Here is a 576,716-nt window from a genome sequence, read left to right on the forward strand (position 1 = left end):
CACGGGGTAGTGCTTGGAGTACACCAGGGAAATTTGGTGTGCGGTAAGCCTCGCACGGGGAAGTGCTTGGCAGTACACCAGGGAAATTTGGTGTGCGGTAATCCTTGCACGGGGTAGTGCTTGGAGTACACCAGGGAAATTTGGTGTGCGGTAATCCTTGCACGGGGTAGTGCTTGGAGTACACCAGGGAAATTTGGTGTGCGGTAAGCCTTGCACGGGGTAGTGCTTGGCAGTACACCAGGGAAATTTGGTGTGCGGTAATCCTTGCACGGGGTAGTGCTTGGAGTACACCAGGGAAATTTGGTGTGCGGTAATCCTTGCACGGGGTAGTGCTTGGAGTACACCAGGGAAATTTGGTGTGCGGTAATCCTTGCACGGGGTAGTGCTTGGAGTACACCAGGGAAATTTGGTGTGCGGTAAGCCTTGCACGGGGTAGTGCTTGGCAGTACACCAGGGAAATTTGGTGTGCGGTAATCCTTGCACGGGGTAGTGCTTGGAGTACACCAGGGAAATTTGGTGTGCGGTAAGCCTTGCACGGGGTAGTGCTTGGCAGTACACCAGGGAAATTTGGTGTGCGGTAATCCTTGCACGGGGTAGTGCTTGGAGTACACCAGGGAAATTTGGTGTGCGGTAATCCTTGCACGGGGTAGTGCTTGGAGTACACCAGGGAATTTTGGTGTGCGGTAAGCCTTGCACGGGGTAGTGCTTGGCAGTACACCAGGGAAATTTGGTGTGCGGTAATCCTTGCACGGGGTAGTGCTTGGAGTACACCAGGGAAATTTGGTGTGCGGTAATCCTTGCACGGGGTAGTGCTCGGAGTACACCAGGGAAATTTGGTGTGCGGTAAGCCTTGCACGGGGTAGTGCTCGGAGTACACCAGGGAAATTTGGTGTGCGGTAATCCTTGCACGGGGTAGTGCTTGGCAGTACACCAGGGAATCTGGTAAACTCATAGGTGTGCGGTAGCCCTTGCACGGGGAAGTGCTTGGCAGTACACCCCCATTTTCCAGGATAGGAAAAATGGGAAATATGAGTTCCAGGGGACAGGGAGATATCCCTGGGGGAGTGCCTCCCGACTGTCCTTTAGGAAGGATGTTGAGAAATTGGAAGAATAACCCCAAAACTAAGGAAAAAGATAGGAAGAAAATGGTTAAATATTGTGTATCAGTCTGGACGAAAGAACCAATTAAAGGAGCTGCAGTATTTTGGCCAAAATACGGGTCTGACAAAGATTGGGTATGTCAGGCCTTAAATTTTTATGTTAATAACAAATTTCCATTTTCGGAAGAAGAATCGGAGTATGCAGCTTGTTGGATACAAGGAATAAATTTGGTTTTGAGCAAAATCAGAATAAAGAGGGAAAGAAAAAGGAAGAGACAAGTGATAAATGGGACCTTCTGGATAACTTACCTCCTCCTTATAACCCCCAAGTTGCTGCAGCAGCAGCGGCTGCTGTAGCAGTTTCTCCGAAAGAAGAGACAGGAACTATAGATAACATTAGCTCTGGGAACAGGAGGTACCCCAAACTGGTAAAAGAATTAGAACAAGGTAGAAGAGGTACTGAGAATTTTGCCTTCCCTGATACTAACAGCACTAACACTATCTGTGTATCCTCTTAAGTGAACTTCCCCCCCTCCTTACCAGCAGAGAGGTTAGGAGTTTCCTAGGGCCTAACTTATACTCTTGGGGAGGGGGAATTATGTATATAAATATGTTGTTTACAGGGAAAGAAATGGGAATGATCAGGAGGAGAGCTGCAATACAAAAATGGGAAAGAACTCATCCTCCAGGACCAGGGGTAATACCGGCAGGGCAGAAATAACCACTTGCCGATCCTGGCTGGAAGAATAATAGTGTGCAACACAGAAATCATATGAGAGACTTGGGGTCAGAATGAGAAAGTACTTGGGGATGAATCCTGAGGACCTGGTATCCCAAGGGCTCTTGAAAGTTCATTTTGTGATTGAAGCCTGGCAAGATGCACAGAAAATGCTCCAGAAGGTGGGGGGGATGTAGTGAACAGTCACTGGGGGCCCTCCTGTGGGAGGCCCTGAACGTGTGTGTCAAGAGGGGAGATGAGAAGGAAAAGCAGAGAGTGAAACTAATGGTATTGACAGTGTAGCAGGTAGTGAGGCAGAGGGTTGGAGAAAGAGGAAGAAAATCTTCAGGGGGAGTCAGGGCCAGGATGGAAAAGAGGGGAAGAGAGATGAAGGAATGGCAGGCAAGGAAAGCTACCCGTGTTGCGGCCTGAATCTTAGCAGAGACAGGCTTTGATGGGATGTTTTAAGTGTGGGCAGGCTGGCCACTTCAGGTAGGAATATCCGGAGTGGAAGAAGGAGGAGAGAAGGAAAATGGGATGAGGGAGAAAGGTATGGAATTAAGTTGGCTAATGACTGAGACTTTGGAGAAAGTACAGGCTGGAGAAAGATAGGAAGAAGTGTTAAAAAGGGTTATTGAAGGTGTTAAAGGTGGGGTATGTAATGTTTGACAGAGCTGTTTTTTTGAATGAGTTGGGAAAGTTGAATGAGCAGGGAAAGAGGATGTAGGCATTATCTAAGTAACAGTCTAGAAGTTTTGGTATATTTGCTGTGGTGTTTGGTCAGGTTCCCAAGTATCGAGAAGGGGGGGGGCAGGGGGGGGCAGCCTGCTCCACCAGGGGCCTCTCCACAGGCCGCAGGGGGCTTCGGCTCCGGCGCCTGGAGCGCCTCCACCCCCTCCGTCTGTGCTGACTTTGGTGTCTGCGGGGAGGTTTCTCACTCCTCGCTCTCCCAGCTGCTGTTGAGCAGCAGGTTTTTGTTTGTTTGTATGTTTGTTTTCGTGGATGTGCTCTCACAGAGGCACGGACTGTGTTGCTCATGGCTTGGCTCTGGGCAGCGGTGGGCCCCTCTGGGGCCGGATGAAATTGTCCCTTATCTGCTACGGGGTGGTTTCTGGATTCTCCTCGTGGGGGCTGCCACTGCAGCCCCCTCCCGAACCTTGCCATCAAACACAATACACAGGGGCAGCTAGGTCATTACCGGCCTGTAAAGTATCAGGGATTAAATTAACTAATGAAACCCTAACAAGTGATGGGGGTAGAAGGGGCTGGGGTAACAGTGCCACCTTTGGGGGGTACCAAGCTGAGACTAGGGGATAAAATGATCTCTGGGCAATTATTGTATGTACCCAAGGCAGGGACTAACTTGTTGGGAAGGGATTTGATGATGAAATTGGGCATTCAAATAGTAAATTGTTAGACTGGAATAACAGTGGTATTAATGGAGTGCTCTCAGGCCCTGAGAGCAAAGATATATTCACCTCTGACTGGAAAGACTCTGAAGTGGGGGCGGAAGCAACAATACATATGGACAGTTTTACCTCAGGGGTTTACAGGGCCTCTGATTAATTTGGGCAAAGTTCTAGAACAGATTTTGGAGCAATTCCAACCTCCCAAGGAGGAATTTCTGTTACAAAATGTGTATGATCGTTTATTGTCAGGACAGGAGAAAACAGTTGTGAAGGAAGCTACTAACAAGCTATTCAACTTTCTGGGAAAGCAGGGCTTGGGAGTATTGAAAAATAAATTACAATACGTAGAAAGAGAAGTCAGGTATTTAAGGCATCTAATGTCTGAGGGAAAACTGAGAATAAATCCAGAGAGGATTCAGGGAATTGTTGAAAACTAAGAAAGAACTAAAAAGTTTTTAAGAGAGATTTCTGTAAGGAATCAGGAGCCACGAAGCCTGAGGGAAAATGGATACTCCCTGATGGGAGAGAAATGCTGAATAAAGCACCAATGAGGCAAATATGATGTTTTACATCAAGAGAGTCATTGGGAGATGCAAGCAATGTGTGATGTTGTGCTAAGAAAGTATGTCTGTGTAGGAATATACACTTTAGTGAAGCAAATATGCAGAGGATGTACCATATGTCAAAAAGCAAATAAAAAGGTCATTTGTAACTAACCTAGAGGGGGACGGGAGCCAGGGATTCGACCTTTACAAAGTATACAGGTAGACTTTACTGAGTTACGTAAAGGAGGGAGATTTAAGTACTTGTTTGTCCTAATTGGCCACGTGACTGGATGGGTGTAAGCTTTCCCCTCTTATCTGCCACTGCAAACACGGTGGCTAAGGTATCACCGGAGCAAATAGTCCCTAGATATGGGATAGCTGAAAACATTGATTCAGATCAAGGAAATAATTTCACTTCACAAGTACTGCAAGGGTTAATGCAGGCCTTAGAGATTGAGTGGGCTTTTCACACCCCCTGGCACCCCTCCTCTTCTGGGAAGGCAAAGCGAATGAACCAGACATTAAAGAAGCAATTAACTAAATTAGTGTTAAAAACCCAACTTCCTTGGGTAAAATGTTTACTTTTAGCACTCCTCCAGGTTCAAACAGCACCAAGAAACAATATAGGAATTTCACCGTATGAGATGCTGTTCGGATTACCCTGTCTGGGCAGAAGGGATGAGATACCACAATTCGAAACAAGAGAGTTTTCTTAAGAACTGTGTTCTGGGGTTGTCCTCTTCTTTGTCATTTCTCAGGACCCGTGGGAAATTGGGTCCTGATTCAGACCTGGAAAGGATCAACTCCGGCCCGAATGGGAAGGACACTTCCAAGTACTACTAACCACTGAAACAGCCATAGGAACTGCGGAAAAAGGTTGGACTCACTATACTCGAGTGAAGGCATCCGTCGACCCTAGTACCTGGGAAGCTGTTCCTACAGAAGACTTGTTGGAAGCTGAAATCGAAGAGAAAAATCTCATAGTGGACTCTGAGCGGGATAAGAGCTTGCGATTGTAAACTAACCTTTTATTTTCACAGGTAACTAATGAGTGTGACTTGTGATTGAGAGAAAGGACTGGCCTATAGTGAATTGAAGTGTTCCCAAGGGGGGTTTGTTATGGTAGTAGTGTATATCTTATTCTTTGTATTGATAATTATTTGGAAACCTAAGGTTTAAAAATAATGACAGGGAAAAATCAATTATTAATTTTGTTTTTAGTGATTATAGGCCTCAGAGAAAGCCTTGGTCAATTGGCAACTTGGAAAAGGCATGACCAGATAATAGTAAGATGGGATACCCCATAAAAATATGGGTGAATGTGACAGAGGGTTATGTACCACAATCTGTCATGTTTGATGTTTGTGAGGTGTTAGCTTGTGGAGATTTAAATGCCCAATGACAACTGAGCAGAGACAACAAATAACTGGGAGAGGCCCAACAGCCAGATTGAGAATAGCTGTATGGAAACAATCCTCTATTGCCATCAGAGAAAGGGAGAAACTCAAGGAGAAAACAGGAGAGAAAACAGGAGGCCCTCTTTGAAATGCGGCAGTTCAAACATTTGAGATTGAAACAGGGTATGGGGTTGTGAATGCCTGGATAGAATGGGTCAAATATACTGTCCAGAGTCTCAACCATAGCAATTGCTATGCTTGTGCCTCGGGATGACCGATTGCCCAGATAGTGCCCTGCCCATTGGGGTGGACCAAGGATTCCCAGGGGATGCGATGTATGATTGCATTGTACCAAGAAAAGACTGCCTGGGGAAATGAGGCCTGTAAGTCTCTCTCTTTGCTATTCCCTTCCTTGCATGATAGCAGTATCAGGGCTCCCCCTGTATTCTCCACAGCTATAGGTAACCATACAGCTTGCCTCTCACGGCAGGGTGTGAGTGCTACCTGGCATCTGGGAGAATTTGCCTTGTGCACGAGGACCTTGAATGCTACCGAGGACTTGATGGGAAACTATTCAAGATTTGAGATCCCCAGGGCAGATCTCTGGTGGTACTGTGGAGGGAAGATCTTACGGTCCACCCTACCATCTAATTGGGGAGGCACTTGTGCACTTGTTCAATTAGCTATACCCTTCACCCTGGCATTTGAAAGAGAAACATCACAAATACCCAGAAGAAGTAAAAGAAGCTTAGGAGTATCATTTGATGATAGAGCATACGTAGATTCTATTGGGGTGCCTAGAGGAGTTCCCGATGAACAGGAAGCCAGGAATCAAATTGCTGCAGGGTTTGAGTCACTGTTCTGGTGGGTAACAATCAATAAGAATGTGGATTGGATTACTTATATTTACTATAATCAGCAGAGATTCATAAATTATACAAGGGATGCGATACGAGGAATCGCTGAACAACTAGATGCCACCAGCAAAATGGCTTGGGAAAACAGAATAACATTAGATATGATTCTTGCGGAGAGAGGTGGTGTGTGCATGATGCTGGGCAACCGTTGTTGTACTTTTATCCCTAACAATACTGCCCCGGATGGCACAGTAACTAGAGCATTGCAAGGGCTTACCACCCTTGCCAATGAATTGGCAGAAAACTCAGGAGCAGACACTTCCATCACAGGATGGTTGGAATCTTGGTTTGGTAAATGGAAAGGGATGGTAGTGTCCATATTTACATCCTTGATTGTAGTAGCAGGAGTTTTGACAGCCATTGGTTGTCGCATTATCCCCTGTGTAAGGGGACTTGTCCAGCGGTTAATTGAAACTGCACTTTTGAAACAAATGACCATGGATCCACCACCCTACTCAGATAAGATGATGATATTAGAGGAAATGGAAAGCAAAGAAAGTAAAGAAGAGGAAGACATCTACCAGATTACATCTTAGAGAAAAATTTTGCAAAAATCAACAAATTATAAAAAGAAAAAAGGGGGGAATTGTGGGAATAGAAATGTTGTTTTTGCAGTGTTACATTGTATAGAAGGAAGGAATGTGGTATTGAGATATGCTTACAGTGATAAGAAAGCTCAGCAGGTGTCCTCCTAAAATGCAGACAACCAGACTCCTTAGAGCAATCAGGTGAAAATCACTATGTTAAGTCAAGCCAGATAAGGGGAGAAAACATTACCATCTCAAAAACAGGCCGGCAACTGAAGGCCAGGCATTGTCTGTGAAGCATCAGATAGATTGTGAACCTGGATTACCCACTCCAGTGGGGAAGCAGGGGAGGGTCCTGTCATCAAAAAGTATATAAACTGTGTTTTTGGAACTAGTAGGGGCGCTCTCCTGCTTGTGGGGCGCCCGCCATTGCAATCGCGAATAAATTACTACTTCACTGAGATCCTCGCCTGAGCCTAAGTTATTGGCTACGGAGCGTTTCTCACAGAACAATAAAAGAAAACAACTGTTAGTAGAAAAAAGAATCAGGGAGGACAGTACTGAAAAATGATTAATAAGCACAACTTTTGGTAAACTAAAAGAAAAAACATGGCTGCTGGAACTTGGGGGAAAAGGACAGAATTAGAGGACAATGCCTAGGCAACTGTACTGCCTGCTAGCAGATCAGCCAAGTAATATCTCACCACTGCAAAAGGCAGGAGTTCTTGACTCATGTCAATTTCAGGAATAAGCAAAAACAATTAAATCTGTACTTCGAAGACAAAAAATACAGTTTAGCTCACTGCCTTTGAAGCCTTCAGGCTCCATACTTCTGGACTCTCATTCCAAGTAACTCCATATCTATCTTCACTAAAACTTTTGTTTTTTAATTATGAAAACTGTAATAGTCAACAAAAGCAAACTAGCCAGATATTCATTGCAACAGCAAATCATATAATGATGCTGAAGACTGAGGATGTAGCTAACTTCAACACTTCCAAAAGCAAATAGTCCCAGCTCCTCGTTTCTACTCCTGCAAGTCTTTGCTGAATTGATACAACTCCCTGACCTAGCAGAAACATTTTACTCTTCTTGGCTGTGCAGCAAAGTAAGCTGAGTTGGTTCAGCAAGGGGTCTGACAGCACAATGCTAGAGAAGAGGAAGGATGCATGCTTGGAAGTTGTGGTGGGTGCAGGTGGAACATTCTTTAGTCAGGGACATGATGTTGTTAGATGATCTGTTGTGATAATGGAATACTTCATCCTTTGAGATCTACGAGAAAATGACAAAATTGCATCATTTCCTTGCTCTACAGAGAACAGTCACAGTAAGTAGGAGACATGATTAAATGAGGAGAGGAAAGAACATTGATAATATTACCGAGAGATCTGTTTGGCTATCATGTACTTTCAATAATTCATGAACAAGTTAAAATAAGTATTTTAGAAAGGCTATAATCAGCCAACTATTCAGTGGCAAGTCACTGCAATCCCTGCAATCACACCGAAGTAGCTTTCATTTATGAGCAGATGATACGTAATGAACTAACACTTCAAGTTTAAGTTACATTATCAATGTTTTGACATTTCAATAAAATTGGAACCTGGTTTTCAGTGCTTTCCTGCACTCCATCTCATGGGGAGAAATGTAGTGAGTTTTTTTGTTGACATTCTTTTTTTTTTTTTTTTAACAATAACATCACTGTAGTTATATCTGCATTGCAACTGACCCAAAGAACCCATTTTTAAAATCACTTTCAAACCTTTTTTATGCATGGATCTTCTTTAGGATACTTGTTCTAAAGTGACTGAAATTGTATTTAATATAGCTCTACTTACAATTTCTTATCTTCTGGAATATGAAAGTAGTTACGTTGTAAAAACACTAACTTGCTAACTTCCCACAAAAGACCACGATCCAGTACTGCTGGAAAAGCTAGAAGGGTAGAAGACAAAACAAAAAGCTCCCTATTCCTCAGGGCCACAAAAGAGAGCAAACTTACAGACCCTCCACTATTACTCTATGTGTTTACAAACTACTGTACACTTCACTAAGGGCACCAAAGGAAAGAAGCACAGGAAGTCTAAGAACAAGTCTGCAAGTTACTTCATTCCCTTAAAGGATAAAGAAAGCCAACCAGAACTCAGGGTCCTGTCATGAGACATCAGTACCAGAAGAATACCAAGATCAGCTGGCAATGAAACATGGTACATTTAATGGCTCTGGATTTTTCTTGTAGGTTGGCAGACCAAAAATCAAATCACTAAGATTTTCTTCAATATTGCTTCCTGGAGAAGCCCTAAGGCACAAAACCAAAGTTCCCTAGTAGTAGAGCACAAATGTTGCTTCCATTTTTACTTTTTGAGCTATAGTTTTGATGAAATACTGTTGTTACTCGTTGTTTCTTGCTAATCCTAAATTTAAGTCATTTCTCCTTCTGCTACAGCTGATGCCTTCACTATTACTCTACGACTTCCCCCCTCCACTGTAATAGTCAGTGATAATTATGAGTGTGTATAGCTTATTATTCAGACAATAAACTAAGCAAAAGAGTTTGGAAAGCGGCAATGTTTGTTGTATTTGCACGACTAAAAGAAAATGAACCCTTGTATAGGCTTTTTTTTTTTAATGGGCCTATAAAATCAACACAATACTGAGTCCTTTACAGAGTTAGTTCACTTTCTGACATTCTCCATCAGACCTGAAGTGCTGTATTACTCCCAGAACCACCCTCCCGTATCTCACAAGGAGATGAGTAAAGTTACTGTTTTTGTGAGTAAGCACATAGCTAAAGCCAAGAAACAATTTAAGTAATTGCTCATCTCTACAACATGTTCATAACACATCTGAAGTTCATAACACAGCTGAAGCACACACTGCACCTCTGAAAACGGAGGATGGGCAGAATCAACTGCCAATGCCAGACTAAAGATAACGCTACTGTTAAGACCTACACAATAGCTACTGAGCTAGAAAGCAAACTCAAGTCTAGAAGTGATATTCTGAAGCACCAGTACTTGCAATATCAGAAAGAGTACCAATTAATGAAAACAATGTAATCCACACCTGCATGTAAAACAAGGGCTTAAGAACATGTATTAGCAACCACATGCCCCACTTCAGTCTCCTAAACAGAGGATTCGCAAGGTAGAGTTTGCATATCCAGCAAAAGACTAGGGTCATGGTTGACGCCTGTTATTGCTTTATCTTCATTTTAATGCAGCCTAGTTAATAGGACAGTTTATGTAATGCATCACTGGGACAGAAAAAGCTGTTCCGGGAATGGAAATGTTTGTTGCATTGTGTAAATTAGAAGTAATAGAAGAGACACATTGAACACATTCAACCAAAGAAGCATCTTGTTAAGCATTTAACATAAAATCAGGTATACTTCCTCTGGAAAGTAGATACACTGTAAATGCAAGGAAGGAAACTAGATTTAACATCAAGGCTCTCTCCCCTAATAAAATGAAGAAGTGAATACAATAAGCCTTTTGCAAGAGAATAGCAAAAGCCGAAGTCTTTCTTGTGGCAAAATCATATGTTACTAAAAGAATAGAACAGACTATAGAAGTGAATCATTGCAAAAAGAGCTCTGTATAGCTGTTAACTGTTGAATAAACTATGTCTCAAGATGTAGAATTACACCAAATTATTGCATGCTGTGCTAATAAAAGAGTTAACATGTTAGCATCTACTATACAGTTTCAGCTGAAATCTCCAAAGATATTAAGAAACTGGTTTCACACACCAGGTAAGCTGTCCTAAAACATAGTACTTAACATCTTTGATCTGAGGACTTGGACTACAGAAATATTACCACCTTTTGATCAACAAACATCTACTGTTGTATTCCTCCACCTACTACAACAACATACAGAGTAACGCATATTGCCATAAGAATCATCTCATTTTAACGGAACTGTAAACTTAGAAAGGGGGGCCGTTATTTTAAAAGTATAATATTTGAGAAAATAATCAAGTAGTATTTATTTTTTCTTATTTTATTATGCAACTAATTATTGGAGAGTTGAAAAAATGTTAAAGCAGTTCACACCCAGAGGTGTACAGACTCCCCTCTGCCAACCCAACCTAATCCTTTGAAAGGATAAAGGAAATAGAAACCAGTGATTTTCCTTGAGCCTACCATATTCCAGCCAATAAAACAGCCATTGAGATGCAGCAGAGGCTGGTTACTCCCTGTAGGCCAGGGTGCCAAGCACGGAGCTCAGGCAGCAGGACAAGGGCCTTGCCAGCCGAGGGCCTTGCCACCCAAGCAAGGGAGCAGGGCAGGCCACAGCCATGTTGGGCCAAGAGCCCAGATGCTTGAGCAAAGCCCCAGTAACAACACAGGCCAAGCCAAAAAGTCAGTCCACACATCAGGACCAGCCCTGGTGATGACAGCCAGGTTCAGACCCAGCTCCGTGGCAGCCAGATCTACAGAGACAGGCCCAGAGCAGGGCATCAGCCTGCAAGCCAGGGGCCACCTCAGTGAGGCCCACAGCCAGGCCAAGCTGCAGCTGCTGCTACCCTCAAGGCCACAGCCCCCTAAAGTAGCAGCAGAGCAGAGGCTGAAAGGCTGAGCTTAAATAGGGCCCCAGGTATGACTGGAGGCCCCAGGTGAAGCTGGTCAGGGCAGTTAAGACCTACTAGTGCCCTGGCAGCAACAATCAAAGCAGTAATTCTAAGACCTGCACTATCCTCTTTGCTGGTTTACTTGTTTCTCTTTAAAGACTGCCTGACTACTAAAATAAGGCAAAGACAGGAATTTCATTTTGTCTTTGATATTGCAGCTATGGCGTGTCAGCTTGTTCTGACTCATCTGCATTGAAGTTTGTCCTGGATACTGTTTTCTTGCTCCATTTTGCTCTTTATTTGCCTATAATTCACTCACATCCATCAAAATCTTAAACTTTTCTAATCTTCCACTTTCAGTTTCCTCTACATGTATACATTTTTTTCATCGCTGTTGTTGCCTACAGCTACAGTCAACCACTTTCTGCCCTAAATGTTGCATGCATGATCTGTCTTTCTCTTCTCACCTCATCTTCTCTAATCATATATCTACTGAAGAGGAATATGTATTTCTTAATGCACAGGTGAAATAGACTTCTTAAAAACAGCATTTTTTCCAGGGACACTCTTAATAATGCCCCTAAAAGCAACCTGCACCACTGATTCTTAGTTCTGAATACCAATTCAGATGCTAACTCATGTAGTAGGTGGATTTTTTTCACACTATTTAAAATAACCAATTGTTAACACAAGTTAGTTTCTCCCACTTCCAAGTCTGAGATACATTACACTATATTTCAAGAAATTAAAGACATTGCTAAACAGTAACTCAGTGGATTCACATTTTACCTTTTCCCAAACTTACTGTTCAAGCAGTTTTCAAAGCCCTAATGCTATTTCAGTCTATATAATTCAACAGACATAATTTGGCAACTGTCTCATATAATAATATCTTAATTTGAACAGGTTGAAATGAATACCTGAGGCAGACTCCAGAGCTTTCCTAAGAACAGCAAATGTTTTCCAACGATTGTGAATCTTCTTTATAAGTATGAACAATATGCATACAAGCCCTTGCATTTTCTTTCACTTCTAAGTGATCAAATTCTAATTACTGAATGCAGAAAGTACTAACATTGAATTGAATGGTACTGTGCAGTGGTAATTTGCCTCAGGCAACCAAAAAGTATCTCCTTCCTGGGCCACAGAATCTGCTTGGGGATTAGAAGTCAAGACTTCTGTATTCCCTGACTGCTGCTCAGCCCATTAGCCAGTGCGCTTCCATGTCTTTATTTGGATAACTTATGGAAAAAGAACATACAGTGTAGCATAAAACTCAAAAGCATAAAGTGGCCTCAACTCAAAACAGGGGCTTAAAAGATAAAGACACATATGATCCTACCCACACATCCATCTTCCTGATTGTTCCATGGTATTTCTCAAGAAAGCTTTACGCTGTACACTGATTGTTCTTGCTTTTTTTACCCATAATATATTTTATGCATGCTTTTATGACCATGCGACTGGAGACTCCGAGTCCCTTATAGGAAGGATTACAGCAGAGCTCCTTTGACTTTTGCAGCCAAAGGAGGGCATACACAAAAACACTCTGATCCCCAAGTTCCCTGCATGAGCAGGCCTGTCAGGCCAGGCCAATTCAAGGACATGTTTTTCACAAAGCTTGACTGATATTTTTCTTTTGATTTTTTGATGTAGGTGTTGGTGGGAGATGAGAATTTTCATCAAACAGTCAAGGTGCTTTCTCAGGCTTTAAAAAAGAGGCATAAGCCCTCTACCAAAGTTTCAAGTGGAGTATGACCAGAGCTACATTTTGATAATGAATTTAGACAAAACTCTCCCACACTTCTTTTCTTTATGGCATTAAAACTTTTGAAGATAAAGCTTGAAAAAGAAAAAGCAGTTAAAATACTTGCACTGTTTAGCACCCTTAGAAGGGACTGAGAAATATCTATAAATCAAAAAGCAACCAAGATCATCATTCCACTGTGCAAAATAATATGCAAATCTCCATGAGACTTGGGGTTTGTGCCCATGATGTCTTCCCTATTTTTCTGGAGCCCGAAAGCCTCTTCCAGCTGCAACAGTACAATAGTACCCTTACTAACATTTACCTTAAGACAGCTTTCACATGCACACACAACTTTATTTACATTGTACTACACAAATTTTCTACTTGATACTGACTCTTCAGTCTTTGATTAGCTATTATGTTAATATACTAATGGTTTTCTCAAATAATTTTGTTCTGTAGAGTATATTTGTTATGAATTGTCATGTCAATCCTTGGATGTATTTTCATCTGGATATATCTCTAGCACACCTAAGTAATAGGTGAATTTGATACAGAATCCTCAAACCATTACAAGCTCTTCTCATACTAAAACTTATATCTCATTTTTAGTTTTTCATTAAAATTTTCACTTGATCAGCCACCAGAAATATATATTTTTTTCTGTCTCAAGAGAAGGTATATATTTTAAACTAAATTAAACTGAAATGAAGCTGAGCTTATTCCACAAGAAGTCTTCCAAGTATCACATACTTCAACTGCAAGACTCTCAACTGTTCATTGGGTTTTTGCAACCAGTATATCACATTTGTAACACTGGCTAAGACTGCCCAGATCTATCTGAAAACTACCTCGTTCTTTGTCTATGCTGACTGATAACTTTTTTTTCTTTTTTTTTGGCAACAGCCCATTTCCACATTTCTTTTACAAGTCTTTTTTTCTTCTATAAAAAGTAAGACACATTATCAGTTTCACAGTTTTAAGTGACATCTCTGTCATACTGCAGTATTTCACTACGCTCAGTAACTAAGAATATAAATTCTGATAACTGAACAGTACTTCCTACAATTTCCTACCAAAGTTCTTGATATAAAGAGTGGGGATAGCTATACATCTCACTGTAAAATGTAGCTAGGCAGAGTAGTTTTAAGTTAAAACACAATTTTTTAGTCTAGTCCTAATGAAGATTGAAGATTTTTAAAAATACTTCCCTTAAATGCAAAATCATCCGTTGTTTATATGAAAGAAAAAAAAAGTCTGTTTTATGAAATTATGTAAATTTACATAACTTGTCATATTTTATAACACTATATTAATCACAGGGAGAAAAAACAATCACTTAAAGGACTTGGTTCACTACTGAATGCTGCATCCAAAGTCTGTTTCCTGCTTCCTTACTTAACATATTCCCAGAAGTTTTAAACTTACAGTCTACACTGTGAAAACTTTTCCTGCCTCCTTACTTAATGTATTCCCAGAAGTTTTATACTTACAATCTATACTGTGAAAACTTTCTAGTTATTACAAGCAGGAACGTGAAGAGGACACAACTGTTACTAAACATAGCATATTCTATAAGATAGGCTTTCACTTTGCTAATGAAGCCTATATAAAGCAAGACAGATGACTGGCATCTCTGTACCCTGCAGTTTCTGGGATGAATGTCTAGTCAAGAAGAAAGCATGCTGAATCCAAGACATGAACAGTGGCACACCAATATACGACAGCCAGGCAGAAATCTTCTGGACCTATTTGAGTTCACAGTATAAAGTGCCAAGTTAACTGTTCTAGAATCACACACATCAACTTTTCTCCATCATGCAAGGCCCAGTCTTCAGATGGCAGAAATGTATTAACTACTAAATGTATTAACTACTAAATTGCATAAGTTAACAGCAAGTAAGGCAAACAGAAAAAAGTAGGGGCCTAAATCGCATGTATCCTTCAAAGGCCTGATTGGGAGAGCAGGAGAGAACTACTCATACTCCCTCCCTCCCTCCCTCCCTCCCTCCTTCCTTCCTTCCTTCCCTCCTTCCTTCCCTCCTTCCTTCCCTCCTTCCTCCCTCCCTCCCTCTCTCCCTCCCTTCCTCCCTCCCTTCCTTCTCTCCTTCCTTTCTTCCTCCCTCCCTCCCTTCTCTCCTTCCTTTCTTCCTCCCTCCCTTCCTTCCTCCCTCCCTCCCTTCCAGCAGCAGCAAGCTATTAGATCAGCTTAGCCATTCATGCATTTCCAAACAGCTGTAATAATGTAAGTCAGCATTACCACAGCCCACATTATCGGTCTGTCCATCACCTGGGTGCTGGCACTATACTCACCCAACAAAACAGACTTGGAAAAAAAGCATAATCCACATCCTGTTAGTCAGCTCCCTGAACTAGCTCTACACAGATTACACATGTGCCCTGTAAAGAGAATATGAGACTGCGTCATATGGAGGGAAGGGGAAAGGTGAGACTGCAGCAGTGCTGACTTAAGTTAGCTTAAGCTGTTGTGTAACGACATGTATAGCTACTTATTTAGTAGCTTAAAGTGATTAGAAAATAAAGACTTAAATGAGTCAGATTCCGTCAGACTACGCATACACAAAAATTGCACAGACGATCTCAATACGCACTTATGCTCAGGCTTGATGTTTAATGTTACCTAACTTACAGTATTAAGGACAAGCCGTGTTGTGCTTTCTAGATGATAACAAGTCTTTCATTCAGACCTTTATTTTAAAGAAAAATGTGTCATTCACTTCTATTTCCCTAGCCAAAAGCCCCAAGTTTTAAATGGTTTTTAGATATTATTAATAAAGGAAGCAAGTTAACTACTGAAAGATGTGATAACCCAGAGGAAATGGCTACAGCAATAAATCAAAGATATGAAAACTTGCAAAAATGTTGAGAGGGTCAGGAGAGGAAGTTCTTCAGCCTCAAGTACATAGATCCATGTTATGTTTCCCCAAGGAAGGCAGCCATAAACACCCAAGACAGAAAGAGACCATAAGACTCAAACTGTCATGGTCACCATGCAAAAGGCTTAGCCAAAGCGACTTGCAGACTTGCTAGGACCTCAGAAACAAGTGTGTCCTCCCCAGTCTGCCAACATCCTCATTGACAGACATGTTTAAGCAAGAGTCTGGGCAGCTGGTTTTGAAGAGTAGTGTCAAGCCCTCTCCTTTACAGAATTGCCACATCCCAATGGTTATTTCTCACAGTTACTGCACAAATATAGCATCTAACTGGAGGTGGCCAAAAACCACCAAACTCCACAATTTAAAATATTTTTACTAATTATCCACTGATACAGATGAAAAAGTTACAGTTCTTTTGAAATGTATGCAGTTGAATAGCATATGTCATTATCACAGCCTACTTTTATTTGCAAAATGAAGGCAAACAGACCCTCATTTCCTTCTATCACAACAGTAACTGATGTTGGAGAAGACAAAACAAATGAACAAAACATATATAGAAAAGCTTGGAAGATGGCCCCTAGAAGAATGACAAACCTCTAGAGACAAGTATACCTCGGAGCATGCCAATACCCACTACCGGTGTAACATCCTGGAACAGGACTGGAAGTGATATTGAAGGTGATGACATTATGGAAAGCAATCCATAAACAAAAAAAAAATACAGTTAAGCATCATTAATCCTACCCAACACAATTTCAAGGGAAGTTACTTAATATGTCCACTAATTTTCCGAAGCAGTAAGTTTTGCAAAGTTTTGAAATAAACATCTGTAGCCTACACATTTATGTACGACATCTAATGACTAAAGATAATAACAATAATTGCTTTTTAATCTGGATAATAAATGTTTAATTAGTTGTCTCTTAGATCTATTATTACTATTCCAGGTCTGTATTAAGTATTTAGACAAAAAGTTAGAGTTGGTAGATAACAAAAACTGTTAAATTATTTATCATACTGCCACCACCTTTTGACTTATTTCCCTTTCATGTCTCTTCTCCCAGCTTACTATGACAATCACTGCATGGTAAAAACTAACAGCACTTATTCTAAGTGAGATGCTTGATGGGCAAAAGTGTCATGCAAAGATCTGTACTGGGCTTCTGTACAAACCAAGTTCTACTTACCTACTTAACATTCATTTAAAGTTTACTTTCTTTCTCCCTCCTCCACTCCCCAAGAGGTAAGGAGGAAAAATCAAATGCATTGTCTTATCAAACATTCACACTACACTAAAGTGGACTTCTGCAGTTAGTGCAATTTGTTACAGTTAAGGGGAACAACTGGATGTTTTCTTTTTACTAACACTTCAAATGCCACCTAGTTTTAACAGATTATTCCCAAATAAATCATCATATATTTCTCTTATATCTGCCAGCTTTTTATCTATAAAATAGATTTTTGCAGATGGGGTAGACTCACAACTATTAGAGTCATATTTAAGCATCCTCTTTTGCTCTGTCATCTGGATTCTGGCAGCCATAGAGATTCCTCCTGCACACACTACATAGTTAAAGCACTAACAAATACGAGCTGTCAGTGGATGTGCTCAGTCTGATTTGCGTCTCACTGGCACTTCTGCAGCTCATACGGCTGGTAACTCTCCAAATCTGTCTGATCGCCCTTTCTACTATTATACCAAAGTCTCCAGTTTATGACAGTTAAAAACAGAAGCACGTTATACCCTCTCTTAGAGCTGTGGAGCTGGGGAAACAACAGTTCTCAGATTTTCTGCATGAAGGGCTTTATCTTTATCCTGGTTGCCTATTGACCTGTGCTGTAGGGAAACAAGTCTTTCCCTAGCTCCTAGGAATATTTTACTCAGCTCTGTGGGTTTTTTTTTTTTTTTTTTTTTTTTTTTAATCTTTTGGATTTGGATTTTGGAGCAACAAATTTCAGAATAATGCATCTCTGAGAACCTCTTAATAATAATTCTGAAAAAAAATCTCATAAGATATAAGGCTATTTCATATACCCTTTTGAGTGTATTTTTTATACAAAAGCTACAGAAAATTATAATTTCTATACAAACGACTCCATTATCATTTTATCCCTTTCCTCCCACACAAGAAAATACCTCAGTACTTTCAAGTTCAGCACCAGAATTGAGAAAAGTAAGATGTAAAGGTTCATCTGAGCAATTCTATTTCATTCAGGATGCCGAATGCTGTCTTCAGTCCTAAGACAGAGTACTTATTAGTACCTTCAATCTTTGGGCAATTCTGTTAGCTCATTCTTGACTGTTAAGATCATCTTCTGCCTAAAAATTGTTTCAGAACAACTGATGCCTATATGAGAGATTAAATTTAGTTTACTTGCTGCAGGGTGGCATTTCTTTTGAGCTGGCTTTCAGTACATTAAGAGGAAAACTCCATTTACTCCCTGCTCCTGGCCTTTGAAGAAAGATCTTGTATCCAGCCTATGCAGCAATTGCACCACCTGATGGAGTTAGGAGTGGAATCCCAATTATCCTGCAGCATTTTTCTCAACAGCACATCAGAATTTATCTTAAATTATTATATATTAGCCTGACTAATCATGGCTTCAGAAAATTTGTGTGCTGAACCCAATTTAAGAATAGAAATGCATGTAGAGAATAGCATGTAGTGAATTTTGCTTATATTTCTGATGTTCTGCCTGTCATTACAGCTGGTAATCAATTGACATGAATTTGAAGCACAGCACATGTTCTGTCACATGAAAAGGTACAGGATGGAAGCTCTGTATTAAGGCATGCATCATACAATACAATACGATACAATATCATAATATTATGACCTGAACGTAAAAAGCAGAAGTCAGGAACACATATTCTATATTCTGGACTACGAATATAAGATTAATGTGTTTTAAAGGCAATTTGCCCATCTTTCTCTAAGACCTAAAATCCCTCTTACAAGATGAGAGTCTTGTATAACCATAAACCCAAAAGTTAGTTCTGAAAAATGAAATCAAATGTGATTCACAAACAACTGGCAATGAACTGAATATTTTTCCTAAATGTCACTGCCCTGTTTTAGTTTCATATAATTCTGCAGAGCTATTTATAGAAATCTACAGCATCTCAGATTCAGTGTTTCTGAAAACTAACAGTTTGAATTGACTCATATAACATCCAACTAGATTACTTTTGTTAACCACAGTTCATATCATGCCAGTACTCCTCTGAAGACATTAAGCAAAGATATTTTAGTTTATTGCCAGACAAGGAAGTGTAACAGGAATCATTTCTGTTTTTCTTATGAGTAATACTGACCCTGGGAAGGAACAGAAGATACATTCAGAAAACTATTTTTATACACAGTCTTTAAACCACTATCTCTCTTGACTGTGATCAGTTTTCAAAACAACACGTGTCTTCAGGACTTCCCAGGCTTCTTGTCTTCAAGGAACACTTCCTGTCCAGCCTCTAAAAGTAGCTGTTGAGTATATCCATAATTACCACCACAAACATCTGAATTTTTTGCCTTCCAAACAGTTAGCCTAAATCTGAATATAAATACCACAACACAGCACCACTCCACATCTCCAGGCAGTATTCATCTGTTCTTTCTTTCTGCAAACCATGCCTGCTTCTGCTATCAAAAGCAGAGAATGAAAAGCCATGTGAGCAATTGAAGCCACAGTGGAGAATCACTCTTAGCTAGATCTCTTCAAAAATTTTAACATATTGAACCACTATGGACCCAAGCATATCAGACATACCTTGCTTATCTATTTCCATAGTAAATTAAGTAAAATTAAATGAGGTCCTCAGACTGTCACTTTGTCACAAATTAAGCACAAAATCAACTATGAAAAGTCACCAGTATTGCAAACAGCATCCTGCACTAGAAGTGACATATGAAAATCTGAAAGTGAGGAGGAGGGAGGAGAAAAATTCCCATTTTCTGACACAAGAACCTAATTAAAAATCATAGAATCATAGAATATCCAGAGTTGGAAGGGACCATAAGGATCATCGAGTCCAACTCCTGGCACCACACAGGTCTACCCCAAAATTCAGACCATGTGACTAAGTGCACAGTCCAAACACTTCTTAAACTCCGACAGGCTTGGTGCCGTGACTACTTCCCTGGGGAGCCTGTTCCAGTGCGCGACCACCCTCTTGGTGAAGAACCTCTTCCTGATGTCCAGCCTGAGCCTCCCCTGCCGCAGCTTGACACCATTCCCTCAGGTCCTATCACTGGTCACTAAAGAGAATAGATTGGCATCTGCCCCTCCATTCCCCCTCGTTAGGAAGCTGCAGGCCGTGATGAGGTCTCCCCTTAGCCTCCGCTTTTCCAGGCTGAACAAGCCAAGTGACCTCAGCTGCTCCTCATATGTCTTCCCCTCTAGGCCCTTCACCCCCTTTGTAGCCCTTCTCAGGACACTCTCCAACAGTTTTACATCCTTTTTGTACTGTGGTGCCCAGAACTGCACACAGTACTCGAGGTGAGGCTGCACCGGTGCAGAGCAGAGTGGGACAATCACTTCCCTCGACCGGCTAGCAATGCTGTGCTTGATGCACCCCAGGGTACGGTTGGCCCTCCTGGCTGCCTCCTGCCTGGCTGACACTAACACAGTCAGCATTATTCACCATGATAGGACATCCAAATTTTCAAGATCTAATCAAAAGAACATTAATTTGCCTCAGCAACTTCAGTTACTTTGCCCAAGTGCTTTGGGAGCCTTCTGTAAGTTGCTGTTACCAGCAGCCATTTCAGAGCTTCCTTCTGTCACCCTGCCCAGACCTGCCTGCTCGGCAGGCAGCCTGCAAGTGCCTTTGTGGATGAAAAGTAATCGAATACGACCTTGACTACTACTTCATACTTTTAATACAGATTTGGAAAAAGTTAAGAACTATCTAGGACTATTCTCGTAAAATTATTTTTCTTTGCTTCAGGGTTTTCTTCAGCAAAGGTGAATTCTAATAGCATTCAGATACCACATTCAATTCTATTTAAAATGTTCTTTCCATCAAATTCATGTACCAAGAATTGACCTTGTTATTGTTTCTCTTTTTCCCTACACAGTGGGACAGACCATTATAAATGTGACACAAGTCTGGTATGAACTGCAGGCATTGGGGCCTCTGAGGATCAGTTTAATGTCATAAAAATGACATTCAGGCCCTGGGTTTGAAACCTGGTCAGAGCTGAACCTCCCACTACAAAATGGGTAAACATTTGGGGATTTTGTCCCTGAGGCTGGAGCAAGCAGTTACACTGACTCATTAGCTAATAACCTAAGTTTATGTTTTTAATTATATTTGAAGTTCTTCCCTGTATCATTCTTCTTAACATTTTGTGACTGGCTGAACTGAATGGAAGCTGGCAAACATCTGTTTTTTTACCAATGCAAATTCAAAACTCTCTGGCACTTTTTAAATATCTTGTCATCTCCAAAATGTTTGGGCAGAAATAAAAAGATTAAATGAAATTTAAAAATCCAAAAATCCACTACTATTAAAAAAAAATAAAAATAGAATACAATGGAAATTGGCTAATGGGGATCAAAAAACACATATAATAGGGAAGGATGCAGAAAACCATGTGTTACTAGTAAATATATTTCTCAATAAAAAAAACTCCAAAACCAGGTTCAGCATGTTTAAGGATTCTTAATTTTTACGTAAGAGGGAGGGAAAGCCAACAAGTCATTCTAAGCCTGTCAAATGTCACCTCTTCCATCTCTTCTCCAGAAGATGGAGCATCATGCTAAAATATTACAAACCAGGACACTGTAATTGAGCTTCACAACATTACCCTGTGGATCTTGGCTTGTTTCACTTCTGCCAAAGTGAACGTGTCCTAAGCAGCAAGCACAATGCTTGAAGGTGCTGGGAGGAAAGGAGAAGAGTGCAGTGCTCAAGCTGGTCCGAGCCCGCTGTCACACCTTGTCCTTCCAGCAGCTCCTGGAGCTGTACAGTGGGCGCTGAGTGCTGGGCCAGGCTCCTTTCTTCTCTGATTCCTCCTACAGCTGCCCCAGCACATGCGTCTTAGATGCAGGGTTATGTTCACTCTAGAGAGTAATGAAACATTTCCAGAAAGAGCTCTGACTACTCCTATCCACACTCCAGAGGCTCTATGGGCAGATTCAGACCCTAATGGGCTCATCAGGCTTTAAAAATAACTTGAAGCAGAGCTTCTGGTTTCCTTTCCTTTGAAAATAATCTAATTTATGCATGCAAAAACTGCATTAAGAGATGAACCAACAGGACCTATATAGAAGTAATCAGGGGACTCCCTTCAAAACTGCTCTACTCTTCTGAACTTCATTGCTAATGCAGAGAGAAGCCAAAGTCTAAAGTGAGGGTGTAGATGGGTATACTGAGGAGACACAAATGCTTTTACCTCCCTCCAGAGAACAGAGCAGAGGAAATGACTGCATAACAGAATAAGGTGAGGAGCCCACTCAACTGCTGCTAACATATCTTTATAAATCATTTTATTCTTTACAATATTTAAAACAAGTACTTAAATGATGTATTCAGTGTAATACAGTGATTACAAAAGTTTATCAGGCATGGGGTACAACACAAACACAATCCAGTTTGAGGTTGCTAGTTTATAAGGCTGTATACTTAAAAAGAAACAAGTTGTGAAAGCAGCAAGTTGAATATTCTTCCCTGTTCTTTTTAAATTTGTAAATAAAAACAGCAAGTAAAAGGGTATTATAGTTCTGTCCAGGAGGGAAAACAAACAAACAAACAAACAAAACAACAACAACAACAACAAAAACATATACTATGCATTGCAAAACAAATTTTTGCAAGACAAACTTTATTTTGCAGGGTTAGTAATAGTACTGAGAACTGGCAGGTGCTCAAAGCACAGCCTGTTTCTTGGAGACTGATTCCCTAGTCAGTCTGTCATATATCAGACTTGAACAGGTCCAGATACAGGCTCTTCTGCTTAACAAGCAGTTATTCTTCTCGTAATAAATCCTTTCTAAAGACATTTTCTTCTTAAGAAAGAAGAGTTAAAACACCTCTATTTGGTCTATTCCAATGTTCATTCCCTATTTGCTAAAAAAACAGCCTCTCTGCTTCTGTTCTCATGTTTAATTGGTCTAAGTTTCACTGATTTTTGGAACCAGGATAGTCAGCACGAACAACTAGAACAAGCTTAGGTTCAAAATATAAATTTCAGTGTGCTTTGTCCTTGTCAATGTGTACTGCTAAACATTATCATGATTAAACAGATAAAAAGATTAACTATCATTTACAGTTAAAAATGCTGTTCTTCTAGATATTTTCTGATATCATGTGGGCCTCTTGTCTGTAAGCAGGAGTTTAGAAAGGTTAGTGCTTGTGCTCTGGGCATATTTTTGGTTCCTCACACACGGTTATGTGTGTGGGACATCCTCTGAAGACTGCACAAAATCTGGGCAGAATCTTTTCTCATTAGAACATTAAAAGATTAAAACCAAGAGTCCCCTTTCTAATATAGATTTTGAATATAGTCAACATCCCTGTTCATTATGAAGATCCAGACTGCACAGGGAGGACCATCTGAAAAATTGCCATAGGGATGACAAATACACTCAAAATGTTCTTGTTTCCAGATCAATTATTGGGCTAACACATAATGCCTTACAAGCTTTAATGCATTGCTACAACTTTAATAAAATATGTCAGTGTTCACTGTTTGAGATATACTCTGTTAAGCAAGTAACAAATCTACTAAAACTAGGCCTCTCGGAAGCCTAAGTGTTTTCTTCCTGCAATATCAAATCATAGAATCATCATTAAGGTTGGAAAAGACCTCCAAGATCACCTGGTCCAATACTTCAATATTAGCAATAAATCATAAAATGTTCACTGGGTTTAACAGAGCAATGAAACTCCTGTAATAAATACTAGATATCCTTTAATAATTTAAAGATATTGGAAAGGATTTCTAAAGACATGGAAAGACTAGCTAATAGCCACCATAGTTCCCGAACTTATTAAATTAAATACCACCTATATTGCAGTGAGCAGTGATACAGCAACATTTAATCAGCATTTAACATATTGATAATGTTAAAATCTAACTTTAAGACTGGAAAAGCTAAAAAGCCTGTTATTTTAAAAAGTGGAAGAATATGATAAGATAGTCTAGATAGTTTTGAAACAGAAGAGACTGATCACTTTTGGAAAAGAGAGCCCAAAGGAAAGGCTGAAGAAAAAGTCCTTGGTCAATAACAAATATTTGTTGTCCTTGACACAGGAAAACTGTTCTACAATTGACCTTCATTGTTATACGAAAAACAAACAGATGGTATACGGTATGGAAGAAAACTAATAGAGAGGGGAGACCCCTACTTCAGTAGTTCTTCAAAGCCAGCATATAGATCATTAATCAAACTTCTTTCAGTCACTACATTTTATCTTTAAAAAGAAAAAAAAAAAGAGAAAATAAATAAAACTCTGAGTTCTAGATTCCTTTCACAGCTAATCTTTCTATCCTACATCAGGTCTCTGATTTTTCCTGTGTTCCAAATGGGAAAAGCCTTAGGCTGTACCCTGAGGAACACCTCAACCACATGCTGGCACTGCTGCTGAAAGAAACAGCTCTGTCCACCCTGCCATCCCTGGAAGCAGCAAACACCATCAATACCAGGAGGAAACAAATGGGTTCATATTTGCAAATATTGATAAAGTGGCATTGAGTTTTAAAAATTAAGGTTTTACAAAAAATAAAAGTTTTTTCTTTTAATGTTTTAACAATATTTGATAGTATTTTCTGTTTCTTGAATGTGCATCTGCTTCATGTAAGATAGCAGTAAATTACGGAGATGAGCTGTCTTACCTTCGAATTACACACAGAGGGATTTTCCATGCCTGGAACCAGCTTAGGACAGCTGGAGCTTTGCCTCTGCTATGCATTTTCTCTTGAGAGAGGTACCCTCTGAGGTCTGAGGTAAGGAACCCCCAGGCCCCTTACTGCAAAGCTGGTTTCTAAGCAGTTTTTATTTCGCTCCCAAGGCAGGGCTTTACACCTGCCTTTGTCATACTTCATCAGGTTCCTGTCAGTCCACTTCTCCAACCTGGCAAGCTCCCTCTGAATAGCATCCCTATTCACCACTGAATTCCCTTGTGCCCACAGGGAAGTCAGACTAGTTGAGGGAACTGAGGAGTGTGCCTCTTTCTTCCTGTCTCTGCCAGAACCCTAAATCTGCCAGATTCCATCGATCTCTCTTCATCACCTACAGCTCCTCTTCCTGCAGTTTGCTCTGCTCCTATTACCACAAACAAACTGAATTTTATCACATAAAGCATGGTGACTATGGTGAGAAGCCTTGAAGCAGCCTTCTGATAATGAACCATGGAGGAGACCTTCGTGACTCATTTGATATGAGAGTGAGGGCAGAAGACAAGCTGCTGCCAAGGGAATCAGCATGCCAAGCTAGCCCCTCAGCTACATGGCTGGGCTGGCACAGGGTATGATAGGAATGTAAGCATAAAAAGCGTATGTGAATAGAATACCCTAATCAGTCTGTTCAGAGAGGAGGTTTGCTCAAAACCTGGTAAAGCTAAGAGGAAACTAACAATGATGAAGTTTGCCTAAGACATCCATCAGCTGCATCTAACAGTAACCCAGGGATTACCAAGAGGTTTTTTAAGTCAGCTTAAAAACAAGTGTGAAAGAAGCACGAATACTTGTGATTGCAAGCTCTTGTGGTGAGAGGAATGTAACAGAGAAGCCACCAAATCAGGTTTGGCACTGCCATGAGTCACCCTGCTGGGATCACAACCCCTGCCTAGGCCCACACAGCATCCTCCCTGTGGTAACATCCCTCAGTAAGTTTGCAGACGACACCAAGTTGGGAGGTAGTGTCGATCTGCCTGAGGGTATGGTGGCCCTTCAGAGGGATCTGGATAGGCTGGACTGCTGGGCTGAGGCAAATGTGATGAGGTTCAACAAGGCCAAGTGCCAGGTCCTGCACTTTGGCCACAATAACCCCATGCAGCACTACAGGCTTGGGGCAGAGTGGCTAGAAGACTGTTAAGAGGAAAGGGACCTGGGAGAGTTGATCAACGCTCGGCTGAACATGAGCCAGCAGTGTGCTCATATGGCCAAGAAGGCCAACAGCATCCTGGCCTGTAGTAGAAATACTAGAGCCACCGGGAGCAGGGAGGTGATCATCCCCCTGTACTCAGCTCTGGTGAGGCCGCACCTCAAGTACTGCATTCAGTTTTGGGCCCCTCACTACAAGAAGGACATCAAGGCCCTGAAGCGTGTCCAGAGAAGGGCAACAAAACTGGTGAGGGGTCTGGAGCACAAATAGAGGAGCAGCTGAGGGAGCTGGCGTTGTTTAGTCTGGAGAAGAGGAGGCTCAGGGGAGACCTCATTGTGCTCTACAACTTCCTGAAGGGAGGTTGTGATGAGGAGGGGGTCCGCTTCTTCTCTCAGATAACTAATGAAAGGACTAAAGGAAATGGCCACAAGTTGCGCCTGGGAAGATTTAGATTAGATATCAGGAAAAACTTTTTCTCTCCAAGAGTGGTCAGGCACTGGAACGGCCTGCCCAGGGAGGTGGTGGAGTCACCATTGCTTGTGGTGTTCAAGAAGCACCTAGACATGGTGCTACGAGATATGATTTAGTAGCTTAGTGGGTAGTACTGGTGATAGGAAGACAGTTGGACTAGATGATCTTGTAGGCCCCTTCCAACCTTGTGTTTCTATGATTCTGTGGTTCTCCCTGGGCACAACAGCAGCTTCAGCAGCGGGGACCCACAGCTCCAGTGTGTGCACGTGAGCTCCTGGAGTGCCTCCTCACTACCCAGTCGTTCAGCAAAATGCAGAGAGCATCATGAGCAGATGTAGAAGCAGAACTCCTCCACACCTCCATGGGCAGGCGCATAAAGAGGGGACACCACACCCCCAGGAGATGGGGCTATGACCAGGGGTGTACGTGCAGCAATGTGGGGCAGAGGGTGAGATGTTGGAACGGTTTGGGTCTAGTTGCAAAATGGTGTTAAGGAATTGGTGTTTATCAACATGTTGGAAGTGCATAATATTTACGTTTATGTGCTGAATGGCAGATAGTGATCTTGCACATACAGCTCATTGGTTGCTGGCTCATAATTTAATAAATCACTTCAGCCCCAACTTAATTTGAACCAGACGAGTTGAGCAGTTTTGCCTTGAGACAAGAACTCTTTGAAGCACTGCATGGACTCTGTTAATCATGGCTGCTACGTGTCCACAGGCAGCATGTGCTGATGTAAAAATAATTGTTTAGAGGGCATTTTCTTTCACTTATGCATATTAGAAAACATAAATTAAAATATTAAGTGTGGTAATGCCTTTTCACTAGAGAGGATTCCTGTTCACAGAGTGAGATCATATCATTTAAATTTTGGTTTAAATGTACAGTTTCATTCAAATGTAGGGAACTTGAAATGTTCTGAACCAACTCTGGCCACAAAAGTTTTACTTTTGAATGAAAGCATGATTTGTAATGAGGTATCTATGCTTCATTTGAAAAAGAAGATTAATTTCTAAGTCTTGGAAGCCATCCCATCTTCTTACGACTTTGGACTCCTCCTCACAGTGATAAACATATGAAATACTACTTGAAATCCCAACCTTGAAAGCAAATGCTGCTGACGCTTATAGAATAGCAGATAAATCAAAACTAACACAAAATGACTGAATATCAAGGGCAAGGCTGAAGCAATGAGAAGATAAGGCAGCCTTAACTTTTCAGGTAAGTGAAGGAAGGCAGTGTCTTGAGAAGGAGACATCTGCCTACAGTCCGCCGCGAGCTGCAGGGACATACATCAGACCCGTGTTTGTTATTTATAATAACAACAAATAAGCAATAAATGTTATTTTAGAAAGAAAACAGAGAAAGCATAGGGAAAAAAAAAAAAAAGTATTCTGCCCAGAGGGGACAGAGAACAGGAGCCGGTGGTCTTGGCTTCGCCCCCAGAAACGTTTCATCACTTCAGCCGGCCGGCTGTCGGTCACCGCCTCGGAGGCGTCATTGTCATGGTTCTGCCCGGCAGCACGGAACGTCTGTGGCCGCACAAAGCTCAACGGGCTCCGCCAACCGCTCGCCACGCGTGGAGAAACGAATGGAGCCGGCGCATCGGCGGGGCGCCGGCAGCGACCAGGGCCCGCAGCCCCAGCCCCGGGGCCAGCCTTGGCCCGCCTGCTCGGCTCCGGCTGAGGGCCGGGGCTCTGCGGACAGCGGCGGGCTGAGGCTCGGGCTGAGAGGAGCGGCGGCGAGAGCTGCGCAGGACCCGCGAGGTGGGCGCTGGACCCGGAGCCGCGCCCCAGGCCCCGCCGTTCCCCTCGTCCCGCGCCCCCAAGGGCGCTGAGGGGACCGGCTCGGTACCGCCCCGCTTCTCCCGCCGGGGAGCCGGCGTGCCGGCACGGCTGTGGTTACTTCTTCGCTACTTCGTTCACCCGGGCAGTAGCATAAGGCCCGGGGTTCCCTTGCCCCATCCCCCTCAGAAGGCTCCGGGCTGGGCCTGGAAACCTCTCGAAGTTCCCAGTTGTGTGGGGAGCGGTGGGGACCCGTTGCGGTCCGGCAGGGCCATGGCACGGGATCGGACTGCTGCTTGACGCAGCTCCGGTGAACACCAGAAAGTTTTCTTATAACTGGGTTGTACCAAACTCCCCGGGTGGATGCGGTCACCTGTGTCCCTGACTGCTGGAGAACTACTGAAATGCTGATAGCAGGGCGAGGAAAAAGTTATCAAGGAAAAGAGTGTGCAATCTGCTTATTTGTTCTTTTCTTTGTCAGAAGCTCCTGGTCCTTTTTCTTGTTCGGGCTTACAAGTAGAGACTCTCTTCAGTCTCTAAGGGACAAGAGAACTTTCTCCCTGCAAACTGCCTAGAACAACTGACAATTTAAAAATTAAATATTACTGTAAAAGACAATTATACAAGTCTAACTGCTAGAGGTGGAAGAGGTGAGATCTTCTTGGTCTTTTTGGAGTGAGGAAGATTGAAGCAGTTGCAAACCAGCCGATGCCCTGGAGAATGAAGCTTTTCTTAACCTTCTTAATCATTACCAAAGTATAGGTGGTTAATTAAAGTACGTCTTCAGTTTGAAAGATATTTGTTGTATATAGTCCTAATTATCTTGTTTTGAATGTGTTTGATTAATAGCACTCTTCATCTTAATATTCTATTTAGAAAAAACAACTTCAAGTTTTTCACCCTTAGTATTGTAATGGTAGTTTAGTTACATTTCTAAATGGTCAGATATTCAGATATTTTGGAGGCCAGTGTTTTTACTAGCCTATTCATTTTCAGCTAGCTTATTGGCTTTTACGTTGTTTGGGGTAGGGAGTTAGTCTTCCAGCCCTGCCTGTTACTTCAGTAACTGCCTCTACTGCTATTGCTGTTGCTTGAGTGGTGATCAGTGGAGTAAAACAGAAATGCCCCATTCTCTGGATGTGCTTCTGCTTGGGTATGGTGCAAAACACCTGTTGTATGGTCATAAAATGCTTGTTAAATTTACATAGAGCATGGCCAAGTAACAAGGCAGGAATAGTTCTTTTGGCAAGGTAAGTAGAATCTTTAAGTTTCAGGTTCAAGATTCTTCCTTGACTACAAAGTATTACCTCATTGAAATCCTTAAATATTAATTTCCTATTTTTCATTTGAATGTGGCTTAGAGAAAGAAGGGTAGGAAGAGAGTTCATTTGCTGATGATAAGATGACGGTTTTGACATGCCTCAGAAGCTGGCTTCTCAGGTGATAAGCCTTAAGGGATCCCTGTTCCCAGGAGAAGGCTTTCCATGATATGTCAAAGAGCTCTTAGTAAAGGAGAGCTGAGAGGCACTAGCCTAAAATAAGGTAGGAATAGCCTTCAGGCATATCTTGCAGTTTCAGCAAAAGAAAAACATTACTTTCTTTCATTTGCTTGTCTCATGAAGGTAGAAAGGGTGCTGTTGTCACTGGGAAAAAAAAAAAGGAAAAAAAAAAGGAGGGGTAAAATAGATCTCAATAAGTATCTCTGTAAAGTTTAGTAGTGAAAAAGTTAATAGTAGCAAACTAATCTTGTTTTTGTCATTGTCATCATCATCTTCTGCTACCACCACCACCTCCTCCTCCTTCCCTCCACGCTTTTGCCTGAGTTCCTGGTTTCTGTGCCTTTTTGCACAAAATACTGTGTCCCAGTTCTAGTTCAAACTACTGCAGCATGTTTAAGGGGGCACATCAGGTGATTTGAATGATACTGTTCCTCCCTGAGTTGTAATTCTTTATGTTGTACTGTAGAAGGAGGTTTGAAAGGTTGATGTAGGTGATGTAGGTTTCTCTTTTTTTTTTTTCCTCCTCAGCGAACATTCAGAGGAAGAGGGTAAGCTCCGTAAGCAAGGAAAATACCCTCTGTAAATACATGAAAACTTCTAGTGAAATCACACAAAAAATTGTTTGTACAGTGTCAAAAAAAGAAGAAAAACTTTTGGAAAAGGTAATTTGCAGTGCTTTGAATGTTTGAAGTGTTGTTTTGTGTGTGTTTTAAAACAGATTCGTTAATGTTTATAACAAGGTGTATTTGTGGGGAGGGCTAATGACTTCAGGGGAGGACTAATGAGTTGGTGACTGTCTTTCTAGGGAGAATCACATGGGTGTTTGAAGGGGGGATTATTTTGAATGGATTATCTGTTTATCTGAAATTTAAAATATTTTTGATTGCCATATAAGGAAAAACTTCGCATAAAATATTAAAGAATTGGATGCACTCATATAAGTAACATTTTCTTTGTGAGTGGATCTTGGTATAACTTCTTGAAAGTGTGTCAAACGGTAGGTTTGCTCCTGCATTTGGTAATTTGCTTTGGACAAACCAGACTTATGTTCTTTCCAGAATATAGAAGTAGGAATAATTACTCAAAGTAATAACAATTTCCTTCTCCATTTGCAGAGAATATCTGAAAATTCTCCTTTAGCTCCATTACTGCTGCCTTGCCCTGGTCCAACATAAAAAGGAGATTTTTGTTGGGAGGAAAATGTGCTCGAGACTGGGTAGAAAGGGGGGAGGGAAATACTGAAGGGCTGTGGAAACAGGTTAAGTGGTGTTTGGTGCTGGTAGGAAGGGATGAGGAACCAGAACTGGGTGAAAAATTAAAAAAAAAAAAATAAAAATCAGGTGATCAGTAGGATCTGAAAGAAGTAGTTGTGTTTATACAAAAAAAAAAAAAAAAGACAGGGAGAGCATGGAGTTGTGGAGGTGCTGCTGAATTCATCAGTTAGATGTCAGGAATCCTTGGGAGATGGGGAATTTAAGGGATACCAGCTTAGTCCTTCATTTGACAGCAATTTCTGCTAGTACAAAGCTTTCTCCTCTCTGCATTGGAACTGGAGAGGAAAGACTGACAGATTCTGAAGGAGGGGATAGAGGGCAACTTTCTAAATTTTAAAATTAACACTGTGTATATATATATATATATATATATATACACACACACATTTCAATGTTGATGAATTTTTAGATTTGATTTTTTTTATTTTTATTATAGATCAGACTTATAATTTATGAACGGATGGATATTTTAAATAATGACTTCTTTAATCAAAAACTAGAAAGTTTAAATAGAAGACTTTTACAAGTGCAGTGCAAAAAAAACCATGGAGAAATAGCTATGACGTTCCTAGTAAGTTTCTTTGGATAACTGTGTGAATGTTTTGCTTGTATCGCATATGATTGTTATGTTACCTTAGAGAAAGAAGACTAAATGTATGCAATCTTTTCATCTTGTGTGACATAAAGATAAGTTAATAATAGCTTTATTCTCAGCCTTTGTTCATTGCAATTGTTTCACCATCTACTTGTCTTATGATAATAATATATAACTTTCCTTATTTCAGGTGAACATTTGAAGTAATACTGTGTTTCTTTTATGTTGCAGAGGAAACTATCAAAACTTGAGAGACGTATTAATGCTGTGATAGTATTTCAGGAGGAAGTGTTGTCAAACATAGCTGTTCAGCAGGTATGTTGCAGATGCATATGCTAGTATAGGCATTAATGCCTAGTTGTAAACTACTAGATAAGTGTGGATGTTTACAGTGACACCTACGTTGCTGTCACTTGCATTAAGAACAGAAAAATCTGTTCAGAGTTGTTAGGTTGATCTTTTGAGGATTTGTTTATTTTCAGTTGATTATTGTATATTTCTTTTCAGTCATCACGATTAAACAAACTCAGAACAGCATAGATGCTGCATGTGTTGACAGCTTTTGCTTTGATGCTGTTTTGTTGGAGAGTCATTGGAATTTTTTCTGCTAAAGGGTCAGACTTCTTTTTTACAAAGCTAAAGCTACGTACAGCGTACTTACCCCTTTGCATTACCTTTGATCAGCCACTTAGCTATAATCTACCAGTTGCATAGGTGCCAGGAACTGCAAGTCAAAAACTAATTTCTTAGGCATTTATCAAATTGAAAATATGATAAATGGAAGTGTTAGCAACATAGCTGTTAATACATGTGTACATTTCATGGGAGGTATTGATACATTAGTACTAAAAGAAGCTTACAAAACATTTTTTTGTGGGAATATTTGAGTATTATGAAGAACAGAAATTTCTCGTGATTAGGTTGATCATATTTTATTGTGTTTTTATGGGAGAATGTGTTCTGTGAACTGTCAACATCCTCTTCCATGCTGACTGTATGTTTCACGACAAATCTCACTTTTACAGGAATATGCTTGTTTAAAAGAAGCCTTTGGAGTCTAAGTCTTTTGGTCTTTCACATCTAAAATTGTAACAAGGGTTGCATGTGACAAACATAGGCTCGTCGTTTTGTTAAAGGCTTTCACGTATTTTACAAAATTTGCTTTACATCTTCTTGGTTTCTGCCCAAAATCTTTAAACAGAAAGCATAAAATAGGATGAGGTATACTAAGATGCTTATTTTAAAAATTTTAAATAAATTAGGTTGTCTGGGTTTATTTATTTATTTATTTAACTAAATTAAGCTTCAGGTTATTTTTTAACTTACTTTGGCATCACTGTGTACTTTGGGTAATTTTTGTCTTGTTGTTGTGTTTAAATACATCTTGATTACTTTTGCACTACAAATATGACCAGGTTTATACCGTAGGTTTTATGACAATGCAGTATTGTTTTCTCCTCCATCAGATAACGCTTCCAAGTGCAGACTATCAAAATGGGATACTAAACCATCTTGGACACTCTGCTTTCTTTCCTAATATCATAAATACACAAGGAAGTCCCTCAAATACATTTTTGCTGTTGTCTCATACTGATTTCACTTCAGCAAGTGTTTCAGAATATACAAGGTACATATTTAGATTTGAATAGTGAAATGTAGTTAATATCCGTACATTGCTTCAAACTATTTATGATGACATTTATTTTATTTAAAAAAATAAATTACTCTTTTTCCTTTATTTTTTTTAATTGACAGTTAAATTCTTTTTAATAATCGAATTTAAACTTGATTGCCATTGGGTGTCCAGTGCTGTTCCTGGTATCTCCAATTTATCCATTGCAGCTGATGCTAGATCATCAATTCTTAAAGTGTTTCAAGAAAAACATCACAGAATCACAGAATGGTTGAGGTTGGAAGGGACCTCTGGAGATCATCTAATACACCCCCCCCCCCCTCAAGCAGGGTCACCCTGAGCATGTTGCACAGGATCGCATCCAGGCGGGTTTTGATTATCTCCGGAGGAGACCACAGCATCTCTGGGCAACCTGTTAAGTCTGTTAGGGCAGTGATTTCTTACTGAATGTCAGGAAAAAAAGTCTTTGTAAAGGTATTTTAGTATTCATAGAAGGAAAATTTTCCAGGTAACTTCTTAATAGAAAATGTTTTTTTTTTTTTTAAAATCGCAAACTTACTTCATTTTATAGCACACTTACAGAATGAGAGAAATCCAAAATTCAATAAATACTTCTATTTATTATGAAACTTTAGGTTAGAATATATTAAATCATTGATCTCAAACTTAAATTGATCAAAGAATGCACAACATTCCTTACTTTGTTCTGAAAGGTAGTAATCACTTTTATTTTTCAATATGTTCACTTCAAGTTTTATTTTACAGAAAAATGTTTTGTTTTGTTTTTTTACCTTCTAAATAACCAAATTAATCTTTGCTCATGGCTAAAATAAAATCAGAAGGGGAATTTGATAGTTCATAATCAAAGATGAGTAAGATCCAACCAGTAATTTGACACAGCTTGACCAGTATGGTTGTCATTTCCTTGATCATAACTAGAAATCAACAACAAAGTATCTAGAGGAAAGAGCTGATATTTAACTGAGCTGATACGGTTTAATTGTCACAAAATCTGGCTAGGGTTCTTTTGGGAAATCTTCTGAGTCTGCAGTGTTAAATTGCTGTTCTTTTGATCAAAACAGATGCAATAAAACTGGTGCATCCCGGATACTTAAAATTTCCTTGACTTATATAATATCTGCATGTGCAGAACCTGTTTATAAAGTAGCTCTGCCCTGCTGATTTGATGTCTGTTCTTCCTGATGCATGGCATCAGGAAGTCCTAGATAAAATGCACCTCAAAATGGGCAGCACAAATGTAGAACGGATGCCCGCTTAGGTATCTTTTTCTCTCAGTAAAATTACACATAATATGTTTCCTGTCCATCTTAGACAGATGTTTTACACCTCAGATCAACTGGACTAGCTTAGCCATTAATAATAAAAGTAAATAATATATATTGTATATATTACATATATTCATATATCATATATATATATTGTAATCATATAAATTCTGCAGGAATTTGCTTTGCTATCCGCACTATAAAATTGACCTATTAGCAGGTATGCATTTTGGTTTGCATAAGGGCATCTATTTTTGATATTTCTGAGTATTAAATGACCTTGGATCTGAGATAACAAAATATACCGTCATAGATCCCCGCGTACCTGCAATTTGATACACAGACTAAGGTCATGAAGTTGTTGGGTTTTGTGCAATGTGGGAAATTAATGGTTACAGTTTGGAGAGCACAAAATGTAGTACTAGTGGACAGACTTTCAATTAATGCATACCCCTATTTTTAAGAAACAACTGAATAACTTGTTATTTTACTAAGATGGAAGTAAGTAGAATTTATGTCTATAAAAGATGTCTAGAATATGAATGCTCCTGAATTGCATATTTCACTGTTAAATAATAAAATGTAGGAATTCACAAGTTAGTCAGTAGAATGGATTCAAAACTTTTTCTCGGTGCCATAAGTTATATGGTTTATTAATGGTTGATTTACTGAGCCATTACTTTGTTATTTTAGTTATGTTTTAATCAACAAGTTCAACTTTTCATTGTTGATGTACTTGTGTCGCCATATTTAATGCCTGTTTGGAAATGAATTGATTCTTATACATCTCCAAGTTTTATATTTTTTGTTTTATTAGTTCTGATGAAGTCAGAGTGATCTCTGTGGAAAGACAAAACTCAGCAACTACAAATAATTCAGGTATTGAAATTTAATGTGGAATTCATGAATGCTAATTCCTATACTGCAGAATATACAAAATACATCTAGCATATTGTCAACAACTTTTTTTCTTTTAAAATATCATTAAAATACTGTTGTGATTCCAAAATATTTATAGGCGTGGCAGTTGTTTGTTTCTTTGTTTTTAAATTATATAAGCATGTCTTCACTGTATGACGATGTCCATCAGCAGATTTGCATTATTTTAAAAATCTGGAAATTAAAACATTTGAAAGTCTTGTATGATGGGACACAACTGGAAACTTTATATATTCAACACACTATTTTACTATTACATTACTTTCAGGGAATAAGAAATTAATTTAATTGCCTTTGTAATAAATTGGTATAACAATAGATGTTTCAGAGCACTACAAACTCTAGGTTGTTTGTTTGTTTGTTTGTTTTTGCTTGTTTTTAATAAGCTCAACTGTCATATAAACAATGTAAGTGACAAAGTGAGAGTTCTGAGCAGCCCTTCCCTCATTCTGAGAGAGACTGCTGCTTAAAGGGACTAAATATCACCCTTTAATCAAGAATAATGCACAGTAAGCATTCATTACAAGTGGACAAATTTACTGAGGGGAAAAAATGTCTAGAAAAATGTTATTCCAAAAATCTTGACAAGCATGCTCAGAATGCAAATTTTCTCATGCTGCTTCCCTACAGAGATGTATTTGATTTTTAGAACCCCTCTGAGATGGTTCTGGGCGGGTTGGGTTGACTTGCTAGATAGTTGCTGCTCAGAGGCAGCACTGAGTGTTCCTGGCAAGTCTATCATTTCCATAAAACTGCTGTCCCATGTGCTTTGGAAGTGTGGACAGGTAATATTCTGCTGCTCTGACAAGCTCTAAAAAGGATTCTTGTCACAGTGTATATTAAGACTTATAGATCAAACGTGTTTGCATGTTTTAAACTTCTTTGGAAAATTGTATTACAGTGATTCTACATTACCAAATACCCACACAAGAAGAAATGACAGGAAAAGTTCAGGTAAAAACAATAAACTCAGATTTTTTTTTTCTTCAAATAAAACCTATTTTAGTTGATGGTGCATAGACTGCTTCAGTATCCTGGCTTTTGAGTTAGTTTTATAGGTGCTTAGATTTGAGGCAAACATATGAACACCAGTATGGGAATGGCAGTATGGGGACTGCCATTACCTTTTGCTTGTATTATTCTATCACCTTCTTAAAGGTGAACTTACAAGGAAAAGAATGATGTGAAAAGTGATGAAGAAATACCATGCTGCTTTCTCCTTTGGAAATTGAAACCTTGTCTCCTGGATGATTGTAGTGAATGAAAAACTGCAGAAACAGTTAGGTTGTGGGCACAGGAAGCTGAGCAAATGAGAGATGGAGATGTTGGTCAGTCTTGAACTACGTTAGTTTTGTATGTACTTATTCAGTTTCATTTATTCTTCGTTTTTGGATAGAACGTGAATAGTTCAAGGAAAAAAAAAACTGGCTCTCTGCATAGACAGCTTAGTCTGACTTGTTTTTCAGTCCCTTAAACCTAAGCTGATGCTTTCCCATCTGAAAAGCCACTTTTTAGTCTGTGTTCAGAATGCTTTTTCAGTAATGTTGAATCTGAGTCTGTAGTCCATCTTGGCTGATTTTTTTTGATTGCTCTGAGCAAATAATCAAAAACAATTGCAAAAATTCAAGTCCTGAGGAACATGGCTCTTACCCTGGTAATCTCTATGTTCTTAGAGAAATCCAGAGACCACAATGGGACTGAAGTTTGATTAGTAACCTCTTTCTTACCAGTAAGTTAAGTCAGTGAAATTATATTGGTGACAGCAGCTTGGTCAACGGGAACAAGTTAGCAGTGTTTTTTCTTCCTCTGGGAAGTGGGAGTAGGCAAAACTTTATTGGTCTAAATTTGTACATACTGGAATAAAAACACACGGTGTTTAATGGTTAAGTTGATTGGTTGAGTAACTATTTTCCATGAGAATATCAAAGAACATAAAAAGGTACAATTTAGCTCTTAAACTGTTAGGTCCTATATAGTTTTTGTTTGTGTATCTAGTACTGGGTCCTGTTGTTCTTGAAAGTGTCCTCAAACAATTAGATGACTTTCTAAATAGTTTGTTGTTAACCATAAAGTATTACTTTTACTTGTTTGAATTTCTGGGTATGTACTATGCCTGGCTCTACAACTTCACATTTTTACAAGAATTTTCTTGTTTTGTTATAAGAAATCTAAGCTAATATATAGAATTCTGTTCTGCAAACTGTTAAGTAATCTTCTTAATACTCGATATTTAAACCGAAAGAGAAGCTTTATCATGAAATTCTATATTGCTTTATCAGAGTGAAGTGAAGGGAGGAAAACTCGAAGTGATGGGTATAATTCAAGAAGAAAGCCACAACTGTAGCAAAGGTAAAAGAAAAATATTTTCATTTACTCTTCAATATTCTCATTTTACTTTTCAAAAATATTTTCATTTACTTTTTACTTTTCTCCCTAAACTTAATATCTGAAGTATAGCTATGAGTTATTTAGTTTATTTAACTTCAAGGAGAAGATAATCCTGTAGAATCATAAAACCGTTTGCATTTCTCAAAAGAAAAGTACACATGCAATAGCAGCTGCTTTTGCATATCTCCATAATGGTTTTTGGAGATCAAAAGCAGTATTTATAAGGGATGTCTGTTTACTGGCTACAAATCCTGTCTATTGCTCTCGCAAGCCCTACTCCTACCAGGAAAGTTATCATATTTATACTTTGTCGCTGTTACGCTGAACAGTCTTGTTAATTGCTTGCTAATAAAGTTAGTCACACTGTGTCATTGGAAAGGATAGTGTTGAGTATAAACAAAAGTGACTCTTGTTCTTCATCCAGCTAAGTGTAGGCTTGTTCTGGGCATAATAGGAACTGATTCTCATTCTTGCTATGAACATGTATCAGATAAGTACTTCTGGTGAAGCTAGGCCTAATTTTTGGTGGTTTTGTTTTGTGCTAATTTTAAATCGAGTCCTGATTCTTTGCAATCACTACTGAGCACATTCCATATTAGAATAATTTTTAAATCCAGTGATGTGAAAAATCTAAACAAATGTTATTGAATCCACTTGAGAACTGCTATATTACTTGAAAAAATATCATTTCTATAAACTGACACATCTGTATTGTGTCTTTTAGTTGGTTTCACAGCTTTGATAACAGGTATATATATATCTTTGAGAACATTTTGAAAGCTGTTTTGCTGGTGGAAGAAATTTGTAGTTAATTCTGTATGGGATGAAGTAGTATCCATCTAGTATCTATAAGACTGGAAGATGAAAATCAGTGGTTACATGGATTCAGGATGACTCATTCTGTTTCACTTACAGTTTAGTCCAGCTAGATTATTGTTCTCTAAGATTAAGCAGTCTTCCAGTTTGAAGAAATTTTTGCTTGGTGGATTGATTTGTAAAGATAGGAATCTTAGCCTGAAATTGACACTTCTCACAACAGGGAAAAAGTCACAACCTGTGAAGAAAAATCATTGTTAAAATCCTTACTTTGTATATTAAAGCTGTCTTATGATAGTTTATTGGGTTAGAAAAATACTATTTAAAGCTTGCTTCTTGTTTGCAGGGCAAAGAGAAAAAGATCAGAAATTTTTATCAAAGTAATGGAATTCAAAGCCAGTGTGCCTAAGTTAAGGGTTCCTAAAGCTGAGAGAACAAGTATCAGATGAGTTACTCTCAAACTCAAATGAGTTTACTCAAATTTAGTATGGTATTAATTGTGTATTTGCGTACTGCAGTATGCTTTAGAACTGGATGGCATATTAAAAGACATTTTCACAAATGGGAAAGGAATGGTGTTTAAACAGTTGGGCTTTGAAAGAGTGGGCTGTTCTTTCACCACGAGGAGGCTCTATTGTAACGCTAAAAGAATAGTAAAAACTTTGACAGAAGCGGGCAAGTAAGTAATGCTAGGAGGTACTATGGCTAGAAATAAACCCACAAAAAAAATCCTAACCCCAAAACTTGTCCCACTTATCTTTCTCATTTCCTCTTCCCCCCTCTGCTTCTCCCTCCTTTGAATTTGTCATGACTAAAAATGTGTTAAAACATTAGTTGCTAACAGGATTTAAATTTTTACTCTATGAGCAAAACAGTTTAAATTCTTCAACACAGATATTTAATCATGGATAAGACTTTTTCTGCTGAAAATATTTTACTAAAAAGTAAATGAAACTATGTAAAGTAACACATTAAAAAAAAGAGAGAATATAGTACCTTTTTTATTTTACCTCTTGCCTATAATATGTTAAAAACGTTGAATCTGTGAAGCAGCGAACACAGGCATTATATTCCTACTTTGTCCTTTGTATTAATGTGTGCATATTTGGTTTGAATGAAGTTTTCTGAACCTTAGCATTTATGACAGTAACACAGCTGCTTTTCCTTTTTTTTTTCCTTTTTTTTCCTTTTTTTTCCTTTTTTTTTCCTTTTTTTTCTTTTTTTTTTTTTTCTCGGGTATTTGGTTTTGATTCAAATTTACTGACTTGAATCTTAAAAATACAGTTTCACTTTTTTGGTAGTGGTGGTTTTTGTTGTTGTTTTTTTGTTTGTTTGCTTTGGAAGAGAAATAGAACACAAGCTTTCTTCTCCAAGCAACAGCAGTAAAATAAAACAACATCTGCACTGCATGATACAGTCCAGACATCATCAGGATTGTTTCATATGTGTTGAAAATGATAATAATAGTTTAATTTTGTTACAGCACCTGCTGGTTTACTCAGCCATGCAAGGTACACCTGTTTTAAAACTAAGTGACTATGTACATGCACAGGTTTGTGGTTTTTTGGCTGAATTTATTAAGGGGGGAAAGGTCCAGAAATTCAGTTAGTTAGTAATGATCCAAGGTAAACAAATATCCCTCTAGATGTAAGGCACTCCCTTCAATAGCACACAAGTTGTTGTGTTTTTTTTTTCCTAAGTTGTTATTACGAGCATGCAAGGAGTATTTTCTACTTCAAGTAAAGACCTACTGGGCAGATAGCATGTTGCTGACATTTGGTTTCTGAATGTTAATACACAAACATGAGGTAATCTCTAACACTTGTTAGCTTGGAAACTATAGACAGTAATAATTCAGAAGTTTATATATTTACGTGAAGGCAAGCTTGTGTGAATAAAAATCAGCGCATTTGGCTTCTTATTGTTGTTTAAATAACAACTGCTTTTGTTTTGGTGCCTAGACTTTCAAGCAATTTCCACATCTACCTCCACTGCCAAGGATCCCTCCTTCTCCAGAGCTTGCTGAAAACCCGCAAAACTGCTCCTCCTCAGAATCCTGAAACTAGAAGAGGCCTATGTGCAACTGCTGTCATGGACACTTACGGAAATTGATCCAAAGTGTGCTCCCCTACCCAGTTACAATTTGTGTCTTCTCCATGAAAACCTCAATAGTAGTTCTGCATCACGTTGGAAGAAAACAGGCAAAACAAGGGCTTTGCCACTTCCAGTGGCTTGCTCACAGGTTATCACCCAAAGAAGTACTAATTTGTCATTCGATTAAAAAAAAATACGTGGAGATTACAAATCATTCTGTGGTAATCTATAACTCCTCTCTATTAGTCCTGGACTACCTTATGAACTGGTCTTCTATTGTTCCAGTATTAAATACTATATTCTTACTTGCAGTGAGTTTTGAGTCTTGTGAGGCCAAAAATGTCAAGGTGGATTCGCAACTGCTAGGTAATAATCTAATAGTTTGGACTTCTCCCTTTTGTTCACTATGATTAGAATGCTGAAAGTTTTATGAGGTTTGGGAAATTGTTTCTGTGGCGTTGCGGGGAGGGAAGCAGGGTTTGCTTGAGAACAATCTATAGAAACCCATCTCTACTTCTGTCACTTCAGTGCAAACCCGAAGCTTGGACTGCAGCAGATACAGAAGCACTGGCTTGTTTCTAACATCTCTCACATAGTCAAGGCACTCAAAATAAGCTTAAATGCACAGCTGTTTCTGCAAATGAGGAAAAGAGAGTTTACAAGTAATCTCCCTATCACAGCATGTGTGGATGTTGCATTATTCAATAGCTATTCTTGTGGGACCATGCATTTACATGGTTCAATACACTAATGTTTTCTCTGCTTACCCTGAAAGGCCTTCAACAAAGGACAAAAATAACCAGCTTGTGGTTCTAGTACAGGCAGGAAGAATTTAATTTTACCTGTTCACACAAATACTTAACTATTTCTCATCCAGCACTGTGTAAATATATCCCAAGCTTAAAAACAACGTCAAACTGCTAAACGTATCTAGCTTGCTATTACAGTACAATAATTTGTTTTAACTTTATTTTCATGTACAGCTTCAGAATATATAGAGCATAGAAAACTGTATATTTTAAAGGCATGTCAGGTAGAAAGAATATCCTGAAGTATATTTATCCTATTAAGACTCTAGTCTGAGGTTTTTGGCGTTTTCTTGGTACTCAGAACATTCACATCTGTTCTATGTGGAATCACGTATATGCTGCTGTTCGTATGCTACAGTGAGCGCGGTTTTCATTTCTAACTAAAGGGACTGCACTTTTACAGTTGAAGCTGAGTTCAGGTATATATACATCTTTATTTTAAATATTCACTCTATAAATGACCTAAGCATTATCAAGGCAAGAAACTGAAGACGCATCTCTTCAAGTCAATGTCATATTAGCTTAACTTATAGTTTTATAGAACTATATTCTAGATACAAAAGTTTTAATCCCTATTTGCTTTAGAATTTTTGCATACTATTTCATGTTTGAATAAGACTAGCAAAATGTCTAGCTTATACTCTATCTACTCTTAGCCTTAAACCTACATCTGTTTATTTAAAACAAATTCTGCTTGCTAGCAAAATTCAGGCTTTGAATCTGAAATGTATTCAGCAAACTGTAGAAACACTTTTTAAAAAAGTAGGGTAGTAATGCTTGAAATTCAGAGTGTTCACACTAAGAGGGAAAGAAAAACTGACAAAATACTAGTGTCATGCTAGACTGGTGAGAATGCATTTTGCTCAGACTGATTTATTGCATTTTTTTTTAAACTACTATTACTTTTACTTGCTCTTCTACTTACTGGTCTAATTTCTTACCAGTCTTGTTGGGCTTTCTTTGCTCCCTAAGATAAGTATTACATGTCAAAGCATTTTAGGATGTTCAAGGAATTGAGATGGAACGATATGACCTATTAGTCGTGTTGGAGACCATTCCTATACTGGTTCAGTTTTGTACCTGAACTTTTACTCCGTGAGAAATCAAGGATGAATTATCTGCAGGAATGGGTAGACCATCAGCTGATGTATAACAGGGTAAGTTATCAACTTTAAGAGAGCTACGCTATTTTGTAATAGCAACTTTATTCTGTATTAAGTGTAAAACCTCATTCAAAACCTATTTATTTTGTATTGCCTGTGTACTGGGCCAGCTGTAGAGAACATACTGAAGTAAATACATGGTTAGTGCTTTTACAAAGTCAAATCTGTATTTAAACATCAAAGCTGTGACTAACCAGAAAAAGCCACTTCATTCATTCTCCACCTTGGTCTCCAAACTCTGAAATCACCATCAGCCAAAGCTAGTATTATACTGCTGAACAGTTAAGCCTGCTATTACAGTAGAGATTTCTCTCACAAAGTTATTGAGAAGTAAAAATTGCCAAGTCGTTTTATTTTGAAAAACTATCCTGGAACTCATAAACAAAACTATTACACTGATTTCTTTCCTTTTCGAGTAAAATCCACAAAAGAATTTAGAATTAAATTTGTAAAGGCCAATTTCTTAGGGGGCAGACTCAGGGAAGGCTTTTGTAAATGATATACTAGCCAGGAAATTACTATCTAACCAAAGCCCAGTGGTAATAAACATGTTGAGTTTGGCTGTTTTTTCTTTTTTTTTTTTTTCCTCCCAGAAAGACTGTACAATGCAAAAATAGAGGGATATAGAACTTGAGTGGCGTATCTCTTACTGCTCAGACTACTCCAGTCCCAAGTTGTACACTGCATTTGTTGGTAACTTCTGCCAAAGGCTCCGTATGCTTAAATTAAATGTGAAGGAGAATCAAGAGAATGATTTGCTGGAGTACAAAAAAGAGTTGTTTACTTTTGCAAAGCAACTGGTTTTAATAAAAGCTCAATGACATTTACTGCACATTATAAATAGCAGAACACTAGTCCTCTGCTAGAACAGGTATGCTGATTGCAGTTTTGGGCTTTTAAAATTGTTTGCTTTTGCACTGTGATCTTGGCCTAATTTTTGACTCCCCTATATTTTTCCCATCCCAAAGGGCTAGATCTGGGCCAGGAATAGGGTTAGCATATTGCTTACAAATTAATTTGCAGAGGTTTTATTTGTAATCTGGCAGAGGCCAAGAACAAACTGTTAATGCCTAGTAAATGGAAAGCCATTGATGATGATGACATATGTTTAAAAAAAAATCAGAAAAAAAAACACCTTGGCTCTGTCTTGCTCAGCCCCGACCTGTTGGTGCCAGGCATTCCATTAAACCTGCCATTTTTTTGTATTCTGTTTCATATCAAGAACACAGTACATTTTTAGAGAAACAATACCTTTACTACAAAACCATGTAAATGATTATATACAAAATGGTTATTGGAATTTGGTTTTGCACTGTAGTGACAGAAATAACTAGCTGCTGACATTTATTTACGCTTCCTTAATATTAGGTACATAATGCCGCTGATCAGAGTAAAGGCAAATGCAATCCAGGCTAAGACGAAGGAATAGCCATATTGGCCTTCAGAAACTTCAGGGATATATTCATTGCTCTTGTGCAGTTCTTCATGCCTATCTGTATAAATGGAAGCTGCAATCATAACACACAGACCTAGAGGAGAAATAAAACAGCAAAATTTAGTAACCTTGGATACTGTCAATATGCATAATAACTATTCACTGACTTCCACCAGTGTCCTTTTCTGCAAACACTTATTTTCCATTCTCAAACTAAAGTGGGAGCATTTCAGGACACATTTTCAGTTTCTTTGGCAGGGACTAAATGTGAAGTGCTGTTGTGTATTCATGTCATTTGCAAAGAACACAAAATGATTCTAAACATCTAGATAGTTTTAAGGACTAACAAAAATGAAGGAAGAACCTGTCTATAACAATTGCAGAGTTATTCAATTTTACCAAGATGTTCAGAATCTTAGATATTTTCCCTTCAAAATTTAAATGACTTCTGAGCTGTGATATTATCCTTGTTTTAACTGACTAAATAGTACAGAATGGAGCAGTTCCATTTTTAACAAATATGCAGGACAATATATGACCTCCAGAGCCCTACAGATTTCTCATGCAGCTCATTCTTTTCGAAACCTTTTTCCCTTTCCCTTTCCTACTTTCATGTAATCGTTAAATTCACAAGTGTTGCAAAATCACTCACATGACAGGAGCTGGATAATAGAGGTTAACACAAATCTTTCTCCTTGCTTTAGACGGAAGAGTTGAAGAATGAAAACCAGAAATGCCACGCAACAGAAAATAGTAGACAGGATCATGGAGGCCTGAACAGCCTGAATTGATTGATACTCTGAAAAACAAAAGCAGTCTTGGTTAAAAACACAGTCTCTCTCTTTGCCTACAACTGCGATGAGCAGAGGGGCAGAGCTATGTTCTCTAAACAGGAGTTCAGCACATATAGCAAATCAGGTGGGCATGTGTTGCCTAGGAGGGCCCTTCTCTGCTTTCTTGGTATTAATACAGCCAGTGGATTAAAGACTTAAAAGCTTTTTATAATTCTGAATAAAACACCAGAGAGACTAATTCTCACATACCGCATCCTTCGCTACCCTCTATATACTAAAAACACAGTGGAAGTGCCAGGTGTCCAAGATGACTTACAGCTACAGAACCAGGCCTCTCACCAGAGCTGGAGACAGCTCTATTCCATAAGAAGTATCCAGACGTGAGAGCCACTCTCAGCACAAAAGATTCCTCACAGGTTTTTCCTCCTGCCAATCATCCTTTATAACTAGGAGCTAAAGTGACCAATAAAATTTTAACTACATGCAGTTAGTTTGTGTAACTTGGCTGCAATGATATGGACAAGCCAAACTGCAGAGATAAGCTGCTTGTAGCACCTCCGCTTTAGCATAGCTATGCTGCAGTCAGCATGTCTGTGAACAGCAGACATACCTGAGCTACATTTAATCTACCTAGTTCTGGTACCTAATTTCAATGAATGCATAGTAATACAGACATCAAACCTACCCCAAGCATGGGGTAATTCACGTTACTTTAGATAGGCCTGTGCATAGCAGGATTGTCTCACTGCAGTATGGATATACCCTAAGCCAATTTGACATTTAGGCAGCCAAGTTACTTTAAGGTTACATGGCTCTTCATCTACTTCATTAATATACACAAAGACTGAAAGTGTGGGAATGCAGCAAATGTAGCACTTGAGAATAAAAAAATATTTATTTTGGTGAAGCAGGGTAAGTTAGGCTGTGCTATGTGTTAATTTATCTTTGTTAAAATTTCAGATTATGGTCTTAGTTTCCTCCCATCCCTGTAAAGCAGACAGTACTCTTTTATGTTCTTCTTTCAAAGCTAGAGGCTGAGAGGCAAATTCTATCACTGCAGAGCCACTTTCAGATGACTTCACTGTTTTTACCTGATCTAGTATTTTAAGAGTACTTTGGCACTCATTCACAATTGTTTGTGTTTACTCTCTTGTACTGGGCTACAGTTTCTTCTGTTTTCCTCTTACAGAAACTGTTGCAATAGTTGGCTTTTCCAAAAAGCCGCTACTAAAGATTTTAGAAAACAGGAGCAGTTAGCATATGCAATTTTTTGAACAAATGTATTACTTTGCAGTGATTTTACCAATCTTCCATTAATGGAACTGAGACATACACATGGAGAAATACTCACCTCTGAACTGATCAGTTATAGCTCTGCAGGTGCTAGTGTTTGTGGTACACATTCTCCAGACATCTGTAGAAAAATTATCTCCTACCCACCAGGCCTGCAAAATAAAAGCAAAGGGCTCTTACACAAAAATAAATACATAAATAAAAATTAGGGGTGGTGGGGGGGAAATGTTACAAAACAAAAAACCCTCCCTCCTTAGTTATCCTAGTGGCTCCTGATCAGATGCATCAACTGGAACAATGTTCATTTTGCTACTTAACCATTAAACTAAATTTCAATTCTAAAGTGCTTAAAAGCATTCATACAGGCTAGGTCTCAAGAAAGTGAGGGCAAGAAAGGTGTTACTCTTCTGTATCTTTAGATGGGAGGGGAAGCCAACAACTTCAGGAGTTAGAAAATAAGTTTGTGTTCCCAGTAAAGAACTGAAAGCTTCAGTGCCCCTGTTTGAGACCTGGATTTGGGGAGTAACAAGCAGAGAAAAGGTATCAGAGGTCTTTCTACATGTTTCCTGATAAATTTGATGCTGAGTCATCTACTGACCAAGAAACTAAAGGCTGCATCAGTTGCTATCTGTTTGAACATGAGGAATTTAAAGCCAGACAATTCAGACAACTTTGAGCTTTCCATATTTATTTATTAGGTATTTTGGAATAAAGAGTATTTCCTTATTTATGTATCATTTTCATTTTAGAGCTGTGTAAGGTAAAAAAAAAAAAAAAGAAAAAGATGGCAATCCTGAAGCACAAGGGATTTTCTATGTTTAGACAGAAATCTTGGATGTTTGGTGACTGCTCGCTCCTTAAGATATCTAGACAAGGATGCTTTGTTCATCCGTAATACCCTGTTTGGGATGCACAGCTCTTTAAAGGGTTGGGAAATAGCAGGGTAATACACAGGTGAAACAGAAGCCCTGTTTATAAATTTTCTGGTTCCTGGCACTGACATGAGCTAATCTCAACTTAATGTAGCTGTGCTGGCAATGTGCAAATGCAGTCCATAGACTATGGCATCTGACTGGCAGTGACAAATTAAGATCTCCCTGTGGTATTTCTGGTTTGGTGTTTAAACATTTAATGCAAAATAGAACTACGGTGACTGAACAGATTTTTACGGTAGCCTGGGAAATGCTGCAAGCACTCCACACAAGTGGCATTTCCTCAGGAAATCCATTCCAGTTCCAATAGCTACCCAGGCCTTTGTTTTGACTAGATTTGGAAAAATATGACTTTTAAATATGACTCCTGGTAGCATCTGCTGCTTATGCAGACATTCCAGAAACCTCACAGAATACCATGCAGCTTAGCAAACAATACACTAATAAAGACACTAGCGTATTATGACAGCAGCCACATGTGTCATAGTAACACTGGATTACTGGCTTTAGGAAAAAGCATTACTTCCTCTAGATGTACTAAGCCATTTTTATTTTTTTTCAGTCCAAGTGATTGATCTTAGTCCAATATATTCATATATGATTTTTTCCGCTTTGAATGCTTTTTAATCCTTTCAAAATGATTTTCATGACAAAACCTGTGAAGGTGATATAATGTAATAGGAGGTAGTTACACAGTTTAAGTTTGCAGTTGTTTAAAAGTAGTTAATGACACAAAGCAGAGTGCATGGGTTTGTATTTCTGTAACAACTTTTTGTTGTTGTTATTGTTGTTTTGTTTTTTTAATGTAGCAGACCTGAACTAAGAATAATTCACTTGTCCACTGTCCTAGCTTTTTAAATATTCAAAGGAGCAGGTTAAGATGACCTGGTTTTAGTGCTCAGTTAATGACCTACTTCAGTGTACCCAATCAACCATCTGACTGAAATATAACATCTCAGTCTGTACAATTTTGCAATACAAAGTTGTGGCTAATACATCATTTTACTTAGAGCACAGTGTCTGTAAAGACTGGGATTCAAACCAGCTTCAGTGAGTAAGGTAAAGTATTTCAAGCAGACAATTTTTTTGTCAAGCATTCACTGAATCTCTTAAAGAAAGAAAGACTCCAGTGCACCGTTAAGAGGACCAATCATTGTGCTTTAGAAAGAGGCCATTCAGATTGAGAGCTAGATATAAATATTGGAAGATAAATTCTTTCTGGTCACAAAAATAAAAAGGAAATTTGAAAAGAAAGCTGCATGATTCAAAAACTTTGTGCTGAAATTGCTTCAAGTGGATAGAGACAGTTAAATTCATGTCTGAAATTATCCTCATCTGAGGCTGGTTTGAAGAAAAGCAGCCACCTCTTTAGTTAGTTGCATGATTTTAAGTGTTACACAAGAACAAACCTCGGGAATAGATGTTTTTTTTCTTATATATGGTTTTGTTCTTCTACCAGGTTGGTGGAAGACTTATAAGATTCAAAACATACCTAGAAAATAACCTGAAATTCTGTAAGTAAGAGTACATGGTATAAAGCAAAGAAAAACCTGGGTGTCTGAAGGACAAAGAGAATAAATGACACGTACATTGTCAATAGTTGAGATGAACAGCAGTGCTGCTGAGGTTATGTGAAACACAATAATGAAAGCCAGAAGAATCAGCATCCTTGAGCTGAGGAGACTTCAGTCCAAGATAAATCTGTTTAAAAAAAAAAAAAAAAGAGCATAGATGATCATTCTTTAAAAGCTGTTAACTGCTCAACCTGTCATTACACTATTTCGCAGTGACTATGAGTGGGCAAGGTCATCACGAGTGCGTTTGATGCTGTTAAAGAGTTCAGAACATCGTAGGCATTTCATCTCCAGAGGCACAAGATTTCACTTAATCAGTCTTTACATCAGCGTTACAGCTTTCGGTTTGTTACCTGTGATAAGTAGCCAGCACCAGTGGTGTTAAGACGAAGCGCAACTTGAAGTGAAGCCAAGAGGTGCATTTTGTAACATGCCAGTGAGATGGCTGCAGTGAGTAAACAGAGAACTTTCTGCAAGCTTCTCCAGCAAGGGTATAAAACACTCCTTCATGTTGACTTTTAGAGAAGTACTTTTCAAACTATCGCCTCATTTTCATTTGATGCCAGAATTTCACTGGCTTTAGTAAGGTCCTGTTTCGACCATGCTTTCAAAGTAGGAAGAACTGCAGATTTCAATAGGATGCTGGTAGAACAAAATTAAGTGTGTCAAGAACTACCTCCTACGCGTAGGAACAGCTGTGTTGTACCTTAGGCTTCACACAGGTTGTCCTTTGTTCATACAGTCACAAGTTTTACCCACTGGTGAATGACTTAGGGCTACCATTTTCTCCAATAAATTGCTCGGACAGATATAGCGGAATAAATCAGTTAGCAGCATAACAATCCAGGTAGTTATTTCATGTTCAGTAACTTAATACTCTCTCTAGTGCCCCTATTATCTTCTTACCTTATATAGCCCATTTCACATCTCAAATGAAAAAAAAATAAATAAATCTTAGGCACAAGGGAACTTTTTTTGACATGGAATCCCCAGGAAATCTATGGACAGACAGCAAATAGTTATGGCAAACTAGTTATCGACAGATAAGAATATGCAACTGCTCGGCATATCCGTTATCTTTTTCTTATTGTATACAAATTCTTAACAATTATCATATGCAATATTCTACAAAGAATCCCCAGTCTTGCAGATATTTTCTTTGTATTTAATGTGTACCACCTGTGGCACTATCTGCATGTTATCACTCATCAATACATTAATGTATGTTTCTCCACTTCCTCAGCTTTTGAAATTTTCTTGTATGTCAAATGATCGTATCCATGCAACACACTAAATACGCGTAAGAAAAGGCAGTTATTTTAGGACTTACTTTCTTTTCATGTCTAACCCTCTCTCCCCTACTGCCGTGTGCTACACTCACGAACTACACGTACTGCAAGTAATGCAGATGGAGAATTTAACCAAATAAAAGGACTACTTTGACAGCATTTTTGAAGAGAATAGCAGCTCCACAGGCACTCTCATCAGTCCAAAATACAACTACTCTGCAAAACTTTAACAAAAAGATAACAGCATATAAACACGCTAAATACAGACTAGAAGTTCCAGACTAATCCTTCACCCTCTGCACTGCAGGATAGCGCTTCACTGCAGCACCGTGTTTTAACGAGCAAAAAGCCAAACAACGTTAAAGAGCTTTTGAGAAAATGATCCAAGAAGTTTACTTCTATATCTAATTTGAATGACTGCATTGGAAAGCCATGTCAAATCCTAAAACAAGGGAAGCAGCTAGTCAAATCCTTCCAACTCCTTCCAACTTTCTCCCTGTTAAACTTGCCTTTTCAGCCACAACAAGAACCAGAAGTGGTAACTTCCTCCAAAGAGCCGATTCCACCATGTGACTCAAGATCTTCTGAATCTACCAGCCGCATTCTGCTTCTAGAAATGTCATTCATGGCTCTCTACCGAGCCTTTCTTGAATGAAAGGAAGGAAGAAGGAAAGGAAGATATTTTGTGGTTTTGTATAATGCCACATCAAAATATTTTCATCGTAAAATGTACTAGTCTTCACACAGCACTCTCTTGTCTTGTGGTTAGTTTTTTTCCAGAGTTTCATTTGTTGCACAGATGGTATCTAAGCAGACAATAATGCAACAGTCATCTGCCCTATAAGGAGAGAGAATCAAATTGCACTCTATTATTTTAAGGCTAACAATATATCTTATTACATGATGTGTCATGAATTAAGAGAGGCAGAGAAAATGTAACCTAATTAAAACCAATCTTCCAAAATCAAGACTTGCCAGCCCAGAAAAAAAATCCACTTAATTTCAATCAACTGAATGTTTTTGTTTTACTGCTTTCAGCCATAAACAGAAGTGTTTCAAACAGGATGGATAAACTTGTATGTGCGATGAGAAGACAGTGTATGTTTCTCCCAAATAAAGACAAGATTAAATGAAAGAGCATTTAGTTTTGTTTTCACAAAATAAAACCACAAAGGCCAGTAAGAGTAGTTTCATGCTTCTCTTCTGAATAACCTTCCTAACAGCCATTTTTAGACACTTCCTCCTGGCTTGCTGGACAGGCTCCTTTCATGAGCTGCTACAACTACCCAGCACACAGCGCGACAGCAACCGCACGCAGGTATTGTGTGCGTAAATGCCCCGGGGGAAAGAAAGCAGACAGACCAACTCCAGGTCGTTCATACCAAGGCAAGACAACCACTGCTTGCTCCCAGGAGAGCAGAGGAAGACCTGCAGATTTCAGTCTCTCCTTTTCTCCTATGATGCAGCTGGTGCTGATGCAGGAGCTCCTACAGTATCCACATCCCGAGGACGAAAAGACTGCTCTCGAGGCAGAAAAGACTTCACCTCTCAGCCCATTAGCAACCAGTCCTACTTCAACCCAGACAAAGCTGGGATTTAAAAGTTTATTTTGGATATTCAAGATTCTTCTACTTTCTAAGTAAGAAGCTCTTCCTCGCCTGGTACTCTGAGAGCAGCCTGCCTGGGTATCTCTCCTAGAAGCAGGCAGCTCCTTTCCTCTCTTGTGAGCTGGCAAACAATGTCTTTAGGTTTTTGCATGGAGAATTTTGGAGAACACTGTTTGCATTTGCATTCAGAATTCTTAGTGTTTTAATTATTCATTGCTATCAAAATGCTTTGGTAGCATCCCAGTCTGCATGCTAGCTGTAGTCCTCTCCGCTTCTTATTCACTGCTAACTGTTCCTCAAGGGTTCTCTTCAGGCTCACAATTGTTTCCAGCTTTTAGCAGCAGCCTGAGTGCCTGCCGAAGCCAAGCCAGCAGCGTGCCACCTGGCAGCGAAATCAACATCTGCTTTTTGCCTCCCTCTCTCAAAATGGAGGGTACCTGCAGGAACAGATCAGCTTGCTCTGCTGTTTAACTTGGCTCAGTTCTGCTCAGCAGAACCACCAGCAGTTCAGGTTAGATTAAAACCCTACCTTTTACATTTAATATATGCAGTCAGGAAAAGTGGTTACTAATGAGAACAGAAAACACATTTTTTAAATCCCAGTGCTCTAGCACCTCATAGTATTACATATAAACAAGAATCTACCGGCAATTATATTGAGAAGATGCATATAAACGATCAGACTTTTCAAACAAAATTTTGGTATCGATGTGTGATGTGATAGAGGATTCTGGAGTATTTTTTCATTTCCTTTTTTTGCAGACGTGGAAGCACTGCCCTACCTACCAGTGCTAGTGCATGCTGCTATGAAAAGGCTTCTTGCTCTGCCAGGGTTCTTACTCTTAAGTTGCTCATCTTTCCTGTTTCAGTTGCTTGATTATAGGTAAGAGCATTTGTGTTGATCAAAAGCTTTCTGGGTAGAATCACCCGTACTTTCTATCATTTGAAGTGATATGCATGATGCTCTCTAGTCAAGGTATTTCTAATTTTTAAGTACAATGCCTTGAGGCATGGACAGAGACTGGGATGATGCAAAAGATATTATTCATATTTCCCCAAACTGGTTTCAATTATTTTAATAGTTTCTACACAAACACAAAAAAGCTTTTTGGACTCACTACAGATGTCTTTTAATAGAGGTGATGGAGCCACTCTTCACAGACATGCACGACAAAAGGACTTAAGGCACCAGTCACAAGTTACAACAAGGAATAATCCAACCGTGAAAAATGCTTTAACATATTCAATAAGCACGATCAAGTACTGGAACTGAGCCCAAGAGTCTGGGGGTTCTCCATTCTTGGACATCTTTGTAAGTTGACTGAAGCAAGGCCCAGAGCATCCTGAGCCAACCCCATGCTTGGAGCAGGGCTCCGGACTGGAGACCTCCAGAGGCGCCTCCAGCTCTGCTCTCCTGCCACTCTGCAGCTATTTCAGGACACCCTGTACTGCATCACTGGAGGAAAGTCCAGCAAAGCTGTGAGAACAGAGAGCTTAAAATATGACTTACTTCATCGCAGTTGACATTAAAAAGAGATGCTGGGATTGTGCTAAGAGTTACGTTGGATGACAATATGAATTCTTCAGTTGCAAGACTCAGTATTTAATACCACTTCACAAAGTATGTGGTAGCACCAAATGTACAGGTCCAGCTGAGTTAAAAGTGCATCCTACCACTGAATCCAGGAAGAGTAAGTTAGGAGAATCCTACTGAACACATCCAGATTTGCTGTGGCAATGAGGTTTCCCACAAATGCTGTTATGTTGCGGGACACTTGCATAAAACACACTGAAAACAGAAGGCCAGTTATATTAACAAACATTTTTTTCAATTAGTACAAAAGAACTGTTCCTGGGTAATACTCTAGTGCTGCCTGCTTTTGCGCAGAGAGGATAAATGCAGCAGTTGGAGTTATCTTTAATTTTTTCAGTAATACAGTAGTATTGGAAGCAGTAATTTCCACTTTCAGTATTAGAGCATGATGTATTTTACAAGAGGTGGCTAAGCGCCTTCAAGACATGCAGAGGCAAGTTCATTTTTACAAGATAAAACAATACAACACTCACAGAACTACATGGCATTAAAAAAAAAAGGCATCAAGTCCACGCTTCCCAACGTTTCTGTGCAGTAAGCAAACACGTTACAAAACTGGCTTGCCTCTCTATGTCAAGCTCCACCCCTACATCTCCAAAAAAAGCTTCATTTTATCTCTAAGATAAACTTTATCTTTAATGTCCAGCAGTACAAAGAGGCATGCCTATTTGAATTTCTTCTGCTGTTTAGTACAGCAAGCAAGCAAAAAGGAAAGCTCTGCCATGGCCAGCTCAGCAGAAGGCTAATCGCTACTTTCCAGTTCAGATGTGATCTCCACAAGCCATGCTTTCATTTCATCCCATGCGGTTCCATTTTGCTGCCAGGCTATTTCTCATGTTTGTGCATCCTTAGCTTTTGCAACCAGAGAAGCATGTACATCATACAGTCTGTTTATCCCATGCTCATGTGCATTGAGAAGACCAGAGCTTCTCCCACCACACCGTCTCCTGCTCCCACTTCCTAAGATGACTTCTCTGTCTCATCTTCACCTGAGCCCCCACATGGAGAAAATCTGGAAGCAGCCAGGCCCTGCACGTAGCAGGGCGAGCACCCACAGCACAGCTCCTGCTCAGCGCAGACGGCCGCTGGGCGCGCAGACTGCCAGTCGCCCACGGCAGGCGTGCTGAACAGACACACCCCAGCGAGGGGGCTGGGGATCCTGCTGAACAGGTCAGCGTACTGCAGCCTTCTGAGCCGAGATTCCTCCTCGTAACCAGCACAGCAGGTCTTTGGGCTGTCAGTAAGGATTCGATTCGGCTGAACTTTCTCGAGGTCACCACTGTAAAACCGAATCAAAGCGAGCCTCCTTAATTAGCAATTCTTCTGCCCCTCGGTGCTATAATTAAGACTGTATTTGTGAAGCTAGAAGAAAAAGGTTGTATCCTGGTCGCATGAGAAGCTTGTCATCTTGTGATGCATCATAAGACGTTTGGATTTACATGATAAGCATTTCATTCTGCTCCGAGTTCTTGCCACATCCCATGGCGTCTCATGACACAGACACAACTCAGGAGTCAGCGCATGTTGTGCCTGTACCGTTGCCTCTAAACATCCATAATATTCCCTGGTTTACAAGGAATGGAGGGACACAGTAAACTTTTTCACTTTTTTTTTCTTTTACCAAATACAAAGGGTTCTGTTTTTCTTGTGTGGTTCTCCAAACTGGAACCAAAAGTGAAGTAACTTCAGAGAGCAAACCTATCAAAAGCTTTGAGGGTTTCAACAGTTCTCTAATGCCTAAATATCAAACAACATAAAAGACAAGAAATTCAGGAAATTTAACACCAAGAGGACAATTATACCAGTTGAAACAACTCACCCCAATTTCATTACTTCTGCCCAAGTTAATTTAACAAATGGGAACACCAACATTACAAGCTACAATTTACTGAGTGTCATTCCTTAAAACAAGGCAAATAATCCTCAAACTCATACTTCCCGTCTACACTTTGTCCTTTCAATATTCTCCAAGCCAATCAATACATAAGACTGGGTACAACAGCGTGGTTTTAACGCTTGATTCTCTGCTAACGAGCTTTTTTTCCAGTTAATTTCTTTGTTATGCAGGAGGTGCCACCAGCCTCCTGCAGCCACCTTTCCTTGCCACCACTATGCAGTTACCTACTGGTAAACCACTTATATAAACTCCAGTCACACCTACTGCTTGCTCTTGCCAGCTGCTTTTTCATTCAAGTGATACTGGATTAAAACCTCCTTGAGATGCCTAGAATATTATTTCCTTAATTCTTCTAATACCAGTTACACCTCTATTTTCAACCTTTAGTGGCGTATGAAATATTGGTGGCCCATGACTGTATCACTCTGGCCGTATTCACTGTCTGTGGTAGTATCCATACATTAATTCATCATTTGAGTAATTCTCATCGGATCATTTGTCTAACACAAAACTAACACTGCACGTAGATTTACTGCATGTAAAGACTCTGCTGCTGGTAACCTCTGAAAAACATGTTGATAGCTCTCTGGTGCATGAAGTGAGCTGCTACTGTTAGAGCGCACAGATGTACAACCTGCAAAGAAAAATTTTTCTCATTTGTTAAAGTCTTATTTGTAAGTGTAATTCAGCAGCTAAAAATACAGGTTTACCAGCAGTCTCTCCATTTGTGCTCATATTCTGTTCTCAGGGAATTGAAGATATTGTAGAACTAGGCAGATGCAAACTTTTAAAATCTAAAAAGATGCAGAATGCTTATTTTTATATTAATCCCCTTAGGTCCATGCACTGAAGATTTGTATGTAATTTGTAACTTGTATGTATGCTCTCAGATACCTCAGAACTCTGGCTCTGTAGATAGTGTCCCATACAGTTAGGACAGGAAAGCGTAATTTTTCCAGTAGTAGGTAGTAGAATGGGTTACTTGACTTAAAGGACCCTTACACATCCAGCTACTTTTCAAAGTCCTTCATCACAAAGCAAGGAAGCCAGAAGGAAATGAAACAATGTTCCCTATATACAATCACTGCCGTTATGTTAAAAAAAAAAAAAAAAAAAAAAGAAAAGAAATCAATACCACAAAAGTTGAATTCACAACATTTTTTAGGGTTTGTTCTCTTTGGACTACAATATTGGTCTGTTTGATTCAATGGCCAATATGGCAAATGGAAAACAGGATATTCTCCAGATCTATATTTTTGGTGCTCTTGCAGTGGGCTATCTTAAAACCCATCAATCTCAGCAGCTAAGAGAGTCAGCTTGTTGGATTTTACAGTGAAGTACAGGGGCTTGGAGACAAACTGGCACGATACGGTGTGACCTGGTTTTTATCCAACTTCTTTCAGGAAGTCTTGCCTTGAAACCAACGCCCTGAGGCCTGCTGTTTGCGTGCACCAAGGTGAATGTAAATGTGCACCTACAGCTTAATAAAACCTTTTGTTATGGCAGTTGGATGTTTGTCCATTGTATGGGACTGCCTGAAGAACAGTAAACTTACAGTGAATAACCTCATATTCTTGGCCTACTGATGACCTACACGTGAGGGGATCCTGAAGCACCATTTCAGCTCTATATGAAACTATTTCATGCTAAATCTTAGCTCCTCCTCAGAAACCCCACTACCAAAGGCAGGACAGACCGTGCTTACCAGTCTGCCAGTGAGGCCTGGCAGGTCCCTGGACTTCCTCCACTCTCAACACATCCTCCTCATCAGATCTGTGCTATTAAACCAGAACTCTGAGGTCTGGGAAATTATAACCCTACTATCCCATACCTTTCCAATCAAAAACAAGAAAAAAACTGCAGCAAAACTGGCTATCTACTGGCTATCTGCTGGCTACTGAGAACCAAAGAAACTGATGTTTCTAATTCCTTAGGAATGCTTTTAATAAAGCTTTGACCTAGGGATGCCAGTGCTGCTGCCACTTCTGTAACTCTGACGGTCATTTATTTGCAAACAAGTTCAGACCGGGTTTAGACTTGCCCTACCACTCCTTTCACTGTGGCCTTGCTGCATGCACTACAAAGTCGCTCTGCCATGGAGCCTTTGTGGGAAGACCAAAAGAAAACAGGCAGGGCCTATGGGAAAACACTAGCACAATGCCCTGCCACGGTGCTGGGAAGTGGCACCCACAGGGAGAAGGAGCCTTTCGACATCTTAACCTGAAAAAGTCTCGAGCTTAAAAAACTCAAGATAGATGTATTCAAATGCTCCAGCAAGAGCTGGAAGAGAAGTGTCCCAGCCACCATGTGCTGAGAAGACAACTTAGCGGGTAAAAAACTGCAATTATAGAAGCCAGCTATCTATACCAGGTGGACAGATCCACAAACCAGCACCTTCCTCACAAGTCAATCAAAAAATTGATTGAAAAGAATACGTTCTTCTTTTTCCCTAAAATCCTAATCTCAGACTTAACCTGTCCAACACAAAGCACACTAGTGTAGGGTATGTGGCTGTAACACCTGGAAGTGTTACACTTCCCCTCTCATTCCCATTGTGTGGCTGTTGCTTGTGCCCTCCACCATCTGCTCATCCACCTTCAGTTTAAATAATCACATGCCTTTAGAAAAATGCTAACCTTTTTAATGAAAGATGCCCCATGGCAGCATTCTGTTCAAGAGATCCATTCTCAAGAGGCAAAAATTGAGAAAATCCAGCAGTAATTTCAAAGAAGGAACTGCCAGTATACTATACGTTTGGGTCTCTTGCAACATATGCATGTTTTCTCTTTCACAGAGCCATCAAAAAAACACTACTAAATACCTTTAAGTGTGCATGTGTAGAGCTTAATTGTATACTTACAAATTTGGAAAACACACACACACACACACACCCCATTTCAGGCATTAAATACAGCCTTTCTGTTCAGCCAGTTTGCTCAAAGTTGTGCACCAGATATCACTTCAGTATAAACAAAATTGTGTCATACATTATAAACCTCTTAACAATGAAGCTGGTCTCAAAGTACTACAGGCTAGTTCTCCTAAGCCAAACAAGACAAGAACTTCTCGTTCTGGCTTGTTCATCTCCAAAGACAAAGACAGCCTGGCGATGCACTTGCTTGCAGGTCAAGGCATACACACAGAAGGAAAAGGAACCATGTAACCTAAAGATGAGACTAAATGGCTATAAATCAGGTGTGAGCACATTCAGGATGGAAATTATAACTCTCAGAGCTCTCAGGTTCTTGGAACAACATTATAATTACCACAGCAATAAAAAAATAAATAAATAGAAGAGCTGCCTTCGCAAACAGGGATTATGTGATGGAGTGGGAATTAGCTGGGGAGTAAGGCTGCTGACCCAAGAGGTCCCTCCAGTTGGGTACACCTGTGAAGGTTGTCCCAACAGCCTGGTTTGGGTCTCCATATTTTCTGCAACATGCTTTAGCAGGATACACATGGCCTTGGCACTGCTGGATTCCCTCCTTTCCTTCAAAGACTTCAGGTGCTGCTGGGAGCAAAGCCAAGCATATATCTGTTCGGTGGAGTAACACAGGATGCGACCGTGGGACCGACAACATGCAAGCGGCTTTAAGGCAGGATTCATTTCTCGGGTGGGTGGTAAAGCTGCAAAGAGCAAGGCCTGTACCTCTTCCTGAAGGTGCTCCACTGGCCCCTGCTGCCTCCCAGCACTGGCAGCTCTGGCGCGGGGCCGCAGAGCTCACTGCAGGCTGCTGGCACCGTCCTGCCACAGACCCAGAGGCTGAGCACACAGCCACCTGCAGCTGGGACATGGACATGGACCAGGTGCTCCAGTGAACTACTGAGCTGTGGGAAGCTGCCTGGGAACCTGTTCCTGCAGCAAGTAACTGAACTGAGGTGTGGCCGGGCCTCACCCCTGCTCGAGACACCGTGTGGCCACGTTTCAGTGCTGAGGCTGTCCCCACTCACTGCCTCATCGGGGCAGGGAGGGACAGACCACATGTAACACCAGACCTTTTTTCATCAGGTTGACAGCTTAAATGTGTCATCTGTCTGATCTAATTAAAAAAAAAAAATTAAAGAAAAAAGAAAGGAGAAGAACAGGAGAACAGGAGAACAGGAGAAAAGAGAAGAAAAAAGAAAGAAAAAAAGAGAAAAGAAAAACGAGAAAAGAAAAACGAGAAAAGAAAAACGAGAAAAGAAAAACGAGAAAAGAAAAAAAGAGAAAAGAAAAAAAGAGAAAAGAAAAAAAGAGAAAAGAAAAAAAGAGAAAAGAAAAAAAGAGAAAAGAAAAAGAGAAAAGAAAAAAAGAGAAAAGAAAAAAAGAGAAAAGAAAAAAAGAGAAAAGAAAAAAAGAGAAAAGAAAAAAAGAGAAAAGAAAAAAAGAAAGGCAAACAAACAAAACCCTCACCTGCAGCGTTAATTCCAGAATTAACAAAGTTATGTGATCAGATCTCAGAACCTGGGCTCTACTGACTATAGACTTCTGCTTATCCAAAGATTAATCCAGATACAACAGAACAGCTCAAGTGATTTATGTTGTTCCACCTAATTAACCAACAAACAAAGGCAGAAAAGGTCTGTTTTTCCAGATTGAAAGCAATGTGTTTAATTCAGTAGAAATGAAAGCTGATATTGTTTTAACTTTGGCAGATGCTCTATGGAAATTGCTAGCAATTAAATGTGTTACATTCACTGTTGTAAAATTTTCAAACTGCTTGTTTGGATTTGGCTCTGACTAGCACCGTATTGGGAAATTTGGGTTTTCGTTATTTCAGAGTTTACACATCATCTATCAGGAGTGTGAAGATAACATCTCTATTGACTGTAGAACAGTTGGGTATAAAATGGAAAGCAAACTCTTCCCCCACTACTACTATTTTGTCTCACAGCAACACCGTGGCATAGGACTGGATTTAATACTCAACCCAGCAATCGACTTCTGAACACCATTTTTAGGTGCTAGTTTGTAACTGTTGCAATGGAAAGGGAAGCTTCAAGATCACCACCTGAACATCAGCAGGACTCCTAACACCATTTTCACTGCAGAGCTGCACCCGGCAGGTGCACGGCTCTGTGGCAGCAGAGCCCAGCCACCTCCTGCCCCAACAGCGATCCACCCCACGGCCCCCTGCGCCGGGCGGGCTGCCCTTACTTGCCTGGCTTGGTTCTGTGTTTGAGTTACGCTGCTGCCGGTTTATAGCTTCCACAGACTGAGGGCTGCCAGCCTTAGAGCCCAGGTGAGCCCGAAAACTGCAGAGCTCAGCAGCAGCACCAGGGAATTCTGCCTGGAAGAAGGGCATGCGTCCCCTTCTGTGCCTGCACTGGGCGCCCAAGGGAGTGCTCAGACTGCACACCTCTGCTGTCTGCACCCTGTGCAGTTCCAGACAAGGTGTAGCGTTTAAGAACCAGAGAAGTAAACCACAAATATATATCCTATAGCCATCTCCAAAGGGTGCTTGAGTCAGTCCACTTTCTGCTCTACCTACAGACTCCTGTGAATGTCTCTATACAGCCAGAGGGTTGTATTTTAAAGTCACGCCCAAATTATGAGGCTTCATCTGGCATGCACATACCATCATTAAACCTGCCCATGAAACTTCACAGGCAAAATAAAAAGGTGTAATTACATTTTCCCTGTTTGGTGAAGAAATAACAATTCCTTTGATGGATGAATTCAGGCCATCAGGCTTTCTCTTGAATCCCACCCAGCAAGATCTATTTTCTAAAAACTGAGATGCTTATCTTCCTGATGAAGTCATGAGCATCACCTGATATAGTGAGATATATGCTACAAAATTATCTCCTCTCTAAAATAGTAAAGCTTTCAACAAAGACAGTAAATACCAAGACCACACCACAAAGATCACTGGTTTGCTTTGAGCATCCAAAAAAACAAACAAAACCTAACAAACGTTGAACAGCTCCAACAGCTCCATGAATGGAATTCCTTAGCACCGTGGCTTATGTTTCCCCTGCTTTCCCTCTGAGACCAATGTGATTTCAATAAAAGATGTGCATTCCTTTCTACTTTCTAATTTGGCTTTGTTGAAATATCGCATGAATTTTATATATAAAAGTATTTGGTACACTTCAGAATAAATCTCTTTCTTATTAGTTCCTGTATAAAACAGTGCCTTTTCCTGCTGGGTCTTCTTCCAACAGGAATGTGGCAGTAGGACCTGGAAAGAACATCATCTGCTGGCTAGCAATATAAAAACCTTGTCCCCAGAGACCTACTTATCTCTAATTAAAAGCATTCTTGTAGTGATTTATGTGGTGGTGTCATGTCTTACATGACGTTCAAGACACAAATAGAACACAAAGTCTCAGTGCAAAACCAGAATAAGCACAAACCAGAGAAGTGAAAAAGAGTCTCCTTGTGCTGCCATACCTCTCATTTTTAAATGGACAGGGAAACAACATTATGAAAGGAGACGGACTACAACTAATATATTTAGCAATCACAGAGGAAGGTCTTGCTCCTCTAAATACCAATATGGGACTCATTAGTACAACATTCTTCTAATCATTGTAGGAACTTCAAACCCAAGATGGTTAACAACCTTGAGACAAACAACACCACAAAATAAAAGGCATGAAAATGGAAACGACAGAAAGATACAAAACAACTGGGAAGCAAGAAATACTAATAAATCAAGGGACGATCAACCATTAACCAGCAGTGGGTATAAGATTAAGCTGATTTCTTTTAAGCAGTGTTGGCCAGAAACAGTAACTATGGCATCTGAGAATTGCAACAGCTCGTCTGAGAACATGAAGGCCGAGAGCAGCCGTCAGTCTTGACCTGCTCTGTCTGTTGAACAACTTCCATTATTAGCAAGGCTTTAAATCTGTGTAAGCAAATAGCATACACTGTTTTTCCTCACTGGCAGATCCACAACATAACCAACACTGTTTGGGTGTTTATGACAGAATTCCTTCCAGAGACCACAAATAAAGCATACACCACCAGTAGTGTCTTGTCTACTAGCATTGTGTTGTTTTTATTTGAAATTATATCAAGAGACTGTTTTCTTTCCTGAAGGAGTATGCTAACAAGAAACCAATCATCTTGTAAGAGATTTCATGGTATTAATGCATTTCACTCCTTTCACACTTAATGTTGACGGCTAACCAGTTAGCAGAATAATTCCTGGTTTCCTCAAAATCAGCCTGGCCTGGCTGGGTATGCAGCTTACTTGATAAAACCAACATCAGCCATACAGCTGACGTGACAAAACCTGTACGCATCTTTATTCAGCACGGAGGAGGAACCTTCCTCCAGGTATCCATTCTCCAGCTTGATTTTACAAGTTCACAATGGGATGCAGAAGGCGCCTCAGGTTTCTCCCTGCGCTGAACCACTTGTGTGGGTTACTGCCTGCCCACCTCTGCAGCCACCTGCCATCCGTCCCGGCAGCCCTTTTCCTGAACTGCCCAACACTGCCTGGGCAGCAAAGCTTCCAAGATTCAAGTCAAAGAGCAGGTCCAGATGGAAGTGTCATTACAGGGTATTTTTCATTTGACAGCAAAAATATCTGCTCAGGCAGGCAAGAAGGCTTACTTTACATAGCTAACATACCAGCACTGGATGTAAGGAGTCTGAAAGTAAGGGAAGAGAAAGTGCTGCTTTTTCTTTCTTGATGGAGACTGGCCAACCCTAGTTGTTTATTTCTTAAACTCCTAAAGAACTCTAAGAAAATGTGATTTTACACATCAAAATGTGCAGATTACAGCTATCCCGTGGGTTTCTCCACACACCTCAATGAAGTCAGATACTTCTACGATGCTCAACTGCAGTAATTACTCATCATTTCCAAAGTATTCTCAGGTGCTGGGAAAAGCAAAGCAAAGCAAAACAAAACACACACCACCTCCCTGCACCATGTGAACAAAGCATTTGTGCCAAGAATTTAATGGAGAGGCCGAGCGGCAGGTTTCTCGGTGGCAGCAGGCTCTGATCAAGCTCCGGGGAAGTCAAGGAAAGGCAAGCTGTGCAGTAGTCATCCCAGAGATGTCCAAACAAGGAGCTGGCCTCTCAGACTGAATACCCAGCGCCGCGAGCAGCCCGCACTGCTGAAGCTGAACGGCCCCTCTGGTACCTGGCACGTTAACGTCCCAGGTGTCAGCCGGGCATCACAGCTGCAGAAAGCACCAACGGGACAAGCAGAATGGCTTTTTGGACCTGTAGCTCGACTCAAGTGGAAAAACGCCTAGTGCTGGCAAAAATGCCATAAACCGAAATCTGCACTGAATTATATATAAATGTGTTCTCCTTCCACTAGAGGGGGTGAGCTGCCAAAAACAATCAAATCTTATCGTAGTGCACGCAAACTCCACTCAAATCCCATCAACAACGACGAAAAAAAAAAAAAGAGAGCTGAGGAGAGAGACGGCGAACTTCGGGAGGCCCGGCCCGGCCCGGCCCGGCCCGGCCCCACATAGCCCCACGGGGGGCGGCCGGGGCGAGCTCCGTGGCCGGGACGGAGGGCGGCAGCATAGTAAACAACCCCCCCGATGATATTTTTGTATTTTTTGTCGCGGTTTCTTCCTCCCCCCGGTTGCAAAGCGTCTCCCCACTTCCCTCACACACCACCCCGTCCCGTCCCGTCCCGTCCCGCCCCAGTGCCGGGCCCCAGCCCCTGTCACCCCCCGCCCGGCCCGGCCCTACTCACTGCCGGGGGCCGGCGGCGGCTCTCCGCCCGGGTGCAACCGTCTGGCGGCGGCGGCGGCTGCTCCCGCCCTCTCTCCTGCAGAATGATGTCAGATGCGGGATGGGTGTGGAAAGAAAATAATTTTCAAAAGTGCCCCTCGGCCGCCTGCGAAGGCAGAGGTGTCTCCGTGCGTGTGTGTGTGTGCGCCCCGGGAGGGAGGGACGGGGCGAGCACGGGAGAAACTTTTCCCCGCCCGTTTCCACTCCGCCGCCCCCTGCGGCCGAGGCAGTGCCGTGAGTGCGGGGCTCCGCCGCCCCCGCTCGGCAGAAGGGGAAGGGGTGCCTGGGGGAGGCTGTGGCAGCCCGCCGAGGGCGGGCAGGGAGCGGGATGCACGCCCGTCGAGGCGGGGCGGGCCGCCCGGGAAAGCCGCGCTCTACCCGCCGCCCGTCACTGAGGGACGGCGCAGTGCCTGCCAGGCTCCGCGAGGAGCGCCTTCAATGGTAGCAGCGAGGATGGACGGCTCGGGGGGCGCCCACTGGGGCTTGTGTGCGGGGAAGGGAGTCCCCCGGGGGGACATGGCGGGGCGGCCGGGAGGCGCCATTTCGCGTCGGCGGCCCGCCGCGGTAACGCGCCTCCTCAGCGCCGCCGCCCCGCTGAGGCGCCGGGGGCCGGCGGTCCTGCGGCCGGCGGCTGTTTGTCAGGAGGCCTCCCTTTCCTCCTCCCTGCCGGGCTCGGTGCGAAAAGCCCCGGGACCGGGGGAGCCGGCAGGCTGAGCCGCTGAGGGAGTGGCCCCAGGCCGACCGGAGCGAGAGTCATGTTAAGGCAAAGCCTGCTTCACGGAGAGCGTATCTCCGCTGAAGCTGAGAGGACAGAAGTCATCTTTTTCGTTGGAGAGAAAAAAAATTGACTGAAGAGCTGAGGCTGTGTTCAGAAAGCCGGCTCCGGGCACCTCGGGTGAGCCCCGGTGGTAACCACGCACACCTGACGAGCTCTCCTGAGGAGATTTGCTTCATGCCTTCACCACTAACGGGAGTCAGTAATGACCCGTGTCCATTTACAGCTTAGTTTTCACAAAATACACGACAAAATAACGACTGTTGCCAGCCGGGCAATGCTACTCACAAACAGAAGACTAATTCAACTTCTGGTTGCCTTGCAGATTTCGGTGTTGGTACAGCCACTTTGCTTGCTCAGAGGGCTAAAAGGTCTCATCTGCTGTTCAAAGTAAGTTCTTATCACTGCTTAAAGTTGTCTCCTCAAGTCTTTACACAAACAGTAGCTATACTGTTGAGCAAAACACTCTGTTATTTACTACTCAAAAACTAGTAGCATGACCTGAATTACTTCATTGCATCTTCACCCTCTGAAGTGCAGTGCTTGGGGCTACAAGCAGCTGTGGGGAATCTCTTGCCTTGCTAAAAAGCAAAGTTACAGTCTAAAGGTGAAAGAGTCCCATCATATGTACGTGCACCACCATGCCAACCTCTAGGAGCAATTCAACTGGAGATGACGACATTGTGACAGAAATCCGTCCTGCTGTGTCAGTCACTCAGTTTGCAGTTAGTTTTAACTCTGTAACAACTTCCAAACTTCAAAAGCAAACAAAAAAAAAGTTATGCTCGTAAATCAGTTTAGAACCACACACAGGAATATCCAGTGCCATAAACAGTACAAACTGCACAACTGTAGATTTCTATAGGGTCATATATCCCAAGTTTCTGTGTAGGAGGGACTGACAAAGTCCTCTAGTGGCTGCTACCGTTGGCCATTCAATATTTTCTGGTAATTGATGTGTAGTTAGACAGGAATAGGAATACAAAGTGGCTCTAAGAGGAGATGCTTGTAGATTTGAAGGAGCAGAAGAAGGAAGCTTAGGAGCATCAGTAGAAGAGGGGTCCCTGCTTGTCGATCCCCGGGGATTTCAGGAAAGAAAGCGGTACCTTGTGCTGAGCCATCCGCTAGGAGCATGGGCAGCCTGACCTCCACCAGGATGAAGCATTAGAGCTGCAGTTATTTAAAACATTCCCTTCGTACACAGACAAGTGTGCCAGTGGAATTGTGCTATTAAACAGAACACTTGGTTTTTAAACAAAAGATGTTGTTGCTTACAACTTAAGTGACTAGAAAGAGGAAAATTGACTGTTCTACTTCATCATGTACTGCATTAAAGGCATTGCTTGCTAGAAAGTGTATAATATTGCCCCTATAAGAAAACACAGTAACATTTAGTGGTAAAAATAGTCCCCATCTTTCTTCTTCATTAATTTCTCTTGCCTGTGTTTTTAATTGTTGTATAGTTGTCATCCATATTTCATTCTTAGCTAGAAGCTAAGAATAAATATTCTTAAAGCAATATCAACACACTGCCAGATGACTTCAGGCTTTAACTGTAAACAAATTATCCAGGTTTTACTTTTCATACTTATGCTGGACGGATGTTCTTCGAGTGATCTTTTTTAATGCATTGCTAAGTGTCTCAAAAGTGCTGTTGACCTCTTTCCTGGCTCCTCTTTAACCCATTTGCATGAAGGACAACACTGTGAAGGAAAAGGTGGTATATCCAAGTACCTCCCTTGGCAAGATTATGTGGAAAGATAAGCTTTTGAAAGCAAAGTTACTGACAATAGAATTCTTAGTGAGCAAACACAAGACAACCGTTCCGTGTCAGTTCTTCCTGCTTGTCCTGTCATATCTTAGACTGCATCTTTACAACCAGGTGGAATTTGTAAATGAGCAGATGTATCTCTCCCACTACCAGCTGTTGGACTCTGAATGAGCAGTGGGCACAATTTACCCATAATTTGAGATAAGCCTTTTTTCCAGTAGATATCATTCACTTTTATAATCAAGGGACTTTTGGAACAGGGTCTCAAAAGTGCAGGCTGTGTAGCCATCATGACCAAGAGAGTATTATAGAAATTCAGGCCAAAATGTTGGTCTTACTGACATATTTGTATGTACAAGATGTTGAAATTTTGATGTGAAAAAGCTTGCAGATGATTTGCAGATATGTCAAATAGGACCATGATATCAGTGTTGCTCTGATTAATTTAGAACTAAATAGAGTAATAGTAATTTCTTTTTTGCGTTTAGCAATTATGTAGCTACAGTTTTTAAACCTTCATTCACAAACATGTAGAAATAGGAAATAACAGTAAAGTTCCACAATGAGATATAGTTAAACAGAGAATCGGTGTTCTAACAGAAGTATTGATAAGAACAATCTCTCTGGCTTTACTGTTTATTTTAGAACATACGTTATATCAGAGTTCTCAAAAGTTGGTGTTTACTGAGAAATTTCAGTAGGGTTTCATAGAATCGTAGAATCACAGAATATCCCGAGTTGGAAGGGACCCACAAGGGCCATCGAGTCCAACTTCTGGGTCCCCAAAGGACCACCCAAACATCAGACCATGTGCAGTGTCCAAATGTTATTTGGCCTCTGTCAGGCTCAGTGCCATGACCACATCTCTGGGGAGCCTGTTCCAGTGCCTGACCACCCTCTCGGTGAAGAACCTTTTCCTGATAATGAGCCCGAACCACTCTTGTCACCTTCAAGCTGTTTCCTTGGGTTTGATCCTTACTATTTCTTTGGACAAGCCAAAAATATGTGAGCTGTGCTGCCTTTTTTCTTTTAATTATTTATTAAATAAATTTTTCTTAATCTGCTAGGAAGAGTGGTATGGACGTCTGTATTCTGTGAGCAACCAACTGAAAGTTGGATCCTTGCTCTTTCTCACTGCCACTGAACAGGGCAGGACATTTGCAAGCTGAAAGATCCAAAACTATACTCTTATGACAAAAGATAGGACTACTTGCAGACAAAGCTGATCTCAATGTAGGGTTGTGAAGAAGGCGATCAGAAGCCTTAATTTAGCACTCAGATATGACGCTGAAGACTCTTACTTTCCATAATGCTTTTCAGACATAACGTATCATTAGTGAAATAAATGGGACTAGACGATAAAATCTCTCGGCTTTTCCATTGTAATGAAATACTAATGTTATTTTGATTTTAAAAAATAGCTTGGCTTTCTCATCAGTTTGTGGAAAAGTTTCTTAAAAATTTAAGGACAGTGGGAAGGGAATACATTTTTCATGATGTGTATTAACAGCATTGTGTATAATTTTCTTTTTCACACATTATTTGTTTTTGCTGTGTTTACACCTACAGAAGTATAGAAAAGTCTAAGTTGGAATAGACCTCAGGATATCACCTGGTCCAAACTTGTATTGAAAGCAGGGCCTTAGATTAGGTTATCTAAGAGGCTGTCTGAGTAAGTCTTGAATATTACTGGTAAGGTAGATTCCAGCACTTCTTTGGGCAACCTCACAGTGAAGATTTTTTTCTTATATCCAGGCAATTTTCTGTGGAGCATCTTGTACCTGTTGCTTCTTGTCCTGCCACTGTGTGTCCTTGTGAATGGAGTACCTCCACCTCCTCTATAGCTATCTTTTAGGTATTGGAATACCATGAGACCACCCCTGAGGCTTTTCTTTCCTAGGCGAAACAAACCCAATTCTTTCAAGATTTCTTTATATGTCAAGTTCTTCAACTCTCTGATCTTCTTAATGTCCCTCTTCTTGGCCCTCTATAATTTTTCAGTGTTTCACTTGAACTGGGAGGACCAAAATTGGATCCAGTATTCCCTGGGTGGGCTAAAAGGTGCCAAATCCAGTGGAATAACCACATCCTTTAATCTGCTGGCAGCTCTTGATAACATGACCCAGCAGGTGACAAACCTTTGTTGCGAGAACACGCTGCTGTCTCATGTTTAGCTTGCCCATCACAGCCCCCAGGGCCTTTTCTGCAAAGCTGCTCCCTGGGCAGCTGGTGCCCAGCCTAAATTGTTTCTTGTCATCCCTCAGTCCACATTGCAGGACTTTGCACTCGTTGAGCTTTGTTGAATTTTATGCAGTTCCTGTCTGTCCCTTTTTGCGATCTGTCAAGGTTCTTCTGATTAGCAGCCCTGTCACCTTGCTTATCAACTGCATCTCTCAAGTTGGTATAGTCTGTGAACTTGTTGAGTGTGACCTCAGTGCTAGCAGCCAGGTCACTAATAAAGACATTAAACAGTAGTGGTCTTGGTATTGTCCCCCGAAGGATTCTGCGGGTCACCAGCTGGACATTGCAACACCGGTCACAAATCTTTGAGCCAGCCAATTTTCCAACCACTTCATTGTCCAGTTCTCCAGTCTGCGTATCACCAATGTAGTGATAATATCATTAACCATTTGGGCAAGGCATTAGAGGGCTTTGATGATGAAGGGGTCTTTCTCTTCCTGTAGTTGTTTCCATCAGTTCTGGTTAGTTTTACTCTACCTTACACTTACTGCATCTTTTGTGTTTGAATATAGGATTGCTGCCATTCTAGACTTGGTGGCTCATGTGTACCCATAAACAGTAGCACATGGGTTGGTATAAGGGGTTTATATAAGGAGCTTGTGTAAGATGACCCAAAAACTTATTCTCTTTTCAGGTTGAGTTGAAATTACAAACTTTTTAGTACAACACTTCTACTTTAGCATCTGAATTAGAAGAAAGTCTGAATATAATGGCCTTATTTAGCAAGTTTAGACCTGTTTTTTAAGCACCAGCAGATGGATGGTTCATATATTCCTCAAGGTATTAGTTGAAATGAAGTCCAGTAAGATCTCTTATCTATTCTTCTGTAATGTCAAAAATTGGATCTGATTGAGATACCGGATCTCTACCTTTGCATTTCTTTTCTGGTGATTGTTGTATATAAATGAGTGAGAAAATAACCTTTCCATAGCAATTTTTCCTTTTTTTTTTTTTTTTGGTGACAGTTATCTAGGATGTAGACTGTAGGTTGCAAGTTTCCTCTTAGTTTCTGTCTCCCAGCAGGGTGGATGCTGAATTACCCCACAGTCATTGATTCCTATGGCTGAGAAAAAAAAGAAAAAAAAAGAGAGAGAATGACTGTATTCCTGTTTGAGCTGTGTTTTTTCTGTATTAGTTTTTCATTTGAAGAGGTAGTAATTGCCAAATGCTTAGGGAGGTGTAGAATGAACTTCAAAGCATTCTTAAAAGAACACTGATAGAAGAAACCTCGTGCACTTCAGGTACAGTAGCATGGGGAAAACTAGTACAGAGCTTTAGGTTTTTGAAAGGTCAGCTTACACATGAAGTGCACAAAACAGCCATTTGTAATACTTTGTCTGGTGCTTTCTGTGAACAGTAAATGTTGCCTGCACTTTGTGGTGCTGTCATTCACAGAGCTTCCTATGCTGCACCTTTAGTCTTTCCATTGTTGGTCACTTTTTCTTAACGTAAGTTCTGACAAACAGCTTTGCAGAAATACGAAGGTGAAACCTATGTTTTGTTTATTTAGAGTTAAAAATTCATACAGGACGTTCTGTAAAATAGGGCCTGGATAGTTCAAAGGTAATATGAAACACAACTGTAAATGCTCAGCGTTGGAAGGTTTGGTAATCTGGAGCTGAGATGCCTAAACTGCTTTCTTTGGAAGCATCCATGCCTTATTATGCAACACACAAAGTGTTAGGGATAGAATTAATCTACTTATAAAACATATGTTTTTTGGAGAAAAATCACGATCTGCTAATGCTCAAAATCCAGATGAATATGATTTCTTCCTCCTGCGGACTTTAGGAAATATGCTGGAGAATGATTCCACCATTGGACAGCTCTGTGATGGGAGGAAGGGACAAAGCAATGAGAGAATTAAAAAAGTAAAATAGGCTTCTTCTCTCTCATGGTTCTTTAAAAGGCCATACAAAGGGAGCTGCCAGACATAGAACATCAGCTCACTGACTTCATTAGCTACCTTACAAACCACTGAGGCACACCAAGGTTCTCACAGCTTTGCCCTCACCACTTCTTCCCACCTGCCAGTGTCAGAGGGCTCTTTGCTTTCATCCTGGAGAGCCGTGGTATACCTGTAGAAAGTGTTTCATACCTTTACAAACTCTAGTGTGCCCTTGGTAAACAACCTTACTCACATACCCTTTCCCACTCCAGCCTTGGAAGCACTCTCTCTCCCCCCCAGAGGAACATAATGAGGTTAAGTAAGAGCTGTAGCTTCCCAACAATCCTTGACTGCTTGAGAACTGAAGTCCTTGATTAGGCTTGCTGAGCCTAGAACAGGGCAGTTGGAAGAAGTTCTGAGAAACTTATGAAATCCTGAGAACTCTGAAGATACTTTCTTTTTCTTACTCCCCACCTCCATCTCAATGAGTACACTTCCCCAGCTGCCCCTTATTCTGCTGTCACCTGCTGAACCAAATGATGTGTGAGTCCCTCCCTCCCCAAAAATACACCTGAAAATGAAAGCCTTTAGGTAGCTGCAGTAAGGTTTTGCTGAAACAAGTGAAAGACTTGGGTGTAAATAGCACAGAATGTCAGGGAGCTCTGTTCCATGATTTATGCAGTAGACATATATAGGATATATTATTTCCAATTTTCCTTTTCTTTCCCATGCTGATATGCAGGACCTATGGAGATGGTTTAATTGAAAAGGAAGAGCTCGCCCTTCCTTTTCTTCCCCACTCTTGCATGTTCTCTTGAAAAATGCTCTTTTTGTATTAAAGTTGTAGGAAACCAATAAAAATTCTTTAAGGAAACCAATAAAAAATTCTGACAAAAACTAGCCAAAGCAAACTGTGTTGCTGCCCCTGGAAAAGTTATTACTGGATCTGACAAAGCTATTTGCCAGTGCGGTGATTTCATTATGAGAACTTTTTAAAAGCAGTATTTCAGAAAATGGTTATGGATGACGGTGGCAAAAGCATTCAGTCCAGGGGTGGTGAAATCAGGAGGATATTTTGCTTCTGTTGGCTAGTGGCTCTCTCTAGCCCATATGCAGAGATTTTCTATTTAGTCAAAAGTTGTGCAGACTATAGTAAATAAAAAAATGAGCTCAGTAATTGGATCTAGCTGTTAAAATCTGTAACCTTAGGTTTTGACAGCTTAGCTTTATTTGGAAAAGGAAAGGAAAGAAATTGGCAAGGACTAAAGGCAAGCCACAACAAAAAATAAATTGTGGAGCCTCTGAAGTACAGTACAGTATGTCAAGGACTTCATACATTACAAATAAACTTGTATGTTTCTTTCCATCCTGCCAAAACAATCACAATAGCAACCCAACCCTCTAAACCTATCAGCTTTACTAATCAAACACAGAAGAAAAAGACTTCTAAGCAGTCACTGTGCTAGAGATATGAAGATAGTAGTCTAGATCTTAATGTTAAAAAAGAGGACTTGTTATTAAAAATAAGGACTTGGCCACAGAAAACGTGCCATTGCTTGAAATCTGCTGAAGTGTGTGGTTAAAATGGCAAGACTAGGATATGATAGGGCAAACAAAGTCCAAAACAAGGTCAAAGTGCCCTCCAATACAGAAATGATTTTGAAAAGTAGCCACTTGTACTACTTAGATAAAGAATATATTTTGTCAGTTTGGTTACTGACCTTGTCACCCAAAAAGCAGAAATCTTGAACCGCTCACAAGTCATTAAGAACAAGTTAGAAAACTTGCCTGCCTGTGCCTCAAGATAATTGCTCATTTTCAGCATATTTCAAATAACATCAGATGTTTAGAATGTAAGAAATGAATAAATGACATTTTTCATTTCATCTGTAAAGTGAAAGAAGCTACTTAGGATTCCTATTTCCTATTAATGTCCAAGCACACAAAGAGACTTACCCATTCACAGCAAAAGGTGAATGACAACCAGCTCGACCAGTGAGGACCCTGTCCTGCTGTGTGACTCTGTTCTGTACAACACACTTGTAAATACCCAGAACTAGACTCTAACCCATCTATAAGATGTTCTGCTGCGGGGCCCATGCAGCAACTGACAGCATTCCTGCAGCTTTCCCACTTCAACGGCAAGCCTCCGTGCAGACACACTTCTCTGCATATAAATTTGTGCACACATACACATGTACACTTCCAAATATGTACAGATAAAAATTCCAGTCCATGAACTGGGTCATCTGAAAAGAGTTTTTGGATTAACATATTGTCTGAGGGCTAGCACACACTACAAAAGCTCTTACTCTGTATGCCATTTGGAAATACATTATCTTTGTTTACGATTATAGTATGTCTCCATGCATGCAAAGTGTTAGCTCCTTCTAAGGCTGTCTGTTAGAAGATCAGAACATTGCTCCTACTGAAGCCTTATGTAAGTTTAAGTATCTAATGATCACTTTGCTAAATCTCACAAGAAGAGCATTACAGAAAAGGGAGAAAACTCAGCCTCTAGAGATTTTAACACACACCGAAGTCAGTGCGATATGCATTTGGATATGGATGTGCTCCGTGTGAGCATTTTGGTGCTGCGTGAAACGACAGTGAACTAGATTCTGACCTCAGATATGCATTTCTAAATCTCATTGACTTAACTGGATGTTGCCACAGACAGGATTTGGACCTGTGTACTTTTAAAAACTTCTTACAGAGTGGAATTTGTTTCATAGTGGTTGCAAGAATTAACGCTAAACGGGCATAACCTGAGCCCAACCATTACTAAGAACTATAGTTTTTATTGAGTTACAGACTATTCTAATAACAAACATAAATTAAAGGTATTAACAAGTCTTGCAAATTTTACATTTTAACTTCCACTATGTAAACAGTGCAGAAGGGTATCGGGAGACAGCCATGTGTTGTAATTCTTGCAACATCATTAGGAGTCTCAAGGCACTTAGCATTTTCTCAAAGACAGTCATAGGAATATTGGGTATGAGGGTAAAGGGCTTTATTCATATTCAAAAAAAAAGAAGAAAATATAATCTAAAAGAAGCCCAACATTCTTTTGTGAAACCTATCATTTTTTAAGCCAATCACAAAATGTACTTGTGTTTGAATGTAGGTACGTGGCAATACTAAAATGCTATCATACAGGTCTTCACACAAAAATAAATAAATAAATAAATAATCCCCAAAGCAAGTGAAGCTGTATTATAATAGCTGGGACCTATATATACACTAATTTTAAGTAAACTTTGGGAAGTAAGTAAATGCCATAGTGTTGCAGCAAACTGTAAAGATCACTTTGACAGAAAGGGTACGGACAAGTTTAAACAAAGACTATTAATGAGTGGAAAAACTTTGAAGCTGAGAAGGAAAATACTAACAAGAGAGGTCTGTCGGCACCGTGCTTTCAGCCCTGGGTGTGTGTGGCCCTCCTCCCTTTTCCCTCTGACCTGCTGCCTGTTTCCACAGGAAACAAACACATGTAAGTCAGAGGAAATCGAAGTGTGCTCTGCCAGGCGGGCCATTTGTCCAGGACTGACGTCTGCCCGTCAGAATAGGTGCTGAATAAGTTGGGCAATTCGAACAGCATCCCTGGGAGCAAACTGCGCAGTGTTGGGGTTTAGATCAAGGACAGGATTTGTGGAAGGTAGGAGCAGCACTGTAAATTTTAAGTAAAAGCCATTAAAAAATGTATTTTTATTTTTTAAGAGGTAGTGTCATTAGGATGATCGAGAAGTGAGATAAGGCAAAGTACAGGATTTTTGCAAATAAGTTTTCGGTAGGTGGACGGGCATCAGGGGGGTACCTGCAAAAGAAGGGGAGAGCAACAGCTCAGGGCATAATCTGGTGGGTTTAGCAGAAACAGCAATTTTTGAGTGAGATCAATCTGCATGGCTTGTACAGTAGCTGTGTTCAGGACCTGGCTCTTCAACCTGATCTGCAAATACTTGTGTTGAGAAAGAGGGAGATGTATTTGCCCAAAAAAGAGGAGAGCAAATTTAGCTAAGCTGAATTTCCCCACTGATGGGAGGTGAAGTCTTCAGTGGAAACAAGTGCTCTTCTGGGAAAGGGTTTCTTTCTCCCACCCTCCTTTCCCCCACCCCGTTCCAGGACTTGAACACTTGTAACTGTTTCCTTGCCAGGCAAATGTCATCCACCACACACTTGGATCCACTTTGTTGCTTCTTGCATTTATACTGCGATCAGTCTAGACTTGTCTCATATTGCTTTGCATTCCTGGCAATTTTAAGGAAACATATCTCTTGCTGGCAGCACGCGGGCTGCTCAGATTGAATGAGATGCGACCGGAGTGCCCAGGCTGGCCTGCTTTCAGAAAACCACAACAGCCTCATTGCTCTTCCTTTTAAGAATCCCATCTAAACTGTGTTGCTTTCTTTTGTCTGCGGTTAAAATGTCACGTAGGATGCTATTTATAGTCCTATCTGTGGAAAACTATATTCTCATATAACAACTAGCCTTGTAGTTCTTCCTCTTTCATTTACTGAGCGAATATATATCTCAATTTTGTTCCTGTGCAAAGCCATTTTACAGGTGTGTCTTCACAAAAATTTAACAGCAAATATAATCCAAAATATTTCAGAAGGAAAGGAATAACATGAGTTCACATTTCCATACAAGTTGTGTAACTCACTCGATGTGCTTAGCCCATGGAGGAACCAAATGGGCCAAGGTCTTCTCTTGAGATCATCTTGTCCTGAAGGTTAAAAGTTTGGTAGAAGGGCACTCACAGTAATGAATGAAAGTTTCAAAATCTGATCATTTATTTATTTATTTATTTGAGAGTGGGCAGGTAACCAAAACCCTCTCCTGGGGAGCTCGTTGAACAGTGCAGAAGGTTTTGGGGATTGCTTCTTTTCTTTTTGAGGTAAATTATTCTGTTGGCTAGAATACAAGCTCAAGACTGCAGAGACTTCACTAGATTTACTCTTCTTATAATGCTAGGTTGGCCACATCACTTCTTACCTATGAAACGGACTTTATACTTACCTGCCATCCAGGCTTATTATGAAGCTTAATCAGCCTGTCAAAGATGAATTCTATGAACCTTTCAAGATGGTGGTTATGATTGTTTCCATTGAACTGATACGGTTCTTACTGATGCACTTTTGCTTTGTCTTTCATGATGATCTGAGGCTTACTTGTATCTAAAGAATGATAGAGACAGAAAAATGTTGCTTGAAAGACTGAGATAAGACTGTCTAGCTCAGTATTTAAATCCTCCAGGGGTGGAAATCCCACCACTTCTCTCTTGGCCTGTCTCAGTGTTGTACTGCCCTCCTGGTAAAGAAGCATTTCCTAATGTTCAGGCTGAACCCTCAGAGCTGCGATGCGTGATCATTGCCCTTGCTATACTGTTTAACAGCATGTAGGAGAGTTTGGCTCCAATGTCTTTATAAATCCCTTTCAAATAGTTGTAGGCAGTTATTAGAATTCCTGTTAGCCTCCTTTTCACGAAACTAAACAAATTCTCTCTTTGTAGGACGTGTGTGAAATTTCCTGCACGATGCAGTGTGAAACAAGCAGAGAGAGAATAAGCAGGGGAGCCAGATGAGAGCATGGTGCCACAGCAGCTGTGTATGGTGAGTAGCACTGAAGTATCTGCAGGGTTGAGGTGCACGACCCTTTGCTATGCTCAGTTCACCAGAGGGTATCTGGTAGTGAGACTGACAAGGAATTTCTTAGCAATGGCATTTTTTTTAGGATCTAAGGACACATTTATGTCATCAGTTCCCTATTTGATCAGGTTTTAGATGCAGATAAGTGAATCATTATAGGTATCAGGAAGTTGAAATTTCTAAAAATGACAGCTGTTCATAGAATGTCAATGGTATGTGCCTAACCATTTTCTGCTGTCTCTACTTGAATGTGTTCACATGTGCCTAGGTTACTCTAGGAATTAAGATCTGTGAGGCTGCAGGACCCATGTTCTGGAAACATCCATACAAAGAGAATTAAATTTAATATTAAATCAGTCAGGACATATGTTAGTTTATATTTTTGTATGACCTACAATGTGTCTTAGGGATGAAGAAACTATGGCACTTGATCGCACAACAGCAACAACATTATCTTGCTCCCAGTTATGTATAAATTCGTCATTTAAAGCTCTGTGTTTCTTTATTTAAGTAATAATATGCACTTGAAAATTGTTCCCTGTGGCACAGCGCTATATGTTATCATGAAAGGACTAGAAGAATGTTACACATGACCTGTTTGGCCCACTCTTTTTTAGTCGAATCTGTCACTGTATCAGGGTGAAAGAATATTTCCATTTTAGTAAAGTTTACAGGTTTTGATTGCATTTATTTTGTTCATATACAAGCATGGTTGGCAAAACATATAATTCACTAAATCAAAGTATCTACCCTAAGAGGATTTTGAGAGTAGAGCCAGATGATTTGTTTCAACAGCACAAAGCTAAGGGGATGTTGGGACATAAGAATGTAGGTGTAGGTGATATTGTATATTGGAATTAACCTAATGTTAAGGAATATATAAATAAAGTAGAAAAAAATTGTTTTAAGGTTACATCCTCTACTTATAGTCTGAGCATTCTTTCAAGGAAAGGGTAAGAGATCAGTAATGCTCACGTGCGTAGCTGTATGGAAGGTAACAGTGATGCTTTGTAGTTTTCTATAAGCAACTGAATGGGGACATGCTAAGATAGACAGTCACTATAGATGCAGTACATTATCTCCAACAGTGCTTGATAACTTTATCTATAAAGCTACTTCTCCTTTTCCTCTGTGATTTCATATTCGTAGCTTATGAAGTAAAGGAGGTTATTTCAGCTAGTAGCAGTATGTGCTTTCATACAATGGGTAAAATATATGCAAAACAATGTAGGTTTCTCACTTTTTGCATTCAAGACTGTGGAAAGCTGATAAACATGGAAGTCACAACAAAATTTATGTGTGTTTTTTGGCAAATGTAGTTGTGTGCATAATAAATTGATGCCCTAATCATTTTTCAGATTTTTAAGCCATTTAAGTGCAATGGCTTAAGTGGAGCTCGTAAGTATCTGCTGGTTTTGTTGAAAAACGTGGAAAAATCTTTTCCTCTGTTCTGTAATAAACTTACATTAACCAAGAGTATAGTCCTAAATATCATTCAGTAATTTTGCTTCCTGTAGCCCAATCATTTTTGACTGCTAATTATACATGTGCCATTTTGTTTAAAGAGCAAACAGTACAGCAGTCTGCAATCTGTTTAGTTTAAATTCACAGGAAGGGTCTTAAAATTCTTCAGGGTCTGTCATATTCAACCTTTGGTTACTAACAGTAGTCCCTCTTTGAAAAGATTTACTGCTTAGCAAACATTTCAGTTTATTAATGATTTATGAAGTCACAGAATGCACAAGATTTCTAGCCACTTGTAGTGGGAATTGTAAGAATTGGACTTTTAGTTCAGTATGAAAGTAAGAATGCCTTTTGTAAAGAAACATGTACAAATCTATGTTAAATAAGTTTTACTTGCAGTGCATTTCTATGGTAACCTTTGTCCGATGACATATCTGTTCCAGAATCTCTTGAATTATTTAGCTGGTACATCTACTATACTCATAGATTTTCCTCCCCTCTTCCTATCACATTCTTTCTTTGTCCAATGTGATGGTTTGCAAAGAACTGTGAACTCATCAATGATATATCACACTCATAAACATACACATATAAACAGTACATATACGCATATACAATATGTATACACTGAAGATATAGAAAATATAGTCTATAGTCTATAGTCAATGTAGATGTACACTGTATGTTGTATACTACCAGTCTTCCATAATTCAATCAACAAAAATTGCTCAGAGAAACAAAATCCCAGGGGCATCATGTCATATTTCATGCAGGAAGGTTACAAGGAAAGAAATGCACCAAGATCAAATCACAGAGCAGAATTTCTCCCTAGATAGCAAGGCTGTGTAATGCCTGGTCTGCTCTTGCATCTGCCAGCTGCAGTCAGACAGACTGCACTGCTGAGCAGAAGTTGGAAGAGATTAGACAATACAGGGAATAAATAATAAAGTGGAGCATGAAATAGTTTTGTTTGTTTGTTTTTCCAGTAATTTCCACTTATTGCCCTTGTAGTGGAGAAGTGAACATAAAGAATGTTTGAAACATCTCATGTTATCTTTCTCCTTTGTTCAATTCAAGGAGGTAATGCTGGTCTGCACACAGAGAGTGAAAGGAAGAGTGCTGCTAGAAAACCAGACTGGGTTGGCACTCAATCTGGTCATTAACAGTGCAATAAATACCCAAATTTAAAAAATGTAAATATCATAGGGTAAAATGCCTGATTTTAGCAACACTATTAACATACAGTCAGTTATATTACAGTTACTATTACCATTCATTTAACTTCCAAAGTTTTTCCCATTCCAAAGACAAAGTGGTTATATCATTTTAAAAGCTCTGCCTATTTTGTAATATTTATTTTAGAACTATTCAAACTCACATATGCTGCTTAACCACAAAATGCACTGTAAGAGCATATTATTACAATAAATCTTAGAGAGATGATCAAGTAATATTTTAACTAATACATAGGGAGCAGAAAAACTAGCAGGTAGCATGCAAGAGCACTGCTGTAATCTATCTCTAGTTTCTCTGGACCTGCAAATCTTTGTGAACAAAGAAATAGAAAATAGGAATTGCATCCTGACCATTCTGTGTGTCACCCTGAAGGCTTCGATTTTACAAGCAAAACAGATGCAGTCACAGTTTCTGAACAGAACTTCTGAAGCCTTTTCATTCACAGTACGCTCCTGTGTTTTAGGAGAAGTCAGTCAGAGCGAGTCCATCCGCCTCAGATGTTGTGGGAGGCAAATATCTGAAGGAAATATCGATTTTAAAGAAAGATTCAGATTACAGGCACAGCTAGCAATTACTTTTCTCTTGCTTTAGCTGTTTCTATCAGCTTTACTTTCAAAATTCCAGAATGGGTGGTTTTCTCAAGTTTGTTTCACTCCCTCCAAACCTGGGGAATGGAAATGTCATTAAATATGAAAAGACTTTTCTTTTACATTGTTTACCAAACAGGAGCTTCACTGAGAATTAGATGAAAAAAATATTATGCACTTCTCAGGAGTCTCCTATAGAAAACTTTGGCATAGTTGTAGTATTGTGAATTGTGGAGCTGACGTCTGACTTGTCTCCCATTTTTTTGCCAAAATTTCTGATCCACTTAAGACATCTTGGGAATAGTTTTTTTAATTATAAGCATTTACATAGGTAGTGTTATAAATGCTTTATGCACATGAAAATGCTCTTACATTCTGACAGTCATGCAAGAAATACTCCTAAACACACTGTACACAGGGTACTAGACTTATATGCACCATTGATCATTCTCTTCAAAAGGTAGGGCAGTATGTCCTCTTTCATACACGCAAAACTCCACCTTGTAATCCACCCACTTCTAGAAGCACATCAAGCATGAACAGTATGAGCCCAGAGGGTCCATGTAAGAGAAAGTTGTTCCTTAAACACTGAAACGCATTTTAACTTTTAGCACAGAATCTCTGTTAAATCCACGGTAGCTATAATTGTGTTCTGTGTATACAGTTGGGAAGCTTTAATTTTCTAGTCTTAATCATGATTTTAAAGGCTGCATTGTGTTTATGCTTTGACATTTTAGAATATTAAAGTTTTACAAATGTGTAAATGGAGTTTTCTATCTGATTGTTTCTGCTTAATAACTTTTATCAAACAAGATGAATTTAGCAGGTCCGTCCTGCAGTATCTGCTTGCTCCTAGGGTACTAGTCTCTCAGCTGAAGCAGAATGAGTAAGTGATTTGTTTTACAGTGGATCAGAGGGGCTGGGAATTTGAATCTATTTCGACTTGCCTGCTTTAGTTCTTAGGACTCACACTACATACTACATACACGTCAGTTAGTGTCTTTGTTTCTTATTTTATCTATCCTTTATAATCCTCTTCGTAGTAAATGGAGAAGAAAGAGAAGAAACAGATGTTGGTTTCTCAATTACTTAGGTCATTCACCAGGTATTTTGTGTCTCATGCCTACTAAGAACAGAGCAGACTATAATCATCTGCCTACATAGGAATGTTTGAATTAAGAATCAGAAAATTAATATGACTTCTTTAAACTAACCAGCAAATTGGAAGGATATAATAATTCCTGGGTTACACAGAAGGCTGCACGCAGTCTAACACCACACACCTACCATTCCTAAACTGTTGCTATCCTAAAATGAGAGATTGAATTTGTTAGGAAAAGCAATTTGTGCAATAGATAAATCACTCCAGAGTCAAATCTTACAAAGCAGAATCATTGATTCTGATCTAACATTATTATGATCAATGACTCATTTCTCTTCTGGGTTTAAAAAGACAATCCCACAATAGCATTGGTCATTCTGCATCAGTGGTAGGCAGGGCTAGTTCTTCACTGTGGCATCTGTTTCATACGTCTCTTCCTAGCAGCTCTCATCACATTAGAGAAGATTTGCACAGGTGAGATGTAAAACTCTCGCTGAGCTTTGTCAGTTGTACCAAGCTCCCAAGCTCTTGCAATTGTCAGCTTGAGGGGTTTCCTTCAGAGGCTGGGCAAAAAAATAGAGTAAGCAGAACAACATTTTCCCTTGACCTTTCATGGTTTTTGTGAGCTTTGCTCACAAAATGTTGTTATGACTGGAGGTAGGGTGGGAGAGTTGCTTTCTATGGCAATAAATCTGTTATGAAAACAAATCTCTCAGTGCTTCCATGTATGGAATAAGGTTAACATATGTGCTCCAGTGTATCTCTGTCTCTCTGTTCTGTTGTGCTTAATACAAAACTGAGGTGACATTTTCTGCTCCTGTGGTTCTTTACTTTTTTACTTATTTGTGCGTCTCCTTCTGGCCCTTTGTTCCGTGACATTTTTAGCTATCAGCCTCACTGGCCTTTTTCTCTGTCTTGTGTGCTGAGATGATAGTTGCTACTTTATTTTCCTACTTGTGAATGAACTTTTTTTCCATAGACTCAACTGAAACAAAAGATGCTGATTAAGATGTAATCTTCATCTTTTTATTGCTTGAGTAGTTATTCCCTACTCTGCACTGGGTCATCCTTTGATTCTTGATTTTCTATCACCTGTACACCACCTCCATGTTAATAGCAGGTCCTTGCATTTTCTTCAAAGATTATTTTCTGCTATTTCCTCATGCCTTCTCTGTCTAGTTTATAAGCTTACTCTTCGGTAGTCTTGAGGTCTAAAACTGTGGCTGAATGTAACCTGAAATTCACACATTTGCCAGTCTCCTATGGCTGCTCAGGAGTATCTTAATATAAATTTCCCTTTAGGAATTTTAATTTAATCTTATCATCAAGGTCTGGATAAGTCAGCTTTTATCACCCCCTTGGAAAAGGGGAAGTGTTTTTCAAGTCACCTTTGGGGAAAAGGCTGGAAGTGTTAAAAGGCTACAGTTACAAAGATTAGTACTGGGGTTAAATACAGCCCTTTGTCCATCTAGAGTACTAGCTAGCTATGGTGGTTTTTTTTTTATATGTTAGTTTTATTGGGTTGGTACAATATCTATCTTCCTGATTCTTTTTTTCCTCACTAAATAATGTTTACAAGTGATTCTGAGAGAAAAGTAGGAATTTCTAGATGTTTTATCAGTGGTGCCTGAAAAAAGGTACATCTTTTGTAAGCTAGTAACTTGTATTACTGTCTGGACTAGGTGAATGAGGGTACAGAGAAGGGTAATCCTGCTACCATATGGCATGGGCCATTCAATTTAGCTCTGGACCTGGGATATTGAGTTCTTGTTGGTTGAAATCTAAACAGGTGCAGCTCCTATGCTATTAGGGGGTGCCCCAGCTGACTAGTATAAATCTATCAGGGCACACTTAAATTTGTTATAGGGTGTATGGGGGAGCATCTTAAAGTATCTGGCTTGAGCTGGCCAGAGGAATGCTGCTGTGGTAGGTAAATGCCTTTTTTGTTTTGTTAGTCTCATACAGGGAGTGCTTAAAAGGTAGGCACATGATGGTAATGTTCTATTAGAATTGAAGCTTAAGCAAAGACTGTTTGCTTGTAGATTCAGAAACAAAAGCTTTCATTTCCTCTGATCAGGGAAAAAAATCTCTGGGATACTTCCTAAGCACGTAATGAAAGAGCCATGCACAGAAATTGTCTGTGCTATCTGTGAAGCCAGTCCTCTTCTGTGATAACATAGCCACTTGTTGCGCTGATGTTTTACTTAACAAATAATTGACCTAAATCAAGTCAGAAGTTTGCTATTATCTCTCAATATTGGTGATGCAGTACAATATGAAAACACAGGGGTTCTGAAAGTTGCTTTGCTGCCAACGCCTTCTTGAAAGAACCAACTTTATAGCATAATTAAGGTATTTAAAATTATGATCTGCTTCTTTTTTCTAGAACAGTTACAGGCATGCATAAACTTACATCTACACAAGAATAGGAGGGTGGAGAAAGCTATACCTTGGACAAATGCATGTCAAATGCTATTAGTTTCTGAAGAGCTCTGTTGGGTGGCTTGAGGCAGTAGAGAACAGTGTCTAAACACGTCCAAAGTCAAACAGGCATTGAGAACTGCCAGGTATTTAGGAGATGGTGACAAGTAATGCCCCAGAAATATTGTACTTGGGGAAATTCTCCCTAATGGAGGAAAATGGAAAAGTTGCAGTTCATCTGTAACTTTGGTAACATAGTGGTCCCTGAAATCCTGCCTTCTCCAGGCCTGGGTTGTTGTTTGATCCTTTCCCTGGAGGGAAGGGAGGGAATATTCCTTGGCGCCTTACGCTTCTATTTAGTTGAAAGGTAGAAGCTTTTTCTATATTTTCTCAGTCATTCTGTTTTTTTATTGTTGTTTTTCCACCTCACAAACAGGGCAAGTTAGCCTGTGTCACTGCTCTCTTACAACCTTGCAGGACTGCTGTAGTTGCATTAAAGCCTTGCAGAAGGTGCTGGAAGGTAAAGGTCTTGTCCTTATAGGCCTCTAGTGTATGTGGAAGCCGTTGTAGTTTGCAGATCAAAACAGAATTTAGGTGTTGTGAAAATAAGGACTTAACAATGCTTTGTAGGTGCAAATGGTTGTGGGTTTGGTGGGATGTAGTAACGTTCTATCATTAGCATTTAAATTGCTCAAGCAGTTCAAAAGCCATATGGGATTTCTAAATCGTTCCTGAAAGAGTATGTGAAGTCTGCTGTATTGAGTCACTTATCCACTGTGTTCTCATCTGAGTTTCCCCATTACTCTCATCCGTTGATGTTATTTGTCTTAGGATACTTCATCCAGTTCAGGATGTCATTGCAGAAGTCCCTGGGGAGCTCTTTACCATGTCTTCAGAAAATGTTGCATTGGTTCTCAGCATGCAGGCTTTTTACTCTAGGTGCATTTCTCTGTTCTGTTCTAACAAGCTTTGTCTTCTTCAAACACAGTATGAATCGAATGGAGACTGGATTTTTGTGTCAATCCTCCCAGTGGACCCCAGATCACAGTGGTTTATAGCAGTTCTTGGGCACATGTACCTAATGTTGCAGTACTTGTTCAGCCTGAGAGGCTGATGTCACAGAGAGGTACCTCCAGTTACCTCGAAAAGGTATCTGTTCCTCTCCCTCTTTACCCACGTCCTGTTTCATTAGATGCGTGACTTTCTTCTAACCAAGCTCTGTTGGTGCGGTTTAGTAGGAAGCTAATGCTGCCCTTTCAGTAAAGAAGCTCTGATTTTTACTTTTTTTAAATCTACTTAGAATACCAGCTACATTTAATCCTGTCTTTACTTTAAACATGTTTGACTCAACCCAGTAAGAACAGCTTTCTATTTAAGCACCAGAAGGACACAAATTTGAAAGATTCTAGAGCTGTTTCTTCTTCACATATTCTCTTTACATATGTGATCTAGCTATCTTTTAAAATAGTCTGTTTCCCATATGTGAGAAGAGCAGAACTTTAGTCAATGTATTAGGAAGACTATACTGAAGTCCAAAAAGATCTGGAGTCTTTGGGAGCTTTGAGCCTTTTATGTTATTGAAGTCTGAGAGAACCATATCAAGCACTTTATTCTCCTTTCATTGTGAGCCTATTTCATAGTCTCGTAAATTAAAACTGAGAAAATGTTCCTGTATCCTTGCTCTTCCTGTGTTAACTACATATAACCTGCTGCCAACATTGTGAATTCTTTTCTCAATTTATCTATATGTTTCCAGCAACATGTTTCCATCCTCACTTAATTGCAAGAATACATACTTGGTTTGTCTTGCGCTTAACCTATAAAACTTGTCTAACTTCCCCTCCTCCCAGGTTTGCATGGTTAGCTGCTGACTTCTTGTCCCAGGAGTTACAGCCCAGGAGTGAAGCACTTATCATGTTTGCTGAAACTCAGCTCAGATGAAACCCCTTAAACTGGCTCAGTGGACAACTCAAGCACCTCCCTGCCTTGCTGCAGAACCAGGCACTGAGCTGGCCCTGGCAGCAGCCTCAGAATAAACAAGGGGTGAAAAGGGACCTGGGACACTGAGGTAGGAATGAAAGAACAGTAGATAGTGAGTCCATGGAGGTACAAAACAGTACTCGTTTTCTCCAGTGAGGCTTTACTGTAAACATGGTGCTTCTACTTGCTAGGACTGCTATCAGCACTTTAAAAACCAGCTTCTTCTTTGGAGTAAGATGCGCTTACTGCCTGCTTCAGGCTCTAACTTAATCAAAACATGCATAGCAAGAGCGCTGCCTCTTTTTTTTTTTTTTTTTTGCAAACCATAAGGTACTCTACAGTGTCAGTATAAGTTCTTCAGCCCCGGACCATGCTGCTTTATGTTAGCAATGTGTATTTGCAAACTATTACACCTGAGCACAATGACCCCAGTCACCCCAATTAGACAAAATTACAATACATACAAGTATTAATAAATAAGAGTCCATATATGAGTGAGGGCTGTTGTGAAGTTCTGAGTCCATGTTTGTGTGCATTTTAAATGCCCTCAAATGCTCATCACATTCTGTACAAGATGATTCACTTTTTTCCAACCACTTCAATATTGTACATATGGAATCTGTTGTATATTGTCAGCCAGTACTGTACAGTGTTTCATCCACTTGTATATATAAGCCATGACGAGTCTTTCAGCCATTGCTGTAATGTCCTTACTTCTGCAGTGTTCTCAGGAGACTGAAAGCAAAGCTGTAGGACTTTGGTATTTTATCTTGTAATCCTAATAAATGATCTGATTTATATATTAAACCGTATTGCAGTAGGTGCAGCAAAAACAGATTATTATCTAATGCTGTATTAACTTTGACAATTTAACTTCAGAGTGCTCAGCTTGTGATCCTAAAATTCTCTTCATTTTTGAGATTTTTAGGTTTTGGAGTCTTTCGGACTTAGAAAGATGGTATTGGAGCTCTTTGTCCTCTGCAAGTTTTGACAGTCACACTTGTGGAAGATAAAAGCTTTTCCCTGTGATGCAAGGCCTTCTCATCTGCCTTAACCTTTCAGTGTTTGGCAAATGGGATTAAAGCTTTTACATGCATCAAAACAGAAGTTTTAAAGTAAGCAACTGTCAATAAACCTGTTGGCTGTTGTTTCAGAACTTTCACAACGGTTTATAGATTGCTATGGCTGATTGGCAGAGCTCTCTGAATTCTTCAGGAGGGTGGAATTGGAACCCAAACTAGTGGGTGTGTTCAGAAAGAAGGAGCGGGGGCCAGGAGATGTGCATCTTCTCATTTGTTCTGACATATATCCTGGAACTACAGCAAACTCTCACTTCTACTCAAACCTCTGGTTGTTACAGTGTTTGGACTCTTTTTATCTGTGCTATAACTGATAGGAACATCCACTTTCAGATTAAGTTTGTTTTTCTGTGTGACTAGCTGTTGCTATCAGCTTCCTTTGCCTTATATTTGGCACAAGTCAAGCGCTTAGAACTTCTTGTAGCTTTGTGCAAACAGGGAAATCACAAATACCTGCCATAAATCAAGGCATAGCATAGTGAAACAATTAATGGTGAATCACTTGTGTTGTGTAAACATAAGCTCCCAACGTGGGGACTGATTGAACTCATTGGAGAGCCATTCCCATCACCCTCCTCCTTCATGTGCACCTAAAACCAGCCTGACAGGTGAGAAACAGGCTTTCTGGTGGTGTTTTGTTTTTTTTTGCCTTCTTTGATAGTGCCTGCAGCTCTGCCAGGTGTAAGGTGTGGCTGCATGGGAGCTGAGCTGCCTTGTGCTGAAGTTGTTTATCTTTGCGGCGCTTACCAACTGGTAGTAGGCAACTCTGAGCTTAGGCACTGCTCAAAGACCTGTGGTCAAAGCAGCCCAGTTTGCCCTTGTATCAGTTAATGCTGAATAATTAAACCCATAATGGAGAAATAAAGACTTGTCCCTTTTGGAATATGCTTTTCTCCTAATGGCTAACTGTAAAGATAGTATTCTCCTTTAAAATCTGATGCAATAACACGCTCAACCCTTCCAAAAACAGCTGTTGCTTTGTGAACTTCTTCTATTCTCACTGTTTTCTATATATTCAGAGTAGCAGTGGTGATGTTTTGGTGTTTCCTTGTGCTTTGTTTGTTTGGGGGGTGGGGGGGACTATCACAGATATTCTGCCTCGAGGGCCTTATTTCAGAACTATGTCTGGTAGTACAGTCAGCTGAAAAGCTATTTCTCTATACTGAACGTGGAACTAAAATGCTGTAGTAGCTTTACTATTGAATGGGATATTTGCATGTGCCGGCAGATACTGGAATGCAAACTCCTATTTCATAAACAAATGCAGATTTGATATAAACAGGTTCCCAGTTCTAGAAAAGGTTTTGTTGTGCTAATGGCAGTGAGGACAGCAAACACTTTAATGTCTCTCTGTTGTAACTTCGTAACTTCTGGGTTGTTTGTGTCCTGTCTTCCCCCAGTCTCTTTTTTTTTGTGTGTTGTGGAAAGATAGGATTACATGAGCAAGTTTTCATTTAAGAAAAGCATTTCATCTGGCTTCTCAAGAATGTGAGGAAGCCATTCTTATGGGTTCATCCAGTAGGTAAAAATATAAATTCACTTATGAAAGTACTTCATATATGCAATACAGAAAACTGCAGGAGCCTGTTTCTTTGAAATCTTGAATGCAGTGTAGTGCCTTTAAGACCTTGAACTTGTGGTGGAATAGTAATATAGGCTCTTCTGGGGAATTTTGCTTTACCTATTTTTTTTTAACCTTTGCTTTTGCTAATGACTTTATCTAAAATGACTGCTTTACATAAAGTACAGGAGGGAAAATACTGAGTTGTGAAAATTCAAATCATTTTGTGAGAACAAACTGTTTACTTGACCTCTTTAATGAGAAAGATCTCATTCAACTGAGAAGAATCCTGCTGTTACATGTCCTGCTGTCCAGTGAATTTGGGTATCCTCAGGTCTCCTCCCATAGTTCTGTTGGCAGCCTTGCCTCCTGACTTGCAGTAAGTTTTTATTCTTTCCTACTGAAGTTGTTTCATTTCTTATCTGTTGAATATTCTTCAGGACAGAACTGAGACTGACTGTGTGCTGCTTAGGCAACTCCCCTGGTTCAAATTCCTGTGCTGCCATTCATAGCATGCGCCTGGTATTTGCCAAGTCGTTTGGTTGTTGAATAGAGACAGGCTGAGGACAGAGCTTTTGTTTGGAATTGTGCAGTCGAATTCACATTTTATCCTTACCTCTATGCATCCAGTCTCTGAGGCTGCTTAACATTCTAGGGTGGATCAGCATATACATGATTTTCTTCTCCAGTCCTTCATTTAAAAAAAACTTTGCAACATCTGTTTTATCTGCATAGAGAACAGGTTGGTATACAAATCACCTGGAGTTATGGAATAAAATATGTCATCAGAACTTAATTCTATACTTTTGTACTTCAGCAGAGGATCAGAGTGCTGAATATGCAAACTTCTTACAATGCTAGCTTTCAAGTTCATAAAGGTAATAGCTATTGCTGGTTTTCTTCTTAATTGAAGTCATGTGGTAGAATATGCTCAATAAGTTAGGTCTGCACGATGCTTTCTGCCTTCCAAGAAAGATGCAATCTGTTTTAATAGCTTTAAACTCTCTGTCAAGAGGACCTGCCAATGAGCTGTTTTATAGATTTCAACATTTCCATTTTGCAGTTTTCCATAAGATACTGATTTTTTTTTTCCTTTTCTTGGATACATACAAGTCACACACTTGAAATGAAACCAAAGTTAAAGGTCTATTAAAAGCTGAATTGAACTGGATTGTCTGCTTTCAGTTTGTTGCTTCCTTCTCTGATGATCAAACTTTAATCAAACTCTGTTTCAAGCTAACAACAGGCCTACAAATCAGTGTTTTGTGTAGTGGTCTGCTTACGCTCATTTGAGGAAGAGACAAGTGTACGTTCTGTCTCTTAGGGCTCTTCTTTACTTCAGTAAAGACAATTGGTTGCCAAAGTCTTAGTTCTTGTTCTACATCACTTTATTCAAAACTGGGAGAAAAAGAACACATTTTATGTAATGTTTCACTAAAATCCACAGATCAAGTGTTTTTTATCTAGGGAGAAGATGGCGAAGATATTAGTGTGAAGGAAAAACGTATCACATGTTGACACTGACACTTTGATTATACTTAAAGTTAACTAGAAGTTAAATACATTTAAGTTAATATATAAACCATATAAATATTATAAATCTATTGTATAAATATACTTATATGATGTAAGTTAAAGCACCCTATTTTATCATTAATATTAAAACTCTAAGTGGGTAGCAGGGTTGTTCTACTGCACTGTAAAATGTTTTTATTTAGAGAAGACTTGAGAGAAAATTCAAAGGAAATGTTTATATTTATCACAAATGAGTGAGAATCCCACAAAATATTACTCTTTTTCTAAGTCAGAAATTTTTTTTGTGGGGTTATTCATAACTAAATGTGCCTGTATTTTGAGATGCTCAGCAAGATACAAGCCTAACTTATCTATATGCACATAAACAGAATTAATCCCAACCATAGGGCGTTCCGTAGCTGTATGAGAGGATGCCAGACTTACTTATTCTTCTGTTTCAATGCTTTCTATGAAAATAGATTTAAAAATCCTGAAGCTTAGAATGAAATTTGAGTTTGGCCATAGCCAATTCCATATTCAGAAACTTCGTTCTTCAGGGTAAGCCCATATTTTTCTCCAAAAATTGGTGTGTTCCACCTACTGTACCTTAGGCTGAAATTGCTTTTCACTATTGAAGACTTACAAGACTTACTCTGGTGGAAAGTTATGACACAGCAATAATTTAAACAACCTGTAGTGTTAGGGCTTTTTGCTTGAAAAGATAGTCTCACCAGTTTCTGCTGTGATAATTTTAGTGTCACTCACTGCCTTCCTTTTTAGACGAGAAGAACTGGAAAAGATGAAATAATAAAGGTCAGTGTTCTGGGCCCATAAGTTACTCTGCTGGGCAGACAGCTGCAGGCAGTGCTGCCAGACTCTTCCCCGCCTTCTGATTTCCTAAGAACAAATGATGGTTGGAATTCCTGTTTCTATGCAAGTGCTATAAAGAAGAAAAGTGAAGGTTGAGTTTGTGCAGTTCAATGGGTGGCCATGTGGCCCACACCTGCTCATGAGACTGTAGTGCCAAGAAACATTCAGCTGATTCCAGTTACTGCTATCAAGGAATCAGAGTTAATAGACATGTGAAATTACAAACATCTAACCTTAAGCATCCCACTGTGTAATGCACAGGGCTCTGAATGAATATAAACAACACTCACATGCCTGCAGCTATCCATTTTGCTGGGTGTTTTGTCCTATTTATTGGTTACAGTTAAGTGGTAGCAATAGGCAAAAGACAGAAATGGGTAATAGTTGATTAGTTATAAACTGCAGAACACATAATGCAGTAATAACTTGTAAATAATGCTAGAAGATGACTTCTAACCTGTTATTTAGACTGTGACATCTAAAAGTGCCTTGTTTCATTGTCAGTCTCCTTAACCCAGACAGCTTCCAAAGTACTGTCAGCCTTCTGCCATCTGTAGTTTCTGGTAGTGTCCAGGCCTGTCAGGTCAAGCTTTCTTTCTTGCTGAAGCCAGTGACTGGCTCCCATGTGTGCTGTAAAGACAATTTTTGGTTGTGTGTGTGTATCAACTGAAGGACTGGCTTAAACAGCAGCTATGCAATTCCTGAAGGTGTTATTATCAAGACTCCTACTGGCTGGTTTGTTGGTAATAACTTCATGGCAGAAATTGTCTGTAATTACAGAAGAGGGAAGAGCTTCTTGCTGCTTGCCAAAGCTCCTTCAAAATGCTCCCGTCATAAACTTAATACAGATATTTGTTCTGAAACAAAGATTAATTTGAACCCCACGGTAAAGAAACTGAAGCCATGTGTAGCAGTGCCACCTAGTGTAGTCTGTCAATCCTTGGTTTTCAGGGTTAACAGATTTTACTCCTATTGTGTCTCGAGTCTATCTATAATGGTCCAGAAAACAAGCATCTGTATTGCAAAAAGGGTTTTAAAGGTGGTTCTCCTGAAATCCAGGCCAGAATATCTCCTTCATGAAACTATCTCTTAAATGTCTTCCTGCTTTGTTTCATTCTCTGCATAACCAATGACAAAATACTTTGAAGTAATCCATATGCAAGAGGCTATTTCCTTGTTGTCCAGTTTAGCTTTTAAAATGAAGCAGATAGGTAGGATGAAGCCATGGTCTGACACTAAATACCAGCTTGATTTTGCTGACATTTATTGAGGATCACTAATACTTTGTAAGATTACTTGTGGAATAAAGTACCTTACTTACTGTGGCCCAAGTTGGTAGAATTTTCATGCCACTCTACGTAAAACCCAGTTTGGGAAGTAGTGGAGTAGAAATAAGGATTAAATTGTAGGCTTCAAACAATAAATGGTTTGTCCTCTGAGAATTCTGAAAAGAAATGGGTTTAAACTTGCTGTGGTTCTTAGCAAATTGCTGTAATTTATAACTCTCAGCCTAACAGCTGTTCTTGCTGTTAAGCTTTGGCTCCTCAATGACTACAGATATCCTCCACAAGTCTGAACCTTGTTATGACAAATCAAGCCATTGAGTGGAGTTTTTATTTTCACTGCAATGCCTCTACCAATTAACTAATGAAATCTAGATGAGTTTATCTGGATCTTTGCCAGTTTTAAGGAAGCAGGTTTACTTCTCTTTACTTTTCTAACCTCGAGGAAGTGCATCACTGCAGCTGGACCTGCTGGGATTTGCTTGCTTTTTCTGGATTCCCAAAGGAAACACTCTCAGCCAAAGTTAGAAATTGCAGGAGGACAAAAGGTATGATTGCTGGACTGATGGACTGGCACAGGATTTGCATTGTTTGGCATTCTGACTTAGCTACTGAAACTTTTCCAGTGTAGAATTGCTTATCTAGTGCTGATTTGTTAGAGACAGGCACTTGTGAGGCCCACCCATGGACCATGGAAGGTCCTGTCTTGAGATCAGGTGTGCAGGTACACATTCTTTCCATCTACTGATCCCAGCCATGCATGGGGAGAGTTCTGCCAACAGGATATTTGAAGGAAAGATTGATAAGAAAGGCTATGAAGGTTATAGATCTACTGTTACCCCAAATCTCCTGAGTGAATAACTTACAAGATATTGATCCTCAGAATACTGGAATGTCCTGCAGGACAAACTGCTCAAAGATATCTCAAGATGCTATAGCCCTTGAGTTCTTCCTTTGAAGGCAAAATTGTGTACAACACGGCATTGGTTACAGCCTGCTTACTTCATCTTCACCATGCTTACATCAGGAATGGTGGCCCTGGCACTAGAGTAATAGTAATTAATTTCATCTTTTCCTCCAGAAAACTCAACCGTGGACCTGAAAATTTAGGCACCCACTAAATTGTAATTGCCTATAAAGCGTAAAGGCGCAAACCTTCAGTCTTGCATGTACCTCAGTATGATTTTTTTGACCTAATTTGGGGCTTTTTTCTGTACTACTTTCATTAGGAGGATCTTGCATGCAGAAGCTCCTGAGCTGCATCCCCCCAAAGGGGATTATTGTTTAAGTTATTATCAGTGGAGAGAATAATCAGCGTTTCTAATTGACGTCAGTATTTCAATCAACTTGCATCCTATAGAACGACTTCTTAAAACTAGTAGTTCCAGTTCAATCCAGCAATGTAGGCAGTTCTGGAAGCCTTGAAGTGGGAGAGCATCCAGGTAGCTTCAAGTTTGTGAGCCTAATCTATATTCTAAAAGTACATGACATACTAAGATATGGGGAAGGGAGACCTGTGCTGTTGGTAAATGTGAATGTATTTGTTCTCATTCTGTGATTGCGATCAGTAACCTAGTGGGAAGTGGTGGTTTATACAGAAAAGCAGGTGACCTAGTTCTTCCCATCCTTCTATTAGTATGCTTCTGTGATGTGAGTTTTATTACCAACTAATACGGAAATGTTTGAGGGGACTAATTTAAATGGTGGTGTTGCATCACGTTTTTTTCCTGAGTTATGCAATAAAATGTTTTGGAAGTACAGCAGAGGTGGAGATGCTAATGGCAATGTCTTCCCACCGCTGCTGTAGCCAACCTGGCTTGTTTTAGTAGCATAGTCTCAATTAGGTCCTTCTGCAGACCCCTTCAGGGCAGTCTTCTGCCACAGTCAGCAAAGCCAGTTGGCTTTGGAAGGCAATTGGGTTTCAAGCAATCTCATGGCTTTGCTTTTATTCCAAAGAGGCAACCACATCAAATAGTAAATGTATTCAGGTGGTTCTTCTAGACCTAGGGCTGACTTACAGATGCCAGACTGACATATGCAGTAAGCAGGAGTTGTGATTTGTCCCAAAGACAATCAAAATACACAGCAAGTGCTGCCTCCTAGAAGAGTCTGAAATTGTGACTGGCAGATATTCTATCTCACACTGGCCTTGCATTGCCAATGGCAGGACTCTAAGAGTTGTGAGGTGACGTTGTACAGAGGGCTAAGGTGGAGCATGGTGGTGTATAACTAGAATATTTTTATTTTGCAATAATAAAAGATTTTCCATGGAACCTACCAGGAATCTTACTCAAAGTTACCAACTTGCTAGGAATTTCTGAAAGCTAGAAAAACTTGCCTGCTCCCTTCCAGATGAGTGTTCTGCTCTGTCCATTTAAATCCTGCTGATGGTGTTCCCTCCTGTTCTGCTTTTCAAGTGAAAGCAAAATACCAATGTAATCTGCTCAGCAGTTGCTGAGCTTGATTATTTTTGAAGACTTTACAGGGAAAATTTAGATGTTGTATAGATGTGAAGGTGAAATGTGGCTGTGGTAGAGCTGAATCAGAGCAGAGCTCAATCTTTAAGGCAGTGACAGGCTTTAAACAGGGAACCTGTGTGGAGCTTTAACTCCTGCCACATGCAGCAAGAATAGCAGTGTTTCAAAACAGGCAGTCCTTTTCAAACTAACAGTTGCTTTCTGACTACAATTAAGGCAAAATTATGGGGAAAATGAATTGTCAATGCCTGCTTAACAGCTGTGCTTGAGTATTTCACAAGCAGATCAGAAGTCTGACTTGTAAGATATGTCCCCTCATGGTTCTCTGCATGAAGTTCAACACTTAGCAGTTAATTTCCAGGAAGCAGAATAAATGAATGATCTTTTGAGGCTACACTCACTTATTGATTTTTACAGGGGCTTCCCTGGAAGGAAATTGCTTCCCAGTCAAAACCAAATCAGCCACGTTGCCTTAAGGATGGTGTGAACTCTTCTGGATTTCAGTGATGATGGAGCAGGTGGTGATTAGTGGTGTTCAGTCAATGCCATATTTTATTGTATTACAGCATAAAATCTCAAAACATCTCTGGATTAATAAAAAGGAGAGAACATCCCATATACTTGATAAAGAAGTTAAGTTTTTGTACCAGATGAGGCTGGAAAATATCTGAAGCTGAAGATCACATTTTGCTTTCATGCTTATAAGCAAAACACAAGCAATTGGAAAACTAGACTACCGTATATAGCAAAAGACAAATATTGTCTGCCTGACTATTTGCAGCAGAAGTGGGCGTAAACAAAAGGAGACAGTGCCCATACCTAGAATGCATCTCTTTCCTGGCCAGCCTTTTTTTTTCCTCTGGCTGATGACTTGATAAGAAATGGTTATAAGATTTCAAGTTGACTTCATGGGTTGCAGCAGCTCCCTCTGTACTCAGCTGATCTATTGATCTATGACCTGAACGATCTGATTAAACTTTTCACAGTGAGCCTAGATATGGCAGTGATATTAGGACTGGACAGACTTATCTGAATATTGCCTTGGGCATCGATATTGTGTAGGCACAAAAATGAGAATTAGGTGAAGATGGATAAGTCCTCCCTCTGAGCAGGCATGACTTGCTTTCTATAATACCTGAGTCAGCTTTAAACCGCCTGACTTGGGTACAACTGTGCTTTGCTTTTATTTTACTTTCTGGCATTAGCATATCCTTAGTCACAGCATCTTGCTTTGAGATGCTACCATGCATTCCAATTGAGTATAATTTAACATTTAGATTTTTAGCTAAACTTAACATCCCCAGAGGCTTGAGTTTGAACACTTTTTAATTAAAGAATTATGATGGCAGGCAAACAGTATTTTTCCCAGGCTGTCTGCTGCTGATGCAAAGTGGCACACACTGCTTCTACTTAGCATAGGGTAATGCCCTACCAGAGGGGTTGCATGTTTCAGTGGCAGAGTCTGTATGGAGCTCCTTGATCGTTAGTCATCTGTGTAATGGGAACTATTTGAAGTCTTGGCTGCAAGTCTAAGGAACTACTAATTTAAAAAAAAAAAAAAACCCTCACACAAAAACTAGGATACAACACTAAGTTAAAGGACCAATCCCTATTCACATTAGGAGCTTAGGTGGCTGTATATAATGGTTGTGGCTATGATGGTGTTACCTTTATTGATGTAGTAGGCAGGGTGGAAGTATTTTTGACTCCTTTGTTGTGAATGGGTAACATATAACTGCATCTCCACTTTCGTTAGTCAAGCACAGCTGTGTTTATTCTGAGTACAGAAGTCAACACTTCAGACTCCTGGAAGACATTCAAGGCTTTGCATGCTGTACAAAAAGTGTTTCAAATGAAATCTGTTTATTAAAAACAGCCTATCCCAGTTCCCTCTACAGAAAGTCAACAGCTGAGAGTCATGAAAGCTAAGCAGATGATAGTATGGGGGGAAAGAGGGAGAATGGTGAATAACAAAAATGCATGTGCAGGGTCATCTCACATGATCTCACTGAGATCCTTCAGTGAATAAAACATTGGGTTCAATGTTGGAGCCTTACTCATTAAGAAATGTTAGGTGCTCAGTCTCTGTGAAGGTGTTAGCTTGCTTGCTGGAAGATGGGTACACGGAGCCCTGTCACTGCTCAGAAGAGAGAGGATGGGAGGTAACTCCCACTGTCTGTTCTAATATTTTAACCACAAGGACATCCCCTTGTCAGTAGAAATTCTACTGAAAAAAGTGCAGCTTTGTCAAAATGTGCACAAGATATAGAGCGAAAGGAGAAAAAAGTTAACAGAATGTACACAATCGTGAGCGTTGAGCTTGTTACATGTCTTGACAGTGCACTTAGGCTACAGAGGTGAGTAAAAGCAGTTGAGTCCAAGACCCATGGCCAGTCCCAAGTTGCAACAGTTCCATTTATACCTTCAGTCATTAGTTTGTTTGCCTCTCCTCTTATAAGAGAAACTTCCCATTGTCGTGGGAAGTTCATTTTAATTTTCATGAAAAAATAATAGGATTTGGACTCGTACCTTCTACCACCGTGCCAGAGAGCCTTGAATGTGATTTGGTTAGCATTTACAGGAAATGTGAGCGAGTGCAATGATGAAGTATGCATAAGCACTAATAATGAAGTCACATTTTCCTGTCTTTGCTTTATTACTATCTTAGATCATTAAAAACACTGGCATATTTGGGGGGATAAAAGTAGTAATATTTATGCATCTGTCAGAAGCCTACCTACAAGTGAAGTTATCCACATTTAAAAAAAAAAAAAAAGGCAAACTAACTTAGAAATATTATGAGACTTCCCTAGATCACAAATAGGACGTGTTTGGATTAATTTTCATTATCAACAATAAAGGTAACTAATCTAGTAGAGTGCTTTCCTGTGCTAGTGAATGCCTTCACTTCTCTACAAGTTATAGAAAAAGAAAAGTGACAGGAAGATCTCAATGTTAGATCTACAATAGACTAGAGCAGAGAATTAACTTAAGGAGTTTTTATCCTTTTGCTTTGCAATGCTTCTTGTGACTAGGTAAGTATGGCAATTTTCATAACTCTTCTGTTCTTCTCTTCTAAGCTTATTAGCTAGTGAAGTTCCTCTAATGGGTTCTCCTGAAACTCTACAGTTCTTTAAAATGTAAGCAGTTGACATCTTTTAAGACAACAGAATGCAAAAATAAAATATTTGTCATGCGTACTTAAGGAAGTAACTTTGAGGTTTTGAACTTGGATTTTTGTTTCTGCTTATTGTTGTAAATTGACCAGCCAGTGCACAGTTCCAGTTCATTATGCTGATGTATGGGATGTGTTGAGAAACTCTGGATATTGTTTTTGAAACTGGGGCCTAAGCACTTCCCAAATTTCATCATTGCTTCCCAGGAGAGAGCAGTGCAAAGAACTATACAGAAGATTACTGGTAGCCTTTTGTTCAACCTGAATGCATTCAGTCTCCAACAGCACTGATTCTGCCTTGATTTTAATGCATTAATGCATATTTCTATTGCTTTATGGCAGTGCCGTGACCTGTGCTGATCATTCTGAAAGCTCTGTCTAGGCCAATTAAAATCATTACTAGATTTTAGTAAGTTAATGTGAAACTAATGTTCAATGTTCAAATGTTCTAGGAGATGGAAGGAAATAGAAGATAAATTAGCTGCAACTAATCTCCGTTGCATGGCTGCCTTGAAAATCAAGTGAGATTTTTGAAAGAGGTGATGTAATTTGGAAGGTGGGAGGTCAGTGCTGGGAAGGGGAAGAGGTAGGGGTACTTATTTTTGCTTTACTTGTATCTTAAAAGAATTAAGCCCTTTGCTGATCAAAAGAAGCAGATGGCTGGTGTTAAGGTGTTTTGTTTTTTTCTTTGCAGTTCATTGTTAATCAGGACTATATTTGAAAAAAGCTTTGCATGTGTTGGGAAAGAAAATGTTGGCACTTCAGTACAACCATATATTTACAGTCTTGGTTCCTTTTGCATCTTTATAAACCTGCGTGATGGGGCTGAGCACTAAAGCCTCAAGATAAAAGGTTTCTTACATTCCACTTCTGTGTGGGTGTGGGGGGCCCTTGACTGCCAAGGAAAGCATCTAGGACTTAGCAATGGTGGTTAGCAGGGGATCACTGGTAGAACAGGGATGGTGCCAATTAGATTCATGCACTCAAGATTGTTTTGCAATCAAGTCACTGCCTGAGCCTTCTGACTTAGGCTGAGAGACTTGGGCTCGACTTTCTGAAAAAATCAGAAGCTGAGAATGTCCCTATTGACCTGCAAAGCCCCAGGAAGACTTTGCTTAAAGACACAAGCATTTGAAAATGTGCCAGCTAACGAAATGAAAGACCACCTGGAATGGAGACAGGGAGCCTACTGTTTGTGTGCTCCTATCCAGCAGTCTTGTTACCAGCTGCAGGAGGGTTTCTGACATGTCCTGCCTGCTTTACAGCATAATGAAAGAGGTTTTGCTTTTTAACAAATACCTCCTTTTTTATAATGCTTGTCCACCTCCAATTTTCTCTACATAAAGAAGATGGAAACTTCTTATGTTCCCCGGGGAAAGGTCACTAAGTGTGCACCAATTACTACAAAAGCATTTAAAAATTTGAACTTATATTTAAATTTCTTCTTTACATAAAACTATTTTCTTCAGTACAAAAAAAAGCTGTGATAGAACAAAGTTTAAAATAAATCCAGTTGCTCACAGTAATTACCCAGAATAGGTTATTGCCAGTACAAATGCAAAGTCTAGGATCTATGGAAACATCTTAACATGTTACTTCTGTCACCCAGAAAGACCATGTTCTTCTGCCTCTACTCCACTCCATGCTTTCTGCTATACAAAATGAATTTTAACTTTGACAAACTGCTTCCAGATTTCATTTTTGCTTTTAAATACTTAGTTCAATTAAAAATGCATTTTTAACACAGCACTTAAATTCAGCAGCTGAAGGGAATGGGTTCTACTTTCATTAATTTCATTAGCATCGTAGAGTTAATTTTCATTTTTGTATTTCTTTGCTTACCTTTCAGATTTTTTTACTTTAAGTAGAATTTTACTGTTTGATTAAATATACTACCTTGATTCCGTTAGTATACAGCAACTTCTTCCAGTTGGTGTATTCTTTAATGAGGTGTATTCTTTAATGAACTTGCTAAAGTGACAGTTTTAGTGCCTCTTTCAGATTCCTTTGACGCTGTCTCTATGTTGCTGCTGTTGAACAGGAAAAAAAAATCAGGCAGCGGTTTGGATACTGAGGTCTTCAGAGAATACCAAATGGAGGACGTACAGTAGTTGGCCTCTGCTACCAGTTCCTAGTTGGACAGCGGGAAAAAAAACTCCAAGAGCAAATGAAATGAGAACACAATAAAACCTTAAATCACTGTAGGCTCGGTACCTCAATGGACATCTGAACTGCAATTTTAAAAATGTAATGTTTTAAACAGAACTGTATCAATCACTGTCCCTTTGTGATGTGATTGCATTGTCAAAATAAATGAAATGTTTGTAACCTGCATGCTATAAAGGAAAATTCAACCAGTTGCCAGTGAAAACAAATTGCAGTGCAGTGAGATAGAATATACTCCCTCATACTCCCTCTCAAGATTAAGTAGTTGCTGTCAAAAACATCAGAACAGTGTGCATAGGCTCATTTAAGTCTCCAGGGCACAAGGGAAGATTAAGGGCCTATATTAAATGTAATAACTTTCATTGACTGAATAAGAAAGAATGCTCTTTTCTTTACCAGAGCTGTGACCCATCTTCTTCCATGGGCTCTTAGGCAACTTCCTCCATCAGTCCTGTTCCACCTCCACTGAGGAAATGATGCGTCTCATTACTGTCTCTTTTCTAGTACATGGCTGTAGCAAACAGTTCTCATATTACCACTAGCAGCTAGATCCCGTTTTCCCAATGCTGTTCTTAAAAGCTAGCCAGTTATGCGTCTGATGGTTTTGGACTATCAAAGGCAGAAGCTGCTGTGTACCAAAAAGAACCCAGTGAATTTCCTTGTATCTTTCTAACATTTTTTAAATGGCTATGAGATCAGCATGTTCAATTATTTCTTATTCTTCCTGCCTCTTTGCCAGGTTCATTCTGTATAAAACTACTGTATTGAGTCTGTTCATGCAGATACTTTACTAAGTGTATAGAAATATTGCAAAGATTTCTGGTTGATGTTCTCCTTTATTAGTGAACTAGTAAATAGCTTTAGATGTACTCTTCTCCTGAGTGATAGAACTACATACCAGAGATGTGTTCTCCTACCATCTTTGTTTCTATACAGAAAAAAAAGTTTGATTATTAAATAAAAATGCTACAAAACCTTTGTCAAATTTTGTTTTCCATGAACAGAGGCCTCCTCAAGGAATGTTTACCTTACTGCTGTCTTGGCCCCCTTGAACACAAATCCATACCAGGCCCAAGACACGAGTGATAACCTTCCACAGGATTAGTACAAGTGCCTAAATGCTCAGAGCTCCAGCAATGGCTGCACTCTGCGGGAACCAAGAAACTGCCGGGTGAAACCATGGCAGGGCTTAGATGGAAGGGAAGTGACTTTGTCAAGAACAGACTCAGCCTATGAATAAGGGAAAAGTAACTGGTTGTATAGGGCAACTGGTTGTATATATGGGCAACAAACAGGAGGAGCTGGAAGCCATCGTGCAGCGGGAAGGCTATGACTTGGTTGCCATCACGGAAACATGGTGGGACCACTCTCATGACTGGAGTGCTGCAATGTCTGGCTATAGGCTCTTCAGAAGGGACAGGCAGCACAGAAGGGGTGGTGGTGTGGCTCTCTATATTAGAGAGTGTTTAGATGTTGAGGAACTCGAGGCTGGGAATGATAAGGTTGAGTCCCTGTGGGTTAGGATCAGAGGGAAGGCCAGCAAGGCAAGCATTCTGGTGGGGGTCTGTTATAGACCGCCGAACCAGGATGAGGAGACTGATGAGGAGTTCTACAGGCAGCTGGCAGAAGCCGCGAAATCGTCAGCGCTTGTTCTCGTGGGGGACTTCAACTTCCCAGACATCCTGGAAGCACAACACAGCCCAGAGAAAGCAGTCTGGGAGGTTTCTGGAGAGCATGGAAGATAGCTTCCTGACGCAGCTGGTTAGAGAGCCTACCAGGAGAGGTGTCCCGCTAGACCTTCTGTTCACAAACAGTGACGGACTGGTGGGAGATGTGGTGGTCGAGAGCTGTCTTGGGCAGAGTGACCACGAAATGGTTCAGTTCTCTATTCTTGGCGAAGTCAGGAAGGGGACCAGTAAAACCGCTGTCTTAGACTTCTGGAGGGCTGACTTTGAGCTGTTCAGGACACTGGTTGGCAGAGTCCCTTGGGAGGAGGTTCTGAAGGGCAAAGGAGTCCAGGAAGGCTGGGCACTCCTCAAGAAGGAAATCTTAATGGCTCAGGAGCGGTCTGTCCCCACGTGCCCAAAGATGAGCCGACGCGGAACTAGACCGGCCTGGCTGAGCAGAGAGCTGGGGCTCGAGCTTAGGAGAAAAAGGAGGGTTTATAATCTTTGGAAAAGAGGGCGGGCTACTCAAGAGGACTTTAAGGATGTTGCGAGGCTGTGCAGGGACAAAATTAGAAAGGCCAAAGCTCATCTGGAGCTCAATCTGGCTACTGCCGTTAAAGATAACAAAAAATGTTTTTACAAATACATGAACGCAAAAAGGAGGACTAAGGAGAATCTCCATCCTTTACTGGTTGCGGGGGGAAACTTAGTTACAAAAGATGAGGAAAAGGCTGAGGTGCTCAATGCTTTCTTTGCCTCAGTCTTTAGCGGCAAGACCGGTTGTTCTCTGGATACCTGGTACCCTGAGCTGGTGGAAGGGGATGGGGAGCAGGATGTGGCCCTCGCTATCCATGAGGAAATGGTTGGCGACCTGCTACGACACTTGGATGTACGCAAGTCGATGGGGCCGGATGGGATCCACCCGAGGGTACTGAGAGAACTGGCGGAGGAGCTGGCCAAGCCGCTTTCCATCATTTATCGGCAGTCCTGGCTATCAGGGGAGGTTCCAGTCGACTGGCGGCTAGCAAACGTGACGCCCATCTACAAGAGGGGCCGGAGGGTAGACCCGGGGAACTATAGGCCTGTTAGTTTGACCTCAGTGCCAGGGAAGCTCATGGAGCAGATTATCTTGAGTGTCATCACGTGGCACTTGCAGGGCAACCAGGCGATCAGGCCCAGTCAGCATGGGTTTATGAAAGGCAGGTCTGCTTGACAAACCTGATCTCCTTCTATGACCAAGTGACGCGCTTGGTGGATGAGGGGAAGGCTGTGGATGTGATCTACCTTGACTTCAGTAAGGCTTTTGACACCGTTTCCTACAACATTTTCCTCAAGAAACTGGCTGCTCGTGGCTTGGACTGGCATACGCTTTGTTGGGTTAAAAACTGGCTGGATGGCCAGGCCCAAAGAGTTGTGGTGAATGGAGCCAAATCCAGTTGGAGGCTGGTTACTAGTGGCATCCCCCAGGGCTCAGTGCTGGGGCCGGTCCTCTTTAATATTTTTATCGATGACCTGGATGAGGGGATCGAGTGCACCCTCAGTAAGTTTGCAGATGACACCAAGTTAGGTGCGTGTGTCGATCTGCTCAAGGGAAGGAAGGCTCTGCAGGAGGATCTGGATAGGCTGGACCGATGGGCTGAGGTCAACTGCATGAAGTTCAACAAGGCCAAGTGCCGGGTCCTGCATCTGGGGCGTAACAACCCCAAGCAGCGCTACAGGCTGGGAGATGAGTGGCTGGAAAGCTGCCTGGCAGAGAAGGACCTGGGAGTATTGGTTGATAGGCAGCTGAACATGAGCCAGCAGTGTGCTCAGGTGGCCAAGAAGGCCAACAGCATCCTGGCTTGCATAAGAAGCAGTGTGGCCAGCAGGTCTAAGGAGGTGATTGTCCCCCTGTACTCGGCTCTGGTGAGGCCACACCTCAAGTGCTGTGTTCAGTTTTGGGCCCCTCGCTACAAGAAGGACATGGAGGTGCTCGAGCGAGTCCAGAGAAGGGCAACGAAGCTGGTGAGGGGTCTGGAGAACAAGTCTTACGAGGAGCGGCTGAGGGAGCTGGGGTTGTTTAGCCTCGAGAAGAGGAGGCTCAGGGGAGACCTCATCGCTCTCTATAGGTACCTTAAAGGAGGCTGTAGAGAGGTGGGGGTTGGTCTATTCTCCCACGTGCCTGGTGACAGGACGAGGGGGAATGGGCTAAAGTTGCGCCAGGGGAGGTTTAGGTTGGATGTTAGGAAGAACTTCTTTACTGAAAGGGTTGTTAGGCATTGGAGTGGGCTGCCTAGGGAGGTGGTTGAGTCACCATCCCTGGAGGTCTTTAAGAGACGTTTAGATGCAGCCCTTAGTGATATGGTTTAGTGTAGGACTTGTTAGTGTTAGGGCAGAGGTTGGACTAGATGATCTTGAAGGTCTCTTCCAACCTAGACGATTCTGTGATTGTGATAGCTTTCGATGACAAATCAAAATTTATTTCTAGTACTTCCAAATACAAGCTCTTTTGCAGGTGCTTAATAAACACAGCAAAACTGTTCCCAGCATCTAAGCTGATGGTGAGTCTGTTGGTGAATGGAACATAATGGCTTAACTCTTGTTCATTTAATACAGGGTGTAATGTGAAGAATATTTTTGTAAGGAATAATACACTGAAATATTGTGGCTGTGTATGTTGCTTTGTTTAATTCTATATGGCTTTATCTGCTTTAATTTGTTCCTGTTGTTCTTCACCTAGCTGCTATCTTTGTTCACTAAAACAGTCCCTTGTTATGCAAATAGGAGCAAGGGCTTGTAGCTGAATGGGGAAAAAAAAGATGGGTGTACAAAATATTCCCCAAAAGCCACAAATATTTAATGAAAGGAAGATGAGGCTCATCTAGAGTTGTTACATAACGAAACTATCACAGCATTAAAAATGCATAGCTGTATATGGTCTACAAAGGCAGCACCTGAAGTTTGTAGGGAGTTGTCTAATGGTCTGGAAGTGGATGTAGAGATGCGATGTGTGCATGAAGACAAATGGAATAAGGCAGGATGGCTGAAGTGATCTTTTGATTTGCTGTTAGTGGGATAGTTCTTTGACAAAGAAAATCATTCAATTGAACAGAGCACATCAATATATTGAAATCAGAGATGTGGGCGGAAGGTCACTCTCCAGATCATTTGGTCCAACCACTTCTGTGAAGCAGGGCTGTTGTTATCATTAGATCAGCTGTAGCTGTGTCTAGCAGAGTCCTGAAGGCCTGTGAAGATGGAGATAGTAGTTAGGTGTGATGCTAGGTTACTCCTCTGTGGGGAGAGGAGGAACAGTGTCCCTACTTGAGCAGGTGGAGGTCCCCTGGTCCAACCAGAGGTCCCTTCCAATCTCAGCCATTCTGGGGTTTTAGGATGAGGGAAAGGGGAACGCACCTTAATTGAAGGTTCCTTCCCGTAAATGCTGGGGAGTGAATGCAATTTTGCAACCAGGTCTATCATCTGTATGATTAGTATTGCACAGTGACCTCTCTGAAGATATAACAATTAAAATGTGTTATGGAGTAGGTATATGGTGTTGCTTAAGCAGTGTGACTTATAAGATGCTACATGAGCCTCGAAGAATTTTATCCCTCCTTAAGATTGTTTAAACTAAAAGAAAGTGAAGAGACTAACTGTAAAGCCAGAAAATCACCCCAGAAGCAAAGCTGGGAACACAACAGGGAAGAAATGGCATGAAGTGAAGAGAGTGGTAGTTTCAGGTCTGAGCAACTTCAGGGAACAACTCTAGTTCTATGATAATATGAGGTTATTTCTGAAAGTCAAAACTCAGGATTCTGTACAACTCTGTTAAATCTCCCCTATCTTCTCCTGAGATGTGACTCAGAAAAGTCTTCAGACAGCTGGGAGAACTGAGCATTTTCAAGTGTGTTCTGTCTTTGTTTTGCTTTTGATAACTTTTTTCCTACTTTGTAATCAAGAATGTAATATTCTGTTTTGCTAGACTTAACTTGTTTGCTTTTTTGAATGTCTAGCATTAATGATAGCCTCACACAACTGTGCCAAAAATAAACCATATTGTCTCTTTCCCAAAATAGCTGTATTTATTGTAGTGGAGCAGAGAACTTGAAACCCAGAAAAAGTTCAAGAAGCTAATTTGTGGATAGTTTCGCTCTAAGCTGCTGAGGTTGGTTTAACAGCTAATGTAACCATGTTTTGAACAGGAGAAAGGAATAGCACCTAGTAAATGTGTTCTCTGACAAGGACAAGGCAGAATACAATTCCTCTGACTGCCACTTCATGTATTTCATACAGTCCAATTTCTGCTATGTTCTGTAAACCCCAGGAGTGGTAAGGGAGGGGGAGAAAGGAAGTAGCTGTTTATTTTTGATTTCCAAAGATTTTTCCACTTTTCCACAGGTGGTGTGATACCTTTGATCTTCTGAAACATTGTAGGCAGATGAACTTCACCCATTTTAAACTTCATAAAGGAGAGTTGTCAGGAAAAGACTTCTTGGAAGGTCTGAAAGAGTAAGGTAATAGATGATCAAATCATTGAGTGAACTAGCACAGGAAATAATCTTGTTCTTCCATGAAAACTGTATGCACTTATGTACGAGTGTTTCTAACACCATATGGTATGTTTCCATGCAATGTCTATTGATGATACCTCAAGGCAATATTAAACTGGAGCACTCTGGTGAGTGGTAAAGAGGGAGGGTTGGGGAGGGTTGTTTGCATCTTCCCTTATGCATTCTTATTAAGCTTTTTTTGCTTGTCCTCTAATTTCAAGGCATGTCTAAGTGGATAAAATATGTTGTGGGGAGTAAGCAAACAACACACTGTTCATTGCCTGCAGTTGTGCATTTAATGGTGTTTTTCTTATCAGCCTAGGCACCCATTTTCATTTTTTTCCTCTCATTAGACTGAATGTATATTTTTCACAATTAAACATAGTCTGCAGGAATGCAAATCTGTATTTTGGGGCTGTGGGAGGGATATCTGGAACCTAGTGTTGGATATCTGGAACTTAGTGTTGTGGTTTATTTCTGAGACCCAACCCTTCCATAACCAGAGAAGATTGTGGAGAATGTATCCACAGTTATAGAAAACTATCTGGATAGGATTTTATATCTTTTCCTGCAAGCAAACCTGTTATTAAATGTGACAAGCTTCTCAGTCTACAAGAAAAGTCCACTACCTACAGGTTGAAACCCTCAAAATGGCAATGTGAAAAAAAAAACTTGGTAATTTTATTTTTTGTGCTGTATTTCTACGGCCATAGTTACAAGAGAGATTTCCCCTTTAGATGTCTGTGAATATCCCAGTTCAAGGCTTGTGTGAGTTTACCATTAATACCAGTTGTCACTGCAGTTGCTCTGCCAACAACACAACTACAGCAAGTAGCATTCAGGAGGATCCAAAGGGTGACGTTTGGATTGTAGAAGCATTAGATTATAGGATTTGTCAATAAAAGAAGTAGGTCTGTCATCATAGCCTGTCAGTACAGACTATGGGAGAAGCCTTATTTGTTTATCTAATGTATATGCATAGTTGTACCATTGGCAATGCTATCCAGAGGCTAAATTTGATTTGAGGCTCTTCCACTGGAAAAATAAAAGATCTAGGAGGCTGATTTGTTTGATACCATGCCTAAGTGATGTGCTGCTAGGATTTGCATGCAAGCATAGCGGTAATATGCTGATGGAGATTCCTTTGCCTGAAACCTTCTACTGGTATGTACTTACAGCCTCCTCATGTTTTTGGCACACCCTTAAAATTCCTGCGCACGTGTTACGTTCCTCATCTAACTGTTGCATATCAAGCAAGAGTCACCTTGCAAGTGGCTTTTCTTAAAGGGAATATGGATAACAGTGAGTTTACCTGCAATGGACTCCCAGGAAAAAAGTAAACTCAGGAAGGAGAAAACTGTCCCTAGAGGAAGAGTAACTTCTGATACGCTGAGATGTGTGAGGCTTGAGATGCAGAAGATACGAATAGACCCCAAACAGCGTGAGGGTATGAATTGGTGGTATGGTTGGTGTATAAGAACTGTTTTGTTAATACAACCTAGGGAGCATCTACAATAATGCTTTGTTGTACTGGATATCTCACTTTAGGGCTGTATGTAATAGCAAAGGAAATTCCACTTAAAATATATCTAGATCCAGTCTCGCTGCTGCCTCTCCAGGACGATGACACCTAGGGAGCATGTATATCCACTACCCCTTGGCACAGAGACAACACTCCCCTCCAGGAGAGGGGTTAGTGCTACAGGCAAATGCAGACTGTGCCCTGTTTAGCAACTGTCTAGCTTGACCTGGCTGCTGAGGCAGGAGCTCAGACCTGACAGATTTGTAACCAACCTCCCTACTGAAGCACAAACCTGTTATTAGGGAGCACTCTGGATCTTACCTGCAAGCATGACCTAGCAGCAGTCCTGTGGGCAGAGCTGGAGGGGAAGCAGAGGACATCAAATGCCCTGACCCTGTGGAAAGCTGCCAGGTTCTCACTGCTAACCCGTGAGTCACAGCTGGATATTGTCCTCAGGCTGGCGAGCAACCCCAAGTAGAGTATGAATTTAAGGGCAAGGACTGTTAATTCATTTTTCCTTTTTGTAATGCTCTGTGTGGTTGGGCTTTCCTTTTTTATACTTCCAGTTTTAATGATGTAAGTAAAATATTTCTTCTCTCTGCTTTCCATCTCATGAATTAAGCCCCACCTTTTTAATAAAATATATATCAAGTTTTCAATGAAGAAGACACCTTAATAACAGGTAACAGGAAGAACACTTTTTTCTCAAATAAATGAATATCCTTCTAGGAGCCTTTTCTCAGTGTAGAACAAGGTCCAAGGTAGTGGAAAGTATGAAAAGAAAACCACTTAAATTAACCCATTTAGTGCTTATTTCAGTGTATCTGTCTTTTAAAATTATATATATATATGTTAATAGGGATTAATGTTTGATAAAAAGCTAATAGTATACACAAGGTAACAGGCATAAACTTGAATCTAACCTCAAGATTCTAAGTGAGGGTCTGACTTATTTTTTTTTGGAACCTTAGCCATTAGTACCTGCAGCTTTGCAAGTTAATGTCAGTGGAGTCAGAAACAGCTCTGGACCCACAAAGGCAAAAAAAAAATAAATAAAAAATAAATTGGACAAAGTGAACCAGGAAAGGGGGAGAGAGGCTTCAGCTCTTTGAGCTGCATTAACTGCTGCAAGGTGCAAGTCTCCTTGATCTTTAATTACAATAATACAAGTAATAATTAGACTTAGATATGTAGCTTTTGTGAAGGAATGCAAACATAGAAAACCCAAGTAGAATGGATGTTTGGGCTTGTTTTGCTTCAGATGAATGCAGACAAAAATGAAAAAGTCTTAAAACACCAAAATCTGGTTTAATTTTTCCATTTACTTGGTCTAAAATGTATGTCAAATGTATATAGAAGCCAAATGGTCAGCATGCAATCTGATCGTGTCACTTCAGGACATTCAGTATCTCAGAACTGAGAAAGGAGAACTTAGCTCTCCTTTCTTGTTGTAAAAGTCTGGACATAATCGACCTGAATGCACCTGCTGCATTGTTAGTTAGCGTTATGGCTGCGCTTTTCACTAACTGAGTAGATTGTGTTTGTTCTCTAGTGTTCTCGCGGTAGCTGTGAAACAACATCAATTCTGAATTTTCTGGTACTTGACCAAAATACTGGCATCCAGTTTAAATTTCCGCCGAGCCTTAAGCACAGTCACCTCCCAACATTTTTTTAATGCAGTGGCATTCATTGTTTTGCATTAAATGGACCTTATGTTAAGCTCATGCTTATTCTTCTGTTCATGCCTCTCTGCATTAATTCCTAACAGTTTGGGAGTCAGTTTTCTGATGGGTTTTCTTGGCAGAGAGCTCTCTATCCCCAAACTCTGAAATGGAATAAGTGGCTGAAATAATAACTTGAAAATTCTCAATGAAGCACACATCATATGATGCTTCATGAGAGAAGTGGGATGCTGTAATACTTTTTTTTAAAAAGTATATAATAAAGAACAAGTGAGGACTGGCAGATGTAATAGTTCATTGTATGCTAGTTCAGTCTGAATCTTTTAAATGTTATTTTTATTCTACTGAAAGAGGATTTTTTTTTTAAATGTCTGGGGTTTGTTTCTTCTTGCCCAGCCAAAAGATGACAAGCAGCCCTTGGAATTTCTCTAATTTCTCACTAAAGTTCTGTCCAATTCACTTATCCTGGAAAAGGATCCAAATCTCCCTGTGTGAAAGTAATTTAGTAGCATAGGTTTTGTCCATTTCAAGTTAGGCTCTAATAATTGAATGCAAAGATAGGAAGGTAAAGCATATATCAAGTAGAAGGAAATCAAAAGAAGGAAAGCAATATAATATGGCAGAGAACCTACTGCACTCTTCTGCTTGTAAACCAGATCACTGGAGAGGCAGTGAGTCTTCTCCCTGGTGTGTGACAGTCAAGTAGAAACTCCTATGTAATAATAGTGTGTTAGAATGGTAACTCGCTCAGTCTCAAATATCTGCTGTCTCTAGGAGAAGAGTAGTCATCCATTCAGGAAAAGGAAATGTAATAGGGTTTGTGTTTAGCTGTTAGCACCAGGGTTATCCTCAAGGTCTGATAGCTCTCCAAAAGGAGTTCAGCAGAATGGTGAAAAAGGAATTGCAGCTGGAAAGTGTATGTGGCAAGACAGTGAGGGCTGCCAAGCACTACGCAATATCATTAGCACGGCAGCTTCCACAGATCTGCGCTGCATTCTCAAATAAGTCCTTCAAAACAAATTTTAGCCCTCATTATAAATCTGAAGTAGAAATGTGAACAAATGAAAGCTTCTCTTTTGCTTTCCAGCTGGAAGTATCATCCCAGAAACTTAGGGGCGCATGCTATCCAGAAGACTTTGTACTCTTTAGCAGCATGAAGCTCTTTCTTTTGATGAAGAATGCTGTGTGGGGTATGGTTGAGCTACATGAGATTTCAAGACGTGAAATCTTAAAGGCAGAAATGAAGGCCTTGAATATGCACTTTGATAGCATTAAAAGTGTGAAACCATTTGCGCATAATACTATTCTTCCCTCCTCCTTCTTTTCCCAGTTTTGAATTGCGAGACAGCCAAGAAAGCACTCCCAAGAGCTCTCCACAAAGTCTGAATCATTCACAAACCTGTTTTAACTTCTTTAACAGATTTAAAATAACTTCTGAGACTATGCATGTGCCAAAGAATACATTGCAGTTGTTCATGCAATGTGTTTTTAAAACAAAACAAAACAGGTTGATCTTTTTTTAAGTTTGCATGTACATCCTACGTATTTCAGGAAGAAAGATCAAGAAAGCAGTACCGTGGTGGTTTTATATGGGAAATGGCATTAGAATACTTGTATTTAGCTTCCTGCAGCGATAAATACTAAGAGAACTGTAAACAGAAAATGGGGAATTTATTATAGACAGGATACTAATTAGACACTTCATACTGGTTTAAGGTTAAGTTTTTACTGTGAGGGGAATTGGATTCCTTAAGGGATCAAAGGTCTGCTGAATGCTTGAATTCTAATAAACAGCTTCCACTTTAGAGTGATCGGCTACTTGAGAATTCATCTTTTCCTTGCAGAGAACCATCCAAAATGCTTTCCACTTAAACTCTGTTGTATAAATATTTGCATTTATTCAATGATGAATGTTCAATTTTACATAGAGCTGTTTTGATTAGTTAATGTAACCATGAAATTTACATAAATGTAGATGGAAGGCAGTGCAGCTCCTAATTTCCTTCTCACTGTCCTACATGCTTTTTAATTCTATGCGCCAGGGGAGAAATGTATACTTTGTATTGCCAGTTGAAGAGATTATGATTTGACTTCAAGTATGGAGGCAGGATTTATAGGCTGCCTGACTGCATTTAGTTTTGTTAACTAGCTGTGTGTGTAGAGTGCAATGTACTAGAAAAAAAGTTACTTAGGAAAAAAAAACGCAAAAACCTGCAATGAAAAGTGGTCATCTGAGAGAATGGAACTAGTTATATTCTGTTGGGGAAGAATTGTTTTTTGGGATTACGACTGCAATTGGGTTATAAAGGGTGGGAGGAACTGATGTTAACATTGTTACCCAAAGGAAATTATTCCTGTTGGATGTAATGACTGAAGCATTATTGAAAACTATGCCTATCTGGTTTTGCAGCTTGGAAGATATTTCAGAAGTCAGTTGAGCTAGGGACAATGGTCTGTGTTAGTAGCTAAGCCAGTGCCATAATGAGGTTGAATGTAAATGTTGAATTTCAGCAGCCAAAGTCTTTGGTCCATCTCTGAACTTGTGCCTCCTTCCAATTGATACCAACGGCGAAAAACTGCTTCAAGTATGTTATCTTTAAGACAAGAACTGTAACCTTCTGGGTCAACAGACTGATTAAACAGTAGTCTAATGGATGAAGGGTCCATTCCAAATGCTGCCATACCATAAAGAGTTTTTCAACTATATAAACTTCAGTTTTGACTCCACATAGGAAAAAGTGGGACACCAAGGATCTGGTTTAATGTCATGTGGGATGAATCCTGTCTGGGAGGACTGGCATGTATATGCATGTTACTCCCAACCTGCCAGTTTAATGTCTAGGTACAGTGTTTGTATATCTATTTAGTTTTAATAGCAAATACTTCTTGTGCCTATGAAGAGATCTCACACCTTTGATTTCCCTGCTGTAGTCTGCATGAAGATGGAGGTGTGAACTTGTTCATTTCCATGCCACTTCCTTGAAAGAGTGTGTGTGTGTGTGTGTGGACACATGCAGGCCTTGCTGTAGGGAAGAAGAGAAGCAGGTCAGACTCAGAAATTTGGCTTTTGTCTCTTCCCACCCACCCCAAAACAAAAAAAATCACAAGCAATTACATAGCTCCTATTAAACTTGCTTTTATTCCCAATAATTCTGACTAATTGTACATTGACTACTTTCTGTAAGTTGGTTTTCTTTAGGAGGACTATAGAATGATTTCATTTGGTCTTCATTCACTTTTAGTGGTGGTATTTCTTTAAGTTATCCGCATACCAGCTTTGTTCAGACAACAGTCATATTTAACAGTGAACATTCAACATGATTTAAGGGAGCTATAAAAACTCTTCCTCTGTATTTAGTACAAAGTCCTTCTATACATTTGAATGCAGCAGCATTTTAATGAGAACTGAAGTCCCCTATGTTATTTATAATGCCAAGAATGTGGGAACTGGGGAGTGCGACTCAAGGGAGAGCCCAGCAGCTGCATGCAGAACCAGTTTGGACCTAGTTCTGCTCCTTTTCTCTATAGTCAGCAGCAATCCAGTTACTTTGAGTATCTTAAAGGCTGGAAAATGTGGTGTAAAGGAAAGAATAAAGCAGTAAGATGAGGTTTAGGATATGGGCATAGTTGATCCAGCATAACCAAATAATGAGCAGTAGTCCCAGCTGGAGTCAGGTAGGTTCCTTGTGCTAGCATGTCTTTGTGCTGCCACTGGGAGGATAATGTTGAGACAGCATAGCTGGTGCTCTGTCCTGAAGGCTTTATTGACTTGGGTTTCATGCAGCTTTACCAGGAAAGTCCTTTTCTTTTTTTTTTTTTTTTTTTTTTTTAGGATCATGGTAGATGTTCTGCTGTACTCTTTTTTTTTTCGAAGTGGGAATAATATAAAGGAAACGTACAATGAATGAGTTCATGAAATACTAATGCTATCCACTCTTCTTAAGCTCATAAGGATAGATAAAAGGTTTTTCTAAGCTATCAATAGCTTTCTTTGTCAGACACTTTCCAGATGAGTACAGTGAGGTTGGAGAAAGGAGGACTTTTGGCTCGACGCAACCACTTTGATTCCTTTCATTTTTCTTTCAAAACAAGTTTTTGTGTTTTAAGGATGAGGAAGAAGAAAAAAAAAAAGAAACTTGGCAAGTAGAAGGCTTTTTTGGGGAAAGATTATTTTGAGTAATATTGTGTAGAAACATTGGGCATTTTTAGTTCTAGAGAGATGGAGAAAATTCCGTAAGGCTTTTCCAGATTCTTAGGATTTCATTTTTTAAATAAATGGCTGTTAGCTTTGCTAATGTTGAGGACTGTTCTGTATGTGAGAATTCTGAAAATAATAAAATTGGCATTTTAATTACTTGCATTGTTTTTCCCCTATGTCCAGTATGTAAGAGGCCACTTGTTTAGTGCACTCAGTGAAGCAAAAATGGAAACAAGCTTCTACTTTGTTTTCTGTTTACACCCTGACATTTCTAAACAAGAGAAGAATGCAGAACACTTGTGGAAGAGATGGCTTTCTCCTGGATTTGCCAGATGTAACAACTTGAGAAGTTTATTATGAATTTGATTGGTAATCATATGTTATATTAGAAATACTGAGAACAATTAGACATGCCCAGAGAGTCAGATATTGTACCTACTATAAATCCCAGACTCTCTTCCTGAAGAAAGAAATGACACACACATTTCAGTAGCATTTGGACCACTGATGAGCTATATCACATAAATCATAAAGATCAAAGGGTCCGATGAGCAGAGTAGCAACTAGGGAAGTGATTAACTTTTCTTGTCCTGTCATTCCTGACAGTGGAGCTGGCTTTAAAAAAGCTTGTTCTCTTATAAGCCTGTTCAGAGGTTATTCCCATTCAGCACTGTTCACAGACTTGGTGCCAAGGCCTTTAACAGTAGTAGAATAGGGCCTTCCCATACAAAAAAAAAAGTGCACCCACAGCTACGGCACTAAAGCCTGTTGCACCCAGAACCAATGCTCCCCAGTCAGAACGACAGACTTCTATAAGTAAGGGTTGGGTGGCTGATAACTACCATCAGGAAAAGCTGTTTGTGAGTGATTCTCACTGATCTGACAGTGTCATTTCGTTCTGCTTCTGCTCCCAAGGGAAGGATATCCATTTATTTTCTTTACAAAATGAACTTTGTACTATTAACTGACTACATTACCCAGTTTCTCATGTTCAACACACCTATGGGAGTGCTTTAAAATTAGCTATTAGCTGGAGCTGTGTACTTGACACAGTTTGCAGTATGATTGTTTTGCTGTGAGAAAGGCAGAAATCATTCAAATTCCCATTCCCCTTGAACACGCTTTCCACAAGTGTTTTAAAGCACAGATGAGGTTTTCTGTGGTGGCTTGGGGAAGAACTGTAAAACATCTCAGGACAATGAGTCCTGAGAGAAGACCATGATCTGCTGTTTGCTGGACAGAACCAAACAAGTGAGGAAACAGGGAGGACATAATAAAGCACATAAGGTTTTGCAGTGAATGCTTAGCATAACTGTATACCGCAGCCTGAACTGCAGGCCTGGAATATCTAATTGTCAGTGCATAAGACTGAAAAAACAGTATATTTACTCTGCAGCGAATGCTGTTCATTGCAATTCTTTCACTTCATTACTGAGATGAGCTGAAAAGCAAAGGTCACAATGTGCTTGAGCTGCCATTGGTGAATTTGTCAGGCAGGAAGGAAATGCCTTCTGCAAGAAGGAATTTGGATGGTGACTACTACATTCTCCGCTTTCCTCATGTATATGATAAAATTATGCTGATTTCTTTAACTCCCTCTCTGAACATCTTCCCCTGCCCCTCTTTTGCCAGTACGTGTTTTTCCCCCCGTTATTCTACAACTTGTCCCAAATTACTCTTCCTGAATGTTCTTTTCTCACCACTTGTCTTTCACAGTTAGCAGTGTACCAATTTTCTTCTCTCTTGAAAGCTTTCTCAATGCTTACTGTGCTCTGGGTGGCAGTCACTGCTTGTTTTGCCAGGGAGCAGCCAAGTCAGTCAGTGCATGGCTGTGAGTATTAGTGATGGAGAAAAAATGTGTTTTCCTTGGGTAGCGAAACGATTTGAGTCCTGACTCCAAATAGATTAGCCCCTGTTAAAAGAATAGTTCTCAGCCTTGGCACCTGAGACAAAATGAGCTTGCAGGGAGATGCTTGTCAAGAGCTGTGGATGGGGAATTAAGATTTTGAGTCTGCTTCAATGTCAGTAAGAAAATTGCAATTTTTAAAAGCAGCTACTGTCCACTGGAATGATAAAATGGTTGGAGAAGAGAAAAAAAAAATCCAACTTTATGTATGAACTCTACAGCAATTCTTCTCTAAGTCATAAAGGCATCTGCTGAGCCAAACAACATTACCTTGGATTATTTTTCCCTGTCAAGTTAATCTTCCTGGAAGAAAAGGTCAGGAATGCAATGATAAATGCATTTTAAATATCTATGGTCTGTAGCTTTGTCAGTACTGAATTCAGTACCAAATTGCAGGTATTTCATTTTTCCCCTTATTCCCAGGCTTCTCACAAAGCTGTTCCTATAATGATGGAAAGTCCAGTCCAGGTTGAGCACACAAAACTGGGCATCAATTTGCATTGCTAAGACATTGATCACTTTGAAGGCCGTGGGCTTCCTGGGACATCTCAGCTTCAGACACCAACATATAAACCACCAGCTTGTAGGGCTGCTGTAGTCACAACAGTACCGTCAGGTGACTGACTAGCATGACACTCTACTCATACTAGCAACAAAGATGAAATCTGGACAAAATATTTTTCAGCTATGTTTAATTGATTATCAGCCTTAATGTGTTGCAATTGTTTGTAATGTAATTGTTTCCCCAATAGGAAAATAGAATGTAGTATCTCTCATCTTCATCAGGAAGGGGTTTTATCAACAGTAACTAGCTTTCTTAATTTCTTTTCCTCTTTCTATCCTTCCTCAGTTGTTGCTTTGCTTGATTTCTTACTACCAGCTTTGAAAGACATTGTTTTATACAAGCACCTAGCGCTATAAACTGTATATTGGTAAGTGGTCTGTAATATCTCTTTCTCAGATAAAAGACAAAAGAAGAAAAATCATTCTAGAGCATGCGTTCAGGCACCTCAGCACTGAGTTGTGATTTGACCAGTTGATGCCTCTGTTGACTAATTGTTGCATTTCTCATTGAAATGGGGGAGAAGCCAGAGAGGTTCGTGCTCAGCAGCCCTGCAGAGGAAATGGTGGGAGCAGGAAAGTAGCAGAGATGATGGAGATTGCAGCCCCTTGTCACCTCCTTACCTAACAATTCTTGTGTTATTCGGTATTATCTTCAACAGAGTTAATTCCCCATGTGGTCCGGAGGTGCTGCTTTCCCATGTGGCATGAGGCTTGCCACCAGGCTCAGTGCCATGTGCCAGGGCACTTGGCAAGCTTATGACAGGTCTAAATACAAAGTGGTGGCCTCGAGTAGGTAAATGTCTGGCTGCATAAACTCCGTTGTAAATGTTCTCATACCGCAAATAGTTCTTCTGTTCTAGGAATATGAAAGATATATGGACTGTGTGCTGGAGCTACCTAGTAGTAATAAATCATAGTGCCTAAATGTTTATGTATAGAAACTGCGCAGCTCTCCAGTGCATAGCTGTTATTTAGCCGCCCCTGGGGAGAAGCAGGTTGTAGTTCTTCTGCATAAGTGCCTTCAGCTGGGATACAAAAAAAAAATGTATCATTTGGGGCTGTCAGCCTGGCAAGTCTGTCAGCTCTGCTGCACAAACTGCAGCTGAGGGAAAAACTGATGTTTTCCACCACCTCCTAAAGATTTGTTTAGTAGCAAAACCTCGTGCATCGCTTGCAGGTTAACAAACAAGCCAAACCCGCCCAACAGTCTCCCCGCAGCACTTAACATCTCTGCTAGGCCATATTATTCCTGAGCTTCTCCTTATATAGAGTTGTGACTTCAGTAAAATGGCATTGTTTGCTTAGGCACGTATTGTCTGTTCTGTGTTTGGGACACAGGAAACCTCAGCTATGCCAAAAATCTTCACCAAAGTATTCAGAATACATTTTTTAACAGGCATTCCTCCATCTAGCTGTAGACTCTCTCTACTCAGGCTAACAAACATGAGGACAAATACATGAGCTGGTATTCTGTTGGGCAAATCCATTCATGGTCAGTACAATGCATACAATGAATTAGTCACTAAATAACTGGTCCAGATGAACTCTTCCTCCAGTAGATTTAAGGAATAAGCACAGATTTGAAGTTCTGGAAGAGGGAGCATGCTTTGTGATACATGATACAGGATGTGCATTAGCAATTAGCCATTAAACTCACCTTGCTTTAAGCATGGACTGTGCACCAGTCCTAAGTGCTATGGTACCACTGAGCCCAGGGGCTTTGGTGGTACCTGCCATTTACAAGGTTCAGACGGAATCCAGATCATTTCTGGGACTTGCCTTCTTTGTAGGGGTATGTGTGTCTTTGCAGCCATCAAGGAGGCTGGGTGGTGCAGAGAGCATTTGTGGCACTGGCATCTAATGACTTTTCCCCTGAGTCTGCTAGATACATATTTTCCTGCATGAGATGGAGGCATGGTGGTGCCCTTCCTTCGGTGCCTCAGATGGCTGCAGGGAGGGGCCTGGCAAGGGCTGTGCTCTTTCCTTACATGAGAAGGGTGAAGTGAGGACACAGCCTGAGCAAGCAGAAAGGAGTGTCGGCGGGAACGGAAGAGCTCGAGCTGTAGCTCCCAGGGAGAGGGGACAGGCTGTGTGGACAGGGAGCAGCAGTGGTGCAGACTAGAGCTTGCCAGAGGCATGTTAGAACAAGCAGCTGCAATTTCAGCAGCCAGTTTAACCAAACTAAACTGAACCAGTAAGAGCACAAGCCCAGCTCTGCATGGTTGCATGCATAACTGAGTTTTCTTGGTGGCTCCTTGTTGTTGGGGCATGGCTCTGTAAAACTCCAGCAGGGGGGTGTGCATGGGGATCCTCATGCCCCCCAGACCCTGCAAAGAAAGCACGTATACTTCTCGTTCCTTCCTTTGAAGGGTAAGAGGTAGGATGTGCAGTATTCATTGCTAATTCCATTCTGGTTTGAAAATACATTCTCTGAGCAGCAGGTGTGTTTCAGGTACATCGTTAACGCTGACAATTAAGAGGTAAGCATTTACACCAGGTCTGTGCCATGGGTAGAACAACCACTGACGTGCCAAAACTGAAGCAGTTCTCAGGGTATCTGAAGTAGCTAGCCCGGATAGCTGGTTTCCTAATAAGCAAAGGTACTGGCGTGGTTCACTCCAGTGTGTACTCTTGCTACGAAAGGATGAAGAGAAGTTTCACGTTGAAGTCTGTGCAGATCTGGTGTGTTATGTAAAAGTTTGTGAGCCCATGTCTCCAGACCCCAGGAACAGCACTGTTCCTTCATGGAGCCATGGGCAGTAGTGAAGCAAAAATTGCTCTGCTCTTCTAGGTGAGGTTTTCCAGGTTTCTCCTCACCAGCCACTTCTCGCTCCTTTGAGTAATTCTGCAGCACGGGTGAGAGCAGGCTTTGGCATAGCTGGCTGTAAAAACTGTGTGGTAACAGATGGGTGAGTGTCAGCCACCGCAGGTCCCTGAAGTGCACCGAGCAGTGCTGTGTGATGCTAAACAGTAGTGCTGACAGGCTGCTGAAAACAGGGGACCCACAGTATTGCTTAGCTGTATGGATAGATTGCTTTTACAAGCAGCCAAAGGCACCACAAACCAAGATGCTGATATGATTTGTGCCTGTAAATGTTTTTAGCCAGCTAGACAACATCTCCTGTGATCTAGTAAAATGTTGTGTATCATAAAGGATGCCTGTGGGCAGTTGGCTTGGGATTCCACCTGCTGGATTTGGCCAAGCTGCTGTTGCTCCCCGTCCGTGGGCCAGTCCTGTGGGTGCTGCTTCTTGTCTGCCCTTCAGCCAGGACGTCTGGTGGAGCTCTGCAGCCAGCCCTTCCTGATCTCAGAGCGGTGGGACTGGGAACACCCCCTGGGGCCAATGGGGCAGCAGCAGTATTGCTAATGCCACTTATGGGTTAGGATCACTGAGATTTAGGGAATGCTGATGCTGCAGGAGAGTGGCCCAGAGGACAGAGGCCACAACAAAACATTGAACAATACTGCAACTAATGGAGATAATGCAAAAACCACGGCAGCATGGAGCTCAGTTTTGGCTGTAAAACACATACCGAAATTCTTGGTTAACATTTAATGAACTCATTGTATGGGCTGAAGTCACAGCAGCATCTGCAGCACGGGGGTACCACAAACCGCCTGGCCATGGGGCAGGATTAGGGCAACCGCGGAGCCCTTCCCAGAGGCACGGCGGTGCCGGTGTGTTTGGCTCCCTGTGCCTGCCTGAGTGCAGGCAAACGGACACTGCAGATACAAATGAAACTTCTGATCCCATTTTCATGTTTACCTTGCTTTCCTGTACGGTGTGTTTGTAAATGCTTGCTAGTTGAACGCAGCCTGTACTAGGCAGGAACATGAGGGGTCACGTACACATTCCTGGCATGGATTCAGGGCTGAGACAGTTATAGGTGGAGCTGGCTGAGATAGCTGCAAGTACGAGTTTCACAGACTTCTCTCAGAACATTGCCTGCAGGGCACAGATGCGATATGAAGGGATGAACACTCCTCTCTCTTGCGTGTTTGTAGTAACATGACTGTGTTTGTTTCTGAAGCCCAGTTTTTAAAATAATGTTGCCTCTTCCTCCCACAGCACCTTAACTTACAGCATGGAAGCTGAAGTGCCTCGGTGTGCAGCCCGAGCCCACCTGGATCAGGTGCCTTTGTGATGAATGCCTTTCCTTCTTGTGTACTAAGGCAAAGCACCAAACACAGATGCACAGGCTGCAAGCGGCATTTTGCAGGGCTCCTTGCAGGACGGCTGTGATCTCAGCCGTCGGCAGCATGCAGGGTGGCTCCTGTGACTATAACTTTGAAGCCCAGTGCATCAGCCCGTGCCACTCAGTGCCCCATGGTTTCACTGAAGCCCCCTACTCTTGCTGTGCCAGCTCTGCTTGGCTGTGAAATCAGCAACTGCAATGGGCTTGTAGGGGCTGGAGAGTAGGGACCTGCTGTCACTCAGTGCCCCAAAACTTTCCTGACCTCGCTTTGCTCCATGCCCTCTGACCTAGAGATTATTTTTACCACTGTCTTTTGTTTGCATAAAGCCTCGTTTTCTTGTGCTGAATTTTCTTGTGAATATTTCACAACACTAAGAAATTTCCCACCAGAAGACAACCTCTGCCTTGTTTATTTAGACATTTCCCTCCTTTTTTTTTCCACTTTAAAAATCCCATTCAATATTGTTGGCTTCAGTGACAGTAATATAACAGCAAATGCCTTAAATAATAATAATAATAATAATTTAGAAAACTGATAGGGACTCTTATTTGTATAGCGTAGACCAGCCTTATATAAAATACTCCAGGGTATTTTATATAAGCTTGAATTTCTTTGCATTGGCAACCAATAAAGGACTGCCTTGGTGTTTATAAATCATCAGAGAACATCCAAACAAAAGTTTAAACTACTGTGTTGTCCCCTCTACATATTTGTCTGATAGAGATACAGGAATGTTATCTGCGTTTTTGAAAATAAAAATCTAAGGGATCAAAGGACATCATAGGAAGAGTGGGTAAACATTCACGGATTTCAGTTGAAAAATAACAAGAGCTGTAAAGTCCAAATAGTTAGGAGGGTCTTTCCTTCATCTAATAACATTCAGACCAGTCTGACCTGTCTTATTCTCCTGACTAAGTTTTAATAGAAGGTTTGTTTTATAGCATGGTTTTCAGCAGGCCTGAGGCCAGAGAACAGATCTGAACTGGTAACGCACGTAATAAGAAGGCAGTGGTGGTTTTATGCCTTGAGGAAATACAGCAAGCATGTTCTTACATGCTGTGGGATCATAACGCACGGATACTGAAATTTCTACCATTCCTTAACACTTCAAAGCAATGTGCAGTAGAAGAAAGATCTGCTGTTTTGCGTTGTCTATAAATTTATTTTTTTTTGTTGTACGGTAAAGCATTTATCTATTTGTCCCTTGGTAATTTATCTTTCATTGTTGGAATTGGTTGTAACTTTACTGTAAGAATTGAGTCCCTTGGTTTAAAAAAGAAGTCTGTAATAATTTACTTCGGGTGTGTTTCCTTTTTGTAAGAAAGGATTTAAGGGGAAAAAATGCAGAAAGCTGAAAATTTAATGGTAGTTGGACTACTGCTTTGGCGTAGGGATCCAGAGTCATCTGCTTCTGCTTTTGTTTGTCACCGGTGTATCTGCTTTTAGTGTGCTGCAGCTCTCGTGTTCTGAGTAACCTCTTTTATACGAGGTGTTGACCTCTCACAATGATGAAGAAAATTAGTCCAAAACCACAGGGTATAGCAACAATTGTGTGCCATGGCTGCTTGTGGGTTAAAAAATCGATCACCTAGCAGAAAACTTTATCAGGATTGAAGGCGACAAATTTCAAATCTCATCCCTGCTGAGCACAGTTTAGATGTGTGCCCTTTCCCATTATTTCCAAAAGCTAAAAGGATTTGGGTCATATTAGAGAAATCTGTGATCATTATGCGTTCAATTCATGCCTGTTATTTCTAGGGGGAAAAATCCCAGAGAATCGTTTTTGGTCTGTAGACCTGTTGTGCCCACTATCCTACCCTGGGGCCCACAGTGTCTGTAGCCATTGATTTTCCTAGGGAACTTGCAGATTCTGACCACTTGTGAATGTGAAAATTATTATCGTGTGTTTTGATTAATGATAATAATGTTATCATCATCATCATTGGGCGCATGCAAAGTGTGAAGCACAGATCTGCTGGGGCTCCTATGTGTTACTCCTGTGTATTACTTAAGTGCTGGATCTGTCTCAAAGAAGGTACAGCACATATTCTGAAGAAGAACCTGGAAAATCATGTTGAAGAACGAGCTCCAGTTCTACCAATAAAAACTGATCTGACAAGGAGAGAGAGTAAAAGGGGAGGGTTCCCCAAGTTCTTATAACTTGATGACACCCACCTCCATTCTTGTGGGGAAAAGAAGAGACTTTATATCTAAGAAATAGACAGAAATTGTTTTGTTTTGTTAGCACTACCACCAGGAGTGAGTTAATTTTTCCTTATGTTTAATTTCAGAGGTTTAACGTGAGATATCCAGGTTGCGGATTGTTTTATTTCCATGTTTCAAGGAACAAAATTCTGAAGATCAGATTCTGAAAAGAAACAAAACAAATAGTTGGATGACAGCCCTGGACTTCAGGAGGACAGACTGTGACCTCTTCGGGAATCCAGCGGTGGTATGGCCATGAAGAGAAGGGGGATCATCGAGGTCTTACTGAGTTGTTTTTTTTTTCCCCAATCTTATCGATTCCTCTGAGTTCAAGAATTGTCCATTAAAATGTGCAGGAAATCAGGAAATAGATCAAAGGTTGCGGGAGGCCTGTACACATGAATAAAGAGTTGCTGACAAAACTCAGGCCAAAAAAAAAAAACCCACAACATATAAGAAGTGGAAATACTGTCAAGTCACACAGGATGAGTACAGAGTCAATGTCCAAGCATGCAGGGATGGTTAGGAAAACCCAAATCCACCTGCAGCTGAATCTTGCAAGGCACATGAAGAACTACAAGAAGGGAGCTACAAGTATATGAGCAACAAAAGGAAAACTAGAGAAGGCTTCCCACATTGTCCTCCCTAGTGAAACAAAAATACAGTTATATGTATATGTTTCCATAATGTTATGGAAAAATGCAATCGTACAACTGTATTACCAAACTGTAATTTGTATTTGAATGTAATTTCCAAAGTCAGCACTTGTCTCCATAGTTAATATTCCTTCTTTGTCTCCTGTTGTTCACACCTTAACATCCTGTGCTGAAAACGCATGCCAAATCTTACATGATGAGTAGTTCTACTGGAAAGACTTGTCATATGAGCACCGTCACGTATATTGACTAGGGACACCATCTGTAAGTTCTGAGGGGCAGGGAACACTAGCTACGCATGACACATTTTACTTCCTTGATGTGATTTCATAAAATAAGAGGAATAAACTACTGGTAGATCTGGGTAAAATGAGCTATCTTCGCTACAATCAGTAATTGTTTGTGCTGAAATGGGATTATCACTAGTGAAGATACTTAGATCCATTGTTCTCTTACTCTGGAGGTTGAGTCCCTAAACTTTTATGAGCTATAGTTTAGATAATGTTAGGAAATAGCTTGTCTGGAACTAAAATTATCTCATTGTTTGAAACAGGCAGGGACAGGTGTTGGTCTTTTCTGCATTGGTTTATTTGCTATAAAAACAGATCTTATCTTTCAAGTTTTATGGATCTGCTCATTAGATTTGTGGGTTTATACATGGAAATACAGTAGATCTGGCTTCTTGAGGTCTGTGGTTGCATGTGAGTACGTTAAGGATCCTGTTCATACGGAGAGAGATCTACAAAAAAAAAAAAAAAGACAAAAGGATGTTTATATTTATATATGTTTATATGTTTAAGAGATTAAGAGATTCTCAGGTTTATCTGGGTGAGTATCTTTATGCTTATTAGAAATGTGTTTCCTATGACGTATTCCCTTCATAGCTTGTGTTAACTGCATTCTGGATGCCTTGTGAATTCGTTTACACAGTAAATCAGTGGCAGAACAAGATGACAATCCAGGTTTTCTGCCTTATCCATCTACCCAGACTTCTAAGAAGCAAATACTGACTTATCTCTCCATCCTCTAAAATTTGGTAGCTGAGTTCCAGAGTTCCAGTCTTTTTGAATTATATAGCTTTATAGCCTAGACCTATGGAAGTTTCCCCCTTTTCTTAGATAGTCTAAAGGAAACTGTTTACTTTTACAAAGAGGCCATACATTATCAGCAAACTTAAATATGCTGCATGTATGGGTATCATTAATGAAAGATGTGAACATTTTCTTCACTAAGGTTTTTCCACTAGGTTGATATATAGTATACTAGGATATTATATAAATAATATGTAAATATATTAATATATATATATAATATGCTAGGTTAATAAATAATAATTTCAGGTAGTTAAGGAAGAAAATGATTGTCTATTCTGTTCTTATTTTTGCAGTACTCAGTTTATTCTTGTCGATGGTCGCTGAATCTCAGAACTACTGTTCTCATGCAGAACGTAGACCCATGGTTTTACTCAGTCACTCCTAGGAGGAGTTTGCACTGTTCAAACAAGTTCAGTGTTTGCACTGACTATAAAGTGAGCACTCCACCCAAAAGCAGAGCTGTGATCTTGGAGAGAACATGACCGAAGAAAGGCACAGGAAGGAGCTGGAATTTCTGATGTTCCGAGCCATGGCTCAACCCCAGCATCTCTGTCCCTAAGCCCCCAGATTTACAAATTCAGGGCTTTGATTCAGGCCCACTTGTCAGTCATGTTGCCTGCTTGCAGGAAAAGATTTTTTCTTTTTTCTTTTTCTGTCAAAAAGCGTTATAAGAATTCAACTCTCTTAAACTTCTGCTATATGCTTCTTAACTGGGTTCTTGGCATAAGGAGGGGAGAAACTATTTCTAGAATAGCTGTGTGAACTGGGAAAGCCTCCAACTTCTAGAAATGTATTTAAAGACTTGAGGTTGATCCAAATTTCCAAATAATTTTTACTCTTCTGCTTGGTCAGCTGTCAGTATTTGATAAATAGGGTGGGCCTATTGTCAATATTTAACAGCTCAACACAAATATTATTCTTCCTACATTGTAAGAATAATATAAGAAATGCAAATCAAACACCTACACTTCGGTGGTAACAGAAGAAAGTGATAAAACCTTCCTTGCTGCCTTACAAAGGCATACAGAGGGAGGAAAATGTTACCAGTGGTAACAGTCTTCCTGCTGAGAAACAAAACACAGCCAGATTCCTTGTTCCTCCTACCTAAAGGCTTGTCCCAAGGGGGGGTCTGCATTTGAAGTTTGTTGTTAAGCGTTTCCGAGTAAGAAACAGTAAGATATGACTTAATTCAAACCAGATTACCAGTGAAGTCTTCTGTAAGAGTCCCTCCTGCACACAGTGGCCACTTGGGCTGCTCTGCAGTCATGTATTGCAATATAACCACAAGTTGTGTATCTGGAAACTTCCCCCGTATTTGGGGGAATTCCTCTCAGGGAGTTGGAGACAGTGTGCACTATCCATAATCAAGTTACAGGAATTACCCTAATTTAGAAAATCAAGGTGCAGTGCAGTCAACGTGAGATGAGTTTAATGAGTACCAGAGTAGGCACAGATGTCACTTACCAAATGTGTATTCCAAAATGTTTTTCTGGGATTTTACATATGTACAAATATTTCACTGTGTAAATAGTTTGACACAATTAGCAGGAGATGCAACTTTTTCTTTTTTTTTTCTTTTTTTTTTTTTTTTTAAACTGAAGGAATGAAATTGATTGTGAAACAGCTCAGCCACAGCCACACTCAGTGAAAACTGAGGTTAACTTGCAAGGAAGTATCAGCACCACTGGGCTCAGTGATCCTCAGCAATGTTCCTTTTATTGGGAGCTGGATTAAGCCACCACCCACGCAAAACAAAAGGTAAGGAACACAGCCAGTTTGTTCAGGAGATGTTCAAATCTAGCATTGTTTCAGATTTGGCCTTGGTCCAGCGTAAAATGTGTTTTGTGTGTTCCTAGAGCTGTTCTGTAAAGGGGGACCTAAGGGAGCAGGAAACAGCTCAGTTACTACAATTGTGCTTTGCTGGTTATGCTGTACTACGTGGGTGTGAGTAAACCCAGTAGAGAAACACAAATAGCAGTAAAACATTTTTATTCCGTTTTGTCCAAAAGTCAGACTGCTTTAGCATGAGTTAAAACTAGTTCTTCCTCAAATCCGTTACAGCACTATCAGTGTTTCAGCCTTCACCTGGAAAAGTCTGATCTCAAAGCCCATTCTTCCAACTTCTTTCCACTACACTGAGTAGTGCTCTGTTGAGATCTAGGAAGCTGAGAGATCTTGACTTACAGACTGAAGGACAATTTCAGTGCAGTCATTGTAGGTACATCATATTCTGTATGCTGGTTCCATTCCCCCTTCTTTGTCTTAACTTTCTCACTGGTGATGATGGAGCAATGGTATTGTCATTGTTCATGAAGTCCTTTGAGATCTACTGCTGTATACTACACATTTCTATAAAGTTAAGACCTTTAGACATCTTTCATGAATAGTTCATGTAAATACACAATATTTTCCTTATGCTTAAAGGTATGAAAGATCAAATTAAAGAAAAAAAAAGTAGGGATGAAAAGATTCTCTCTCAGTGAATACACGCTACATGTGCACCTGAAGTTGTTGCACTGAAATTGTCCTTCAACTTCTACAAATCAAGCTTGTTTGACGTCCTCTAATTCTAAACAAACACAAAATTTATCACTGCTAGACAGGAGGAGAGTCGAAGGACAGGGTAAGCATTTAAACACAACTTTACCATACAAGGATTGAAACACAAACGGCACAATATGCCAGACAGTTAAATCCTGTATTGTACTTACTCCATTGAGAAGTACTACAGCATGTTTGTCTATTGCTTTCTCTACCTAGTAACTCACAAATGTCCTGTAATATTTGTATGGTTATTTTAGCATGCTCTGATTCTGTTAGAACAAGCCCACTAATTCTACACCATAGTGCAGCTTCAGCTGAGACTACACAGTTGTTCAAAGGAGAAAAGCACAGTATTGATTTGGGTTAGTTTATTTCTATTGGATTTTGTTATTTGGGAGAAAAAAAAAGTTATCTTCAGAAAATCTTTGCAACTTTTATATTGTGTGCGAAAGATATCAAAGTTTCCTGCTCAAGTGTAGCCAATGAGGCGTGGGGTACTGGGGAAGGTTTTGCGCATGTCCATACACTTCTTGTCAATGAAGAAGGAGTTTGCCTTCACAGAAATGTCATGTTCCAGCTTCGATTTGTTGGCGAGCAGCATCTGCAGAGTATCACGGGCTTCTTGCAGACGTTTCTTTAAGGTCTGTAAGGTGTCATCTATAGTGTAAACTTCAGTGACAAGCCTGAAAAAAAAGAAGGGGACAGGTTGCTCACATAACTTTAGCAGTCCCTCACCACGTTCCTTTTTTGACAGTGGACAGATTTTGAGGCAGAATTTGAACAGCCTTCTTGGACTGAATTAATACGAAACCTATTTGTCAAACTAGTTTGTATAGCACCTGTAAGTGTGATTTCTTGCCTGCATTGACCTGCAATAGCACATGAAGCCACTCTGCATTTTATCTGATACCTCCTCGCTTGCAGGCTACTTGTGTAGCCTCTCTAGGGCTAGCATGGCCAGGCTGAACGCTTAACGTATAGTTCTGAAGTATATGTTTGGGATGGATATTACTGGACTCTGTGTAGTTTGTGACAGCTCAAACCCGTGCAGCACGTGTGCTAAACGATCTAGATTTGGTGGAGGAGCATGTTAATAAGAACAAGAATTACTTATCAGAACAACCACTGAAAGCAGAGCTCTGAAATCAAGATTTTCTGTGAGCTGATATTAGCCACATTTCTTCCAGTGGCCTATCAACACAGATGTGGCAAAGCTTCTTGTGTAGTCACTGAGTTGATAAACTCTCTTTAATGCTGTCAACTTTGTTTATTATCTAATGTTCTATTAAATGAGCAAAGCACCACAGCCTATTAAAAAAAAAAAAAAAAAAGATTTTTCCAGAATCAGCTGTAACTTGTTTTGGGACAGTCCCAGTTGCTTTAGCACAGAACAGCACAGAAAAACTAGACTTTATTAATTTGTTTTCTGTCTAATCCCTTCACTACAAAGTTGGCAGCACACACAGAGAACAAGTGCCAACATCAGCACTTCCTTTTTAAAAAGCAGCAAACTCAGATAACATTTACATGTTACAAAGAAGTGGTTCATTTGATGTTTTCTTTCTCTATTGCAATTGAACTATTAGGCTGAATCGTTGTGCTTTAAACAAGAGAAATACACTTAAATTATTTAAAAGTAAAAAATAAAATCCTTAAAAAGTGAATTAGCAAAAGGTTTTGCTTTCTCAGATAGGAACTTCTCTAAGAAAAACTATTTTATTTGAGATGTGAGCTCAGCCAAAAACTGTGATAGAAAAAAAAGCGTCCATGTTTCAAATACTCTCTGTCAGAATTTCCATCACTAATTGCGGTTATGATGAACATAACATACAAAGATTTGGATCAACTAAAGCATCCAAAATAATTTGGCCTGTACTGGGGAGCTGTGGCATAACAAAATTCACATGTGTCGGAGGAAGGAGAATAGGATACACTAATTATCTGTCACTATAGCTATGTCTAGTAAACAGCATACTTGTATAAAAATTGTTGTTGAAATATTAGAAATCATATCAGGCTGTTGGCAAATTTGTGTGTACAATAAGCCTAAAATACCTCTGAATACCTGCACAACTGCTTCTGAAGTTTTTATGTAACCTGTAAGCTGGTTGGAGTTGGAATGATTCAGAACGCCTACATATATATTCAAGAATTTCACGTTTATGTCTTTTCACTCTAGTTTAAGAAAATATTCAAAGACATTCTGATTTACAGTAATTTCAGATGAGGCTTGTGAACTCTTTCAGACAGGACCCTTTGGAATGTCAACAGCATCACTGGCAATTGTGGGAAGAAGGAGGAATAATGTGACTTTGCTTCAGCACACTTTTGATCCCAGTTTGGACAAGTTTTGTATCTTGGATATGTGCAGTCCTGCTGAATAGATTGATATCAATCATAATGCTGCAGACATTTTCGTGGAAGAGATCGTCAGGGGGAAGTAGGGAGAGAACAAGACTCAGTGAGTAAAGACTGAAATTGTATTATTTAAGGCCATCTTGGTGGTGGTGGCGGTGTTTTTATTTTTTTTTTCTTGTTGTTAAATAAAATGCTGACACTAGTTTATTTCCATACCTAATTGATGGTGCAGCAGTAACTGAAGTTGTGACTGATCTGCTCCCAGAGTAAAGGTAAGTGCTGAATTTATGCTATAGTGCTTAGATCATAAGTTTGGTTTTTTTTCACAGCTGAATTCCTGCATCTAGAACAGGCGTGATTTGTGTGATATAAAAAGACATAAATAAAACTACCCAAACGGATATAAAAGACTTCATATCCAAAACAATGGTTTATGAGAATGGATTTGGAAAGCAGAGCATTAAGTTGAAGGAATCTAATATGTGGATACACCGAAGGAAATGTCAAGATCTGATTAAGGAGTTATGAAGCTGAAAAAAATAGATATTGCATTCTACAATTTATGGGCTAAGGAGATGGACGAAAAAGTGAAAAGATGCCAGTACAATAAACTATAATTCACTGTCATTTCCTTGTTTGAATAGAAGCTTTTTGAGCTGATAAAACATGTTTAGGAACAGTAATATAAATACTCAGTTTAAACGTTACGTACTTTATTAATCTTATTGTATGTGAACCTGTTGTATGCAGTAGGATTTCGGTAGAGACAAATGCCAAAAGGGATCAGCTTCCTACTTTCTGGAAAAATATGCAAAAATTCTCATACTGGACTGCAAAATTTACTCCATCTATGGGAGGAACCCTGCAGCAGTATTTCGTGAGAAAACCCCCACAGAATATTTTGAAGACAGTACTTTAAATAAGATGTACTTGATAGGGTTCTCTTGCACGCTAATGTGTTCCAAATGGATTGGGAGGGAGGGAGATAACCGGGATTAAATTTCAGAAGACCCTTCCTTCATTAGGGAAGGATGACCAGTGTCTTGGACACCTTCTTGTATATCCAGGAGGACACAATACACACTGTTCAATGGACTATAGCACAAGGATCACCAAGCTGATGCCAACATATGTTGGAAAGGCCCTACAGCTACATGACCAAAATGCATGCTAGATGAGCTAACATGTCCAGAGATGATACTGGAATCACCATATGCTTGGATAAAAGTACTGAAAATGAGTTCAGACAGTAAGGGTTGCTGCCTCATTCTTATTTGCAACTAACTTTTAAAGGAGCTTGACCATTAGATAACTTCTGTATCAAGACAGAATTTTGTCTGGGAAAACATGTTTCTAAAATAAGGTATTTCCTGAATTGAAATCTTGGTGTTTCATCCTGAATGGAATTAAAATCATTTAATAAATCCCACTCGGGCATGAGACCAAAACCCCAAACATATGAACCACCAACAAGCAAATGGACTCCAAAGTGTCCTCGGAAAGGGTCTCTGAAGGCACACGCACTTAACATTTGGCCCATTACTTCAATGTAGATACTTGGATTTTAGTTTGTTTTTGCAGAGTTTATATTGTCACATAATGAATACAATTCTAATCCTGTTGAATTAATTCATTGTTGTTAAATTTCTCTTTCTTGAGTAGCTGACTGAGGAAGGGATGGGGTGGTCTGGCCTCTACTTACTGGTACTGAGGTGCATCACGGCAGAGCTCTATATTGGGTCGTTTAGTTCTCGTCTCCAGGCGTGTCTGAGCCACTTTCAGAGGGTACTCCTTTGCCATTATGGATCTCTCCAATAGCATGATCATATCTTCTGTCTGGAAGATTTCTTGAAGTACCTGAACAAAGCAGAACATTTTTGTAAGCCTCATGTGCATATGAAACCATAACTCCCCCCTGCTTTAGACACTCCTATTGGACCTGCTTCGATTCTGGCATGTCACTTCCCTTTAATTTAGGGGAGGAGACTGCTGTAACCTCACAGTAATCAGGTGTATCTGTATAATTTGTTGGCTTTATCTTGCCATTTTTTACAAAGGCTATACAGCAATCACAGTTCTTAGAAGAGCCAGAGGCCATTAAATGCCATTAAAGCATGTAATGATGTTGTTCCTGGAAAGCTGGATAGCAATACTGGGTGATATTTCTGCTAAGAAATGCACCATTGTTTGATGTTATAACATTAAGGAATTTTAAGGCAAACTGGAATATAAATATATAACAAGTAGAAGAGAAGCACTGAATTCTTGCAAAGGGGAAATTTCAGCTTTTTTTTTTGTGTAAAGCCATTTTCATAGAGGCAATGTTTATAGCTCTAAAGAGGCTCATTTCCATTTTTACTTCATTATCTACTTTTTCTCCTAAATAAAATAACTGCTGCTTGATCAGGGACTGTTTTGCAGCGTTAAAATTTCAACAAACTGCCACTTTCATTCAAACCTTCATTCAATTCTTATTTCCTTTTGCCTCATAAAAATTCAAAAGCCATCAAATACGTGCTCTCTGAAATTGTTTCATATTCCAAGTATTTTGAGGACATTTGCTGCAAGAATATATAAGCACAAGTAATATTTTCATACTGAAACTTCTGAAAGTTTTGAAAATCCTCTGGGAGCTTTAAAGGGAAGAACAGCTTGCTTTAAAAGCTTATTTTCTCTAAATGGGGAAGGTATGGAGTGAAACATCATCAAAAAGAGGCCCACAGAATTAGAATAGCATAGTTTTAGTTGCAGAATATATTATCATATACTTTATATCATTCCTCAGGATACTGTAACTGCTCTTTCCATTCTTTTCCATACTGATGGAAACACAAACTGCAAGGGGAAAGCTTATCTCAGTCATAAAAGGAGAGAGAGGGATGAAAACATATTCAGGTAACATTCCCTAGCCAATTGATTATTACATTACTTAAATTTACCACAGTTAATTACAGCCAACATAGTGAACAAGTTCAAGCTTTTCCTGTAGACAGGTTAAAATGGAAGAGAACAAATTGAACTGATGTCATTTCTCATCCAGTCTACTAAAATCAATGCAACTTGAATTTCAACAACCACTAAAAATGGCATAATGCTATTTGAGTTATGCTGCTGTTTAGATCTTGCCTATGTGCTAAGTTGTACTGTGTTAGCTAATGAGGTATGTAGTTTAAAAACACAATTAGTTCTTGCTGCTGAAAGGTTAGTTATAGACAAAACCCAAAGGGCTAAGGATGCCAGGAGCCTGCACCCCAGTCCAAATCCTTAAGAGCTTGTTGGTGATGTGTAGTGGGGCAAGACAAGAGACCTGGCTAGCACTGTGCAAACCAGTTCACCCTTTCCAGTAACGCCACTTTCCAATGGACCCTGAAGCGGCAGTCTATGAACGTGCCTGCTGTGATTTAAAGCCAGGTGAGTGTCTCCTCACTATACTCCTGAGCCCTTTGGGTCTCATTTGGGTTCTCACAGAGCAGGCTTGAGAGCATCTTCACCTGAAAGAAGCCTTTACTGTGTACAGACTGCTGGGGAAAAGTCTGGTTTGTTATGAAAGGAACACAGGACAGAAGAAAGCAAAGTTCAGAGTAGTAAATCTCTCCCTATAGTTTCATTCTGCACCAGGTCTTTCTTAATTAATCACTGTAAGCAAGCTGTGTTTTACAGGGAATATTTATGCAGGTAGGCCAGTGTGCTTTGGTGGCTTTTTACAGGAACTACTTATGGTAAGAGTGCATTGTTAGATATGTTGTTTTCTAACTTTTTTACAGTTCTACCAGTTACATACACACATTTCTGTAGTTAAAAAAAAAAAAAAGTTAACAAAGTTAGGTGTTTTCATTATGCAGAAAGTCCACATCTTTCCCTGAAAACACAAAGGCTTTGGTCTTCTGCTGCTTAGAAGCAAAATTAGAGTAGCTTGTGCTGTTGCCAGAACTTCACTATTTAGCAATTTGCTAAGAGAATCCTCTGTTTGCTCATTTGTACATGATGAAGGTGAGATCTGGCCCCCAGGTAGGCTGCTGGCAGTTAAAGGGATGTTGGGGAGCTCTTACAAGCTTGTCAGTCCTAACCTTTGTTCACACCTTTCACCTTCGTTGCCAACCAAAACATCAACCTGTGGGGACGTACCAAGGCTGCGAGGAAAGAACAGGCAGTGTGTTTAGAGGTCACCCTCTGCTGAGCCAGGGCCCTCCTTTCCTGTGTTTATCTTACAGCTTCTCTCACTGCCGTGGAGTTTCCCATGCTACGCCTTGCTACGTGCAGGGGGCTGAGTCCACTGTGCTGGTCTTCTGGTACCTGCAGTGAGGGTATTGCCTCTCACAGTCATTCTGCTTACAATTTATAGTAAATATCCTCCAATTTACAGTAAATTGTAAGTAGATTTTCTTTTTAATAATAAAGTGTAAATCAAAGTAAAAGCAATGGAACAAAGTCACACACATCACCTCAGCCTGGTAAGAACAGGACAAAATTATGTTTCAATTTAAGAAAGGATTGGGTGAATATTTGTTTTCTACCTATAATGACAGAGAGAGGGGATTTGTGTTCTCAGTCCTGATTGTGAATATGACCTCTGTGGTTCACACTTTGTCGGTGGTAACATTTTCTCTCTTCGGCATCAGGTGGAAATCCACTTTTGTGGAGGAAATCTATCAGTGAAACAGAGCAATTTAAGCAACCTGGAGCACTTCATTAGAAATGAACTGTCTGTGAAAGCAGCTCCGGCAGACCAATGTAGCAGTTTAGAAATGTGCTCATGTTATAGTAAGCATGTAATGTAGTCACTGTGCTGCTACCTTGTCTCATGACAGCATGAATCAAAATGCCCTTTATTCAGGGAGTGGAGTTAAGTTACAAGCTAGTGTGCGGGTAATTAATGCCAACTGTTCTGAGCAAGTTAAACAAGTGTAAGGAGATTGAAAGAACATTTTCTGATATATTTTTTTTTCTGCCCTCTCTCTCATAAGTATCTTGTGTGTATTCTACACATGGAAGGAAAACAGGAAGCCCTCAGAGGGGACTCAGCGTGTGCTCAGAAACACTAACTGCAGCAAACTCTGGAAGCAGTATCCACATTTATATAGAAGACCAGGGAAGAAATTTAGTAGTCTTCTGTATTTCAGGTAACAGTGCCACAAATCGTTATTTGGGCTATAGCAAACAATGGCAAGTGTATTAATACATGGTAGTGCTTCTGTTACGGCTTGGTGTCCTTTACTCTTGCCTTCCGCATGTGTGAAAAGGTAAATTACATTAAGATGTAGAAGGAACAAGCTGATTCTAGTACACACCATACTGAGCAAATTGCCCATGTATAATCTATTCTCAGTCCCTTAGGAGTGCCATTTTCAAGTTCATCTAGCAGAGAGAACTTTACAAGAGAGGATTTCTGAAGCCACACTTCTCTTGAATCCTCTTCTCATGCGTTCATGTGGCCATAGTGAAAATACAACCACCAAACCACAAACCCATGTATTTTGATTTCAGTAGTAATGTTTCAAGTGTGTGAATATTGGTATTCATCAAACATGAGATTTGTTTCTGTCCCTTTACAGCACTTACTGTGCTGTGAGTTTGCATCTGTCTGGACCTCGTTGCCCGCTGCACATGTAGAAAACACCTGGGTGTTATCTTAGTTATAGAGAGGCAGGAGATTGTGTAGTCCTTTCTTTTTAGAATACTAACACATAAAACTGGCATAGGACAAGAGTCTTCTTGTATGCAGTCATTTTTAGTGACTCAAAGTATTTAAAGCTTACACAGCCTACAAATTCACACAATGTTTATGTTTGAAAAGGGCAAGCTCGTGAGTCTAAATAGAAAATATTTCTCTTTATTGAGAATCGGGTAGTTTATTAGTCGTGAAAAGAGAGCTTTAATCTAACAGTCACAGAGAACTCAGTTGTATATCCAACCCTTGTAACGCTGTGTCTGCATAACGCATAGTAACTACAGAGCACCCTCATGCCACAGGACTTCAGGACACTAGAGCACCTTGTGCTTATGATGGTGCCAGTGATCCACAAAAGCTTTATGCACAACCAAGGCAAATGATGAGTGCTACTGAGCAAATCCTAGTCATTTGCTTTAAAAAAAGAAAAAAAAAAAGAAAAAAAAAAGAAAAAAAAAAGAAAAAAAAAAAAGAAAAAAAAGTTTAAGCCTGCCTGTGAACTTAAAATTCAAATGTTAAACTATGCAGCCATCTTTAAATCCTGCCTGGCTGCCTATAAGTGGATGTGGTTTAGGTTCATTGTGTGTTCTCTTTTTTTTTTCCTTACTTTTTTTTAAATTTTTTTAAGTGCTGTCAGTTCAGACCTACAGACTAAAATGCCCTCAGGGGAACCACCTCCAACACATCACAGAAGCTTTGTACTAACAATTTTTGATTACTCATTCGGGCTACACATTGGATAAAATGATTTAGATAATCTACTCTACATAAACGGATTGGTGGGGAGGATCACCAGATAGCGTTGCACCAGCCTACGTCATTTCTGGATGACCTCCAAAGGCAAGAAGCAAAAACAACAAATGCTGAGCAGTGTGTTCCTCAGAGAGCATGGTGAGGGACTGGCTCAGGCAGCTGCCCATCTGGAAACCTTTCCTGCCAGGACATGAGGAGAGTTTTGTGCTGCAGCATTCTTGAGAGCTTTCAGAAAACTGCTCTCCTGCCACTCTCTCACTTCACCAAGGATGTGAATTTTCATAGGCTGAATACACAGAAAGACTGGGAGAAAGAAGCACTAAAGTCACACGTGTTTCATCATGTAATCAGGATAGTCATATGGACAACACAAGCATCTTTAAAATGCTGTGGTCTGACAGTTATCATTACTCTTTTTTGCTTCTGAAGCTTTGCTCAGTGTTTGGTAGCTGAATGCAAAAAGTAGCAGCCACATAATACGGTGGGAGGCAGGTGCCTCCTACTTTTGTAAATTCCTTTATATTTAATATTGTGTATCTCACTTTTTAAAACTTTTTTCATCCCCGTTTCCATATTTCAACCAATTGATTCTGTAAAAGTTTTAAGTTTATTGTAAGTTACCATACTTAAATAGTGTAAATGTGGCTGATTCATTTTAGAGCATATGACTACATTATTTTAGATTAAAACTATGATATCTTGCAATCTTCGGATTACAAGTGTAACCCAGATCTTAAATGTGAAATGAATTAGGACAATTTTTACTGTCATATGATAGCCAAATTCTTAATAGGCATTATCATGTTCTTTACTCTGGTGTTTAGGGTTTATTTCTTTTGAAGCTTAATTGCAGGTCATCATTTTATGATTTATAAAGTTTTGTTTGTTTGTTTGTTTTAATTCAGATGATGGTAAGAAATAGTCCAGGAATCATTTAACAAAAGAAGACAAACATTTAATAGTCACACTCCTCAACAGAATGTAACATCAGCAGGTAATGACTCAAATAGTTTAACTGTATTTTAGAAGAGTTAGAATCATTTTGAGCAGTGGTTTTGTGCATTTTTTGTGTATATTTGTATGGGATGTCTAAATGCCACAGTTAAGAGAAGCAGCTGACTAGTTTGGGCCCAAGGAAAAGATCTTCAAATCAATGCATTGTACAATTCACCAGGGACATCAAGAGTCTCCACTGGATTGGTCTGGGCTTGGGAATATTGCAAGTTTTTATCTATAAAGCTTCATAACAATGGAAATAGGGATGGCATAAATACAGTCAACAGATCTGAAAGCTAAAGCATACTTTAAATTCTATGTGTGCCAAAGGAAACATACAAAATCCCCAACATTTTCTTTATAACTGTCTTAAACGTAACATTTTCACAGAAGAGAGAGAGGAGGGAAAAAAAAGAAAAGAAACTATTAGAATGTAAATACTACTTACAGAACAAAGAAGTCATTAAATATACATCTGGATATTTAATCTGTGTCCTTACAATCAATTTCTGCATGGTTTACCCGTCTACCCCATACAGATTGAAAGAGAGGACCAGGGACTCTGAGCCTTTCATATGTTCACTGTAACAATTTCCAATCCTCTAAAAAGCCTCCTTCCACCAAATTCATATATGCATTTTTTTTACTTTTACCCTTGAAAATAATCCAATCAATTTCACACTTATATGAAGTTTCTATTTAACTTTTTCACTGTCCCTTTAAATGTACAAGATGTTTATTTTAAAACAGCTTTATTAAAATTAAAGGGGGAGAAAAGTATGGAATCATTTAACTTGGGCTGGATTTGCAAAAATATTTTCAAAATAACATAACTATACACAAGAAAATGCTTAACTATTTGTATACCTCATTGCTACATGCTTAACTATTGAAGGACAAAAATAAGCCTCAGAAGTTCTGTCATATTTTTCTACAATTTTACACTGTTTCATGCCTTCGGATGCTGCAGGACCAGCATTTTAGGCGTATCATAAAATACTCTATTATTAATGTGGTTTTGCTAAACCTGGTCAAAATAACAATTAAATCTGCAGTTTGAATCTTGTGCACACTGTTCTGTCTGAAGTTACTTCATCTGAGAGAAGGGTACACATCCCTTTAATAGAGAAAAGATGCCTCTACAAAGAGATGGTGCCACAGAGAGGAACTGCTATGGCTCATGCAGCTGCTGATTCTTGTTAGAAATGAGATTCTTTCTAGTCATTAATGAAACGTAAACCCCGTCACACTAAGCTACGTTGTCGATGTTTGTCTCATGACCCTTAAAGCCTGAAAATGCTTCTTTTCTAGACAAGCTACTACATACACCCATCTCTTGTTTTGGTACAAGACAGCCCTTTCTGAGAATAAGGAACAGTTTTATAAACATATATCAGCACTGCTGCCTTGAACTAAATCCTGTTTCCTCTGGAAGCCTATATGAATTGCCTGAGTGCAGATGGGCTGCAGGGGAGGGAGCAGTAGTAGTAACAACCACCTCTGTTTCTCATATTTAAATGTCACAGCAGAAAAAAATTTTCTTCTATATCAATGTCAGAAAAGGCTTGTTTTCATTCAATCCAGGCTGCCTTTACTTGGCAGCTGGAAGTGTGTCCCTTGGTGTGAGATTTTGCAAATAAAGGCACATGGATTCATGATAACCTGAATGCATCCTGATGAGCAATAGCTCTCACTTGATTATGCTTATTCTAGCCTACCCCATTTCATGTTCCCCTTAGGCTACTCCATGAAGTGGAGGATTGCTGCATGGCGCGCAGAGAAGCCAGGATTCTCCACTTGCCCAGAGTTAGTACTCTGGTCTAGTCTATGCAAGTCTTTATGATTTCGTGAGACAAAGCAACCATTTTAGGAGACAAAAATCTACTTTTGTTTTCAAGTTAGTGCCTTAGTTTTCACCTGTAACTTCTCTTGGTTTGTAGGTAACAGTCTAATGTGTATGTAGTCCCAGCTTAAATAATTATTTCCTCCTTCAAACAGGTTTTTCCAGGCAAGTTTGTGCTGCTTACACCAACCAGCACCCACCTTCCCAACCAATTCTGAGTCACTCTTTGTTAATCGTCCAACAGGTTCCAATATTAAACAATAAGATTAAGTGTATACCCAGCCACCAGAAACAGGCATAAGAAACTGTAAATGACTCAGGTTTTAAGACATAAAATGAGGAAGAGAAAAAAGTGGCAAACAAAAACTTGCATAAAATTTACGTGAGGATACATCAGGGTCTGAGATGAAGGCCTGCGTGGGGAGAGTGCCGTGGGGAAGGTGCTCCCTCTCCTATATGCATGCTCCTGCTCACAGCCCTGCCTCCCCTCTTCTTCATGCAGCTTGGGTGGGCACTGCCTGTCTGATTTCAGGAGTTCGTTATGGCCCTGTTCAGAGCAAGGCCTTTTCGACAGCCATAGGCAGGCTCCTCTTAGAATTTCACAGATGAGAAGTTTGAAAATTCTTTCAGAGGCTGGTAGGCAGTTCCTGGTTTTACTGCCACTGAGGTTTCCCTGGTTTTCATCCTGTGTTTTATGCTAGTTATAAACGCAAGTAGGTTTATGCTTTGAATTAGAAGTAAATGGTGTGAGTATAAAATGTATTCCGTATTTTTGTCTAGCCACCATATAAACATATTCAGTAGTTGCTAAGACAGGAAAGGTTGGTTGTTTTTTAATTTATAAATAAATTTAAATTTAATAAAAAATACTGTGTGAGGGATGGAAACTCTGTGAGGGTAAACTGCTTAAGAGATGGAGTAACTTACTAAAAAAGAATTCTGTAGTTTCTCCAGGTATAGAGTAAAATATATCAAACAAAAAGGCAAGAGTTAATTTCCACCATATATTGATGTAGTACACTGACTTTTCAAACCCTAGGGGTTAAAAAAAAAAAAAAGAGTGGGGGAAACTGTTTTTAAGAGCATACATTTCTCAGTGAACTGAATGGAAATACTCAGAATCATGGTTTCTCTTTTTTTTGGAGTAGGTGGTTTTTTTTTCATGGTTTTACTAAACATGTATCTGTTTTTCTAGAATGTTTCTGATCCCTGTGCTCCCGGGTAGAGGAACAGTAAACCTTGCAGGAAGGGTGGTGCTGGGCAGCTCTGCCTCTGAGCATACAAATGCTTCTGAGCAGAGTGCAGGTGTTCTGTCTTGCATGGTGCTAGCTGAGATAATCTGGTGTTTAGGCATGGTATAAATAGTGGGCTATGTAGATACGTCACTTGCTGTCTGGTCTGACTGATTCTCAGAGCTATTGCATGTAAACATCCTGTCCTATTGGGTATTTCCAGGAGAGTGAGGCCAAGGTAACTATTTATGTTAATATTAACTTTATGGAAAAGAGATGCAAACATATTAATGAGGGGCTGGCACCATGATTAAAGGTTTTCTTTCTTTCCCTAAAGATTTGTGTACATTTTACATCAGACGTAAAATATATTTACCATAATTTTTCTTGTCATAAATTGAATGTTTCTTGCAGTGAGGCATGAAGGCGCCATATCACTATCTCTTACACTGTATTCCGTAGGCTATATTTTCTATTCACCTAAAAATCAGGTTCTAGAAAAGCTCTGAGCCTGACCAGAGTTATACATTGTGATTAGACCCTTACAGAATACTTCCATCCCCAAACAACCACATCCACTGGGAGCCCAGTGACGATGAAACACAGCGGAGCCGTAACACCTTTCTTGGTTTGGGAGCTAACCCTCGCCAACGAGCCAGGCAGGGCTCCTCGTCTTCTGCCTCCAGCACCTCATATTTTTAGGGTTCTGCCATCCAGATTCTGGATGAACCTCACCTTGTTATGACCTCGATTAATCCCAGAATCGAGTAAGATGAATTAAATGACAGACTTGTGAAGCTGGGACTGAAATGGAAATAGGAAATATTCGATCTCAGGGCGAGAAGGAAGTTTTAGTTATCTAGCTGCCTGCACTGCCCGCAGGATGTTAGTCAGTCCTGCAGTAATTCCTCTTCATAAGCCTGTGCCTGTAGAAAGAGCAGAACTTTCAGGGAGAACAGTGATCCTGATTCCTGGTGCTAATGAAGCAACCTATCTGTGGTAAGTTGTTGCAGTGATGAATTCCTTTGCTCTGAAAAATAAGCGCTTATGTTTTCCATCTGGATTTGTCTGGCCACTGATTCTTTGTTTTTGTCTGCTCAAGCAAAGAGTCTTCTATTATAATTCTTTTGTCTTCTGTATATATATGTGTGGATTTAGCAAATTCTCTGCCCTACACAACAGTTATTTGGATAAGCTAAATAAAGTGGTGTCATCTAGTGCTACTAACGTCATCCTTTTCAGCCTGCTACGGAGAAAGTTGAGGAAGTTGAGGAACTTATTCAAGCAAAAGCCTGCTTTCCAATCCTTTAAGCGTTCTTGCAGTTGTGATGACTTCCAGGCTTTGGAGTTGCAGTAGGGAATGCTTTATACCACACCCTTGCTTCCATGTACTTAGCTTGATTGCCACTGTAAAGATGGCAAATTGTCTCAATCCTCTAGAAAAAAAAATAAACCAAAGTGGGGAGGGGATAATTCTGCATGGAAGCTGTACCGTGAACTAGACAGGGAAACTTATAAAGCAAGTTTTTAAGGACAGCATTTCCTTTCTGCATTCAGTAGATTAATGTTCAAAGCCATACAAAAGCACTTTAATCCCTTTTTACTGTTCCCCTATGCAAGTCTCTTCTGATAGACTTGGAGGCTGTCAGCCTCACCAGCCAGCCTCCCCCGAAGAAGCGGCAGGCAGGAAAAGCCAAATAGCAGGTGATGAAAATCCGAAGTGAAGAGAACTCAAACGGTTTCCTGAATACATCAATGGGGTAACAGTGAGAGCACACAGCAGCTGGACTGAGAATGTAGAAAGACAAGTAGGAATCACTGACAAACAATGCTTTTTGGAGACTTTCCTTATGCTGACTTGGAAACTTGATCTGAACTTGGAGCCTATTCAGTACTGACACTCAGACCAAACTCCAAGTAGAAAAAAGGGTAAAAACATAGCTGTTCTAACACAAGACATCTGTAAGTCACTAAACCATTCCTTTAGCTAAATGCAAATTAGTGTAGGTTTATAGTAAAAAATGTAGTGGAGCAGGTGATATGTACTATAAAATGGTAGCGCATGTATGTTTTCATCCTTGTGCATTGTCTGATGATGAGAAATTGAAAGCATTTGGTCTTGTTTGGACTGATTTAGATAAGAAAAAGAAGCAAAGGCTGTGTCATGCATTTGATTGTTGGAGTTTTTGCTCCATTGCTCTTTAAATAATTTTCTTAGGTTTGTTTATCAAATGCCTGCCAGGAAGAGTTCTTACGTGCATCCCTTGGCCTTAAGTGAATTGGGAATTGTATATAGTTAAGGCAAACTATATGAAGTCTTTCTCTGAAGAATGTGTTTTGTTCATGTGTTTCTAAATATGCCATGTGGATGCTCTGTAGTGGGAAACAAGGTTAAATGCTGTGACAGAAGCTCAATCAGTTGCAACAGGAATGTTTTTGGGATCTGCTATTTAATTGTGTGTCAGTAATTCAAGGTAAATGGTGCAGGAACATGGTAGAAACTGAGGTACAAATCCACCAGAAAGAAGTACTAGTAGCAGACAAAATACTTCTAAAAGCAGATGGACTGCTGTGTAGTCATTACTCAGACTTGCACAGTTTGTAACCTGAAATGGAGACATTATGTCATTGATGGAGAAGGTCCTGGCAAAACTCCTGGCATAATACTTGATAGAAGTAAAAACAACAGGATACCTTCATTGCATAGAGACTTTCTGTGTGTCTTTTGGTAAAAAGAACATACTTAGCTGGACATAAAGGTAGACAACATCCTACAATAAAACTAAACAGATGTAATAATAGACACTGTTTTTCTTTACATTTTGTTTTTTAATATAAATGTGGTATTTTTTTAGGAGGAGGAAGAAGAGCTGGAAAGAATGCTAGGGAGCATCCACACAGAGCCTTCAATAGCATAACTGTTACCAGCTACTTGTGAACTAGAATGTCTACCCAGCAATTCTTCTGGACAGCAGCTCTGTAAAGCAGCCCGGCAGGCAGCAGCATGCAGGAAAGAAGGTACACGATGCAACACGCGCAAATGTCCACTAAGGAGAAAATCCTAGCTCTGAAAAATAACAGGTATAGCAATCTCCATGTGATATTTCTTAGTTTGCCTGCATAAATTCAGAACTAAGTAAATCTTGTTCATTCCTGTATTTTTTTTCCAGTTTATTGTTTTCCAAGCAATAAATGAGTAGCACTCTGTTCACATAATCTTGTGTGTGATACAATACTGTTATCAAGCAAAGGAAAGAAAGGCAGGAAGAGAGAGGCTGTTTACCAGTTGAGAACAGCAATACAACAATGTTCTAATGGATTATTACAAAAGCAATATCCATGTTCCTTTTGGTAGTGCCTTTCCCTAAACAGGTTTGAAGCAATGGCGTTCTTGCAGAGAAAGTTAGGATCATGAAAGGGTGGCTGTAAGGACAGCCTACATGGTGAGCAGAGATCTCACTCTTCACTGATACACCTCTGTTCCATGTATCACTTGGTACTACTGTTTTTAATGCAATTTATCCATGACTAGACAATATATTGTTGTCTTGTGGTCCTACCCCTCTGACAGAAACAGTCATTCCCTCCTTCTGGCATATCCCTACAGCACAGAATATGTAGAGGATGTGAACTGTTTTCATGTAAATATTAAAGGATTCTGACAAAGGGAGTTGGGTACTAACTGTTCCTTGATGCTTTCCAACCCTGAAACGGAGGCTGGCCTTCTGTCTCTACAGGCATGACCCAGGCACGTATAACGTCACCCACTTTATTTTTGGACAAATATTATTTCTTGAGCTTAAGTCAAAGGCCAATTCTACTGGCAGTGGATGGAGATGCATATGTGCTTTTGCACATGTGAAGACTAACAGAGTTGTTTTTCTTCTCTGTGACGGCAAGATAGGTATATGAGTAGACATCATGCTGTGGCCAAGTGACATAAAACTCCCCTAATGTGGGAGATTTTATTTTTTTAACTAGCAGAAGAAAAATAAACAGGGGTTTTCCATATGGAATTTTATTTTTTAAAATAACTCAATGAAAGGGTGGAATTAGTTTGGCTGGTATTCACCTTTATATATCCCTGCAATATAAACAAAATATGAAAAAACTCAGGCTAGGAGAAACATTTTAGGTACATAAATGTACAACATTTTAAGTGCAAATGCTAACCACAGCATGCATCTCCACCACAGTATCAATCACAGACACTAATACAGTGTACGGATCCCAGGTTTTGTAAGTTTTTACAAAAAGTTTAGTTCCAAAGGATAACAAAATGTTTCCAGAGCCAGTAGATGAAATCTACAATGTAAGACAAAAACTATTCCACCTGGTCCTCTATGTTGTTAAAGAAAATGTAGTGGAACACAAGCTGAGGCATTGGGCATTTGGTTCATAATCTTAGCCAGATGATCTTTTATGTGCAAGTGACATAAACAGAAGAAAATGTGCTATTTCAATATCTGGTAATTTTTTGACCACATATTCACACTGTTTACTCTTTTATGTATTTTTTTTTTTATTCTTTCCATTCTGAGCGTACAGATTTTAGAAACAAATGGTTGCCTGAGGTTCCCTGTATAGCCTTTTTGTCTGGAAGAGATTTGGCTGTTTCACAAAGCAGAAAAACATTTTTTCATTCAGAAATGGGCTCCAGACCTCATTAAATATAAATCTTTTCCTGGTTCCAAGACAGCATACCTTTTCTATGCTCACTCTTCTCTAAATTCATGGAGGTAGTCTGCTTAGCTACGAGAAGAGTTTGGTAGAGGGAAGGAGGTCTCTAACAGCAGCATTCGTTGCTTGAAAAGTCAGTGCAAAAACAGCCTTTGAAAGAATGATTCATTTTCTAAATTCAAAAAAAATGAAATTGTGGCACCCATTGTCTGGTTGCTATTAGATGTGAAAGGAACAGGAACCGTAGTTTAGCTGCATTTGACTATTATCACATCCCAAAGGAAGAACAGAAGTGTGGTAGAGTTTAAAGGAAAGCCTCGGGTCCCAGCTGCACTGTTGGCTGTCTTATTAAAACACCCTAGCAGTACTTTTTTCTCTGAGTGTTACAAGTTTAAATGCAAGCCAGGAGAAAGAAGAAAAGGTAGTCTGCTATGCTTACCTATAGATGGCTGTGAAATGAGTACTCACTCCTTACTCACTTCTTCCCTAGTTTTATTTCTCTTTGCTCTTGTGCTTTTGAGGTATCATCATGAGCAAGAGAAATAGTAGGATTTCTATCATATAACCTCATCCACAGCTTAACCAGCAATACTTTTGCTCAATAAAGCCATGGCATTTTCCTTTTCATAGTTACTCCATGCTTTTGGTTTCTGCCATGTATAGACCTGTGGTTGCAATCAAAAATCAAAACTAGACACCTACGTTATAGTGTGGATACTGGTAGCCTAAGAAGGGCCCTTAGCCCTCTTCTGTTATCCAGAAGACCCGAGGATAAGTTTTACTCAGTTCCTCAGGAAGTGACAGCCTGTGGAAGCTGCATGGTGAATGAAAACAAAACCATTAACTTTCCTCCAAAATTGACAACACTGACCAGCCTGAATTATTACTCACTAGCTTGTGCAGTTTTCTTCCAGCATTTTGTTATTCTGATGTAACTACATTACTGTGGAGTTTTAAATGAAGATCTCTCTGCTACGTATGTGCTATCACCACACAACTCAGCAGTAAAAACAGCAGTTCATAGAGTGCAATTTTGTATGACGTGTTTTTTTATCTCTGTGTATGACACAAACTAAATTTTCTTTATACAAATGTGATTACTTCAGTTTCTCCAGTTTGTTTATTATTGCAATCTAATGGTATGGATAGCGTAGGGACACAAGTCAGTTTTTCTTCCCTTATGTACAAGTTGTCAGCAGTTAGGTTGTGTCAGCTGGACTTGGTGACCAAATCTTTGGTAGTAAGTTGATAACTCACAATGCACTTTGTGGTTCCATATGTACTCCCTGTGCTAGCTTGTGCTGTACTTTCTTTTATAAAAGGGACACTCAAAAGCATTAGAAAACACCAACGGAAAATGTGAAGCAAATGTTCATAGATTAAATCCATGAGAAACTTGGATGGCCAATTCAGGGATAAAGTGCTTCATTTATGTAAGATCCAAACCACACAAAAACTACATTCAGTATCTTTTACGCTTTATAAGCAGGAAAAAATAGAAGAAAACATTACTTTATGTGCTGTGACTTTATACATATTTAGCTAGTTGGTTTGCACTTTCCTAAGAGTCCCTAAAAATAAACTGAAAACATCTTAAACTACTTATGGCAAATAGAATGGCAGGAAAACTCTATTGTTTCCAAATGTGCATGGAAACAAACGAGTGAACATGAGTCTCCTCTGTAAGAGAAGGAGTCTTAATGGAAGAACTTAGTGAACCCTGAAGTCATATGAAAGTAACACAGTGAGTCTTGATAGCTCAACAAGATTTTATCTGTCAGTACAAAGGCAACACCTCTTGTTAACTTCAGACTATGTTTCAGAACTCAACTAATACGCTTCCAACATGTCACACTTTTCAGTGAAAATTGAATGAAAAGGTAATACAGGTAGGATTTAATACAGGTCTCCTTTTCCATTTCTGCTTTTTACCATGTGAAAACAAAGAAAAAATGTTTGAAAAGTTAACTGTCTGACCCACTCGAAATATGAGACTGTTTTCAACCACAACCAGGCAAAAATTCATGTTAAAGATGTGGAAGTGTATTTATTAAAAGGTGGAGAACAACTTGGAACTTAGGTTCAAAGTCAGACTAATGACATTTTGAAAATAAGTATTTTTAAATTCAGAACTTTTCCCTTGCTGCTGCAAAATGAAAGTGCAAAAACTTAATCTTTTTCCTCTAAAGGAGAGAAGTCGTGATGCTCTTTGTGGACCTTCTGATTTGTTTGCTTTCCAAAGTTATTTCACTGTTTAACACCCCTACCCCCCAAGTAGTTTGTGTACTTTTCTTTGATCAGGAAATCACCAGGGAATATCCTCAATAAATGAAAAATAGAAAAAAAAAATACCATCTAAGATATTTTTCCCCACTTTGGACATGTAAGTTGCAAATGAACATAATCACACTGACTCTCCATATAGGACAGACATTGTGTGGTTTCTTCTAAAACTTTGTCACCTTGTCAAGTCTGCTCATCTTTGAGTGAGCTCTTCTGCTGTGATTCAAATGCATTGTTTGCAGAAAGGTAATGCAGCCATGCCTTTTGGGGAGGTGCTTATTCAGGAAGAATGTAAATTCTAGAGAAGATTTCTGTGCCTTTCAGGTACAACTAAGATAATATACAGCTGCCAACCCTTAGCGAATCTTACCTTGGCCAGTTGTGCTTGGAGTTTGTTCTTTGCATCAGCTACTTCGGCAATGCGATTATTAAAGGCCAAGTTGGTGCTGACGAATTGATTCCACATCTCCTCAGATGTGCTCTCCAGTCCAACCTCTGTATCCTCACGGAGCTTGACAGAGTTGGCCCTTGCATGCTGAGAGCACCTGATATTGTCTTCACTGAATTTAGCCCATGTTACGGGAACTGAAACTCTAGTAAGGAAAATAAAAGTAAAAGCTTAGGTGAGCTATCTTCTATTAATTGGCAATTACACTGAGATTGTGTCCATCCACTGAATTGTACAAACTATGCAGTCACATACATCAGATGATTTTATGGGTTTCATATGCATTTTTTTCTTTCTTCTCTGTTTCACATGATTTCATATACAGCAAAGATTTGTTCACACTGAGATTTTGGAGGGCTGTTGCTTCTACAGAGTTCCTATGGCTTGCTTGAACATTGTAGAAGAAATAGTTGTTTTTTTTTTGTGTTTTTTTTTTTTTTGAGAATGAAAGTCTCTATTTTCTTAAAGTTGGATAATTAAATTACATTAATCCCCAACAAAATCTTCATTTTCCAGCCAATATTTGTATAGCTGCTAACTAAAGGTCTCACTGCCCCTGACATCAACTCCAAAGTAAGTTTATGTTTTGCTGTATATGTATTGTGATGCTTAAAAATTTTTTTTTCGGGATCAAGTATGAATGTCAGCAATGCAGCTTCTTCCAGCCTTTAACAGACTAGGTGGTTGTCTGAGTTCATACCTGCTATATGTCAAATGAAATTTGACTCATTTCTTTGTTTCAAATTTGAGAGTGCTTGTGGCTTTAATTGATTATTAGATTATTTAACGTGATCTCCTGCCAATTGCACACCATCATAATAGATTCAAATACTGTCTACTTTCATGAACCCAGAGCCTTTGTCCTGGGAAACTGAGTTGTGCGTCACCAACTACCAGATGACATGAGAACCCAGGGAAAATGAGCAAGAAATCACAGGAGAAGGAATGTTAGGCAACACTTCTGGTCTGCTGTCAGAGCAGCCCTGCCTCATGAGATACGTATGACCTACACAATAAAGCAAGTGGCTCAGGCCTCCTAGTAGCTTTCATCATCGGAATGAATGGTAGCAGGAAAACAGATAAGGCACTGACTGAGCTAGGATAGGAGAAAGGAAAAAGTAATTTTCTCCCAGCTCCATCACTCTCCATCTCTATCATCTGGAGTATTTTCATCCTCTTACTTTTCCATGTATTACAATGGACATTTCTGCTTTAACTTACAGGGCTATTATTGTTAAATTTTCAATATCTATGGGACATACAGAAATGGCATTGCTATGGAAAAGTCTGTGAGTAGATAGAGAAAAACTGAATGTAGAGTTCCGGCACTGAAAATACCACCCATGAATGTTCCCTCTGTAATATCCTGTAGCCGCACAAATTTTGGGATGCTTGGTTTCATGCCCAGCCTTCACAGATGACATTCAATATCATAATTGGTTGAACCTAAATCCCAGACTCAGATTTTTCCAACCTGGGAGTCTGTGGGACTCTGAACTTGCCACCTGAGCCCCCAGCTTGAAAAGTGGTGCAACATAAGCTACCCTCTTTGGAGTTAAATTCACCACCCCATTTAATGCATTGCTTAGCCTACTAGGTCACTCTGCCCTTCAACCAGAAATATTTAGCATGTTTTATGGAAAGATACATATGTTTTAGTTACCAAGCTGAAAGGCTGAGACAAACTTCTGCCTACTTTTAGACTTCCTTCTCCACACAAAACTTCCTTCTAAGAACTACGCCTGTGTGTTAAACTCTGCATAGATAAGTCACCATTTTTTGAGTCTCACAATTACTTTATTTAGATTTTAATTTAACACTGAGAATTAATATTAAAGGAGGCAAAAAAAAATGCCAGTGCTTGTTTTCTCAGAGGCCCTTTTTTCAGTTTTTCATAGGGCATTCCTCTCTCTCCAAACCGAGCACTGATCTTCCTAAATCATTTAAGAAATCCTTAGTGCTACACATTCATTTAGCAGTTGCCCTGAAAAGTTTCAGGCACCCAACGTGATTTCATAGTAGAATGCATAAATCAGTGTATTAAACCTGAGCTGACAGTGTTTACAACTACTTATCCAAACGATCTCAGTGTACTTTCTGCAGGGCATTTGTTTGTTCATTCATTCTTTCTTTTTTTTTTTTTTTTTCCTTCATCTTTTTGGTCTCATGGATTATACTCATTTTCTGATCAGAAAATTAAGTTTCCAAGAAGGTTTTCATCTTGACTGTTTGAAGTATTTAGTACTTAATCTGTTCTTTAATGTTGTTTTTCCAGACTAATTTATCTGGCTGGCTCTGGTGAATGATTCAGGCAGAAAACACCTGCTCTGCTCCTGAGTGCTGCAGGTATGTCTCAGTCTGCCAAATGACTTCAGTAAAATGTTAATGAAAAATGGCATTGCTTTGGATTATGGTTAGTTAGAAAGTAAAAGGATTGTTAAATTTATCCACATGAATCTGCTTTTTCACTAGAGTTGACAAGAATATTTTTATTCATTGCTAATCCTGAAAGTAGGTAGTGTTACTAGAGCCAGCAGAATGCTTGCCAAGTTTCTCTCAGATGTTCCCTTATTTTAGTAATGAATTAGGTGATCATTTAATGAAAAGTAGAATATAACTAAACAAATAATAAGGAATTTCCCTCCTCTGTCCAACAAAACAGAGTTGCCATCATTTGAGATTGTGGAGTACATTCACCATTCAGATACTGCTATGCTAAAGAGCAAGAAGGGAACTAGCAGGTCATCAGCACAAAAACACTGCCCTCTATTGCAAGTTGCTTTCCCTCTGCTATTGCTTCAGGATTGGATGCAGGTGTTGATAAGGCAACTACTGATAAAGGTTTAAAACAGTTTACAATTAGGAAATTTTAATTCAGTCAGTAATGCTAAACTATGCCAAATCTTTTCTGGTCATACTATTTAATACATATCTCTATATCTTGATGGCCTAATTTCCAAAAGAAAATAAATATCTATATAGTCCTTGGTGTACGCTTGCACACTGTTCACCCCGTTGCACTTAACTGCACACTTTAGCTGGATTTTGCTTTGATTTGCTGTGGTTTTGAAACCTGAAGGCCACAGATTATAAATCAATACCAAAGGGAGGTATCTGCATGAAACAGTTTGAAGGCTAGGAGTCAGCTGCAACACAGTTGTAAAGGATTGTCCTCTCTGAAACGTACAGCTCACTGCACATTGAACATCATAGGTGCTGCAGACTGCCAGGCCTCCGACCATGGCAGCTGTTAGAAAGCAGGGAATAACTGAGGGTGATGGAGGGTTTTGCACCAAGGAAAGACAGAGGCATACAGAGAGAGAAGCCACTTCTTTATCACTTTTCACATATAAGCAAGGACTTGTGCTGCAACCAGCCTCCGGCTTAGAGCAGGTCACATGGAAAGAGGAGGTGACAGTGACCACTCATACTCACGTCCCATCTACTTTCTCCACTCCATGGTAGAAGTTGATGCTGTCTGATGTGTTCCTCAGGTTAAAGCACTTCTCATCAATAAAATGGGCAGAGTTTTTGTCAGAAAGGTCCTGCTCCAGGGCATGCTGCGCATCTCTGTTGATACTGTGAAGGGAAAGTCTTGCCTTAATCTGAACTGCCTTTAATGCTTTTGTGCTAGGTAACTATTTGCCTTCATTAGCACCCTGCAATGCTGCATTTTATAGTTTGCTGGCATTTACAGTGGCATGAAAATGCTTTGCACTGTAATTTAGCTATAGGAAGCTGCTGTACCATTCATCCCTGCTCTCCTTTTAGCCTATTGTGAGTATTCCCCAAAGAATAGCATCTAACTCAGTGCATTGAATGATGTTTGTCATTTTGATGAGAGTTGACCACAGGGGTGAAAAACAACAGATAGCTGTTTTGTGGCATGAAGGAAAGCCTTGGAGCAAAAGCGAATAGGCATTCAGTAATAGCTTTCATGCTGGCAAAGCTGTGAGAAAGAAAAGAGCATACCAGAATTATAGTTTGCCATCTCTCTTGATTTGGGGGGAAAAATTCACTTAGCAGGAGAGAAATATGTTGCTCCATCACTGCTTTCTTACCCACAAGGAATTTTTGGAATAACTTAACCTCCTTGGCTCTTCCAAAAGCAGGGAAGGCCTGATGTGGCCTTTGGACTGTAATGGGAGTAATATGGATGAAGAAAATCAAAGTGCAGCATTCCAGTGCATCAGGAAGACTGCAAACGTGTTGACATTTTTTGCAAATATTGTTTTTTCCATTATGTACATGTAAATTGGCATTAGTACTAGTCTGCCTGACACGGTCACAAAATTGAATGAAAGGTAACCAGAAATGCTGTCCTAAAGAGCCAGAAAGAGTTCATGCCATCAGGTATGAACTTAGCCTTTATCAGATCATATGCCTCGTATGTCACAGTAGTGGGGTGAGCTGCAGGTATCACCTGACTCATGTGAGTTCTGAGTGCCATTAATAAGAGCAATAATTTATAAAGTCTGCTTAGGTCTTTATCTCTGGTAATGTAATAATCAAGGACTTCACAATGTTATGTTCATTGTGTGTGAGTACTTGACCTGTTTCTTTTGAGAATCATGTCATGTCATAGAAACATTACTTTGTAAATTTGCATCAGTTCAGTGTAGTTAACAGAACAGGCTATATTCAGAATAGTCTTAACTATTATTAACTATAAAATGCATATAAACATACATAAAATTAATTTAAGTCCAATCCGTAACTCAATTCGTACCTTATGAAGTGCATAGATTCCTGTTTCTTTTGTGAATAACAATTTTGCTTTCGAATTTAGTTTTGTAATTAAAAATAATAATAATTCCTTTATTCCCTTTGAACTTTGCTCCAGTGTGGCACACAGCAGCATTGGCATAACAGAGCTGTAATTCTGGTGTCCCCTATTTTAATTAAGTATTTCAGGTTTAACATGACTCTAAAAATTGAGTCACAGTTACCTTTGGAAACTCCAGTTGCAAATACATCTACCTCGTGCTGTTTGAAAGCATGCTGCCTCCTCAGTCTGTAGGATGGCAATATGGCATGGGAGTCCTGTTCTCATTTCTGTCCAGAACAGAACCCCAGGATGGCTTGTCTCATCACACAAATTGTCATTTCTTAGCCAGGTGGTTATATAAGATTGTTCTTTATCCCTATGAATGCAACTTTTTTTTTTTTTTTTTTTTAAGTCAGCCAGTTGGAAAACAGATGCCCACATCTTTGTAGTGGTCTAATATGAATGAGTCTGAAGAACTGCAAATAGGAAAAATCTTTGACAGAAGATGGTAAATTGTCTTGGTTCAGCTGGTGCTTTAAATGCTAGGTATTGCTGTTCTGCAGTTTAACATACTATTCTGTCCTTCGTAAGAATTAGAAGTAGAAGGCCAGGAGCATCTAACAAGCTAAGCCTCTGATTTTGGACTGGCTATTTATAGTCTTCATTAGATATCAGCTAACACTGAATTCAGCTTCCTATCTTTAAAACAGGAATTAAATGTAAAGTCTTACCCCAACTGACGATTGATTCTCTGGGCAAGTTTTGCCAATATTTCTTGACAATCCTTGAATACATCAGCTTCCTAGAGTGGAAAATATTCAGTTGTCAGTGTTTTCACCAAACTGTATTTGTTTTAGTGAATATACCCTTTTTATTCTACATTCTAGATGTTGCAACCATCTCATATATGTCAAAAGTAATATGGATAAAGAAAGAATGTGTTTTGGTCCCTCTCTTCCTCAGTGCTACAAAGCTGTATCTCTGGAGTTGTTTTTGTATGGCTTTTTATATTACATCAAACATGCCTGTAGATTTTAATGGATTGAGTCATTCTAATAAAGAGAAGGCCAAATTTCCTTGGCTTAGGTATAATGAAGATACTTGTATCATGAGCCTTAGTCCATTAAACTATTCTCTCTAATTACTGCTACATTGTTCTACAATACAAACATGTTGTTAATAGCAGAATAGGTCAAAAACATACCTGATTTCAGAAGTAGGCTGCCTGATATAAATACTATAAAATTCTTCACAACTATAAATATTAATCAAAGAAATTCAAAGCCAAGTTTCCACTCAGATTCAAATAAATAAATAAATAAATAAATACTCAAACAACTCACACTGGAAATTATGCGAACATGGTACTCATAGTCCCTTATGGTATTCCATCCTCTTTCCTTTTTAGAAACCCTCTTTTAGCCCAAGGTACTCTCTTACCTGAGTGCGTAAAATTATTCATATGAATACATTTTGAAACTGAATAAAGTGCTTTAAATTATTTGGAAGTCATTAAGACAGCCTGGATTTAAAAATATAAGTTCTGTCTCTGTACTTGTACTGTATATGAAGGAATGACAGCAACTTTAGAACTGGCTTTGATGTTATTACAAAATAGTCCTTTGTTGTCCTTTATTGTCACTATCTAGCTTGTTCCATAGTCAGAGCAGTGCTTGGGGAGATCAGACAAATAGTCTTTATTTTTTATTTTAAAATATATCTGTTTTCATTGAGTCATGTGAAAGGATAAGCTGTGTTTCATCCTGCCATGAACTTTCTTGCTGAATTAAATTCTGAAATAATCAAACCACTATGTGTTAGCTCCTTGGTTCTTCACTGGAAACTCCAAAACACCAAGTTGCAAACTGTAGGCTCTGAACAACCATTCCAGTTTTTGAAGTGGTCTGCACATCCTTTTGAAATCTTTTAATCCAGAAAAATGCTTAAAGAATGGTATTGTCCCATAAATTTCTTTTCTAATATTTCTGTTTTCATATACATCCAATATAATTTATTTCAAAGTTTTGCAAAATTTTATTAATTTTGTTATTATTATTATTTAAAAGATTTAGCAGTCACTACTATCCTCATGTTCTTTGTTCAGTAAGAGTATAGAAAAAGCAAGGCAGCAAACCAGCATTTTATACCCTAAGAACTTCTGAGATTTTACAGACCATGGCCTAGAAAACAATCCTGAGATTGTTTCTACATTGTTTTATAGCTTCAGAGAAGATAGAACCAGATGAGACCTCACATGGATGCCAAGCTATTCCTCTTGCTCTAGGGAGGGTGAACAGAACATTAACCATAGTTTAACCCAGTTTCTTCTCCTTTCCCCTCTCAGTCTTCCAAATCAACTAAAGAAAGAAAATATTTTAATTCTTTTGCCGATAAACATTTAGTTGGACTTTAGTTATTCCCTCAGTTATAAAAATAAACTAGAAAGTCTAGTCTTACCTTTATGAGGTTCTTTTCCACATCGTCATGAACCAAGTCTATGCCTTTCCGCTTCTCACGGTAGTACAAGCATTCCAGGGCAGTCTGCAAGCAAACCAAGGAACATTTGTAAGAGTCTCTGTACATTATAGAGAGTAAACACAAAACTGCAGGGGCCACTGAGCTGACACACAAAGTAATAACCAGCTATTGAGGCTAAAACAGAACAGGGAGGTAGCTTCACTGCACACAACTGATGAGTCTTGGTGGCTTGTTCTTCCTTACCTGTTAATACATATTTTAGGGACTGCCTTAGCTTCCATTTGATTAGCTGCACATTATTGTGCAGCAAGGCCTACATCTCAACTTGTCCCAGCTTTGGTTTAGAGCGTGAATTAAAACACCTGTGTTCTACACTTATTCATAGCAAAATCCTTTAACCTCACCTCCCCTAATCCTCCCTTACATAGTGATGAAGTTTAGAAGTTTCATAGCTACAGTCATGAGTCCAGTTAACCTGCCTGAGCAGGCTGAGTTTACTTGTAATGTCTCAGCCACTTGTTTAGAACCATAGCAGTAAATGAAACACCATCAGTTGGCACAAAGCCTTTCAATGGAAAATGTTCGCTGAATAGAAAGCCTCCTCAGACACATACAATGTCATTATTGAATACTGAATTTTGGTTATCTATGTGTACCTGTATAGAAACATTTCTGATAGAAACAGATTTCATCTACAAGATTGCAGATTTTGATAACTTTGACTCTAGTTTCTGCATGGAGTTTTTGCTAGCACCATTCATAGGCTCATACATCTCCGTGGCCTTCTCTGTTGCAGTTAATTTGCCATTAAGATTCTGGAGAACTTCAAGATATAACACAAATGACATGCAAGATATAACACAAATGACATGCCATCTTAAGAGAAAACATTACTTTCCCTAAGCGATCACAGAAAATTCAGAGCTAGAATACAATACCAGGACACTGCACCTCACAGGGCCATCTTCTGCTCTCCTGGAAGGTACTGAGCTGACCGGCTGGTGCCTGAGGGAGACTCAGCCTCCCAGAGCATCAAGCAGAGAGGAGGGAAAAGAGGACATACAAGTGTCTTGATAGGTTCCTTTGTTGACTAGTACATGTAAAAACCACGGTGGCCAGGTTTCTTCGTTACTGAGAATAATGTTTGACCAAGATCTGTCTTGATGACAACAGTGGAAAGTCCTAACAGTATTCAACAAAGAGAAAGCTATTTTCTTTACCCATTCCACAACACAGTCGTGAAGTAAGTAGCTGTGTCACACCTACCTTCAGAGGTCCTTGCATTTCATCTACAGCACATTCGAGACGTTTCTTTGCGGTTTCCAAGGCTTGGGTCTCTCTCAGCAGACACTCTAGCTCATAGACAAGCTCAGATCTCCAGAAATCAATGTTGGAGATCCTCTCTCCCAGGTTTCTTCTACTGTCTTCTTGCATCTCATAAGTCAATTGGTCCTTATCTTGCATCAGTCGCACTGAATCCGTGTTCAGCCTACCAGCCCAGTACCTGGAGGCTTCGGAGCCTTTTAATTGAACCATGTTTGCATGGTGCCAGTCACGAGTGCTGTAGCGGGAGTGCAGGGCAGACCGTAATGTGGGCAGAACGGTAGGTGGCCGCCCAGCAGGATTAAATGGCTCATCAGAGCTGGGAGGGATCGAAATCACTTTGTGAAGCAGACTGGGCCTCCAGGAGCTGAGGTGGCGGTAGCCCGGTAGGTAGTAGGACTGGTAGGTGTCCTTGGTGGTGCTGGTGGGGGCCGGGTCCGGGAACAGGCAGCTCTTCTTCATGCCGCAGTAGCTGGCTACCTGTGTGGTCCCCAGAAACTCCATCCTGCACGGGGCTCAGGCAGCCGCCCTCAGGCTGTCCCCAAATGGTGGGCTGCTTCTCAGGGCTGTCCCCAACTGGTGCTGTTCTCCGGGCCACCCGACGCCTTGTGACACAGCGGTGGTGTCACAGGGTTCCAAGGGCCTTCACACCTCCCGGTGTTCTCCTGCCATCCTGTAAGAATATTTGGCAAAGAGGGATTTGCTGAAGGCTCACTCCAGATAGGCCTCTGGGCTTGCCTTCACTGAGCTTGCCTCAGTGAAATGAAATTTCAGTTTTACTTCCTAGTGGTTCGCAGCTATCCGTCACTCATGGCAGCAGGGACAAGCCTGAACCAAAACACATTCTCTGGGTGTTGTCTCTCATGACTTTCTAGTGATGTCTGCAGATGGTTTGGTCCATCTGCAACCAAAAAGCACATATAAATATCTTGGGCTTTGCTCTTCCCTTCAACTGTGTTCATTTTCCGTAAGTACAAAAGCTGGAGAGCCCTTCCTCTTCTCATGATTTTTCTCAAATTATAAATGTTATGTAACTTGTCAGAGAAATTACTTTTCTAATTTTTCCTTTCAGGCTTCTGGTCAGTTTTGCAAAGAAATCCAGTGCTCTAAGACTGCATTATCACCCATCTTCTGTGCCAAGGATTTTGAACATAAATAATGATTTGCAGTTAGGCACTCTATTTCACTATCCTAAGAGTCCTTCAATCAGCACAGCTTTCTTCTAGGTCAAAGGCAAAACAGTTGCTGCCATTTCTCCTTCTCCAGATACATAACTATGAATCGGCTTGCTACATTTTTTTTTAGAATGTGGGAAAATAATATATATATGTATTTATATGTATTACATTGCAGTATATCTTGTCTCAGAAAGCTAGAACTGCATTACACCTTAGCTAAAAAACAGTAGAGGTAATTTCAAGTAAATGGTCACTATAAGTTAAATATATCTTCTCATGAAGTTTAGAATACATACAAATGTAAGTGCTAACTGTAGGGAGGTGAGATTCAGGCAGCAGAACCTCACAGCCTGGCTGGGCACTGCATCAGTGTGCCTCAACAGCAAAGGATTGATACACAAATGCTCACATGTAAAAAACTTTCCTCTTGCAATAATGGATGGAAATAATTCTCAGCAGCTGCCCAGGAGGGTGAAGTTAATCCTGAGCATGAGAGACTGCAAGAGCACTGGCAGAGTTCAGCACTGAGTTCAGCCTGACTCAAACTCTCTAAAGCCTAGCTGTTGCCCAGTGCAATTCCTTTTTCTGGGGAATGCTTTTTATAATCTTGAGAACAGGGAATGGTCTGTTGACCCCAAAAGAAAAAGACTTGAACATGTTCCTCATTTTAAAATGTGGAAAGTCCTGCTGACATCAGTAAATCTAATCCACATGTTTGAAAGGTAGCACAGACCTAAAGCACTCTGTTGAGCTGTGGTCTAAACCAAGCCAACTTTTTCAGAGGGAAGGCCAGTTTCTCCCAGTCCAGACATTTGAATTTGCTTAAACACTTGGATCCATTTCCTCGTTTTTGTCATTAGTTTCCCACAGAAGATAATTACAGAGCAGTAAATACAGAAGTTCTGCACATATCAAGTTATGATGAGCATTTACCTGAATAAGTATCCATGAAAGGGAAAATGTGTAACAGACTATTCAGTAATAACTGGAACCAGAGGCCAAACTTCACAAATACCTTAACTTAAACGTACTTTAAAACCTTTTTCATGGTTTATATTATCTGTAGGTGGACAGTTATTTAGAATGGTGTTTGGTTGTTGTTTATTTTTTCCCAGAATGTTCCTACCAAAAAATTTGCAGTTGTCGAAGTGAAGAGTGTTCATAAAGAGGTAACTTTGCAGTATTTTTCTCTCAAAAGGTCCAGTTTGCTGGTACCTTCCCAGCTATTACCAGATGCTTTTATCTATATACTATTTTTCTAAGGTGAGACCACCTTAAATGTTAACTATTGTATGTTAAAACAATCAAGTTTATTCAAATACTTGAGACTCCAGACTGTGTTCAGATCAGAAAAAGTCAATTTTTACAGGACCTTCAACCAAAACAATGGAAGGAGGCTTTGTGAGCAGAAAGTGTGTTGATTTACTCACAGTTCATGCAAAACCACTTCACAGACCTGCCTTTCCCTCAAGTTTGGGTTGCTATTAGTGGTGTTTAAACCGGAAATTGTCGGCTTCTTCACGGGAGCAAGCAACACTTTAAGGAAAGTAACCATACAATATAAGACTGTTTCAAGGCTTACATTTGTTATATGCATTTCCACGAGGAAAACTGAAAACTTCTTTAAAGGGCATGTACGTATTGACTTGTGGAAAACGGACTCCACAATCAATAAGATTGTAAAGTAGGTATGTTTATTCAGCGCTGGGCAGCACGGGGGGTAGTCCCACCAAAATCGTGCGCACCTGACGCGGCAACTTGCCATGGTTATCTGCAGCAAAGAGTTACATATGCATGAAGTTTCACAATACGCCTATATGTTAGTAATAGAAGATGAAATAATACAATATTGCTTAATGTGTTACATTTGCGATGTACTGTTCCGGGGCTGCGCTTGGAAGATAAAAAATATATGTGCAAGGATAGCATGGGAGAATGCACCGATTCATGATGAGGAGTAAGGAGGACTAAAAGAATGCTCAGTTTGCAAGACATCTAGATAACTGGGGCCTCTTGGACCCTGGGAACTGGATCAATCCAACCTTGCGGTTTGGACTGAGACCGAGGGCTCAGAGAGCATGCGTAAGAAGAAAAGGTTAAAAAGTTCAACTCTGATGAAGACATCTTACTTCATCCCGACGACCACCCGGACGACCACCAGAGAGTAATATGCAAGCGCAGAAGGACTGATAAGATAATTAGCATGCGAAGCGGGGCTAGGCAGAGCTAGGAAATTAATATGCATAGATGTGTTGTGAAACTTAATGCACATGTAATATTTTAGGAGATAAAAGAGAACTGAGTGAACAAATAGGACGAAGTTAGATTTGGGCAGGCATGCCCCTAACTTCCGGCGCCTAATAAAGCACCTTCATATAATCACTTTGTGGATTATGTATCTTCATAAACGCTAACATATACATATTCATAACCTGTCCCTGCTTCATATTAAAATTAGTTCCAAGGAGTCATTTCAATAAACTCCTCCCATCTGCATTTGCACAGTGTCTCCTGGTGGTGGTTGTCGGGGGTCATGGGGATGAAGGTTGATGACTCTTCCTCGTCACCGCTAGTTGACCTCTTGTCTTTGCACAGACTCAGTTGCTCCTTGGCTCTTGTCCACCCGCAGGACCAGTTTCTGCCAGTTTCTTAAGATAGGCTCACACTCTTATTAAGAGACTGACCTTCGTAAGGGGCCCAAGGCTTCTTGCTTTAGTTAATTTGCACAATGCACCATAGTTAGCAAAGACACTAAGTAGCATCCTAGTTTAATGCTGTCAGTGCTCTATCTCTACTTGATAAGATTCTCTTAACTCCCTCTCTCAGTATTGCTTGCATTTTTTCCAAGCAAATTGGTTGCACTATTTCAAGTCTTATTCAGAAGGTTTAACTTGTGCAAAACCACAAATTTTACTCATGTTACTACTTTCAGATGGCTGCTGCTGCATCTACAATGGCTGGGGCTCTGCACTGTTTTAGTTAAAATAGCATTGCAAGAACTGTGTACATAGGTAACGGAAAAAAAATGAAGAGAAGGTAAAAAGATTGTCAAAGAAACATTTTCCTTCTCGTGAGACTAAAAACGGTTCTGTTGTTTAATGTTCATCTCTATTTAGATCGCAAGCCCTTGGGGGCAGGAATTGTTTTTTGCTGAATGTGAAATTACCCTATTAGGGATTCTCTGCTGGTATCCGTAGGGGACTCAGCTTTACAGCTGCAGTTTCCACAACTTTTAGGCAGGTGAAGTGTTGGCTTACCGTGGGTTGACGAGCGGCACAAGGAATAGTCACCACTGCTTGAAGCCTGCACTCCAGCACTACAGTTTTGACCTGATGTGTGGCTGGACCATGCTGAGAAACACCTGGGGGAGGCAGACAGGGGCAGCTGTCATGATAAGGTGCTGGTAACAAGGCCCAGACTGCACCACAGACAGGTGCATGCTTCCTTGGTTTGGGGATTTAGTAACCTTTACTTACAAACACAGCGGTTATCTGACTGCTACAAGCTCATGGGCCAAAACGAGGTAGAAAAATCTTGCAAATGAGTGCGCCCATTAAATTAATGGGAATGAATTGTGTAACAGCAAGGAACGGAAATAAACATATTCAAAACTGGTACGAAACACGGCAGTGGCATTATTTTATTGAAGCGATAATCTCAGAGCTGTATAACCTGAGAGGAAAGCATGGCGCATTTATTGCCGCGTAACGCCCCCTCCCCGCTGCACGGTGTCGGTGGCAGCACCTCCCCCTTCGGAGCGCGGCTCCTCCGGGGCACGGCCGGCGCCAGGCGGGTGGCAGCGGGGCGCCGAGCTCCGTTTGGGGCCCTTTCGGGCGGCCAGCGCGGGCTCCAGCACGGACAGCAGCGCCCCTGTGCCGGGCCGCCCCTCAGGGGTTCGTCCCCTCAGCCCCGCACCTCCCCTGAGGGGCTCGGCTCCGCCCTCCCGCGCGTGCGCCCCGCTTCAGCACCGCCCCTGCGGCGCCCGGCGGATGTGACGCGCAGCGGGCGCCATGGCGGACGCGGCGGGCGGGCCGCAGCCGGAGGGTGAGGGACGCAGCGCGTGGTCCGGGGCTGTGACCGCCGCCGGTGCCCGCACCCCAGCTCTCCTTGTCCGTTGCAGACTGCCCGGGGACCGGCAGCGCCCAGGCGGGCCGGGCCGCCGCCTGCCAGGGATGCCCCAACCAGAAGCTGTGCGCTGCCGGCGCCACCGGCCCGGACCCGGGTGAGGGAGGCCCTGAGGGGGCGGGGGGGGGGGCGGGGGCGGGGCGGGGGCGGGGCTGGGGCTCACAGCGCGAAGGGCGGGGCTCACAGCGCGAAGGGCGGGGCTCACCGTGCGAAGGGCGGGGCTAGTAGTGGCTGACCGCGGCCGTGCCGCCCCGCAGCGGAGGCGGCGGCGCTGCGGGAGCGGCTGCGGTGCGTGAAGCACGTGGTGCTGGTGCTGTCCGGCAAGGGCGGCGTGGGCAAGAGCACCTTCAGCGCCATCCTGGCCCACGGGCTGGCGGCGGACGAGAGCAAGCAGGTGGGTGGCGCCGGGCGCCCCAGGGCCGAGTCCCGGGCTGCAGGAAGGGCTGTGGCTGCCCCTGCCGCTGCTCCCCGGGGCTTTGGCCGGGCCCGCCGCGCAGAGGTTTCCCCTCCCCGACCCGGCCCTCGAAAGCGGCCCCGTGCCAGCTTGTTCCCAGCGGGCTGCGGTGCTTTGTTTTCCAGGTTGCTCTGCTGGACATAGACATCTGTGGGCCGTCGATCCCGAAGATGATGGGTCTGGAAGGCGAGCAGGTATGTTTGTGTTGCTTCTGTAGGGAGAGCTCAAACGTCTGGTTGAAAAGCATTCCCATTTTCTCATCCGCGTTCCAGTTTTACATAGATTGAAGGCTTAATGTTTACTGGGAAACATGTGGCAGTGGGCAGGGAAATGAGATGAGTGAGTTTGGCATGATTTAGTTTGTGAAAGAGTTGTCTGCTTTTCAGTTCTGCAAACCATCTTTTGCTCCATATCTACCACATATCCATGAGCAGTTAACTTCAGTAATGTAGGCCTGATGCTCTTTACCAACCTGGAATATTTCATATAAATACATAAAATCACAGGGGAATTTTCTGCAGAAGAATTAAGCAGTTCACTTACTAATGGAGATCTGGCCTTTCTGCACTGTTTAATTCAATTGTTCCAAAGAAGTGGCATTGCTCCCATGGGCAGGATATCTGTTTATCCAGTTTTGACTTAGGTTCATCCTCTGTGTAACTTCTACATTTTTTTCTAACGTAGCTTTGTATGTATCACTTCAATTTTCAGGTTCATCAGAGTGGATCTGGATGGTCACCAGTGGTAAGTTGGTGCAGCTGTTTTAAAATGAGTTTGCCCTGTGGATTTGCACTGTGTTCTAAGGAGTGAAAGGATGGGGAGAAGCAGAGGATACTTATTCTATTAATTCTTTTCTTAATTACATACACAAATTCTAAAGAATCTGGCTATACGCTATATAGATCAGTGTTAAATTTCTTTTGTTAATCATAATAATACTGTATTTTTAAAATAGCTTTATTACTGTATTTCTGTTGCTTATTGGTTTTTCTGCTATGCTATTGGCAATAAATATTGGCTACTTGATATTTGTATTTGACTGTTATGCAGCTGTACAGTATGCTAACCTTTCAGCGATGGACAGAAAGTATTGTACACCCCCAAAAAAAATCATTGCTCTTCACAAAACGCAGGGAAAGTGCCAGGTGTGGTGGTTTGTTAGTTTCTAAAGACCACATTCAGTGTGTGTTCTGCTAAAAAGACAGCTTGATGCTGAGAGGGAGAGCTGCTTTTATCCTTACACTGCTCCCAGGGTTTCCATCAAACACTGTAAAACTTAGTAAAACTAGTTTTTTGTCAATCTATGAATGTAGTTGGTGAGAGTTGCAGAAAAACCCACGCAGTCTTTAAAGCTGTTTGTTAAAAGGGTAGAACAAGGTTCTCTGCCTTTGTTTTTTAATGTCTTTTTCCCCCCTCAAGCAGCTTTTTCTATAAGACTGTTTAGAGTTGGTTTCTCTGCTCTTTCTCTACTGTTCGGTATTCTCTACTAAGTTTCTCTTCTATTTTAGTATGTTGAAGAAAACTTAGGTGTCATGTCAGTGGGGTTCTTGCTCGGTAGTCCTGATGATGCTGTCATCTGGAGAGGACCAAAAAAAAATGGTACGTATAAAGCGTTTTCAGCAATAATCTATGTAGTTAAAAGACTGAATATCAGATGATGAACTTACTTGTCTAATAGCATAAATAGCATAATATAGCAGGGTACAACAAAAGAAAAAGCAGTAAATAATTCAGTTACACCAGTGGCTAATGTTGTTTCATGGTTTTGTAAATTGTAATACCTTCTAACTTCATCGAATGAATATGTTCAGCTTAAAAAAGTAGGTCATAAAAGGTCTGCGCTCATTATGAATCTGTAGTAACAGAGACAGATTTTAGTTTTGCAAAAGAAATTATTTTTATAAGTCCCACTTCTAGTTGCTTTTTCCTGTCAAGACAATGAATGATAGGAGCAGAATCTATCTAATTGTTGAAACAATTGTAAAATGATTGACAAGAAGGTAAAACCAAATGAAAACAAATGGAATGCTTTGCTGAAATTTACTCAAACCTCACTAATAATAAATGCTGTAATGGTCCACGATTCCTCAGCGTCAGATGCTTTAGTTGTGGTGTGATAAATTACAAAATACGTTGACTGAGAAGAATTATTTCAAAATTGGAAATGTATAGAAGTGTTTTTTTTGTGATGTTCACTACATACATAGAACTGCATCACTCTGAAGACAAATGTACAGCTCCAAGCATTTTATTTTCTTGTCATACGTGAAGGTAACTAAGTAACCTTTAACTAAGTAGATTAGTTTGAGTCAGTTTTTGCATGGGCGTATTTTTTTTAAGCTTTGGCAAAGTAAGCATTTCTGTACTTAAATCGGCTGTAGTCAGAAGAATCTGAATACGCAGAATCCAGCATTCGAAGTAGACTCTAAACCTTGAAATATACGAAGTTGGGTGTTTTTTTTTTTTTCTTCTTTTTCATTGCACATTCTAATCCTTTCTTTTAGGGTTGATCAAGCAATTTCTTCGCGATGTGGACTGGGGTGAAATTGACTACCTAATAATAGATACACCTCCAGGAACGTCAGACGAACACTTGTCTATTGTGCAGTATCTCGGTGCATCACATGTAGATGGCGCTGTTATAATCACTACCCCTCAGGTAACAGAACTTAAATTTCCATTGATTGAAACATCATGGCAGTCCCTTGATTTAGAATCTGTATTTAACTTCAGAGAAAGGATGGTACAAAATCTGAGGGAATTGATTGACCCTGTGCCTACAGGTGGCTGCTTTATGAGTTAGACGCCGTACTCCACTGAGGCATCCATCTGAATGAGCCACTAAACCACGTATCTGTTCACTGTCAAAAGCTGTTGTGATCTGAAGCGTGAAGTGAAATGCAGTATTTCACTTTCTTCTTCAAGATTAGAGTTGGCATAGCTGGGAATTTGTAATTTACTCACCAATAGCTTAATGTACAGAAGTCAGAATGTTCAGAAGTCAGTAAGAAGTTTAGTATTTAAGTGATAAGATGTGCACTGTCTGAGAGCACACGAAGTGCTGCCTCCAGACTGCACAGTACTAGGCCTTTGCATAAGTCAGAGGGAGTAGAGGAAAGTCACACAGACTTACAATCTCAAGGAAAACTTGATTTGCAAATGGAAAGTAGGCACATTTCTGTGATGCGTGTTCTTAGAAGAAAAATCTGACCATGGAGAGCTGAAACTTAAAAGATATCAAATTCAAACATAGGTTTTAATCCCTGGTTTGGAAAAGAAACAGGAGATAAAACTAGAAGAAAACACCAAGTATTTTCACAACACTTGAAAGAATATAAAATGTAAAGGAAATGGAATGCTGAGGACAATACCAGATAGGCGTTGAGGAAAGGAGAATGAAAAAAGGAGAGCTAATTGAGGTCAGGCATATATGCAAAAACTCTGAGGGGATGATAAGCTATTTAAAATGTGACTTGAAAAAAGTAAGTGTAAGCCTAGTGGTTCTTGTCTTTCTCTGCTGTTGACAATGCCAAGGATCTTTCTGTAAACTGAACATGTGAGAAAGTTCCATTTTAAAGAACTAGCAATTCAAGATGAACATGAGATAAAATATATGTATGGGTGAATCTACACTAGAGTAAAGTCAGCTTCCAAAATAAAACCACGTTCAGTAGGCTAGAACAGTTTTAGCCTGTTCTACTGTTATTCGGAGATTTTTTTTGCTGGACTACATAGTACAGGTTTATGTTCTTCAAAATATGAAGAGACAGTAATAACTGATTATAAACTTTAACATAGCTCTAAGGATTAACTTAGTAGCTTCAGCATCAAAATATTACAGTCAAAGTAGCAGTGTTTTCTAATATTTGTAGGAATTATCACTTCAGGATGTTCGGAAGGAGATCAACTTCTGTCATAAAGTGAAACTGCCAATCATAGGTGTTGTGGAAAATATGAGTGGCTTTATATGTCCAAAATGTAAGGTAAGGCTAGCTGTATCTTACAGCACTTCTTTATCTTGATGTTGTTTGCATATAAAACATTTCTCCAAAAATGCCGTGTTCTCTGAATTGCAGTATTTTAACTCATGCTTTCCTAGAATGAATCTCAGATCTTTCCCCCGACTACTGGAGGTGCAGAGAAAATGTGCCAGAACTTAAATGTTTCCCTCCTGGGTAAAGTGCCTCTAGATCCTCAAATAGGTAAAGTTACCATGTTGCACTACATTTAAAACAAGTTGTTCATCTTGTACTGAATTTATTACTGGAAAGCCTGACTTAGACACTGGTAAATTATAACATTAAACGTTTTGTCTCTTGGGTAAATAGCTGCTTTCAGATAGAATGGTTATTTGAATCAAAAATTACTGGAAGTGCGACACGGCATGGTGTAAAAAGAGAAAAGTGCTAGGATAATTTACTTAACCTGAAATTTCATCTTGATAAAGATTATATCATGTATCTTTTCAGCTGTATAATTGTATTCTAAGTACACTGTGTCTTTCTCTTCAGTGTAATTACGTGAAAGTGCAGAATTAATAAATTCGTAACTACTACCAAGAATAACATCTTGTAAATATTACGCACTAAAATTAGTGCTTTACCCACTGTTACTGGCATGACTCAGATTCTCTTGTGGATTGTGGGATGGCTTGGTTCTTTACTCACCACCTATTAGAAATTAACGCTTGATTTAATGGCATAAGGAACAGATCGGTACTTCCAAAATAACGACTGAAATTTTCTATTGATAGTGTTCCTTTGTAAAGCTAAGCCATTATATTACTGACACAATGACTTAGAAGGAATAGATCAAGTGGCTCATTGGAAGGGTATAACTTCTAGTGGGATGAAGTTTAAAATAAGACAAGTTCTTTTTTAATTTTTCTCTTGGTATGTTTTCATGTTTTTCCCTGTCCTTCAAGGAAAAAGTTGTGACAAAGGTCAGTCTTTCTTGTCTGAAGCACCTGAGTCTCCAGCTACATCATCTTACAGGAACATCATTCAGAGTAAGTCTGGAAATCTCTCTTCAAGTGAATCCTTTCCATTCTGAGCGTTTCCTTTGGCAATGCGTAAAAGTGCTAAACAAAATTATGTTATTCTGCCACATACAATTAAAACAAGCACGGTACATATGTATAGCAATTCTGAAAGTAACGTACACAAGTACAATGCTTATTTTTGTTCATCAGTTATAATAGGCTTATAAAGCAATAACTAAATTGTATTTAATAACCAGTTTAAATGTTTAGTGTAAGTCATTAATTTTCAGAAAAGGTGTATATGCTTGCTCTCAAGCAGTTCTTCAGCGGGCCTGTTGAGAGGAGCTTACTGAGTAAGATACAGCTGGCTAATTATTGCCTTCACTCTGATTGTAATTACACAAAAAAAAAACCCATACAAAAACTACCTTAAGAGCAGACGACATACAGTTTTTAAAATACCAACAGTTGGGAAAATTCCTAAGGCCCTTTAGTGCTGATTAAGGCCTAACCTGTGATATTTGTACTGAATGGAGACAGGCTGATCCCTGATATGCAACTGAGATGTTACTTATATTACTTTCTCCCTTGTCTCTCCAGGAATTCAGGAATACTGTGATCAACATACTCAAGAAGAAAAGATTATCTAATTATGAGTGAAGTAAAAATGTATTTCATGTGTAATTATAGAAAAGTAACTTATGCCTTGATTTAATAGAAGGAATGTATTCTTTTTGTATTTTGCAAATAAATTCTTATAATTAATGTCTTTGCCTTAGGTTTTTATTTCCATCATTTAAGATTCTGGAAGTTCACAGGCATCTCAAAGCTTGCTATAGTTTAAAAAAAACACAACTGTACATCTATGTTACAAAGGTGTAATCTGAATCCAGTGTCACCATACTAGTAACCTGAATATGAAGTTGACTTTTGAAAACATCTGTATGCAAGATTTTATTCACACAGTTGAACATAAAATACGTTTCACTGATGTAGGGATGTTGTATCTGAAGAATCTAATAAGCATGTGTAGTAGGCTTTGCCCTACCCTCTGCACTGGGATTAATTGTAACGCCCACTTTCTTACTGCAAAACATCCCATAAGTATCTTTTTCCTTTCCGTATAAAAGATCTGTATTTTGAGTAGAATTGTTGAAGTGATGTCTTTTTTTATTATTGGCATCAGTTTTAAAATAAAAACCTGCTAGAGTTTAGGCAGCTATGATTACAGTATAAATACAATATTTTATTACAGGTATTGAATAAAATAAATGTATTTTAATTACTTAACTGTGGCTGCTCCACACAAGTACACTGTGAACTTGCTGCAAGATTTTTTTCTTCTACTAGATCTTAAGCCTGAATACAAAAAAAAAATTAAATTTGGTTTCTTAAATAACCAAGTGGCCCTTTATGATTGTAATTCCTCTTTTTACTGCAGAATCAACTCTGAGAACAGAGTTATGAGAGTTATGAGAGTGTACAAGAGGAAAAGGTAATTTCGTTTTATTAACTGTAGTTTGAAAAACAAGTGATCGTTGTCTTTTGACTATATTCTAATTCTCAGTTAGGATAACCCAATAGTTTCAGGTTAGTTCACAGTTTTTTTCTCAAGGACATGTCTGCTCATAAAAGTTCTGTATAAACCACAAGCACTGTTCTCATGCCTGTGCAAACTGCCTTTTGGTGAAAGTCTTATTTTGAAATAAGTAGAGTCTTTAACAAAGGCTATAAACCTTTCTGTCTGAAGACACAAATGACAAAATCATTATTTCATGCAGGTATAATTCTAGAAGAGCTTCACTTCAGTAACTTAATATGAAAAACAGCTTTCATAAATCAGTATTTTTACCGGTTGTCTTTTTATTATTTCCTTAAATGACTATCTAGTGCCTGTCTTTCCATGTTCTTCAATGCAGTCGTCTGAAATTCTTGTCTGTCCTACAGAATGAACACAGGAAAGGCGGATGTCACCATAGCACAGTATGCAGGAATCATAAACAGGGAAAAGGCTGGTGGAAGCCTCAGGGTTTAAGACTGCTCTTCCATTTGTATGTATCCATATTGTAACACCTAGGCATTACAATACCTCAGAAGGCATCATACTGAAGGTTTAACTTAGAGGAAATTCTTCATGGGCCTTGCAAGCAGCTCAGTTGTGAAGCTTCAGCAAGGCTCCTGAATACAGAGCAGACTGCCATGGGGTACAGCCCCTCTGCGAGAGTGCACAAGAATTGCTTATTGGAGAATCAAGGTAGCCCTGTCAGAAGCTACACTAGGAACTAATACCAGGAAAAGCCAAAACCAACAGCGTGAGGCAGGTCGGCATTTGATACCTCATGGTTTATAGCTGATGGTCCAGCTTGGTACTTACTCTTGGGAACATCTGCTGTGACAAAAAACCTCGAAGTTATTCTGCTGATGCTTTTTTGTCCCCCTAATTTGCAGTGGATGTATCCATATAAATTAGCAGTTTGAAGGGAGATCCCAGCTATCACGAGAGCCTGTGGACAAACAAAAGATTGGCTGGGACAAATATACTGCCATATATGTAGACTATGCATAGAATATATATGCATGCACATATATGTATGTATACTCTATACATACAGGCTGTAAGAAAGGAATATCCCTTCAAATAATGAAAGACCTTAAAAGAGATCCAACCGTACTAAACACTGTAGTCCCTTTCTGCAAAATGTCTTTTTTATCAAAACTGTGCAGCTTTTTTTTTTTTCCTGGCTCAGGTCATTCTGCATTTTGAAAAACTTCATTACTTTCTGAAGAGCACCTATCCAAAAAAGCACCTATTTGACCAATTGCGTAATCATTTAATCTTTGAAACCTGATCGTATCTAAGAGCTTCACATCCAAACACACAGCAAGCCTGCAGACACATTTAGCTGCCAAATGCCTTACGACACACAAGTAAGATCCTATAACTTGCAGATTTACAAATAGCATCAATAGATGTGAATCAATATCCATCGTTAGCAGGCAGTGTAAATGAGTAGGTCCTTTCATGATGCTAGAGGCTTAGCAGCAGGCAAAATCCAATTAATTAACTGGTAAAATAATGTTTTTCTTAATTTCCTGGAAGCTGTCAAATTTTCATTTGGGTAACATGGTTTTACAAGCACCTGAACAACCTGCATCTTCTGTGCTAGCTCAGGTTCCTTCTCCAGCTAGCTCTTTGCTTAGCAAACAATCTGTTTTTCAAAACTAAAGGTGGAGCTGTGAAGGAAGACAGCTGGTTTAATTTTAACTATTGTTTGTATAGTTATGCCATTTGGGGCATTAGAAAGCAGTTAATGATTTGCAATAGATTCATACCCGTTATCTGAATTTCCTGTTTCATTTACTAACAAAATGTAATCTCGGCTATTATTTGTTCTGTAGCAGCAGGTATGCAAGACGCTTTATATCTTTTAAAAATTAATAATAAAATTGTACTTTGCACAGTTCAGAACTTGACGAAATGTATTCTATGGTGATTATGCAAGCACAATTGAAAAGTTTACAGAGGAAAACAAAGATTTCATAGACAAAGCATCAGCATAATGTAATATATGGGGTACAATTTCTATTTAGGAAAATGTAATGCTTTGCTTTTTGTAGAATAGATGACTTATAAATACAATAATTATAAACTATATATCTCAATTTATCAAGATTTTTAAGTGCTGTGATACTGGTTCTTTCAAAAGGGAATGATACCAGAAATCTAAAATCCTTACTTTTAAGAGCTTAAGAGACATTCAAGTCCCGAGGAGATGTGAAAACCTGAAAGCCAGCACTTTTGGTTCACTTTTTGTTCTCTCCTACTAGTCTCCTTTGACGGCAATAAAGAAGTTGGAGAAAAGTAAGATGCTACAGTTAAAAATGAGGCAGCAATTCTGTCAACTACCTAAGATGCTTTACTGGAGATAAATGAAGTAGTTGACAGCTGATAACCTAGTAAAAGTGAGGCTAAAAATGATCCATTCTGGAGTGCAGGGCTTGCCTGCAGAAAACTCTGACTCCTTGAAGCTGTTAGGGGGATTTCTGTAATGTTGGAGATTTTGGTACAGATTGTTGCAAAACTACAGATCTGGGTTTTCCCTCAATTAACATTACTTGTCAGCTGTAGCTCATTCAGTAATGCCAGACTTACCAGCCATTTCAGCTTCAGGGAGAACAAGGTGCTGAAGAAAAATACAATCCATATGACTGGACAGATAATGAGGCCAAGCCAAAAGATTCGAGCTTCAGCTTCAGTTGAGGCAGCTATTGTAGACACCTAGCAAGAAAATTACTGAAACTTTTAGTCACAAAGACAAAACCCATAATAAGTAACAAATCAGTGGAGGAGGAGGAATGGACAAATCTACTTGTTTACCCAAATTTCATTTATTACATGCATACAGACAGGGTGGTTTCAATAGGAAGAGAAGTCACTGATGCGAAATTTTCTGCCCGCTGTCCTACTGTACATGATAGTATTTTCTTTTCAAAATGCACTGTTTTCCTTTTCCTGTTCTCACTTAAATGAGATAATCCATTCCTTTTGTAAAAGGTAGTTGCCACTAATGCTACAGATTAATAATATTTTATAGTCAAAAGTTCTATATGCTAACCATTACTTTTAAACTTCAGAAAGACTAAGTTAAATTTGGTATTAGATTCAAACTTTACCAAGGGCTCAGAGAAGCGTGAAACAGAAGACAGTGTTACAAGCTGAACTTCAGTGTGAGTATTTTGCAGTCTGAGGAGTAGTTTTGTGACTTGTGCCATGATCACAAGTCAAAAGCATTGGGAAAAAAATCAGTGTAGTATCAGAAAAAAACTATAATATCTAATGTGGCAATGAGTATCTATACCAAGTGCTAACAAGCAAACTTTAAAGATCCGCACAGGATTGATCATTTGGTTCCAGTTCAGACAATTAAATTCTCATAAAAGTGTCCATTTCTACACATTTTATAAAAGCACACATAGCTTAATTTAAACCTGGTGTGATGCTTAGTTTTATGTTATGTAAACTAATAGTTCAGTCTTGCTTATGAAGTCCATTGATATTTGATAAATTAAGACATGTAGCTTCAAAATGCCTAACACTACTGTTGGGCACCACAGCAACTGCTGGCACCTCTCTGAAGGGGGCATCATTCAAGGTGCTCTATTTGCGTTCTTCAGGGAGAGCAAAAGCCTCAAGGCAGGCTGAAAAAAAAAATAAAAAAAGGTTGTGGATTTCTTCTAGTCAGTACAACTCAAAAGGATCACTGTTAGCTCCAAGCACTTAAGAGAAACTAAGCAAAGATTTGCTCAGAAGGTTTTGATCCTTCCTGGGAGAACAGAATTCAGAATCACACACCAAACATCAGGCCACTCAACCATCACCAGTGCTACCTTCTGAAATACGAGCTTCTCAGCAGGAAAGGAAAACTCCGTGGAGTTTGAAAACTGAAAAGACTCTTAGTTCAGTACCTAGAGTTCTCCCTCTGAAAATAAGATTCATCCGTCCATCCCATGTTAGACAGATGGTGGTATCCAGCAAACGTGGTTAAGCTACTCTGTTGCGCCAAAGAAAATCCTGGAAGATGCATTAATTAGCAAGTGTCTAATTTTTCAAAATACACTCTAAACCAGTGATGTTGGAGAGATCCAGAGAATAATGTTGGTCTGTGCCTTCACAGAATTACAGAAAAAGAAAGATGTTCTGAGTCAGTAAAAGAGCTTCATCACCTGTATCCAGAACTGACAAATTACCCAGTAGGGTATTAGCACGAACTAATGCAGGGGAATAAAAATCTCAGTGCACCTAAGAACTCCACACCTAAAAGAACTAATTAACTTGATGAGCAAGATTACAAAAGGCTGCAGCCCCCTAAAAAAGAAAAAAAAATAACTCTAGGTGGAACTTCTGTCCCAGTAGCAGTGCACCAGGAATTGGCTGCTTGTTATTGGTGACTTGGAATATTTCTAAGCAAATCCACTCCCTAGAGGAAGAGATTTCAAAAAGCTGCCAGAGGACTGGGAAGGGAGGTGGGGACTCTGGAAAGTAAGATGATTGTGTGTATTCCGGGACTTGTAAATGATAAAGCAGTTACGGACAAGCCATGACCAAAGTACAGGCCACTCTAATTACATGCTATACTATGATTTTCATGTTTATCAAACTATTTGCTACAAGTTTTGGAAGGCTTGAGCCCATACGAGTGAGTTGACTTTGTACTCTTAGGCTGGAATTAGCAAACTGCAATAAGCGAACTAGGGAACATGCTTACTCATTTTACGGTAATATTGCAGTCAGGAGGTCATCTCATGAACACCCTTGCTTTTAAGATCTAAGAAAGTTCTTGCTTACTGCCGCAGATCAACAAAACTAAGATACTCTAAAGGTCTTCTAGCTTCTCTGCTTTCCTGCAGACCTTCCTGTATTCCCAGTTTCACGTGGCTTACAGGCAGAAAGCTGGCATCACTTAGCTTCTTACTGGCGTGCAGCCATGCTGCCTGCTGGGCTGCGGCTGGGCTCCAGACCTGCACCTTCAGTGTTTTATGCTGGGCTCTGCACCTGGGGTGTGTGCACAGCTGGGTCTGTGAGAAAGGGATGTCCCAGTCAGCAGCACTTCAAGTGCTGTTCTACAAGCCTCTTGCCTCAATGGGATTTTGGACAATGTTAGGAAACCAACATGAAAACTGTTTAATCTTGACCTTGGAGGCACTGCCAAGTGCCACTTGGTAGTTGGGTTTTTGTTTGTCTTTTTTTGCTCAGGGTGTTGGGCAAGCACTAGCAGTGTTGGAATGCGTTGTGATACAGGTACTACAGCCCAGCATATTCCCTGAGCATGAATAAAACTTAAAAAAAAACTTTTAAAAACTGAATTTGAACTATTCAGCCTTGCTTTCAACCTAGCTCTTCCCTGAAGAGAATTCCCTTTTGTAATTAACTAAGGGAAGATGTGTTTATTACAAGGTGTTCTCACTTGAAATTAAAATAGAACTACCAGAAATGTCATATATAGAACCACGATATGAATATTTATTCTGCTGATGAGTATGATATGAGTTGCAAGACCTCTGCTGAGTATTTCCAGGAACTGACAACCTGGTGTGCTTGCAGCTGAATACTTGCTTTATCTTCTAAAGAAACTAGATATTGAGCATTTTTGTAACAGTTGCTTTTTTGTTCCTTTATTGGAATTAGTATGGGCTTTACAAGCTTTCATACGCACTCTTGTTTGTCCCGAACCTATTTTTGTTATCATTCTTACCCTTCTTGCTTCAAATACCCAGTGGCTTTTTCCGTCTTCATCAATCTGGTTCCACCAACGTAAACCAACCAGGAGTCTTCCTGTCACATTCTAGTGACACAGTTATTTGCATTAACCAGGTGCGCAATTTACTTGTCAGACAACATTTAAAATTAAGACAAATGTCTTTAAAAAAAAATAATTTTATCAAATAGTAAATTTAGTTCTAAAAGCTATGTCAACTTGTGCACAACAGTCACTAACGATGGATGAGTTAATAAAAATCAGAGGCCTGTTCTCCTCATGTGATAAGTAGCGCAGTAACATTGATTTAGGTAAGAAATTATACGACGTGCCCTTTCAAAGTCAGTATCTTGGAGAAGCCTCTGATAAATTCTTAGTAAGAGAGGAGAACACCAAACAAAACCATTTAGGGAAAATGAAAGATTAATTATAAGCAAGTTTGGAATCAAGCAAATTAAGACAATATTTTTGTGCCTGGATGAATACTATAATTTTTCAGGATGCCCGAGAAATAAGTGCTTCACTTCAGTGCAGAAGCATCATTCTGTTTTGAACCCCTGGGGATTCAAGGCTGGCCTGACCAAGCTGCCTGCCCATGGTGAGGGCACTGCTGCTTCAGCTGGGCTCCCGGCAGCGTCATGCAGCTCCTGCATGCTGGCAGCGAGGCACAGAATTGCAGCTTTGGGCACCCTTGGGCATCCATCACTGAAAGCTAGTTTTAATTTATTTTTTCTAAGAGGGAAAGTATACAGACAAATCTGCCTATGGCAAGGCAACTTGCTCACCATGTGTAACTTATATCAGTGACTAAAGATACGTAAAAGTCTTCAATAAAATGTGTCAGACATGTTTAATAGATCTACAGATCAGTGTTTTTGTCACTCTTCAGTACACATCTTCCTTATCATTTTCATTTAATGGCACATAATACTTTCAAAGGTAATTACTGTTCAGGGTCATCTTACCTTAACTGACCAGAAGTCAAAGGATAGAAGGAGGAGAATAGTGACAAAACAGGCAACAAAGCTGTTGCTGAACCAGTCACAGAACAAGTAGGTAATAATAGCACTCACTCGGAAAAACAGGTGGAAAAAGGTGGCCAGTGGGTGCCTGGAAAAACAACAGAGAGCACTTAGGAAGTTATGGGACAAGAAGGGAAGTTTTATACTTGCTAACAATGCAGTATAACACAGCTAGTTCTAGTCTGTAACGGTATCTCCATTTGTATCTGCTGTTATTTCATATGTTGATGTATTACCAAAGTGATAATTCTTCCAATAACTAATCTCCAATCAACAGCTAAAAGATGTGTTGTTCATGATAAAACTTCCTCCAAGATGGCACAAAATCTGCATTCTTTCATCCATTTCTTTGGTAGTGCATGAAGGAATCTAGTGGTTGCATTCACCACTGCACTCCGAACTCCGTATTTCATGAAATCAACCAGTGTAGAATTGAGACAGATCTCATGCCTTTCAGAAGTATTTTGAAAACAGGAATGGGAACTCTGAAGTTTAAAAAAAAATCAAAACAAAAGATATAGCATAAGACAAAATGAATCTTAGTATGCAGTGACTGAGAACGTGTCCTTTCACAGAGGAAGTACAATTAAGGAAGTTTATAGTTCTTTTGAATGAATGTCCATTAACTTTGTTAGATATTTGTGCTTTCCTTATCAAACAATTCTGTCTATTATGAAATAAAGGGAAACTTTGGAACAAGAACTATACAGAACTGAATTTTGGCCTGTACAGTAAGACACAGGTTTTGAGGAAAGCTGCAATAAATGCAGTAAATTGTAACATGCCAGGTACAAAAGCTTGTACTGTACAGTTGTTCCTGTAAATTAGTTTAAAATGACAATTAACCAGATTAATTAAATGGACATTCCATTTAAGTAACTTCTTCCTTTAAAACTGGAATTAATAAAATGTTTTCCAAATAACTTTTCCATCAGTGATGCCCCTCTACATCTTTAAACAATTAATAGTATGGCCCAAGCCACAATTAATTTTAACAATTCTATTTATTACATTAAAAATTAAATTAAATAAAAATTAAAAATGCTGCATATATACAATAATTATAATTCTTCATAAAATTGAAATATAATTACATTTAAATTAGAATTAATGTTTATATCTTTATTGGAATGTTATTCCTGTGTGCCTGTTCTAGAAATTAGCTAGCCTATAATGGAAACGTTGTGCTCGTAGTAGTAAACGTGCTTGCCTGGGCAAGCAAGAACGACACGCAGCTGAAGTTTACATTTACTCCTTCCCGATCATGCCCACACTAACCTCAAACTTTCCAAAAACTACTTCTGACTTAAAAACTAAACATGTGACATTTGAAGTGAAAGGAGCTTTATTTGACCCAAGCAGATGGGTGGGTGGGGGGAGCGGAGGGAGTCCTGTGAACTCTCAAACCCAGACACGACCTTGCTATCTCAAACAGGACACAAGAGTTGCATGAATGGTATGTTTTAGCAATAAAAGCTATTTGGAGAAGTCACAGTGCTTTATTTTGGAAGTCAGATGATGAGTTACTGTTGAATACTGATGAATTACAGAATGAATCTGTTCTGATGTCAGACTTTGAAGACTGTTTACTGAGAAAGTCTGTGAGCAAGAGGCCTGCAGTTATTACAACCCTAAATGCTTTACTGAGCCTGTAGAACATATCTCAACAGCCAAGGAACCAGTGCTGTGGACCTCAGGAACTCAGACAAATGCTTCAGTGCAGTTTCACTTCATGCAGGCTCTAGGCTGGTCCCACTGACTGACCCTGTGGCTGGTGTGCGCAAGATGCCCTGGAGTTGTATTTTCCAGTTTAGTCTCATTCGTTCATGTGCTCCAAGTCTGCACCACAACACAAATCAAAACACAAACCTGCATCTAAACCGTGGGCTGCCGCTAATGCACTGAAAACAAAGCAGTTCTGGCCATGTTAACTGTGGCTGGTTCATCAAGCAGGTGCCCTGCTGCGAAGTCCAACGCAGTGGAAGGGCTGAAAGGCTTCAGCAGACACTAGTAAAACTGAGTGATTGTACTGTGAAGCTGCACAGTTGGTTGTGTACCTCAGATGTCCAGTCTTAACAGCTCTTATTTTACTTTGTTTATGCATGCAAGAATATTAATGGTGTAATGGACCGCAGTGATCTGGGGTAAGGTAGAAGGAGGGAGTAATAGAAATTTCAGCTGATCATGTGCAGTAGTGATGTGTACGTGTGACATATATTGGTCTTAAACTAAAAAAGGATAGGTTTAGACTAGACATTAGGAGATTCTTCACTGTAAGGGCAGTGAGGCACTGGAACAGGTTGCCCAGGGAAGTTGTGGGTGCCCCATCCCTGAAGGTGTTCAAGGCCAGGCTGGATGGGGCCTTGGCCAACCTGATCTAGTGGGTAGCATCCCTGTCCATGGCAGGGGGTTTGAGTTAGGTGATCCGTAAGGTCCCTTCCAACCCGAGCCATTCTATGATATGCCTGTGGCACGCACCTGTCTTCTCAACAGCCTTTGGGGGGACATCCTTCTGTAGCTCCGTATGGGACAAAAGTGGGGTCCCCAGCTGCAGGCAGCTCACCCCGAGGGTGTTGGGTCTCTGTGGCTTTCCCAGGTAAGAGCTACACACATGTCATATTCCAGGCATCACCATCCCTTGGTGGGAAGAGCTGCTGCTTCCACCCAAAACAACCGCTCCCGCTCAGCGGGGCGCACAGCGCAGTCCCAGAGCTCACTGCCGGGGACGAGGGAGCCCTCCTGCCGCCCCGCAGCGCGGCGGCTGCCCGGCCCCGAGCAGAAGGCGGCTGCCATGGGCCGGGGCGGCCCCCTCAGGCCTCGGGCCTCCCCGCCCGGCGCTCGGGTGCTGCCTCACGCGCCCCCCCCCCCCCCCCCGCCCCGGGAAGGGGCCGCTCCGGTCCCCCGCCGTTACCTGATTTGGGCTTTCCGCAGCGCCAGCTCCTCCTCGCCGCCCAAGTCCAGCGACACGTCCTCGGTGTCGTCCCCCAGCGCCTGTGGCGGGGACCCCCACAGCGCGCCCGGCAGCGGCGAGGGGAGGCCGGGCCGCGCAGCCCCCGCCTGCTTCATCCTCCGGGCGGGGGGGTTCAAGGAAAAGGACCCGGCCGCGGCCTGTTCGGGGCCCAGGGGTTGGGCTGGAGCCGGGGGAACTGCCCGCAGCCCCGCACGGACACCCCTGGAGGGGCCCGGGGCTGCCGCCCCTTCCCCGGGCAGCGGCCTGGCCGCGCCGCCGGGGAGGTGGGCCTGGGAGATGAGGGTGCTGCGGGCACCGCCAGCGTAACGGGGGGGCTCGGCCTTTGGTAAAAGGTTAGGGAAGAACTGCGGGATGTGCTTTGAATTGCAGGTGGATGGCGCAGCGGTAAAGGACAAGTGGAAGGAGACAGCGATAGCGGCAGCGGGAAGCCTTCGGGAAGGTCGATGACTGGGGGAAGTAGCACGGTGAAGTGAGGCATCAAGGAAACAACTCGGGCAGGAAAGTGTGAAGTGAAGGATCAAGGAAGAGCTGATACATCAGTCATTTGTAGATCTCACTAGCGTTACGTAAGCCTGCAAATGACAGCGTAGTAGGCTTCTCTGAAATATCTAACCGAAACAGAGTGTATATTTTTAGTAAGTACAGAAGCTGCCAAAGTGAACATTTAAAAATATTAATTGCAAAGTAGTTCTGTGTAAGCACTATTATTAGAGCAAGACTATACCTAATGCATCAGAAAATCTGCCAGAGCTGTTTTCAGTAGGATTTGCAATTAACACAAATTATAGGGGGGAAAGGTGTATTTTATAAGCAATGGTGTTCATATGGTGGTAGCTATATTTTGACCTTGGTAGCCTTAAAACAACACTTTACAGTGTGTCAGTAAGTACACCAGACTCGTACTAAAAAACTTGGGCGGTCTGTAACTGGGTGGATAGCCTACAACATTAAAATATTTAGGTAGGTGTCCACTCCCAAAGAAGAGAGAGTTAATCTCTTTGAGATCTGTCATGAGATACAGTTATTAAATAATTCTGTACATACCTGAAGTTGACACATAGTTCACTTACTGTACCAACAGGCACTATGGTTTATGAGAATGTGGTTTTATGAGAATTAGCAGCAACTTAAACAGAGCCAGCTTCTAACTCAGAAGCAGCTCCGGAACTGCAGTTACAGGTATTCAGTATTTGCATTTCTAGTTCTATTCTATTCTAGCCAATTCAGTATTATAGCCAATACTAATTCAGTCCTAGCAGTATTCTCTGGAAAGCTCTGTTAAATTACATTCTGTGATTATTGAAGGTGTAGTATGGGTTATCATTTTCTTTTAAAGTAAATTAGCATCTAGAAAGAATCCTTGGTCAAATCAGTTCTTCAGGTTTAGAACTGGTCTGCAGAATACAGTTGTAAAGGAATTCATGTGGGAATTATTAGAAAAACATTGTTCATTAGAAGTTTTCTATGTTTTCTAGTATTTCACAGGAGAAACTATCCTATTCCCAACATTTTACAGTGATTTTTATTAAAATACAAATGATTCGAACTGTGGAAATATTAGTAATACAGTAAAGGTAACATAAATCCTCAAATACACACATTGAAGATTTGGTTACAGTAAATTAAGAATTGTGGTTTGGTTTTGAGGGGAGACAGGTTTTTATATGGGAAAACCTTGACCACTTTTGAAATATATTAAGAATTCACCTAATTGCTAAGATCTATAGCATAAAATATTTCAAAATTGTCAGTCGTTTCTGTGCACTTGCCTTTAATCTATGGACACTCGTCACCCCAGGACAAATAATTGCGTTCCTATTGTAGAGCATTATCAGTGCTATACAAGTGCTATGCATCTCTCTCACTGTTTCAACTCCTTTCACGTACAATAAATGGAACGTCTTCTAAGTGCTTTGTTGACTCAGTTAACTGAAGTCAGCTGATTTTCTCTTTCTCTTTGGAGTGTTTCCTGGAATCTACACTGGCATGGTTTCAGAGACTTGCCCTTTAAACTGTACCAAGGATATTTTGAATGTCTCAATCATAGTTGCTCTGGTTTAAGTATCTCAGTTACAGTTTTATATTCAAAGGAACAGAATACTTGGAAATATTGTTAATTCAATAATAACTTTTAGCTCGCTTGCATTAGATACACCTATGGGCTTTGATGGGGTCCAATAAAATGCTTAAATTTTAAGGAGAAATGGGCCAAATTACAGAAAATATTAAATAGATAAATTTCTAATAGTGTTGTCTTTTAACTAATTTGTAAAAGGCAATTTCCTGTTTTGGCCCCACATCAATTTCTGTGGAATTTTTTGGCTGTATGTACCTTAATTGTTCTAACTGGTAGTTCTGTATTAATAGAAGAGAAAACACAGCAGTTGCATGACAGATCAGAATAGTGTCTTTCAGTTGGGTGATACCTAGCAATGTACTCAGAGTAGAGATCAATTTCTGCCATCAGTACCTGATCAGTGAGAACTGGGTAACTGAAATACATGTCAAAGCAGAAAAGCAGAAGAGATTTAGGCTCTAAATATTAATGGATGTTAAAAAAAAAAAAATGTATCAGTGTATTGATCTTTAAGTCAATTATGACTAAAGAGATGAAAAATAATTTTTGAGTATCTCAAGGGGTATAGATACCCATATTGCACAGCTACTTGTTTTATTTCTTAAACGGGTAAGAGTGTCTATATTCCTTCCAGTGAGGGGAAAGAAAAAAAAATAAAATACGTTTTTATTAAATAGTTCAGTTTATTCTCTATATCACCATGTAGCTTTAGGCCTTACATAACTTAAGCCGTAGGAATCTCTGGTGCGGTTACCCGGGAGACAAAATGTTTTGCATTATTAACGAGTTTACTTCAGTATCTTTTCCTGGTTGGACTATGCTGTAGTCACATATAAAGAGCAAAAACAAAGGCATAACAAAGCAAAAACATGAGCTGTCTTCCAGGTCACAGTGCATTGCTCCCCAATGCTTGGGATGCAGACTTTTTAGCGTGCTTAGCTTTATACATCCCTTGATACACTCAAACCTTCAGACATTCTCAGCTGTAGTTCCTGCTCCTTGTTACTTCTGCAAATCATTTCATTTTTCAGTTTGGGAACTGCAGAAATAAGGAACTATCAAAAGTTTGATGTGACTTCACAGATCCATTGCAGTAAGCAGGGATTGGATTCATGTCCTAGAACTGCAGTCTTCTGATTTCACCAGAACCGATGCTTGAGTTCGATTGCCTCCTTCCCTATATAAACGTAGAAGGCCTGTACATACAGAAGCATCCAACACTTCTGCTGAGTTGAGCTAGTCCTCTGTAGGCTTGCTGAGTAAAAATAATCTAAACCTATTTAAAAAAAAAGTCCCTAAAGGTAATCAAAGAGTTGAGAAACTTAGTTCAACAGAAGGTTAGTAGAAAAAATGACTGAGTATTGCTGCTTTTGCTGCTTTCTCTGTAAAAGGTGAAATTACTTATAAAAGCTGTAAGGTACTTATTCATTAGCTCATTTTTTTTTTCTCCTTGCTGATAGCAATATCTGATAGTTCTGTTCAGATCCCCGAGGCCCATGTTGGACCTTGTTCTTCAACCACAGCTTTCAATGGCAAAGTCTACTTCATCTTTTGTTGTAGACACTGTGGTTAAGTGGTTTTTGCTATGTCTGCTTGCATTTGTTCTTATTTATTCTAAATTGGTATCTTTGACAGGAGGGTACAAGGGAATAAAGGCAATTTCAAAATTCTCAGGAAAAAGTAGAATACTTAGACAAAACACACACAAAAAAAAAAAGAAATAAAAAAGGGTTCCTAATCTGATGCAGTGAAAGGAAAACCTGTATTTACAATTCTTAATTCTTTTGACATGCAGATTTCTGTGAAGCAAACTGGTACCTACCTCTGTAGCATTTCTATTCAATAGCATATTTCCTTAATTTGTTAATACCTTTTTTTTTTCTGGTTCACCAAATAACCATCAGCTCCCTGAAATTCCTTATACTCAATCACAGAGAACTTGAAAAGATGTCTGAGGAATCCATACTGTTTCTATAGGCCTGAATCATATGAAGACGTATAGGTTCTCAGGATTGTTGCTTTTTTCAGGAATCTGGATCCGTAATATAAGCCTCAGAAACGTGAAGCATCTCGGAACAAGGTCCAGCACATTCACTTGCATGTTCTTTTTAAGATGCACCAGATGCCACTGTAGATAACTTGCCCTATACCCAGTACACAGCTCTGAACCTCTCCTGAGGGTCGGGGTCTAATTTCTTTTGGCAGAACCGAAAGCACAGTACATGTCTGTCTTTTAAGTGGCCTATGAGTCTCTTTTTCAATGGGATCTGTGCTTAGGAAGAGACCCCAGTTCCTTCTGCCACATGAAAGGTTCCAAACCTCAGCCTCCTGGCTTGGGAGAAGAGGAAGCTTAAGGCTGTTCTCATGAAAACTGTTCTGTGTGACTCTCAAGCTGGAGGCTGAAGCATCTGTCCCTCCTGTGGATGTGCTTGAATTCATGATAAAAAAAAGAAAAAAAAAAATCTGTAAATAAACACCAAATAAAGGTATTGAAATAAACCTTGGAAGAAGGGCAAGAACCCAAACCTGGTTGTTTCTCAGAATGCACTAACTGTCTGGTTTCATCCTTTGTACATGGTAAAACAGCTTTAACAGAAGGATTTGAAAGCTCCCTGTCCCTGCAGCTGAGCAGCCCTAAGATCCCATTACAGGGCTGCAGAAACATGGATCCCGAAGCTCCTTTAGAAGGCTGTGTGACCATGCCTACAATCATCACAATTGCTGGCTGCAGTTGCAAGAAAAACTGCACAGCTACTGAAATAAAAGTCATGGTAAAGGCAAGTTTGTGCAAGTGAATAAAGATAAAGCTACTGTGACTGATGCGTATTTTAGTATCTTTTGTGTCTAGCGTGTGCAGAAATGCTGAAGGGAAGCCCCTAAAATACATGATTTCTTCAACTGTCAGTGTAGTGTTTTTGCCCAGATTTCTCTTCTCCATCATTCTGAAACTTGACACAGAGCTGTGGTTTTGCACACGTCCTTTTCCTTGTTGGTTTCGGTTTGCATTTGTATTCGGTTTCCCATTCTTGCTCTATTTTATTTTAGTGTAAGGGGAATTACAATTTTTGTCACATGCTCCAGTGCTCCAGTGTACTGGACTAATTAGGTGAAGTCCAAGTGATGGATATACATTTCTTTTTACATATTTACATTTATACGGGATATACTTTTTTTTTTCCCTCTTTCATCAGTTTTTGTAATTGCTCTCAGCTATAGATAAATGACAGAGTTCTTTAACAAGATGAATGCTGTTGCGCCCTGTCTGTCTTAAAACTATGGGCAAGAGATCTGCGCATTTACATGACACTTGCAGACCTCTTGAAAGTCGAGAGAAGGAGTAAGACCTCCTTGCTGTCTCTCCCTCAGTCTGTAGGCCAGGGAGCAGCTGGATGATGCTGCAGGTCCTGGTGCTCACGGCGTGCTTGCAGAGCATGCAGCTGCAGCCAACTGCTAGTGAAAACCCTTCACACTCCATCCATGGCTTTCTGGTGAAATGTCTTTTCTTTAAGGTATTATCTTTTCCTGCGTGTGACAGGTGTTACCTTCTTTTCCTAAGACTAGCAGGGAAGGTACCTCTGCATATACAGTGATGGCTTCCCCACCCTGAGAAGTGTCACAATTTCTCCTTGCTAACTGTTGTGGCCATGCTGCTCCTATGGAAATTTTTGTTGGTAGTCTGCTGAAACTTCTTGCCTTCTCTCCACCTCTTCTCTCCCAGGTGAAAACAACATGTTTCAATGGGACTTGTGCAGTTAATTGTGATGAAACCCTCAGCATCTATGCTTCAGTGGAAAACAAGATAGTTCTGTAACATTTTCCAAAGAATAAGTACAAGTCATTTCAGGAATGTTTCCCACCATGTAACTGTTTCTGCAAGGCAAGTGTGGAAAGCTCTGCTGACCCTTCCTGAGCAGGCATATGTGGGCAGGATTAGTGGAAGAAATTCGTTCATTTCTGCTGTGTTTTTGCAAGAGGTGGGGTCATATAGCTAGGAACAGACATCAGGTAGCTTTTAAAACAAATGATATGTCACTGAAACAGACTATCAATATAAGAAAAACTATGCTCAGGTACACCACAAATTAAAGAGTAGCTGGACAGTTTTTCATAAACTAGACAGTCATGTAATGTAACTGCAATATTTTTTCATAAATTCAGAATATGACCTAAAATCTCCTTTGTATTTGTTTCCATAAACTAGTTCTGGTTCTTTCTCAACAAGTCTGTCTAAATGTCTCTGTTCTTTGCACTGTGAACAATTATGTATTGAAACCTAGAGGTCAGCTGCTTCTCAGTGTTACATGAAGATGGGAGGAAAACTGTTGCTTGAGAAAGCCTAGAATGATGCATTCCCTGGCACTGTATTCCCTTCCTGTACAACTTTATGGTGTTCTACAAGTGAGGGATCTAAGACTGATGACCCCATTAGGACAGTCCCACATTCAACTTTGCTGGTCCCTTGTCTAAGGACATGAAGAGGTCCATGAAAAATTATAGAGCCCCTCTGCTATCAGCTCTGGAGCTCCCCCCAGGTAGAACAGATCGTTTGGAACAGGAACAGAATCTGTTGAAATTTAGATCACAGAGGCCCAGCATGCTGGTGAAAATCGTGTTGTAGGATAACAGCATGCTTGTCAGTGAGCAGTGCTTGCTTTGAACACCAACAAATTTTTGTTAATTTAGTTTTCGGTTGTTGCAGTTCTGAGAAATTCCACACATTCTAGTGCCAGTGAAAGTAATGAATCACTGTGATTTTAGGTGAGGTAGAAAGCGGTGGAATTACTGATTTAGATGTCTGCCTCTCAATACAGAGAGGATGCAGGAAAAATGATACTTTGCTGCTGAAAACAGTTTAATGTCTTCATACATATCTGCGTAATTCTCCATGAAGAGAGCGTTGTGGTAGCAGTGTCCTCTTTGCACAAAAGATCTGGCCTGCACAGGCCAGGTTGGCAAATTTGTTGTTATTTATGCTGTGAAGCTAAAAATGTGAGGGCTATGAGTTTTTTAACTTTAATATTTTACAGGAAGCAGTGGAATTCCACTGAATGTTTATGGTAGACTGGCAGCGAAATTGGGTATCCCAGACTAGTTAAAAAACAAGGTCATTTCTTCAGGAATACCTTTCAAAGGTAAAGTCAATTAGGATGTTGTCAAGCAGTCATCTAACAGTTCTTTTGTTCAGCCTGCTTTGCTCCGTCAGTTTTCTGAGAATGGTTGTCAAGTTTGGGAGATTTTGAATGATCACAAATATTTGCAGTCCTAATCTTTTAGACTTGCTAGACTGGAAATTCCCTACCTTTTGAGTTTCTAACCTCAACTGAGACAAATATATTCTGGGGAAATAGCCAGTATGACCAGCAGTGTTGCAGTGTGTCACCTTGGGCTCTATGTATCTCACCTGCAGGCTTCCTACTGCAGTACTGAGGCTCTTCATATTGTTTGGGAAGCAATATGGTGGGTAATACTAGAGGCATCAGTGTGGAAGGTTGCTGAAGGACTTTTACAGAAAATTGCTTAGGAAATCCTGGTTATGTACACGTGACAAAAAAATAAAATAAAATTACATTGGTAACAGAAGTCTCCATTCTAATATTCACTCAAAGCAAGTTTCCATAGTCCAGCATTGTAAAATGCAACAAAGTTAGGGGGGATGCTGATATGTAGACATTCACTAAGGGCAGCATTCTCTAATGCTCATGGATGTTGCAGCAAAGACCCAATTGATTTCAGTGGATACTACGTTATGTGTTAACTTAATTCATTGAAAATACCTTTAATGTTGAGTGAGCTGTTGTTTCTGGTTTTCCAGTCAGCTAGTGTCACTGGCCATAAATTGGATTCAATACCACATTTTTTGGGGGAAACCCTTTTTTTCCAGGCTTATCATAGCACTAACATACTGTTGGTTGAACAATTTTTCATGGACTGAAAAGTCTGTTCATCAAATTTCTGTGCTTTCTGATTGTAATGATTCAAGCTGTGTAGTATATTGGCATCAGCATTTCATTTCTTTGCTTCACAGATGAATGTGTGTATTCAGGGTCACAGCTTCCCTTCTTGTTTTAAGAATTCTCTTTAACTGACACATGTATGTAGGTAAGTGATTCTGCATAGCAGCTGTATCGCTTTTTAAGGATCATTATGGTAGTCTTCTCTTGAAGTCAAAAGGAGAAGAAATCTAGTGTTCTGCCTTAGCTATAGAAGGTGCTAAATAGTGGCAACATAAGCAGTAAATAGCAAAAATGCACAGTCTGACTTAGTTCTCTTTTTCACACACATTGTTTGTGCTATGATACATTTTAAAGAGGAAAGTTACTTAAAAAGGAGAACTCGTGCTTTTGATTTCTCTGCATTGAGAGGAAGTATCACTTCTAAGTAAATATTAGTCTACAGCTAATTTTGAAATCCAAATAACCATAGTAAAATGTTGGCAATTAATTTCTCTGGTCTTCCCAGGGACAGTAATACAGCTGAAAGTGTACCAGTGTAGGCGAGGTTATGGCCTTCAGTACCTGGCATCTGGCTATATCACAAGCCTTAGTAGATTTTACCTGGTGTCAAGTTAGTAAGAGATTTTTTTTTATTTTATAAATGCAAAAACAAAAGCAGAAATAGAAATATTTTATCATATTTTTTTTCAAAATAGAAAAGTAGCAGTGCTAGAAGTCAAGTGAAGTTTTCAAGGCTTAATGTAACTGTAATCCCCTGCTGCTCATTTTGCTTACAGCTACAAGATAATCATTTTTTAAAGTCAAAGGCAGAGTTCTTCTAGTACTTGATACCTTTGCCTATAGCCCAGCAAAGCTGGGGACAGCTGTGTAAAAAATGCATCCCAACCAATGATCTTGGATATATTTTTGGAAAACTCGGGAATCCTGAAAACACATAGGAAGAGTAAAACACAGGGATCAATTGAGATCCTTATACACTCACACCTGTGTGAAGGCAATCCCACTTTGGATCTGTCTTAAATCTAAGTATAACAGAAAAAAAAATGTATTTGGGTTGAAAAGCCTATAATCTCCTCTTTGTGCAGGACATTCCCTGGGTACATTTGCAGGTGGAAACTGTTTAAGGCTTGAAACACAGAAAATCTACTTTCCTCATGCTTAAGTGGCAATCCTGATTAAGCATCACAAGATATTTCCTTGCTTTTCTACATCTGGAGGAAACTATCCCATGGATGCAAGTTCGTTGTTTGCCCACAAAATGAAATCTGCCATCCCCGTGTTACTGTATTTCTTCCCCTCTGACACCCCTCGTGCCAGTCAAACACACTTATGCCCTGGAGCATTGGGCAAGGCTTTCTGTACCTAGCTTTTACAAGAGTTAAGGTGCAGCAAGTCAAGGAGCTGCAGAGACTGGCAGAGGATTACAGTTTAAATTGACTTTCTTCTTTTAATAGACAGCTTCCCATGTTGCTTGGACTCTCTTCATTTTGCATCAAGAAGGAAACTTCTCAGTCAGGAGAACTGCTGACTAGAGGGGCCTAAAACATGACTAATGATGCTGAGAAAGGCTTCTGAAAACCTCTAAGGCCAACTAATGGAGATAATACTTTTTTTTTTCTTTTTAACCTATCATGCCCATTCAAGAGTACAGATCACAGGAGAAGCTGAGATTGAAACCATCTCTTCTCCCCAAACTGTGGTAAACTCATTCAGGTTTGCTCTAATAGCAAGCAGTTCCCAACTTTCTGCAAGGCAGGCAGGCTTCCAGCTGCCTTCCACATGTGCTCCACTCATGATAATGTACATGTGGAGGCATCTTATTCAGTACAGCTTTATGTTGATAAAAGTAAGGAAACAGTATTTTTCAGTACTGCTCCGAGCAGAGAGCTCCATCTTACTATTTATGCTTCAACAGAACTAATGTTCTCTCCTGTTTTGAATCAATGTAAGCAGCAACTTTAAAGGAAAATACATTTAAAAAACATTATTTGGCATGAGTAAAACATCAATATGCCTGAAAAAAATGAAATCGAAGGGATTTACTTTCCCCTAAGGAAAACAATTTGCTTTTCTCAGTTGCCATTTAAATAGTTACAGTAAAACTTGTTACCTACCTGCACTGCAAGTCAAAATTGTACTGCTAGATAATGAGGTTCCTTATTTTTCTTATGTTTTGCGTGTATTTCCTGATACTGAACATAAACATGAACATTTGGAAAGAACTTGACATTATTTTTTGTCTACAAAGATATTTTAGATCTTAACCAGAGTTTTCAGTTGTGTACTTCAAACTTTTATAAAGATTTAGCAAATTCCTCTCAGTGTGTTGTTTCTAACTAGGTAGAATTATTGCTCCACTTTGAAATGTGTCTGATGATGAAAAGTAATCATGGAAATATTCAAGGTAGTAAAACTGAGAAGCAAATAATGAGAAAAATAGTTAGATATTTCAATCTTAATCCCATACTCAGCCTATAGGCTTGTTTAGGCAGCCATGTAGCAGACTGGATGTTAAAGATCCATCCGTCCGTAAGCCCCCAAACAGCCCTAGAAATTTTGCCCCAGTATGTATTTTAAAGCTGTATATTCTGCTCCAACAGTCAGATATTTAAAAACAAAGTGTTTATTTTTTTTAAAAAAAAAATAAAAAGCTGTGGTGTAAACTGAAATGTCAGTAATGGGTAACTGTTTATTTACCCACTGCTGTCTTCTATCCTAAAACACCTCCCTAAACATAAACAGCTCCCAAAAATAAGATGCTGCAACATATCATATAGATCAGTAAGTAGAAAGTTTTGAGTAGAGATAAGGAAAACGAATCACCGTTAAGAAGCATTTATTATGGTGTTCTCTGCTGCATTAGGCAAAGTGTTGCCCGCAGGTGGAGGGAGGTGAGCCTTCCCCTCTGCTCAGCACTGGTGAGGCCACACCTGGTGTCCTGGGTCCTGTGCTGGGCCCCCTAGGATGAGACAGACCTGGACATACTGGACAGAGTCCAACATAAGGCCACAAAATTGATGGAGGGACCAGAGCATCTCTCCTGTGAGGAGAGGCTGTGTGAGCTGGGCCTGCTTAGCCTGGAGAAGAGGAGGCTCAGGGGGATCTCACCAATGCCTACAAACCCCTGAAGGCAGGGTGCACGGAGAATGGAGCCAGGCTCTGCTCAGTGGTGCCCAGGGCCAGGCCCAGAGGCAGTGGGCACAAACCGGAGCACAGGAGGCTCCCTCTGAGCACCAGGAGGCACTTCTGTGCTGTGCAGGTGCCGGAGCCCTGGCCCAGGTTGCCCACAGAGGCTGTGGAGTCTCCTCCTTGGAGATCTCCCAAAGCCACCTGGACATGGGCCTGGGCCCCCTGCTCGGGGTGGTCCTGCTGGGGCAGGGGGGAGCAGATGGGCCCTGAGGCTCCTTCCACTGTCAGCCATTTTGTGAATTTTAGAAGCATTCTAATTACACACTGCCTATTCTTGAAGAGCAAGAAATTACTCAAGAAGCTAGTATTAAAAAAGATTTCTTACTAGTTTTGAGCTGAGGTGAGGGGTCAGGTGGTAGCAGATTTGGAGTTACTTTTATGGAAGATTTGGTACTCTTTTGAACTGGGGACTTTAAAACTTCTCTTTAAGGAATTTAATTTAAAGTATCCACCCCTTGGAATACAAGTATGTTACCTTTGAATAAGAATATATGGAACTCATAACCAATTTTTCTAATTACTTTTTTCAATCTCGTAACTTCAGATGTGGCAGAAACCAGAGCCAGATTTGGAATCATTTTCTACCTCAGAGTTTTTACCCTGGTTCTAACTTGTTTGACTTTTGTGAAAGCAAGATTAATTCCCAACTGAATCTCTAATTCTGTGTTGAAGTCTCTGAGTTTTAAACTTATACCTCTTGCAGAGGATATGTTTTGTGCTGAAGCTTCTGGTACCGTTCTGATTTAGCAGTGGCCTAGCTGGGTCCACTAGTGCATCTACATTCCAGCTCTGCTGGGAGAAAAAGATACAGCTGTAGCAGTTGTTCTTTAATGGAACAAATGTTTTTTAGTTATTTTGTGAGATGATCATGTTGCTGATTTTGAAAAATCTTTTATGAATTGAATGCTTGGAAGAATTATGATGTTTTGTCATTTCATGAAGAAGCTATTTGTTCTTGGAAATGTTATTTAAAGGCTTAATGAAATGAGGAAACACCTCTGCTACTGCAAGCCAAAGTCTCTGAACTTTTTTTTTTTCACTTCATCTTTTTGATGCTGACTGAGTAGATTTATTTTTTTTTGTTACTTTTAATTGAAGCAATTCAGATTTTGCTCAGACCTCCTTCAAGCACCCACAGCTGCAGGTATGAATCTTTTTAAGGAGATCCTGCCCAGAATAAGGAAGATTCTTTCAGGTGCTACAGCTTCTGATGACCATGCATTGCTTAACCTTATGCTGAAAGAACATGTGATATCCAAGGAGTACCATCAGGCCTTGCTCCATGAAAAAGATAAAGAAGACCTTGCAAGGAAGATTTCTCTGACATTTGTGGAGAAATGGGACCTGTATTGGAATACTTTGATTCCCCACTCTTGTTTAAACTTCTGTGGCAGTAGACCTCAAAACATCACAGATAATGAGCCAACAGGAACCAAGCACATGTCTGGTAAGTCAGCTTCTTCTTTTTTGCATTGTTAAAGATTTACTTTTGTTAATTGCATATTGAGATTGCATTGTGACATAGTACAAAGTGCATCAGTGGAGAGCAGGTAAGGAAGAGAAAAGCAACAAATGTAATTCAACAGCAGCTAAAGCATATCCACCCATTCAGGGTAACACCCAGATATCCCTTTACAGTCAGGCCATAATGACTTATTCTTTGCCTTCTTTTGCAGAACACAAAATGCAAAATAGATTAAGGAGACTATGCTAAGATCAATTTTTCTCAACTGACATCCCAGCCACTGATAGTCTGAGCAGCATTTGTTAATGATGATCTGTTCATCCTGACGACTGATGTGGGGAAATCCCTTATATTTGTCAAGCATGTACTGGGGGGAATGCACTCTGTTGCAAGTTCCAGGTGTCTATAAGCACAAAAATTACAATCCCTATAACAGACTGCTGCAAACTTAAGGACAGGAAGTACTTAAAGACTTATGAATCTGGATTCAAGAAATCTGAGATTCTTAGTGGGCAGTAGGAGACATAGAAATGTGGAGACCTTATCATGTATGTAATTTACATACAACAAATTAATGTTGTATGTAGTGAAGAACAGGAGTAGTACTGGGACAATCCTAACATGGACCATTTTATGTGAAACAACAGAACCCCAGCTTAAATTATAGTATTCAGAATTACTTTTATGAAAGCAAGCAACTCAAAAAGGAGAATAAAAGAATGCTTAATAGAATACCCAGATAGTCCTGTAAAACTGATGGGAGGACCTTGGATGCTATTGTGGGTGCAAACTTTTTCTTCTCCTAAAATACAGCATTGGGCATTATTTCTCAGGGTATTGCTGAAAGTACAAGAAGTGCTAATGAAAAACTTAAGATAGTTCAGGAAAAATACTTAACCAGAAGACCTTAATGCTGTTATTACAGTCAAATTAATGCCAACAAGTTATATTTAAATGTAGAATATCGTAGCAAGTACCCTAGTGTCACTTAAGCTGGGGGTATATATAGTTTGTTTTCTGTTTTTAATTACATCTCTGATGTGTTCATAAAGATAGCCACTCCTTCTCATTTTTGTAATGGTAGCAACTAAAATCTCCATTCAAAGATCTTGATGCTGTTGTGCCTGGCTCTGTGCCTCTGTCACAAAGCTTGAATTTGAGATGCGACAGAGGGAAACCAGAGTGCATCAGAAGAAGCATTAGTCTTCCTCCATCACATGTTCGACCATTGTCACTGTTCTATAGATTTTGTAGTACAGAGATGAATTTAAAAGAAGTGGTTTCAAAGACAAATTTATCACAAAGAGGCTCAAACTGTATTAGCCTTCCCTTGAAGCAATTTTTTTTCTAACTTTCCTTTTCCAATTTGTTCACTTTCAGACACATGTTCAATGACGGTTTCACTGTGCAAAGACAGCTCGGGTCAGGAACAGACTGATACCAGCAGGTTTCTCACTGCTTAGTAGTTTTGCAGATGTTTCTCTTACCTGAAAAGGATGTTTAAAATTTCTGGGTGAGAAAGCCCCAGCTTTCCTTCTCTTGCAAAGTGCATCATTGACATCAGTTTTGCAGTGCTTTCAATACCTATTGATATATTCTGCTTGTTCCTTTTGCCATAGAGCAGCGTGTCTTTGTTTTGGATCAGCAAAAACTGAAGCACAGAAGGTGATGGTCATCTGAGGAGTTCAGCCAGTTAGTTCTTGGCTCTCATAGCCTCCTGTTTTCTAGTCTGCTTTACACTCTAAGACCGTCATTATAGATTAGTCCACTAGATGAACTAGTATTCTGATTTACTCCATCCATTGATTTCTGCTGTTTCTAATCAGCTGTAGTCATTGTGCAAAAAGTGGACAACCACTGTTTACTGTAGTTCATGTGAACTGGAGTCACAGTAAACAGCTGAACTCTTTTGTTCCCCAAACTGTCATCCTTGAAGTAAATCACTTACCTCATGGAATTACGGCCTCAGAAGCTGATAAAGAAATCTGGCTGCAAGGCTGGTAAAGGAGCTTATAACTTGTGGGGTTGTGCTGTGCATTAGAACAGAGTTAACAATTATCCTCTTAACTGTTGTAGGGGTTTTCCATGCAAAGATTGTATTATGATCAGCTGCTCCCAGGAAGGAAACATCATCTCTTGTGAGCATGAGAAGCTGGTGGAAGTGGAGCTCCTCTGCAAAGGGAAAAGGCTTAGGTCAGCAGCTGCTTTGTTGATAGGACATGCTGCCTTGTGCAGAAGCCAGTGTTAACAAGAAGCTGACCAAAATTTTACCTCACGAGTCTTGGAAGCCATTGACTTCATCAAATCCCACTTCCTTCCCTCTTCAAACTCTGGATCTTTGTTATAAGCTGTTGATGGTGGAATAGTACTAGAAGAAATACTTGCTCATTTGAGAATAAATTCATAATTATTTTCTAACTTGTGTAGGTCTATGCATAGTAAAAAAAAAAAGTAGAAAAATAGGAAAACAGGGTTGCAGAGACACACAGAAGCTGTTATAGGTATCGTGGTAGGAACACTCATTAGGTAAGTTGGCTTTCAAAAGGATCTGTGTCTTAAGCCAGATAGGCACTATAAAGGTGTGACTCAGTTTGAGATTCATTAAATGAATAAATACTGTCTACCACACAGCAAACTCTGAACAGCGTATGTAAGCCAGACAACCTTTACATTTCACAGAACATTGTACATGTCATTTTGGACCAATGGCAAAAGACACTTGGAGAAGAGAGCAAACCAGTGAATGTGTGAAAGGTACTTTCATTTTTGTATGAGCACATCAAGCTGCAAGGTAAGAGTGTTTGCATGCTGCTTGCTTTATTCTTACTGATGGACTGTTTAACAGCGTGACTTTAGGACAGGTTTGAACCAGAATAAAACTACAAAGAGCATTCTGGAGGGCACTGAAAATTGTTACTATTGACACCCATCCAATTTCCACCAGAATAAATCATTCTATTCCTACGGGGTGAGAAGCACAGGCTCTTCTTAGCTGTGGCAAGTGACAGGTTACCCACGCTTATTCTACAGGGGCTGCCAGAAGGGAGCTTCCTCTTGGTTTTCCTCTTTGGAATTCCCCTTAAGCCTCTAGCATTTCTGCTGTGACTGGCCTGGCTCATTTCCTCCTTTCTGCTGTTACTTTCTGTGAGCCCTAGGCAGTGACAGCAGCTCTCCTGCTTTTCTGGTGCTGAATCCTGAGTGAAGGAACAGGAACCGTCTGCTTTCCTAAGGTCAGTTTTTCCTCAATTCTTGAATGCTGTGCTTTTGTCATGGTAAATCCATCTTATATTGCCTGCTGTGAATATTGGTAACAGCGGTGTGTCAGTATCTGGTCCTGAAGTATTTGTGGGATGAAGTCTGAATTTGAGTGGGTGAAGTTTTGGAGACTTTTCAGCGATTTTGTTTTGTGTCCAGCCCTGTTAATTGCTTGAAAGCTTGTTATAGTTTCTTTCCGATTTTGAGAGGAATGCACTTGTTCTTTGTACAAATTTTGCTTGTATTGAAAGTGAAACCGTGGAGCATTAGAAAACACTGGCTTGTTTCCAGTCTTAGAGCTCTGTCTTGAAGAAAGTCTCCGAATGCAAAGGTAGTTGGTCTGACAAAAGAAGGCAAGGTGTCTGCTATACCACTTTATATCACCTCGCTGCTGAGATGGGCGAGATGAGCACAGCTGTGACACCAGAGGCAATACTGGCTTCAGAAGGCAGATTCTGCTCTCAAATATTTTCCCAGCTATGGCACCTGCAGGACAGCACATGATCAGTCTGCCTGCTTTCGGCTATCTTCCAGGCAGGACTTTTGTTTTTTGTCTGGTTGGATTTTGTTTTTAATTTGTGTTGGTCACCATACAGCAAAGTTCATTGAAAGGCAGAAAATCCTTCTACTTGATACTTACACTTTTTCTAACTTCTTTAAACTCACCTAAAGGAGACAAAGGGCAATAAGACAGGATATAGTGCTGCTTTTTTTCTGGCATCATCTCTGTTCTTTCATTTTAGACTATAAAGCCCACGGAAAGTTAATACTGCATGGGCCAGGTACATTCTGTAGGTAAAAGTAGTGTCTTTTATTAAATCATGTCATACAACAGGAAAAGATGAACAGGCTTTCAGACATATAAGCTTTTTCACCGATCTGAAACAGAAACCCAAACTCTCAAAGCTAAATATAGTTTGGGCACCATTATCCACAGTTTAAGAACCATCAGACCTTCTCTGAAAGAAAAAGCTGTTTGGTACCCACGGAGCAGAGGAATTGCTGGTGATGGACATGGGGAGAGGAGAGACAGTTATTGTAGCATGGAGGGGACTTGTGCTGCTGATGACCTGCCCATACCCCAGAGGGCATCACCCTGAAACACCACGTGGGGCAAAACTCAGGAAACATGACCCTGCCTTCTGGTTTGTGTTGTGGGTTATGGATCACACAGGCACAGTAACCTTCAAGGGATACAAAGAGAGCAGATCAAGAGAAAGTTGTTAAAAAAAAAAAAAGTCTTGAAAGTTGTGGCTGATGTTACTGAGCTTTTAGCTCTAAGTAACAGTGTTTCACTGAAATGCATAGTTAGATAGTTTGATAGAGCTTGTTTTTTTTTGTCAGCTTGCTTAACTCAGATTCATCCTAAGTGTAGCACATAATAACATTTTTAAAGTAATATTTGTGTGATTTTGTTTTAACCTCCTGTCTTTATGACAGTCCCACTCTCTTGTCTTTCTATAACCTAAGATTTGGAGTAGTAATGTTATGTCATCCTCCAGTTACGAAATGTGTGATTTACCTGGCACTGCTACTGTCCTGCTAGGAATTACCCTCAGCTTCCTGAACTGGTATGAAAATTAAATTGCAGGGGGGGTTTCCTCTGTTCCTGAAATTACTTTTTTTTTTATTATTATTATTTTTTTTTAATGTCTATACTCATGTGGGAAGAATGCTTTCTTACCTGTTAGTTCAGCTGTCAACAGAGTTAGGGAAAGGAACCCCCCTAACGATCTCTTCAGAAGCATCTGCCTCCTTTTTGGAGAAAACTTTACATTATTGTCTTTGTATAAACCTTCTCCTTTCTCTTAATTACCATTTGGTTTTAGTTAGTAGCAGAATTCATTACTTGGTGTCAAATAATTGGGGCCAAATGACAAATCACAACCATTCCCTTTATCTTTTGAAATCTAAAATGCCCCATCTAAATCTTAAGATTTGTCTGTGTTTAAGTGAACACCTACTGCTTCTTCAGCTGGATTCTTTGTCCTGGTGTGGTGATGCTCACTATTTCTTTTACTACTTTTCCAGCATTGTTAATTCTTATGGTTTTGCTTGTGCTCTGAAATAGCACTGAACAAAAACCTCCAAGAGTCTTGCAAATGAATCATATTGTTGTGCTGTATGAGTAGAATACAGCATTAACACAAATGCATCCTGTGTAGAAACCCTGCTGCAACAGTTATGTGCTGAATCATTGTAGAGGTAATGCAAAGGGAACACGAGTCTATTGCATATAGTGATGGAGCTGGAGTGTATAGACTGCTGTGGGAAGGAGGTTTTACTTCAATATTTAAAGACACAAAAAATAGTTTTAACAAGGGTCCACGCTACAAAGGATTGAACTTTCTGAAAGGCCTGGAAATACACTGGGAAGTGCATCCTGTCTAACTCCACCCAGCACTTCCACTTTGTGCACAGACGCTGACCACAAATGAGAACACTGGCATCCCAGGTGATGCGAGGCCTCTGTTGTTCCCCTGAGAGCTGGCTGAGAGCAGCAGTCACAGCTCTAACACAGGGAATGCGATGCTCAAACCTTAATTCACAGGGACAGTGATGACACTTCTTAGTCCTGTGATGTGAAAGTGTGCCATATGCCCCTTTTGGCAGCATTGCATGGCACCCCAAAGGGACTGTATTATGAGTAAGCTAAATTAGAATCGTGTAGGAAACAACCAAGAAAGTGTCCGAGTGATAGAGAACATATTCCCCTGTGGTCTCAGACAGTGGGCTGCTGGATTCAGTGGGTTGCAGTGAGAAAAAAGGAGAAGCCATGGGAAAGCAATTGCTGTTGTAAACATGCTTAGTAATGTCAGGTTTCATTTTCTGTGCTTCAGTTCCAACCCGCAGCCAAACACTCGCTGTCCCTGGGGCACAATCCTGTTTGCCTCTGTCTCTCTTGTTATGTAGAAATCTTTCCAAAATTCCCTTCTTTTTCCCTGCAGCCTTGGACAAAGTGCTATTAGTGGTCCCACCATCATTTTAACACAGCAGCACAGCTGCTGATAAGAATTTCTTGGTTCAGCTGAAGAAAGAAATTACAGCATCCAAAATCAAGTGTAGTCAATAGAAAGGCAGCTGCATGTACATTTGTGTCAAGCCCAATGCAATGAAGGAAAAAAACAAAAGAGGGTAAACTGAAGCAAAAAAGAGAAATATTTAAGTTTTTCATTTTTAAAAGAGTAGTAGTCTTCGTTCTTCCCTAGGTAGAAGGCTACATTTCTCTCACTCCTGTGCTGCTGGGTTATAGTACCTCTTAGTTTTTAATTTTCACCTCTCTAGCTGGTGGAAGTCTCTAGAATTCCTCTTGGCTGCTTCCTGACTCCTTGACCTCGTAATGCAAAACATTGTGCATTACTTATATATTTAACCACGTGGAAATGCCATTGAAAGAAAGCTTTAAAATAACAAAAGCTCTACGATTATGAGTTAAATAAAACTTTTCATTTCCATGAAGACTAAGAAGGCCTACTTAGTCTTTATCCATCGTACTTGCCCTTTTCTTCATCTGCTGTAATCAAGCACTTTACTAATTGCTGAACTTGGAAGGAGTAATGAATTTGTTTGTCTTGCATTCCCTTTACAGCTTCACAGGATCACAGAATGGTTAAGGTTGGAGAGGATCTCTGGAGGTCATCTGCTCCAACCCTGCTACTCCTGGAGCAGGTCACCCAGGACCATGAAACTTATGAGCTTCTGCTAATTAGTTCTCTGTCTCTAACCCCAAAATCATATTGAATCAGATGTAATGCTTCAACAGCGTTATTCACAGTGTGGAAACCTGGTATTCTGAAAGGCCTGACTGTGTTTAGGTTTTCTGTTAATTCAACACAGAACGTGGCAGTGTAAAATGCAGCAGCAAATTGAAAATTTGCCACATTCCTCGTTCTCACAAAGGTTTGTCAACTTCTGCTTTCCATTTATAGCAGGGCAGGCAATAACTTCAAAATTTTGTGATGTTGGTAACGAATATGAGGCCACACAACATGAAAAAGGAGAACTACCTGACTGTAGGTCACTCCTACATGTGGGGCCTCACTAAGTCCACTGCCTGTCCTAAGGTTTGGCTCTAGATTCTGGTGTCTTCCCTGGCAGGATGCAGAGCGGTCCATTTCAAAGCTCTACAAAGGGACAACCCCACATAGGGCTGTGGGAGGAATGAGGATTAGTTCATAACAAAGCAGATTGTGGCAGTGTCACTAGGTCTGCCTGCTTCCTTTTGTCAGAGTTGTATTTATTTTTGCTGTTGCAGGTAGACTTGATGGTCCAGCAGGTTGCTCCACATTTGCCACCTTAGCAAAGTAGATGTGTGCAACCAGGGACATCAATGGCATTCTGCTAAAGGCAGAATATTGGAGAACTGTATTATAAGTATCCTTCATTGCAAAACATGGTTCTTGATGCCAATCTGAAACTTCGCGTGGTTGCAGTTTGTGGCCATTTTAACAGAATACCGACTGGAAAATTTGCCCGTTGTCCGTTTCACGTTGGCATCTGGGTATTATGGTGGAGTTAATGACTGGGATCATCAGCCCAGGTAGCATTCATATCAAGGATCTGTAAACACTGAAAAGCCAATATTTGTTTTGGAAATAGTTTGATAAAGATGATGAATAACCAACATGTACAGTTATTACACTACTTACGGAATACCCAGGAGGAGTGTTTGAGTTTATTCTGGTGCCTCCTGCAGTAACTGGAAGTAATAGAAGAAAATGAAGTGGAGGAAGAGAGAAACTTTATCAAAAAATATAGCTGCAGCAACCTAAGCAGTTCTTAGCCCATATAAACACTGGTGGCTGCAGCAGGGAGCATGTTAGAGCAGTGAGAATTGTCTGGGTTCTGTATGGTACTCTGAAACGCTATAGCAATTCTTAGCTCATGAGTAAGTACTCACATGAGTTCTGGAGATGTATGTAGTATGAATAATTTTTTGTCTGGTCCCAACAGATATTGATGTTTGGAAAGAAAATGGATTTTAAAATAACTGTGATAAATTCCACAGTTGCAGTGAATGCCCTGTTACCAGAAATGAATTCTCAAGTTGACCATACACAATCAGCCATAAGGTCTGGGGAAGAATTCTATGAAGCAACTGTTCAATCTTTTACTGTTCTTAGCTGTGCTGAGGAGATGTCTCCTAGTGCTACCTGCAGGTCTCAGGAACTGGGATATAGCATCCCAGCCAGAAGCTGCTGACCCTAAGAAGAAATTGTCATACCAGTACAGAATGGGATTCTTTTTCCATCATCTTCACTGCAGTCTTCTCATTCCCCCAGTACCTGCTGAGTCTGTGCTTGCATCACTTATATACTAATGAACTTACAGAAGTCTTAACTTATTCCCAGGAGCTTTAGGCCCAGATGGTTAGACTGCAGTATCCCACTCCCCTGATTTGGGTAAAAAATGGAAAGGTCTTGTTGAAAGCTGCATCTGGATCTATAATTTTAAGTAATTCAGGGTTATAACTCAGCTCAAGGCTTTTTTAGCAGTACCAGTTCCACAGCATTAAGATTTTAATGCCTTGTGGTCAACAGAAAGCCGCAGCAGCAGACTTGTAATTCTGGTTGACAGAAGCGTTGACTTTCATCATAGCTAACTGTTTTGTGATTTGATTTCAGACAGCAAGAGACAAATCATGGATTCAGCATTGGTGTGTGAAAATGGCTATCTTGATTTGCTGCACAGTGACATCGATCCAGTGCATCTGTTTACTCTCTTAGACCCTAAGTCATCTGGAAATGAAGAGGGTGACTTGTTTGCAGGTTAGTAATACACTAAAAAGCCCTTGAATAGTTTAGCTGTCATGCTGTAAGTCACTGCCATCTCCTCTAGATTAAGTAGCCATCTAATGGCAGTTTATCGTGGTGGCTGGACTAAATTCAACAGACACTTAGTTTTACAATATGATAACTTTGTGACTATCTGTATATAAAATAGCAACTCCTTCCATAAATTACTATGTATTTAAAGCCAAGCACAAGGTGCTGCACCCCAGTTGGGGTGATTCCAACCATCAGTACAGACTGGGGGGATGAATGGATGGAGAGCCTCCCTGTGGAAAGGTACTTGGTGGATTGGTGGATTAAAAACTTCACGTGAACTAGCAATGTGCACTTGCAGCCCAGAAAGTCAATCGTATCCTGGGCTGCATCAAAAAAGTGTGGCCAGAAGGTTGAGGGAGGGGATTCTCCACCTTTGCTCCACCCTTGTGAGATCCCATGTGTCTGGATCTGGTGTCCCCAGCACAAGAAAGACACAGGACTGTTAGAGTGGGTCCAGAGGAGGGTGACAAAGATGATCTGAGGGCTGGAGCACCTCTCCTAAGAAGAGAGGCTGAAAGAGTTGGGGTTGTTTAGCCTAGAGAAGGCTCTGGGGAGACCTTATAGCAGCCTTCCAAAATATAAAGGGGGCCTACAAGAAAGATCGGTAGAGACTCTTTACTAGGGTGTGTAGTGATGCAACAAGGGGAAATAGTTTTAAACTAAAAGAGAGTAGATATAGATTAGATATAATAAAGAAATTCTTCACTATGAGGGTAGTGAGGCACTGGAACAGCTTGCCCGGAGAAGCTGTGGATGCCCCATCCCTGGCAGCGTTCAAGGCCAGGTTCGGTGGGACTTGGAGCAACCTGGTCAGGTGGGAGGTGTCCCTCAGATTCCAACTCAGATCCTAAGGCACCAACACAATAGATGTGCATTAGAAGATGCTGTTTTAGAGCTTTTCAGAGCACAGACCAATAATTTCTTTATTCTGTGATGGAGAAAGCAGAAAGACCAGGGTGGAAAGGTGGTAGTTCCTTACATAGAAGTTGCTGCAGCTAAGCAGGTTAGAAGGTTGGCCTCGGCTTTCAAATTCTGCTCCTGAGCTGGTGTGGACATTGTGGAATGTTCTGTTCTCCCTGAGTTTGTTGGCATAAAGGTATGAGAGCGTGTCTATGCTGCTGACTGTGTTGTGGAGCAATAGCTGAGCTTATTTGAAACAAATGAGCTGGATTATGGGTTGAGAGTGGCAATAAAAGAACACAAGTTAGTGTATACCAGATATGAAGTCCTATAGTTATGTGTCAGATAGGCATAAAAAGTTACCAAATTTGAGTGATATCATTTCACATCCTCGTTGCTTTCCTGAGTGACCAGTGTCAGCAGGTGCATGTGCAAATCAATGCAAAACTGAGCACCAGAATCCGGAATCATCTTTGTAATTAATTATTTTCCAGTTTGAGTTTTGCTCTCTCAACTTCTATTACTAACATCTGCAGGAGTTTTTCTGCACTGCCATGGCCTCACTTGCTCAGTGACTGAAAGTAGGTTGAAGTAGGGATAAAAGACTAACTCTTACTACACCAGAGATGTTTCATTGATTTGAATACTTCCGAGCCTTCCCATTGTCTGAGAAGACATGGATAAATTAAACAGTGTCAAGACATTGCCCAGGTTATGGGAAGTAGGACATCTCCATTGTTAAGGTGCTAATATAGTCCCTGACAGGTTTTTTGTCTTGGCCAACTGGCATTTTCCCAGGCAATTTCTAGCTGCAGAGCTGTGGCTAGCATGGACCCAGAAATACTCTGAAGAGGGAATTTGGATGGTATCACCACATACTGAAGAGCAAAGAGGTTTAATATTATGGATGAGTCCAGGCCATGTCTATAGGCCTTAGTGTCATGGAATGGGTTCTGAAACATTTTTATTTACTAGGAGAGGTGGATCCTCAGAGTTTAACAAAAGTGTTGATTTCTGGGTAACTAAGTTTACTGAGAGTTCAGTTCTGTTCTTAGGTAGCCAACATGCACCAAAAAGCCAAAGCGATATGCTGAAGCGCTAAATCTGCCTTTTCTGCATGTCCTGCTTTCTGTTATTTTTCTTTGGCTATGGTATTCATTGAACCCAATGCTAACTCCTTTCTCATTCTAGATTCTGAAATTGATGCCAGCAACTATGATCAGTTGAATAGTATGGATTTCCTGTGTACAGTGGAAAATGATGAAAATGGGGATGAATTATATCTCTCTTCCAATGCCAGAGAAGCTTATGCTAGAATAGGTATGAGAACTTTTTTTTTTAAGTGCTTGGTGTCAACATGGTCATTATTTTCTACTTACTTGATATATCTATTTCTTACAAATTTTATTTTTGCTCTAAAGTGATGACATATATTCAAGTGTCCTCATGCACGGTAAGTCTAACCGTGGTACCTAAACCTGTGAGTTGTGAGGAAACATGCACAACAGTTTGTGGTTGTCAGGGGAAAATCTCTCCTATTAATGGCTCCTTCTGCTTAACACTTCCTGTCTCCACTTCTTCTTTCTCATGTTCTTTGTTTCCTGAGCAACGATTTACAAGAAAAACTTAATTTAACTCTTTAATTTCACTTATACTGGAGAATTCTGTTAATGAAGTAAACCTACAATAGTTTTGCTGTGCAATTTACTGTGATGTTGCTGTGTTCCTTTTTTTCTTTTTTTTGGTAGCTGAATTAGCAGAATATGTGCTCAAAGATCAGCAGGAGAAGCAGGTGGAAGACACTTTTGGTAAGATTTATGTGAATAAGATGAATTTTCTCCATGACAGTGTTCTGGCTAACATCTTACATTGTTCCTCATCTCCACAATCAGAATACCAGTAGGGTTTCTGTCACCTGGTATCCTCTTTCACCTCCCTCCTTCTTCCACCTGGGAACTGTGTCCTGAAAAACTCCAAGGATTTTCTGTATTTTGAAGGGTTTTCTCAAAGAGAGCAGTTGTATCTCTGACCAAGTTGCAGGTCACCTCATCAAAGCAATAGTGTATCCACTGCTTGACTGCCTAGTGCTATATAAGCTCTCAAGCAGCATTGGACTTATTCTGAGCACTTGACACATATTGACATGTATTCATTAAGCCTGAGCCACCAAGAGAACTTATCATGCATACAAATGCAGTTCATGCACCCTTTTTTCTGTCCAGGATGCACAAAGTTGCCTGAGAAGGCATGTCAAATTTTACTTCTCTCCCTGATCAATGCAGTGATGGTATAATATACATGTAGTAAATGATTTCTTCATACCAGTGCTTAACCAGAGATAATCACTTGGCTTGTTGTACAAAACCATTGTTTTGGCTGTGGTGCAGCTGTTTGCTATTTTAGAGTGTATATATATTATTGTGTGGCTGCTGGGAAATCTGTAGATTGAGAAAGATTCACACAATATCTGCACATCCTCTTTTACACTTGGGGAAAGTAATTTGGAATAACTTACTAAAGGTAATACCATATGTAGGACAACTAATTCTGGCTACAAGAAACCTATGTGACTTAAATGCTTTTTACTGCTCCCTGGTGCATTTAGAATTTGGGGGGTTGGTTACACCGAATGGCAATATTCATATTTATCTTAGAGGAAATGAGACACAACACGAGTATGTCTTTGCCTGTAGAAGACTGGTATAGATAACTTCACAGTTCTTACAACACAAAATATATAAATGGTTCAGAACCTTTTACTCTACATCTAAAGGAACTAATCCTTTTCGTATACAAAATGAGCAAGTAACTTCAGTAATACTGAGATCGCACAAAAAATATATCTGTGAAACAGCTGTGATGTTTAATCCTTTGCTTGTCATTAGAGCATTGAGAAGTACTTGTGTATTAGTAGCCACTGAATTTGCCACAGTACATTAATGTCACACAGTGAGAGAGTCTTTGGCCAAAGTTCTGAGGGCTTTCCAAATTGTACAGATTTGGATACATTTTACTGCATGATTTTTGGTTTCCATCTTTTATTTGGAGCATGTTTCATTGTTGCTTTCTGGTGGTATCTTTCTCTTCCTTTCACCTCCTCCTGGAATATTTCTAGGAGAACAGAGGTTGACATTTGCAATATTTCATCTTTTTAGCAGGGAGCCTTATTTTGGATGAAATGACTGCTGAAAACACTGAGATATTTACTGATGTAAAGATGCAGAAATGTCACAAAAGAAGTAAGTAAAAAATGGTGAGAGCTTGAAAGTCTGTGGTGTTTGGATTCCGAATATGCATTAGGGTACTTTGGTTTTAAAAGCAGCCTCAGTATATTCCTCCTATAGTTCTTCGCTGATATAAGCAGATGTGCTTCCTCTGACTTTGTTTATCCTCTATGGGCTGGAAGTGAGATCTCCCCCCAGCACATTCTTCATAATTTGCAGAATTTGTTGTCCTCTAACATGACATTAAGTGTTATATTTCTTCCCCCCTTTTTTTGTCATCCATGTGACGATATTAATTTTGTTTTCAGTATATCTATAGCTTAGCAAGCATTAGTTGAACTATTCCCTTTTTAACAGCAAGAACTGCAAAAATGTTTGATTACTGGTAAAAAATAAAAATAAAAAAATCTGAAGCGCAATTCAAACTTCATTATTGTAGTAAAATAATATAAGACTATTCACATTCATGTTTAATACATTGGACTCATGCAGTTCTGAAATAGCTGAATTGAAACTGCTAGCATCTCCTTCTACTTTAAAAAGTTAAAATAAGTTTCCACAATGGACGCTTAAAAATGACAAACTGGATTCCATTTCTGTCACTTACTATCACGTTTTTTTCTTTCAGCATTTTTAGGCTCCGTAGAGAGTTGTGCTGATGTTTCAGAACCCAAATGCAAGAAAATTGGTAAGATATTGGCTGAATAGGAAAAGGTTATTGAACATACATTGTCTTTTGTTCCATAGTGCCTTCCTCTGTTAAATGTTGTAGCTCTATCTTCTAGAGAAAGTCTGTTCTCATAGATTTGATGATATAACACAGAGGTGCGTTTTCATGTTTCAGTGCTTCCAGTAGGGTAGAAATAACTGTAGAATCATATACTTCTTATTATACACCTCAGTCTAATTCATGAGGCAAGAAATCAATGATCTCTTATCAGTAGGTATTAAGATGTGCATTTTAGGACTGATTACAGTCCTGTGGCCTGGAGACAGAAGGATCCTTACGCCTCAAAAGCACAGATCTCTGTTGGGCAATAGGAAAATGATGTCCTTTGCATCAACAGAGACACAGCTGAACTCCTCTAAACTCATCTGAGGGCAGAAAGCAGACCAGTGGCAATCTTCATAACTTATGTACACTTTTTGTTTATGATGGGTTATGTGACAACAAAAGAGGATCAAAACCAGGAAATGCCAAACTATGGCTTAAGTGCGACACCTTCCAAACATCCAGTGAAACATCCTAGTAAAAATAACAGTGAAGAAACTGCTTCTTGGCCCAGTCCATATTCTACAGTCCTTTACACCAAAGTAAGAATTTGGAGAAAGGGAAATCTCTAGGTGTTGCCTGCTCTCAGACCATCCACAAGGCAGTAGCTGTCGCCAGCACACAGGCTGTAACTTGTTCCCCAGAGTAAATGAGTGTTCAAGTTCTTAACCAGCTGTAGGCTAAATGAGCGTCTCAGACACAGCTGACGCAGCAAAATACTCTTTCAAAAGATGTGAGATCAATTACCTCTGGATGAAGATATACCGTGCTTTGAAGTGCTATATACATCCTTCTATGCTAGTGTGTTTCCCAGGCTTCCTGAGAGGAGCTCTGACTGCACCAAACTCGGTGTCCTTGTATGTGTTGGGACACATAGCCAAAAGCACCTTTCCACCTAGAGAGCCATCAAGAGAGAGCTTGGATCCTGGTACTGCACCTCAGCACAACTGAGGCCTGCAATTTCTAAGTACTGGCTTAATCTGGACAAAAGTCACAGCCAGGGCACATACAGCCAGGGGACTGTGACCCAAACTGATTTTCCAGTGTTCATGTGGATTTCTGGCAAGAGATTGAGCAGAATCAGCTGGATGGATTTGGAAAGGTAAACAGACTTCCTCATGAACTGCTCCTTGCTGGTTTTAGTTTATTCAGATGCAGTTAAATTTCTAGGCAATTAGTAGGCATTAAAGGCAGATCATCACCTATCTGTTTAAATTCCTTTACAGATTTGGCACTTTTTAAAGCTTACGTTTATGCCATGCTAACAAAGAGAGTTTTGATAGGGAAATGGCACATCGATTCCTGATTAAAATAAATAAATAAAGAGAGCATAAAACACCTGATCAAAAGGGCTTGCATTCTAGTCTGTGGTGTACAGAGTTGTGGCAGAGCTAACGTACTTTGTAAAGCTTCACCTACCCTTTTTCAGAAAGTGCTGAGAATACTGTCACTCTCTTCACTTTAACTGACCCAATAAAGGTGCTGATGGAAAGAATAAATACAGATGACAGTGTAAGTACTGAAGACAAAAAAAAAAAGCTTATTGACAGAAATTTGAGCTACACAACAAAATCAGAATTAATCTTCCCTATTACAAAATGAGTGTCACTGTATGATCTTGCAAAGGCAAACAGATTCTCTCTTCAAAAAAGAATGTCTCTACAGTGAAGAGGATAATGTGGACTAAGGTTCAGTAATAAGCCCAAGATATTTCAAAGGAATTGAACAAAATTAAACTTCAGATTGGCCCAATCCTTTGTGGCTAGGTGGAGCTATAACAGTACTTGATCTTTTCTATCTTAGTAACGCAGTGGTTCTTGGATAGGAAGTTATGTGGGAATTTTATGTACTTATTTACACACAAACCAAAAAGCACCTTTAAAAGTTTGTTTATATATAGACCACAGTAAAAAATTAGAGATTTCTATAATAACACATCAGTTTCTGATAGACAATGTAAAAACATCCTGCCCAGACTACAGGTTTGTAGCTCTTGACAAACCATTAGACCACAAGAAGTGATTAAATATAGACTTGATTGTTGCTGCTAGACAGGCAGCAACACAACCAGCTCTGAGAATAAGGGTGTGGCAACACCAGGGAAACCAGCAGACCAGTTCAAAGCAAAGAAGTGTATCTCAATTGATATATAAGAAACTTTCACTAAGCAGATGAAATCAGGCACTACATGTAAGCCTCCCTTCCCATCTGACCTCTTCTTGAAAGACCTCTCCTTTGGCCCACTTAGCTGCTAGCCATAAAATAACTTTCTCCATTTGTTTTTGTCTCCTGTTTTCTTTTTTCCAAGTGGATGCCCCTGCAGTGTCTACAAGGAATGGCAGTTTCTTGGCTATGCCTCTCAGCAGCCATCCAGCTAGCTCCACCTCGCTAACTCACCAGCACATGTCCTTTTCTGTCCCCGCTATCAATGCACTGGGAAGAAGTTTTGTAATTCCTGGTATGTACAGGACAGCTATACCTGTGCACTCTTATACAGGGTGATTTTTTCTATCTTGTAAGTCCAGTTGTTGACCATGAACAATAGTGGGGAAAAAACAAATATGGCAGCCATTTCAATCTAGCACTTAAAACTGCTCCCACTAAGACAATGAAAATATTCAAGGGAAATTTGAAGTGCATTGCCATAATGAAATAGAATGAATCTTCCTTTTAATTGTTGAAATACTGTTTGATAAAAAAAAATAGAGAACAGTTATTTAATGTACACTAAATAATTATCTATTGGTCTTAAGAATATGAAATCACAAAATTTTCATGAATAAACGTGTTTAGTTTCAATTTCTTCCTCATTCAGGTGTTTGTAAAGGGCTGCTAGGTAATTATATTTGAAGTGATATATACTATTAGTGTATTTGCAGTAGTAGAGCAAAATCTAGTGTGGAATTTTGTTCACAAAAAGCAAGTACTAATCCAAGTGATTAGTGATAGTCACTTTATTTTAATCATGTTGTGTAGTAGAGGGTGTGCAGGGTACACTGGCAAGTGCTTATGACAAAGACTCACAGTCCAATAGCCTTTGCTGTTAAATCTGTGCTGGAAAGGAATCAAAAACAATTGCTCAAGTTGGAAGTCTTGGAGTATCTGAAGCTAGCTGAGGCAGCACAAAGTAGCATAAGAAATTGTGTAACACCCACAAAAACTCGGGGCTGTGGGTGATTGAGTTGCAAGCACTCCATCGTCAAAAAATTCCCTGGTGCAAGTTGAGAGGGAGAATGCTGCTTGTACATTTGTGTTGTACAATTCTGTGAGAAAGATAGTGCAAAGAATGGTAGAAATGAATTCAGGTATGTAGTGGATACGTACATTATCTACACTTCTTCTCTTCTGGAGGATCTGTGGTCCATACATTTACAGACTTTGCCCTGAGTACTGTGCCTTATATTAACAGACTTTGGTTTTCAACTGTCAAAACACAATGGTTACTAAAAGGTGGGTAATCCTTTATATTTCACATTCATCATCCTTTTAACAGTTTGTTTAATGGATTCTGTGGCCCTCAAGTGATTCTATGAACTCATAAACTCTTAGCTGGGAGTATTTGCCCTGAAGGTACAAGGAAAGATAAGTAGCTTTGAGAAAACCTTTTCTGTTTTTAGAAACTTTTGGAAACAAGGAGCCTTTAAAAACAGGAGAGTAATGATTCTGCTGTCAGTTTCAGGATCTTCAGCACCTTTGATTCCAGAGTGTCTACCCCTTGGCATGAAAGACAAACAAGAGAATATAGACTTTCCAGATCCTGCTCAGCAGAAAAACAATTTTTTAATTGGAAATGCCACATCAAGTATTATAGCATACCCAGGTAAGTACAATAATCTATTATCCACGTAAGTAGACAAAAAGTACTGGAACGTCACTGCTGCCAACAAGGTGCTAAGCTCCCTCATTTTGGTCACTGGTAGCTGTGATACACTCAAAACTATAATTCGTTTCTTGCTAGCACTGACTACCTCCACTGAAACAATGGTTTCCCCAAGTTTTCCAGTTAATGTATGTGGTAAGTGTGAAATTAATTTTTATATGTACAGTACTTTGGATTGGAAGAGGGAACACATTCCTTCTACTCAAAGCCAGTTCAAACCCTGCAGGCTTTACTCATGTTGACCTTATTCAGGAGAAGAAAAAATAGAGGCATTTCTTCCTTTGTATTCATCACTGACTGCTTAGTCTAGTAGGCAAAAAATGAGGCAGATAAGGGGTTGTAGAGCTACTGGGTCAGTTATATATTAGTAGCCAATTCAGTTTGCTACAAAGACCAGTCTTACCTGGTTAAAACTATTACAAAAGGCCAATGTGTGTGAGCACAATCAAAACTGGAAGTTGTGCTGGTACTCGTCCTGAGCATCTTAAATGCTCTGTGCTGGAAGCCAGACTGCAGTCAGCTCTTATAGAAGCCCCGAAACCAAACTGATGTGTTATTTGACTAAATGATGCAGACGCCTAATACAGAAAGGCTTATAAATAAATGCATATATATATATGTATATATATATATATCAGAGTCTTGGTCAGGCTGTAACAGCCCCACTTGTTGTAGCAGATTTTCCCTTGCACTTCCAACTCTCAGCCTTTAGACCTGGGAGTTTGATTTCAGTGGTTACTCAGTTTCTTACCTCTGTGTATCCTGGTGATTACAGCTACTTGCAGCTTAGTACAAGTGCTTCGTTGCCCTCTGGTGGCTAACACAGCCCATAAGAGCAAAATTTTAAAGTGGGGATTAATAGGCAAGTAACCCTAGATGTGGGGAAATACTTGTAAATGTCAGATGCTGCTTTGGGGAATAAACGATAATAGTAATTCCGTCTGATTTACAGCAGCACAACGTATGTGACTATGTCACAAACCTCAGAATTCCTAATGCAGGAAAAAAAAAAGCACATAAGATACCAAACCATTACTTTTTTTTTATGTCATTAACACCTGATTGGTTTGGCCAATGCTGCTTCCCATCTAAATGTCTCATTACAGCTTTTCTTGGTTTTCCATTCTGTTGTTTTTATTAAATGAAATAACTAGTAAAATCAAACACAGGCATATCCCCTCTTTATTTAATATCTTAAATGGATATTTCTTCTACCAGGAGAGAACTCTCTTATATCAAATGTATTCTTTTACTGGAAGGGACTTACTTATCAGAAGTCTGTGGGTGTTTCCTTGCCAGAAACTGCTCTGACCTCTAACCATTACCCCTGTTGCTGCTGTGCATAATAGGAATTAATTTCCAGATCTCCAAGAGATTAAGCTTTGTACTGTTTCTTGCCACATTCTACATCAAGATGAACCAATTATTATGATAATAAATACAGTTGTGCAAAGCTACGGAAATTAACCTCTTTTTTTTTTCACATCTCTCTTGAATGTGTTTACCACAAGACTATTGGTGAGTTTAGGTTTGTTAGTCTCTGTCCTGCTCCGTTAAAGCCTTTGCTACCAAATATTTTGTCAGAACTGACGCTTTGTCATTAACCATATGTTTGTAGAAAATACACTTTCTGATAAAATTTCCAGTTTTCTTTGTGTATGGCAGACACTGCTCATCTGATGAAGTGCAAAGGTCTGCAGTAGTTTGAAAACAGCCATAAAAAAAACAAAAAAGAAAATTGGACAGTGACAGTACTTTGTCAGGAAGAGTAATAGGTAAATTCTGTTACCAATAGTCAAGTTTTTACATGTCACTTATCTGTGACTTTCATAATACCTGCTCATGAGGTATAGAATAACAAAAGGAAGCTCTTACTTTTGATGACATAAAGAAGTCTTATGTGTGAATGTGAATTTATGCACAATGACATTTGAAGAGAACAGTGGATGTCAGCTTGTTATCATTTGTCTTCTGCTTCACACCATTGTGAAGGTGTCATCTTGTTTAGTGTCATACTGCCTGCAACAGTTCATGTCAGCTGAAATGTACACTTTGGAGCCTTTTTTACCTTTCCCATGTAAAAAAATAAACAGTCATCTCTCTCTGGATGGTACGTGGTTTATATTGTAATGAACTTGAAAATTTGGACTAGTCTTATTGTTACAACTAGTAAAACTGAACCAGTGACCATTTAGGTGTCTTTCTCAAGTGTATTGTTATGTTTCTCCAGGCTTAGAAATGTTCAAAGAAGTCCAAGTTCCTGTAATTCCTTCTGAAGAACCTTTCAAAAGACCAAGTGAGTTTAGATCCCTCGAACTTGAAACTTCCACATTTTTTGACAAATGTTGCTGTTTACTTGTCTACAGAAGAGAAACTTTTGTAGGAATTGTCATTCACAACAATTTGTGAAGGTGTTCCAAGTTGCTTAGCGCAGTTCCTGTTTTTAAGATCTTTGACTTGTACATCTTTAGACATCTAGCTGTACTTCCTACTTAGGAGGTTAATGTACTCAGCTGTTGCATAGATACCTCCAGAGTGATTCAGATCTTAGGTGTAAAGGTGTCTATGGTGCCTGCACTGCCAATTGAAGTACCTGGAGTTACATGGGATAAATCCAGACCTAAATGCTTGATGGGAGCTGATGTGTTTTGACCATATTACAATTATGTAATTACAACACTCTGAAACAATGTTGTAGTTTTTGGACTGGCTTCTTCAGTTTGCATGTTTGTGTTATTTCTCCAGGGTCAGTGGAAGTTTTCTGTACAGCGCTTAAGGATTACTTTGGAGACATATGCAAATCTGTGGCCATGGAGCGTGAAGTGACTCTTGATCACTTGTTTATTGATGGTACACTCGTGCAAAACCAAATTGAAACCAAGACTGGGAAGAACAGTGTAAAAGCAATGGAAAAGGAGCTGGTAACTTACAGTCTACAATGGAAGGAAAAGGCATCACTTGAAAGAAGCCAAATATTTCAAATCCCAGGAGGTAAAGATTTAGAGACTAAAGTGATTGTGGTGCTGGGAAAAGCAGGAATGGGCAAAAGCATTCTTGTACAGAAGATCTGCCAGGACTGGTCCAATGGAGAGTTTCCTCAGTTTGAATTTCTTTTTTGGTTTGACTGCAAACAAATAAGCTTGCCTGAGAAGTGTTACAGCTTGAAGGATCTGCTTCTTGATTTTTTTGTAAAACCTCAGGAGGGAAGCAAAGAGATCTTTGAGTACATATTGCAAAATCCTGCTAAAGTCCTTCTGGTTTTTGATGGTTTTGAAGGATTGCAAGACCATGAGAATTTTTCTCGTTGCTCAAACAGACAGCCTGGCAAAGACACGTACAGTATAAAGGAGCTGCTTTCAGGACTTATCCAAAAAAAGATACTCAATGGCTGTACTTTATTACTTACAGCAAGACCGAAAGACAAGGTGAACCAGTATGTGTCCAAAGTGGATAAGACTATTGAAATAGTAGGATTCTCTCCTCAGCAGAGAGAATTGTACATAACCAAATACTTTGAAGGATTACCCTACTGCGATAATGCACTGAAATTAATCAAAGAGAGTGAGTACCTGTTCAGTCATTGTTACAGCCCTGTTATGTGTAGATTTGTTTGTTTTCTCTGTGAGACAGTACTTGAAATGGGAGACAAAGGCCTTCCTTCAACTCTTACTACACTTTTCCTGAAATTTGTTCAGCAAAAGATAATACCTATGCAAACAGATGTTACAGCTGTGCAAAATCAAAAGAGCCTTGCTACACTAGCCCGTATAGCCTGGTATCTTGGAGAAAAGCACCGGAGTACCATGAAAAGTGATCTTCTTCCTTCTAAGGAAGTTAAAGAATTTGCTCTGAAATATGGATTTTTCCTGCCATTTGCATTCCCTGAACATTCAGATACTGAGGAGGAGGAATTTGGGACCACATTCTCCGATTTTGTCATTCAGAATTTCTTGGGTGCACTCCACCTTATATTAGCAGAAGATGTGAAGGATAAAAGTCTAACGAAGTATCTGTCTTTTCCATCCAAGAAGAAAAAGCCTTATAACTGGTTAGATTTACTGCCTCGATTTTTGGCTGGATTGTTGTTCCTCCAGGATGATGCCTACTTCTGCTCCCTTTCTAATAAGGAAATAAAACAATCAACCAAGAAGCAGAAAACGCTCCTGAAATGTATTAGAAGGTTGCAGATAAATGACTTCTGTCCAGAGAGGTTACTCGAGCTTTTACACTGCATATATGAAACACAATACAATTATCTTTTGCAGCATGTGACATTAAGGCTCAAGCCAGACCTGTCTTTTCAGGGCATTGTTATTACACCACCAGATGTTCATGTACTGTACTCTACTTTAAAAAGGTCAAGAAAAGAGTTTTCCTTGGATTTGCAAAACAGCAGCATTGACATGCAAGGGTTGAAAGACTTGGTTGGCCTGAAGAATGTGGCATCATTCAGGTTGGTCATTCTTTGTAGATAGAAGGGTCATTCATAGGGCTGCATGTAGATGACACTTCCCTGCAGCACTTCCCAACAACAGCAGTTTTATCTGTTGGTTTCGTGTTTTATCACTTCACAGGGCCTCCCTTGGTGATACAATCAGGCTATGGAAATACTTGGAACAGACAAAAGACTATGAACTGTTGAAACTGTCAACAGAAAAATTTGTTCTCGATCCCTTTAAGGCAAAGACAATGAAGGACGTCAGTGACCTTTCAGACCTCGTAGAAATGCAGGAGATGATCAATTGGTAGGCTCATTTATGATCATATTCCCTCTGAACTTATTTTTAATGCACTGTTTTGGTTGCTAAAATATTTCTCATGTTCTTGTTCTACTGTGACTTATTTAGCATGCAAGATGCCTCTGGTTGCAGCAGCTATGAAATTCCTGCCATAAAGAACCTGAGAAAAATAGAATTTGCGTAAGTGAAATGCTTCTCTGTTGATTGACATTTGATTACATTTAAGACTGAGTTATGGATATTGGCTACAGTGTGTAGTTAGTTTATGGTAAAGAATCAAGTAAAACCCACTTATTTAGATTTTGTTTGTCTCAACTAGATTTATTAATTTATGGGCAAAACTCAAAATATGCCATTTCTGGATCCTGGAGTGGTACAGATCAACATGGTTCTATCAGTTTTCTTTGATTTTACAGAAATTTACCTCTGTATTATCAGATGCAGATCTCATTCCAGTATGCAAAATTTCTTTATTGTGCTATACCTGTGAAATACTTTTTCCCCAGAAATGCTCAACTGTTCTATATCTGAGTCTTCTGGCATTAGTTTTCTGCCTATCAGAGCTTAGGCCATGAGAGGAAAAGGTCAGAGAACACCTTCCAAATAAAATCTTTAGCACCATTTTCCTGGAAGAAGGAAGACTGACTTCGAAACACTGGCTTGAAAAATGAGGTGTATTAACACCTACTTTTTTCACAAACTGTATGCAGCCCCAAATGTAGATCTTTCTACATTCTACTGCCTAAAAGTATCCTGCTGTAGAGTGTGGAGTAATTTGGGCAGAAATTGCACCAGAGCAATGGAAAACTCTCGCCAGGTCTTCATCTGTTTCTTGCTCTTTTCTTCTGACCTAGTCTAGAACTATAGTGCTTGGCCTCTCTTCTGATTTTATGCTTCTTTCTCTTCTCACTTTCTCTCCTACTTTTCTTTTAATTTATAATTTTGGTTAAAATTCCAGTCCTTTTAATTAGGCTGAACATGTTCTGACACCAAGGAAACTCCAAACGAGATTAGTATCTGAAGGACCAATATGATGAACAAATACTTGGAGCTGGAACACTGAAGTTCAGTTTATGCTTTGAGCTGCGGTAGAATGTTAAGATTAAGTTAGTCTGAATTACCAATAGTTTGAAAAAAAGTGAATATTTTTTCATCTCTGTTATCAAGATTATAATATTTAAAATGAAAGACCTGAAGAAAAAAAAAAAAGAACAGAAATATAGGAATCTAAAACAAATGAGAGGAGTCTTGCAGAACAGCAAGTGCATGTGCCACTTCTGTGCAGACCGCTTCTGTGCAAACAGCTCTGTTCTGTTTGACCTTAGCCTTGCTTGATCCTCATCTGGAGTCTTCAGAGCAGAAGTCCTCCCTGCAGACTGTAGGGAATGGATGCTTCTGAGGAGTGTCAACTAGCTTACATCTGAAGCTGTAGAGGACGGACTTTACAGATTTATACCCTTTGCTGTTTCTGAGCATGAAACAACTGCTGCACATCTATATATTTATTTTCTTCCAGTCTAGGTCCAGCATACGGCCTTCAGGGATTTCTAAAACTTGTGGAAATTCTGCCGTCATTTCCATCACTTCAGCATTTAGAGTGAGTAATGCTAAAGATTAACCTTGCTAATGCTGCTCCTCAGCAGCCTGTGATGGTGGGGGAGCTGATGTACCCAAGAAACACTGTATTTCCAACAGGTATATTTGTTTTGATGCACAAACTGAACAACAAAAACATTCAGTGAATATAACTGCAGAATATGAACTATGGCCCTTCAGCTCTGTTAAGATGCTCAATAGTGGTCCATCTGATAGCCCTTTGGTCACCTCCTTGTGTGTTACTCAGTGATTAATATCTTGTGAGAAAGGTTTCATGCAGTGCCCCACGGGGTGCCCATGGATTTCTGATTTATTCATACAAGTTCCATAATGGGCTCCAGCCTCAGACTCCATTGTAGTGAGGTCTCTGAGGGACTCACTCTCGTGTCTGCACCAGGAGAGAACAGGCTTCCTACTGAACCAGCAGCAGTGTTGCATTTTGGGGTTAGCTTCACTACGTGTGCCTGTGCTGTGCACCCTCTGGTGTCAATGGGCATCTTCAACTTCTGGTAGCACTTGTAAGAAACTGGGCTTTTGTGGATTTGTACCACGTAAAAGACATAAAGATAAAAAAAAAAAAAAAACAAACTAGTATTTAGTTTTATTCTTCACATGCATCTTCCTTTACCAGCAGCATCCTTAGAAATAATTTGTTAAGAATTCCAGTTACTATTTATTCTCTCGCATGGCAAACCATCTATTTCTGAATTTTAAGCTGCTTTACACTAGAAACAATTGTAGCAACAGTAGCCAGTACTTTGCCATCATACCTGAGGGAAGAGGGCATTTGGTCACAATGGATCCATCTATTGGCCATTTCTCTCTTGTATCTGGCCTTTTTATATTTTGGGAAAACAGTAGTGCTCTGAAATTGGAACAAGCCCAATGTATCCTAGTGTTGTCTGTCAGTTTGGAAGGGGATTCAGTATCTGAAATTGTGACTACCTAAAACTCTTTCCATCTGGATACCCGAATGAGGAAAAACTTAATTTCTAATGTTTCCTATCGGGAAAGTTGATGTTTAAGCAGGGATTTAGGGCATCTGCTGGATTTTGTCAGTTTCGTGTTTCTGTGTGCACAGGAAATCTCATTTCAGCATAGCTGGAACACAGCTATTTCATAACCACTTTAATAGTCTTCAGTGTATGGTGGAAGTGAGGCATTAAGTGCTACCATTTGCATATCAAAGGAAATGTATCAAGCCATTCAACTAGTGAAAAAAAACTTAGGCTATAAATTTGAGAAGCAGGAAGCTGCTTATTAGAGAAGCTGGAATTTGTGTGATGGTTCTTGCTGATTGAGGCCACTGCAGAGAAGGAGCTTCTCAAGGTATACAGAGTGGTCTCTGAGGTGAATAAACCATGAAAATTTAGATTAAAAGGGAAGCTAATTCTCTCTTTTTTGTCGCCACCCAGCCTTGATGCTCTGAGTGAAAATGGCATAGGAGATGAAGGAGCAAAGAGTCTATCTGAAGTCTTTCCAACACTGAGATCACTGGAAATATTGAAGTAAGTTTCAAGGTTAACAGTTCTGGAATTCTTTTAAAAGAAATAAATCAAACCAAGAGCCTAGGGGACTGTGTGTTAACAACTATGGGCATGACTAACCCATGGGCATGATGATATTTAATCTGTACATTCATTGGAGAAATAGCTTAATCCTATGACAATTCCTTATTTCCTTTCAAGGATAATAATTTGACTTTTTCCCTAAAACAGTGTGCGCACATTCCATTTAAAAAAGAAAAAAAAAAAAGAACAAGGTGTATATGATTTATTTAAACGTTTCAGACAGCTGCCTCAAAAGTTAAAGCAATGCAGGGAAGAACGATGAAGGCCAGACCAAGGCAGATATATCGATATATCCTTGGGGCAGCAAAAATCAAAGGGCAGGAGAAAACAAAAGGAAATGGAGTAATGTGGAAGTGGAGATTCTAGGGGAGCTCATCTTGCTGCTTCTGACTTTACTGAGGGAGTGGGAGAGGGACGAGTAGTCAACCCCAGTCAGAGCCTCTCACAGTCAAAACTCCCTCTACAGGAGCAGCAGTATCTGATTTTTTCAGTGGGAAAAGGTAGTTTGCTGTCATATGTTCCTAGCTTTCATTTTACTGCTCTAGAAACTATCCAGTTTTGTAGTCCTTTGAAGTCAGTAGATTTCTGAGTGTAAATATGTGCAGTGTCTCATTTAGCGCACACAACTAGATACTGGGGTCCATTTAAAGCAATGTTTTTCTGTGTCTTTGTTTTTCTTTCTTTTTTCCTGCTTTTCTTTTTGACTGAGAACTACCAGTTACTGCTCTCCATTTTTTGCAGAAATGTGCCAAATTTAACTAAGAAGATAATCTTTTTTGTAAGAAAAGACTCTTGAAACTGTGTTATCTTAAACCCTGAGGAAAGGTCTTGGGTTAATGGTAATTGTAGGCCTTATCGCACTGTATTGTAGCATCACCTTTGTTGTTCGGGACAACATCTAAAATCAATTTGCTCCATATATTAATCAATTAGAATAAATGTGCTCAGCTAACAAAGCCATCTCATTTACTGTAGTTTATCACAGAATAAGATAACAGATGTGGGTGCAGAGAAACTAGCTACAGCTCTTCCTTCCTTATCTTCATTAACAACACTAAGGTAAGTGGTTGTGTCCTGTTCAATTGTTTTACATAGCACACCTTACTGTCTCTGTCAGAAATCACTGAAAACAGAATCCATGTGCACACAACTTGCAATAGCCAAGTTTTGACTACAAAGCCTGTAGGGAGCAGATAAACATATGACCCAGTGTAGTCATACAGGAGCATATCTCAGGAATATAACAGTGAACATACTGATTTTTAAATCCATTCATAATACCTAGTGGTTAATAATGCCCTATACAAATTCACATGGAAGACCATGATCTATTGAAAGCTTATGCAGAGCTTGCTAAGCCAGCAATGAGGTAGCGCACACTTGCTGGTATGGGAAAAATGGCCCATTCCACTTCATTTATGTCTCTGGCATAGGCCTGAATGAAGTGTCTCAGGGGGAATACAAGAAACTGTGGTGTGCAGTTCTGGGATAATTTGCTCATACTGAAATCTTTTGAATGCAGTGCACCAAAGCTTTGAGCCTCATTTTCTTGCAGATTTCTAATTTGCTCTGAAGTAGTCAGGAATGTCGTTAGTATTCATCAGGAATCCTAGACCTATTTTTGCTGTAGCTGTGTAAGCTGAAAAAGGTATATGGCTATTTGCCTTGCTTGATATAAAAAACATGAAACTGTTTTAAAGATTAGCTGCAATTAGATAAGGAAAATTGGAAGTTAAGATGTACCAATGATATCCAGAATTTCTTGATCTAATATATAATCTGTTTACATTGTTCATTATTTGATTGTAACTATACTGGTTTTGTTGTCTGCAGCTTGTACAATAATAACATTTGTGATTTTGGAGCAGAAAATCTTGCAGTTGTTCTTCCTGCAATGGCATCTTTAAGAGTGCTAGAGTGAGTACGAAATCTTTTTAAATGGCTCAGGACAGCTTATTTGCTTGGATACTGAACATTCAGGTCTTCCATGCTGAGGGTAGAGGAGACAAAATTTGCGGGGAAAAAAAATCTGCGTGGTTATGTTGGGCTTTGAAGCTGACATTCGTTGAGACAGAAAAGTTGTGGAAAGATTGAGATGATCCCTGATCCGTATCTGCCTGAAAACCTAGACTGCAGTGGCAGAAAATTTTTGAGAAGGCTGATTTGCTTCTAGGAAATGCTGAAGGCTTGTCTTGTTGTTGCCTCTCCATATAGGACAGCTATGCATTTTTCCCAGTCTTGTGTGAAGGGAAAAGGCACTTATGTGGAGTCTAGATAGTCAGTGGTTGGAAGGGTTTAAGGAACAATTAACCGTAGATGCTTTGGAACCATTATAGGCCATGGCAAAGGAAATGACTTCATAGTTCTCTAGGTACTTGGTAACATAGCCAGCCACTGATGAAGGACACGTGTGCCAGGAGTCTGCAAATCTGCATACTTCCACCACTGTTGGGTGTAGCTGTGCCCCTCAGCTGGGTCTGGAACTCAAAGCTGGACATATTTCATTTCTTGCTCATTCTCTAGCCAATCTCATGGACAGGCACTCTGCCAGGAAGCCAGTTAGTGGCTGGGCTGTTGCTCATGTCACTTGGAGCCCCAAGGGCAGCAGCTCAAGCAGGCGGTTACTAACTGGTCAATGTTTTATTAAAATACCTGGAAGACGCAGAACAGGGGAAGAGTTTCATAGATGCAAAACTTGCTAACTGAAGAGGAACATCCATGTCCATCTTTAATGCCTACTGATGAGTATATATGACTTGTTGGCTCAGCGGGGGAAAGGGGGAACTTTAGCTCCATGACATCTGAGTGCTGTAGGACAAATCAATCTGGAGGTGAGAAAAAAAAATGGATAAGCAGTCACTGGATGGAGAGGAAAATTTGGTTTTAGTTGGGAGAATACAGTCATGGGGAGATGCAGAAAGACCTTAGGTACATGGAATAAGGAAACAGATGACCTAACTTAATGGAGTCCCAGTTTGACCTTTTGTGTTTTTTTATTTTTTATTTTTAAATCATGGATCTATTTTCTTTTTACTTTTTCTTTCCCCCCTATACACAGATAAGCCCCTATATTATTTTTGCTTTTGAATGAAATGCTTGCACTGGTATTTGATCTGATCTGAATTAACAAAGTTTTTTTTACCCCCCTCAGTGTTCAGTATAACAAAATAACTGGTGTTGGAGCCCAACAGCTGACTGACAGCCTACAAAAATGTCCCCATATAAAAAACTTGCTGTAAGTCTCTTTATACATATACATCTAGGATATATCAAATAGATCTGCAAATTGAATTAGAACTCATGCTAAAGCTGTCTTCTGTATTTGTCAGATTTATATGAGGCACAAAAAAGTAATAACCAAAATATGAAAGCAGTCACACAAATGTTAAAAATGTCATTTCTGGTTTCAGCAGTATTAATTTTCCATTGCCCCAGGCAAGCAAGCTTGTTCTGCTTTAAGCAGTTTCCACTGAGCCTTCCATCACTTGGCTTCCTCCCTCCAACTGTAATGATCTCTGTGCTGCAGGACTTGTATTTGAAGGATAAACAATGAACAGCCATCATTACAGGTTAAATAGACTGAAGCTGCCAGTACATATTGAGGGGAAGGGAGTTTGATAGGAAGCTAAAGAATAGTTAGGGAGACAGGACTGTAGTGTGTCCTGTAACCAGAGTCAGCTAGAGTATGGGGGAGTGGACTGCTTTCTTTTAAATGAAAATGAATTTTCCTTTGTTCCATAGCTTAAATACTTCTGTAGAATAGAATGATGTTCAAAATGGAAAGGCAACTTAAAAACAAAACAACAACAAAAAAAATCGCTGCCACCAAAAAACACAAAAAGACAAAAACAAAACCTCCCAAAAATGTGAAATAAATTACACGTCTTAAAACCTTTCCTTTCTGAACACGCCCTTACAGGATGTGGAATCCTACAATTCCCTATGGAGTTCTTGAACACCTTCAGCAGCTGGACTCGAGGATCAGCGTGTAGGTTCAGTTGTGTCCTGTAAAGGTAACATAAATTCTGGCTCCTTGAGATAACAAGATTTGTTTTTTGTGGCAGCTGTTGATTCTGACAGGTCTCACTGGCACCAGGCACAGGAACAGCATCAATGCATACATGGTTACATAAAGAGAGGCTGCCTGTGAGTGGCATAGATCAGTATTACAACAGATTCCCTTTCTGCCACTCACCTCGATCCCCCATTTCCCCAGCACTAGTGCTAGCAGACTGCAAGGGCTGAGTGGGCAAGAATGAATGAACCTTATCAAGGACTCCTGGTTCAGCCCAGTTCAGTGACTGGCAGCTGGCCTGCTAACCTGCTCTTTTCTGTTGGTCAAAACTAAATAACTGTTATTCTCTTGTTTTAATAGATGAGTTCTATACTCCTCAGAGATTGTTTTGTACTGATTTTTAGTCAGTCATTTCACTTTTCATGTGTTTAATCCTCCACACCTGTTTTGTCTCCCTATGAAGCCGTGCCTAGACTGTACCCAGAGCAAACCGTTGGTCCCTGCATTCCTTGTTATCAGTTCATTTTGTGCAGTCTGCCCACGGGCAGCCACTTTCACTTCATTGATTCCGCCTGCACAGTCTCAAGGATCCTTGAAATAGTTACATCTGTAGAGAACAGTTTGCTGATGGTCACCAGGATTTGACTGCCTTGACGCTGCTGGGCTGATGGAGCTGCAGAGGCAGTTAGGGGAAATTAAGTACAGGATTTTACGTGTAAATTAAGTACAGGATTTTGCCTCCCAGCTTTCTGCCATGTGCTTCCTCTTGTTCCTGAAAAAAAATTATTCAGGATACATCAGTGAAATGATCTATGTAAGGAGTAAGAAGGCAAGTCAGACACCAGAGGCCTTCTGGCTTTCTTTCAAATGGCCAAAAACAGATTGCAGAATGATTCCCAGGCTGCTTGAGCTATGGTTTTGAATGGTCCTGGTAAAGGCTGAAGTTGCCAATGGCTCCCGAAGCTATGCAGGGAGCCAAAGTTTTGCATGACTCTTGCTCTCAGTGCACTGATCACCATATGTAGGTTTAGCTGTTTTTGTAGCTCTGATCAGGCTACAGGTTTTGGAAGAGTTAGATACCATACCAGCATCACAGACCAGCTTTACATGGCAGCAGGAAAAAGCTGTAGTGATTCTTAATAGCTGACAGCACACTGAAGTACTAACTCTGTCATGTTGAATAATCATACCTACTTAGGAGAGAAGACATTAGGGTTAACAACAATGCTGGGAAGCCTCGTAAATGCAGTTTTCTCTAATCCTTCACACCTTCCTCTGCAACTATTCTCTCATATCTGCAATGCATTTCTGTGGCACAGGTTGCCACATTAGTGTAGTATCCGAGCATGTGAGGAAACCTTTGTCTTCATTAGCACTGAGGATTGGTAGCAGCAGGGAGTGTGGATCCTGTCTTCCAGCTGGAAACATCCAGCATCTACCAGCCACTGCCATGTTTTTTCAGGGCACATCATATACATGTGATTTTGGTGATTTTAATGGTGATTAAGCTGATGTGCCTACATCTGATATTCTGTTCTCATTGTTTCACAGGTAACAAAAAGAAGAAGGGAAGGTCTCCTCTGTGTTTTCCCATCTTCTTGCTGCTTTATGAATCAGGAATTAAATGCTGATTTTCATAATAGTGGCAAAATGAAAAGTGTCCCATTTAAGCTTCTGGGTGATGCTTGAAGTGAGTGAATGATGGAATTCAAGTTTTTAAAAGGTCATTTTATATGCTTTTTAAAAACTCGGTTGTGCTTCCATTGAAGTGTTGAACAGTTAAGTAACATCAAGTTTCACAGAAGAAAAGGACATCTGGATATTGCTCACCATTAAAGGTGAACAGGAGTCACCAGCTTATTGGTAGTATTAAATTCCATCATCGCTTCATTGAAGTGTACACTGCAAGCTGCTGTATGTGCAACATCTGAAGTAACAACAGATCAAATCTAATTGTTTCATGGTGTAATAACTGCATATTTCATAACTGCAATTAAGTTCTCTTTGATTTCAGGCTACCAAAGCTCAATGTTACAGTTTTCACCTGCAAATCTGGATTAAATTGAAGTATTAGGGTCTGAAGCATAAGTAAGAATGACCAGTCTGAAATTGTAATATTATCGTTGCAAATCTAGAAGTGGCTCATTTCTTGATGCTAATTGCGATGCAGTCTTAAGAAAGGTATTTTTAATCAAATAACTGCATTGTTACAGATTTCTTCAAAAAGATTAGGGAAAAAAAGAAGAGAAATGAATTAAAACTGGAAAAGTATCAGGGATTTTTTGATGATATAGCAGAAATCCAAATATATATAAATAGCTTCAGCTCTGCACAAAAATCCTCAGTTTTTTACTCTGTCACAAATGAGAACTTTAAAAACTTTTTTTAAATTTTAAGGAGTGTGTGAAAGAATTTCACTTAGTGTGAGCTATTAAGAGAAGAGATTCTATGTTGTATAGTATGTCAACTAAAGTATATATGCATGAAACTTTGAGGAACTGAAAACAAAAGTTGAACTTCTGAAACGAACTTTTCTCATTCATATACATCAACTGAGATTTAGTCTCTCACCTACAGGTGGCAAATAAATGTACATGCATCTATTTTATACTTGAAAGAGATATCACTACTTAGTGTTGTTTTTGTGGCCTGCTTTTACAGAGTTTGAAGAATTAGGCAATGATAGGAAGTAGCATATTTCAAAGTGCTAATGCATCCATTCTGCAGGCATCAGTGTTATGTGGACTGTACACCAGCCCTGCTGACTGCAATAGCAAAACAATTGGTTCCTCTTTTTTTTTTTTTTCCTTCCTTCTTTTCTTGTACTTCTGCTCTGTGAGCATGAAGAGAATTTATAATTGTGCAGAGGCACTTACCAGGACTTTCACTCTGGTTCCATGTCCAGATGCAATCTGGAGACAGGAAAACAGTTGGATGGTAAAAGCTAGAAGTATTCAATATGCTACAGATAAGGAAGGGAGGCTTCTGTACTTCATTTTGCTAGCTCACCGTTAGCTCAACAACATCCTTGAAGTTTCTTTTGCTAGGAAGCACTGACAATGCTGACCAAAGACCTTTGCAAATGAAAATCTCTCAACTCCAAATGCTATGATGTGGTTCAAAAACAATCCCCAATTTAAACAGTTCAAAACTACAAATGATTTCTGCCGATCTGAACAGCCAGGAACCAGACCTAGTACGTGGAAGCAATAGTACAAGACAGCAAGGTAAAAAACACTATGGAGAATGTGATTGTAACTAGGAAATGGCATTCTTCTTCACTACTTGCTTGGGTCTTCAAATTCTAGCCAGAGCTGTGGAAAAATCTCATTCATATTCCCCCTCTTTAAAGCTGCTTGAATGGGAAGTAGTTTGAACTAAATTCAGTGTGACACTCCCATCAGCCTATGACACTCCAGTCATGCAGAGCTATGGTGAGCCCTTGTCTCAGCTTCCTCTAGCTAAGCTTTGAATGACAAATGCACCTGTAGGGATATACTCTGCATCTAGGCTTCACTGTGACTGGATCTAAGAATACGCTAACATTACATAGGCAGCTGAATATTACAAGACTGTCTGGACTGCTAAAATGGTGTTGAGTATTCTGCTGTTCTCTTAGTGGGAGATGCGTGCTTATAGTGTACATATTGTAAATTCTGATGCAGTGTTTTGGTTGTTTTTATATGACTTTTAAAAAGTATTAATAAAAGTATTTCTTTTTACAGTAGCTTGCAGTAGTTATTGAAAATTATTTTGATTTTTCTCTCTGAAACACTGGGAAAACATTGCTGGCTTCTGAACATAGTAACACGTGAAGTGCTCCTGCGTTCTCTGTTAAAGGAAAGGAGTATGCAATGGAGTCAGCTTGGTCCTGCTGGCACTTACCAGTTCAGTGGTCTGAAATGGAGAAATAATGCTTTCCTAACAGGCAATGGGATCTTGCATCACCAGCTGGCAGGCTGTGCGTCCAAACTAGAAGATATAAAAATGCTGACTGAAGCTGCCTGCTAATAACAGCAAAAAAAGTTGTTTTCATTGTTTCAGGCTTTTGGCAGTTACAAGTTTTTAAATTAATCAAGGTTCAAAGTCTGGATGGATACTCTTGTGGCACAAAACTCATGGAAAATGCTTTTATCAATTGAGTGCCTTGTGTGTAGAAGACTGAATTCACTGGCTACCCTAAAAAAGCTACTCTGATCAAATCTGTGTTCTAAAACCTCCTTTTAGGATGAGAAGAATGCTTATCTTGTCTCTTTATGCCCATATTCTTTTTGTTATATGTGAAGCCTTACTAAAATATAAACCTTATGTTACGATGGTAGTCAGATCTACTTTCAGTCGAAGTACTTTCTCCCCATCGCTAAAATGTCTAAAGCTCAGCTGTTCTGAGAAATCAGAAGTCTTGATTTTTTGATTCAGAACCTCTGAAGTAACTTACCTGGTGGAATTTGTGTTCCTTAATCTGTGCATCATGTGGTGTAAACCCAGTGCAGGGAATGATTACTGAGCAGTAGATACCACAGTGAGCATAATGAAAAACTCAACCATGTTCTTGAGATGGCACACGTGTGATCTGAAATACTTGGTGTAAGATGTCTCTGAACAGTATAAAGTCCTAACTATATAGACGGCAGGCATGCTGCCTTCAGTAGCAAAATGCAGTATTCCTTGTGCTAGTACCACATGGGCACGTGTACACAAACTTTACAAGTCTTTAAACTTGGCTATTCTTTATATAGGTGCCCACATGGCAATTTAGATCCCTAAATGTGTTCTTACGTGTCAGAATATTGTGTCCTAAGTGACTTCACCCATGAATTACAAGCCAGGGAATGCCTAGAACAAAGCACTTGTTTGCTTTAGGCTCCCAAAGTGTTTCTAATAACCTATTTTGGAGAAAGCTATGTAATTTCATGGCAGTGCTTCACCTCTTGCAGGAGCAGCTGAAAATTGTGTTTGGGGGACTGTGCACGAATTTCTACTGCGCTAGGAGTTCAGAAATGCCATTCAAGCATTCATGATGTTCAAGCATCAAATGTTCTTCATACATCAGCTTGGCTTAGCAACTGCACTGTTATGAAAACCAGACTTCTAAAATATACCAGTAAGATAAAAACAGTACAATAGCTGCCCTCAATAACGTGTTTGTTGCTTGCTTGTTTGTTTGTTTGTTTTCCCCCAACACTGCACGGTTCCTGGTGTTTCATTTCAGGTCTGATTTTTCAAGTAATTTTTCATGTAGCCGGATTGCCTGTATGCTGGCCATCTCAGTAACACGGAACTACTTCCAAGCACCTGTACGAAAACTGCAATTTCCTGGAAAGCATATTTAAATTACTTTCCGTTCAAAGGGAAAAAGAACAACTCCAACAAATGACTGCTTTCTTTTTCATGGAAAAGGTCAGGCTTTATTGTATTGCTTTCACATCTGTACATAGGAACATGAGCTTAAACAATCTGCAAAGTATCTGGTTAGACAATCTGACATATAAAATTCAGTCTCTGATCTATTTCAAAGCTCATGATTAAAATAAAATATCTTGCTAGCACAGTTCTTGCCATAATACTACCCTGAACAGAACCTCCTTGAAGCACTCCTGGATATATTCCCCTGAGAGAGCACCGATATGGAACTACTGGCTGGTCTAGTTTTCAATGTGCGATTGCAAAACTTGCTTAAGCAGTATGTAGAGTGTGTCCATTTGGATGACACGGTATTTATTCAAAAGTTTATCAAATCTGAGTAACATCTTGATTTTCTGTTGTAAGAGAACATAGCTTATATTATTTGTTCACACAGTCCATCCCAGAATTTCCTATGGACGCCCAGTACTGTATGTGAATCACTGCAGGTAGTGCACACTCATGACGCAATGACCATGGGGAAAAAGTCACGGCTGACAAGGTCTGATAACAACTCTTCTTGTTGTCCCCTTGTCCTTCTTTTCATCCTACATTTCAGAGTATAGTTTCTTTCCATAACTTGATCCATTAACCTGGTCATAATCCATTTCAGGTGTTTAATGAATCTGTTTAAAAAAGAACACATAACAAATACAGAGTAACCCTCTAGACCTGAACTGAACAGAAAAGTCACTGTGTATGTTAGATACAGCACCGTGCTGTTTGTTTCTTTAAAAAATAATAATAATAAAAAAAATCCAAATCTTTCATGACCATGGATAATAATTCTTTGAGAAGTAAGGGCCTGACTAACATTTCAGTGAAATCAGTGTAACAGTTCCTGTTAAAGAGCACATCAGTCCTTAGCGTAATTTTAATGGAGGTGTGAAGCTATTGGTGTGAGGGGTATGAGAACAAGCAGTCAACCACAGTCCATCAGGTCAATTAGTAAGGGCTGCTCCTAGGAGAGCAACCAGCCTTGACATGCAAGGGGTAGACTATTTTATGCTAGGTTTGATATCACTTTACATATCTCTTACTAAAAACTGATTTTTGAATTGGCTATATCTTCTTAATGATGCTGTTCCTTAGATGGTATAATTGTTTTAATCACGTGCTGCTTACATTTGACGCAGCCTCTGATTTTGGTCGCTTTCTCTTTTTCTTTCTCTAGCGTCACTTTGTTCAAAGCGTTTTGGATCCACCAGTAAGTAATTTATAGAGTTAAGTAACATGTTGGGGTAACTTCTTGGACTAACTGACAAGAAAAATTGCTACTGTTTTGCTTTATCGCAGTGGACCTGATTTACCTTGACTGGTTCAAAGTATCTGACAGGTATTAAGAGGTGATTTTTACTATCACCAGAACCTGAAAAAGCCTTCTTCAAGCCAAACCAGAGCTGTGGATGTGCTGGGCAGTGGTGACAGGACCCATTTGGTCCCGTGATCTTACAGGTGACTTTAACACAGAGCAGGATGGTGCAGCTCGGAGTGGGGATGGTTGTCTGGGGATGAGTCTTTGTTGAAGAAGAGTTTTGGAGGTACAGGAAACCGAGAGCAGGTCCCTGGCTGCCAGCAGTTCAGGAGATCTGTGCTCTGCAGAACAAGTCTCTGGAAGGACAGCTCTTCCCTCCTTACCCTATTATAGATCTTATAGGCCTCCTGCACAGCATGTAAAGGCAGGGGACCCTACACAGTAAAGATGCTTGTCTGGTTGTAAAGTGAGAGTTTGTGGTACAAAGCTGTAGCTGGGGATCTTAATGGGCCTTCTAACATCTGCTTTACATCACAGAGCAGACCATGATCTATTCACAGATCATGGAGCTCTCTGAATAGGCTCTCACTGGGCTGCAGGGCAAAACACAGCCTCTCTCCCGGTCACTTTCTGTGCTTGGCGTGGTGGCTCAGCAGATCATTTTGCCCTGCCAACCCAGTTCTCTGGCACACGGGTCCTGAGGCAGAAAGATTGTCATGAGTTCAGGTGCAGAAGACAAAGCAGACTCTGTGAGGAGTCTGAATGAAGAATGAAATGCAATTGTCACATGTTCTGGATGAGCATGGAGAGACTGAGGAACATGGTGCCATTAACAAATTAATTACAGAAAGCTGTAAAGCAAACAGGTTGACACAGTATTGGGAGAAAGGTTCTTTTATGGATTGAAAGCATATGAAACGATTGGAAGTAAAGAACAGAGCTTGATAGGAAAGAAGTCAGTAGCAGGGTATGCCAGAGAACAGTTTTTGTTCAACAACACCATTAGTGGGCCAGAGAAGACAATGAACAGAGAAACCTCCACAACTGCAGAAAATAAGCTCTTTCAGATATTCAGATGCTGATAGCAAAGAACCCCAGAAGGACCTCATGACATCGAGTGGACAAAAGGCTGCAGGTGACTTTACTTAACTGTAATATAATGCAATTACAGACAAATATTTTGCACCTGCCTACATGATGCAGAAGTTGGAGCTGGCAATTACAACTAATCATCACTACTGACAAGACCCTGAAGTCCCTATCTCAGCAGTGGCACCTAAAAAAGCCACTGCTAAAAAACTTTGGGCATCATCATGAAGGGTACTGAGAACAACACAACAAGAGCCATATAAAGCCCTTGTGTGCCTACATCAGGAGCACTATGTGCGCTTTTGGTCCCTGTGTTTCAAGAAGTTGAGCAAAGAAGGTAAACAGAAGAACATCTGAAAAGATTGAGGGAAGGGAGGGAGCAGCTCATCTCAGTCTTAAGAGGTAGAGAGAAGGAATTGGAAAACAGTTGCTAAAGGACTGGGCAGCAGTGTGCCCTCTAACATCCCTGTTTCTTCCAATGTGGAGTATGAAAAGTACAAAGGGAACAGGCTGCAGATTTTGGTCATATTTATGTGTGGTCTCAAATGGCATCTCCTGCTAGTGTCAGAGCCAGAACACGAGGCCGGGTGATTTTGGTCTGACTCATCACAGCATTTCCTATGTTCCTATTTGCCACCTAGTAGATACCAAGACAGGATCAAAAACCACTTCTGTGTCTATGAGGTCCTTTTATCAAATGTTTATCAGCTGCAGCACCCTGATAACAGTAATCATATATTCTCAATATCCTTATTTATTGTCCATATTTCTTAAACTAAGGGGAAACAGCTGTTCTAATGGGTTACTCACTTGAAGTTTATCTGATCACTTTCCAAACTGAACTAAAACCAGCAGGTAGTTCAGACATTGTTAGTGTTCTGCATTGTGGATCGAAACCTAGGCTGACTTAAAAATAGCACAGCAAAATGTATTGGGCTTCCAAAGCAAAGCATAAAGCTAACTGAAGTTTCAAATAATGCCGTAGGGCTGCTAGTCCCAGACAGTAATTTGTAGTGGCAGATATTAAATGGTGTGTGAATGATACGATTCAATTTTGCCTTTCTATTCATCCAATTAGAAGCCTGTCCTTCAAATTTCATGTGAACCTACTTCTTACCAGAAAATTTCCAAAATTTCCCCAAAAATGGAAAATGAAAAGGTTAGCAAATCTTTTTTTCAAATTTCAGATCCAACAGCTTAAAAACACTTGTAAGCATTTAATAATGCAGCTGTTAGAGCACAACTCCAGCATTAAAAGAAGAAACTCAGTCATGGTATTTTCGCCAATTCCATCTCTGAAGTTATTGTTCACCATTTGGGCTGGACCAAAGGAAACGCAGTGACTCTGTTCTGCATCCTGACATTGTCTGCCATCTATTTCCTGACTTTCCAAAAGAGCGTGTTTACGATACCACCGCCTATTCAGGCTATACTGCCTTAGCAAGCCTTGGCTCTTTTCTTCTGGCCCTTCAAAGAGCAGTCTTACTTCAAAGAGTAAATAGTCTTAGGTCACTTACTAGAGCTTTACACAGCAATAAATCGTTTGTGCATATGATTATTTTCCATTATATCTGTACTTTCCATATATGGGTCCCATTAGTCTCTGCCCGTTTTATCACAGTTGGATGGAGCGTACAACTCTCCCAGAAGAATGAGGTTCTCTGCCTGCTGAACAGAACATGAGCAACCACAACCCTCTTCTCCATGTGCTGTGCCAAAGGAGAAAAATGCTGTTTAGCAATAGGGAAGAGATACCCTTCCCAGGCTGTAGGGAAGTTCATCAGTGCCTTCCCCATAGCAGGTGACAAAACTGATGCTTCTCAATGCCCATCTCCAGCGCTAAGAGTGAATTGGTTGGTCCACAGCAAAAGAAGAGTCTGAGCAGTGGGACTTCTCCCAGCCACTGGTTGCAGCTGAATTGTTCCTCCCCATTTCCACTGGTCCCACTCCACTCAAAACCCTTCTACCAAGCCTCGAAAGGGCAGGTTCTTAATCCCCTAATATCCAGCAGATGGTGAAGTTTCTACTGATACTTCTGGGATTCTTGACAGAACGTTCACCTCTTACAACAAAGAACTCTTACAGAAGATCTACACACTACTCTACACAAAGAGAGTGTGGTTTGTAAATTAAATAACCAAATTTGTGCCAGATTTTCCTCAATAGTTTCATACACCCGAAGAAGATATTGATCTTCCTGCATTAAAGTCTCAGCTCTACAACTTTTCCAAAAGTTTTAAGTTTGATTCTGTGAAGAATTTCAATACAGTTGCTAGCTCTTCTTAATGACTGAAATCAGATCTCACACCAGGCTTGAAAACTAGACAGGACATACATAGAAATATTTTTGTGTCCTCAGAGAGTATCATTCAAAATCTTCAGATATTTTTTCCCAAGTTTGTGGCCAGACAAAACACTTGAGCTTGCATAACTGGAAAGAGGAAGACAATATGAAAGTTTCCCTGAAGAAATTGAAAGACTTAGCTATTTCTGTGCACTATCTAATTCTTTGGGACACTTGTACTCTGTATTAATTAGAATCATTATGAGGGAAGAAAGACAAAGAGTTGGAATGGCCAAGTATACATCCTAAACTTCTCTAAACAAATTATTCTTCTGTTTTAGGATTGCTAGTTGCCATCTGACTAATAGCATTTTGCTGGTTCTCTGGAGGAAACAAACACAAAGAACTATATTGAATTCATTTTTTAATTCCTTTGACAGCTTAAAACTAGTAACTGGATATTATCAGCTGCTATTAAAGCAAGCTGATTAAACTTCATTTTGTAGTGAAGAACTAAAGAAATGAGATTTTAAAAAATTCTTTAAAATCACCTGTGGCTGGGGGTTTTAACAAATTAAATACTCAGACCTTAAGTATTTCTATCTGAAGCTAAACGCCTCTTATTTTTCTGTGCCTTATTTTAATTCATGTTATTAACAGTAGCTGTTGGAAAACTTTACAAAAAAATCTGTCTGCTCTCTTGCATTATATAACTAAAGGCATTTGATAGAAAATCACTTAGGACTGTGCCTGGCTGTGGTTAACGAGGTTGAATGGCTAGTTCATTAGTTAACCATGATTTTGTCTTCCTTCCATCTAGGATGGAACTCCTGTTAAGAATAGCTGGAGTACAATAGACTTTACAACAGAGCTGCCAGGCAAGCTTGAGCATTCCACTTCTGTTAATTATAGTAATGCCTAAGAGTTTAAAACATACAGTTCTAAAAATTCCAGTTATTGCTCTTAAACCTGTCATTACTATAACTGATAACAAAATGGACAAATTGCGTGTATCATGAAGTCAATGAGTCACGTTTTTTTTTTTTTCCACAAGAAGATTTCTACAAATAAGGGAAGAACATACTGAAAAAGTAAACGGAAAAAGAAAATCCCTGCTCATTATTTTTACAATTCCAAATCAGGAGGTGGGTTCTAATGCATTTATGTGTGTCTTAGCACTGCCAGTGATAATGTTCTTCTGATCTGTTCCTTTATGTGGCATTCTGTTTTAGAAATGGAACAGAGGCACAAGTGTGTTAAGCTCACAGAAGCCACCAGTGGAGACCCAGGAAGGAGTCCAGCATGCTTCTTTACCTCTCTTCTGGGCCGTACTGCCTCTTACAGCTGCTGAGCCTTTGTTTCCAATTGGCACTATTTGATCAGCTAGTGAGTACAGCTATTTCTTTGACTGGTTCAGGATTTACATGCTGGCAAAGAGCAGAAGTGCTGAGTCACAAGCTTTTGAGTGCTGGATTCTGCTCACCAAAGGCATACATCATAATTCACCTTGATAAATCCAGTATTTCCTATTTGGTTTTCATTATTGATTATTCTTGCTCATTTTCTTTCTGATTAGAGTACTTTGTGATGAGTCACATCTGATTTTAAAACAGTACAAAGAGAACAGTCATACAACCTTATTCCAGGAGACTTCAAATATAATGAAGAATCTGGCACACTCAAGCTAAAACAGGAGATGACATGAGTAAGCTCAATTCTGCTGAGCTTACACAGATAGAATTCTCCATTTGAATAGGATAGGAAGCTTCTTCGAGCTGCTTAGTTGTCTATCTTCAACCTCTGCCACCAATTATGCTTAGAACGTGAACAGAATTTTGCTCCTTTTGGGTTTATTCTGCTGAGGTTTTCAATGCAAGAGAGCAGAGCTTTTCTGATCCACGTGCTCTTTTAAATCTAAATAAGCCTTTCCACACTGTGCAGAATTGCCTCTTGGGGTTTCCTCCCTTTGTCTCTCTGTTCGTGCACGCCACTCACCTCCTGGGTGGAAGGCAGCACTTTCTAAAAGCAAGGAGCACACTTGCAAGGTTTCAGCTAGGGCTAATCATAGCTTTTTAGTTGTTCTCGATAATCACTGGTGAGTCACATGAAGAACACTCCTCTTACACTTTATGCAATGAGTGATGCCTATATATTTTTCATCTCTGCTGATAAAACTGAGACCCACTCTTCCTGCAGTGTCTGATGAATCCTCAGCACTTCTGGGTTGAAGCAAACAGGGCAAGCCTCCCTAAGCCCATGGCTTAACATGGGGAACTGGTGGTGACAAATGCCGCAGAGCTGTGACAAACCCTGTAACCAGGATATTAACACAAATTCCTTTCCATGGTGATGTGCTGAGTCTTTGCCTTGTGGCTAAATAATTATGTAATTTGTGGCCTGGTTGCTGAATATATAATTAAATATATAAATAGATGAAGTGCAGCAATAGCATGTTTTTTGCTCTCTAATAATTGATCTAACTTAAAAGATTTGTGATTTGATTCTCAATGGAAACAACAATCTAACATGCCAACTTCCAAACCAAAGGTCAAGGCTGCAGTTAGTCCTTGTGCAGTGCTCCATCAGCTCAAGATGGGGCATGGGCTAAGGTTTACTTCTGAGCTCTGTGAAGACATTTGCATTTCCACATATGGAGGTGACATTGTTTTACAATGAGAATATCGAGTACTTTGCAGAGCTTCTTTCCTATTAATATGAAGGCAAATTTTAAGATGCCCGTATACATGCATTGAACAGAATTGTGCTCAGATCCTGTGCTCTACTGAACTATGTAGCAGGAAAAATTCACTGAGTAAGCTTTTATCTGTGTTGTTCCCTTAGGTCTTCCTGTAAACTGTATGCAGCTCATCATAACAAATCCTAGTCAGCATAAAAGTGATCCCTTAGTCCCTTACTAATTGTTAGTATTTTTAATTAATTTTTAATATTTTTAATTAGATTACGTTGGAGTTTTAAGATCTGGGGTTTGGGAAGACGTATTTTTGGGGAGCAAAGGGTAAGGACTTTTTGCACCAAAGATTTTGCTTAAATTTCCATTATTATGAATTTCTTTCCTGGAAGACAGGAGATACTGGTTTGAAGGATACTTAGGAAGACTTTTGATTTGCGTTGTCTGTGTTCTGAGCCTGTATGTTATATGCCCAACTGAAAAGGGAGAGGAGGAGACAGCCACAAGAAGTAGCCAACAGTGTTGTGCAGGGAGTTCAGTTCTGCTACAGATCTTCGGGGCTGCCAAAAATTATTCTAACCCAGTAGTCCGGGATGGACCACCAAATGTGCGTACATAGACTTTTATTTGTAAATTTGTATTTCTTCAGTAGCAGCACAGATCTGTTCCCCCCAAGCCACACACACACACACGTTTCTCATGCTCCCACTTGCCTTTGACCAAGCTTTGCTCAGCTGTGTTTGTGCAATCAATATTAATCCAACACCACCAATTTCCATTTTATATGTTCTAAACTATTGACCAAAAACTGCTACTGTTGCTTTATATGGAATCTTAACAGAAATATTTAGGAAGATAGTTTTAACCTGTGTGATGGACAGTATTACAGAAGTGGTTTTGTTTTGTTTTTAAATTGGAAGACTGATAAAAATAGCTTGATGTCAGATGGTATTTGTATATGTTCACCAAGGTTATGTCTGCAACCTTAGAACAGAATTTCCTATTTCCCTATTTTCAAACAGAAAGTTAAAGAGGTATCCTAAACCGATTTTCAAACTTACAGCCAATATTTTGCTAAGAAATTATACTGGCAGATTTGCTAACACATTTTTATTTAAACTGTGAATGTTTTCATTAACATACACTTGGCACAGAGTGTCCCAGCTGGAAATACTGGTTCTCTTCCCAACTGCATTTCAGTGGTTTAAAACGCCAAAATCCTTACAACGTTCCCAGGCTTCCAGCATCGCTCAGAAGTACAGAACAAATTGATCAAGCAAACCCTGGGGCTGCGATAAACGTAAGAACGGTCAGCTGGGTGGTTTCTTGTTATCTAAGTGCAGTTATTAAAGGGCGGCTATTTAAAATGTGTTTATGAGCAGTGTGCGACCTCCGCTGTATGGGTAAATACTGCCCCGCGTTATCACTTCCATTCGGCGCTGCTCTAAGACCCGATTAGCGAAGTTGTTGCCCGGCTGCAAACACCACACGGGCAGCAAGAGCCCCGGCGACGAGCAGCAGCCCCCGGGGACGAGCAGCCCCGGGCCCCCCCCGCTCCGCGCACCCGGCAGGGCGGCGGGGCTGTTCCCTGTGCCCGGCCCGGCCCCGGGAGCCCGGCTGCCGAGAGGAGCCGGCGGCAGTGACTTACTTGCCCTGCGAGCCCTCCGTTTGCTGCCGGCTCCCCGGCGGCGTCCCGAAGGGCAGAGGCCGCTCGGGTGGAGCGGGGGCATCCCGGGAAGCCCGCTCCGCAGCCGCCCCGGGGCGTCACTCCAGGTAGCCGTCAAAGACATCCAGCTCGCCGTCCGTCTCGTAGAGCACGGAGCCCGGCTCGGAGAGCACCCCCAGGTCCAGCAGAGCCTGGTCCACGTCCTCGGGCAGGAAGACGATGCCCACGTTGAGGACGATGTACTCCATCAGGAAGGCATAGTACAGGATCAGCACGTTGACGAAGAACAAGCCCACGTAGAACATATAGGGCAGCGCCAGCAGCGCATGGAAGGCCCAGGACTCCAGCGCATCCAGCCGTGCCGACACGGCGGCGGGCATGCAGCTGCGGGGGGCCGCGCTCCGCAGCCTCGCCGGGGGGGGCCGGGGGACGAAGGGGGCGAAACGCCGGGGCCGGAGCCCGGTGCGGACCCCGCAGAGAGGCCGAGTCCGGCGAACCCGGCTTGAGCGCGGTGCCGCAGCCCCGCCGCTGGCAGGAGGCGCTCCAGGGGCAGCCCCGGCCCCGCTGCCGCAGTCCCGCCGCCCGCCCGCCCTCCCGCTTGGCGGCACGGCTCGGCACGGCTCGGCACGGCTCGGCACGGCTCGGCACGGCTCGGCACGGCTCGGCACGGCGGGCGCGCTCCCGTGCGCGGGGCCGAGTCCCTGCCCGCCGACACGGCCCGGCCCCGGCGCTGCCGCTCCCGGGGGCCGAGGGGCGCCCTCGCCGCCCCCGTCCCTCAGCGGCGCGGAGCGAGGCGCTGCCGTTCGTCAGCAGGGCTCTGCCGGTATCAAAGTGCGATCAAAGACACCACTGCCAACTTTTATTAACTAGATTTATTTTTTTTTCAACTATTTAAGGAATTCAACTGGCGCGGATCTCCCCCAGTCAGCTGCCACTAACGCTCCCACTCCCCTTGTCCCGCTTGGAACCAGGCGGTGTGTAAGCCCAGGCGGGCGGTGCGGACCAAAAGCCCTCGGCGGAGGGCACGGCACTGCCGGCCCCTCCAGCCCCATCTCACTTCCCGTGCCACCCGGTGCCTGGGCAGGCTTTCCCCCGTCCCTCGCGGCCCGCCCGCCGTGAGGGAGCACCAGCGCCAAGCCCCTCTCGCGTAATGGCGAAGGGGCAGCCCTCGGCGCGCCGCGCTGCCTGCTGGGAGTTGAAGTCCCCGCTGCGCCGCCGGGCCCCGGGGGCGAGGCCTCGCTTCCCGGCGTGCCCCGGCCGCGCGTGCGCCCTGCCCGCCGTGCCGTGCGCCGGGGGCCCCGCGGCACCCGCCCCCCGTGCCCGCCGCGCCATGGAGCCCTAGGGGCCGCCGCCGCAGCCGCCATGTTCGGCCGCTCCCGCAGCTGGGTGGGCGGCGGGCACGGGAAGGCTGCCCGCAGCATCCACTCCTTGGACCACCTCAAGTGAGAGCGGGGGGCCGGGAGGGCCGGGGGTGCCCCCCAGTTGTGAGGGGCGGCGGGGCGGGAGGCGGCCGGTCTGCTTTCCTCAGGAGCCGGCAGCGGGCCTGTCCGTCTTCGCCCCCAGATCCCCTCAGGGCAGGCGCGGTACCGTGCTGGGAGGTCGGGATCGTGGCCGCGACGTGTGTGGCTTCGGTCCTGCTAACGCCACGGTCTCCTTCTGCGGAGTGACAGGAGCAATAAGCGAGAAATCTGTGGTGCTTCCTGAGACAGCCGTCGGCCTGCGGGGGGCCGGGGCCTGGCCTGGTGCTGTGGGGCTCGGGGAGCGAGCTGCTGGCAGCTGTGAAGCTGTTGGGCTGGGGCATGGTAACGCTGGTCTCTGGAGCCCGGTATCCTGGCGTTACTGCTGACTGCAGAACGGGTGGGAGAGCGTTTTCTGGCTCTGCCGCTGGAGGGGTGGAAGGGCGGCAAGGGATGAAGCAGTTTCCAAGTCACCGATCTGTTCTGAGGGGTCCGGTCCTGGGAGAATAATGAGGTCTGCTGTAACAGCTTCTCGTTCTACTGAGCGAGGGAAGATGAGCATTGAGAGGGGAAGCTTTTTCTAAATGAAATTGCAGCGAATGCAGAGCTCTTTGAGAAATGTGTAGCTGGTAGTTTTCGATGATTAGTCAGAGTGCAAGGCGATTTGAATGGGCTCTGACACTAAAGAGCAGGATACACTTACACAGGATTTGGATCTCACTATTACTTTATCAAGTTGACGTATGGATTCTGGTCCTTATCTATAAACTGGAGATTTGTGCAAAACCAGCAAGACTAAACTGCAGTGCAGGACTCTAGCAGAGACAGGGAAATGAAGTCCATAAATACAAGGCAGTGTAGCTGATGAGGCAGTAGCACCGCAGGAAGTAATGTTGAAGGCACGGTAGGTCATACGGAGAAGTCAGTGACTGGCATTGTGAGGAAAAGCCGTGCTCACACATAAACACAGGAGTGTTCTAATTAACGTACAAGGGGTGGTTACTCTGTACTATTCAGTGCTTGTGGAGTTCTAGTGTGATCTAGATCTAGTTTTGGTGTTATGCTTGCAGATAGAGCAAGGGTGCTGTTGCATGATGAAGTGGGAAGAAACTGAGTTTACATTTAGGAGGAGTTTAATGAGAGGGATATTAGTCTTTCAAGCAAGAAAAATGTGATCAAATGTTCTTTTGTAGCCACAGAGGGTAGGACAAGCAGTGTCCTGTTTGATTGGCAGCAAAGGAGAGTTAGGCTTGTAAATGTTGTGCTTGACTTCTTACCTGAGAGCTGAAGTATGTAGTTCTCTACTAAAATACTAGATTGGGGTGGGTTTATTGTGTATGGTTTCTTTAATTATGAGATCTGAAATAGTATGTAAAGGAGAGGGCAGCCAGTACCTTCGACCTGTTCAGACTGTGTACGTTACAAGTGTTAATTTAGTTAGTTTGTATGAATTTCAGCTTCTAGCCAAATGTCAACAGCAGAGGTAGCTGCCTAGTAGTAAGTGAAATCTGGGGCTTCTCGAAGGTAGCAGGCAGAGTACGTAAAACAACAGAGGAAAGAGAGCAAAGAACCTTCATGTCAGGGGCATGAAAGTCAGTCTTGATGAGATCACTTGCTCGTGAGCTCTCTTTTTAACTCTGTCAGAAACATGTTATTTGTGAGAGAGTTGAGTAGAACATACCGACCTTGCTATTAAAAATTAGCTTAGCCTATAGAAAGTGTATCATGCTAGGTTACAAGAGCGGAGTTAACCTGGGCTGTCCCTAGGGGAATACTTTCATCTTTAACATGCATAAATTTAGTTTAAATTGTAAAAAACAAACAAAAATAAAACATCTGTTTAGTACTACTGAGAGAATTACTGCTTTTTGTCAGCAAATGTTCAATCTGGAACTACCTTTTCTATCAGTTTTAATACAGTTTGAGACTTGCTTCTGCAATTCTGCTGGTCAGTTCAGTTTGCTGGTCTGCAGGCGTGCCACAGACCAGCTTGGCTAAAGGCAGATTGGGAAGCTGTTTGTGTGGGGGCTTTTGGTATGGCCTTCTTGTCTAGCAGAAATAGTTGCAGTATGATCCAGTTTTCTAATACCTTGCTGAACTGAGCCTAGAGAGGCTATGAAATGTTACTGTGCCCTGCCTGAGTGCTTCTGACTATTATTTTTCAGAGAACTTGCCACTTTTGTGCCGTTTGGGTAGTAATTGTGGGAATTGTGGTAATGTATAAGGAGGAAGTGTTAGTATTCTGGAAACAGCACCAGTGTTAGTGCCTGCTTGTGCAAACAGTCTAAAATGCTTACCTTGGTATGAGATTGCCTGAATCTACTTCTTAGGGGTGGCATCCAGCAGTTTAAAGTGAGCCCTCTTTTTCCCCTTTGTATAGCCCTTGTGTAGGTCAGGGCTCCTTACAGTAATCCCCAGCTGCTGCCTTTGATAGTCACTGTACTCCTCTTCTGCAGCTCCTTGCTTTCAGAGCTGTGACCTGCAGTTAAAATAACGAAGTCTTTCATACTCCTCAACTGAGGATAGTCTGATCTTGGTAGATGTGCAGTCAAACCTACTTGAGAAGCAACTGCCTCCTCTTTGCCCACCTGTCTACAGACGTTGACTTTATGTTGGAGTGGATGAAGAGGATCTATGCCATTTAGTCCGGTATTTAAGTAGTAATATCTTAAACTCAACCGTCTCTGAAGTGTTCAGCTGAACTTAGCCTGGGTTTTCCAGCTGGAGTGAAAGGCTCCAGGGTTTAGGCTTAGTATCTTTGTTTCTAGACACAACATCTTTTCCCATCTCTGAGTCTGTAAGAGGTATTCTACAGAGTCCTGTTGTTACCTTCCGGTGCATTTCTCCTTGTTGCTTCTGTGCTTGGTATTTTAATTGTATCCTGATTGCACACTATTTTTATTTATTTTTTTACGTGAGAGGTGTGTGCTAAACATTTCTCATGACTTGGTCACATGCAGTGTCTATAAACAGGTATGGCTTAAGACTTGTTTCACAGTTGATTCATTTCCTGAAGTCCATGCTCTGCATTGTTTCCTCTTTGAGAACAACAACTAATTACATAGTTAAAGGCAGCACGAAGAAGCAAATGCCTTATGGTTAAATCTGGGGTTTGTCCATTTGAGTGCTTGACTTCCTAAGCTCTTAGGTTTTAATGCATTTTTGTAAGCAGTAAACAGAAAAGTCATTAATACCACTTTGTGTACTCATGAACTGTTGTAGTATGTTGTAGCTTGAGCGTGTTTTCTTAACAGAAAAACATTCAGAATCTTGTCTGTCCTGTTAAACTGCTGGCAAAGTCCCTTACCCATGGCAGTGGTATCATGGTGCTCTGAAGCTTCCTGCATGTTATTTTATTAGAAATTATTTTTGGTTGAGCCCAAGGCCTTCAGATGTATAGCGTGACAGAGGTGATGATCTTCTCTTCTATGAGGGCCTAGCATTTTGGAGCACAAACAATTTATTTGAAATCAGTGTGTAAAGACAGACTTTATGAGAATATAAAAAATACCAAGTTTATGTGAGACTTTATATTCTCATGTTACAGTATGTTACGTGTCTTGTAAGAGGAACGAATTTATACTTTCTCATTCGTTTTCAAGTAAATGGATAAAAGACTAGCTTGAAAGTGAAGCATGTGTTTTCTTTATGTGTGTCAGCATGTTAGCAAATCAAGGGAATCTTCAGTGATATCAAGGAAATTGCCAGGAATACATTAAGCCCAAATTAACCAAATATTTCTTGCTTTTCAGAAGTGTCTGTGATGCTCTACATTTGGTAGACACCTGAGGTTAGGCCATGGCACACAAATCTTCCCATTTTTTAATTGTTCACAGTTCTGCTGTTGGAGTGATTCCCAAGTTTTCCAAGTTTCAGTAATGTAACTTATTAATGAGAAATATATAAAAAAAAATGCTCACATCTATGAATGTTTGACTTCAAATAAAGAGGCTAAAGCAGGTGTAGTGTCGTATTTGAAAACTACATTGTTTCAAGAACAATAATTTTTTTTATACAAATTGCTGTAGAATGAGCTGTCCTGATTTATTGGCTTCAGCCATCTGCTGTTCCCCTAACTGATGCATGCTCAGAGCAGCGACTTCATTTGTGCTCCGTGTTGTGGTTCCCTGTCCTGATGACAGGTACAGTGCAGTAATGGGGAGGGTTCGCAAGGCCTGACTACTGCGTGCTCTGCTGGAGAGCCTCGGCAATTCTCAAGGGTGGTCAGGCTTAGGCTGCCACCTTTGCTGCGGCCCAGCACACTGTCAGTCCCTGCAGAAGGAACCTGAAGCTGTGATCCTCAGATTAATTGTGGGGGATTTGCAGGGGCTGTTTGGGTTGCTGCTCAGTGGCTCATGCTGTGGTACAGCACGTGTTGTGGCTGTGGGAGAGCTGTGGATCAACATTTCCCTGAATGGTTTCAATGTGACCAGATTCAGTTCTGGATTTGCAAAGCAAGTATTGATTTGTGAGAGGAAAAGTAGCGTAAAGAGAATTTCTCTCTTTCCCCCTCCTGCCATATCTTCCTTTTCTCTTCCTCCTTCCTCCGCTGCCTGGCAGGGTAACCTTAATGCAGTGTAGGCTTTAGCACATCACTGACTGTGCAGGGAGGGAAGGGAGCATCAAGACTGCAGAAAGTGAACTGTCACGAGCTGTTTGTTCATCTCTTGGTGTCCTTGTATAGTACTCAACACGTTAACAGCCTTACTCGATCATTAGGTGGCAGCAAGATCAGCAAGCATTTTACCGTGAAAGCACAATAAACTTTTCTGCAATCGCTTCTGGTTCCTGCCTGGCTGGGAACAAGTCACGTGAAGCTCTGGCCAACGGAGCGGCAGCTCAGTCACTGGTTGAAGATTCCCCAGCACATGCAAATTTTAAGAAAACTGGAAATATGATCAAACTTTACTTTCTTGATTTTAAGCATGAAAGAGATTCTGGCACTGTTTACCATCTTGTTTTGTTTTCCTAAGCCTGATAAGTAGTTGGAACAGCCTGATAGTGCGTTCAGGTAAAATGCCTTTGCCTTGTACAGTTACTCAGATTGTTAGTGTAGATAAAACTGATGGGAAACATTGGTTTTAAACTGCAATTCCAAGTCTGGTTTTGACCTAGATTTCTGAAACGTAATGCAAACCAGATACTTAGAAATGTTGTTCTAGAAGTACACAGTGTTTCCCGGAACCATGCAGTAGCTGGGCAAAACCAGCATTTTTATCTTAGTAGCTGCTTGAGGTCTTTGGGTGTGTTGCTTAAAAATCGTCTTCTTGGGCTTCTAAATTAGTGCATCATACTAGGAAGATTCTTAAAACATCAACCTGAATCACTGAGCAGCCTTTGTAGAGTCCAAAACAGTAATGGTAGGCTGCCCCAGAGCCAGGATCTGCGGGTCGCTTTCCCAGAAATAGATCCTAGGAGTTCTGATAAAATCCAGTTTTCATGGGAAGGTTGAAAGTATAAAAAGCCTATCCTCCTTCCTGAACACTTGGGGTATATTTCCCAGATAATCCTGAATGCTCAGGTGTTTCTCCTGGATTTCAGTAGATGGCAGTATAGTAGTACATGATCTACACTTAGTAAGCTAAACTCTTGCAGTTATAAAATGACAGGAAATTTCTCTAATATAGTAGTTTACATTTTTAATATATGTAGTGTGTGTATATATATGTAATAATTTAGGTTTTTATTTCATTACTTTGCTAACTGTCTGCCTTTCTTCCATCCATCCTTTTTCTTTGTTATTATTTAAAAGCAAAAAACAGGGTGAGGAAAGGAGCAGTTCTTATGTTTTAATAAAATTCTCATCCCCTTCTTTAGGACAAAAGGAGGTAACCTTTAGTGTAACTTATTTTGAAGAAAGAAGAAAAATAGGAAAATATGCTTCCTTGACTAAGCAAAATTCTGAGGTGTAATACAAGGTTTACAAATTTTATGTAGCTTCCTGTCACCTGTTGTTCTGTGTACTTTTTTTAAACTTCACTAGAGAGCATTAAAGTCTTGCCCTGTAAGGTGGAATTTGCCACCTTTCCATTTAGTATTTCCATGCTTGAATGGTCAGAGTATTGATTAAACTTGGCCAAGATGAATGAATAGTGTTTGGCAGTCCTGATTATTGACCATCAAATTCCCTCCCAGGGGTCTGTAAGGTGTCACTGCAGACAACAGAAAGGCTATTTTCTTGTTAGATCTGCATGAGCCTCTTTTCAGAATTGCTTTTCCACATTGGCTACTGTATGCTTATGTGTTTTTTGTTTGTTTGTTTGTTTGTTTTTTCTTGCTCTTCACACCTTTAACTGTCAGGTAGTTCCTAAGAAATTCACTGTTACCATAAGAAGCACCATGGGACAGGTGTTTCCTGATGTTTCTTCCTGTGTTAACATATGCATAAGCATTTGTAACTCACTTGGCTAGTTTGGGGTTAATTGTGTTTGTCACATTCTATTTAAAATTTATTTTCACTCTGCATTGGCATTAAAAGGAAATTTTGGGATTTTAAAATTGTGTAATGATTAGAAATCATGTGTGTGTATGTGCATATCTACATTAAGTTATTGAGTAAAGAGAGCCATGGTATGGTGGACATGGAAGTGGCAGGGTAGCGTAATTAATTGTAATTTTTTCTGCTTTAGGTACATGTATCATGTTTTGACTAAAAATACAACAGTAACAGATCACAACCGCAACCTACTGGTAGAGACTATTCGTTCCATAACAGAGATCCTTATATGGGGAGATCAGAATGACAGCTCAGTATTCGAGTAAGTACTCCTCAGCAGCTTCACCTCTGGATCTGAAGAACAATGAGAGTTGCAGAGACCTGGTTTTAAACGGCTAACTCTTCTAAGACAGTTTTCTACTAACATTCATGAAATGCCAATGTCCTGTAGTGGAGAACTAAACAGGGTCATATTCTCGTCTTATGAAATAGAGAATTTACTTGTGTTAACGAAAGTGTTCCAATATCAGAGCTATTTTTATATACTGCATTTGCTTGATTCTCAAATCTTTTGACAAACACAAAAATCTAAACTATTTTAGAGCCACACTTACTTAGTACACCTGTTAATATCAAGTGACATTCCTTTGTTCATTCTAATTCATATGGCACTCTAAATGGATATCTCAATCTAGCTATGATACGTAGAATTTTTGTTTAGATATCATTTTAATCCTTGTAAAATAGAATGATAGAAAAATAACTTCAAAATGAATGTTCATAATTGCAAATCTGACACTATTAATGCTCATTGCTTGGCTGCTTGTTTCAAGACAGTCTTTTATGAAGGCAATTTGTGATTGAGATAAGGAAAGCTAAGGTGTTTGGTATGCTTACTTAGGGAGTGGTTAGTTTTACAAGATTTTAACGTGATTGGGTTATGATGTGAACTAAGAAAACTGTTCTGATTATTCATATCTATACTGAAACTTAATTACATTCCTCACTGCCTTCTCTCCTTGGGAGAATTTTAGGGGTGAGCAGTTTTTTCTATAGTTAATGCAAAAAACAACAACAACTAAAACATAGATTTGTACTTGTGATGTCCTGAAAGGAAAGAGTCCATACTTTTCTCTTTTAAATTGCATGCATTTCTAGTTTAAGAGTGCTTCAGGCGTTCATTTCTTTTTTAAACTGAACAATAAACCATGAAATGCCTGATTCTGGTTTGCTGCCTTCTCTTTTTGCTCCTTGTCTGATGCAAGTGAGTATTAAACAAAACATTCTCATTTAGAAAAACTCTCTCCTTCAAAACTGATAGCAAGGCAGGAAAGCTAAGATTTTGTGTTTTTGTTTTTGAAGTATATCCAACTTACATTTTGACATACTTTTACTGCATAGTTTGTGTGTAAGTGCCCTAGTTCTTAAGGTTTTTGATGATACCCATCTTACACAGAAGACTTTGCGCAGTAATTCTGCATAAATGTAAAACATGCTCTTTGTCCGATATGCCTAGAATCAACCCTGATCCTAGTAAAATCATGTTCTCGTTAAATACAACAAGTGACTTAATGACACCTCTTTACTTAATTTTAGCTTTTTCTTGGAGAAGAATATGTTTGTTTTCTTCTTGAACATCTTGCGTCAAAAGTCTGGCCGTTATGTGTGTGTACAGCTGCTGCAGACTCTGAACATCCTTTTTGAGAACATCAGTCATGAAACATCACTGTGTAAGGACGCATTTTAAAACTGTTTAGGATTAAGTGAGAAAAAATTGATTGAATTCACTTTAATGCAATTTAGTCCTAATGACCCCTCACAGAATAACCATCTCTATGTATTACTAATAGTCTTTTTAATTGAACACAAACTCAGATGTTGTAATTTGACTCTTAAGATGTATTTTTAGTGTAAGTTTTCAGTAGTGCAGCAGTACATGTTGGTTACTATTGAAAAAGTTTACGTATTTCAGGGGTTTTTCCATCAAATTAGTTGTGGTCTGAAGTTTGCCTTGCTGCTGCAGGTTATTTATGCAGCTTATGCTCTGTCTTCTAATGTGTACTGGAACTGTTCTGATATCATTGGGACTGGCATTCAGTTCAGAAATACAAAGAGGAAAAATAATTAATAATTGGTTAAAAGTACTCCATGACTATAAAGTAGAGAAAGCGGTGTGACAGCCTTTGCAAGGATGTGACTTCGGGAGGAAAAGAGAGAACTCTGTATGTATGCTACTGTTTATGTTGTTATAAGTGTTCTTTACTACTAAATTGAGAAAGTATATATCCCTTCTCAGTTGACTCAAGGTCTTGTGGAGCAAAGATATCTGTAGGGAACAGTAATTCGCTCATTACTGCATGCAGCCATCACTTGAATTATTTAGATAAAAATTGGTGTCTTGAAGCATCAATTAGTTTGTTCCCGGCTGGTACTTTAAATGCAGATAGTTAGCATAATGATTTTTTATTAATCTGTGTGATGTCTCTTGTTTTTCAGACTACTTGCTTTCTAATAACTATGTAAATTCTATTATTGTCCACAAATTTGACTTTTCTGATGAAGAGATCATGGCATATTACATATCGTTTTTGAAAACTCTTTCCCTGAAGCTCAACAACCATACTGTACATTTCTTTTACAATGAGGTAAGTGGGGGAAAAAAAGGAATTACAGTATAAGGATGAGAGGACTTTAATCAAAAGTTGGCAGCAATTTGGCACATATTCTGTTTAGTCTCTTGTCTGAGCATGACTTGTTTGTCCTGAGTTTATTTTTATAATGGTAGTGTCAATGATTGATAATTAAAGTGTGAGAATCTCTGTGGAAGCATAACAAAGAAGGTGGTTCATAAAATCTCAAAGTTAGCAGTATATTGGACTGCTTCAGCAGTTCTGAAGTCTGCTTCATTGAGAATTCAACTTGCTTATACCTTGTTTTCTGTGCTTTTATGAACAGGATCTTTTCTGTTGCATCACTCGTTTCTAAGAGGCTTAGCCGAACTCTGAGAAAGGCTGATTAATCAAAGGCCGAAGTGGAAATAGGCTTTTCCTCTATTCATGTCACTTTTTGCCAGAAGAGGGCAGTAACGCTCTGACTATGTGCAGAGTTAACATGGAAACCTCTTGATGCTTAAAGCAGTTCATTTTAATTCAGAGATACAAATACAACTGATTGTGCATTGTGAAATCATTTCAGTTTCTTAAGTAAAGATATTTGGTGAATACATAGAATTCTGTATGAATAATATTTTCTAACAAATATTCTGTACATGTTATGGTTAATTAATTCATAATGCTTTCTTTCCTCTCGTTGCAGCACACTAATGACTTCGCTTTGTACACAGAAGCTATTAAATTTTTTAACCACCCAGAAAGCATGGTCAGGATTGCTGTTAGGACTATAACTTTAAATGTCTACAAAGGTATGGTTTCTATATTAAGAAAAGGCATGTGTACAAAAAGCTTGTTTCATTTTAGCTTAAGTTCTTTAAGCATACGGGGGTTTTCTTTGTGTTATGAGATTGAAAACATTGCAGGTTGACATGCTTCAGGTACATAGTTTGTTTTTTATGAGGCAGAATCCTAAGCCTGCTGTGCGTACTTGTAAATAGTTCTATCTCCTCACAGATGAAACTGGTTTAAGAAACATAATGAAATAGTATCAAGCATGCACAAGAAACTTTAGCTTCCATTCCAACAGAGGTCAGAATAGGGCTGTATTTTAAAAAAAGGGGAGGGGGAAGTGCTTGAAGAATATCAAGTATTTTCTTATGAACTTGAGTTTTATAATATATGAAACAGTAACCTTACTGGTTACATCACTTCCTTCTACAGTTGAAATGCATTAGAATATGATTGTAAAATTCCTAGATGCTGCAGCCACTCTAGTATAAAGACAGACCTAGGCTATTTACAGAGGTTCCCGGTTAAGGCTGGGAGGCTGCAGTAGCAAATTACAGTATTGGACGATCCAGTAGGACATAAGGAAAAAAAATCATGGAGAGAATAGATAAGCATTACAACAGTTTTTTTGTGAGAAGTTGAGTAGTCTGTAATGTTTGAGATCTTCAAAACTCAGCAAGGACTTTTAGTTCCTGATTAAACTTTGAAGTTAGCCTTGCTTTGAGAATGGGTTTGGACTAGACAACTTCCAGAAGTCACTTCCCACTACATCTTTGTCTGGGTTCATAAATTCTGTAATGGGCTGAGAATACCACAGTGATTTCAGTGGGGAAAAATTGGTGTGTATTCATAATCTCTACTTCAGAAGTTAGTATGCAGTATGAAATATATTCAGTGTAGTATTTAATATCTTTTAATCCATATTTAATACAACTAAATTTTGAATATACACAACTCTCTATCAATAACAGTTTGCCAGGCTTCATCAAAAAGTCTAGGATCTTTTTTAAAGCCATGAACAGTTTATTTTGCTGATAACCTGGATAGCCTCCATAGTAGTTTGGTTCTTTGTAGTGTTGACCACTAGGGACAATTTTTCTTTTGTACATTGAGAAATGAGCACTTGGTACTTGTTTCCTGCTTAAACCAGCTGTAAACCCAAATGTGTGCTCACAGAGTGAAGTGCAGGCTTTGTTAACCTGTTTGTGCGTATTTCCATGACTAAATATTTTTATGGTAAAAATACACTTGTTTAGAATTCTGGTTGAATGTTGTAGTGATGTAAAAATTAAAGTTGAAAAACACAGCTCAGATGTTGAGGTTTCATAGTTCTCTGGCTATACATTTGCATATGTTCTGATCTAACACCTACCCTGTATCTCTTAGTTTAGATGCTTTGTGCTTTAGCTGTTTAAACCCTTCTGGAGGATGTCACTCTCCTAGTTCCTAATCCTGTTAACTGTTGTCTGTTTCTTTTGCCCTTCCTTCACTGATGATTCCTGTGTTCCTTAATGCAGTGTCATGTAAGTCTAACTAGCCTGACTTTCAGCATTACTGCTTTGTTTTTCTTTTTAGTTGTCTTTTTAATAAAGAATGTGCTAAAAAAAAAAAAAACACCTTTCTGAATTCTACTTGATTTGTTTATCTTCAGACATGTAAATATATCTTGATATGAGGCTCATTCAAGCCAATTAAGAATTGATTTGATGCTTTTGTAGATGTCCATTTCATGCATTAGATCATATCAGGTAATAACTCGTGTGAAAAACTGGCATGTAATCAAAATCCAGAAGATGCTTTCTGTTTCTTAAAAACAAAAAAAGAATGGAAACTGATTTTTCTCTTTTACAATTTCTCTTCAGTGGACAACCAACCTATGCTGCATTACATTAGAGATAAAACTGCTGTCCCTTATTTCTCCAACCTTGTCTGGTTTATTGGAAGCCATGTGATAGAACTGGATAACTGTGTGCAGACTGATGAAGAGTAAGCTTTTATAAATGTCGGGTATTGAATAAAAATGCTTTTCCCGGACATCGATGCTCTCCTTACTTTGTCTGTAGTAGTCCAGCAAAGTTAGTTTCTGAATGTGTTTCTTTGCAGACAATCCAAGCTTTTCATTCTCACAAAGTTATTTTAGTGATGCTCTGGATTAATATTGGTTAGTGCTGTGTGCCCTGTCTGTGCTAATATCTGTACAAGTAAAGTATTGTTTGGCAACGTGCTTTTTCTTCATTTTTATTTTAATTCTGCTAAATTTAGTAGATATTCAGAAGATACTAAAGGTACTTTGTGCTTCTTAATCTTATTAATTCCCCTTTTTATGTTTCTCTTCTGTGTACTATCCTAGCAGAACAGCTCTCTGTAAAGGTACTCTAGGGGAAGGAAGGATGAACTTTGTTTTATATGTGAACTGTCAGAACTGAAATTCCTTTGTAATTCACCACTATCAACTATGGAAGTACTTTCTTGCTTCAGATTGTCTGTGGTTTACTCCTTACCCACCTTATACAGGGCAGCTGTTTGATGCTTTCTTAAAATGAAAAGGCAGAAGTTAAATAAACAGATGTCATCTGGTTTTGGAAACAAATCTAAAAAAATTTTATAACTGGCTTCTGAAAAGACTCTGGCAGTGAAGAGGTAGTTTTGTAAAAGTACTGTTTCTGAGAACTTGGGGAGAAACTTTATATTTGCAGCCTAAAGCAAGTATGTGCCTGAATACTGTTTTGTAGCTGCACTAGTGGACTGTACTGACAACATCTGCTTTAGGTAGTTGATCTGTACAAGACAATTGGTGGAAGGGATGTACATGAATTCTTTCACAAAGTTTTTAAAATTTACTTGTCTGAGACTTTCTTTCTTCTCTGTTTTTCAGGCACAGAAATAGGGGCAAGTTGAGCGACCTGGTAGCAGAACATCTTGATCATTTGCATTACCTTAATGATATCCTTATAATTAATTGTGAATTTTTAAATGATGTGCTGACAGACCACCTACTTAATAGGCTCTTTCTACCCCTCTATGTGTATTCATTAGTAAATCAGGATAAGGTAAGTTAATACCTGCAAATACTTAAGTTGTAAAGGAATTATTTGCTTTCAATATGCATAGTGATTTGTTAAACAGGTGTATTCAGTAGTAGGTTCAATACTGTTGATGACTATGTTTGTATTTTGAAACAACTTAAATGAGGTGACTGTATGGGAAAGTTATAATTCAACTATTTTTGTACATCAGTATTTACTTGGTTTATTGAAATATCTGCTAAAAACATTTTTTATATAGATAACATTCCGTTGTTTCTAAGTAGCTAATTTTCAGAGCTTTCTTTAATGAATGTTATCAGAAAAAATCGTTGTGAAGGAATAATTGCATAAGGAAAACCAACATACTCCTTAGGTACTTGTCTGTTAAAATGTTACTAAAGTGACCATGAAAGGAAGCGATCAATAGCCATTTCTTAGGCGTGTAGAGTAAAATTCTTAATTGGAGAGTCTTCGTTTGAGATGATGTTCTTTAAAATTTACTTTTTGGTAAACAATGGTTAGAGAACATTTTGTGATAGAATGTAGAACGATACAATGTTACATGTTTTGCTTTAAATAAAACATTTACACTGATTAATGTTATTTGTAAATAAATCGTCATTTCTCATAACTTCTCTTCCTTAGGGTGGGGAGCGTCCAAAAATAAGTCTCCAGGTTTCTCTCTATCTTCTTTCTCAAGTACGTATTCAAATTATTTTGTCCTATTTCAGAATGTACTTTGCAGTACTGTTACAATTTGTAATAATCACTGTGTTTTGACTATTTTGGCAAAAATGTTAAAGAAAATTTGGCAAACATTGTCAAAGACTTGCCAGTTTTCATATTGTGAAAAAGAAGTTAATTGTTCCTTTTATAGACAGAGTAAGTAGCTTCTTCAATTAATACCATTCCTCTGAAGGATCCCATAGCACATGGCAGCTTTTGGAGCATTCATTGTAGTTTATGTACAACACCTGATAAAACAGTGCACAATAGAGCTAGGCAACATTCGAGGACAGAATTTGTAAAAATTAGAGGTGAAATTTAGCTAGATGCTGTATTGCACTTTGAATCTGCATAAATCTGTGAAATATACTAGGTTTGAACTTTCCCTCTTTGAAAAACAGATCTGTTTTATGCTTTGTGTTTTTCTTATGTTTTTTTCTTTTAAAAGTAAAAAAACTTGTCTTCACCCAAACTTTCTCACAACTTAAATTTCATCATGCTTATACCTTAAATCTATAGCTCTACAATAATTGGAATAATTATAAAAGTACCTGTTATTTCTCATTTTCACCTGTCTCATCTCCTTTTCTATCTGGAATGTATTTTTTTTTCCAAATTAAGAGTCATATAGTTGTGCATTTTTTGATTGTAGAGAATGTCAAATCTTGTCTTCCAATAGTCTTCTGCACGTTGCTGTGAGACTTAATTTTTTTAATTATGTTTTCTGAAGTTAGTTTTGATTTATATTTCATAAAATTTATACTTTTTTCTTTGAACTTTTGATTTTACATTGGTCATTTCATTGTAGTCTGGCCCATAATTTTATCTTTTTTTCTGGAAAAACATTATTTGTCAGGTAAATGTAACATAATGCTTAATTTGAACCTAAAAATTGCAGTGTTATGGGAGTTATTAACCACAGATAAAACATTGGGAGCAACAGCTTCTGGTAACTAAAGGGATCTACATCATAGTGTTGTATACTTCAAACTCTTTTAACCTCATTGATCTCAGGGAAAGTATTGACTAGGTATCACTTCAAGATTTACATCTATGTTATTTCATAAAGAAAAATGAACTTTTTTCCTAACCATAAAGAATTGGGAATGGATTTTTTGTGTCAGGATAGAATGGGATGTAGAAAATCAGGCTGCTTTTCTGTAACTGGCAGAAAGGCATCTCTTTCCCTCTTTGGCTTGGGAACTGGAAAAATATACACTGAGTATCTGAAAACCCATCTGACTATTTCTGTTACTCATACTAGACATATTTTTTTAGGGATTACTCATATATTACAGTCAAATACTTGAGAGTGTCATGCTAACAGATGAAAATCCTTTGCTATTTCAAGGTGAGCATGTAAGGTATTTATGCAAAAATATTCCTGTGTACAGTCAAGCTATGTTTACTGAATCAAAATAAGCTTGAGTTCAGGAAGTTGCAACACACTTCAAAAATAATTTGAAAAACCTCACAAAGTTCTACATAGGTCACTGCTGTATGCTGATCATCACCTAGCTTTTGAAGGTCTGGCATTGGTCTGTCTTTAATCAGAAAACCTGTAGAGACCATATTGAGCTGTGTGTTGTCAAAACAAGGCTTAGGTTTACTGATTTGGAAATTATTAGGGGATTTTTCAGTTAGAACCACTGTTTAGGTTCTCAGCTGTGATGTTCCTGTGAAGAGAATGGATGGAAGCTGATACAAGGTCATTGTGGCTGGACCTGAGCTGGCTCTGTCTGGAAGCCCATTGTATGCCTTAAGCCTAACCTTGTACACCTTGCCTCAAAACAGAGTGCTCAGTGTAAACAGAGAACTCTGGTGAGGCACCTTAATGCTTCTGGGTAGGTGCTTAGATGTTACAGGCAGTAGCCCTTATTCCTGTATTACATAGCTGCTTTGGAGCTAGAATGCAATCCATTGCGCGAAAATTCACGGGGCCAAAGCCCAACTAGAGTTGAAGCTGGCCATGTCTGTGGGAGATGACAAAAAAGGTTTTTTTAGATATGTGAATAGAAAAAGGAGAACCAAAGAAAACATAGGTCTGCTACTTGACGGGGAAGGTCTCCTCACAGAGGATGACATAGGCAAAGCAGAGACTTTTAATGCCTTCTTCACCTCTGTCTTCAACGCTGATGATGGGCTTCGGGACCCTGGGTGCCCTGAGCTGGAGGACCATGACAGTGGGAATGACAAACTCCCAATCGACCCTGAACGTGTGTGGTATTTGCTGCTCCACCTGGATCCATACAAGTCCATGGGTCCGGATGGGATCCATCCCAGGGTGCTTAAAGAGCTGGCTGATGTCATCGCGGGACCTCTCTCAATTATTTTTCAACGATCTTGGGAATCTGGAGAGGTCCCATTGGACTGGAAGCTGACAAATGTTGTGCCAATTTTCAAGAAGGGTAAGAAAGAAGACCCTAGCAATTACAGGCCTGTCAGTCTCACGTCAGTGCCTGGTAAAATTATGGAGAAGATGATCCTTGAGGTTATTGAAGCGCACCTGGGGGACAATGCAGTCATTGGTCCCAGCCAACATGGGTTCATGAGGTGTAGGTCCTGCCTAACAAATTTGATTTCCTTTTATGATAAGATCACCCATCTAGTTGACCAAGGGAAACCAGCTGATGTGATCTTTTTGGACTTCAGCAAGGCTTTTGACACGGTTTCCCATAGGATCCTACTGGACAAAATGTCCAACATACAACTTAACACAAACGTCATACGATGGGTGAGCAATTGGCTGACAGGCAGGGCTCAAAGGGTTGTGGTAAATGGGGCCACATCTGGCTGGCGGATGGTCACTAGTGGGGTCCCTCAAGGCTCCATTTTAGGGCCAGTCCTCTTCAATGTTTTTATAAATGACTTGGATGTAGGCCTAGAAGGTGTTTTGAGCAAATTTGCCGATGACACCAAACTTGGAGGAGTTGTGGACTCGGCTGAGGGTGGAAAGGCCTTGCAGAGAGATCTGAACAGATTGGAGAGCTGGGCGATCACCAACCACATGAAGTTTAACAAAAGCAAGTGCCGGGTCCTGCACCTGGGACGGGGCAACCCTGGCTATACGTACAGACTGGGCGATGAGACGCTGGGGAGCAGCCCCGCAGAGAGGGATCTGGGGGTTGTGGTTGACAGCAAGTTGAATATGAGCCAGCGGTGTGCCCTGGCAGCCAGGAGGGCCAGTCGTACCCTGGGATGCATGAAGCACGGCATTGCTAGTTGGTCGAGGGAGGTGATTGTCCCGCTCCACTCTGCACTGGTGCGGCCTCCCCTCAAGTACTGTGTGCAGTTCTGGGCACCACAGTACAAGAAGGACATTAAACTGTTGGAGAGTGTCCAGAGGAGGGCGACGAAGATGGTGAAGGGCCTAGAGGGGAAGACACATGAGGAGCGGCTGAGGTCACTGGGCCTGTTCAGCCTGGAGAAGAGGAGGCTGAGGGGGGACCTCATTGCAGTCTACCCCTTCCTCGCGAAGGGGAGTGAAGAGGCAGGTGACCTATTCACTCTAAACACCAGTGATAAGACCCGCGGGAATGGTGTTAAGCTGAGGCGGGGGAAGACATCAGGAAGAGGTTCTTCACGGAGAGGGTGGTCGCACACTGGAACAGGCTCCCCAGTGAGGTAGTCACTGCACCAAGCCTGTCTGAATTCAAGAAGAGATTGGACTGTGCACTTAGGCATATGGTATAAACTTTTGGGCAGACCTGTGCAGTGCCAGGAGTTGGACTTGATGATCCTTATGGGTCCCTTCCAACTCGGGATATTCTGTGATTCTGTGATTGTGACTTTATAGCTAGAAAAGCTGCTTCTGATCCAGTTTAGCCTACTGCATGATGAATTACTGTAAAATAATTATATGCACAACAGAGAACTGGAATACTGCTGGTTGTTGGCATGCAGAAAATTCAGTGGTCAGTACAATAATATTTTCCTAAAAACAATTTATATGGACTAGTTTTAATTTGCATTCATTTGGCTAGAATATCTCATGGCTTTCATCATAAAGCTGATGACAGAGAATTCCTGAATCTCAGAAGGAGAGAAGAGTATAAAAAATTTTTCAAAGTAGGTAGTTTTAAAATGTAGGGAAAGGACAAATACCTGTATAGAGGATTATGTCTGATTGTGTTTTGAAGCAAATTTCACGAACTGTCAGTATTTACATATACAGTAATATCAAGGTAACGTAAGATTCAACAAGGTCAAAAAATTACATTCAGTGACTGAAATTGTGAAACTGTATGCATCTTGTAATACATGTCTGATGTTTCTTTCTATCCTTGTCTTAATAGGTTTTTCTAATTATACATTATGCCCCTTTGGTGAATTCTTTGGCTGAGGTTATTCTTAATGGTGACCTGTCGGTGTTTTCTTCTAAAGTTGAGCAAGATATTCAGAAAAACACAGTAAGTGGCCAAATAATCTTTGAAATTTTTCCTTTTTTAGAGGCAGATACTTAATTTGAAACACAATCAAGTATCTGAAAACTGCTAAGTTAAGGTGATTGTGTTTAGGAAAGAAGAGCAACATTAGGAAACTTCAATTTTGTTGTTAAATATGACAGCAGAAAAGTGCTCTGTGTATCTTGCAGTATTACGTTCTTGCTTGCCAGTGTTTCCTTGTGTTTTTTGTACGTGTACATATGTATTGCAGGTAGGGGTACAAAAAGGTGTAGGACAGAAAAAAGAATACTTAGTTCTGCTGTGGTGGTCAGACACTGCAAAGTCTTCTAGCCCCTTTGATAGGACGCTTTTATAATCAAGTCCATGTTAAGTTTTGGTTATTGACTCTTTGCTGCCGAAATAAAGATCGGTCATCACAGGTTTCCTATAAAATTATTCCCTTACACAGTCTACAGTAGAAATGAGAGCCTTAAAAATATAACTGGCTTTATGGTTAATCCTTTGGATATAGAATGAAATAAATTTATCTGAATATTCCTAGTGTTCTAGTAATAAAACTGATGACCTGTGAAAGCCCATCAATGCAAATACGAGAACATAGACAAGCCACAAAAAGATGGAAATTGTATCACTCTGTCATTACCCTTTTTTCTGAGATTGTGTTTTTCTGAGATCGTTGTATATATGGTTTTTCTCTTTTGTTGTTGGCTTCAGACTGTGAAGTGCTTTCTTATTAATTTTAAACGCCTATTTGGGGACAGTAATAATAAGGGGGTATGACCTTACTTTGGTTAAGAGGCTTCTGACTGTAGCTTTGTCTAAAGGGTGAACTTGCCCCTAAGGTCTGACTGTTTGGTTAAGAGTTACTGACTTCATCTTTGATTTGTAACAAAGAGTAGATTGATTCTTGTAAACATCCTTTCCCATCAGCAGCTATAGCTCAGAGTTTCAAGGGGGACATATGCTAGAACTCGTACAAGTCAACTTTTTTCAATTTATTTCTATTCTGTGATGGAAGTTACATGTTTGCCATGCTTTTTGGAAGCTGATGTTTGCCAGTAGCTTTTGGCTTTTAGTGTTTATATAGTTGACATTTTATGTTTAGAATCTCATCTTTTTTTTTTAGGAGAAACTCTAAGGTGGAATGGTGGAGCTGACTGAGTATTTCAAGATAAAGGAGTCTCTTATTTGTGTTAGGAAATGTCTGACCTTCTGCTAGTTGCATGCTGAATGTTGTGTTACTTGTGCAAAAGCAGTTTTGTAACTAGGAAATTTGTGGTGAAAGGGTGGGGGAGCATATCTCAGCATAACAGGAGTGAGATTTTTTTTTCCTGTCACGGTTACTGTCCACAGTTGCAAAATACCTGTAGCATGTGTTTGTGTGCTTACACTAATGTGAGGAATATTAGAGGGCTCCTATAAATGTCTGCTCCTCTGCTCTCTTTTGTTTGTAATACTGTCTACGTTGCTGCTTCTTACTGGTCTTAAAGATGTGATCTCATGTTACGTACACTGGGGGTTCTGTCCTACCTGAACAGCTACTTTAAATGAGAGGGGTATTGGCTTTCTAGGATAAATCCTTAGCAAAACATGGATCTCTGTTACTAAGAGAGCAGAGTGGTGGGTATGGAAAAAACTTCCATGGGAGAAGCTTTATTTTTTTAGTAAATTCAGCCATGTCCTTCAATGAAACCTTGAAGGGCAAGCATGTATGATCAGCAAGTGTACTGCTGGAACCTGGTTATTTGCAGAAAGGACAGGGAATAATTTGGGGAAGAGCTCCATGCCCCGCTTCCATGGAGGGAGCTATCAAGTGAACTGCTGTCAGTTGATGAGTGTGAACAGCTACTGCTTGCACTATGTGGTAGTTTCTACTGATGTACATCTCAGTGTGCTGAGGCTAAAGTAAGCTGTAGCTACAGAGGCGTAGATAGCTGTAGGTAAAGATGAGACAGTTTCTCATTGGTCTGTGGTAGGACTTCTTAGAGCAGAAAGATGATTTTTGAGCAATGCTAGTCGTTTTAAGGACTATTTTTCGGACTATTATGTATGTCAGAATCATAGCAAAGTTGTTGCTGTGGTGCATTCTGCTGCAAAGAAAGGACAATTTCATTGAATAATAGGAGCTACTTAGGGAGCTGCTATAGGATTGCTTGTTCCGAGGTTAATAGAAAAAAGTGATGAACAACTTTTTCTTTTTTTTGTCTAAGAATAGATTTGTTTGTTCTTGCACCTAAATTTATCTCTGACTATTTCCTTTCTGTTATAATTTCCCATGGTAATCATTTTGATACTCTCCTAAACTGCTTGTTTTGGGGATAATTCTCGGTTATGGTGATTGCCAGTTACCCCTGAAGTGTACCTAACGCTTGTAACTCCAGTAGCAGAGATGTCTTGAAATATTTTAAGTTGAAGTGTAACTGTCAGTTTCTAATTAACGTACAGTTTCTAAAAGCAGAAGTAGGTAAGAATCTAATGTCTATATTCATCTTCCTAACAAGATGAGTTAAAAGTAGAATGAGGTGTAGAGAGTAGGGACTGAGATAACCAGAAGCTGGGTCACCTGCCCTCATAATAGGTGACTAAATAGGCAAAGAATACTTAGCCTAACAAAAGAAAAGTTGAGGAGTGTTGCAGTTGCTGTGCATAAATACAACATATACAGGGTTATTTAGGGCGAAGGAATGATGGTAGTACAGAAACAAATGTTACTCTTTACTGGAAGTTTTAGTGGAAGAAAAATCAGTGACAGATTCGACTGCTGATAGCTTATGCGTTGGCAATAACGTACCCGTGGAGATCTGCAGAACATCATATGGCATTAATGATTGCTCAAACTCCATTGAGCAGGTTCTCCAGTTCGAAACAGCAAATTAAGACGCACTTGTCTTTACATATTTTTCACTTTATTTCTGCTATTAGATGGTATCAGAAGTTTTTTTTTTTTTCCTCAAGATGTGCATTGAATATGTGTAGCCATCAGAATGGATTTAAACTTGTTAGCAGTTATCACACTCAGTTTTACCTTATTTCCTGTGAGATCTGTTTTCCTGCATAATTCGGATGTGGGCCACATCTACCTATTTCTTGTTTCTTGTTTAACCTACTTTCTCCTTCCCGTAAGAGGTTGTTACTGGTACTACCTTATTTTACCAACATAAATTGCACAAACCATAATTGAAAATATGTTGGAAAGACACTTTTAAAAGTATGAAATAACAATATCTTAAAATGTGTAATCAAACTATATACTGTATAAACTAATTTTAAATCTGAATTTTTAGATTATTTTAATATATCCTGTGCTGCTAAATATAGTATATATATTGACCTCTTCTCAGCATTCTTTCTGGCAGTGGACCAAACCATGGTTCAGTGCTTATCAGCATATCACTGTCAAATGGTCTCTTCTGTTATTTTGCTCATATGGCTAACAGAAGTATATTAGAAATACAAGGATGTTAAGTACCTGCACTCTTCATGAAGTAGTCACAGAATTCTAGGAAGCAATTGTTAGAAGTAAATGCAGGGAGGCAAAAATCTAAATGCTTCTTGCAGTCTGCATCCTACATATTTTTTTCCATAAAGAATAAGACTTAATGTGTTTTTCAATTTTCTTATGACTTTCCTGACCAGAAACCATCAATAAAAAGTAATGTGGTTGTAACCCCAATTGTTTAATAATTTTCTTATGTTGCAGTTCAATACAGTTAAAAATACATCGGAGAGGCTACAGGGAAAGATGTGTGGCAAATTTCACATTGTGGGTTGAGTAGTTTTTAGTATTGTGAAAGATTCTTCATACTGTGTGGCTTGTTTCAGAGTACAACTGAGTTCAGTATTTCTATAAAACCTCTTAAGTCGTGTTTCAGAGAAACACCTTGGCCTCTTGATTTGGAAGGCTTATTTCCTGATCTCCTAATCTTATTTTTTTGTTTTTTTTTTTTAACATATTCGTGTTCCTTATTAATTGAAGAGAGGGTTTTTTTCCAAACTTTTTCTGAGGTCTCTTTGATGCACTCATCTTCAGTGCCTGCTGCGCTCGATATATACAAGGCCAGGAACGGAACCCCAGTTTTGTATTTAGTCTTACTTCTTTCCTATTGCTTGCCCTTTTTGAAACCTTTAGCCGGTGTCATCTAATCATGAGTTAAGCCTCAAGATCTAAAAGGTAATGAAGTTTCTGTAACAGTTTTTTCAGTACAGACCTGTGCTGGCAGGAAGCCCCAGGAATATTTCACTTCTCAGTAGCAGATAAGTTTGGCTGGTTGATGTTTGTGTAGCTTTGGGCAAGAGGCAGCATGTACGCTGATGATCTAGCTGGCAGGCCAAACAAGTGTGAAGGGAGCTCAAAGCACTGCAGCTCAAAAACAACTTGCAAAAGGATAGGAAACCAACTTTTAGTCCTATTGATTGTCAGGAAAACATACTGATCAAGTACTTCTTGCTTTCTTGTCAGTGTATTTCATATTAATACATTGCTATTGATACACACTTGATTTTGATGCCTTTATCCTCTTTGTAAGTAGTGTTTTAATTTTGTATGCACTAACTGCCTCAACTGTTAAGCAAAGTTCAAAGAAGGAAAATACAGTTTCAAGAACCTTGCATTGAGAAAACGCATAATTCTGAATCTCCTTGTTTCAAAATGACACGCTTAATGACAAATTTTTAAGATATGTTACTTTGGAGATAAACTATACTAACTCATTAGTAAAAGTTGTCTGAGGTCTGCTTTCATGTATTTTGAAACTGATTTGAAATTTAAGTAATGTGCTGAATTACATTCTAAAGCCCCTGTTTTGTGTGAACTAAAGTTTCTTTATCAACCAGAATTAAAAATGTCTTGCTGTAGCTCAGTGTAAACCCTTAATATTTACAGACAAAGTCAAGTATCAGATGTTTCATAAAACCAACAGAAACGCTTGAGAGGTCTCTTGAAATTAACAAACAGAAGGGGAAGAAGAGGGTGCAGAAAAGACCCAACTATAAAAATGTTGGTGAAGAAGATGAAGAAGAGAGAGGATCTGAAGATACCCAGGATGACCTTGATAAAACTAAAGGTACAGAAGCAAGTTCAAAGGGCATCAGAACAAGCAGTGAAAATGAAGGTGAGTATACCAGCAAACAAAAATGATACTTGTATTTGGATATTACTATTTACTGTATGCACCTAATTTTGATCTGTTACATGGCTTGTTCTCCTGTTGCACTAGGTAAACGTGGGAATATTCTTTTTTTATTCTCTTTGGCTGCATTTTTTTTCTCACATTAAATCATTCTATCAGAACATATACTTCTAGTCTGATTGAAAAACATTAAAATGTCTTTGTATCTTCCTTCTGTCTTTGGCTCTTACCACAAATGCATGCACTTGGTGTTGTATGTGATCATGGAGCACTTTATAAGTAGATTTCACAACTTCGTAACTTTTCTGCAGTAAGGCAAATGGTGTAGGCACTTCACCTCTATAAGATGGTATTCTGTGCATGTTTCAGTGATAAAAGTTCAAGTATGCTAAAAGCAATAGTATATGTTAGAAGATATTTAATAGTTCAAAATTAAAAACATCCTTTACCTTAGATTTTTAATTGCCCATTTTCAGGATTTTTGATCTAACTCTAACCTTAAGAACTGGTTTTATAGGATGAGTGCCACATCATAACTGTTTATTTTAGCAGTTAGTAACTATTAGACAGATGTACATCAGAAAATAGTGTTTACTTTAGGTGTATATTGAGAGAACAGTGGCAGAATTGCATGCAAGGAGTAGAAAACAAGACCTTTTGTGCTTTGACAGCCCTCTGCAGACATGGTTGCGTTTTGTTGAGGTAAGCAGTCTCTCTGATAAGACTTTCCAGGATCCTCTTTTTTCCATAAATGATGTCAAATAATTGATGTTATGTTGTCCACCGTAATCTTAAGGAAGTATGATGTGATCTACTGTGTAAACCGGTGTGTTAACTAGTAATCTTTGTCCAAGTTCTTAAGCAAATGCTAGATTTGGTCCTGGTATTTCTACTTCAAACCAATTGGTCTGAATCACTTAGGACTAGGTATCTTGTTTGCTGTGATGTAGAAACCCATTTACACCCTCTCTGAAACTTAATTTCCCACTGCTAGCACTCGCCAGTGTTTTCACAAACTTTTTTTTTCCGAAAGATATTCTATGTGTTTCCTTCCTATGATTTAGAGGGGAAGGGGATTACTGTTATTTACTTACTGGACACATTTTTTATATTTTCTTTCATATGTATATGCGTAACTTTATAGTGTTAAATTTCTTGAAATATAAGAAAGCTTTTTTCTATTGGGAAGAAGATTTGCCTACATCTAGTTATTGATTAACCCTTCTGAGGTTGTGGTTATACATCTTATATAGTTGCATCAGTGACTTCACATGAGAAGTGGGAAATATGAAAGAGCTTGTAAAAAAAATGTTTGAAAATACTAATTTTTGTTTTTCAGAAATAGAGATGGTAATCATGGAGAGATGTAAACTGTCAGAATTGTCTATCTCTGCTGTGACAGAACAGAATACAACAGATGAAGAAAAGAGTGCAGCTGCCTCTGGGAGTGACATAACAAACTGGAACAGGTATAAAAACTGCTGCTTTTGCCTCCTAAAGCGTAGGTTTTGCTAAAATTAAAATGATATTAGTTTAACATCATAGGTCAATTTTTAGGTTAATTATTATCAGTTGTTGGTCTGACAAGTTACCTAGTATTTAAGTGTTTTAGTAATCTTGAACCTTGATATTTTGACCCTTTTTCTTCTTTCAACCTTGAGTCTGAACTCTTTTCGCTATGTTTAAAACACCCCATTTCAGGATGTCATGACAGTTGTAGGGGTTGTTTATTGCTTAGGAAGTGCTTTTAAGACTGCAGGCACTCTTGGTTGTTACTCAGAATGTTCATTTTCAACATGACTAATTATTTAGGTCGCTTTTGCTCAAATAGCTATATTCTCCTTTCATGAGATCTACAGTAGGACCATTGTATGGGAAAATTGTCTTAGATATGAATAGCAAAGTGAAACTTGGGCAGAGAAGAATAAAAACTTAGTGGCAATTGAGTGTATTATAGAGGATGCATGAAATCATGCCTCTCTTAGAGAGGGGTGAGGATTTTTGCTCAGGAGTTGGCTGGGCTGATAGGGCTTTAAACTAGAGTCGAAGGGGAAGGGGATAGAACCAGGCATGCCGGTGATGAGCTAAGAGATGGTGTGCTAGAATCAGAGGGACTGTGTCCTAGTGAGGCCCTTCGGTGCCCTTCGGCAACACAAGGTGCTGCGTGTAGGGAGGCGCATTTGAAGTGCTTCTACACAAACGCACGCAGTATGAGGAATAAAATGGATGAGCTGGAAGTCTTGGCCCAGTCCCACAGCTACGACATCATCGGCATAAGCGAAACCTGGTGGGATGAGTCCTGTGGCTGGTGTGTTGCAATAGATGGTGACAGGCAGGGTAGGCGAGGTGGCGGGGTGGCGATGTATGTGAAGAATGGGCTGGACTGTGTGGAACTTCAAGTCGGCGATGGCAAAGCTGAGAGCCTCTGGGTAAGGATTAAGGGACGAACAAATAAAGGGGATGTCGTTGTGGGAGTCTATTACAGACCAACTGGCCAGGACGACAACGCTGATGAATTATTCTTTGCAGAACTAAGAGATGCCTCGAGATCGACTCCCCTCGTCCTAATGGGGGATTTTAACTTGCCAGATGTCAACTGGGATCACCACACGGCTGACACGAGCAAGTCCAGGAGGTTCATAAAGCACCTCGATGATAACTTCTTGGTGCAGGTGCTAAGTGAGCCAACTAGGAAAGGCTCCCTCCTAGATCTGTTGCTGGAGAACAGAGAGGGTCTTGTGGGAGACGTGGCAATTGGCGGCCGTCTCGGTCATAGTGACCATGAAGTGGTTGAGTTTAGAATTTATGGTGACAGAAGGAAAACTGCCACCAAAACCTCAGCCCTGGATGTGGGGAAAGCAGACTTCAGGCTGCTCAGGGAATTAGTCAGCAAGGTCCCCTGGGAAACTGCTTTTGAAGGCATTGGTGTCCATCAGTGCTGGTCCATCTTTAAGCACTGCCTCCTAAAAGCTCAAGATCAGGCGATTCCAAAATATCGGAAGTCAGGCAAGCAGGGCAGAAGGCCGGCCTGGCTGACCAGGGATCTTCTACTGGAGCTAAGGCAAAAAAAGAAAGTGTATGGCTGCTGGAAGGAGGGTCAGGTGACGATGAAGGAATATAAGGATGCTGTTCATGTTTGTAGGGAGAAAATTCGTGTGGCCAAAGCCCAACTAGAGTTGAAGCTGGCCATGTCTGTGGGAGACGACAAAAAAGGTTTTTTTAGATATGTGAATAGAAAAAGGAGAACCAGAGAAAACGTAGGTCCGCTACTAGATGGGGAGGGTCTCCTTACAGAGGATGACATAGGCAAAGCAGAGACGTTTAATGCCTTCTTCACCTCTGTCTTCAACGCTGATGATGGGCTTCGGGACCCTGGGTGCCCTGAGCTGGAGGACCATGACAGTGGGAATGGCAAACTCCCAATCGACCCTGAACGTGTGTGGTATTTGCTGCTCCACCTGGATCCATACAAGTCCATGGGTCCGGATGGGATCCATCCCAGGGTGCTTAAAGAGCTGGCTGATGTCATCGCGGGACCTCTCTCAATTATTTTTCAACGATCTTGGGAATCTGGAGAGGTCCCATTGGACTGGAAGCTGACAAATGTGCCAATTTTCAAGAAGGGTAAGAAAGAAGACCCTAGCAATTACAGGCCTGTCAGTCTCACGTCAGTGCCTGGTAAAATTATGGAGAAGATGATCCTTGAGGTTATTGAAGCGCACCTGGGGGACAATGCAGTCATTGGTCCCAGCCAACATGGGTTCATGAGGTGTAGGTCCTGCCTAACAAATTTGATTTCCTTTTATGATAAGATCACCCATCTAGTTGACCAAGGGAAACCAGCTGATGTGATCTTTTTGGACTTCAGCAAGGCTTTTGACACGGTTTCCCATAGGATCCTACTGGACAAAATGTCCAACATACAACTTAACACAAACGTCATACGATGGGTGAGCAATTGGCTGACAGGCAGGGCTCAAAGGGTTGTGGTAAATGGGGCCACATCTGGCTGGCGGATGGTCACTAGTGGGGTCCCTCAAGGCTCCATTTTAGGGCCAGTCCTCTTCAATGTTTTTATAAATGACTTGGATGTAGGCCTAGAAGGTGTTTTGAGCAAATTTGCCGATGACACCAAACTTGGAGGAGTTGTGGACTCGGCTGAGGGTGGAAAGGCCTTGCAGAGAGATCTGGACAGATTGGAGAGCTGGGCGATCACCAACCACATGAAGTTTAATAAAAGCAAGTGCCGGGTCCTGCACCTGGGACGGGGCAACCCTGGCTATACGTACAGACTGGGCGATGAGACGCTGGGGAGCAGCCCCGCAGAGAGGGATCTGGGGGTTGTGGTTGACAGCAAGTTGAATATGAGCCAGCAGTGTGCCCTGGCAGCCAGGAGGGCCAGTCGTACCCTGGGATGCATGAAGCACGGCATTGCTAGTTGGTCGAGGGAGGTGATTGTCCCGCTCCACTCTGCACTGGTGCGGCCTCCCCTCAAGTACTGTGTGCAGTTCTGGGCACCACAGTACAAGAAGGACATTAAACTGTTGGAGAGTGTCCAGAGGAGGGCGACGAAGATGGTGAAGGGCCTAGAGGGGAAGACACATGAGGAGCGGCTGAGGTCACTGGGCCTGTTCAGCCTGGAGAAGAGGAGGCTGAGGGGGGACCTCATTGCAGTCTACCCCTTCCTCGCGAAGGGGAGTGAAGAGGCAGGTGACCTATTCACTCTAAACACCAGTGATAAGACCCGCGGGAATGGTGTTAAGCTGAGGCGGGGGAAGTTTAGGCTGGACATCAGGAGGAGGTTCTTCACGGAGAGGGTGGTCGCACACTGGAACAGGCTCCCCAGTGAGGTAGTCACTGCACCAAGCCTGTCTGAATTCAAGAAGAGATTGGACTGTGCACTTAGGCATATGGTATAAACTTTTGGGCAGACCTGTGCAGTGCCAGGAGTTGGACTTGATGATCCTTATGGGTCCCTTCCAACTCGGGATATTCTATGATTCTATAAATCCAGCTTCAGAAATGCGCAAACACATGGCTGTGATGTCATGAAAAGTGCAGAGGAACAGTGTGTTATTCTTGTGATAGCTTTGTTTTAGTAAACGAAAACACAAATGTGTTTGGAACTGAAGGGAAGTGCTAAATACATCATTACGTAAGCCACTCAGCTGAAGTCATAAAGTGTGTCCATGAAGGTAACATGAGTCTGAAATAGATATGGAAGTATGTTGTGTTGTCATCTTTGATAGCTCTTCTGACCTTTTGCTAACCAACATGATGGGCTTGTAGTGGCCGCTTCTTCTCTGCTGAGTCTAGAGATGGGGAAAATATATTTGTTTTATGGCTTTGAATGTTATTGTTGAGTTAGGTAGCATAAGGGTTTTATTCCTTTATTACTTTAATCAACAGGTGGGAATTCTGTTTTCAGTCTAAGTTCTAAACTTTATTCTTCTTCTGACTGTGAGGCTTTCGTCATTTTTTGTCCATCCTGGCCACTTACCCTGTGAAAGTACATCAAAGAATTTAATTTCTACTTGTGCTCTTTACTTGAGCTGGCTGGATGCAAGCCAGTTTAAGACAAGAAACCAAGTTGCCTTGCAGTTAAGGTTGGGTTAATACCAGCTGAATCTCGGCCACATTTGATCTACCCAAACATCTTCTGGATTAAATTGATTTTTCTTACCTGTTAAGGATACAGGTGAAGGATGAGTTCACCACTGTTTGTAGCTTCCTGAGTATGTGTCACAGATCACTCGTGCTTAAACCCAGGAAAACAAAACTCATCTGCAACCCAAAGCTTTCATTTTTCCATTCAAATGTTCTTTCCTTCTTCATTTTTTCTTTCCTATACCTTTTTGATTCTAAATTTTTTGACTGCTTTAGAATAACTTATCTTTCTCCAAACTGTTTGTGAAAACTGCTTTCTTGCTATAGTGGTGATAAAAACTTTTCAACTCTTGTTTAGTATATGGATTTTAAGTTAGTTATTTTTTATGCAACAGTGGTAGCTCCTTGAAGATAATTATGTGTATATACACTTAATCTGTACAATGCTTCTACATGCTTACATAAAAGTGCTACAAACAAACTCAGTAAATGTATGAACAAGTAGCTCTTGGGAAAATACTATGAAACAATTCCTGTTAAAACGTTTGAATTAATGTCAGAATGTAATACAAGACATGGCCCTGATCTGAGTACTCTTGAGCAGGTTAACTTTTGTTTTAATGCCTGAAAATGTGCATTGCTGTAGATTCTCTTTTCTGTTCTACATGTAGCTAATGATAGTTACTGATTTTTCTGTAAATGATTTTTCTTGACCACTTCAAAGTTTTTCCTTTCTGCAGGCCTTTTCTTGATATGGTCTATAATGCACTGGACTGTGCTGAAGACGATTACTATGCCCTGTTTGTGCTCTGTCTTCTGTATGCAATGTCACACAACAAAGGTAAGCAATGTTTCTTCTTCCAGAGAAAACTAAATGAGATGTGTGGTTTTAGACATGCACAATCTGCTTGTAGTTTGTTTATGCAAGTCTTAAACAGTGAGAAATTCTTTACATGATTTGTAAATCGGCGGAGGGACAAGTACGCTGTAAGTAAAAAACAGCTGCTAAGGATCTCCTTTTTAGGCAGGTGTTGGTAGAAAGCTATGTGAACATCAAATAACTCTTCTTCGTTGGTTTCTTGAAATTGGCATAGAATTATCATGTTTCACTATAGATCTTTTAAATTCAGATGAAGCTCGCTATGTTCAGTCTGAATATATGTTGGGTAGGATTCTTCCCCACTTTGCATGTAGTGTGATTGCTACATGTACTTCAAGTATAAAATGTTGTAAAACTTGTCCCCATGTGTAAATAGTAAGTATTTGTGTACTTTAAACATCTACATAAATGCACAAGGCCTGAGAATCAGATCTGACTGTGACAGTTGGCTGATGCCTGTTTCTATTCAGCTTTGACAGTCCTTCAGTAAGTCTTTTTATGCTGTCTAATTCCTCAACAACCTCTTCATCCAGTGTGCACAATGTCTTAACAAGACATAATTGATTGAAGGCTCAAGGAGATTTTACAAGTTGAGTTGTGTTATGGCATAGAACACTGGCATTCTGCAAATCTCCTATGGATTCTGGACTGTTGTAAAAACTAGCAAAACTGTGTTACAAGTGTAGTTCGTTATAATTCATATTGCTTAAGAATATGTAGCCTTTTCCAAGGGATGATTATGGCTAACTTTTTTTTTTTTGGAACCACTGTTCCAATAAATTGAGCAAAAGAACATCATGTTTGGTAGCAAGCTTAAAGGAAGGATTTTTTTTCTCATTTCAAGGCACCTCTCAAGGTCAACTACAGTGGAGATAAGGGTTGAGGAACGAGAACTCATGGTGTAAATAGCTAAGCTGAATCCTTCCTATTCTCCTTTCATTTTCTCTGGTAATGAAGGAATAACTCTCTGAAATTATTTGCAGTTCAGGGATAATTTCAGGGTTTTGACAGACTATTATGACAAAAGCTGGTAATGCAACTAATATCACCAAAGATAGCACAACAGTCTTGTCATGGTCTAGCCTACTGACTTGCACCTCTCTGATTCCCTGCCCATCAACAAACGAATCCTGCAACCAGTACACTTTCTTAGGAAAATGTTCTGCCCCTGAGGGACTTTTGGGTATCACTGTGCTAGAAAATCCCCGTTTCAAAGATGGATTCTCTTCTGTTGTGATTCTGTAGCTGAAACTGTGATTAGCCAAAATCAGTAGTTATAACTGTGCAGCTTCAGAGTGTCCCCAGAAGTCTTTGTGTCATAAGGGAGTAAGGCTGTATTCAAGGGTGATATTTCTTGAGAATTATTCTATTTCAGACTATAAAATAACAGATCCTTCAGGCCACTGTATTTGCTTTCAGCATAATTAAACTCAGTCTTCAAGATCCTGTTCCCAGGAAAAAAAAATCTATCCTCTCATCTCAAAGATTATTTGCTTACATCTATAGTGTTGCTGTAAACAGTGAGGAATGCAGCAAATGCTGCGTCTTGCTGCCTAGTTTCAGCAATCTCTTATGCTGTTTATTTTTCACTAAATTTCTAGGGTTACCAAGAGAAATACAACAGGCAGTGAAATACCTACCTTTTACAGGCTAAGAGTTTCCAGCCCTAAAACTGCAGATACCTCTTATATATTTAAGGGGTTAAAATCTACACTTCATTCTTTGGTGGTCACATCAACTGTCTCTAAGTGAAAAATTCCTTAGGCTGTACTCACTGGTTTTCCTTGTCAACAATTTACATTACTCTGTTGCTCTTTGGAAGTTATTTCCCCTTACCCCATCCTCGCCCTTAGATCTTAGGTGCTAGACAGATAATAACATCCAATTTTGGTCTTCTCTGTCTTCCGCTGACTGATTTCTCTTGTGCCATGTAATAGATACGAGGGCTACAGAATCAGTGTCTCTGCATCTTGAAGAGGAGGAGGTTTTATAAGTTGTTGATTTCTAGTGTTTGTTTGGTGCAAGAGCTCAATGTTGTTCTTGACAAGCTCAGGAACTTCTGCAGATCTAAACCAGAATTCTTAGATTTCTAAACCAGATTTAGTGTCAGTCTTGGAAGGTGCCTCCGGATTGAGGTACAGCAAATGTTTATATCTGAATTCAGCAGAACGCAAGAATCTGCCTGCCTGCAGTCTTTCCCAAGATATGGGCCAGGGATCATTTTCTTTATAAAGAGGCTTGAAGGTTTCTCTCCAAAAACGGAGTGACAGAGTTGTTTTCTCAGTTTCAGGAAATGATAAATCTCTAGGAGTCGCCTATCTAGGATCTGTCTAGATATTCACTGTCTGTCTGACAGACAGTAAATGCTCTAGTGAGCACTTGAATCAGCTCAAACAGTTGATGAACTAGAAAGTTGGGATGACTTCTGGTGATTGAACGTAACACAGGGTTGTCCTTTCTACACCAAAGGAAAGTGACTTGCAGATTTTCAGTATCCTGGCTGTTTCAGATATGTTTTTGATTCTCTTGTTGGTCACTTTGAACTTCACCACCATCATGTCCCGCCCACCCCCCATCCTTCTCATTCTGGCACTCTATGAAGACTATAAGAGGACATGTTTAAAAAAAAAAAAAAAAAGAGAAAAATCAGAATTGTCCTAGCTCAATGAAAACTCTGCTTTCAGGCCTTGCTTCTAAAGGAGCACCTTTCTCAGTCTCTGTCACTAAATGTAGAGACCCTTCTGTGGCTTTTGACTGGGGCGTTTCCATTTTGACACTGAATCTATGTTTTGGTCCATGTTCTTGAATGGGTTTAATGAATATGTGCGTGTTTCTCACCAGCAAGAAATACCCACATGAACAGGAAGAAAGAATCCCAAGAGGAATGCATATATAGCTAAATAGATTCTTTGGAAATTGCATCTGAGAGTTATTTTTATCCCAAATGGAGCCCTTCATGTATGTTGCTAGAGCATGTGCAGTATTTCAGGAATGCAGAATTCTGCATCCCTGGCAGGCAGACAACCAAATGAAAGATGCTGATAGAATACCAATTTTTTCACTGTGATTTCAGTTTGGCCGATTTGTTGAGTTGCTCAGTCCTGCTTCATTCTTGCATTGTGTCATCATAGTCTCCTTAATGTGTTTCTGCTGGGCAATGATGACATCCCTCTGTGAGAGCTTAGTTTGCTTATAGATAATCTGTAAGAAATGTTATTTAAAAGGACCTTTACTTTTCGGAAGGAAAACTGTAGTTCTTTAAGCTGTTAGATTTTTGTAAACACTAACATTCTGCTGATTGCCCTCATTCCTTAAATGCTTTCGCTTTCCCTCTCTTTCTTCAGTATCAGTGATAGAAGACCTAGTGTAAACTAAAAGTTCAGGGTTAGAAGAAACTATAAACCACAATAAAGTCATCTTCTGTTTTATAGGGATCTTTATTACCATTCCTTAAAACAAGAACAAGGAGTTCCTGAGCAATCCATGACTATCTTTTACTTTATGAGGTCTTATCAGTAACCAGTCTATTCTGAGAAATAACCTTGCTTGCTTTTTTTCTATTAAACGGGAATAGTTTGAGGAAGGATGAGTTTGGATGTCACTAACCATTTTGGGATTGGAGCGTCTTCACCCATTAGGCTTTTTCTAAGGCTCTTAGTTCAGTGGTCCACAAATGTGTTTAGTCTTTGTTCTTCCTTTTCCTTGTGATAACTAAGCAAGTTGGTTTTGAGTTTCTTTGTATCACTAATTACACTATTCCAAGAAAACTGTTGCAGTTTATTAAATACTTACCTTGAGGTATAGTCCTGTTTTCTAACTAACCTCCCTTGCCTACAAAAGGAATTGACCCAGTCAAGTTGGAGAGAATTCAACTTCCTGCACAACATGCTGAAGAGAGAAATTCGTATAATCATGTACTTGCAGAAGGGCTCATCAGGATAATGAATTATGCTGCACAACCAGGTATCACGTTTACAATATTTTTTTAACAAGCTGAAATGTTTGCAAACTTAAAAAATAAAATAAAATTAAAATAAAAAGCAGCTACTTAGCTGCCTGTGTATGAGGAGAAAATCTGTTTAACATGCTCTTTGTTGAACAATAAGTAAATAAGGGCTGTGAAAAACAAATACAACTTTTTCCTCAGTTGCTGAGCAACCTGAATAGTCGTTTTTATGCTCAGGACTTCACAAGGGTCTGCCTTAATTTTCCCACTTTCTGCTTTTTTTGAATAAACAAAACATTGAGCAAGGAATGGTGAGATGTCTAGTAACTGCAGCTTAATGTAGGATTTCATTCTGAAAACTTGATGTATGGCACCTTTGCTTGTAACAGTAGTTCCAGTGAAGGAGTAGTCTTCAAAAATATATTCAAGAAATAACTGATGTCCTTTGTTTATAGGTGTCATTTGTTTCTGGAGGTGTTAGCAAATTTTCCCATGCTCTTCTTTTAATCACAGATTGTATTTTCAGTTCTGAATTGTTTTGCAGAAAATGTTTTTTTTCCTTAACTTCAACTTCTTTGTAAAATGAGGGTAGAAGGCTCAGTGTCTTATTCCATAGAAACACAACTTTTGTTCAAGCCACAGCTCCTCTCCCCTGCACTTCCCCTGCTAAAACTTTAAATGAGTGGAACTGGTTTCCCCTGAAACTGACTCACGGTCAAGTTCCTGATTGTCTGCAGAATAAAATCTAATGCTTATTTGACTTGCAAGACTGATCTACAGAATATTAGCTATCTAGCAGATGTGCTAGATACAGATTAAATGGTGTATATACAAATAATTGCCCACCAAACTACTCTCTCACTTGGCAAGCTGGGGAGAAAAATATGGTCAAGGTAACGACAGTGAGATCACTCACTAATTACCATCATGGGGAAAACAGACATGGCTCGGGGAAGATTAATTTATTGCCAGTACATAACAGAGTAAGGCAGTAAGAACTAAAATTAAAAAAATAAAATGATACCACCTCCTCCCATTCCTTTCCAGGCTCCACTTCACTGCTGATTCTTCTGCCTCCTCCCCCATGAACAGCACAGAGGGGACTGGGAATGGGGCTTGTGATCAGTCCTTAACGCTCGGTCTCTGCTGCTCCTTCACCCTTACTCTTCCCCTGCTCTAGTGTGGGGTCCCTCCCATGGGATACCGTCCTTCCTGAACTGATTGTACACGGGCCCTTCTCAGGGGCTGCAGTTCTTCAGGAACTGCTCCAACATGGCTCAGTTGCGTGGGTTGTGCTGAAATCCTTTGGACTTAAGGAAAAGCTATACTTTACTAGAATGCTGTATACAAAACCTCATTTCGTCTCGTAACTTTATCCGTGCCAATCATCCATGATTCTTCCCTCATTTTAGTGTAATTCAATCTGTGCTTCCAGTTAATTAAGATGTTGGTTTCAGTGGCTTTTCTGATGATGTTCATCTTTATTGCCACCTTGTTGCATAGTTTTGTTTTAAAATTTCTTACTAATTACTCCTCCAGTTCTCTTTTTATAGCCATCTACATTGTATGTCAGCATCAGCACCCATTTTTCTCAGGCAGGGTGTGTATGACAGATGCTACTGTTTTGTATATTGAAATTCTCTTTTCATAGATGGAAAAATCCGTTTGGCAACTTTAGAACTTGGCTGTCTGTTGCTGAAGCAGCTTGTGTTTTCTAAAAATGGCAGCATCATAAAAGACGTTCACCTTGCATGCCTTGAGGTTAGTACTTTCCTTTCAGATACCACTTCCAGCATTACTTGTCTTTGAGTCTTGTATAGTTGCACAAATATTTCGTTTTTGATTGCAATAAGCATATGAAATTTTAACATATTCCTATTGGCGATTCTGTGCAGTGAAAGTAAAGAATCAATAGCCCCCTATTCAGTTCTCAGCTTTGCTGTTTCCTTGATAATTACTTCTACTTGAAAAGTTAATTTCATTTTTTCTGAAACTTGTATGTCAATGTCTCAGCAGTGTAAAGGGAATTACTTTTGAAACAAACAAGCTCAGCTAAGCTGTATTTTTGTAAGTGCAAGAACAGTGCTAGATCAAATTCTGGGCTGAAGGCTATGAAATGGGAATATTAATAGATAGTCTCTATACAAAGTTTTGGGTGCGTTTTCTTTAAATACGACTTTGAGTAAAGAGTATATTTACTCCCTGAAACACAGTTATTTTTTCTTTTCTAGGGTGCAAGGGAAGAAAGTGTTCATCTCCTTCGTCGTTTCTATAAGGTATATACATGAAGTGCTAATAAAATTTGTTACATGTGGAATTAAAAGAAATTCCGTAGCCCATTGTCAGTGCTCAAGGCAGCACTTTTTTAAGATGGGAACTACATGTTTATTGCAGGGAAGAAGGTGTTTGGAGGATTCCTCTCTTTCCTTGCCTTTCAATACCCCACTGATGTACTTCATAAAAAGGATGCGAGAAGTCCCGTAGAGTTTGCATTGGAGGTCAAATGAGTAGATGTGCTTTTTGTTGCAACTGCTATATAGCTCATGGAACAGAGCCACATTATTAGAAAGTTTCTGGAACTTTGTTATTGACGTTAATATGGAAGGTGGTTCTTTTTGGCATTACTTTTTGTTTGTCTTGTCTAAATGATGACATAAAACTTTACTTAATCTTTTTTTATTTGAGACCTCTGCAGCTTTTTGCTTTTTTTAATGTTGTAAACAATGAGAGAAATAAAATACTTAGCCCTAGACATGAACTTCTACATAAGGAGCAGTAAATCTGTAACAGGTTTCGAGTGTCTAAAATATCTTCCAATTTTTGTTAAGTTCTTGTGAAGAAGAAGGTGCAGGGTTATTTTTAACTTAGGAAAAAAAGGTAATTTGTGGTGGGTTGACCTTGGCCTGCTGCTGGACACCCACCCAGCTGCTCACGCACTGCCCCTCCTCAACATGGCAGGGAGATGAGAAGATGGCAAAACAGTCTTGTGGGTGGAAGTAAAGACAGGGAGGTTGTTTGCCAATTACTGTCATGGGCAAAACAGATTTGACTTGGGGAAAATTAATTAATTACTAATTAACAAAGATTTGGATAATGTGAAACAAAGACAAACTGAAACAACACCTTCCACCACATCTCCCTCTTTTCCCAAGCTTGACTTCACTTCTTCCTTCCCAGCTCTTCTACATCCCACCTTCTCTCCTGGGCAGGATTTTGCCCTGATCTGTTTTGTAGAGGCACCCCCAGTGTCACTGACTGGCTCCGCTGCCCCGTGTGGTGGGGCTGTCAGAGCTACATGGTGCTGGCTGTGTCCAGCACTGGACAGCCCCGGCCTCTCCTCACAGAGGCCACCCCTGCTGCCCACACCTTGCCACCTACAACCAATGCACACTTAAACAAAAGCAAACATGGCTACTTAACCGTATTCATGGATTCATGATATGTCCATGTTCCTTTTTTATTTTTATTTTTTATTGAAAGGGAGAAGAAATTTTTCTGGATATGTTTGAAGATGAATACCGGAGTATGACGGTAAGTGACACCCTTCTCAGCCCCCTGAAGTCTTCCAAACCAGTAACACAGGAGCAAGAGCAAGTACTCACTGAAAACTACTTGAATACACTGATATCCTTATATCTAGGAGTAGAATAGCAATTGTCTTTTCCTCTATGAGAAGTTGTCTTATACTTCCATAAATCATTTATGAAATTCCACAGCCCCTTAATTTATTTATTTCATAATTTCTGAAAGCCAGTATACAAAAACTACTTGATCCAGGGATTGAGACATTTAATTCATTTTTTTTCCAGTTATTAAAGTGATGAAAATCGTCCTATGTCTATTTGAAACCGTACAAGTTTTGAGTGGTGCTGCCTTACTTATTAGTGGAGAACTGGGGGCCTTTGTCCCGTCAAGGAGATGTACTGCCAGCACTACACAACAGCTTGTGGGGCACTGTCATGGAATTTTTTAACAGATTGCTAGCCTTAATCTCAGTTAATACTTAATCTATAAATGCTTTTTAAAAATAATTAACTGTTTAAATTGTTAGGTTAGTGTTTGGGTAAAAATCGAATTGTCAGGTGCAGGCATCCTTTTTTCTAGCTGTTGTGCAGGGGTTGCATTAGCATCTTTTCTTTTTTGAAAAAGAGCAATCTACAGTTTGCATATTGCAACAAATATTTTAATATGGGAAGCACCTTGCAGTATCTTTCAAACTCAAATAATAGAACTGTTTAATCAATATCTAATTCTTTAGTAGTTAAGTACTGATGTGCTTCTAGTGTGAAAACTGCCACCGCAATTTGCACTGTTTTCATGTCACAAGTTCAATATGCGTGTAGGTTTTCCTGTTGTATGTGTGTGTCTATTTCTGAGACTGCAGATTTTTTTTCATTTACTCTAAAAGATGGAGCTTCACCTTGGAAGTTTAACTCTGTTTGCCTTAAAGCGTATTTATTTGTCTAGCTAGCAAAGAATGTGCTGTGCTAATTTAAGCAATGATTTAACGCTGAAGTAGTCTTACTAGATGAGGTATGTAAATAACATGGTGCGGAGCTTCTATGAGGCAGAAGTGTATTTGGTCTATCTGAATGACAAAGAAGTGAAAAAACGTTGTTCCTTCAGTAACAACTGTAGATGACGGTTTACGAGAGCAAGTAAGCTGAACACGGTAGTCCTTTGTATTTTGGTTTTCAATGATTTTTTACCCACATTCTTCATCTTTATGAAGTAAAATGCTGTTTAAAACAATGTATGCAGTCATGAGAATGGCATTATAAATAGAAATTTCACTTTTGTGCTCTCATTTGTCATCTATTTAGATTTCTGTATTTTTCTACAAATTATTTTGTTAATCCAGCATTTTTGACACTGAAAATGATGGTTCTGAGATCAGAAGGATTGGCTAGAGACTATTTTTGAGCTTGTATTTTTTGCAGAGCAGCAGTTCAAGACTGCTGTAAAAATTCTGGATTTTATTTTAGTCTGCTTCTTTCATGGTATGTGACCATGGCAAAGTGAGCAGGAACGCTTCCAGTTACTGTTGGCTGTTTTAGAATGCCCACGTGACTGCACTTCTGCACAGAATATTTTACAAGCTATGGGAAGGGGTTTTATGTTTATTTTAGTCATTCCAGCTGATTTTCTGGCAAAAACCTTATGTCTCCTGTGTGTAATAGACCTTAGATGAAATTGTCCAAAACTACAGAAGGATAAGATGTTTCAAACATCATTTAATCAAGCAAATAAGCAACCATGTAAGGGAGAGACTGTTAGTGGCACGACGTAAGGAAATGCCTAGTCTGCAAGTTACTGCATCGTTAGAGACTAGAGATTTTTTTTTTTCTTTCTGGGGAGAAGAAGATACGAGAAACTTTTTTCTTGTGATTGAAGTAGTTATAAATTTGAGTCGCAGCTTCAGTCACAGAAATCAAACATGACAGACTTTGCTTTTTAGTACTCATGAAATGGCTTTTCTACTCTAATCTTTCAGGTTTTTTTTTGCTGTGGTTTTTCAATATGGAAATTTTAACAGTGTTAAGGAACAATGAGCAAATATAAAATAGAAATTGCATGTAAAGAGCTTAAAACAACATGGATGGTATCAAATTCTCAGAACTCTGACCCCTTCCTCTCAATGTATGCAGTCATGGGTAGTATTTAAAAGTAAAGATGCAAACTTTCATTGTTCTGTATAATAATCAATGTTAAAATATTTTTATAGATTAAACCCATGAATGTAGAGTACTTGATGATGGATGCCTCCATTTTGTTGCCTCCAACGGGGACACCACTGACTGGTATAGATTTTGTGAAAAGATTGCCTTGTGGAGATGTGGAAAGAACACGAAGAGTAAGTAAGGCTTTTTTTCTTTCATTAATGACAGTTTAATGCCAAAGGCTTTGAAGAATTCTACAAATACAAATGTTTTTCCTTGAAAGCTGCTTGGTTGGAAGCTTCATCCATAAAATCATAAAAGCTTAATGACAGATCCCTGTAGAACATATAATAATTACCTGTCCCAGTGGAGAAACCTGTTCTCTACTTTCTCGCTTCTAATTACCTCAATATGTTCTTGTGCTGTGATTTTCATTTTTTCAGTGAAGAAATGTACATAAAAGACTTTTGATGGCATGCTTTAATACATTATCCATTTTCTTTCATTATCTGGTATCTCAGTCTTTGATTGTATTCCTACAGTAAGAATCTCCACAGGAAGGTTGGTTTGCTTTGTATTGTTTGTGTTTCTTGACATAGCAAAACATAATTCTATTCAGGAGTGTTCATCTTCCAAAGCAATTCAGGATGGAGATTTTGAGTGAGATAGTAAAATCCTTTTTTGACTGACAATTTTTGGAGGTTGTACTGACATGAATAGCCACTTTGGTATCTACTTTCTTGGGATAATCAGTTCTTGACCTGTACAACTATTATTATCACAGGAACTTTTTGATAAAGTACAGTGAATTATCTTCAAAAGTATTGTTCTTAGAAAGCAAAAATGCTTCCTAGAATACTATCTCTGAAGCATTAAACAGAATGGTGTCTAGAAACACTTTCTGAAGGAAACTGCTCCGTATTTTTATGTATTAAGAAAGAAACGCTTCAATTACAGGAAATTCAGAAATAAATACAAATATCCCTATAATTTAGAGATAGAAATGTCTTTTTAATCAGCAGAAACGCCTAGAGTGTGCTGTCTTTTCTTGTCAGTACTCCTTCCTCTGATCACATTGCTCTAGAACTTTTAAAATTTCTTAGAATTCCTATGCCACAGTTTCTTCCTTCTGGCTAAGCTTTGCTCCTAGGCTGAATTGCAGTGACAATATTCTGAACTTCTGGAGCATCTTGTGACATTCCTGCTTATGCTTAAGCTGCTGGAAGTTTTGCTGGCAGTTTCAAATGGATAATGGCTTGATTCTGAGTGTCCTGTGGCATGATACTAAAAAAAAAAAAAAAAAAAAATTATAAAGCTTTATTTTGCTAGCAAGTGAAGAAATTTCGTTCTGTGATTGTATCACAAGCTCTTGGTTTAGAGATCAGATCTTTTTAAATTTTCACTTCTTTTACAATAGAAAATTCCTGTAAGTGACTTTTTCATTTTAACATTTTTAGGAGGAACTCTCAGAAATCAGATTTCTCTCAAGAATTGTCAAAATCCAACTAGCTAGCCCTTTAGATGTAAAACATGAAAATTACCAGAAATTCATGATCTGCTTTCTGAAATCAGTTACTGTTGCCTGATGAAGCATTCTTTCCAAAAACAGATACTCTTTTTGAATTGTTGATATTCCAGTTACTAATAATTGGCTGCATTTCTTGCTTCTGACTATAGTCCTGTAGATGGTACTGTCATCTAGACAGTCACCAGCCACCTAGACCAATGCAAGTGCATTTATATGCCTATTTGGGAAGTAATGAACAGTATGGGTCTTGAACTCTGCATCTTGGAGTACGTAGCAAGCAAATACTTTGAGAAAGGCTTTTAACAATAGCATCTGAGAATGCTGTTTCATGGGAATGTAATGAAATATTGGTAGGTCTGTCTGTGCATTGGTGCTTTTTTTGCATATGGTATGCATATTTAAATGAAGGAATCGACACAAAGTATACCTTATTACACGTAGTTCTTTAAAGTAGATAGCCTTTTATAGTTGTTTCTACTTGATCCAGAAAGCAGAAGTTGGTTGAAAAAAAGTTGTAGTCCATGGGACTGCTCTGCTGCTACATTGAGATCTAATAAAGTGTTACAGTAAGTCACTGATCTCCTGCTTTCTGGTTTATATTGATACTGTTAGCAAACTGAGGGCTATCAGTGTTGTGGGAGTCACAGTGTAGTTACCTTTTCATCTGACGTTCTTGAATTCTTGTTTTTTCTTGCAAGGGCTAATTTCCTGCTCTTGTATTCTGCAGTAAATATGTTTTGAGATGAGTGATAACAGGTTTACAGGGAATGCATGCAAGGAAAATTAACACTAGGGAGGAAAGAGGGTTGAGGGAAAGGAAGTGGAAGGCTGAGTGATGGTTTCCCTTTGAATTTAAAAAAAAAAAAAAAAAACAACTGTTGACTATGACTCTGGGGTTAACAAAAATGCAAGGATGGTGCAGTTTGGAATATAGAAGCTTTTGGTCTCAGTACCATGAATTAGTCTTGAAGCATCTGGTAGTAAAACTATTTTAAATTAATCCTATTTAATTTCAGTAAGTTCACGGTTTCCTTGAGTGCAATCTCCCAAAATGGGAGAGATTGTTTTCCATTACAAACTGTCCTCTGTTACAAACTGACTCTGCTCTTATTCATAAGGTAGTGTTGATTAATTTTGGTTTGATAGCCTTGACAGTCTTTGCCCCAAGTAATCACATTCCTGCATAGATTTCAACAGCACATCAAATTTGTCTGCTCTGGTGTGAAATCATGGAAGTCAGATATATGATTTCCCTCTCTTTGTCCCTGTTCTGCCAGAAGTTTCTGAAAGCACCAGTGTGAAGAATGGCCAAATGTATTTCTGGTTCACGAGACCAGTAGTTGTGTTGCATTTAAAAATACAGAGAGGTGAAGGGTTTTCCCTTAAAGCATTTTAGACTGTGCTTCCTAATGCTTCCTGCAAGCTGGGAGTTCCCAGGCATTGCAGCTGTTCGTGAATTCAGTGCTTTTACTGTAAGACAGCAGTCACTTTACACTATGCCACAGGTTTCCTATGTAGGAAGCTAATTTTTAAAAAATGAAAAAGGTGCCACCAAACCCCTGTAGTATTAAAAAGGGATTTTTCATTTGCTATACAGAAAATATAGTTCTTGTAGCAGAACAGGTTATAAATGGTGCCTTTCAGAATGTGGCTAATAAAGTGGTGATTGTTCTTTGCCACTTTATCTAATCTTTAAATACCTTATGTCATTAATTTCTGAATCAAAACAAGACTATCAATTTCACAGAGCAGCTGTTGAAAGCTCCTTAGATGCAGCTTTCAGTATGCTTTGCCCTGTTGTAGACCTTTTGGGAACATAAATGAAGGTCTCTGAGAATGTTCTCTTAGATGTGGTTAGTGTTGATGAACACAGAAAAATTAAAACTAGTGAATCCCCACTGTTTCCTCTCAAATTTGTAGACATAGTAATTCTTCTTACTAACTCTAGTTATTCTACTGTTTAAAATTCAAAATGTGAGAGTCTGTGAAGGTTGATTTAGTTGTCTGTAGAATACAGGTCATGTAAATAAAATCAGTCTCAAAATGCCAATTTAAAAAGACGATTTTTTTAGTATTCATTTAAATGTCTCTTGTAAGCATTTGCCTGTCGGTCACTGTGTGTATAAGTGTGCCAGTGGGATAAAAGCTCGGCTGCTTCTACTTCAGTGAAAATAAAGTGCTTCAACTTCTCTGTATCTTTAACAAACTTTTAAATTACGTTGTTTTCTTAATTTAAAAAGATATACTGCATGACAACAAATTTAAGGGTTGTAAAAGTGAGTGTTTTTGTAAGATTGTGCTAAAATATGTACTACTGAGTGCAGTAATGCTTTATTATTCTTTTTTAATTTCTCAAGGCAATTAGAGTTTTCTTTATGCTCCGTTCATTATCACTGCACTTGCGAGATGAGCCAGAAACTCAGTTACCACTGACAAGGGAGGAAGATCTGATAAAGACAGATGATGTTCTTGACCTGAGTAAGTTGTCCCCCAATTTCCCAAATATTCTATGGCATAGAAAAACTGCTGGCTTTTTTTTTTTTTTTTGCACTAAGTTAAAAACCATCAATCATTAATCTTGGTTATGTAATTGACTACGATGGATGATTGCATTATGTTTATCTTCTGCTGGTTTTGGAACACTTTTTGTAGTTTTATTTTTGCATTGTTTGTTTTGTTTTTAAAGAGACTGTTAATATTTAAACCCTGGGTTACTTATTATCACATAAGGGATTTGGAGTAAGTCATCTGACATCCTTGTGCAAATACTAGTTTTCTAAATGAACTAATACTACAAGGATTTTCTTCTGTTCTGCTTTCACCTATTTAAAATGCACAGATGTTCTTAAACCATGCATGAACTTCAAAAGACTGCAAGTAATTACTTCCAGCAGCTACACTGAGTTGTTTACTGACATGGTTTTTGTTTTCCCCCTGGAGTTCTTTTTATTTACAACTGTTGTGACACTTAAATAGCCGTATGGAAACTTTCACTCCCATAGTTCCATTCCACACTGAGCTATTCCCCAGGGGAATCACTCTGCAATGCCAAGAATGACCTTGGGATGTTAAGTAATACTTACTATGAAGTAAAGGCAAAATACCTTCTTCTGCAGTATCGTGGGAAACTACTGTGTTCTCCACAATGAAGGAAAAAAAAGTTGGAAGGAATAGAATCATGAAGTATACTGTGTGTCTGCAAATTTAAGATACCTGTGTTCACTTAATGTCAAAACAGGCATCTCTAGATGACCTTAAGTGTTACTGAATGGTGCTGTACTAGAATAACTTTGGCGTGAATCCTAAAGCTGTAGTCTTACTGTCTCCAGCACTGGCATTGTTTGAGAAACAGAAACTTGTCCTGTTCTATGGTAATCCTACGATGGTGCAAGATGTTTGCTTTTGTTCAAAGGCTTAGAATATGTAGGAAAATGTGTTTTAGGCTGGAATTTGCTGGGGGGGAAGTAGTGCTTAATATAAACATTATTAATCCTATTTTATGTAATTAGGATTTAAGAGTTTGACATATTTGTGTTAGCCGATTGCTTAAGTGCTTAGCTAACTTTTGTTCAGGCAGTTAGCTGATTAAAAACTTGCAGCATCCATAGCTTTAGAGAGCATGTGACTGGGGAAATAGTGTATGTATCTGCCAAGTTTTAATTTTAGAAGGTGTCTTACAAAAGAAGGGAAAAGTTTGATACTTCAGACGTTTTTGACTCTGTATGTTTAAGTGTTTGTTAATCCTGCTCTGACTAGAAAAAGAATTGCCCTAGCTGCCTTAATAGATGTTACAGAATTATGTGCAGTATCTCAGAGACATTGTAGTGCATCACATCCATCAAGAATGTTAATCATCTGTGTGAAGGAAAAAACACTGAAATCAAGTTACTGAAGCAAAAGTTTTGTGAAATCAGAGGTGCCGTGCAGTAGCTTAATGGACAAAAGTCATATTAAACTATATATATACACATTTGTATATGCATACCATATACGTAATATATACATATATTATAGTTACAATTTAAAAATTATTAAAACATATTGAATTTACATTCTGAAAATACAATTGTCTGCAATGCTGAATGTCAGAGGACATTAATTTATTTGTTAAATGCAAGCAGTTACCCGAACACATGGAAATGTACAAGTTTATTGGATAAGCTTTTAATAAATGAATATAGGTATTAGGCTTCAAAAAGTGAAAGGATATCAAGGTATCAGTCTAATGTTTGCATTTTTGGTAGATGCATGGCTGGTGGCGTGGTAGGCTCATAGTTGACTCATTTCCCATTTGTTGAATTTCTGTACAAGTTAAACGATGTAGGAAAGAATAGAGGGGAAATATTTTTAAAGTGCTCTTCAATAGTTGTATTTTTTTCTTCTCACTGGTATTATTTTGGCTTGGTGAATTAAGCAGTGACCCCAGTGAAAACTAATCCCTTTTGGTCTCTGTTTAAGGTATTACAGTATATCCAGCTTTTTTTATAATAGATTGGAACTGATCTATGTGCTTAGCAAGAAAATGGTAGAGCAACATGTAAAGTGTTCATATAATTTGCCACCATTACCATAAACAAAATGTTGTCAGAAGCAGATTTTTTAAAAAAAAATGTATCTGTACTTTAAAAAAAGTTAAAGGGGTATTCATTTTTACTCTATTTTAATTTCAGCTGTTGGCTTAGAAACCTTTACCATTACACAAGCTCTGAAATCAGTTTTCTATCTGAAGGTTTTAGTTCTAGTTTTGAAACCTTTCATTGCTGCTTATTTTGAAAGGAAAACAAATTCCTAAAAAACTTTCCCGAGGAAAATGAGCAGCACATGATACTGTTTATCACGCTTCTCAATTATTAGTTATGAGGTTAAAAAAAAGGTTGTCCATAGTGAAGTTACTGTTGACTTGCTAAATGTTTAGTAGTATAGAATTAACCCAGTTTCCTGTTTCAGATGAGTTAGATATTTATTGTAGTGTTGACTCTCTCTCAGAGAGTGAAGTGAAATAGTGACTCAGCTTCTACTGAAAAAAACGTGTTCTTCTTAAATTAACTGGAAATGTGATTACGAAGTAGGTTTTCTAACAACATGCTGAACAAAAGGTAGATCTGATTGAAATACTATTTTCCAAATGTTATTTGTTCACCTTCCTACCCCCACCCCCCTCAAAAAAAAAAAAACATACCACAACAACACCTTTTGTCCTTGCTTGCCTGTTAGTCCAGCAAAGTGCTGATTGTTCTTGTTATAAAATTCAGTGTACTACTCTGCAGGTGTTTTGTGCAGTTCATTGTAGGTGTCTCTGTTTATGACACCTCATTTCGAAGGCAGTTGCTTTTATGCAGAATACAAATTGTCGTTTTATTGGAACTTGTAATTAGACCATATGTTACTAATCCTTCATTCTGCTATATATAAGTGCTTACAATTCTAATTACATGTATGTAATTACATATTAATTGCTACATACTCTGTGTATTTAATGGTATCCAAAGTTGTTTCCTTTTTCCAGTGTAGGATACAACTAGTTAAGAGTATATATAGAAAGGATTCAAACAACTGTTTGCTTGTAACGAAAAAAAGAAAGCAAACAACTGTTTGCTTGTAAACTTAGCTTAAATTTGAATAAGATGCCCTTTAATTTAAAGATGTAATGCCTATTGCAAGAAGCTTAAGAAGTTTTATAAAAATTAAATTTTACCATCAATTTAGAACATCAGCCCTTGTAGGTTTAAACTCCTTTGCTCTGTTAGGGCATTTTATAGCCGTCAGCTCTACTGTAACTAACTCCAAATGTGAATTTGGACTCGCCAGTGGACTAAAGGAATAATGGTATTTGAACTGTTTGTTACATGGTGCTTGTATGTATGTGCTTGAAGCGATTATTTGTAAATTTGTTTATACATTCACATGTATATGCACATGTGAATTTACCTAGAGAAGAAAAATTTCTCTAGAGAAATATACATTCACATGTATATGCACATGTGCATTTACCTAGAGAAGAAAAATTCCGTTGCCCTTCCTGTGAAACGTGCATTCTGGTGTTCTAGAGACCATTTTGAGACCTGACATGGCATCAAAGTATCAGGGTACAAAAGAACAAAAAAGGGAAAAAAAATATGGATTGCTAGACCTGAAAATTTAAACAAAACTCAGTAAAGAGATCAGCAGAGTATAGTTGCATACATTAACATGCAGAAACCCTAATAGGAAAATCTTTTCTTTTTCTATATTTTATCTGGTAACTCCTCTCCATTTTAGGAAGTCCTCATTCTTTCCAGCGTAACAACGTAAATGTTGCACCTGTGCAACACAAATGTTGTATAGGTGCCATATTTTAGGAAGAGACATAGCAATTGGCAGAACATAGCCCAAAAATTCAAATTGTGTGCCTTAGATACCTTCAAGGTGGTGATATAATTAGCAATCTAAAAAATTCCCTCAATCTGTTATTACAAAGCTTTTCAATTTTTTTCTGAACATGTAGATATCTGTAGAAATTATTCTTATTCATCAACATTTAGTGTCACGAAGGAATAGAAGTTAAAAAGATCCGGTAATTTCAGCAACGGTATTGGTTTTGAAGAGTTCTGCAAAACTCACCTTATCAACCTGGATGTTTTGTTTTGCTTGAATGTGATGCCGAGGTTTTTAGGGGAGCTTAATGAGATAGTTTAAAGTTCCCTGTAAAGAAGCATTTTAATATTTTGATGCACTTAGGTTCGGTGTAAACCTTTAAGTGTAGTAGCAGGGTTCTTAGCTCTGTATATGACTGTACGTTTAGAAGTGAGTCACATATTCCACAGAAAAATTCACTTTATATTGCTGGGCATGCTGCCATTTGGATGACAGTGTTACTTTTCAGCATTTTTTTTACTGTAAACAGTTTTTAAAGCATTTAGCTTTTGCGCTTACATATCCTGTGGTAACTACCTGCCTTAGACTGCGTGTGGAGGTTGTAGGTGCCTCACGTTGGTGGCTTCTTTAACCTTATTCAGGAGCTCACCATTTGTGCGAGGTTCACTGGCAGCTCAAACTGGCAGCCTCGATGCTTTGATCTTGGTTTCAGACAGTTGATTCTGTTAGTCACAAATGTTTGAAATGCCACGGCTGAGAGGTAAATGCTGATATGTTTAAAGTTATTTCTGTACTAAAACTGGAAAGCTAACACATGGGAAAAGTAACATGGTGAGATCTCCTTATTCACCCTCTCTACTATATATACAGACTTTATACAGGCTATGTATTCAACTTTTTTTTTTTTTAATTAAGTGTACAAAGATTTGGGGAACCTTATCCTAGGACAGTTGAGGTTGGAAGGGACCTCAGGATGTCACCCAGTCCAGGCCCCTGCTCAGAGCAGGGTTAGCTAGAGCAGGTTACTCAGGATCCCTCACCATTTGGAATTTGGGTGTCTTCTAGGATGGAGACTTCTCAGCAACTGTGGACAACCTGTTTCAGTGTTTGACTGCCTCCACAATTAAAAAAAAAAAGTGTTTTTTAATGCTTTGGTGGTATTTCTCGTATTTCAATTTGTGCTTAATGCTTCTTGTCCTGGAACTGGATACCACTGGCTTCATCTTGGGAGATTTAGATTAGAGGTTAGGAGGAAATTGTTCACTCAGAGGGTGGTGAGGCACTGGAGCAGGTTGCCCAAAGAGGTTGTGGATGCCCCATCCCTGGAGGTGTTCAAGACCAGGTTAGCTGAGGCCCTGAGCAACGAGATCTAGTGGGTGGCATCCCTGCCTATGGCAGGGGGGTTGGAACTAGGTGATTTTTGAGGTCCCTTCCAACCCGAGCTGTTCTACGATCTTCTTTATTTCCCACCCCAACACCATAGTTTTTTATTTATAGACACTGACAAGGGGTTTTATGAAGGGCATATAATAATATTTCCATTCAAATGTCTTCCAAGAAAGATAGCTTACCTTGTGAGTCCATATCCAGTTACTTTCAGGTCCATTTAATGAACATTAACAGTGTGGGCAGGGGAATGAAACAGTTCAATTTATGTAAGCAGCATTTAAATTGGACATAAATATCTAAGCAAATGAAAATTTCCTTCTGTAGTTCAGTAAGAGATTTCACTGTGGATAGATTCACTGAAATGTGTAGCTTTTAATTGTTTAAAAATATTTGTAAGAATTATCTTAAGTGTACTAAAGGTTTTTGATTAGTTTTTTCTTTCCAGAGTAGGGATGTTTAGGGTTTGTCTGTTTCATCCCTAAACATGTTGTCATATTTGAGGAGAAGAGAATAGACCAAAATGTAGTGTAGGTGGCACATCATCCAATTTCAACCAGTGTGCTTGCAAACACCTAGGCTGGTGCTTGGCTTGTTGCATTCTTGATGCAAATGCTTCTGCATAGATGTTCTGCTAAGTCTGTGGAAGGTAATGGTATATGTGATCTCTCCCTCCTGTTCCTAAATAACACTTAAGAGTGGAATACCAGGATTTTGCGAGTTGAACAGATGCTTTGGAGGATGTTACAGGGTGTGTAGTTGGTGATGAAAGTGCCATTTCCTTCTCACTTCAAGGTATTGGCTTAAAAATAAATTCTTTTACAGCAAGACAGGGATGCCTTTCCTGATCAAAATTTAACTGTTCCCATGTTACCGTCCTGTTATGGAGGACTGTATGTAAAACAAGGTCCTTATCATTCCCCTTACTTCTGCAGATATTTCCTCCTCAGAGCATTCTCCCCATTTTTTTTTTCCAGATTTGTTCTCCAAATTATCATATTCAGGAGTTTCCTGTCCAGCTGAGAGTTTCAGCAGGTGTGGTTTATCGCAGAGAGCCTTTCTGTCTGCTGTCAGGGTGCAGTGACAGCAAAACAGCAACCAGTCTAGTGCTTCTCCACTTCTGTATTGTCATCCTTCAGACATTGAAGCTAATTCAAATATCGCTTAATGAACAGCACAGGTCAATTTTTTTTCTCCCCGTACCGCTACAGCTAGCTGCTTTCCGTGATAAGTTTTTTTTTTTTAACAACTGAACTTTTCAAAATGGCAAAGCAGACATCAGTAGATTGTATTTACTGATGTGAAAACTGATCTGTCTAAAGTTTGTGCAAATGTTGAAATCCACATACTCATTGCAAGCTGAAAACGAAGCTTTGGTCTGTTCTTGTTTGCTGCAGAATCATGTGTTTTAGATAAACTGAAACGACAGCTTGTTTTTCTGTATACGTCTCTTAAGATTTTTGTGATGCATTTAAGAAACCGAAGTGTCTTTTTAAGGCATCTGTTTAAATGCTTTTTGTATACACGTGTATATATGAATGTATGTATATACACACACGTGAAAAATACATTTTGAATAAAAATAGCTAGTCATCTTAGGCTTACATTTTGCAGAAGAGATATCATATCTGCTTTTGGTTTCCTGCATCACTATAGATGCTAATAAATACTAGTCTTGTGCATTTTCCAGATGGCCTTGAAACACTGAACTGAGCATGAAGGTTTCACGCTACTTTGAAAACTCAATTTTTTTCACTAGCCTACACTAGTAAGTTGGTGAATGCTAACACACATTGTACAAGAAAATTTTTTTTAGTATATTTGAAACTTGACAGGCATCTGAGAGGAAAATGTATCTTTTATAGGTAATTCCAGAAGAGATTTCCTTTTAAATGCGAACATCCTCTTACTCGTTAACATCCTCACAAGGCGAGATTTTTCTGGACTTACTGGCATAACTCATCTGTAGTGTGTATGTGACATCTAGATTTATGCTTATTGGTAGTGATGTGAAAGAGCTTAACTGAACAGTTTTGCTGGTTTACTAATAGTTAATTATAGGATGATTTACTTGAGATGATGCTGTGTTCTGTGCTGGATTTTTAGCTTTGGTTTATAATACTTTAAACTGCCTCCTTAGTACAAGCAAATGCTAGATTGGTATTTTACAACTTTATACCTGTAGAAATCAAGGTGTTTAAATCATGTAACAGTAATTATTAAATCAAGATCTTTAAATAATTTAATTATTAAAAGTACAGTTTAACAGTCTTAAGATAATTCCAGAAAACAGCGCTACAATATGGAGTCCCTCTGCCTGGGAATCAGTAGTCTTGTATTCACAGTAAAATAAGTTTAGCAACAAGCTTGCTTCTGCTTGATTGCAGTACTCCAAGTATGATCAGCATTTATAGTATGTTCTCTTATTTTTAGTTATTTTGAGTTGTTCAGAAATAAATTTTCAGAGGAAAAAGAACAGTAATGATAAAAAAAAAAAAGCTCTTAAAATTCTGTGTTTACTACCAGAGCAAATTTTACTTTCGTAAACATATTTTTAGATAGCTAGATTTTTGTTCAAGTACACTCAGACCTGGTCAGATTATTGCGTTCTTTCCAAAGTTAGTGATGTTTTTGCATGTTTTATTTCAAAAAAAGTTTTAAAACTGATTTTTAAAAAAAAATGGATCTTTCACATTTTTCATCTCATTGTTCTTGGGGAAAAAAAAAAAAGAACAAAAAATCTTTCAAATTACTTGCCCGTTGGTTTGCATTCTGAAATGTGCTCCCTGGCATTCTCCTCCGTTTATCTTCTCAATTCATCTGTATACAGTTCTGTATTTTCCCCCTTTTCCAAGGTTATCTTAACCCTCTTTTCCTTTTTCCTAAATTTCCAGTGTCTTGTGACACTAAATTTCCAGAATCTTGTGACAGTTGTTTTTTTTTTTTAAATGTGTTTACCATTAGTAATATCCTTGAGACCTACTTCTTTATCTGAAACTGGTGGTGAGAAACCCTTTAAAGATGAATTCTTCTTTTAAAGTGGTTAGTATTTCTTGCAATAAAAGATGGCAACTCACTCGTAGCAGTTCTTTTTGTTCCTTACTGATGTTCCTGAAGGGAACAGTGTGCTCACCTTCTTAAGAAGAACAGTGCTCACCTCGTCAAGAAGGTTGGTAGAATCCAGTCCTGATGAAGAGGACTAATAGGTGAACTGAGGTTTTCTTCTGATGGACAAACTAGAGATGGCAGTCACAAGCGATAGAACAGTTTTGAACTTCTCTGAAAGAGATGTTTATTGTGAAGAGAAACAAAAGTAGTCTTAGACTGTTCAAAAACATGGTTGAAACAGCTTGTCAAAAACACTTGGGCTAGAGAGTATGGTGTATATAACTATTTCAAAGGACTTATGTAAAGTTTGAAATTGCTTTGTAAATTCTTGGGGTGAGTGTGGGGAGTATGTTATAGTTTTGTCAAGGACCATGTATGAAGTTCTGAAGTTCTTTGCAGTGAGTCTAGCCCAGTAAGCAGTAAAGCAGAATTTCTTACCAAAAAGGCTGCGTGCTTTTGGAAAAAGTTCTTTATGTCAAGTGCAGAGGCAGTACATTAACTATCTGCAGCTTGCCAGATGAGTCCAAGCTCATCTTGGACTGCCAGCTAAATACACAGTGTGCTAAATATTTTCTGTAAGAGCTTCCGATCTCTGCAGAGGATTTCTAGAGTTGTGATGACTATAAATCATGGAATCACTAAACATCAAGCTCTGAGGCAAGTCAGATATTTAGACCATCTCCTAAAGACGGTCTTATTTAGACCGTTTCCTAAAAGTAGCTGTTAAGTTCTTCAAGACTTCAGATAATAGTCTTTCAAGGCTAATAGTTTGGCTGTGTGCGTGTGTATTTTCAGATAACTTACATCTTTCTTGCTGCTGACAGCTGAAGCCTTTGAGCTCTCCTTGCTAGGCAGTATTTCCTAGGACCTGTGTTTTTCTTGGAGGAAGTCCAGAGAGCTGCATTTAGGGCCCAAAATCTTGGCACTATAGTGTCCAAACAGTTGGAAGCCTCATTTTGCATGAGGAAAAATTAAGCATTGCTGTTAGTAATACCAGAAGCGATACTGTATTCTCAGATGAGTTCACTGGAAATGTATTTAACCACATTCTCTTCTGTTTTCATCATAGGATGACTATAGCATATGACCCTGTAGCAGCTGTGTACTAGAAAAAATAACGTAAATGGGGTATACTGGCTTGTATAAAGTCAAAAGATTCCCATAACAGTTGCCTAATAAATGACTGATTTTCCTTTCTGTCCTTTGATTAAATTTTACGGTAATGCTTTGCCTTCAGTTGTTTTGTTTTTTAAGATCCGAATTTGCTTGCTATAAATAGTGGTAGTTGGAGGTGAGAGAGAAGAAAAAGATCTGTGTATATTAAATATGTGAATGAAAGTATCAACTTGATGAAATAAACTAATATAGTTAAATTAGCAAAGGTCTGCTGGGGAGGTGACAGTGCAATTCGTGGGACTCTCGGAAGAACTTCGGGTGTAAAGAACGGGTTTTAGTCACTTCTTAAGAACTGTGTGTTTGAACTGGTACACATACAATGAGGAGGTTTGGAAAGGATCAGGGAAGGGAGGGAACTCTTTTTTGAGATCTGTAGTTTAAAGGGGCTTTCACTGTAATGGTTAAAAGAGGATATGATTATTCAGTGTAAATGTACAATGTGGGTGGGTAAAGGAAAAGATATAACCTCATTTAACTAATGGCAAAAAAGGTACAATTTACCATGAAAGTCTATGTAGTCTTGAAGTTGGAAGGCTTCCAACAGTCAGGCCTCTAGAAATGGAACTTGCCTCAGACTGGAGCCTAAGTTTATAAAGCAGAAGATATAATTACCTGCAGAGGTGTTGGACGGTATCTGTGGTCTTTCAACAAGACTCGAGACTTCTGTTGAGTAAAAGAAATCAAAACTGGTGCAATTTTACCCCTGAAGTGAAGTGATCTTTTATACTAAAAGACAGCGAAAGAAGTGCATTGTAATATACATCTTATGAGTAGCTCTCAACTTGTGTTGTAAAGATGATTGCACTTGTATGTATTATATGGTCCAGACCTAGGACTGCCTGAACATGGTCCAAGGCAGCCTGCTCTAGGTGGCCCTGCTTGAGCAGCAGGGTTAGACCAGATGAACTCCAGAGGTCCTTCCAACCTCAACCGTTCCATGATTTTTGTATTCAAGCTGTTTTCATGTAAAACCACCAAAACCCAGAATCCTTAAGTTATGTAGCTATATAACTTTTTTCCTTCTTTCAGATAACAGTGATCTAATTGCTTGTACAGTCATAACAAAGGATGGAGGTCAAGTTCAAAGATTCCTGGCTGTGGATATTTACCAGATGAGCTTGGTTGAGCCAGATGTTGCCAGACTTGGCTGGGGAGTAGTTAAGTTTGCAGGCCTTTTGCAGGTAAGAGGTTTTAATCTTGGCACTCTGTATTTTCTCAGCTGAAAATCTGTATTTATGTAGGATAAATAGTAATAACAATATTAGTTTATATATTTAAGGTCTGTGCCCTGCTTGCCTGTTTCTTCTCTTACTAGTCTTTTTTAGTTCCTGCCTTTAAACTATTCCTATTTTTCTGAAGATGTTTTTATAGATAACTAGAGGCACACTTAAAAATGTGGTAACTTCCCCAATATACGTTGGGGTATGTTCATTTGAATGCTGAAATCATGTAGAATTAGGATTGAGTCCCAGATGTTTTCCTTCTGTGTCACAGTAATGAACCTTCCCAGTGTTCTGAACCTCGTACAAGGGTAGAGAAGGTGACAGTTTGCAACTTAAGAATGATTTATGCTTATCTAATTGATTTTAAAAACTTTAGAAAGTTTGTTGTTAACATTGGCTAAAGAGACATAAATGTTCATGTCTCCTGAAAATTCTATATGCTCAAATAATTGCATTTTAAAATGACTTAATCTTTAGGAGTGCCATTTACTGCAGAACTGAATCCAGGATTGTGCAACTTGCATAGTTCTGTTTTGTTTTGTTTTAAAAAAATGGAAACTGTTTTTAAATGCTAACTTTTTTCATTAGCTATTTGCCCTCTCTTTCTGTTCAGGATATGCAGGTGACAGGAGTGGAAGATGATAGTAGAGCTCTGAACATAATAATTCATAAACCTGCCTCAAGTCCTCATTCTAAGCCATTTCCTATCCTTCAAGCAACCTTTATTTTTTCTGATCACATTCGCTGCATTATTGCAAAACAACGTCTTGCAAAAGGTCGTATCCAAGCTCGGCGTATGAAAATGCAGAGAATAGCAGGTAAGCAGTTACTTTGAAATGATCCTGAGAAATGAAACTTACATGTCATAGCAAGTCACTCTGTGATGTAAGGTTAGAAAAAATCTGTTAGAAAACTGAGAAATGTGCACAGAACTGCAAACCAGTGTCTAGTTTCCAAGGAAGGGATCGTATATGGTGATGTTAATTATAATGATTAATGCTTGGGTGTTGTGATGATGAGCATTCTAAAATGTTAAAAAGAGTATCAGCAGCCAGATTTTTGTGTTTAGAGGAAATACACATGAAGAGATGAAAGAAAGAGTTACTTCAAGTAATCAGCAAAGAGTCTGATACAAGTCTAATACAAGTCTATTTTGATACCTAAAATTTTAGGTTGAAGGGCCATGCAAAGGCATTTTTTGCCAGTTTAAAGCAGGTTGTCCTTTAAATGGCTTTCTGCAATGTTCACTTGTAACTATGGATGGTTTTACCCATACGGGGAAAAATGGAAGGTGGTGGTTTGTTTGTTTGTTTTAAAACTCCTTGCATTCCACAAACTATACTAGCAGTTTACTGTAATCCTTGTTTTTGCTCCCCTTTATTCTGGAGCCTAGTATGACCATGGTGTGAACAGCAGTGATAGAAAAAGTTGCCAGAAATCTGTTCTCCTTTTCCAGTGCAATTGCAACTGCAATTAAGAGGTAAATGCAAGCAAGTTTAGACAGTCTGGTGTAGTCTTAAGATTCTGGGCAAGCTATTGATTTTATTTAATCTACTCATTCTTTTATGTATTTTTGAGTAACAACAACTATCAATTGTGATTAAACATAGCTCTCCTGGATCTTCCTGTTCAGCCTTCAACTGAAGTTATGGGTTTTGGACACAGCTCTGCAGCTGCATCCCAACACCTTCCATTTAGATTTTATGATCAGGCACGACGTGGTAGCAGTGATCCTACAGTGCAACGCTCTGTTTTTGCATCTGTTGACAAAGTTCCAGGTAAGATTAGCATTAATTACCATGAAATTCTTGATGTGTTTCAAATAAATCAAAGAAGCTCACTTTGAAAGTTCTAACTAGACTCCTTTTGAAGAAAAGAGTTTGCTAGAAACTGTATACCAAAGAATGAAAACAGCTTGTTTACATGTTTAGTAGAAAGTCTTTTCCCTGAAGCTTGGCAAATACCTTTTAAATGAGTTTGATTGTAATTTATCTGTCTTTTTATTGTATCAATAGTTATTTTTAAAAAAAGATTAACAAATGTTTAGAAATGCTTTTGACAGCTATCCGTTAAGTAGTGATTATCTCATGTCTATTGCAAGATGACTAGCGTAGCCAGGGGCGGTAACTCAGACTCCTTGTTCTAGTTCTGCCTTAGAGATGTGAATGCAAGCACATTTGTAACTCATGGTCATGGCCTTATCATATGCCTTCAATTTATTTTTCTCAGAAGTCATATAATTATTAAAAGTCTGTTGGTCCAGTATTAAAAAGCTTGTTTTTAAGCTTGACTGTTTTACTTCTGAAATAGCAATTTAGTCATAGTTGACTACTTGTGTTCTGAGTGCAAAGACTGAGAACAGATCCGTTGTACTGTCAAACGGTTCAGTGTGGTTCAACCTTAGAATTCTACCTTAAATAAGGCCAGGAAGTCTTTGTCTTAGCAGAAAGCTTCCTGAGTCTTTATTTACATCAAGATTCAGTAAGAATAGTTGATAAATGCAATAAAGTTTTCTGCACCTGTGTTGTTATGTGTTTACCAAACATGTAGAGATGACATCTGTACTTTGAAAGAAAAAAAATAGGTCTGTAGAAGGTGCTTCCATTCACAAAGCTTTACATCCACAGGCGTGTAACTGTTCAGGTCTGTTGAGATGTGTGTAGATATTGCAGGGTGCGTGTAGACAGAGGAAGGTACGTATTCAATTTATGACTTGAATACACGCCGTTAATACATACAAATTGTTTATTGGATGTGAATTCAATGGTTCTTCCTGTTATGTTCAGTTGTTTGAAACCTCAAATTTTGAGGCTTTAAAGGTCATTTACAATAGCTGGTACAGCATTTAGTGGACATGAACAAGACAAATAACTTCCAGATTTCCAAGATACTCAATTCCATTCAATCATCAAGAAGTTTGGAAAATACTAAAATTGCCTTTTTTTTCAGACTGCCCTTACAACAAATTTTGTGATTTGTATTTGCAAAAGCTGAACTGAGCATACAACTCCAGAATGAGATTTATGGGAAAAAATTAGCCCTAGAAAGACAAGTAATGCCTGGGTGTGTGTTCCAGGTGTGTTATGAGCAATATATCCATGGCAGTTTCTCCAAACACACTGGAAGTGCCTTAATGCTTTGTCATTGTTTACAAACTGAGTTAGTTTGAATCATGTTTCTAATACTCAGTATTTATGCAACATATCTGTCAGTTGTGCATAGGTCCATCTTAAAGTTACTAGCAGTTTCTCACCAGTCTGTAAAGACAGCTGGGATACTGTGCATTGCTTCATCTACTTTAGAGCTAACAAGACAGAAAAGGGCCACAACTACTCTTAAAACATTAGCTTGGAATTGAGATTAAAGGGATGATTCTAAATCAGTCCTGTCTTTTTTTTTTTCGTTTTTTTTCTGTTTTTCTCATTTTTTTATTTCACAAATTGATTTCTGCAAAGCTCTTCATCCAGATGGTGAAGCTTTCTCATTTGGGATTGAGTCATTTTGAAGTTGTATCTTTTTGCAAGTGCTTAATTTTGCTCTATTAGTACAAAACGATGTAATCTTGTTACTATTAGCTGCCAGTCATTTCATAAATCTCAGCATTTCTCTTTAAATGTGATCCACAGATTAAAAATTCAAATCCTCTACTTAGAAAATAGATGTTCTAGTGCCTTCTATCTGACTCAGAGGTCAACTTGCCTGAGTGCTGAGCATGGAGAAATCAAAAGCTTTCAGATTGCTGGTTGTATATCACAAAAGTCATTCTCATCATACATGATGAACTCGAATTTCCTTGTTTGACTTGAGACTTTCATGGAAAAGGTGTGGTTGGAAACATGCCAGCATTACAGAATCAACCTTCTGTAAGAGGAGTGTACAAGTAGTCATAACAAGTGACATCATTTACTGATTTTGGGGGGGAGGGTGGGGAGACGACAGGCCAGTCGGTTCAAACAGTTGCATACTTACTTTGATCTCCAGGAACTGAAGATTTTCAGTGTATGCACATACAAATCCAGAGAAAAAGTATTTTAAATCTTTCGTTTTATAACAAGTATGACAAATCACTCAAACAATATGAAGTTTTTCAAATCCCGCAATTTTGGAAGGCATTTCGTAGCAGTCAGTAGTAACATACGGATGTATGAACAAAAAACATGATTACAAAAATACATATCTGATTACAAAATACATATCAAATGCCCCTACCTTCTCAGTTTTGCTAATGAATGAATGAGAATTGCCAGTTCCACATGATTTTGTTTTGAATTCATTCATATTTATCCCTTAATCAGGCCCGGAATTATTTTTACTTTAAGAGAAAAGTTTTATAATTTTCTTGAAGATTACTGAATAAGTTGCAGTTAAGGTACAAGCTTCCTGTTTTCATTTCTTAATGCTACAACTTTCAGTGATGTTTGACTTTTGCGAAGCTCATATAGTATGTGAGAAATGCAACAGCAGTAGAAAGTTGATTTGATTATACTTTGTAAGAAAAAAGTTAAGCTTTCCCTGGTGATGGTGTTTTTTTTGTGGATTTAAAGGACAGTTATGTTTTTGGCAATATTTTTAGAAAACTAATCACCTTTTTGAGTAGGACAGTGTTACCTGTCAATGCTTTGCAGCTAGAGTGATTTAAGAAATTGTCAATATTACTGTTTTAATTCCTCCTGCAAATGGCACTCGATACGGAGAATTTTAGTGCAACTAATTGAATTAATTCTGTAATCCCCCTTCTCAATGATTTTTAAAGTTTTAAGACCACTTATTTCAGTCTTTTCTGGTACATTTTCTGTGTCATACGGCATGTAGCACTGTACATACACATATATACATATAGTGCTGTAGTATGCCAGGGAGCATTGCAGTCAAACTGTGCTCAACGTTGCTTTATCATTTTTTGGTCTAAAGTTAAAATCTGTTTTTAAAGTTCTTCTTGGTACTTGGGTGGATGTGGGGAGAGATGGTAATAGTTTAAAACTGGGTTTTTTGCAAGTTGGGTGAAAAGTGGCATATAACAGACCATGCTTCAGAGCATCCTTGTTAACATTCTTATATAAATCACAGGTTATGCAAATGCTGTTACTCATCCCCGATGACTGGCCTTGTAAGCTTGGCTGTTATTATCAAAGAAGAACAGAGGCAAAGTCCTTCACTTGGTCAATTTTATCATGAACAAAATCACTTCTGTACAGAGGTATTCAAGCAGAAGTGCCTAATAGGGTAGTTTGACAGCACTAGGATTACCCAAGATACAGCAGACACGATTTATTTAATAGGAATTACTGCTCATGTGCAAGGAATGAAAGATACCATTGACGCTGAGTTAAATATGCAGGAGTGCTAGTTTTTTGGTTTTCTTTTTTTGATAAGAAACAGGATTGGAAATGGAATCTTTCCCATTTAGAATTTGGGAAATTTAGTATTCACAAGGATTAATTTTAGTAAAAATCAGCACTTTATAGTATCTCCCTATATTCTGAGGGAGACTGAGAATTCTGGGCTCTTGTATTACAGTGCTGATGTGCTTTTCGAATTAACTCGTTAACTTCTCATCTTAACAACATGCTATTTGAACTACAGCAGTTAGTCCCATTTCTTAGAGTTTGATGGAAGAAATTGTGGCGTACTTAACCATTGAGTTCCTTTGTACATTAAGGGACAGCTAAAATAAATGTTGTCTCAGTGAAGTATCACTCATGGTGAGGATGTGCTGGCAAGGCGTAAGGAGTATCAGCTGTGGCAAAGAATCAAGTCCTGATGACTGGGCTAGAAACTAGTTGCTTAAGTACACTGAATTGATGAGAAGGATTGTGAATAAAGCTACAGTCATCACGTATTGTCATTGCATGGCAAAATGGGGAGACTGAGAATGTCAGTTAATCATTTTTTTTAATGCTGGTTAAAGTAGCAGTGGCTACTGGCAATTGAGTTCAATGTAACCAATTTGTTTTGTATATTTTTTTCCTAATGGAAAAACTTTTTACTGTTAAAACAGTTATTCTTCAGTTCTATGAGTCTGTAAGTGGATTTCTTAGGTTTAAACAATCTCTTCAAGCTGAAGTGCATCATTTTTCTGAGGCAGAACAGCACTTTGTAAAGGTGCAAAGTATTGCAATACCAAAAGTATTTTGGTGTTTGGTGTGAAATTTGCTGTTACATAAAACATAGCAAAAGGGTGACTGTTGATACATAGTTTATGAAGGAAACACTGTCTTGTGAAACGTTGTGATTAGGGAAATAAGATCTTCTGCAAGGAACTGGGAAGGTGTATATACAGGTATACAGTAATACCTTAGCCATAAATAGCAAGTTCTGTTGGAGCAGAATCATGACTATCGGAAAGGAAATAGTTGTGTTTGTAACTAAGCTTTATTATAACTGGAGAGTCATAAAGTAGTGACAAAGGCACCTCTAGAAGCTCTTGGGTATTGTTTTAATTCCTGTAGCCATGATTAATTCTGCTCACCTTTCTTCCGCAGATTTTTCCTGGAAGAATTTCCTGGTTATGATATTTGTTCTTGGTCAATGGTTTCCATTTACAGTATTTTGAGTGACTAAGACTTACCTTTCCCTCCCCTCAATTACCTTCTGCAAGCATACTTAAAATCCTTCATCAGCAGTTGTATTGTTCTTTTTTTAAAAAAAATAAAAATAAAAAATGGTTGAATATTTTCCCATTAGCAAATTCGGTGATTTCTTGACGTGTTTCATCTTAATTTTTTATAATGGGTGTTCGTTTTTGCTGTATCCTCTTCCCATCATCCTGTGTTGAGATACTCGTACTTGGACACTAGTGCTTTCCTTTCCTGTAATAAACAAAGTAAGGAACTCTTCTATCTCACAAACTGATCATTGGAAGCTTTGTACTTCAAGAACAGGAGTGCTGCAAAAAAGAAAACGTTATGTAGTTTATAAAAGAAACAAAATAATTTGATAAATTTGGACAGATTAGGACAAAATATCCAGAGTGCCCTCACAAGATACTGGCAAAACTCAAATTGAAGGCATGCTTCCCCCTCTGATTATTCACCCCTTGCTTACTGGTTGGCACATGCCTTTATTTTAAAAAGTGTTCTATATTATATATCTGGGTGGGCTTGTCCTGTTTTAATGATGTAAAATGTTAACGTGGGTAGGTGTGCTGCCACCTGAACTCATGAGCTCACTGTCTCCTACTCGCTGTAACGATTTAAATTCTTATGTATGGAATTTTTAGGAAGCTTCATCTTATTTGTGTATACCAGCTGAAAGCATTACCCTCCTGTTTATATTCACATAAAGCGAACTGAAGCATGGAAGTGCTCTGCAGTTCAGTGCAGAGTTCAAAATGCTGATTTAGAGGGAAGCCTAATACGATAACCACTTGGGTATTGCGTACACAGGAAGCCCTTCTTTAGAACAGTGATGAAGAATGCAAGGTTGAAAACTACTGTATTTTTGTGATTCCATACACTTTCTTGATAGTTTTAATTATAGATTTTTACTTACATTTATCTACATATTTTATTAGTGATTTTGCTATCAAAATAGTAATGTTACCATAATCAGCTGGACAGCAATATTTAAGTATTTCATTATTCTGGAATTTGAAATCATGATCGGCAGTCCTGACTCTTAATATTTACTATTAATATATCCCTGTATATTTCTATGACAATGGTGTCATAATGTAAATTCCAGCTTTACAAACCTGTTCAAAATCCTGTTTATAAGTAGCTATGGCTAATAATTTATATATATACACACATTAAAAAAAAATACAGTATATATATGATTTTTTTTCTTTGGAGAATTTGAAGATGAATACATGCAAATACCAAGAAAACTCTTTAAGACAGCCTTATGTGGGGGTCAGTGTCAGCCAAGGAAATGTGAAAAAGGGATGTCTATTCTGCCTTAAGTGCTAAAGAAGTGATGAGCATTAACTTGCTATAAAAAAATGGAATGACAGCCATGCTTTATTTTTTCACTTTTCCAATTATGCATGATGTTATAGCAAGGGAAGAATTCTGAGTAAGGGGTGCTGTAAATCTGGAATTTATATGGAAATTATCAGCTGAACTCTTCCAAAATGAATTGAAGAAAGCAAGCAATGTTTCTAAAATAGTACTAAAATACCAAAATCTTTTGAACTAACTCGGTTTGCTTCTTGTTTGTCTGCCACAAGATTATTATTAAGCTTCTTCCTGAAAGACCACACTGAAACTCAATAGTTTTTCAAAGTGTCTTTTATGGGAAATGATTGAATGGGCACAGGAAGAGAAGGATAATGGCCTTGCTGAAAAATCTGTCAAGCCTAAACAGAGGTTCTCTGAAACAACTGCTTGCAATTGTTGTATTGTTGTTTGTTTTTTCCATTCTGTTCCCTAGTATTATTCAACATTTCTGCTAGTGCAAACTCTAAATGTAAAATCATGATGAATGCCTTAGGATTGGTGCATTTACACATAATTACCCCTTGTATATGAAACTGTTAAATGCTTTTCTGATTTTTAATTTCACTCTGCTGCAGTTGGCAAAGTATTGTATTTTTTGTTCCTTTTGTTTCTTGTACCTTATACAAGGAGCCTCTACACTGCACTTTTCCAGAAACTATTATTGTGATTCTGATCTGACCTCAGAATTACAGCTTTTAGGGAGTAAATTATGTGACATTGAAAATAAAAAGTTAAACATGCATTTGATGCTTGCAAAAACTTGGCAAAAAAAAAAAAAGTTTTGAAAACTGAGCAGGATTAGAAAGCTGCTTTCATAAGCATGGGACCTTTTTCGTTCAGAAATCACCAATGTGAAAATGGGTATGGTATGCTCACTTAGAGTAAAAATTTTCTCCTTTAAATTACTGACATAAAATAATTGCAACACATAGGGATCCACCCTATCCAGGATATGCCTCTAGAATCCCAATTTTTGTATAATCATCCATCCTTGGAGGTATTTAAGAGATGTGGGGCATGGCACTAAGGAATGTGATGTAGCGATGGGATTCGGTAGGTCAGGTTGGCGTTTGGACTTGATGATCTTGAAGATCGTTTCCAACATAAATGATTCTGTGATTTTGTTCTGTGATCTTCTGAAGAGAAATTGATTATCAGCTTGGATAGTTTGATTCCTTCAGGGTTAAAAGTCAGTGAGTTTTTAGACTTTTATGTAATAACTGTAAATAGTTCTTACGGTGGTCAGAAAAAGCTGCCAATTTCTAGGTAGTGTTCTGGGGCTTGAGTCCGATCTATAGAGTTTAATCATCTGGAAGTGAAATCAGTGACAGTTTTCTCTGAAACGGTGGAGCGCTATAAAAATATCCAGCTATGCTTGTCTTAAATCCCTTCCAAAAATAGAACTACCTCAGGCTTGACATCTTTCCCTCAGCTCAAAATTGATAAAATATACTGAAAATAAATATATTTTTGAAAATAAATGTATTTGTGTTTGCAACTATGAAAAATTAGTATTCGTGTAATGCACAAAGATTTAGCACAAGCGAAATCTATTTTGGGATTCCCCCATCTTCAGCAAGAGGGCAGATTTCAATTTCAATTTTCAGCTCAGCTGTCCTGCACAGCAGCCAGTCATTCAAACGTTGTTCGCTATCCAACCAGTTACCTTGTGGGTTGAGTTTCAGTACTCTCTTAAAATAAATTACAGCAAGAAATAACCTATTTTCATGGTGATCTGCTTACCAGAACAACTGAACCATAGAAGGTTCAGCAAATGCAACTAACGGTGTTATATGCGGGCAGGAGAGAAAAGGAGTGGGAAACTCTTAAGCTGGATGAACTGCCGAAGAAACCATACTTATTTAGCTGTACCTTTATTCATGTCTTCCAGATGATTCAGTCATTTCCCATTTTTATGGCACTTTGAAAAACTATTGAGTTTCAGTGTGGCCTTTCAGGAAGAAGCTTAATAATCTTGTGTGAGCAAAACGAGCAGTGATATGGGCACTCCAAGCTCTAGGGCCGTGCATTCAGACAGATGAGAGTTTCTTTTGAATGTTTAGCCGTTCTGAGTTCTGGTCATCTTACCGAGTGAGGACAGTGCCCCTGGAAAAAGGTGACCTTGTATTTCAGATAGTCATAAACACACAAGTTTGGAGGCTGACACAAGCTGCTGTCTAGATATATTTTAGGAAAGTTCTGCATCCAGTCCTATATGATACAATTTTATGTCCTGTTCTACCATGTGCAGTTACTGCAATTTGAAATAAATGTTTACGTTTTGACAGCACTAGAGAACACACTGAGCCTTTATGAGCTTGTTCTTTAGCTTCCCAGGAAATCTGTCAGCCATCGCCTCTTGACTCACAATTTGACAAGTTCTTTTGTTAAATATCGCTTCTGTATGGGCTGCAAAGAGTTCCTCCTGGATTCTCTTTTATCAAGGGCTGTTATTCTCAGCTATAGGTTCAGAAAATGTCATGTTTTCAGACAGGGTGAGTTACCCGCAGTTGCACAGATGATAATTGAAGGAGTCTGTACATATGGTGGCCAAAGAAGTAGTGCTTAAATATTTCCATTCAGGAAACGTTCGCATGCAAACACGCTAGGACTGTTGCTGTAAGGTTGTCTTAGACCTGGTAGTGCATCAAGCAATGGATCTTGCTTTGGACTGGAGGAGTAATCAAGGAGGGAAAGGGTTTTTATAATATTTTGAGCAGTTCAGTCTTTATAGGAAAGAAGAGAACGAAGTTCTCCTTTGTGTTTATGGACCACCTCTTGCTGTAGGGAATTGTCTAAGTGAAACTCTGTTTGAAGGAGAGAGCTACAGTTTTTTTGTGTTTATCTACGTAACATAAGAAACTGCTGTTGTAGAACTTACCATTTTTGCTTTAGTTTAATCTGTTTCCAGTAGCAAGGAACAGTATGGCATGAAAACTGGCTGTGCTGTCAGAGGTATTTTCCTGAGAGTTTGCACTAGATAGCATGAGTTGATGCTTCAACTGCAGTCTTTTTGCTGCGCACTAGAGTAGTACTGACATTTTATATATGAATCTTCTTTTGTCTGTATAAACTGTTCTTTCATGTCTTAGACTACTGAAATAAGTGTAAATAAACAGAAGTAAATGTAGCTAAATTTCTGCCTCTGTATTACATATTCTCTGTGAAGCTGCTCATTTACGGGTCTGCGAAGAGGAGCTGAAAAAGCAACCCCGTCATGACAGTTGTTTCATGGGAAGAAGGGAGAGAAATTATAAGATAATTTGCAAACATATGCTTCGGTTTAAGAATTAAATCCGTAAAACATGAGCTCTGTTCTGCAGAACCTTTGCACAAGCAGTCTTGCTGAATCAGGCCAGCTCCTCCTATATAGTCGCAGTAGGACTGTCTGCTTTCTCCACTATTGTGGTGAGGATGGAAGCTTCTCCTCCTTTGAAATAAAAACAGGGAAAACCTTGTGTGGATCTAGAATGCCTTGCATGGGTGCAACCTTGCACAGCCCCAGGAAGGAAACAAAATAAATTGATGTAAGCACTTTTCTACCAAAGACACTAGTAGCTATTCCAAAAACGTTTCTTTCACTTTAACAGATGGCTTTCTGTCTCCTGTGTGATCACAAGCCCATTGATTGTTCCTTGTTTCCCACCCTAACTGCTGTTTCCGAACACAAAGTATTGTGTAAGAAACCCAATGCATGTTTATTATATTAAAAACTGTATGTATCAGTGGCTCCAAGTGCCATAGATGTCCTTTATGTTTGAGGTAGTTTAGTTTGTGGTTAACTTCTTGCAGATCATCAGGCACTACTGTGTGTAACCTCAATTTAATTAATCTCAATGGTTGTAGAAGATCAATGGCTTGGTTTCCGGAAGAATAACACATGGATTTATTTACATTTATGTAATAATGAGGTGCTTACCAAACTGTTTCTTAACTAAAGTAGATGTCTCCTGGGACAGTGGTTATGTAATTCTTTCAATTGGTGATTATCTTGGTCTTGAGGAATAGTAACTTAAAAGAAGAGAAAAGCCTGGTGAAACTGGCCTTCACCTATCTAGAATGATGATGCAAGGACTACAGCAGCTCAGACAGCGTTGTGTTTCTGCAAGTGGTTTTGAGTCTAGATCTTGAATCTAAGCATGGGTGGTACAGGGTAAGCGGTAGGACCACAAAGTCAAATTGCTAACTGAACTAGTATATATCAGCTTTTTTCTGCGTGACTTCCTTTCTCTATCCATTCTGGTGTTTTTCCTTATAATGCAGCCTGTCAGTACACGTTGCTATTAAAATCGTTTTCCTGACTTGCCATGTCTGTTTCAAAGCTTTCATATGTTTTTTGTAGTTTAAAAAAATAAAAAATTAAAAAATATTTAAATCTACCTTTGGCTGCCTCCTGCCCAGCACCAGCAAATTCCCCATACCGAACGTTCGCTATAAAGGGTGAATCATCCATCCAACACTGCGGGAGATTCCCCATTTAAAAGAAGAATCAAGTATTGTTCGGTGCATTTGATTTTTCTCCTACCTGCCTGTCAAATTGTGCTTCCCTTTTCAGGGTTCACTACACAGTGAAGATGGCAAGCACTATGTTGTTAGGTTAATCCTAGTGTGCGTACGTGTCATGGCTACTGTCAATAATTCAGGGAACTGCCAGTAAAGGGTAACCTTTCTCATTAGTGATTTCCACAGGACAGCGAGGAGGGCTGTAGAAGCAGCTAAGTGTCCTAGGTAGCACCTGACCCGTAGCTCATGTTGAAGATATTTCTGTCACTGCAAGAAGCACGTCTTCTTCTGAAGAGCTGTTTATTCATCACTTCGGGTTTTGGTAACAAAAGCTTCCAAGTGCTGGGAGGAGCGTGTCAGCCAAAGGAAAACCTTGCTGAACATCAAGGAGTTGCTCTAAGCACATTGTTGTGAGGAAAGTTGCTGAGTGAACCACAAGAGGAGCGTGATCTTCTAAAGAAAGCAGGAGATGAACTAAGTATGAGCAGTGCAGTTGTGGTTGTCTTCGCTGGAATCGTGTGGGAAGGGCAGTTCATGAACTCCTCTCTAAAAGCATGTTAAAGTTCTAGGAGGTAGTTCCGTGGTATTCTAAGTAGATGCTAGACCTTTAAAATTTTGATTCATCTAGGTTTTCATAATACTGATGTGATTCAAGATAATCATTGACTTCTGTAATAGCAAAACTATGAAAACTCTTAAAGTCAGCTGAAAAATCACATCCAAGGGGAAAAAAGTGCTCAGAAGAAACGTTGAAACCTGATACAGAATTCTTTTGGAAAAACAAATGGAAAATGACAGTAATAACCTAAATTGTTACATGCCTTGAAGGAAAAAATCCTGTAATCTCATGTGAAAGGGTTGCAGGTTCTCAGTGATTTCGTTAACCGCAGTGTGTTATTTATAGTGCTCTGATGCATCTTAGTCTGTAAGAAAGCTAGGTTGGGCAATGATCTAGCTCACATTCCATGTTCTATTTTTTAACTTTGTTATAAGCACTTCTTGGACAAAACTTTTCTGCACTCTTCACAGTTCAGCACTGCAATCTGTACCATGCAGATTACTTCCTGCTTTGGATTTCTCAGAAACCAGTGGTATTCTGGGGAATTCTTTCTGTTGTGGTTTTTTTTTTTTTTTTTTTTTAGAATCATGAATATTCCTGAAAACTGGCTGTTGCCCACTTAGAAGAGCAGGAGGGGAAATGTTAGGTGATACATCATGAGTGTTGGAAAACACCCTTGCCTGATCTGATTTAAATCTGAATTACAGATTTTAGAAGATACTTTAAAAAAAAAAAAAAGAAGAAGTTGGATGGACAGAGCACAAAGTACAAGAGCAGAAGATCACACTCCTTTCTTGTTCTACTGTATCTGCTAGCTTTAGCTGCTGCACAATAGCAAAATTATAGTGGGACATATAATACAATGAGTTAATATATGTATACATGTAGGCCTTTTAATTAGGAACATATAAAATAACATTTGCTATGTATTTTCTCGATGAGAGAAGACGCTAGTGTTTAATAACTAAGAATCAGGGAAAATTTCTATTTTCATTGCACTCTGATTATACTTGATCAGTCAATTTCATGATAGAATATTAGTATTCATTTACACAGGGAGACAGTGCAGTGTGCTCTGCAGACATTATAACTGGGTAGTATTATAAGCTGGTTTCGTGCAAGAGATCAAATCGGATTTTAGTGCAAAAAAAAACAGGGATCTGAGTGCCTTGCTAGCACTCCTTTCCCAATTGTCAGTGTGCTGCAGGTCCATAATACTTTCTGAAATTGCATCTTAAGGGGGAAAGTACTCAAATCATCGTACGTGAGGAGGGAAGGAGGTAAAGTGAGGAAATTAATAAAAATCAAAAGTCAAAAAAAAAGATTGAATTGGCTGGAGAGAGGCAGTTGTGGAGGAAGGAGAAAGGAACGAATGCAAGACTGTTAGGAGAGAAGAGGATGTTACAATGAAAGAATTTGAGCAAATATTAGACCGAAAGACAAAAGAACACTTTTAGAATAAATGCTTTCAGACACTGTATAAATGTTCTGTCTTCAGATGGGAGAAAGTTAGATTTGTGAGAAGGTGGATGAAATCCAATGCTAGCATTAGGCTTGATTATTAAAATTTTGTGAAGTTCTTATTGCAGTAAAAAAGGTGGTGTAGGCTTTCTATCTCAAAGTTTTTGTTCATTTTTAACTAACCATTTTCCTTATGTTAAGGTGTGTGACCCATGAGTAATGTATTGTGTATACCCCAAACTGACCTGCTTTGACTGTGCAAACTGTGTTTTAGAATGTTTTGTATCATTTAACCTGTGTTTCCTTGTTCATTGATGCTTGTAATCAGCATGTTTTGAGTAAGACACATTCGGATTATCAGGCATCTGAGATGAAGAAGGTACATCCTCTGGGCCACCAGATGGAGTTAACACCACTTTGCAGTATTTTCTCTTTCCCTTTCTCAGTTTGTTCATGTAGGTGAACTCTTAGAAGCTAATTACTAACTGGTGAACATCATTGTCCTATCTTGCAGGCTTTGCTGTAGCCCAGTGCATAAATCAGCACAATCCATCACCACTCTCGTCACCATCACCTTCCAGTGGCAGTGGGAGCACAGGGCGCTGTGATTCAGTGACTGCAAGCTCAACTTCCACTCCTTCTGCTGCACAGAGCCCATCAGGTATTAAATCACAATTTTCAGCATAGTCACCAAGGGATGTAGAGTACTGTAAATGTTACTGAAAAATTAACTTCCTGTGTTATCAAATTAAATACAGAGTGGGGGGTTGTTTTCAGATCGCCTGATCATTCACCTAAACTAGTTAAAGTAAATTGTGGTGCAAATTTTAATGATTTATTCAGCTTTTTGAAACTCCTTATCCAATGCATACAGCAGTGTTCTTAAATACTGGTGAAATTTATCTTGTTGTCTGATTTGTCTCCCAGCACATATGATTTGAAATGTTTTTTTGTTTAAACAGAAATACTGTTTTGCATAAACTCATGCTGACATTTGTTTGCCCTAATGAATAAGTTCATCTCCACATAAAGCATCTGTATGAATCGGGCAACATTGACTTTCAGTCAGTTATATAATCATATGCTTATCTGATACTTCTGTTAATTTTTAACAAGAGGCCAAATATGAGACACTTTGAAATAGCTGTAGTTATTTAGAATGCTAACACTACACTGAGGAATGAAATGCCTTCACTCCTTTTTTTTTTCCTGTAGTGTTTCTGGGGAATCCTGTAATGGTGTTTGTTTTGAATACAAATGGTATGTGAGGTAGAGAACCTCCAGCTGGAGGCTAAGCGAGAAGTAAATTCTGAAGGGTGCATATTGAAATGCCTTCAGTCTAGAACTGACCCTACTCTAACTCTTTTTGGTTATTAAAAATAGATTCACAAGAACTTTTCAAACAGCCCCTCATTTTGGCAGTCACTTGCAATGTTGATCACTCTTTGAAATGGTTGTTATGGTTCCCCCATTAAGATATACCATTTTGCCTTCATTTGGAAGTTTTGTGTTGATAAAAGTAAACTTTTTTGCAGTTTTACAGGAAATGATGCAATCTTTGTTAGGCATTTAGTGTTTTGGAGGTCATGAAATGCCTTAGTTTCACTGAACACTGTGTCAGGAGATCAGTGTACATTTTATGTCCGAAGTGACTATCCTTGCAAGAAGTACCACTGGAAAAGGGTAAGCAAAAGCTGCTTATCAAGTTTATGAACAGTTTGTAAAGCATTCTAGCATCCAGTCGTTATTTAAAAGCATTAATTACTGTTATAGACTAACATATAGTCAAAATACTCTTGCAATATGTGCAATTCCAGATTGAAATTTGAGATATTTTTCTAATGCAATCCATTCAAAACTTTGGAGGGATCTCATTTTATTTTCTCTGCTAGCAAGTGATCGCTATTATCCAGTCTTCAGAGGGTCTGGATAGATATGTGGAGATTACACAGAGAAGTGGTATGATCTGTCAGAAGTCTCGATATAGGTTGGCATTAAAGACAGAAACCACTTGTTTCACTTACATGTTTCACTCTAGCTGTAGAAGAGAGGCTCAGCTACTATGTCCTTCACTGTATTTGGATCCTCTGAAAGGTGTCTGCAATTTTCTAAGAGAAAACTGTGGTAAAGGAAATGAAAATAATTTTTAAATTCTAGCTGCTGTTGTAAGCAACATGTTAGTTCACAGAACGTAATATGCAGCAAGAGTATATTACATACTTCAGACAGAGGTCTTTCAAGTACATGTAATCTGACTTCTGTGAAGAGCTGAGTAAATTCGTAGCATGCAGTTCCTCATCTAGCATATTTTAATTTAAAATAATAAGAGTTTTGAAATGCCTGGTTTCAGTCTGCACTTTACCAGTTCAGTTGCATGAATGGTCCACATTTAGTGTGACCTACATTGTGGCTTCATCATGAAGCATGTTCAAAATGCCACGTCATGCAGGAAAACAGTCTTTGGTGGTTTTTTTGGCACAGGACCTGGGGACATTGATAGATGCTTTAGGAAATCTAGTTGTGATGATACAGTTCTGTGCCGTATCACTGTGGGGGTAGGTAGTAACCTTCAGCAAAGGCAGTGGAAATGAATGTGAGAATGTGCTTCAGCTACTTTAATGCCAAGTCAACAACTCTTATTAACCTGATGCAGGGATGAATTTTGAGCTAAGCTCCTGGATTCTTCAAAACTGCTCTGTTCATCTGAACTGAACTGCTAACGTAGTTGCAGCCAATACTGAACAAGTAATGTTATAAACAGTTAACAGCTGAGTAGCTGACAGTGCCTCCAGGTCCTTAGTACAGACTAGAGAGGATGCTGAAATCACCGAGGCTCTGGTGCAGGGTGTTGGGGATGAGGGACAGGGCAGGGGGATGTCTCTGACCCATGTAGGTGCTTTGACACTTTTTGCTGATCTTAAGTATCAAAGCATTTGATGCTGATTCTGCTCTATTCCTGAGAATTGTTTCTGCATTAACTAATTTGACCAGTTTATTGCAAACTTGTAATGAATATTCTCCCTTCTGTAGTATTCATACGTAGTTGTGGTCTATACTGTAACCTGCTGCCAGGAGCACAACCATGAAAGAGGGAATCTGGTTGGTTTGTCCAGACGACTGTTCTGCAGGCTTGTGCCTGAACAGAAGTATGCTGCTAAAAAATAAGTGACAGTGTCTTGATATCAGCACTTACTGACCACTCAGCTGAGTTACTGAAATGATTGTTGATATTTGTCTACTTCGGTGTGAAACTAGGTGACGTTTCCCCTAACCTGTTCTAATCTGCCTTATTCTGCTGTGAAGTAGTAGAGGAGGCTTGCATGAAGGTCTTTCCCAGCCTAATGATTCTGTGACTTAATTCTGTGATTCTTAATATGAAGTGACAAGAAACATTGTCAGCTCCTTCAAGGAGAAAGAAATAAGTAGCTGATTAACAGCAAGCAGTTACCAAGATTTGTTTTATGCCCCGAGGTAGCACTTGAATGCTGCCACCATCTGTCACGTAAGAGTCCCTTCTCATTTCCCATTCCATTCTAAACATGCACATGAACACAGGTGTGTTCCCTATCTCTTCTGCCTTCCCTCCTCCCGTGTTTCTTCTAGCAGCTAAGCAGGTTGCTGACGGTGAAGAGCATGCTAGGTTTCTCAAGAACTTCAGTGAAGAAGGCCAGCTAACAAAAAAGGAGAGATGGATATGTGAATGTCATGGAAACTACCTCAACTGTCTTCCTTAAGGACAACATCTTAAACCATGACAGCTGCTTTTGCTGTGAACTTGTAATTACTACTACTGTCCTAAGCTGCTGTCTGTTGACAGATTTAGGCTGTTCAACGTTTGATATGTTTGAGATGGTACTTATAATCTTCACAGAGATCTTCCAGGGAATAAGATTTGGAGCATGACAGAGTGACTTTACATAAAACAGTGATAGATGAGAACAAAATAAAGACAAGTTGCATATTTGTTAGTTGAGGAAAAGTTTTAAAATAGTATACATTGAACAGTAAAAGAGCTTTTGAAAATGTATCACTGGAAAAAAAATATTTTGTTTTGTAAAAACATTTTCCTTGCTATCACTCTGACCTGCATCAAGCAATATCACACTGTCTTAATGCAAGAACGGAGTGTAACTGAACTTACATAGAACCACTTGGCTAAACATGTTTCATTTGCTATAAGAGAACAATAGTTGCATCAACTGCTTTGTCACAAGTAAAATAAACTTTTATAATTCCTGAGTCCTACCTAGTAACTGCCACAATACTTTGCGGCATAGAAGTTTTAAAGCCTGACAGCTCCCACATATCTGGCAGTTAAACTTAGCCCTTTGCAAGTTCTCTGTTCCTTAAAATAGAAAAAGGAGAAGCCATCCCTTAAAGAAAGAAGAGTCTCTAGCAAGACAGAAAAAGTACTGCCAGGTTTTGCAAATGCTGCTATCCTGTTAGGTATTTTTTGTTGTATTTACAGTCTCTTTTTAATGAACACACCCATTCGAAATGTTGCTGTGCCTAGGGTGGAACTGTTCTCTTGCTAGACAGACTTTAATCTATAAGTTTCTAAGCTTAGGATATGGTCTTGTCTTGGCTGCACTTCTGGAAAGTGCTTATTTTTATATAAGCCAAGGATTAAGATAAAGAAGCTGTTACTGTAAGTTAGCAGTCTTCCAGAGTTATATATATGTAATGTCATCCACGATTTATTTAATCACTTTTTAAGTTGCCTAAAGCTTTAAAATGCAATTGGCTTCTATACTTAAGAAAATGTTTACACAGGAGCAATGGATATTGAGGAGTTCAGAAAGCATTGATCTTCTCTGTCACGCCATATTTCACGCTTCTGGCAGATATTAATGGTAAATGGTCTAAAATAAGCAAAAAGAGCTGTCCCCTGTTGCAGAGAATAAGTTGGATACCAGTCTATAAAATAAAATACGTGTATACTGAAGAGAGAATGCTTAAGAATGGAGAGCCTGTGAGAACAGTGCCTGCCATCTTACTGAAACCATCACAATTTCCTCTGTGATCAGTAATGTAAATGTGGTGTGATCTGTTCTCCAGTGGGAGTAATTTTCTAATTAGCTGAGGAAGTACTTTTGTTCCTAGAAAGTTTCTTTCTCTGAAACTTTCTACACACCAAGCATCATCATCTTAACTGCTGTTATCTTTTAAAGTGCTGCATTTGGCTTTGTTATAATCCAAGTATAATACTTCACTTTCACATCTTAGAATAGTAGTGCTGAGTGGTCTGAAGTAGTCACCTGCTCAGGAGAGCACCTCGTGTAATGTGTTGCCAGTCGGAATCAGAATAATTCTCTATCACTAGAATGCACAATGGAAAGGTTTTCCCAAGGTTTTTACAGGATGTGAGTAGATCATAATGCAAATGCATACCAGTCCTGTCTCAGTGTAAGTGCTGTCAGAATTGCCAGATGTAGTCCAAACCGTATCATGTACATTTCTAGATAGGTAAGCAAAAAATAACTTCACTTAAGCTCACTTGTTTCTAAATAAATAAATGAGTTAATTCTTCCAGCTGCAGAAGTACTTCCCAAACTTAAAAAGACTCAGCTGTCAAATTGTATGCAAGATACCAGCAGTTATGAATGTGTCCTTGTCACTTATTCTTGTTGCTACTCTAACATTTATCCTTTGTCTTCATTCCAGTTTCCCTTCCTTGTTTCATTGTTAAAACCTTGGTATGATATATTGCTGTGTTTTCCTCTAGTAAGGTCTGGCAGGAAAGGACGACGGCGGGTGTTTAGTCTGTCGGAGGCTGACAGTCACGGTGGACACTGGGTTTAGGTCTTCAAGCAGCAGCTGCAACCGAAACTCACGCAATATCAAATCAGGCAGGTTCCTCCCTAAGATTTGAAAAGCCCGTAACAGTTAATAGAACATACTTGGTTTCCATGCTTGCAGCAGTGACAGCGAGGTAGGAAACTGAAGAAAAGCATCATAAATATTTGACTATACTGGTTTTGGGGAGAATTGTGCAGCAATAATTAGCTGTTTCTGAAAGTCCTACCTACAGTTTCTCCCATATTTCTTGGCTGTTTTGTCAAAGACTGAAATTCTGCTTACTACCAAATGATCTATCAAGCCTCCAGCTTCAAAGCAGCTATGTCTTCATCTGCACAGTGGCAGCTATGGCTGTAGTGGAATTTAGCAAGCACAGGCTTCAGAATGGATGGTAATGCAGGTAGCTGACTGGCAGCAGGAAATCTATTTATAACTTAGAAAAAAACTAGCTTGTATCATCACAGTCCAAGGACAGTCTTACACTGAATGCTTCTTCATTTTACCTGTCATCACATTTGGGCAGATGGCTTTATGGACTGTTTAATTGTCTGCCTGAAAGAGTGGGGAGGGGAAGCAGATACAAAAAGGATGGAAATAGACCTCATACTAGATTCTCACTTACATAACCCGTGTTAACTTGAATCTAATTTATATTTTTCACCACCATAGCATAAGCATTTTTTATTCTGTTAATACTATGTAAACATCCTTTCTCATTTTTAGACTTTGTGTCTTTTCCGTTAGTGTGCTCTTACTTACATTTTTGTTATCCTTTCACAGTATATTGCTGTACAGTTTAAGACATTTTTCTGTAGCCTGTATTCATTCTTACCTCTTTCTGTTCTTTTCTCTCTTCTTTCCCTAATGACCATAATAACATAAGTTAATATAACAGAAGTGGAGCGATTTTCTTCTATTATGTTACCAAGGTTATTTTTACAGGAGTGCTGGGAAAAAAAAAAAAAAAGAAAGGTTGCTGAGCCCACCACAACCAAAGATAGCTGGTAATATCCAGTGTCGATGCCCTGTTTTTTAACCTTGTTTGGTACTTAAATTCCATATCTGGCTTTTTTTTTTTTTGTGCCAGAACATTCCTGCTTAAACGCATGTGAGTTGCGGAGAGGTAAATAGAAATATTTTTTCCCATGTTAGATGATAACTCCTTGATATTTAAGAGTAAAGTATGTCTTAGTGATTAGTGAAAATGACGATTCTTTTTGTTCCTTCTGTCCAAAGTGAAATTTGAATGGAACCAAGTGTTAGGAGTCTGAGTTTTTTTTGAAAGCTACTTAATATTTTTATGTCCAGTGTAGATAGAAGTTCCAAATAATGGGTAAGGAACTTAATCTCCTAGTAGATTGGATATCTTGAAACTTTTTTGAATCAATAGCTTGGTAACTATCCAGATTTTAGAGACAGACATTCTTATAATAAGCCCTTCTTGAGCTTTTTTTCCAGCTAGGGTACATCTTCTTTCCAATTGTTTATTCCAGTTTCAAAGACTCTTAGAATTCAGGTCATACATAAATGCATATTTGTCTATTTGGATCCTTTGCTGAATTGTCTGAGTTCAAAAGGCTTTCAAATTTTGAGCCTCAAAGGTTTCCTTACTGGTAATCATTGCTCTGAAACGTTGTATTCAGTTAACAGGGAGGTGTCGTACATGAAAACTTTCTACATCAAGAAGGTGCTCTTTTTTTTTTTTTTAATACCTCTTTATTTTCCAAATTATCGTTCTAAGATGCTAGATCTCTGTACTCCATTTAGTTTCCTTAGTCTATAGTCTGATCACTTATTTCTTTCTATCATCATATCCAAAAGATATGGGAGATAAATCATATAGCACAAGCTTATAGCTCCAGTTTCAAGCTAAGAATACGCCTGAAGTGCCCATTGATCCCTGAGAGTCTGGTCACAAAGATGCAAGTGCCACTCTCACAGTCCAGAAGGGATAATATATTGTAAAACAGTAGCGAGAGCTGTTGACCTTGTCTAGAATGTTATTTTTTTTTTCCTCTCGTTGTATATTGATATTTGCTTTCTGCCCCTGCAAGGACTAAGTGGCAGTTGGCTACTCTCTGGTTGTTTTGGCAGTAACGCTGTGCTGGGTTACAGCATACCTGTCCCTGCTGCCATTTAATGAGCAGCAGAAGGGAAGTTCTAACAGCGACTAAAGGAATATTGAAAGTAGGGGAGAGAGAGAGACTGCTATCAATAATAAATAAAACAGGAAAAAATAGCGTAGAGCTCTGCTTTTTTATTTTCTGTTTATAAAATACTGTAGCTGAAATACTAGATGCTTAGTTTGTTCTGCTTTTACATTTTCTGATATGTTTTTTACCTTTTTTCTGAATGCATTTTCAGACTTAAATGTAAACTTTGTCAACTCCAGATATTTTTTTATGGAGTCATTTTTCAAATATTTCTGTTTTCTTTGTTGTATTGAGAAGGGAGCCACTTTAGCAGTCATTTAGATCCTACGTGGAAGGATTTGGGACAGTATATCATATCAGAAGAATATGCATGTCTGTCAGGATTTCAATGAATGAAAGTTATGAGGAAATCATTCTCCCAAAAGGAAGGGCTTCTCAGTGCAAGCCTTGCATCACATTCCTGTTATCAATCACCACCATTTCACTAAAACTTCTTGATAGCTCAAAAAAAAACCCTGCAGTTACTTTGAATTTGTCCTTATTTTCCAAAATAACTGGTGATGTCCTTTCTATTTAAAGAGGTGGGGTTTTTGTTTGTTTGTTTGGTTGTTGTTTTTTTTACAATCTAAGTTTCCTTTTCCTTAAAGGGAGAAGCTTTAGCTACAGATTCAGCAAAAAATGAAATCAAGTGATTTTCTGAAGTGAGAATACATCTTTGTTTGGGGTTATCTTACCAGAAAGGTTTAAAAAAAAATCACAACTGTCTCTCACTGTTATCTTACTGATACCTTACTGATACCCATTCCATTCTAAGCTCTGTTTTTCTTTTCTTCTTCCTTATATTCATGTGCTTTTTTGTTTGTTTGTTTTACAGGAGTAATTGGAATCATATTGTAGCAGAAATATTCTAAGGTCCTTGTGCATTAAAAAACAGAATCTAATTCTTAGCTTCTGCATTCACTACATTGCCTTGTAGACTTTTCTACAGATGCCTGTACACTTGAACACATGCTGATTTTTAACAAGAGCTCTAAATGCCTTGAAGCTGGATACCTGTTAACTTGAATGGCATCTATTACTCTAGCCTGAAAAGAAAAAAAAATAATTGTGTGGGCATACTTGCTCATATGAGGTGGTACCCCCGATCCTTTCTGTTTATTATCCATCTGAGCCAAATAAGCAGTTCTCTTGCTAATTACAAGGATTTTAAGGAAAAAAATGGCAATACAAGTAGCTGTTAATGTTTTTTTCACTGTATGGGAAGGGCTAGCAGCATATCGGGTTTCTGTGATATGCAATGTCTTATTGCCAGTTTTATCCATGTTGTATGCTCCATACTTATGAGCACAGAATTTCATAAAACAAAAGCCTGTGTAAAAACAGGTTTATTTTGCAGCACCTTTCAGTTACAGTATGCACATAATTCTCCTTCCTGTTCTTACATAATTCTACTTTCTATGGCTAAGATATCACTTCAATCTGAATGCGGAGAACGGAATGAGAGAATGACTTCCAGATCTTTGTAAGAATAGGTCTCCTCTTGGGAAAATTAGTCATACAGGGCTTCTTTTCTATTTCTGAAGAGCTGCCTGGCATGGAGTGGTTATTTATTTTAGTCTATACTAAATTCTGGGGAGGCTTTCTTATTCTTCTTATTCTTCTTCCCCTCTATTTCCTTTCTCTAGGAATATTTATGATATTGCTGTATATTACAGTATTATAGATGTAGATTTTCTGGTTCCTAACGTGAACAGTTTATTGCTGGCATTTTATGTTATGCCATCATAATATTTACGTGTCATTTCTAATTACTAAAAAGTAAATTTAAATATGGCGCTTCATAGAACTGTTTTCCACCCAAGTATTCTTAAATATTCATAAGCATAGTACACTGGTTTAATAAGCAGTGTCTATACTAAGTGGAATATTGATTGTTTCTTGGTGTTTTCTTTCAATAGATGGCCCTTCAGCTCCAGAGCAGCCTCACGTGACCATTCCTGGTCTGATGATGATGTCTGACGAAACTCTTTCAGCTGTCTCAAAGTCTAGCAAGAATGTTGTAAAAAACAGTGACATAGAAACAGCAAACCTGTCCCCTAGCCTGATTCCTGCACAGCAGCCCACGATATCGTTAATATCAGATGATAATACAGATGCACTAAGTGTAGAGTCACTTACACTGGTCCCACCGGTTGATCCACACAGTATTCGTACATTCTCCTGCATTCCTCAGCCGCCTTTGCCATCTGAAATTGAAGTTGGCACGGTAAAAGAGACAGAGGAAGAGTGTTGTGACTAAAGCCAACCTGCAGACTGTGATAAACAGTGAACCAAATTCTTGTTTGGGAGCGCAGATACTTCTTGAAGCATCAGAGGCTATGGTCTGCAAGAAGAGGCCCACTGGTGAAGCATGTGGGCAGCTTTTAGGACAAACATCAGAAGTTTGGCATATTTAAACCGGAGAAAAAAACTTCAAATCTGGACTGGGTATCTCCAAGCCCATTTCTGGTATACAAGAACATGAATGTACTTCAGATCACCTACTTTATTATAAAAATAAAGCTCCAGCTGCAGTAACTAAATTAATTGTAAAAGGTCTACAGTATTATGGCAAAGTGAAGAAAATTTTGGATACCTGGTTCAGGATGTTGTATCGCTACTTTGAAACTGGAGACATACCCACTGACAAGGAAAAAAATACATATACTATAGTACAGACATACCACTTCCATTCGATTCATGAATGTTTTTTTAATCCTGATCTCTTTCAGCTTTTGTTGGCCTGTACGATACCAGCAGGCTTGGCCCCTTTAAGTGTTGTATTCATAGGTCTCCAAACTTCAATATTGTGTTTTCCACGTGTAATATTTTTTCAAGGTTTGATTCAAAGCAAGATACATCTCAAAGCTTTTTTTTTTAAGGTAAAACTCTGAAATTTAATATGACAGCTGCTTATGCAGATTAATGTAAGGGATTTTTGAGACTTTTTCAGTCTTTGCTTAACCAGCTACAGAGGGATGGGAAATATTTTAAGAGATTGCTATAGCTTGTTTGTTCACTGCTGACAGTCAAATTGCTACACCTCTGAGGAGTGATATCTTCTATACTGAAGGACAGCTAGAAGCAGACAGAAGCAGTTTTACTCTAAAGAGGCTTGTGTTGTGTTTTTTTTTTTGTTGTTGGCAGGCAGGTTTTTTCATATTCCTGTAAGAAGTAGGTCCCCACATCTAACCAGTAATTCCTTTGCAAGTCTGAAAATAAAAAGGAAATTTTTTCCCATCTGGGAGATTATCCCTGTTAAATGAAATTACAACATAAAAGTGATTCTGAGTTTATACTTGCCTTACCAAATTTGCCTCTTAGATCCTGATTCTGAGTTGACAGGAAGTAGAAGAAAATTGTGGAGTAAAGCTTGGAGTGCTCTGCTGACTTTATATGGAATTTAAAGTGAATGGAGTTCAAGCTTTCTGATCAATTTCTATGTGTGTTCATTTAAGCTAGCAGTAAGATGAGCAGTGTTTCATTATTGGTCTGCACATAACATTGAATGCTCTCTGGCTCTCAAAGATCGAAGTCTACTATTTACTTTACTTTGGATTTCAGTCATCAGTGCAATCTGTTTCCTGATTGTCTTTGCGAATATTGATTTCATATCAAATAGGTGAATCTGAATTTTTTTTACCTACTTTTCAGTCCTACCGTATCTCTTCCTTGCTGTCAGATGGAATACTTGAATTGATTTTAAATATTGCATTTATATGAGATTGAATAATCCACAGGTATCACTTTGCTTGTTTTTCCATATTTTCCTTTGTGTAATGATTTAATCTTTGTAAAACATGGATATAGCATGGCTACTATTGAAAGCCAGCATTTCTTCTTTCATTATCAGCTTTTGCATGCAGCTTTGTTCACTTCTGGTTTTCTGTGGCTTCTGCTTCATCTCAATTGAATTAACCACTATTCTGACCATTCCAGAATGGCTCAAACTCTAAAATGAAATCTGAGAACTAGGTGTCTTTAGCACTGTTAAGGGTGTGGGATGAGAATTCGGCCTTGCTGGATTAAGAGGCCACTATTAATTTTTTTTATGTGCTTGGTCCAGTTTTCACTGGAGTCACTGTTGTGGCTAATGTACACATACCTGAACAAGCTTAGACATCAGTAGCAATTTGGGCAGAAGGACCACATAAATATGTCTTATTAGCTTAACTTATTGCGGTCTAGACTTTCTCTAGCATGTTGCTGCAGTGCTCTGTAGCCACAGTAATAGTCTAAAGATCAGTATAAAAAATGATTCCTTGCTTAATTTGAAAGCATTTTATGTTGTTAACCTAAACTCTTCACCTAGATTACAGAAAATGCCACTGTGCAGGCCGAGTTCCCTTAAATAGAATTAATTTTAGACAGAAAATCCTTGATCTATCTTTATCTAATGTAAAATTCAGTCCTAGCAAAATTAGGAGCATGCACAAAGCAGCTTTTTAACGGGCATGCATAATCTCACCCTTGAGCCATGCTGCACAAGAAAGGGGATGTGGGGAAAGAAGGCCGACTGTTTTTCATTGCCTTGGAGTGGCTTTTAAGTCCCATGACTGGTTGTCTACCAAGAGCTTCACAGGAAGCAGCTGAGATGCTGTTAGTAGGAATATTAAGGCATATGTGTATAATACAATTTATATTCTCCATGCTGCATTAGGAGACTTAATAATGTAAAAGTTCGGGAGTTGCTGAAATATGTCATCTGAAAATCTTATCTCTGCAAGTATGGTGTTAGTAATCTGCAATTCCTCGAAGAGTATCATATCTATCTGTCTCTTATCAGAAGAACTCAAGGGCTGTTTCCTTATCCCCCCCTTTCACTGTAAAAAGGAAACTCAACCAACAAAGCATTAGCACATCAGCCACAAATACAATTTCTTTTCTAAACAAGTCAATTTGAGTCAGTGTAGCATCCTTCTTTTTATCCAAACCCAAATACCAAGGTGCAGCTGAGAGCAACAGCTGAACGACTGACTATTCAGAAGGCTCACTAATTCAGTGCAACACTGCAGAGAGAAGGGAGGGAAACGAGAATCGCTCTGAAATAAATTCACTAATGGTCCAGAGCAAAATGCTGGAATTTTGTGCGATGAATTCTCAGTGTGTTTGTAGAGGCTATGTCTTAACTTCAGCCATACTCTATTGCATAAAACAGTTCTGTTATTCCCTTCTTTTTGAGGAGATGCACCAAAGACACCAGGGCATACTGAATGTTACTTTATTATTTTGTGCTCTGTCTCATTTTATTAAATTTTACCAAGATATTACTCGTTTAACAGAGCTATGTGTTGCTGTCACTGTCAGGTGTCTGCCTCTTGCGGGTCCCCTTTCTGTTTGTCATCCCGTGGACAGCACTGGATGAGACTTGCGCTTTTTCCTTGCAAAGGGCACACGGGCTGTCCGTTTGGCAATCTGGTAAAGAAAAGAGTGGAAAGGAAGCGTTAGTGGCCAGCTCTAACGTCCACCTTGCTAGTGAGTAATGTTTGCTGTGCAAAACTTGTGTGCAAGAATTGGCTTTTGCAGAAATTCTTTGGTACAGGAAGAAACCAAACATTTATCTTCCTGCACTATTTTTTATGAGCTGTGTGGATTAAGAAATTCACTAGAAGTGTGGTCATATGTATACGAATACTGGAGACTGTTTCATGTGAAGTTGTGAATTATACTGTAAAGACTGACCTTGTTTGTACTCTTTGCAGCTATTCATGATAAACTAAAGGTCTGAATTCTGTTCCTTAAATTAAGCTGGGCTTAAAATATAAAATTACACCTGTTAAAGAGAAACCTCAGTGTTCTTTGCTTTACAACACAGCTGGAATTTTCCTTGAAGTCACTTGAAGAAAAAATGTTGATGTCTTCCAGAATTGATTTGCTGTCTTGAAATGCTCTTGCTAAAGTAGAGGTATGTGGCATTTAAAGACTTCTATCGCTTCTCCAGAATTTAAAACTCAAAGCTCATCACTATTCAGAGTTTTAAATCAATGTCCTACAAGTTTAGGTCAGTCATACAAGCTCTTTGCCCCCATAGCAACAGAATACAGGGGGAAATAATGTTTTCTTCTGGGGATTTGAAGTATTCTTGTTGGCAAAATTTTAAAATTGATGGTTAAAGTAGTTTACAGCAAAATCAACAATCCTTAGGATTGAAGTTACTGAGAATTTTTTTCTTACTTCGCAGTAAGATGCCAGTAGCTAGAATTGCCACGCGTGCAACAAGAGGCCATGGCTGGTTACCGTAACTGAGCTAGGAGTTCAAAAACTGCCTGGCAATTGAGTGTCATCCTACTAGTAGGAAATGGACTTATTTTTCCTCGTGAAGTAAACGAAATGTAAAACTGTATGCTTGAAGACATGGGTAAGCTCTCAGCCAACCAGGTCAAACTGTAAGTGTGAAGCCACTCCATGGCACTGAGCACTTCAGTCACAGGGTGTCTGTGCTCGTGTAATCTGTCACTCTTTTCTGCACAGGTGTTACAGGTAAATGCACCATAGCCTAATGAATAGTTTTGCTGATGTGTATGTCCTACTCTTCCAAGAAAAAAAATCATGCTAAGTATTCATACATTGTCTTCACTAAGCAGCTGAAGTTAAATGGGGAGTCGCTTTTAGAAGAGCATTGTGCAGGCAGCTGTCAGCTAGGAAATTTAGTCTTTTGGTCCTACAGCTGAATCAGAGATTTGGGAAGAGACAGGGCATCAATGGGATCTGGGCGTTTTGCCTCAAAAGTGGTTAAGTCTCCTTACTAAGTTTCCTACTCATTTTCAGACAACCAGACCATAAGCATTTAAATGTCTTTTTGAAGTTCAGAGCTGTTCTGTCTGTCTTCTTGAAAGAGCCTTTGGGTACATCACTGTTTACCCACCTTTGGCTTACTTTGGGGTGTCGTTCACCTGGCCACTGCACTTTGAGGGGTTTTCCTGCGCTCACCTGCTCTGCTCTGTTGTTTCCCAATGTTTACAGCATGAATCCCAAACGTGTACCAACCCTCACTGCCTCCTGCAAAGCAGATGGTGATCTGGGCAGGACGTGCTGGGTGGGGGCATGCAGAAGGTGGGCAGGGGGAAATGCTCGGGGGGGTTCTGCTGTTCAGGGTTATTTGAGCAGCAAGAGGTATGGGAGATGCAGGTCTGGACTGAGTCTCAAACAGAAGGTTCTTTCATATGGAAAAATATTTTTATATTACATTTGTACAGACTTTTCCCTAGTTTGATCTCTCCAGATTTTTAAGGATCTGCACATTGCTTAAACTTGATTTGTTTTGCAAGATGATTTAAAATGTATTTTAGGTTTTCTAATGTATTTAAAAATGTAAAGCTAAGTTTTGCATGTCTAATAAACGTGCACTGTGGCGGTATCTGTTTATTGTTTTGCTAACTAGAATTTATTCATTCTTAATGAATATGAAAAACTTGTCATTGTTGTGACTGTCTCAGCCTCAATGAATGTGTGGAGTGTGTTTATTTAAAAAGGTAACTAAAAAGGGCTTAAGAAGCAAGCAACTAAGAATCCTTGTTGATGACACAAAGTTCAGGCTAGTACATACTAGCCAGGATGTACTGGGATGTGTTCCCAGGATTCTTCTAAGAGCATAAGATACATAAAACTTTTTTCATCTTTTTTTCTGTTACTTTGGTTATGGGTACCCACACTAATGTAAAGCGAACTTAAGGCACGATAATGGCCGTCTGATACTTAAGTCTCTATGAGATGAGAGTCTGAGTTTTTGTGTATTTAAGACTAACCGTGGCAGGAATAGTTACAATAAACATGAAGCTAATTTTGAAAAGGATTGAGAATAGCTTCAAGCTTGCCAATTCCTTAGAATTTCTAGGAGCTTTGGTTTGCCCAGTGATAACACCAAGAATAGACACAACAACTCTAGGGGACCTGCTGGAAGCATTTTAAGCTTTAACTTCAAGCATCTCCATTTGTGAATGTATGTTGATATTTTGTTGCAAACTTTTTACTTCATTTTGAGCTGTTTTGCTGGTTTTGATTATTTTAAGTGCAAAGGGAAATGTATTTTTCTAGAATAAATGCATCTGGGCTTTGAATACTACATAAAGCATTTAATGAATATGGAGGTCTTTCCTCTTATGAAATATATTTCAAAAATGTCTGAAATGTACTTCATTAAAAAAAAGTCCTGAATGTGCACTTACATTTAAAAGGAAAAAAGCCCAAACATGGGGTGAATTGAATTCTGAAATGTCTTTTCTACAGGCAATAAGTGTTAATTATTTAACGTAAGTTATGTTAGAAATTTGGAGTAAATATGACAATATATTATGTTAATTTAAAGAAAAATGTAAATAAGTGGGAAGGGAGTGAAATTAGAAAGCATTGTTGTATGTCTCTGAAATCCAGATTTATATAGCTGAGTTTGTATTTGTTGGCATTAATCATATGTCATGGCTATGGAAAACCTGGGCAAGAATGAACAATAGACCTTTCTTTGTAAATGGAACTTGGCAATAAAAATGGTGTTACTGAGAACTTCCTTCCCCTTCGTGTTGTGTCACTGGATTTGATGTGCAAGGACATCCAGTAACAGTGAAATGCCCAATTTGCAAAAGTGTACTCTTAAGAAGAATGGTGCATGTGAGTGTTAGGCATTCTAATCTTTAAGCTGAAAACTGAAATAGCCAAGGCGTTTCTGCATTGTGTATGTGAGGGAGAGCAGAAAAGAAGCCTGTAGAGGTGATGCAAAGTAGACGAGACCAAGGGTTAAGAGTGGCTGGGCAACATCTAAAGTGGTTGTGAACCACTTGGAAAGTGCCCCTTTGCCTGTCATGTGTGATTTCTTCCACAAATACGTCCTCACATCCTCTTTCTCTGGTGTATGTTGCCAGTTCTGTACATGGATCAAATCCAACAGAGTTATTAGTTGGGTTCTTGTTAATTAGACTCTCCATCTATGGGAATTAATTACAGTCAATGTATGTTCCTTGTGAAATGTTATTTCTCAAACTAGGCATCGGTCCAAAAGCTTTCTTGGGAAGAAATTAAGTCATGTACCATGAAATAAGCAAGGGAGGTATTGTAGACAGGAGACAATACTGCGATTTCCTGTAAGTTGCAAATATTAAACTATGGTGCATGGGGGAAAAAGGGGTCAAATCTGCTCCTGGCAGTTGGTCTCTGTACATTGTGCCACCAGCTCTGCTTTGAGGATACCAGCTTTTGGGTTCATGGCCTCCCTTCCGCTTGAAACTGTTTTGTGCTTCCTGTATCCTTCTGATACCTCAGGACTTTTGCAGCCTTTTGTCTTGTAACGCTTCCTCTGTTTCTGTACAAGATCTGTTTAGATTTGGACGTTGAGTCAGGTTCAGCATCTCGCCCTGTATTGCCAGTGGTCAGAGCTGGAATGAAGAGCACAGCCCCAAGCACTTTCTTCTCCTCCTGACTGGGATAAAATGAACTTGACAAAACACAATGCTGCGTCTGCATAGTCTCATCTTACTCCCCATGAATATCTAAGTGCAACCAGTCCTTCAGTAGGTAAATCCACACCACTATCACTAAGATAATTAATTCCAACATAGTCCTTATAGATAAAGTGAAAGCGTGTCAACATACAATCTGTCTTTATCAAAGTGACTTTGTCTTTATCCAGGTAGCTTTTGTCTAAGTAAAGGTGCAGCATTTGGAGGTTGATGCCTTTGTTATTTGACACTTAAACTGCTGGTCAATGTTTCCATATTGAAGCAAGAGTTCAATGGCATTGCATGCTGGCTCTTTGGGGCGGAAGAATCGGCTCCCTAACCTGTGTTAGAGCTTTAAAGCTTGTGGGTAGGCAAAAGCTGTTCAGCACCTTATAAAGATCTTTTTGAATGTGGACTGGGAATGCAAGCTCATGATATGTGTGAGTACTCCCTGAAAAGGCTGTTGAATTTTAAGCTGGTGTTTTTTCTCTCGACTAAGGAAAGATGGTGGGAGTTGCAACACTGGGAGTTTACAACTCTTCCCTGGCAAAATTAGATGACTTTTTTTTTTTCAGGCAAATGTTCACACAGAGTCAGGGCAGCTAAGCTGATGGGGAGCAGCTAACTCAGCCTGCCTGGACAGCGTTCAGTTGTCTGGTTTTAGTGCAAGGATTATCTGCAAATGTCTAGATACTGAAATAATGAGTGCTTTGGCTGACAGTTCTCTAAAATTGATTTTTGGAGGTGAAATCTTTAGATTGCCAAGTGCCTTATTACTCAGGCTTAAGATTGAGATTTTTTTTTTAAATATGAAAGCTTTTGCCTGTCCTCGGAGACTTGTTCTACGAAGTTGGGTAATGTTGAGCTTGTGGAACAGAAAACACTGATATCATTCCATCCTCACTATCTTGCCCCCAAATAAGGGTTTATATTTCACACATGCCACAGTTTAATTTTATTTAGCCTGTCCGGTTGAGTGATCAGGAGAGATGAATGCTCAGGCTCTGTTTCCTAGTTACACATCATTTTTTCTCAGCTTCAGTGCAATAAACATTGTGATGCAGGATGGGAAGATACTACTTTACTGCAGAAATAAATTTTGACTTTAGGTTAATTGGATGAAGACGACTTTGTGTAAATTTGCACTCGTTTTTGGATCATTTATTTTAAGCGGCTTTAGGTTGCTGAGAAGCTGTTTTAGAAAACTGTCTAAAACTTGAAGTTATGCTGAAAACTTACATGAAGTGGGTACTAAGGGCGGTTGTAGTGACCCAATTGTCTGAGCAAAGCTGGGTGTAGGAGTTAATGCAATTGGCACAGGAGCAAGGAATGATAATGTATTCCAGCCTTTTGCCAAAAAACTTATTAAATCAACTGTTACAAAATTCAGAGAGGTTTATTTTAATATGGTTGTTAATAGCAGCGTGTTTCCCAAGGCTTCCTACCTCTGCCGCTATGAAATGTACTCTTCCAAAATGGGTCACTCACTCCCTGGAAGAAACATTTTGCTCTTCACTTCAACGATATTGCTGTTGTCAATGATTTAAATGGGCTTGTAAGCATGACTGCCTTGGGGAGACTGCTATGTGAACGTGAAGTAACGGAACAAACGTCAGCACCAAATCAAGAAGTTAACTGAAACTGGAGCTACCTGAGGGAATATCCTAGCAGCAGCCTCCCCCCAGGCTCTCCTCAGACAGCTGGATTTGTTGCAGTAGTACTTTGAATAGGTCGACTTTGCCCTGCTCCTAAAGGGCTGGGAAGTGGCATGGTGATCTGGTGGCAGTCACCAGAGGGGGTTATGGAGTGGTGGGTGCCGCAGCTGTGCCAGCTTGCTCCTCTATTCCAATTGCGGTTTGGAACTGCATGGTGAAGGTCGAGTGAGTCAAGGAGGCAGCTGGCCACTGCTCATTGCTGGAGGTGGTCAGAGCTTGCTCTGCCTCAACAGCCAGACCTGCCAGAAGGAGGAAAAGGAGCTGCTGAGGGGGAGAGGCAGAAAGCCAGCTGATGTCTCTGAGAGAAGAACTTGAAGGCAGCAAAGACGGGCAGGGCCTACAACGGACAGAAGCAGGCACTTTTCCTAAGAAATCCTGGGTGTAATGATAATTATGCACATGCACACACCTCTCCTGGCCTGAATAGCAAAACCCTGCCCAGCCCCTGACATTGAGGGAAATCACTTCCCTGTGCCCTCTCTCAAACAAAAGCAGTAAAGAAGCCAGCAGACCATGCAGTAACCAGGACTTGCTCGTGGCTGTTGCTTGTGTGTATATAACTGTGCTTGCATGCACCCACAGGCTCTACTGCTGGCGCATCCTGCTAGACTACTAATTAGATAAGACTATAATATTGTTAATTTACTAATTAAGGCTATTAGATGAGATATACAAAATTGCATGTTGCTGAGCAGGGGAAGGAAGAAGCCAAAGTTATTTCAGTGGGTGGTAACAGGTATTTGTCAAATTCTGATAGTTCAGAGGTGAGTTGCTTACAGGTGAGTGTGCAACTACCACCAGATTTTAAGAAAGTTTTCATAATTAAAAGACTCATAAGAAAATCACAAGAACTGGCAAGACTGCATATCTCGTTAGTGCTCCTTTGACTATTTTGCATCTTGTTGTAGGCCAGGTGGAGGAGGAATGCAACTGTATGCGGTTTTCACTGCAACAGGTTTTACACGCTCAGTAAAACAGAGTTCCTCTTGCAAGTTTTGTCACTCCTCTTGCAGTTTTTGTCACACATTGGGCTGAGATGAGTAATAACCTGCGTGGGAAATTCTAGTCAGCAGCAAGTACCAAACAACCAGCTTTGGAGGTGAATTCCTCAGCAGGGAGACAGCGTGAGTTGGACAGGCTGAGTAGCGGGTAGGAGCGGTGAATTATGGAGATCAGATTTGCTTTTTTGACTTATGTGACAGTGAATACATTCAGTGGTGTTTCGGTGGCTAGCATTCAGTGTTTCAGTTTCAATAGCTGACCTTCCCATAATAGCTCACAGGCCAGGAAGCAGAGGGAAAGTCTTCTCTGAGGTCAAAGTGGAAATAATGGAAAATTCTGTGGAAATGGTCAAAGTGGAAATAATGGAGACTTCTGTATCAGCCTCTTTCAGCTCATCTCACATAATTTTTTTAAGGGGATTCCTTAGATTTCCTATAGTCCTCATCCTCCTTGCTTTTACATAGTTTTTTTAGGTTTTGGAAAGAAAGCTTAATTTTTGTTTAAGGCTTTAAAACCCAAGAGGGAAATCCTTTCATGTAGGCTGGTTTAAAAAAAAAAAAAAGAGAATATTCTTATTCGTTTTTATTTAAAAGTTTCTCACATAAACCATAGCAGGGACTTTCTGTCACAATTTTAAATTGTGCAATTCAGGAAGAGCTACTTTTTTAGGCCAACATACTTCATTCTGTAAGAGTAAGGTATTTTTGTTTCTTAATACATGGAAATGACACTAAATTTTCCCACTCTTTTCAGGGCCCTAGTAAATGGACTGGGTTTTTATAGTTTTTCTTCATTTAAGATAATATCCTGAAGGTGAATGCTAAATTTAGGGTTGCTAAAAGTGAATAAATATCCTAATCCCTCTGCCACAAGCTGGAGGCGGTAAGGAATATATCCTTGTTTGGAGGGTAGCATCTATCTTAGTAGTAGATACCCCTTACTGATGGATACTAACTGGGGAATTGTGGTTAGGGTGAGAACTTCGACAATTTTTGGAAACATCTATGAAGCACATGCGTGTGTTTTTGCTCAAGGGTTGTAAAAATAAATAAATAAATCACCAATGCAGTTGATCCTCGAACAGAAAATTCCCTGTGATTATTTCTTAGAGGACTTTTTCTTTGCAGTGCTGCTTCTGTCTCTGGTCTGTTAGAGTCTAGCAGTGTTGTGACTCTCTGCTGGTTCAGCACATAAAATGGTTTGGCGTTTTTCTTTTTCTATTGGTTTCTATTGAAGGTCTTTCTCCTCTTTTTCTGGGGACTAATGGAGCAGCAACACCAGTGTAGGTAGCTGTTGTTCAGGTGCCCGTGGCCGGCATGCTGCTTGGTGGGGCAGGTTAGCTGTGGCTTTGTGTCTGCAGCCATTGTGGGACAGGAGAAGTCAAACAAGTGGTTGTTCTGGTGAGGGGAGGTTGGGAATGAGTAAGAACGAAAACATCAATGAAAAGACTAAAAAACAGATTCAAAATTGTGCGGGTCTGCCACCAGAATGTTTCAGATTTGGTTTCTAGCCCTAAGGGGAGGCTTAGGATCAGATAAAGCAGCCGCTGTCCTTCCCTAACCTGCCCAGGTCTTCACAGAGAAGAGTGCTGGAAAGCCTCAAAGTTCTTGATGATATCAATCACTTCAGAAAACCAGTGGAGTTTTTCTGAAAGCCAAGCGGCTGTTTCAGTCAGCAGCTCTCTCTGCTCAGGTGGAGTGGAGACGAGGGTTAGATGGGTGAGCGGGGGCTCCAGCAGGGCCTGGTGCTGCTGCAGCGCTCTGCAGCTTGGTCTCTGGCCCTTGTCAGAGTTTGCAAAGCATCAAAGCAATCACACGTAGTTTAAAATGAACTTGAATGCCTTATTCAGGGGAGGGATTTTTAAGTAGTACAATAGCTAGATTTCAGTTTTAATTCATTTTTATCTATTGATACCTACGTGTAGATTGAACAAAAGAAAAATAACTGAAAGCAAAGCATTGTAAAAAGATCTTTTTGGCCAGTAATCATCTAACAATTTCTGGAATTTGTTACCAATTTGTTGCATCTGCTAATCTACATGAATACCATGTGGGACATGTTATGATTTGGGTATACTTCCCATGCACACCTTGTGATTTCAGTCTGATAGTCTAAAGTTAAATGAAATCAATCTGATATGGTGTGGTTTTCTTCAAATGTGAGATTTACTTTCTGTTTGTTAACTTAACACGTTCCTCCCCAGTAGAATAGAATAGAATCATTAAGGTTAGAGGAGACCTTCAAGATCATCTGGTCCAACCATCCCCCTACTACCAACGTCACCCACTGAACCATGTCCCTAAGCACCACGTCCAACCTTTCCTTGAACACCCCCAGGGACTGTGATGCCAACACTTCCCTGGGCAACCCGCCCCAACGCCTGACTGCTCTTTCTGAGGAGAAACGTCTCCTCATTTCCAACCTGAACCTCCCCTGGCACAACTTGAGGCCATTCCTTCTAGTCCTATCACTAGTTACCTGCACGAAGAGGCCGACTCCCAGCTCCCCACACCTCCCTTTCAGGTAGCTGTAGAGAGCAATGAGGTATCCCCTGAGCCTCCTCTTCTCCAGACCAAACACCCCCAGTTCCCTCAGCTGCTCCTCACAGGACTTGTGCTCCAGGCCCTTCACCAGCTTCGTAGCCCTTCTCTGTACATGTTCCAGGGCCTCGATGTCCTTCTTGTAGTGAAGGGCCCAAAACTGAACACAGCACTTGAGGTGTGGCCTCACCAGAGCAGAGCACAGGGGGACGATCACCTCCCTGGTCCTGCTGGCTACACTGTTCCTGATACAAGCCAGGATGACGTTGGCCTTCTTGGCCACCTGGGCACACTGCCAGCTCATGTTCAGGTGAGCATCAATCAGCACCCCGAGATCCTTTTCCTCTGCACAGCTTTCCAGCCTCTCTGCCCCAAGCCTGTAGTGCTGCATGGGGTTGTTGTGACCGACTGTTGGTAAGGATGAGAACACCTGAGGTCAGAGGGTTGGCTAAAGGCAGGACAACGAGCTTGCTTCTCGCTCTTTTAGTTAGAAGCTGGGCATGGAAAACAAGACATTGGCAAGTGTGAAATGACCTCTGCCTTTTCCTACCCTTATTCTTGTTTCTCAGAAAGGTCCCAGCAAGCAAAATGGGAACTTTTAGATGGGGGTAACCTGAGAGATGAGAGTCTCACTCAGTGCTCGCAAGACAAAGGTGTAAAGAGGAAAGTGTTGCCCCAAGAAGCTGACCTCTGTGCTTATTCTGTTCCTGCCTCCTGGCAGCTCTGGCCATCTCCAGACTGCACTTTTCCTCAAGACGGCAAAATGGAGATACTTTACCTAAAATATAAATGACTCTTAAGTGTTCATTGGTGACAGTGATACAAGTTAAGAGTCCCTTAATTGTTTTGGGATGACTCAAGAATTTACACCAAAAATGTTGAATACTTGATGGATAATTTTGGTTTAAAAAAAAAAAAAAAAGAAAAAAAAAGCTAAAAAATATTGAAGTTAGTGTTTTTGGAGTCTTATTTTGTGCATAACCAACTCAGAAGATTTTATATGCATTTCTAGCAGATGAGAGTTCAAAAAGTGTATATTTTAAGAGAAAAGCTGGGAACTACTGGATTGTTTCCTTCACTTCAGAATTTTTAATGAGAAAGCCATGTAACAATGCTCACATGCTTGTACCTTCTGAATATTCAGAACTGACGGCATCTCTCAGGCAGAACCCTTTCCTCCAGTCTGTGCATTTTTTATAGTAGCATGCCATAAGCTCAAAACAAATTCCCTTTGCTTTGTCTCAATTGTCACAGACTTTGCTATTTAATTTTGGCTTCTCTCCAGTAAGAATGTTGAAACCTTTTGTTTAGTTCTATGTCAGTCTTGCTTCTGGTATTAAAGGTAAAGATGTAAAGCTTTCAAAGAAAAGACTTCTAAGTTATACAAAGAACCAAAATAATTTGACAAGGCAGTTGAAGAGAAAAACATCAGTATATTGCATTTTACGTGTATACCTTGACTGCTATTCAGGATATCAGTTATTCCACGGACACTATAAAAAAAAAAAAGTCATCTGTAAGAAAATCAGGTTTAGCTGCCCACAGCCATACTTGCACTTAAGTAATACTCTTTCTACACCATGTGCATATTATCCTATGCAAACTCAGTTGTTGATGTGAGAGGGTGTAACTTAATTCCAGAGTTCCTGGGAACAACTTGAGTAGTTTTGCTTTACTGCTTCTCCATCGTGCAGTTCACTCGAATTTGCTTATCACAGTTTATCAGCTTCAAGGCTTTTCCTGTGAAAGCGTTGTTTGCAACCACTGTCTGCTAGATAACTTGTAATTCTTACATAGCTGCCAAAATGATTTGAAGGGAAATACTCTTGCTTGGCTAAAATTTGGTAAAAATAGGTCTAGCAAGCTTCTTTGTGAACAAATCCTTGTATTAGATGTTTTGTGGAGGAGGGAAACTTGTTGAATTCTCTAAAACCACAGATGTCTTTGAACCACAGGCTTGGAGCTAGGCTTCCTCTGGTTTTTTTCATTGTTTCAGAGAAGAAAATCAGAACTGCTGTAGGAAATCAGAGCTGACTTTCTATAGCTGCATTTAGATTTTCTCTCGAAGTGCATGGTGTATGTGTTATCCTGGCTTCAGCAGGCTTCACCTTTGCTTTAGCTAAACAGGGCTTTGGATAGGTCACTCAGCCTGTCTGCTCCTTAGTTCACCTTTTACAAATACATTGATATCAAACTTAAGTGTTAACAGGGCAATCATGGATTTTAGTTTGTGTTTGCAAAGTGCTTTGACGTTGATGCTAAACGTTAATCTCTGCAGATTTTTTTTTTTTTTGTCACAAAAGGAATGCTAATACATTACCATTCCAGTCATGGCGCATGCAGCAGATAATTTAGTTCCTGGTGATTGATGTAACTTTCAAGTCACCACAATAAAACTTGTGTTTCTTCATTTGTGCTACAGCTCTGAATCATCTGAACAACTTCAGAATGTCAGGGGAAAAAAATCTTCCTACAGTGTTTGACTTAAGTTTTGGTGATAATTTCCAGCGGTTCAATATTGCTCAATCTGATTCATTTGTGATAACAATTTTGAAGTTTGAAAAGAAGCCTGGCTTTTTTAAAACTTTTTTCTTTTTTCATAACCATTATTCCTAGAATCTTTTTGATCCTTTCTGCTTCATAGTAATGATAGTAAGGAAATTATTTGTCTTCTAAGAAGTCAAACCAACTGTATAAGTCAGGCTTAAAATGCTAAAAGTGGTTTCTAAGAGTGTTTGCAGATAGGCTGAAAGAAATATGAAATTTCAGAAATAAAAAGGAATTCTTAGTAACAACAAGATAGTGTGAAAAATTTGCATCAATAAATTCAAGCATAGCAGCGTGTTGCATAGGCAGTCTCTGCTAAAACCTCATGCATTAGTCACATAACTATTTTGCAAAGAAATTGTAAAACGGCACAGGTGAAGATGTTACTGTACAAAAAGGGAGTCATAGAAAGGAACATGTGAACATTCTTCATCTGCCTCTGTAGCAGGCAATGTCTGGGCTGAAACTGCCTGGAAAGGTGTTTTGAAACAATGTGGCAGGCTTGGTGTAGCTGAGCAGCTCTCAGCCATTCCCTTTTGCTGTCTCTGAGCTGGGGATGTGATAAACTTCCCTCTAATAGGGCTAAAGAGGAAAGTGTGGACTGGTAAGCGCAAAGAGATCTTCAACTGCTTGAGCCTGATCAGTAATAGTACTGAAAATACAGCACCCATGCATCCCCCGAGCTTGAGCGTAAGTACTCACAACACAGTTCAAATACAAGATCCAGCTGCTTATAGGAGTAACTCTGAACAACCCCAGTTGGACAGTCTGCTCTGAATAGCTGTCAAAGCTCGTGGATAGCTTGGTTGCTGTACAATTTTTCACATAGAGCCTTGTCCTTTAGAAAAAGATTGCTCAGTAAAATGCTGGGAACAACTGCAATGGGATGAGAAAGTCTGGATTCAGAAGGAAATAGAGAATTCCTTGTGGAGTTGTTTTCAGATATTCCCAAATGAAGGAAACAGGAACAGCCAATAGACCAGGTCCTGTAAGGCACTACTGGCAATGAGACTTAACCAAGAATCACTTCTTACGCATTGCTTAGAATAATAATTTTAACACTATCCTGAGTGAATGAAGCGCATATAACTGAGGGATGTTACTCGGTTGATTTTAGTACTTTCAAGAAACCAAACAAGTCACCATAGCCTACTGCTAGATTGCACCCCTGTGTGTAGGCAGGCTTTCTTCATCTGGTTGCTAATGTTCCATTAATTCTGGAAGCTGTAATTTCTGGACAGACCTTGTTCATATGTAATTCAAGCCCTGAAACACTTAATGCTGTGTACTTTCTTAATTCCTTACTGAGTCTGAGCTGGATGACTAGAAGCTGATTCAAGAAATTATCATTTCCTACCGCTGCATCTCACCCTGAAGCTTAACTGGTGCTACGCTAGGTGCTGCACAGACATGAACTAAGAGGCAATCCATGTTACAAAGAGCTTACAGTCTGCAGCGGTGGCCTGCAGCAGGGAGGCCACTGTCATCATTTCTGTATTAAAGATGGGGAAATCACATGCTGATTGCTCAAAATTGTATGCAATGTCTGCGGAAGAGTCAAGAACTGAACCCAAAACAAATCCTTTACTGATGAATATATCATATTTCCAGTGGTAAGAGAGATTATATATAATACCTGATGAGTCTCTATTGGATATGAGAAAGCTTTTCCAAGTAGTACTATTGCTTAGAATAGCAAGTTTTGATGAGTAAATGAATATTTTGACAAAAGCAATAGGACAAACTGAGATTGACTGCTCAAATGGCCTGGATGAGGATGGTCTGGAATGTTACTTCAGCTGTCAAAAAGAGCTGATTAAAAAGCAGCTAACTGTCCCCAGAAATCTCCTCTGTAATTGGTAAAATTCAGAAAAATATTGATGTTGACCCAAAATGATCAACTCATCCCTAACGATCCCTAATCAGCTCAGCTACTCTTCTGCAGAGCCTCATGGGAGCAGTAGCTGAGAAGTATTCATACCTTTAGGATTGTTTCTCTTTTCTTTCCTGCTCAGGCTACGTGCTGATAATGCCAGGCAGTGCGTTACCCCCAGGAAGAGCTGTTGTTCCTGAAGGGCGCTGTAGGTGAGTTTCAGACACAACTCGTGGTTTGGTTGCACATGAAGTATCTAAATCAACAAATTTTAGGGGGCATTGGATGAACAAAATCTGTTATTTCAAGCTCCTTGATGGAAGAAATGGAGAAATGGATATTTTATTTATTTTAATGAGGCAGTATTTCATTCAAAGTGTGTTGAGCAAATTTACATGCAAACCTTCCTTAGCACAAAAACACTGCTGGATGTCTTGTAAGAAGTTAATTCTTCTATCTAACCAGAGCAGAGGCATGTGTCTTTCAGAGTTCAGTAGGCTCTACCTACTCTCCAAAGAGAACCTTGTAGGGGGGCAGGAAATTGAGAAGCAGACATACAGACAATTTGTTTCTGCCAAGGGCATGTCAGTGTTGGCACTTACTATTGTCATGTACATGGAGCAGTCGTTTCTCTGAATTACTTGTAGATTAAGGAAACAATAGAAATGAAAACCACAGGATTTCTCAACCCTGAGAATTAAAATAGGGTTTGCTCTCCAAATAGACAATTTTCAGATATTGCAGTACAAACAAAACATGCTGCCTCCATTGGTGTTGGAGATTCAGCTCAGGCTTGAGTAGTTAGGTCAGTTACTGACTGTTGTGTGTTGAGTTTGTTGTTGTTGTTGTTTTGTTTGTTTTTTTCCTCTAATTTCAGCATTAAATAAAAGCCTGAAACCAGAAGGCTGGGACATGCTCCTACAACTCTGAGCTGGGCCTTTGTAAAGATAACTTGCACCGGGCGTTAGATCTGCAGCTGCATCCACCTTATAAACCTGCAACTCTGCTCCGACACCCTGCGACTGGGCGAGAGCTCCAGCCCTGTGGGTGTGTTCAGTTCAGCGTGCTCAGGCTTCGTTTTGGAGCAATTTCAGATCCGTCTGCACAGCAACATGTTCCTGCAGGATATTTTGGTTTTATTTTTAGGTGGTAAATCCACTAATCACTTGTTTAGTGAACCAAGATCTCTAGCAGCTCTTACCTGGCAGGCAAGAAGGAACAGCTGCACCATATTTTGCTAGTTTCTTTGCTCCAGTGCCAGAGACCTGAGAGGATGGTTCCTCAGCTCAGCATCCACTGTGAAGTCCTGTTCTTTATGTTAAAGCAGGCAGTGAAGAAACAGATCAGATTGGAAATCTGTAATTCAGCCTGCTTAATCCAAGAAAAACAAACAAACAAACAAAAAAGCAGTATCTACAAGGCAGAAAATAAGTATGTGGCTTTTAATGAACTTTCTGCAATCCTGGAGCAAACAGGGCGGCTCGTTGCTCCATGCTGCTGCCAGAGCCGGTCTGGAAGACATACTAGTAGGAAGGTGGTTGGAAGTTGTGTGCTTTGAACGTTATGCAGTGGAGATCATTTGTAAAATGAGAGGTAATTATCTGCCTGTGTGAGAGCATCTTAGTGCTGAGTAGCAAGGCAAGGGCATCCTGAATTGTACCACCTACCACGCAAAGAAAGTCCTGGAATTTTATCCTACCACAAAGGCTTTGAGTCTGCAGAGTATCTTGGCTATTTGGCTAACGAGTAAGTCTGCTTATAGCCCTGCTGATTACAGGATCTAAGTGTGTAAAAAGTATTTTTTCTCTCTCTCATTCACTGATGCACTCAAAGAAAGATGAAACTGATGGAGGCAGGAACAGGATTTGTTCCCTGTCCCAGAGCAGCATCCCTGGAGCGGTGCAGCCACACCACAGAAATACTTCCACATTGCTGTGGCTGGCCTCTAACAGGAGGTCCAGGGGTGAGATTTCTGTGGGGACACTAACTTCACCATTTATACTTCTCATTAATAGGTGTCAGTCGTTTGCGTTTATAGCAGTGAACTAACTTTAACAACACCATTTTTGCCTTGGGGTAGTGTGTTTTTTTGGTCCTCGCAGTAAAATCTGCACAGATTTTTAAAGTAAAAATACTGTTTAAGTAGAAGACTAATAAGGGTTATCCTAAGCACATGTGTACATACAGCCTCAGGAATGTTCTCTTCGCATCTCCGACTTCTGTTACATCTAAGCCAACAAGAGCTGAAGTGGGAAGCTGCGTGAGGAAGGGGAGTATTACCTGCTTCAGGTATCTGGTGCAGGGCAACACTGACCCCAGAGGAACGGTTCTCATCCTTATTGCAGCAGGGAGAGCTGCCAGAGCGATCAGGGAGCCTGGACAGATAACTCTAGAGTCTGTTTTTTTTTTTTCTGTTTTTTTTTTTTTCCCCTGCTTTTTTTCTTTTCCAGCTCCTCTAGGATGTGGTTAACTGTAGTGTTGCCATGCGGCTAGAAGGGCTATTATCGTTTGTGTGAAACTGGATAGAAATGGGTGGTTAAGTCTGCTTCAGATGTAATTAAGTCTGAAATGCCTCAGTGGTCACATTAGAAGCACTAATTTTAAGCTCACTTATTGGTTTAGGCCATAGCCATTTCTTAGATAAAAAGGCAAAAGGTTTTTTTTAATCCTTCATATGATTTTCTGTGGAAAAGAGGAAAAGAAAAAAGTGGTTTTTTAAAGTAAAGACAGTATACCCACTACAGACTCCTTGTCCTGCCAAGATAAATCGATTAAGAAACCCCAAACCATTTTTTAACGGAAAAAGTATCTAATCATCCTTTTTTTGTCCATCAGTGGAACAAACTGCAAGTTCCTCCTGTGGGTGACTGTCCTGCTGTTTGTGTTCCAGAGATGGATATTTAATGTCAAGTTAGTCAGGCAGAAGCTTAAATTTAAAGTGCAATCAGGAGTATGTAGCTTCATATGTTTTTCCTTGTTAAAATAAATAAATAAATAAATAAATTTAAGAAGTCATTTGCTTCTGCCTTTACCTTACAGTTTTCTACAACCTCATACATACTGATGCAACTCTTCATGTGGTTGTGTTACAACCAGTTCTGGTGGACATGAGGCGGATTTGAAAGTGCAGAAAAGTAAAACATCAGGGAAAAAAAAAAAAGGAAAGGAAGTAACTTGCGTGGAATTCTTGGTAGTATTTTTGTCAGGCTTATTCCGTCAGTGAGGGGAAAAAAAAAAAAGATGCAAATTTAGCTTAAATACATAGTGTCCAGCACTAAAATACCAGGACTTTTGCATTCTGAAGTAGCCTGGATACAGTTGGTAGGGGAAAAATAAAGTCTGTTTTATGCGTTCCCTGCCAGTGACCTTTGGACACAGTGCTTATGTCATGAAAGTCTGTGGTTTCCCATCACAAATTGTGCGCTTTACACTGTTTAAGAAAAGCACAGAATGTGTGTTTAAACATTTAAAACTGACTTGTTGGTCTGAATAACTGCTGTGAAGGAATGCCCTTGCAGCCATTTGTCCACTGTAAACAAGAATAGATGCAGATCATAGAATATCCTGAGATGGAAGAGACCCACAGGGATCAACCCCTGGCTCACGGAATCACAGAATCATCTAGGTTGGAAGAGACCTCCAAGATCACCGAGTCCAACTTCTGACTCAACACTAACAAGTCCTCCACTAAACCATATCACTAAGCTCTACATCTAAACGTCTTTTAAAGACCTCCAGGGATGGTGACTCAACCACTTTCCTGGGCAGCCCATTCTAATGCCTAACAACCGTTTCAGTAAAGAAGTTCTTCCTAATATCCAACCTAAACCTCCCCTGGCGCAACTTTAGCCTATTCCCCCTCATCCTGTCACCAGGCACGTGGGAGAATAGATCAACCCCCACCTCACTACAGCCTCCTTTAAGGTACCTGTAGAGTGCAATAGCGTCGCCCCTGAGCCTCCTCTTCTCCAGGCTGAACAATCCCAGCTTCCCCAGCCGCTCCTCGTAAGACTTGTTCTCCAGACCCCTCACCAGCTTCGTTGCCCTTCTCTGGACTCGCTCGAGCACCTCCATGTCCTTCTTGTAGCGAGGGGCCCAAAACTGAACACAGTACTTGAGGTGCGGCCTCACCAGAGCCGAGTACACGGGGAAAATCACTTCCCTAGTCCTGCTGGCCACACTGCTTCTTATGCAAGCCAGGATGCTGTTGGCCTTCTTGGCCACCTGAGCACACTGCTGGCTCATATTCAGCTGACTATCAACCAGTACTCCCAGGTCCTTCTCTGCCAGGCAGCTTTCCAGCCACTCATCTCCCAGCCTGTAGCTCTGCTTGGGGTTGTTACGCCCCAGATGCAGGACCCGGCACTTGGCCTTGTTGAACTTCATGCAGTTGACCTCAGCCCATCGGTCCAGCCTATCCAGATCCTCCTGCAGAGCCTTCCTACCCTCGAGCAGATCGACACACGCACCTAACTTGGTGTCGTCTGCAAACTTACTGAGGGTGCACTCGATCCCCTCATCCAGATCATCGATAAAGATATTAAAGAGGACTGGCCCCAGTACTGAGCCCTGGGGGATGCCACTAGTGACCGGCCTCCAACTGGATTTGACTCCATTCACCACGACTCTTTGGGCCCAGTTACCCAGCAGCCAGTTTTTAACCCAACAAAGCGTAAGCCAGTCCAAGCCACGAGCAGCCAGTTTCTTGAGGAGAATGCTGTGGGAAACGGTGTCAAAAGCCTTACTGAAGTCAAGGTAGACAACATCCACAGCTTTTCCCTCATCCACCAAGCGCGTCACTTTGTCATAGAAGGAGATCAGGTTCATCAAACAGGACCTGCCTTTCATAAACCCATGCTGACTGGGCCTGATCGCCCGCTTGCCCTGCAAGTGCCATGTGATGACACTCAAGATAATCTGCTCCATGAGCTTCCCTGGCACTGAGGTCAAACTAACAGGCCTATAGTTTCCCGGGTCTACCCTCCGGCCCCTCTTGTAGATGGGCGTCACATTTGCTAGCCACCAGTCGACTGGGACCTCCCCCGATAGCCAGGACTGATGATAAATGATGGAAAGCTGCTTGGCCAGCTCTGCTGCCAGTTCTCTCAGTACCCTCGAGTGGATCTCATCCGGCCCCATCGACTCGCGTACATCCAAGTGCTGTAGCTGGTCACCAACCATTTCATCGTGGATTGTGAGGGCCACATCCTGCTCCCCATCCCCTTCCACCAGCTCAGGGTACTGGGTATCCAGAGAACAACTGGTCTTGCCGCTAAAGACTGAGGCAAAGAAGACATTAAGCACCTCAGCCTTTTCCTCATCTCTCATCACCACCCCAAAATCAGACTGTGTGTCTGAGAGTGGTGTCCAAATGCTTCTTGACCTCTGACAGGCTCAGTGCCATGCCCACTGCCCTGGGGAGCCTGTCCCAGTGCCCGGCCACCCTCTTGGTAAAGAACTTTTCCCTAACACCTCCCCTGTCCCAGCTCCATGCTGTTCCCTCGGGCTCTGTCGCTGTCCCCAGAGAGCAGAACTCAGCACCCACCCCTCTGCGCTCCCCTCGTGAGGGAGCTGCAGGCCGCCATGAGGCCTCCCCTCAGCCTGCTCTGCTCAGGGCTGAACAAACCCAGGGACCTCAGCCGCTCCTCATACACCTTGCCCTCCAGGCCCTTTCACAGCTTTGTTCCCCTCCTTTGGATGATCTCTAACAGTTTTATGTCCTGTCTTTGCTTTTCTGGAGGAGGTGGGGACTGTTTGTGGAAATGTTTAAGAATCCTTCAGTCTGGAAACAATCCTTGATGGAGTGCAGGAAACCTAAGGGAGAAGAGGCTCTTGCTGGGAAATAGAAACTGAGCTCCTCCCAGGCAGTGAGTATTACAGCTGAGCCCGGAGAATGAAAAGTGAAACTACTCTTTCACTTCAGTGATTTTACTGAAGTCAGTGTTAAACAGACTTTGAAGTGTTACCTGAGTTTGAACCTAGAGTTGGCTCCACTACTACAAGTTGTTATTCTGATCAACCACCCTTCAGCTTCCTGCTGATGCTAGTGGCTCAAAACATAGGCACAGCAGGTGGGTGAGCCCCTCTGCACCGTGCTCTAGCATACCCACCACTGCAATAGGTATGTCATGGCAAAGTTATTTTAGTTTGTAGTTGCACTTTTTGTTAAACCATTTTTGACGGTGTATTATAACATATATTTGTTCCTTTTCAAAGTGGTGTTTCAATTCCAAACAAAGTAGATGGAGACTTTTTTTTATTAGCTAGCCTGGATGAGTTATGTCGGTGCTCACTTTGGCTGATTATATTAAACGGACTTCACAGAAGTTACTTCCACATTTATATGATGCTGCATGCTGATGTGGTGATACTTGGCACAGGTTAAAGGATTAAACCTTAGTATCATGAACAGAATTGGGTTGATAATGTTCCATCTAATATTAGGACAGCCCTACAAAATGTCTGTAAACCCCAGATTGATAACCTTACCTTAGAGAGATTACTTACCAACCTCCAGGTGGTGGTAGCTTCTGTTCCCTTTCTCACCCCTGTCAGAACAGAACAAAACACTAGATTTCTGAGAAGACACTACAAAAAGAAGATGAGTGAGATGGCAAGTAAGATGAATGATAAATAACTGGAAAGGTCTAAGGAACAGAATCAACAACAGGAAAAGTCAGGAACTGACTGTGTCTAGAAACCCAGCTCTGGTGTTTATTCATTTCCAGAGCACACCCATACTATTGCTTCTGCTGCAGTTCTCTGATCACTCACACAGTTCCTAGAAGCCTCTGGTGAGCTTGAGTGACAGGACGAGGTATAGTTTTTTGCCTTGCTTTCTCCCCACTCCATCTCTGCAGCATTAACTTTCTGAATCTGGTACAACAGAAGTGAAGACTTCATGGAAGAAAGTTTGAGAAATAAGTGATTTTTATTAGGAACAAGACATTGTTTGATTTCAAGGAAAAAGGTTACTTGGTTCTTCTGGAAATCTTCCTACAAACGCCTGCCATCAGACTACTGAATGAACATCTGCTCAGCTGCTATGTCAGATTAAAACCATTATATCTGTGCAATCAACAGTAGCTGAGGAAAGGGCATTTTTAGCAGTTGGGAGAGTTCAGAGGATGAAGGCCCAGGGAATCTAGGAGCCAGATGTACTAAAGTCATTCACTATCTTCCTCTTTACACCAGCACAAGGATTTTTGAAAAATGAAACAGCAAAGTGAAGAAAGCCAACAAATTGCTAAAGCCAGCACAGCTGCTGAAGCATTTCAGAGAACAACCCTTTGATACCACTGACATCCTTGAGCTGCTCTCTTAAGTTATCTTGCTGCTCACCATCTTATTTGAGCTGTTTTGTCTTCTGCTCTCTCACTTCAACCCCTCGTTTAGTTAATGTACTTTGACATGGTTTTCCAGAAAGGATTTAATTCTAAAACCGAAAAGTACTCAAAGCTCAAGGACACCATCACATTATCTTTTGTCCCTTTTTTTGTAAAGGGAAAAACAGATTTTGTGCAAAACACAGATTCATCTTGGAGCCTAACTCACTTGGACTGTTTGCTGGCTTGTCTTCTAGCCACTGAAGACAGGTCAGAGCAGTCCTGGGAGAGCAACATGCATAGATGTTCAATTTTCAGCTTGGAAGGAGAAGTCTTAGTAGTATTTGGAATAGCTAAACATGAAAATCTCTTCTTGGAGAAGCATTCATTCAGCTTCTCACCCAGGAAAGGTTCATTTATGCTGTTTGCTCAGGCAGGCACCTCCTGAGGGCACGGTTTCAGTTGCCCCATGTAACCAATCACATGCCATTCTCTGACAGCACTTGTTCTTTATCAGCCCATTAAACATGGGCTTTCAGCCAGTGAAAACATCAGATATTTGGCAAAGCATTTATAATTAGTAAGTGCTGTGACAGAATAATGGAATCTGAGGTCTCAGAAACCATCAAGCGTGTCTGTTTCCAGCTGATAATGCCGTGGAGACAACAAAATGGGAAATGAAGAATACCAAATCGAAGGAGGCAGCATGAAGTGTTTGGATTTACTGCAGACTATCTTACAGCAATCCCAGTTCTTGACAGTCTGATGCTCAGTGTATGAAAACCTTGTAGAGAAGGATGTTTTCTCCCCCTGTTTCACCTGTATGTTACAGGCTGTCTTGCCTTTACCATTTGGTCCTCTTCAGACAGGTTTTTTGTTTGTTTTGTGTTTGATGGGAAATACACTTAGCAAGGAAGACATTGTCACAATCTCGAATATGTTGGGACTGAGGACATAGTTGCATTGGTGGGATGGCAGGCCTGAAGCTTGCTTTTTCCAGGTGTGGTTTTCCAGGTGTGGCTGTGCAGATTTCCACCCAGCCTCAGCTTTTATAAAGTGGGAATCTCCTTCATTTGTTTTGGCTGTTGCTCTAGGACCTGGCTGGCCAGCCAGCAATCATTTTCCACCTTCAAGAGTGGCCTATCAAGACATGTCCACTTTCTGTCAACCACATTTTTATTTTTTGCTTTCTTGATGTGTGTTTGACAAGCTTTTTTTGACCTCTTCCATGTCTCACAGCCTGTTTCCTAAGAACTGGCTTCCAAGCTTTGGACATTCTCTGGCTAGATGTCATCTTCCCATAGCAGAAATTCTCCCCTCACATCACTGTCTATTTGGTATCGAGAGATATCGCTGATACAGCACAGAGGAAAGGCATGTCTGCCCTCAGCCTGGAGGGTCTGAAGACATAGTCTAGTCTATAAGGGGAATACCACCTGCCTTGAGCCTTTGGGGATTGGCAACATTCAAGATTTGTCTTGTTGTTGTTGTTTTCAGAAGGGTGCAAATAACTGAGGAAATGATGTCGTGAACCTTCTTATTGACAAAAAAGTTTTAACACCTCCATTCTGTGAATAAAGCAGGATCAGGTGACAGCAGCATGATGCCACATCAGCTTCAGCTGGTCTGCAGTGGGTCCTGGCAGCCCCTTCTGCCCAGCCCTGCTCCTCCTCTCCTTTGCGTTGGTAATGTTTCTCCTTGACTGTAGTGAATGTGTTCAGGGAGCTGATCTGCCTGAACTCTAACTGGAAGAAAAACACACACACACACACACACAAAATAATGTATTTTTTCTTTCTTCGCCAAATCTTTTTACTATAGAGCCACGTGAACTTTACTGCTGGCGTGAGAGAGGGATGGGGCAGGAGGGACAGGCAACAAGACCACAGCATCTTGGCTGAGGTTCACATCAACTTCCGTTAAATCTTGCTCAAAGCTCTCAGCACACCCCAGCCCTGTACACTAGGCACATGCTTTCTCTAAGCTATGGTCTCAGCTGCTGCTGCTTTCTGCTGCCTCTGTAGTGCAAACTTATCATTCAGTTCATGGTTACTGCATCAACTTCCAGTTTAAAGGGAGCCTTCAGAGCTATGGTTTAGTCCTCATCAGCACTTGGTATGTGCACCACTATTGTGGGCTGTAGCTTCCTTTTGTTTTTATTGTTATAAATGTCCCTGTACCAAGAGACAGGATTTCTGTTCTTGGTCTGAAGTCATATGCAAGTTGCTGAGCAGATCTGTGGGATTTGCACTGGTGAGTGATCACAACTGTGCTCGCAAGCTCTCCTTGACAGTTTGATGACAGTATCCTTCCCATTCAAAACAAAGGCTCAGATCATACAAAATGTTTATTTCTTCTAAATGCCTGGAATGAGGGAAAGGGAGGGGCTGGGGGGAAGAAGAAAGCAGAACGCCTGATTTTTGAGTCACTGCATGCAGCATCAGAGCCAAGTCTGTACTCTTCTCCTTTTTGCTTTGGTTCGGTTTGCTCTGCCGAGGATGAGGAAGAGTCCAGAGAGGGAAGACGCTGGCAGGCAGGCACAGGGAGCTCAGCCCAGGGCCTCAGTTTCAAGTGCAAAACCGATTATTTTGCAAACACTCATCTCGGTGCTAATGCAGCCAGCGGGACTGAGTCATGCAGTTACATTCAAACCTTTCCCTCTGAGCCTCAGCAGTGTTTCTAGCTCCACGCTGCCCACAGATCCAGTCCCAGGGTGTTTGGAAGGACAGAGCACCCTGGGCCATGCTACAGCAGGTCATAGGAATATTTTGCAAAACTGTACATGCAGGAGTAGCAGCATGGGCTGAGTACACCCCAGTAGAATAACACAGGTTCTGTGATTACAGGCCAGGCTTTTAGCACCATGCAGGTAAACTGTGCTTAATGCTTTTTTTGTAACAAATGGATAAAGTTCTCCCTTCTTTCTGCTGAGTATCCGGTGTGGTCCTAGATGGTGGAGCAACTTCCTACAGGGCAAGCTCAGGGGTGGTTTGCAGTGCTGTGTTATTGTCAGAGCTGGTGGGCCATCAGCATTAGGGCACTCAGTGGGAAGCCAGCACTGGACAAGAAAGAAGGCAGGATTTTCAGCAGTGTGGTTTCAGTGCTGTAGCCTGGATCCAATTAAGCCAGCAGAAAGCCACTCTTAATCATGTCCCTTGCCACGCTTGTAGTTATGCTGCTTTAACTCTGATATAAACAGCAGCCATGTTGGGGGTTGCAGAACAGCCCCCCTCTCGTGCAGGCTGCTGGTAACCAAACTGATGCGTGCAGGCAGGGTTGTGCCTTTGGTGCAGCTGAACTGATCTCGATGCTGGAGTTATGTCACTGCAAATTGTAACACCCTTCTCTGTCAGCACCCACGCAAGGCTATAGCAGTACAGAATCTTTTCCCAAAATTAAGGTTTTTCTTCTCCTTTTTCTTTTTTTTTTCCTTTTTCTTTTTCTTTTCCTTTTCCTTTTTCTTTTTCTTTTTCTTTTCTTTTTCTTTCTACTGAACATTTCTTTTCTTCCCCTCCAATTGATTCAAGGTGTTCCTTTCTGTTGCCACTGAGCAGCTTTGGAGTGGAAAGACGTGTGAGCCTTGCAGCTGTTTTGTATATGTGTGGCTCTTCAAAACCAGCGTGATGCTGTTCTAGTAAATGCCTCTGTTTCTCTTCATTGGTTCGTGAGAGCTGCAGCCCTGTGGACTCAGTTAAATTCTCACGAGGCCATGAGTTTCACTTTCAGGTTCTTGGACTCCCTGCCTTTCCCTGCTGCAAGGAATGGTAGGGTGCTGCCTTAAACAGAACTCTTCTTGAGCTCTAAGGCAGAAATTGGAATTTTAAATCTTTCCATAGGGTTTAAATAAATAAAAACTTTTCTTATGGAATAAAAAGGCGGACCTCTTTTGATGTCAAAACACACATCTTTATCTTTTTTTTTCAGCCACCTCATTATGAGAATGCCTAGATAAGCTTTAGGTGAAACAATGAAGCAAAAGTGGTGAGGAGAAGGCTTCTCTGAATGAAGACAACCTCCTTCTGGGAAATGGTTGATGAATAACAGATCAGAGGGAACCAAATGCTCCAGAGGAGTGAATCCACCTGTGGCTAGCTAGAAATACTCTACATCTGCTACCCTGACAGCATTAGCTGTAATTCAGAACTCTGCAAGAATCCCACACTAAGAGTCAGATCCAGATCCAGCACTGTCTGAAGAGCTGCTGAACTCAGCACCCTGTCTTTAAAATGTGTACAAGTAAAGCCAAAAGTGATCTCTGGAGCTGGAGCATCTCCTGGGCTAAACAATAGTTCAGCAGGATCACACATTTGGGCTCAGTTTTGAAAGTAGGGACCCCAATTCTGCAGTACTCTCGCTTCATAGGCCTGTATTTCTTATCCTGTACGATGTTTTATTAAAGCATCTTGTGAGAATGGAAACCTCGTCCTGTGAGAGGAAAGCATGAACATAAATTGTGTAAAAGTCTTTTTGATTTGCCTGATGTAAGCTAGGAAAAACCAAACATGCATAATATATGGTGAGAGGAAGAAAGGACCTGCTACTGCCATACTTCTCCGTGCTTCAGTTCTTCTCAATTTTAACGTGCTTTGGAACAAGAGGCAATAAATATGTGCATAATAATAACATTTGGGTGTGACTGAAAAAATCTATCTGTTCTCATGAATAATATACAAAATTCTCAGCAAGATTTAAATTCAATACACTTAAGATGTCACCAAGGCTCTGGGCCTGACTGGCCAAAGACCTGGCTGCAGAAAGGCATTATTCTGTTCAATTGCTGGCAAAAAAAATGGGTTGGACATGACCAGAGGCCAGTCTCTGTGGAAAGCTCCCACTGAACAACCAGTAGTCACTGGAATAAGAGAGATCTGGGGAGGGCAGAGGGCTGCTCCTTCCTACTTGTTCCAGGAGATGATGCAAAGCAGCTGCATGGATGGGTTCTTTTGATTCTGCTTTTTTTCCCTGCAAATGAAAGAATTCTAGACTTGTCCAAACCCAGAAACTGCCTGGTTTGACTCAATAATTGATGTTACAGTGGTTTAATTAACTCTAAAAGTAGTTTAATGAGCAAAGAGCTTTAGCATTCAAATTAAAAATGCAAACCTTGTTTACTGGGGTTGGGAGTTTTAACCTGCAAACCTGCTGTTAATTACCACCATGTTATATCTGCTTTGCCACTTTTCCCTTGTACTTGCAAAGCAAGATAACTGAGCTACAGGTTGCTATGAAAAGGTCATTGCCATTTACAATGACAATACATTTTATTGTTTTCTGGATAACTGGCTAAATCAAGACTTACATGGTAAAATGTTGAAATTTTGCTTCTGTTGGACTTTTGTGCCTTTAACAGAAATATTGTTGATCATTCCATGGCTCTGTTTCTGATGTTTGCTTTTAATTTCTGTCTTATGATGTAAAAGCATGGGAATATAAATCTAGCATCATAGAGAAAATTGGTGGATTCCAGGCTTTTCAAGTGTAGTGTTAGCTAATGTTTCTGCTGATTCCAAGACTAATTGCTTGTGATGGCAAATGAGGATTTCTTGGGCTCCTAAAATAGGCATATTGAAGTGATCTGCGCTGAACCTGCTTTGAGTGCTAGTTTTTAATTTTTATCTCTTTATGATTACTGAAATAAGTCAGTTGTCACTGGTGCTGTTCCCCAAGTAGTCAATCTTTTGTTTATCAGCAGAAGATGTAATACAGCAAGTTAAAGTGATGGATCATTATTTTTTCCAGACTAATTAAGAAAGAAACAGAGCTCTGTTACTTGTGGGTGACGAGTGCGATGGGAAAGTAGCTGTGCCATTATAGCAGACCTTGCAAAACTGCATCTTCAATGATTTGTCCTGCATTTCCCAGCTTTGCAAATCTTCTGCAAACCCCTACAGACATACCTTTACCTCCCTGCCTGTCTCAGCAGTTCACCCTCATACTGTCACCATGCATGCACATACATGCGTATGTCAAAAAAGCCACCCCAAAACGCACCCTCAGCACTCCCCACCATCTTCACCTGCCTTTCCTGAGCTTGCTGGCAGCATGTCCTACAGCTGGATAACAGCTAGACAGGTGCTGGTTGTTGCCACTCAGGTACAAGGTGGCTCATGCCAAGCACAGCTAAGCTGATCTGTTTTTCGTTTTTCCTTCTGAGAGGGGACAGGTAGAGAATGACGGAGTACTTTCCCCTCTCTTCACAACTGCAGGTCTCCAAGGGGCTGAAGGCAGCAGACAAATCCACTATTTAGAGCCTTGTAGCAGACTGGATTGGGGTTGACCAACCCTCTGAAACCTTCATGGCAGGAACAGGAGGAGGATGAGGCAGCACAATAATGTACACTTTCGTCTTAGAAACCAAAACAAGAAAGCAATGCACTTCGGCAACGTTCTGCAATGTGCAAACAGCTGTCTCATTTAAAGTAGAGGAGCAGTTCCACCAAAATTTCCTGGCCATGCCATGGAATCACAAATCTGCCTTCAATGGATTTCTCTTCCAGCTGTTTTTCCATCCTAGGCACTCTTTCTAAAATAAGCTAACATTTCCAGAAATGAATAAAAAGCAAACAAAATCTCCCCTCTCAGTTTCCAAATTAGAGTAGGTGGCTTTAAGACTGAGTGTCCTTTGGTTCTGAAATTAAAGCTTCTTCCTTATCTCCAGGCTGCCAGATCTGTGAATAATGGACTTTTCTCCACCCTCCCCCCCCCCATACTGGAAGCTTTTTTTAAAAGCTATTCAAAGAGACCTTGGCAAATATTTCTCTATCAGGCAGTAATTGAATGAAGACCCAAGTAGCCTGACACTACCCCTCCCTTTTCCCCTGAGTTTTTTTGTATCCATTGATTTTCATCTGTAAATAACAGAGATAACTGGAAAGGGAAACCTTTTTTGAAAGGTGATATGGTCATCTGGCAGCTGCCCAGCAAGGCCCTATTGGCTCAAAGTCAGTGCTGAACTTCCCTGAGAAAAAGCAAAGTCTGATGTCAGTTAAAAAAAAAAAAAAAAGAAAATAGACCTCACTGTCTTGCGTTTGCTGTTTAAAGGGCAAGGAACAGAGACTGTTTTATCTTGCTGCATAAGCAGGCATGGGCAGACTTTAACCATTCAGCTGAAAGCACTTTTCTATCCCTTTTAATCAGTAAAGGTTATGTAGGGCTGTGGAGGGCTGTTTAATGTGACATAGATCACAGCCATGCAAAGCAGCAGCTGAAGCTCAAAACAGGTTTAGGTTTTTCTGTATGTAATGAGAGCCCCATGTGCTAGAAGCAGAGACTTCTTGGTGGCTCTGTATCTGTTGGGTCTAAGCTCACAACTTCCTGGAGATCCTAGAGCCGTGACTCCAGAGTCAAAATGGGAAGCCTGGTAAGTCAGGGGATTTGTGGTATTTACCTTTAGGATGGATCTTTTATGCTATTGTAACTGCTTCTGTGCTCACAAATAATACAGCAGAAGACTTCTGTGCCTAGGTGCATACTGGAAAATATAAGTGAGTGTTGATTTAATGGTTGAAAACACTTGGTCAATTTGCTGCCGCTAGGTATATTTCCTTGCCCATGCCTAGGACTTGAAGACCTAGGCTCAGTAGTCTGCTCTGTCCAGCCAGGCATCCAAAAAACACTAATTCTCCCCCATCTTGTCCTGTTTTTTCCCTGGTTGCATTTTGCTGTCTGCCTGAAACAGCTTGACCTAGTTAGTGATACTTCAGCATGTGTTAGAATCACAGCAATAACATCTTCAAAGATTCTTGAGTTCAGAGGCTCTTAATTAGAGGGAAATGGTCACAATGACTTGGTGAAAATAGCTTTCTTTCACTTTAAAATGTTAAAGACAGAGTAACAAAGTTAATTATTGCTCAGTTGCTGGATTTTTTTCGTTCGTCTGCCCAGATACAGTGCAATGGTATTAGCACTCAAGCAGTTTATCTATAAATTAACGAGTCTGATACCTTCTCTGATCTCTCTTTGTTACTTTGAGCTTACCTGGGGTTTACATCAGATATTACCATAAATGCACTAAGAGTTTTAATTATTTTGAAAAATATGAAAGGAGCAAATGACACAAATACTTTCCAAACTGTTCCCAGCCTGAAAATGATTTCATTTTTGTAGTTCAGTTGTAGGGGGGAGCTCACTTTAAACTTAGATAATTATTTCCATCCTCCAGGAAAGAAAAGAAAATTAAAAAAAAAAAAAAAAGAAAGAAACACTTAAAATCAAACACAAAACGCTAAGTCGGTCATTACACTGTAAACAGATTTGGGCACAGCCAGTAACCCTTGTTTGAACCTGAACTCCTCATTTACTGCCTCGTATTAAAAACAGGACTCTGAAGCACAAATAAGGTAACACTAAGTGTCTGCATCCAAATCAAATCAGTTTATCCATATGGTGATGTATTGCCCAGCACCTTCAAACCCTTAATGGGTTCTGTAAAGCTCGCTTATAAATTCCCCTCCCATACAGCTTGCCCTGACTATGAAGGCAGCATTACACCAGCTGCAGGTGTTTCCATGCAGTCAAGGACCAGCATGCTGTGGAGGTTTTCTGATTGCAGGAGGTTTCTGATCACATCTAAATGGGATCAACTTACGAAAACTACTACTGGAGAGCAAGAAGACCGTATGTCCCATGACAACAGAAGGACCTATCTGAGTCCAGCCTCGTTATATTTGCTGTTGTTTAGAGTGTGATCCTGGCCAGCCAGAGCTATATGAGCTGCCATCTCTTTTCTTTCCCCTATACCATCTTTTGGTTGTACCAAAGTCATTGCGCTGTGCTGCTTACACCTTGAACGCAGCAGTGAGATCTACCTTACAGATTTAAGAGTGGTTAGATACTAGAACAGAGAAGTTGTGGGTGCCCCATACCTGGCAGTGTCCAAGTCCAGGATAAATGGGGCTTTAAGTAACCTGGTCTAGTGGGAGGTGTTGGAACTAGTTGATCTAGTAGAGCTAGCTGGGTCTAGTGGAAGGGGTTGGAACTAGGTGGTTCTTTAAGGTCCCTTTCAACCCGAACCATTCTATGATCACCTATACTGTATTTTCTCAAGGCACTTCTGGTTGCCCTGGGCTAGGGGGAGGAGGAACAGAATTAAAGGGAGACAGAAGATGGAAATAACAGGCTGGGATGAGAAGTATCTGGAGAAAGGTAGGCTCATCCTTAATGTCCAGATGGTAAAGATTTTGGGGAAATGGCTTGGTCTGTCATTTGGAGTTAAAGATTTACCACAATTTAAAGAGACTTACAGTGGTCACGGATAACTGGTGTGGATCTTCCTTAAAAGGAAGGATTATATTCAGCAGAAGCTTCCCTAATGTACAAACACAGTTTTTCATGATTTTGAAATTGCTGCTGCTTCCTCCTTTCTGGTTAATATCATCACCAAAATTCCCCAAGAAACATTTCCCAAATAAGGATTATCCACTTGGTTTCTGCTAACTGTTTTAATTCTTTCAAATGAGTAGATAACTCATTGGTCAACTGGAGCATTTAGAAACACTGTCGAAGTATATGATTCATCAGGTGGTGAAATCTACTTTTCTTAATTGCTGTTAGGCAATAAAATGTGACTACAAAAGCTTTGTAACCAAATCCCCAGTCCCTGATAAGCAAATAATGCAAGGCCAGGGAATTAGTGGAGTGTTAGACAGTCTTTTCCTGGAGAGATAAGGAAATAGATTTCTTTGTTAAAGCTGGTATGGCTCAGGGTTTTGTAATTGTGCATGATGCTGCAAGAACAATGCTGAGACATAGTTTCATTTTAGGAACACAGAGCCCTGTCTGCTAAATAACAGTTGGAGGCTAGAGCCAGCAGTTGTTTATAATAGAAAAGGAACAAAAATAAGTCACAATTTCTGCAACTTCCCAGAAAAATTGTAGAGTGAAACCCTTAACAGAGAAGCTGTCCTTTGTGTAAAGCAATGCCTCAATAAGAGCATTCCCTTTAATGCTACTTGGAATAAAGCAATCCCTGTCCAGGAAAAGAGCAGATTTACCTGCTTGCTTTTGAGGCTGAGCTCAGTTTAGGTGGTAGGACTTGGGGAGGAGAAAGGTTCCCATGGTTCTCACAGGATAATATAAAATACTGTGCATGTTGGAGACTGCCTTGGGATCCTCCCAGCCCTGATAATCTTCTGTCTCTAGAAGGGTGAATTTTCCTTGTCTTGCCTGGGCTCTGACTGCATTTTAGAAGCCACACGGATGCTCACAAGGTATAATTTCACTTTCTGATTGGCTGCAGGTTAGGTGGAGACAAAAGAGGGAATGAATTTTGAGGTAGGGGCCAATTTTCTTCTCTATTACCCTGTCTATTTTCAATATTAGAAAGAAGACAACAGAAATGACAGACAATAAGGTAAAGGATGTTTCCCACATACTTCTTTAGAAGAGAGAGAAACTGCCAGAAAGGCTGCTGGAGAGTGAAAAACATGAGCCAGTTCAGCCCATATAAAATTTATATATGTATATGTGTGTGTGTGTGTATATATATGCATATACTGCTCTCACTTCTTCTGAGAAAGCATTTTAGAAAAAGATGACTAGAGGGAAACTTATGCAAGAAGACAGCAAGCATTCAGAGGGCAGTAGGACATGACAGATGACCAGGAAACCAAGAAGCTCAGAAAAAGCTACTGACAAAGGCTCTGATGGGACTTCCTGTAACTTCTCAAAGAAAGCTCATCCAGCATACCACAGCCTAGCTGAACTCTGCACTGTTGGAGCGAAATACCAATGAGGAAACAGTAACTAGATACTACTTCAGTGAATTTAAATTTGAAGAACATCCTCAGACTGGTATTTTGGAGGTAAATAATGAGTAAGACCAGAGTCTGTGAGAGGCGTGACAACATCCCCCAACTCTCTGAATGTGTGTGCTGTCTGTCGTGTACAGCACACTTACTTTCTCCCCATGGTTAAGGCAAGTACAGAGAAGAAAAATTTATCAAACAACACCAGGAAGGTATCAGTCCTGCAGGAGTGGGTTGCACAAATCTCCAGGTCAAAAGGTTGTGTTTCTTGGGAGCTGCACAGCAGGAGGTAGAGCAGGGACCTCAGGGGTAAGGAAATATTCCTTGATCATAAACACTGACCAAGATTTTTCACACACGCTGAGATAATGAGAAATCCATCTTGACCACATGTGTTCCTAAGGAAGTTTGTGCCAGCATGAAACAAACTGAAATCTGTTTTCCACTGAAAACTTAAGTGAACCTGGACCAACCAACTGCAAGAACTTGGCCTCTAGGCCTACTCCAGAAAATTTGTTAGCTTTAGTGACTGAACCAAAAGGCACAGGGATGCCTAATTTTACTTTAAATCAAAACATAATTTTTTAAATGGAAACAACAAGATCAAGCTATTTGTTTCAGACTGAATTTTTTTAATCTTTAAAAAATCTAAATACATTTTCATGGAAAAGTTCTGTTTCAAAATGTTTTTAAGCAAACCTCTTCCTGTGGGGAGTGTCTTTGGGGGAAAAAAACAGAGTAAAACTGATATATGTATACTACCAAGCGATGTCAGTGAGCGGCTAGCTGCACACTGTACCTTGTTGTAAACTCAGTGAAACTCCTTTCTTGAAACTCTCAAAACTCCTTTCTCTCTTTGGACCATTTATCAGGATGGAGCCTTTCCACATGTCAGCAGAGGCTTAGCTGCTTCTGTTGAAGTCCACAGAAAAGTCCCCGTTCTAGGTTTAGCCTCAGTTATGCTAAATGCTCTTATGGTGTCTGAGTGAAATCCTGTGAAATCAATAGGAGTTATTTCCTCCTGACATAGTGGGAGCTGCGATATCTTAGTCAAGAAACCAGTGCAAACTGTGTAGTTCACTCTAGGCTTAGCTTTATATGGTTTGGGATGAGCTGTGCTGACTGTAATGCATCACCATGTGTGTATCCCACATACAGATGGATTCTGTAGAGCCTGTGTTGATTTTTGGGTTCAGCACACTGCACAGTAAGTTAGCATGAGCTAAGGTTCATGAGAATGTTCCTCTGTGGACGTGTGTCACAGTGGCTTGGTGGTCCTCTGACTACTGTCTCACACTATGGCTAGTCTATTAATTTTAATTACTTGCCTCAAAACCGATCAGTATCTGTCCATCTCTCTTCTTTTAGTCCGTGATTGAGTCATTGATTAAAAAAGCCCAGGAGACTGTTCAGACAACTGCAAAAAGCCTCTTTTAATAAAGTGCCCATCACTTTGATCAGAAAGAAAGTGTCCTGATCAGACAAGGAGATGTTGTACCCTCAGCCAGCTGCCACTCCACTGCTTCCTGGGGCCACCCAGCAGCCTGTGAAGGAGCTCTCCCTTCCCAAGGAACTATTTTTACTGCAGAGAGGAACGTTTCTGGGATAAGGATACTAGCAGTTGAATGAAATTCCCCTGGAAGATAGTGCAGGCTTGTTACCCAAACACTTAGAGATAGCTGTAAGATATCTAGATTTACAGAGTCTGGCTTCTCAGCCTGAGCAGTACCCATCTGTATTTTAAACTGAGTTCATTCTGAAAATGATTACACTTCTTGGCTCTCTATGCTGTTTTGGGGAGAAGTTTCCTGAGAAGCTTGATAGAAAGTTTGGCAGCACTGTACAATCAAGATACAGAATAGTTTGTTTGTAGTCTAATAATTATGATGTGTCAACACATGCATCTGCTCTGCTGGGATTGTGTAGTGTAGGTGTTGTCATCCTGTTTAAATAATGCCCAGATTAGGCTAAATACAGGTGCTTTTTCTTGGAATTAGCAGTGTTATGTCATATTTATCTGGGTACATGCAGGGCAGGGTATGTTACCAGGCAGCCTGCCATAAATGTTGGAGAACAGAGCAGAGAAACAGAGGGGGTGTGATGCAACTCTAAGGATCCAAAGCTAAAAGACTGCACAGGGAAGGAAAAGGCATGTGAAGCATTTTTTTTTTTAAAGAATTTATTATCATAAGACGATAACCTATTGCTGAAAAAATCGCAATGTGGAACCACCCCAAGGATGCCCAACAATATAAGATTGAAAGCAAGTGGCAGAACGTTCATAGTTACCAAAACAGGTCCAAAACAATGTTGTTTATATACTCCATTAACTGTTAATTGAAATAAATACCAACTGTACCATACAAAAATATTTGAACTCTGTCATTTCTGGAAACATCTGCTATATAGCAGTTATTTGGGAAATTAAAGCAGCCCACGATGAATTGGTTCCTCACGATATCTCTGTCTCTCTCTGATAAGAGAGATCTCTGCCCATAGCAAACCAGGAGGTGTATAGCGCTCTCAGTGCTTTCTGTTAGATCCACCTTTATAGACTTAAAGTAACTTTGTCTCAGGCAACCTTGGTTTATTCTTATCATCTTATTATTAACAGTTCGTGGTGTCACTGAAGTGAGCTCTTTTCCACTGGGAAGAAGAAATTTCACTGCAATTCAGACATGTTCCTAACATAGTGGTCTACAGCAAACTCAGAGGTGCCAAGCCCCGCCAGCCCGAGACTTCAACCAGTAAGTGTGTTTCTTGCTACATATTACACTGAATTCTACTGTAAGTGGTGTGAAATGTGACTCACTAGTCTTTCATGTCTCCTGGGCGCTGGATGCTGCTATCTTGTTAAAATAGCTGCCCTTCTGAATGCTGCCTTCATGCACTAACAATGGAAGTCACACAAGCTAGGCATTTTGGGTTGTAAAACAGTCTGTTGCAATGAGAATTGAAAAATCTACTAGTCCCAGCCATGCCATTCACTCGTGGATTTTCTGTTCCTTGTCTTTAGGACAGTTTTATGCTGTGCTATATAGAAAGGTGATTGTTATGGATGACAAAGTAAATACATATGTAAATAAGATGTTTACATGCAAACAGGAAATTGTTTTCCGTGTCTACTGCTTTGTGCTCTTGGATCCTGCCCTTGGCAGTAAGACAACTGTTTTAATAGTGAATTGAAAACAGCTCAGATTGCTATTTGTTTGTTTATGGGCTTCTGTTTGTACATGAAAATTAGCTTTTAAGTTCATGGAGAAATAGTTTCACTACATGATTCTAGTTAAGAGAAATTTGTTCAGACTTGATGGAATTTGAATGAAAGAATTCTTTGCTTAGAATATGTGTTAAGTTTGGATATTAGGCTTACAACTGCTGATAATCAGATTAGGCAAAGGAATGTTTGTGCCAGTGTTACTGGTGATATCTTTCTCACAGGATGGCTGAGGTTGGAAGTGACCTTTGGAGGCCATCTGCTCCAACCCCCCAGCCCCAGCAGGGCCACTGCAAGCAGGGGGCCCAGGCCCATGTCCAGGTGGCTTTGGGAGATCTCCAAGGAGGAGACTCCACAGTCTCTGTTGGCAACCTGTGCCAGGGCTCCGGCACCTGCACAGCACAGAAGTGCCTCCTGGTGCTCAGAGGGGAGCCTCCTGGGCTCTGTTTTTTGCCCACTGCCTCTGGGCCTGGCCCTGGGCATTGCTGAGCAAAGCCTGGCTCCGTCCTCTGTGCACCCTGCCTTCTGCGATTTGCAGACATTGGGGAGATCCCCCAAGTATGCTCTTCTCCAGGCCAAGCAGGCCCAGCTCAGTCAGCCTCTCTTCACAGGAGAGATTCTCTGGTCCCTCCATCATTTTTGTGGCCTTATGTTGGACTCTGTTCTATATGTCCAGATCTCTCTCGTGCTTGGGGGCCCAGGACACAGGACTCCAGGTGTGGCCTCACCAGTGCTGAGCAGAGAGGAAGGATCACCTCCTTCCACCTGCGGGCAACACTTCATCTAATGTAGCCCAGAAGTCTATTCACCTTCTTTGTGGCAAGGGCATGTTGCTGGCTCATGTTCAACTTGGTGTCCACCAGGACTCCCAGGTCTTTTTCTGCCAGGCTGCTTTCCAGATGGGTGGCCCCCAGCATGTACAGGTACATGGGGTCGTTCCTCTCCAGGTGCAGGATTTTGCAACTTCTCCTTGTTGAACATCATGAGATTCCTGTCAGCTCATTTCTCCAGGTCCCTCTGGATTGCAGCGTGACCCTCTGTCATGTCAGCCACTTCTCCCAATTTTGTGTGATCTTCAAACTTGCTGAGGGTACACTCTATCCCCTCATCCAGACCATTAATGATGTTAAACAGGACTGGACCCCTTATTGATCCCTAGGGTATACTGCTAGTTGCTGGCCTCCAACTAGACTTTTTCCACTGCCCACTACTCTCTAACCCCAGCTATTCAGACAATTTCCAGTCCACCTCACTGTCTGCCTGTTCAGCCCACACATTAGCAGCTTGTCTATGTGGATCTTGTGGGGGAAGTGTGCCAAAAACCTTACCAAAGTCCAGGTAGACAGCATCTTCTGCTTTCCCCTCATCTCCCAACCAGTAATTTCATCACAGAATTATCAGTTTGGTCAAGCATGACTGCCCCTCGGCAGGTTCTTACACGCTGCATTTCTTTGAACAACTGTTAAGGCTTGATAAGATATATGTGATGTTACTGTTGGCAGGAGAGAGGGAAGAGAGATTACTTTCTGCCTAGGAATCTGAAGGCTGATCCTGACTGACATGACCCTGTGGGAACCAGGCATGTTTGCTAGGCTGGATTTCTTGAAAGGGCATGTTCAGGTGCTTGTGTAAGGTGTGATCTAGATACACTAGTAAAATAGATTGTACTTTTTAGTTTTTGTCATGCATATGACAACTTTTTCTGTAGTACATACAAGGTAAACTCTGAAGCTGTGACTTCTGCAGCTTCCCATGCTGGCATCACTGGTGCCAGAAAGTGCCGTGGTCTCTAAAGAAAAAAGGGATTTTATGGCTGTATCCTCTAGGTGAGGAAACAAAGCACCAAAGAGTTTAGAAACCTCTGGGAATCAGAGAACTTTTGATCAGCTTTCCTGCAGGAGGCAGCATTTTTCTCCTTGCAGTGTATTAACAAGAGATACTTTGTGTCCTTTGCTATTTTGCATTAGCAATCACTGCTGCCTTTGGGTGCTTGCCACTGTGCCACCTGCACAGCCACAGTGAGCTCCATCAAGTGTCTTCATCTTCCACTTCCCCTTTCCCTTTTGCATGCTCATCATGTCAGAGAGCTTCTGCCTTGGTTACGTGTTAATAAGACCACATTTCTATTAAAACCAATGCTGGATTTTAAGAAGTACTTGAAGGAACCATAGAAAATACTGATCATTTCTTGGAAATGAGAATGAATTACAGAAATGCCTTGGGTGCAGTGGCCTACAGGTGTGCTGCAGCAGCAGTAGAGGGAATGAAAGCCCTATACAGCTCTGGGAGCACCACACTGAATTGAGTCTCACAACACAAAGTAAACTGTCATGTTTTACAAGGTTCCTTATTATTGTTTCCCTTATGGCAGCCCAAATGTGTAACTAGAAACATTTCTTTATAAATTAAACTTTCTGAAGCAAAGGGTGAGAATTCACTGGAGACACTTTATTTTTATTTTTTTTAACATCCTCCTCCAAAAAGCTAATATTCTCTGCATCTAAACTTGGACTATGAGATAAGATGTGGAGACGTACAGAGAAAAATGAGGTGCAGTAACACAATTCTCCCCTAAGCTAAATAGTTCCACCTGAAAGCAACCTCAGAAACAGGTTTTTCAGCACAACAGTGCATTGTGCTGTGAAAACCATCCTAAATCCATAATGCCATACTTCTGTGTAATGATTTCACCTGAAAAGAACTTGCCTTGCAGCTGAGAAATGGAAAATTAGATCAGCATGGTTTCAAAGACTTGGCAAAGCTAACTGGAGAGAGGTCAGGTTAACAGAAATCTGGTGAGCATGGAAATACTAATGATAACAGTAAAAAGTAGTGTTAAAGATGACTGAACATCAGGACCCTTACGATTCTATTACAGCCCTACCTGGACACCAGCTCTTGGGGGGATCATTTTGTTTCATATTTTGCATCTTGCATACCTGGCTAAAAGTGTTGATATTCACAGGGGCATGTTCAGGCATAAGCCAACCAGTTATCTAAAGCAGTGGACTAATGGGACAGCAAAATTCTGCTTTCATGTGTATCTCTCCCTCCAAGGGCAAGGGGACCATCCCAGCTTCTGGAGGGAGAAAAAATGTTGGGCATGGACAAGACCCAGCAGTGACAAGGAGGGTGGGCCGCAGAGAAAGGACATTTGCCTTGCTTTCTCTTGAGCTTCCTGGTGATGCTTCGCTGGCGATGTGGTCGGTACTGGGAAGGGCAAGGGCAAGGCTGGGCATGCAGAAGCAGAGACCTCTCCAGGGGCTGGAATATGGCTCTGTGCTGGCACCCTCAGCTTCCAGGGAAGACTAAGCCTCTCAGGGTTTTTCTCAAGTGCTGCCAAATCCCTGCCTATGATCAGGTGTGGTATTTCATGGGATTTAATTAGCAGGTGCCAAGGAATTTAGCTCCCATGGTGAAAAGTAGTATGCTCGTTCAAAACATAAAATACTTACTTAGATTTTATTGGTATTTATACAACACTTTTTGAGACACATACATCTGTCTGTGCAGTCACTAGTGGTTTATTGTGGTATGTGTAGGATGAGCCATGATGTCCGTGTCTGTACCAAGAGTTACTGAAGGCCTATGACTGAGTCTTTACCCCCAAAACCAAGGATATGTGACAGCTTAATTAAGAAAAAGAAACATGCTGGTAGAGGAGAAATCTGGGGAATGACAGCAGGAGGCTTGGAATAAAAATGCTGTACCAAGGGCAAATTCAGGGCTTTAATCATGAGCTTTCTCTGTGCTTGGTAGAGTGAAGGGTTTGGAGGAACAAAAGTCAAATTATTTCTGGCTTGCTACATAGCACTAACTTGGGAAGGAGCGAGAAATGGTGCAGTAGTTTCCTCCCTACTACCTGTCCTTCAGGAAAGACTCAATGCCAGTCTCACTAAGGGAAGCTGCACAGCACAAGTGCCAAGCTGAACAAAAATCACACAGTGGGGCTTCTGATTTCTGTCCTGCTCCTCTCAACGTCTAGCTGCAAGTGGAGCTCAGAGCAGAAGACAGCTTGGTGATGAAGACGCCAGCTGCATGAGAGCTGTGGGGCCCTGCTGCATGACGGGGCCTAGCGCTGACTCAGGCCCTCTTCTGGGAGCCGGGCTGGGCTGTGAGGAGAAGCATGTCGGGCCTGGCTGCTCCACTCTGGGAACCTCATCTGAGCACACATACTGGAGCTACATCATTATTCCAGGCCGGGCTATTAGATTTATTCCAAGTCTGATCTGATTGAATTTGCTGGAGTTACTCAAGGATGAGTGGGACAGCAGATCCTGTCAGAGCTGACCCCCAGGGAGAAGAAGAGGGCTGGGATGGAGTCTCTTTTTGCCATCTTTTCCAGCAGATCTTCCCCAGGCACAGTGAGTCAAGGACTGCTAGGATCAGTGAAGCTAATCCTCCTCTATGCTTCCCATGTTAGAGTTGTCATGAGGGGTGTACTAACTCTTATGAGTCATGACTCCTCATCCCGATGACCCTTAAGCACTCAGCAACCTCCCATACCAACCACTGACACTACACTTCTCACCGGTTTAAAGCTCTGGCCCTGCTGGCACCTCTTCTGAGGAAAACCCTGGCCTTGGCTGCTGGGTGTGCTGTCCTGGAGGAGAGCTTAGGTAAACGTCCTGCCTTTACCACGTGCTGGCTGTGCTCTGTGGGGAACCGCTCATTCATAGCAGACGTGGAGAAGAGCAGAAACTTCTTCCTCATGTTTCAAATTACAAATCCAGCTCCATTGCTTTTTTTTTTCTTTTCCTGAATCCAGGCCCTGCAGATGAAGAGCTCTGGCTGAGATGCTGATTTTACCCACTGACCACAAATAACAGTAGGAGCAATGCACTGGTGGTCCTCTGCCATGCTCAGTCGCAGAAGACTGTAGCCTCTTCCTTATTCTTCACAAGCACTTTTGTGCACTCCAAACCTCATCCATGGGAATGAAAACAGCTCAAATTCAGGTGCTGTGAGCAAGAATGACTTGGGGGAGAGGGGGAGGAGGAACAACACTCGCTTAGATCTCTTTGTATGTTTTATCTAGTCAGCTAAATCTTTCTTGTGGGGAGAAAGTGGGACTTCAGCATTTTCCTCCAAAACACAGGCACAAATCTCCTCCAGTCACGTGAATGAAATAGGGTTGATGGTGATAGAGATCCCAGCTGCTTCAGGATTTTCTCTTGGGTAGGAAAGGACTTACAAAACAGTCATGTTACTGCATGGCTGCCTTATGTCAGGAGCAGAGAAGAACTCGGTGTTCGTCCTGGCATAACAATGACTTGGCATGGGCTCAGCTCTGCTCAGCAGCTTTGTTTCTGGGGCCAGCATGCAAGCTCAGAAGTAAAACAGCTAGACAGCTGCTCCAAGTGCTGTAGGGTGGTTTCTTTTTAAAATCTGCCATCAAGTTATAGCATGTGATTTATTTACTAGTGAAATAACATCCCCACCCTTAAATCATAATTTAAAGATGCAGAGACTCCGATGAGCCTTTCATGAATAACATTCATAAAATCATTTGTGTGTGTCATCTTGGCTGTGCTGGAGACTGCAAAGGCATCACCCTTCTCTGGAGAGGAAGAGGCTGAGATGGGGTTGGAGTGTGTGTGAGGTGACTGTGACAGCGAAGTGTTATGCATCAGGGTGTTGAATCATGGTACATGTTTTTGCATCCAGGTCACCTGAGCTGGAACAGCTACAAATCTTCGTATGGTGAACTCATGCACAGCAGCTTCAAGGGCTGTGCATAAAGCACACTTTTTGTACTTACTTGTGTAAAGGAAATAAAAATGAGATGACTGGTATTGCAAATGCAAAATTAGCAATGCAGGTGAAAGCAAGAGTGCTGGGGAAGCACAGCAGGATACAACAGTTAGAGCAATCAAGCTTGAAAAGGAATCAAGGAACAGGAGGTTTACAACATCCTATCTGTCTTGCTTAAGCATGCCTGTCCATGTGATCAGTGAAGGTAACTTGTGATTCTAAGCAGACACCTGCAGCAGTATGCTACAGGGCAATAACAAAATTGCTATCAGCTAATTACCAAAGCTGTGTCCTTTGCTGACTGTATGTCAGCAGTGGTAGGTCCCCGTCGCTCATGCCATGTTCTGCTGCTGAGTGTGTTCCAGCAGTGCACAGGGAAGATTTCCTCGCAGAGCACTAAAAGCTGTGCAGGCGCATTGGTCATGCTGCTCCCTGCTCATTTGTGGCTTATTGCTAAGCCTCCTCTTGGGACCCAGTGTCATCGTAACTAATGCACAACTAAACCCTCAAGGCTGAAGGAAAAGGGAACTGAATTTCTTATTCCAAACTTCAGTTTTAATCCCTGCAGAAACTAACTATTCCCCCCTCCTTCCCAAAATGCAGAGGCTGACTGCTGGGGATTAATGTACCAAGCCAGGAGCTGAGCTGATCAGGTCACCTGAAGGAATGTAAGTGTACCAGCTGCAGCAGAGAGCAGGCAGCTCTGTGTGTACCTGTGAACGGCTTTGTGAGGAAAGCAAGGGATCAACAACATCTGGAGGGGCCGACTTAGGAACAGGATGCTGGCACTTCTTTGCCGTCAGTTTGGAAAGCTTCTAAGAAGAGAGGACGGTGATAGGAATAGCAGCTTCCCTTGAAAGGAAATTCAAAATCCAGTAAATCACTTGTTCTAACACAAAAACTGAAGTAAACCATATGCCTATGCTACTCATGTTTTCCTTCTTCAGCCTGGTCCATTGTTTTTCAGAGGCCAAGTTTTCCTCGGGCTACTTCTTTCTTTGCTTTTTCCTTTGATTGAACAGATTCTTTGTTTTCTTCTTGGAAACTGCCTCCCTCTTCCCACCCCCATGTTTTTTCTATCCCCTTCCTCTTTTCCTTCTCAAAAATTGCAGCTGAAGGGAGCTGGCACCCTCACACAGTGCCTTGCTTCTGGATGCAGGAGAGCAGAGGTAGGATTCACCTCCTTGACTATTAGCTGCCCACAGCATGGACTTGTGTACCCTAAGCTCCATGTATAATCTGTGGGGAAAAATGAGCACTCAGAGCATAAATCCCCTGAACTGTCCTAGACTGATTTAGTAAAGGTGAAACACACCTAGACTCTTTAGTGTCCAGGTCTGCTGGGCATGTTTATATTTAACTGATACCTCCCAGTTTGGGTCTACTACTGACCTATCCGATGACTTGGGCAAGTCACCTACCAGTCTGCAAAGTGGAATAATGTTATGATTTTGTAACGACTCTAACTTAGTTAAGTCTGGCTACAGCAGGACTTGGCTGTGTGCAGTGTTCTTATCCTATGTTAACTTTTGCCTTCTTTTTTAACCTTTGGACTCTTTTGCAATAGGAAGTTGTGTCATTTCTTTAATTGGCAAGGGCTTGTCCAACATCTGCAGCCACAGGGGTTGGAGCTGGAGTCTGAGACCCCTCTCTTTACAGGCCACAGTCTCCTTTGTCCAGAGAGCAGCTAATCCCTCTCTTCCCAGAGCATTACTACTGTCTCAGGGCAGGAAGGAATAGAGGACACTGAGTGATTTCCTCCTTGCTCAGCAGTTTCCTCTCCTCACTAGCAGCCACATCAAAACAGCCCCCTTGGCAGTGGCAGGTAAGAGAGGTGACAGGCAGCAAGCTTGCCAGAATTTGTTGCTCAGGTCTTGTCTCCTCAACGGAAAGTGAGGGCAGGTCGACTGGAAGCACCAGCAAGTCATGTAGCACCCAGAGTGCTGCAGCTGGACCTCCACATACCTGCACTCGGACAAAGGCGTGGGTGATGGCTTGAGCAGGATGCTCAGCAGAAACCCTACCTGATGCAGTGGCTTTGGCAATGTTGCCAAGTCGCTGAGATTCATTACGGATTCATGATATTTGTTGATATGAAATTCTCAGTCTGTTCTTAAAAACAAGTCAACCAGTGCCCCAAACAAAAACAAATTTTATCAAGGAGAGAAAGCTGGCAAATGCAAGCCATGAAGTCTGAGACTACAGACCAAAAGATTTGTTTACCAGCAGGATCCAAAGTTAACCGTAAGTTTCTCAACTTTTACTCAATCCTGTCAATTTCCAGGGTCTGATCCAGAGATGTGGAGTGTTCCTTAGCCTCATCTGCTATTTCTTGAGTGCTAAGCCACATCAAGGTCACCTCTTGACTTTTTTCTCTCTCATGTCTTACTCTATCCCATTTTTGGATTACTTCTCAAACCTGAGGTCACCAGAGGCAGCTGTGCTTGCTTTTGCATGGTTAATGAGTTGCAGATTAGCTCTTTTGAAACCATTCTGCTGTTTTCATCCATGCTCATTTGTACCCAACAACATTATATTCTTCATTTATTCATCCCGCAGCTTTATCAAATTCTTCTCTTGCCATGCGGTTCTCTGTTGGTTGGAAGGTTTGGTTTCCCCACAGGAACATCCTGGCTTATGACAGGAAGAACTCTACTTCCTCATCTTCGGTGATTGATTGGTTTTACAGTTGTCTGTAAATGAGGTGCTGGTAGTGTCCTAGATAAAAAACACATGTTCAGTTCCATGCACGACAGATGATATAGCAGGATATCTGATTATTAGTTTTCTCATACAGTTCTGACTTTCAGTGCAGGATGAACCCAACGGAAAGATCCTGCTCAGTCATGATTATGGTTGACAGCTTCATAAATCTCACTGTTGGAGGCATTTGCAAGGACTGCTTGTTGTTTCACCTCTTCCTGAATGGCAGGATAACTGCACGTTCCAAGGGCCCACGGTTAACAGGCATTGTGCTGTTTTAGCAACATGCCATCAAGCTGATGTATGTTAGACCACAAGCATGAAAATGGTCTGCACCTGTCAGAGCATCAGCGTTTAAATAGGACTTGATGGCTCTGGTTTTGTGCAATGTCCCATGGGATAGTGTTTCCAGGCCTGTCAGTTAGGGCTGCAGGAGCTTTGATCCTTGTTAACGCAAGAATTTACAATATTCATAGTGGGCTGCTGGAAAAATTTCATGCTGTGATGATATGAAAAAAATGCATGAGAAAGAACAGCCTCTCAGTGCAAATACCTTTGTTTACATCTTCTCTCCTTTCATTTCCTTCCCATCACCTGAGCAAAAAGCAAACAGAACAAGCAGCAAGGACCACAAAAGCAATTGCAGTGCAGAGAAGCTGCTTATAGTTCTAGCTCAGCTGACTAGTTCAGTTCTTCCTACCCATGCATTCAAGCTGAAGGAGAAGCTAATGCAGAAGAGATGTTTTCCATATCCTCAGATTTTAGCATGTGCTAAAAATACTGTGAGAGAAGAGGCCATAGCCTGAAACCAGCAAGAACTGCCTAATTTTGAGGCTGTGAGAGGACCGAGTTTTTTCCCCAGAACCTTGTATTGCTTTGGGGTGGGCACCAGGGACAGGTCATGTCTGTTGGGGTGCCTTCTCCACTCCCCTTTGAGCTTGTGGGTTTGTTTTTAACTCCTCATAGTAAGCCCTGCTTGGAGAATTTAATCTGCTCCTACTCATAGATGCCTTTCCTCTGTAGAATTCCTTAATTATGTGGGAGCACACTAAATGTGAATACAAACTAACTCCCACTGTCTGTGCTACTAGCAAAGTCGCAGCTGGCATATGGAGGCAGCCTTGAACTGTTCTGCTCTGAATTGCTGGCTATTTTTCCCAGGAAACATTCAGGGAAGAGAATACATTAACGGTTTCCTGCAAGCATTTGACTAAATCATTTAGCACACAGCACATGTGGTATCTTTAACCTTATCTCTTAAGAGTGCTGTAACATCTAGTGAGCTGCTGTTGCCTGCACATAGTGTACTCTTCTGGCTGAAGTTCTTGTTAGTACCAGCTGAGCTTTCTGTAATTTGGGAACAATCTGTGCTTCCTGTAGGTCAGACTGATGTGTGTGCCACAGAGGTGCTTATGTACTGGAAGATCTGACCCGCTGGGACAGCTGGTGGCTGCCTGGCACCTCTTAGTTTCTGGGATTTTCCGGTTAACCTTGAGGAAGGATGCATGGAATGCTGTCATAAATACATGTGCAAACAACTCTAAACTGGTACCATAAGCCTTTATGACAAAGCCTGGTTTCATGCTGATGCAGATAAGCAGCCCTGCAGGCTATTCAGAAGATGTCAGCAGTCTCTGCCACAGTTAGCGTTGGAACACATGAGTAAGAGGCATTGAGAAAATTTTGGGTTCAGGTTGATGTGAGGCAATTAAGACAAGGATGTTCTCCATGAATGGTTGAGTTTGAAAGTAAACTGTGTAGAAAGTGAGTTAATAGCATGTAGAGGATCTCACAGCTGCCCAGGATGTGGGGAAGCGTGTGGTTTTTCTTCCTAAGGATCATATCTCTTTAATTCTGCAAGTATAAAGCCCTTCCTTTGTTAGTTTAAGCAAATTGGTACCAAGTGGTTAAAAGGAAAAAGCTGTTCTCAAGCAGAAGCATGCTTACATGAGAGGAGATATGAAATTCATCAGAAGCATAAAGCTGTTACTCTCTTAGTGTCTACGTTATGTTCTAGAGTAGAGACTGATGTCTGTCTAAATGGAGAAGCCCTTGCTTGTGATTCTAGGGTTGTGATGGAGTCCAGCAGCATCAGGTGATTGGGAAGGCACTGAGCTGGCTGTGCCTCAGGCTAGAACAGTTAATTCCAACTGGAGGGGAGAGCTGACTCTGTACAGGGCATCACTCTGCTTGTCACCTTTGTTGGGACAGTTGTAGGGCTGACAGTCAAAGACATAGAAGACAGGAAGAACTTCATGTATTCTTAGTTTAGACAAACTTTTGATATGCTCTTGTCTTTGAGACGACTAAAATGGTGTAAATACTTGCTTGTGTTTCTCCTCAAGGCACAGGGGAGATTTTGGTTTGTTGCTGGGTTAGGCCCAGGTTAAAGCACTGGGAAAGGAACCAGATATAAAGCTGCCAGGAGACAGGGCTGAGAGCAGAAAGCTGAAGAAGAAAAGAGCATCCCAGCTGAGTGTGAAATTTGTTCTGCGTCATGGTTTGCCCTTATACACTCTTTTCATTAAAGACCAAATTTTTGACTTGCCCTTTGCTGGTTGGCAGTCTTGTGATTAAAGGAGCAGTTTGGCTTGAGGGTAAGACTTAAAATCCTAGGACAGATGAAGCCTTTAACAACGAGCTTGATTTCACTGTGGGAAGGCTAGTGCCTAACTCTTCACACATAATATCAACAGAAGAGTGTAAGCTTTCTAAACAGTGGGATGGTTTACTAATGTCATTTGTTTTAGCCTAAAGCAACAACCCTCAGCACTACTTGTGAAGGATCTGCTGCTGTTATCAAAGGTTGGATCCTCTTCATTGATGCATGAAGCTACCTATCCCTGTATGTGTGCTAATTGATACTGTTCCTGATGCCAACTAACAGGTCTGCAGTCAGTCTGTCCCTGTCAAATGCAGACAGCACAGGTTGCTAGCCTGATTAGTGCACAGTATGACTGAAGCCAAGATCTGTGCCTGTGTGCAGCCACCCTAGAAAGCCGTTCATGATTTGCCCTTGCACACCAGCTCTGTAGTGTTCTGCACTGCAGCTGGCTAGGAACAGGGACCCTAGATCCCATGCTGTTTCTGGCATGTGATTGGAATTATGCCAAGACCTTGTTTATGCCCAGAGCTGGAGTGTAAACCAATTTTGAAGGTTGGGTCTTGAAAAAAGAAATGCCTAAAAGGAGAAAAAATGTTTTACTACCTATGACTTCAGCAACCTCTTGCTTGTTCAACAGCAGAGTATGCTCAGCAGTTGTCAGAGGTAACCTCAGCAGGCTGCTGCATGAAGCAGGGCTTTAAAGACCTGCTGGCTCAACACACATTGTCTTGTGATACAGATCAGAGCAACCCAACATACTCCAACAAGGGGGAAAAATTGTTTTCTTACTTCATTCCAGAGCTGAGGCTTATGCTTTTGTCCAATTCAGACCAACCCATGAAACAAATTACAGCAGTGACAAAAACAACGTCACTGTCTGAAAGATCAACTCATATCAAGGATGCAGCCTGAAGGGGAGTTTTGACCAAAGAATAAATCTTTAGCTGATATGCTGTTTTTCCATGTGTGCTAGTTACATAAATACATATGAGCACTTACATTAACTGTCACACTATATGGCTTCTAACAGACTTTCTTCACCGTTCAGCACATCTCTTTTGCAAAACCTGGTAACTGGAAACACATGTTAATTGGTCGTACCAGTTAGCAGTCCAGAAATCCAGTTAATTGCACTCTGATATTCAATAATATTCTCTCCACTAGAAACTTCTAAATGTTCCTTACCTAATACTCTGTGCATGTTCCTTACCTAATACTCTGTGCAGGTTTTCTGGTGAACATGGTCTTGATACTAACTTGAAGGGGTGTGTTTGTGTGTGAGTGTCAGTTGGAGAGAGTGGCACAAACACCAAATTTAGGTCTGTTTAAGTGCCTGTGGCCTTTAACTTTGGGCCTCAGCAACAGAAAATTTCTGTTTATGTTAACCTTCTACCAGGACTCTGCAGCACATTCTTCTTTTATACAAAAATAAAAAAATAAAAATAAAATAAATAGAATAATAAAATAAGAAAATGTTTATACTAAAATAAATGAAGAAGAATGGGAGTACTTTTATGATACATAGACAGATCTTAGCGAGTATTTTCAGATTAATATCAGATTTCTCCTCATCTCAAGCCAGATTGTATCTAGTAAAGATGCCAAAGTAAAGTAGAGATAACAGCTTTATAATGGCTGTGTTCCTTGAAGCTGTTTCTTTCTTTTCTGTGCACTTTATTTTTTTCCATACCTTCTTTTGTATTTCCTTCTCATCCCTATTTTGACCATATCTAGATAATATTCTCTTTCAGTCCCGTCTAGCCTTTTGCTCTGTGGTTTGCTGCAGACACTCCAAGCAAAAATCTTCCCTTTTCCATATTATCAGTCTCTTCAAGCATTCCTTTATTTTTTGCTTCTCTGGACCTACGTGCATTTCCCCTGCTCTTAAAATATTAAAGCAGAGTCCTTTTAGATATAAGTTAGCTAAAAGTACTGTATATTAATTTCATTGACTGTGTTCTATAAAAAGCTGTTGTAAATATAGCTTTTTCCAAAGGAAGCATAAGTAAGCTAAGAAATTCAGATCTGTCAGACAGGACTATAAATATCCACCTATATTAAACATACTCAGGAAGCTGTAAATACATGTATTTACCATATGGGTGACTTCATTTTGTGATTTACCAGAGCTAGGCTTTGTGCAGGTTTTCTGGTGAACATGATCTTGATAGTAACTGAAGGGATGTGTGTGCGTGTCAGTTGGAGTGAGTGGCACAAACAGCATCTTGGCTTCCTGCAACTGGAGAAAAAAGAGACATGAAGTTCAACTTGCCCGTGGCATTGCAACAGGATTTCCTCTTCCCTCCAGCGTGTTTCCTACTATTTTTTTCCAATAATTTTTTACTGCCAGTTAAGATTCATTCCTCTGGGAGATTTTCTGAAGCTAGTTAAGCTCAGTGCCATTTATTTTTATTTTTTAACTTTAGTGATGTTGAATTCTTCTTTCCTTACTGTTCCGTTGTTGTTTAATCTCTCCACCTGACCATCTGTCCTGATTATTGCTTAGTATTTACAGTTGTACTACATCAGGAGGATTTGAGGATTTGACCACAAGAAAAAACACCTCTGTACTCAAGAGGAGTTCCAACCCACAACTGGTGAGTGCTCATCTGAATGAGCAGCTAGCCAGAATTAGCCCCACACAGCATCCCCACTGCATCTCACCAACAGGCTGGTGTGGCTGGATGGCTCCTGAGCAGTGTTGGTATCCACCTGGCTGAAGAACTTGCATGGCAGACAGGCAGACTTGCATGAGCTATAATTTGAAGTAGATAACTTTGTGTTGCAAAATAGGTGAGAATGATACAAGTTCTGCTGGGCTCAGCCCTATGACACAGCAGCATATGTTTCTGTATATTCCTGTAAAAGGGCTCGAAGGAAATTCTCTGCCCCTTAATGATGAATGAAATATTTCCTTCTTCCTATTCTCTATTAACTCACAAATGCGTAAGTGACCTTTGGACTTTGTTACATGTTCCTCAAACGTGGACTGTGTTTCTAGCCATTGCCAATTCCTGTCACTGGAATTGCAGCATCGAAGTAGCCTGACAGAGAATGACATGAGAAGAACAATGCTATCTTCTGACACTTTTTATCACAGAGTCAGTATCACAAAGGATATGTTCTTTTCCATGCTAGCTCTTTTTATCATAAAACAAACCTTTGTTCTGTTACTGAGTGGTTTTGCTGCTTAGGTCCAGAGTCTCCTCTCTCCGACTAGAAGACATCTCCAGAAGCGAGTAAGGATTAACTGAAAATGGTGATTAGAACAGGGAGTTTGTATGCAGGAAAAAAGGCAAACATAAGTTAGATGTAAACTACTTTTCAACATCAGTGGAGGTGGCATTTACTCAAAATGATTGGACGCTGCATAGAATCACTCAATGAGGTATGGATTTTGGATGTGGGCCACAAATAGTCTGGAGAAATCTGGACTCAAGTCCTGGTTAAAGACTTCAGCTTAGAATTAATATCTTAAAAACTTTCTTTGGAAAGCTTTGCCCTAGTCAGACTAGGCTGCAGCATACTGGGAGTACATTTTGTTTCTTTCCATGCTGTATTTATCTCCTGAGCAGGGGAAGGAATATTTTTATCAATCAGTGCTTGCGATGATCATCACAGTTCTAGAAAGCTGCCAGCTGAGGTGACTTTAGAGTCCTGTGCTTTGCAGAAATCAACACAGAGATGCTCGCTTCATTTACCGAGTTTTAATGGAGCTATTTTGGGATCTGGAACTCCTGCTCATCAGCCACATACTTCTGGGCAAAATCATTCTCTCACCAGATTGTTTTCAATTAAGCTGTTCTGGCTCTAATGGATTGTGGGCAATGTAGAGTAATCCTGGTTTGAATGAACAGACACCCAACTGAGTGACTTACTGCTACATATGTCTCTAGCTTTATGTTTATTTCTGATTGCACAAGCAGCCTGCGTGTAGGCTAGAGAGATGTGTGTTTCTTCTTTCTCTTATTCTCAAACTTTTTGCCTGAACCCTCTCCCATCTGCTTGGCAAAGATGATTTGAAGTGGCTACACTCTCCCTGGATGCCACAGCTGGATTACAGCCTTGTTTCCCTAGGCTCTTTTTAGTGGTGTCCAGCAGCAATGGGCACAAACCGGAGCACAGGAGGCTCCCTCTGAGCACCAGGAGGCACTTCTGTGCTGTGCGGGTGATGGAGGACCGGCACAGGTTGCCCACAGAGGCTGTGGAGTCCCCTCCTTGAAGATCTTCAGAAGCTGCCTGGCAAGCAGCCCTGGGTGGCCCTGCTGGAGCAGGGGTTGGACCAGACGGCCTTCAGAGGTCCCTTCCAACGTCAGCCATTCTGTAATTCTGTGCTAAGGGGAGACTGAAGTAGGTGTATGTGGGGGAAGACATCTTAAAATCCAAGTTGGCTGCTGTAGCTGCTGACCTATCCTTCATGTAGGCAGCAAGGAAGGTTACAAAGTGGTCACTACACAGCTGCAGGAAAGCGCTCTCACCCTCCATTGGAACATTCCTATAGATCTGGGAAAAGAAAGCCTATGCACTGCTTCTCCAACCAAGATCAACTTGTAGCTTTCCCTTCCAGAGGGAGAGCTGTGTCTGAGACCTGCCACCAGGCTCTCACCAGCCTTTGGTTTGTTGACATTATGCAAACTGTTTAGGGCAGTCCTCACCTGTCCCACTAAGGACAACTTTTGCCAGGGTTTGGGACCCTTCTTGTACAAAAAGTTGTCTCTTTCAACTCTTCACTGCAACTTTCTGAATGAGAGCTTTCGTTAGCCTGGGAACGATGGAGAAGATTTTGGGATGCCTGTTGGTATTGAAGGCAGTCTCTTGGCGAATCTACACACTTGAGATTTTCGACTGGTTTTGCTATTTATTTTTGTAGCTCTCTGCTTATAAACCCCCCTTTTCCTCTACACAAAAGCAGAAGCCTCTGAAGGAAAAGGAAAGTTACAATAATTTCCTGTCAGAAATCTTCTAAGATTACCCAAAAGAGCTTAATCACAAACCGTGTTGTGGCTATGAATCTCTTAAAGGAAAGCTCTGTATCTTTTACACTTCTAATATGATTAAAATTCCTGTCTTCAGCTGCTATTTCTGCTCTTGTTGGTTTGCTCTGTGGTTATGAGAGATCACTCAATCAAATTTTAAGGAAAGGCAAATTAATGAAAGAGCCCACACGTGTTGATGGTGAGGAAATAGGAAATACTTAGCAAGGTGCCTCATCTGATGGGCAGGACAGCGGGACAGTTAGCTGCATGTGTATTATGGTGTTGCAATACGCCACATAGTCATTGCCCTGTTTGTAGCATAAACATATACATAACACTTCAGAAAGCAGATGAGCCAAATTTTCTATTTAAAAAAAAAAAAGCCCCAAAGTGCTACAGTTTGCCTCACTGCAGTCCTGTGCCCACACCTTCCCTTCCTGTGGCCCTGTCACCCCGTTTCTGAGAATATGCTGCTCCTAGCTCTTCAAGGTGTCACTCACAATGCCGAATCCCTACAAGTTTTGTGCATTGAGCAGCTTGGCTTCTCTCTGAGGTCGTTTGATATTTCAGGTCATTTGGGTTATCGGAAGTATTGGCCGCAGCGCTTTTGCTTTCAATGTGCGGTTCTTTGAGTTCGTGCTGTGCATTTCCAGGGAAGGATCTGGCCGCCTGGCTGCACAGCTCCAGCGCTTCTGGCTCTATCTACTGAGAAAATGTGTGAAATTATGTCCAGGGTTTTGCAATGTAGCTCTTCCTCATAGACCTGACGCTTCCTGGGTGGGGGGGATGGGAACAGGAAGGGGGTTCCTGAGACCTCTCATTTATCTGTCATGATGACAGTTTCTTAAAACAGAAGTAGAATTACTATAACCCATTTACAAGCCTGCTAACAGCAAAACAGAAACTGAAATTACACATGCAGTTCTGCTAATGAGAGCTTTGAGGTCTTTTTTTTAAAAAAAAAAAATTCAAGGGCCATTTGACAGGAACAAAATCCACTGACTCATAAAGTCTGTTTATTTAGAGTCTCTAATGTGAAGTAACTGAAAACAAACAGCAACAACAACAAAAAAAAAAGAAAAAAAAACACCACCCTTTCTGAGTTTTCTTAACCATGCCACTAACACATCACTCGAATCACTTGATAAAAACTCAATGTTGATCTAAACCAATGTTACAAGTAAACAGTGAAATGCTAGAAAAAGGCAGCTACTTTACTGGAAACTCTTCATCCAAGAGCTATTTCTGCTGCAGAGGCTCCAAGCAGCTGCTGCACAATAAGGGCATGATTATCTGAAAGGCCATACCTTGGGGTAAAAGGAAGGTTATTGATTTTCATTTTGAAGAGTTACTGAAAACCAGGAGGAGAGGGAATGAGGGATTGTTAAGTTCCAGGTAAAGTAAAACAGAGATAATGACGACTGCAAGTGGATGGGCAGCCAAAATGTCTGGGTGCCTTTAAAGCTGCATAATTCTGTACCAGCAAACTTCGGGGAAACAGGCAGGTTTGTTTTCCAGGAAGAGATAATAATGTAGAAACCTCTTTCTTGTGGCTTTCTTTAATCACATGGAGGGATGGTGTTAAAAGCCAAGCGCGCACAGAGAGAGACGCTCCCTTTGAACTACAAAAGCACAGCACATCCCAGGCTCAGTTCACTAAGCAAGTGCTTTACTGAAAGTTACAGTCATCTCTTGTGTTGGGCTGACCTCCTGTATCTCTTTAAAAACAGCTATTTAGTGGCCTTTGCTGTTACAGTATTATCAACATGCAGAGAGGGTGTCACTGGAACATGCTTGTGCCATGTCGTCTGTTTCTCTTCAAGCATTTTTGAGTGTATCTGACAATAGCTGTGCAAATCCAGTTAAAACATTTTCACTAGCTGAGCAGTCATTTCTCCAGAGCTGTGCCTGGGAACATTCTTATGATGTATGGTCGTATCCTATTTCATTTCAGATTTGTAGGTCACTGCTTCCTCCTCATACAGATTGAGCTGTCAATTTTTGCACGTATATGGGCTCAAATAAATCCCTGTCTTATATCTTTTTGGTGTGTCCTAGGAGAGCTGAGGTGTTGGCTGCTGTAGGTGCTAGATCTGGAGTGCCTTTAGAAAACACAGACATGCGAAGTCCTGCTACAAGCAGAAACATGGAGATGGATATACAATGAACTGTTTGTAGCCCCTTTTGTTCCCCCTTCATTAAATGTATGCTATCTTCTTTACCCAGGAGGAATAACCATGGTGCAGCAGACGGGCACCCAGCCTCAGCCCATGCCTCCCTGCTGCTTCCCTGTCAGAGGAAGAAGATCCCCTGGTGAGATGTTCACCGCTGCCCTGGGACTCCTCTTCTGACACTCCAACCTCCGGTATGATCCAAATGCTGAGAAAGATAAAGTTCTAAAGAAGTTTTAAAACAGAAAGATGGAAGGATTTAACAGCTCCTGTACAGCAAAATAAGAGCATGCTGGCCAAAAGCCCGCTCTTCTTTTCAGGGAATCACCAACAGGCAGATTACAATGATCACCTTCTAAATTATAGTAACCAACCACATTTTCTGTGAAGATAATTTTGGATTCCAGTAAGTAAAAAAAAAAAAAAAAAGTTACTGTTGGTTGTCCCCCCCACTTCCCTCCTCTTCCCTTTTTTCCAGGAACTCAGTACTGTCTTGTATGCCTGTACATTTGTGTCATCCAGCGTACATTTGGAGTCATCCAAACAAAGCCGTGTGGCAATCCCTATATGTGCCTGCAGTTGGCCATAAGGCTTTGCTTCTTTGCAGGCTCAGAAAAGGCTCTGCTGTTTTTTTCCTGCTCTGAGATCCAAATCTCCACAGATCAGTGAAAACATTCCCTCCGTTCCCATCTGTTTGGATGGGATCCTCAGGCTCTTACTCAGCTGCAGTCTTTCCCCAGAGGAGACCTTAGTTTTTTGAAAGCTAACATCTGATGGCCCTACCCATGAAAACACAAATTCAGTCTGACCCAATGCAGAAGGCTATCGAATTCGTATTCATAGAGGTAACTAGGTAAATAAAATAGGCTGTTTTTCTCCAACCAATTACTTTCTGTGCAAAAGGGATTTCCTATGTTTTAGCAAAAACTCAAATCCTTCTGAGATCTCTTTTGAATTCAGTTTTGCAGTCACTGTCAACTTCCTGCTGCAACTTCTGTGGGGCTTTTGCCTAAAGAAGACTGGGGAAATCTGAGGCCTTGATTCTGAATTGCTTACTAATGCAGTTTGCTATAAATCTGTAATGTTCTTGGATTAGTCATTGGCTTGTTTTCTTTCTCTCCGTCTTTTATTTTACTCCATAAATATTCAGCCTTAATTACAGCTATTTGTTCGTTTTTTTTTTTTTCTAATGAAATCTAAATTTAGCATTTAAATTTAACTTACATTTCCTGGACAATTAAGGGAGAGAAAGTTTAGCATTCATCTCTTTCTTTGGCAGGCTTTTCATTATCATTAACGCCATTCCCTTTTTGTGGCAGAATTAGCAAAGCACTGTATGTGTTTGCTTGTGGATCCTACCCCACATTACTAATAGACTCTGAATGATTTCTCTCAGCTATTGGGTATATACCACCAGTTCAGCATTTCATTTCCAGTTTGATCCTGCCAAACTCAAAAGTACGCTCCTGTGACAGCTGTTCAGTGGCTCGGGTCTAGATTGGGAAGTTTGTCAAGTTTGTCTTTTACTGACGTTCTGCACGACTGATTTGCCAGATCTGGTAAACAAATGGGAGCTGGTACCTGCTGCAAGCTCTCATTGTTCTTTAATACACAAAAGTGTCTCTTATATTCAGCAGTATGGAGGTTAACACAAATAACAGAACAAAGAGTTGTCATAAAATCTCGAAAAATTACAGTCTATCCCAGCCAAATATTCCTGCCATAGGTTAGCACTGTTTCTGACATTTCTTGGATCTTTCTTTTAGCCATTTTAGCTCCCTAATGTGACATGGTTTGACTTTTTTTTTTTTCTTTTTTTTTTCCTAAGTTAGCAAGTTGTCTTGGCTCTGGAAGGGTTTAAGAGCCAACACAAAGGATGAGGCAGGATTCTATAGCCCAGGCACAGGGATGGTGAAAAAGAATGGCCAAGATGGGGTGGGGGAGTTACTGGATTGTGTCAGCTGTCTGTGACACCATGCCTCTGAGTTGTTTAGAAAACACCCTGCCTATATTGTTTCTATCGCACAAAGTAGACAGCTGTCAGCCTTCCTATTACTGGCTCACAAGAAAGAGCTAAAATTGTTGAGAAAAATCTGCTTTCAGGAATGCAAAGTATAGATTAGGACAGATTTTACATACCAAGCTTGCCCAGTGTTCTAAGAGGGGGCACGTTTTTATTTAGAGCAGCTCAAAGAAGGGTTATACTGCCCAATCTGTTGGGGGACAAGCCAGTTGGACTAAGTCCTTCAGGCTGCCTTCAATACCTCATGCAGGGATTACATACACAGTATGGGTCAGTCTGCTTTTTCAGTGAGTCTGCTTTTACCTGCTCATCAACTTCAGTTTGGAGGATCACAATATGTGTGTTACACAAATGTACTGAAGGCACTTCAGTGTTCATGTAACTCCAGGAGGGAGGTGGAGGGAACTTTTACTATTGGTGGGAAGAGGAGCATGATCTGTCGTGTATGAATGGTGAAAGCAATTGCTTTATAGCTCCTTTTGATGAAATGAGACTCTTTCTCACTCCACACGAGTAATGCATCTGCCATACCTCAAACAACCAACTCGCTGTTTTAAGGGAAGTCATGGAAATTCTGCATAGCAATACCATAATAAGTGAATGTACACCACTTTCCCAATGCCAAATTTTCTGTTATTGTTTTCAAACAACTCCATTGATCTCTGCTTTTGTTCCCACTTACCTGAGTCTACTCCCCTTACCTCATCAGATGTGGAAAGACTCATCAGCCCATTTTGTGTCTGCGTGTGCAGACCACACCACATCCACCTCCTCTCCTTTTTTTTCTCCCACTTGCTGGCAGTGATACAAGCGCTGAGGACTCCTGCTGTCAGAAGTTATATCTCTGGCAGGTAGATTCAAGCTTGCCAACCAGTAGGTGGGTGACTGCCTTTAGACCATTAACAAGCCAAAAGGACTAGTAGCCAGAGCAAGCTGGATCAGAGCCTCCTGTGTTGCAGAACTTCCCACAGGTGCCCACAGAGGCACAGGGGGAGAAAACCTTCCTAGCTCTGTCCTCTGCTGTCGTCTGGCTCAAGCAGGTCCAAACTTGCTCCCTACCCCTCTGCAAGGACAGGGCAGATTTCACAACTTGTGTTAGCAACCATTTTGGAAATCCCACACAAGGAGACATAGATAGGTAAATGCTACGATAATTTCCTTATAGATTTCTCCATAGAAGTGGTAGGGAAATCCCCAGTCCTTGCAGGTGAGGGCACAGCCCTTCCAGTTCTAGATTCTCTGGCTTTTGGAACACGTGAGAGCTTGGATAGCTGCCCTCGTCTCTGTCCTTTCTCTGCCTTGCTCACTTGCAGCCTATTTGCAGTGCAGCACTTTTACAAGGCATCTGAAGCCTGCAGTTTTTTTTAAAGGGGATTCCCATCCCACAGATTGTGTGCGAGTGCAGACAAACTCCTTAAGTGTCACTGGGGTGGAAAAGAAGAGTGAATGGGTTTGTGACATGATTTTCCTCTGTTGCCTCTGTAGAAAGCTCTCTGCAAAGCCTGGGTTGTTTATGTAAAGCAGCCAAACCCCTTTCCATAGGAACTGGTAGCTAAATATTGGTTGAAGTCCAGCTATTAGGTTTATAGAGCACTAGTGGAATATAATATACAAGCATTTTTCTGATTTCTTCTTCCTGCATCAACAAGAGTGAGCAGTGGACTTCATGAACAACATGTCCTCCAGGTGTGCCCAGTTCTGGCATTGGTGGAGGGTCTTGACCCAAAGCTGCTGTGTGCTTGCTGGAGAACAGAGGCTGTTTCAGTGTAAGGAGCATGTCTCCATCATCCAGAGCCCAGGGCAGGTCTGGTTATTTCATTACACAGTCATCCATAGCTAGGTATGAGGCCACAGGGCAGAAGTAAGTCTGCGCTGAGCAGCATAAATATATGGTATCATTCTGTGAGGGATGAACAGTCAAGAATTTCAGAGAAGAGGCCTTATCCTCAGCATTCAATAGGTCTTACTAAAATCTCGTCAGAGCAATTGACCGAATGACCATGCCTAAGCCTGAAGTTCCTTGTGTATGAGGAAAATCACATATTAAATGGAGAATCAAACGATTGCATTTATGTAGGAGCCTTCTGTGAAAGAAAGGAACAGAAGAAGGGAAGGAAAAACCCTCAGTAAAACTAACAAAAGCATGTACAAACAATATGATTCCCAAGCAAATCATCTTTCCAAGAAAATTAATAATCAGATGTGAAAATCCTGAATCAGATATGGCCATGGTGGTTAGCTATGTCTTTTGGGATTTTTCAAAATAAAGCAAAGGAAAGAGCAAAATCCTCACCTCATAAAACCTCACTGTTACTTGTGTTGTGAGGAAAAAAAGAAAAAAAAAAAGCAGAATGGAGCTGCTAAATATTTGAGCACTGGCAAGCTGAGGAAGTGCAAGAGCAAGCAAATTCAAATTTATCTTTGATGAGGCGCCAAATATCCTGATGTGCAGCATGATTCTCCTAAATTAGGTCAAATACTTTCTGATAGATGTAAACCCAAGTGCCGATGAGGAAGCACTTCTGACTTTCTTGTATTCTAACACCTGAACTTCCTGCCAACCACCAACATCCTGTTTCTGTTACTGTCAGAGCCACTCATGCATTTTACAGTCAGATCTGATTAGTGCAGGCCAGGTGGCATTATTTGATGGGCCATTGTACGGTGAGTAAGCTTTTCTACTGAAATCAAGGCTTTTGACTAGCCCTAGGCGGGAGAACTTGTGTTTTATCAGCCTGATACATGCACAGTCTAGTCCTGCCTTTGCTGCCACTATGATCAATAGCAAAAATCCCCCAACTCCAGTAAAAACAGATTACTAGAAATCACAAAAGTGTATGTTTCTTGAAAAAAATCTCCTTTTCATGCCTTCGCTCCTGGCTGCTTTAGGTATATGGATGGCCTCACCCTTTCACAGCCTTCCACAATCAAACATTGAAGTCCTGAGGAAGTTGCTGTATTTGCCAAGGAACTTTTTTTTTTCTTTTTTTTTTTTTTTTTTCCTCCCCAGTAGTCTAGTGGTCAGAGCACTTGCTTCCAGCCAGACACGGTGCTGGGAGAAGAAGAGGTTCACGTCCCAGTTGCCTCACTCTGGGGCTTTGTGGTGGAGGGGAAGGGTCTTTGCTCTGTGGAGGAGTGGTGGGATCTGTGCAAAAGGCTGGGCTGAGCAGGGGAGGTCTGCAACTCCCTGCCTAGATCACTCCCTGAGCCAGAGAAATCCTGCGGTTTAGTCATTGCTCCAGAATTATTGCTAGATTTTAGTAATTCACAGTTTCCTTTCCTTCTCTTTTCCTTTCCTTTTCCTTCTCCTGTGTGCACCTAACTCTCCAGAGGCTGGATTCCTTTTCCTAGACTTGCTCCTATCAGCTCCATTTCCTAAAGTGGATGAAGCAGAGATCACAGACTGCAGTATTCCCAAAGCAGGGCTAGCGTGTGCACGTCTCAGCTCCAACTTGGTCATATGGAAATATGTCTCTTTTAAACCTATAGAAAAAATAACATTGGAACTGATGTGGAATGTTGACTAGCTCATCCTCCTCAAAACTCTTAATATTGAACCATCCAGAGCGGAAAACACGAACTGATTTGTAAAGTAAAAACTGAGTTCAGTGAAAAGCTCATTGCTCCCCTGCCACCCCCGTTAATAATATTAGCAAGTATTGTTTGATGATACTCTTTTCCCCTTCTCAGCCTTTAATTTCCTGGAGAATTGTACCTGAAGGAGGAATTTAGAGGACTGTGACTGTGAGATATGTTCTTTAACTGCAGTGGTTCTGGTGTAAAGGTGTGGTTGTTTTACAGCAAAATGTGCCGTTTGTTGAACACCCTGCGTGGAGCAGGCCACTGGCTGTTCTGCTTACATTTGTGGCCTTATGTGTCTCTTTAAAATGACATTAATAGCAAAGAGCATTACCACATGCAATTTAGCTGTTTAGGAGTTACCAAGAGAAGATAGTATTTATGCCAGGTTTTTCGTGACAGGTCAATTATTTTGTTAGCACAGGCAACAGTGTATTTGCATTGTGCAACTCTTCCTAGGAACTGAACTGCAGTGGAGGACAGGAAATCATGGGAAGCAGGATGGACTTGAATTAAAAGGAAGGGATTTGTTTTTCTTGCTTTTTGATGCCAGTGCCTGTTGAGCTGCAGTGACATACTGTACAATCTGTGTTTCTCATTATGCAACTAAGGAAAAGTAAAACCTGCAGAAGATTAAAGTAAAAGTGAGTAGAGTGCAGTTATTTTTGAGTTTAGTTTCTTTTCCCTTGTTCTGTTTCGCCGTGGTGACACATGGTCTCCACAGGTCAAAATATTTTATTCTGTAAGATCTTTGCAAGGTGCTATTTTACAGAACTTCCTGAGCTGAACTTTGGCCAAAGCTGTCTTAACCTAAAGGAATAAATGACCACCTAACTCAATACACAGTGTTTAAAATTCAGCCACTTCTGTAAATTTTATAGCTGATGAGGCCAAGTTACTTTCATAATCTGCCTGCTACATAAAGACTTTATGACTCAGACTGGGGGAGGTTCATAAATACTTTGCCCTTGATTATCTAAAAAGACACTATGTTATGCAGGTGTTTAATAGATGTCTCCTCCCCCTCCCTTTTTTTCTCTACAATCAGCATCTTATGTTAATTGCAAAATTGTGCACTTACTGTGGATTAAGCTTGAATAAAAGAGATTGCATGTTTCTGCTCAGGCACTAAAGGCTGTTAAAACTGACCTGCACTAAATTCAAGCTTGAAAAATTTGGACCACCAGAAGTATAACTTGTATGGCAATTAATTTTTGGACTTCTTCAAGTCCTCAATAAGGGCTCAGGCCCTTCACCATTGTTCAGTGGACAGTGAGCAGCTTTTGGAATGTGCTGATTTGTGTAACATCTTAATCTTGGAATAAACAGCTCTATATTAGCTGTATAGTTATTCTGCACTTGGTACTCCTTTTTACTAACAGTTCCCTTGCCAGCTGTAATCTCTGTGAGGACCATCTGTATGTCCTCACAGCTGTTGATCCCTCTTTCAAAATCCAGGTCATGTTTTCTCTGGATCTCTCAAACACATCACCTCCTTCCAAACTTTCTCAGCCTTCCAGGATGCTTTCCAGTCCCCCATATTTCACACAATTTTTTCCTTTTGAAAGGGAACATTTTATCTCAGGGTTAGTTTTCAGCTCAGCTCAGTTTCTGTTGACTTCGGCAGAGATTGAATTAGGCTCTGTAAGAGACCCTGAAGACCTCTGTCTATTCCTTGAACCTGACATTTCAATTCAGTGTTCAAGCTAGTGTCCTTATGCGTGCGCTTATAAACTGACTCAAAGCCCATTTACACCACCTCGGCATATGCCTATGGGTCATGTTTTGCGTTTACACTCGATTACCCTTGGTGTGTTTGTACACAATGTTAACAGATAACGGTTTGTATACCATGTAGCTGCAACAGACCAGGATGCAGCAGTCAGCTTTTCCTTTCACTCAGAACAGAAGCTCAAGTTGGGAGGATAAGTTGCGGTGCTGTAAACTTTGAGGAGTCAGAAGAGATTATTCATCCCCACTGGAAATGTCACTGCTAAAACCCACTTGGGCTTCCAGTCCCCAGATGTATTTTGGACAGAGGGGAGACCTTCAGCATTTTTTTAAATGACAGTCTTCTTAAAAACTGTACTGAAATTACAAAGGAAATGAAATCTGTAGAAAAGCAAGGAGAAAATAATATGGATGGCTGAGCAAGCCATTCAAAAGCCCTGGACTGTGGAGTCTTCACTTTATACTCAACATACAGACATAGCATTACCTGTTGTCCTCATTTGTGCCTTTTATTGTAGATTTAGAAATAGCATGGAAGTCCCATGCTATTTCAATACCTGTGATTGAAATGGTTGCTATATTAACCTTGGAAAGGAGTTTATGTAGTTTTGCATGCAGTGCATAAATTACACACATCAGGAAGAAAGATTACCTGGTTTTTATTAGTTCCAGAGTATAATAAAAAGATATACTGTACAACTCGCAGAGTTCACATGAAAAACTTCTTCCTCATTAGGCACGCTGGTTTTAAAAGTAGATGTCGAACAATAATTAGACATCTGGGAAAATAATCAGCAAATACTTCTTGGTACCTAGACCTTTGTACTTCTATACCCCAAGACTCTTCCTAAATATATGTGTGTATTACAGCACAGGTAAGTGAATGAGGGCATAGGAAGGTTTATGGACTCAGGGCTGGAATAACAAGAGACTCATCCTACTGTCAAAAAGGTGTGCTTTACGGAGTTGTGCTTTCAGCAGGGCAGCTCTAATGGCCAAAAGATAGACCATACTGAACTAACTAAATAAATAAATAAAAGGCTGACCAATGACAAGAACAATATTGTTTGTAAATGCTAGCTGGACAGCTGCTTGCTTGTACGCTCTGTTAGCACTGCTCAGCCAGTCACTGGCTTTTTCTGTGCAGCAGCAGTGATGAGATGAGAAAACTTACAGCAGCCAGAAACTCTGTAGGAAAATGGAAATCACATTACTTTTGGGCTGAGAATACTGGAACTGAAATTATTACCTTTGAGAAAGGCACCATCTATTTTGCGTATCATTATACAAATACAGTACATGCCAAGCCTGCAAAGGTGATAGCTACATGATATGCTCCAGAGCTGTGGACCAAACAAGTGCAGCCAGTGCTCTGGAGCACCGCACTTGCTCTCTGGCTATTACACTTTCTTGTCTGGGAAAAGCATCCCTTGGCTGCTGGCTTTGTAAAGTTGGCCTGACTAGTGTATTCTCCTCTTCCTGCAGAACCAGAATTCTTCCTGCTTCTCCTTTCTTCCTGGTTTTCCACGTCAAATAGACCCACATTTGCGTAAGACAGCAACTTGCATACGGTACATTTATTTACAGGACAGTGATAGATATTTCATTAATCACAATTACTGAGTAACTGTGCAAGATTAGATAGAGGAGGTCCTTGTACTTGAAAAGGGAAATTCCTCTCTCCTGGCTGAAAAAGGCTTTGAGGTACTGAACAGGTGTTTGAATTTGTTTTAAGCAGAAGGTAATAGCTATCTCCTGTTTGTAAAGCTTTCATGGCTTGCTTTGTTTCACTTCAGATAGCTGGCCTCCTTGTGAACAGGGACAAACCAGGGGAACCATCCACACAGTGTCATCTAATTTAGAGATCTAATTGCCCCATTGGCAATTGGGTAACGGCCTTTGAAAGATTTTGATTTGCACCTATCAGAGGTCTAAAGTAGATGTTGTGAACAGCCTACCTGGTGAGGGTAAATGGGAGTATAAGGGGGATAGAAAACCAAAAATAATCTCTGAAGCATTTGGCAAAAACTATTTCTGAAGGAGCCATATACTCAAATATGTGCTAGGGGTCTAGCAAGGGGGGTTACTGTTTTTTATCTGAGGAGAGCAATGGAAGTAGCTAGTAGTCTTACTCATTCTGCAGCACATTTATCTCCCAAATTCATACCAGTGATGTTAGAGACCATACCTATCCCACCTCTGTGCCAAGAGTCCATAAGATACACTGTCTCCAGCTCTGTGTCTCTCCAGGTTGCCTGAACAGTGATGGCACATGGGCAAGTCAAGAAATAACCAAACAGGACTATTCCACTGAGTGTTATAAAGTCATTAAGCCTTAGCCCACTATCTGTTGTAACTTATTGGGAGAGTACTTTACGTTCATTTCTGTTTTCAGTGCTCTGTCGGGGAACCAGAAGTCGTTTGAATCCCTGAGACGATACCTAAAATCTCAGCCTGAAAGTTCAATCTGACTTGAATTCCAGTAATAATGGGTTTCTGCTGTAGGGAAGTCGATTAGGGGAAAGTTTGGTTAGGGCAAAAATGTAACACAGGTATTGGTTTCAGTTTGAAGGGCAAATGGAGATTTGCAAATACTCTGCAGAGCTAGAAGGAATGGGGGCAGGAAATTGCCCATGATCTTGCATACCCACTTTCGGTATCAAAACTGAAGAGCATAGATATGATTTCACCTCACCCTCAACCTGTGAATTAGCTGGAGCTCTATCAGATAAGAAATCTTCATGATGCAAACGTAGCTGTTAGCTTTCATTTTAAGATGACACACACTGTTATTTAAAAATATTATCTATAGTAATATTGATCTTCCATGGAAACTGATTTCACACAGGAGCCATGTTTTCACTCCAGATGCATGCATGTTCTGATCCTTTGTTCAGCCCCTTTGGTATGGTTGATATTTCTACTTTTTCCCAGAACACATAAAAAAGTTGTGACTAGAACAGATTTACCAGGAGAAATAATGGGTCTGCAGTGGGTCTCTCTCCCCACTCACACTGCATCTTACAGAGTGTCCTTGGGCTCAGGACCTGTGGGAGCAATACCACGCTGGGGCTTCTTCCACTCTCCTGCAGCTGGAGGTGGCTTCTCCTGTGCTCATGCTGCCTGTATGGTACCTATTAAACCTACAGACCTTATTTTTTTACTTAAATCCTGTGAAAGAAGGTGGGGATTGGTGAAATTATCCCAGATCTTCAGCCTAAGATGAATGTAACTGAATTCAGAGGCTTCATTTCCATTGAAAACATTTTCATCCTCCAGCACACTGAAAACCTTTTATTCTACCCTGACTTATTTTAGGAGCATTGTAAGCAAATTAAACTATTGCTTTACAGCTACACAGAAGGTGTGGACTTCAGGACCTGATTCCACCTTCCATCTCAAGCTATGTCCCTATTCCCTGTTCTCTGCTTCTGCTGCCACCACCACTAAATGTCCCAGCACTCGTCATAGTACAGTCACCCTTTACTACCATCTCCTCTCAAAATTTGCAAATTATTTCTCCTATTTTGTTTTTTCTTGGTTGCTACTTAGTTTGTTCTTTCCCATTCTCATGATTAACGTGCTCACCTGTGTACACATCATGTGTCCTGACTACTGAAATCACTGATCTCTATTCTTCTACCCAAAGTCCTCAGAAGAGTGTCAGAACACCAGTTAGCAGCAGAATAAGAAAGGCCAAAGGATTGTTTGCTTTTTTAACAGAGCCCGGATGTTCAATTGCATTATAAAAAGGAAATAAAAGGGAGTGAAGAAATGCCAAGAGCTCTGACAGCATCTGAATAAAGGCCTAAGCTGTTTATCCAACTGGGTGCACCTCTCCGGGCCTTTTATCTGTGTGACCTGCACATCTTATTTTAGTACCGTAGTTACAGCTTCTTCACTATCTTCATTTCCACTGCCTGAAAGAGCAAGGAACATGATTTATAAAGACTTCAAGTTTCTTCCTTTCTCCATATGCTCTGCTAAGACTGGTGATCCAGGCTTTCCTCTTTCTTTACTTGTTACCAAGCTCAGTAAGTGGTGGGTGATGATTAGCTCACCTTACCCAGTCTTGTGCCCACTCCTATACTGTCAGATAAGGAAGAAAAATGTCCCATCAGCTTTAGGGCTTTTTTTCCCTCTGCTGCCACTGTCCAAGCAGAGTTTTACTTTCAACAGCCTTTGCTCCGGCCAGAGCAGAATACATGAAATTTGCTCATAGTTACAAAGACTCCCCTTGTTTTTAGTAATAACTTGTCAGCTGCATACTTGTTCTCCAATCTTTCAAACACATCTACCACCATTATCATCTTTATGTTATTTTCCTTAGATGACAGACTCGAGCCTCTCCTTGTATTTCAGTGCTGTGGCCTGGTCTTCAGTTTTGCATTAAATTAAAGCTTCTCTGCTTCTTAAAAATGTTATACTTCCCACAACTCTTCTACCTCCACATTTTCTCTCCTCGCAGTGCTGTGATGACCAGTTCATAGCATCTTGCTCAGATGAAAATTTCATTTTTTATCACATTCTTGCCACCATTTCGGAAACACAGCTTTAGAATTTATGGCGCAATGCACCTGCAGCCATGTCATGCTGCTTTTATAATGGAAAGAGGACTGTGCCTGGGTGCCTGGCTGAGCATGTTGATGGTCAGAAAAGACAAGTTTGCATTGCAAGGTGTGTTAGCTGGTGGAAGAGCGCATGGAGTAAGCTCTTCAGTGCTTGACATCCTTGAGCTGAGATTGGATGTTTGCCTAAAAACTCTGTGGAAGTTGAATTGCACATACCTGGCTTTGACAGCATTCACTTACACAGCAGGGATAACTATGTGCTTTGCAGGCCTAACTTACACAGTGCGAGGAATTCCTGGTGAAAACTCAGAGGCCTTTTCATTCTCTTATTCACATCAGTAGTCAAACTAGATGAATGTACTGGTATCTCTTAGCCTTCAAATCTTTCTAGCATGCAGAGGTACTGTAAAATGTAAGTAAGGGACATTAGGAACTAATGGCACACTTATCATTGCTAGGGCTGATCCACAAGTTGCATTAGGCTAACAGCGCAGTCTGTATGTTCTGAGCACATATAATGCTGTAGGCGTGGAGGTGTCTGGGTCAGAGCATCCTCCTGGGTGTCCTGGCACCATTCCGAATCTGCTGTGGAATATCTCCCTGCAAACCTGAGCACATTTGGCTCACTCTATTCAGTACGGATAACCACAAGTTGTGGAATCCAGCCACTTGTAAATAAGGACTTTGTTAGGATTAAACAAATGTCCCTTTCTTGTAACAAAAATAGAATAAAAACAGAATGAGTTATGTTGGAAAGAAGGAAACATTTAGTGAATATTTCTATGAAAGTGTTTGGCAATAGATGAGTATGTAAGAAGCCTCTGGTTAAAGACATTATAGTGATATGTTAGTGATTTTACCACGCAGTCAGGACTTTATCACCATGACTGGAGGGATCAAGCACGCCTACAAGTACCACACAGTGGCCAGTGGATTTTATTTGGTGAAAAATGAACAAATCCTTGCACTTGCTTTGTTACAGTTAGCAACAGAGAGCAAACAAACAAAACAGAACTCTGTTAGTGAAGGTGAACTTTTGTGATCATGAGCAGGAGCAGGCCAGGCAGTGGTGATTCACACGAGATGGAGCTCATTAAGGGTGATTTATTAAACTTCTACGTGGCTGGGAGTTACAAAAAATAAAAATAATAGCAAAAAATACCTATGACTGAGATTAAAATAGCAGAAAGATGATCCTACTTTGCCATGATAATCTTATCAAGAGAAGTAGAGTGAAGGAAGCTGAGCAAACATGGCTTATAGAACGGTTAATTTTTTGTTTTATCCTGCCTGGCTTCTATTCCATCCTCATCATACCCGCTCTTCTCCTAGCTGAAGACTGTTGGGTAATTGCTTTGCTATGCACAAGTATCATCTCCATTGTTCTGGTCTTCAAAATTCACATCCAAAACATGTTGCTGAGGTCCAGACAGAGGGGGAAATACTTTTCCTGTGTGGCTAATGCCCATCTGTCTTCTAACTCTCTGGCCTTTGCTGCTTTGTAGACTTTGAGGGCGGGGACATGCAGAAACGGTTGGGAGGGATTGAGCTTTTCTTTATGTGCCCTGCTGGCTTGCGTTTCTGTTTCTCCGTGGTGGCACAAACAACAGTTCGGAGCCAGGCACAGCAAATCTGTCTGCTATGCTGGGAAGCAGCTGTAGAGGAGAAAGTCAGATCCAGGAACAGGATCTGAGTACCATGCAGTACATCAGCCAAGTCAGCAACAATGAAGGGTCTTGAATGGCACTTAGCAGTCAAAATACGCTTGAAAGCTACTGCACATGCAGGTGGTGGCCCACACTTTGCACAGAAAGCAACACAGAGTCCCAACTAAGTTGCTGTTATGCAAGCCTTTGTCTCAGAGCTGGAAGAAACGAATACATGCATTGCTTACACAGCTGCCAGCACCCTGAATGGAGGGGCAGAAGGAGAGCCAGGGACTGAATGAGAGCACAGTGGGAAAGGATGGCATTGGATCTGAACAAGAAGGTGCAGGAGGTGGATGCATTGTTCAATGGAGGATTAAGTATGGGCTGTGGGTGAAGAGTATTGATGGCTAGATACGGTCAGCATAGTGCCCTAGGGGATACCTTTTTCTTGACTGTTGAAAATAGCATCAGTGCTGACTGCAGCTGAAGCCTCACTTCTTGTAAATGACTTCAATCATAACAGAATTAGTGTGACCACAGCTTCGCAGCGGGTGAGGTTATGCTTGTCATTCAAGCAGCTCCTATTGAGCATCCAATAACCCTTCGCAGCTGAATTAACCAGACACCTACAGTTCTATTAATTAGCTCCAGTCGTTAGCAAGTGTTTTACAGCTGCAGCATGGTATGTAAATTAACTTACTCTGAAAGTAAATGTGTGTTTCAGTCTTTAAAAAGCCAGGAAGCCCTAGCCTTGCTGCCTGTACATGAGCAGGGATGGGATGGGTGCCCCAGTGGGATGCAGAGGGACAGACACCCTGGGGGTGATGCAGTCCTGCTGCAAATGGCTTTAATTTGTGCTGCAAATTATTTCAAATCTGTCCCTTCCCCACTGGCTATCAGCATGGCAGTCTCTTCCGAGAGCTTAGGTCTGCTCCTGAGCACAGCTCAAAGTCTTCCACACTCCTTCCCCAGATTGACTGTTTACTTCACTTCCTAGCCACAGCCAGGAGTGAAAAGGTCAGAGGAAAGAGCTGGGCAGGAAGGGGAGGGACTGCAAGCACCACTCTTCGTTTGCTAGTTAGCAGGGAGGGTTGAAATCACTGCACTGTGTTTCCATTGCCCCGGGGGAGAAATGCAGCTAATTTGACAATGCTGGCACTTTATTAAACAGAGAATGAGAGATTTGGCAGCTGGCACTGCTACAGAAATCTTCAGGAGATGCCTGCTGTGCCTGTAGGTGTGACAGAGTCCCTAAATCAGTGCCTGCAGGTGAGCAGGTGCTTTAGAGAGCTCTTCCTTAGAGGGTGGGTCAGAGTGATGTTGTGAATGCACAAACTGCCCAAGGATTTTGTGTTTTGGAGCAGCCTACAGATACCTGCCAGAGATCAGCCTGGCCGTTGTGTTGTGTGCTGGAGAGAGAGCAGCAAAGAAAAGGAAGGGGAGGAGCAAGGGAGGTGGAAAGATAGGTAGTTTAAAAATACAGGCCAGCTTTATCTCCTTTTTCATTAAGAGAACTTCTAGCCACTTCTGGCCTTCTTGTTCTCTAAGGACATCTTTATTTTTTTTCTTTCTTTTTCTGAGCTACCTCAGGTTTGCATTTCACATTAAAGACACAAGGAAAGGATTTAGGCATTTCACTTGGGAAGATATGGGTCACTTCTCCTAAACATACTCTGAAAGAAAGTAGGTTTACTTCAGTCAGGAAGAAACCGAAATGTGCTCAGTCTTTATTCTTTTCATTTGATGTCCCTCATTGGGAAGCCCCTTACCATAAATCTAGTTCTAGTTTTGTTTTTCTCAGGGATGCTGGAGAACCTTTTAAGCCACCTTGGGCTTGTTCTACCACTGATGCTGTCACCTGGGCGCTCATTTATATAAAAAGGTAGGAGTCATTCACTTGGGGCCTGAGGGGTTAAAACACCATACAGATGGGGCTGGGAAAGGAGGACAGGGAGCAGGATAATAATCTCTGCTGACTGCAAACCAGTTTGGCAGACTTCACCCTGGAGTTTTTTTCCAGCTTAACTTCTTAAAACTGTTTGCATTCAGACAGTCACTTTGCTCTGTTCTTGTAGCTGCTGCATCTCGTCGTGTTTGTGGCTTCCCCAATTTATGCACTGCTGTGGGAAAATAGAGGGTTTGGCAACTAATTCCAGCTTTAAACAGAAATAACAGAAATGCTGCCTGACGGGCTCAGCCAGGGGTGGCTGACAAGGGAGCAGGAGGCTGCTTGGCAGGACAAACCAAAGAGCGGTTTTAGGGAAGCAGCACAGTAAAGAGTCATTATAATTAATACCTGTATGGTCTTTAGTTTTCTCTTTGTCACAATGGCCAAGGCACCGTGAATGATCTTTAGTCATGTTTGAGCAGGAAACCTATTTATATTCTGAAGAATTATCACTGATAGAAGAGCTGACTTTGTAGAGTAACTCATGCTGTACAAATTAATTCAGTAAGGCACACTATGTAACAGTCGGTTTCTTAAAAGTGGCTGTAGTTTTAAAGGGAATGTGAGTTACAGTATGGGGAAAGACCTTTTATCTTAGAAACTCTAGCGATGACTTCATTTACTGCTTGCAGTTACTGTAAGCACTACAGATCTGCGCTGATAGAGGACATTTCTGTGAAAGACACTGCCTTCTTTGAAGTGATTTGGTTCAGCTGGTTGTCTAAGCCTATTTTTCACAGATTTCAAGAAATGTTTGGGGGATTGCAGAATTACTTTATCAGAAGTGATATGACTTTTTTAAAATCACACAGATCATGTTTTGTCAAATTAAGCATCATAGTCACAGCTACGGCGCTGTGGGGCACTGATTTTACACTTTATGAGCAGACAAATGCAGAGGTGCCTTCACCAATTTCTTATAAGTGGTATTACAAAACAGCCTGATGTATTTTTAACTTTCTCTGAATGCAGCTCAGCCACTAGAAACTGAAGGTGCAAATCTATGGGCTTGTGCTCTCTGAGCCTGGTCATCAGGAGCTAAATCACAAATTCTTTTCAACTATAAAGTCTGTACCCTGTAGAACATCAGCAATTTCAGGCAAGAAATACATTTTTTAAGTCTAAAGATGTCTGCATCTTTGCTGTTTTTGCATATGTTGAGTTATAGAGAGAAATCATTCCCCCAGTACATCATAATGATACAGTGTCCACTGCCTTATGAAGTGCATGTGAATAGCAGTTTAGGACAGTTTTATTTTTCCTCACTGATATTCATGTGGTTTGGTTATGTCAGACAGCAACTTTTCTTGCTTAAAGCCTTGTTGCTTTTAATAGGTACAAGGGAAGCCAGCACTGGTGTAATTACCTCAGCCGAGGGTTTAATTCACCTCCTCAAAACTTAGGCACTGCTGTAGTCTTAAACACACTGCTCCTGCTGTTGCGTATTTAAGAGAGAGCTAGATTTTTAGGCAAGTTCATCCTGCGCATGCTATCTGCTTGCATCTTTGTTTGAGGCTCTTTGGGGCAGGAATCCTCTGCTGGACCAGCTCTAACAGCTTGTTCAGCAAGGCAAGGTATCAGACCCCATGGAGACCTGCCTGTCACCTGCACTCACATACATAGCAGATAGAGGTTGTTAACAGGATAGGTACCAGAGTACTTAGCACTGAAAACAGAGATGCTATTCTTTTTTTAAAAACTTTCACAATAAAGTTTATTACATTAATAGCATTAAAAATATTATAAAATAATAAAATACTCTGCTTGGCAGAAAAATTATGCCAGGGTTTTAAAACCCCAGGTTTGTGCAAACAGTTTTTGTAAACATAAGAAGTCAAGTGTTCAAGTTGCATCCCAAAATACAGTAAGTTGCTACAAAAATAAGTTTGCTCACTGTCAAACATGTTTAAAAACCCAGAAGGCTGGATTTCTTTACGCATCTCTCACACGTCCCTATACAGTTAATGCTGTACTTAGATCTGAAATGGGAAGGATTTCAGGTAGTCCTTTAGAACAGGATTGAGAGGGATTTGGTTTAAGTTCTCTCTTCCAAAAGTCTTCACGATGCTCTTCCGACAGAGCTCCTGCAAGGGCTGCACGCGGACTTTGCGCAGGGGGGTAACCAGTACCTTCCTTGGGGAGCTTAAGTAATGTTCCAGCAGCTTGAAAAGACAGTCAAAAGTCTCTTTGCTGCCATCCAGGCTGAAGCGCCCAGTCTGAAAGTTTATCCGGATGCTGGTGGGCCCAGTTGCTGTCTTAACACTGATAGCAAAGAAACAATTCTTCTGCGTGCTGTCCCTGATGAGGAAGGTGCCCTCGGGCTCAGACTTCAGCTTCTCATGGGCAGCACTGACAGTCAGAGGTCCCCAGTAAAAGCCACAGGCATCCAGCAGGCTGCTTGCTCGAGTGATGCTACTAAAATCCGCTTGCGAGCGAAAGGTTCGGAAGCGCGTGTTGCTCTGTGCCTGCAGAGTGCCGGGCTGGCCTGGGCCGTGGTAGCCTCGAGCCTGTGAACGATCCCGTGCTGGAGGGTCAAGTAGACATCTCGGGTCTGCTGCAACTGCATTATCTGCTGACACCTTGCTGTGCGCTACCATCCTACAGCCTAGACCAACGGATGCGGTCTTCCATAGCGTCAGTGGCTACGGCAGGGCAGCTTTCCAGTAGCTATTCTGAAATGCCAGAGAGACACAAAGTGAGATCCCCAGGGAAAAGTGGCTGCAATCTCCAAATGACCAAGTCTTCCATTCACATGCCTCCCACCCATTATAAAATAATAAAATATTCATTTGACAATTTACACTGGGCAAACAACTGCTTGCTTTTGGACAAGATTAGCAGTCTATTACTACTGCAGAGTCCAAAGCTCCAAAAATATTTAGCAAGGATCACGAACAGCTAAAGAGGATAATGCAATTTCCCTGCTGTGAGCCTGCAGAAGCATCTCAGGACCTGGAGTGACCTAAACGGAAGGAACCTCTCATTGAGAAGTCACCCGGTGCTTGCTCCAACAGTCACAAGTCTTCAGACAACAAAGCAAGGAGGTTCTCCAACCACTCTCTCTGCACCTCCCTCTTTCCCTTCCCCCGTGCCAAGTGCTGTCTGAACTTGCAGGCAGCATCATTTGGTGCTCTGGGTGCAAAAGAGAAAGCGGGTGAAGGCAGCAGAACCCCTGCAGCTGGGCACGAGCCTGCAGGTAACTGGGGAAGAGAGCGAGGTGAATAGATGCCATTGTGTGACCGAGGCGTAACTTGGAAGGGCAGCCTGCAGCACTGCCAATTTACACAGTAATCCTCAAACTCCTTCCCTCTCTCCTGTTAACCTGAGGCTCAGCCATAAAAGGCTGTTTCCTATTCCCCCAACTTTCCCTTGGGATAGCAATGCTCCAACCTCACTAGCTTACACAAATCAACCTCTATGAACCCTTAAAGCATTACTGCTCTGTCTCTCTCTCTCTTTTTTGTATTACATGCACGTTAAGTGGCCCAATCTAAATTGCTTCCTATTGATATATCTTTCAGCATGAGGGACTAAATTCATCCCTCGTGTTACTTCAAAGGAATTAGCAGTGCTGCACCAGGAATGAGTTTGGCCTGAAATGTCTACCTCTGACAGTGTGGTTCGATACATCTCTGCCGGCTGCCTTGACCTTACTGGCAAGCATAGATTTTAGGATTTATCCCTACAGTCAGATATAGATCTGCAGCTTGTTGAGAAACCTTGAAGGATTCTCAGAAATGAATCCCTCAGCCATCTTACGGTTCAGGGTAACATGCTAATGCAGATTTCAAAGAAAGTACACCGCTAGATTCCTGTCTGCACTAATTTAACAGCTCGCTGTTTGGTTTCAGTTAGGTCAGATTACCCTCCTGAAACACCACGGCGGCTTGTAAAAATCCTTCTGCTGGCAAATAACAGGCTGAAAGCAGCACCGGGCTTTCCTTGCACAAGCAGAAGAAAACTGATGTCAGTTTTTCCAGTTTCTGGGCCAGGATTATCGCTTGGCATTTCAAGTTAACACAAAATTAAGTTTCGGCGCACGCTGCTGACAAAAAACGGCCGAGCCCAAGGGCCGCGGGGCTGCCCGCCTAGAGCCACCCGGCGCCGGGGTAAGCTGCGGGGCCCCGGGGGGTGCCTGCCCCCGTCCTGCCCCGGTCCGCGGGCCCCTCAGAGGGACACGGCGGCTGATTCCTCTCTTACACCCCCCCGAGGCTCCACAGCGAACACAACCTCCGACCCAGAGAGGGAAGGGAGCCCACACCCCCACGGCAGCCCCCCCCCTTACCTTCGGCCGCAGCGCGCACCGTACGCGGGGGCTGCGCGCCCGGCGGCGGGCGCTCGGTGCTGGCCCAGGCGGCCTCCGGAGCATCCTCCGTGCGGGGCCCCCCCCTGCCTGGCTCCGCTGCGAGCCGCGGCTGCCCCGGGCGGCACCTCCAGCGCTCTGGGCCCGCTCATCGCCTCTGCTTTCTATTTAACGCGGCGGCGGCGGCGCTTTTCTGCGCGCCCGCCCCTCCCCGGCCTTCTCCGAAAACACGTGGCCCCGCTTCGCTTTCACTTTCCCAATGAGTCACGGCTCGCCGGGGCTCAGCCTAGCCGGGCAGAGCTGAGCCGAGCCGGGCTCCCGGCGGAGCGACGGGGGCAGCCGGTACTGCCCCAGCCCCTGCCCCGGGCCGTGCCGGGCCCCGCTGCTCCCTTATCCCCTTGTCCCCCTGTCCCCTTGTCCCGCTGTCCCCTTGTCCCCTGAAAGCCGCCCGAGGGGTGCCGGAGGAGCCCCGCCGCGGCCCGCAGAGGGCGCAGGACTCGGTGTGCCCGGTCCCGGGGGGCGAGGGGAGAGCCGGCGGGGGGCCGGGACGAGCGGGGGGCAAGCGGCCTGCCGAGGGGAGCGGGGCGGCACGGGCAGGGCAGGGGAGGGGGCTTCGTGCCTGGCTGGGGCATGGCCAACAAAGGGTGCAGCCTTGGAGCAGCAGTGGCTTTGCGCTGGAAGAGCATTCAGAGAAACCTGCGAGCCTTCCACTCGGAGGACCGCGCCGACGCTGCGCTGGTTTCAGAGTTCTCAAGCGAGAATTTCTCCGGGGCTTTCTGCAGAGCGATCGGACTTACAAGTAACTGTTCAAATCCCCAGCTGTATGTATGACCTTGGCAGAAGCCAGTGCAGGAGGCTTGGGATGCTGTTCTGCTCACCCACAGGGAGATTTGCCAGCCTCAAGTAATCAAGCCGGTGTTTGATCTGCTCCTTCAGGCAGGTCCCAGCAAAGTGTGCCCTCCTTCAAAGAGGATGCCGCTTAAAGCAGTAACCAACATCTATTTAAAAGGCTGAGAAATCTTTCTTTTGACTCTTCCTTTTTGGAAGCCAGTTGCCCTAACCTAGCGCAGTCATTCACCTTCCCGAGCGTGCGGAAAAAGTTTGTGAGGAATTCGCTGCCTCTCAACTCTGGAATCAATACATAAACTTGTCTCTTCTATGTGGTCGGGGGCATGCAGTATGACAGGTGATTTTTGGAGCCAGACTGCTTTACATCAGGAGCAGAGAGAGGGTGTTTTCCCCTTACAGTCAATGTGGTGTTTTGTGACAATGGAAAGGAAATATTTCTGTCGGATGATTAAGGGCTGGGGGCCAGAAAGGACTTGTGAGTTGCCCTTTGGGATGCAGACAAGGGGATGTATTTCCTGTGCTGGGGCTGTATATTCTTTTCAAAAGCCGCTGTGGTCAGACTGAGTTAGTTAACCTCGTGGTGGTACAGTGCCCTACAGCGATGGGCTGCTGGTGTACAGTAGGCGAACCTGGAAATTTCTGATGATGCTCTAGCCACCAAAATTTACTGTTCATGTAGTACAGTTGTCATGAATTTGGAGAAACGGAGCTCATCATAAATTTTAAGAACTGGCATAGAGATTCCATTTTTGCTCAGAAATCTCTTTCAGGCCATTTCTGAGTGACTGAGCTAGAGCTGAGGTTCATTATGAGCAGCTGGGGGAGGGAAGCTCAGCTGCTTTTCTCTGTAAAACAAAAGCATTCTGGAATGGTGGAACTGAAACTTGCTTTAGAATTCAAACATGCAATAGTGAGAAATGTATTGCCACTGTTTGCTTTGCTTTGTAGTGTGCTCCTACACACTATGGCTGCTTCATACAAGGCACTGTTCAGACGCAGTAGGACCAGGCCTTGCCCTTGACTGCATAAAACCTACTTAGACAAAACAAAGTCCTCTACTTCCCCTCCATAGAGAAGAGATTTGAAGTGCTTTGACTGTAAGGCAAATCAGAGCCAAAAAATGCACCTCAGATCCTCTAACTCCCAGCTTGGCCCCGAGGCACCGCTTGCTCCTGCCATCACCGCGGCTCTCATGAGTGGAGCAGGGCATGGCCACACAGCAGCACGGCGCTGCAGGTGTTTCTCAGGTGAGATGGAGGCTGGCTGCCGGTTGCCACAGGCATGCCAGGAAAGCTGTTACACTCTCACATAATTTTTAATTTTGTAAGATCACAAGGGAAGGCAGCTCCTCTGGGTGCACGTGCAGTCTGGCTGCCATGGACTGAGTAGCTGACAAAGCGTCTGTCCAAAAAGTCTTCCTCATTCAGTGGGAATGTGGTAATAAAGCTTAACTGCAAACCTTCAGAGCTTGGCAGGGCTCAGATGGGTAGGTGAGCTCCCAGTCACCAGGGAGAGTGATGGAGAGAGTCTGAGCTCAGGCACCAAAAGCCAAGCGCGTCAGGCTGCTGCTTAAAGTTTGCTGTCTTCTGTACGTGAATCGCAGTGAGAGTGGTCTAGGATGCTCCATAAAGTGTTCCAGAAAGGCTTGCCCAGGAGAAGCAGGGCTCAGTTGTGACATGTGAAGGACTTTTACAGTGGGTGAAGATTTTGTGGTAGGAAGAGTTGGGGCTTTAGACTTGAGGGTCTCACACATTGAGTTTTATTGGGATATCTTGTTTTTTTCCCACTCACATTTCCTTTTGCAAGGCCGTGTCCTCAGCCTTCTGTTTACTTCCTTACCCTCTCTCCCTCTACCTAAAATCCCCATGATCTGGGCCTTTGAAAGACATCCATTCCAGCAGGTTTGGATAAAAAGATGTTACTTTTAGACAAAAAGAGGTTACTCTACCCAGTAGAGGGCAGTGCATAAATTTGGAGCTGATGGAGAGCTGCTGAGCAAGAGCGCACATGGAAAGAAGGTCTCCAGAAATGACTGAAGTTTGAAGCACTGCTGCCAAATCAGGTGTTTCTGATCTCTGCTCAATGAGCTCAGCTTAATGAGCACTCGTTGCATATTGCAAGGTGAGTTAGGCCCTCTTTAGAGTCTCTCTGGTAAGTAGAGTCTTCCCTGGCAAACTCTTTCAGACCTTCTGTTGGTTTCTTGTTTGTTTGGATTTTTTTTTTTTCCTTTTCACAAAGTACTATTTCACATGGAGAAAGAAATCCTGCTCCCTTTCTTCCCTGCTTATGGTCTCAGAAAAGAAAGGCAAAGTTTGGGGTGAAAGAAAAAGGATTCCCCTATTTCTCTGGGCAGAAATGTAAACACTTCTGATGTGAAGGATTGTATCAGTAAAGCTCCTAAGGTTTGGATAAAGAACAAACTCAATTTTGTTTAAAATAAGAGCCCTGACTCCTATTTCATAAACATTGGATTGGAAAATGAGGAAAAAAAAAATCAGAGGAAACTCTAGTCATTTCTACAGCAGGAACATGGCTTGCTCGCTGGCCAGAAATGCATTGGGTGCAGCGAAAGGTCTGCCAGAAGGCAGTGAGGGAAAAAGCACAGATCTTGAGAATGGTGTTGAAGGTGGGAGAGCACTATGTCTCTTGGGGATAATATATGTGATGTTTCCCTGTTTTTCTAGGTTCTTTTTTTCAGAAAACATACCCTGAGCCATGTTAGCAGCAGTGTAAGGTAGGCAGAGCTTTCTTTATGATTGCTCCAAGCCTTTCTTCACCCTGTGAAACCACCAAGGGGTAGGAGGCTGTGATACCATGTATGGTATTCCCCAGAATAAAATCCCTCGTGGGGCACTCCACACCCTACTGAATTCATCCACCCTGCAGGGACAGTCCTCTGGAAGAAAAAAAAAATGCAAATAACTTAAAACAATTAGAAAATCAGTGGACACTCCCCATTTCAGCTGCATTCCTTTTTTTTGAGACGAGATGCAGACACTGATTCTCATAGGAAGCCAAATGAATTGGTAGGCCAACATGTCTGTGGAATGGTGTTTTGGTTAGAGTTTGGTATAGCAAGTGGATGATCAGTGTGGGAGTTAATACATGAATGTTAAATCAGCTAATTCTGTTGTTTTTATTAAGACAGTTGGCAATGAGTAATTAAAATATTTTCCCAGGCCTAATAAATCACTGTTTTCTTGTACGAATGATTCAAGTAGGTAGGGTCACATATGTTATTATTAGTGTTTTGAGGTTAGAGCCTCCCTTGTGCTGCTGTTGGAGGTGGTATCCCTTGGATGAAAGAGCTCATTGTCTAAACTGCCCAAACCAGCAGCATGATTTGCAGAGCAGAAGAACTGAAGCACCGAGAAGTTCAGTGATTTGCTTTAAGTCAGAGAGTGAGACAGTCTGCAAAAGGGCTAGGACTGGAACGTAATTCAGGTCTTCAGAGCCCCGTACTAGAAACTTAACCACAATACCATCCTTCCTGTTTTAGTGGGTTTTGTTTTCTTCTCCAGAATCTGAATTTTCATTTAAATGAAACCCCTGAAATCGGAATTCTTTGATTTTGCAAGTAAAGTAGACACCACATTGTTTCTGAGCTTGCTTTCAGATGTACTGAAACCAGCAGCACTGAGAGAAGTGTGAACCTCCATCACCCACTTTAACTTGGTATTAAGGTCAGAGCTTGATGTAGTTAAATGGGACATGCCCAAAAGATCTAACTACCCTGACTAGACATTTCCTTATACATCTCCATTTCCATACTATCCATACTGTTGTGTTGTAGGTTAAGAGGTGATAAAGTGAGCCTGTTCAATACAGCTTATCCTCTTAACCTTTTAGGCATTTGTCTTTAGGCAAAATGGCTATAAAAATGACTCACTTTATACTGATATTAATGCCCATGTTATGTGTCACTCAAGGATGCTGGGTTTATTAGTTTCTCCATGGCAGCATACGTTAAGTCATTATGCCAAGAACAAAATAGAGTTTGAGATGTCCTCAGATGGTTTTCATGTCTATACCTAGGTTAGGGGTGGCCAGTAAGTACACAAGCAGTATTCTGAGCTGGATTTCAAGCTGTTCTGCAGATAATGTACAATTTAGATCCCATCCAGCTAGGATGGATGATAGAAAATTTTAATTTTTGTCTTCTAACAAGGATTGCTGTCAGTATTAGCCATGAGGATGTGCATATGTCTACTGGCTAGGATGAAAAGCTGTGTTTTTGGGAAGTTAAACTAATTAAGCTTAAGAGCATGCTAAAATTGAGTAAGAGTGGAGCCTCTCCCTCTCATGAGTTGCTCTGAATATTCCAGACAAATTCTTTGAAATATATCTCTGTAAGAGAAATAAACTGTTATGCTTTAAATAAGTCCTAAATTCTCTGAGGCTATGAGGAATTTTTTTTTTCTTTTTTCTCCCTAAGTTGACTACTTTGGAATTGTTTATTTAAAATGTTGTTAGTTTCTTCTTCTGGAGCAGTTAATGTTGGTTTACTTGGACCCTGCCTGCTCTTCAGTGGAAGCTCATTTGTTGATATTAACCAAGTCAAATAAAGATCTGCGTTAGTCTTATGAATTCAAATGCTAAGCAGTTAGCTATACAAGAATGTGGTTTGGATTGACTACATTTCAGTACAGACATCCTTCTTGGTAATTAGCTGAGTAAAAAGAAAAAGAGAAAAAAGGAAGGACTGAAGTTGTTGGTAGAAGCATTGTGAAAGGGCAACATGCTTTCTGGTGGTGTTTGTTTTTTTTAATTTTCTTCATACAAATGAGAGATTTGCATAGCATGGGCGTGGGTGGGTGTGGGCCTGTGTGTATGCACAAACTCCACAATTGGCAGAGGAATTCTAGGTCCCCAGCAATCATGCTGGTGCTAGTTGCAGAGGTAGTAGGCTGCCTTTCAGATGGGAGAACTACCGCAGTAAAAACTGAACTGGATATTTTAAAGGAGAACCATATGATGGTAGCTTGGCTTCCACTTACTGGACTGCAGAGGTTTCGATGGTGGCTGGAGGAACATGTACCTTGAATTTCACAGCCAGTTGCTAATTTTACTTCCATCTGGATACCATGATACCTGAGTGATCCTTTCAGAAGTAAGCCAGAACAGACTGCCTTCCTCTGCCCCCTCTCCATTGCCTCCGTCACCACCCCAGCAGCTATCTCCTTTGCTCTTGAAGCTACGTTCTCTATTTTTCCATTTCCCCATTCTTGTGTATTTTCAGATCCCAGGCCAACGAATGAGGAGTGGTAAAATGGCACAGGAAAATCAGCTGTAGCACTGAACTCTGCTGTAGATTTTGGAGCTGAAGTTAGTGCTCACACATGCAGTTGGAGTCCTCCATGTAATGTCAGAAGGGGATGCTGGAGAGGTCATAAGCTTTGGGGGATATTTATTTGTGAAGTGGGGGTGTTGAGGGTACCAAACAAAACATCCGTTCATAATCCAAAAAGGCCTCCAGTGTCTCTTTGTCACTATTTTAATGGTATTACTACCCTCTGGTCTTACAGTTTTCCATTCTTAACAGTCATTTTCTGCCACTTCCCTGTGCTTTCAATGACTAGTTAGTCTGTGTCCTGCATGGTTTACAAGATTACAGATTTGCATTTACTGCTGCAGGTGAACATTGATGCCATTTCTGGTGCTCTCATGATTCCATCTATTAAAATCACACAGAAATAACTTCTTATAAAGTAATTCAAAGGCTGTGTCATCAGTGTCTGATACATTTCATTCACAGGCACAACCAACATGAGGAGATTTTTATGGTTGGGGTGAGGTAGAGCAAATGACTCAAATGTTCCCCCACATTTGGTTTTCAGTCCACAGAAACAGATGAAAATTCACTCTTAATATTGTCAGACGGACCCAAATCTCAGTTTTATTTCCTTGAATGTAGAGAGACTCAACAGTCCAAATTAAAGGGGAAAAAAAAGTGGGTTGGCTTTTAAAGTGAATGAAGGCAGATACAGTGCTGTTAGAGAATCCAGAAGTAGCACACAGGAAGCTGAAAAATCAAAAGGTGATGGTGTTGTAAATCAGCTTCTCATCCAGATCCACGCGGACAATCTTATTTATTTCACAATGCACTGAGACACTTTCAGATGACTTGGTTGGATTGTTAATACTTGAAATCATCAAGCCTCAGTCTGAATAAATCACCATTAAAACTCAGCCACAAAAAGCTATTTTTGTAGGTTTTCCTACTATTATGATATGCAGGCCCCTATATTCCTACTGTGATTGCTATTTTAATAACTGATATTTTTACAGTCGCAATCTAATCTCAAGATCATAAACTATCCAGCCTCTTATGATGAAAAAATATTAAGGACCCTTGGTTCTGCAGTAGCAAATAATTCATATATACAACAGATAGGAACTAGTGAATGCACATCTCATTCTGCTACACAGATAGATCCTATATGGATTTTAATGCTGTCTTATGGCCTTGGATAATTATAGAACTTATGTCTGCAAAAATGTAGGCAAAAAATAGGTAATATTAATTTTATTTTCTCAATTTTCGATGTATTTACTGAGAAATTAGCTAGATTTCTGTTCTTCTGTCCTCACTTCCTGGAAAATGATAGGTCTTGATAAGTGGCTCAACAGTCTACTTCAGAACAGAAATATTAATTCCACATTTGCCAAGATAAAGAAAAAAATAAAAGTCAAAACCACTGCCATAATTAACAGTTGTTTTGTTTTATTTTATTTCAGACATCATCCTTCTCCAGAATTATTGCAAACGCTGGCCAATTTTACTTGTGAAGTCAACAAGCTGTGCTCAGAATAAATTAGCTTCATCATATTCCAAACACTGCAGAATTTCTAGGAATCTGGAAAAGAAGTTGGCAATTTCTGACACAAGATAAAAGCACTTTACATGTAGAACTCTTGGCATCTGTAACTAAAGTGATAAATCAAAAACTTAATCCAAAGATATTAATGATGCCTTCTCTAAGTTTAGAAATATTTATATTAGTTAGATACAGACCTCACCACAAATGCTTATGGATTAATTTAGAAGAAATATTATGTTAGGTAAAATTAGCGTATCATAGCATGCAGTCCTTGATGTCCCCTCTCAGTAAATTAGGCAATTGAGAATATGAAAGTGGGAAGAGTGCCCATCTTGGAGGATTTCCTCCAGGAGCACTATAGACATCTCGCTGAATTGCTGTTGGGAGGTTTTACGTCTGTGGTGACTCACTTTGTAAGGGCAGCTTCATCCTCCAGTTCTGTGAGGACTCCTGTTATCAGCTGTCTTAAACTGGGAAGAAATTCTGTGCTGTATTTCAATTGCAAATCCATTTCAGTTCATAATAACGTCAAAATACTGGCAAAGTTTCTGATAATGAGTCTAGAGGAAGCATTAGGATTAGTCACATAAATTGAATTGAGCTTGCCAAGACAACCTTCAAAAACTTATTGACCATATTAGTAGTGACATGTGATGATCTCAAACTCCAAGTCATTCTAATACAACTTTACTCACAGAAAACCCTTTTGGTAAGGTGGCTGGAGCTATTCTTATCCACAAACAGTTTAGAATTGTTCCTCTGTTTAGTTTTTTGCTCCAGCTGTCCTGTTCTGACTGTCTCATACCTCGAGCATGGCCTGAGTAACCTCTCAGTTTCTGCAGTGGTACCAAAGTTATGGTCCATGACGTTCTGGTTTTACTTCTAAACAGAATGATCCGTATGTTCCTGATATTACAGCCCCACTCAACATAAATTACTGCAGCCTTCAGGTGACTGCTCTTTCAGTAAATACCTATGCTGAAGTTCTGTAATTAGATTTCTCTAATCACCACTTTCAAAATGCAGATTAGCAGTTGGGTGATAATTTGTAATTAAAAAAAAATATATAATTCTTCAAATGTCAAGTAATGGAGCATTTTCCCTTGAGAATTTTTATGGGCAAACAGATGCAATTAAGCACCTATATATAATACAATAATACAAAGAAATCCCAATAAACTGATGAATGTGAATTTAAATCCCATGCTCTTTCTAATGATTTCCCATGTAAGTAGGTGAACATCCTCTCTCCCTGAGTCTATGGGGAAAGGTTAGAATACTAACAGGGAATATGGATTTTCCATGCAATGAAAGCTCATGCCCTTTCATGCCATGACTTCCACAAAACAGAGGTGGAGGACTTACGGCTAAGATCCTGCACACCCTAACAGCTTTTCCTGTCTTTGGAGGCCTGCCAGAGACCCAGAATTTCTGGCTACATTAAAAATGCTCCTGTGTCCTCCCAGATGGGTACTTGCTTTGGTCAGGAGGAAATCTTTAATGAGGTTAGCTTTCTTTGCTAAAGGCTTGGCAGGAGCTTCATCAGAGCCCTTCAGAGGATTTCCAGTTAGAGTAGTATGTAAGCCCAGTAACAATAGTACAAGGTCTGTGATCTTAGGTTGTTTCTCAGTTTTTTTCCTTCATCCAAAAAGATGAAGACTTTGTTCTCTAGTGTGTGCTGGTTCTTTAATAGGAATGGGATGCAAGTGCCATGGCTTCACATTAGCCTTTACTTCAGCATCCAAAGTGCTGCTGGTGGCATTGTGGCAATCACTGTTGTTAGCAAAATGGAAAGTAGACTTGCACCCAGAACAGACCACTGGGGTCCAGACCACTTCCTTGCTAAAAATAGTTTATTTTTTAAGAGACAAAAACACATACATTTGATGCTCACTTCTAGATACATTTGTGTTACACATTTTGAATTATCTGAAAGGGTACCACTTAGCTCCCTTCATTTTCCTGCCTTCACCCTGAATTTATATTCCTCTCATATTTTTCCTTTACTTTCTTACTGTCCCATTTTCCCCAGAACAACCATTGACTGTTGTGCTGCATTCCTGAGAAGCCCAAGATTGAGGTTGTGCATGTTCCAGGGATGTGACGCTGTGGGATAATGGCACGGAAGGGTCCCAGGTGACAGCACTGGAAAAAGCATCTCACCTGGTTCAAGCTTCTTGCTTGCTCATGGGTCATACTGAAAATAGCTCACCCCTGATCAGTCTGCAATAAATAGCTTGTATCCCAGCAGTGTGTTACGTAGTTTTCTGCACTTTTCCTTCTCTGTTTCTGTATGAAACTCAAAAAAAAAAAAAAAAAAGTTAATTCAGTACACACACACACACAAAAGAATGCATTTACTATTTACTTTCAGTGGCTGCGTTTACCATCAAAGTTGATAGTGTTTCCTGAAATTGGTTTCTGATCCCCCTGAAAGGCTGTGGGTTTGGGTGCTTTTGCTTTTTTTTTTTTTCCCCTTCTCCTCTCTTTCTCTCTCTCTCTTTTCTTAAAGGTTAATTTCAGGGAAACTGAGCAATACACTTGAAACTCTAAAATATCAACTGTGCAGATGAACTGCGGTACCAAGAGTGTAACTTGTGACCTGTCTCCAGTTCCTCGAATTCCAGTGAATTCCCGGTTTCCACTAATGGGTGGCAGGCAGATCAGTGTGTGGTTATTTTCTGCTAATCTTGTGCCAACATGTGGTGGTAGACAGGTAGGAGGACAATGATTTGGAGGGGACAGAAATAATAACACTGCCTTGAGACCAGGGAGATAACCCCATTGGTTTCTACAGCAATACGCTCATTCATCTGGGTCAGATCACAATGAATCCTCTTCATGTGACAGACCTGCTGCCCAAAATACCAAGAATAGTACATCCTGCACATTTTTGGCCAATAAATAGTCTCCTGTGATTCATTCAGCATCTTTCCTCTGCTTTGCGTGAGCTCTCAAGTGTGTACTTGAAAGGCAGGGCTAGAGCTGACTCTGTTTTTAAAAAATGAGCCACAAGAAGAGCGTTGTGCAGCACAAAAAAAGTGCTGGGGTGTAAAAAAATAAAAACTCAAGCATAAAAATACCTGCCAGCGTGGATGGCTAAGGTAGTTACTTCTTTGTAGCTATGACCCCCACACTGCTGTACTGAACTGGATGCTTCTGCTGGCTGTTGGGAACCAGCCTGATGAGACTTCCCTCTCTGAACTTCACTCCCTCCCTAACTGCAACACCAAGAGTGTAGCTGGCAGCTTCCCAGCAGTCCTGTGGCTGGTTTTAATTTGCATAAACTTTTCTATAGACCGGTATAAACATAGAGAAGCAGGTCCAACTGACGTGTTTTCTTGTCTTTGTATCGCCTCCCAGCCCTCTTTTTCAGGACTTAGACTTGTGCAGGAAGCAGCAGGCTTGGGAGATGCTGCTCAGAGGGTTTGGGCTCCGGTGTTGTCCTTGGCTGGATGTGCTCTGCCAAGAAGCCCTCCATGAACACAGATGAGTCCTTCACACTGGGATTCAGCAGCCATTCACTTCTGAAACTGCGATTTCGGTGCAGTCATGAGGCTCAGGAACATCACTGTTCCTGAGAGTAATTAGCCTGCTTCCTCTTGTGTTGTCTTAATTAGCAGTTTGTACTTGCACACCACAGCCAGCCTCCTGTCCTGCACCAGGCACACATGCTGCACTGATGCTATGTGGTTTACAAAGCCTAGAACTGAAAAATTGGGCAATATCGGATTTACACACACACGCAACCTGAAAACTGCCCACTCATGCATCTGTATGCCGAGTGACGCAGGGGTGCTGGTGAAATGTGTGATCTTAACTCTTTCACAAAACCAGGACAGAGTTTGCAGGAAAAGACAGGGAAGGCCCTTTCTAACTTTCAAGGGCTAAAATTTGCAAAAAATTACCTTTTAAAAAAATATTTTTTTTTCAATAGATGTCTATACTTTACAAAGAAGAAATTAATAAAAAGAAGCTTTGCTAGAGTTCCAGCATAGTTTTTTGATACAAACTTGTTGTTGTTTTAATTACTTTAAATACCAGAAAAAGACAGTGTGCTGTGTGGTAGAGCAGGACTCTGTCTCCAGGTGCTGGATGTGCTGCTGTAGGTACCCATGCTGGTAAGGTGTACTATGACAGCATGCTGGTTTCTAGGAGTCCAGCAATGCAAAACATGCATACAGGCCAGGTATGACAAAGAAATTAGAGTGGTTGGAAAAAAGTACTACCTTGTACTGGGGGTAGAAGGACAGAAGGGGCAGTATTTCTACCATCCAAAGCAAACACGTATAAAGCTCACAGAAATCCAATGCTGAACACGTGACCTTCTGGAAAGTGTCTCTGCAAATGCATCCCCAACATCTACAGCGATAAAAATCGTCTACTGAGCTGAGTCGAATGGCATAGTTGAAGTGGAGCTGTAAATAAAGTGGTAGGCGGTTTCCTGCTAAAACTCCCCTACATGTCCAAGAACCCACTGTGACTCAGCCGCTGCAGTCACTGGGAACTCGGTGCAGACACCCTTTCTAGTTGGGTATTTTTACTTCTCCTTTTGCACCATATCAAGAGGGGCTCCATTCATCCCTGGAGGAACTGAATTGACAATATGACCCAATATTTGTTAATGTCTTAAGGTAATGATCTTACAGGAGAACAACTAGACTGCTTGGACTTCTTATGAAACTGTTTCACTGTCAGTGACCCATGCCTGTAAAACAGTCTGTGTGCTCGGATCTTTGTTAGATTTTTCACGTGAAAGTTCTTGGGACTTCCATTAACGTACATTAACTGGACTCTTACCTGCATCTGTCATTGGCCTGAAGATGGAATTTTCTTTGTTTTCATTTCATGTGCAGGGAGACTGACAGATTCACAGATTCACAGATTTCTCTAGGTTGGAAGAGACCTCAAGATCATCGAGTCCAACCTCCGACCTAACACTAAGTACTCCACTAAACCATATCCCTAAGCTCTACATCTAAACGTCTTTTAAAGACCTCCAGGGATGGTGACTCCACCACCTCCCTGGGCAGCCCGTTCCAATGCTTAATAACCCTTTCGGTAAAGAAGTTCTTCCTAACATCCAACCTAAAACTCCCCTGTCGCAACTTTAGCCCATTCCCCCTCGTCCTGTCACTAGGCACGTGGGAGAATAGACCAACCCCCACCTCTCTACAGCCTCCTTTCAGGTAACTGTAGAGAGCGATGAGGTCGCCCCTGAGCCTCCTCTTCTCCAGGCTGAACAAGCCCAGCTCCCTCAGCCGCTCCTCGTAAGACTTGTTCTCCAGACCCCTCACCAGCTTGGTCGCCCTTCTCTGGACTCGCTCGAGCACGTCCATGTCCTTCCTGTAGCGAGGGGCCCAAAACTGAACACAGTACTCGAGGTGCGGCCTCACCAGAGCCGAGTACAGGGGCACAATCACTTCCCTCGACCTGCTGGCCACACTGCTTCTTATACAGGCCAGGAAGCCTGTAGAAGCTGAAGAATGATTGTTTTTTTATTTTAAAAAGTGTGTGTGAATATGCTGGATGGATGGGAGATGATTAAAGTTTTGGTTATAATATGTTTTCTAATGTACCTACTGTTCCTTCAAGGAATTAGCTTCTATGGAAATATGAGCTGAGCTGGAAGAAACTATGCCCTTGGCAAAATAACAGTAGTAGCAATGTCTGGTAGTTTTTAGGTCAGCAGCATCTAGAGTCTCACTTGCCCTAGAATATTTGTTTGAAGCTGTGCCAGATATCATCTCCTTACTCTTCTGGGTTCATAGTTTTTGTACCTCCTCTGTCATTTAAACTAACACTCTCCCATGTCCATTTTGAACCTGCACAGATAGTTGCCTCTCTATGCAAAAAGTTCTGTACCCATAAGGCTTTAAACTTAGCATTGGCAATTAGTAAAGCAGATTTGGGAGATTTTCAGTTCCTATGAGCTGAGCTAGAATGGGCTATTCTGCTCTTTGCCCCTCCTCATCCCATACAGTATTTGTTCTGTCTCTTCTTTCATCTCTCATTTCTAGCCTGTCTCCTCTCCTCTGGTTCACATTCTTTCTCATAATTCTTTTATTTATTTATTTATTTATTTATTATTATTATTACTTCCTATGTGTTAGTCTCAGCTAATTCTTTATTGGCTTGTTCCACGATACTGCTGGAACTTTGTCCCCATCTGACCTTTCCCTGTGTGAACAAATCCCAATGTCCCGGGTTTCAGATTTACTCTGCTCTGCTTTTCTCTGCCTGCTGCTTTTTAGTTGCTTCCTGTAATTCTGTTTAATACCTCTTTTACTTTCAAGATGCTCTCTGTCTTTTGCTTTCTCTGTCTTCAATAAAGTATACTTCAGACAGTTTTTTTTCTTTCTTCTTCTTCTTTTTTTTTTCTTCTGAGAATTAAGTCTACCTTCTCCTCCAGTTTTCAGTTTAGCATCTGAAGCTTATCTGTGGTTCCCTCTTAGTGAACTTCCTTTCTGGGAAGTTCAGCCTCCTTATATTTTGACTCAGGTCATTAACATCAAAGTGGATTCTTTCTTTCTTGCAAATTCCCATAAATACCCACCTTTCTCCTCTTTTCTCTTCCTCAATCCTCTCCACCAGCGCACAGCAGTGCTATGCGGTTCATTCTGTTTTATGAAAGCTACCACAGAGTTGCTGTTCCCCTGACAAATCCTCTTTCTGCTGCTCTTGCACCTGTGACCAGTGGAGGGTTTGCTCTGTTCTGAAATGCTCCTGTGTGAAAAGCAGGAGTCAGGGGTCTCACACAGTGCGCATGAGGAGGGGTTACCCAAGGAGCTGGTGCCAGGAAGGGGCAGAGGCCAAAGGGACCAGGGCAGCGTGGGGAGGGATGGAGCAGGGGGACCTGGTGGTGGGGTGCTGGCCACAAGGCAGGGACTGTGCTGGGAGCACCTGAAGGTTTGGAGAAGGCAACCTTGTGAGGTGAGGATGAGGCTCTCCTGACAGGCAGAAAGGGCAGGTCAGGGAGGGGATGCCCTGGTGTGGAAGGCCGAGCACTTTGTTGCTGTGAGGAGAAAGGCAGAGAAGGGAGAGGCTTTGAGATGGGTTTGGAGAAGTGGGGTGAAGGATACAGAAGACACTGGGTCCAAGGAATGGTGGAACTGAGAGCAATGGGTGGAAGTGCTGCAGATGTGGTATGGGTGAGGGACCTTAAAGGCAGGGGGCCCAGGATCACCATCTCACAGAGCTGGTGCTCTTAGCCAGGGCCTAGTTTTTGGGCCTGAGGACACACAATGTCCTGCTGCATCCCGTTCCTCCCAATGGACTTCCAAAACTCTCATAGCCCAACATTTTCTTCTGTCAGAAACATGGTGGCATATACTGCCAGTACATATCACACATTCACTTCCGAACAGAAATTTTAGCAGACAACCCGATATCCACACTACACTAAGAGAAAATTTCATTTCACCAAGTGACTAGAATTCTCCTCCTCCTCTTTCCCCACACACTCCTTTTTTAAGTATACTAGTACTTGAGGAAAATTTCTGGGCCACGTGGGTGGCGGCCCACGTGGGTGCCAGCCCCGGTACCCCACCAACGCTGCTGAGATCCTGCCTTCTGAGAAGAGCTCACCAGAGTGAGCGGCAGGGTGAGTAGGCAGAGCCTGGGCTGCTCAGAGCGCCGCACCCATCAGTGTCCCTGCGAGGTGACTGCTGCTGCACCAGTACAGGACAGCCCGTGCTCACACCAGCCAGGGACAGCACTGCGCCCTTGTTGGCCATGGTGAGTCATCTGAGCCTCCTGCTACATCTGGCGTGAATTTCACTTTAAGTTACTAGTGCATCATTATTGTCAATATTTCCTTCACCAGAAACTGGAGCCACAAAGTTGACAATAATTACGCTTGCCAGAATCTGTCATTAAAATTGGAGACGGTTCTCAGTGGAGAAAATCAGATTTTGAGCACCACTGAGTACTGTCATCCAAGTGCTCACACACAGGTATCATTCTATTCACCAGAAATAATAAAGTGAATAAGATTCCCAGGTAGTCAAGCATGCACCTCCTTGCACTTTTCTTCTGGGTATATGGAAATCAAACTAGCAAACAGGTTTTGGGGCAATTAATCATGAAAAAGAGGAATTACATCAGAAGACTAGCCAGCCCATTTTAATTTCAAGAGAAATTTATGTCAGTCTTTTGACTAGACTTACCATTGTGTGCAACTTGACATTAAACATTAGCTTGTAACGTTCGTCTTTACACCATAACCTTGAATTACATCCATTTTTTATTCTCACCATACTGTGAGGTTGCCAGTTTAAAACTACAAAGTGGCCTAAAATAATTAGGTAACCATGCTGTAAGCTCCCAGACCCCTGGATGACATGTCCTGCCTTCAAACACCCAGCTCTGTTGTGGCTTGGAAAACTTTCCACCTCAAGTTTCTGTCTATGTCTTTTTTTTTTTCTTTTTTTTTTTTTTTTGGTATATGTATTGAAGTAGTTTGCAGGGACAGGTTTAACTTGGACTCATATTTTCAAAGGAATTAGGAGAAAACCCTTTTTCTCTTGTGCACTGTGCTTGTCAGGTATAACTGAAAGGGCTTTCTGTTGAAATAGAAAAGCCACACTGAGAAGAAAGGGAAACAAAGATAGCAAGAAAGACACTCAATTTGAATTGTTTCTGTTTATATTTGTCTCTTGTTCATAGGAAGTTCTGTTTTTATCTTTAATACTATGCAAGTTCTTATAACAGTCAGTTTAATTATAGTATTGCTCAATTTCCAAAGAAATCTCTTGCGTTTATATTTAAAAATCTTGCTGCCAAGCCCCCTCTGCTGGATGGAAAAATCATATCTTCATCCCTGCATGCAGAAGACCTCTAGTAAAAGCATTACAGATTATGACTGAAAAAGATTACAGACTCTAAATTCACAAGATCATTACTATCTTTCTGTTATCTATCATTATCTGATGAGTTGAGATTCAGAGAACAGTTGGCATGACCTCTGCAAATGTGTTCAAATCCCTCCATCTGTATGAGCATTCAGTCAGTCTGTTGAAAATTCATCCTGTCATCTTATTATCTTATTGTCTAAGTTCAGTGGTGTCCACCCTCTTTGCTCCCACTATTTTCTATATGTATTACGTACATCTTTTGTCGATGATCTCACTGCATGCAATTAGAGTGTACTTGCATAGTGTGTCTATACAGGAAATAATCAAAATCTGACTCCAAGAAGCACACGTGCTTTTCCTGGGCAATTCAAACTTTGAAGCCCCGCCTTGCTTGTCTGTAAAGTGTAACAAGGGAGGTTTGCTAAGTGAAAAACAATACTAAGTGCTGTTTAAATCATGCTTTTCATTTGTGTATGACAAAGCCTTTTGCAGGGACCAGCTTCATATTTATAGATCGGGAAGCAGGCCCAGCAAGGGAAGACTCATCTAGTTGCTTGGACACTAAATGAGAATTAAAAAAACACAGATTTAAACCCAGTTCTGGAACAGACTGCCTGGTAACCTTGCACTGATCAACCAGGCAAAAAGCCAAGAAAGGAGTGTGCCATAACACTGAGCATAAAATTGTGAAGCTCCTGAGATAATGTGTTGGAGCAGTATTGTGGACTACTGCACTGCACGTTGAGAGTTGAGTTCCTCTACCAGCAGGTCCAAAGCAGCCAGCATGCTGTGCAAGCAGCCAGTAGGGTATTATTGCCCACAGAGGTATGCCTGAAACTTTTTCAGTTTATGCACGTTAATCATAGTTTTTGAGAATTATGTTCTTCAAAATTGGGTCTTTGAAGAATGGCAGTCTTTAAAAAAATCAAGCAAGCTGAAAGAATGTTGCTGGGGCAGGTGATTACTACTTAGACCTCTTTAGTATATGGAAAACTGAGATTTCTGTCCCTGCTTAGCATGATGGCAGGCAAAATGTCAGTTTTCTGGAAAGTGTCCTAACTGCAAAGCAGAGTTCTCTTCTCATCAAAAGGGAAGAAGGAATATTTGTTAGCCAAGAGAGACTTGGAGCTTAACAGGTAGACCACTCACCTATGAGTGGGAAACGCTGGATATTGGTGTCTCCTCTGAGTGCTGTTACATATTGTACATTAAGCAGTTATTAGGTAAAGTGCATAAGTGGTATTTGAAGCTGAGCCAGGATTCAGTGCCTCACCTCTCTCAAATCAATGCCCCAACCTGCAGGCTTAAAGGAAAGTCCCATTCTTTCTCTGTGTAGCTCAAGGACTTTCAAATGCCTTTTTTTCTGTGCACTAGCGCAACTTCACAGGATAACCAGATAATGTTTCCTTCTATGGGCTTATGGCAAGGTCCAGATTTTTTTTTTCAAAGCACCTTATTTCATTCAGTTTGCAAAAATAATGACAATTGTCCCATAAAGATCAAACTGTAGCAAAACTAAGGGAAAGAAAAACATATTGAATTAATGTCTTATGTTGAAAATGCTTTATAAGTAGCTGTATTTAAAGTGAAAATGTGAACTACAGTTTCCTGGAATATAGTGCAAGTACAGATTGTATCCTGGTGAGGTTAAATGAGTATTCAGTCTTAGCTACAACAGCCAATAAATGCTAAAATTGACAACAGGTCTGAGCAAGAAAGAAGTCTAGCTCTGAGTTCTAGGGAAGTTAGCAAATCAAGCCTGTGTTTAGGATTTATGTCTAACCTCTTCACAGAACCAAGGCAGAGGCTTAAATAGAAGCAGTTCCAGTTTTTGTGTTTGCAATGTTGTGTGACCATGCAACATTTCCTGTCTGCTGAAATATGCAGCTGCCTTGCCTCCCAGGTTTAAGTCATCTGTCCCTTGATAACTACAGCAGAGGGAAAAGAGTTCCTTTTCCTTCTTAATGAGACCGCTTTATTGCAGGGTCTGTAAGCACTGAAGGAAGAAAAGAGAAAGAAAAAAAAAGGAAGCAGGAAGTACTTCAGTCCAAGCAGTGCATGATCAGAGGCTGCTCTGCAGTCAGGGGAGCTCTCCTTCCTCCTGAGGCATCTGGCCAAGCTTAGACAAAGCTCAGAGCTTTCTAGGTCTGCATTTGCAATCCAGACGTCTCATCCCACCTTCACCTTGTGCTTTTATGATCAGAGCTAACCTGCTTCCACAGAGGCCAAACTGTGGCAATTCAAGCTGTAGCACTGGGTAAAAGCTGGGAACGGGGCAGCAGCTCTCTCCTGCCTGAGCAGGGTGGATAACCAGAGCTGCCCCAGGATGTGACCTGCCACCTGCCACAGGTCTGTTCTGCAGAGCCTGATCATTTGTCACCTTCTGCAATGCACAGTCTGCTTACTTAGAGCTGCAACAAGAAGGTATGACTTCCAAGACACTAGGTTGAGGTGCTGTATATTCAAGACGTTTATAGATATTACAACAGTGTGAATGCAACCCAGCAAAACAGAAGCCGTGATGGAAACTGATCCTTTAGTTTTCTCTGCAAGAGAAAGGGCTACTGGGAAAGATTAAAGCAGCTCTGCTAAAACCTGTCTGTTACTTTATACTGATTAAGCAACAAAGCAACGATACACCCTTTCCTACTCATGTGCCAGGAATTTCACACGGCTTAATGCAAGATTACAGGCCATAAAATGTACAATTACATACCATAAACTCCATAGTTCAAGATAAGTTAAACTGCAGCTTGCAAAACATGCAAACCCCTTTGAAATCAAGAACAGAAACTTAAACTTCCACCACAGTTTAGGAGTAAGAACTATGCAGCACTGCCTGTTTCATGACTTTACAAGTAGTCTTTACAAATGTTATCAGCTGGCAATGCTCCACAGCTGTGTGATGAAGACCACAGAAGCAGTGGTGGAGTGAGCACTGTTGTTTTAAAGCTGGGAAATGCAGCCTTCAGAAGGAAACACATCAATCTATTTCACAGATCACAGGATGAATGAAGAAGATTCTCTAATTGCTTTCAGTTCTGTTTCCTTTGGTGGAATTTCTGTTTTCCCCAGATAATGTGTCCAGACGGAATCCAGGGTAGTACAATGACATTTATTAGAAACAGAAGGGAAAGTAGCCACAAACAAAAGGGGCATTCACTGAATACTGCCATCTATGAGTAAAATGTGCTGCTATTTGAATGCTCACTCCTCTGAGTGTGAACTTTAGGGACTTTCTTAATAAGGACTCTCCCTACCAGACTTGATTTTGCAAGTCACTTGCAACCCTCAATCAGGCTGATACCACGGATGGCTTAAAGTATGTAGCATCTCTCAGCACTGCATAGAACAGGTCCCAGGGCAGAAGACTCAATCAGTAGATTGATACCAAGCAATGCTGGTTCTGCAGGTAACATTTACTGTAATTAACTGGGCTAGCCAAAGTGATTTTTTTGTTTGTTTTGTTTTGTTTTTTTCTTCTATCCATAAAATATTATACATGTTGAATCTAACCTATATGACTGAATGCTTAATTTTACCAGGAAAGGTGCAGCAGTGGAACTTGGGAGTGGTTGGGGCCAGCCTACTGACATTTATGTCTGCCCTGAACTATGAATTCCTTTATCAGTATGGTTAACCATAGTTAACCGTTCTGGCTGGAGGAAAAAAAAAAAAAAAAAAAGGACCTGAAGAATATTTTTGCCATTGCCCAGATGTTCACCCAGTTATTTGCTTCGGACAAGGAAAGTGTAAGAGGGATTGGCTCAAATGGTGGGGAGCGTGAAGGCCATTCTGACTGCGCTCCCTCCTCCTTACTCCCCCTGGTGTCCTCATGGCCTGGCGTGGACCAAAACCCCTGAGTTCCCAGCCAAGTAAGAGTCAGAGGTCCCCAAATGCAAATAAACCAGTGGTCTCTGTCAAACAGTACGTTCAACTAGAAGATCACAATTCTCCATCTGCCTTAATATCTATGTAAACAATGAAAATGAAAATACCTAACCCACATCTGTTAAGATTGTTTGCTAGTAATCACTGTACTGTGTTTTAAAAGAATTTAGGTAAGGCATAGTCAGAGTACAGAGATCTGTGGGTAAGAGAAAGAAACTGCTTTGCGCCTTTCACTTTCACCCTGTGCATTTCTCGTAAATGAGGCTGTAACCGGCAACGAGGCCTGAATACTCTGATGAGCTTTGCCTTGCAAATCTGAGGTCGCGTGCTGTCCTTTTCCATTCTAAAGTGTCTATTGCCTGAAATTCATACCGGCTGAAACTGTAGCAAAGCCACAGAGCTTCAGATGTTCCTGGACGATATTTGTAATTATTTGAATATAAATGTTTGATGCTTGGAACGTCAAAACTCCAAAGGTGCAAGCAAAAACATGCACACATTTTCATGCCTGCTCTGCACAGTCACTTTATTCTATGTGACATTTCCAAGAAAATTAGGCACCATCTATGCCAAGCTGATGTCCCCTAGTTGGCTCTTAAAGTATTGCCAGTTTCTGTTTTGAATTACTGACCACTGCTGGCTTTTTCAATGGAGTTCTCTACTGCAAGTCCGGTTTTATGGCCTCCTCAGGTTGTGAAAATAAGGCATGCTGGTTTGGTCTTTATCATCTATTGCTGCTTTTCATGACAAGCTGAAAGCTTGCTTAGTTATTGGTTTCAATATATTTGAATCCCTGAAGAATCACTTTCTGGTTTTTGATTATCTTTGAATTTCAAGTCCCAGTTTCGTTATTTAGTTTGCTATATGAAGAGGTGCCTTTAGAAACAACCACTGTGTTACACTACTGTGTACATTTTAACCACCTGGCAAAACCATCAAACATATTTTTGAATACCATTCATTATTAATTTTTGACATTTATTGAAATAAATCAATGTTTATATTGTTGCTTCATTGCAGTCTTCATCACAACCAGCAGAAAGGTCAGTTCGCCCGTGCATAAGTGATTTTATCATTTTCCCTTGCAGTGGGTCCTCTTCACAATTTCTGTTTATGTTCCTCTGGTTCATTTTGTTTTCCTACTTAGTTCATAACATGGGTTCTAGAGTCTCACTGGCATGAGCTGATGAAAATCTTTTAAAACCAGTAGATATATCTACCTTAAGCGAAACTGAGTGCCAACCCCCAAATTCCTGTCTCTGAATAATGTATGAGATGAGGTACTTATGGATAAATTGTCAGCGATGGTTGTGCAAGATTTCAAATGCCAACAATAAAAGTCTGGCCTTCATTCCCTCAAACTCATATCTGAACCTGTATATTCTGGACCTAGTGGAAAAAGATGGGTCTTAATTAGAGAGTTTCAGTATAGTGTTTAATGTCAGGTGCTGTGCAGAATACAAACTAGAACCGTTGAACAAAAATGACTTAAATCAGGAGGTGGAGGCAGTTTGTGACATTTTAATGTCAGATTATATTTTAAAATGTGACATTTTCACATGAGTTGCAGAGGTTTTCTAAGTTGAACTAATGGGATGTCTCCCAGTTGGCTCATGAGACCTCATGTGTTTTGATTTTTCAGTAAATTAAAGAAGCCTTAGAATGTGAAAACATTTCAGCAACTACACACTGTATGTCATCGTTTAGGAAGAAATCTGTGAGTTTATTTACCATTTCGTATCTTCTCTCAGACATATTAAGAGGTAAATAGGCCTTGTATAGCCTGTACCTAGCACATTTCTTCCTGTACGAGGCCATTTCTGCTATTCTTGCCAGTATCACTGCCAGTGCCAGGGGAGTCAGGAGAGCGGTCCCTCATGAACAGCTTCCAAAGAGGACTCCAGAGCTGCTCGTGGCAAGGTCCTTTTTGTCTGGCATCCCTGAGCAACCACACAGGCAAAGCTTTAGTCACAGCTCCATAGAAAATCCGTGCAGACATTCTACATGGAGATGCTCTGATCTCAGAGCAAAATGTGGTTAGCTAAGGAGAGTCACCCCATTTTGTGACTTAGATGTTACTCCATGATCTATGGGTCACTTAAAAAATTAGTTTCACTCCCTACTTCAAGATGGGAATACAAGTACAAGACACCGGCTAAAGCACACAGGGTAGTGAGTAATCACTTTTTTCTACAACTTTTCAGTGACTAGGAAACAGATAATACACCAGCTGACTGGTCTGCTTGGCAGGTACCGAACCTGGTGTCTGCTTTATGTCTGTCTCCTGAAGACTCTGCAAAAATCCTCCCTGATGCAGCAACAGACACGTGGGCTTCCTCTGTTCAGGCTCCTTATTCAGGCTTCCTGGAGGCTCGCCTCAAACTTTCCTCTTCAAAGAGCTTGACATTCGTCTTAAACTTCCATTTTTTCCTGAATGAATGCAGGTATGTGCTGAATGGGAGATGGCTATAAAATCCGAGTCATTATATTAAAACTCTGAGCTGCTTTTAATCTTGTTCTAACATTGTACCAATTTAAATTAGCCTGACTGGTGATGGTGTAGCTGTAATGTTTTCGGTTTAAGCAAGGTAAGGCTTGTAGCAGTAGAGGTTCTCTTTGATTGGACCTGAGAAAGCCCTGGCCTGCTTGAAAATTCAACAATTTTTCAAGGTCTTACCTTTCCCTATAGGCTCAAGGAAGTTATTTCATGACCTTTTGAACAAACCTTGAATATTGTAGAACCACGCCAAGGTGTGCTCCATGTTGAATGTAACTTCCCATCCTCACTGGCCTTTATGTGTTTTTCTGGTATCTGACATAGCAGATTTTAAGATTTTGAAAATAAAATGTCACTCTTCTTGTTGCTTTTCTTTAGGAAAATGATTCTGTTCTCACTCTCAGTGCATAAACTGGATGCTGGTGATGCTCATGGGAGAATATTTATAGCACGCCAGCAGCAGCTGTCCAGAGAGGATGCTGCGATCTGTACTCCCCTGCACTGCTGACAGGGGCTCTCCAGTCTTGTTAAGCTACTCCTAAACATCCAGCTCTTTTATGAAGCAAAGTGAAGTCAACAAAGCTGAACCTCTAAAGTCTCCTAGCTACTGGCTTCACTTCAGTCAGTACTGAGATCTAACGCTTTGGATGCCATTCATATTTCCTGTTTTAAAGAGTTTTTTTGTTTGTTTGTTTGTTTTTTAATGTCGATGCAGCAGTTTGTGTAAGCCCATCTGGAAGCCAGCTTCACAGACCATTTCCAGGGCAGCAAGCAGTACTGGTAAATACAGTGATTTATTCCTTTTTTCTTCTTTCACCATGCCATGCTCCTATTCCATAGAACGTGGATTTATTTCAGTTATTCACCAGGCATATTTATAGCATAGAAAGGAATAAACAGGTGACACCCACTTCTGCAGAACACAACTGGAGCTCTCTAAGCATTTCCTCTAAGTATTCTTTGTAAATGAAATGAGTCAGCTAAGCTGGAGAGCATTGTGCTGCTTTCATCACCCATAGGCTACCAGTGGTAGGGATGCATGGTGAGTGACAGGAACTGGTTAAATTTGCGTGACAGTAAGAGCGAAGGAATCATTTCTCATGTTAAGGCTGGCTGCACAAGCTGAGGTTTTCACCCTCCCTGCAGAGGTGCCTGAGCCAAATGTTGTTTTTCCCTCTGCCACACACGGGGTGCAGCTGTCAGCTCCTTCACAGCTGCTGCATTCTGGCCAAAATCCTCTACTGACTCTGCTAAGCATAGACCCACATGCAGTGCATAGCACCTGTGCTAGGTTCTCCAGAAAAAAAAAAAAAAGAGCACAAAGGGTGCCTTACTAAGGCTTTATTTGACAGTATTTGCCGGAGAAGTTAGTTCATTTTTACCTTGGGGTGACTGCCATGCAGTTTTGGCAGGACTTCACCACAGAAGAGCCCAGACCGTAGTTGCTATTAGCAGTGTTTTGATGACATCTGTTGCTCATGATGCCTCGGTTCAAATCACCTCTAAAGCGTCACTTACCCACAGCAACCTGCTAAGTTTGGCAGGCCCCAGCTGTAGTTTTCCTGTTTCAGCATTGTTTGGTTCCCAGCCCTGTGAAACTGCTGGTGAAACAACTCAGCATCTACCTGCCAGACAGGTCAGTCCCAAAGCGTGCAGCAGAACTTTGATCTAGGGATGCAAATATGTCCAATTTTCAACCCAGTACTTCCAACCCATTAGCCTGCTAATTTAAAGTCATTAATTATGTCAGCATGTCCACATTGCACCTTTTATATGGTACAAAACAAAGAGCAGGAAACTACTGAATTTTATATAGTCTCGTGATTGCCTTTTTTAGTTCTGTGTGCAATATAAGAAAACAAGCATAAACTATGGTGGATCTCTCAAAGGTGAAACTTGACAGTTCCTTGTGTGTGCTGAAAGCAGTGTTAAAGTTTGTCTGAAGCCTGTTTAGGGATTTCTCAGTACTATGAAAGAGAAACTGAAGAAACTTTTCTCTAGACAGTCATTGGACTGGGACAGAGCTTTTCTTTAAAATTCTTTTGGGTAGGGTGAAGGACTGTAAAATACCAGATTTTTATTATTATTATTATTATTTTGTGCAAAGAAGAATTTCCTTATTGTGTAATAGCAGCCTTTCACCAAAATTAGAGGCAGAAAGCAGAGAATTGCTTCCATTTAAGTCACAGTGTCAGTGAGAGGGTGACGAAGTACGAACTGGACAGAACATTTCAAGTTTCTGCTTCTTAGGAAATCTCTTCAGGCAACACTAGGGTCAAATTCTTTTCCAGATTTCCTGAGACCAAACAAACCAGTGCCAGCCTAACAGAGGGAGACCTGGCTCCATTACAGGCTATCTTATCAGTGTGCTGTCTGACCTTTTCTTACCCACACTGTAACTGCACCTCTCGCATGCATGTCAGCGTGAGGAGTAACGTCCTTGAAGACTGCTCTAAAGAAAAGCACATGTTGCAGCAGCAGACAGAAGACTGACTCATTTTTATTCCCCACAAACCAAAACTGGCTCATCCAGCATACTCTCAGCATCTGCACTCAAACTTAATCCAGTGTAATTTACAGCCTGCCAGCCACCAGCTTACTGCCTTTCCCATCCCAAGAGTGTGCTGTGCTTCCTCTGCTGCCAAGAACCTGGGTGCAACAGCCGTGGGACCACCTCCAGACACTGCCGTCTGTCGAGGCATCAGACGTGCTTCCTGCAGCCCAGACTGTGTCTCTGTGCTGAGCCAGCTCTTTGATAAGAACTTTGCAGATAGTTCAGTATAACTTTGCTTTTTGCTGAAAGGAAAGGATTTTCTTGTTTTGGAAAACAAACCCATTACTTGGTGGAGATCACCAGTACTCCAGCCCTCTTCTCATAAGTTTCTCCAAGGAAAATCTTTTAAAAGGGACCTTTTAGTCTCTCCTGCAGATTACTCTCTTGTAGGGGCCTTGCCTTCATCCGTAGATTTAGTGGTTTAATAAGCATTAGACCCTCCTATTATACCGTAATAAATAGGAATACAATACTTTTATCAATATTTGGCACAATTTATTTTTTTTATGTGAAACTAAATATTGATGCTGTCAAGAGACTGTAGCTTAGGGGCATAAATTACAAATATTCTTCTCCAGTGAGCCTAGCTCAAATTTTGCATTCATATACAGTAACCATCTAATGTCTTTCTATTCCTGTAACCCATATGATTTGATTGCCAGATTACATGATTCTGTATTGAAATGGGTGTACTTGGATGTCAGTGTTTTTATTGTTATTACCAATATTATCTTTTATCCTTACTGTAAATGGTAACAAAACGTTAACTGCTTCCTTACACTATAAAAGGAATAAAGTCCCATTTACAGAATGTCTCTAAACAGAAAATATCTCTGGAGACAAGATATTCTGAATAAATAATTCATAACATGATGGGTGAGTAGGGAAAAAAATGTCTTTTGATGTATTTTGCTAATTGAAACTGGATTTTTTTAAAATAGAGTAATGCCTCTTCTAATGGAGAACAAAACGAGCTTTAAAGAATGATTGGAGAGAAGTCAGTTCTCTATGTATTTTTACACATTTTGCATTTTTGTAGGTAACAGAGAGCTTGTGAACCCGAGGAAACAGTCCCCACAATTTTCCTGATTCTTTTGCTTTTGTTTGTCCCATTCTCCTGCTTTTCCATTGGCCTATTTCTTGGTATATTTTCCAAAAGAAGTGCCAACCCACCCACCCAAAGCAGACTACAGCATTTCAGGGATTTCGAAGCGAAGTGAAGCAAATTAGCCTGGCTGGAATATAAACAGACTGAAAAGTAATGCTGAAAGGCTTTGGAATTAAAGGCTCCCACCTTAGGGCTGCATGTGCTTTCTGTGCGTAGTGCTTGAGATTTCCACGTGTGTGTGTGTACACACATATATATATGTGTGTATACATATATATATATGTTACCCTGAGAGCCTCCCTGAGCAAACCAGCGTGTTTTTCTAACGCTAACTGAACAGTGACCATTAACGTTTTCCTTTCCAGCTCAGTGGTTACGAAATGCCCCGGGGACCAGCACCCGAGCCGGCTCCAGGCTGCCCACAGCAGCTGGGCTGGGGCCTGGACGAGCCCACCTGGTGCGGCTTCACCCCGCGGAGGGTGCCGACCCCCGGGGGGGCACTTTGTGCTGCGGTAAAAGCACGGGCCGGGGTCTTACACCGTGTCTTTACACCACGGGGGAGCAGGTGAGGGACCAGTGAACTGAGGCGAAGCGAGAACCGGCTCCTACTGACCGGCGGCCACCAGCGGGGCGGGCCGGGCAGGCTGCTGTGGGCAGCGCCTTCCCCGCAGCGGCTTCCCCCAACACAGCCCCGCTCCCCGGAAGCCGGAGCGCGGCCGGTCACCGCCTTTTCCCCCTCTCGGCCTGACCCGGGGCTGCGAGCGCAGTCCCGGCCGCCGAGCGGCGCCAGGCGGCTGAGGCGGGGCTGCGGCGCCGCTTCCCGCCCTCTCCTTCTCGCTCCGTCCCTCAGCGGCTGCGCGGCGCGGGCCCGGCCGGGGGCATGGCCGGGGAGGCAGCGGGGCCGCCGGTGAAGGTGCTGGCGGCCCAGCTGCGGGGCGCCGTGCGGGGCGCCGGCGGGACGTGGACGCTGGGCCGGGCGGAGGCGGGCCGGGGGCCGCTGCGCCTGCAGGCGGCGTGGATGCAGGGCACCGTGCTGGAGGTGGCGCGGGGCGGCGCCGCCGGCGGCTCGGCCCGGCTGAGGGACGCCAGCGGCGCCTTCACCGTGCTGGGGGTGGAGGCGGTGCCCCAGGGGCGGCCGTGCCTCAGCGCAGGTACCGCGGGGCCGCCGGCAGCCGGGCCCGGGCCCGGGCGGCGCTCGGCGGCCGCCTGAGGCCTCGGGGAGGCGGGTGCGGAGCGGGGCCGGAGCCCCGAACTGTACCTCGGGCTCTCTGCGTGGTCGTAAAGGCTTCGCTGCCCGCTTTAGAAATGAAATGAAGACGTAAAGGTCGATGGGGCCTCAGACTGGCTGCTTTTGTTGTATCTCTCTCAGGGAAGTACGTGATGGTGATGGGCGTGGTGCGGTCCTGCAGCCCCGAACCTGTGCTGCGAGCAATAAAGATGACGGATCTTTCTGAAAATCCGGTGCATGAAAATATGTGGAGCCTTGAAGTGGAGGATTTGCACAGAGTCATCCCCTAGATACTTCTTGTGCCTAAAGACCTGGAAATATAAGCACACGTATTGGTGCACTGTGCTGGGCCATTCTGGGTATTTGTGATTTCCAACAACACCCTTGGAGTGTAACAAGACTCGGGCTTTTTTTTGGCGGGGGCTTGGATTTTGTTGGGCTTGGATTTAAGTTGAGGGAAATGTGCATATGTGACAGTAATCACAGTGCTTGTTTCTTTCACAGTCTTGTACCAACAGATTAAACCACATTAATCTGAGAAACACTTGATGCTCTTGCCAGTGTTGTTATGAATGTGGCACGTTTCTGCCTGTGTTAGCCATTGTTTCTAGGAACACGTGCCTAGGCAGGCATTCCCAGAGTGACGCATTCGTGGCAGCAAGATCTGCATACAGCTCATGTTACCAAGGTGAGCTTGATATGTGGAATGAAGGCAGAAGGTGTTTTAGTCCATTTAGATGTGGCTGGAAATAGCATCTTGGTCTGTGTTTTCTCTTTCAGTAATAACCATGTCAGTAAACTTTACTTGTAAGACAGATGTCTCTTTCTAACTGTAAGCATAATCTTGTACTTAAATACCTCTCTGGTTTCTGTGTTTCTGAAATAGTGAAAGTGGTACAGTAATAACCCATGTGTTCCAGTGAAATGAAATTAACTGAAAAGATGTGATGCAGAATTCCTTGGAATAGGTTCTCCAGGTTCAAGATGCAAATACTTTCACCACCTCATGAAAACTTGTTGTGCTTAAGTGCACTTTTCTATTTGAAGGTTTCCTTTCTTGTTCCAGTGTATGGTATTTTTAGGTATCTTTCTGGTTATGTTTATCTATCTTTCCTCTTGAAAAAAATACTAAATCAAATCAAAAACCCTTAAAAAGCACTCTCTGAAAAATATTACTATTTCCCATCTTGTCTAAAGATAATTTGAGTCCTAAAGAAAGCACTGCATTATCCATATGGTGTAGGTTTGTAGTTTGGGACTGTATTGTCCAGCAATTGAGTTATGTTAATTAACATTTCCTCTGCATATACAAAGGAAAGATGCTCTCTATAAGACGAGAGTCATCCCCTAGATACTTCTTGTGCCTAAAGAACTGGAAATATAAGTACTTGTATTGGTGCACCATGTTCTCAAGACAAGAACACAGTGGTAATAACTATATTTTAAAGTTTTGCAAACACAATCCCACAGCGTATGGAAATTAAGTATCTATTAAGTAGATCTTGAAGTGAGATCTTTGCAGATTAAGAGATGGATTTCAGAGGTATGCAATTCCGTCCTTCGGTTCAGTATTTCAAATGAGGCAACATCAGTGGCAGCAGTGTAATGGAGGTCCTGTGCTCAGAGAGCTTGCTGATGAAATGCCAGAGCAGACAGGATTTTGACAGCCTGGGTATGTTTTCTGTTTTCAGTGCTGGGAAAAATCCACTGAGGAATGCTGTGGCCATTCAGAAATGATCCACGCGGTGACACGTTGGTTGGCAACCTTCTTCATCCAGTGATAGATACTCTTTCATTTGAATGCTTCACATGCCAGAAACCTGAAGCTCATTCCAGTTAAGTTAATCTTATGCTTTGTAACTAGGCAATAAAACCCTGGAAATACGAGCTAAAAGCCCTGCTGCATCCTTGCCTGTGCCAATAAATCAGCAGCAGTTAAATATGGCTTGTAGACCCTGCCATAGTGAGTACGCAATACAGCAAATAGGAGGAGAGGATTAACCTACTGTTGAGCCATCTGGCAGCGAGGCAGTGATGTGTATTCACTGAACATGTCCGAATAGTTGTATTTACCTAGGGTCGATTTAAATATTGCTGGATTGGATTTGTAGAGGATTTCTTTGCATGTTTTACCACCCTGCCCTATCCAGAGGTTCATGAGTGAATTAAGTACCTGGGTTTTCTTTTCTTGCTTTCTAACAGTCAATTTCAATGCTGTTACTTAAGCATAAAGACCTAGATCTCTTCAGTACTTGAGTTAGGGTGTTTCATTATCTGTTTGGCTCCATAGCATATACTTGAGCACACTAAAAACCCGGGCATAAACTCTGGTTCCAGCCCTCTGGAAAGTTTTGCATATTTAATCAGTCTAAAGCTATAAATGTCGCTTGGCAGTTGATTAGAGATCTGTTGCTTAGCTGAAGCAGTGCTTCAGAAAGGATTACACTTACATTAGTAAAAAGAATAACTTTTAAGGGTTTTAAAGCCAAGACTGGATGCTTTTATGACGATTCACCTTAAAAAGTGCTTTCCTAGGAACTCAAAGCAGAAGCTCAGCAAAGCTGAACATTGAGCCTGCAAACAAATGGCTTCCAGTGACAGCTGTGACTTGGTGTTTAGCTGTGCTGTACCTCATGTGGTTGATGGCACTTCGGGCGCCCTAGGTTCCAGACTTTGCCCAAAACGCCTGTCTCTGGCTTTCCTGTCTGGTGGAGAGATGGGTTCGCTCCTGTGGCAGCTCTGTGAGGAGACTGTTAGGCGCTGTAGGGCTCTGCTGGGGCCTGCAGATCCTGCCTTTTCCACAGCTCAACTCGTGTCTCAAGTTCAGTGGGTTTGCGGCTGTTGCACAGCAGAGTACATAACCAAAGGAGTTGTAGGGCTTCTCCATCCCTGCCTTGCGGAGGGGGAGCTCAGAGCTGGAATCTTCTTCGGAGTGCTTGGCTGTTTGGGCCTTGGCAGGGACAGATGGCTGGAAGGCTTCTGTGCATACCATGTTAGCAGCTGTAACAAATGCATCTCGGCTTATCTGAGCACGGAGCACAGCCAGCACAAACGTGAGGCCTGGTGTGTTTCCAGCTTTCTCAGCCTCTGATAGATGCTCAAAACCTCAATTCTGCTACTAAGTTTTGGGGCATAAGAGTTTGTGTGGTACACATAAACATCTGGGAACTTTTAGAGCTGGAGTTAGGTATAGGTCTCTGTATAAGACCTATATAAACGTGCGTGGTAGGCACTAGAAATACTTGTGCTTGGAAGAATGACTTAGTCTCTCTATTCTCCTCTAAGGACAGTTGGCGTGTGTGTTTGTGCTTAAACTGCTCTGATTGGCAGGAGTTACAGATGCAGAAGCTCCTGGTCTCCAGTGAGCCAGGAGGCAAGGTCAGTCATTTATATTGTCCGATAGGTAGAGCCATGAGCTATTTCTTAAACGGATTGTACACATTTTCTGTAGGACAACCCAGTTTGTGTATTGCCTTACCTTCAAATGAAGCATAAACATTTCAGTAGTCTTACAGAAAGCAACTTCAGTGAAGACGTTCTAAAATGTGCAGTATTATCAGGTGTACAAGTTCAGTCCAGATAAAGCCATGGGTAGCACAGAGAAAAAAAAATCTCAGTTTTGCAATACTAAAACTGAAGGTTTGACCTGAGAGGGAAACAATTCAGTCACATCCTGACAAGGGGATCCTTTCTGCAGGATCATGTCTGTGAGGAATCAGAAGCATATTTTACTTGGTTTGAGGGACATTTTTTCACAGAATCACAGACCCATCTAGGTTGGAAGAGACCTCCAAGGTCACCGAGTCCAACCTCTGACCTAACACTAACAAGTCCTCCACTAAACCATGTCACTAAGCTCTACATCTAAACGTCTTTTAAAGACCTCCAGGGATGGTGACTCAACCACTTCCCTGGACAGCCCATTCCAATGCCTAACATAATAAAAAATAAACTTTGGGTTCTTGGGTCATTTGAGGCCACCAATTAGCCTCTGGGGTCATCCGAGGTCACCACTCCTCAATTCTTTGGGTTCTGGGGTCATTTGAGGTCACCAATTGGCCCCTGGGGTCATCTGAGGTCACCGCTCAATTCTTTGGGTTCTGGGGTCATCTGAGGTCACTGCGCCTCCATTCCTCGGGTTCTGGGGTCATCTGAGGTCACCAATTAACCTCGGGGGGGGGGGGGCGGTCATCCAAGGTCACCGCTCCTCCATTCTTTGGGTTGCCCCATCCTTAACGTCAAGATCTCAAAAACATCCCTTTGCGTATGCGGGGAACAGCTCAGCAACACCTAGCACTCCCTGAGTGCGATGTTTGTAGTTTAAAATGTTTATTGGTGTTTAAATGAGTTTTTAATCACCTGTGGTATGCTACATGTAGCCTTATGTGCCACAGCAGTGCCACTTTTCCAGGAGTGGCGTTTGTGTACAGCAGCGTTCAGAATGCGAGAGGGGGGGCTAACAGGCTGGGATTTTTCTCAGGGGAAAAAGTAAAGCTAGTATCACTGAGTGAAGCAAGGTCTTTTGCAGCAAGAGCTGCAACAGTTGCAAAAGTGCACGTGTTTGCCAGGAGCATCTAGGAATTCCCTGTGCCAACAGGGCCTTGCTGCAACAGATGAGCTGCAACAGATGCTTCCCCAGCTGAAAAACACTGCGAGATGGTCAGCTATTCTGTGGAGGGTTTTTTTTTTCTTACACTGTGAATTAAGTCTTTACTCAATCTGTGTGAAAGCACCTGCTCCTTCTGGATTTCAGTACCCTTTGCAACATCTTGTATGTAACCCCAGCTGATAACATTATTAAAGCACCCATCTAAGTGCCTGGACTAGTTGTACTCAAAAGTGTTGCTCCTAGTAAGCAGTGGAAGATTCTGCGCATGCTATGTATGTGAAAAACAACTTTGAGAGGCCTAATTTGAGAAAGAGTAAAGGACTGTGTTTTAAAGGCTTATTAGTGCTTTTATCACTTCTGATCCTTGTCAGTTACCTTCAGCCAGCTATGCAAGTGCTATGTGCACATGTAGGTGCATTCCAGATTGCAGCTTTGAGACTATGTGATGATGATACTAAACAATTTACTGCATTCCAAACCCAAGGTAAGTGAGGCCAGCTGCTGTTTTTGTCTCTATGAACAACTGCAGGAACTACTTAAACTCAGCCAGTTCTAACTGTTCATCAGTACAACGTTATTCTTATGAATAATCAATAAAAATTGGGGAAGCATAAAAATGAGGAAGTCAACTATTTATCAACATTTCATAGTTAAGAACACTTATTTTGATGTTAGTATATTCTTATGCAAAGACAGCTGAAGGATTTTTTTAATGTTACCTTTCACTAAATAATCACATTCCTGGTACTGTGTAGGGAAATATATGCCTCGCTGTTAAGCATTTTTTAATCAACAGACTTGCGATATAGAAAATAATTCAACAGATAAGGTACTTTTACACAACAGTATCTATAACACTTAAAGACTACTTTATGAATACCAGAGCTTTTCCCAACATGTAAACTAACTTCCAAGAAGGGACTCCTAAAGACACAAAGGGAGAATGTGAAACTGGTGAGCAGATACCAAGAAAGCTTCTTCTCTTTTAACAATGAGTACATAGATAAGGGAAAAATCAGCCAGCATGAAAATGATTAAGTGCTTTCCTTTGTATCTTTTTAGCCATCTTATTTTTGTCAAACCTCATGTGTGTTGGGGCACTTCCCTGGAAAAAGGTTAATTTCTCCAGAATGTATTGAACAGATGAGTTTCAGTTCTGGAGAAAAAGTTGTCAACATCTCTGCACAGGTTCAAAGCTCATACACTGCTTTCACAAAGTAGCCTATTTGTACTAATCTGAACTGGAAAAGATCTTTTGTCGTCTTTTAAATGTATTCATGCTATGGTTCAAGGCTTCTGAGGAAACAATTCTGTTACCAGCTGAAAGATTTTTTTTATTTTTAAGTAACTGATATTCTCATATCCAATACCTTCTGATTTATTATAGTTTCTTGTCATTGTACTGAAGTGATTACTCTGGCCTCAGGTGTTTCTGGGTGAAAGGCTTTCCTTTTATACTATATGTCCTATTATGCTTTCTATTTTATTTATGCTTTATTATATTAATCATCATAACACTATCTCATTAACACCCCTTGTTTTCCCTAACATTGCTATCCAAATAGCTATTTTATTTTGGATGCTGAAGGGGTTCTTCCATCTTCAGGGCTGGTATCTACCACTCAAAAAAGGCTCAAGCTGAAATGAAAAAGAGATGAAATCCAATTAAGTTTTTGGTAAGTACTTAAAGGATAGAAATTAACAACTGATACATAATACAAGTTGTTATGCTGAAGTACAAGAAATTTATGAAGGGAGAAATAGAACCATGTATATTTATGATGTTTTCAAGAGGTTGTGGAAAAATATTCTAGTGTTTTAGTTACAGCTTTGTCTAGATACACCAAACTGGAATAAAAATGTAAGGTTCTTTCTTCATATTTGATGATACATTCACAGTTAGGAGGAAAAGAAGAGCATTATTACTCAGGTTTAAGGGACCTGAATAAGGACTGTTAAGACTATTTCATCTATCTAATGGGATACCCTTGACAAGAAAGAAATTATTTTCTAAAAGAAAATAGTGCAGATATGTCTACTACTGACTGACATCATCTCTTCTGTTCTCATGACCTTAGATGGCTGTCTGTTACGATGCGTGACTAGCTGAGCCCTTAAATCTCTTTCACAATATCCAACCTAATTCTCCCTTACTGCAATCTGGTCTGTTACGCTTCCTTCTCTTTAGTGTGTTTACATATTTAAAGACTTAACTCATGTCTTCCCTCAGCTCTTCAATTTTTTTCCCCACAGAGAGAAACCATGTCCAAAAATAAATGTATGAAATAAGCTGAATAGATAATAGTTATTTCTTATCTTAAATGTGTTTCTTCATACATGCATCCCAGTGTATTCTACTTGTTTTAGTAGCATACTTTTGTTGTTGTTGTTAACTGAGCCTGTGATCCACAGTAATTCCAATCCCTTTTCTTAGAAATGGGATAATGTAAACTAGTAGCACTGACCGACTTCAGTCTTTTCGCTACCAAGCCATTCTAAAACTCTGTTTGACACAACATCAGCTGAAGGTTCAGGCTCACAATTTTAATAAAGTTTGTCTCCATATGTCACATTCATATGACGATGAGTTGTTTATATAAACTGTTAGAGCTAAAACCACTTACTGCCTACAAGATACTACCTAGATTGAAATTTCATGGCCATCTACTGTTTACACATAGAATAGACTCAATAAATAAGGCAAATAATGCCATGTGGCATTATTACTGCATATGGGAGTGTATGTATGTAATGCACTTATATGTATATTGAATGTTTGATTTCTAGGCTTGTATCTTATAGCTTACACAATTATCTACAAATATTTGATAGTCATTCCCTTTGATAGTGAGTAAAGATGCAGCAAACACTTGTAACTAGTTTTTAGCATACCACAAATATGCTTGTAGTCACCAAATTGCTCTCTTGAGGTGGTGGTCTGTTTACAAATGGAAAGGAGTAACATTGCATTGTGTATATAAAAAAAAAAACAAAAAAAAAAACAAAAAAAAACACCACCACCACCAAAACAAATCTTTATTTTCTCATTACCAAGCCCTAGCAAAGCATGAAGCATAGAAGTTAGAAATGAAACACTTGAATTTAAACTTTTATAAAAAATGTAATTGGCTCATCTGCATGGTTCTGTCACTTGCAGTAAATGTTCTCATTGCAGTCTTGTAAAAATATATCTTAAATTATTACTTGGGCAAATGTGGCAGTAATTAGTATGACAATGTGTGTGTTTCCTTCAATGTTCTCATTCAGTGCAAAGATAAAAGCATATAACAAATTTTGTAGAAGGCTTTGTCCTTTCATTCTGTTTTGCCTAAACTAAGGAATAATGTCACATGGGTGAATAAAAGAGCAAGTTTTGACCATGCATAAAGTCCATTACCATAAGTTTAGTTTATGGTAATTTCTATTAAGACAGTAGTATTGTTGACTAATCACATATTGCTCAAGTAGTACAAACTATCACTGTCAATATACCATTCTGTCACAATTAGTAGTCAATAAATAGCATAACTCAAAAAAGATGCTCCAATGGAGAGAGAGAGGTTAAAAAATGTAGGAATGACGTATGGTGCAAATTAGTGAATATACATAATACAGATTATGCCTAAATGTACAGGTGCTGTAATCCTTGTATGGTAAAGCGTTTCTGATTACTGCAGTTCTCTGGCACAGACTGCTGTTCTTTGGGTACATATATTGCAAAATAGTTAAGTTGAACTGGAATAGGATAATACTGAAACGGTAACTGTATGGTTGTATGGTGCAGTAACTACTGTAATGCAGTAACTCTGAAGAAAGTGAACAGGAAGGGACTAAACTTTCTTACTAACAGTATTTTTGGATTGTGGGCTTACACGGGTTTTTCTTTACTTAACAAGAATTCATTCCTTAAAATCCTGCGCTTATCAATAATTACCAAATAATACAGGTACAGTTAGCAAAACACATGACTCCAGTCACTTTTAGAGTACTAACTGTCCTAAATCTAGATTCTGCAGCAATGCACAATGAAATGTGCAATGACTGCAATGCCAAAATTTTCAAACTAGAATTACTGTTCTTTCAAGCTTTTCAGCTTGCTAACTTCAGATTCCCAGAAGATAGCTATCTAGATGACATCTGCATTAAAATACCTAATGATAATCTTGAAATTTTAGGGTAAATTTAAAGAGGATAGATCATTTCACTATAAGAGAATGAAAAGTACAAAAGTATGTCACTGAGTACATTCGGTATGTTTATATAATACTTATTACTGTTACTATGAATCCACATGCATTATTTAGACCAAAAAAAAAGGTTGAAATAAAATTAGTATCTGAGAATTGGAACTCCTGATGAAATTCCTTTATATACTACAAGTATCCCCTCTGCTTCCTTCTACAAAGCAATTTAGGAGGAAATAAGAAAGCCATTACAGTATGAATCAGATAGGTTACGCTGTGCTTCTGAGTAAGCAGCAGAAAAGATAGATAAGATAGAAAAGGCGCAAGAAGAATTAATCCTGGAATAGGACTATTTTTACTCACCCCACAGTCAGATTCATTAGTTTCATTTTCTTGTGTGATCTTGAATATCAGATATGAAAATATTGGAACAATGCAGTCAGAATATTCAGAATGAAAAGAAGGGACACTTACCACTGAGGAGGAATTTCCACAGGAACAAAATTTCGGTTGCACAAATGAACAAAAGCTGCTGCTAAACTGCAGGCAGCCTTCAACTTCTTTGATTCACACGTGTCATATATACACATGATGTAGAATTGTTCGGGGTCCACCTTTAACAGAAAGGGAGTTTGTTTACTTGTTTGGCGTACGGGGTACAAGCATACATCTGTTCTAGAGAGAGCGATCTGGCAATACACCTGGAAGTGAATTGAAAAGGAAATTTGGATTTTGGTCCCCTCCCCACAGCTCTCCCTTGTAAGGACTGTTCACAAATCTTTACTCTCATCCTGAATTTGAGGCTTTTATTTGTATTTCCAAATGCTAAACTACTATGCTGAAGGGTGCTGCAAAGTCGTGTCACTATTTTGTAGATCTCAAGGACACCACTCCATGTTTCTGCTGATACAATTTTTTCTTTTTTTTTTTTTCCTCCTGTCTGGATTATTGTTCTAATTCTAAAGTTAATTAAACTTCTACAATTAAACTTCTATATCCTTGCAATAATTCTGTGTACTGTTCTAAAGTATGACATTTGAGTACTTGGGTAGTCCTTGGTTGACACAGTTATACTTACAACTTTGAAGCAGTTCCTGAGACAAGAATGTGCTTCTTCAAAAAACTCCTTACAGACTTTTTCCTTATCTGTAATTGGACAGGGCTTCACATTCTTCTGTGTGAGACTGCACTTGCTCACCTAGGAAAATAATATATATGTGTATATATATATATATAAACATCAGCGTAGTAGTGTGAATTCTTCAGATTTACAATGTGAAGTGGGTTGAAGGAAGATATGGGCAGCTCACTACACTGCCCTGAATACATCCATTTTTCATTAAGATTGTGAAGCACCTTGTGCTCTTCATAAATGAAGAAAGTATTTGTCTCATAAATATTACAGATTACAGACATTGTTTCCTTTTTCTATTGATTTTGTTATTCACTAAAGGATTCTAGTGGGTGGCTGCTGACACAGTAAATAGTTGGCTTGTCTTAACTTTATTATATATGACAGATTTGAGTTGTGCTTTTACTAGATTTGTGGGGAGGGGGAGGGGGGAATCTTCATCTCCTCACTGGGTTACTCATACGTAATAAACAGCAAGAAGGCTTAAAACAAAAGAAAACAAATTAAGAAAAAAACATCACACCTGAAGTTCCTTACAAGAATGAGCATTTTTGGACAACAAAATGCGGATGGATTTTTGTTGTACATGGTTTAAATATGGTCCCAGTCAAAAGCTGATGATACTAAATATTAACAGAACTGCTAATGAACAGCATTTACTAACATTTCTTAAGATTTGTTTTGACCAAACACTTCTTAAGACTTGTAATCAAATCAGCAACTTATACATTTTTTAATCAGTAATTTCCATAGATGGCACATCTCTGAGTTTAGAAGTTCTTTAAGCAAACAAAGTCAATTGAAAAAAAGTTATAAACTGCCAGTTTAATCTCTCAGGTAACTCTCTTCCTGCAGGAGTCACACATTTGCAAAGTTAATTTACTAATCCCCTCATTTTGGACAGCCACTGGTCTTGTAACACAAGAACTTCATTGACTATCTGCAAGGCGGTGTTTGAGGTAGCTGTAGGAAAGCTCCTGGTAGTGAGTTTCCAGACTGTTTGTAGTGCAATGTGAGGTGACTCCAGGAATTCAGGGCAACTGACTGCTTTTTGCTTCAGGCTTAGATACTTGGTCAGATTTAACCCGATTCTTTTGCTTGCTTTCTGCATCACGTACAGTTATGCCAAAACTTCTGGTCAGGAAGGATTTTCTGCAAGCTCCATTTTATCAGCACACCTGCAAAAGCTGGCTATTTGAACTGGTTATTTCCACCATATCATCTCTTCTTACCTCTTTATAAAAGTTTATAAGACTTTGTATGAATTTCTGACTTGGCACATTTGTATTTCCGGCCATTCCTTTAATGATGTATGACACTAGTACATTATCGGCAAGTCAGTCCTTTTATTACATTTTTACTGAACGGGATATGACTGCAAACAGCACAGAGTTCAGCTAGAGTCATCTATAAATTTTTCTTGGCGGTACACAGCACTTCAAATATGCCATGGCCTACAAATAAAATGTACTAATCAATAGCATAAGCACAGCCTTTATGCCATCAGCCACTTAAAGAAGGTCATCCATGACTCCCCAGCTTATGACAGTAAGTTTCATTAGGTATTGTTGAACTAGAAGTAATAACCAATTAATAACTTCTCCGGGTACTTTTGCATTAGATAGTTGCATTTTTATGAATATGTTAGAAGTTAATCTTTGTAGCAGTTAAGAAAATCATATCAACAGTCAGTCATGTCATGGTCCCACATGCACAGGCTGCAAACTTATTAGATATAACTAGCCAATAGCAGGGAAAAGTACAAGAGACTTGAAGCAATCATTTTTTTAACATAAAGTACTGAAATAAAGATGAGAATAGTAGTATTTCTGTGCCCAGAACTGGGACACTTTCTGGTGTCCTTTCCCTTGAAAGTAAACAGAATCAGAAAATCTTAATAGCAGTACGCTGTTGTTTTCTTTGTTTCTAGTAGATTCTCAAATTATGCATGAAGGGATTTAGAAGAACTGTCAGCATGGCTTGAGAGCGTATTAAGGCTAGGATTTTATTTTGGTCAGTTGTATTCACATGTGTACATGCACTTTTTCATATTTAGATTATTTTTAATCTGATGATACATTACATGAATTAAGGTTAAGTCTCTTTGACGCAAAGAGGTATAAAACTACTGGTAAAAGAGTAAAACTTATTTACTTAATGTTATAATTTCTTAAATAGAAAAAGTTCTTTCATGTAAGTTAATAACTGAAAGAGTAGCTGCTAACCCTCTGGAAAAAAAACTTAGCACTTAAATGGCACATGGGCAGAGAACAACTTTACCAGTTACTGGTTTCTAAAGTTTTGTTTCTTGATAAATGAGAATCAGGAACACCAAAAAATGATTAAGAGTCTCAGCATTGCCAGCGACAACATCCAGCTCTGGAGAAAACTTCAGACCCATCATGTAAGAGGGCTCCTGGTACAAACCATGGCCTTGTCTGGTACAAACCATGGCCTTGTGGTACTTACAGCAAACTTCAGTACCACCCAGCTCTGTACTCCACAGAGGTATTGCAAACAGGAAAACATCAAATATACTTGGTTGCAACATCAGTTTCTTCTTCTAACAGCAGAAGCAACCTCCATGTTTTACCTTACCATTTATGCCAGAAATGCTCAGTACCTATGCATTGGTTATTCTTGGATGGCTTTTAGCAAACATGTGCAACTTTTGCCCCAGTTAAACACAGAAAAACAAAGTATCTAGGGTATGCTGCTGTTTTCTCTGTCTAGCTTCAGTTTATCTAGGTAAGACAAAACAGCATGTAAAATGTTGTCCTTTGTGCTCCAACACCATAGGTAATCTGCATTAAAAAAAACCCTTCAGCTCCTTACCTGCCAGCTCTGTGTGAATTCTTGCACATTATCAGTGAAGGAATGATTAGGAAGTATCCATTCATTTCCAGCTTCGTTATCATTGGTACCAAAAAGTCCAGCTGAAATACCTGGAATTAAATTGAAATGGTGTAAAAAGGTAGTTGTCACGAGTAGACACAGGAAAATTTCAGAAGCTCTCTCTGGGCTCTGATTATTCCACACAGCAGAGCTCAACTGCAATGCTGAAGAGTGTAAATATGCCCAAGCATCCATTATATATTTTTCCTCAAACTGCAATGGCATTTAATTTGTTAGGTGTTCATTTGCTTCTCCTGACCAGATAAAGACATCATGTTAATTCTCTGCTAATCTCAGCGGAGTGAGTTTTAGAATAGAGGCACATGGATAGGAATGTATTCCAACCGACACCCCCCCCTCCCCCCCCCCCCCCCGAATGTTAGGCCTGTTAGGCCTCCCTCTTGTGCTCTTACAGGTGTGACAAGATAAGCCTGCTATAGAACAGTGATTCTCAGACAGGTTTGAGATTGGGCTGACTGCATTACATCTAACTCCTATTGCTTGCTGCTCTATTGTTCTGAAATAGTGTAACCTGGGTAAACACTTGCTGTCCTTACTGGAGGGACATATATAGTGCTTTATTTGATAATAACTGGGAATGCTGAATGCCATTTCCTGGGCTTGTATAAATGAATGGGGAAAAGCAAAGGAAAGACAACCCCCGTACAGGTGAGGATACTCCAGAGGTACAGAAAAATACAGCTGACAAGCTGAATGATTGATACTCACCATGGTGCCATCCAGCCAGAGTGACAGTACAGAGATCATACTGAAAGTCACAAGAGACAGAAACTCCTTTGTGATCAGATATTTCTATTTTGTTGGTTTCTTTCCTTGAATCAGTGGCATTCTTTTCAAGGGATTGATCCAGTCCTTGGCAGTTCTCTACCACAGATACCTTAGACATCTGTTTTAAAGTGAAAATGCAATTTCAAATATGCCACAATGGAAGTCCAATGAAAGGCATGCTCAGACTGTGTTTGCAGGTTAGGTGGCGTCAATTTTGCTCAGCTCAGAGTGAGGGAATAAGAATTGGGTTGCGTTAATCTTCTGAGAGAGCAGGAAAGCATAAAGCCTCCCACGTATACTGAGGCTGTGGGCCCAGTTTGTCCGTCAGACCTCTTTAACTGCTATTCCCTTAGACCAGGTAAGAGAAAAGCTGAAAAGTTCACCAAACCTCTCTCATTCTAAATACCAAGACAGAAAAGAGACAGCCCCTGAGTTAAAAGTGGTTTTGGTTTGTGGAGTTATTTCCTGATTAATGATCAGTGCACTTCCTGGCAGTTATGTCCAAGAAATGTTCTGATCTATGTTTGGAGCTTTAATACTTGGGCAGGGGTGGAAGATAATATCTGGTCTAGAAAGGAACAATGTTTGACTGTGCCCTCCTACCTTCAGTCTTGGATAGATATTGATCATGCTCTGGTTCATCTCCACATACAGTGATCGTGAATCACCAATTTCCTCATTTAGTATTATAGTGAAAGTATTGTGAAGAAAATCCTTGGCAAGAAGCACACTGCATTTTGTTGCCAAATCATAAATTTTTCCATCAAAAGTCATAAGGTGCCTGTTACCCATTAACATAGCATGATCTAGATAAAGATATTTCAGAAGAAATGTCAGTGAATTGTCCACAGAGCAGCAAGTGCTGCTACTTGCATATTGCAACATGACCAGCTTCTCACTGGTTTACTCGTAAAAGAATTTTCCAAGCTATTAGTACATTTTAATTAGTCAAAAGTTGCTCTGCATCAAAAATTCATCCAGGAAAGAAAATGATCTAATGATTTATTTTTCATTATAAAGCCACGTGAGTGCCCTTAAGTGTAGGCAAATATGAGTTAGGATTCAAAGCTCACCTTGATTTACAGTCATGCTACTTGATAATCATAGTTATAGTGCCCCCTTCCCCCCCACATACACATTCCTATACAGGAAAGAGCAAGAATATTAACTGTATCAAAAAATACCCTGCCAAAACAGAGTATCAAACACAGTTGCAGTCCAGAAGCACTCCTGATACATTACTTAGACTCCTTGGTCACTAAGACCCACTCTTAGTGCCCTTCATTGTGTCTGCTTACTGGAAGGAAGCCATTGAAGATGTCTTTCTGGAAGATCCATTATCTACAAGGGACAGTTGGGACTGTTAATGCAGTCTTTTAGTATTTAGCAGTGCTTTTCAGGCAATACTGCTGCTCAAGATCTGGTAGCACTGTTTTTTCATCCTAGAGTCAGCAGAAGTGATGTTACCAGATTCAGAGTATGGATAAAGCCTCCACAAGAAGGCCCAGGGTCAAAAGGTATGACTGCATTTACTGCATTCAGCTCTGGGGCCCCCAGCACAAGAAGGATATGGTGATACTGGAACAAGCCCAGAAGAGGGCCATGAAGACCACCGAGGGGCTGGAGCACCTCTCCTGCGCAGACAGGCTGAGAGAGCTGGGGTTCAGCCTGGAGAAGGCTCTTGGGAGACCTTATAGTGGCTTCCAGTACCTGAAGGGGGCTACAGGAAATCTGGGGAGGGACTCTTTGTCAGGGGTTGCAGTGAGAGGACAAGGGGTAATGCTTTTAAATTAAGAAAGGGTAGACATAGATTGAATTGATATTGATTTCTTCCTAGATATTAGAAAGAAATTCTTTACTACAAGGGTGGTGAGGCACAGGTTGTCCAGAGAAGCTGTAAGATGTCCCATCCCTGGAATTGTTCAAGGCCAGGCAGGATGGGGCTTTGGGCAACCTCATCTAGTGGGAAGTGTCCCTGCCCATGGCAGGGGAGTTGGAATTAGATGATGTTCCAAGCCAAACCATTCTATGACTTTATGACTAGCATTGAACTGGAGAATCAAATCACAAGAGCATATAGATAAGACTGTATCAGGGAGTGTAGTGAAAGGTATAATGGCTTTAAACTAAAAGAGGGTACATTTAAATTAGGTATCAAGAAGAACTTTACTATTAGGGTGGTGAGGCACTGGAACAGGTTACCCAGAGAAGTTGTGGTGCCCCATCCCTGGTGGTGTTCAAGGCCAGGCTGGATGGGGCTTTGGGCAACCTGGTCTGGTGGGAGGGGTCACTGCAGGTGTGTTGGAATTAGCTGATCTTTAAGGTCTCTTCCAACCCAAACCAGTCTATGATTCTAAGACAGATTAACGCCACCTGTTGATTTATAGTATCAACAGTAGGAAATGTGAAGAGTTTCAAGATTTGCATGACTGTTAAGTAGAGGAGCATTTCTTGCGTGACAGCTTTAGCCTCAATGTGAATATCATACATACAATCACTGTTTTACAAAAAATACTATATATAAAGAAGTTTAAAGGCAAATTATAAATTAGAGACCATCTCTATGTAAACCACTATTCCAGATAGGATCTGTAGACTAGAATGAATTGGAAATTGACCCAGCTAAAAAACAAAAGCATCACTTTGAAAGGGCTTACGTTCAAAGGGACTCTCCATCATCCTTCGTTTGAATCTGTAATACTCTGCAACCACGTTGATGTTGTAGAGGTCTTTGAGAGGCCTCATTAGCTTTTCTTCAATGAGATAATTAGTAATATTTGCCAGATCCAGGGAGCAGTATGCTTTAGGAAGTACTGGCAGTTTCACTGCCACTGAACAGTTCCTGCAGAATACAAGCAAAACAACATGTGCTCCTTAACTGCTAAACTGATGAAATGCAGTTGCTATGTTAGAAATGTGGAAGTGAAATATTCATAAGAACTGTAGTCTGGTTAGAATAGCAAAACAAAGATGTACAATTGCTAAGACCAACAAAAAAACATGCCATATAAGGCCAAGTTATCATAGCTATTGCTATTTTGTTTGCTGCTGAGTAGTTTCTTTTGAAATGCACACTTTCCTAGTAGACAGCAAACATGAACATCATGATATGATGTGCCCACAGCAAAGAATGGCCAGGTTGCTATCTTCAGCCTGAAGCATATAAGCTAATATGAAGATTAACTACACATATAGAATGGTACCCAGCAGCAGAAGTCCTCCAAAAAAACAATTACCTGGCTGAAAAACTGTAAAGGTTGAGTAAGGGCTTCCGAATCTTGCTCACAGCTCTAGAAACCATGGCCTCTGCCCACCTGAGCATCTGCTGTGTGGTCTATTGGAGAGCCAGAAAAGGAGATTACAAAACTCTTCTGTACGGCTTTAGTGCAGGGTCAGTACTTGATAATGAGTTTTAAAGCAACAATCAGTGAAATTGCACTTTAACCTCTCTTGCATTTATCACTTGCCTGACAGCACTTTTTCATTTAGTGGTTAGTATCCAGAAGACAGCCTTCAGTCATTCCAGCAACAAATAGTGGACAGAAATATATATCTTTCCTAAAAGAACATTACTTACTGTATACCAATACTTCACAGAGTTAATGTGCTACAGGGGCTTACAAAGGGATTGATATCTTTCTTAATATAAATTTTTGTCATGATATGTCCTTTATCATTTCAACTACAGGAGCCCAAACCTGTTTGTTTGTACACTGTTAGTTGGAATCACAATCCCTCCTCTCTGCACAGAAAATGAAAAAGCTACATGAATGGCAACAGTTCACTGCTGTTGATTTGAACCAAACCAGTAAAGCAAATCCTTCTCCTATTGTCCTACTGAAGCACTACTGTCAAAGCAAGTTAGATATTTCAGGAACAGTACATTAGCTGTGCATAAGCTTGTTATGTGGAAAGATAACCACACAATTTCCATAAAAACATTTTTTGCGTATCCACAGTTCAAAGCTAAGACTTAAATTTGTAAGCCTTTTCCTTCAAAACATTAAAAATTAAGAAATTAATTATACCAACCATATCCAAGCCTGTTTTAACAGTCCTTAATGCCATCTGGATTGGCTCCATTAGCCAAACATCTTTTATAATCCTGGGCAAAAATGCCTGGACTTTTTTCAGGTACTCTTCTGTCTTCTCCTGCCAAACTTCATCCAGTGGCTTCAAGGTTACATCATAGTAGGCATCTTTCAAAGTTGCTAATGGGTCTGAAGCAAACATTACATGAAACAATCCTTAAATAACATGTTACAAAGTGATTACCAAGAGCGATTTGGTTTTTAATTTTAAATCCTTGCAGCTTCAAACATAAGTGAAGGAGGGACACAGAAAACAGGAAAAGGCAGCTTTATCTTCAAGGCAGTTAGGCATATTTCACATCTGTGTGTGTGTGGACACCGTATCATGAAAAACTGAAGTGGGCATTTAGCTATAACCCTGTTCCACTTATACATCTTATATTAGGTTTATCAACTAAATCCTGTTTTTGAGTGGAAAGAGTCTAGTGTCAGATGTTTCAAAACGAGATGTTACTCTTATTTTGAAAACTGAAGGTTCTCACAGATAATTATGGCTGACCATGTTTCTCAATGGTTTCAACATGGGCAATAATCCAGAAATACTGGCTACTGGATAGACTTGAAAACAACAGGTCAAGTGAAATCTGATTAGTACAAGCATTCAAAACTCAAGGATGGATATGAACAGCCCTTTGGGAGGGAATGCTTGCCAGGGAACCATTAGTATAACTGCTTCAGCTTAAGGAATTAGGTCTCTGTTCTCATCTGACTGAACCCAGACTCTTACAACCAAGAGAATGCTTCTTCAGTGATTTCATTAGAAGGATGGCCACACTGGGGTTACTTAGAGCTGATTGTATCAAGGCTCCTTCTCTGTAATATGTAAGAGCAAAGGTCACTACTTTTGCTAGATCAAAATAGAAACATTTGTGCAGTTCAGCATCTTTTATACTCCTCCCCCCCTACCCCCCTGCACTGTCATTGCCATGTGCAGTTTTTCTCCTTGCTTTGCGTGGTTTTACTTACTTTGCAATTCATTCTGCATTTGCTGGACAGCGTCTTGAATTTTATTCAGGTAAAGCGGGAGCTTGCTTCTTAGTATCTGCTTGATTCCACTTTGCTTCCACACTTGGGTGAAAGCTCTACCCACACAGTGGAGGAATCCTGCTATCTTTTGTGAGGCTATTGAAGGCCAGCCAGCTGCTTCAGACAGAAAATCAATTTGCTGCACCTGGAGTGGTTCCCAATAAAGAAGAAATATCAAAATACACAGTGATCACAAGCAAAGCTTTAACTCCATTCCAAGGCAATTCTGAACTTCTCAATGTTAGGTGCAGAGATATAAGGTCTTGACCAAGAAATGTTCTTTTTGCCAATGTATGAATTGCAGTTTAGCACCTGATTAGCCATTTAAATGTTTAAGCAAACCAAAACAACTGTATACAACCTAATGATTTTTTATTAACGTTGAATGAACATTTCATGATACTTTCACAAATGCTGTGGAGGTACTTACTGATCTCCTGAGTCTCCAGATATATCCATCAAGCTTCTTTATCTTCTCAATCAGTCTGGCTTTGAGAATGCTCCCAATTTCATTAATTTTGTCCTATGAGAAGATGAACAAAAACTTTGAATTTATGATTTAGAAATGCTTGTACTGGGTCTAAATCACTTAAATTTTGTAATAGTTTCAACACCAGCAAAAATCCACAGTGTCCTCTGATTTATCAGGGTGAAATGACTTTTGTGTTATTCAATGGTTAGAAATGGAATCAGAAGAGTCTAAGGATGAAAAACCGTAAAGCCTCCTCCAAGCAGTAGGTATGTGAAACCCTATTAGAATTCTAATCCCAGTTTTGTAACCAATGTGCTGAGCAGCCATGGCAAATTAGTGTTGTTCTCACTTTACTTATCCTTTTCACAGAATAGACCTTTTAAGAGAGGGTACTATATTTTCTATGTTTTCTAGGTGTAGCTGAACTATTTAATTCTCAACATGGTATCTTTTCACACCAAATTGTAAAATAATATTATTACAAATTAAAAATTTAAACCAATATTCCCCTGGTTACTCACTAAAACCCACAACTGAAGCCTGCCTAGAAGATGCTACAACTGACAAGATTAAACACTATTCTGGAAAAGCCACACCACGATTAACTGCCACTGAAGGTTCTTACCTCAGCCTTAAGAATTAGATCCCCACATCCATGAGTCAGAAAATTTAAGCTTTCATTAACAGCTGTTAGAGTAATTTGTCCCATGTTTTCTTGCCTTTCACCATTAATGTTGAGATAGCTATTAATGGCAGCCATCTGTTGCCCATCAGTACAAGCACTGACTTCCATTCCTTCTTCCAGATCCCCTTGGAAAATTAAAAGGGAGCACTTCATTTATGGGAACAACACTGACAGACATTGTTTCAAAGACAGCTTTTTAATTACTTAGCTGATAAATCAGTATCTGAGTGTTAGGTATTCATGGGCAAAAAAAACCATGAGAAAATTAGATCAGCATCAACATTTGATTTTCTCCTCTGTGGCTTGTAAATGCTTTAGAAGTACAGATTTGCTACTGCAAAGAAAGCAATTAATTACTATAAACCAAAATAATCCTCTCAGACAGTGATTCACAGGCTTTTTTCTACTTTAGTCTTCCACTATCCTTTGTTGCTGAAATTTAAAAGTGATAAATTAAAGATTATCAGTCAACTACCTGTCACACACGTAAGTTGTTTCTGCCCAAGTACTAATAAACAGAAACAGCTGGTGAGGTGTGCACAGAATCTGTGTATAGAAACTTGAGCTGAATTATTTCTACAAACTTGTGACCTCAACAATCCATAAACTAATGGTCTTCATCGCAAATGGATCACAGCACTTACAAGTGAGGACATGACCATGAGAGAAATTCCATTGCAGAAGTATGTGAACAGAAGTGTGTGAAGGCAAATCCATAACAGAAACTAGGACTGGGATAGTCAACAAAACGAGTCTGAGGCAACTGTCATACCACCAAATCTGCCTGGTTTGCACATAAATAAATCTAATACAGTCCAAAAGGTGGATGAGTCACAACAGGAAGCACTTGCAGCAGGTCTCCTTTCACCTAATTTCAGTCATCCGAAAGCCAAGCACAGTCTGAGATAGCCCTGTTTCCTCTCCCTGGTCAGTCAGAACTAATGATTTCTGACTGGAAGACCTGCACAGAGTGATTTCATACATCTGTTTCAGCATGGGGTTGAGCCAGCCTCTTAAAGGTGCCTCTCTCTTTACATTCACCAAAATTGGAATATAAGGACTATCTTAAATGAGACACACAATTGTAAGATGGCTAAATCAAGGTGAAATGAATCCTATCTTCAGTCACCGTTATAATCCTTCCCTGGGCAGTAATCATACAAAAGTCTCCACCAAACTGACCTCCGTGTAACAAGTTCTAAACTTCAGCTTTTCATCATGTGAAAGACCATAGCTTTGGATTGCCATGAAACTGAAGCTAGCTTGGCCCTAGAAACTAAGACACAACTTTTCCTCCTGCATCTTCATACCTTTGATAGCTCTGAAGGTACGTACCTTTCAAATACCCCATGTAGTACTGCAAACACTCCTTTCCTTTAGAAGCAGCTACTTTTACTTTCTCTTTTTGATCAATAATCCCCTCCACCAGGATTTGGCTCTGAACAGCTGAGGAAGTAGCAGTTCCTGTCAGGCCTAGCCAAGTGTCTTCAGAGCCTTTTAACTGCAGCCATAAAGGAAAAACACATTTGTTCAAAGCCACCACACAGAATTAATGAAGCCATGTTCAGAGATGATGCCCAACTATCAGTGCTTCCCACAGAGGGGTAAGTGGTGAGGGAAATGTTTCCCAATGGTTATGCGCTTACATAGGAGTTACCGAGAGAGGCACAGGCATGAGGATGATTGGCTCAAGAGCTGAATGACTGGATAGGACCAGGCTTGTGGACAATCCTTTAATGGTAGCAATGAAAGAAACATACTCCAACAGTCAATTCCCTGTAAGGCTGCTAATTTGTGCGATTTATTCCAAAACGAGGAATAGAGAAAGGCTAAGCAGAGCAAGTTTAGAGAGAGTGAAAAATTATGTAGTATTTGTCTTAGCCTGTTACTTATTAAATCATGATTATTTTTTAAAGGATGGCCTATTCTCTCAGTTAATTATGACTAACTACCCACATTCCTCCTAATGAAGAGTTTGGACAGTGCTGACCACATCATTCTTCTGTCCCACTCTTTTGCTACCATCACCTTGTTTATGTTATTCATATCACAGAGAATTAAGAGTAAAGGCAGAACAGAGGAGAGAAAGAGGAAGAGATTTGCCTTAAGATGAGCATTGTATTAGCTGTTCTGTGCCTTTTTTTAAGAAGGCCAATTCTTTTTTTTTTCTGGCAAATGATGCTTTGAATCTTACAGTTCATTTCTTTTTTTTTTTTTTTATTTTTGCTATGGTGATTTTACCTGCCTTACCAAACAGCCCAATCATGCTGAAGAAGGTGAGCTATAACAACATACAGCTTCTGAAAAAATTATATATTCCAGCTGATATACACTTACTACATTTGTCACTGAGCTTTGCAGATAACTAATGTTGTTGTCTTCCTTTCTGTCTTGATCATACTGCTTGTACATTGCATAACTGCTCCTTTAAAAACAGAACTGAAGAAATCAAGAATACTTTATATTGCCTGTACTTTCCTGATGTTTTACAAGCCACTGGCCGCACCTGAGCACTTTGGAAGATAGATGGCAGTAGGTCTTTAGGAAATAAAACCCCCACAAATCCACTACCAATAAAATAAGATAAAAACTCACTTCAAATTCCAGAGAATAGTTTTTCACATCAGCTGTGGTCTGATTTTTTAAGGATACTCCAATCAATCCCTCATGTCTCCCATGATCAGAAAAATGGAATCTGCTCTCTGATTGCAAAATGATGTCTCCTTTGTTGAGCTGGTGTTTTCCAGAGAAAATGATTACCTAAGTATAATCAAAGAAGGTGTTAAAGCTTAATTCTGTCAAAGAAATGGGCTCTTCATAGAGTAATAAGAGGCTGTACATGGGTGTTGGCATTCCCATGAAATTACACAATGTAGTGATGAATAAAACTTGTAATTTCAGAAATCAACACAGCCTCCTCCTCACAGTGCTTACTTCATTACATCTTCAGTTTTTGTGGTACAATAATGCATATTCACTGATTACAATCTCAGACAATGAACAGCTGTACTGTAACTAAATTCCATTAAAACCATATTAAAAACAAATTTATGTTTGCCTTTTTGCTTCTCAGCTACCCTATGTAGGATCCCTTTTGAAAGGATCCAAAAAATAAAGAGGCACCTGATTTTAAAGTGACACATATATACATTTTCCCCATAATAAACAAGCAGTAACACATCTTGATCTTGGAAAAAGTTTTTCACTGGCATCAGAATTTGGCAGCTGTTTCTCATTCCCAAAAGGGTGTGACATGCTCTGACAGTAAATGAGGAAACTGAGATGTGTTTTAGCCACTGGGAACTGGAAAGAAAGACCACATTTCTTGCAAGTTCAAAGATTTTTATTGTTGTGACTATCTATGGGCAATTTGGTGTCAAAATTTGCACCTAAGGAAGGTCATGGAAGGGTTTTCAATTTGTCTGAGTAACATAAAAATAAATGACAACTATAAGGTTCAAAAGTCCATCACTACCAGCAGAGCAGGCATAAAATAAAATAAAAAGTAAACTTTTGACTACAGGGTAAGGCCTAGCTTCATTTTTGATCACACATGAGCCTGTTTTAGTATTCTGCAGAAACATGAAATTTTTTAAAAGATCTTTGAGAGAGGAATAGAAAAGAAAGAACATAGAGGACAGGTGAATGCTTACAACCATAATAAGGCCTACAGAAAAAGAATCACAGAATCACAGAATTGTAGGGGTTGGAAGGGACCTCGAAAGATCATCGGGTCCAACCCCCCAAGAAGTAACACTAAGAAGAAGTAACACTACAGTGGCAAACATAACCTTTCTCTGCAGTCCATCAAAATGCATTGTTTATTTATGGTTTGTTAAATTACATAAGTAAGGCAATTCTTGTGAAAAATTGCAGCTGAGGAAAATTCAGTCTCCAAACCAGAAATTAAGTTTAAAGTGAAGTAGGTTCAATATGTTTATGTGAGACTTACATTTGGAATGTCGCAGAACTCAAAGCTCATGTAATAGTCCAGGCAAGATGAATAGTTTGTTTCTATTTTACCCAGAATATTTTGTTTGGTGCATGAGGTCAGGAAAATGTTTTCCATAACAGCTTCTAACTGAAATTTATCAGGATATAGGAATCGATTTCTCTGCAATTAACCGAGAAAGCGAAGTTAAAATATGACAACAGAACTTTAGACATTCCTCAGTGACCCTTTTGCCTCAGCTCTCAACTTCAGATTCAGTGTTTTTACATAACATTTCCAACTGGCAATGTTTTGGTTTAACAGCACAGTTGTTAGGCCCCATCCTACTGAATTAACTCAACAGTTTTGCAAATTTAGGGTACAAGTGAGGTGTATGGCTTATAAGAACTCAATTTTTCTTACTTATGCTACATTTATTTTTCTTCCTATGGAGAGAAAGATGTAAAAGGTAAAATGAAATAGTGGTATTTCATAAAACATGGTGCTTTACATAAGCTTTATTAAAAGCCATTCAAAATTACATACAAAAACTAAAGAAATTTCCATCTTTTAAGAACAACTTCCATGAAAAATATGGTAAGTTAGCAGATACACCAGCCTTCTTTTACCTCATAAGTTAAATTGTGTTTGAACTTTTTGTCATCCCAGTTCAGATCTAGGTATTCCTTAAATGATGTTGATGTTTGCTCTAGAAACCCACATGCATGAAGGTGTTCTATAATTAATACTCCCTGAAGCTGGAAGAGGAAAAAAAAAAAAAAAAAGACATATTAGTAATTTAAAAAAAAAATGTGTTCAGTATTATCAGCCTTTCTAGAGGACTATGCTTTGTGGGCAAAATACATCCCTGTGAGAAGCCCTGAACAGTCCATATCTATAAAATACTCTTCTAGTCTCTAAGAGGTTGAATATCCTGTCCTGGGAAAAAACTGCATCCCAAATACAAAAATATCTGGCAACATGCAACAGAATTCTTCAGAGCTTTTATTTTTCTTCCTCTGAGGCAGCAGCAGGAAAAAAAAAATGTTAAAAGGTTTTCATATAATAACAGGTGGAGAAAAAAATCATTCTGAGACAGAAAAACGGTATCAGTTACACCCTGCCCTTCTTTGACTCAAAGATTCATACCTGTCCTGAAGAGCCTGATACACACCCATCCCAGGCAGTGATGTTTGGCCTTGATTTATCCTCCAGGGTCAGTTGGATGTCAGTAGGCTGCCCACCATTCCACGTTAGCTGCAGCTGAAACCAGAAGACAAGGATTTGCCTAGTGAAGCAGGACTAGAACTAGCAGAAGAGCCTTCATGGCAATGCAGCAGAATGATCTCCATCCAGTGGAGAAAAAAAGCAACACAATTAAAACTGCTAGAGAAAAGTGTTAAGACTCCATTGAAATGCATGTGGTCTGGAAGCTGAAGGCCTTAGAAAAATGCACAGAGAAACTGCGTTTTTACAACTGAAGCAATAGAAGCTTTTCTGTTATCTTCTCGGGAAGCTGCATTTGGTCTATCATGCATAGCAATTAATGGTAACAGTGGAGTAATGACATTACAAGAGAATTTATCACACTGAACATGACATTTGAGACATATTGACTTACTGAGAGCTCTCAATGGCACGACTATGACAACCAAAATATTTCACAACAAACAGAACAAACAGAACATTACACAGTTTGTGCAGCTTGTTATTGAGCAGAAAGTCTTCAGCCTCAGCAACTGAAGTGTCCAGGCCCATGCCGTACAGGTACTGCATTATGCATACAATGTTCAGATAAAAAAGTATTCCATCATCTTTGAACCTGAAGGATGATTTGAGGAGTTCTTCATCTTTTTGCCCCCTTTATGCTTTGCAAGCATACATAACAATCTTAGTTTAAAGCCTTTCTGGTCTCACACATTTTCACACTTGTGTTGCAATTTCCTACATGGTACTAAAATTTAGGTTATCATAAAAAACAACAAACAAACAAAAAACTTTATCAAAGGGTTTCTGGCTTATTTTCTAGCTTATTTATTTATTTGTAAGAATGGGAGTTTGTTCATCAAAATTTGCCTTATTTCATTGCTAGGTTGGCTCTTGTGTGTTTCTGGCTTCTTACCATCCAAAGTGGGTCAATGCTAAGGCAAGACAGATACTGTCAGCTAGCAACAGTTATGCTTACAAATGGAAATAACACTCGTGTTTTGAACACAAGTAGATGATAGCACTTAGTGCTTTTTCAGTTTTTCAAGATGATATCTGGTTCTGCAATTCTTTGAGATGAAAAGACACTAACAGTCAATATAGTATTTCAGCTTTGTATTTTGTAGCCCTTACACATTATCTCACCTGGTGGTTGTACTTTCTGGCTCTTCTTTCTGACAGGGAATGAACCTCCAGTTGCCTCAAAGTGTAATTGAATGGGTGGGCAACAGTGGCTCTGTAATTCACACGGTCTCTTCCAAACTTCAGAGAAGATGACACTGATACCTTATCAATATAAACAGATGTAAAAGAATCTTGTGAAATAAAATACGTCTCATATATTGACCTCAAACATACATCCAGCAAGATATTTCTGTACCTTTTCCTGAGATGAACTGTGTGCTTAATAAAGTCATTTTTAAAGTAGCTAGGCAAATTGATGTTTAAATAAGGACATTCTTGCTACTTGAATTTTACATGACACATCTGAAAGTAACACTATTCTATGCATGTTATGGAGATGATGAACCATGCTTAAGTTTGTTGAGGCTTAAGTTTGATCTCATCTTTAGGCACACTGGGCTCCACTGCCTCAGAATGATTAGTCAGAGCTTGCAAATTCAAGCACAAACAAAAATATTTGCAGAGTCAGGAACTAAATTCTGTAATGTCGCTGGGAGGTATCATACATTACTTGAAAATATTTTTTGTGATAATTTAAGTAATGGCAGCATTTAAATAGTTTTGGTAATTTGAACAGCAACACAAAAATGCATACTATACAAATTCTAAAGTAAAATTTGGAATTTTAGCACTTTGTAAATGGATACTGTTAAAGGAATTCTGATTCTTTTTCTATTATTCAGAAAAAAAAAAAAAGTAATACTCAGCCAAGATGCTGTATTTCAGACATATATGTAAGTTGGCATAGTTAGTTACAATATGTATTTCATTACCTTTGGTTATGCAGCAACCTGTGGGGTTACTGCAAACAAAATACTATGGCCTGAAAATACTCCCAACAAGTATATGGCCTTCTCATGTTCCATAGTCACAGCATTTTATACATCTGAGAAGGACAGTTTGACTCCTACTTGAATTCTTTGGCTTGCTTAATACTGTCTTAAAAAATAATAATAAAAAAAAATCCACAAACTTCATAGTTCCTGTAATTCCCCACACACATATCTTCTGTGGACTGCTGTACCTGGTCCTTCTCCTTCCAAATGACAGTCAGGTCATCCCGGTGACTGCGTGTTGAATGCTTCATATACAACTTCACCCTCACATGCCACGGGAAGGTAATGGAGAGAGGATGGAAAAGCTCCACTACAAGGGAAAAAAAAAGAAAAAAAAAAAAAAAAGAAAAAACACACCACCAACAATGAAAACACAAGTAAGTTCTCCTCACCATGAATCATGACATTTTACTTTCTGATAAAGAAGAAGGTATAGGATATGCTCTCCCAAAGGGAACGGGGCAACAATTGGTTCACAGAGAAAACATGGTCTTGGTTCACACACATGCATGCACCCCTACCCAACAGCCATAGTGACTTTAGTGTGCTGATTTCTGCAGAATACAAAAAAAAAAAAAAAATAAGGGAAATGAAGAGTCTTCTATTTACCAGCAAATCAGTAATTATCCGTAATCATCAGAAGATTGATATCTACACCCAAAGCAACTTCCCGCAGTAACAGCCAGGGAAGTCATCTTTATGGAGCTGGGATGACTTTACCATTAAGTAACAGTTTACAATTAAGTAACAGTTTACAATTCTCAAACAAGTAAGTGCAGTTATTTTCTCTATTTTCAGTTAACACAGCCTCAGCATACAGATTTAGCACCTCAAGGTAGTGGCCTGTAGCACCAGTGTTCCCTGCAGCAATCCAGTGCACTAGGGTAACAGAATTCACTACAGTTTCTGACAGAAGCCTCAGAAGCATGTGACAATAAAACAACAAAAATTAGAATTTTATCTGAGGAGAAAAAGAAACACATGAAGAAGAAGAAAGAAGAATAAACGAAAATGAATTCAAAATGCTTCAACTCTACAGATTCAAAAGGGTACTTGGCCAGCTTTCAGAAAAAATGTTATCTGCAGGATATGCTTCTGGTGCAGTTCTGATATGCCACATCTGAGATGTTGAAATGTTTTCCTTCTCTCAGTTGTGAAAGACTTGCATTTATATAATAACTTCAGGGTGAGCAACCCTCACCACTGGATAACTGGGCATTTGAGGCTGAATGTTCCTCAAGCATGTCCATGCAAGTCCATGTGTACACATGTAATGACAACCTCACCGAGTTGTAAGTCTACAGATCCTATAAAGCTTCTCCTCAGCACCTTGATTTCTCTAGGAAGGAAATATATATGTTTCTTTTCCAGTACTTTTCAACTGTATCCTTAAGTTGTAAAACTACAGAACCAAGACCCTGATGTACACTGCAGAGTGTACTGCTGCTCACACTACGTGTTCTCCATCTCTCCCACCAAGGTTGCTTGTGCTTGTGAAAAATGAGGCATTCACTGGCACACAATTAAGGAGCTATTATATTCAAAATGGAACCATTAGGAAGAGGAGAGCGAGAGCCCCACACCTAAACAGGGATTTCTAGTTCAAATCACTACTCTGAATGAGGCAGAACGCAGATGCAAACCTCAGTCGGCCACCTCCCAGCTATGTGTCCTAGTGCCCTCGCTAGAAAGAAAGTAGCTGCAATATTTTAACGCTCTTCTCTGTTTACAAATGGTGTCTATGTCTGTTTATGTCTCCAATACTAGTTCCTAAGTTTTTGTTCTTCATTAAATATTTAAAATATTCAAAAGCAAATATAAAAATAAGATCAAATGTTTCATTTAATTCAGAGCACTTCTGAAATTTATTGTAAAATAGCAATAGACATTTGTATTTGTTGATGACTTTTCAGTCTGGCTAAACATTTTCCTGGCACTACTAGAGGTTATTGAAGTTTCACATGCTTCACAAAGCAGAAATATGGCTCTGAAGTGGACGTTTCTAACAGCCAAACTTCTCAAGAATTTGAAGCAAATAAGATCTTGTAAGGCCTGGACTGAGACAATTTGAATATGGATTTTAGAATCAGGTTTATACGACTTAGTTTATTGTATAGTCTGCTATCAACAAAAGAATTCAGAAACCTACCCTGAATGTCATGACCTCCATGCAACTTTGGAAAGAGTCCAGTGTAAATGCCTGTTATCTTTACCTCTTTGCCATCCCACAGAGCAATTTGCCTCAGCATACGTGTTCTATTGCCTTTTTGGTAAACCGTCATGAACACCAGCTGCACTGGAATATTTTTTAACTAAAAATAAAAGAGGACAAACATTAAATCCCAAGTTCTCTGAAAAGTTAAAAACCTATTGGAGTTTATAGTTTATACCCAAAATTACCTGTTTAGAATCTAGCTTTAGAAATGTGTTTGTAAAAGGTCTAGCACAATGATACCCTAATACCTGATCACTCCTTTTATTACCTGTATAATAAAAAATTAGCAATAGTTCAGTTTTTAATATATGATTTTTCTTATTTCCTAGGTATCTGTGTATTAACATACTCTGTCTATAGGAGAACACAAATATCAAACCAAACAACAATTTATATCATTTGTCATCCAGGCAAGCTAATCCAGCCATTCAAATTTTTGTTTGCTCATGCTACTGAAGAAATCAAGGGCAAAGCACCTCATAGCAAATAGAGTTGTATGTGTCCTTCAAGGTTTGGCGGCCAGCATCCCGACTGCCATGCTCTAGAAATAAGATAGTCACAGCTTGCCTTTTGCCATTTGAGTTGATGGTACCAACCTGGGACCTTGTCTGTATTATTTCAATGACATTAGTGTAGCTGGTTCCAGTGAAAGTTAGCTTAGCCGTAGCATTGAAATCCCTTTCTTCCATACTGAGGTAGAGTTTGCCTTTTGCTTCACTCATGTCAGAATTTACCTTTTAAAGTTCCCAAAGAGAGAGAGAGAGAGAGAGAGAGAGAGAGAGAGAGAGATGAGTATTGTGCTCACATTCTTGTCACAGTATATTATGTTATGGTCCTCAAGACCTTAGACAGATGTGACTTGTCAATTTCCCTAATGTTCACATTGTAGAAGACAGGTACAAAATAGCGTATACTGAATAACACGCATAAGAACTTTGTATGTGACCAGTTATTTCAGGAGTAATAGTGTTCTGCATTTGACTTCACTGGCACAGGTTGCCCAGAGAGTTGTGAAACCTCCCTCCTTGGAGATCTTCAAAAGCTGCCTGGGCAACTTGCTCTACTTGGCCACTGTAGAGCAGGGAGGTTGGACCAGCTGACCTCCAGTGGTGCCTTCCAACCTCTGTGCCTTCCAGCCTCTGTGATTCTGTGACTGACAAATAACCCCATTCATCTGCCTTGACTCTTGTGTACTTTTGCACTGCAAACAGCCAATATCCAAAACTGTTTTCTGCCCAGTCTCCCTTTTCTTAGTAGCCAGAATAATTAAAAAAAATTCTGGGGGAGATTCTGTCAGAAGTCGTAATTTATGCAGATGCATGGAAGTGAGTCAAATGGAACAAAGCCTTTCCATCAGGACTGCTGGCATCTTTGAAAACATCAACGTCCTCAACAACAAGAAGGCCAGAGATAGTAGCACTAGAAATAATACAGCTTGACTCCAAAAATACTAGGTAAGTCTAGTTTGTGGTGATGTGTGATAGATAACTTGCACATAGTTACCTTAGTAGATAGTTCTGTTGCACTGGGGAAGTACTGTAGAAAGAAGGGAAGATTCTGGAGTGCTTTTATATTCAACTCTTCACTAAAGGGAAGAAACGGACTTTTGTTCAACAGTATTTCAGAAAGTCTACTCTCACTGACAGCACAAGTTCAGCTGAGTAGTCTCTGAGTCTACCACAGCTATAAGAGTTAAAAATTGCAGTACCTTCCACTGAAAGTTTACCTAGCTCACATTTTTTGATGTATTCATACAAATGGAAAGGAAACTAAAGAGCAGTGCCATCTCTGACGTCAGTGAAAAACCTGTGTATGTATCTGAGGGATAGAATGTGGCCTGCTGGATCAAAAATTATTTTGGCTGCCATAGTAAATACATCAGCTCTTTTAAAATTATATATATATTTTGGAATCTCACTTTGCAAGCATTGCCATGGTTTCCAGCTTTAGAATTTACCATTATTAGACATTTTAACAGAACTTACAAGACTTTTCAGCACAAAGGTCTTTTACTAGAAACTTAATCTAGAAATACCTGAAATACTGTAAAGCTCAAAATATTACACCTCTTAAACGTCCTCAAAAGCCTATAGTTGTGTTTTTTTAATATATATATATGCTATACCGAATTTTTCTGTTTAGGCATCGATTATCAGACACTTTGCAGCATATTCTATTCATTCTTCATTTCTTGAAATAACTTTTAAATTTTTAAAAGAAAAATATAGGGAAATAAAGCACAGCAGATACAGCCCTACTGATAACAATTTACAAAACTGAGGGTCTCCATTATTTTACATGGTTCAATTATGCTAGAATGACTTAAGATTTGAAGAGCAACATCAAGTTAAGGTATACTTCTAAGTTCTTGTCTTGCTCAGCTTGAGTTTCCTGCATTATTTCACTGTCTGCTGCACTTTGATGCTGTGGGGGCAGGCAAAAAGACAAGCATGCCCCAAACTGCAGGGCTGGGCATCTCCAGCTCTTCATAAACTTACAGAGTGCTTTGGTAATGAAAGCAGTAATTTTTTCCATGGAATTACAGTGGTCTAATGACATTTTTTCAGTGCTCAGAATGACCCTTTTACCCTTGCTGGTCATTTTTCCTATTAATGGTAAAGGTGAAGTTTCTGTTTTGTTCATAGGTCAGCTTCAGAGCTCCTTCAAATTCTTTTTCAGTCAGGACTTCTTTAATTGTCATCTGCAGGGAAGAAAAAACAACAAGGAAGCAAATAAAAAACCACACTCCATAGATTCCACACAATATTTGACCTAACCTGACCACAGTCACTTGACTGACCAAAAAAATTTATCTTCCCGACAGGCCTTCCAGATGCTTTCTAGACTTAATTCAAAACGATAAAGAGATGTCTTCCTTTATTTCTGTGTTTCCATAGCTACTTATTTGCACTGTTGACAAATAACCTTACTTTTAACGTACCCTTGTCTACTTTAAATCTAAAGCCTTAGATTCTTGTTTATGCCTCCTCCAGTCTTTCATCTGCTGTAAATAAACTGCCTCTCCTTCTTTTTTTGATGAAACAGGCGGAGCTCCACAAACCTCTTACTCTAGTGTATTTTCTTTCTCCCACAGCTGCTGGCGCATCTACAGCTTTATCCCGAAATGCTAGAGACTCCCCCTGGGGAAGATGATTACTGTCTCTCACTTAAATATCAACACGTCATGTTTGCCAAAGTGTGTGGAAACAATAATTTCTGAAGTCCCTTGATTACACTTGTACCTTACACATGAATAAGGCATTTAACGAATTAACATCTCTGTTATTCTTTTTTTCACTCAAACATTTAGAAGATAAAAGACATTTCACTAATGATCAAGGTGGTAGAAGCAGGGGATACATCTAACACCTTTTAATAAAAATGTTGGCATTAAATATACATTTCAAACACTGACACTTAATATGCAGGTTTAATATTGGTTTAACATTTATTTTCAGAAGAGTCTACCTTTAATCTTATATTCTAGCTGCATATCCTCTTATTAGAAGAGAAGGTGACAGGTGGATGACTTGGATGTGCTGTTCTGTACACTACCCACCAGAAGGCAAGGAGACATTTCAACTAACAACTCTCCCAATGGATGAACAGGAACAGCGTTTGTTGATCCTGTCAGGTAGTTTGGAATACAAATCTATTTCTGTTCATTAAACTTTGTGCTTTGAGCAACAATGAAATATTTGAGGTATTTTTGCTACAGATGGCTTAACAGAGCTCAGGACTTCTCTATGTATAGTGTATGAAGGACAGCTGCTATTACTGCTAAAGCTCCTACTTTAGCAACCCAAATCAGCTAGGAAGTGACAGTAAACAAGTGCCTTCCTGACATGATTAAATCCTGAAATCAGTGATTTCAGGTACCTGCCGAGTTTCTTTAGAAAGAGACCATTAGATTTGTACTTAAGATAATGAAGGATTCTGATACATTGGACCAAGTTGTCTCTCATCTGCACCTTGTATAAACCTGGAATAATTTCACTGAGTCTGTCGGAGGTGCTCTGGATTCACGCTAGTGCAACTTAACTGACAGGTCTAATCAAAGTACAACAAAAGATCTATGGTTTATTACCTGAAGGAAGAAGGGGAGTCCCAGATGATGGAGAAGTGATATTGAATGCTTCACCTCTGCCATGAATTCAAATAAACCATAGAGCTCAAAGCCGGTATCAACATCCATATTCATGGTTATATCTTTATTATCATATTGGACTTCACAGATAGTCTTGGTTTTGTTTTCTAAATAACAATAACAAAATAGTGTCATTTTGAAGGGCTCATTTTCAAGGAATTTCAGTAGTGCCTGTATCAAATTAATCCATCATGCTTTTGGATTGAGACACTCATCATGAAGAAGTCATCCATTTGTGACAACATAAGCTGCAGCCTGTGGGTTCGAGGAGTGTTGGATGTCCTTGAACTTATCCAGTCTTAACAGAGCATGTACCCATGAACCCATGTATTAAGTCACAAGTCAGTTCCCAACAGTAATGTGTTTTTGTGACTAGAGTCGACTAGCTTATACAACCAGGCGTAGCACTTGGCACGTAGTACCCACTCCCTTTATTGAAGAGCTCTGAGCTGTTTTTATCTCCAGTGACTGAGTTCCAGATACAGGAGGAACAACACTAATCAAACTGAACAACTTAAGACCTTTCTTCCATTTTGCTACCAACTTTTAGTATTTGAAAAAGGAGAAAATACATACTGAAATAAAAACAAGATGAGAGATATGAAATCTGAAAAATCTGATATGAAATCTGAAAAATCTTTAGGAGAAAATGAATCACAGACAGTCACCATTGGTGGCTGTCCCAAAAGCCTTTTGCTGTTGCTTTTTTTTTCAGAATAGCTAACAACAGTATTGATCCAGTGCCTGCTGGCTTCAATAATTCCTACTTCTTGGTGCTCTATGGTTTTATTTACACAGTTGTCTGCCACTACCACCACAAATATTCTCCTGTGTGGGCAGTGGAGTTACTTGATCAGAAAGGAAATCACCAGCTGAGGAAAATGCAGTTAGGATTTACATCAGGGCACACTTTAAGGACAGACTGGCTTATTCAGGATGGTTCTGTCAACAAATAAAAGCCATATATAATTATTTTCAAAAACTGCTTAAAATTACACTGGAATTCACATTTCTGTGCTCTGTAGCAGTTTCTTTGTGTGATCTGGAAAATGAAGTTTCTTAGTTTATGCAGCTAAGTATCCTGGGGATCACCAGTTTTACCAGGTGTTGTACCCCGTGAGATGTTTCCTGGAATTAAAAAAACAAATGAAATATAACTAAAAACAGATGTAGTTTAAGAATGACAATTTTATTCACATACCAAAAAAAAAAAAGGACCCTTTTTAAGTAGAGAAAATATTAATCAGTTTGTAGCTGTTGAAGAAATAGTTGAAACATCCTCAAAGAGCTATTATTCAAAAAGAATGCCACAAGGAACAGCAGGAACCTACCTGATTTCTGTAAACCGAGAATCAAACTGATTGCCCTAGGGTAGCCAGATGCCTGTAGCACCTCATTATTATGTACACTCTGGCAAAAGATATCCATTTGGTGACCAACATAATAAGAGTTTATTATGTATGTGATTGATGTTTCTCCAGCTGCAATATGCATATATCTTTCTTGAGTAGCATTTATTCCTTGAAAAAACACATCTACCTAAAAAATAACATGTAGATATGTTTTTGAAATACCATTTAAATGTCAATTAATTTTAAAACAGAAGGCAAATGGAAGTGAAAAGTCTCTTTAGTCTATACTTATTTTAAAAATCTATCCATTAGCAGAAAAAAAAATCTTATCCTTTCATTAATCATCTATGACTTTCCCATAGCAAATCTGTTCAACTGAGTTTCGAATCACTTAAGTCTCATTTATTTATCTCGAATTCTCATTAGTTCTCTTTTATCCCACAAAAACATGAAAAACATGACTCCTGTTATATAAAGAATCTTTGATCCATGCATACTGCCAATGTTTACTAGAGAGTAGGTACTCCAGTACTTCCCTGAAAGAGTACTTAAATAATTATTTCTTTAAGTATTAAATTCCTATTAACAAAATCAGGAGCAATATTCCAATTCACAATGCAATGTGCTGATGCCATACTGTCGTTGATGTGCAATATTTGTAAAACACATTGTAGTAACACTGATCAGAATGGAATAACCTGGTCCAGAAATTAGTTAATAATAAATTTTCTATTTCAGTAGTCCAGATTTTAGCCATCCATATTATTAAATATCAGAAAGTCTCATCTTACAAAATTGTAGTTCTCATTTTAGCCATGGTCTATATATTACAATAAAGGACAATAATTTTTTTTTTTTTTTTTTTACATTTTTTTAAATTGAAACTACCTGTATAGATGTTGGGATTCTGGCTTGTATCAACCATGGCCAAGTATGCTCGAAATTCCCTGTTACATTGGTACTTGTTTCAGACTCCTGGATACGCCCTTCAAGAACCGTCAAGTGAGCACCATAATGCACTTTAATACTCAAGCTCTTGATCGCTTTCAGGTTCAAAATAGCCTGCAAGCAACAATGGTAATTTGTGAAAACGCACCTTTGTAAAATGCAAAGTTCCTGTTAGTCAGGTTTCCATCTTTGGTTCAGGTAGTATCATCTCAAAGACGTGTAAATAAAAATTCATCTCATATCATTTTGTAACACAGACTAGTTAGAAATATTGAAGAAAGCTACCTGTTATTTTTAAATTTAAGATTTTAACAAGTATTCTCCAGCATGGCCAGGCCTTAACCCTATTCAAGCAGTTATGTGATTAATAAAACTTTAGTGTTGTGCTGTAGGCTTGTGTATCTCAGATATAAAAATATGTCAGATAATCAGTGACTGGAAGGAAAATACCATTTGGAATGTAAACCTTGAAATTGTTATTAGTACTCAACTCTGACTAGTCTATACATGGCACACTGAAGATCTATCAGACAGAAAAGGCATATGCTAAAATCCACTGCCCCTCCTCAGGTAGGGAATGCTGCAAGCTCAGCTGTGGCTTGGGTTGTTCATAGATTGGGAACAAGCCTCCAAGCTCTTATTCCTATTAAAAGTTCGGGTCCAGCAAGCTGTTCTTCCAGCCCCTCGAGAACAAAGTGAGCTTCTGGACTCCCCTGCTATTTGACTTCCACAGCTACTGCTTCTATCTCATGGCCTGATTCCAGACTAGGTGCGTGTCTCCCCTGTCAGTGTCTGATAACTCACCTGCAACTCAATCCTGTCTTCTATTTGCAAAGCCTTCAGTGCCTCTATGTTATGAGTAAGTTTGTAGTTCAGAGACACAACACCCAACTTCTGGACAAGGCTCAGTTCTTCTCTAATCTGTTATGCACAAATAACATATAACAAAAGTTAACTGTGGTGCATCTTTGATACTGGCACTGCCCTGACTATTTCTAATTATTGTACTAATTACACATTAGAGTAAAATTACAAAAATTTAAGGTGATGAATTGTCTAATTTTTTATGTCACATCATTGTACTGCAATAGGGAGTGTGAGGCACCTAGTGCTGATGTATGAAAAGAAAGGTTTGACATGGTGTTGTGGTTTAAGTTGGCAGGCAGCTAAGCACCACACAGCTGTCTGGTCACTTCCCCTCAGTGGGATGGGGGTAGAATTGACGAAGGTAAAAGCACAAGAACATAAGAACATAAGAACAGTTGACATAAGAACAGTTTAACAAGACTGAAAAAAAAAAAATATATATATATATATATATTAAAAATTAAGTGATGCACAATGCAATTGCTCACCACCAGCCAACCAATGCCCAGCCTGTCTGCAAGCAGTGGCAATCCCCTGGCCAAGTCCCCCCGTGTTACTGCTGAGCATGAGGCCACACGGTGTGAGACATCCCTTGGCCAGTTTGGGTCACCTGTCCTGGCTGGGTCCCCTCCCAGCTCGTTGTGCACCCCCAGCCTCCTTGCTGGCAGGGTAGTACAAGAAGCAGAGAAGTCCTTGGCTCTGTGTTAGCACCGCTCAGCAACAGCTAAACCAGCTACGTGTTATCAACATTACTTCCTTCCAAAATCCAAAACACAGCACCATACCAGCTACTATGAAGAAAATTAACTCCAGCTGAAACCAGGACATACAGTTTGCAAATGGGAATCATGGATCACTGCTGAAGTCAAATTTATTGCTAAAACAGATGGCACAGGAGTGGTTGGAAGACAGTGGCTTCATTTAAGACCTTTAAAACTGAACCAGCCCTTGAAGAGTATTCCTAGGAGAGCCTCAAGCACAGCTATTTGAAGTGGAAAAGCAATTTTTACCATACCAATCAGCTCACGCTAACCTCTATTTCACATCTTCCTAACATGGAGAAGATACTCACTTGCTTGTTGTTCACACAGAAGTAAGTCAGTCTTCTATAGAAGTTAGTATTTTTTTCTGATATTACATCAACTAACATCCTCATAGGAATTCCAATGTCAGCAGCTTCTTGAATGTTATGGGTTAGCACGACATCCAGCTCTTGTCTTTCCTGTTAAAATTTCACAACATATATAGAAAAATATGTGTAGATTCCAAAGCTTGCTGCCATATATAGTTCAAAACAGGAATTTAGTATATTTGTCTGTCCTACACTTAACACTAATTAAAGCCAATTGCACTGAAATTAAGGAATTTGCACTGGGGGGGGATGGGGGAGCGGGTAGGGAATAGAAAAAAAGTTAAGCCTGACAGAGAGTATAAAAAACAGTTTTCAATTACAAGACAAAAAGTGCAAATGTCTCCCCCTCGTGTCAAAAACTTCCACTAGCAATCTGTTTCTCTACAGCACAAAATACCCAGGAATTACCAGTTATGGCAAGCAAGAGAATGATCAAAAGGAACTTCATGTACTTCTCTCTGTGTGTACTCTTCTCTCCTGCACTAGTGACAAGAGAAGTCAAACTTGTAATTGTCAACAGGGAAGCAAGAGATTCATAGCCTTTCTTGTGTTGTTGTCTTACTGAAGAAACAAACAGCAGTGCTACAATTAATCATTGCCTATTATTTTGCACTGTGAATCACAGTGATCACTCTATAAATCACAGCCTTTTTTCTTCTTGTGCATTGCTGTGTATTTCCATGATGAATGAAGAGTGTTAATACTGGGAGGACCTGTTGTGTACCTGGGGTGTGATCAGCACCTGTGTTTTTGCATGTTGTGTCATATTTGATGCACAATATAAAAAATACCAAATAGTATGATATAAAAAAATACATGCAGACAAAGAACATAATAAGGAAATGATTCAGGAAGTGCCACAGCCTGTATCATATTATCCTATGTGTTTTACTGTATATTACAGGTGTCAAATTTCCGAAGATTTAATTTTTATTCTGGCATTTGTTACTAAAGCCAACACAAACAAATAGACAATATTTGTTCCCAATAAAATAGAGTATGTCATCCAGTACTTTGCACATGCAATCTAATAGTCTGCAGGATACTCACATCAGTGATGTTTAGTATAAGGAGTCCTTGTAATTTACTTTCATCAACAATGATGAATGTCTGTGAATCTAGGTTCATTTTATCCATTAAAACATAGCCTGAACCATCAATTTTTACTGGTGCTCCAAGATCCTGTAGAAGTAAAATGAACAAATAAATAATTAAAAAAAATACACACACTAAACAAAACACCAAAATTCACCCCTTTTATGCTTACCCACAGGTGTTATATACCTGAGATTTTTTTTTTTTATTCCTTTTAAGTAGCCATAATAACACCTAGCTCTAAATCTAGCACATCAGGTAGTATACCCATCCACTTTTTTCTTTTTTCTTCTGAAGATGTCAGACATATTTTCAATAAGAGAGCTACCATAAATAGGACACAAGACAACCTGACAGATCTTCCTACCTGAGGTAACGGTCAATTAATTTCCTATGCATTGCATTGCTCCAAGGACACAAAGCATCCATAAATCCATTGAAACCGTACAGTTTACACAGGTTGATTACGGCAGCTTTGTTTTAAGGAGAGGGCAGGTAAATCTCATCATTATATGTTCCATTTTACCCTGATGTGCATATTGAATCCATGGCTCATTCTGTGATAACATCTCACTAAAACTTTCCCCCCACGCAATTCTGTCCCTTCCATTTCCTGGCTGTGCAGCACTAACTGGTGGGGTCTGTGAGAGGCCTAGTATAACAATGCAATGATTTCAAACAGCAATATAAATTTTCAGTCCGAAGATTCAGTGCTCAATCCAGCTACATTTAAAACTGCTACTTCAGGAAATCCTGCTGCAGAATTTCTCCCCCTCCACCTTCCTACAACAGTCTAGTCTGAGAAAACAAACTCATGAGTAAGAACTGAGGGAAGAAGTGCCACTTTTTCACACCTCCATCAAAAGGCAGAACGTGCTCAGCATGCCACACTAACTTGCTGAGAAAGGTCACGGCACTCTGCCTTTCTTCACCTAGGTAGCTTTGAAACCTGCCTCACTGCCCAGCTCTCTTAGCACCTCCCAGGCACCAGCACTTGAACTCCTTCTGAGATGAGGACTCCCAGGATGTCTGATGCCTGCCAGGTGGATTATCCCCAGAACGGGGCTTAGCTTCCTTTGTTTTGTACAGCAATGAGACTGTACTGCAAAGGATGGACGTTTCAAGTGTGCGATATGAGGTCATTCCACAGATCTCCAGTTTTCATTACATATGTCTACTAGCTAAATCTTTTCAACAAAGACACTACTACTGTTGCTGTTTACAGTCTATAGTGAGATTCTCACCACACCTAGAGGTTTAATCTCATTAATGAAGCAGAAGGCGTGACTTGGCGGTGCTAGTCAGGCACTCTAAATGGTAAGGTTCAGCTCAGGGGTAACTGTATGGCCAGCTTTTCAAGAATTACACAGAAAAATGCCTCACCAGGGCAGTCCAAAACAGCTTGTTCAAAATGTCATTGTTGGTTTTCAACCAAAATTCCCCTCAAATATTCCTCAATCAAGGTCTCCCAGGAAATTGCAACTGCTGTTTAATGCTGTGTTTTTTTCCTGCTCTATGTGTCCTACACAATGTTTTTCATACATTACACATCGGTTTGCTAACAAATTCATTTTCCTGTAAAGCTGAATGAAAATTTTCTGACATTAAGATTATTCATTTAAATTATATTTTAATTTTGTTTCCCAGTTTACTTGATATATTTTTAAACTACTATAGAGATTTGTTGTCAAACTGCTGAGAAATTACAATCACAGGTGAAACCAAGGACTACTTTGAATACTCATTCTCTCAAGATTAAAATCAAGCAGATTTCTCAGCCATCCTTTTAAAAAAATACACCAGAGCTAGTACAAGCAAGTCCATTGACCATAGGCACTGATTCCTATAAAATTTGGCTTAAACCTTTTAAAGGCATTCTACTGTGAATGATTGGCTCTAAAAGTAAAATGTAACATTAAGAGAATGTTTTGTTTTGTTTTGTTTTTGTTTTTTGCTACCACTGAAATCATTAGACTGTTTTCTTTTTACTTTAGTAGGTGCAAAGATTCTGGTTTAGCAGCATAAAATCAAGAGTAATACAAAAAATTCTTTCCTATACCTGAATTGTTTTGCATTTATTTTCTACAGACATTTTCCACTGAAGCTTCTTTTCAGGGTGGAAGTCCCCATTCATTTGAAGCTCACAAGAACCTGATTTCACTCCCAAGCCGATCTGATAGTTTAACTGTTTTCGTGAAGTTATGGACAGCTTATTTTCCCTTGGGACATCCTTCAGTTGAGGGAGATCATGCCTGAATTGAATTTCCAGTGTGATCTTTGGTCTGCACTCTGCTCTTACTTCAAGATGGGCAGTCTTGCCTTCTGTCTCAAGGACACAGAGAAGTTCTGTTTGGCACTTGTCTTTCTGAACAGATCCTGTAAGCCGTGACTGAGTTGGAATACTAAAATCCTACCAAGATACAAAAAAAAAATAATTATCCATTTGATTATACATACACATTGAGATGAGTCAATTTTGATTAATTTTTCTTTTCCTTTCAGCACACAAGGAAGGAGATCTTATGCTACAAAATCAGAGACAAAACCTGCAATCCCTGCACTCCTGCTTCTCTCACTCCCAATGATAAGGTGACTATTTGGCCTGAATAAAATCTGAGGGAAGATTTTTGGACTGCCCTGCAAAATTTACAAATTCTTTCTTTATATGAAATTTTACACATTTACAAAAATGCAAAATGCCTCTTTCTTCAGAGTAGCAAGGTTTATTGACCATCCTCTGCTTCATTCAGACCAGACCAATCTCAATTTTCAGAACACATTAACACCCACAAAATAATAGGCCTAACAGATATTCTTGCATCTGGTGTTCCAAGATTTTTTTTATACTAAAACTTCAAGTTTGACCTATGTAACATCCCAAATGAAATGTTTCCTCTCATTTTTCTGAAATATTTGCAAAGATACCAAAAACTCTACTATTTTTAATATTTTAAGTGGTTTACATTCCCTCTTCATGACTATGAAAATACAATGATAAACACATTCCCATCATTTTTATTTTAATCTTGCTACTTTGCAGCTGAGAAAGCTAAAACTGAGGAGTTAAAAGCAAAACATAAATGCCTTTGAACATCTGGAAATAACCCCCAATCTCACAATAGTCATTCTTTCTAATGCAGTCAGAGATGCTCGATGTGAAAACCAAGGAAATTTCACAACTTCTACTATGATAAAAAAAAGAGACACCAGAGAAAGCATTTCTCTGACAAATGGTTCAAACTAAAATTGCTGTTCAGCTATAGAATTATAAGGGCAGTCTCAGCCTGCCAGGACAACAAGCAATAAAGACACTGAAATAATCTCAGCTTACAGAGACCATCTATGAACAACAGGATCCCTTAGATACCTTTTTGCCTAATGCAGTAAGACAGATACGTCTTTAGAGTGGTTTTCCAACACTCACTGTTGTTTTAGCTAAATCTCTACATGGCCTTCATTTGATCCCAAGTCTCTCATTAAAAGCCTCCAAGAGCTACCTGCAGAAGCCGACATTCTGTTTCTGTTTCCAGTGTCCATTCAGCTTTATTCTGAATACAGAGATCTCCTCTAGCCTTAAGTTTGCATTTGCCAGCCTGCAGCAACAAAATGCCCTCAGTGGTGGAGTCTGTGGAAGCAGAGAACAGGACAGAGTTTTCAAAAGGTAGCCCAAGTTGACTCATCCAGGGAACTGAATGCCTGAGCATCCCTTGGAAGGCATATTTGTTTTTGCAGGAAGTATCCATCTGCACATCAACTGTTTTGCCATCACACTGGAGGTTCATCAACAAGCCAATATTGCAGGTGTTCTGTTGAAATGAGCCCCCAAAGGCTACAGCATGCGGCAGTCCCACTCTCTGCAACAGAAAAGATGACTCTATTTAAAGCAAATAAATTTTAAAAACTGTCCTCCTAGTTAATCAGAAAGCATTTCTTCTTTCTGAACCAATATGCTTTTGGAAAGGACCATCCAAGACAGCTTTTTTCACAGAGAAATCAGAAATTACCCCCAAAATAAACAGAATGGAAAAAAAAATGCTAAAACAACTTTTTAAGAAGTACTGTAGAAGGAAAAGTTCATAATCCCAAAGAAAGCCTCCAGAATTTTAAACAGAAAGTACATGCTTTTCATTAGATTCCAAAACAAAAGTTTATTTTAATTAAAAAGCTATGATTAAGCAACTATTTTATTGCAACAGCAGTAACATCTGCCATTGTACTACCCTAAATTCTCAACTTTAAATACACTCCCTCTGGAAAACACTCTCACTCAGTGCTGTACCAGAACTACTTTAATGACCAAAACTGTCATTAAAGATACTCCTGCATCAGGACAGAGTTCTCTGTAACTCCTGATGGTTTGAAATAGAGAGACTATAACACCATACAGAAAACAATTGATGCTTACCTCTAGGCTGACACACTTGTTTGTAAAAGTAAGTACCCATGCTGTTTCTGTTTCATTGCTTGTCAGGCTCACTTCTCCATCAGCTTTGAAACTGCAAGGCCCGAGGATGACATCAAGCATTCCCTTATATTTGTCACTTCTGACAGCTGACACTTTCACTTGATTCTCTTTGGAAATACCCAGAGATTGAAGATGAGGCAAGGAATGCTGGAAGTCAATTTCCAAATGTGGCTGGATGTTAGTGGTGGCATGAAGTTGCAGGCAGGCAAACATGTCATTAAAGGAAATGCGTCCAAAGATGATGACAGTAAAGTCGCTGGTAATCATCGATCCATTCAGTGAAACCCTTGCTGGATTCTGAAAAATTACAGAAAAAATGTTGTCAAATTTGTTTTCCTGTCAGATCATATACTTTTTAAAAATGTGCATGTTACTAAAAGAGAACTATTTCCCTACTAGCCTGCTAACATACTGGTACTCACCCTGCATATTCATAAGTACCTAAACAAATGGAGAAAAGGCTGAAAACCTTTAGTTAGAGTTCCACAATAACAATAACAGAAAAAAGAAAATAAAATAAAAGAAAAAAAAGCCTGTTCAAACAATTATTAATATGAGAAAAATCAACTACTACTGTTTTTGTTATCATTACTTCTGTTTTTACTATAAACAAATACAGCTCTAGCAATGTGAGAATGTGTTCTATTCCCCCAGACCTCAGCAGGAATGACTAGTGTTATGTAGACTGGACCCATGTTACACGAGGGCAGAATTGAAATGCGTTTGTCTTTTTTTGCCATTAGAAGAAACATGGCAATCTCTGTCACTATGATTACTATCTTTATAGAGACAAACAATCTTATATAACATCAGTCACAGGAGACATTTTTAACACATTCTTAAGTAAATGTCAGATTATAAAGTGTATCTTTTTGGAACAGTTCAAGTATCATAGGGACTTTCACAAACAAATTATTAGTGAGAAAGAGCAGAAAGAGTAAGAAGTAAACTATGAAATTCTCAGCTTGTGTCTCCTATGCTCGCTTGTTCCTTTCATTTCAGGTTGGCTGCTCAACAACAGAGTAAAACCATATATGGTGCGTTCTGCAAGAGTGCATGAAACTGAATGCAACCCTCCCCATGGACTTACTCGGCTTTTAATGAACAAGTAATCTGATCTGTATGAACCTGTGAATATTAGGGAACTAAGAATATCTTAATGTGTGTGCAAAACTTCCAGCTACAGTTCTACATCTCTGACACCTTCCAGCATTTAGATTCCCTTACTGGTAGTTACAAGAAGATGTAGTTGACAGCAGAGTTTATGAATGAAGCCAGTACCTCAAAATGATGAAATGCAATCTCTCCATTGCAAAGGCCACAAACCTGTTTGTTAGATTCTCCACTGCAAGTAACCTGTCGGCATATCAACAAAGCACATTCAGAGCAAGGAGAAAAGCAGAGAGGACTAAAATACAAAGAAGTGAGGTAAAAGGCAGCTTTCAGGATAAAGAGCATGAATATGTTAAACCATATGTTTAAGATCAAAGTTTTTAAATCTCAAAAAAGAAACAGTTTAGTGGATCTAAGGGAAAATCACACCTTTAGTTTTACATTATCATGCCAAAATATTATCAGTATAGATAAAGACAGAAATATATCTTCAAACAGTAGGAAACCACTACTGGCTAGACTGAACTATTTTTTGATACTCTGACTTTCGATTTTAGCAGGAGGTTATGGTATTTCTTATCTGTAGCATGGAAAATACCACTGTCACAAATAGATGTTCAGTGTTCCAAATGCAGAAAGTGTATTCCTTGGGAAGCGCTGTTGGCTGCGTGAAAACTACTGCTATTATTCATTCTGCCATCAGCACCCCCACACCCACAAACAGTAAAGTGATCCACCTGAAAACCCTGCTGTATCAAGGTGGAAAAGTAGGGGCTGCATATAACTGGCCCTGGGCAAGCACCCTTTTGGATATATGCCCGTTCTGATTTCATGACATTAATACTTTTGTCATCCACCACATTTTACTTAGCAGTAAAACGCATGTTTGCAAACAACTCTTAGGCTTTCTGTGGTGGCTTTGTTTGACAAAATTCACCCTCTCTTCTGACCTGCTAAATTGTTCTCACGACGCAAATTCAAATAGTTGACACACAACAGAAAGCTAGATCAAATACACCACATAGCAGGATGTCTGCTTACCTGTAGTACACATGGAACGATGTTAATCAGTCCTCCCACATCATGGTGAAGTGAAAGAGAAATTTCCATGGCACTGCCAGTGGTTTTCATCTCTATTTCAATTTTGAGCTGTTCTGTCTCTATGGTGGTTGTTAGCCCTGCAGCAATCTTTGTGGTGAAATTCTAAGCACAAAAGAAACCAAATCATGGGAAGAAACAAATAACATCCCAGCAACAACTGGCAAAGGCAGAGTCTGTTTCACGGTGCTTAAACATGATAGCCTGTGTCAGGGCAGCAGCACTGGTAAAATATTAGTACAAATTCTTGAACATGGCTTCAATTCAAAGAGAGATTTTCCTGTCATACTACACCTTCTGAATGCTGTGTGCCAATGATGCCTTCAGGCTTTAAAACATACTGAGAGCATTCAGTACACAGGAAGATTTGAGTCCTAAGGCATACCTGATGAAACCAGTGAAATTACTGGTCAGCAGGGCCAGGGGGATTGGTATAAAATTCTTCCTCTGCACAACTCTGTGGCTCACTGTACCACAGTGGCTGAACCCACCACAAATATGAGTATAGTAGTGACTCGAGCCTTCCAGCATACATAAGAACAAGAAAAATATTTGAACTTTTTTATTTTTTTCTTTTATGGAAGGATAATCTGAGATACAAGAGAGCTATAACTTGTTCACAGATCTATAGCAAAAATGCACATAGACAAAGAGTAGACAAGCAACATAGTACCAGGAAACATGATCTGTGATGCTCCTGTGGATAGAAATTTCCAAATGGAAAGAAATGCTAAGCACTCTTCCTCTTTTCAGCAACATCCAAAGGATGAAATCAGAATTAGATAAATCCCAGTACAAGATGCAATGCAGTGCTAGGTTTGTTGACAGTTACTTGATGGCTACATACATTAATGCTTCCCTGTTCACTTCCAAGTTATAACTTCTCAGTTATAGGGGAAAAATAAAATTGTACAATACTCCTGTTGTACAATACTCCTTGCAGTAGCAAGGCACTACACTGAAATCAGAAGTGAATTTAAAATCTCATTTAGTCTACATTCAGATCCAAAACATCAGGCAACAGGTACACCGTATGACAAGAAACCATCCAGGTGCCTTTGTTTTGCATATTAACTTAGTACTTCTCAAAAATGCAGATGTGTTTGGAATACCGTGCACAGGAATAAACTACAGTTATTAGAAATGGTTCTGCCAGAAATTAAATAATAGGCTGAACTTTTCTTACCTCATAATAGCCAACAGCTTCCACAATAAAAGGGATCCCATGTTTCTTTATCTTTGTGACATTGTGCTTTAATCTCACAGACAGATAGGATTTAGGAGGTTCTGTGGACAGTCTGTGAGCTCCAAACACAGCAGAAATTCTTTCACTGCCACTCTGTAGGACTACAGTAATGGTGTGATTTCCTGTTCTGTGCTCATATATCATGGTGAGAATGCCATCCGAGGGCAATCCTATTGACAAGGAAGGAAACAAAATCAACACTGCTGGATTGTCATTGTACTGAAAAACTTTATTACAGATTAAGGAAGAGCTATCATTTTTCATAAAAAGAAACAGATTTTTCAAGTGCTATCCTCCAGTTAGCTGCACTTTCTGATATTTACAATAAGAAAGGACATTACCTACCATATACAAATCATATTAAAAAAAGGATTATTAAATTAAAATGTGGCATGCACTTTAGAAGTAAATGATTTTTCTTTTTTTTAATAAAGGATATCTAGCAATATGTATGGTGTTCAACTCTAGTAATCATATGTTTGAAAATTTCAAAACTGATTTCTTCAGTACAAAGGGACAAAGACAATTCATCCTTTCAAAATCATTTCAGTTCATGAAAACTGTTGGCTTTGTTTAGTAAACAGCACTTGAAATAGTTTACTGGGTGATTTATTCAATGACATTCAGTTTTTCAACTATGGCCCAAACCAAAGCAGGCATAAAAATATGCTTAGAAGAATGGATCAGCATGCAGGAATACAGATGTACAAATGAGAAATAATTTACTCTGAAGCAGTTCAAATAGTTTTTAAATATTCTTTTACACAAATTATTGTATATTCTTAACATGAAAAAGAACGTTGCTAAATCAAGAGTGAATCAAACTTTATTCTGGTGTGAACAAATGCAACTCATCTACTTCTACAGATCTGCATCCATTTAGACAAGCCCACCTTCACATCTTGTTACATCACACCATCAAGTCAGAGATTTCTTCATACCTGCGTTTTTTAAAGAGCTGATATTATGTGTGAGAGTTCCAGTGACTCTATTGTGTCTGTGACTCATTACTTTGGAAAAATCTACAAAAAGGGCCTTCTCATCCATGTGAAAGCTAACTAGACTTCTTATCATCTCTTTACTCAGCTCCAGTTGTCCTTTCAGTATTGCTTCCACTGGGATTGCCTGACTGCCATTCTGAAACATAGTGAAAGTGATCTTGCGTATGCTGCTATTCCCAAACACATTTCTGCTCCCGAGATGGAATCCATACAGTGCATTGTTGATCATCAAATTGATGTTACCTGTAATGAGCAGAAATGATTACTGGAGACAGGTTCCCTTTGGGACAGAAGTAACCAGGATTTGACGAGCAACATCTTAACCATTTATTTAATACCAGGAGGAAGTAAATGAATTTCCATTGATTATAATAGATAATTTACCCGAATCCAGATAGAAAATCAGTTTATTCTTGAGAGAGAGTTTATCTACTACTAGAAGTGTCTGTGTTTAAAACAAATTACATAATGGTACTTCTGACAACCATTTCTTTTTATTCACCAAGTTCCTTGACCCTTTAGGCCACAGACTACACTATCAGTGCTCTCTGAGGGAAAACTTACACAGGGACTGTGACCTATCGCAAAGGCTACTCATATGCCTCCAAGCTAAACAATCCCTCTGGAACTCTGCAGTGACCTATTGCATCCATGAACCATTCAGAAGAGTAAGGGTCCCAAGTCTGTCTCCCTCTGTGTTTCAGAAGGACTGCATAGGAAGGATGCCTCCCACTACTTCCTTCAATTAACAAAAATATGAAAACTATCAAACAAAAAAAAATGCAACTGCATCTATGTGAATTCACTCAGAAGTAGTTTCAACCCAACGACGAATAGTTCATTTTGCTTGTTAAATACTCTCTGCATCAAATGCACTTCAGTAAGGAATATATTAAGAAGTTTTCTTGGATAGCTGCAGCAAAACACAAAGTAAGAACATACCATCGTGAATGTTGTTTTTGTGCTTTAGTAATCCATTCAGAGAAAGGAGATGAGGTATAGTCTTGAATCCAGAAAATGTGTGTTGGATTCTTCCATTTAGGGACAAGACAAAGCCAACTTTCTGCTGTCTGGCTCCCATGAAATCCACATGAAGCCCATTCTCATTAAATTTTATCACAGAAGATATCCGAAATCTAAAAAGACAGAGACAAAAACTGCCAGTAAGGTCCCATTATAATGCTTATTTCATGATCATCACCCCCACCCTGTTCAAAGCAGGATTGACAAGAGCTGGGTGCTCTGGTCTGTGTAAGGTCAGGTTTGAAGTATCTCCAACAAAGGAGACTCTGCAGACTTTCTGGGTAATTTGCTCCAGTGTTGTGAATCAGTGAGTCAGATGCATTGGAACAGTACACGATATTCACCAAATGTTTAAAAAAAATACTCAATAAAGTCTAAAAGATTGGCAGATGGAAGAAGATAGAGTTGGATAGAATTAGGTAGAGTTGGAAATTAATTAATCTCTGCCACAATGTGAAATCTCTCTCCAATGCTGATTTAGAAACAGAATTATAAAACTCATCATTGAGAATTCAGCATTAACAATAATTTGAAATGCCACTGTCCTGGTTTCAGCTAGGACAGAGTTAATTTTCCTCCTAGTAGCTGGCAGGGTGCTATGTTTTGGGTTAGGATGAGAAGAGTGCTGATAACACACTGATGTTTTAATTGTTGCAGAGCAGTGCTTACACTAAGCCAAGGACTTTCCAGCTTCTCGCTCTGTCCTGCCAGCGGGCAGGCTGGGGGTGCAGTAGGAGCTGGGAGGGGACAGACCCAGGACAGCTGACCCAAACTGGCCAAAGGGGTATTCCATACCATCTGGCATCATGCTAAACAATATATAGGGGTGGCTGGCCAGGATGGGGGTGGCCGGCTGCTCAGAGGTAGCCTGGACATTGGTCAGCGGGTGGTGAGCAATTGCATTGTGCATCACTTGTTTCATACACATTATTATTATTATTATTATTATTATTATTATTATTATTATTATTTTCCTGTCTTAATAAACTGTCTTCATCTCAACCCACAGGCTTCACTTTCCCGTTTCTCTTCCCCATCCCAGAGAGGGAGAGGGGAGGGTGAGCCAATGGCTGTGTTGGTGCTTAGCTGCCGGCCGGGTTAAACCACAACAGCCACCAACATCTGGGTTTGGTAAATGAACCAACAATCATTTCTTTGCATCTTAGCCCTGAGCTGAACAGTGTTGGAGAAACATAGCACATCTTTTTAGGGAAATCTACTGGGAAAACAAGAAGTTCAGTTTTCAGTGTTTCAAGTACAAGACAGACACAATTTGCAAATTTCTGTCAAAATATCCACTGAAATATCTGACTTTCTGGAATCAAGTATACTACACAGTATACCTTAAAGTGAGGCAATCCTATTTTCAGAGTGTTAGAGATCCTTCCTAAAAATTTGAACCCTCTTAAAAGACTGATAACAAGTAAAACCTTAACAAAAATCCACTTATTGGATAGAATTGATCTACATGTCAGCAAAGTTATATTCATTTCACTGGTCAGTGACTGAAAACTGTATAGATTGAATTTTTTCCTTTATCAATTCTTAAAAAAAGAGTGTTTCACTAACAGGACTAATGCATGAAATGGCAGTGGCTTATACTGCAGCTATATGAATATAGTTACATTTAGATATTTATCACAGAACACAGTTCAACTCCTCTGTTAACCAAGATTCTGATTTCTCTACCTCGATGGAAACATTTTGCACATGAGCTGGAGCTGTATTGATTCAGGGTTTGTAAGGATTGCCTGGTGGAGGAAAGCCCTCAGTTCAACACCTCTAGCGTCCTTCCTATTTTCTTTGTTCATATCAACTTCCAGCATCAGCACATCCCTTTCATTAGAATGAAGGTAAAGAGAGCCATTGAGCTTGTTTTCATCATAACTCCTCAGTGCTGCTTGGGCCTACGCATAGAGAAAATTGAGAACAGGTCATTAGGAATCTCAAATCATAATAAAACACCAACAACATAATGAAATCATACTGAAACACCATTCTGAGGAATAAGACTGTAGGCAGAAACAAGGTTTGATAGTCTCATGAACCCATTAAAATACTTCAGTCAGAGGGATTAAAAAATTAAATTGAATAATTTGTTTGCCTGAAAGTTCATGCAAGGAAACTGTGGTAAATAGGGAACTGACCTGTGAAGACACGGTCTTGTTGATGATGGCTTTTACGTTCACGCTGTAATCGAAGTGTTCTGGTTTGGTCTGCCTAGAAGATAGCTCCCCACTTAGGCCCATTGCTTGTGGATACTCAAGCTATTTGACAAAGTAAAATGCATAATTACTGCAACTGCTTCAAGAGATTTGCCATCTAAACTTTTAGCATGAAGTGGAGTATGAGTATAAAACTCATGTGTATATAATTTTTTTTAACATCAATTTTACCCAAAGGCACAGAAAAATAAATCAAATGCATCAAAAAACACATGACAACAAATGCTCATTGTGTTTCTTACAAGACATTATTGACAGGAATTATGATTTGATGATCAGCTGTTATACACCCAGGAGCCTTTGTCAGAGCCTGACCTTTATTGAACTTGGATTCTTACATGCATAAAATAATTATAATTCTAAAGACAATGCAGTAAAAGAGCCACCAAGACATAAAAATTAAAGTGTCATAAATAAAACCAACATGGAGAAATTGTTCTTTGGAAAGGAGGAAGGCACATTTTCTCCTTAACTTGTAAAATAACAACCAGTTTCAGCATCAATACCTGGAATGAGTGCCTCATATTCACATGTAAAAGATGTCTGAAGTCTACATCACTGGATTTGTCCTGGTATCTTCCCAGAAAGCTGAGAACATCTTGCTTGTTGACTTTCAAGGTAGTCTCAACCTCATGCTTCCCCTATGTGTTTAGAATGTGAATAAGTGAATTGCATCAGGTATTAACCCTACATATTATGAAAGATGAGAGAAGCCATTGCAGTTTAGAGCTATTACATTGTGGCACAGAATGAAAAATGAGCAAAAAATAGGGAAAAGAAAAAAAAAGCATTTGTTAAGAAAGATGAACAGATACACCTAGATATAGACTAGAATCCCTTCTTTCCCTGCACTTTTTAATTATAATGATATTTATACTTAAAATTCATTTTGAAAGATTATATTAGAGATTATTATGTATTACCATACAAACCATTATATATTATTATATGAAACACTGTATTAGTCAGCCACAAAGCACATCATTGTGCTATGAATTTTTTGCATACAGCATTTACTTGGTGAGTAACTAGAGACCTAGAGCAAATTTGGTCTAAACGGACAATAAACTGGAAATCTATAGAGAGAGGTGATCAATGGCTCTTTCTAAATGAAATTTAATGGTAATTTTACTCACAGGTTGGTGACTTCGAGTTAAAATGCATATTTCAACATCTCTGGGGAACAAACTGTAGTTATAAGGATGAGCTAAGCCAGCACAAATCTAGAAAAAAATCAGAGAAAATAGAAGGCACATAAGTTATGTACATTAAATCACTCACTTGCTGGCTTTTTCCAGCATGCCAGAAGAAGAAAAATTCTTACATAACTCACATAGGGGGTTTCAGGTTGGTAGCCAAGTATAAGAGTTTGAGTTGATTCCTCCAGCCCATTTATCAAAACTTTTGTTTCCAAGAAGTAGTGCTTTTGCTGTTTGTCAACAGTAAACGTCTCCTGCAGAAGAAAGGTCTGCAAAATCGGCAGTTTAAAAGGATGCCTGGAGCACAACAAGGAATGAACAAACCATAAAAGACCTTAATGGACAGCCACAATGAGAAATTATGCAGAGTTCAACTAGAATTCCCAAATCTTCAATTGCAGATGCCATCAGGGTGTCAGATACAGAAGCAAAACACATGCAGCCAGGACCTCTGAAAAATTCTTAGAGTGTAATTACAACTTCATACAAACTATACCCATTTACCAGAATTTCTGATAGAGTTTCCAGCCTGGATTCAGGAAAGGCTTGGAAGACCAGGTGAGAGGATGATCTAAAATTCTGACATGCATACTAGTACATATGTTTTATAAACCTGCATGGCCAAGACTTCATTTCAAACAGGTACAGTGTCCAAAAGCTTAGGGCAGCTTTCAAAGTATCAGCTATCAAACACTTTTCATGCTTTCTGCAGAAACAATAACTGCATGCCAAGAATTCTATGCAACAGATGTTCAGCCAATATATAGTTCAATTTACTACCTCAGTGCAACATTTTATGGACTTTCTTAAATATTTCTCTGCATTTACTTAGTTGGAAGTCTTGGAAAAATGCATTAACTTTTATAATCAGATATTGGACTGCCTTTATATATTCTGGATGTCTGGTATACCTTATCGTTTTTCGTTTCTATACTTTTTCCATCACTGAAAAGACATTTCTCATTTTTTATTTATATATATATATATATATGAAGTTATTTCCAAGATGCACAGTGGTTCCTAAGGGAGCCTGTGCACTCCAATTGACCCTACTATGCCTTAAAAAAGCTGAGATATCTCTAGAGAAGATACAGATTTCTGAGGTCTGACAACACATTTTTACCAGAGGCTTCAAGCTGTGTTTTGATATTGAGTTCAAAAATAAGAGAAACTTTGGAGACAGCCAATATCTAGATGCAGTGCAATCATTCTCACCACCAAATGGAAACACTTTCTAAAACATAAATAAGACTATTTATTATGTGTTTTAAGAGGGAAATATTTGGTTTTAGAATGCTTCCATTATTCCTACCATATCTGAATGGCACAGGGGATCAGATCTAGATTTTGGATCTTCTCACCACTTGGACATTTGGACACCGTGAATTCTGATGTTAAAGAAGGCTCTAAGTCTAATAGATTTGCCAACAAATACACTGTCACAGCACAAACTGCCTGTTTCCCTTGATGACTTTATTCTCTACCACTTCAAGAAAGGGTGTGAAAGCTAAGTGGATGCAAATAACTAGCCCATGGAGGCAGTGTGCTCAAGGAAGTGCAGAGACGGATGGGAAAGATTTAAGGCTTTGTGCATGTGACACATACATCATGTAAAGCCCAGAACTTTTTCCTGAGGGCATCAAGATACACATTAAATTTAGACCAAAATTTTCTTCAGAGATAGGAATGAAACTACTGAACCTGAAATAAATGGTTCCACGTTTTTGATAGAGCATCTTCTTCTTCAGCTCTTCTATCTGACTTTCAAACTGAAGAATTTTAGGCAGACTATTATAATCTGTCCATACAGCCTTCACAGAGAAGTTTGTCTTCATAGGCTGCAGTCAAATCATGACACCAGGAGAGAAAAGGACAATTGCATCAGATTTACTGCATTCATATTCAGGAACACCAAAACAGAAACCACACAGCTTAACAGGCTGCAGTGAGACTGTCATTTCACAGAACATCCCCTTTCTGCACCACTTTAAATCCTGATCACAATTTACATAAGAATAAAAGTGACATTAATAGTAAACCACAGAGTGTGTCAGACGACAAACATCCTTACTAATATATTACTCCTCTTTGGAGACAAACTATTTATTACGTTTCCCGTGTTGTAGGCACCAAGCAAAGCAAACATGATTTTAAGCATTATCATAAATTGGAAAGGATGCAGAGGCTTGAATGACATATAACCCAAGGCTGTTACTATGCACACTCATAGGCAAAACATGCTCATTCCCTATGACAATATAATCTTCCATACCTGCCACTTGTATCAAAATGTAAGAATGTAAGCAATCACATCTATAGCTCTATTTTCTAGTCATCTAATATCTTTTTGCTCTCTCCTCCCTGCCCTTCTGTCTGTGATTGGCATCCCAGATAGGTGCATAGGACTCAAAACTATTGTGGGGGATGACGTTGGAGGGTGGGGTATGGTTGGTTGGTTTTGTTTTTAAACTTAGCTTTACACTGCAGGTTGTCAAAACAGATGAAAAAGAAGGAGCTCTGGAAGTGTTTAAGCTTCAACACTAGCAAAGACATCTTTGGGGAAGGTGGCAGACCTGAAAAACACAGCACTGGGTCAGAGAAATTACCTTTGTGGATTTGTACTTCTGTCTTACCATTGGCAGGTTCTGATAGCTGGCTGTGAAGTTAAAGTCCTGTTTTGCGCTCTTTATCTTAAAGCAAAGAAATTTGGCTTGTTCATTATTCTCCAAATGAATCTCATTCTTCACAGGCTGATTCCACAAAGATACCATTTCAGTATAGCTGTACAGAACGTTTCTCTCAAGATGATTAAATGTGGAGGCCTAAAAATAAAGGGGAACATAGTAGTCAGGCTGAGTTGGGACAGAGAAAATCCTATTGTGCCAGCATCACAGGCCAGAGCTGAAAAGAATGCATTGTCTTGGAGAAGTTCATTACAATAACTATTAGAAATAGTGCATCAGCTTTTCCATTATCCAAATAATATGAATTTCCATAAAGATCTCAAAAATTATTTTATCCCCTCAAGCAAGGGAGAGAGAGGAAGCTAAGTAGTTGGAAAGAAAATAGTTGATGAACACTTTTTTTCCTTTCTCATTGAAGAATGTTTCTCACAATCTTCTTCACTGTGCCTAAACCATCAGTGATCTAACAAGGGAAAGCTGCAGTTCAGAATAAAGGAAAACCTTAAGGATAAACCAAAATAAGATTTAGAATCTACTGTGAATGTCTAGAAGAAAGGCAAAAATTCTAGACTTTCTTCTCATTTATACAGAGACAGATAAGGACTACCTCAATGAAAATAATGAAGCTTCTCCAAGGCAAATCTACACCTTGCATGGTGACAAAGGTTAACCTTATTTGTTAATTCATAGCAGCTGGTGATGAAATTGGTTTTAAAATCTCCATTGCATGGCACAGTTGAAAACAAGTTAGGAAGAAGCTTAGAATCCATAGATTCAAGGCACACTGATTCCACCCAAGGGATATCTAATCCTTTCACAGAAAGTGGAAGAATTCCTATAAAAAAGACTGAAGATTACACATTGAGAACCTACTAGTGAAAATTCTCACACAGAATTATGGGAGACTGAATTAACTGAGTCACAACAAAAGAAATAACCTTTCATTTTCTTGGAGTAAAGGAGAGGAGAGAGAACTTAAAAATAGTTCTAGTTGTTTGTACACTCCTAGGTAGAATTCTGACTTGAAATATTTGGGCTTTGTGCAGGAATAAATGGACTTCCATTCCAAATAGAGGCAGAGATAGCGGGCCCTAATATTTTCAAAGACAGCAAAGAGACCCTGCCTGTTTTGACTTGCCTGCTCCCAGAGGAAGAATAGCATGTCATTCCAGCACAAGAAAGAGATGAACATCGGCTTTTCAAGATGCTCTCTTATAAGTTGGCACATAGTGGATTAGTTTCTCAAACAAGCTACTTCACATAACAAGCTGAGCAAGTGTTATTCCAGTATGATGACAGTTTAGTTACGTACCGTCACAAAGCTGCATCATCAAAGCTCTACATTATAGGAAACATCATGTTACTTACCTGCAGGTATGTGGTTGCTGGTGTGTAAATGTGAAATTTCCCCTCCTTTTCATTGCCTTGATCTTTACAGAATAGTTCCACTACAAGATTCTTAATGGAGAGAACTTTGCCAGTTGTCAGTTCCATAGTCAATAAATAAGCAGAATGCTGAGGCTGATGTATTTTGTGAGCTGCATGCAGATATAGCCATGGGGTGTCCATACTTAATTCTCCTGGAAGGAATATATAAATTAAAGGTGGCAGAAATGTGAGATTTCAAGCTGCCTGGCTTCTAATTCTGCAACAAAGCTGGGTTTCTGGAATGAGACTAATTGCTACTATTGGCTTCAGAGTTGTCAAAATCTCTGGATGGTACATAGTTAAATGAATGTCCTGCACTAATGTACCATACTGCGTAGTTTAAAACACAGCGCCATTTACAAGAACGGAAATTTATGGAACTTGGTACTTAAATTACACCAGAAAAGTGTTCTACTGCATGACCTGCAACAAGATGTGGAACCTTTACTTGAACTGTAATTCTGTAGCTATTATTCACATAATTACTATAATGGCTTTTATCAAAGCTGTTTCAACACAAGCCAACATAGTAATTAAATTCTGCAATACATAAATTTTGAACAAGATTGGTAGGCTATTTTGGAAACTAGTTTCCAGACAGCTCAGAATGTTTATATCTGACAAGGTGCTGAAAATTCACTGTTGAAATTTCACTGGTTATTTATCAAATTATGCCATTCACCCACTGCAATATAGTTCAGAAATGCACAATTTTATGACAGTCACTCACAAAGTAATCTCCACATTTTTAAGACTTCAGAATTAATTCGACCTTAGTTCATTTCACTTTAACAAGCAGAAAAGCACAACAGTTAATAATTAATCCAGTGTATCAAGCTAGTTGTTTTGCATTAATAAGGATCCAAGTTTTGGCACACATAGTATATACTAGCTTTGAAAAATGCATCTCAATAGCATACCTAGTCACTGAGCCAATCATTGCCCTGATTTGTACAGCATGTAATCCACTGAAGCATAAAATAGTAGTGTCATTCAATCCATTTTAAGCACTAAATATCAGAAAATTGATTCTTGGCATGCTACAGGTAATTTAATCTCTATTTGAGAAAGAAGTCCAAAAATGTAAAATATAGCTTATAATAACAAAGGTCTACTCCCTGCTGTACTTTATGAATCGAAGACCAAGAAGAAATGTGATTTTTAAAATACATCCATATGCATACACAGGTGTTTAATTTACAGCTTAAGATATACCATTAGTATTCATCTCAGTGTCCCACTTTCTAATGTATTTACAAATCCAATTACTATTTCTAAAGCAAGTTGATAATAAAAAATAAATAAATAAAACATGGCTCACATCTTGGTCAGTTAGCTCAGTCAAAAGCTACTAGGACAATACCAGTCTACATTAGGAGCATGGCTATCAAACAGAGTTATTCCCGTCTGCAAAGCTCCGGAGAAGTCCTGCCTACGACACTGAATCTAGCTTTGGACCACCCAGAGCCAGGCAGACAGTGAGAAACCAGACCGGACAGAACAGAGGGCTGCTCTGACGATAAAACACCTAGAGACAAGACCTGTGACAAGAAGGGAGGCGACTGGGCTTATTTAGTCTGGCAAAGGGATGGGGCGGATCTGATAGCTGCCTACAGCTATCTTGAAGGCAAATGGCAAAAATGAGAAACACAAACCCTTCAACACAGGCATACAATACAAGGACAACAGCCACAAATTGCACACTGAGAGTCTCAGGAACTGCTGGAAGAGGTTAAGTCAGCTAGGCTGGGGAAAGGTGGAGGTTTTGAAAACTGAGCTAGACAAAGCCACAGCAGATGTGATCATGTCCTGCTTCGAGCAGGAAGCTTGTCAAGATAACCTCCAGGGTCTGCCTTGATCAACCAATATTTCAATGATTCTGTTACACCCATACGTGACTACCTCATAAAATCCCAGCTGCAACATTGCATGCATGCTTTTCTAAGCAGACTGGAAATGGTTTGTGGTACTTCACCTTCCCACTTCTTCAGGCCATTTCTGGATACATCTTTCCATTGCAGTCCAGCCAAAAATGGCATGAGGTTATTATACTGCACCTTAAAGTTGGTGCTGCTCTGCAAATAACCCTGAGAGCTGTGCGAGTGCTGCAGCTGGGTTCTGTAATTCATCTGCTTTTCCACGACTTGCGCAGTAAACTGGAAAACAAGTGAAGCAAATTTAAATAAAAACAGGATCCCATCTTCAGAGCTATCTAAGCTAACACACACATACAGTAACAGGAAGGTCACAACTACTGCCTCTGCTCTTGATATTTGCCATTCATTTTACAGATTTTCATGAATGCTGATGAATTACAGATTGAAATTTCTTTAACGTGCATTTGTTTTATCTACTGGGGGTTCAAAAAGGATATTTTCCACTAAATTTTGGATCACTTACTTGGTTAAAAACAATAATGTCCATAATTCTATGTCAGCCCATATTGTGATCACAGATAAAATCTACGTTTAGGTGCTCTCTATGGGAATAGAATAATGACAACCCTCCTCAGAAAACTATCATCTATTCTAATACAATAACAGAGGAGATCTGCTACTTTAAGAAACAACACAAAAATTTACATGAATAGCTTCTGTAAGAACTTCCTACAAATAAAACATCACAGGATATGCCAATATAAATGATTATTTTCTTTCAGTTGGTAGCCCATAGAACGCGCTTTGAAAGAAGATCATCTGTTAAATATTAGAAATGAAGGTTTTACTCTTCAACAATCATGATTACCTCCATGAAATAGTTGACTAGTGAAAAACTGGAACTATTCTTTAATGTTTGGCTGATCAGTAGTTTCTTCTTATTGTTTATTTTGTTCCAGTGTTTCCCATAGTTCACTTCCATCTGGGAGGAAAGCCAAGATGCACTCGCATCATGTTTCAGGTGAACCTGAAGAATGAAAATCTGTCTTTTTCCTGTAAACCATGCTTTCTCATTTAGTTACTGTTGTTAACTGGCTGTAGAAATATTCCCAAGTAGCAAGCAAGGCTAAAGAAGAAAGGGTTGCAGATTTTCCAAAGCAAAAATCAAGTTCCATCAGAATATGTCAATTCAGACTACAAAGCCCCAGAATTTTTGTCCATTCACTGCTTGTCAAATTGCTATTCTCAAAAGCTAAGGCAACTGCACTCCCAATGGACTGCCCCGCATGGATTCACTGTGCAGCTGCAGAGTCTGGCAAGATCCTGCTACACGGGAAATCTTAACACTCCTGGGCTTCAGTCCAACTTGGATGAAAAGCAAAGGTGAAAGGATACAAAATTTCCCTTTAATTCAGAAGCTTATTTGCCATCCAGCTCTCTAGTCTGCAGTGAATATCCAGCATTAATGGTAATTTCCCTTTGCATTAACCTTTGTCTCTGTACAGTCTGCAAATGAAAAGATTTTAAACAGATCTGCTTTTCTGCATCAGAGGCACACACTGAAATTTATAAGAATAAATCCAGATCTGAACCAGAAAACTAATAAAAAATAAGGTTATTTTCAAGACATAGGACTTCTAATAAGCAGAGTTTCTGACTTTTAGTTACAAGTACTGAAAAATTAGATAAATCACAAACTTATTAATACTATTGTTTTACATAAAACAAAAACTTCCACAACAAACATTCTGCAGAAGCTCTGTGCATTTATACATTAAAAATGACATCATTGAACAGTTCCATCACTTACAGCTGCAATGGACTGCACAAATTAGCAACATCACTAGATGCCTGTGTCTATACAGAAAGAAAAAAGAAACAAAAGATCAGAAGAAGACAACTGATCCAAAAATGACATCTTGGACATTGCTCTGTTTAAGCCCCTCAGTACATGAGTGACACAAATTTACTCAGCACACATATAAACAAGTGCTTTGGTCTGTACCTCTACCTTGTGATTATAGGTTGGAGTCTGCATACAATGAAACTCATGGCCAACATCAAGTTTGTACAAGTCATGTGCACCTGTCTTCTCTTCAACTTTTTGCCCCATCCTGCATTCATGATGAAGGGTTTTTGCCTCTCCTGTTCAAGTTAAATCACAAAGTTATCTGTTCAAATAATTCAAAAGTAAGCATATAGATGTTAATAATAGAAATCTAGAGCTGGCTTCAATGTTTCTTTTTTTTTTTTTTTCCTCAAAAAATACTGAAGTGAAATTCATCTGTTTTCACAGACGAATACTTGTTGATTTATCCTAGGAATCCAAAGGAAAGCACACCTTTAATGAACCTGCATTTAAGAGTAGTGAGTTTATATTTGCTAGATGACTTAATGAGTGAATTACATGATGAAAATGAAAACACTACCATAGTAGCAAACAAAAGTCAAGTACATATCTAATTAATGTAAAAAGGTCTGGCAGTATGTTCTGCAGCCTAAAGGTACTGACCAAAGTTTGTGAAGATCAGTACCAATATTGGTATAATAGCAGCACCATGAAGTTCAGCTCAACAGTCATCTCCAATAACTGCCTAAGACCTAGACACATTTTAAAGACTACAATATATCTGTTAAAATGCTGTTTCTGATACCTGAGCTTATTTTCCAGCTAGTCAGCATATATCCAACCTAACTACAACCAATAGGTTTGCACTGCTGAGTGCAGACATGTTATAAGACTTTGGGGAAAAAATGTATTATGAATTACAATTTATTTATTTTTCCCCCACAAGCTATACTAGAAATGCACATCCTAGCAACAGGCTCTACATGTAAGAGTTTAGGCCTGTGTTTATTTTATAGTCTAATAAAAAATTAAAGTATTTCCAATTTTAGGCAATTGGAAACAGACAGTTTACATTAAGAATGGAATGAATATAATCCAATGATTTAGGCTGATTTTGTTTAAGAGAAGCAAAGGCTTAGATGTTTACTCTGCCACATTTGCAGGTTCTTTCACTTTTCCTTTAGAAGTAAATAATTAAATAAATAAATATATTAAAAACAGAATAGATTTATTATTTAAATAGATTTTAGCTAAGTGAAACAAAAGTGGTATACACTAATTACTTTTAACTTTTGCACTTTTCTTGGTGTCTCACAATATTCGAAGATTTTTTGTTACCACTCAGTTGCTGACATCATGACATGACATTATATCTCAAACGAAAAACAGAAATGAACTTCTAGACTTTGTGGCCCCTGAGAAGAGGTTAAAATAATGAATTTGAAGTTTCAACCACTGAGTATGAGGACTAATTTATTTTTCAAAAATCTAGTACTTTACAAGAAAACACTTGCTGACTGCTGAATAGTTGCCAGACTGGACATATATCAAAATATGACTTAAGCTCTAAGTACATAAAAGCATAATAATACAGCTATAGCTAGACATCACCTATTACTGTTATAAGTGTTCACATATGTTTCTGTCTGCGTGTGCAAAATATTTTAATCAGCATGCCATTATTAGCAAAATGATGGGGTCATACCTGTGTAGGTTTAGGAAAACTTTACTACTCATACTGTTATACATCTTCTCTGAATGTGCAACATACTTTACTTATATAGTCACCCTACATTGCACATCATGACCAGCTACTGCAACTGTTCAATATCTTGATATAATTGCATTAATGTTTACCTGCTTTGTCCAATAAAATTAAAACAGTTTATACCTTGTGGCCAAGAAAACACAGTTGTTTCCTGGAAACAACCCCTCATACTTTTAAATGAATGTATGCACCCATTTGCTTTGCATAAGCACCTGAGAATGTCAATTAATTAGGAACAACTCCTATTTAAAAAGTGAAATTTAAATCAATGTTGGACATACTTGTGAAAAACACATTTTATGTGAATTTTGAATGCAAGTTAATTGCAGAAAAATGTAAAAAACAGAATGTTTTTACTTTCCTTCCTTTTCACTGTACCTAGAAGTCCGTATTTTATCCTCAGATCATGAGACCACAAGCCCTCACGTTGCTGGAGAAGACCAATGACGTGAACTCCAAGAACACCTGGAAGGTATGTCTTCCCTTCCAATGAGTATTGCCTCAGCTTATCATCAAACTTTTTCTCCAGAAATGCTACAAAAAGAGAGGAGCAATGATACACTGGTGGGATATGTAGTTACTTCAGCTAGAAAATGGAATACCACATTGGGGAAAACACAAATGTGTCCTGTTTCACCCAGTCTAACTGAGGAATCCCACATACTCCCTGTGTAGTAAACAAAAAGAGAGCTGGATGTTCAGACTCTTTCCCTGAACACGTATACAGCCTGTAGACTACATTTCTCAGATACTGCTTAAAGTTTCGTGAAATGAATCCAGCCAAAGCCGTTTCTAAACGGGAACCAATTCTAAGAGATTGATCTTTTAATTAACTAACAGCTAACATGGAGATTTACTTCTACATTAACTCAGAGCAAGGTTGTGGCTTTGCAACAGAAGAGCTGGTGCAACTAGTTCTCAGGGGATAAGAATTTAAATCAGATCAGCACCATTTTTAGATGCACTGGCACTCCATGTAACAGTTAAGGTGAATATTTCACTAAAGGGTGATCTTCCTAAATCCATTCCTTAAAAGATAGTTTTATTTGAAAATATTGGGTAAAACATTGCAATGTCTTTGCCACATGGAGACTACAGTAAGAAATATTAAGGATAAAATGACAGCCTTAGTCTTACAACGCTGGTTTATTTCACAGTATTTATTTATGTTTTAATGAATTGATGTCATATAAATAGTTAAGTCCTCTTTCTGGTATTTTCTCTTACATTTTCTTCTTACTGTATGTTTTAGAAAAAAATGATATTAAGATTTTTAGATTTAAGATTTTCTAAATAGAGAGTGTCTGGAGCTGAGCTACATATTTGCATCTCTGCACTGCTTTGTACTAACACAAGTGAACAATAGAAAATACTGTGAGAACCATTTTTGATGTTTTGTTTTTGTTAAGTGCTGCCTTACAACTTACGTTCTCACCCCTCTTCAACAGTAATTAGAAACAGATATTTATTTTACAATTTATTCTACAATTCCTATTATTCTGAAATACATACTAGCACTAATTTATAAAGGAAAATCATTTTAAAAAGCAGTCTTACTGATTTGAAAGGGACTTTAGAAATGCATGTCCAAGCCCAGGCAATCTTAATATATAAGGGCTCCAGAATTTACATTTATATGGCAAATACTTATTGTCCTCTAACCTGATAGAAATGCAGCATCCTTCAACAAATTATTCAGGGATACTGAAAAAGCTATCTTCTTGCCAAGTTGTTTGGTGATGTTTCCTGACAGAATGATAGGACTGCTTTGCTTTATCAGCTTTAACTCCACTTGGGTCATGTACCTCTGCTCTCCATTCAGTATTTGAAAATCTGTCATACCCTAAAACAAACAAACAAATGAAAAACAAAATCCCAAGCCACTCAACACTAGAAACTGATTAAGATTTGAGAAGACTCGGGCATTTCAGAAATGAGATGAGAGAAGAAAAAAAGAATTTTTCCTATACACCCCAGGGGAAAAACCCCACCAAATAAACAAAAAAAAACAAAAAAACAAAAACAGCATAAAATTTGTCATTAGCAAGCAATGGGGAAGGAGGATGGATTTATTTTTATTTATTTTTCCATTCTACAAAAATCACAGTGGTGTGAGATGCTGATTTCCTTCACCTCCTGCTGGTTTCAGTAGTGACTGAAATCACAAAGAATGTTGTAACACTGGGCCAAAAAATAATATGGTATTATTGAAAATACTGGCAGCCTCATAGTAGGGAACTAGATTTAGGTTGGATTAGATGCAAATGCAACAATCTGCAACTAATTAGTGTTTGAGTTTGTTATTCTACTGAAGACCAGGAGAAACATCAACATTATTCTAGAAAGAAAAAAAAAATCTGTTTAAGTAATGTGCTCACTGTAGGAAAACACAGTGTTTGAAATTAACTGACTTTGGAGGCCCACATAAGACATGCATGGCACGCTGTTGTGGCTTTCAATTGCATAATTAAAAAAATTGCTCAAGTCCTGAAATAGAAACAAAAATGCTAGTAGAATTTCAGTTATTAACTCCCACATGCATTTTTCCTTGCTTTTTCATCTCTGAGTTTGAACACTGGCATGCTCTTGCTTATTTCCCAATGCCTAAAAAAAATAAAAATTTTATATGATATAAAGAACAATATCTTACAGATTCTGCTATATATTCTTCTATCTATAGACTCCACAGACATGAAGATATTAGCCCAGGTTTACTCAGAGTCTCTATGCCAGAATACAGGTCTGAAAAACTGTGTGACTGCATATGCACATAATGAGCCAAAGTCCACAGGAGTCAATATGATCTTCTCTACTGACTTAACAGTGGAAGCAACCCAAAGATTTTGAGTACATCTGAATGTAAAAAAATTATTTTAGGTTACTTGCAGAAGCCATGCTTTAAAAGCTTTAAAAAAAAAAAAAAGAGCAATTTAGCAGAGTCTATCTCAAAAATATGTAATAAAGAGTATTGTTAATTTCTCTGATGGATTGCTCACAAAACTATTTTTAAACACAAGTATTTAATTTCCTCTCTTTTCCATGCTTTTATTTGAGTATTCATCCTAGTACCAGAGCTCATGATCTAAAAACATACCTTAATGTAATATACATCTTGGTCATCTACTATCAACTCCAGGTATCCAATTCGTGAATTTTTAGAAGAATCAATTTTCCCTTAGAGAGAAATAAAACTGTTTACTTTTTCTGGACATACACCATTTAGCAATGCTTCATAAAAACATATTCCAAAATGTTGGTTGCCGTTTCTGTTAGCAACATATTTAAATTGCAAAAATGTAATAAATATCAGAGCAAAGGAAAAAAGTTAGGAACAGAGTTTACAAGGGCATCAAAGCATTCTCAGAATACGTACCTCCTTTTGAAAGGACGTTCTGAGAATTCTCATTAAGAAGAGGCAACCAAACTGTCTCCAATAAACCAGCTTAGTTCTGGAAGTGGTTTACACACTTCCTTTAGGCCTGTGTTAAGATTAATAAGCTGTGTTGTGCTGTGGAGACATTCTCACCCAAAGCTTTGCAGAGTATAGGTTAAACTTCCATGCAAACCATTTGAAAATAACTGGGATTACAAATATAAAATAAATAAAATCTGGAGGGGCAAACAAATTCTAAATATGTGATTTGCTAAAATACATAAAAAATTTTAAAAAATAAAATAAATCAATCTGACTTTGGCAAACAGTACATTTTTGTATAAATCTAGATGTCTTGACCAGCATGTCAAAGAAGATGAAATATATTGCCTATATTATTACCATACATTTATCACTTCATATTTCATCCATATACTTGTTGATTTTATTTTTTTTATGTTACACTATGATTGAAATGTTACTTTTGATTATAATGCACGGCAATATTATAATCAGTACTTAGTTCGTTTGGCAACAAGTGATTTCATATCGTAACTAACAGAATACAACAAACTAAAATTCAGGAATAGGTAAGGCCAGTTCAGCATATATAGAAGATTATAGAACTATCAATTCTGTTCCTCAGCCTTAATTTCATATATACTAGTAATGGCTTTCCTCTTCAATGTGAGTTTGTGAACCCTGTACTGAAAAGCTGACTCTCAAAAATAGGAAGTCTGAAATGCAAAAACCACTGGGAATGAGTGTTATCTAAAGCAGTAAACTGAATGACTATCACACAATAATTTAATTTTAACATTAGATTATTGACTGAAATATATTGGCATTTCTCTATTAATTCTAACGAAGCTCTCCGAGTTGACATTAACAGATGATCTGGTTCTTAGGTGAAAAAACCTACCATCGATCTCAATTTTTTTCTTTGGTTGTATGAATTGGATTCTAAATTTCTTCTGTGGGCCATTAAAGTTTAGGTCAACAGCAACATCCCTTTTCAATTCTGACTTTGGAGTCCCAATGAAGAAGTGAAGGACAGCTTCGCTTGGGATCCATGAATCCTCCTGAAAGAAAGAAAGGATAACCATGTTTGCAAGTGGCAAAGTATTTACAAAACAGTCTGTCAGAATGAGTTACATCATATGATCCTAGCGACCTTTACAGCTATAAAGCATTTTCAGCTATCTGCTTTTCAAGTTTTTCAGCAACCATACCACAGATGTAGCCCCTGCGGCAGATGACTTAGGGGTACATTGTCCCACTATGGCCCAGTGGCACATACTAGTCGAAAGGCTGCTAGTCCCCTCATAGTCCATTTAATGATAATAGGTCAGGTGTAGCACCTAAGCCCACAACTATGTAACACTATTTTAGAAAAAGCCATACAGTTTTGCTGTCCCCTGCAGACAGTGAAACCGACTCCTTCCATGGGCTTGCCCAGATGAACACATTAAAATAACTGGCAGCCTTCTAGAATTGATCCACTGGAGCCTAAGTTTTGCTTTTTAAATAAGGTGGTTAATGTAAACTAATGATTCGGGAGGGTTTGTTGTTGTTGTTCTGTCTTTTGTCACAAACAGAAAAAAAGTCATCAAAATGATGCCAGATGTTTTAGTCCTGTAACTCTCATCTAACCAAAAACAAAACAAAAAAAAAAAAAAACCTGTGCACTGTTTTATATATGAAAATAATATTCACCCACTGTCAGCATTAGTTGTTTTCTACATCTTTTTCCAATATAATGGGAATTAAAGTAATAACACCACAGACTTTGAAAATTAGTCATGTTGAATATACAGTGCTAAGATATACCATTCATTCATCACTGTAAGTAAACTAATAAATTTACAAAAGCCAAGGAAAACACAGCATAATGGTACCTGAGGAACATAGTTATATGCAGCTTCCACAACGTACTGCTGTAGGCCTCTGTCTTGCTTAGTTAATGTGACAGCCACTCTTGAAGGTCCAGCAAGAGGATAAAGCAAAGCACTAGCTGGGTCAGGATATGACATTTCAGAACACAGCTGCCAACCAATAAACTCAGACACTAGTGGAAAACAACAGTTGAACACTCAGTTAGAACGCCAAGCAAAAAAAACATACAAATGAATACTGCACATTGAGCACTGAAGAACCCCCTAGAAGTAATATGGTAAAGAAGTAATTCTAGTGAATAAAACATCTGTTGTGGATATTTCAGAATGATCAAGATTTCTCAGACAAACTTGATAGTTAGACCTACCTTCCTTCCCAGTACAAGATCTGCTTTCTGTGTGGTCTTGGAAAATATCAACATATTCAGTCTCATCCACCATTGTGAAGAAGAGTTTAGAGCTACAACCAAGAATTTCAAACAGTCACTTAAAACCAATTATGCTAAAGCTACAACAATATATAAACAGAATTCTTAGTTACATGTCATCTTGTACCACATGAGAAACACAAGAAAAATCAAATTCTACTAAGCTCAGTCTACATTTCCACTAATTAGCACTGATTTTTATCCACAATTTCCATGTTTAATTTCTTACTATCATGAGATCCTTCTGTAGGATCCTTTATCTTTTTACAGTCACAATTAGAGCTCTCTGTTCTGAGCAATTTGATATGGTCAGCTTTTTGCAAATCCCTTTACCTTCTGGCTTCTAGATTTTATTTTTTAATTATTATTATTTTTTTTCCCCTTAGGGTACGTACGGACATGAATTTTGTTCCAGTCCTGAAGTTCTTTCAGAACTTCACTAAACTGCTAGTACAAGAACCACGGTATCTGTCCTTGTTGGTAGCAAGAGGGTTAGTGAAATATCCAGTAGGCTCTACAGACAGACTTTTGTTCAAATAATGGACAAAACAGGTTTGTAATTACTTTGACTTTTAGTCTTCTGGACTGTCATTCATCCTAGCTGACAGAAACAGAATTACATCAGTAAGTTTCCAGCAGTCCTAAAGAAATGGATGGTTTAAATTTAAACTCCACAGTCTTTCCTGAACTGCATATCCTGTAGTACTGCAATGTCCAAAATTAAAATAAGCACAAAGGAATGACAATCCACATACTGAAAACACTTCATGATTCCATAGTCATGCCTAAGAGCCATGCAGTTTACATGTGGTTTTCAATGTCATCACACTGATGACCTCAGTGCCTCCTAGCTGAACTTCTAACAAAGCTGTAAGTCCAAAGAAAAACCAAGAGCCTAAAAGCACAGCTTGCATTAGCACAAGTAATTAATTTGCTTAACATCTGTCAGTTGTGGTAGTATGTATTTGTAACCTCTAACCTTTACTTAACATTAAAGAACCTAAGTAAAAACTCATCAGAAGTGCATGAGCACATCTCATTAGTACTATATTCCAAATTACTCCAGTGTTTTGCTAAATATTATTTTATACCTGGGTTTGGTAAATACCATCTGTAGAAAAAGTATTGCTAAGGTTTCTCTCCACCACTTTAATGCCCTGAATGAGATTACTTTAAGAGTAAGGTTCCAGAAACAGCACTAATGTTTAGTAGGAAAAAAATGAGCAGTATGGAAAAAAATAATTTACATTTTTTATCACAAGATTTTGATTTGAGCATTTTACTTCAGTGGAAGGATGTACTTTTTTTGTTAAAACAGTGTAAAACACAGAATTATTTCCCCTTCCTTTTCTTCTGAATAGCGGATTTGGACTAACAGTCAGACCGAAACAGTTTGCTGACAGAATATATTTCTGCTCTGTTAATAAGCCTGCCAGTCAAGCTCTGATTCAATAAAGTTATCATGGTTACTAATTTAGGAAGATGACCTTGCTTACCTGAAATTAATTATCTCCATAGATTCTTCTGGGGTGTTCAAAACAATTTTGAGTTCTTGCCCCTTTTTAACCTGGATTCCTCCATCAAGACTAGTAGATGTCCTTATTCCTGTTAACCAGCTTAGGCCAGCTTGTCCAACAGTCCCCACAGTTCCCATTTGAACAGAAATCTGGATAAATGCACTGTTGAAAAATTCAGGTATACATTCTTCTGTGAAGAGCACTTTATTTTTAAAGCACTTATTCTAAACCATAGTCTTCTTATCCTCTTCAGTAAACACACAGCGTTTGGTGCTCTAGACTGTATATTCTAGCATTAAAATCATAATGAGTATTTTGTTTCAGGAAATAATTTAAGATATTGTGTGTACACAGACACACACTTTCTAACAAGAACAGTAAAATTAAGTGTTGTGAGAGATGTGTCCTAAAGGATTTGAACCCAGACTTCAGCATGAAATATCAAGTAAGGGAAAGTGATTTGGACTAAGTGGTTTGGTGTAAGTTTATCTTTTATATTTATATCTTTTATATTTATCTAATATATCTTTTATATTTATCTATATTTTATATTTACCTATCTATATTTATCTATATTATGCTGCCCATAGTGAAGTTTAGTAAATGTATTCAGTATGCACAAAAAACTATAATAGCCAGGTAAGGAAATGTAAGGTTAAATCATCCAATTGGTTCTTGATCCATAAGCTGTAACTGTATATCTGATCCTGAGAAAAATTCAAGGTGCTATCCTTGTAGCAGGTAAAGCATACCATCTGCATGCAAACATTTAGGAATTTGATTTAGAGGTAGGAAGAATGGTCAGCTTGAAACAGATCTGGAAAAGCACAGCAATAAAGTTCAAAATCAGATTGGCAGAATAGGAAATCACAACTGTCCTTATTGCATAGAAACCACCCAGCAATGTAAGGTTGACTGTTCAAGTTCTTCAAGAATTTCCTAACTGATTACAATGGCATTCACACAGAACTTTCAGGTCAGGAGCTACTACTTAAAACCAGTAATACGTAGAAGTGACATGCATCTGCAGCAGCTATTACCTTGGCTTGATATAGCCATTTACAAAGAAATTTGACTGTTCTTTGAACTCTGCATTGCCTTTCATTTTAACATTGATTGCTGCTGAGGCATTGATTGCCAGTTGAACAGGAAAGCCTGAAATTACTGGAAACTGCAATTCTTCCGTGGCCAAACTAAGCCTTTTATTAAGCTGGATCTCTTGCCCCTGTAGTGGAAAAACAAACAAACAAAAACCATACACACATGCAAAATCCCAGAATTCTGTTTTGCATAATAAAGCCAACATGCACATTTTTTTCCAGACATAACTACCCAACGCATTTCTCTGCTGCAAAATTGTTTTAAACTGAACTGATATTGGAAATTAGGTAGAAAGCAGCCCAAAGCCAGCATCTGGTCAGGGCATGAGTTCACTACTAGTTCTATCCTGTTTAAAGAAATAATTTTCTATTTAAACGCAGATGGTTTGGAACAGGAAAAATAAGAGGTAAGAACCATCAGACAGCAGAACCAATCCTTCCCTAATTAATCATACACAGTTTAAACCCAATATATACTAGTGCCTTTTAGAGCTCAATTTAGAGAAACAATAAGTAATATGTTGTATCTTTCATGTATCTGTCAGAAAGTAGTTTCTAAAAGCATTTACTTTCAAATAACAAAAAGATTCCTTTTACCTTCAGAAGTTTGACAGCAAGCTCAGCCAGATTTAAAGAATAATGTTTCATTTGCTTTCTTAAATCTTCACAATCCAAAAAGCTAACTTCATTTCCAAAGATTTTCACGCTTAGCTCACATTTCATCTCCTCCTTTCTCACCTTTCTCTCAGTGAACTGACATGATAAATAAATCAGGAAGAGAAGGATGTTTATATTAAATTTCTTTCAAGCCTATAATAAACACTTCTTCAGTACAGGCTAGGCTAGTAATAAGCAGACATTAGGCTGCCTTTTATAAATATTTCAAGCCCCCTTAAGACCCTTGACTCATACCTGCTCTTTCCAGCTAACAGGTAACATCTAGTCCTAAGATGACTGAACAAAATAACAAGTATTGCAGTACATACCCTCAGACATTTGAAACTTTGAAAAAATACCAGGAAATACAATCTCAGTTAACATACCATTATGAGCAACATGATTGCTAAATAAACTAAGAGGTTAAAAAAAATAAAATCATTTTCCCTCCGTAGGAATTAATACAACAGAAACATAACATGAACGTGAGATCACACTGTAAGAAGAAACTCTAAGAAGATGAATCCTAAAAGTACAGATGGTCTAAGACAAGCTAAAGAAATCACAGCCCCCAAGTTTTCCAGATAACACATCAACAATTGAAGTAAATTTCCAAAACTTCCCTGTCATAAACATAGCTCTCTCCAAACATTAGTTGTTCATGAGTTATTGTACAAAGGGTCAATGTAACATCTGACACAAACTGGGAATTCAGATCACAAACAACATGACTCAGGAATCAAGCAACTGTGTAAAGTGCCACAAAAGTCAATAGCCAAAAGGACATCAGTAAAGAGACGATCAGTACTCAAAATAATAAGATGAAGCCCAAAACACAGGCAATACATTCCTGTGGCTGAGAGTCATTGTTTGGAGACAATAACACAATCTGAAAAAATGAAGATATGGCCCTTTGTGCTTTGTATATTATGCATTTGTTAAATGCTGTATGAATGGAAAAGGGTACGTACGCTTTTTGCAAGGGAGGCATACTAATGCAAAACAACTGTTCAATACTAGATGGGGACCTATGGTTAACTGGGTAATGTTATGAATTTTTCCAAGTCATGACACTGTCAATTACCTTCTTCACTAACTCACTCATCTTGCTATACTTTTGACGTGGACAATTCTGGTTAGCTCTTCTCAACTTTGGCTTGCCAGCCGTAGTTACAAGATGATCAGCAGGGCTATATTGCTTAAAAGTCAGCTTCCTCTGCTTGACTTTTCCTGTTGTTTGCACGGGGCGTCCTGACTTGTGGTTTCTTTCACTGGTGTTTGCAAAAAAATTGTCACCAAAAGTATCAAACTTCTGCCCAAAAATCTTCTGCACGAGAGCTTCAGCATTCTCTAACCGTACACCAACCTACAGGAAAGCATACAGCATTCAAAGGCTGAAAATGAGATACATAAGCAATGTACAGTTCTACAGGCAGAAACACAACTAAAAATACATCAAGACGAAATATTTAGGTTTTTGTACAAACGAGAATTTGCCATACAAAATCACTGGGGTCTATAAAGTATCTTACCTCTTTTAGCATCCAATACTGGATATTTCAGTACTAAATCTTACTAGTAAAAACACTTTGGTTTGTTGACTATGTGAAGCTCAGTACAAAATAAAAATCCTTTTGTATTCAGGTACTTGTTCATTTACACCATGACAGGACAGTTAGCTACTCCTATTTTATCACTTTGCAAACAGTAATTTGGTTGTTATGACAAAAAAAAAAAACAATTTTCTGCTCCTGAAACAAAATTCTGCTTGCAAGTTTCACTAAAATAGTATTACTAACACATACGAATCCAGGGAATATGCAAGCTTCACTTGAAATCTGAAGGTTAAATTAAATTCTCTCTTTTGTGTACACATTTTTAATTGCAATAAAAAGAGTCTATATGCCAAGCATTCCTTTCTCTTATAGCATGGCCAGTGGGACCAGAACAGTTACTTCACTTTGAAATATAAAACTCTTTATCTCTTGTATTAATGGAGTGGCATATCCAAGCTAATCCATTTTCCATTGTAAACCAACTAGATGATTCTTACCATCTTAAACAGGAGCTAAGATAAGTGTTTCAGAAAGCAACAGCACTGGCTTTCATCTTTTATTTGAATCAGCAACAACTGAATATAACTCAATTGGCATACATACTGGTATACAGTACTATCAGAGCAACAGTGGTTTTATTGTGACTAAGTCCGTTATGCAAAGGAGTCATGAGTCTGAAGGCAACTTTGCTGCAGCAATGAAAAGCATAGCTTGGTAAAGGAACTGTAATGGGAAAACAGAAAATATTTTGTACTTCAATACACCAAGTGTCCCTTGAGTAGAGGGATAAAAAAATTCCCAGAACTTGCCTCCAGTAGATTTATAGCCTGCCCCATAAGGTGAACAGTCAAATTTGTCATGACTGATCGTGGTACAAAAGATTCAGGAGAAAAGACCACTGATGCTTCCATATTTGCACCTGCACCAGCTGCAACATAAAATATCAGATGTCAGTCAGAGATGAGCTATTCTTATATACTTTTCAAGTCTTATCATGCTTTGGGAAATTGCAACTCTGCCCTTTAAGATGGTGGTGAGTAAAACATTAGAACAGCAAGATAAATTACTTAACTCTAGTACAGCAAAGACTTTAATGGACATGACTGAAAGCCTGTTATCTAACCTTAAAAGAGTACTTAGAACACATATCTCACACAACTATGTTGGAAGAGATGGATGAATCATAATGTTACTCTGAAAAATATTCTCTAGATTTTTCCCTGAAAACAAAGAATGAATAGATAATAAAACAGGAAAGAATCTGAGTTTTACAACAAGAAAAACACACATATCAGAAGAAAAAACACATCCCAATGCTCTGTTGCTGCTGAGGAAGCTCACTAAGGAATTAAAAGTTGGTGTTCATAAAAATTATTTTAAAAGAAATAAATAAAAACCACCACATTGGTTCTCCTCCCTCACAAACTATGTGCGCAAAATTGCATGGTATCTGGCTTACTGGAATTACAATTGATAGTAGTAATAGTCCAATTAAGGTCAGAGCAGAATCAAGCCTCCATTTGCGTACTGGGTTCCATTATGTCTTAGAAATTAAAAATCTCCACACAAAGGTGTAAAGAACCCAAAAAGACATGGGATTTCAATAGTTCATATGCTCCAAAGCATCAAGTTCTAAAACTCCACATACCTAATTGGAATGTGACATCTGAATATGAGGAGTATTTCCATGTCTCCCAGTCAAAATCTCTGCTAAGGATATCACCGGGAATAGAATCTCGAAGGTGTTCCTTCAGTGGATCATCTGTCTCCAGGAGCTGAGAGAGATGACTCCAAACAAAGGAGCCCACTTAAATTAGAAAAAGAAAAGCATTTGGGAACTAGAGAAAAAATAAAACTGTTCTTAAGACTGATACAGGAAACTTTTTTTTTTATTTATACTAGAACTAATCCTAAATAATTCCCCTGATCACAAGATTCACTCGTTTTCAGCACCTATCTTTGCCATAGTCAGTTCGTTTAGATACTGTCTTATTGTTTTCCAGTATGGAATGTAATTGGCCTTTCACGCCTTAATTTCACTTATGCCTCTCAGCTAACTAAGCAAGCAAGTGAGAAATGTTAAGCTACTTATTTGCTGTTTGGAAAGGGTCTTCTATACTAAATCCAAATGAGTGTTGCAAAAAAAGATACAATACATACAGAAATTAGAGGCAGGCTGTGCTGCTCAAATAATTTAGGACTGTTTCTGTCCCTTTTTCAAAGAAAAAATGCAACAGAATTATTTGAAATATGGTTTTACACTCTCACTTTGGCAGTAATGCTCATTTTGTTCTAGCAAATCACTGACCCAGTGTGCAGAAACATGAAAATTAAGTCTGGGATAGACAGCAAGAACATGAAAATCTTAAATAGTTAAAAACTACAAGCAGCAGTAAACAAAGCCTTTTAATGCCAAGCATTAAGCAACTTTAAATATAGGGAATTCTAGTTATCAGATTCCCTACATAAACTTTGGCAAGTGATAACCAAGTACCCTGAGGTTTATAATGGAATTGCAGGTGAATTTGTAAGAGAAAATTGGCAAGAAAGTTTCTCTGTATACAGCAAACAAATTAAAATACGAAAACTCTTTCTACAATGTGCAGTGCAGCATATTTCCAAAAAACAGTTTTGGGGGAAAAAAAAGCGCATACACTTACACAATTGTGATTTAGATTGTGATTTAGAGTTATGTCTGCACAACACTGTGCTGATTCATGACTTGGCTACATTATGTGCTGCATTGTGGGGAGCAAACTAATTCCAAGTGTTTTGGAGTCTGGTTCTCAAACAGAGGTTTTATTTCTCCTGAAGTTAATGTACGTTAGGCTCCAGTGATATTTCAACACACAGACACTTAACACTGATATAACTGTTTTTTCACAATACAACTTCTTTCTTTATATTGTTTTTTTTTTCTGAACATGGAAACTAAAAAAAAAAAATATGCTTTATGCCTGCAAAAGCACTTGTTACTCAAAAGTCTGTTATATGAATTATTTATTATGTCAACCAAAGACAAAGGAAAGAAATTATCAAAATTCAGGAATACTGCATTAAATTGTTCAAACATAACATTTTAGATGAACTTGTAGAGTTTTTTCGTAAATCTGAGCTAGCAGACATTTTATTTTTCACATGGAACAGGAAGAAGAGTCACTAAGGGTGCGCCTTGATGGTATTTTGCAGGCTGATGCAATTTCTTTCTGTCTAAACTCAAAAAAAAGGAACGCAAGTCCCCTCCAAACCACAGCCCATATCTTCAGGTGAGCACAATACTGAGCCTAAACTCATAATCCATGCAGGATTTACTGGTCTGGACACAACATCCTGACAAAACGGATACACAGCTTCAAGTTCAGAGCTAGCTAGGGTCCAGGCACTGGGGTCCAGAGAGCAAACAGAGCCTGCTTTCATCTGCTTGCAAATTGCCTTATAGATATCCTTTCATGTTTTTGACAGATTTAAAAGCCAAAGATTAGTCTAAAGTTATTCTTTGTTGAATGTGTTGAAACTATTGAGAAAAAATCCCTTCTTCATACAAAATATTGGACTATCTTAAATAATCCCTGTGCATTGGTAATAAAGGGCTGATAGGATTCTTTACTTTTATAGAACCTACAGTTTAATTTCATACTAGACCAAACAGCTTCTCCTTCAGATAAGCTATTTACATTAAAATACTATTTTTAAATATAGCATAGAAGATTTTCTATTTGGCATCAGTTCTCAATTCAGTCTCTCATGTCAGAAATCTGTCTCAGATTAGGCAATAATCAGTCACACAGCCAGACAAGCAGGCAGCATTAATTAGAACAAACTATGAATGATTAAGAGGTTATTAACTGTTTTAATTTTTTCCCCAAATAGCTGTTACACTGTTGCCCAGCAAAATATGTTTGGATATATGATTAATGCCCCTCAAAAAAATCCTTTTCAGAGCATTTCTAACAAAATATGTCCCAGTTGCCACGTTTTCCTTTTTCTTGTGTTATAAACAGTTTCTTGACACCTTTTTTTTTTTTGCCATTACATCCGCAGTTCTCAAACTGTGATCCTTAGAAGACTGTTGGTTGACCTGAAGAACTACTGCTGGCACAGTGATGGAGCATCTCTTACTAACTGCAGGGAAGCCTGAAAGTTTCTAGGCATTTTAAGATGAAAATCAGCATGCCTTTCTTTGCTGTCTTCAGATCTGCTTAGTTTCTGTCTAATGCTATCTTTAAACTGCTGTCAGTATTAAAACCATACCAAAACACACAAAATAACTGCAAATGAGGACAAGACCAAACAAAGATAATGGCAAAAAATATTATATATAGTAAATTAATAGGAAATATGAGATTTAGAGGCATTAAAAACATAATTAAGAAATAGTTTAATTAATACCTGCAGCTTGCAATATTTTTTTTCTGCCATTTGCTTCTTTCACAACTTAACAAAATGTAATTTGTAGTTCTTCATTTGTATCTGGGATGCACTAAACATCAGAGAAGTTCCATGCATCTCTTTATTGGTATTAAGTTAATGAAATGGTGCCAATAGAGTCACTATTGCTAAAATAACAACTTCACAAAGCTAAAATAACAGCATCACAATGTTAATACAAAATGGGACAACCATACAAACAATCTTTTAAAAACAACCTACCAAGTATTAAAATTAAATAAACATTGAAATAGATTGGTACCATTACACCTGTAAAGTTAACGTTACACCAAAGTATCATTGAGGAATGCCTAAGACTTCAGTTGATGCTTTGCTAACCTTGACTGGAAGTTTCTTTTAGCAAACTCTTTTGTACTTGTTTAAGCAACTCTTCATTTGGACATTTCATTGCCATATAGTAAGAAGCAATCCTTATTTCCACATTTTCACTAGTTGCTTGATACAGCTCAAGTAATACAGCATTCTAAGAGAAAAAGAAAGACAAAAAGATTACAAAAAAAAAAAACAAAAGAGAGAGAATGAAAAAGACAGTTGTTATATTTACACCCCTAAAACACCTCATGTGAGCACTTTCAGGTACAGGCGGGTTTTTCTTTCTGAAAGAGATATCCATGACTATAAATATTCGACAGTCACTTCATGCAATATGTATGCAAATGTATGCATGTATTCTTTATACTGCTCTATCCACAAATTTCCAGAACTGTCATTATGACCTGAATCCTACACCCACTCAGGGTAGGATGCAGGACTACTTCCAACACACAGCCTCACTTGCTCACAGTACAATTGATAGTTTTACTCTACCACAGGGGAGAGTTCTATTATATTTCACACATGTGCCACAGACAACAGTGGCTACATTTTTAAAGGTTTATTAAAATCATTACTTCTGGTTTCAAAGTATAGGACTGTAACAAATTTATTCTGTTCAATACTTCCATGATATCAACAAATAAGAGTTTATTTGGTGAACTGTGAGGACTTAAGGACTTAGGACTAATACTAGTAACATTTCTATTAGCATTTAACATCCACAGCCCACCCAGAGGTTGTTGGTTTAGCAGTTCATTTGCTAGACAATGATAGGGTGTATCATAGATGTCACAGACTTCATATTTTCATCAACTCTAAAAAGCAATGCTGAGCTTCATAACTACAGAACAAGTATGCCAACACATGCTGGGATTAGATTTTAAAAAGCCATACAAAATGTTTCTCTAACTGCAAATCCATGTGCAAATCTCTTGTACTTCTGGAGAACAGCCAGCTTTGCCCAGGCTAGCACTCTGGGCTTTGCCATTGTTTTTAGTATGAAGATATTTGAAAAAACAAGTTTTGTGTTTTCTGCTCTTAAACAATTAACAAAATGTTCCAACTATGACAGTGTATTGCCAATCACAACAAGCTTCTCACATTAGTACTCAGCATTTCACAGATACAGTGGAACAGGCTATAGGAAAAATCAACTATTGTGGGTTTTTAACCATTAACCCACATAGACATAAGCCACACAACATTATCTCTGTCACTAGATATGTTACCTCAGCTATTGCAAAACCTACCACAGGTCCAATTTTTAAGGTGGCCGTACCAACCTTTCCAACAGCAGAGAAGCTCTGCTGAAAGACACATTTAGATTTGTTTCCTGTTTGCTTGCGTGTTTCTTACCTATTCCAGAAAGTCCAAACTCTGGGACTGTACCAGGAAGACACCATTTGCCTGCTGGCAATAAATTACTTACCCTGACAGAACAGGGAATGCGTCTGAATGCCTGGATAGCAGCTAGACGAATTTCAGTTGGATTACTTTGGAGGGAAGCACACAGGCTCAAAACAGGAGCAAGTGAAGCTGCTGCCAGTCCTGCATTTCCAATGGCTTTTAGAACCAGTTGCATCTGTAAATACAAAGCAGAACATAAAAAATTCTCCATATCTTGTCAGCTGTACATGAAAACTTATTGCATTAACATTTTCTTTGCAAAAATCTCTGTTTAAAATAACTGCTGCTCATATGGGAGGTTTCCTTGCAGACCCTATTATAACAGCTATACTCTGGCTTTAATGTGTGGACAAGACCTTTTATGAATATGGACTGGGACTGGTGTTCTAATGTCATGTAACACAAGTAAAATCTGGCTTAGACCTGGTGAAACAGCACATTCAAACCAACCAACCAACCAACCAGCATTGCAATAGGAAAGCAGAAGTCATGGACTTGATGTACACTAAACGTTTTTCAAGTACTTTGATATTTTGTCCATTTTGATCACAAACATTTGGACCTTTTAGTGATCTAACATGGAGTTCAGGAAACAATAACTGATTTAAAAGAATAACTCATCACCAGATACCATAATGTTACCATATTTTTTTGGCTGAACATAAAGGAAACCTGTGCCATTTCAGAATCCAGAAAGCATATTAATTGCTGGCAATCTGATTTTTTAGCTAAAAGCTCTGTACTGAAGTCCAGAGTTTTAAAGCCTAGGGAGTTCTATGTAATATGGGCCAGCAGTCCCCATGAAACCACATTGAAGCCAACATAGTGAAACTGTTCAAAAATCTTCCATAACAGTACGGGTCAAAGATTCCATTCACTGTTGATTTGAGAGCTCAGGTGGCAGGTCTCTCCTGTAGTGCTCAGCATTTTCAGTAAAGTTGTCCTCATCAGAGATACCTATGCCTGTCACTGCAACATGCTGCTGAGTTTCAAGAGGCTGCACTTCAACTCCCAGTTCTGATTCTCTAATCTCGTGGCTAATTTTAATGAGATTTGTTGGAAGATAAATGGGTAAAAATCACACTCTCCCATTACACTCTCCCAAAACCACAATTTGCTTACAGACAGTAACATTGTGACTCGATAGAAATTATTAGCCAGTGACATCATAGCCAATAACAACTGTACATGAATCCATGTCCAAAGGAAGTCACCAAAGAATAGGAAACTCTCATCATCATGCCACTTTACAGGGGAGTGATGGGTGTTCTTCCATATCTCAAGTCATGAAGTTTGCTTCATCAGAAGAAAAGACCCAAGACTTTTCCTTCTTTAAATACACATGAATGTCTGTGCTGATCGGTCAGAAATAATTGTTGGATTACAGAATTTTATCTGCTCATCCTATTCAAGAGTATGCATTAAAAAAAACTTGTATTTATGACTTTCTGGGAACCCACTGAATGCTATTTCCATCAAATATATTCTAGATCATAATGGTAATGTGATAAAGCATTATACCACATGCTGGTATCTATATGATCGATACCTGGCTCAAACCTTCTGAATCTTGCACGGTGCAGTTTCCTCCCAAAAATTCTCCAAGTGTCCTCATCACACTCTGCACAGCAGGCATACCATCACAGGAGCTGTGAGCTGAACAAAACCTATGTAAGAGAGCAGTTACTCCTAAGAAGCAGCTCTGGCTTGCTCCTGATGACTTCAGCAAAGGCTGTGAACAAGCACGAAAAAAACAGGCTGCGTCAGAAAAGTCTTATAATTACTATAACACACAAGAGAAACTGGATGTATCCAAAGTTTTACATACTAAAACTCAATCTCAGCAATGCATGTTTTCAAACAGCCCTTTAAGGAATAAAAGGAAAAAAGGGGGGGAAAGGGGGGGCGGGGGGGGGGGGGGGCAGACTACCCTGCAGAGAAATAATGGAAAATTCTTCCACCTTCACATGTAAACAGAAGGGCTAAGGTAATGTCAGTATGACACAGACCTCAGTTCTTTCCACAAGAAATCATGCCCTGTGTGCTCAGGAAAGAGTAAGAAAACAAATCTAAACTATTTTCCAGGATGCTCAAAATGATGAATTGAGTATCCCCAATGTGACACACAACTAATTTAGAAGAGGATGTAAAAACTAGCATTAAAATGTGTAAGGAAGCACAACTATGCAATATGCTGTGCCTTGATGAAGACTTCCATAAATAATTATTTTTAAGTAATACTCTTGTACTACTTGTAAATTATTAGCAGATAATTAAATTATTTGTGATTGTTAGTTACCTAGTCCAACAGTAGAGTATTTGAAAACATCTATAAAATCTAATGACATGTTTATAGTTGTAGCACATGCTTTTGAAACTGGTAACCTGCATATGGCATCCATGAATGATAGATTAGCCAGACTGGATATTTATGGATCTCATAGTTACATATCTTTTCCAAGGTCCAAGTCTTGTAACTCTAATCAATGCCCTAACACTTGCATTCAACAGGAATGATCAATTACTATGCTCTACTGCAGAGTATTTGTGACATTCATGCCTGTCATACATGTAGTTTGGGCTTTCTTATCCTTGGAGCTGGCCAAAAACTCAGTTCCAGTTTGACTGAAAACATTAATATTTTAAACATCATTTACATTCCAAATTGGAGACAAATCTGTGGACAGTCTCCTGTCTTCCTAAAAATTACATGAGAAGGACGGTGGAGGACAAAGGAAAACCTATATTTATTGCAGAACCTGCCAAATTTCATACAATTTTAGTGATTTTATATTTTACATTAGCTCACAACATGCCATCTGTAGCTGTACAAAAGATGCATGGTTAATATATACATCTTACCTAGCAGCCAGACTCTTTTCATACACTTTGGGACATAATAACAACAAATAAGTTCTATCTGGTGAAAGAGTCTTCTTTCACTCACCACAACCAAAGCTGCTCCTGTCTGTACTTTATGCAGTAACAGCCTAACTATCAGCTTTTCAAATTTCTGTCCAATTTCTTGTCTTAATAGAAGGCTACAAGCTGCCACGACAGCATGTCTAGCCAGAAAATTGAGGGCAGCTGCTATAATCCCAAGTGGAAAAGATGAAGAGCTAGCAGCAGGAAACAGAGAAGAGGAGATGAAGAGATGAAAAGTGAAGAGCAGCACGACAGAGGAATAAGTACCACAACCACATAAAAATGAAAGCCACTGGAATGAAGGAGAAAACAGGCATTTTACAGAGGGAAAGGTGGGTCATGTACATGTAAAACTATTAAAAGTCCATGCTTGCTTTGGTGGTGCCTGAGGATATGATGTAACAAAGGTAAATGCACAGAGTGAGCAGATCTGTGATTTTAGGCACTGTTCATTATTGTAACAGATAGCAAAATCACACTAAGTTAAGTATTTGAGGATAGTTCCACCATTTATTACTGCAGTATGGCAGTTGCTAGTGCGGTGTATTCTTCAAGGCTACTACTGAATTTTTCCACTAGTATAATATATATATATATTAAAAAAATACGAACTTTAGAGTGTATGTGTGCACGTAATATAAAAATTATTTCAATGGCAAAGGCAGCAGGCTAGCATTTAACTAACACATTTGGATAAGCAAACTTCTGCTGTTGTATGCAATGAACCACGTAAGTAAGTCATAAATGGAATGGAAGGATCAATGCCCTTGAGGCAACCTATGCTGGGTTTATTCCTTGCTTAATACTACAACCATCATCAGTATACATTTTCTCTAAATCCCACCTAAAAACTTAGCAAAAAGCACTTACAACTTAGTAAATTCACCCATTTTAAAATGAAAATAATTATATCTGTCCCATAAACCTGCAAATGCCAAATTTCAACATCCTATCCTCACACAGACCTGACCTTGAACCTTAAAACTAATTAACCCAGACCCATCTCTAGAGTCCACAGGGTAGTTCATACATTTCTGTTTTGCTTTGTTTTTGCTTCTTAAGTCTCTAGACTACAAATGCAATATCAAGCTCCAGTGACCAAACAGGACTTGATCATCTTTTGAAAATAAAATTAAAATAGCCAGTAGTTTCACCACATTGCCCAAACAACCCCTGCAGATGGAGATTTGTGTAAATCTGTGAAAAAGACTATTACTGTAAAATACAAAAATTATGAGACAGCTAGATTGATGATAAATGTATTAAAAAAAAAAAGAAAAAAAAAACTGATCTGCTCACAGCAAGAGATTCAATCATGCCCGAGGTGGGCTTAGGAATGAATGAAAATGACCAGAAGAAATATTCCATTTTGTCTTCCTCAACTTCTCTGGAAGCTATAATTTCTTTCATTAGGATAACACATGCTTCCGTAGCACAAGATGGGAGAGCATCTATTAAGGGCTGCCTGTAACACAAGAAAAAAGTACAGCAAATCTAAGATGACCAGAATACTCAAGAATAAAAGAACAAACACATTGAGGTTCAGCTTCTTTCAAAGTAAATAAAAGTCCACTCCACTGGCAGATTCCATAGAAATCACCATTTTCCTTTGGCTTGGTGACCGTAAGGAAATAAGCTTCAGCCAAGATGTGATTAAATGTTTTGGTGTTTCAATAACTCTTTGTAACCAGGATTCTAAGCAAAATATTTGGTTGCTTTCTCTGAAAACTAAGTTAAAAGACATCCAAAGACATCCAAAATTCTGAAGACTAAAGTATCTTAAAGTAATAATTTTATATTAAGTTTTTTTTTCTTTTTCTTTTGTTTCACCAATACCAAATGAAAATATTAAAACTGAATTAACTTTTTTTTTTTTTTTTTTTTTTTTTAACCTTCCTGCACTGTCTTAGACCTTATCTAAGTGGAAAGATTACACCAGCATGACAATCAGACAATACACATTTCAGCTCTTAGGAGTCCTTCTGTAAAACTTTTGCACCTACCTCCTGTACTGGTGGATGAGCACACATTAACACACTGGTGGATAAACACACATTAACTAGGAAGCAGTTAAACTGAACTGGGTAAAAGCACTTGTATCGGAATAAGAGAGTAGTCTACATGGAATTCTTCTTAGTTCCTAAAACCAGTGACTTTGTCCTGAGTAAGTTAGCCTAAAGTTAATATAGAAAGAGGCAGAGTAGTTCAGATTGCTCTCTAATATATAATATTAACATGACTGTTTCTCAGAAGATGAGAACAAACCTAAGCCAAACCAAAATCTATCCCTTTTGTGTTAAGTAAGTATTAAAATATTGTTACAAACAAAATATTGTTAAAAAAGCCTGGCATTAGGTGAATTTCAAATAAGCTGATGACATTTCATACTGAAACCAGTAAAAAACTTATCTCTTTGTATACACTTTTCAGGACATTGATTTCAGAAGAAGAAAGAAATTGTACTGATTTTAATAATACTAGACTAGTATTCCTGAAAGTCTCAAACCACTGGATCACAATTACTCCTGACTGCAGAGGAGCGGGGACCTTGAACTTCAACTTCGCAGTTCAATATCAGTATAAAGCATCCTGAGACCAGGCTGCTACTGAATGACATGGTTCCACCAGGTCTGTAACTCCCAGCCAAGCCTTTGTCTCCTCTCCTCAGCCAGTACTAAGGGCACTAAAGGTACTAAACCAGGTAAGCTTTTTTGTGACAAATGGCAGTAGTTTTTCACAACCATCAGCACTGATTTACAGCTAAGCCATGACTCAAGTTTCCTGTTCACATTTTTCCTGAAACAGGAAATCTGTCTTTGTGAATATGCATGGGACAGGAAAGTCTATTTTGTATACAATGTTAATTTGGTAAGAAAGAATATCATGTCTGTCACATAAACAAGATCTGCAATACACATTCTTCCTTTAAAGTACTCCAAATTTAAATCCAACAGTTGGACATAGGTTTAGATCATTAATCCATTTAAAATATTTACAAAACATTTCTCTGATAAATATATGTATATTTAATGAAGTTACTAATGGGATCTTACCAGTTGTCTCTGCACTTAAACGAAGATCTTTGCCATAGCGTTTTTAAGGCTTCAAGAGAAAGATGTCGAAGCTCAAACACGAGAGTCATGAAAAGGTCTGCAGTCTGCAAAACAGCACAAGGATAAAGGTAGTATTACTGCTGTGCAGAAACCAGCTTTAGATAATGGAACACAACAAGAAGAGACTTTGGATTGTGGCAGTATTGCTGCTAATTTGCGACATAACCTGAGAGCAAAGACCCCTCTTTTCTGCTTGCCCCTGTCTTCCTTCCCTCCCAACTTTTCTATGGGGGCTGCAAACATCTAAGGAGAAGGGCTTTCACTTAGGATACCACTCAATCCCTCAAGCAACAGTGATCAGTGACCACTAAGCACACCACTTCCAAACAAATGAATAACAATCTGGAAGAGAAGACTGTAATCTTCTCTGACTTTTTGAGATCCTGGTGCATGACCAGAACTGTTGACGTAACTATGACAAAATGAAACAACAGTCAAGCTAACTTTATTTTAATCTGAACTTTATGAGAAAGATCATTTAACTGAAGGGGGACCAACACTTAAAAGTTTTGCTTAAGTGGCTCTGGCTAATATTTGTGTGACAATATCCCATCTCAATGGCTTTTCCCCAGACATACCTGCTCTCCTCTCTACTGAATTGCTACTACATACAGCTGCTATTTTACCTGCAGGACGTTATTCTCATGCACTTGTCAGTGTACATAAATCCTAGCCCTCTAGTCACATGCTACCCCTTGCTCTTGTGAAGCAGATAAGACTGAAGAACATGTTTTATGGTTACTACTTTAAAAAATTTCAATCTGAGTTGAATAATTTTAATAATTTATTTTCACGTGCCTGGCTGAAAGAAATTAAGGGCAATTTAGAGCTAACCCACACTTTTATGTCAAGTGAAGTGGCTACCTGTACTGGATTCACATCCAAAATACCAGACACAAAACCATATAACTTATATGTCAGTATCAGTTTCCTATGAGCTGAAACAAGTATTTTTTAGAAACTACCATCTCAAGGTACTTTTGGATGTGTATTACGACATCAACAATAATTTTTGTTTTCTGAAATGTGATGCTGGAAATAAAATTAATAATTGAATTGACCCGAACATGTTACCAAGGGCATGAACCTGTCTACTTTTTTGCAGTATAAACCTGCCAATGTCATCCTGACTCAAACCAGGCTCTATAATACCTGTCCAGCTTGTCCTCTGCTGAAAAGGAGGAGCCTCTTTCATTTTCTCAATTTATTTTCTTTTGCATATACATTATTTATCACATTGTTATCTTGGTCTCAGTAGAAGCTTTTGGAACGGCAAGAAAAGCATTTAAAGGCTAAATAGCATGTAGACATGTTCCTCTGAGACCTGATCTAAAGTTCAAGATGGGAGATAAGTCTCATTATTTGAAAAATTAGGAGAATGTTAAATACAGTAGCTTATATGTTCACTTTAATCTAACTTCACAGTGTGCAAGCTTTAGTCATGCTCCACATCGTGAAGATTCACTTCAACTGTTTATTCACTTCAGATGTGAAAGGTTTAAATGCAGCTCTACTGCTCAGGTTCCAATGAAAAAAAAATTTATTTGTGTAAATATCGTACAAACAGAGTCAATTCCACTAAGCCACAGTTCCAAAGATCTGGGGGGAGACCTGCTTGGGCCTCTTGACCTTCCTCTCAGGAGTTGCTTCCAAAAGTAATAAAAAATTGGAATAATGCAGTGCCAACATTTAATTTTCATTTAAGACTGCCAAGACATTTTCAGTAAAAAGAATCTATCTTTCAGTAAGAAGACAGTAATTTCTTACTGTGTTGTTTGATAGGCTAAGGAAATCATTTTTCAAATCCAATATAAATATTGTTTATGCTTCTGTTCTTTTGGGACTTCTTTTCAGCAGTAATGTATTGATTTCATCAAAATAACATTTATTCTTGTACATGAAACACTTCCTGGGATTTAATTTGGATGACATTTGTAATTCCTAGCTAAAATCCAGCTAGATAAACATGTATTCCAGCATTAGCTCTAAGGTCCACTTTAAAAACAAATCACTGAGCCCTGAGCACCGTGGAGCTGGGGAAATAGATTACATTTCACAGTCTGTAAAATTCAGAAAACTTTATTTAATGAAGTTCTTCAAAAATATGTGTAAAATTCAGGCCTTATGTCCACTTTTATACACATAAGCACACCGTGGGCCGTCTGAAGGGGGGAGCTTGGGAGGTGTGTGGCCTCATGGAGGCCATCGCGAGGAGCTGCGTGTGCAGCTGCTGCCGGGTGTAGGCCGCACTGGGCCTGACTCAGGTGGCCCTCAGCACAGTCCCTGTGTCATTTCCAGACTGATATATTTTGAGGCAACATAATTTTAGACTGTAGACGAACTTCATTCAGTTTCACACCTGCTGACTAGACCAATTCTAATCTAATACCCCAGGACAAAATTTAGCAGGGAAACAACTATTTTTATTTCCTAACAAAATAAAGCTTTGGAATGAACTGCCTGCTGAAGTAGGCTGTTTGTACTTTTAAGGTAAGTTGCACTGAAATTGGGATGTCAGAGAAACAATAATCTCATTGTAAATTCCTCTATTCGCATTTTCAGAACCAGAAACTACATGCAAATTTGGCTACCACTCCCAAGCCTAAATGAAATATAAAGAAGCCCGGCTTTTATTGTACTCAGGAGTTTGTTTTTCCTTTTATCTGCAGACTTATCTGTATGTCCATCATTTTTTTTTCCTCTGCAAGCATAGATATGTTATAGTTTAAATCAGAAGGTATAGTAGTAAGATGTTTCCCAATAAAATACTTCCGTTTATGATGTACAGGAGCACTTACTCTTTGGAAGCTTCACACCTTATTTGCTTCCAAGTATAAACCCCATGTAATCACAAGGGAAGTTACTCTGATGTGTTCAATGAACGTATTTTTTTTCACCTACCAATATGTGTTCTCAGTAAAAGTTTGAGCCCTTCTCTCCAACAAATTTAATATACCTCTTTGGAATTACATAGTCTTTTCTCTGTACTTCTGTTTTTCAGCTGATTTCTTTTTTCGACTACACATATGCTAAAGAACCAGTTATTCCTTTAATTGAAAGACAGGTCTGATATCACATGGAGGTGGCACAATCTTCTCTTTGAAGTCTACTGGCAGAACTAATTAGTCCACCAGGGCTAATTATGGAAAGCAGGGGAAGAATATTTGGGGTTTGTACAAAACTTTTTGTGGGATATTTATGGGAAGAACTAGTTACTGTGTGGGTCCATAGTGCATGTGTATAGAATGTCTCATACAGAAAACAAATAGTGAGACTATGTCCTATATGTCAACATTTTTTGCTCAGACTGGGATACAGGAGTTGGGTGAGTGAGCCTGACATACCCTTGCCCATACTGCTGAATGCACACACACAGCTACATTCACCAGAGCTACCAGTTCAGCATCAAAATTCAGACAGCCATATGTAAATGCAGCCCCCAGCAGAAGCTGTGTGACAGCCTTCCTTCAAATCTCTCAAGTGAGGGTCACTTCTCCTCATATCCCTTTGACCATTCTTTGTCAGTATGCATTTTGTCCACTTAATGGTCCATTAGCTAATCTACATCCACATTGAAATTCAATTTTGTCTCATAATAGCTTAAAAAAAAATTAAACAACAGCTTTGCTTCCTTGGAAATGACACGGTCTCCACCTCCATTTTCTCCACTGTTCACTGTTTTCACTGGAGTTTGAGATTCTCCCTTCTATTTATTCTTGGTTTGGGGTCCTGAAAGAGATGCATAATCTTGCCTCATTCACAGTCAGACAATAAGGGGACAAACAAGCCATACATGCGTAACAGCAGAGCTGTCTCCCAAGCAACACTGTCGCCATTCCCATAACTGCTTTCCTGGCCCAAAGGGCGTTTTATTGGTTGGAAGGAGGGATAATACAGATCCCTTTTGAAATGCCTTGTCACAAAGAAGGAACACCCTGGAACAGTGAAAACAGCTGATGACCAATCGAACCCTGTGCTGGGACAGCCTTATGATGAATAATTCACCTCTCTTTTAGGCAGTGACACAGACAGCAGCCACTTGTGCTAATCCTAGTAATTTACAAAACAAATTTCCCACACAAGAAGCCAGCGGGGCCCCTTTCGAGACAGAAGTGACATCCCTCTGTTACTGGGAAAAATCATTTACCATTCCTTCAAAGACATTGAATTATGGGTGTTCAAAAGAAGCCAGGATTTAGAGAAAGTTTCTCAGGTTCACTGCAATGATTTCTTTTTTCAGCATTTTCCAAACACTATTTAGCACTCTAGTCTGTTCCTAAATGCCATTATATATTGTGTTTACAATGACAGTCACATAGAATTCAGCACTATCATAAGTAAAGAGGCTGATTTTATTCTACATATCAAGAACCCTTATTTTTACAGCTCTGCTATCTCTCTTTAGCACCAGTCTCCCTCACACATGCTAAAAAGATGGCAGACTTGCTTACAGCTCAGTAACAAAACATGTCCCATAGAACAGCACTCAGAAAGGCCACCTGCTGCTTGCTCCCCAGCCCAGTGCTATAGGTCTTTGTCAGGCTGTGATACAAGGTCAGGCTATGATCACCATTTAATAGGTTGGGAGTAACTCCTAGGGCTGTCATTTATCATAGATAACTAAAGTTGCCCGTTTCGGGGGTTGTGACTGTGATTCTTCCTCCATATTATGTCTTTGCCATAAGTCTCATGCCGCATTACACAAACACCTACTTGTGCTCGTTAATCACAGCTAAAACTAAGAGAAAGGTGAATATATGCAGTATATTCATATCTAAACAGGCACCACTACCCTGCAGAGCTTTAATCCACCATGGTTTTCTTCTCCAGTCCCCGTAAAGCCTGTACCCCATCTATACCCTTACTGGAGTATCTGTGTCCCTTCTTCCCAAGAAAGATGCAGACAGTGTTTGTTATTTGACACGGGACTTACGTTACACAAATGAAGGTGGAGTGCCTTCTCCTAGGCTAGGACTGAAGCTTTTTGAAGGCACCAAGGCTCAATTCAGTGTTTTCCCCATTAAGCCATAACTGTTTTCTAGTAACATGCTGACCATGAATGATTTAAACAAGAACTGTGTTCTTCTCTTTATTTTTTTCTTCCAGATTGTTCAATATGTAAACTCCAGTACCAGCAAGAACCATTCAATCTGAAGGATAATGGGATATTGGAGAGCTCTCTCTCTCTTAGGTTTTGCCATCAGTTCTCTCCCATCAGCAATGATTAAGCACCATCATCTGCTGATCATTCTCTATTGTATATAACAGGTGTTCTTGATAACCTCAGAGTTTCACAGAAGATAGGGATCTTCATTTCAAAGACAGTGACAAATACTAACTGATGCAGTTGCTTCCAGTATCAATAAAAATGTCAAGACCTGAACAATCTAAGGAGACAGGCAGACCCTCATCTAGAATGATGGCCATCACAGAAAAAAATGAAGGTACTGCATGTTCCATGTGACCACAATATTCCACCCTACGTTAGCAGCAATCACCAGTGAAAATGGTTTAGGTGAGAAGAGATTCCCTCTGGCCCCACGCAGCACCCCCGAAAAATATGATAGTTATTACTAGAATTCATCAGAAACACATGGAACAAACCATTTAAGACTCATCAGCAAGGGTTTCATGTGCAAACTGTTCTGAGGGAATGAGGCAATGTGAGAAGAACTTTGGAACTCAAATAAACATGGAAACAATAGCAATACCAAGGGCAGTATCTCCCAGTAAAGTTGTAGGAAAAAAGTTTTTGATGCTGAATTGTACAAACTGCAGCGTCAACCCAAACCAGACTTTTTTTTATACAGTTCAAAATTGCTTTTGCCCAATATTCAGTGGTCTTACAACCTTTTAAGTCATCTTTTCAGTCTGATTTATTGCTTATATATGAAAGTGACACTTCAAAGCATTTTTTCTTTTTGTAATCCAACACTAATACATTCTCAAAACAATGCAAGGCTTCAGCATTTTCAAAACTGCTGCCTTTTAAAATCAAAACTACAATTTCTACTGAATTTAATATTTTGCTACAAAAACTGTTCTTTATTTAGCATAGTGTAGCCAGAACATAGTAGCTCTATGTGTTCTCTTAGGACAACACACAGAGCTACTTAGAACAAACTTCTGCTGATTCTTAGAATCAGGCCCGTGCTACATATAACTACCAGAGGAAAGACCTGGAGCCAGTATTCTTCTGACATGTCTAACAATAAATCCATACCCAAGAACAGTGAAAAATCACAAGACACAGGAGAGATGTATCATGTTTAAAAACATATTTTTGGAAATTCACATTAGTTTCATATGTTAGGTAGGTATTTTAAATATTAAACAAACTACATAACTAGCAATTTATGGCAATGCTAAATGCTAATGTAAATATTCATCTTTGGGCTTTACCTGCATACTCCAGAAATGGGACATATCTTTCTGCTTCGCTACCTCTATTCAAACTAACTTGGAATGAAGATTGAAAATCTGTTCATAATAACAGACTGTAGAAACTTTTCAACCCATTATGCACAAATTCCATTTTACACAATGTTTCAGCTTTTAAAATTTTTTGCCAATCTGCACCACAAATAGATTTTTTTAAACTCCTATATATAAAGTTGTCTGAGGTACAATAGAGCTTGTGTATGTTTGATACCTAAAGATACCAAGATAGTTGTAAAGTTGTAAAGATACAAAGTTGTAAAGATACAACTAAAACATGCAGTTAAATCATAATAGGGAAAGGAGAACAAAGGCAGTGAGTACAGCATGCAGGTAATAGAAAAAGGTAAGTAGAAAGAAGCCAGTCAGTTTAGGAAGCAAAAGAACATTGTTGGTTTTTTGTTTTAGTTTTTTTTAAGTGCTTTCAAACACTTGGATTCACCCAGTTAAAAAATAAGTGACCTCCATAACTTTGAGGCTACTACATTTACTATCCCATCTCCCTCTTTCTGTTACACTCCCTTGCTGCATCATAAATTGTACAATTCCCATAGGAACAGGTTTGATACTATGGATTAGACATATAATGAAGGGACACAGGAATGGTGCCAGAGTGATTCTAAACTTGTCCAGTGGAAGTCACCATCTGTCTGTGTAGAACTCTCAGACCACAAAAAGACCACTAGAAACTGAGGTTACATGTAAAAGCTCACCTCAAAACTCGTACTATGTGCTAGGCAAAGCTTCCACAATAGGTCGGTCACTCCCTTCCCAGTGACCTCCTTCTTGGTTTGTTCCCTTTCATAGAGCATGCTGGTCATATACAGATCCTTGGAGTCCACTGGAAAGACATAAGGAAAAATCAGACACCTGGTTGCTCGCCATTTGCTTTGGTTAACACCAGATTTTAGGGAAATGTTACTCTCAGCATTTATTTCTACATGTAAGAATCTCTCTAGTTTCAGTAAAGCCAAGGGATGAATATGTATGCCTGTACTCTGGTTGAATGTCATAGAATGAAGGCCTAAACACAAATGTGGTGTGAAAGAAATTCAGAGAAACAAAACAAAGCAGATACATCTGGAGAAAAAAATCCTATTTGCTATAAATATGCCTTTTACAATGACCCTGCCACTTTACAATCATTGCCCTTTCTAGTTTTATATAATCGTTTACTCTGTCCCATACCCCAGCCTCCCAAAATTCAACAGGAGATCTGGGTGCCAAGAATACAAGAATAATACATGGCTGGACTCTAAGGTTCTTCCTCAGGAGGAAGATCATGTCATCTTACATCAGTACAAATACAAATAAAAAGTATTCTGGAAATTCATATATATATATATATATATATATATATTTAAAGCAGAAAAAAAAAAAAAAGGTTCCTCACATTTAGAGCTCAATCTATCACTTTTAGATAACCACTCAAAGTACAGTTACAGCAGTCTCTCCAGCTTTCAAAAAAATAGGCAGCTGTCAGTAGCCCAGACTGTACAAACATCGCCTTTCACATAGTTTAATATTTGAACAGAAATATCTGGAGTTCTCACAGGCAAGATGCAGTCCCAAGATTCTTCTAGGAAATCATTTGATTTTGCAAGAAATAATTTTATTTTTGATAAAGCAGAAACATCCTATTACCTTTTTTGTGCAGTGTCTCTGCTTCCACTTGAAAGAGTTTCAACGAAGACTGAGTCTCTGTCTTTGCCCTGCCACCTTTCTGAGAGAATGGTGCAACGAGATGGGATTCAGTACATTTGGCTTCTGCCAGGACTCCATCCTTAACGCTCTGAACACATTCCAGTTTAGAAGACAGGATCTGCTGCTTAGACTGAGAAAAAAGATACTTCAGGGAAAGTCTTGATGACCTATGTCAGGCTGCCCAATCCTTTCACTCCTGACTTCATGGAGGTTTCCAGTTCTGTGATGTAGTTAAGTCTTCTGTCTAGACCTCTGATTGCCCCCAGCCTGTGTAGGTTAATGTGTTCTTTTTTCAGTCTACACTTTCCTTCACTGAAATGCAACTGCTACTAACTTTCAGTGTCAAATGGTCTCAATTCATTTCAGTTTGCAAAGCATTACTGTTAAGCAGATCCTTCTGGTCAAGTAAGTTGAGAAAAAGAAAAGGCTGGTAAATGATGACTAGCTAGTACAATACATGGAACAATTATTTTTCACCTAATTAAAGTGATACAAAATACAAACATTAACAGTATTTGCCATGAACAGTGCAAAGTTGTAAGTTTTGCTTTTAGAAAAGCTTTCTTTTCCTTCTTTCTATTCCCCTCTTTCATGGTCTTCTGTCAGTTTCCACTATAACATTTTAATGACAGAGGTTAATACAGGCACCATAGTAACCTCTTGCATTTATTCTATAATACTCAACAACTACAATGCAAATCTGCATTAAAACCAGATTATGTTAATAGGCTTTAAAAGGACAATAACAACAGTAATCATTTCTTTGCTAAGGATTCAAATTTGGGCAGACACGCACAAATGTAATTGAGCATAAACAACTACTCAAAATGTTTTCATTTACATTATTAAAAAATGTTCCTGCCAGTAGAAGTACCTGACAGAAATTGCAAACCTGGTCCTTAGACTCTTCAAAGAAATTAAAAGGACCTGTGAAAGAACCAATGTCATTTCCCAACACTTACCGACATACGAGGAAGAGCAACAGACTGCACAGAAGTAAAACCAGAATATCGATGAGAGCAGAGGTTTAAGTCCCTTGTTTTGACAAGAACAGGACCCTTTCGCTGATACCTGGTTGGGCATATTCCCAGCACATCCATCTGGTAACATATGTAAAGTGTGAAATCACACATGCATACGACAATACTAGGAAGTATTACGGCCTATTACAATGATTTAAAGTCATTGCTTTGTTGTAATGAGATAGGAGAGACATAAATTATACCTTGCAGGACACTTGCTTTGATACAAAAGCCACAGAAAGCCCAATCATTTTAAAGATCTTGGACAAGTTTTATAAAAGCCAGGGTTTGTTGGTTTGTTTAACTTCAGTGTGTTATTTTTAATCAGATCATTTACAGACATATGCTTTTTCATTCCAGATTTTCTGTATTTGCAGAGAAGCATTAACTAAGAAGAGCATTTCTACTCTACTCAAAGAAATCGAATTGTATATGACCCGCGCCTTATAAAGGAACATTTATTTAAACAATGCTATGTAGCAATAGCATGAGAACAAGTGCACACCATGCTCAGGCAACAACGTGTTGGCTTCCAAACCCCAACAAGAATGCAAATTACAGATAATTTCATAACACTAACTCCTAAAAGAAATCAGACAAGCACCATAGGCTGCCAGCCTGTCATCAAGCTGTAACAATTTGTAGTTGTTTAACAAGGAGATAGACTTAATAGGCACAAAGGCTAACAGTCAGGCTAGAGCATGACTCTACCAACAGTCTCACCTCTTCAACAACAGCACGAGCAGTGGATGGCTGTGACACCTGCAGGACACTGAGAATGCCTCGCTTTATGTTCAGTGCCCAAGTCTGTTCACTCCTTACAGGACAGAGCTTCAGAACTTTCCCATCATGGAAAGAAAAGTGAAGAGGATGCTGTTCTAGTACTTCCCTGCAATTAAACAATGCTTCTTGCTTCAGAACAGTGGTTGCCAGTCAGTTTATGACATTAGATTCAGATTTTCTGAACAGAGTTGTTCCCCCACAATGGATCCATCTTACTCTGTATCTCCATTCTTTATAACAAACCTCTACTTTTCATGAGTTAGCTTTGACACTAAAAGCCCCTTTTCAAAACAAACAATCAAAAAAATAATAATAAAAAAACTATCAAGATAATCGTATCATCTTCAACATAACTGTAACATTTAGTAAAGCAATTTCCTGGGGAATTACTTACAAGCAATTATACTTAATGGCAACAATTATTGTTTAACGTAAAACAGCAATTTTATTTTATGATTCAGGGTGCCTGCAGCATTGGTGAGCATGTCTCATTTGTGATGCAGCTGTATGTACTCTTAAACATTTGTCTTCTGCTGTGATACGCACAAAACCATGATTAAGTGCTTTCCAGTCAACCCCTTGTTTTTATCTAACTTCTTTGCTAGGTGTACATACTTGGGCTCTATCCCAGTGTTATGCCCCAGTCCTTGTTGTCTGACTCAGTAACTTTGCTATCCCAGGCTGAGAGTACAGAATTTTCCACTTTTGGAAGTGACTGTGTTTGAACATTGATTTTACTCTAAAAATCTATTTTCCCTCTCAATAGGGAAAAATAAGCCATCTAAAGGAAGAATTCTGCAGTATTCCAAAGGTCAGCTCCCAAACAGGGAGATACACAGTTCTTCTGCACATTAACATTGGAACTAACCATTCATTTCAAGCCAACTCATAAAGACAGTGCAAGAGGAAAACATTATCCAGGTGTTAGTGCATTGAAAAAGTCTTTCCAGAAGAAGAGACTGTGCATGGGATAAGGGTTTCTGTACTCCTAGGCAAATGAGGTTGCTTTTGTTACTATCTGTGGAAATTATATGCATGTTCAGAGGACAAGCTATACCACTGTTATTCACAATAGGCTGAGGGAAATGCTAATAAGGTTCACTGGTCTGAATAATTATTTTCAATAGCCAGACTTCACTGAATGCTTTCTTTGCTACCTCTTTTTTCTCTTCTCTGCAAAGAATAAGACAACTGCTCTTATCTCTAAGTCCTACAAATATCTTTATAGAAGAATGTGTGCCTGTATAAATGATTGGAATTCCAATACCACTACTCTTATTTTGGAACACAGAGCTCTTCCTGATGAACATAAAAAGCAATACATTTACTCCAAACTTGCTCTTTTTGACACTCTGAATTGAGTCAATTATCTCACTTGTCAGTGTTGTTTAAAGGCTGAGAATCCAAGCAGTGGCACAAAGAGAAGATTATGAGGCTCAGCTTAGACCAGACAACAGAAATGCCTTTTTTTTTTTTGGATAATACAAGAAGTATCAGCTCTCTGGAAAAATATCAGACCTCCACATTTAGAAGGGGCTTCTTTTTATATAGGATTCTTCACAAGTGTCTTTACCTTTGCCTGCCAGAGAGGTACACACTGACAGTATATTAAAAGTAAGCTAGTATAACCATAAGTGGAAGAAGATGACATTAGAAGAATAAATGGAATTTAAATAACCTGGAGGAAAAAAAAAAGTTTTACATCACAAGAAATACAGTCCCCTCCAAACCCAGAACTTCTAAAATGGAGTTCAAAACTCAAGAGTGTCTGCAAGTAACAACTGCAACTCAGAAAACTAATGAGTGATCCATACATGCTGCTAGGCAGCAAGAGGCTTGATAGTTTGTACCCAGAATCACTTAAACTGTCTACTCCTCAAATATTTTTTACATACAAAGGATGAAAAATAAGTTCAAAAAATCTTTTTGGATCATATGACCCTCATTTTCCTGATGGTCTTCAGATTTATCTGCTGCTAAACCATACAACATCAAAACAAAAACAAACAAACAAACAAAAAAAAAAAACTAAGCCAAATTTGAAGTTTTTCCACCTTAGACTGTCCATTTCCTTCAGAGACTCTTCTCTGGATGCAAGACTTTTCTTGATCTGTACATCTTGCACCTAGGAGTAAAGATTATAGAGCAATTAATATCAATGTCATTAGGAACATGTGGACTTTGTTACATAAGGACATAAGTAGAAGACTATGAAAAAAAGCCTCAGGGCTGCAAACAAGACAACTGCAATAACCACATCTTCAGGGTACGTATCTGAGACAGTTTCCAGAAATTTCTTCTACAAAGAAGTTGCACTGATTATTAAATGCATTCTGTACAGCACAATTATACCCTTTTATTTTCAAGCCAGAAGCAATCACCTACTCTAAGGTAAAGTAGGAGCCTGGATAAATATAAGTCCTTTCTACTCCTGTGGAGAAGCAAAATGACTACTTATGTTGGTTGATTCTTGCAACTAAACCCAGTAAAATGCTCAGTATTCATTAGCCATTTCATAGTTTAATTTTACTGAATTCAGAGAAGAAAACGCATGCCTAAGTGATTTCCAATTTGGCTGGTAGTACTAAGGAAGAACTGCTCTCAAATGATGCAACAAGAATGGTGTTCCTCTGTCCCCCTTTTAAATACAGCACAGATTACGACCACTAGTGATTTTTTTCCCTAATATTTTCTAATTTATTTTTATAAAGACAAGCATTTAACTACAGATTCTTTTGCATGTCTTACAAGGCCTCAGCTAAGACAAAAAGCTAGAAGTAGCGGTGTCCAGACACTGATATAACAAGGCAGAACTCAATGATTCAACCTGAAGACAGTAACCAAATACTCATTTTTTTATGCAAAACCAGGGGACCACCGACCAGTTAATTTTATCCACATGGCCATGTTAGGACAGAGATAACTATCCTATTCTTTGTTGGCTTCATCTATATTTTTTTATATTGCACACATATGTCAACTCCCCCACAGAACCCATGAATTAGCTCCTTTGTTAACCCAAAGAAAACCAAGGCAGATGAAAGTTAATTTTCCATGCTCCTCCTGTTAGGAACTGTAATTCTTCAGCTTGCCTACCACAGGGCTCACCCAAGGAAGAGGTCTGTAATCTGAAAATGGTCTGTTGCTCTGTCACTGAGACAGAGATCTCCTACTGAGATCAATGGAGTGTTACAAAACTGAATTTTACACTGTGCTAGGAAAGGCACCAATCCAGCATATCATACAAGTTTCTCAAGTTCTCTTTAAAAAGTTTGCTATTTCTAAATTACAGCTACAGATATGAAAGTAATTAAAAATAAAACAAATTCCTTTCAAAGGGATTAGCTTCATATCTAGTTCTGCATTTCATATCTAGTTCTGCACTTCATGTAACAAAACAATGAAATTTATGAAAACAAAACAGGCCACTTAGGAAAGAAAATGTTTTGTTTAATCTGCCTTCTAAGCTATTTAATTTGAAGCTGTGTCGCATCCAGGGAAATCTGCAACTCTAATTATGAGATCCAGGACCTAACTGGCTTTTAATGATAAGAAAAAAAAATGTATTAAATGTAGCAGTAATCCCACAGAAAGATACAATTCCATGTTAGCTCATCCCAATCACTCAGACTATGACAATACTCACTTTCAAAACCATCTGGCAGTTCCCCAATACTTCAATGATCACTGTGCTCTCCAAAGAGATGCCACTGCTTTTATAAATACTCCCCTGCAGGAACGTGTTGGTGACTGCTGAATACCTGTAGCTGTATCTAGCTCTTTGGGGGAAGTATGATGCACTGTGTCCTAGGAAACAAACAACAACAATCTTTTGTCTGTTACAGGTTTTTTTCCTCCTTTTTTTAAAAAAATAGTTTTTAATCTTTTCACCACTAAAATCAGATAAGTAAGGGGCTAAATTTTCAAAATGTTCCTTTCCCACTTGGACTTACAACTGAAAGAACTGGGTTTCTGAAAGCACCCTGCATGCAAGTGATAGCTCCTATATGGAGCTATATAGGTGGAGAGAATTTCCCTCTCTCGTATGCTCACAGCCTCACAATTCCCATCAAGGCAGGAAGCTAATTCCAAGAGCAGAAAGTGAATGCAATGCAGTTGTGGCACGATGCTCTCTTGACACCTTTCAGAGAGCAGCAAAGCTGGACCTTTGCAAACTAAAGAAGTTTGGTTCTGAAAACCTACCCTAGAAGATCCAGGCTGAGGAAAAGAAAGCATGGGAAGACAGGGATTGTTCATGTTTGTATATGAAGACACTGTCATGACCTTGCAATGTCCATTAGCAGCACTGTCCTCTAGAGAACATAATGTCAGACACCCTGATGCATATTGCATAGTGTCTGTATTCCTCTAATTGAAGGAGATTCTCTTCTAGACCAGGTGATAATTTACCCTCATAGGAGGAGAGGATTGGAGTCATAATACCTTCAGTGCCAAACGTTTTGGTGGCTGTGGTGTGCGAGATTTTAACAAATATGATATCCCTAGAAGATAGCATGGTATGGCCTTATCCAGGACCACTGAAGTGCAGAAGAGGAAAGATTCATAGAAAATACACATTCTTCCCTCAGGTGAAGAAGACAAGACGCGGGAAAAATGACCACTGTGACTCCCATAAAACAGAACTTCCTTTTCTTTGCCTCACAGTGGCACTGATACACTCAAGCACTTTCAATGACAAAGCCACACAAGGATGAAATAATGCTGAACAAACCAAGGGTCTCTAAGCTGCACTGTGTGGGTAGGAAGCTAAGAGGCCAGGGTGAGATCTTGCGAGCAGAACATCCACATGCCTTCCCTCCTGCCACACTAAAAAAAATAAATAAAAAAAAAAATAAATCTGCACATTCAAGCACCTGCTGGCAATGTAAATCAGATGCAAAAGTTATAAACTATACTTCAGGCCATCCAACCAAACCTTTCCAGGTCAGCTCAATATCCTGTCTTCCTGTCTGTCCATCCCTTAAAGAATAGAAGTTTTGTGCATGGTCACTGAAGGAGAAGTCTTTCTTCATGCCCATTTCAGTATGAAAGCAGCTAACACTGGGTGCTGGAAAAAAGACATTCATACATGGCTGTGTTTTGTCCTGCACTGGCTTAGTAGTCTGTTTAGCCCTAATGTTTATGAGTTTTCTCAGTTCACAGAATGTGAACTCGAGGCAGTCTGTGCATGGTAAAGTTCAGTAGGACTTCTCAGATACTTCTGTGAATGCATATCACTTGGACATAAATATCATTCTTCTAATAAATCAACATCCCTGCTGAAGAGAAGGAAGTTTTCAAATCCCTCTTTCCTTATCACATACAAGGCCTGAATACAGTCTTCTGATACTCACCAACACAATCAGCAAAACAGGAAGCTCCAGAACTTAAATTTTCTGAGGTTCCTGTAATGACAGGTAAGATTACTGAAAAGCATTGAAAATTTGTATGCAGCTCAGGACAGACCTGCTGCTCTTCAATTACCACAAACCCAACATGAAATATTAAGAAGCAACCTATGAACACCCTAGGGCAAGCACACATCCTTACCCCGAGAGTTGTAATGTTAGAGCAACTCAGAAGGATCATATCCAACAATTTGGTGCTGAGATCCACCTTTGTATGTCTTACAAAGGATTCTTACCCATTCTGTACCACCACCACCATCTGTGTGAAAGTGAAGTGTACATTCGATTTCAGCACCAAGAGCCAGGGGTCTCCTGTTCCAGACAAGGGAACCCTCCGTGGCGTTGTGAGCTGAACCCTTTGGAACTCACTTGAGGGGAAAAGGGGAGGAGAGATAAGAGCAGTGGTTGTTTCAGGTAATGTATACTGGTGTTCAATCTTATGTTTTTTGTATAGATATGTGTCTATTCTCTTTCGTTTTATTTTTAGTGAAAAGATCAAAGAAAAGAAACAATAACTAGCATATTCTGTCTTTTATAAAAGTTCAGTTTTCCAGAAGAAAATCTTAGAAACAACCACTGAGAAGAAAAACATCATTTACTTTCAGAGTCAAAGTCTGTGACCACACAAAACATCAGCATGGCTCTATGCTCTGTCCTTTTGTTGCTACCAGGCCTCAACCATTCAATGAGTTGTTCCAAACAGAAACCAAAGCCTACCCCCCCCCCCCCAAAAAAAAAAAAAAAGGACAGTTTTGCTACTAAGTATGCAAGGATTAGACTTTGCTTTCACCCTTTTCCACATGTCTAAACCACACGAGCACACAGATAAAAGGATGACATACCTTAGTGTATTTATTGAGGTAGGTATGGAAATGCAACAATACCATGGATAACCAAATAAAGAACAAAAAGGAAATTATGGCTCTTTTTCCCTTCTCTCGTGTATTCCCAGGAACATTTAGACTAAGCACTACTATGCCTTGTACAAAATGGAATTATGCCTGCATTAACTAGGGGTTCTTAATCCAAGAAAGAAATACATTTCCTGTACGCCAAACTGCTGCACAGCCACAGGCCTTTAACTTAGGAAAATGTCTACTTAACTAAAATCTTTATTGCGCACAGACAATCAAGAATTCATAAGTACCATTTAAAACAGGAACAAGAGCAACCTTTACTGCTGAAGAAAGATTTTTTCAGCACCAGTCCACTAAGGAACAAACACTTAAACATCACAACTCAAGGCTAGCATCCTTCAGCACCGGAGAGCCTGCTCTCCAGCATGACTTTCCTTCAGACTTGGTCTGGGATGGCAGCGAATTTGAGGGGAACCAGAACACACCTACACCACACAGGGAATTGCTTCAGGTTCACATTGACATGAGTGGGGGAATTTCAAGCACTGCTAGACAACATAAAAAGCACATGACAGACTGGAGGAGAATTTCTGTTTGCACATGGAAAGTTAAGACCAGTCAGAGTTTTAGGGTCTCTATTTCCTGTGCATCACTGCAACTGCCTCTAAGACATCCCTAAGAATCTTGTGGTTCAGGCAAAAAAAAGGGGCACTCCCTTCCCCCCCCCCCCTTCTTTTCTTTTAAACTGTAGAAAAAGTTTGTTTCAAGTTATTGGCTTTTAATGAAGAAATCAGTATCACATTCAAGAAACTTGAAGTAAATATAGTAAGACAAACTTGGAAAATTCATCTCTTATGCAGCATCAGATTTTTAAAATGTTCAGCATGCCTCCCCAGGACCAGATTTAAGAGCTCTCTCAGCTCCCATGTGGATACCTGAATGCTGTAGAAAGAATTGTTAAATATGCTTATCACAGAGAGATGCTGTGGTTGGCTGGGCACCTCAGATAGTCAGGCACTTGGATAATTTTGTTAAGGTGCCTAAACTTAGAGCTTCTGCTCTTTGCTTTGTTTTTTAAGTTGTAAATTTTCTTTCATAGTTTACTTCATGTACTTATCCCTTTTCAGTTGACAAGAGTCACAAATGATAACCAAGGACCACATAATTGACATCTCATGATTTATTCACACTTTTAAGAAAATCTTTCATCTGCCAAATTACAAAGTGAGCACAGGTTTAGAACAAGAGGCTAGCACAGAATTTTTGCCTGTTATTTTCAGGTGAGAAAATTGGCACAATCTCACTGTTTCCGTTGCTTTCCCTTGTAATCCTGAAGGAAGATGCGCTACTTAACTGCATTATAGGCAGGGTGCCCTCCCACCTGCCCATGTACCACCCAGAGCGCTCAGTAAAGCTAACTGCTACGCTACACTGAGAATCGAGACAAAGCTGCTACAAAAATTACTGCAGAATTGCAAGCTGTAACATAATTTACAGCATCTCTGAGGTTTTGATAGTGAGATCATTCCTTCGCAGAAATATTTCATTGACAGATATCAGTCTTAGCAGAGGAAAAAGTTTATTCTACTTACTCCCAGAAGCTCCTGCTGCAACAGCATAGAGTAAAATGATGGCATGCAGCCCCATGACCAGTGAAATTCCCTCCTCAGCCCAGAAGTTAACAAAATCACATCAGTTCTCCTCTCAAAGGCACTTCTGAGCAAGGCAGTGAAAGAAAGCCTCCTTCACAAAGCAGGAGCTCGCTATTTCTTTCAGTTCCCTTCTTCCAGACAGAGGAGGGGCTCTGGCAGGGCAGCCTGTGGAGGGGAGGGTACATGTGTGTAGTAAGGGGGAGAGAAGCACACAAACATCTCATCCAATCCTAACAGCATTTCATCCCTTTTGCTATAAAAAGGGGCAGAGAGAAAGAAATTAACCTATTAGAAATTACACAAAACTGCAAAGAAAAGAAATGAAGTACATGACATGACAAAATAGCAAATGCTAAGAACAATCCAACACAGTAAGGTTAGGGGGAAAACAAAACAAAACAAAACAAACAAAAAAACACCCCAGCAATCATTCTCAATGATTAATCAAAAGCACACAGGATGAAAACTTGCTTCATGGGAGGCAGTTCATCCCTTCAACCAAAGTCCCAAATCTAAGATGGCTGAAATTGTGCATAAAGAACACACAAAAAGACTAAACTACAGTCCTTCTGACAGCACTCAGGTTTTTACAACACATCAGATATTAGTAGTCCACAGCTCACCAAACCACTGATAAAAAACTTTCCTTTCCACTCCTGCTTGAGGGAGCTTCACTGTCTGTCTCCTGTTCTACTTATTCGTTCCTCCAGACCTGGGTGCTTGTCACACACCTTCCCTGGAAACCTGCTGTTCACTCTTGACATGTAACAGGATCGATGATCACCTGTGCCATCTCAGACAGAGATGGCATTAACAGAACTCAGTTACACAAGCACGCCAAGACCTTCTGAAGGAAGCTGCTCTGAACATGCCAATATTTATTTTCTGCCACATACTAACCTGCTGTGAGTCCCTGTGGTTTACCATGAGCTATCGTTCACTTCAAACAAGATTCACAAGCAGAAACCACAGATAATCCCAGTCCCTGCTACCACACTCCCCCACTAAGCTTGTGCTATCACGTCCTCTTGCCTGAGCTTACTTTCTCCATTGGTTAACTTTTGCCCAGTTTAAAATGCTTACAAATTTTAATTAAAAGGAAAGCAGCTTCTCATATGTGCTTTGCATAGATCAATGACTAAAGTAAATGAGAGACAGCAGGTCAAGTATAAAGGGTTAATAAAATACTTCACGATTAAAGACGTACTGCTGTACAAAAACCCCAGATCCCCTAAATGTCGAGCTCAGGGACAGCTCAGGCCTGAAACTGGGTCCAACAATCTTAGAGACTTCACACATCAGCAGGGATTTCCTGTGATCAACCCAAAGGAATAACTGAGAAAACCTCCTACCATCTCCAACTATATTTTTTCAGAACATTAAATTCTAATTTTGAAACTGCTTCAGAGAGTTCATTGTAGAAATCTTGCAACTTGTGTGGTTTGCTGTTTGCTTGTCCTCTGCTGAGGTACTCCATTTTGTATTTGTTCTGATTTTTCCTTTTAAGATTTCAGCTCATTTGGACACAGTACCCGCTCAGTAAGGTAACTTGCAGTCATTCAGCTCTTGATCTACAATCAGCAATTATGGACAGAAAAGCAGGCAAGATAATATTTGGTCAAGAATATAAAAACATAATGATTCAGAGTAAAATTCCTATGTTGTGATGATTATGTTCTTGAATCACTACTATTGCCTGTTCTCCACTGGAATCTGACTTTTAACTGTTTGTATAGTAAGATTTTTTGTAACTTATTAAATATATCTATTGCAGAACAACTTAAAAGAACAAAGTTTATACTGAAGTCAGTGGGGTAATCAAAGCTGGAATTAGGGGAAATTTGTACTTTATCATAGCTCTGTTAAGAACCACATAGCCCAACATCAACAACTTACAAGCAGCACTTGTGCACTGAGATCCCCTTGTGTAGCCTTTCCTTCATATTTAGGACAACACTGTGATCCATTTGAGGTGCCAATATAAACTCATTTTCAAATGAATTAGGTGCTTTACAGTAAGTTTTCCAGTTAGTGTATATTAACCTCATGCATGACATCCATGTCCGGAGTCAGAGTATATAAATAAGTGCTTAATTTTACGCATAAGCACACCACAAAGAATCAGGCATGTGCTCAAATCTAAATGCTATCTTGGAATATGGCCATTTTATTAGTCATTTCATTCCCTACTCAAACATCAGAAGCTCTTTCAGAAACATTTTTTCTCTCTAAAAAACTAGACTTTCCTTACAGCATTGTGGTTTGTTTGTTTGTTTCTGTTTTTTTGTTTGTTTCATTGTGTGCGCGTTTTTTTTTGTTGTTTGTTTGTTTTTACAAATCTAATTTTCTCTTTAAGTTATATTTTTAAATTTTCATACAGAATAATTCATGCAGGTCACAGGCTGCTCCTTTCCTACAAGAAAACAGCTGGATGAAAGAGGGAGACCAGGAAAGGTTGTACGAACTATGCTGAGAGACAGCCTGTGCCTGAGGTCACTGAAACACAGCAGGGACTAAACAGATGGCAGTGTCAGACATGTTGTTTACAACACTGCACCATAGTTTGGGAATCTGCACACAGATTTTGGGATGCTTCAGAATGCACAACAAATCAACAACATTGCATATATGTCCTATCACCTGCAAGAGACAAGAAATATGCGTCTTCCTCAAAGGTTACATATGCATCACACTAAACAAATTGGACTGTCCTGATGATCTTTCTGAAAAGATGCAATAGTCTTTCCTAAAAGAAGCCACATTTCAAAGCTTTAAAACAAATACTTAGCTATGGATGTTAGCATTTCAACTGCTATTTTTAGAGTAATGACACCTTTATAGAAAAATTAATCATTTATGATAGCTGGTGTGTCATAGCAGAAGGGTTCTCTTTAAGGATTAACAAGCAAACTTTCTCAAAAGATCCAGTTTTTTTTTTTTTCTCCTCCAGTCTCAACAGTGGAGAAAAAGTTTTAATTTGTGAACACTGGACATTAATATTTGAGCAGAATTTAGAGAAACTCAAATGTTTTTAAGAAAAGAGCACCAGCTATTCCAAAGTTTCCATCAGAAGTCGCCACTGATCTGAGTGTCTGAGAACCAGACAGGTCCAATTTCAGGCATCAGCAAGACCAGAACATAGCTGAGTCTCTCCCCTTCTGATACCACACTGAGGACTGACATTCAGTAGTAACAATGAGAGCTACAGACTGAATATGGACATAGAAGATCCATGCAAAATAACAGATATGGTGACTTTTTTATATAAAAGCATTAATTACAGACTGGGTTACATTTCAATATTCTACAATTCAGACTTAAGAGACTCACAATTCAGACTCGGGTTCACACTGCACATTGTACGCAGACTGCCGGAGTGCATCATGGTCAGCACAGCTCAGCAGCGGAGAGGCTTGCGGATTTGGGCTTTGGCTTAGAGGTGACTATTTTTCTGAAAACAGGATCAATGTTACCTGGTTTTAATTCTCTATAATTTTCAAATTGTCTTGCTCTGCTTTTTCAGGTGCAGCTGTAAATCACACTTTCCAAAATAAGCAAACCTGCATTTTAATGTAAACTTCTAGCTTTGGGCTTTCAATTTCTTAGGGAAGAAACTGTATCAATAAAAAGAAAGAAAAATGTCTTGTAGATATATGAGCACACACAAGGATTTATAGACCTGGGCTTGACAATTTCATAAACCTACCAATCAATTTTTATTTTTTTAAGAGCAAAGAAATTCACAAACAAAACTCCAGGGCTTTTTTTTTTTTAATCAAAAACATTTCAAACAGTATTTTGTCAGTGTTTCTCAGAGCTTCTGCCTTTCATGTTAAAACTTCAAAGTTAGGAATTAAATGTCTGGCTTACAATAGACTCTTAAATGCATGCTGAAGTCAAATCATTACAATAAAACACATTATATCTTCAGTGCCCTGTGTACTTGACGAACTTCATTAATTCAAGTGGGCTGTTAAGCAGAAGATGTACTCCAAGACTGAAAAACAAGTTCAATGTATTTAAGCATTTTTTCTACCTCCCCCATAACAGAGATTTTTCTTTAAAATAAATGAACAAACAAACAACACCCCAAAGAAAAACAGACAAAAAAATCTCCCAGAGGAATTTCCAATATGGTTCTGTCCCAGAAAACTTACTCATACTTTGAAAATACTGAGGAAAATTAGACGTGAATGCTGCAAACACTAGTTTATTGACACTCAGGAGACTTACCTGGCAGTAAGTCTATGAAAATTGTTCATCCATTTAATGAACTCAAGTTTGCGAAACAAATTTAATCAAAAACACCTTGTAGCACACAACAGAGTAAAGATGTCCATGAATTCCTGAAAACTCTATGCTAGCATTGCGAACAAAATCTGAGGTTTAACAAATCGGCAAAGTCTGTTTTGCAAAGGCCCTGTGAGGCTTTTAAAATTAATATTACCATTATAACGTTCACATTAGCCCCTAATGGCCAGAAGCAGGAGGAAATCACCCTTAGGCCTGGCCCCCAACCTACAAAGCCCACCTGAGGCGAGCGGCTGCAGACACTGCCTTCCGCCATGGCGGCCACAGCTCCCTCAGGGCAGGGTGCTGAGGCAGCCTACCTAGGCTGCCCACAGCCTGTGCTCCAGGTCCCACCTGCGTGTTTTTACAACCTTTTGACGTCTTAATAGATTTTACCACTTCTGGTTCTTATCAAGAAGTTGTGAACTGAGGCCTGCTGCAGCCAGAACAGCTGCAAAAGGCAGAGGGCAGTGGATAGTGTCCTCAGATGGTAACGGTTGGGTTTGCCACCAATTATTTATTCAGAATAAATAATTTCCCGGGGGGAAGGCGGCCTCAAAACCAAGGAGTGTTTTCATACAGGTAAATTTTTAGAGCACTAACCAAAGTATGCAATTAATGGGCCAACTGCAACATGGCGGCAGTGGTCGCTGTGCCCCCTTCTCATCCCCCACAACCAACACAGACTCCTAGAATCATTAAGGTTGGAAAAGACCTCCAAGATCATCTGGTCCAACCATCCCCCTACTACCAACGTCACCCACTAAACCACGTCCCTAAGCACCACGTCCAACCTTTCCTTGAACACCCCCAAGGACGGTGATGCCAACACTTCCCTGGGCAACCCATTCCAATGGCTGACTGCTCTTTCTGAGAAGAAATTTCTCCTTATTTTCAACCTAAACCTCCCCTGGCACAACTTGAGGCCATTCCCTCTAGTCCTATCACTAGTTACCTGTGAGAAGAGGCTGACCCCCAGCTCCCCACACCTCCCTTTCAGGTAGTTGCAGAGAGCAATGAGGTCTCCCCTGAGCCTCCTCTTCTCCAGACCAAACACCCCCAGTTCCCTCAGCCGCTCCTCAAAGGACTTGTGTTCCAGGCCCTTCACCAGCTTTGTAGCCCTTCTCTGGATACATTCCAGGGCCTTGATGTCCTTCTTGTACTGTGGGGCCCAAACCCCGCGGTGCCGGGAGGGCAGGAGGCTGCGCCTGGCCGGGCCCAGGTCCTACAGCACCCTGAGGCCCCGCTGCTCCCCAGGGAGTGCCCCTTCCTCCCCCTGGGCAGCAGAGTCAGAGCCAAGTGCCAGGAGGGCCCCCAAAAGGGAAAATTTGGCTTTGCAAAAATAGAGCATGATCTTGCCCACCTGCTTGGGGCCTGGTGAGCATCAAGTGTTGAGGTTTTTCACCTTTTTTTTTCCTATGCAAAAATGAACTCAAAGTAGTTTTTCTATATATTTTTATCTCAGAGTGCAGAATACTTGAGCACCATTATGTAAAGAAGTATCTTACGAAGTACAGGCCTAATGTCACTTTTGTATAATTGAGCAATGTCCACCAGCCACCAAGTTACCCCCTCAGCAATGTTCCCTCTGCTCCTTCTCCAGAAGAAAAAGGTAACAAGCTACGACCGCCTGGATCGCAGACCCAGCATGGTGGAGTTTTACCTTTCTCCCTCCCAAGTGTGACAGGAGAAAACGCTTCCCAGTGGTGGTGGAGCATGCAGCTCCAACTGCTCCAGGGGCTGTGCCTGAAGCAGGGAGGGTGTCTGCTGCACAGCAGGGGAATTCACCCTTCCTACTGATGTTATTCCATCATAGAGGAAATTACCCAAGATTTACAGATAACGCTTCAGTCTTTGTGTTGCGATATTGTCTGGAAAAACAAGAGAGAGAAACTACTTCAGTTTTTATCTGTTATTTTTTCCAATGCTTTTGTGAAATCCCTCTTGTCATGTTCAGACTCATGGCTTATATTATGCTTTTAAATCCCAAAACATTGTCTGTCACACACCCTGCTAATACAATAACCATCTGGAGCTCATTAAAGCTTTTTTTTTTCTTTTTGAAACGTGAATACGAAGGAGTTGCACAAATCAAACCAACCAACCACAAAAGGACTTTGAAAAAGCTTTCTACTCACTCTACTTTTATTCTGGACTTGTGCATGAGTATTTTTAGTATCTCCAAACCACACAGCCACCTGTTCAAACAGACAGTAGATTTTCAGATTCTTAAACCAAAAAAAAAGATTCATAAGGAGAAAAAACACACACAAAAAAAGATTTACAATGGTATAAGAAGCATTTCCTCTGAAACAGCAGGTTTCACCATGGATGGTTTGGCGACTTAGCTTGAGAAAACAAATCACTTGTGAACTAGGTATAGAAATAAATTCCGCAACACTTGGCACATCATATAGGAGGGTACACTTCACAAAAGAAAAAAAAAAAACACATTAAAAGTCATACTGAAGCTAATCAATTTGCATCCCATTGCAGAATTTTATAAAGAAAAGTAGGGACACAAAGGTGAATTTGTTATAAAATACCAGAACTATACACTTTGATAGTTGACACCTCTGTCAAGGTACTTTCACTTCTGAAGTTGTTTATTCCCAGGATGATAGCATGTGTTCTATTACTCACCTTGTGTTGCTCAGTTGTGAAGAATAATTGACAGTTTTTTAGCACACAAATCAACTAGCTTCATCAAAAAAATCTTCTGGTTAGATGGTCAGAAATGCTTTCCAAAACACTGCAATAAATAGCAGCTTTTTGAAACCACTGCTTTTGCTTAGTAACACCCTCTTGTAAGGCTGTCAGCTAGTGATTACTTAACTGGTTTTTTTTCCCCCCCCTTTTTTTTTTAAATGTCATTTGCATGGTGAGATGTTTCTTTCTGGCTCATGCATCACTAGAAATAACTAAGTTTGAGCACTGTGCAAGATTGGTTGATTAAAGACAGAAGTTTAATGGAAATAATGCTGTCTGAGCGGAACAGAGAGCAATGTCATCCTTGAAAGCTAAGGAAGGTGGTGGTTGGGGAAGGCTTCCTCTGAACTTGTTGAGTGAGGTTGGAGGGTTTCAGGTGGCCCCCACTCTTTCCTTACGCATTTGTGGAAATGGGACGAGCACATCAAGTCAGCATGCCACTTCTGGATCTATCAGCAGAGGAAAACTGTTTGTTCACGACTCAAATTACTCATTAACCTATATTTTGGTTAATTTGCTCATAAAAAATGCATTAGAACAGACATGCAAGTTATCAACTTCACCTTTCTGTATCTTCTGCATCTCAGAAAATAAATATATATACATAAAAAAAAGAGTGCATTGCTTCAGACATACAAAAGGAAAAAAAAAAAAAAAGGATAGCCTTGCATAATTAATAGGATTGCTTCCCACTGAATGTAAGGATATTTAGTACTTATTTTCTCCCTTCAGGTCACTGGTATGTTACATGTATATGGGATTAGTTAGTTGTATTGCAAGTGAAAGTTTTGCGCAAAAGAATTTCAACTTAAAAAAAAAACAACAACAACAAAAAACTATCACTCTGACAATCATTAGAAAACTCTGAGGCATAAACAGGTCAGTAATTTTTATATCATTTGCACCATTCTTTTCGCTGTCATCAACAGTTTATCAAGACTAAAAATTATTATGCATGTCCTTTGGGAGCCACAGCTGGGACCTCTTCCAAAGAAGTCCCAAGGACCAGAACCTTCCTGTGCGCCCCTCTTTCTCCAGGTTGCCTATTCACCCTCTGCACACACCACTTCAAGCACTCACCCAGGCAGAAGGCACACCGTTGGCCAGGACCTAGAGTCTTAGAGGTTGGAAAACATCTTCAAGATCACCAAGAGCAACTACCATGCATGCACCCTGCTCGCCCTCTCTGCTCACCACATCTCAGCTAGAGAGGCCATGCAGTCCCATCCCAACACAAGGGATCCAGATGAAAAGAGAGCAGGCAGCACATGGTGAAGCACAGATAGGTCCCAGAGAGCAAGAGGGGGCCACAAGACCAAAGTATTTCAGGAAGATTTATTATTAAAAGAGAAAACACCTACTTCAGTAGGCACTGGGATATTCTAACATTTTCAAATGTGGCTGTGTGTAAGCAGTTTATCTGCATGCCACAGAAAGCCATTTCTCAGAGATTTGGCCCAAGAGAGACACTGAAAAATTGCATCCTATAGTTACATTTCTTGACACTATTTTAACATTCACATTTGGAAACATTCCAAATGCTATAATTTTCCAATTATAATCACTAGATACAAAAGAAAGTTTTTATTTTAAATACAACCAGCTTTAAAAACAAACAGTAACTTAACAAAATCAAACAAAGCACTTTCCACACACAGCAAGTTATATCCTGCATTACTCTGTCTAAAATAAGCGTTACAAAGCAAGTCACTTTGGCACATTCTGTAGATAAATCCATACACAAGAGAACATGTACAGGCTTTGTATTTAAGGAAATTTAAGCACAGAGGGGGCAGCAAAACGTTTTGCAGAATGCTTAATTACATGGAGTAGCTGCCAACATTACCTGTCTTATTCTTAGTCTATAACAGCAATTTAACACATGCAATTGACTATGCTCATAAAACCAAAAGAAAACCCACATAATTTATAATTATTGGGGGGTGGGGGAAAAGGAGGTGGTCAATGTTCTTCTGCATCATGGTGCTACCACCTTAGATTTTCCAACCAGCACTTCGTAGAGAAACAGGGAGTTAAGGGAATGTATGCTTCATTGCTTCTTCTTCTCTTACTCTGATGATAAACTGACAAAAAATACATTTTTTGTGAAATCCAGGTAAAAAAAGGCTGCTTTACAGTAATGCCTGTGACTTGCATAAATGAGGACCAGTGACTGTGTCATCAGAACAGAAAATTCAATGGAGCGTCACCCAGGTCCTTAAAGAACATCAAAGGCATTACCGTGGTGGTACAGCAGATAGAAAACATGAGCTGTTACTGCAGACCCAAAGCAGAAAGCTACAAAGCAACCACCTTTTCTTTCCATTATTCTCTTGCTAGTTAGTAGCTACCAATGTAAATACAGAGACATACAATCCGAAGCCTTTTCCAAATGCACAAGGAAGCTCTTAAATCACTTACAAACTGACCCACAAACAGCAGCAATTTATAAAGACTAATTTACGAGGCCTAGACATTGTACTTGTAATCCACAAAACTCAGATTTCAAATGTGAAGCGTTCAAAGATTTTTGAAAAGTTAACTTACACCAAATATTTGTAGAAGGCACATCTGGCAAGAACAATAAATGCAGTATTCATTTTAGCTTTTTACAGAGATTAATACAGTGTTAGCATCACAGCCTTGTTTAAACATTTGTCTGCCTTCTCTAGACAGGTATCACTCAAATGTATTTAGATGTCACTTGGACCTAGTCTGCTGTTTAAAATAGTTCAACCTTCAGAGTGTCACTTGTTAATTTTCTGTGATCACCACCTAAACTTAGCATAGCCAGCTTAGGTTTCTGAGAACAGAACTTATCTTTCATTTGGAAAAATCAGAGTACAAGTCTAAATAATCATCAGAGAAAACTCCTTAAAAACATGCTACCTTCTCAATGAAGAAACCACAGCTAACAAACAGATCAACAATTAAAAACACGGGTCCTGTATTTATTTGTGTTTTGCAGGTGGAATTCCAGCTTTAACATAAGACTGAGGTTTGTTTATGATCCATCAGTGAACTCATGTAAATGTATAAGGAAGCCTTCCAACACTACAACTGAGGCTCTATTGGCATTTCCAATGAGGTGGGGAGAAGAGAACATTTCACAGACAGCACAGACATAAATCAGCAGTAAAAAAAAGAAAAAAAAAATCTGAAAAAAAATATCTATTCAAAATTCCTGTATAAGCATCTTCACTGCAAAGTAGAGATACTTCTGGACTCAAAACTGGCAAGGAAATTCAGGCACTAGATTGAATCACTGCTGATGCACAATAACCTGAGTTATTGTTTACCGCCATTTGGTAATGCAGCTTCCAGAAGGAAGAAGCCTTTAGGTTTGGTTGTCTTTCACAGAGAAAGTTTTAAAGTGATTTTTAGTGCTTATAAAAAGGTGCCCAAATGATAACATTGGGGACCAAAATCACTTCTTTTGTCAGAGGGGCACGTCTGTCGGAGGCAAGCAACTCCCTGCCAGTTTGTAAACAGTGCTGTTGCAAAAGCATCAACACCAAGCATGAGACTATATGGTTCTCCAGACATTCTCCTCTTGGTCTGTGCAGAGGCTCTAAGCAAACACACCAGTGTGCAATATGACATGAGATTAACTGGACCGACATCACCAATCTGTTTTGCATAAAGCAGAGTGGGACAACACTTAGGTGCTGGACTGGTGCTGGACTGGGTGGCCCATAAAGATTATACGTACTTTCTACAGACCTAAGTCAGAATCCTTTATTCTTAGCAAATTCTTATTCAAACAATCTAGCAATAAACATTATTTTTGATTGGTTTCCAGTGACAGGATGCACAGAAACAATCACGAAGCCTCCATGAAGCTTTGGAAGGGGCTTACAGAGCTGCTAGCCAACTTCAAATCAATCAATTATCAATGTTTAAACACTGCCTATAAACGCTTGTAAGAACCAACATGAGCATTGCAGTTTGGACAGAAGTGATCCACATCTTTTAGGGCATCAATGCAAAAGGGAATTAAGCAGCAGCCAGCTATGCACCTGCAAAGGAAAAAAAAAACATACAGTTCTAACACTTGTTACATACACAAGAACGTTAAATATATTTCCTACATAAGCTATCCATAAAACTGATGCCATGAAGCTTTAGGAAGAATGCACATCACTGGTTGTTGCAGACCTGCTTCGAGGTCCTGTAGGACTTACACTCAACATGGGCTATTCCAGCCATCGAGGGTCAGATTTGAGACAGAATGAGAAAGCAACAAAGCTGAGAGCCTACAAGGTATTCGTTACTCCTTAGAGCTATCAAAGGTCATGTGAGAAGAGAAAAATAAAGTGCAAATGTGAATCAACCTACCCCAGCAGGCAGAGGCCACCACATGACAGCCAAGTCAACGCTCCTGACTCATACGAGAGACGTGTCACAATCATCTGGTTACAGGAAGGGCAACACATCTGAACTGGGCGGTCATAAAATACCACTACAGGTTGCTGCACATACACCGTCTGAACTGTAACTGAGCAAAGAAATATTCTGTTTATTCAATGGGTAAACAAGGAAGAAAAGAAAAGTTTATCAACTTCCTCTGAGCTACAACCAGGTATAATTCCAAAATACTTGAGGATAAGAGCAATGAAATACACAACGACAAAAAGAAATCAGCATGGCATTTCGTAATGCAAAACAGATTGTCTAAGAGTAAGTCTGCATTAAAAATTGTAGAAAGGTGAATTACATTATTGACATCAGTGTGCTCTGGGGGTATCACAAGACTTGACTGACCTTATTCACTTCAAAAATATTTCTGGGTAAGTAGGGAACACCTTTGAACCACAATCTTTAAGTTTCTGCACAGCAGCTATTACAGCTGCTTGACACCTCTTTAACATGAGGTACAGTAAAGTTTCAGGCTTACCGGTGTTATTTGCTGGCATAGGCTGTCCTGTGTATGGAGGAGGGTTCATCCCCTTCCCATCTGGTTTCTGGCCAGGGTCTGGGACAGGATATGGGTGGGGATAGTTCACGTTGATTCCTGTTGTTTCCTCATAAGAAGGTGGTGCAGATGGGGCAGGGATGCCACTCGGGGCAGACATTGTATCTAGAACATAATGGAGATAAAAATCGTAACTAAGGACTTTATTTAGGAGAAGTGGCAACTAATTAGGCTTTATTTAGACACAAAGCAGGTAGTTAACTAGATCAAAATGCACATTTCACAGCACAAAATGTATTGACTGTTTTGTGTTTCTGATAGTGTTAAAAGTTAATCTTGATTTTGTTGTTGCTTTCTTCGCTCTTCCTTTTCACTGTTTTTTGTGTGTTTTTTTTACACATTTTCTCACCACAAATCATTCCTTTATAAATTAAAAATGCTAAAAACAGGGATATCATGCATCTTTATTAGTATTCCAAGCTGGATATCATGCATCTTTATTAGTATTCCAAGCTATCTGTCAGTTTCTCCCAGTTCTGCAAGAACCATACTTCAGGTGTCCCCACTCTCCTCCAAAAACAAGAATTATGATGGGCTGCATAATAGTTGCTAACTAGTACAAGCCTGGCTTGTGGTAAAGCTCAAATATTTAAAACAGAATATTGATCTTTGCCATGATTTGAAATAAAGAAATATTTATATTGAAGGAAAAAGAAACCCCAAAAAACTAAGTACATCCAACTCAATTCAAAGCTTTTGTAATTCTCAAGTCTAAAGTTTCTCATTTTTGCTGCTTACCAAGGTTTCAATGAATTTGTTAATGGAACTTTTCTCTATCAATTACTATTGTATTATTTTATTACAGAATACAGAATGCTAACCATTGCTTTTTCTCAATGTGGAAATAATGACAGATTCCAGCACGGACTTCCTATCTTTCTCACTGCCTACACACTCCCTACACTCTGCCCACCAATTTCTTTGTCAAACAATCTCTCATGGCATCAACACTCATTAAGCATCTCCTGTTTTCTCTTCCTCCTAAGGACCATCAGACAGATCAATTAGAACCACACTCAATCCTCTTCAGTTGCACACTTCATCCCTCTGTGTACATGCAATCTTTCCACTCAGTACGATATGGGGTGGGAAACCTGTCTGGCACACTCATTCTGTATTCTTGTAGTAGGGTAGGAACAATAACTTACCATAGCACCAGTATGAACAAAATGAATAAGAGAAATTGCACTGATGATCAAAAAATGTATGTTAAAAAATTACTCACAACAATACAGCATTACTGTCAAACCTTGCTGCTTTCTCTCTTCCATGCTATGAACTCCGCTGCTAAGTTTTGATTAAAAAAAAATATTTCTATACTGAAGAGCTGAAACATGAGCTAAAAGAAACACTTTATTGAACATAATGAAATGGATTGATAGCCAACTAAAAATCAATGACAGATGTTTCCAATAAATAAGGAAATAAAAAGAAAAGCAGCTTGCTGGGTATACATGCAATGTCTTGTGGTGTGAGAAATCATGCATTATAAGCACAACAATTCTCCCTACTGTTCATACCACATCTAGGGACATCACTGCATTGCTATGCTACACAGTAAACACAGGACCTAAACATACTAAGCTAATCTTAAACTTAGCTTATTTTCTGAAGCTTATGACTACCAAGTTATTTCCACCCCAGGTTCTTTTTCTATGTTATATAAAAATGAAATCTCATTCCCAAAAACAAACCAAAGAGGAATGTGGTTAATCACAGATGCAATCTAACTCAAAGCTGAACATTAAGGACTGAAGTTTAGACCTGGTTAAACTCACAAGTTCAATCAGTGAACAATCCTTTCCTCACAAGCTACCCTACACTGTGGGTTTTTACAATCCAGTAAGTTTACTGTAAATTGGCTGCCGATATGCAGAGTCACTACATAGATGAACAAGGAAAATAAAAGTGAAGGATCCTTTAAGAAGTTTGCGTTGTCCATGAAGACACAGCTGGATTTGTGACCTAGCAGGGAAGAGAGGGATAAAAAAAAAATCTCAACATAAAAGCTGGCTAATCTGTAAGCAGTTCTGTAAGTAGTTAAATTGCCTTTGGGGAACTTAACTTCTGAGAAAAAGGAAGATCACAATTTCTTTCACATAGAAATCAATACAAAGTCACAGCAGACAGTAGAGGAACAACAATCAGGGGATCAGGGGACAACCAGCCTAAACTTGTTGTGCAATAGGTTATTGCTCAATAGTTTCCTGACAGAGCAGCCTGAATAACCCTTTTACTTTTAAGCTAGAGTGATTACTTTATCAGAGAACTTAGATTCCAAAGTAGAGAGAACTGTTGTAAAACTATCTATCTACAACGATCTCTTTCCAGGTTACCTCATTCCATTCTCTTTATACATGGAGGTGAGCTTCAAAATTTGTTGTTTCCAAAGAATGATATGCTTAAAAGCACTAGTAAAGCAACAAAATGCATCAGCAAGATTCATCCCAGGAAAGAATCTAGCTATTTTGAACACAGAACTGCTCATATAGGGACCAAACCAACAAAATCATGGGACTTCTCCACCACATATTTTGAAAGAGGATCTCCTCACGCAAATGTCACAAACTAAAACCCTCAAGTCAAAATATTCTGGACTTGGAAATTAGCACATGGAGTCCTGCTATTAGCTGGTTATAAAAAAAACGCCCAAAAAAGAAATGCCATTTTCTCCTAAAATATGGCTTTTTCTACTGTTTAAAATGCACCTTCTTCTGCCTAGCACCCAGCAAATATAATCACATTCTTCAGTCAGAAAAACTGATCACTTAAGCAGCTAGAGTGCAGACAAATACCCAGCAGATCTACCAGATCAGAACCTGAATGGAAGCTGAAGCTGCGATGACAACAGCAAACATCATGAAGGCGTGTGAAAGCAGAGTGAGTACCTGTATGACAGCTGAAAAAGGTCTGCTGCTCTGGGAAAGCCCCATGGGAGTATGGTATCTGAGAAACAAACAGGTGAGCAGATTGCAAAGAAAAGCATCAAGAACAATCAGACAGGCTAGAGAAGAGGAATTCTGAGAAAAAGCCAAATTAACTGAGGTTCCTTAATTTCAAGAGGCCAGAGAGAATAATGACGACAGGTAGCAATGAAGAAACTCTGAATAAACTCTTCTTTGACACAACTTCAATGAAAACTTTAAGAAAAGCTTCAAAATAATAAACTTTTCTTTAGGTCTAACACTAAGACTAGTTAAGCACTGGAAAAACTGCTTAAAGAGTTGCAGAGCCTTCCCTCCATAAAGTTTTGACCAAAGCTTTTATTGATGTATTTGTCATACAGCATTAAGTAGATTCAAGAATCTCTTCACATCCCTTGCAACTGTATTTTCCATTAGTTCAGCACTGTTTGTTGAAAATAAATGCAACACTAATTTTAAACATGTACTTTTATATATGCTGTTTCCAAAGTAAAATGCTACTTCCTCTGAAGTTAAGGCCCAAATCCTGAATAAACTGCTTGTAAACAAGCCCCTATCCACAAAACTCATTGCAAGACTGGGTCTAGAATTAACTAAAAACCAGCTTCACCTAGAAAAAGGAAACCAACCAGCATGATAAAAAGTTGCTGATTATCAATATTATCTGAGTTTCAGGTAAGATAGTAACTAGAGTAAGTTGATATGGTAATAAGCATTAACTTAAAGATTAGATAGCAATGAAAACAAAGGCCAGAGGGACATTCTAGAAAGGGTTTTCAGCATTTTGTTTTAGCTCAGGCAAGTCTTACAGCCTGAGTTAGTAACGTATGCTGTACCACTCTGCATAAAAGCACTAAGAGAATTTCCACAGTTACCATCTGCATTTTGCTCATTGCAAACAAGCGCAGAGCAGCTTATGCCTTTACTCGTATGTTTTACAGATACATTCTTATATAAAATACCATTGATACAGAGTTGTCTCGGAAGAGCAACTAGTGCATAATGCCTGAATGCAAAGAGAACAAAAGGTTTAAACCACAAACCAACACCAGATCATAAAAAAATTGATACAGTCTTAAGCACCCATATAGGACAGAGAAGACCAGAATTTCTAACACGTTAACAAACTGTACCTAGCTACTTACATAAGGACATACATCATATGAGGAACAGCTAAGGGTACTCAGTTTGTTCAGCGTAGAGGAGAGGAGACTGAGGGGAGACCTCATGGCTGTCTACAACTTCCTCATGAAGGGGTGCGGAGAGGGAAGAGAGAAGTGCTGATACCTCCTCTCTGGTTACAGCTGACAGGACACAAGGAAATGGCTTAAAGCTGTGTCACGGGTAGCTCGGACAATCAGGAGCAGGACTCAAAGATCTTTATGGTTTCCTTCCAACTCAAGGTACTTTGAGATCCTATGAAATGACAGCAATTTACTAATTTAAAGATAAATGAACTTACATGACTGAAATACAGGCACCAAAGCAAGCTGATGGCAGAGGCAGGAACCAAGCCCACGAGTTTTGTCTTCTTAAAACAGACTCTCAAACGCTGCTCCCAAATAATTCAAAAAGGAAGATTGGTGACAAGTACTCAACTGTAAGAAATGACAAAGAATAAGACTGATAACTTTTTGGTACATTTGACTTCCCTGTTATCTGCTACTTACACATATGCAAACCAGTAGGCTATCTCGAACCAGGACAAGCAAACATTGAATGACCAACAAGCACACTAAATTCAAGACTGGGTCTTTTACACAAGAGTTTCCATTTAGATCTGGAAGTTTCAGATCCAAATGCCACTTAGCACAGAGGAGAACTGAGCAGTTCTTGCTTTTGTTCCCTGTCTCTCACTACCCTTCTGTGCTTGAAGTCTTTAGAAATGCACGTAGTAAGACAAAAACCAATGGCTTCAGCTACTTGTCCCACACTTCTGCTTTTCATTAAAAAGAAAAAAAGAAGAAAAAAAAAAAAAACATCTCTTGTATTCCAGTTGCAGAGAAAGGAGAATATTGACTCACTGTGCTGCTCAGCTGCACTAACTCTGGGTAGGTGAGTCACTAGACTCCAAAGAAAAATTAATAAATAGAAAAAGCAGCAGCTCCTTTCTCCAGATTTTTCTTTTTGTTCATTCTCTCGAGAGAAAGAATCACAAATACTTGTATCTGCTCACACTTGTCTTAGCCCAAATCATTGCCTTCATAAGCACATACTGAGGCAGAACACCTGCATGGGGCAAAGCACTCTCGTAGCTTATTGCTTTATGCAGAGATCTATTGCTCCACATACAGAATAACATTGGCATAAAGGTAGGAAAAAGCCTGGTAAAAGCTACAGCATTCACAAATCACTCTATTCAAGTGCAACCAGCTCATTAGATTAGTTACTTATGCTAGCTGGAGACCCGGAAGACAAGCAGCACATCCTACAAACAACCAGATACATGGATATCCTCCTGCCCAACGGAGGGTGCAGCACAGCGCTCTCACTTTTGTAACTGCACTAAAGCCATATAAATTTCGGGGCATGGAAGCCTTTCAGAACTGTTGACTGCTAAGTAAAACTCAGCAGTATGCAGCACTTTGTGCAGTTTTGCATTTTGCAAAATCAGATTTCAGTTGATTCAAGTGCTCCCCATCCCCCCCAAGTTAATCCCTAAACTACAAGCCCACGTAGCAAGCTGAAACCCAAAGCATGGCCTGCATTTACTGCCTAACCCACACTGCCAGTTCTAACATGGCAAGAGGAGTTTGCAGGCTGTATCTGAAAAAGCACAGCACCTGGCTAAACTTTCCTTTTACCGTGCTATTCGATAAAGTGAACTAAGTAAATCAGACTTCTAAGGTAACTTATCTGAGGAAATTATTAGCCAAGGGTTCCTCATAAAGCCTTCTATCACACACTGCAGGGTTTGTATCTGACTGGAATCGCTCGAGATAAATCCTTGACTTGGAACTAAAAGTACACTCACAGGCAGCTACACACTGCAGGTTTCAGCTGGGTTACCGCTCATCAGACGTGAGATCTTCCTGATAATGTTCATGTAATTTAAAAAAAAACAAACAAAAAAACACTGCTATATAGGTGACACCTTACATTTTAATTAAATAGCTGCACAGTGTTCCTGAGTACATCTTCCCACTGCACGGGTTTCTCAGAAATTGGGTAGTTTCTGCAGAAGGCAAATTCAAATGTCGAATTATAAAGCCTAGTGTAGAAGACTTACTCTGATCTTCTTCTTCATCAAAATTAATACAGGGAAAATCTGAAGGAATGTATGTCACAGACCAGGAACTACAGAGGTACTACTTAACGTGCCCAAAACATAACAGGTTGCCCTGTGATAATCGATACCTGTGCCATCTGCCAGGTAACACACATTCACACGTGAACTTATGCCATTATCTTTTCCTAGGAAGGGAAATGGCTTCAAGATTCCCTTTCTCTCAAGGGCCAGATTTACTGTAAGAACACATAGGGAACATTATCTGTGTCATACTCCAAAATACAGAGAGGAGGACAGAGCTACAGAGCTGCAGTCATCTTCTCCTTCCTTCTTCCCACTCCGTTCATGATGCTGATCAGTTGGGGTCAGGGTCTGGCTCATGCCTTTCACCTGTCTTCACCTCATGGTACCAACTACTCCTTTCCTCACCCAATATGAACACATATTTAGTGCCATTTTTTCACCAGAGGATGCAAACCCCATCTCATGAGAATTATTGATACTGCCCAGATCAGTTTGTTAAGATTGTGTAGTTTAAAACTGCACCCTTTTTCTGAAGACAGGATACAAATGTGTATCCTAAGAATGTGGAAAAACACCTTTTACCCAAGGACAAACACGGAAAAAAAAACAACAAAAAAAAACACAGGAGGGGAAACCAATCAAAAGTAGAAATATAAGTCACTTGTGCTTCAACCAACAATTAAAATGAATCAGAGGGCAATGATGTTTTTAATCCCAGCTCGTTTCCTGGCATTCATCAAAGTTCAGCAGAAATGGATTCCACAGCAGTGCACAGGTAACACAGCAGTACCTGAAGGATAACTGTGGGCAGATGATTCTTCTGCCCCTTATTATCAGGGGGCGGGGGGGGAGGAGAAGGGAGAAGAAAAGAAAAAGTATGCATAGCCCCCACATTAACACACCACACGAGCAGAAACTTATGTGCAGAAGTTCTGCTCTTGATAGCCTGAAGAAACTGGGAGAGACCGTCTCCTCAACCAGCCAAACCTGTAATGCAATAGGAAGTACCACTCAGCTAAGAATGGAAGAGTAAATACACTTACTACCTTCCAGAAAAATTTTCCTCATCTGAAAACTTCCTTAGTTACTCAGGTACAGACCCAAAATACTCTACTTGTTTCTAAAAAGGCCACCCTGAAACTCAATCTTACTATAAAGAAAATACATTTGGACTGAATCTTGAATGTCTGTTGTAAGAAGCCTTTATGAAAGATAAATTTCGTTAGCTCCATGGAAGTTTCAATTAAGAACATTTCCATTGTTTGGCACGGATTTAAAACTTTCTTGTTTTTAGTAAAAAGAAATATATATCCTTAGAACAGTGCATTAGCAAATATATGTCCTAAATCAACTCAGGAAGATTTCTACCAAAATATAATAATAATTTAAAAAAAAAAGCCAACTTGTCACTGTGGCTAGCTACCACCACAGAGTGAGTTTTCAGTCATATCAGTTCCTAGCATACAAGTGGTACAAGGGGAGATGGCAAGAACACTCATGCAAACGAATGTAAGCAGATCATGAAACCAGACCCAAAATCTCAGACCATCTGTTTTTACTTTCACTGAATGGCATTCCAAAACTCAGAATCAATACATACGCACTCTGAGTAAGAGGAAAGATGTTTCTGTTACAAGCATTTATTAGGATGACTTGGAAAAAAAGTAAATAGCTTATTTTATCTTCCACTGTAAGGAATGTTGCTGAATGCAAATTCATCCAAACACGTGACATCAGTTTGCTTCCAGAATTTTTACTGAGATGAACAACACTAGCAAAGAAGTCGTGGAAGATGACCAGCCTGGTTGAACAGAGAGTTGTAGCTAGAGCTTAGGAAAAAAAAGAGGGTTTATGATCTTTGGAAAAGAGGGTAGGCCACTCAGAATGATTATAAGGATTTTGTAAGGATGTGCAGGGACAAAATTAGGAAGGCCAAAGCTCATCTGGAGCTCAATCTGGCTACTGCCGTTAAAGATAACAGAAAATGTTTTTATAAATACATTAACACGAAAAGGAGGACTAAGAAGAAGCTCCATCCTTTACCGGATGCAGGGGGGAAACTTCGTGACGAGAGATGAGGAAAAGGCTGAGGTGCTTAATGCCTTCTTTGCCTCAGTCTTTAGCGGCAAGACCGGTTGTTCTCTGGATACCCAGTACCCTGAGCTGGTAGAAGGGGATGGGGAGCAGGATGTGGCCCTCGCTATCCACGATGAAATGGTTGGTGACCAGCTACAGCACTTGGATGTACGCGAGTCGATGGGGCCGGATGGGATCTGCCCGAGGGTACTGAGAGAACTGGCAGCAGAGCCGGCCAAGCCGCTTTCCATCATTTATCAGCAGTCCTGGCTATCGGGGGAGGTCCCAGTCGACTGGCGGCTAGCAAACGTGACGCCCATCTACAAGGGCTGGAAGGTCAACCCGGGAAACTATAGGCCTGTTAGTTTGACCTCAGTGCCAGGGAAGCTCATGGAGCAGATTAGCTTGAGTGTCATCACGCGGCACTTGCAGGGCAACCAGGCGATCAGGCCCAGTCAGCATGGGTTTATGAAAGGCAGGTCCTGTTTGATGAACCTGATCTCCGTCTATGACAAAGTGACGCGCTTGGTGGATGAGGGAAAAGCTGTGGATGTGGTCTACCTTGACTTCAGTAAGGCTTTTGACACTGTTTCCCACAACATTCTCCTCAAGAAACTGGCTGCTCGTGGCTTGGACTGGCGTACGCTTTGCTGGGTTAAAAACTGGCTGCTGAGTAGCTGGGCCCAAAGAGTTGTGGTGAATGGAGTCAAATCCAGTTGGAGGCCGGTCACTAGTGGCGTTCCCCAGGGCTCAGTACTGGGGCCTGTCCTCTTTAATATCTTTATCGATGACCTGGATGAGGGGATCGAGTGCACCCTCAGTAAGTTTGCAGATGACACCAAGTTAGGTGCGTGTGTCGATCTGCTCGAGGGTAGGAAGGCTCTGCAGGAGGATCTGGATAGGCTGGACCGATGGGCTGAGGCCAACTGCATGAAGTTCAACAAGGCCAAGTGCCGGGTCCTGCATCTGGGGGGCAACAACCCCAAGCAGAGCTACAGGCTGGGAGATGAGTGGTTGGAAAGCTGCCTGGCAGAGAAGGACCTGGGAGTATTGGTTGATAGGCAGCTGAATATGAGCCAGCAGTGTGCTCAGGTGGCCAAGGCGGCCAACAGCATCCTGGCTTGCATAAGAAGCAGTGTGGCCAGCAGGGCTAGGGAAGTGATTGTCCCCCTGTACTCGGCTCTGGTGAGGCCGCACCTCGAGTATTGTGTTCAGTTTTGGGCCTCTTGCTACAAGAAGGACATGGAGGTGCTCGAGAGAGTCCAGAGAAGGGCAACGAAGCTGGTGAGGGGTCTGGAGAACAAGTCTTACGAGGAGCGGCTCGGGGAGCTGGGATTGTTGAGCCTGGAGAAGAGGAGGCTCAGGGGCGACGCTATTGCACTCTACAGGTACCTTAAAGGAGGCTGTAGCGAGGTGGGGGTTGGTCTGTTCTCCCATGTGCCTGGTGACAGGATGAGGGGGAATGGGCTAAAGTTGCGCCAGGGGAGGTTTAGGTTGGATGTTAGGAAGAACTTCTTTACTGAAAGGGTTGTTAGGCATTGGAATGGGCTGCCCAGGGAAGTGGTTGAGTCGCCATCCCTGGAGGTCTTTAAAAGACATCTAGATGTAGAGCTTAGTGATATGGTTTAGTGGAGGACTTGTTAGTGTTAGGTCAGAGGTTGGACTCGGTGATCTTGGAGGTCTCTTCCAACCTAGATGATTCTGTGATTCTGTAAGCCTCTGTTCTGGCTATCCAAATGAAGAACAAGGTAACAACATCATCAGAAAGCATTAAGAATTTTTTTTTAAGAAGAGCACCAAAAGTTACGATTTTATTAGACTTCTTAGCTGTTTGGGGAAGACTTCTATTAAATGATAGATTTGTTGGATCAAAAAAAAAAATACAACACTTATGTAAACTCAGTCCTTCATGGTTCAGTGCAAGACAGCAGATCTCAAGCAGGAACACAAGACCTTCCAGTCAGGATGAAGAGAGAGTGCTGGGTAGTGGCTGGGAACACAGCAGAGGAGCTGGCAGGAGAAATGGGGCTGTAAAATAGCCCAGTGTGAGAGAGGCTTAAGCTGAGGAAGGAAGCAGACAGCACTGACACCAAACGACAGAAGATGCACGGGGTTGCCAGGAGCACGAGAGCTAAGCCACTGTCTCCCTGCCTTCGCCATCCTAAAAGCTTACAGTGCATCTCACAAACTCCTGCCAGACTCTGGACTCTTGCTGCTCTATCCCCATCTCACTGCTGTCTCCTGGATATAATCCCCTTCCCATATTCCCATTCCTCAGGTTTATTCCAAGAAGCTGTCCCCAGTTTGAAAGACACTACCTAAGCAGGTCTCAAAGTGCAGGGTATAACACAGCCTACATTTGGAGAGAGAGTGGAGAAGAAACAGAAGAAAAAAAAAAAGTCTGGCACCAATAAAAAAAAAAAAAAGGTTTGACTCACTTGGATTGTTACACATTTGTTACACATGGCATACATAACTGTACTATCTGATCTTTTAAGACCAGTAATACGCCCGCTTTGGAATACTAGCAGAATTGATGGGCCAAACATTCAAGGGCAATGAACAGATTAGCTGGAAGGAAACTGAAGCTGGACAGTTTTTACCAGAAGCAAACAAAAGTCATGGTAAACAAGCCAGATAACTAAGGCAGAATTTCCCCATTAGCACCATAGCTTGCTGTAAATGCCTCCGTAACGAGAACAGAAGTAGGAAACACACTCCAGAACAGACAGCTGTGACAAAACAGAAGTCAAAGGGCCTTGAAAAACCTCCCCTAAAATTAGTCTTGAGCAGGCGGCTGGTCCAAGTGACCTCCAGGGATTCCTTCCGACCTATACTGCTCTTTAACAACCCAGAAAACAGAAGACAGGTTGCTAGAAAAAAAAAGATAACGAAGGCCCAGTTCTGTTTTAAGACATGCGTACTAAATACTAATTAAGTTAAGACAAAACTGATGCAAAATATACCAGTGTTAAATGTAAACAAAAATTAAATTGCTTTAATGACTTCCTCATTGAGGACAATTTGCCAGAAATCCGCCTTTATTGCTGAGCTGTCCCCATTGCTGCCAGCTTGATTCAGGTCACTGAGGCACTAATTCATCCCAAGTACAGAGACCACAAGGAGTGGAACTGCAGCAGCTGTTAAATACCCCTGCCCCAAGTACTGTTGTACACCTACTGAAATGCAGATTCTGGATCAGTATCTTCATATCAAAAGGAAACTGGATTTTGGTAGCAGTCCTGACTTTTTTCCGTAGTTTACAAAGCATAATGTAAATAGATATATTTAAGCATAATGCATTTAAGCATAATGTTAATAGATATATTTTATATTTATATTTAGAAGGGCGACCAAGCTGGTGAGGGGTCTGGAGAACAAGTCTTACGAGGAGCGGCTGAGGGAGCTGGGCTTGTTCAGCCTGGAGAAGAGGAGGCTCAGGGGAGACCTCATCGCTCTCTACAGTTACCTGAAAGGAGGCTGTAGAGAGGTGGGGGTTGGTCTATTCTCCCACGTGCCTGGTGACAGGACGAGGGGGAATGGGCTAAAGTTGCGACAGGGGAGTTTTAGGTTGGATGTTAGGAAGTACTTCTTTACCGAAAGGGTTATTAAGCATTGGAACGGGCTGCCCAGGGAGGTGGTGGAGTCACCATCCCTGGAGGTCTTTAAAAGACGTTTAGATGTAGAGCTTAGGGATATGGTTTAGTGGAGTACTTAGTGTTAGGTCGGAGGTTGGACTCGATGATCTTGAGGTCTCTTCCAACCTAGAGAAATCTGTGAATCTGTGAATTTGAGAACACATGAATTTTAAGATTAAGACCCATTTTAAGACAAGTTTGATTTTCCCGCTTTTATGCGAGATGCTCTGGAAACCTGTCTGTCCATGTTAGAAACTGTAAAAAATTTTACCTTTAACTTATAACCAGCTTCTGTTGTGTCTACATCATCCTTTAAGTAGCTTGTTGACAACTTGTATATCCTAGTGTTTATCCCATAGATTTCTACTACTGTAACTTCTCAACTACAGTTCTCAATCACCGGCTCCTGTCTGACAAAGCTCTGCTGATCCATGTTTACACACTGCTGATGTTTATACACTTGAGTAGTCTCACGGTCTTCCCAGCAGACTAAGCAGAAACGTAGAAAGGTTTATTAGAAATGGAGTTGTGTATTCAGTCCAGTGTAGGATTGGCCACGTAGCTAGGACAAACATAGGAGCTGGTGCAGAAGGAAAGGACAACGTGACTACAGGCACAGTGTGTACACAGGAGCAGTTATTTTGGTAACCCCTCACTTCCTTGTGTGGAAGGCATTGTTCTCAGCTTTCACACCAACCTCCTACTCACACTGCAGCTTTGGTAGATGGAAGAAAGCAATCAAATGATGACTAAACTCTAAGTTTTAGTAGTACTGTATATTTGACAACTGTATTTTTAAAAACCACTGACCTTCTGTTTTCTTTAGAAAAAAGAAAAAAAATGTTTCCCCTTCTTAGTAAGCTACAGATCTGAATGCTGATCAACTGCCCCCAGTCACAGTTCCTGCTGCGTGGCAGATGCTGCACAACTGAAGACAATCCCCATCTCTGCTTTCCTGAGGAAACAAGGTCGAAGAAATCAACGCCTTTTAATAGATTTCAAAATGCTCATGACCATAATTTCTAGCACAAATTCTTCTAAGTCTCAGTACTTATGGTCAATACTTATTTTCAAATGACGTTGCATTTTTCAGTTCTTACCACTGACTAATTTGGGGCAGGTGGTTCTATTTAAAAATGATATCTATCCTTTTTTGCTTCCCTCCACCCTACAAGACAGAAGCAAACAGGTTCCAGGTCTTAACAGCAGCATCCCTGGAACAATGACGTCTCCTATGCCTTCCTTTTCTTCTTCTCCCCCCCCCCCCCTTTTTTTTTAATTAACTAAGGAGGACATTTCAATTCTGAGGCACAGATAACTATCAAGTACTAAAACAAACAGTGTAAAAATAAAACCAAGTATCAGTCCCATTAATACATCTATCTAATTTCTAATGGAAATTAGAATAGAATTTCTATTTCTAATGGAAATTCTTTAAAAAAGAACAAGATGACATCAGGACTAAAAGACAATCTCATCAAAAGATTAATCACTGTGGATGCAACCACAACTTCAGCTTGTCAACAGAATTTTGCTGATGTCCCTCTTGCTCTAAACGTCAACCCTAAAGAAATATTTGAACTATTACTTCATACGCCCAGCGCAAACATGTGTCTTGCAATCCAGCTTGAAGATTAGCCTGGGGACAAGAGAAAGAGAAGGTAATAACCCACCTCTCTACTTAGCGTAAAGACACCGAAAATAAAGGCTTATGAAAACAGATTTCCTAACCCAGCCTGGCCAAGTAAATACACTGTTATCCTTCCCTTACTCTTTAGCTAAGATTTGGCAGGATTAATCTGTTTGCACTATTCCTCCTCAGTTCCCATTGCTAGAAACCCCAGGCTGCTCTCCAACACCATGACTAATTACAGGGGCTCTGTCACAGCGGCGCTGAAGACAGCTGCTGATCAACAGCACCCGGAACAAAAGGCAGATTGACAGCTAATCTTTTTTTTAAACAATCAGGCAGGATATACAGGTTTATGGGAGCACTCGGGATTTTTGCAGCACGCAGCAGCAAGCTGTAGCACAGCACTTGCTGGGGCCACCATCTTGGTTACCTGAACTCCAGACAACAGCTTCCTAACTCACCAACCTGCTGAGAAACAGCGCGTTAAAGTCACGCAGATTTCTTAGATGTTTGTGAAAGAATAAAACTCTGTTATACTTTAAGGGGAAAAAACAAACAAACAAAAAGTTCAATACATTATTGTTTCAGTAAGACAACCAGTGCCATTGGAGTCACACTGGATTTACCAACAAAACACTAGCAAATAAAACACTAAGAGACCAGAAATCGCATTAGGCATCCCGTGGTCCTGAGAAGAGGAGGCTACACACTTCAGGTTTGGTAAGGCAGAAAGTAAACACGGCCACGCACCCGGCGAGGCGGCGGGGGCAGCGCCAGCGCCACAGGGAGCTGAGCTGAGCTGAGCTGAGCTGCGCCGCGCCCTCAGGGGAGCGGCCCTGACAGAGAGACGCCCGGTGCCGTCCCTTCTTCCCTTTCTTTCCCTTCCCTTCTTCCTTTCCCTTCTTCTCTTCCTCTCCCTGCCCACAGCTTCGGTGACCACCGACGGCTTCCTCCGAGGGGCCCGGCGCTTTCCCGCCCGTCCCGGCTCCAGAGGCGCCCGCGCAGCCCCGGATCCCCCCGGCCCGTCCCTTACCGCTCCGCAGCTGTCGCCGCCTGCCCTCCCCGCCGCCCGGCTGGAGCCGCCGTCCCGTCCCGTCCCGTCCCGTCTCTTTCTCCTCCCCTTCCCCGAGGCTGCACGAATCACGCACCTTGCCCCGGACACCCCCGGCCCCGGGACCGGCCGCCCCCGCTCCGCCTCTCCGGCACCTGGCAGCGGGGCGAGAGGAGAAGGAAAACGAAATGCAAAAAAAAAAGCCTCAGGAAACACGAAAAGTTCGACGCACGACGCCGGGAGTGGAGGCTGCCTCCTCAGAGAAACGTCCCGCTGGAAGGTCTTGCCCAGGGGCTACGCGCAGGTTCCCAGATTCACAGGGATCCTCAGCTTCCCAGTAATCAGCATTGCCAGACTGCCTGTTTCCTAGCACAGGAGGAAAAAATAAATCCTTCCTCTAATTCCTTGATATGCCTGTGTTACCAGGATCATCTCTTTCAGCCAGTGCTGCATGTGACAAAACTGAAAGAAAATTATTAAAGAAACCTCCCAACAGATCCAGTGTCGTTAACTGGGGCTCTTAGAACCAATTAATTGGATTCAGCCTTTGGAAGCTACAGAGGTTGTTGCTCCTTCATCCATCCAACCCAACAGTTCAAAAATATGTGCCAAGGTAAGACAGAAACCATTACTGGCCAGATCGCTGAAAGGGATTCACCAAGGGCTGCTTCTGCTTCACCACTGCAGTTTAAATGAGCCAGTTGGCAAGATTTGTTATTTAAGTGCTTCAATCTGCTTTGGACTGGAAGGAGTCACCAACCCCCCAGGGCTCAGCAGGGACTCTATGGTAGGCCTTTTGGCTGAAAGTATCTAAAATCTGTTAAAGTCTTAGTTTTGTGCTTAAAACCTTTCTTGGCCCTTGCCCTAAGTAACACGTATATTCAATTCAAGTCCGTCCCAGGGCCAGGATTCAGGTTTCATAGGACAAAAGGTGCACTCGCTCCAAGTGACGAGAAGCCCAAGAGTCAACTCTGCGGTCAGAGGGATCTACCGTATTGCCTACAGGTATGTGTATGCAGGGTTTTGATCAGATAGTGAAGTACAAGGGCTCTGCTAGCATGAATACTCCTCACCCCTGATTCTGTTAAAAAAAAAAAAAAAGTGGTGGGTTTTGCTTTTGTTTTGATTCGGCAGCAGTCAGTCCTTCCTGCTTGTTAGCGTTTGACCCCGAGGATAGAACACGACTTAGATGTGAGTAACTTTTCATCATTGTCAAGAAATCACATTATAGGTCATGATATTTATCTCAGAAGCAGGATATGTGTAATTTCTGCCTTGGTGCCCTGGCTTTGTTAAAACTGGAGTAATTGTGCTCTTTGTAACTGAATTTCCTTTGCCAGGTGGATGTGAGCAGCTTAGAAGCCACAGCAGAGAGAAGCCAGGACTAAACGCATCTCCTGGGGTGCAATAAGGCATGAGCCTCATCTGAAAGCCTTCTTACTGCCAGTGCTATATTTTTTGCTTACATCTCATCACAGGCTGCCTCATGCTACAGCTTTTACCCCTCTCTGCAGACCCCAATAACATTGTGCCGTTTTGCCCTACCACTCTTCTTACCAAATGTCCATATACAGCTTGGTGGTTAGGCCACTAACAGCATCAGTTTAGCAGTGCACAAGTGTATTTCCTCTCATTACCCCTCCTCCTGCCCACCTATCTCACCATTTACCAGTTCCTCCCTTTCCAGTCCTTTTCCGGCGATGCAGAGTGAAGCTAGGGACAGCTTGACCCACTCTTCCTGGGGTCAGCCACAGTAGACCAAGTGGTTGGGTGGGGACACGCAGCATGAACTCACTTCGTGCTTGAGGAAACACAGCTAGAAATTGAGAGAAATCTTGATCATCTCCCCCACTCCGTGAGCTGTGTTCTGAAGATGATATATTTAACTTGTTAAAAAAAAAAGAAGAAAGGCCACATGACAAATTCAGAAAATTTACGTAGGTCCCAACGCAGTATCCCACAAGAGCTCTGCTCTGTCACCTTTCTGGTGGTATGATGTACGAAGCAGCCCCACCCTTGGTATTTGGCTGTTACGCTTTTCTCCACCCTGCTGAGTCATCCGACAGCGTCACGAAACAGTAAAGTACACGGTATATTGTATATGTTTTGTTCACACACTAATGGCACGTAATTTATTACAGGACACCAGTAGATGTCAGTTTAACCCCAAAAATGAATGCCTTAGCATAGGTGCTAGATTTATTAGCTTTTACTTCAGTCAGTTTCCACCAAAGAAACTAAATGAAGCTGAGAAGTTGATGTACATTCAATGTGCAGAAGTAAACAAGTTTTAATGTCACCTTATTTTTTTCCTGCCTGGAAGTTGTAGGATCTGCACACATACAGTTGGTTTTTGTAGTGATTTTGCGTGTACTAATTTGTCAAGGCTAAAAAGAATCTCAAATGACTTTTGATAACTTCAATAATACTAGATATTTAAGGAGATTTGTACTAGGTTGCAGTTTTAGACTGGCAGGCAAGGTTGATGCACAGATTTACATGCAAAGCAAGGTAGATGACATTAAGTCAAATAGCCTTAAAGAATGTTTTGTGTTTTTTTTCACTGCTACAATGGCTGATTCAAGTTGCAAAGCAAACAGAACAAGAACTGCAACACACTGAACATTTAGCACAAGAAATATGAAGACGGACATTTTGGTATTGCAATTGCCAGTCAATATCCTGATCTAAACAACAGCTAAAATTTAAGCCACCCATAGGTTTGCGTTTCACTATATAAATATTTTAAAAGAGAAACAGGTAAGTTTGATAGGATTAGAAAATACAACTAATACAGGAGTGCCATCTAGAAGTGCAACACCGAGGACAGCAAATATTTTGAATGATTTGTGTTCAAAGTAGTGAACCAAATGAAACCAAAAATCCAAAATAGTCCTTTCTACATCATTCACTATTGGAAGCAGCAATGGGTTGAAAGAATACCTCAAAGCCCCCAGGGGTTGAACTTCCAGATAGGATCAATGCCAATGAAGAATAAATTACTTACATTTATAATGTCAAATGGTACTTAATCAAAATTAAGCTTCTGCCCGTGGGAATGCTGACTGCCTGAGAATGCAGAGTTTGAATTTTAATTAAACTGGTAGAGCTTAGCAATGATTTTACTAATTCTAAATCTTTTCTATGAACCTCACAGCTCATTTAGCTCGCCTATGAGCTAAGTTCTTTTTAATGTTATTTTGTGCATAATGCCAATATAAATCCTCTCCAGTTTTGTTAGCCTTTCTTGTAATTATTTAAATAAGTTCACACAATCTCTTCCTGTCTTGACCTTTTTCTTTCCATTATCAAAATACTGTTCTGCTAGGTTGTTACTACTAAAGAATTTGGATTAAAAAAATCTAGGAAGTAAAATAAACAAGTTTTATTGTACATATTTGTCAAAATAATCAGTATACGGAATGCACAGGTTTTTCTTATGTTTCTCCCTAATTAAACAAGACTGACGTGAAGATCAGTATTTACTCTGTGTATTAAATCTCTTAATTATGGAATGATAAAATTTCTTCAAGGTTAGAAAATTATTGTCTAAAAGCACTCACTGAATTATGAGAAGGAAGGTACCAGGGGATAAGGAGCTTTTTAATCAAAGAGAGAAAAGTATAGTAAAAAGCTATGTTCAGAGGTCAAAGCTGGGAAGGTTAACGACTTGTTTTCCATTTCAACACTTAACTGATGAGCCAGTAGAAGAAACTGACAAAAGAAGTATGAGATTCTATGAGATTCTACATCTTTTGAGTACTTCAGACAAATTTGGATGACTTTCTGGAAAATATATTTTAGATGAGCACAGATCTTTACAAATGCCACCCCCATTTTGTACAATGTTCAACTGGTGAGCAAACAGTCCCATCTGATTTAAGAAATAATGCATCAGTGTTAAAAAAAAAAAAAAAAGGAAGGAAGGAAGAAAAAAGAAAAAGAAAAGAAAAAAAAATATATACATAATACATATATACATATATACAAATATATACATATATTTGTATATTATGTATATACATATATACATAATACAAATTGCAATTATGTCATTTGATTTCTAGCTTGGGGTTTAAGAGTTTTGTCACCTTCAAAACCCAATCTATAGCAATGTTCTTGTTTTCTGATTGATGACGAGTTTGGTTTTATTCCACAAGCTACTTCTAACAACACATGCACACAAAAATATCTACAATACTTAAAGCCAAGTGCTGCCATAATAGACTTCCTTTCATGCAATGCTATAGAAACGATAATTAAAGTAATTGAAAGTTAACAATGCAATAATTATCAGCTTGCAGAGAAAGGCCTAGATATCATTTCTGCTTGGGTGAGTATTAGCCAACAATATACTGATATGTGCCGTTACCGAGGACTTACGTTCTGAGTGCCAAATTCATCTGACAGCACGGTGCAGTGTGTTTGTGGGAAACGAGGGGAGCTGGGGTTTGAAGACTGCCAGCAAGTGGGCTCACTGAGTGCTCACTGCTTTGCAATGTTGATTTGGGCATTAATAACTTCAGCTTAAGTTACCCCAAATAAATTCTATACACAGCAGCAGGATGAGGGAAAAAGACAACAGAGAACCCCAAATACACCCTCCCTTTCAGGAACTGCTCCATGAGGAGAAATACCCCATGACTGACAATCTCACTGCTGAGGTTCATGCGTCAAAACGACTATTGCTCCATACCAACGTGGAAGCGATAGGGAAAATAAAACAACACCCTCATATGACAGATAAGTGGTAGCTTCAAGTGAGCTGTCAGACACGTTATCTTGCGTAAAGCCGTCTTATTTCTCAGTTCCCATTTCAACTGTTGTGATGCTACTCCTAAACAAAGCAGCACAAAAATCACATCTTCTCACCGTTCCTGCTGTTTGGCAAAGCTGCTGGTATCATCTTGGCTGTACACCAGGTCTGCTGGCTCATGTTACATCTGATGACCGAAACAACTGATCTACTTACATTTGGGCATGCTGTTGTTTTACCTACAGCAGCAGCCTGACTTATGTTAATGCATTGCTTTGATCAAACTGTGGATCTAAAGTGAGTAAGGAATACCACAGTACTCTCCCATGTAAAATTCTGACATCATAATCTTTCATACAACTGCTATCTGGATGTCAGAAGTATTACAGCCTTGTTGGGTTGTAGGCAAGAGATTGAGAAACACAGACAGATATTAAGACTTTGTTGCTAAAATTCATAGTTATCCAATGAGACTTAAGGCCTCGAATATCCACTTCTCTGCAACTCTGGTCCAGCATCAGCCACACACATTACGTGTAAAGATGGATGCTGAAAGGCGTTTTTCTTGTGCTCCCCTCCATGCTACAGACATTTGAACTTAGTTCTAGTAATACTGCTGTAGATCTGGCAAATATGAAATTATTGATATTAAATTCTGTCTTAGCTTATAGTCACCAGCTGTTATAACTCATGTTACATTATTTAAGAATACCTCAGAGATAATGTTTAATATTTCAATTCCCCACCTCTGGCAGCAGTGCCTTCATTAAAGGTGTTTTAGGGAATCTCTCAAGTCCACATATAAATTAAATGGCCAACACTCTCAGCTGAGAAGGTTGTCAGTTCTTGTTCCAGCAATTCAGGTATCTTATCTTCTCATTAGATACTGTTTGTCTGCAGGAAGCAGCAAACCAGAAATCTCACCATCTGGACACAAAATCAGCACAAGCGTCATAACTGCAGACTAAAACAGTGATAGCAATGGAGGGATTGATAGCCATTTAACCAAAATGATGACTTAACTATGGTGAAACACAATCTCATCATTCATTCTTAAATGTTAAGAGAGCACTTCACCAAATTTGCTGGCTATCTTCAGTGGCTTGTTACATATGGACACCAAATGTGCAGGACACTCCTCAGTTGAAATGAATCCTCTGTCTTTTCAGACTAATCCTTTGTGATGTGCAAGGCAATCAGTCAACAACTGAATATCCTTACAAACATCAGTAATAAAAATAAGTGAACCAGAAACCCTCGCATGTGATGGTTGAAGGCACTTTGGGATTTTGAGAGCTGACTGTATACATAGATTCTAATACGCCAGAGGGTTGTGTTGCCATCCAGAGGGACCTGCCCAGGCTGGAGAACTGAGCCAACAACCTAATGAATTTCTACAAGTGCAAAGTCCTGCACCTGGGAAGGAACAGCCCCAGGCACCAGGACGTGCTGGGGACCACCCATCTGGAAAGCAGCCTGGCAGAAAAAGACCTGGGAGTCCTGGTGGACACCAAGTTGAAAACGAGCGAACAACATGCCCTCGCCACAAAGAGGGTGAATGGACTCCTGGGCTGCATTAGGCAAAGTGTTACCTGCAGGTGGAGGAAGGTGATCCTTTCCCTCTGCTCAGCACTGGTGAGGCCACTCCTGGAGTTCTGGGCCCCCCAGTACAAGGGAGACCTGGACATACTGGACAGAGTCCAACATAAGGCCACAAGGATGATGAAGGGACTGCAGCATCTCTCCTATGAGGAGAGGCTGTGTGAGCTGGGCCTGCTCAGCCTGGAGAAGAGGAGGCTCGGGGGGATCTCACCAATGCCTACAAAGTGCACAGAGGTGCACAGAGGATGGAGCCAGGCTCTGCTCAGTGGTGCCCAGGGCCAGGCCCAGAGGCAGTGGGCACAAACCGGAGCACAGGAGGCTCCCTCTGAGCACCAGGAGGCACTTCTGTGCTGTGCGGGTGCCAGAGCCCTGGCACAGGTTGCCCACAGAGGCTGTGGAGTCTCCTCCTTGGAGATCTCCCAAAGCCACCTGGACATAGGCCTGGGCCCCCTGCTCGGGGTGGCCCTGCTGGGGCAGGGGGGAGCAGTTGGCTCTGAGGCTCCTTTCAACCTCAGCCACACTGTGATTCTATCCAAAGCTCCTCTGGATTTTTCACTTCAGCAAGTAATCTGTGACAAAACCAGAACAGAATCTCCAGTAACTAAAAATAAACAGTTTCTCTGCAAACTCCTGACTCAATTCAGTCCAGCTCATAAAGAAGCTCTCAGCATTGGTCATCAAGCACAGACCCTTTATAATTATCACAGTGACCTCATTTCTTGCCATATAGATGGGCAATGTTAGTATCTTCAGCTCTTGCAGCACTAGTTTTTGGTTCTACGTGTTTGTTTAGTAAGTCATGAGTTTTCTTATCAGCTTAGGCTCCCCACATTCATATATCTCAACAGCAGTGCCATCTGGACCAGCTGCTCTGCCATTTGCGTGATAGCTTTCGGTACTTCAGATGTACCTGGCAATGCTGGGCAACAACCTATTAGCAGAAGCTCCTTTTATCTCTGTAGCACTAATTTGGTTATAGACGAACAGTTGGAAAACTTATTAATCAGCCACCTTTCCAGTATCTCTGCATGACCAATTAATGAGAACATCTACTCTGCAGTTAGAAATGACTCTGCTTACCTGCAGACCATCAGCACAATGACCTTTAAAGTTTCTTTAATGAGAATTTGATTGACACTACTTCATTTGTCCAGCAATTTTCATTCATGAAATCAAATTTAAGTCTATTTTAAAACAAAATTGCTTCTGATTGACTCCAAATTACATTTTCACATAGATCATCTTATTTGAGACTTTTTTCCTTTTAGAATCCTACTTTTAAATTAACAGCAAAAACTTCACCTTTGCAGCCATCTATACTAAAGCTTTTTACATACTCGTTTTTGAAAACACTCTCCATAAATTCACCTTATTTTAAATTTTAGAAAAAACAGGCAATGAGCTAGTTCCCCTAAAGGACTTTTATAGGACATGATTTGTTGATCTCAGCGATCTCTGCAAGAAAAGGGAAGCAGTCTCATTCAGAAAGCATCATATTTTGACAAATGTTGGGGTTTTACAGTCTTGTCTGTAAAACAAATCCCTATTGCTTTTGGAAAGGACTTTCCAGTCACTGAGCACCATCTTAAGGGTTGTCACTTGCTTTCCACCAAGAAAGCATCAAATAAACTAGTATGGGTCAATAAAGAGTAGAGATAAATGAACTTTAAATAAAAAATATTTGTAGAAGTCACTTATATCTCTGATAAGAATATTTTTGCTTTCATACCCAAAGCAAAGACATTTCTAAAATTGTTTACTTCTTATTAATGTTAGCATGTAGCAATTATGCTGCTTCAACAGATGTTTCGCAGAATTATTTCTGGTTTGTTCCCAGATTAACATAATTCTAGGTCATTAAATTTAATTCAAGAAGAAAATAGAAAAGAATTTTACATTTGATAATTTCAAAAATGGTAGCAAGCAACTTGCATCCTAGCAAAAGAATTTCTGCTTCCTCAGAATTAAAAGAATCAAGCCAACTCAAGTAACTTCAGTTACAAAACCAACATCCCAGAAGAGGGTTTTATTGCATTGAGCTACAAACTTCTATTATTTTACATATTGCACTAAGCAATTTTATGACATACACTCAAAATACCCCAATCTTTAAATGTGTCTCAAGGATTCTGACTTAGCGTGCTTTGTCCACAAGATGGAACACACTGCGTCCAAACTGATACAGCAAAAGGCTTCGCAATATCAGACAAAAAAAGCTTAAATCCTTCACAGAGGTAATTCCACTATGCAATGCTACCGCTGTTAAAATGAGATTAATTGCCTTCACCTAGAGAGCCCACAAACCTGACCTCCAGCAAATTACATGGGAAAGCCATGTCCACAACTGCAAGACAAGGTGAATCAGTAAGAAAAGGACATGGATGTTGTTTTGTTGATGATTATTAAGAGATTGCGTTTTGAGCAAATGTTATGGACTGTCCCTTATTTATTAGTGTTATTCATCACAAATAAGAAAGGAAAAAGATGAATTTTAAAATCACCCATATGCAGAGATGGAAGTAACACCATTTGTTCCTTAAAGATACAAAACCCTAGGTCACCCTCAAATCCCCCAGCAACCTTATATCACATTTATATGATATATAATCTGCATGAATCATATATGTACATGAATTATTGCAACTCCAAAGTGGGAACTACATATCAATTCAATGTCTTCTCTCCATCTCAACCACAGACAACTGATTAACACAGTGTGCAATGAGAAAAAAAAAAATCAGAAAAAAAAAACAACTACTCGTGCACACAAAATTCTCTTCAGCATTTCATCTTATCTGAAGTTACACTGCTCCATGAGGTTACTGGTTACTGTTGGTAACAATATCAGTATGCCATCTATCCTAAGAACTTGGAAAATGAGATCAAAAGTTGCTCTAGCAAACCAGGCACTGTATTTTCTCTCTTATAAATCCATATGCACAGACCTATAATTGTGTCTGATACTTTTAATACATTCTCTGTTATTTATTTCTGAGTTGGAATATGCCTACATTGTCCCAGAATGTCCAAACTGTTCAACGTTCAGCCATTGTTGATGAGTTCAGACTCTGGCTTTGGATACCCAGAGGAAAGGCAGAAATGTCAGTTACAAGAGCAGACTGGAAGAGCAATGTTAAATGAGTGTGAAATCAGCATTTAATTTCCCCATGCAATGGAATAACAGCAATGCTGCGTACTTTTTAATTAAATGTCAGCTTGTCAATATTTTTCATAGTAGTTATGAATATGAGCAATTCCTAAGAGATTGGAATTAAAATAGATAAGTTAGGGAAACATCTGGAGATGCATTTCATTTTTATTCTCACTATCCTACCACGAGCCTACTAAGAAACTACAGGTTATCTTTTTATTAAAATAATGAATCAACTTACTGATTCTGGATGCAAGGCTTAAAGCAAAATTATTTATTCCAGCTTTTTCAAGCCTATTTCTGGCTTTTCTTTTAAGATCTGTTGTCATCCCCAAATGCTTATGAAGCAAAAATGGTTGAAAGAGCTCCATCTGGTATTCAGAGATGGTGCTAAATAATAAAGTGTGGTTTAGGTCAGACTTCATTGCATGTTCAACTGTTAATTGCTTTTGGGGGTGATGGAAAGGGTCCCATTTAATGTGAATGAATTAGTTATTGTGGAAAAGATGTCAAAACTTTGTGGGAAAAGCCAAATTTGTGGGAATTGTGTTTCCTTACCGCTGTGTCCTGTACCCACCTCAAAGAAAGGGCTGAGTACAGCAGGGTATAATCAGAAATCTGTTTCTACCTGTACCAGCTTCTGCCAGGTCTTTTTATTGCTACAACATGGATAACATTCAAACTATTGTTTTTTCCAAAACGAAAGCCTGAACACAACAACTCAGTATATTTGAAATTACTATTTCAGAAATTGCACAAGATAAACCCCTTGGGGATTATCAAGAATCTCCAAACACTTTGTACATATAGAGCTCAATTGCAGGCATCTCTGGAAGTGGTAAAGTTGCAGGGGCTTCAGACTCAACTCTCCAGTGCTGCTCTGCCAAAAACACAGGTTGAATATACTGTATCAGTGGATATAGTAAATTTCCTGATTAAGGAAAACAAAGGTGCAACTGCAGATGTTACTGGAACACCTCTCTGATGGTCAGCTTTTATATAATGGGGCAAGAATAGAGGACAAAAAAAGACACTTTAGGCTAGATATCATATTTTTTTCTTCTTCTTCTCCATGCCATAATTTTTGTTTTTAATAGTCCTAACAGCATACTAAAAAATTCAAAGGTAACAATTAACTTTCATTGCTCTAAGAGTCAGTTTAAAAATTGCAGGTGTAAAAAAAGTAATCATTTTCAGTGATTTAAGTGATTTAATAACAGACATGAGTTTTCTCCAAAGACTTTCTGATTTGCCAAATTCAGACTAGTGAGACTGAGGCAGATTGTGAGATGCTCACCAAGCTGCTGTCCACCACAATCAAGAATTTATGGAATGAGTCTGTCAGAAGGGAGCGATTTTGCAGAGCAGGAGACAGCTGGTGTGAATGAGGAAGCATGTATTTGTCTGGTATCATTTATTTTGCCCCTTCCTATAGGTAGCAAATGGATGCAGATGTGAAATATTGCATAGATTCAGAGATTTTTCCTTCTTCTAAGAAATACTGACCAGTTTGGCATTAGAGTAGGAGGGGCTGAATTTTCTTATTGATAAGCACACTGCTGTGTTAACAGGCTGTTGCTGGACTATTTTAATTTGGTAGCAACCGCCCTGTGCTGAGGCTGGAGTTTACAGTGCCCTCATATTAAACATTTAAGCTGCAATATCCCCTTATAGAAATGATGCTGTGTTCAACCATACATTGTTATTCTGGGAACCACTGGCCTGAAAAGAAAGAAAAAAGTGCTTTTCTTTGCTTTAGTACAAGCACAGTAGATGCTTTTAGCTGTGGTTATTTGAAGCACTTACAACATCTCAGTGCAACTCAAAAAATTCTCTTTCTTCAGCAAAACCTGCTGAATTCTCAGTTATACAGTAAAAACCAGATGGGTGATAACCAGGCTGCCAGGACTGGAACTGACAATGCTTTACTTGCAATTCTGCTCCTTCGGCAGACTACATGACAGAAAACTCTAATACAAATGATTCATTGAGAACTGCAGGATATGTTAGTTAAAGCTGCCCTATTTGGGCTTCCAGGGGAATGCAAATAGGCTTCATGCACAGACAGATGCTTACTAAAGCAAGGCTATGATGAACAAAGTGGATGAAGCCCATTTGTCAGAAGTAGCGGAAGCTGCATTTCATTACAAACCTTAGTATAGGCAACCTTTACACGCCAGTTGTAAGCCCTCAGACAAACGACTGCAGGAGACACGTTCTGAGTCACAGAAAGAAAAAGCAGCAGCAGTATTTCTGTTGGAATCTAGTTGTACTTTCATGAACAGTAGCAGCATAAAAACATCATCTTAGATCCTTGAAAGATGGGATATAAATGTTTGTTTCATAACACCTGTAACCTTTTCAGTGTTACTAAGAAGTCTTCCTAACCATAATTCTTTTGTAAATAAACTGCCCATCTCCAGGCTCTCACCTCCAGCTCCGTATAGCACTCACCCTGTATCTCCCACTGTAGCAGAGCACTGGAGTATGTCCAGCCACACCCACGACAGACCCAGCCCAGTTCTCACAGAATGGCAGCTCGTTAGTGTGGATGACATAATTGCCTGCAGCTGGAAGGATCCCTTGAAACAAGCTGGTTTCTCAGAGCTGCATGCAGACTATTTACTCTGGTCCAGCTCATCTGGAAAAGAAGAGATAATATAAAAGTTCTTACTACTCTCCTGTGAATTGCTTCAGTTTCTAAACTCCCAGTCATTATGAAAAATGGACTGCATAATTTTAGGTACTAGGGTTGAATATTTTAAAATGTTTTCCTTTTAATCACGGGAAGAACTAGGGAGAAAAATTCAGAGCAGAGAACAGTCTTACTCATTTTCTGTCTAGCACATGTAATTTCCCATCAAACCTGCCTAGATAATGCCTGGCAACCAGCAGCACCAAGACACATACCAAGCTGTATAGTTCATGTAAGCATAGAACAGGGTAGCCTGTAGTTGGGACATAATTACTTAGCAGTGTTTTAAGTAACTTGCAAAAACCTTCAGTGAAGTGAAAACAAAGCTTTATGCATTAAAGGCCTTTTTAACCTTAGGACTTCCAGATAGCCACAGTCTCTTGCACGTTTAACAAAAAACCGCAAAGATTCTTCCTCAAAGTACCTCATGGTAGGTCCATTAAATTTCAAGCCAGCTGGTGCGAAAGCAACCCACTGTCAAACACTATATTGCATTCCATATAGCTAGACTGACTGTATATAGGTAATATTTTTCCCTTTGCAGATTCGTAATCATAAAACAAAAGCTTTCATATGTAGCTTCTGAACGTGAGCTAGTGAATAATGATACTCCATGAAGCAGTCAAACATAAGATCTGAAGACAAAAGGAAGAGCTACGTTTCCCAACCCAGCACCCAAGCCTACAGAGCTAAAATAACCTGCTATGCGCTGTATGTGCCTGGTGACAGTAGGAAATTAATAGCATGGCTTTTTCAGTGATGCCTGTAACACAAAAACAGAAGCTAGCGCTACAGCCCAGACCACAGACAAGAGAAAACAATTTAAGCCTCCCAGGAATTATGTGAATTCCAGGTTATTTATACATTTCTCCGTTATAGCCTGAAAACATTTTTGTTCTGCTCAAAATAGCCAGGCAGCTTGGCATACAACAGAATCACAAAGCCACATTATGGACTGAGTGCATTTTTTAATTCAGAGAAATTACCCGAGTGCTTCATAAAGCAGGCTGAACCCTTTCTGGTGTTATCCCCATTGTTTGGTTACGACAGCACTGCATGAAGCTCTGTGTAAGTACCAGCACTTGTAAAAAGTACTGGCACTTACATTCGAACAAACACCTAACGCTTACGGCAAGTCTCCTCTTCTCCTCAGTCGCTTCAAGTACCCGTTTGGTCAAAACCAACCCCTACAACCTCTTTGCAGAGAAATTACCCTCCACAGCACAGAACTGGCTGCAGTGCTGTCACAGCACCTGCCCCGTGTACCTAAAGCAACGATGCAGCATGCACTGAAATAGCCATGAGGCTGGGCTTGGCCTTAGCCTTGAACACCAGGATATTTGTGCGGTTACTTGACTGCAGACTTCATCTTTGTCAGTTATTTTTAAGCACAATTAGCTGCAGAAGCCCTAGCAAATGAGGTAATTAGCTGAAACTGGTTTAGGCCTCTATCCGCCCACCCAATTTCAGGCATTTAAGACACGTGAAGTGTTGATACAGCCACCCTCAGGTCCCTCCATGACTGGTGGCACCTTCTGGAGGCATTGCTCCCTCATCCTGCTGCTGCTAAGCACAAGGGGCAGCGGCAGCAGCAGCAAATCTTGCTTCTCACAGCTGCATTTTGCAGCCCTTGGGCACCACCACCACCACCAGTTCCCTCTACTCCATCTGTTCTTCACTGCCCCTTGCTGTCAGTGCCCGGGCTATGAGCAGGAGAAGCAGGGTTGGACAGAGGCAGCCCTTCCACGGCCGCTACCTGCGGCTCTGGAAGCAGCGAGGATAACCGTGCTTTGATCTTTGCCACCTCAGTTAGTTGGGATGAACAGGGGTCTTACTGCTCATGGGAGATGTAGCGTCCCCTTCTCCAAACCCCTACCACGCCATACAGTTCTTTCATGAATAATACACTCTTTTCTAATGTGAAAAAAGCCAGCTACCAAAACCATAGTTTTGACTGAATGCCAAGGGCTCTACACGATATGGCACTTATACAACACTTTTATTAAATGTGACAAACCAAGAAGTACTACAAAAATACGTAATTGTTAATCCTTTTGAGAGCAGATGTTAACACCAAGATACCCTATGAGGGATTTTCCAGAAAATGGAGAGCTCTGCCAATCTAGAAACCTGGGTTTAATTCCAGCTTTGGTACAAACTTGGAACTTTTTTATTCATATTAATTAAAAATAAACCTATTATTTTACAAGATTAATTTGAGGGACCAATTGCCATTTGTTTTGAAAATAGTCCCAGCTGAGCTAGAAATGGAGAAGCAAGTTGTGCAGGAAGTCACAAAAGCAGACCGCTGCCCCCGGAGTTCCTCTCATACATCTTGATTCTCTTACAATGTTTGTTCATCATAGCTACAACATAACTAATGCCAAAAAGTCATGGCCACTTCGCTTTTGTTTTCCTGAAAATGAAACTTGGAAAACTGAAGAAAACATAAGAAATCACTGAGGTTCCCTAAGAGCAAAGAATTCCTTCGACCCAGTAATCACATGAGACAGTGCATGTCAAGACTTTCACATAAATTCAGAACAAGTTCTTGCCTGAGAAACAACATCTTTTAACAGATACTTAGATAAGCACAGAGTGTGAATGCCAAATGCTTAACAGTTGCTAAGAAATCACCGGGGACCACTTGCAACATTATGAACAATACTTCAAACTTGCAATTACATGGTTTGTTGTGCAGATAATTACACTGGAAAATCCTCTAGGAGGATGGCTCAGTCCAGCTAATACCCCGAAGCGGGGTTTTGGAAGAGGCTTGCTGAGAAAGCTGTGTGTGATGCATACCTATTACATTAGGCACCTGTTGGTGTGGGTTATCACGGGACTCAGCACTGGCCCAAGCTTCTCCTAGCACCATTCTGGTGCCTGCCAGCACTGTGAGGAGGGAAGACAGTTATGTCTTCCCTGTAGGGGCTGCCTATTAGAAAAGTATGAGCTGATGTCTGATGCTTCCCTGCTTCAGTGTAGCCTTTGAATTTGGATTAGGAGAGACACAACAATTAGACAAAGGAATAGATTTTTGTTTGGTTGTTATTCTGTTTCAAGCCCATCAAATTTTAGCTGAAATATGAACTAAACCCTTCTCCTCTTTTCATCTCTCTCCACAATTACTAAAAAATCCCAGGAAAACACGCTTTAGCTCCTCCCATGACTTCAGCAAGAAACTTGGTAGCAGGAAATACCAGAATCTGAATATTTTACAGAAGGCCAAAATGGTTTCCTGCTTTCAGAGAGGGACCTGCCGATCTAACTGGATAGAGCGTATGGGACCACGGATTTGGGGGGGGGGGAGGGACAAAGGAGTTTCCCAGCTCTTCATGGAAGGAACAGAAATGAGCCAAAGCATCTCACTGGCTAACACATTCAGTCTTGTAGGTTCAAAGTTCACAATTCAATTTCTGTGAAGTTCTATGGGCAGTTAAAAATTTATTTATCCCTTTAAAGAAATATTCTCCATCCCTGCATATCATAGAAAAATAATTACAAATTTGGAATTATTCATATCAAATATCTGATCTCTTAAATTCTGTTTTGTACATATGAATTATATAATTCTTCCCAAATCCCTTGCTTCATGCATCGCACAAAATAGATGCAGAAAGACAAGCATAACCCCAGCATTCCTAGGAAGTGCTTGGCTTTGTAATTTATGATTGCTTTTAACAGTGTCTCTGTACTTAAATGTTAAGTTTAATAAAGGACTGAACCTATTCTTATCTAGAGCAGATAAGAACCTATTCTTATCTACCACTTGGATTAAGAATTTACTGCGTCACTGAAACTAGCATGTTTGGAAAGTCCTGAAGCCTGTCAAAAAAAAAAAAAAAAAAAGGTGTAAAATGCCCTAAGAAGAGCCGACCCAAGCTTTAAGCTCAGATCACAATCTGCTTCACTTCTAAGAAACTTCTGGGAAACATGTGGAAGTGTCTGCCAAGGAACAAAAAGGGCAGATGACTTTTGCATTCATTCACCCACAAGAGCCATTGCTGCCAGACAGTAGAGATGACTTAACCACAGGTCTTGTGCTGTGTCTTGGCACTTACCTGGCACCTCTTCCTCCTGTTAGAAAAAAAGATGCAATTTGAAAACAAGTGATGCTGGATATGATGAATTGCATTAGGCTGCATCCTGGTGTACGCTTATTCTGAGGCCTTGCTCACAAAAGCAGGTTACAGAGACTAAACCGCAGTTTAAGTGGAAATAAAATGAGTCATATTCAGTCTAATGAAATTGGGGGAAATCACTTCACGGATACCGATTTCAGTACTACTGATTGTCTCAGTACAGATGTTACAGATACTCATGGTTAAACATTAAAAGCTGCTGCAGGCTCTTTTCAAAAAATTAATTGCAGTGTGATTTGGACCATTTGAAAAATGTGTTTATTTTTTTTGCTGTAGATGTCCATATACCTGCTTGTAGTAATCTAAGTGCTTTAAAATATCACAAGCTGAACAAAGGTAAACACTTGTCATTGGTAATAGGCAAAATTGTTCCTCATTAAAACATCTTGCTGTATTTCTGACACTAGTTGATACACATCTGGTGAGGCTGTGTCACTTGACTTACAGATGCACAGTATATCCATTTAATGTGAAAATGGAAATTTGCACCTGTAAGAACAGATGACACAAGTAAGAAGACCTGTGTACAACATAACTGACAGAAAAAGAATCCCTATTAAAACAGGAGAATTTGATATGAAGTAACATAGAAATGGAGATAGCCAGTATGAAATTAGTCTACCTGCAGATCAGAAAAGAGTATCTATAGCTAGAAGAGTACAGATAAGGCCTGGTATCTATTCTGCTTCTGACAGACAGAAATGCAGAGTTAGACCTCCAACCCGCACGGATTCTTTCTTCTAAAGAAGAAAAGCCACCAAAGGCTTCCTTGTGACAACTTCACAAATGCCTCCAGGTTTCAAACTGCAGTAGCAGTGCTGCACAGCCCGCCACCTCCTGTTCTCATTCCTGTATCTTGCTGTTAGATGTTACCATGTTTCTTGACTCTTATTTGGTTCTGATTTTTTCTCTTCTTTTTATTATTTCCCAAACTGAATGTACTGGATCCAGCAGAGGCTAAAAGGAGTACTTCATTCTTTAGCTGACTGATGCCCCCACATCGCAGTGTCACAGCACATTGAGTCTGGATTCTTTTCTCTCCACGATCTTTCATTTAGACACCAGGATTTCAACACTTCTTCCACCACTGAAATATAGATGTGGGCATGATGAGACAAATTCTGCCTGATCATACCAGCATAAATCAGGGTCTGGTAGTGTTAATGGCGTTACTGCAGATTTATACCAGCATCAAAGAACTCAGCTTTAAATTCTTATATACAATTCCCAGACACCTCTTTTTTTAGTGATAGCAATATTATCTTTCATAGTCTTTCCTCAAGAGTATTACAAGGCAGATCTGGACTTTCTTGGAAGAGATATCCACTGCACTTAATTTCTATATGCACCTTCAGATTCTTTGGCAGAAAGAAGGCATGGAGAAAGAGGACAGCAATAATTCCAGAAGAAACAGGACCACTTTCAAAAACAGCTCAGTGAGAGCATTAAACTATTCTACTATATCTCCAAAAAACATGTTAAAATTGGGAGAAAAAAAAAGTGATTAAACATATATCATACTAATTTTGTTCCTCATCTGACAAATTATATCTTCTATTGGGCCATGAGGGAATCTGAAGAAAAATGACAAGCTTCTTTCATGATGCCAAGATCCTAATGAGCTGCATTCCCAGCTTTCTGAATGAGGAAGGAGATTCCTTTCCCATAGAAAACACTGGGGAGCAGAGGGGCAGCCGGGACGATGCAGCAGTGGCGGATCTGTGTGAGCTGAGTGGGGAACTCAGAAGGCAGCGGCAAAGGAACATTGTTTCCCTCACAAAAGAGGCAGTTATAATCACAAACGACTCACAAGTGAGGATTAGACATCCCTGCACCCGATGTACAATACTCCATTCATTCCTCTTGAAAAAATGAACTTATTTCATCCAGACACGAAACAAAAACTGAATTCCCTACAAGAAAAGATAAGTTCAGCGTATGCCAAAGCCGACATCATTGTACTGCTGATAACAAGCCTTGAGTATCAAAAGGGACACAACTTTCATTTGTTATCATTTGCAGAAGCACTTTACTTTCTATATAGAGTGGTAAACAGGATTTTGTTTCCACACAGACACACATAGAGACTGGCATGCTGTTACCAAAACTCCACAGAGAACCAGCCGAACATCACAGAAAACATTAGGGCCTGTCACTTCTATGGTAAAATCTCTGCTTTGTAGAGCACTCCCTCAACTGTATAAAAAACAGCCCTAGAAAGAAGAGTTGAGAAATAACATCCCTGGAAATTACAAATGAACGAGGGCTCTCGTCTTACTGGTTTTTGTGAATGGACTCTTCAATAAGGTAGATGTACGGCTGTTTGTAATATTACTACAGAGAGGGGAGGAAGCAATACCTGTTGCTAAACCTAGCCAAGAAGATCCTAAAACAAGAGGTGCCCATCAGTGTGCATGAGCTGCAATTTTCCTCCTTTCCTAATGTTCTGTAAGTGCCAGTGTTATAATTCTTGCTGGAAAATCTGCATCGTACAGTTCAGTGGCTAATCAGGTTTTCAGTTTAATAAAATGGTTTCCACTTAATGCTAATTACGTTTGCAATTGGCTGCTGACAGAGTTTCTAATTTCTGTTAGCAAGGGAGTTCTGGACACTGGGAAACTGCACATTCAGTTCTTCTGCTTTGTGCTCCATCATACAATGGATTGCTTAATTATTTATTTTTAAATCATTCTGTGACTGTTCAGCTGAAGTTCCGTGTCACAAGCTAGAGTGGGATTGGATACCCTTTGAATATTCATGCAAGACCAAGAACTGCTTTTACTAGCAAAAACACTTACGGAAAGTGAATTTCAAAGCAACTGCAGCATGGTGACAATCTGCGTGACCATTTAAATCACTTGAGTACAACCACGGGATTCTCAATTAAAGACTAGTGCCTAAATGTAGAGGTTGTGCTTGGGAAGTTGGAGAGAGAGATAGAGCTATTTCAAGATTGCAGAAATTTTGAATACATGCAAATTCATAAAAATAAATAAGCCATTTTTCACAAAAAAAAAGGCAAATTGGGAATAGTTTCTCAAATCTTTGAGTTTGTGTGCCTGCAAAACTGTGGCATGAGTTTTCCCATTACATAAGAATTTTGCAATGAAGAGACCAAACACATAGCTCTTCCAATAAAGGTGCCTTTGGATTCAGAAGACTTTCTTATGATCTGTCCTTGAAAATATACAAGAAAAGCAGAAATTAGGCACAGAGTCCTACCAAGGGTTTGCTCAAAATACCAAACAACTCTATGCCTTCTTTACTGACCCCGGTGATGCCTGTGACACTTACAGAAAATCTATGTTCAGGCTTTGGATATAAAATTAATCCTGTGCCAACAATGAAATAATCTTCCACCTTATTTTTCCAATTCAGTCTTCAGTAGGGGTTTATCACAAACATATAATTGCACATGACCAATCCTTTGAAATCAGCAAGAATGCTGAGATTTCTGCCGAATTGTTAGCTCAGCCTATTTACTTCTGTCTTGCATACAATTTCTGAACAAACTAGAGATTTATGTAAGAGCCTCAAATTTTGCTATTAAGATACTGAATGTCCTGTGACTAATTCAAAACATTTGTTTGTTCCCAATAATTATAAATGTACCACTCCTTCCCTCTCTGCAAATACTGGGATTAATTTCGCCCTCAGCTGAATCTATTCACTTTCCACTTGCTCTAGCTGCACTTGGAACTGTAAGGGTCTTGTTTTGCTCCACAGAGATCAATGCTAACACAGCAATTTCGTTCAGTGACAATGTATGCTAAAATAGGCCCCCAATCTGTACTTAATTGGAGAGAGAGGCTAGGAAGTGGGGTCTTGCAGCTCCTGGCTAACTATCCCTGTACAAACTCCTGCATGGCTGCCCAGGTCATACCAGGTGCTATACTGGGAGGAGTATTTATTATCTTGAATGTCATCATGCGAAACTTGCAGGGCAACCAGGCGATCAGGCCCAGTCAGCATGGGTTTATGAAAGGTAGGACCTGCTTGACGAACCTGATCTCCTTCTATGACCAAGTGACGCGCTTGGTGGATGAGGGGAAGGCTGTGGATGTGGTCTACCTTAATTTCATTAAGGCTTTTGACACCGTTTCCCACAACATTCTCCTCGAGAAACTGGCTGCTCGTGGCTTGGACTGGCGTACGCTTTGCTGGGTTAAAAACTGGCTGGATAGCCGGGCCCAAAGAATTGTGGTGAATGGAGCCAAATCCAGTTGGAGGCTGGTTACTAGTGGAGTCCCCCAGGGCTCAGTGCTGGGGCCGGTCCTCTTTAATATCTTTATCGATGACCTGGATGAGGGGATCGAGTGCACCCTCAGTAAGTTTGCAGATGACACCAAGTTAGGTGCGTGTGTCGATCTGCTCGAGGGAAGGAAGGCTCTGCAGGAGGATCTGGATAGGCTGGACCGATGGGCTGAGGTCAACTGCATGAAGTTCAACAAGGCCAAGTGCCGGGTCCTGCATCTGGGGGGCAACAACCCCAAGCAGCGCTACAGGCTGGGAGATGAGTGGTTGGAAAGCTGCCTGGCGGAGAAGGACCTGGGAGTATTGGTTGATAGGCAGCTGAATATGAGCCAGCAGTGTGCTCAGGTGGCCAAGGCGGCCAACAGCATCCTGGCTTGCATAAGAAGCAGTGTGGCCAGCAGGGCTAGGGAAGTGATTGTCCCCCTGTACTCGGCTCTGGTGAGGCCGCACCTCGAGTACTGTGTTCAGTTTTGGGCCCCTCGCTACAAGAAGGACATGGAGGTGCTCGAGAGAGTCCAGAGAAGGGCAACGAAGCTGGTGAGGGGTCTGGAGAACAAGTCTTACGAGGAGCAGCTGAGGGAGCTGGGGTTGTTTAGCCTGGAGAAGAGGAGGCTCAGGGGAGACCTCATCGCTCTCTATAGGTACCTTAAAGGAGGCTGTAGCGAGGTGGGGGTTTGTCTATTCTCCCACGTGTCTGGTGACAGGACGAGGGGGAATGGGCTAAAGTTGCACCAGGGGAGGTTTAGGTTGGATATTAGGAAGAATTTCTTTACTGAAAGGGTTGTTAGGCACTGGAATAGGCTGGCTAGGGAAGTGGTTGAATCGCCATCCCTGGAGGTCTTTAAAAGACATCTAGATGTAGAGCTTAGTGATATGGTTTAGTGTAGGACTTGTTAGTGTTAGGGCTGAGGTTGGACTAGATGATCTTGGAGGTCTCTTCCAACCTAGACGATTCTGTGATTCTGTGATTCTGAGTATTAGCACAAAGATGTTGCTAGAGACAGCGTGCCTCATGGAATTTCTTCAAAATACTTTGAAGAAATTGCTGACAAACTCATACTCCCTGTACTTTGCTGTTGAACAAACTTATACAGCATCCTACACGTCTGGGTTGTTGGTGTTTTTTTGGTTTGTTTTGTTTATTTTCTTGCCATGCAAGAAGTTTTAGAAGCTTTTTACTAAGTGCAGGTGAAGCTGACAGAGCTTCCTGTTTCTCTCTTTTAATTGCATTTTATTCTGACAACATACTTTCAGTGCCTGTTGGAAGGAGAAAAGCCCTCACACAATCAAACCCACCAAAAATGTAGAACAGAATGCTAATGCAATCTTGAAGAGAGGAACAAAGTCTGTGGAGCACAGATGCTTTTACACAGCACTAGCTGATAGTTTCTTGCCCTTTGAGTTAAATCATTGCCATGGAATTACTTAGGATTCCTTCTCTTGCAAAGCAAGCCAAATATTCAGTTATAGCCAGTTGCTATTGGAAAGATGGAGGTAAAGACACTGCCCTTCTTTCAGCATCCCCGAAACAGCAAAGACCTAAGTAGTGCATCAGAGTAGGTCCAGAGTAACATTGGTACCTGACCTGATGATGTTCCCCAGGTCTCCCTGCAGTGCCTGCAAATTATAACCTGGAAGGATTAAGGGAGGGCTCCTGCAGTTCCTAGGGAACAGGTTACTGCATTTTTGAATGATCACCATTTATTTAAACAAAGTTAAAGGAAGAGGAAATAGAACTAATTGATGTTGAAGTTCATTAAAAGTATACCGTGAAAAAACTCTTAAGTCGATGGCATAGGAACTCCATTTTAACTTGTAGTGTAGAGAAACTGATACCAGACAGCAAAATACTGGAGAAATATCCCAGGACCACACAGAGCAATAAAAGTGGGAGCATTTAAAAAAAGTCTACATTGCATAAGCTCCTCTGCCATGCCACTAGTTATGTAGAGGTAATCTTTCAGCTCAAGAAATTTATGCTGTAAAATCTAGAAATTCTGAACAGTTGTTATAGGAGCTATTACAAAAGCCTTTTCAATGAAGTCATGAAGCATGTAGGCAGGCAGCAGTTGATTTGGACTGATCCAGTGCAAAACCAGTATTTTCATCTGCCTGTGCACAAAAGATGAATCTATTCCTTCATCTGTTGTCTCTTCTGTACCATGAAAGAGTTAAATAAGATGACCATTTGACACTTCTAAGAACACACAAGAGCCCAGCAAGTACCTTCAGCATTTGCAGAGTTAAAGTTGAACATAGGACCCTAAAAGCTTAAGAAAATTTAAAAGGAAAAAGAAATAAAGAAAAATTAACTCCTCTTTGGGTTTATGACAATTTCTTACAAAGTAGTAATGTGACACACTGATAACAGAAGGCAGAAGAAAGCACGGCTGACATTCTGCTAGGAATTATGGGGTGGATCTCCATCACTGCAGGCACTTCTCTCATGCTCATTTGGCCATGCTACGCTGAGTATTCACACGTGAAAAAGGGAAACATGCACCTGCTGAAGAGCTCACAGAGCTGAACTGCTGCAAAGCACTTCCAGGGCAGATTTAGTTCAAGAGGAATCTCTCTTCTTGCCTTCCTGCGTGCGCAGACCTTGAGCTTTACACCAGTTCCGTTTCAGTCAGGGAAGCAGATGGGGTACACTGCAGCTAAGAGCTCAGCCAACCCAACCCCTACCAGGTTCACTCAGCACAAAAGCCTCTGGAAACTCTCTGGGTTTTGGATCTCCATCCCTCCCCACCACGCCACTGGCTGGAAGTACCAAACAGAGAAAGTCATAGTTTAGCACCACCATTCTTACACCACACGGCCCTCAGGCAGAAAGTGCTGAGCACCCAGCTCTGCTGTCCCCACTCCCCTGCCTGTCAAGACAATTTCTGGCAGACTAACGAGCCCTTGGCCAACCTTTCTGCCTTCTGGTCCTTCCCCCAGCCGCTCACACAGGATCTGCTTTCCCAGTGACAAGAATAAACACATTCTTATGCTTCTCTTGTAATAAAAATCTAATTTTGGTGTATCCATCCAGTGATCACTAAACCCTTAAGAGCCTGTAGAGATTTCAGCAGCAGAGTGCATCTGTACCAGATGCTGTTTATTTTCCATTTAGATTTGTGCATTTATTTTGTCTACAGCAGTTTGAGCACAACACAGATGGCACTAAATTCACTGACTACTTTGAAGGTTAAAGCGTCTTTCCACTGGGATGACAAAAGCCTCATTTCCAGAGCAAGTTTAATGCCCTCCGTGGCCTGAAGAAGAGCTGCTTGCATTTCCTTATGCATGCCATAAAGGCCACACCCCAAAGGCTGAGCTCAAAATTCAGAACGTGGCCAAGGAAGTTGGTCTGACTGTTTCCCACTTGGGTTCCCTGCCAGAGCACCAGTGTCACAGCCACCCACGCTGTATATGTGTTAGTTCTTTCCCAGTTCCAGTCCTAGGCCCCTCTGTGAGGATCCCAGGTGTGAAATAAGAGAGATTTCTCCCTTTGCTAGGCTCTGACGTGTGGGCCCTCAGGATACAGGGCCTGGCTGACAGCCGGGGCCTACTGGTGGCAGGGGTCTCAAGGCCTGACATCGCAGGTACACACTTAACTCAGGCCAGACCCTGGGGCTCACTCTACAGTGCAAAGTCTGCCAGCTCTAGAGTTACGAGTGAAAGAAGTTGCTTTGTTTAAAAACAAATAATAAAGCACAGAAGTTCTAACATTATGTGCCCACAAACGTGCTCGGGTCTGTAGTTAAAGCAGCAAAACAGTCTCTGCCAATGTGTAAGTGTTGAGGACTCACAGTTTCCACTACAGCTACTTAATTTCCATTGTCTGTTTAACAGAGAAATGACATTTGATTGAGTCTAGGAGCACTCATACTGCAAATAGGAGTTTGGATACAGTGGCCATACTACATCCATTTACACTGACAGCATGTGAATTCTTATATAATAAAACAAATGCTAATTTATGTACCAAAAGATGTAACATGTTTGTATCATATTTTAAAGATAAATACAGAATCTACTAGTCAACAAGTCCAATACTGAGTCAAAAAGTACCTTAAATAACATGGATCTCCAGTGCTAAATGCTACTATTATTAATTTGCTTTCCTTCTGTCAAGATATTCGAGCCAAAACCAATCACAGGAATCCTTGTGACTTTTAGCATTAGTCACAGCTTTATTCAGGGAAATCACAACTCTGATCTGTGCACGTGAGATGACCACAGTGTGCCAGTGGTTTTTCTGATACAGCATAGTGGAGGGGACGTGTTACAACAGCAAGTGAGTGCTGCCTGAAGTAACACAAATAGGTCTGTGAATCTCTCCTCCTCTTCTCTTGGGTCAGGAACTGTTTTCCTCTGATGCCTCTTCCCAGCCAGGGTGTAACAGTGAAGGACTTGCTCCCAGGTGTGCCATCAGCTTGCAGCAAGGCCTGAGCCCTGCTACCTGGCTGAAAGCCCTTGCCTAGCACACCACCAGCACACAGCAAGCACTGCTCTGGCGGTAGCCTGAGATACCTGCTTTCGTGTCAGATAACGGACACCAGTATGTAGGAATACTTAGGATATGCAGGAGTCCTACCTATCCTTTTGAGCGCAAAAGACGAAGCAACAGTGGGAGTGAAGACGTGTTGTCATGCTCCATTCACTGCTAATATGCTGCCATTAGGCAGCATGCTATCAGTAATTATTTGGCAAGATGAGGGTTGATCAGGATTTAATGAGGATCAGCATCTGAAAATGGCACAGCGGTACAGCAGAAGAATGTGGAAAGTAACATTTTTAGGGATTATCTCAAAATTACCACCAAAGTATAAAACAAGAGGCTTTCTTTTAATGTGGAACTCTGGAAATTTGTACACAAACAATTAGACATTTTTAAACAGGAGTATTTTCAACTCCCAGAGTTTCCAGAACACTTCTGGTCAGGATCAAGGAGTGACACCCACAGCACCTGGGCTGTGGAAATGCAACCAATTTGTTCAGCACCTATTGTTCCTTACTGAGAATGTGAGAGACACCAATTAACTCCACTTCTTGCAAAATCCACAACTGCACGTGGATCTAGTGTTAATGAGCAAGACCGGCAATTGAATCGAACCACTTTCTCTCTGCTGCTGGAGCCAAGGATATCAGTGCCGTACCACAGAATCACAGAATCATCCGGGTTGGAAGAGACCTCCAAGATCATCTAGTCCAACCTCTGACCTAATACTAACAAGTCCTCCACTAAACCATATCACTAAGCTCTACATCTAAACGTCTTTTAAAGACCTCCAGGGATGGTGACTCAACCACTTCCCTGGGCAGCCCATTCCAATGCCTAACAACCCTTTCAGTAAAGAAGTTCTTCCTAACATCCAACCTAAACCTCCCCTGGTGCAACTTTAGCCCATTCCCCCTCGTCCTGTCACCCAGGCACATGGGAGAACAGACCAACCCCACAGGAATTGCAGACCTTCAGTAATCACATTTAGACAATGTTTATTCAGGTATAAGTGAGGGCTGAGGTAAAATCAAACTAGAAAGCAAATCTGATTGGTATTCTGGTGGCATTCATTTCATAACAGTAATCTCATTAATCTAACACCGGCAGAACATCAGATCTGGTTTTGTCTGAGGAGTGCCACCTTTGAGAGCCACTTTAGCTTACAACCTGATTTCCATCCAATACTTGTTGAGACAGAAAATATTTGCTAACCCTGACACGTGCTGCTCTGTTGCTAAGCATCCCAGGAAGATCCAGAAGACTAACCGAAACTGTAAGGCTGCTTCCTGCAGTGCTGCATAAAGATTTTGAAGCCAATACACCAAGGTGGATATAAAACGATTTTAGTTCATTTGCTAAAAAATTCAGACTGTTTATTTTATATTTTATTTACTAATCAGTGATTGTTCCTTTGCCAAATTTACCTGTAGTGGGTGGCTATTGAAGAAATAATTGAGCTTTTATGAATGAGCATCATATATAAAATTATGCATTATATATAAAATAATGCTCAGTTCTTCATGTGCATCTTTAGCTACTTTTCCATATGGTCTGTTCTTTACTTTCCTCATGCATGGTGATCTTTTTCTAAATGCAGGTGTAAACATTCACAGCTGATCTTAGTTTACATGAATTGTTATATAAAAGACTATCGCAGTTTAGAGGTCTCAGTCACTGTCAGATCCACCTCTTGCTTCCTCTTAATATTTCTCTTAATCTAGCAATAGGACTAAATTAAATTAAAGACCTTCCTTGTTTGACATTTATGAGGACATATCTCTTCCTATTCATTTCAAAGTATTTCAAAACAGTCAGTTAATGCATAAACTGTGTCTAAAGAGCTTCATCCAACTTTTGCCTTACCTTGTTTAATATTTTCACAGTGTTTCACAGACCACTGAAAATATCAGAAGCATTTCAACATAAATTAATGTAACCGTCCAAGGTAGAAATAATCATTATTTTTAACACTTTCACATGAACTCACCTTCTAAATTCCTTTTTCAGTGCTTACAATATTCAGAATGATATTACTGAAGCCTGAGACTGTCTGAAAGTGAATTCCTCTAAAAACAAATAAAAGCAACTAAGCAATTTCTAAGGATGAAGTAACTGAAAATAGAATTCACACATTGTTACTACTGTACAATTTAATTTGAACGAGGCAGAAAAAAAAAAAGAAAAACAAGAAATCTTATCTGAAAAACAGCAAAGGCTTAGGTGTTTTTGAGTAACAAACTTCTGAAAGCCACAGACATATTTTTCATGGAAGTCCCACCTCTAACTTCACAAAATGCCTGGAAGGCTGTTACCAAACCATACATACCTAATGTAACTACATTGTAGAGATCTTAAAACAAATGTATTTATATGTATTTATAGTACATTGCAACTAGTCAAACTCTCGATCCAGAACTGTATGGTTATTAAAAAAAAAAAAAAAGAAGAGCAGAAGAAGGATGTTTGACTCCTCTAAGAAAATCCTCCAAGAATGAGTCAGAGCATAAGATTCCACTTCAAATTATGATAATATTAATAGACTGCACAAACAAGCTACTTGCTCTGGGAAAGCTTCAGGGAAATAGTATCGGGTCAGAAGAGAGAGTCAGCAAACACAGGCAAGCAAAAGTGAGCAGTTTTCTCTTTGTCCCTGACAATCTGTTGTCATCCAACAGATTTATGGAAATAAATACTTTTGCCTACTGTTCCTGTTGTTAGATGATCTTGGAACATTTGGGATTCAGGTGAATACAAATAAAATGGCCTATGTAAACATGAGCAGCAGATATTCAGACTGATTCAAAAACAGTGTTACAAATTCAGCTAGACAGATTGAGCTTTCAGTATGGCTGTGTAATAACTCCCAAGTAGTAATATTAGCATGGTCTATGGTTATTAAAACTTTCTAGTTACAATTCTGCTACCAAGACCATTTATAAATTGCTAGCAAGAGCTGGAGAGAGCACATACATTCCTCTGAAAGAATGCAAGACGCAGGCTGCTCTCATTTAGTTATGTTCAATGTGGCTATGTGAAACAGCAGTCACCTGCAAACCATGCACAGAGTATAAATATTGTCATCCATTATTGTGTGCATTAAAAAAAAAAAAAGTCCGCTTTTGTTAGATGTAGTGTTAGGCCAGGCCTGTTCAAACCACCCATATGGATGTGAAGGCTGGAGCCATGAGCCATGGGCGGGTAACAGGGGACACAAACATGGGGTCCCTCGGGGGGCAGGGGCTCAGCAGAGGCCAGGAGAGATGCTGCCGTCCCTGTGGGCTGAGGACAGCCCGTTATGGGCTCCTTCAGACAAAAGATCCATGGATTAAAAAAAAAAAAAATTAAAAACAAGCACAAGGGCAACTTCATGTGCTCTTCCATACATTAACTTAAATCAGCAAACTTTTTATAGACACGACAGCTGCAGAATACAACTTTATTTTGTAATTCAGCTACATCGGTTGGTCTATGGCTGATCTCCATGAAGGAATCATCGCTCAGGACAGATACCAGAGCTAAATGAGACAGCATTTATCACTTCGTATCACAGGGACTTGAACAGTCTCCTCAATTACTTCTCTGCCCCATTACAGTACATGGGAAAATGCTGCTTATTCCAAAATCTTAATTTTATATTTTCCAACTTGGTTTGATAAAAGCCAAGTTAGCATGAAAGGAATAATAGGAAGCAGACAACAATTTGATTATGTCTTTTCAAAATTACACAGAAAGGCTTTCCCTGAGATCAGACACAAGTGTGTGAGGGGAGAACCGGTTCTGCAATCAAAATGCTCTCTTATGGGGTAAAAACATCAATCTTGCCAGATTATTCCAAACTACAAATTATTCATCTTTCTTTGAAAAGTAGATCAGTGAGTGCTGTGCTATATTTAGCCATTTATGATTGCAGGCTGATTTAAGATTAATGGAAATAAAAAAATCAGCTATTATATCTGCAGGTGAATGCCACCACCACCACGTCCAATATCGCAATGTAATGTTACAGCCAGAAAAGACAAACTGAGCAGTAATATTAATAGCTTTTTAGGAAAAGGCTTTAAGATACAGCAGACTGAGCGACTGGTTAGATTGTCTACTTGTGTGCGAGTGCACATGCCTGTGTGTGTATGGGGTACCCAAAGAGCAAGAGAAAAATGTCCAGATAAACAGGTTACGTGCCAAAATTCTAGCTGGAGGTGATGAACAAAAAAAAAAAAAAAAAAGAGGGAAAAAATAGCACATTTAGATTTGTCATATCTAAACAATACTTTAAAAAAAATTAAATTAAAGCACAGAAGAGACTTTAATAAGCATAATGCTGTTATGCTTTCTTTCTAGGGATTTTTCACAAAAAGAACAAGCGTTCTTAGCGTACACTTGAATTTAAAACTGGCAGGCTTTAAAAGCTGGATCTTACAAACTTAGAGTATTTAGCTGAACCCTTTAGAAGCCTTCAACATACAGTGAGCTCCTCCCAGGTTTACTTCCGACTCAGCCAGACCAAAAAAATCTGGCAGTCATTCTGGCAGCACTTCTTCAGTTGAATAATCTGAATCAGGAATCTGATCTCTGTTCTGTAACACTGCCAGTGTTTTCCTCCCTGCCTTAAACCCACTGCCCTCCCTGGTCCAGGCGAGCCGTGCTGGTTCCCAAGGCTTCCCCACTGCTGCTGCAGCAGCCAGCAATGCTTGCAGAGCTGCACGAGTGTGGAGGTGCTTCTGGAGGGAGAGTGAGCAGATAACTGAGCAACTCAAATTATAAACCCTCACCTTGATCTCTGACCACCCTTGTATTAAGAAGGCACCACGGCCACTAAACCTAGCTGATTTACAAGATATTTTTTTCTTCTAAAACCGTTCTTGGTCCTTTCCCAGAAAAGCACTAGCAGCTGCCCTTTCCTAACAGCTTTTGAAGGCAAGATGAGAGAGCACTAAATTATTTTCAGATGATCTATTTATCACAGACATTTGAAAAAGAAATGCAAGTCCCAAGACACTTACTTTGTGCTTCTATATTAAAGGCTTCTAGCATTATTCTAAGTAATTCATGCATTTCACAATGCCAATATACAATCACCCATAGCAGACATGGAGGGCTTATCAGACTGGTTACACGCTTGTAATGATTTCATCTGTATGGCATTTTCTGGACCAGATTTTTCTGCAA

General features: G+C 40.0%; 14 protein-coding genes and 2 long non-coding RNA genes across 80 annotated transcripts in view; 9 read left to right on the forward strand and 7 right to left on the reverse strand.

The window, feature by feature from the left end:
- The first annotated feature begins 25,492 nt into the window (after positions 1 to 25,492).
- Positions 25,493 to 42,992, forward strand: ATF7IP2 (activating transcription factor 7 interacting protein 2). 10 transcript variants are annotated; one of them, XR_014572694.1, is made up of 10 exons: positions 25,493 to 28,125; positions 30,171 to 30,304; positions 31,353 to 31,487; positions 31,743 to 31,826; positions 32,978 to 33,138; positions 35,248 to 35,309; positions 36,271 to 36,323; positions 37,043 to 37,098; positions 37,649 to 37,718; positions 40,535 to 40,603. XR_014572694.1 is itself a non-coding variant. In XM_083799888.1 (10 exons), exons 3-10 carry the CDS (start codon positions 30,230 to 30,232, stop codon positions 40,597 to 40,599), a joined length of 705 nt encoding a protein of 234 aa, XP_083656014.1. In that variant the 5' UTR covers positions 27,995 to 28,125; positions 28,625 to 28,918; positions 30,171 to 30,229; the 3' UTR covers positions 40,600 to 42,992. The 10 variants fall into 10 exon arrangements, 8 of the variants coding, with proteins under 8 accessions (XP_083656010.1, XP_083656012.1, XP_083656014.1 ...); XM_083799888.1 differs by lacking the exon at positions 37,043 to 37,098 and adding an exon at positions 28,625 to 28,918 and having other exon boundaries at positions 27,995 to 28,125; positions 40,535 to 42,992; XM_083799890.1 differs by lacking the exons at positions 25,493 to 28,125; positions 37,043 to 37,098 and adding exons at positions 28,950 to 29,393; positions 29,505 to 29,685 and having other exon boundaries at positions 40,535 to 42,992.
- Positions 42,993 to 43,872: 880 nt separating this feature from the next.
- On the reverse strand, positions 43,873 to 64,128 carry EMP2 (epithelial membrane protein 2). 2 transcript variants are annotated; one of them, XM_083799908.1, is made up of 5 exons: positions 63,715 to 64,128; positions 48,683 to 48,794; positions 46,220 to 46,313; positions 44,727 to 44,873; positions 43,873 to 44,168 (listed from the first exon to the last, which is right to left on the reverse strand). In XM_083799908.1, exons 2-5 carry the CDS (start codon positions 48,758 to 48,760, stop codon positions 43,984 to 43,986), a joined length of 504 nt encoding a protein of 167 aa, XP_083656034.1. In that variant the 5' UTR covers positions 48,761 to 48,794; positions 63,715 to 64,128; the 3' UTR covers positions 43,873 to 43,983. The 2 variants fall into 2 exon arrangements, with proteins under 2 accessions (XP_083656034.1, XP_083656035.1); XM_083799909.1 differs by lacking the exon at positions 63,715 to 64,128 and adding an exon at positions 50,466 to 50,741.
- LOC310881924 (uncharacterized protein) lies at positions 63,807 to 124,952 on the forward strand (the record flags this gene model as incomplete). Of its 36 annotated transcripts, XM_083799875.1 has the most annotated exons (9): positions 64,200 to 64,647; positions 64,853 to 64,917; positions 75,943 to 76,042; positions 83,877 to 84,037; positions 84,739 to 84,956; positions 85,789 to 91,724; positions 94,071 to 94,171; positions 97,281 to 97,349; positions 98,870 to 105,028. In XM_083799875.1, one exon carries the CDS (start codon positions 100,465 to 100,467, stop codon positions 101,872 to 101,874), a length of 1,410 nt encoding a protein of 469 aa, XP_083656001.1. In that variant the 3' UTR covers positions 101,875 to 105,028. The 36 variants fall into 36 exon arrangements, 34 of the variants coding, with proteins under 34 accessions (XP_083655995.1, XP_083655996.1, XP_083655980.1 ...); XM_083799847.1 differs by lacking the exons at positions 64,200 to 64,647; positions 64,853 to 64,917; positions 75,943 to 76,042 and adding an exon at positions 80,962 to 82,446; XM_083799848.1 differs by lacking the exons at positions 64,200 to 64,647; positions 64,853 to 64,917; positions 75,943 to 76,042 and adding an exon at positions 80,962 to 82,397.
- Positions 124,953 to 124,980: 28 nt separating this feature from the next.
- On the reverse strand, positions 124,981 to 159,380 carry TEKT5 (tektin 5). Of its 2 annotated transcripts, XM_083799842.1 has the most exons (9): positions 159,243 to 159,380; positions 159,024 to 159,127; positions 154,532 to 155,261; positions 153,245 to 153,328; positions 151,519 to 151,589; positions 149,455 to 149,598; positions 145,942 to 146,164; positions 129,819 to 129,973; positions 124,981 to 126,441 (listed from the first exon to the last, which is right to left on the reverse strand). In XM_083799842.1, the coding sequence occupies exons 3-9, from the start codon at positions 155,090 to 155,092 to the stop codon at positions 126,228 to 126,230; spliced, it is 1,452 nt and encodes a 483-aa protein (XP_083655968.1). In that variant the 5' UTR covers positions 155,093 to 155,261; positions 159,024 to 159,127; positions 159,243 to 159,380; the 3' UTR covers positions 124,981 to 126,227. The 2 variants fall into 2 exon arrangements, with proteins under 2 accessions (XP_083655968.1, XP_083655967.1); XM_083799841.1 differs by having other exon boundaries at positions 154,532 to 159,127.
- On the forward strand, positions 135,538 to 153,383 carry LOC310881939. The gene is made up of 5 exons (XR_014572696.1): positions 135,538 to 139,607; positions 141,464 to 141,689; positions 146,536 to 146,592; positions 148,295 to 148,365; positions 150,129 to 153,383. It is a non-coding gene; the product is annotated as an uncharacterized lncRNA (long non-coding RNA).
- On the forward strand, positions 159,311 to 166,091 carry NUBP1 (NUBP iron-sulfur cluster assembly factor 1, cytosolic). Its single transcript, XM_083799881.1, is given in 12 exon segments — positions 159,311 to 159,769; positions 159,771 to 159,810; positions 159,887 to 159,988; positions 160,149 to 160,285; positions 160,471 to 160,539; positions 161,057 to 161,089; positions 161,854 to 161,944; positions 162,850 to 163,004; positions 164,218 to 164,328; positions 164,445 to 164,547; positions 165,270 to 165,353; positions 165,927 to 166,091. Coding segments are annotated over 12 exon segments (1,293 nt in total). The 5' UTR covers positions 159,311 to 159,451; the 3' UTR covers positions 165,977 to 166,091.
- A 1,080-nt stretch (positions 166,092 to 167,171) lies between these two features.
- Positions 167,172 to 176,948, reverse strand: TVP23A (trans-golgi network vesicle protein 23 homolog A). 2 transcript variants are annotated; one of them, XM_083799893.1, is made up of 6 exons: positions 176,516 to 176,948; positions 173,656 to 173,692; positions 172,580 to 172,669; positions 169,480 to 169,605; positions 167,701 to 167,830; positions 167,172 to 167,267 (listed from the first exon to the last, which is right to left on the reverse strand). In XM_083799893.1, exons 1-6 carry the CDS (start codon positions 176,668 to 176,670, stop codon positions 167,209 to 167,211), a joined length of 597 nt encoding a protein of 198 aa, XP_083656019.1. In that variant the 5' UTR covers positions 176,671 to 176,948; the 3' UTR covers positions 167,172 to 167,208. The 2 variants fall into 2 exon arrangements, with proteins under 2 accessions (XP_083656019.1, XP_083656018.1); XM_083799892.1 differs by having other exon boundaries at positions 173,548 to 173,692.
- Positions 176,949 to 188,882: 11,934 nt separating this feature from the next.
- On the forward strand, positions 188,883 to 222,767 carry CIITA (class II major histocompatibility complex transactivator). Of its 4 annotated transcripts, none has more exons than XM_083799808.1 (19): positions 188,883 to 189,242; positions 198,140 to 198,283; positions 200,435 to 200,563; positions 200,992 to 201,051; positions 202,399 to 202,482; positions 203,096 to 203,155; positions 205,548 to 205,697; positions 206,913 to 207,059; positions 209,350 to 209,415; positions 209,865 to 211,572; positions 211,694 to 211,864; positions 211,967 to 212,038; positions 213,375 to 213,455; positions 214,870 to 214,962; positions 216,001 to 216,084; positions 216,859 to 216,942; positions 218,177 to 218,260; positions 218,945 to 219,038; positions 220,592 to 222,767. In XM_083799808.1, the coding sequence occupies exons 1-18, from the start codon at positions 188,942 to 188,944 to the stop codon at positions 219,015 to 219,017; spliced, it is 3,591 nt and encodes a 1,196-aa protein (XP_083655934.1). In that variant the 5' UTR covers positions 188,883 to 188,941; the 3' UTR covers positions 219,018 to 219,038; positions 220,592 to 222,767. The 4 variants fall into 4 exon arrangements, with proteins under 4 accessions (XP_083655934.1, XP_083655935.1, XP_083655937.1 ...); XM_083799809.1 differs by having other exon boundaries at positions 218,945 to 219,013; XM_083799811.1 differs by lacking the exon at positions 188,883 to 189,242 and adding an exon at positions 191,939 to 192,051.
- Positions 222,768 to 222,886: 119 nt separating this feature from the next.
- DEXI (Dexi homolog) lies at positions 222,887 to 234,184 on the reverse strand. The gene is made up of 2 exons (XM_083799916.1): positions 233,409 to 234,184; positions 222,887 to 225,069 (listed from the first exon to the last, which is right to left on the reverse strand). Exon 1 carries the CDS (start codon positions 233,804 to 233,806, stop codon positions 233,525 to 233,527), a length of 282 nt encoding a protein of 93 aa, XP_083656042.1. The 5' UTR covers positions 233,807 to 234,184; the 3' UTR covers positions 222,887 to 225,069; positions 233,409 to 233,524.
- Positions 225,077 to 230,594, forward strand: LOC310881942. Its single transcript, XR_014572703.1, has 3 exons — positions 225,077 to 229,949; positions 230,129 to 230,216; positions 230,304 to 230,594. It is a non-coding gene; the product is annotated as an uncharacterized lncRNA (long non-coding RNA).
- A 498-nt stretch (positions 234,185 to 234,682) lies between the features above and the next one.
- On the forward strand, positions 234,683 to 344,368 carry CLEC16A (C-type lectin domain containing 16A). 9 transcript variants are annotated; one of them, XM_083799826.1, is made up of 24 exons: positions 234,683 to 234,868; positions 241,513 to 241,641; positions 242,916 to 243,049; positions 243,816 to 243,964; positions 244,635 to 244,740; positions 246,583 to 246,706; positions 247,596 to 247,770; positions 248,392 to 248,445; positions 252,768 to 252,881; positions 257,761 to 257,989; positions 259,347 to 259,476; positions 264,355 to 264,455; positions 268,335 to 268,457; positions 270,092 to 270,201; positions 270,672 to 270,716; positions 271,921 to 271,971; positions 274,166 to 274,294; positions 277,986 to 278,106; positions 288,682 to 288,833; positions 289,489 to 289,693; positions 290,486 to 290,653; positions 303,853 to 303,999; positions 309,068 to 309,187; positions 313,249 to 319,828. In XM_083799826.1, exons 1-24 carry the CDS (start codon positions 234,789 to 234,791, stop codon positions 313,587 to 313,589), a joined length of 3,237 nt encoding a protein of 1,078 aa, XP_083655952.1. In that variant the 5' UTR covers positions 234,683 to 234,788; the 3' UTR covers positions 313,590 to 319,828. The 9 variants fall into 9 exon arrangements, 6 of the variants coding, with proteins under 6 accessions (XP_083655952.1, XP_083655954.1, XP_083655955.1 ...); XR_014572684.1 differs by lacking the exon at positions 309,068 to 309,187 and adding an exon at positions 304,874 to 305,021 and having other exon boundaries at positions 234,684 to 234,868; positions 313,249 to 313,370; XR_014572685.1 differs by having other exon boundaries at positions 234,684 to 234,868; positions 309,068 to 309,270; positions 313,249 to 313,370.
- A 42,750-nt stretch (positions 344,369 to 387,118) lies between these two features.
- SOCS1 (suppressor of cytokine signaling 1) lies at positions 387,119 to 390,211 on the reverse strand. The gene is made up of 2 exons (XM_083799895.1): positions 389,717 to 390,211; positions 387,119 to 388,103 (listed from the first exon to the last, which is right to left on the reverse strand). Exon 2 carries the CDS (start codon positions 388,026 to 388,028, stop codon positions 387,405 to 387,407), a length of 624 nt encoding a protein of 207 aa, XP_083656021.1. The 5' UTR covers positions 388,029 to 388,103; positions 389,717 to 390,211; the 3' UTR covers positions 387,119 to 387,404.
- A 16,518-nt stretch (positions 390,212 to 406,729) lies between these two features.
- On the forward strand, positions 406,730 to 418,086 carry RMI2 (RecQ mediated genome instability 2). Of its 2 annotated transcripts, XR_014572695.1 has the most exons (5): positions 406,730 to 409,671; positions 412,401 to 412,594; positions 413,363 to 413,427; positions 416,675 to 417,222; positions 417,679 to 417,816. XR_014572695.1 is itself a non-coding variant. In XM_083799910.1 (2 exons), the coding sequence occupies exons 1-2, from the start codon at positions 417,190 to 417,192 to the stop codon at positions 417,825 to 417,827; spliced, it is 420 nt and encodes a 139-aa protein (XP_083656036.1). In that variant the 5' UTR covers positions 416,634 to 417,189; the 3' UTR covers positions 417,828 to 418,086. The 2 variants fall into 2 exon arrangements, 1 of the variants encoding a protein (XP_083656036.1); XM_083799910.1 differs by lacking the exons at positions 406,730 to 409,671; positions 412,401 to 412,594; positions 413,363 to 413,427 and having other exon boundaries at positions 416,634 to 417,460; positions 417,679 to 418,086.
- A 4,130-nt stretch (positions 418,087 to 422,216) lies between these two features.
- LOC310881914 (uncharacterized protein) lies at positions 422,217 to 528,083 on the reverse strand. The gene is made up of 73 exons (XM_083799807.1): positions 519,850 to 528,083; positions 517,347 to 517,397; positions 515,639 to 515,799; positions 514,047 to 514,117; positions 511,933 to 512,098; positions 511,150 to 511,287; positions 510,128 to 510,317; positions 509,197 to 509,324; positions 501,986 to 502,089; positions 500,232 to 500,397; positions 497,557 to 497,739; positions 496,030 to 496,182; positions 494,604 to 494,748; positions 491,485 to 491,643; positions 490,646 to 490,764; positions 489,365 to 489,646; positions 488,221 to 488,376; positions 487,564 to 487,748; positions 486,503 to 486,685; positions 484,947 to 485,038; positions 484,582 to 484,751; positions 483,606 to 483,765; positions 482,405 to 482,484; positions 480,973 to 481,153; positions 479,689 to 479,844; positions 477,705 to 477,838; positions 476,562 to 476,720; positions 475,792 to 475,972; positions 473,757 to 473,968; positions 472,311 to 472,526; positions 471,406 to 471,542; positions 469,839 to 470,001; positions 469,642 to 469,728; positions 469,012 to 469,146; positions 468,428 to 468,547; positions 467,970 to 468,187; positions 466,200 to 466,393; positions 465,198 to 465,500; positions 464,197 to 464,426; positions 462,954 to 463,115; positions 462,081 to 462,155; positions 460,740 to 461,096; positions 459,832 to 460,188; positions 458,394 to 458,744; positions 456,290 to 456,421; positions 455,180 to 455,329; positions 454,045 to 454,161; positions 453,181 to 453,354; positions 452,272 to 452,479; positions 450,881 to 451,047; positions 449,382 to 449,494; positions 448,297 to 448,378; positions 447,390 to 447,527; positions 446,728 to 446,890; positions 444,767 to 444,888; positions 443,704 to 443,844; positions 442,501 to 442,614; positions 441,981 to 442,109; positions 441,373 to 441,534; positions 440,016 to 440,180; positions 438,756 to 438,921; positions 437,361 to 437,545; positions 436,694 to 436,786; positions 436,204 to 436,408; positions 435,179 to 435,366; positions 434,383 to 434,480; positions 433,804 to 433,988; positions 431,750 to 431,952; positions 431,087 to 431,264; positions 430,298 to 430,407; positions 427,409 to 427,528; positions 426,805 to 426,944; positions 422,217 to 423,784 (listed from the first exon to the last, which is right to left on the reverse strand). The coding sequence occupies exons 1-73, from the start codon at positions 519,902 to 519,904 to the stop codon at positions 423,769 to 423,771; spliced, it is 11,589 nt and encodes a 3,862-aa protein (XP_083655933.1). The 5' UTR covers positions 519,905 to 528,083; the 3' UTR covers positions 422,217 to 423,768.
- Positions 528,084 to 528,231: 148 nt separating this feature from the next.
- LITAF (lipopolysaccharide induced TNF factor) overlaps positions 528,232 to 576,716 on the reverse strand; it is an 85,874-nt gene continuing 37,389 nt past the window's right edge. The window contains exons 1-4 of one of the 2 annotated variants that reach the window (XM_083799907.1): positions 546,441 to 546,568; positions 531,806 to 531,988; positions 531,247 to 531,406; positions 528,232 to 530,927 (exon numbers count right to left, since the gene is read on the reverse strand). In XM_083799907.1, the coding sequence (XP_083656033.1) occupies positions 530,819 to 530,927; positions 531,247 to 531,406; positions 531,806 to 531,983 (447 nt within the window). In that variant the 5' untranslated portion in view covers positions 531,984 to 531,988; positions 546,441 to 546,568 and the 3' untranslated portion in view covers positions 528,232 to 530,818. Of the gene's footprint in view, positions 530,928 to 531,246; positions 531,407 to 531,805; positions 531,989 to 546,440; positions 546,569 to 576,716 lie in introns of those variants that run through there. The other variant, XM_083799906.1, reaches the window with a different exon arrangement.
- On the forward strand, positions 546,739 to 554,665 carry LOC310881927 (uncharacterized protein). 5 transcript variants are annotated; one of them, XR_014572691.1, is made up of 3 exons: positions 546,739 to 547,245; positions 547,350 to 547,463; positions 547,799 to 549,932. XR_014572691.1 is itself a non-coding variant. In XM_083799882.1 (3 exons), the coding sequence occupies exon 3, from the start codon at positions 552,601 to 552,603 to the stop codon at positions 553,558 to 553,560; it is 960 nt and encodes a 319-aa protein (XP_083656008.1). In that variant the 5' UTR covers positions 546,739 to 547,245; positions 547,350 to 547,463; positions 552,384 to 552,600; the 3' UTR covers positions 553,561 to 554,665. The 5 variants fall into 5 exon arrangements, 2 of the variants coding, with proteins under 2 accessions (XP_083656008.1, XP_083656009.1); XR_014572692.1 differs by having other exon boundaries at positions 546,739 to 547,071; XM_083799882.1 differs by lacking the exon at positions 547,799 to 549,932 and adding an exon at positions 552,384 to 554,665.

Source organism: Anser anser, assembly GCF_964211835.1.
Source record: "Anser anser genome assembly, chromosome: 15".
Lineage (NCBI taxonomy): Eukaryota > Metazoa > Chordata > Aves > Anseriformes > Anatidae > Anser > Anser anser.

Bases quoted from the DNA above. Each gene is read 5' to 3' on its own strand.
- TEKT5 (XM_083799842.1), bottom strand. From the start codon at position 155,092: ATGGAGTTTCTGGGGACCACACAGGTAGCCAGCTACTGCGGCATGAAG. The intron at 149,599-151,518 runs GTAAGACTTTAC...TTCCCTTCACAG, and splicing joins AGAATCAATCGTCAGTTGGG to TATCAACAGAGATGCGCAGC. The intron at 126,442-129,818 runs GTAAGTAGAGGC...CTTTTTTTTCAG, and splicing joins CGTGATGCACCTCAGTACCA to GCTTGTCACTGAAGTTTACA.
- LOC310881914 (XM_083799807.1), bottom strand. From the start codon at position 519,904: ATGGGGCTGCATGCCATCATTTTACTCTATGCTGTTGCAGCAGGAGCT. The intron at 469,147-469,641 runs GTGAGTAAAATT...CTAAACACATAG, and splicing joins TAACTCGAAGTCACCAACCT to GGGAAGCATGAGGTTGAGAC. The intron at 455,330-456,289 runs GTGAGTATCCTG...AAATTTTAACAG, and splicing joins TTATACTAAACATCACTGAT to GAAAGACAAGAGCTGGATGT.
- RMI2 (XM_083799910.1), top strand. From the start codon at position 417,190: ATGGCCGGGGAGGCAGCGGGGCCGCCGGTGAAGGTGCTGGCGGCCCAG. The intron at 417,461-417,678 runs GTACCGCGGGGC...TATCTCTCTCAG, and splicing joins GCGGCCGTGCCTCAGCGCAG to GGAAGTACGTGATGGTGATG.
- TVP23A (XM_083799892.1), bottom strand. From the start codon at position 176,670: ATGAAGCAGGCGGGGGCTGCGCGGCCCGGCCTCCCCTCGCCGCTGCCG. The intron at 173,693-176,515 runs GTAACGGCGGGG...TTGTTTTTCCAG, and splicing joins CTGCGGAAAGCCCAAATCAG to GCACCCACTGGCCACCTTTT. The intron at 172,670-173,547 runs GTAAGATGACCC...CTGTGTCACTAG, and splicing joins TTGACTTCTGGTCAGTTAAG to AATGTGACAGGAAGACTCCT.
- CLEC16A (XM_083799826.1), top strand. From the start codon at position 234,789: ATGTTCGGCCGCTCCCGCAGCTGGGTGGGCGGCGGGCACGGGAAGGCT. The intron at 270,202-270,671 runs GTTAGTACTTTC...TTTCTTTTCTAG, and splicing joins TTCACCTTGCATGCCTTGAG to GGTGCAAGGGAAGAAAGTGT. The intron at 274,295-277,985 runs GTAAGTAAGGCT...TAATTTCTCAAG, and splicing joins ATGTGGAAAGAACACGAAGA to GCAATTAGAGTTTTCTTTAT.
- DEXI (XM_083799916.1), bottom strand. From the start codon at position 233,806: ATGCCCGCCGCCGTGTCGGCACGGCTGGATGCGCTGGAGTCCTGGGCC.
- LOC310881927 (XM_083799882.1), top strand. From the start codon at position 552,601: ATGAATTTCTACAAGTGCAAAGTCCTGCACCTGGGAAGGAACAGCCCC.
- ATF7IP2 (XM_083799884.1), top strand. From the start codon at position 27,951: ATGGAGCCGGCGCATCGGCGGGGCGCCGGCAGCGACCAGGGCCCGCAG. The intron at 28,126-30,170 runs GTGGGCGCTGGA...TTTCCTCCTCAG, and splicing joins AGCTGCGCAGGACCCGCGAG to CGAACATTCAGAGGAAGAGG. The intron at 31,827-32,977 runs GTATGTTGCAGA...CTCCTCCATCAG, and splicing joins CAAACATAGCTGTTCAGCAG to ATAACGCTTCCAAGTGCAGA.
- EMP2 (XM_083799908.1), bottom strand. From the start codon at position 48,760: ATGCTGATTCTTCTGGCTTTCATTATTGTGTTTCACATAACCTCAGCA. The intron at 46,314-48,682 runs GTACGTGTCATT...TTTATTTTGCAG, and splicing joins TCATCTCAACTATTGACAAT to GCCTGGTGGGTAGGAGATAA. The intron at 44,874-46,219 runs GTGAGTATTTCT...TTTGTTTTTCAG, and splicing joins TATAACTGATCAGTTCAGAG to AGTATCAATCAATTCAGGCT.
- SOCS1 (XM_083799895.1), bottom strand. From the start codon at position 388,028: ATGGTAGCGCACAGCAAGGTGTCAGCAGATAATGCAGTTGCAGCAGAC.
- CIITA (XM_083799808.1), top strand. From the start codon at position 188,942: ATGAATCTTTTTAAGGAGATCCTGCCCAGAATAAGGAAGATTCTTTCA. The intron at 189,243-198,139 runs GTAAGTCAGCTT...ATTTGATTTCAG, and splicing joins AGGAACCAAGCACATGTCTG to ACAGCAAGAGACAAATCATG. The intron at 212,039-213,374 runs GTAAGTGAAATG...ATTTTCTTCCAG, and splicing joins CTGAGAAAAATAGAATTTGC to TCTAGGTCCAGCATACGGCC.